Here is a 576716-nt window from a genome sequence, read left to right as displayed (position 1 = left end):
TGTGCAGACTGGAGGACCCTCCTGAGCAGGATGGCAGTGGTTTGGCAGTGTCCCACAATGGGGCCGCCATCATTCGTCTTCCAAACTGTTTCCCAGTCTGAATGGCTTCTGGACACTTCAGCTTCTAAGCATGTATGCATCAAGAGGATCCACTTAAAACCAGGCAGGGTATTTTTGTTTGTTTGTTTTAATTGAGCATGTTCAGGGCTGCAAAAGCAGAAGAGAAATAGGCAGTCTAGTAGACTGCTGGTGGGAATGACAAGTGGCTGACATTCTGGAGGCCAGTTCGGGCTCCAAGACTGTTTGTATGTGTCCCTGAGAGAGACTCAGGGACCATGGTGCTGGCAATTCTGGATTTTGCAGCCTCGGGATTTTGTCCCCTTTGCAGTGAAACTGGGTTTCTCACTGCTGGTGCTGGTGAGGCTGAAAATCCACCGTCCTCACAGCCCCAAATCTCTACTGACACCAGCTGCTGGTGGCCAGCAATTCCCACCACCATATGAGCAAGATGAATGGAATGCCTTTGGTGCTAGTCACTTGGAAGGGTCTCACAGCAAGGTGGTTTATGTCTCCAAATCCTTAGAGTTTGGCAATAGCTCCTCTTTGGGTGACAGCTAAGGTTCCCTTATTCCAGAAAAACACATGCCACCACAAGCTAGGATAGGTGCTGGTATTCATTATAAAGGAACCGTATCGCCTCCTCCCTTTGATGCTACGCTCTGTGAGACATTTGGGGTCCCATACTAGACTCCATTCCCTATGATAAAGGTCCTTGAAACTGTACCACCATCCGAGCTGTCTAAATCTTCCAGTCCCATCTGTACCGGACATTCAAACTCAAAGATGGATGAGACAGGAGGCCTATATCTCTCAGAGATTGTGAGCAGACACCCAGGAAAAGAGTTCTCATCTAAGTCTGTTCGCCTGGTCATTCAAATTCTGGTTCCTGCTCAGCCAGAACACCATCATGAAAGTGAAAATTACTCAGTTGTGTCCGACTCTTTGTGACCCCATGGACTATAGTTCAAGGAATTCTCCAGGCCAGAATACTGGAGTGGGTAGCCCTTCCTTTCTCCAGGGGATCTTTCTAACCCAGAGATCGAACCCAGGTCTCCCGCATTGCAGGTGGATTCTTTACCAGCTGAGCCACCAGGAAAACCCAAGAACACTGGAGTGGGTGGCCTATCCCTTCTCCAGTGGATCTTCCCAACCCAGGAATCGAACCAGGGTCTCCTGCATTGCATGCAGATTCTTTACCAACTGAGCTATGAGGAAAGCCGAACATCATCACGTGAGCCTAGAAAATGACTAGATGGTGTAGACAAATATCAATAACACATCCCGCTGCAGGGCAGGATTAAACTGAGTTTCATCCCTTTGCCTCTTTCTTTGCATTATGACAGACTTCCTGGTCTCCAAAGCAACTGTGAATTTATTATTTCATGGGTCCTGCAGATTGTTGGCAAAAATGATGCAGATGATTTCCCTCCCTGTAGTCACACCTCTTTACAACATGACTCTACAGGCTCACCCACGGAGAGGTGGAGTTTGTTTCTCCACCCCTTGAATCTGGGTAGCCTGTGACAGGCTCTGACCAAATGAATAGAGCTAGAGCGACAATGTCACTGGAGTGGGTCACAGCATCAGGAGGCCATGTGCACTTTGCCTTTCTCTCTTCGACTCCAGGCATCACCAGAGCCAGCCAGCAGAGGATGGCAAACCAGTGGAGAGAAAACCAACTGTCTCAGCTGGGCCAGCCTAGAACAGACAGCCCCCAGACGGCCCAGCAGCTAATAAAAGGTACATGAGTGTGTCCAGGCAAAACTGAAAAATTGCCTAGCTGAACCAAACCACTGAGTGTTATGAGCCACTGTGTCTGGGGGGTTCTTTTCAGGCAGTAAGGGCTGATCCCATGGGCTCCCAAACAAAGAAGGGTATCAATTTTGTCAGAAAATGCTGGCACGGGACTGGGTGTTTCATCCCAGACCCCACTGCCAGGTAGCAACGTGTTTAAAAGTCGACCCCAAGTGTTCTGCCGGTCTGTTTCTCATTTGTGTTTCCTCCAGAGTAGCAGGTACTTTGCTTCTCGACAGTGGCCCTTAGAGATCCCTCGTGAGAGAGACTGCTGCATTTTCTTGAGGACCTGTCCTACGTCACCTGCGGCTGCCCCATCCGACACCCTGCCCTGCCTCCAACCCTCAGTAAGCAGCAAAGCCACACATCAACCGTCAGCTCCCTAATAGCAAGTCAGCCGGCACTGCCAGCTCATTCAATTTGCAGGACTCAGGAGGCTCCCATGCCAGCCAGCATCCCTTCCTGCTGCGGGCAGCAAGGACAGCAGTCCAGCCGCAAGAACACGAAAACACTGCTTTTCAACCAGACTGAATGGGATCAGTGGGTGGGCCGGTCCACTTGTCGGCATCAGTGGGAGATCAAAGCAACACAGGAGGGAACAGACCCAGAAGGGAGAAGGAGCGAAAAGCCTCCCTCAACACACTCCACATCCAGCCAGGGCTTCTAAGGGGAATATGTGGGATAATCCTGACCAAAACACCACCCCTCCCCTAGGAGCCCAGGAGAGAAAGGGTGACAAGGATATAGAATGGGGGCTGGGGACAGGGTGGTGGGAGGGGGGTGGAGGCGGAAGAGGAAGCAACAGAAAATACAAAGGAAGGAAGGAGGGCAATTGGAGGAAGCAACTCCACCCTCTTACAGCTTCAAAGAGGGCCCTTCTCTGTCCCTGAGCCCTCAGGGAACCAAGAGGGCAGGGGGCCCATGGAGGAGACAGCTGCACGCAGTCCTGGCTGCACGCATGGCACCGGCTGCCAGCTGGAGGGGAAGCAGGCTCTCCTGGCTCCAGAAGGCAGAGGGCTGGTACTTTTTGCTTTTCTCTGAAGAGTTGGAGAAAACAGAGCCCAGCCCTGTGAACCTAGCCAGGTCCAATTTCCTCCCACAAGGCAAATTCTTTCCTGTGCTTGGGAAACACACCTGGCTCGAATTCTCAAGCCCGGGCCAGGAGCTCAGAGCTTTCTCCCAGTGGATGGTCCCTGGGGGAAATAAAATGCTTGGCTGAAGCAGAACATTTTGATGGCAAAAATCCTCAGAGGGAGACAAATAAGCTCTCCAGGGCTGCCCCATCTGCTCTCGGTAGGTAGCAGTCACAGTAATGGTCATGGCAATAAAGATGATAGGAATAATGATGGGCACCATTAAATGAGCACTTACTAAGTGACAGGCTTTTTTTTTTTTTAATGGCCTCCTCATGATTCAAGGCCATCAGCATCAGAGACCAGAGCCCCCATCTCCACCCTTAGGTACAGGATGCTCTGGTTGGTATCATCTGCAACCCCTGCGTCACTTTGCTGAAGGCTTCCTCCTACTCCAGCTGCCTCTGCCCACTCATCAGCAGGCTGGGAGTGCCAGAGAATAAATAATCCCACCCCCCAGAGCAACCTTGGCCAATAAGGAATGAGTTGGCGGATCAATACCCCAGCTCCTCTGCTCTTTGAATGAGAGAAGTCTGTGTGGTCTTCACTGGCTCCCAGTTGGGCTTAATCCTAATAGGATGAAACTCTGGTCACCCAGGATGGTCATTTGCTTGATATCATACCTGGTGTGGGCTGCCTTCCTTTCCTGTCTCACCCACTCCCCAGATCCTTCCTAGTGTTTCCTTGGATCACCTTCCCAAGAAACAGCTTGTGCTAGAATCCTTGTCCCAAGGTTAGCTTCTGGGGGGAATCCAACCTATGAAAGTTATAGGACCATTTTACAGGTGAGAAAACTGAGGTCCACAGGGTTTAAGAATTCACCTTCTTCTGCCTGACTCAGAGTACTCATGACTATTCTCTACTGTGATTTCTATGACTTTGCTGAATTCTCTGGGTGCCAAGTAAACTGTAGTTCAAGCCAGAGAAAGCCCAGAGGAGGCACCCGCATTGAGAGGCTGTGGATCTGCAGTGCCCTGAAGCAGCTGGATCTAGGCCTAACTGGTGAAGAAGAAAGGCTTTGCATCAGGAGACCTGGGTCTCCCTTCTGGAGATGCCACTTAGTTCCATGGCCTTGAGCAAGTCTTTCAACATCCCTGTGCCTCCTCGGGAAAGGGAGGCTACAACAAATACCTGGTGAGGTGAAAATTCAGAGCAGTGGCTGCCCAGTAGGTAGCTGCCCCAGACCCTGTATCCCTGTGAGAAAGAGAAGAGCAGTGTGGGAGGGGCAGGGCCAGCCAGGGGAGCCCCAGTCACTCTGCCGCTCACCAGCCCTGCACCTTGGGACAAGTCTCTTGCCCTCTTGTGCCTCCATTCCCACCTGGGTCAGGTCTGGGTATATTGTGTCGTGTGGATGAAATCAGATCCTGAAGGGGGGTGGGACACTTGATGGCAGCCCAGATGCCTTCCTTTCTGGTTGTCTAAGGGTTTGCTTTTAACTAGGTTGCTCTGAGCCCGGGGACTCAGAGTTTAAATAGAGTTTAAATTTTAAAAACCAGTCTGATTCCAGAGCACCTCGTGCAACTCCCAATGCCCTGAGCCAGCCCAGGGGTCTCCAGAGATGAGCAGCTTCTACAAAGGGCCTCCCAAGCCCGGGAGGGCCAGTCACAGCTGGAAGAACAGTTGTGGGCCACTGGCTAGAAACCCAGAGACCATTTCTTAGAGAAAAGACACTGATAAAAGAGCCCTCAAACTTTAATGGAGCTTTTGGATCCCTGAGCTGTAGCTCTCCACTGGGGGAACACAGTTCTCTGGAATGCCTAGGACCTTTAATTGGTGGATCAGTGGGCTGGAGACCTCTAGATCTACCAGCCATGTTAGTCCACCTGGCTCCATGCCCTGAGAGGCGGCTCCATACAGAATGTATCCACAGTCTCCTTTGCCCTCTAGCCTCCTTTTAACACTGGTAGGACTCTGAAGGATGGAAGGAGAGACAGACCCATTCTGGGTCTCCCCAAGTTAGCAGCATCCTCTGCCCCAGGTCACACCCCTGTCAGAAGGTTCTTTCATCTGGCCCCTCTCTCCCAGCTTCAGGTCATCACTTATTCCCTTCCCCTTTTAGCCTAAGGGTGTAAGAACTCCAGGCTAGTAGTCCTGAGGCATGACCAATCTCTTATGGTTTCTCTAAGTCCTCTGGCACGCTCAGTCACTTCAGTCATGTCCAACTCTTGGCAACCATATGGACTGTAGCCTGCCAGGCTCCTCTGTCTATAGGATTCTCCAGGAAAGAATATTGGAGTGGGTTGCCATTTCCTCTTCCAGGGGATCTTCTGACCCAGGGATCAAACCTGCATCTCCTACAGCTACTGCCCTACAGGTGGATTCTTTACTGCTGAGCCACCGGGGAAGCCCCAAACCTTCTGGACACCTTTGTGAATCATCCTTTTAATAAACTCTTCTTAATTACCCTGCTTGAGTATATCATCAATTTCCTGCTGAGATTCAGACACAGCCAACAAATTCAAAGCATCCTGTAAAGTTGGCATTTGCCAGAACTATGCTTATGGATCATAACAAACTGTGGAAAGCTCTTAAAGAGATGAGAATACTAAACCATCCTACCTGCCTCCTGAGAAATCTGTATGCGGGTCAAGAAACAACAGTTAGAACCCTGTATGAAGCAATTGATTGGTTCAGGATTGAGAAAGGAGTATGACAGGGCTGTCTGCTGTCACCCTGTTTATTTAACCTATGCACTGAGCACATCTTGAGAAATGCTGGGCTGGATGAGTTACAAGCTGGAATTAAGATAGGCTGGAGAAACATCAACAGCCTCAGATATGCAGATGATACCACTCTAATGGCAGAAAGTGGAGAGGAACAAAAGAGACTCTTGATGGGGGTAAAAGAAGAATGTGAAAGAACCAGGCTTAAAACTAAAAAGCAAAAGAATTAAGATCATGGCATCTGGCCCCATTACTGCATGGCAGATAGAAGAGGAAAAGGTGGAAGTAGTGATGGATTTTCTCTTCTTGGGCTCTAAAATCACTGTGGATGGTGACTATAGCCATGAAATCAGAAGATGATTGCTTCTTGGCAGGAAAGCTATGACAAACCTAGACAGTGTGCTGAAAAGCAGAGACGTTACTTCTGCCGACAAAGGTCCATATAGTCAAGGCTGTGGTCTTCCCACTGGTCACGTACGGTTGTGAGAGCTGAACCGTAAAGAAGGCAGAACACCAAAGCATTAATACCTTTGAGATGTGGTACAGGAGAAGACTCCTGAGAATCCCTTGAACAGCAAGGAGATCAAATCAGTCAATCTTAAGAGAAATCAACCATGAATACTCATTGGAAGGACTGATGTTGAAGCTGAAGCTCCAGTGTTTTGGTCACCTGATGTGAATAGCCGACTCTTTGGAAAAGTCCCTGATGCTGGGAAAGACCAAGGGCAGAAGAGAGCATCAAAGGATGAGATGGCTGGATGGCATTACCAATGCAACGGACATGAACTTGGGCAAACTTTGGGAGATGGTGAGGGACAGGGAGGCCTGGCATACTGCAGTCCATGGGGTTACAAAGAGTCAGACATGACTGGGTGACTGAGCAACAACAATGCTTATATATTGTCACTATGATGTGAATAGGTCTCAATGCCAAACTGAGCAGGTTATATGGTGCATCTGCTAAAATGCCATTGGCTACAAATAACAGAAAACCAGATCCACACTGACTTAAACAGAGGAGGATAATTTTCTCACATACCAGAAGGCCTAGAGGTTGGTAGTTGCTGATCCAGGTTTTAATGAGCTCAGGACCAACTACAGCTATTCTCTTGGCGTTTCTCTCATGGACAAACAATGGCTGCTTCAGCTCCAGACATCTCATCCATGCTCAAGTCAAAAGTAAACTGGCCACAGGAAAAATGGATAGCAGTACTCATTTCTGTACAAGAAAGAGAAGGATTTCCCAGCCCGTCCTGCCCAGCATTTTCTCACAGGCTAGAACTGTAGTGGACTTCCCTAGCTGCAAGGGAAGCAGGGAAAAGAATTATCCAGGTTGCTTCCCTCCACACAGGAAAGCAGCAAAGGAAAGGAAGCTGCAAACCAAGTGGGGGTAACTATTCAGCAGGGCCTACCAGGTGCACTAAAGAATAACACAGACACAGCGAGGAATGAACAACACAACTCAGGGTCGAGTCAGCCTTTGCCACCTCCCACGTCCTGTGTTTACTGGAACAAGTGAGACTTCTGCAGGTCAGGACAACAAATGATCCTATTCAGGAACCAACCCTGTTCCTTCATTTATGCTGCCAAAAACCTAGTATTTTGAAAGTCTAATAGGTCTACAAGAAAGTTAAAGCTATTCATGATTTCCTGGTGCTCAGAGTCAAATTCCAGGATCACCCATAGTCGCACAGCACAGAAGTTTGGGACGAAGGGCCAGAGCCCTTAAAGGGCAGAAGCCGATTTGAAAGACTGAAAACAGGATCCATATATGGATCCCACCCTCCTAGTTCTCCACTCCCTCCCCCAGAACGCTCCTGTCTTTTAAACCTCCAAATATATCTTGCATTGTTAAGAAACATCATTCTTCTTCCAAAATATCCCTTCCAACTTTGACTTCTGCTCAAATATCTGAGCATAGGACCATGTGGCCATCTCTTGACAGTAAAATGACACCATACCAGTTCTTACTTTCTTCTTTGTGTCCATCTGTCCCTTCTCATTTTCTTGACAATGAACGTGGTTGGTGTGTAATCATTTTTTTCAGTTAGGTTGTTTTCCCCCCCGCCACCACCACACCAGGCATACATTAAACGGGAAATGAAAATACCACCCTAGCAAATTAAACTTTTGCCTCCATTCTCCCCCTCCAAGGGGGACTGAAAAAAATACCCCAAACGGGCATATGCAGCTGCCAATCATTTGCAGTGTTGGACTCAAGCAGCCTTTCAAATGAGTAGTTCGATTCAGTGGACCTCAACAAGCCCCCTCTACACAGTCTGGGGAGAGAAAGGTTAATTCCACGCTGCGTTCGAGGTTTATCAAACATATCAAACTTTCCTTAAACAGTTTCAGAGACGGCCAAGCAATGGAATAACCCCGCAAAACCCTTTCCCACTTAATTTCAGAGCCTATGTGTATTTTGATGGAAATATAATCCATATGTTTGCTTCATTTGTATATCCTCGTCCACCCGACTCTCAGAGCTAGTTGATTGATGTCCAAAAGCCCTCAGAGGCTTTTGGAAGAATTTTTTTTTTTTCCCTCAAAAAGAGGAAGCTTCCTTTGCTGGCGGCAGCAAGAGCTTGCTTGCCAAAGTTCTGAGAGTGACTCACAGCACGGAAGCCAAAGGTCTGGAAAAGCAGATTAAAGACCAGGTGTAGTCCTTCTCCAGGAAGAAGGCTCATGGCGATTTTCCATATCCAATATTTATTAATCACCCACTATTTACAGGTTGTGGTGCTGGGGGTGGGGAGCTGAGAGACTACAAAAATGAGTCAAGAGTTCTCTTCTATAGGAGTTACCACTGATATACTGAGGGCTTCCCAGGTTGGTGCTAGTAGTAAAGAACCTGCCTGCCAATGCAGGAGACATAAGAGACATGGGTTTGATCCCTGGATTGGGAAGATCCCCTGGAGGAGGGCGTGGCAACTCACTCCAGTATGCTTGCCTGGAGAATCCTATGGACAGAGGAGACTGGCGGGCTACAGTCCCAGAGTCACAAAGAGTCAGACACGACTGAAGTGACTGAGCACACACTCACTGAGGTCAGCAATTTTTCTGCAAAAGGCTAGATAGTAAAAAGTTTGCCTTTACAGACCAGAAGCCCTGTGTGACAATTCCACAACTCTGCCACTGCAACCTGAGAACCATCAGAGACAGCACGTGAATGAATGCAGAGCGTGGGGCTGTATCCCAATAAAATATTTCACAAAGGCCAGGATGGGACCAGTTTGGCCCCTAGTCCAGGTGAAACCACGTGAAACTTGATATTTGACATCCTGACCTCCAGAAACAGCAGTTCATGTGGTTCCACCTAATGGCTGGGGAGATGAAATAAACACAGATGACTCTATTGTGAAGAAGAAAGTGTAAAAGGCCATCACCACAGTAGAGCTGATTTAATTTGATGGTTTTTCTGAAACTATCTCTGAGGGAGTAGACAATTCCAGCTGCTGCTGCTGCTGCTGCTAAGTTGCTTCAGTCGTGTCTGACTCTGTGCAACCCCATAGACGGCAGCCCACCAGGCTGCCGAGTCCCTGGGATTCTCCAGGCAAGAACAATGGCGTGGGTTGCCATTTCCTTCTCCAATGCATGAAAGTGAAAAGTGAAAGTGAAGTCGCTCAATCGTGTCCGACTCCTAGCGACCCCATAGACTGCAGCCCACCAGGCTCCTCCGTCCATAGGATTTTCCAGGCAAGAGTACTGGAGTTGGGTGCCATTGCCTTCTCCGGACAATTCCAGCTAGGTGACCCCAAATGCATCTCTCTTCACCCTGCCTGGCGACCAAAATGCACTATGGCATTCTCCATTTCCGACAGGAAATGTGCAACCCCGGTTTTCAAGCAGCATTCCCTCGGGGCTTTCTAGGTTTGACTAGCATTCATGGAAGGGGGAAGATGGGCCTGTCTGATGAGGTTTGAGAAGCAGAGGAGAAACAGTTGTTATCAAGCTGGTTCCCTGCAAGTCTGATCAAAGCGTTTGACTTGCCTCTCGAAGACTCTGATGGAGATAGAGCAGGAAGCATCTCTCTAACTGATTTGTGCAGGACAATTTTTGCTTTTGCAAAGCCGTCCTCCAAACTGTGTTCTGGGAACCACCCTGTGGAGATGCTGCATTCTGTTTCAAAGAAGGCCAGTTTCCCCTCACGATAGATTCCATCGCTAGGGTCCAAGAGACTAAGAACAAGGTGAGTGGAATAAGGTGCGTAAGAAGAAGATTCTGTCAGTTTGACATCTATCCTAGACCCCAGGGGACAGTTTTAACTGGGATGGGTCCCTGAAGCCGCCCTGATGAGATAACTGCCACTTTGCTGCTTTAAAGTATGTAATTTGACACCTAGACTTGAACCTTTCCAGGAGAATTCCTGTAATGACATTATGACATCTTGTGGCCACTTAGAGGAACCCACACTATTCCCTCTGGGTTTTGATCCTGAAGAAGAGTTCCATTGAAAGGCCACCACCCAAAGATGCCTCGGGGGGACATCTTCCCTTTCCCTGCACCTCACTGACTGACTGGGTACATCGCTACCATTTATTGTCTTGCTACTCAAAGTGTGGTCCTCGGACCAGCAGCAATGACAGCAGTGCATAGTCTCTGGCCACCCCAGAGCAAGAGTCAGAACTGGCGTTCTAATAAGAGCCCAGGGAATTGGTATACCTGGTCAAGTTTGAGGAGCATCACTTTAGTCTATGTGTCCTTGTGGGTACATGCCAAGTGTTGCTTCTTTTTCCAATAATGGGAGGAGAAAGGCAAGCACCAGAGGCCAGAGAACAGAATATTAAGTCAGACGGGTCACTGGGTAGCTCTAACTACCTCATTGTTTCTGAGGATTTCCAAGGGCCCTTGGATAAGATCAATAAGTTTACTTATCTGTTTTGCTAGTACTTATTGGATTTTTTTTTTTTTTTTGCTGGACCCAATACTAAACATTCCACAAGCACTATCTGCCTTAATTGCCTCCAACTTTGAGGCACAAGCTATTATTAGCCCATTTTCGAGATGAGGAGATGAAGGCTTAGCAGAGAGGTCTACTTCCAGCTAATCAAGCAGATGATCTCTGCCCAAAACTCACCAGAGTTAGTTAGGACAGAGTAATAGCTTACGGTGAATTATGTCAGATTTGTGATCTCTGAAGAAGATTTAGCTTCGGGACCAGGGACCAGGGACCAGGGGCCAGGGATCAGGCTTGATCACTTAAGAGCTTTTGTGTAGCACAGTTTTATTAAAGTGAAAAAGGAACAGAGAAAGCTGACATAGACATCAGAAGGGGGACAGAGGGCGCCGCCTTGCTAGTAGCCCCACTCCCACAAGATACATCTTAAAGTAACAAGATTAGAATTAACAATGGAAAGGTCTTACCGGACCCACTCCCACAGTATACAAGTTTTAAGATAGCAAGGTTAGTCAGAAGGTTCTTGTTAAGAAGAAACATATCTTCGAGCAAGATACATTGTTATTATTGATTCAGTTAGGTTGCTCAGTTGTGTCCAACTCTTCCCAATGGACTGCAGCATGCCAGGCCTCCCTGTCCATTACCAACTCCCAGAGCTTACTCAAACTCATGTCCATTGAGTTGGTGATCCCATTCAACAACCTCATCCTCTGTCGTCCCCTTCTCCTCCTGCCTTCAGTCCTTCTCACCATCAGGGTCTTTTCAAATGAGTCAGCTCTTTACATCAGGTGGCCAAAGTACTAGAGTTTCAGCTTCAACATCAGTCCTTCCAATGAATATTCAGGACTGATTTCCTTGAGGATGGACTGGTTGGATCTCCTTGCAGTCCAAGGGACTCTCAAGAGTCTTCTCCAACACCACAGTTCAAAAGCATCAATTCTTCAGCACTCAGCTTTCTTTATAGTCCAACTCTCACATACGTACATGACTACTGGAAAAACCATAGCTTTGACTAGATGGACCTTTGTTGGCAAAGTAATGTTTCTGCTTTTTAATATGCTGTCTAGGTTGGTCATAACTTTTCTTCCAAGGAGCAGGCGCCTTTTAATTTCATGGCTGTAGTCACCATCTGACTTTGGTGATTTTGGAGCCCCCCAAAATAAAGTCTCTCACTGTTTCCACTGTTTCCCCATCTATTTCCCATGAAGTGATGGGTCCAGATGCCATGATCTTCGTTTTCTGAATGTTGAGCTTTAAGCCAACTTTTTCACCCTCCTCTTTCATTTTCATCAAGAGGCTCTTTAGTTCCTCTTCACTTTCTGCCATAAGGGTGGTGTCATCTGCATATCTGAGGTTATTGAGATTTCTCCTGGCAATCTTGATTCCAGCTTGTGCTTCATCCAGCCTGGCATTTCACATGATGTACTCTGCATATAAGTTAAATAAGCAGGGTGACAATATACAGACTTGATGTACTCCTTTTCCTATTTGGAACCAGTCTGTTGTTCCATGTCCAGTTCTAACTGTTGCTTCCTGACCTGCATACAGATTTCTCAGGAGGCAGGTAAGGTGGTCTGGTATTCCCATCTCTTGAAGAATTTTCCACAGTTTGTTGTGATCCACAAAGTCAAAGGCTTTGGCATAGTCAATAAAACAGAAGTAGATGTTTTTCTGCAACTCTATTGCTTTTTCCATGATCCAGTGGATGTTCGCAATTTGATCTCTGGTTCCTCTGCCTTTTCTAAAAATCCACCTTGAACATCTGGAGGTTCACAGTTCACATACTATTGAAGCCTGGCTTGGAGGATTTTGAGCATTTTTGCTAGCATATGAGATAAGTGCAATTGTGCAGTAGTTTGAGCATTCTTTGGCATTGCCTTTCTTTGGGATTGGAATGAAAACTGACCTTTTCCAGTCCTGTGGCCACTGCTGAATCTTCCAAATTTGCTGGCATACTGAGTACAGAACTTTCACAGCATCATCCTTTAGGATTTGAAATAGCTCAACTGGAATTCCATCACCTCCACTAGCTTTGTTTGTAGAGATGCTTCCTAAGGCCCACTTGACTTTGCACAGACAGAAAGTGACAAGAGATCTCAGCTTCCTCCTCTTTGCTAAGTGCCTGTGATAAGAAGCAAGGTTCAAGAGGCACCTGGAGATAGACACAGGGGAGACTCTGAAACAGGAGGGTGGGTTGAAAGTGGATTCAAGCTTAGAGTTCCCCTCCCCAGGCCCCAGTGCCAGGCAGATGCCAGCTCTGCAGTGAAGGTAGAGAAGTTGACTCTCAGGATGGGCTACACCAGAAAGTCTAGCTTAAGGCCACTGGACCCCACCAGTGGTAGGAATGAGGAGTTGTGTTGAAAACAGGGAGTAAATGAATGTCCATCCACTGAAGAGTGAGGCTCACAACCTTTCCTCCTACTCAGTCCCTATCTCACCATCATCCCACCACCATCTCCAAGACACCCATGCATATACACACCCGTCATCAGAGGGTTCTTATCCAGGGATCCAGACTGAGCCAAAAACCAACACCAAAAGATTTTGGTATTTGGGTCCTTAGAAAAAAATGCCCATCGACAGGTTTTCCAATCAGACAACTATACACCCTAGACATTTCAAGAGTACTTCTACCTTGACAGAGAGAAACTGAAACAGACACCAAGGGAAAAATACAGACTCAGAAGATGCAAGGAACAGAAGAAGATTCTTTAAAACACCCTAAGAAAGAAAAAATAATATATCCTTCAAACAAGAATAGGATGCACTCAGAAATAAACAGAAAATGAGAAAGAGTATCTGGAAATGGAAAACAGGATAACAGAAGGGTTAAGTAACCAAAATGACATAGCCAGTGAGGTCAGGATTTCTAGCCCTTGTTTCTTTGCACATTTCCTCTTCCTGTTTAAAAAATGCTCCACCCAGGCCTCCCTTTAATACTATCAGCAGTCACCCACTTACACAGACCTAGGAGAATGTTATGGGCTGAATTCTGACCCCTCAAATTCAAATGCTGAAGCCCTAATCACAGAATATGACTGTATTTGGAGTTAGGGCCTTTAAATCAGTAATTAACTTAAAATAAGACCCTTAGGATGAGCCTTAGTCTAATGTGACTGGCGTCCTTATAAGAAGAGGAAATTGGAACACACAGAGACACACCAGGGATGCGCATGCCCAGAGGAAAGGCCGCGTGAGGACTCCACAAGAAGGCGGCTGTGCGCAAGGCAGAGAGAGAGGCCTCAGGAGAAACCCCACTGCCAATACCTTGACCTTGGACTTCCAGCCTCCAGCCAAAGTTTAAGTCACCCAGTCTGTGGCATTTTGTTATGGCAGCTCTCGCAAAATAATATAGAGGACTGCATTATTTAAATAAGGATTGATTCTCTTGTTCCAGGAGGGGAAAAAAACCAACAACACAGAACTGAATCCTGAGACTGTGAATCTTTTCCCAGAGAACAGAACTCTGTAGGCATGACTGAAACATAAATGGTCTCGACTATCTCCTCCACCTTCCCCAGAACTGAGGATGAAAGGAAAGAACCCTTTTGGGCCAAGAAGAAGCAAGCATTCCTAATTCAACAGCCACAGACCCACACGGTCCCAGAGCGACCAACTGGCAAGGCCCAAGCCCAGGGAGGGGCCCACCTGGGCCTAGATTCCCTCTACCCTCACTTGCTCGGCGTCTCCAGCCCACCCCATCTTCACCCCAGTCCCACCTTTCACCACCCTTGCTAAGCCCCAGGCTCTTTCCTACTTTGGAGTCTTCTCCCTGGCACCATCTGTAGCCAGAAGTAGCTAATCTAATCAACCTACTACGTGTTTTCCGTACTACTGGATCATGACCCTCATCTGGGACAAGTATTAAACAGATAGCATTCTGAGCCTCTCCCTTGGAGACTCTGACTCAGCGGGTTATATTTGGGACGTGTTGCCAAGAAAATTCTGGCAAAGGTACATTTGGAAACCATTAGACTAGAGCCGAGTTAGGAGGACGGTCCCTCTTCTGGATCCAAGGCCCTTCGAAATCCATGTGGCAGCCCCCAGCCAGATCCACTCAGATGAGGGGCAGCTCGGATGCAAGGTGTCTTCCCTGGGTCGGGCTGAGCCACCTTCAACGGGGATGGAGAGATGGCTTTGCAGAGATGCTGTCTTCAGCTCGATGAAAATAACTTGCTGATCATCAGAGCTGCTGTCCAACAAATGAATGGGGCTCAGAAAAGAGGGGTTCTGTGGTATTAGAGATGAAGGTCAATGGAGCTTTGTAAATAGAGATTGTTCCTTCTGCCTGGCACAGAGGGGCCTGAGCTGTGCTTCCCAGAAGAACAAGAGGATTGTGTAGACTCACCACTCAGATGTGGCCCTGCTCCAAAAGCATCCACATCATCTAGGAGCTTTTAAAATCCTTTCTAATCAGACCCTATCCTCTGAAATTCCAGTTTCCCACATCCAAAGTCAAGTCCTTGGCATTCAAACTTTTGGAATCTCCTCAGTTTATTCTCATGTGAAGTGGAGACTGAGAGCCACAGAGTCAGGGGCACAGAGGGTTCCATCCAGCTCTGTGTTAACAAGAATCTGGCTGAGCCAATGGGGGATGAACTTGCCGGAAGAGGGAAGAAACATATGTCACCAGCTCCAGTCTCTTTTTCACTTTCTTTTCTGCATGCCTTGGCAGGACTTGGTCTCCCAGCTGCCTACAAAAGTAATGACTCAGAGAAATGATGTGATCTGCCCAAGGTTACCCCTCCAATGATGCTGGGCGAACTGGACTTGGGATTCCTGCTCCAGTGCTCTTATAACCTCCTGGGCCACTGAGGCCAGGTTGCAAAGTAGAGAAAGAGGAAGAAGACAAGTCCCTACCCCTAGAGACAGCCTGGCAGCTAAATCAAACCAAACATCAAAATAGGACAGAAGCAAAAACAACAGTAAACTTTTACACACATACACTGGCCACTGTGTTTTCTTTATTTCCATCATATCCTTTCATCTCTGGAATGATGGGTCTCATTTGTGACTGCTAGGTGCTATTATTCAGCCCCATTTTACTCGTGAGGAAACTGAACCTCAGAACAGGCTCAGAACTGGGCAAGTGAGGTCACTTGCCCAAGACAGCACAGCAGCTAGTGGTGGAGCTGAGACTCGAACCCAGGTGGGCAACTCCTTGAGAACCTGCACACTTAGCCTCTGTGCTCCACTGCCTGCCCCAAAATGTAAGTGTCAGGGAGGGGTTTCTGTGGAGGCCATCAAGTTTAGGAAAGGTTTCTTGGGAGAAGATGACTTTGAGCTTGACCTTAGAGGTCAAAGATATAACACTGAAAGATGAACTCCCCAGGTCTGTAGATGTCCAATACACTACTGGAGAAGAGCCAAGAAATAGCTCCAGAAGGAATGAAGATGCTGAGCCAAAGTAAGCAAACTCTGGAAGACACTGAAGGACAGGGAAGCCTGGCAAGCTGCAGTCCACGGGGCTGCAAAGAGACAGACATAACTAAGCAACTGAACAACAAGAATGGAGGTCCAACATGCGTGTGTACACAGAACAGAGGCGTGGCTGGAAAACTAAGGACAGGTGTCCAAGCTGAGCCCAAACTAGGAGTGAGAAGGGAAAGATGGGCTAGTGACCCTCTTGGTAGATGGGGGAGGAAGGTTTTACTCTGAATCCTAGAGAAAATGTATATGAAGGGTGGAGGGTTGGAGGGGTGTGTCCCCTTTAGACAAGAAAAGTCTCTGAGCTCCTATTAATACAAGAGGGTAGGGAGGACACAGGGGTTAAGGAGACATGAAGCACCCATGCCTGGCTCACACTTGGGGCTTCCCACGTGTTCTTTGGTTTGTTATCACCCCAGTCCACTCTTCCTACTTTAAAGGGGACCCAGGCATTGAAGGAAACAGGGCTCAGAGAGATCAATGTATTAGCGCTTGTCCAAGACCACTTAGCTAAGAAGCTGAGCCACGATGGAGACGCAACCTGGTCTCACACATGGAGGAAATGAGACTTCTTGCTAAAAATGTCCAACAAAACATATGTTTTTCTCTGCTCTTCCCTGAGACTCACTAACATGAGAGTAAAGGAATTGTTTAAGTCATAAAGAAATGTGAGAAGAACAGGCAAAAGATGTTTTAAAATACAATAATACATTGGAAGGGGAGGGATGTAGGGAGGCTGAAAAGCAATTAGATGAGAGCTGAGTGATATATCAGAGCTGAAAAAGCTCCACCCAAGCCCAAGGGTAAATGGTAAAAGGAAGCCAGGTGATCTGTGTCCACAGCACCCCAGAAAACATCAAGAACCAGAGGCACCAGCTAGCCCTGAAAGCAGGAGGCCAGTAAGGCTGAAAGCAAGAGGATTGGTTTAAAAAAAAAAAAAAAATCATTAAAAAGAGAGTTTAAATCTCCAGGTTTTTTCCTAGCCTCAGACAGCAAGATAACTAACCAATCCAGTGGAAGAAAACAAGCTTACTCTCTAGCCAACTGTGGACAAATAGGCTCTGGACAGGGACTTCGGGGTACTATGGAAGGTCAGATTCAAAACAGGAAGATACGCTGAAAGGCAGTACATTGAACGATGAGAAGCTCCCCAGTCAGGCTGAAACCTACAGGACCCGTGGTCCCGGTCTGCCTGGGACTGAGCGGGCTTCCCAGGATGATGGACCAGCAGTCCCAGATCACCCAGGGTGAGGTGGCACCCTTCTTAGATCCCTCTGAGACCAGATGATTCCTTTTAGGGAAAAGTGACCAGGCCAAAAATAAACATCCGCAGGCTGAGAGGGAGTAACAGAATGCTCTCAGAAGATGGCAAGGTCCCCATTCCATCATGAAACCAGGGGTCCCCAGGTCCTGCCCTGACACAGATCATGCGACCAGCACATCACAGGACAAGCTCAGGGGACAGGGGCTACAGGGGTGCCATCTGGGTGTGGCTGAGCTGTCCACCCACAGGAGGTCTTGGTGCAGAGGCTGCAACCAGGCACCTGGAACAGAACTTCAGTCATGTGAAACTCCCCAGGGACACCCAGAAATACCTGGGGGAGACTTTGTGGTGGGGGTTGTCACTGTGAGCACTGAGGCTGCTGAGGGACTGAGAAGGTTATATGGCAGCATAGTGGGCCAGTGGGTAGTCAGTGGGTCATAGAAGCCAGTGGGTTGAAACCAGTGGATAGAAGCCAGTCGGTAGAAAAGGGTAGAATCAACCAAAATGCCCATCCCTGGATGAACTGATACACTGAGGTCTAGTCATAAGATACAACATCATTCAGACACAAAAAGGAATGAAGCATTGACACATGAAGTTACGACATAGAAGAGCCTCCAAAACATTGTGCTGAGTGAAAGAAGCCAGAAGCAAAAGGTCTTATATGGTATGATTCCACTTGTATGAAATATCCAGGTAAAACCATAGGGTTAGGAAGCAGATTAGTGGTTACCAGGGGTTGTGGTCAGGTTGGAGAGGTAGGGGAATAGAACATGATTACTTAATGGATATTTACTTTTAGAGTGATGAGAATGTTCTGGAACTAGATAAAGGTGGTTTTACAATATTATAAATGCACTCAATGCCAATGAATTGTATAACTTAAAACAGTTAATTTTCTATTATATGAAAGTGTTAGTTGCTCAGTCGTGTCCAATTCTTTGCAACTGTATAGCCTGCCAGGCTCCTCTGTCCATGGAATTTGCCAGGCAAGAATACTGGAGTGGGTTGCCATTCCTTTCTCCAAGGGATCTTCTTGACACAGGGATCAAATCCACATCTCCTGCATTGCAGGCAGATTCTGTACGGTCTGAGCCACCATGTCATCCCAATTTCTATTATGTGCATTTCACCTCGATTACATAAGAGAAAAAAGATCAACCTGGCAAAAACAGAAAGGCTCTTACAACAGGCTCATCTAACCCAAGTTAAGCCCAATATGCAGCATAGCTCAGACTCCGACAGCTGTTCAAAGCTTTCCCACCAGGCCCCACTCCCAGGAAGCCCCAGCCAGGGAGAAGGTGGAATTGCTTCCAGAAAGGCAGTGGCTGAGCCCTGAGGGGCTTCCCTCCCATCAGGATGCAATGAACAACTAAGCTCCAAAATAAAAGAGGAAACTCACAGAACACAACTCTGATCAGTTTCCTCTCCTCCCATCCCCACTGCACTCCCAGCAGACCCACAGGATCCCAGACACCTGCCTGCACCAACCTGTACAGCACTTGGTGAACCCTGCAGGTCTCTGGCCAGCACAAATGCCTCCTGTTCTCATGAGAAACTGTCGATAATCAGGCACCACAGAGCACTCCTTGTGCAACTCTGCTAAAGTTTAAGAAACACAATTAGGAAGAAAAGGCACACTTTCCACCCCCCCACCCCACCCCACCCCATTAAGACCTGGGGAAATTGTTGGTATTCACGTCAGGTCTCTGGAGGCCTCTCTCTGAAGGAGCATAAATACCCCACATTCCAGCCGCAGGCCACAGATGGACCAGGAGCCGGTTACAGACCGGGAGGAATGTGCAGCCCCCAGCAGTTACCCAGGCCTGGCACAGCTGAGTTTGCTCCACACACAATCCTCAGGAACTTGAAAACTTCCCATCACTTCGTCCAGTGCTGCAACACTTTTTATTTACTTACTCATTTTTTTGTGTGGCAACATGCTTTTTCCTTTTCCTCCAGGAATTTTATGCTGGAAGCCTCAAAATACAAGGCAGGCTGACAAGAGGAGCTTCTTTGCTTGGGGAAGAAGCAGGGGATGCTGGTGCCTGACCTTTACTTATCTCGTTAGCATCTACCCTCAGGGACTTCTGAAGACACTTGGTGGTCCCCCAGAGCACAGTTTGGCAACCACTGATCTGGTCCAATGCCTTCATCACACATGTCAGAAAATAATTTCCAAAAGTTAAGGTCCTGACTCTCACACAAACAGAAAATGGGCATGGGACAAGGATTTCTCTAACCTATTACCAGAGGAACCAGCCGGATAGGAAAGTCGGTTCAAAAGCTTATGGGAGGGACCAAAGTTTAGGGAAGAACAGAAAGTATGCTGGAAAGAGAATGCCAAGCTAGACACGGAGATGATGGATGTCCTGCAGGTCAATAAAATCGTTTTCTGTGGGGGTATCTTTTATACTGGACAGAAATCATTTTCATGACCCCTGGATCAAAATCATTTACAAGTTATCAATCTTCCACAAATTAGCATCACACTTTCCAGAGCCTGGACCTGAATCAGTAGTAAACAGTAAATCAAACAACACCACATCCCCCTAGAGCAGGGGTCAGCAAACCTTCTCTATAAAGGGGCAGACAGTAAATAATTTTCAGCTTTGTGGGCCATCTGGTCTCTGTTGCAACTACTGGACGCTGCCTTGCTGTCAAGTGAAAGCAGGAGCCATGATCCATAAATGGATGGGTGTGGCTGTGTTCCAGTGGAACTTTATTTACAAAAACAGGCGGCAGTCAGATTTGGCGGGAGCCCTAGAGAGTTAGATAATCTTTGGATGGGGCTGTCAGCTGGTGGTCTGGTGTGGCATGCACAGGACACATCGTCCTTCTATGGCCTCATTGCCACGTTTGGGAAGCTTTTTCTGAACTTTTTCTTATGGGATATAGAAATCAGAGAGGGAAAGCAACTTGGCCAAGGCGACACAGCCCAGCTCAAGCTGGCTTCAAGTCACAAGTCTCCCTTCTCCTGGTTGTTTGGAAGCAGAAACACAGACTGTCTTGCCCACCTGGAGGGCAGGCTGGGTCAGGACGCAACGGCCAAGTCTCCAGGAAACAGACCCTCTCACTTACCCCCAGGGACAGGCCCAGAGGGAATTTCCTTCCCTGCCTCTGTGTTTCCAAGAGTGATGACCCTTGACTGAACGAAGACCCTCTTCACCCAAAGCAGACGCTCTAAGACAGAAAAGCACAGACCCTCTGCAGATCTCTGGGCTTCCTCTGGACTCATCCACCTTTTAAACCCAAGTCAAATAGGAAACGTCTCTGCCTCCATAGTGACCCCGAGAGAGAGCGGGAAAGAGAGAGCGGTTCATTGCCAGGGTCTCTGGCAAAACACTGAGGGAGAAAGTGAGGAAACCATTTGACACTGAGTCTTGAAAGTATTTTCTCATTCAGCGGGGAAGAAAAGGACTTTGTTTCTTTTTCTTTTCACAATCGGTGCTCCCCCCAGCACCAGCGCCTCAAATCTACCACAGACGTCTCTCACTGCACTCCAGCGAGGCAAAGAGATTTTTAATGGAATGCTGTTGTCACGTGAGCCCTCGGCCAAGGCCATTTAAGCAAATAACTCATTGTCTGAGGGGAAAGAGGAGAGAGTGGGGAAAAGAACGGAAGGGGCTGCTTTGAAATGGTGCATAAATACGAATGTGAGGAGGTGAATCTGTGGCTTCAGGACCCTGCCATGCCTAATGGCTGATCCCCAAGCTCTAGCTCTGTCCATCTCACCCCAGACCTACTGTGCGCCTTCCACCCATCTCACCCCTGCCACCGCCCCTGACTCCAGAAACCTGGCACATGACAAAGATTACCTAGTGCATCTGAGGTCACAGGCCCGAAGAAGAGAATGGGAGTGGGAGCAGAAGTGAGAGAAAGGAAAGAAAGAAGAAATGAAGGAGGGAGGGAGGGAGGCAGGGTGGGGAGAAGGGAGGAAGCCATGAGGATGGAGGGCTAACATCTCGGAAAGGGATGGTGGCTCTGCTCTGTGATGAACCGTCTCCAGGTGCTGCGTGCAAAGCAAAAGCCAAGGAGAATCTGCAGTATTTATTCACTCAGTGAACATAAAAGAGATCCAGGACAGAGCCTGGATGAACCTCCCCACCTTGCCAACACCCTGAGTTGCCCTGCATGGAATTCCCAGCAGAGAGGTGCTGGGAGTGAGATGCAGGATGAAGAGATGAGAGGGAAGGGGAGGAAATGGAAAGGAGGAAAAAGAGGGGAGTGTTGCCCAGAGAAGGGGCCCATCAGCCTGAGCCTGAGCTGTGACAGGCGGGACCTGTCCTCCAGGCTGCGGGGCCAGGGAGGCAGCGAGCCTCACCTACCAGCCGAGCCTCCAACAACACACAGCAGGGAGGAAGCCACAGGCAGGCGAGTCAGGGCACCCTTTGTGCCCAAAGCACCACATCGGGAACTTTCCATCATAAGCCCTTCCTTAGATGTCACCTGTGCCAGGGAGGGACAAGGGGCACTTGGGGTGGGGGGAATGCAGCAGGAAGGAGAGAATGAAGTCAGGAGAGAAGGGTGCTCTGGAGGGAGAGACGGAAGGGGAGATGGAGCCAGGGAAGGAAAAGAGAGAAGGACACACGAGGGAGGGAGGATGGGAAGAAAGGGGAGAGGAGATGGGGGAGGGCCGGAGGAGGCAGAGCTCCTTCTGAGACTCCTCCCCAGCCTGTCCCCTCCTAGCTCTAAAGAGGATGGAAGCCCACTCACGTTCCCCAGGAATGCGGTGCACTAGAGCACCCCTGTCCCTCATTATGGGTCTGTCGGAGCCACTCCACAAAGGAGTGGCTAAGATACTAGGAGGTCAGGAGAGTGGGGCTACCCTGGATCTGGGGTCCCAGCCCTCAGCTTCCGCTCAGTAGGTTACTTTGGCCAGCCTGCCGCCCCCCACAACCCAGGGTCCTCATCTGTAAAATCAGGGAGCTGATATGCAATGATCTGCCGGCTCTCTCTCACTCTCTCTCTCAGCCTGTGCTTCTGGAATCAGAATCCACGTTCTCTAGCACTCTGTGCAATAAATTCGACCCCAATCCTCATCTCACACATGAAGAGAAGAGGCTTAGAACTTAAATAACTTGCCCAAGGCCACTCAGCCAGGAGCCGGCAGAACTGGCCAGCAAATCCAGCCTGGACAACCTGGAAGCTCACCTCCCTTCCTAAACTGCCACACCATAAAGCCTCTCTAATCTGACCATGCTGCAGGGCTATCTGATTCCTCTGCTATGGTCACAGAACTCGGGAACATCATCCGGGCACCAGGCTGCCCAGGATCAAGGGGACATGCATAGCTTCTTGGGCAGCAGCGGTGGCAGTGACTCCATCCTGGCCTGCAGGATGTGTGGGGAGCGACAGGTCCGGTCATGGGTCACGCTCTTTCAAGGAAGGGGCATGCTGCCCCCTCCTTCTCCTTCCCAGCTTCCTGCCATACAATGTGAGGCTGGAGATAAACCCTCCTGGCAGGGCCGGGAGGAGAGGGAGCAAGGGAGGCATTCACTCTGAGGGGTGCGCAGAACAGACAGGGAATGAATGGCTCCCTCAGTTCTGCACCCCAGGCATCTGGCCCTTGATCTAGGATCCTGTGGATGAGGAGCCCTTACTATGAGCAGCACCACCATCTTTATCAACACACCCCTAACCATGTGGCAGAAGTGGAGATGGGAGTGGTCCTCATGGAGAGGAGTGGGAAGGGCTAGCTCCTTCGGCATGTCTGACATGCTCTCCAGCCACCTTCTCAGAGGGGCTGAGGCCCTGCTCTCTCCACACACACTTGCATCCCCCAATTCCTTCTCCGAATCACAGTTGGAACAATCTCTCCAAACAAGATGTGGTCCCATTGTTCTCAGAATAACACACAAGAATAACAAGCAGAAGAGCATCTTTCATTGGCCCCCTTCGTTCACTTCCTTCCTCCACGGCCTTCTCTCACTCCACGTGCTGTGGTTTCGCCTCCAGGCTTCCTTGACTGTTTTTGCAGAGCCCGAACTATGGCACAGGGAGTAGTGCTGTCTTGAACATTCTTCCCCAGCCCCCTCTCTCTTTTTGTTTCCCATCCTTTAGATCTTAGCTGAAGTGCCACTTCCTCAGGGACAATTCTCTGATGTCCTGACGTGTCAGCATCCTTCCTGTGTATGCCCATGGCGCCTGCACCTTCCCCTCAGCATTCCTCACTGCTGTAACTGTCCCTCAGAGTGTGCAATTAAATCTCGTTGCCTCCCCTGCAGACTATGGACACACCTCACCATTCCCCAGGTCTAGCACAGCATCTGGCCCCTGGTGATGCTCAATAAGCATGTCACACGTGAGTGGGTGACAGAGGCTCTGAGGCTGTGCAGAAACCCAGGCACCAGTGACGTGTCTAACACAGCAAAAGCCCTGTCAGGGAAGAGCTTCCAAGAAATGGTCCTCACCCAAGTGACACCCTCTGACTCCATCTGGTTTGCCTTTCACAATACTGGTTCCAGGGAAATCACAGGAATGCTTCAGAACTTGCCATGACCTTCCCTTTGTTCCACAGCTTGTGAACTCCCTACCTGCCACAGCCAAGCCACACCAAGCTTCTGGATCTTAGTTTCAGCATAAGCAAAGTGAAGAAATTCATGGGATCTGCCCAACCTAATTTTTAAGACTATCATGATAATGTGATCAAGATAATGTGAAGGAATGTGGGATGAATTAACATCCTTTGTTACTGCCCCCTCAAGAAGTAGGGTCAGTTTCTTCATCCCCTGAGTCTGGGCTGGGCTGGTACCTGCTTTAACCAATATAATATGGAATAAATGACCATAGGTCAGTTCCAGGTCTAACCTTTAAGGGAACCAGCAGCTTCTATTTCCTCCCCTTTGAAGCTCAGGCTCCATGCTCTGAGGAAGCCCAAGCAGCCTCATGGAGAGGCCCACAGGAAGGAGAACTAAAATTAGCTGGAGCTCCAGTTGGGCTTGCAGCTGACAGCCAAAATCAGTCTGTCCGCTCTGTGAGGGAACTTTCTTGGAAGAGCCTGTTGCTCAGTCAAGCCACCCCATCAAGCCTTACCAAAATCACAAAACTATGACCAAATTAAAAAAAAAAAAAACTACTGTTACTAAGCTACAGCAATTAAAATAGCACAATTTTGGCACAAAAAAACAGACACAAAGATCAATGAAACAGGATAGAAAGTTCAGAAATAAACCCATGGACTTACAGTCCACAGACTTAAAATCAATCTATGACAAAGGAGGCAAGAAAATGCAATGGAGAAAAGATAGTCTGCATTAAGCAGTGCTGGGAAACCAGGACAGCCACATGTAAAAGAAGGCAATTAGAAAATTCTCTAACACGGTATACAAAAATAAACTCACAATGGAATAACGATCTAAATGTAAGACTGGATGCTATAAAACGCCTAGAGGAAAACATAGGCATAATTTGACATAAATTGAAGCAATACTTTTTTGAATCCACTTCAAAAAGTAAAGGAAACAAAAGTTTTTTTTAAAAAATTAACCTAATTAAACTTAAAAGCTTTTTTGCACAGCAAAGGAAACCATGGACAAAATAAAAAGTCACTTAGTGAATGGGAGAAAATATTTGCAGATGATATGACCAGTAAGGGGTTAATATCCAACATATACTGGAGAAGGAAATGGCAACCCACTCCAGAGTTCTTGCCTGGAGAATCCCAGGGATGGGGGAGCCTGGTGGGCTGCTGTCTATGGGGTCACACAGAGTCAGACACGACTAGAGCGACTTAGCAGCAGCAGCAGCAGCATCCAACATATATAAACAGCTCACACAACTCAACATCAAAAAACAACAACAACAGCTACCTGATTAAAAAATGGGCAGAAGAACTAAATAGATATTTTTCAAAGAAGAAATGCCAATGGCCAACAGACATGTGATAAGATCCTCAGCGTCACTAATCATTAGGAAAATACAGATCAAAACCTCAATGAGATATCACCTTATAACACTCAGAATGGCCATCCTGAAAAAGAACACAATAATAAACATTGGTGAGGATGTGGAAAGAAGGGAACTTTCCCACACTGTTGGTGGGAATATAAGTTGGTGCAGTCACGGTAGAAAACATTATGGAGGTTTCTCAAAAAGCTAAAAGTAGAACTACCACACAACTCTTGGGTATATATATGAAAAAAACAAAAACACAAATTTGAAAAGGTGTATGCACCGAACGCTCATAGCAACATTATTTACAACAGACACGATACGGAAACAACCAAAGTGTTCATCAACAGATAGATGGATAAAGAACGGAACGGATGAAGAAGCTGTGCTACACAAGTATACAATGAAATCCTACTCAGCCACCCAAAAAACCCCATGTTTTGCCACCTGCAGCAACCTGATGGACTAAGAGAGCATTGTGCCAAGTGAAATAAGTCAGACAGAGAAAGATAAATACTATAAGATATCACCTATATGTGGAATCTAAAAAATATTGCAAACTGGTGAATATAACAAAAAGAAGCAAACTCACAGACCTAGAGAACAACTTAGTGGTTATTAGTTGGGGGAGGACAATATAGGGATGGGAGAGTGGGAGGTCCAAATGATCGGGTATAAGATAGGCTCAAGGATCTACTGTACAGCATGAGGAATATAGCCAATATTTTGTAATAACTGTAAGTGGAAAGTAACCTTTAAAATTGTTGTTTTTAAATCACTTAATCCTTGGAATTAAGGCTGTATTAATTAATAAGTCAAGGCTGTATATTGTCACCTTGCTTATTTAACTTATATGCAGAGTACATCATGTGAAATGCTGGGCTGGATGAATCACAAGCTGGAATCAAGATTCTTGGGGGAAGCATCAACAACCTCAGATATGCAGATGATACCACTCTAATGGCAGAAAGGAAAAGGAACTAAAGAGCCTCTTGATGAAAGTGGAAGAGGACAGTGAAAAAGTAGGCTTAAAACTCAACATTAAAAAAACAAAGATCGTGTCTCATCACTTCATGGCAAATAGATGGGGGAAAGAGTGGCATATTTTACTTTCTTGGGCTCAAAAATCACTGCAGATAGTGACTGCAGCCATGAAATTAAAAGACGCTTGCTCCTTGGAAGAAAAGCTATGACAAACCTAGACAGCATATTAAAAATCAGAGCCAACAAAGGTCCATCTAGTCAAAGCTATGGTTTTCCAGTAGTTGTGTACAGATGTGAGAGTTGGACTATAAAGAAGGCTGTGTGCCAAAGAATTGATGCTTCTGAATTGTGATGCTGGAGAAGACTCTTGAGAGTCCCTTGGACGGCAAGGAGATCAAACAAGTCAATCCTAAAGGAAATCAACCCTGAATACTCAGTTGAAGGGACTGATGCTGAAGCTGAAGCTCCAATATTTTGGCCACCTGATGCAAAAAGCTGACTCACTGAAAAGACCCTGATGTTGGGAAAGATTGAGGGCAGGAGGAGATGGAGGCAACAGAGGATGAGATGGCTGAATGGCATCACTGACTCAGTGGACATGAATTTGAGCAGACTCCAAGAGAGAGTGAAGGACAGGGAAGCCTAGCATGCTGCAGGCCATGGGGTCACAAAGAGTCAGACACGACTTAGCGACTGAACAGCAACAATCCTTGGAAGGGAGTGAGGAAAGGGTGTTATTACACAGCAACAGGCAGCCAAAGCAACGTGTTTGGACTAGCACAGTTCTCAATACTTATATTTATTTCCAGTTCAGGACAGTAGTGTGTCCATGGGGGTGTTCTGGAAATTGGCAGGGGGCATATTTTTATTGCCACAATGACCAGGTTTGTGGGGTGGAAGAGAGTGTGCTATTGGCATTTAATGCCCATGAGCCCAAGAATATTAAATATATTAAATATCCAAAAATGTCTGAGATAGTTACCTACAGCTAACTGCCCCACATGAAATAATAATAGTGCTTTGACTGAAAAACAGTAAGTCACAACATTAAAGACCTGTATAGAGAATTTAAAGATGAAATAAAAATATAAGCACTTAATGTAAACTGCTTTCTCAGCAAGGAAAAATAAGATCCATCTTGATGTCAACTTTAATCACTAGAGAGGCTGCCTGGAAGATTGTATTGAGAATGCCTTGGAGGATCATCAAGGACTGGATGCCGTGATCAACTAGTGATGCCTGTCATTGGCAGGGGAAGGGAGAGTAGTGGCCTTGAAGTACGGTGATCATATAATTTAACATCCAAACTGGAACACTTTGGGGAGTAAAAGGGGGCAGTGTTAGTACACTGGGACGACAGGCATAACCTGGGACTGTCCCAATAAAACCAGGACATACTGTCACTCTACTTCCGCGCCGTGGATGTCGTCTCTGACACATCCCAATATGTAGCTCAGAGGTAAGCAAAATAGGGGCTTGTCTGGACCTACAAGCCCTTGAGATCTTGAACGTTAATTTCCCTTTTAAGTACTCAGTTTCAGTGTGTGGTTAGGTATGAAGAATTGTTCTAAAGAACGCATTAAAAATTAATTAAGAGTTTCCTCTAATATTTAACCTTACCAGCCATGTACTCTGAGTGATGTATTCCCAGTCAGCATGTCAGGCCATGAATAATTAAAAGAGGAGGGGAGTGTGATTCAGCCCCTCGATGAGCCTTTCTGGGGTTTTAGATGCAGCACAGAGCCTGGGACTGTATCTCCCAAGGAAAAGTTCTGCATTGAACAGCAGGGTCCAGTGCCATCCAAACCCCTAATACTGGCATTCATCATGAGTCAGCCTCACAGGGAGATGGAGATGGATTTGCCTCTGTGGAGCCATCAGCCCCTGAGACGTGTCAGCCCTGCCTTCTTCCCAGGAGGGAGGAGGGGGAGTTGGTGGTGAGTTATAGAAACCTTCCCAGGGCTCCTCCACGTGCTGAGAGCTTCCATATTTCCTCACCTCTAAGACACATGCTTCTTCATTCTGTAACATTTTGGAAATCAAGAGGTGACCTAAAATCAATGGGAGGATTTAAGGTGGTATTTCTTGGGAGGTGTTCCAACGTGACAGTTCAGAGCCAGGCTCTGAAGTTGCACTCAGGGCTCTGCCATTTCCCAACCGTGTGGCCCCGAGCAAATTGCACCCACTCTATTGCCTCATCTGAAAACTTAATCTATTCCTAACAGTCCCAACTTGATAATAAATGAAAAAGGGCTTGAGTATAGTGCCTGGCAGATAGTAAGCTCTCAACATGTCAGCTATTCTTTCTTTTGGTTTTCCTTCTGCGTGTTGTTATTAAATTGCCAGTCTATCTAGAAACTGAAAGCATTTTCAGTGTTTCTGCAGTACTGTCAGCTTCAGAAAGAGTTCAAAAACAATGACTTCTGAACCCACTCTATTGTGACACCCAGCACACCGATGGTGGCTTATCTTTGCTGCATCAAGTAAGGGAAATACATATTTGACAGCAGGTGAAAGCTTATTTGATATCATTTCTATTTAGTCAAATGTAGGAAACATGAAGATTCTCTAAGAATGACTCCCTCCCAACTTCCAACCCTCCTCTTTTCTGAATTGGATGCACTAAGCCCAGGACCAAGGCTTCCTTTTCTTTTGGCAGTGGCACAGTGCAAAGTGGGGTAGAAAGAGGAAGTGTAATCCCCATCTGGGCTTTTGTATCAAAATAACATAAGCAATCAGCACCCATCATGGCCCAAGAGGGATGTCATAGGTCTGACGGTTCCAAGAGAAGGTGAAAACCACAAGTGTTGCTGTTGATGGGAATGCAAACTGGTGCAGCCATGATGAAAAACAGTATGGAGGTTCCTCAAAACATTAAAATGGAGTTGCCATATGATCAGCAGTTCTACTCCTGGGTATATATCCAGATAAAACTATAATTCAAAGACACTTGCACCTCTATGTTTGTAGCAGCGCTAGTCACAACAGCCAAGACATGGAAGCGCCCTAAATGTCCACTGACAGATGAATGGATAACGAAGACGTGGTGTGTGTGTGTGTATTCTTCCTGAGATGCTGGACCTGTATTTGAGGGCTATCTAGGTCTTCAAAGTTTCCCAAAGTAGTTGAAGACCAGCTACTGGTCCATTTAGCTCAAAGGTGCCAACATCTGACCTTCCATCCATGATCAGGAGGAGAAAGCAGCTGCCACTCCATACCTATCTTTAGCATCTCCCCAAAGCAGACCTGAGATGAGGCATTGGACACAAGGAGCCAGTTTAGGGGCTGATCCCAGGAACCACCTGTAGGAAAGGAAGGAAGGGAGCAAAGATGGGAGGTTAAGTAAAGGGTGCATTGACAGGTCACCATGGTGGGCAGAGGGGCCACCACCCCACTGGTCGCCTCCATGAGACTGTGGAGCACAGGCCTCAGAATTGTCTCCCCCAGGGCCGAGACATCAGAGCGTCTATCCACTGACTCCCTGCTAATTGCAGGCTGCTCACAGCAGCATTAATTCCTGGGCACTTGCAGACCTGGCTTGGCCGGCTTCTGCATTCAGGGAAAGCCTGCAGGCAGAGAACCATTGGTGCTAGAGGTGAAAGCCTTGCTGTGTGACCAAGCTGTGGGTGACCACCGAGGTAGCCTGGGGAAGATAGACGGGCACTGCTGGTATCTGCTATGCAGAGCCGCTGTATTAACTACTGTCAGCACCACCAAAACCAGGTGGCTTCAAATAATGGCAATTTATTGTGTCCCAGTTCTGGAAACTAGAAGTCCAAAATCAAGGTGTCAGCTGAGCCAGGCTCCCTCAGAAGTCCCTCAGTTCAGTTCAGTCACTCAGTCGTTTCTGACGCTTTGCAACCCCACAGACTGCAGCAGGCCAGGCTTCCCTGTCCATTACCAACTAGAGGAGAACGTTTTCCTGGTTCTTGCAGCTTCATGTTTCTCTGCAGTTCTTGGCATTCCTTGGCTTGTGGCAGCTAACTCTGCCTCTGTCTCCACATGGTCATCTTTTCTGTGTCTTCAAACTGTGTGTGTCTGTCTCTGAGACCCAGTCCTCCCCCAGGATAAGGGCATGAGTTACATTGCATTATGCATCCACCTACTCCATAAGAGTTCAACCAGTTACATCTGCAATGACCGTGTGTCCAAATACAGTTACATCCTGGGGCACTGGATAAGCACTTCAACACATCTTTTGGGCGGAGGTGGGGATCCAGTTCAGCCCAGGGCAGACACCTTCTGCATGTAATATCCTCTAATCCCAACAGTAGCCTGCAAGGTAAGTGTTACTACCACAGTGTCACACATGAGCACAGTGAGGCTCTAAAGGGTGTCAGGAGCCACCCAAGGACACCCAGCCAGGAAGCCACTGAGCTGGGAGCTGTACTTGGTTCTACATCAGGCAGGTTGTCTCTCAACAGTGGTGTCCCCGTCACTGACACTAGTTGGAAGGAACAGCGGGTAAAAGTGTAGGCACTCAAATCAGACTACACAAGTTCAAAGGCCGCCTCCACTGCTTACTATTGTGAGAACCTGGCACACTCCTGGCCCCCTGTGAGGCTTGCCCCCTTATTTTGAAACCTGGGAATCAGAAAAGCACCCGAAGCACATTCTACAGGGAGGAGTAATTAGGACAGCAGGTGAAAAGTCATAAGCGGAGGGCCAGGAACGCAGCAAGTGCAGTGACTTCTGGCCACTGTGATGTCATCACGAAAGCATTTAATTCTCCTGAATGTTAAAATATCAATGCCTAAGCCTCTGTAAAAAGCTCCATTTCCAGGCCACAATCCAGGATCCCTTTTGTCTTTTGCTTCTTGTCACGGCTGCCCCCAGGGCTCCCAAGCAGGGACCTGATGGGCTGGAGGGCCGGGTGGCCCCTGCACACGCTCCCCCAGCACCCAGCTTGCTAATTAACGCCCCTGCAACAGGAGACTGTGAGACCAGGATAAACACAGCAGCCCTTAATCTCCTGCCCGTGCTGGTGGCTTTATCTCAGCCCCTCCTCCACGGCCACTGGGGGCTGGAGGGGCAATGGGCAGATGTCCTCCCACCCCCTGCAAGGTGGGGCTGCAGCCGGAGGATTTCCTCCAAGCTTGGCGAGGCCCCGAGGAACGTGCAGCCACTCCAGGCAGACGCGCTGTGATGAACACCCTCAGAGCACAGAGCTAGGGGCACGCACGACTGAGAGTTTCATTTACACTCGGAATTGCACATTTCAAGGGCAGGACCTGGTGACCCAATCCGTGCATGTGAGCACACACTGGGCTCGTAATTCATGCACTTCCCTTCCTATTGAAAAAAATGTGGCAGGGATGGGGGAGGGGGAGAATGAGGGTGAAGCACCAGTCTGAACAGGTAGTTATTTTTCTGCCTGGGGCTCAGCCTGGCTGAGAACCAACTTGTCAAAAGTGGAAGCTGAAGGCCAGGTAACTTGTTGTGCAGGCAGCAGCCAGCTTGGCGCTCCTGGGAGTGACTTTCCAGAGTGGCCTGTGTTCACTGCCTGTGCTCTGAGTGGTCTTTTTTATCCTGGACAGGACAGACTTGTGACAGCTAAAATCCAGAGAGAGGGCGCAGGGCCACAGCTACACGGGCAGGCACTCAGGATGCATGTGGTAGCCGCCCCTCCCAGGGCGAAGCGGGGGCTGGATGAGGAAAGCCTGTTCCCTTCCTTCAGGCAGCTGCCAGTCCCACGGGAAGAGGGGAACCTCGAGGGAAGAGGATCAAGAGGCTCTGCACACAGATTACCGTAGGAAAACACAAGCAGCAGCTCTAACCCAGCTGGGCAGTCGGGGAAACTTCCTGAAGAGTGGGACATCCAAGAGGAAATGTGAAGAATAAATAGGAGTCAGCAAGGAGAACCGACAATATAAAAACAGCTTGGCACATTCTGGGATATTCTGGAACATGACGTTTCAGGAGAGTGGGGGGAAGGATGGGAATTAAAGAAGCAAATGAGGTTTAAAGAATTAACTACAGATTTCAGCATCTAAATCTATAAAGAGGTACCAGCAGGCACAAAGAGCCATGAGTATATTTTACCTGATAGAAAGTACTTGTGTTTTCTTTCATGCTCTCTCTATTCGTGCAAATAAGTATTTCCTAAACATCAACTGTGGAGAAGACTCTGGGCTAATGCTCGTGATTTGAAGGTAGTCCAGACACAGTCTTGTACTCAAGGAGCTCTAAGAGCTAAGGTTTATCGCACACTCATGAGCCCCAGGCACTCCATGGGTTCTACCTCATTCACACCTCTCAAAACTCTGCCTCCAGAGGGTGGGGTGGAGTGCGGGGTGGTGTGGATGGAAACTTTTGCCTTCCATAGTCACCCAGGTCTTGAATCAAAAGGGGGTGGGGGGCTCAGCCTTAATGCACCAGAGGGCTTCGGGGTTTGTGAGGTGACAGAAATGCATGGGGTGGATGTGAGGCAAGATGGAAAGAGAAATGGACAGAGAGAGACAGACAGATCTGAGACAGAGGGCTAGACAGAGAGAAACAAAGATAAGAATGGAAAGAGACGGAAAGGCAGAGTCAGACATAAGAAGAAAGACAGCAGAGAAAGAGAGACAGGGACAGTAAAGACCAAGCGAGGGGAACTCAGAGCAGGGCCCACGATCATCAAAGAACAGTGAGAATGAGAGACTCCAGACTGCGAGAGACAGAAGCAGGGAGGGCAACGCCCCAGCTGAGGTCTTTCCTAAGAAACCCAGGTCCCGCGGCAGAGGTCTGGCCTGGCCAGTGCTCTAGGTGTCCCTAAAGCTCACTGAGTCCAGGGCCATGCCAAAGGGAGAGGCCAGGGCCCGAGGGAATAGGGCCTTGAGCTGCCCAGTCCAGCAGGGTGCAAGAAGTAGAAGAGTGTGCCCGCAGTAGCTCCCCATCCCTCTCCCAAGGTTCCCACCAAATTCTTCCCCGTCCAGCCCCACAGGCTGGTGTGCCTTGGGAGTAAAGGTCACCGAGTATCCTCCAGGGCTGCACCCTGCAATTGGCAGCCTGCACGAGCCAGCCAAGGAAGCAGGCCAAGAAGTCTGGCCAAAGAAGTAGGCTCTGAAGCCACTCCATTTGGATCCCACAGGACATCTGGGCCCTCGGCTCAACAGCCACTATGTACGGCGGGCTGTGTGTGCACTGCCCTGGTCGAACAGCCCTAAAGGTCAAGGTGAAAACATACTCCCGTGGTGCCAGGTACTGAATCCCCATAATAAGGCAGGCACTAGTAGCAATCTCTTTTACAGATGTGGAGACCGAGGCCCAGAGAGGTTAGGGACCTGTCCAAGGTCACAGAGCCAGCACACTCTTAACTATTAGGTTCACTGTTACAATGCTTGTCATTTTTCATTCATGGAGTCAAGGCCAAGGGTCTGAACCCGCTGGCTCCCTGACTTAAAAGCTGAACCTTTGCTGAATGTCGGGCATGTGAGCTGGAACCAGGAGCACAAATCCTCCCGCATGCCCTCCTAGAGCTCAGTGCTGTGTTTGACGGGAGGACCTTCACCAGCAGAGGGTTTGCAGCCAGCCACTCAGAAGCTTTCAAAGCAGAGCCTTCTGACAGCAGAATTCATTTACGAGTCAAGAAAGTGAGAAGCACTGGTTCTCCACCTTGGCTGCCCATAGGAACCGCCCAGGAAATTTAAAAGTACTGATGCCTGGGTCTCCCCCAAAGAGATTCTGACTGAGTTGCTTTGAGGTGATGCCTGGGCACTGAGATGTTTTAAACACCCCGGGTGATTCCAATGGGCAGCCAGGGCTTAGAATTTCTGGTGTATTGAGGATGGTTTCAAAGCCCCATTCTAGTGCTCAGGGCACCAGAGGTCCAGTTCTGTGTCTTGGGCAAATGGGTACCTGAGTCAGTTTTCTTATTTAAAAACATTATGGGTGGGGAAAGGGGAGAAATGCTTATTTAGCACCTACTTCATGACAGGCACGGAGAAGGCGATGGCACCCCACTCAAGTACTCTTGCCTGGAAAATCCCATGGACAGAGAAGCCTGGTAGGCTGCAGTCCATGGGGTCGAGAAGAGTCGGACACGACTGAGCGACTTCACTTTCACTTTTCACTTTCATGCATTGGAGAAGGAAATGGCAACCCACTCCAGTGTTCTTGCCTGGAGAATCCCAGGGACGGGGGAGCCTGGTGGGCTGCCGTCTATGGGGTCACACAGAATCGGATACGACTGAAGTGACTTAGCAGCAGCAGCAGCAGCATGACAGGCAAGTTACAAAAGGTATTCTTTTTATTCCCCTCAACAATTTTATGAGGCTGATAGCATTACCCCATGCCTGAATTCACCCAGCTAAGTGACAGCTAAGTGATGGAGCATGGATTGAGACTCCACATGTTTGATTCAGAAACTCTAGCCCATCTGTTATACCACTCTGCTAAATCAGAGCTCCCAACTTGCCAAATCTTGTTAAAGGTTTAAAGATGTTGTTAAAATGCAAAAATGTTGTTAAAATGATGTACTGATTCAGTACATCAGAGAAAGGTCCCAAGATTCTGCATTTCCAGCAGGTCCCCAAATTATGCCAGTGCTGGTGGTACACACTAGCTTGCTTTTAGTAGCAAATGGTTTACAGGTCTTTGTGGTCACTCTGGTTCCGACTGGTCAGTGCCTGTGCCAAGTGGGTTGCTTAACTTACTTAGACCATTCCCCCTGTTCTGATGACAGCAAGCAAGAGGCTGCCCCTTGCCCTGCTCAGTCACATGGCCTTCGTGAGATTGACACCACACCCCCTCCAGCCTGCAGCAATTGGCCAGTCTCATCCCTCAGCCAGGCACGATGGTTCAAGGATGGGCACCTAGCTCAAGCCAAGCAGAATTTCCATTCTCTTCCATGGGAGCTCCCTGAGGGGAAGTTCTTTCTTTCCCTGGCTGAGGATTGAAAGGATGCAGCTGCTGCAGCTACTTCCTACCATGAGGGAAGAGTTCAGAGCGGCAAACTGTAAACCCAGTAGCACTGAGGGTAAGAATGAAGGCAGGCAGAGAAAACCCAGGTCCTTGGGCAAAATGGCTGGTTTAAGCCTTGCCTGAAACCCACATCCGGGCTATCGATCCACAAAGGCCATTCAATCCCCTTTCAGTTTGAAGCCAAGTTGAGTTGGGCTGTATGTCTCTTAACATCAAAACTCCTAATACAAGCCCTAGTATCAACAAGACTAGAGTCTGAATTTCTCAGCTTAGCTACTCACTAGCTGTGTGGTCTCGGGCAAGCTATTTGGCCTCCCTGAGCTTCGGTTTCCTCATCTATAAAATGGAGCTAGTAATACCTATCCCAGGATTGTTGTGGGGATCAGGAGAAACCATGAATGCCAAGAGCTTGGCATCTATGCCACGAATGTTAGCTATTATTATAAAAACTCGTTATTAGTCCCATTTTGGCAGGCCCTTCTAAAAATGGTGTATGTCAGCAGTTGTTTCTAGCTGTTGGTGGAAAAAAAAAAAAAAGGAAGCAAATTAACCTAAAAGATTGGTGCAGGCAGGGGAAATGGGGGAGGGTGTCTTCAGGGGTATGAGTAACATTGAGAAGGAAGAGAAAAGAGGTTAAATTCTTTCAATAACCAGGAAAGATGAGAAAGCTTGTCCTGGCAAAGAATGCAAGGCTTGCCCGGGCCGTAATTGATTTGGTCATGATACCTTCAGACCTTGGCTCCATCCAGCAGAGTGTATGGAAGCCACGATCTGCTTCTCTGGATATTTGATGGTCTGATTGGCTCAGCCTTCCTAATTGTGTTGTATTGACAAATATATTTGTTTGGAACAAGCAAATGTATTGCAGGCAGGAAACAGACCAACTCCAAGAATTTATTTTGCTTTTTGGCACGGCTGCACTAAGCTTAGCATTCATTATGTACCCATGTAAAACAGTCTCCGGGAATGCTGGCCTGACTTATCTTTTTAATTATATTTATTTTTTCAGCTGCACCTCAGATCATGAATAGACTTGCTGGTGCTAAACAGGCTTCATTGGATGAAACCTCCTGCCTCCCCCCAAATCACACTGCACGGATTAAATGTTCAAAGACGCCAGACAAACCTAGGATATTGCCATGGGTCATTATCACTAATGGATCGGAGATGGGGTTAAGTCAGTCAAATCCCTGCTCTGAGCCCAGAAAAGTCCACAGAAACCAAATCCTGGTCACAGATTGAAACTGAAATCAGGTTTAAGCAGAGAGATGAAGAGATGAATGAAAGGCAACTGGAATGGACCATTTGGGGATGACCATGACCCATTTCACTGTACCCGCTCACCGCAGGGGCACCTGGCCGCCATACTGGAGCCATGTGGCCCTTCTCCCTGGTTGGATGAGGGATAAGCACCCAGCCTCAGAAGGGCCAATCAGAGTCCCAGCTGGGGTTACTAGGAGAGAGAGTAATGACAGACAGACAGACAGACAGACTGACTCCCTCCATGGCAGGAGCTGTAACAAAACTGGGAGATGAAGGCAGCCATTTTGGATGCCATGTGGACAAAGCTGCAGCAAAGTTAAAGGAAAGGAACCAAACCATCACACAGAGGTGCAGAGGAGAGAAAACAGGGCAGGATCATTACGTAGGTCTCAGCTTCGTGGCCCTGGTTCCAGGCACTGAGGCACTCTGCCTCTTAGAACGCATCACCCCTTTTTGTTCCAGCAAGCTCAGGCTGTTCTCCCACTTACATCCATACAAGGGCAAACTATGCAACCAACCAAACAATGCTGGGGAAGAATATTTATTAACAGGAAAAATGTACACAAGAATGATGTTGAGTGCAGAGAGCATGTTTCTTTCCTCCCTTCAACAGATATTTACTGGGCACTTCCTACATGTCAGATGTATATACACTGAGGAGAAAAGTCACGGCCTCTGCCCCCATCAAGTTTACAGTGAAGTTACCAAATGTCAGGTAAGATCCCACTTTAGTCAAAAGAGAGGAATAACTGGCGTGTGATGGGTTTCACACCAGGGAAAACAAATGAAGGGCACTTGTAACATCTTCAAAACCGGTGCTGCTCCAAGCGTTGCCTGTGGACCTCCAGCCTGGGCGTCACCTGGGAGCTTGTGACAAACGCAGATTCTCAACCCCTGCCTAGACCTACTGGCAGGAGGGCCCAGAAATCTGTTCTAACAAGACCTCTGGATGATCCTGATACATTTTAAATGTCACAATCACCTGCCTACAACACAATAGCACAAAGACCCCCTTTCCAAACTAATAAGAATTTCTAGGGACTTCCCTGCTGGTCCAGTGGCTAATACTCCATGCTCCCAATCCAAGGGGCCTGGAATCGACCCTTGATGGGGGACAGTAGACTCCATGTGCCACAACTTAGAGTCTGCACGCTGCCGCTAGAAGGTCCTGCACGCCACAACTAAAATAAATAAAGAAATAAATCCTGCGTGCTGCCTCAAAGATTGAAAATCTAACAGGCTGCAGCTAAGACCCAGCGTAGCCAAATCAATAAAAATAAATAAGGTGGTTTTTTTTTTTTCATCAATGTATCAACCTCACTTTATTTATTTATCTATTTTCTAATTTTATTTTATTTTTAAACTTTACAAATTGTATTAGTTTGCCAAATATCAAAATGAATCTGCCACAGGTATAGATGTGTCCCCCATCCTGAACCCTCCTCCCTCCTCCCTCCCCATACCATCCCTCTGGGTCGTCCCAGTGCACTAGCCCCAAGCATCCAGTATCGTGCATCGAACCTGGACTGGCATCTCGTTTCATACATGATATTATACATGTTTCAATGCCATTCTCCCAAATCTTCCCACCCTCTCCCTCTGCAACAGAGTCCATAAGACTGTTCTATACATCAGTGTCTCTTTTGCTGTCTCATACACAGGGTTATTGTTAGCATCTTTCTAAATTCCATATATATGCGTTAGTATACTGTATTGGTGTTTTTCTTTCTGGCTTACTTCACTCTGTATAATAGGCTCCAGTTTCATCCACCTCATTAGAACTGATTCAAATGTATTCTTTTTAATGGCTGAGTAATACTCCATTGTGTATATGTACCAAAGCTTTCTTATCCATTCATCTGCTGATGGACATCTAGGTTGCTTCCATGTCCTGGCTATTATAAACAGTGCTGCGATGAACATTGGGGTACACGTGTCTCTTTCCCTTCTGGTTTCCTCAGTGTGTATGCCCGGCAGTGGGATTGCTGGATCATAAGGCAGTTCTATTTCCAGTTTTTTAAGGAATCTCCACACTGTTCTCCATAGTGGCTGTACTAGTTTGCATTCCCACCAACAGTGTAAGAGGGTTCCCTTTTCTCCACACCCTCTCCAGCATTTATTGCTTGTAGACTTTTGGATCGCAGCCATTCTGACTGGTGTGAAATGGTACCTCATAGTGGTTTTGATTTGCATTTCTCTGATAATGAGTGATGTTGAGCATTTTTTCATGTGTTTGTTAGCCATCTGTATGTCTTCTTTGGAGAAATGTCTATTTAGTTCTTTGGCCCATTTTTTGATTGGGTCATTTATTTTTCTGGAGTTGAGCTGTAGGAGTTGCTTGTATATTTTTGAGATTAGTTGTTTGTCAGTTGCTTCATTTGCTGTTATTTTCTCCCATTCTGAAGGCTGCCTTTTCACCTTGCTAATAGTTTCCTTTGATTTGCAGAAGCTTTTAAGTTTAATTAGGTCCCATTTGTTTATTTTTGCTTTTATTTCCAATATTCTGGGAGGTGGGTCATAGAGGATCCTGCTGTGATGTATGTCAGAGAGTGTTTTGCCTATGTTCTCCTCTAGGAGTTTTATAGTAAAAGAATGAAACTAGAACACTTTCTAACACCATACACAAAAATAAACTCAAAATGGATTAAAGATCTAAACGTAAGACCAGAAACTATTGTTGTTTTTTTTTTTTTTTAAGAGTTTCCACCTTTTCCCAGGGTTTCCTTTCTCAAATGCTGCATTTTCAAAACAACCTAGGGATGCATGAGCCAACAATTAATTTTAACAACCAGTTATGTATGAAATCACATATGTTAGTTCATCACCACAACTCCTTAAAATAGGTACTATGCATTTCCCACTTTACAGGTGAAAAGACTGAGGAACAGAGAGGTTAAGCCACTTGCCCAAAGTCACACAACTAATAAGCATTAGGTATTGGATTTAAGCCCAAGCAGTCTCACTCCAGAATCAAACCTGAGTCTCCTGCATTGCAGGCAGATTCTTTACCACCTGAACCACCAGGGAAGCCCAACTTTCACAAACCACTAAGTTAAACTACTTGTCAAATGAGTCCTGAGCATCTTTGCCACCCATAGAGGTGGAGAGTCCAGTCCCTGGACTGCACTCTGCAGCTCGTCCCTGAGCGGATTTTGCTGGGACCTCACACCTAGGGAGACCTGCCCTTTCAGATCAGGGTGTGAAGGCTCCTAAAGTCGAGAAGGGCCCACAGCCATGCTGCCTGAGCTTCAGAGTGTAGGAGTCTCTGCATTCACGCAGCCCCTGTCCTGTGGGGTCCCCACTCAGTGAGGATGGGTTCTGGTATCCACCTAAAACCACACTTGCAAGAATCCTCACCTCCAGCTCCGGGCGCCTGGGGGCCAACCTCTGGTCTGTCCAGACTCTCTTCCCTTATAGGAATCTAGAATTCTGTGGTCCTTTCTGACTAGCTACCCTTGATAGAAGCTGGTTTTTACCCTTGAGTCCCAAGGTGAAGACTAGAATCTTTGATTTCTTTTCTTCTCTTCTAGGGAAGTCCTTGGTCCCTGTTGGGGGAAATATTACTAATTTTAAAAGATAAGGGAGTGTGTGTGGCCCAGCTCACACTCCGGGAGCAATAACAGCTGGAAGAAACATTAGGCTGGAAGTGGACTCCCAACTCTGCTCGCCAATCACCCCCCAGAGCCCAGGTCCACCCCTAGCTGACAGGTCCAATCACACTTCTGGAGGAGTGGGGATGGGCACCACTGATGGTCATCTGGAAAGGACCAGCTCAAGTTGTTAAAATTAAACTATTCTGAGTCTGGTTGATCGAGGTTGTTGCCTGAGCCTCAAAGATCACTTACCACCCCACTGGCCCTGGCCCCAACCAGCTGGACCTTAGGCCTTCCCGTGACCGGCAGCTAGAGGATTAATGCCTGGTCCAGCAGGGGTCCCAACCCAGCCACCCAGACTCTGATGGACCAGTGCTCAGCACACCAACTTGCTGAAACAGTACTTTTCTCTCGGCATTAGGATGATAGGTAGTTTTATTTCCTTCCTTTTGCTTATTCATGTTTTTCAGCCTTTCTACAATAAGTACAGTTTACCTTTGTAATCAAGATTAGGTGGTGCTAGTGGTACAGAATTCGGCTGACAATGCAGATAGATATAAGAGACAAGGGTTCGACCCCTGGGCCAGGAAGATCCCCTGGAAGAGGGCATGGCAACCCACTCCAGTATTCTTGCCTGAGAAATCCCATGGACAGAGGAGCCTGGTGGGCTATAGTCCATAGGGTCACACAGAGTGGACATGACTGAAGTGACTCAGCATGCACAGCACACAGAGTGAGTATGGTTTACTTATGTAATCAAGATCCAGTTCAGTTCAGTTCAGCCGCTCAGTTGTGTCTAACTCTTTGTGATCCCATGCACTGCAGCACACCAGGCTTCCCTGTCCATCACCAACTCCCGGAGCTTGCTCAAACTCATGTCCATCGAATCGGTGATGCCATCCAACCATCTCATCCTCTGTCATCCCCTCCTCCTCCTGCCTTCAATCTTTCCCAGCATCAGGGTCTTTTCCAATGAGTCAGTTCTTCACATCAGGTGGCCAAAGTATTGAAGTTTTAGCTTTAGCATCAGTCCTTTCAATAAATATTTAGGACTGATTTCCTTGAAGATTGACTGGTTTGAACTCCTAGCAGTCCAAGGGATTCTCAAGAGTCTTCTCCAACACCACAAGTCAAAGCATCAATTCTTCAGCACTCAGCTTTCTTTATAGTCCAACTCTCACATCCATACACGACTACTGGCAAAACCATAGCCTTGACTAAACGGACCTATGTTGACAAAGTAATGTCTCTGCTTTTTATTATGTTGTCTAGGTTGGTCACAGCTTTTCTTCCAAAGAGCAAGCATCTTTTAATTTCATGGCTGCGGTCACCATCTGCAGTGATTCTGGAGCCCAGGAAAATAAAGTCTTTCACTGTTTCCATTGTTTCCCCATCTATTTGCTATGAAGTGATGGGACTGGATGCCATGATCTTAGTTTCCTGAATGTTGAGTTTTAAGCCAACTTTTTCACTCTCCTCTTCACTTTAATCAAGAGGCTCTTTAGTTCTTTGCTTTCTGCCATAAGGGTGGTGTCATCTGCATATCTGAGGTTATTGATATTTCTTCCGGCAATCTTGATTCCAGCTTCTGCTTCATCCAGTCCAGCATTTCTCATGATGTATTCTGCATATAAGTTAAATAAGCAGGGTGACAATATACAACCTTGATGTACTCCTTTCCCAATTTGGAACCAGTCTGTTGTTCCATGTCCAGTTCTAACTGTTGCTTCCTGACCTGCATACAGATTTCTCAAGAGGCAGGTCAGGTAGTCTGGTATTCCCATCTCTTTCAGAATTTTCTGCAGTTTGTGGTGACCCACACAGTCAAAGGCTTTGGCATAGTCACTAAAGCAGAAGTAGATGTTTTTCTGAAACTCTTTTGCTTTTTTGATGATCCAACGGATGTTGGCAATTTGATCTCTGGTTCCTCTGCCTTTTCTAAACTCAGCTTGAACATCTGGAAGTTCATGGCTCACATACTGTTGAAGCCTGGCTTGGAGAATTTTGAGAATTACTTTGCTAGCATGTGAGATGAGTGCAACTGTGTGGTAGTTTGAGCATTCTTTAGCATTGCCTTTCTTTGGGATTGGAATGAAAACTGACCTTTTCCAGTCCTGTGGCCACTGCTGAGTTTTCCAAATTTGCTGGCATATTGAGTGCAGCACTTTCACAGCATCATCTTTCAGCATCATCTTCAAGATTACTTTTTAAAAATGTTAAAGATAATGGTGTGTTTTGAATTTCCTGAGATGAAATGGAGTGCCCAATTTTTACTCCTGCCTTCATTCTCACCAGGAGTGCTGGCAGGCCCCCATTACAACACAGCAAGCAGGATCAAGGTTGGGGTTAAGAGACTCCTGAACACAGCCTTGAATCTCTTCAGAAGAAAGGCCCATGCCCTGGGTCTCAGGAAAGAAGTCTTGCACCTCCCTGGCCATGAGCCCACCTACTGCCTCTGGTCAGCATGACTAACCATCTAATTCTGGAGAAATGGGAACTCATTGAGTGATCTGGCTTCCTCCAGAGAGCAGCCCATTTGTTTCCTGAAGTGACTGGTCCACTGGGAAGCGGGCCAGGATGACTTTGAAGTACTCAACAGCAAGAGGAGTAGAAGGAAGAGAAAGCTCAATAGAGCAGCCAGGGACTAGGAAAGGGATGAAAGGCTTCATGTCCTGGTTAAGAGCAAAGATAGATCAAAGCTAGAGATATATGGCACACATACCACTACCACTCATTTTCCACTCAGGGCAGACACTGCCAATCAATCAGCACTTTATCCTCATTGAGACAGCTGCAGCTGCACTGAGAAGGATTCCTCAGAATCCTTCTCAGAGCAGCTCCTGGCAACCTCCAGGCAAGTGTCTCTAGAGCTGAATCTCATTTGTGATCCCTGGAGTGCTGGGGCTGGCGATGCTAATCCTCCAGATGAGTCCACAGGGACATCTTGGGTGCAGGGATCATGAGTTTCTCCTGGATCTGGAGTCTGCACTGATTATTGCTGGAAGGTCTGTTGTTGTCAATTCCCTCTAACTCATGGAGACATCATTTTTCTAGCATCAGGGAAACACCCATCTGGGTGTGACTCTACCTTCTGCCAGATGGGACATGAGAGGTCATCTCCCCATCAGCCCCTCTTGAGTCATGGAGCCCTTTCTTTAAATCACAACTTAGAAGGCCAAAGTTCAAAACAAATCGAGGTGGAACTCCTGTGGTTGATGTGGTGGTAACAGTCTCAAGCCAGAGTCAATCAACACCTCCTCAGCTGCTGCATGGCCACAGAAGGACTTCCTGGAATCTTGGGCTTGGAGGGGCAGTGGAATATAACTGATCTTATGAAAGTCCAGTGTTATATAGATGGCGAGTCTGATGCCCAGAGAAGAGAAGTAAACTCACAGGCCAGTAAGCACCAGACAAGAACCCAGGAATCTCCTTGCTCTTAATCCAAACACCCAACCCAGTGTCAAATGTTCAGTCCCTTCTTTTCTCAAACGATACTGTCTCCCTGAGCTACTGCAGCCACTCCCTGGCTTCCAGTCTTGTTTGTCTGCCTGCACCTCCCATGTCTTGCTGTTGTTCAGTTGCTAACTCATGTCCAACTCTTTGCGACCCCATGGACTATACAGCCTGCCAGGCTCCTCTGTCCACGGGATTTCCCAGGCAAGAATACTGGAGTAGGCTGCCATTTTCTTCTCCAGGGGATCTTCTCAACCCAGGGATCGAACTAATGTCTCTTGCATTGGCAGGCAGCTTCTTTACCATCTGAGCAAGTCTTCAGTGGGTAGATGGATGGATGAATGGATGAGAAGCAAGGAGTAAGGGCAAGGGAGAGAAGTAGGGGAGGGGAGGGAACTAGGAAAGACAAGGCTGAATCAGGGAAAGAAGGCCACATCAGTAAAGAAAATGTGCTCAGTACAAGCTGGGCCACTCTCTGGACTGCAGTCCCTGGCACAAGCCTGGCTCAGCCCAGCAGCTGCTGGCCACTGGCTCCCAGCCCGAGTGACACCCCTGCCTGGCAGGGCCCCGTTGTGCTTGGCAGCCCAGCAGCCCAACCCCTCAGCGCTGCGGGGCATATGTGAGCCAGGAACCACCTCAAAGACTTGACTCTCTGCCTTGGGGCCTCCTTTTACCCTGCAAAGCCAGGGGTGGGATCAGCCCTTGACAAGCTGCCAGGTTAGGGGTGTTAGGGAGCGTCTGGTCACCCTGGAGAAGGGCAGCTTCTATCCTCTTGATCTAAAATAACAACTCTTCCCGTTTTTTTGCCTTGTTTTCCTTCCCAGCACTCACCATTGCCGCTCTATTGATTAGAGGCAAAACAGCCTGGGTTCAAACCCTAGCGATGCCCCTTCCTGGGCTTCCCTGATAGCTCAGATGGTAAAGAATCCACCTGCCATGCAGGAGACCCGGGTTTAATTTCTGGGTTGAGAAGATTCACTGGAGAAGGGATAGGCTACCCTCTCCAGTATTCTTGGGCTTCCCTCGTGGCTCAGTTGGTAAAGAATCTGCCTGCAATGCAGCAGACCTGGGTTCGATCCCTGGGTTGGAAAGATCCCTTGAGAAGGGAACAGCTACCCACTGCAGTAGTCTGGCCTGGAGAACTCCATGGACTGTATAGTCCCTGGGGTCGCAAAGAGTCAGACACGGCTGAGTGACCCTGGCTGACCCACCTTGGGCAAGTTTCGTAACTGCTGTGTGCAGCTCAGTTTTCCCACTTGTGCTGACAGAGCAGCTGCCCCACAAAATGACCATGAGGCTCCGAGGAGACGGTGAATGTTGAGAGTGTCCAGCAGCACCTGGCACATAGTAAGTCGACTAACTGGTATTAACTGTCATCATTATTAACACCATTTCCCAGCCCAGAAACGTGCTGGGAGAACTGTGTGTTCTTTCCCGGCCACTCCCAGAGCCAAAAACAGAGCATGGTGAGTTGCAGGCACTCGGTTTCCTTGAAAAAAGAGTTTGATGGTTGGAAAAAGCCTTAGAGAGGTCTAGCCACTCACACAATGTCACACAGCAAATGGAGGCAGGGTTCCCATCTCCTCTAGTTCTATTGCTTCACACGCCTTTCGGGGAGGTCCACCGAGGAGCAGTTTTAAGTTTTGGAGGCAAAGGCCAGAGCTGCAGGATCCAATTTGGTGACCACAGGCCACTCGTGAACCTTGGCAATATGATACTAGTGTACTGAACTGAATTGTTCCTGTTGTTTAATTTTAATTAACTTAAATTTAAACTGAAAAATAGATACGAGGCAGGAAGTAGATGGGCACCACTGCCCTCCAAACCCACCAAGGTAAAGCAATTGGAGATTCATTGCCTATGGACCAAAACTCCAAGACAGAACAGCAAGACAATTAAGGGAAGACCACATATTTCTTGTTCCCAAAGTCAGGAGACCTCCCTATCCACGCATAGGCAGAAAGGCTCCTTGGAGGTCATACGGGAGTGATGTTAACTAATGCCAGGCTACCCTTATGCCTTTCCAGTAAAATCCATCTTGGCTAAGAGATGCATGCACACTCATGGGAGGATCCTGAGATATACCGAATAGAAACTCTGAACCAGGCAAATCAAAATGATTGGCCAAAGGAAATCAGGAAGAAATACTCCATATACGTAATTCAAACTGCCATGAGGGTGCAACTCAAGGACTCTCCCTCTGAGTGTGCCTCTATGTCTAGTCACACATACTGTACTCTTCTCCTCTTAATAATAGTTCACTTGCTTCACTACTTTCTGTCTTTGTGGAAATTCTTTTCTGCATAGTTGAAGGGCCAGGGCCCTTGTCACTGACCTCTGGTCTAGCGGTTAGGATCTAGTACTCTCACGACCAAGGCCCAGCCCAATCTCTGGCTGGGACCCAAGCCTCGCTCCAAGCCATTGCAGGCCGAGGCCGCCCAGTTACTGGAAACCTTTTCTCTGGGTCTGAAACAACTTAGGGAGGTGAACTTCCCTTTTCAACTACACATTTTGTGAAGTCAAAAATACAGATCGAGTATTCTCAGAAAAACTTAGTGTCTGAATTGAGATATAATGTAAAACATACAATGGACTCTACGTTTGCAAGGCTTACTAGGTGTCAAAGAACACAAAATATCTTGCTAATGATTGTGCATATTGATTCTATGTTGAAAAGATCACATTTGGAATACTCTAGGTTAAAGAGAGTGAGTTATTAAAATTTCATCTGTTTCTACCAGAAAATTGAAAATTATTTTTTTAAGGTTTTTTTTTTTTTGATGTGGGCCATTTTTTAAGGCTTTACTTAATTTGTTACCATATTGCTTCTGTTTTATATTTTGGTTGTTTGGCCATGAGGCATGTGGGATCTTAGCTCTTTAGCCAAGGATCAAACCCGCACCCCCCCTCACCCCAACTCCCAGCACTGGAAGGTGAAGTCTTAAACACTGGACCACCAGGCAAATCCCGGAAAATTATTTAGGTGACTCACATTATATTTCCATCGAAAAGTGCCAGGCTAGAGGGACAATGATGGGGTAAAGAGGAAGGTGGCTTACTGGCCGCAGGGCCGGCCCCAGGACTCCAGGACAAAGATACGTGAGGAGGGAGTTGGGCTGGGCTACTTGGGAGGCCTCAGGCTGGCTGGCTCCCTGCTCCTCACACACTTTCCTGACATGGCCCGGGAAGCAGTGCTCAGGGATTAACATTAATTCTTTCCCTGGAGGGCAGATGGGGAGAAGGTTAAGTGCCGAGTGACTACAGCTGCCCAATTAAGCCCTGGGAGAGAGATGAGGGCGGAGGAGGAGGCTGGGGAATGTTTTTAGGGATTCCCAGGGAGACAGGAAGCAGTGAGGGCTTGACCTCCTTTATCTCATTTCCCCTTCTGCAGTCAGCCGGCTTCCCCTCCAGGCTCAGCAGGGATGGTTCACTTTCCCAAGACCACACAGCAGGCTCAGGCCCTGACCCAGACTCCCTTGTCCCAGTCACTGAGCTAGCTCTTCAAAGAGCAGCCCCAGGTTCAAAAGCAGTTGCCTCTTTTCTGTTGCTCTGGGAAGGCGCTAGATGCGATGGGACCGGAAAGATGGGAGAGGGATTTGGCAAAGATTGACCGCTGACCCTGACCCACCAGTCATCCTGGGCCACATCGCCTGCAATACCCCACCGAATTCTCATGACTCTCATGTGCTCTCAGTACTGGCACTGTCCCTGTTTACAGATGAGGCTGTGGAGGCTTGGAGAGGTTCAGCAGGTTGCGTAGGGGTGTCCAGGCGGATGGTCAGGAAGCAGGGGATCTCTACACCAGGTGGCCTTGTATGACCTGAGCTTGAGTTCAACCACTGTGTCATGTTACCTCTTCTTCCAGAGGTCTTGCCCCCAAATGTCAGACTTGTCAGCAGGGAGGTCAAAGTGGTGGGACAGGTGCCTGCCTGGAGTCTTCCGCTGGCTATTAGATCCCTGACCTGGAGATGAGGCAGGAAGGAACTCATGATACCCTAGCTACCTCTTACTATCCCAGCTTAGATGCCACCTCCTCCAGGAAGCCCTCACTGACTCCCCACCACTTCCCTTTCAGCCTAGTTACCTGTCCACCCTCCCCACTCCCTCTGCTCTCCGGAGCTCTACATTCATCCACAGAAAAAAAAACAACCAACACGAAGTATTTCAATTTACCCTTGTGACAGTTTTCTATGTCAACTTGATGGGAACTAGGGGTGCCCAGGTTAAATATTATTCCTTAGTGTCCCTTTGAGGGTGTTTCCAGAAGAGATTAGCATTTAAATCAGTGGACTGTGAAGCAGTCCAATCCCCTGAAGGCTTGAAAAGGACTGCAAGGCAGAAGAAGGGGGAGTTTGCTCTCTGGGCCTAACTGCGGGAACTGAGACCTTGGTCTTCCCTGTCTTAGGCTGAGGCTTACACCAGCAGGCCCCCCAGTTCTTAGAACCACTGGCTTTCCTGGGTCTCCAGAATGCAGCTGGCAAATTGTAGGAGTTCTAAGCCTCCATAATCACAGGAGCCAATTCCTTATAATAAATCATGTATATGTCTATATTCTATTAGCTCTGTCTCTCCAAAGAACCCTGGCTAATCCAACCCTCACAACTATCCAACTAAGAAGGTACTCTTATTACTTTCATTTGACAGTAAAAAAAAAAAAAAAAAAGAGGCCCAGAAAATAGAAAATTAATTGTTCATGGTCACAGAGCTCATAAGTAGTCACAACCCAGATGTTTTCAGCCAAAGTGCCCACTCCGAAAGCCACACCGTGCTTGCTTCCTACACAACATCCTATCAAATTATCGGTTTTCTTCTCGGTTTCAAAAACTACACTGATGTTCACAGGGGCGTTATTCGTAAGCCAAAATGACACAGTACCTACCAACTGATGAATGGATACATGAAATGGGGTATATCCATACAACAGAACGCTATTTGGCCACCAAAAGGAATAAAGTCCTGGTTCAGATATGTAGCTGAATCTTGAAACAGGATGCTAAGTGAGAGAAGCCAATCACAAAAGCCCACTGTTGTAGGATTCCACTTACAAGAAATACCCAGAGTATGAAAATCTATAGGGACAGAAAGATCAGTGGTTACTGAGGGGCCGGGGAGGAGGCAGGATGGGAATGAGTGGTCGATGGTATGCAGGTATGGTATGATGGTATTTCATCATCTTTTGGGGATGATGAAAATGTTCTAAAATTAGATTGTGGTGATAGTTACACCACTCTGTGAAGAAAAGGAAAACCCACTGAACTGTACACTTTCTATGGATAAGTTTTATATGTTCATTATATGTCAGTTAAGCTATTGGTTTAAAAAAAAAAAAAGCAGCAGCAAACAAAAAGAATCCAGAAGGAGTGGAAGATCTGGAGCAGAGTAAGCAAGGAAAGAGAGAACAAGAAGCCGGTCCCTGAGGTCCTTATGGCTTAAAAATGTTGAGTTTTATTTTAACTGTGAATAGAAGCCACTGGGGGTTCTGAGGGAGAATCTGGTCCTATTTACATGTTTTAAAGCTCGTTCCTTTGCAGGCAGCATCAGGGTGAACAGCATGGATCCTGGGGCCTGGATTCAAAAACCAGCTGAGCCCATGTTCCCAGCTAGGTGACTGCAGCAAGCTATGTAATCTTTGGGGACCTCTGTTTCTCAACCGTAAAATGGGATGATAATAGCATCTCCCCCACAGGAGACTTAACTGCTTGAATATTCATGAGGTGCTCAAAATAGTGCCTGGCAGGTGGGCCGGTCCCTGTAAGAATTTGGTGATTTACGAAAATAAGAAGGTCCTCACCAGGTGATTCTCACCCGCCTTGGGAGGGAGCACGGTCAGTTGAGATACGCTCTCAGCTCTGCAAAGCTCTTACCCCTCACCAGGCTCCATCCAAGTAATTGCTCCTGAGGCTTCATTCCAAATGGGCCATAAATCAGAGGCCAGGGGCTCCTGTTACCCGCGGCTGGTGGTGCAGTCCCTCCCCGGGGGTAATGGGAAGCAGATGCGCCAAATCAGTCTGGCCTCCAGAGGCCTGTGTACCTGAGCTGCTCACAGCACACCAATACAGGCAAGAATTTCCACCAGCCCTTAAGGTGAGGGTTGTCAGAGAAACAGCCTCCTAGGGCTTCCAGATGTTCAGCGGCTTGTTTCAGGCAGGAGGTGGGCAGCTCATGGGGGTCCCTAAGGGCTCAGGGAGGAAGGTAGGGTCGTGGCTAACACTGGGTTCCTTCCAAAGGGCTGACCAGGAGGCAAGGTGTGGGGCCAGGAGGTGGCAAGCTGTGAAGGGACCAGCGCGAGCTTTGCAGGTGTGAGGACCTGTTGAAAATTCTCCACTTCTCACTGTTTCAGCCTGAGCTCTACAACCACGGGTTGTACCTTTCCAGACCTCTGTTTCCTCACCTGTGAAATGGCTGTGATGTTACCTAACTCCAAGACATCTGAAGGGTGGGAAGTCATTTAAGTGAAATCCCCAGTAGAGTGTCAGACACACAGTGAGACAGGCTGGGGCCTGGGACCCTCTGCTGCTATGCTTGCACCTGGACTCGTCTCTCCTCCAGCAACAAAATACAAAGAAACAGTATGGGACTAAAAATAGCTGCGTGCATGCACCCCTGGGGGCAAATTCTGAACCCTAAAGATACAAAGAGACCAAAAATTCAACTGCCATTTCTGAAGAGCCTGGAGCAAAAGCAGAGTACTGCCGCTGCCCTCTGCACACAACACCACTGGAGGGGTGGGCTCAACCCCTAAGCCAGCCCTCCAGCCCCACCCCTGGATACACTCTAACCCTCATACCTCATGAGGAACAATCTTGATTTCCCCATCTCACCCCCCCACCCCTCACCCCGCCTCACCCCGCTGCACGAGGAGCCAGTCAGCAGGGAGCCTGTTGTTTGTCCTCACTCTACCCCGCTGCAGCAAGGGCCCCAATAAAGCCTTGCCTGAATTTCTGGTGTGGCCTCTGATCAACTTCTATCAAGAACCCTGACCTGTAACAACAGTAGATGCTCAAAAGAATAAAAACAATTTATTATAAGGGAGCTAAGCCCAGAAGCTTGCTCTCCAATAAACCTTTACTGTCTCAGACACTGAGCACAGTGTCAGGGCCAGAGGAAGCACAGGACACCCTCAGGAGGCTTTCTTTCCGAGCTTCCTAAGGCCAAGACTTTGAGAAGATTCAGAAAATTTCCTGAATGCATAACACATTCCTTAGGAGTTATGCAGCTGTAGGTCCAAAGATAATTTGGCTTTAGGTAGGGTTGAATCACAGAGAAGGCAATGGCACCCCACTCCAGTACTCTTGCCTGGAAAATCCCATGGATGGAGGAGCCTGGTAGGCTGCAGTCCACGGGGTCGCTAAGAGTGGGACACGACTGAGCGACTTCACTTTCACTTTTCACTTTCATGCATTGGAGAAGGAAATGGCAACCCACTCCAGTGTTCTTGCCTGGAGAATCCCAGGGATGGGGGAGCCTGGTGGGCTGCTGTTTATGGGGTCGAACAGAGTCGGACACGATTGAAGCAACTTAGCAGCAGCAGGGTTGAATCAGGGCTCACGTGGTGTCACCAGGAGCCAGTTCCTCTTTAGTTTCCTCTGATAAATGGCCAGATTTTTTAAAATACAGAATGTCAAGAAGCCCTGGGAAACTTTCAGTGGGAATGTAAATTGGTGCAGCTGCTGTGGAAAACAGTATGGAGGTTCCTCAAAAAAAAAAAAAAAAAAGAAAGCAGGGGACTACTCTTGTGGTTCAGTGATAAAGATTCTACTTCCAATGCAGAGACTGAGGGTTTGATCCCCAGTCAGGGAACTAAGATCTCACATGCCACATGCAGCCAAAAAAGCAAAAAATAAAAAGCAGAACTACCACAAGATCCAGCAATCCAGCAATCCCTCTCCTGGATGTGTAGCTGAAAAAAAAATGAATATATTAATCTGAAAAGACACATGCACCCTAATATTCACAGCAGTACTATTTAAAACAACCAAGATGTAGAAACAACCCAAACGCCCATCAACAGACAAAGGGATAAAGAAGATGAGGGGTGTGCGTGTACACACACATACAATATATATGTTTCAAAAATGGATTCTGTCATTTGTAGCACACACATGTACCTAGAGAACAGTATGCTTAATGAAACGTCAGATGGAAAAAGACAAATACTATATGATATCACTTGGGTTTCCTAGGTGACTTAGTGGTAAAGAACCCACTTACTTGCCAATGCAGGAGACTCAGGAGACACAGGTTCAATCCCTAGGTTGGGAGGATCCCCTGGAGAAGGGCATGGCAACCCACTCCAGTATTCTTGCCTAGGAAATCCCATGGACAGAGGAGCCTGGCGAGCTACAGTCCATGGGGTTGCAAACAGTCAGACACAATTTAGCAACTGAGCATACGCGCACATACGGTATCAGTTATATGTGGAATATAAAAAATAATACGAGGAAACATATACACAAAATTGACTCACACATATACACCTAAGAAAGCAAATTATGGTTAGTAAAGAGGTATGGGAAGGAGAGAGGAACAAATTAGGGGTATGAGATTAACAGGTACCAACTACTACATATAGAATAGATAAGCAACAAAGATATTTTGTATAGTGCAGGGAATTATAGCCATTATCTTATAATAACTTTAATGTTGTACAATCTGTAAAAATACTGAATCATCATCTATATACCTGAAACTACTATAATATTTATTGTAAATCAACTGTATTTCAATTTTAAAAAATACAGACTGCCAGGTTAATTGGGGTTTAAGATAAACAAGAATTATTTTTTTAGTGTAAGTGTGTACTGGTCAGCAGTGGCCTGCCACAGGGGCAGGGGCTCTGGGTGCAGCAGACGAGGGTATAGCATAGGCCCTCTTGGAGGGGGTCGCCAGTAACCCCACCACAGAGCCCCCAGAACTTACATAGGACTGGGGAAACAGATTCTTGGAGGGCACAAACAAAACTTCGCACACACCAGGACCCAGGAGACAGGAGCAGCGACCCCACAAGAGACTGACCCAGACTTGCTCATGAGTGTCCAGGAGTCTCCAGCTGAGGTGTGGGTTGGCCGTGGCTTAGCGCAGGGTCCGGGGCAGTGAGTGCAGCAAGTGCATGCCTTTCCAAGGAGGTCGCCACTATCTTCATTACTCCACCTTAGTTTGGCCTCAGGTCAAACAACAGGGAGGGAACACAGCCCCACCCATCAACAGAAAATTGGATTAAAGATTTACTGAGCACGGCACCACCCATCAGAACAAGACCCAGTTTCCCCCTCAGTCAGTCTGTCCTGTCAGGAAGCTTCCATAAGCCTCTTATCCTTCTCCATCAGAAGGCTGACAGAATGAAAACCACAATCACAGTAAACTAATCAAACTGATCACATGGACCACAGTTCAGTTCAGTTGCTCAGTCGTGTCAGACTCTTTGTGACCCCATGAATCGCAGCACGCCAGACCTCCCGGAGTTCACTGAGACTCACGTCCATTGAGTCAGTGATGCCATCCAGCCATCTCATCCTCCGTCGTCCCCTTCTCCTCCTGTCTTCAATATTTCCCAGCATCAGGGTCTTTTCCAATGAGTCAACTCTTCACATGAGGTGGCCAAAGTACTGGACTTTCAGCTTCAGCATCATTCCCTCCAAAGAAATCCCAGGGCTGATCTCCTTCAGAATGGACTGGTTGGATCTCCTTGCAGTCCAGGGGACTCTCAAGAGTCTTCTCCAACACCACAGTTCAAAAGCATCAATTCTTCGGCGCTCAGCCTTCTTCACAGTCCAACTCTCACATCCATACATGACCACAGGAAAAACCATAGCCTTGACTAGACGGACCTTTGTTGGCAAAGTAATGTCTCTGCTTTTCAATATGCTATCTAGGTTGGTCATAACTTTCCTTCCAAGGAGTAAGCATCTTTTAATTTCATGGCTGCAGTCACTATCCACAGTGATTTAGGAGCCCCCAAAAATACACTCTAACACTGTTACCCCATCTATTTCCCATGAAGTGATGGGACCAGATGCCATGATCTTCGTTTTCTTAATGTTGAACTTTAAGCCAACTTTTTCACTCTCCACTTTCACTTTCATCAAGAGGCTTTTGAGTTCTTCACTTTCTGCCATAAGGGTGGTGTCATCTGCATATCTGAGGTTATTGATATTTCTCCCAGCAATCTTGATTCCAGCTTGTGCTTCTTCCAGCCCAGCGTTTCTCATGATGTACGCTGCATAGAAGTTAAATAAGCAGGGTGATAATATACAGCCTTGATGTACTCCTTTTCCTATTTGGAACCAGTCTGTTGTTCCATGTCCAGTTCTAACTGTTGCTTCCTGACCTGCATACAGATTTCTGAAGAGGCAGGTCAGGTGGTCTGGTATTCCCATCTCTTTCAGAATTTTTCACAGTTTATTGTGATCCACACAGTCAAAGGCTTTGGCATAGTCAATAAAGCAGAAATAGATGTTTTCTGGAACTCTCTTGCTTTTTCGATGATCCAGCGGATGTTGGCAATTTGATCTCTGGTTCCTCTACCTTTTCTAAAACCAGCTTGAACATTAGGAAGTTCACAGTTCACGTATTGCTGAAGCCTGGCTTGGAGAATTTTGAGCATTACTTTACTAGCATGTGAGATGAGTGCAATTGTGCAGTAGTTTGAGCATTCTTTGGCATTGCCTTTCTTTGGGATTGAAATGAAAACTGACCTTTTCCAGTCCTGTGGCCATTGCTGAGTTTTCCAAATTTGCTGGCATAATGAGTGTAGCACTTTCACAGCATCATCTTCCAGGATTTGAAACAGCTCAACTGGAATTCCATCACCTCCACTAGCTTTGTTCGTAGTGATGCTTTCTAAGGCCCACTTGACTTCGCATTCCAGGGTGTCTGGCTCTAGGTCAGTGATTACACCATCGTGATTATCTGGGTCGTGAAGATCTTTTTTCTACAGTTCTTCTGTGTATTCTTGCCACCTCTTCTTAATATCTTCTGCTTCTGTTAGGTCCATACCATTTCTGTCCTTTATCGAGCCCATCTTTGCATGAAATGTTCCCTTGGTATCTCTAATTTTCTTGAAGAGATCTCTAGTCTTCCCCATTCTGTTGTTTTCCTCTATTTCTTTGCATTGATCGCTGAGGAAGGCTTTCTTATCTCTTCTTGCTATTCTTTGGAACTCTGCATTCAGATGCTTATAACTTTCCTTTTCTCCCTTGCTTTTCACTTCTCTTCTTTTCACAGCTATTTGTAAGGCCTCCTCAGACAGCCATTTTGCTTTTTTGCATTTCTTTTCCATGGGGATGGTCTTGATCCCTGTCTCCTGTACAATGTCACAAACCTCATTCCATAGTTCATCAGGCACTCTATCTATCAGATCTAGGCCCTTAAATCTATTTCTCACTTCTACTGTATAATCATAAGGGATTTGATTTAGGTCATATCTGAATGGTCTAGTGGTTTTCCCTACTTTCTTCAATTTAAGTCTAAATTTGGTAATAAGGAGTTCATAATATGAGCCACAGTCAGCTCCTGGTCTTGTTTTTGCTGACTGTATAGAGCTTCTCCATCTTTGGCTGCAAAGAATATAATCAATCTGATTTTGGTGTTGACCATCTGGTGATGTCCATGTGTAGAGTCTTCTCTTGTGTTGTTGGAATAGGGTGTTTGCTATGACCAGTGCATTTTCTTGGCAAAACTCTATTAGTTTTTGCCCTGCTTCATTCCGTATTCCAAGGCCAAATTTGCCTGTTACTCCAGGTGTTTCTTGATTTCCTCCTTTTGCATTCCAGTCCCCTATAATGAAAAGGACATCTTTTTTGGGTGTTAGTTTAAAAGATCTTGTAGGTCTTCATAGAACCATTCAACTTCAGCTTCTTCAGCGTTAGTGGTTGGGGCACAGGCTTGGATTACTGTGATACTGAACGGTTTGCCTTGGAAACGAACAGAGATCATTCTGTTGTTTTTGAGATTGCATCCAAGTACTGCATTTCGGACTCTTTTGTTGACGATGATGGCTACTCCATTTCACAGCCTTGTCTAAATCAATGAAACTATGATCCAAGCCTGTAGGGCCGCCCAAGACAGACAGGTCATGGTGGAGGGTTCTGAAAAACTGTGGCCCACTGGAGAAGGATGGCACACCACTTCAGCATTCTTGCCTTGAGAACCCCATGAACAGTATGAAAAGGCAAAAAGGACACTGAAAGATGCACTCCCCAGGTCGGTAGGCGCCCAATATGCTACTGGAGATCAGTGGAGAAATAACTCCAGAAAGAATGAAGGGATGGAGCCAAAGCAAAAACAATACCCAGCTATGGATGTGACTGATGATGGAAGAAAAGTCCAATGCTGTAAACAACAATATTGCATAGGAACCTGGAATGTTAGGTTCATGAATCAAGGTAAATTGCAAGTGGTCAAACAGGAGATGGCAAGAGTGAACATTGACATTTTAGGAATCAGTGAACTAAAATGGACTGGAATGGGTGAATTTTACTCAGATGACCATTATATCTTCTACTGTGAGCAAGAATCTCTTAGAAGAAATGTAGTAGCCCTCATAGTTAACAAAAGAGTCCAAAATGCTGTACTTGAGTGCAATCTCAAAAACGACAGAATGATCTCTGTTCGTTTTCAAGGCAAATAATTCAATATCACAATAATCCAAGTCTATGCCCCACCAGTAATGCTTAAGAAGCTGAAGTTGAACTATTCTATGAAGACCTACAAGATCTTCCATGACTAACACTCAAAACGATGTCCTTTCCATTATAAGGGACTGGAATGCCAAAGTAGGAAGTCAAGAGATACCTGGAGTAACAGGCAAATTTGGCCTTGGAGTACAGAATGAAGCAGGGAAAGGCTAAAAGAGTTTTGCCAAGAGAATTCACTGGTCATAGCAAACATCCTCTTCCAACAACACAAGAGAGGGCTCTACACATGGACATCACCAGATGGTCAAAGCAAAATCAGATTGATTATATTCTTTGCAGCTGAAGATGGAGAAGCTCTATACGGTCAGCAAAAACAAGATTGAGAGCTGACTGTGGCTCAGGTCATGAACTCCTTATGGCCAAATTCAGACTTAAATTGAAGAAAATAGGGAAAACCACTAGACCATTCAGATATGACCTAAATCAAATCCCTTACAATTATACATTGGAAGTGACAAATAGATTCAAGGGAGTAGATCTGATAGAGAGCCTGAAGAACTAAGGACCTAGGTTCATGACATTGTACAGGAGGCAGGGATAAAGACCATCCCCAAGAAAAAGAAATGCAAAAGGGCAAAATGGTTGTCTGAGGAGACCTTACAAATAGCTGAGAAAAGAAGAGAAGCTAAAGGCAAAGGAGAAAAGAAAAGATATAGCCATGTGAATTCAGAGTTCCAAAGAATAGCAAAGAGAGATAAGAAAGCCTTCCTCAGTGATCAATGCAGAGAAATAGAGGAAAACAAAAGAGTGGGAAAGACTAGAGATATCTTCAAGAAAATTAGAGATACAAAGGGAACATTTCATGCAAAGATGGGCTTGATTAAGGACAGAAATGGTATGGACCTAACAGAAGCAGAAGATATTAAGAAGAGGTGGCAGGAATACACAGAAGAACTGTACAAAAAATATCTTCGTGACCCACATAACCATGAAGGTGTGATCACTCACCTAGAGTCAGACATCCTGGAATGCGAAGTCAAGTGGGCCTTAGAAAGCATCACTACAAACAAAGCTAGTGGAGGTGATGGAATTCCAGTTGAGCTCTTTCAAATCCTGGAAGATGATGCTGTGAAAGTGCTACACTCATTATGCCAGCAAATTTGGAAAACTCAGCAGTGGCCACAGGACTGGAAAAGGTCAGTTTTCATTCCAATTCCAAAGAAAGGCAATGCCAAAGAATGCTCAAAGTACTGCACAATTGCACTCATCTCACACGCTAGCAAAGTAATGCTCAAAATCCTCCAAGCCAGGCTTCAACAGTACGTGAACCGTGAACTTCTAGATGTTTAAGCTGGATTTAGAAAAGGCAGAGGAACCAGAGATCAAATTGCCAACATCCACTGGATCATCAAAAAAGCAAGAGAGTTCCAGAAAAACATCTATTTCTGCTTTATTGACTATGCCAAAGTCTTTGAGTATGTGGATCACAACAAACTGGAAAATTCTGAAACAGATGGGAATACCAGACCACCTGACCTGCCTCCTGAGAAATCTGTACACAGGTCAAGAAGCAACAGTTAGAACCAGGCATGGAACAACAGACTGGTTCTAAATTGGGAAAGGAGTACATCAAGGCTGTATATTGTCACCCTGCTTATTTAATTTATATGTTGAGTACATAATGTGAAATGCCAGGCTGGATGAAGCACAAGCCGGAATCAAGATTACTGGGAGAAATATAAATAACCTCAGATATGCAGATGACACTACCCTTATGGGAGAAAGTGAAGAAGAACTAAAAAGCCTCTTGATGAAAGTAAAAGAGGAGAGTGAAAAAGTTGGCTTAAAACTCAACATTCAGAAAACTAAGATCCTGGCGTCTGGTCCCAACTTCATGGCAAATAGATGGGGAAACAATGGAAATGGTGAGAGACTTAATTTGGGGGGCTCCAAAATTATGGCAGATGGTGACTGCAGCCATGAAATTAAAAGATGCCTGCTCCTTGGAAGCAAAGTTATGAGCAACCTAGATAGCATATTAAAAAGCAGAAACATTACTTTGCCAACAAAGGTTCATCTAGTCAAGGCTATGGTTTTTCTAGTAGTCATGTATGGATGTGAGAGTTGAACTATAAACAAAGCTGAGTGCTGAAGAATTGACGCTTTTGAACTATGGTGTTGGAGACTTTTGAGAGTCCCTTGGACTGCAAGGAGATCCAACCAGTTGATCCTAAAGGAAATAAGTCCTGAATATTCATTGGAAGGACTGATGCTAAAGCTGAAACTCCAGTTCTTTGGCCACCTGATGCAAAGAACTGACTCATTGGAAAAGACCCTGATGCTGGGAAAGACTGAAAGCGGGAGGAGAAGGGGACAACAGAGGATGAAATGGTTGGATGGCATCACCGACTCAATGGACATGAGTTTGAGTAACCTCCAGGAATTGGTGATGGACAGGGAAGCCTGGTGTGCTGCAGTCCATGGAGTCACAAAGCTTCAGACACGACTGAGTGACTGAACTGATCTGAACTGAAACATGTAGCGGGATATACTTATAAAAAAAATTTTTTTAATCACTATTTATCTGAAAATCTAATTTAACTGGACTCCTGTATTTTCTCTGGCAGTCCCTTAGGCTGAGTCCACTGGGATAGCAATTGAGCGGCAAACCTCTCAGAGCTTCTCACTGGCTCAGACTGGCTCAACCCGAAGCAATCAGTGTGGCCCAATGAAATTTTTTCACTGGGTGCTATCACTTAGTTGACCTGCCCCATCCTCAGACTCTGTAGTGCATCTCAAGCTTCTACGAGGGTGGTTCCCTGAAAGCAAAGTCCAGGCGTTACAAACACACTGCATTTAGAAGTAGAGATGGGGTGAATGAGAGGCAAGAAAGATATAAGCTGCTGTGAGCAAGTGCAGAGAGAGGAATTCCTGGGCTGGAGGTGAAGAAGTAGGATCTCCCAAGTGGTGGGGTCACCAAAGCAGGTGGGGTCAGGTCAGTTCAGCTGCTCAGTCGTGTCCGACTCTTTGCCAACCCATGGACTTCAGCATGCCAGGCTTCCTTGTCCATCACCAACTCCTGAGGCTTGCTGAAACTCACGTCCATCAAGTTGGTGATGCCATCCAACCATCTCATCCTCTGTCATCCCCTCCCCCTCCTGCCTTCAATCTTTCCCAGCATCATTTCCAGCAGTTGGGGGTGCCGGGAGACAAAAGTAGGTCCCTTAGGGTCAAAAAACCCCATGTTGTGCCTGACTCGGCTGTGGCATCTTCGGGTGAACCTCACCTCTCAGAAGGTTCACCTCACCTTCCCTAATTACTTATCTTCTTCGAGCCTCAGTTTGCTCATCAGCAAAAGGGGGTACCAATTCAGACTCTTTGGGGTTGTTGTGAGGATTACCCGAGGTTCAATCAACCCCTGAATTGGGGCCCAGTTTTTTCTTACATCATGGTCACAAATTCAGTGGGCCACTCTCGAAACTTCATTCCCTAAGGATAGATTTTCACAAAGTAGGCTTCCTGTCTTAGAGATCTGTATCATTCCTATGCTAAGTCACTTCAGTCGTGTCCGACTCTGTGTGACCCCATAGACGGCAGCCCACCAGGCTCCCCCATCCCTGGGATTCTCCAGGCAAGAACACTGGAGTGGGTTGCCATTTCCTTCTCCAATGCATGAAAGTGAAAAGTGAAAGTGAAGTCGCCCAGTCGTGTCCAACTCTTAGCGACCCCATGGACTGCAGCCTACCAGGCTCCTCCGTCCATGGGATTTTCCAGGCAAGAGTACTGGAATGGGGTGCCATTGCCTTCTCCGGTATCATTCCTAGAAAACAGCAGAATGAACTGTTGGATAATTCTTGGCCGTGGGGGCCATTCTGTGCATTGTGTGATGCTTAGCAGCATCCCTGGTTTCTCTACCTACTAGGAGCCAGTAGCAGCTCTTCCACCCAGCTGTGACAACAAAAATATCCCCAGACAAATGTCCCCAGAGGAAAGGGAAGGGTAAAGTCCCTCCCTCCACTGAGAATCACTGTGATAATGGAATAAAATACAAATGTATGCTCATATAAACAACTTTCAAGCTGTTGCATCAAACGTATATTGTAAACCCTATATTATACATGTCCCATCAGGGAGACTTATCTACATGGATTGAGCTCGCTGTAGTCCCTGCAAATCAAGTCCCCATAAATTGAAGTGAAGACACCACTTCCTGAAGTAAGCAAGCCTGAATATTCTTCCTGCCCCCAGGGACTTTCAAACTGCATTGGAAATGAGAATCATCTGTCTAAAAAACGTTGACTTGTCAAGTTAATTGAATGGGGAAGGCCAGGCACGGGGCATGCCCAAGCCTCTCTTTAGCTTCCATTTCAGCACAAGCCAAAGGGCTGCTTGGAACAACATCCGATTTATCTTGCGTCCCTGTCTTACAGTCAGGCTCTGCTTTTCACTGTTCTTTTTAAGTCATGGAAATCAGGGTCACAGCCCAGCTTTCATCAGCCAGGGTGGATGGGCGGGAGAGAATGCAGGGTGCCTGCAGGTGAAGGACAGGAGACAGCAAAATTCAGCTGAAGGTTATCTGAGGCCTTGCATTGAAACCTGGGCTTCCTTGCACAAGCTGAATGAGTGCTCCTAAGCTTTGGCCTCATCTCTCCCATAGGTCCGGCTTCGTGGGCCTGGGTCCTACCCAGTCCATCCTCAGAAGGGCCCCATGCTTGGTTCAATGCTCTGAGATGCAGGAGACATGGGTTTGATCTGAAATGGCAACCCACTCCAGTATTCTTCCTGGCAAATCCCATGGACAGAGGACCCTGGCCAGCTACTGTCCATGGGGTCACAAAGAGTTGGACATGACTAAGCTACTGAGCACACATCACTGTCTTGAATTCCTAGTCATTTTTGAACAAGGGCACTGCATTTTCACGGTGCACTGAGCCCCGTAAATCACATGGCCCCAGCCTGCTCTCTGAACTCAATGTTTGCATCTGTAAAAGGCAGTAACAATGCCCTCCCAGGTTTACACACCAGTCCAGTTGCTGACAACCCAGGACGCCGCCAGCACCTGCCTGGCCATCCCAGGTGCCCAAGGAACAGGGGGTGCAGTCAGTTTCAGGACCTATCTCAGAAGGAAGTCTTTAACTACAGGCCTGAGACCATGACTTGTAGCTTCCGGAATCTCTGAAATTCTCACTGTTTATTATTTTTGAGATCCCATCTGTTTCCTGCAGCAATGAGCTCTTCAAATGAAAAGGCCTGTGGACTAGGGTTTGGGTGGGGAGCAGGACCAGCCAGGGCCGTTGGGGGACTCCACCCCTTGGGCAGCCTGGCTGGGGAGGAGAGGTCCCAGGGGAGAACTGCAGAGGCAGTCTGTGAGAAACACAGACTGCATCCCCTGAGCTTCTGCAAAGGAGGAAGGCAGAGGGACTCCTCTCTTACATTTCACCCCATTAAGGCTTCCCTCATGGCTCAGACATGGAGAAGGGCACGGCAACCCACTCCAGTATTCTTGCCTGGAGAATCCCTTGGACAGAGGAGCCTGGTGGGCAACAGTCCATAGGATTGCAAAGAGTCGGATACGACTGAAGCAACTTAGCAGGCAGGCAGGCATGGCTCAGACAGTAAAGAATACCATTCAGGGAGCGCTGCATTTGTTCCCCGGGTTGGGAAGGTCCCCTGGAGAAGAAAATGACAATCCACTCCAATATTCTTGCCTGGAGAATCCCACAGACTGAGGAGTTAGGCAGGCTACAATCAGACACAACTGAGCAACTAACACTTTCACTTTTTTCAAGCTTCCCAGAGAGGAGCAGAAAAGACGGAGTGACAGTTGGTCCTCAGGGATGTATATGAACCCACAGCCCATCTTATCCCTCCTCCCCATACTGTGATCGAACAAGCTTCCAAGAGCCCCTGGCTGTGCCCTGCCCCACTCAGCAGGAACATCTTGGCAAGTCCAGTTAGGGTGGGGGGCTGGGAGTGATGAGTTCTGTCTGTTCCATCACTCTCACTCCTGCAGGTGCCCAGGGCCTCCCTACCTGTATAGTTTATGCTTCTGCGTGTTGACAGAGCACAGCGACCACAGGAAGAGACTGCGGAGCTCAGAGGTCCTGACTGGGCTCCCTTGGGCATCCCTGGCTAAAGACCTACATGTTCCCTCCCTGGGGTGGGGCGGGGCGGGCAGCATTTGGAAACCGCAGCCCCTCTTGCCCATGAGGTGCCCTGTCGGCTGTCCTCTATCATCACATCCCCTCCTTCTCTCTCCCATCCCCCAGCCGGAGGGATCCTTTCCTTCAGCCAGGTTCAGAACTCTTCCCCAGCCCTTCCCTCACATCTATTATTTATGCCTGCCAGTCCCTCCCATCCCCCTGAGGCCCCTTTTGAAACTCCAAAGCCAGGAGCTGACACTCTTTGCTCTCAGTTTCTGCTGAGTCATCCCCTCCCCAAGGCAATAAGTACAGAGTGCACCATGGGTGGAATGGAAGAGGAGGTGAGGTGGAAACACCGGGAGCAAAGAACACGTCGCTTCCCACCCCACACTCTGCAACAGTTCTGTCGAGAAGTAGAAAGACCGTGTTTGCTTACTTGTTTCACACCAAGTACAGCTATGCCTTGCTTACTTGTTTCACACCAAGTACAGCTATGCCTGTGGGTAAGTGTCACCTTAGGAAAACCATCTCCCAGGTGACAAGATGCTGGAGGAGGGAGTGGCAGCCCCCGCAGAGAGAAACCCAAAGCCCAGCACTGCCTGCATTGGTTCCAGTGTCTCTCAGGTTAAGACTAAGTGGGGCTTCTCGGCCCCCTGCCCCTTCCCTTCTCTCCTCTGAGGCCTTCATCCTTAGGAAGGTCACTTGATCTGAGACTGTGGTGGTCACAGAGTTTGTGATGGGGGCCATGGGAACAGGTAGGGCTCCAACGCTCAATCAACAAGGAAGCCCACTTACAGGGAAGTCAGAGGGGCTTCTACCTGAGCTTCTGAACAGGAGCATCGTTTCCTCAATGAATCTTAATAACGCCATCAATTACCATACAGACATTTTGGAAAAATCGTCACCCCCTTGGGGAAGACCACCAGCCAGGTGATGAGGGGAACTCTTCTCTTTTCTCCTGGGTAAGTGGGACCAGCCACCGATAGTTCACTGGGGTCTACAATCTTGGTGACGGCAACTCTGCCATCGGCAGCACCAGGACGGTCCCGAGGAGGAAGAAGCCTGTTCAGGGAATAAGCTCGAGAATTAAGCACCTCATCCTAATTTGGAAGACATTTCCATCCATAACTTCACTAAAAGTTACTTCCTTTAGACGTTCCATGCCAAGTCAACTCCTTTTGAGACAGGCTGGGACCTGGGACGCTCTGCTGCAGTGCTTGCATCTGGACACACCTCTCCTTAAGCAAAGAAATACAAAGAAACTACATGGAACTAAAAATAACTGCATGCACCTGCAGCTGGGGCAAATTCTGGACCCAAAAGATACAAAGAGACCAAAAAAGCCAACTGCCACTTTTGAAGAGCTTGGAGCAAAAACAGAGCTTGGAGAGCAAATGCAGCGTTCTGAGCATGTCCGCTGCACACAACGCCATGAAAGGGGTGGGCAAATACCTAAGCTACCTCTCCAGCCTGACCCCTGGACACACCCCAGCCCTCACCCCCTGTAAGGAACAAGCTCCATTCCCCTCTCCCCGCAACTCCCCGCTGCCCTGCACGGGAGCCAGTAAGGGAACCTGTCGTTTGCTCTTACTCCCCGCTTGCTGCAGCAGGGGCCCCAGTAAAGCCTTGCCTGAATTTCTTGTCTGGCCTCTAGTCAATTTCTATTGCCTGGGGAAGCCCAAGAACCCTGGTCATGTGTAACACCTTCAGCACATGCACATTCAAGTTCAGGGCAGGAACGGCTCTCTTGAGGTCTCTGAGGCCTGAGGATAGGAGGGAACCAGGTGTGGTGAGATGAGCTGCCACCACAGAGCCCACTGGGACCCTTGTGTGATGTTGATCCTCAGTACAAGACCAAGTCACGGAGTTCCTCTGCTGAATTTGTCCCAAAGTTAGTAGCACTTGTTCCTTCTGAGTTCCCACACGGTGCTGGTGGAGAGGCCCACCGCAAACCAGTCAGCTGATCTCGGGTACATTTTAATAACCCTTCAGAGTCCAGGAAGAAAATCTGCCCATGGAATTCTCCAGGCAAGAATACTGGACTGGGTTGCCATCCCCTTCTCTTGGGGATCTTCTGGACCCAGGGGTTAAACCTGGGTCTCCTGCATTGCAGGTGGATTCTTAACCATCTGAGCCCCCAGGGAAGCCCTATTACACACTTAACAGATTACAATATAGTGTAAACATCACTTTTTTTTTTGGCCACACTGTGAGGCTTGCAGGACATTAGTTCCCCAACCAGATAGAACCCGTGCCCACTACAGTAGAAGTACAGAGTCCTAACCACTGGACCATCAGGAAATTCCCAAACATCACTTTGACATGCACTGGGAAAGAGAAAACTGTGTGTGACTCACTTTCTTGTGATATTCACTGTATTGCAGTGGTTTAGAACTGAACCCACACATCTCCAAGGTCCACTTGGACATAATCCTAGCTCATTTGCTTTCCTTTCTTTCTCCTTCCCAGTCCTTCCCTGTTAGCTAAAAAAAAAAGTACAGCCTGATACATGGGAGAATGTTCCATAAATGTAAATGTAAATCAATTTTGTCCAGAGCACCTGCAGATCCCTCTCCTCCCCGAGAATCATTGGCCATTAACCTATTCAGGACACAGTTATTACAAGACTTCTCTGTACAGGCTGAGGATAAAGTAATGAGCAAAAATAATTATTATCCAGCCCTTATAGTCTAGGAATAGTCAAACCTGCTTGGTATCTCCGTAAGCAAAAGGTATTCTTTACCTTATCCCAAACCCTGCCCGGAGTTTATTCATTCATTCTTCAATATTTACAACTTTTGAACTAAAACTGGATTAGGCTGAAAGCAACATGAAATCCAAATTTCATTGGCTTCTTGAAACTATAAAGTGTTGCTTTTTTTCCCTCTTATATGACATCATGTCTAGTGGCAAATTGTTTTCTAGGTAAATGCTGTCAGACCAGCAAGAAATCTTAATGTTTCTGTTGGTCTTTTCCTCATGGACATAACATGACTGTCACAGCTCCAGCCATTAAAACTATATTCTAAGCAAGAGAACGGAGAAGGCAATGGCACCCCACTCCAGTACTCTTGGCTGGAAAATCCCATGGACGGAGGAGCCTGGTGGCCTGCAGTCCATGGGGTCGCTAAGAGTCAGACATGACTGAGCGACTTCACTTTCACTTTTCACTTTCATGCATTGGAGAAGGAAATGGCAACCCACTCCAGTGTTCTTGCCTGGAGAATCCCAGGGACAGGGGAGCCTGGTGCGCTGCCGTTTATGGGGTCGCACAGAGTCGGACATGACTGAAGCGATTTAGCAGCAGTAGCAAGCAAGAGAAGAGTGGGAAGGTCATAAGCAAAAGAGCCCTTATCAGGTGAGTCTGGCTACCTTTTGTGGGGCTTTTCAGGAAGTTCTCTTTAACCACTTACACTTCTGTAAGTGGCACTGTTCGTGCCTGCCCCTCTCATGTCCCCTGGACACTCGTTAGTTGGGTGCCACAGAAACTACTTCTACAAACATTTTCCTTCGGCCCCAGTAGCTTGTTCAGGTCACCACATAGAGCAAACCTGAAGTCAGAGTTAATGGGACCCAGGAGCAGCCTCAACCAATGACAGGCAGAAGATGGTGGACAAATACTCCAGCTTTCTCACCCTCAGAGGCCCCCAGGATAACAGAGCCCCAGCTGCCCCCTTGCTTACTCACAGGGTCTGCATTTGCCTTCTTCTCCCTGTCTCATTTCTCCACTGCCATACAAATCCTTCCTGGAATCATCTTCCAAATAAATTACTGGCTCTTGAATCTTTGCCTTAAAGAGTCTGCTTCTGAGAATGCAAACTGAGACAGCCTGGCTGGTTCATAGCCACAGCATCACGTGACCACTCTGGCTGCCAGAGTCTGGAAGGTGTGACCAGTTAGATGGATACAAGAGGCAACATCTTGGGTGAGATTCTCTCTAGCAGTCCTTACCACACCTACATCAGGTGACCTCTAGATCAGGTCCAGAATTTTCCAGTTTTCACCAAGAACCCTCCCAGAACCATACCGTGCCAAGCATCCTGCTGTGCACAGCACAGGGTTCTAGTGGAGGCCAAGACAGCCTCATTCCTAAGGGGCTTAGAGTCTCAAGGGGGAAGCAGACAGACAAATAGCAACTATAATGCATCCTAAGAGCTTTATATGCTTGATAATCCTCCAGGACTATTTTCACTCTTCATTCTACAGATGAAGAAACTGAGAATCAGGGAGGCCGAATAACTTGCCCAAGAACATGGACTAGAGGGTGTCAGATTTCAAACTCAAAACTCAGCTTGTCTGACTCCTGGAGGAGGTGACAGATCAGCTATGCATGGACAATGTGCAGGGAGACAGGTGGATAAGAGGGTGAGACAGTTCCAGGCAAGAAGAAGAGCACGTGCCAAACCCAGCAGGCTTGAGATGCTCAGGAAGGTTGCCAGGCCTCAACTGACACACCCTCTCTTATACACACACAAACCCTCTATCTTTTGCCCTCCACACACACACACACACACACACACACACACACCCTCCTACCTTTTCCCTCCACACACACACACTCCTACCTTTTCCCTCCATACAGCCCTACCATGCTCAGCACCTCATGGGGACCTTCTCCAACATGCCAGCCAGTTGCTTGAAGCCCACTTTACACTGGCTCCCTGTCACCTCTGGCTCAGGTCTACACATGTGTATATAAGCTGCCGAAGCAAGCATGAGAATTCACCCACATGTGAATCAAAGTCTCCAAGTATCATTTTCAAAATTAGAGTCAAGTGTTCAAATCCCAGCTCTGGGTTGGCAATGGGAAAATCACAGAATCTCTGTGAGTCTCAGTTTTCTCCTCTGTAAAACGTGAATTAAAATACCTAACCCCCAGAGCAGTAGTAGTGAAGACCATATGAGATTATATCTGTAAGTTTATAAACAGTGTCTTTACATGTCAGTATTTTTTTGTTATTATCATCATCACCTAGGCTAGTACATTAATGTCCAATCCTGTGTTGGCTATTTCCTAATGCTGCAAAGCACATTCCCACCTGGGTCTCCTTTGCTCCTGCTGTTCCACCCACCTGGAATGCCTTCTTTTGCCCTCTGTCTATTCAGCCATTCCCTCATTAAGGCAGGGGAGTCTTTGCCCTCCAGCTATTTCTGCTCTGGCTCAGTGGGTTTCAACCTTGGCTGCAGATGGGAATCACTGGGGAGCTTTTAAAAATCCCCCTGCGAGACCTGGAAGGCATTATGCTAAGTGAAATAAGTCAGATGGAGACAGACAAATACTGCATGATATCACTCATACATGGAATATAAAAACAGAACAAAATAAACAAACCAAACTCAGCAGGCAGATACAGGGAACACAGTGGTTCCCAGGGGGAAGGGGCAGGGAGGAGGGTGAGATGGGTAAGGGGACCCAACAGTGTGGTGAGACATTGAAACTAAACGTTTGATGGTGGGCATGCTATAGTGCAGACAGAAGTAGAAACAGAAGGTTGTACACATGACACTTTTATAATGTTATAAACAAGTGTTACCTTTATAAAAAATAAGTTCAGAAAAATCCCCAAGTCTAGGCCTCCAAGGGACAGATTGCTTCAGAACTGAGCTGACAGGACCTGGGCATCACTAGGTCACCAAGCTCCCCCAGGTGATTTTGATTTGCAGTGGGTATAAGAGAACCAGGACTCTGATCTCTTCCTTCTAGAAAGGTCTGGGACTTCCATTGGCCATCCAGTTGTTAAGACTCCAGGGGGCCGGGGTTTTATCCCGGGTCTGGAACTAAGATCCTGCACGCCATGCCAAGAAGTATGACCATAAATAAATCATTTTTGTTTTAAAGAAAACAACATCTTTAGAAAGGCCTATGCTTTGACCCAAACTTACCCAGTAACTTGCATTATGTGATATCTGACTTGTGTGTCTTTTTGTCCCATCTGAGCAAAACCAAGTTCTGGCCAGGAAGTACCATGTAGAATCCCTCACGGCTCCCTGCAAGCCAAGTGCTGATTCTCCTCTACACACTCGGTCAAGATGCTCGGCCAGGAGGTCAGTGGACACACAGGGGCTCATTTATCTCCGTCTCTCTCCTCCCCTTGGGCCCTTCCTGCTCAACGGCGGTGTCACTCTGATTCCTCAGGAGCTGGCCTCTGCCTTGTCCACACGTGGCTCTCAGTGGGGGCTCCTCAAAGTGCATCCAGAGGGCCTGCCCTGCCCTCCAGGCAACCTGCCCCTGACACAGGCGGGTCAGGGGGCCTGGGCGCTGGCCTGAGCACAGCCGGCCTACGCCCCACCAGACTGCTCCCAGCCCCTGCGACCGCCCCAGGGACTCTCCCACTGCTAGCCAGTCCTCAGAGGAGGCCTGCAGAGAAGAGAAACAAGCAGACTGCTGCAGAAAAGACTTTCCCAAACGGCCCCGGAAGGAAGCATCTCCCACTATCCAGGTTCTTCTCCCCATGACATCTTGCCCCTCCACCATCCAGGGGGAGTTCACATCCCTCCCCTTGAACCTGGGCAGACTTTCGTTTCTGCCTCCACCAGTAAGAACGGCAGAAGTGACCCCACAGGCTAGATGGTAAAAGTGATCCAGCTTCCTCCTGGTTCCCCATCTTGGGACCCTTGCTCTGAGCATAATTCGCCCCGTGATGAGGAAACAGGGGCCCTGGAGAGGCCACGTGCAGGTGTTCTGGCTGACAGCCCCGGCCGAGACCTCAGCTGACAGCCAGAGACCGCAGACGTGTGGGTAAAAGAACCTCAGGATGACTTCAGCCCTGGCCGCCACCAACTGGACGGCAGGAGAGACCCGAGGGGTGACCGCTGCACTGACCCTGCCAGCCCCAGCGCCGGGAGAGGTAATAACAATGGGATGACTGTTATTTAACGCCATGCGGCTTCTTCTACAGCAATGGAAAACTGATACACTGGTCTGGCAAACGGGCTCTGGGCCTCTGATGTAGGGACTTCTGGGGTTGCCAGGAGTCAGAGGTTGGTCTAGAAGAAGGGGTGTGAGCTCTGGGTGGGCAGACACCTTGGCCCAGCAGACCCTCCTCTTCTTCATGGGCAGGGGGGACAGCGGGAGGTGACCCTCTGAAGTGTGGGACCAGTGGGGCCCTGATCATCTGGATCAAAGGGTACCCCTATTCCCAGGTTCCAAGCCCAAAAGTGGACCAGAGGTGACTGTCTGGACTGTGGGCCTTGAGCTGAATTCTCAGTGATGCCCTTCTGCATGGAGGAAGCAGAGGGCCAGGCAAACAAGCTGGGCTCTGCGGAGGGAGCAGAGTGATCGCCTAAAGCCATGTTTGACTTGGCTCCCACCATGTTTTTTTAAGAAAAGGAATGTGTTGCCAACATTTAAAAATTGGAATACTTCAAATAAAAACCTGTAGATGCATAAATATGTATATTCCTCCTTATTTGAGAAATAAGCATGCCAACATTTTCTCTTGAAAATCAGACAAGCTGGCCCCACTGGGTCCACATTTCCTTGTGGCAACAACTATCTCGAGCTGAGAATTAGACAGGGGTTTCCTCTCCAGTGTGCCCCAGTCCCCGCCACTCCCTACTGCTTCACACTTACCAGGCTTCACTCATTACATTAAACTGCCTATTCCTTGTAGAAACTGGGCTTGAGAATCGCCAAGGTTCATACGCTCCAGCTGGACACCCAGGTTCATCACTTACTAGTTGCGTGACCTTGGGCAAGCTTCTTATTTCCCTCTCTTCTAGCTTGTAAAACTGCCTTGATACACCTGCCTTGAAGAACCAGGGTGAGAACTAAAATTGAAATGCATGAGAAAGACTTATCCCAGCATCAGACACAAAGTAAGAACTTTATAAATAATTGCTGGTCTGATCACTATAGTTATTTTTGTTATTTGAGGCTTGGACCTGATTCCCTGTCTGCCATCTCCCTTGGCTCCTGTTCAGCCCACACAGGCAGTCACCCAGCACCCCATTCTGTAACTCCATCCCCTGGGCCCAGGAGAGCCAAGGGGATGGGAAGCAGCCCTTAGCTGCAGCCTTGCCTTTGAATGTAAATATTAGTGTTGGCCCAGCCTGGAGGTGCTGTATGCAGAAGAGTCCCAGGCAGCACGTCTGCCAGGAGTTGCCAGGCAGAAGGACCCCGGCCATCCAGCCTGGCCCTTCAGCACTCCAGGTTGCTGACAGGAGGTTGGGGCTGGGCAGAACTCCACTGGCAACATCTGCACCCCCACTCAACATCAATCCCCACCAGACCTGGGTTCTCTGACTGCAGGGTGACAAGAGCTGATGCTGGGGTCCAGGACTCTGGCTTTGACATTGATCACCCCAAAGCAGGCAAAGCAAGGGTAAAGGCTTCCCTGGGGAGGGGCAAGACCAAGAAGGAGGCGATTGACTTTCACAACTCAACCTGAGTGATTTGCTTCTGCAGCAGTGATCTGGCTATTTTAGGCAAAAGCTAGCAAACCAAAAGCCATGGACTTTGATCAGACTGCTGACCGAAACCAGAGCTCCACCCTGGCTATATAAAGCTACTGAGTGTGGGTAGGGAGGCTTATTGTCATATGTGGAACTCTATGAGGCTAGGGGATGAAGCCTGTCGTCCCCGATTCTCCTGTCTTCCTGATCTTCTCCTGCAGAGCAGACCATCTAGGGAGGTAGTAGTTATGAGGGTGGGTGGCCTTTGGGGTCAGTCAGGCCTGGCTTTGATCCCAGCTCTGCTATATGCTAGCTGTGTGATCTTGGGCACAATTCTTAACTTCTCTGAACCTCAGTTTATGCATCTGTAAAATGGTGATGATGGTACCTACCTCATAGGGTTGTTTTGAGGATGAATGAGACCATGGAAAAAGCAAGAGAGTTCCAGAAAAACATCTATTTCTGCTTTATTGACTATACCAAAGCCTTTGACTGTGTGGATCACAATAAACTGTGGAAAATTCTGAAAGAGATGGGAATACCAGACCACCTGACCTGCCTCTTCAGAAATCTGTATGCAGGTCAGGAAGCAACAGTTAGAACTGGACATGGAACAACAGATTGGTTCCAAATAGGAAAAGGAGTACGTCAAGTCTGTATATTGTCACCCTGCTTATTTAGCTTCTATGCAGAGTACATCATGAGAAACGCTGGACTGGAAGAAACACAAGCTGGAATCAAGATTGCCGGGAGAAATATCAATAACCTCAGATATGCAGATGACACCACCCTTATGGCAGAAAGTGAAGAGGAACTCAAAAGCCTCTTGATGAAAGTGAAAGTGGAGAGTGAAAAAGTTGGCTTAAAGCTCAACATTCAGAAAACGAAGATCATAGCATCTGGTCCCATCACTTCATGGGAAATGGATGGGGAAACAGTGGAAACAGTGTCAGACTTTATTTTGAGGGGCTCCAAAATCACTGTGGATGGTGACTGCAGCCATGAAATTAAAAGACGCTTACTCCTTGGAAGGAAAGTTTTGACCAACCTAGATAGCATATTGATAAGCAGAGACATTACTTTGCCAACAAAGGTCCAGCTAGTCAAGGCTATGGTTTTTCCTGTGGTCATGTATGGATGTGAGAGTTGGACTGAGAAGAAAGCTGAGCGTCGAAGAATTGATGCTTTTGAACTGTGGTGTTGGAGAAGACTCTTGAGACTCCCTTGGGCTGCAAGGAGATCCAACCAGTCCATTCTGAAGGAGATCAGCCCTGGGATTTCTTTGGAGGGAATGATGCTGAAGCTGAAACTCCAATACTTTGGCCACCTCATGCAAAGAGTAGACTCATTGGAAAAGACTCTGATGCTGGGAGGGATTGGGGGCAGGAGGAGAAGGGGACGACAGAGGATGAGATGGCTGGATGGCATCACTGACTTGATGGACGTGAGTCTGGGTGAACTCCGGGAGTTGGTGATGGACAGGGAGGCCTGGCATGCTGCAATTCATGGGGTCGCAAAGAGTTGGACACGACTGAGCGACTGAACTGAACTGAGACTCCCCACTTCCTCACAGCAAAGGGAAGAGTATATCTGGTCCTGAGGTGAGCCTATGATGCCAGCTGGGCAAGGCTTCGTGCCTGACACCTCCTAAGTTGTTGACCAGCCCATGGACAATCTGTCTTGGGTCCACACTGCTTTAATCAGGGGCCACCTCCTCACCATCACAGAGACAGCATCACAGACCTACAAGGAAATAAGAGGCAGCAGCTGGAAATAAGAACAAGGAACAAGACCTTCCTCCACGGCCTGATGAAAGATGAAGCAGCCCCTCTGGACGGGCTAGTGGACAGCCAGGATGGTTGAGGAGTACAGTTTTCTCTGCTCATCTATTCCTTGCCTATTGTGGCAGGCTATGCCAGTGGATGCCCAGATGCCCATAACCTCAGCTGGGGACAGAGACCCTAATGACTCCAACGCCCTACATGAAGCCACTCCCTCCTCCCAGCCTTCAACCTTCCATCCCCAAATCTAACAACAGCATCCATCATAAATAACCATGGACAGGCTAAGTCTCTGCTGGGGAAAAACTCCTCCTTTCCATTCGCTGCCAAGCCAGGCGAGCGCTCCAAGTCAACAAAATTATCAGCACTGAGCTAACAGTGAGAGAGGGACTGAGAAGTGAGTGGGACAGCCCGCAAACAGGTCTATCTCCCAGCTCCAAGATTCTATCTGGGCTTCCCCCCAGCAAAAGACAACTTCTCTGCATAAGTGTCCATGAGACTTTGTGGTCGAGTCCATCTCCTCCCTCTGGGCCTTTGCTGAGCGGCTGAGGGAGGGAGCAGGAGGAGCCCCAGCAACAGACACATGGCTGCAGCACTGAGCATCTTCCTCCGCAAGGAAGCTCTCCTGCAATCCTGTCCAAGAGGCCACTGGAGGACCAGGGGGATACAAAGAGTCTGGAAAATGCAGTTCTTTGGTGAAAAGATTGGCTGTTTGGGGAATGAACGGAAAATAGTCAACTTCAATCCAATGGGAAATTCTTCTTTCCCCAGGCATTCTGTCTGATGAGTTTTCTCAGCCAATCTTGAGCCCCTGGCAGCCCTCTAGGGATCTGAACTGCTTGTGCAGGAGCTTTGGCTCCTGCAGGGAAAAGTCTCCCAGGGCGATACAACCTCAAGGCTCTCAGTTCATGATCTGACCTCAGATAGGCCAGGGGGTGCCCAAACATGCAAAGCCATGAGGGTTATTGACCCCTGAGGCTGTCACTCTGAGTAGAGGGGAGCCAGCCCCAGGACCTCCCCAGCCCCCCACGGGCTCCCAGGATGAGTTGCTAAGTGACTTCACAGCTCGATGCCTAGACAGTCCCACCCATCAAATGGGAAAGAGGACACCCACTCCTACCAAGTAGGTGTTGGGCTAAGGATCATGCTTCATATGTTTGGTGTGCAGTGTTTCGGGAAGCTGGATACCTGGAAATGGAAGGCCGGGTCCAAGGGCCTGTCAAGAAACATGTTGATAGATGTTCAAAGCTCTTCCAGTTTTCATTCCTGGGTCAGGCATCCTCTCCTGGGTCACGACCTTGGAATTTCAGCTGCACAAAACAACAAGCATTTATTTTCCAGCTCATTTACCTGCAGCTCAGCAGGGGTTGGGCTGATCTGAACCATGTCTCCTATCTCTTTGGATCAGTAGCTTCCTGGGGAATGTCCCTCATCTGGTGATGGTAGAAGGACAAGAGGGACAGGCAGAAACATTCAAGGCCTTTGAAGGCTTCGGGAAGCCCCGTAGCCAAGCCTGGCATCAATGGAACAGGAAGGCATCTGCGTGTCACAGAGTTTGGAATACGGGAGGAGCAAATACATGCTGAGCGGTGATCTGGACTGCACAACTCTGTTACACATGTGTGTTGGCTTATGCTCACACTCTTGCACAAACAGGCATGGACAAGAATGTCTGCTACAATACGGGTTGTGCTATTAACAGCTAGAGACACAAAAGTGTCCATCAACAGGAGTGATTAAATAAACTGTACCTCATGGATATGGTGGAATACCATACAGCAGTTCAAAAGAAACAGGACCTAACTCCACGAACAGAAAGGGCAAGATGCCCTAAGATGTGATAAGTGAGAAAAGAAAGTCACAGAAAAACAAATTTAGCATGACGCCTTTGGGGGGAAAAACACCCACCTGTGTGTCTGTGTGTGTGTCTGCATGTCTATTTGTGTGTGTGTCTGTGTGTGTGCATGTTTTTGTGTATCAGTGTCTGTGTCTGTGTGTGTCTGTATGTCTTTGTGTGTCAATGTCTGTGTATGTCTATCTGTCTTTGAGGTTCAATGTCTGTGTGTGTCTCTGCGTGTGCACATGTGCACGTGTGTCTGTGTATGTCTGTATGTCTTTATATATCAGTTTCTGTCTATGTGTGTGTCTGTGTGTGTGTGTGCTCACAGAGAGGGTGCTGAGGCTAAGGCCACGGGCCATTTTACCTGTAGAGAAAGCCTTCTGAATTATTTTAATCTTTTACACAGGAACTGTGTTCATACGTTATATATGAAGTTCTTTTGTTTTAATTAGAATACCAGAAGAAAAAAATAAGAAAATACCATTGTTAGGGGCTTACAGTTAATTCGATGCAAATGTCTCAGGAACTCGGGAATGCAGCAATCTTGCCAAACCAGAGCCACTGGCTCTCCCCCGCCACACACACTTCAGTCCCACAAAGTTCCTTTGGAAGACAAACTCACATGAGAGATCAGGAAAGAAAGCTAAAAGTGGCTTTTTTTATTATGAGTTGGGCTGGTGCCCGGGTAGGCAGGGAACTGAGCTGCAGCATAAGGCCTGGGCCCGTAACCTACACGGGAGCCTCCGCTGAGCCCGGCTTCTCGTCCAGCTGTCTGCTAGGCCAGAGAAGACCCGGACGTCAGAGATGCTCCCGGGAAATGGCAAAGAGGGGACCAGGGTGTGCACATGGGCCCCAAGAAGGAAGTCCAGCCTCTTCTTGGCCATCCAGCCCCAAGAGGAGGGAGCCATGGCAGAGAAGAGCAGACTCCTGTCTTTATACTCATGACAGTTTCTTCCAGATCTCTAGACCTACCCTGGCCACTCAGGCAGCTGCTAACCCCAGGAGGCCACTCACATTTCAATTCAATTAAATGAAGCATCCTGCTGCCCGGCCACACTCAACACACCTCACGTGCTTGGTAGCCACGTGTGGCCTGTGGGTGCTGTGTTGGTGCTGCCATCGACATGGAAAGTCCTAGCAGGCAGTGCTGCTTCCGGCTTTCACAGTAACTCGGTGGGGAGATCGCAGTGTCCACCCCAGGCTGTGTTTGGTATGGGAGTTGGACAGGGGAGCCACAAAACTCACTCTTCTGTTGTGAACGTCATTAGCATTTAATTTCCAAATGTCTGAGAATCGCAGTATTCCAGGAGGACTCTGAAGGTGCCCTTCAAGCGGGTGTTGGGGGCACTGGCCTCACACTGGCTTGTTTGTCCTGGCCCTATCCTCTTCTAGGGGCAGTCCCTGTCTGAAGCAAAGAAACCCCCATCTGTGTCTCCCCATGGCTGACCCTTGTATGGAAGGTGGAAACCTTTTAAACAGAAAAGTAAAGTCTGACTTCTGCCCCTACCAATCCACAGACCTGCTCTGTGAGGCTCTGCTGTGATGCCCTGAGGGCCAGGTTTCTAAGATCCTTGGCCCTTACCTGACGGTCAGCACTTCAACCCACTGCCTAGAGCACCCCAGCCTCCTGTGCCTTCAGCCAGACAACACCACCTGAGATTGCATGCCGCAGGGGCTGCCCCTAGCCCTTTCCCTCATTATCTTACTCCAGAGGTTCAGTTGAGTGCCCATGTGCTGAATCCAGCTCACAGCTGTGCTATTAGATCCATATAGCACTTGTGCAAGGCTTGCATAAACTCTCTCAAAACAAGAGGAAATTTCCCATGAAAATCCAGATTTCTGGCCTCCTTCAACAAACCGGAAGCTCTTACAATCCCAGGCCTGTCTTCACACCTAAAAACAAGCCAGTGAAAACCCAGCGGCTCCCTCTTCTTCCAGCAGGGATACAGGCGCTTCTGTTCGCCACAGGCCCCTCTCCTCCATAACGTGACCCCCTGGCTCCCATGGGCTTCACAGTGGGGGGGGGCGGCTTCTGTCCTCGCTGTTCTTTGTTCTCACTGTCCCACCCTCCTGGGGTTCCCAGGATTCTTCCATGCTGGGCTTTCCACCACATCCCCAGTCTTCATTTCTGTCACCAACCTAGACCTCACCTGGACATCCCAGCAGCATTTCCACCTTGTCTCATACCAATATGGCATCATTCCCTCTGTCCACAGCTGCTCCTGCCACCACGTCTCCTGGTGGGGAGCTCCTCGCATGGGCCAGAACACCAGGCCTCCTGATGCCTTCCTTCCTCCACCAGATTCCACAGATTCCTCATCTCTGTCCTCACTTGGAGTAGCTCAACAGCTTCCTACCTGGTCCCCTTAATAATAACAGTCAACAACCATTTATTTATCACCTACCAAGCATTTATTGATAACACACACACTTCTTGTGTGCCCCACACTCTCCCAGGGGCAGTGATCGAAACAAAGATCTGTGTTTTCGTGTGCCCACCTTCTAGTGGAGTTAGATAAAAGAAACAAGTGAATGAGAAAAAATACACATCAGCATGTTAGGTGGCGACAGGCGCTATGGAGAAGAATGAAAAGGGAGAGGAGGGGAGAGAGTGGGGCTGCCATTTTAAATGGGAGGTGAGGAGTGGTCCCCAAAAGAAGGTGACATTCAAGCCACAGTCTGAAAGAGGCAAGGAAGTGAGCCATGTCAACATCAGCAGGCAAAGCAGTTCAGGCAGAAGGAACAGCAGAAGCCAAGCCCCGAGGTAGGGTGTGCTGGCTTGTTCTAGCAAGGAGCTTGTGTCATTGGAGTGAGCACTTGGGGGCCAGCGGGTGTCTCAGGAGATGAATCAGGGAGGAATGTGATGAAAAGGGAGACTGTGCAGCACACTGCAGGCCACTGAAAGGACCTTGTTTAGGTAGGCATGGACTGAGAGGTATGGGCTGTTCCCTGAAGGCCTGGGGCAGAGGTGAACGATTTGACTTGGATTTTATCAGGATTTCTCTGGCCGTTTTGTTGAGAAGAGACTGAAGAGACCAGGATGGGAGGAAGGATGAAGGAGCGACTTTCTGGATCCAAAGACGGTGGTACTAAATGGGTCTGTAGACATGTTAGATGTGTGATGTGGGAGGAAGAAAGCAATGTGAGGATAAAGACAAAGTTTATGTCTGAGGATCTACAAGGAAGAAGTTGATGAATTTAACTAAGACGGTGCATTTACTATGTTCCAAGCACTGAACACAATGCTTTACTCAAATTATTTAACTGACTCCTCTTCCAAGCCTCCAAGGTTGAGACTAGTCCATGCAATGGGTAGAGTAAAGAGGCAAGACCGTGAAGGCAAGTCTGGACTACTTTACAGGGTAAGTTTGTGGTTCCTGAGCCAACTTGCCCAGTTCACATAGTGGCTGGGCCATTCTCTGGCTGTATCATCTAGGACATTTCACCATTGTTCCTGTTACTGCTACATAAAAACCTCTCCAAACTTCACAACAGTCATTTTACTGTTACGAATTGTGATAATGGGGTTGGACTGGGCTCAGCTGGGAGGTTCTCCCTCACAGTCAATTTTGCAGCTACGATCAGGCATGGCCTGGGTATAGTCACCTCCAAGTCTTCCTCACTCATGTGTCTGGTACCAGGGCAAGAAAGATGCAAAACCGCTGAGACTAGAATGACTAGAGCACTTCAGAGCTCTCTCCATATGGATGTGGTCTCCCCACAGGGCTCTCCCCACAGCATGGTGGTTTCAAGGCAGCCTGAGTTCTTTAATGGAGGTTTGAGTCTCCAGAGGTATGTGTCTCAAGAAAGAGCCAGGAGCAAGCTGTACCACCATCCTGATCTAGTTTCAGAAGTCACATAGACCATCTCTACCTCATTCTGCTCTGCATAATCAAGTTACTAATCCCAGTTCAAATTTAAGGGGAAGAGAATTAGACTTCACTTCTTAAAGGGAACATCAGAGAATTTTCAAGACATGTTTTAAAACCTCTATAACAATTTCTGTCCCTCAGTTTCCCCAACTATAAAATGGAGAAGATAATGATAAAAGGGCTATGGCAAGGATGAAATGAGATATTTCAGGTGAAGTATTTATACAATGGCCCATACGTAGCAAGTACTTTTTTATAAAAACCACAAGGCTAATCATTTCATTTAGATCAAAATCAAGTAGCTCTTAAGCCAATAACCTGCATTTTCATAGATTTTCAGACAGCCATCTGGGTTTGGGCTTAGACAGTCTGAATTCTTTTCGGGTGCCTGCCAGCCCTGGAAGGACCTCCCAGCCGAGCAGCACCTGCCTGGGCCTGGGAGCTGGGCCTGCCAGGTTCTGCTGCACACCTGGCAGGTCGGGGTTAATTCACGCCTGGCTTGTTAGTGAATTCAATTGCCAAGCACAGATTCCCGGCTTCCAGCCAAGCTCCCCCACTCTCCCCCAAGGAGCCATGTCAGAAGAGGGAAAATAATTAGTCATTAAAACAAGTGATTCGGGAACACGACAAACGTCAAGACCCAGTCTCACAGCTGGGTGACATCCTGACATTTAAAACAGTTTCACAGCCCCCTTGTGACACTCATGATGCATCATCCACCTGGCTTCCCAAGTCATAGCTGGTGGCCCAGAGAACCCTCCGGCTGCCCCGCTGACTGCAGACTCCACGTGCCCAGGGGTTCCATGCATAACTCACTCTTCGTCATCTATCTGGTGGAAGTGGCATCACACAGAGAGTACCTATGCTAACAAGGCCAGAGTCATGGCCCTGTCTCCCACTCCCCTCCTTTTCTAACCATGCACCCACCAACTCACCCACCTACTTCTCCAACTATTTACCCATCGATCCAACTATACACTAACCCACCCATCCATACGTCCCCTCATCCACCCACACATCCATCCAGGTACTCACCCACCCACCCATTCCATCTATTTATCCATCTACCAACCTACCTGGGCTTCCCTTGTGGTTCAGCTGGTAAAGAATCACCTGCAATGTGGGAGACCTGGGTTGGGAAGACCCCTGGAGAAGGGAAAGGCTTCAGTATACTACAGTATACTGGCCTGGAAAATTCTATGGACTGTATAGTCCATGAGAGCGCAGAGTCGGGCACAACTGAGCAACTTGCACTTTCACCTTTACTTTCACTTTAACCAACCTACCTAACCGGTTATCCATTCTACCATTCAACCACCCATCCATCCTACGAGTCCAACCCATCCCTGCACCCAGCCAGGCCATAGACACTTAATGAATACCTACTAGTCATTCATGTATTCATTAATACATCCAGCAAGCATTTTCAGTAGCTACCATCAGTTCATTCATTCAACCAACCAACATGTCTAGAGAACTGAATGAATGAATAAGTTCATTCATTTACTCCAGCAATGAGCACCTATTGTTTATGCATTACCTGATGAGTAATCAGGCAGCAATGATTTATGCATTCACTCAACAAACATCTAACCAACCATTATTCAGTCAGTCAGCCAGCAAATTAGCATTTATTGAGCACTTATTAATGCCAGACCCTGTTCTAGGCACTTGTGATGTTATGAGTTAGGACAAAGTCCACACCTTTAAGCAACAAACAATCTAAATCAGGAGATGGACCCATCAAAGGGTAACTGTTGTACAAGGCTGCTGGTGCATTAATAAAGACACACATGGAGTATAGGGGCACTCCAAGAAGGTATATGAAATCTAGTCCAGAAGATTTAGGGAAGGCTCCCAAGGGACGCAGATGAGCTGTGACTTACCTATGGGCTTAAAATTCAGACCACCTTAAACCCCAGCTGTTTTCTAGCTCTGTGACTTGGGGTTATGACTTGCCATCTGAGTCTTGGTTTTCTTATCACAGGATGGAGATAATGACAGTGGATAGAATGGAAATAAAAGCAATGTTTACCACACAGCATTGTGAAGAGGGAGGACTCTATGGTTCCTGATCAATAAGCAATCATTTTTACTGTAATTCTTACACTTAAAGTGTGAGGTAGCCAGTGAGAAGTGGGAGAGAGGGCAGCCCAGGCAGCAAGATGCAGATTCAGGCCAGAGAGTCTTACTGAGGGTAGGGCCAGGGCACAGAAGTGACATGGGGTTGCTCTAAAATGAGAACAGAGAGGGAAGGGAAGGAGGGATGGGGGGGAGGTGGAGGGGATGGGAAATATGGGCCACAGCATCTAGGGCTGTGGTTCTCAAAGTTTGTTCCTTGGAGTACAGCACCAGCGTCTTGTGGGAACTACGTGGAAATGCAAAGTCTTGGTCCCAACCCCACTCCTACAGGATGAGAAACTCTCAGGGCTGTGACCAGCATCAAGGGATTCATGAACCCTCCAGGTGACTGTGAGGCACTCAAGTTTGGGAGTTTCACGACCGGTCTAGGGAACTGGGAGTTATACTGGGGGTAGGTGGGGGAGGGGGGCAGGGAGAGGAGGAGCCTGGCAAGGTTTCCACGAGGGAATGTTTGTCCACAGATTCACTTCAATGCCAAACAGTAGAAAACCTTTAGTTGCAAGTCACTGACAGGAGAACAAGAGGTAGAAAGTGTAAGGACCAGGAAAAAAAAAAAAAAACAAAACCACATCGTTCCTGCTGGCAAAGCAGTTCCCTGACTGCTCCTGGGTAGAAAGATGGGGTCAGAGAATCCAGGCGTGGGGAAGCTCTTGCCTTGGGGTCCCCTTACTCCTGAAGGCAAGGGGCAGCTTCTGGCTCAGACCCCCGGGCGCCAGGCCATGGATCTGCCAGCTGTGGGAGCTCTGCCTCCCCCGCGCCCTCCGCCTGTCACACGCGGGGATGTCACAGGAGACAATGTGCTTTTGCTAGCGCCCTGGCTGCATTGGCAGAGGCCTGGCGTCAGGCATCACAATGACTCTCATTTCCTAGGAAACAGGGAGTCGCACTTGTACCTTTGCTGAGAGCCTCCGCATTTGGAGCTGTCATGTGACTCAGGGAGCTATTTTTAGCCTCCCCCAGTCCTGTGTTGTAGGAAGAATGATTTGATGAAAATACTAAACTCATTAAAAGCCTGGGGGATGGGGAGTGGAGGAGGGGTTGCTAGAGCAGAAGCTGCAATCTCTAAGATTCTGGCCCGGGGTTGAGCAGCATGAGGGAATGACAGCTGGGACCTGGCATTTCCTTGGCGTCTGTGCCCTGGGGGAGGTGGTGGGGGGAGGGACTATTGACTCCAGTACCTGGTACTGCTGGTATGTACTGTGGGCCAGGCGCTGGGCTCAACAATTTACCTGCATCATATTATTTCCACCTCACACTACTCCTAGAAAAGAAGAACTAACAACATCCCATTTTGCAGATGAGGAAACTGAGGTTCAGAGAGGTTAAAGAAGTCACTCAGGGTCATTACTAGAAAGCTGGGAGCCCTGGGTTCGAACCCAGGCTATTTGGCCCTGGAGCTTTTCCTGTACTCATCCTGCCGCAGAGAACCCCATCTGTACCCACTAGCTGTTGGCAACAGGAGTACAAGGCCAGGAACTTTGTGGGTGTGTGGTCCCTGTGGTCACCCAGGCCCTGCACTTAGAAGGGCCGCACATTCAGTTTCATACCGAACTGTCACCACCTTGAAATTCTCAAATCATTTTGGAACCAGGGGCTCCATATCCGCAGTTGGAAAGTTCTGGGGTTCAACAAATTACTATAGCTGGTCCCACTGAAGAACTCCGGCCCTCTTGGCAAATTCCTCTGATCTGCATGCTAAACTAGTTCATCACTTTGTTTTCCTCCTGTTCAGAATAAAGCGAGACTCTTTTAGTTGTGTTTGTGGAAAACACCCAGATTCTACAGTCAACCCCCAGACATGAGTTCGAGCCCAAACTCTGCCAGTGATTAGCTGTGTGTCCCCCACCGCACCCCAACCCGGGAAATCTGCTTCTCTTTTCTGAGCCTCCATTTGCTCATCTATAAAATGAAGACAAAAGATAGTTTCAACCTCATTCCATTGCTGCTTGGATAAAATAGGATTTTTTTTGAAGAAAGCACTCTGCATGGGGCCGCATATGTAGTAGAGGCTCAGCCAAGACTAGTTTCTGTGAGTAAAGTCAGCAAGCATCGTGTAGCCCTGCCTCCCCTGCACGCACCACAGTCCTTTCTTCCTGGCCCCATTTTCCCTGGGTGTGGTGAGTTTTCCAAGGTGTGTCTCACTCAGTCTTATGAACTCACTGCCTCCAGAGTTTGCCGCAGACACCATCTCCTCTGCAGGCCCTGCTCCATCAATCTTCACTGCCTGGAGTCTTGGGAGGGGGGGTCTTCATTCATGTCCCCAATGCCAAGGCCCATAGCATATATGCCACTCTGGATCCTCAAAGGCTCAAATTCTCCAAGAACACACCCCTAGAGCTCCGGTTTCAGGCTGCAGTGGGGGCCGCTCTTCATCCCACTTTATCGTTTACCAAGTACCAGGCTCACATTGGCCCTGTGAGGCAGAGGTGAAGAACTGACCCCATTTTACAGATGCAGAAGAATAAGCTTGGAGAACAAAGTGACATGTCCAAGGTCACCACGAGACAGTGGCTTAGCCAGGAACAGAACCCAAGCCCAACATAGAGTGCAGTGTCAATGCCAGGCCCAGCTTGTCCCCTCATCCCACAGAGAAGGGGACCTCAGTTTCTGCTGCAGCTCCTTCCTGCAGGGGACTCGGAGCCAGATGTGGAGCTGCAGGGAGGGGGCGGGGAACACCAACAAGCCAGAGGTTCACGCCCAACCTCCAGACACCCATGCAGGAAAGTTGCCTGCTTCTTCAGCCAAACATGTTTTAAATGTTCTCATGCAGACCAGCTCCTCCCAGACCTATCCACCAATTTCCCAGCCAGCCCCAACCCTTCAGAGTCTCAGGTCAGATGACCTGCTTCAGAGGCAATGGGGAGAAAAAGCCCGAGAAGATGCCAGCAGGAGGAAGGTCAGAGTGTAGGGGAGGGCAGAGGGGAGACCACGTACAGAATCATGTGTTGCCTTTGAAGGACATCCAGAAGCAGGGAGCCCTGAGACCCCAAACTGAGTTTCTAGGTGCTTCACCTACATCTTTGTTCTCTGACACCCAAAGGTTTCTCAGGCAAACAGCCTGAGACAGCCTTCATCTTTGGGAGCCCCTGGCCTCAGGGCTGAGCCTGACTGTGCAGAGTTTGTGCAGTAAACACCCCCAGGAGCAACCTCAAGCAAAACAGTCAGGAGGCAGGGATCAAACACCCAGCTTTCTCGGATCTCAAGCAGGACAATTCTCCCAGGGGACCCAATGGCACCAAGTCCCAGGTGCCGAAAGCAGTGACCTGTTCATTAATACACACCATCTTGGCTGCTTCCCTGCCCTGTCTCATTTCTCTACACACTTGCCTGTGTTTCCTGGAGTCCTCTCCACTCTTTGCCTCAGAGTCTGCTTCTGAAGGGATGCAGCCTAAGACAGAAAACATTCATTCATTTGGTCGTGTAGGTTACAGGTTCTTTACATTTCTGCCATCGTATGGCCACAGACAGTGACTTCATGGAATACCTCTGTGGGTCCCACCTCTGATACTAGCTCCATTTTAGGAACACGAGAAGCAATGCTTATGGGAAAAAAAGACGTTTACGGAGAATGTCATCTGCGCTTTGTTCTATGCAAAGATCTGCACGTGCATCCTCACCCACAATGAGGCATCCATTCTCAGCCTCCTTTTTCAGACAGGGAATTGAATCCCTGGGGAGGTGAAGTGCTCTCCCAAGGGAACACAAGTAAATGGCACCTTCAAGGTGTGGGGGAATATTGAGTCTCTGGAAGCTTGACCTGACCACCACACTACACCCTTGGAAGCCAGTCACCATGCTGTGAAGAAGACCAAGCAGCTCCAGTGAGAGACTCACAAGAAAAACCAAGGTCCCTGGCTCACAGCCCTGGCTGAGTGCCCAGCCCACAGCCAGCATCTACTTGCTGGGCACATGAATGAGTCACCTTAACTCATCCTCCAGCCACAGTCTGAGCTGCTTCAGCTTTTGTCACATAGAACTCAAAAAGAGCTCTCTCCACGGAGCCCTGCCCAAATTGCAGATTTATGAGCAAAATATATGGCAGTTGTTTTAAGCCCCCAAGCTTGGGAGTGCTTTGTCTGCTGCAGTAGATAACTGATTCAGAGAGGTAAAGGGACTTCCCTAAGGTCACACAGCTGGTCAGTGGAACTAAGCCTTGAGCCAAAGTCCCCAGCATCCTGGAACAATGCTTTTCCCTTTTACAAACCTCATATAACAGATGAGAAAAACAGGGCTCAGAGACAGTAAGTGACACATACAAGGTCACACAGTAGGGTTATGGGTTGAACTGTATCTCTCCGCCAAAAGATACCTTGAAATCCTAAACCCTAGTACTTCAAAATACAACCTGAATTGGAGAAATGCTTTTTACAAAGGTAAAGCTAAGATGAGGTCATTAGGGCGAGCTCTCACTCAACATGACTGACTGTTGTCCTTATAGAGACAGGACATTTGGACACAGAGACATCACACAGAGGGAAGACAATGAAGAGGAGCGGGGAGAAGGGCATCTACAAGGAAAGAAACGCCTGAGGCTCCCACGAGCTAGGGGAGAGGCAGGCAACAGATTCACTCTGCGGATGGCCTGATTTTGGACTTCAAGCAGAATTCTGTGACAATAAATTTCAGTTGTTTGAATCACCCAGCTTAGGATGCTTTGTTACAGCAGCCCTGGGCAATGAAGACAGCTCAGGAAGTGAGAGTCTAACCCAACTGTGCCTGAACTCCTAACAGTTACGCTCTACTGACTCTCCTCTGAGCATTACGGAAAGGCTTCCTGGAGGAAGTGATGTCTAAGTCCTGAAGGATGTATAGGAGTTGGCCAAGAGGTAATGGGAGGGAAGAGTGTTCTCTATAGAAGGGGTGGTTTGGGGTGCCAGGAGACTTGTTCCAAAGACATTCTAGTGGCTGAAATAGGCTACAAGTAACAAGGGCACTGTTACTTGAACGTGGTCCACTGGAGAAGGGAATGGCAAACCACTTCAGTATCCTTGCCTTGAGAACCCCATGAACAGTATGAAAAGGCAAAATGATAGGATACTGAAAGAGGAACTCCCCAGGTCAGTAGGTGCCCAATACGCTACTGGAGATCAGTGGAGAAATAACTCCAGAAAGAATGAAGGAATGGAGCCAAAGCAAAAACAATACCCAGCTGTGGATGTGACTGGTGATAGAAGCAAGGTCCAATGCTATAAAGAGCAATACTGCATAGGAACCTGGAATGTCAGGTCCATGAATCAAGGCCAATTGGAAGTGGTCAAACAGGAGATGGCAAGAGTGCATGTCGACATTCTAGGAATCAGTGAACTCAAATAGACTGGAATGGGTGAATTTAACTCAGATGACCATTATATCTACTACTGCAGACAGGAATCCCTCAGAAGAAATGGAGTAGCCATCATGGTCAACAAAAGAGTCCGAAATGCAGTACTTGGATGCAATCTCAAAAACGACAGAATGATCTCTGTTCATCTCCAAGGCAAACCATTCAATATCACAGTAATCCAAGTCTGTGCCCCAACCAGTAATGCTGAAGAAGCTGAAGTTGAACGGTTCTATGAAGACCTACAAGACCTTTTAGAACTAACACCCAAAAAAGATGTCCTTTTCATTATAGGGGACTGGAATGCAAAAGTAGGAAGTCAAGAAACACCTGGAGTAACAGGCAAATTTGGCCTTGGAATACGGAATGAAGCAGGGCAAAGACTAATAGACTTTCGCCAAGAAAATGCACTGGTCATAACAAACACCCTCTTCCAACAACACAAGAGAAGACTCTACACATGGACATCACCAGATGGTCAACACCGAAATCAGATTGATTATATTCTTTGCAGCCAAAGATGGAGAAATTCTATACAGTCAGCAAAAACAAGACCAGGAGCTGACTGTGACTCAGATCATGAACTCCTTATTACCAAATTCAGACTTAAATTGAAGAAAGTAGGGAAAACCACTAGACCATTCAGGTATGACCTAAGTCTAATCCCTTATGATTATACAGTAGAAGTGAGAAATAGATTTAAGGGCCTAGATCTGATAGATAGAGTGCCTGATGAACTATGGATTGAGGTTCGTGACATTGTACAAGAGACAGGGATCAAGACCTTCCCCATGGAAAAGAAATGTAAAAAAGCAAAATGGCTGTCTGGGGAGGCCTTACAAATAGCTGTGAAAAGAAGAGAAGCAAAAAGCAAAGGAGAAAAGGAAAGATATAAGCATCTGAATGAAGAGTTCCAAAGAATAGCAAGAAGAGATAAGAAAGCCTTCCTCAGCGATCAGTGCAAAGAAATAGAGGAAAACAACAGAATGGGAAAGACTAGAGATCTCTTCAAGAAAATTAGAGATACCAAGGGAACATTTCATGCAAAGATGGGCTCGATAAAGGACAGAAATGGTATGGACCTAACAGAAGCAGAAGATATTAAGAAGAGGTGGCAAGAATACACAGAAGAACTGTACAAAAAAGATCTTCACAACCCAGATAATCACGATGGTGTGATCACTGACCTAGAGCCAGACATCCTGGAATGTGAAGTCAAGTGGGCCTTAGAAAGCATCACTACGAACAAAGCTAGTGGAGGTGATGAGATTCCAGTTGAGCTATTTCAAATCCTAAAGGATGATGCTGTGAAAGTGCTGCACTCAATATGCCAGCAAATTTGGAAAACTCAGCAATGGCCACAGGACTGGAAAAGGTCAGTTTTCATTCCTATCCCAAAGAAAGGCAATGCCAAAGAATGCTCAAACTACCGCACAATTGCACTCATCTCACATGCTAGTAAAGTAATGCTCAAAATTCTCCAAGCCAGGCTTCAGCAATACGTGAACTTCCAGATGTTCAAGCTGGTTTTAGAAAAGGCAGAGGAACCAGAGATCAAATTGCCAACATCCGCTGGATCATCGAAAAAGCAAGAGAGTTCCAGAAAAACATCTATTTCTGCTTTATTGACTATGCCAAAGCCTTTGACTGTGTGGATCACAATAAACTGTGAAAAATTCTGAAAGAGATGGGAATACCAGACCACCTGACCTGCCTCTTCAGAAATCTGTATGCAGGTCAGGAAGCAACAGTTAGAACTGGACATGGAACAACAGACAGGTTCCAAATAGTAAAAGGAGTACGTCAAGTCTGTATATTGTCACCCTGCTTATTTAACTTCTATGCAGAGTACATCATGAGAAACGCTGGGCTGGAAGAAGCACAAGCTGGAATCAAGATTGCTGGGAGAAATATCAATAACCTCAGATATGCAGATGACACCACCTTTATGGCAGAAAGTGAAGAGGAACTCAAAAGCCTCTTGATGAAAGTGAAAGAAGAGAGTGAGAAAGTTGGCTTAAAGCTCAACATTCAGAAAATGAAGATCATGACATCTGGTCCCATCACTTCATGGGAAATAGATGGGGAAACAGAGTGTATTTTTTGGGGCTCCAAAATCACTGCAGATGGTGACTGCAGCCATGAAATTAAAAGACACTTACTCCTTGGAAGGAAAGTTATGACCAACCTAGATAGCATATTGATAAGCAGAGACATTACTTTGCCAAAAAGGTCCATCTAATCAAGGTTATGGTTTTTCCTGTGGTCATGTATGGATGTGAGAGTTGGACTGTGAAGAAGGCTGAGCGTCGAAGAATTGATGCTTTTGAACTGTGGTGTTGGAGAAGACTCTTGAGAGTCCCTTGGACTGCAAGGAGATCCACCCAGTCCATTCTGAAGGAGATCAGCCCTGGGATTTCTTGGGAAGGAATGATGCTAAAGCTGAAAGTCCAGTACTTTGGCCACCTCATGTGAAGAGTAGACTCATTGGAAAAGACTCTGATGCTGGGAGGGATTGGGGGCAGGATGAGAAGTGGACGAGAGAAAGATGGCTGGATGGCATCACTGACTCGATGGACGTGAGTCTGAGTGAACTCCGGGAGTTGGTGATGGACAGGGAGGCCTGGCGCACTGTGATTCATGGGTCGCAAAGAGTCAGACATAACTGAGCCACTGAACTGAACTGAACTGAACAAGGGCACGGGCTGGAGCAGTGCCCAGGGGTAGGGTGAGGATGGCCTTTGTGAATCCAGCAGGCAGGCCATTTGGATGTCATCCCAAGGGCAGTGGGGAGCCATCTGCCTTTTTCTTCCGCCTTGTCACCCCAGCAGGACTCCTCTAAGAGCATTTCACACTGTGGCCTGGCCCTCCTACTTGGAACCCGAAAGTGAGGAAAATGCTAGGTTTGTGCTCAGCAGGGGAGGAACTGTCATTGTGGGGAGGGACTGTCTTTGCAAAGCCCCCTCAAGTCTCAGAATTAAGGGCTTCTGACACTGCCTTTCACCCTGCAGGCCCCTCAAAAAATATCATCACCACCAAGCATGAATCCAAATAAAGTCCTCCACAAAGCCGCTGGGGATGCAGAAGGGGAGCAGTGTCGCTGGGTGGCGACCAGAAGGTCCCTTAGAGAAATCTCTCCTGCAAGGCAGCCGCATCTCAGGAGGCGCTGGGTGGGGTCCTGGGGTTCTTACTGCTAATGGGAAAGTTTAGTTTAAGAGACAACCCTCAATTCCTGCAAAGCGGGGCCAGTAAAGAGTTGCTTTTAAGATTCCTGTTATCTAGACCAAGACTCAAAAGATGTGGAGATACATACACCAGAGGCCTTTCTCCTACCACCTCCCCCATCCCCAAAAGATAGTGTCTAAGTGCCTCCTAGTCTTTGCCTACATTCCTTTCATAGCCCAATTCCTCAGCCAGAGTTTCTGAAGTGTCCCTGGGGCTGCCATGCCCTGCTCCCCAGGCTGCTGAGGGCCTCTGCCTCCACTGATATCCACCCAACTGATCACCAACCTCGGGTCAGCACATGTTAGCAGCAAACAGCCTATCAGGTAATTATGAGATGGAGCAAAAGTTGGAATGGGTGGTGGGGGCGGGGGCGGGGCGGCGATTGTACCTGGGATAAGGAAAACAGGGCACCAACCCCTCTTCAAAGGCCTCAGCACCCTTTCCCAAGATGCTTGAGTTGTCTTTAAACCAAAAGACTGTCCAAGTAGAGGCTGTCAGGAAAGCCTAGAGCAGTGATCCTGCTGGGAACGTGGTTGGACAGGCACTCCCACATGGGCCTGCTGCACATCCACCCCCAGGACACAGGTGTGCAGCCCCCCAGCTGGATACGGCGCAAGGCTTAACAGAGATCAAGGGTGTCCAAAGCAGTGACTTGAGAATACAGAGAATTGGGGGGGGCGGGGGCAGGTGGTGGTGATGGGGCGATGTTTAACTGAGCCTTTTGTTGATGTGTGTTTGCTTTGCCTTTGCTGCTGGGGAAGAAGCAGAAAGAAGGAGAGCTGTTTGTGCTGGCTCACAGTGGCTCCAGCAGGGAGCCAGGCCCTTCGGGGTTACTGCAGGGTTTGGAGATAGCCTCTGGCTATTGTGAAATATAGAAGATTAGTCTAGGCTCCCAGAGGGAAGAGAGGGGAACATTGCCTAGGAAAGGGATAGAACTTTAAAGTGCTCAGGGCACCCTCAGGGCGGTGGGTGGGACTGGGGAGAGTAGCTGATGGCTCCCCTGTGGGATCCCAAGGAGGCGGATCCCCCATATCTGATCCCAAAGAATGCCAGACCCGAGCGTGGCTTAGAAGGAGCAGCCCTGGGAGACTTCAAAGGATGCGCTGGACTTGGCAATGAGGCAGCAACGAGGGTGGGGAAAGGCTGAAGAGGCCCTAACGTGCAGGCAAACCCTGCAGGAAAGACGCTGGGCAGGCTCCACAGGGACTGAGCCGGATAAGCAGGAACCTGGCCCACCAGCACGCGGGCTGGGCTTGGAGTCCGGGTCGGTTGGCTTACAAAACACTGCAGACACGGGGGCGGCTCCTGCAAACCTGAGTTCAGGAAAGGAGACTTACTAAAGGATGAAGGAAGGAAATAAGGGAAGGTGGGGGCAGGGAGGAAGGCGGGGAGGAGAAGCCGACAGACAGACAGACAGACAAAAAGAGACCTACAGATTGAGGGAGGGGGCGAGAGGGATCTTTAAACTGACAGACCCCTGGGAATGAGATGGAGGGTCTACCAAGAGAGAGAGACCCAAAAGGAGAGGAAGAGATGGAGTGGGAGAAAGGAGGAGGGCTGAGTGTGGAGGAGGGACAGGGGAAGGGGGAGAGGAGGAAGGAGCTGGGAGAGAGGGGAGCAGGCAGTGGAGGAGGAAGGAAAGTGGGGACAGCTGAGAGGTGGGGAGCTGGGAGAGAGGCTGATGGGGGAGGCGGGTGGGGGAAGCTGAGTAAGGATGGTCACAGGCCCCAAGACAGCCAGTCCTGGGCTCCCAGGCCCAGAGCTCCTGCCAAACCCTCCACAGACCACTCATCGCTGACTCTTCCCCTCCCCTCTATGCCTGGGGCAGAGCCCAGGGCTGGGCCTGAGGGCTGAGTCCCCTCATACCCCCACCATGCCAGGACTGGTTTACAGAGTGACTGAAACCCCAGTCCGCACTCTGTCCCTGGCAGCGCGCCCCAACACTGGTTTGCATCCTCCTCGACACACAGCCAGCCACCCTCCCAGCCCTAGGCCACGGGGCCTCATCTACCAGGAGACCACCAGCAGCTTTCTTCAATTCATAGAAAAGCCATCCCGAAGGCAAAGAGTAGCCTGATTTTGCATCCTGTCAGCCCTAACACAGGCATAAACACAGAACAGCAAGGTCAGCTGCAGGAATGTCCTCTTTATCCCAGGGGATCATGCATCCACCTAACATCCACCTAACCTAATTGGAGGTTCAGTTTCTGAAGAAGGAAGAACAAATATTGAAGGACATCAAGCAGAGAGTGGAGTCCCAAACAGTGGGAGCCAGAAGGGGAGGCAGGAAGAAAGGGAAGTGTAAGACCAGGGAGGAAAGACTGAAATGTTGCACATGTGGCTCTCAGACAAGGGCCTTAGCAGTCAGACAGTTCTGGCTCTGCCGCTTAGCACCATGACTGTGGGCAAATTACTCCAACTTTTGGAACCTCAATTTCTTCCTCTGTAAAATGGGCACAGCCAAAGCACAGACTTCACGTGATTTCTGTGGGAGTAAAATGTTGACATCCCATCCAGCATCGCTGGTGCACAGAAGCCCTTAGTGACTGGAGTTGCTGGCAGGGCTGGGTGTGTGTGGAATCAGGATGAGAAGAGTCATGGGAAGAAGCTTCCATGAGCCCCTTTAGCCTGGACCATCAGTTTGCCTGCTTAGAAAAAATTAGCCCCAAGTCAACAGGGACCTAATCCCTTTCAATGCTTTCTTAACTTCTTCCACACCTTGACCCTAGAAGGTAGGATCTGAGGCTCTGAAAACCAACCACTGTGTCCATCGTTGTCACAAGTGGGCGAGTCCCAGTGCCAGAAGGGCCCATAGCCCCTCTGCCAGGAGCAGGTCCATTCCAGCCGGAGGCACCCTCAGTGCCTCTGAACAGTCCTCCCCTCAGGCTAAGAAATCCCCGCTGACTCCCCTGCTGGACTGGAGCCTGTTTGCCCCATGATGAGAACTCCTGTGTGGCTCCAGGGAAATCCTGGGGCCACCACAGGAAATCAGGGAGGTGGACACCACCCTCCCAGGCTTTTCCTTGTCATCTGTCTCCTCCAGAGAGCTGGGAGGACAGGGTGTTGTAGCAGGAAGAGCTGCATCTCCTTCTCACGCCCCTTCTCAAGCCAGGAGTGGGTCCCCTAAGGGCATCGCTGGGCAGCGGAATTCATGAGAGCAGAAAGGGGAGACAGGGCACACAGCGGGCCTGAGTGTCACCCTCCCCAGGCTGCTTGGATCAGGATGCTCTGAAATGAGGAGGTAAGTGAAGGAGAGAGGTGTACATGCATATGTGTTGAGGAGATAAACAGCACTATGGGATGCCAAGGACAGGATCTGAATAGACGGGGGAGGTCTGGGTGCGGATCTGGGCAGAGCGGGTGGGAGGTGAGGATGGAAAAGGGAGTGGAGAACAAGAGGTGAGAGGGGGCACGAGGCAAAGGAGGATGCCAGGGGTTTCTGGGGCATCCGGTGCGCTCATTGTCCCCCACATCCTTCCTCTGCCAAGAGACTTGGGTGGTCCCTGCTCTGAGAACACCCCCAAGAGCATATAGGTGGTGTGGGTAGGAAGCTGTCCTGGGGTCTCCCGCCCTGTTCTGGTGGTCTTCAGCCTCGCTGGCTGACAAGTGAATTCTGCTGGAGTTGTAAATCAGCTTACCCCTCACCCCCCTCTTCCTAACAAATCAGGAGCAAAGCCTGATTTGATGTTTCTGGACACTGCTGAAGGGGGTTGAGGCATGTTTGGGGTTTGATTTAGGATTTCTGTCAGGGATTTGCTAACGATTCATCTGGTTCTGTAAGAAGCCAGCCTGAACCTTGGTGCGCATGAGGTTAGATGAGTGACTGAACAATGGTGGCTGGTTGGCTGTGACTGGGTTGGACCTGGCCTCAGACTGTGGAAGCCTGCAGCTGACCACAGCTGACTGGACTGCCTGAAACTAGGCTGATGGATGGAGCCTGACTGGCCAAGGGACTGGTTGATCAGCACACTAGCTCACGGATTGGGATTGCATGACCAACTGGCTGACTGGTTCATGACAATGGGCTTGTTGGTAGGTAGTTGACTGGCTGTTTGCCTAATTAAAACTGAATGGATACCTAGGAACTTGCCGTGGCTTACTTTTTTGACTGCCTGACTCCTGTGACTAATTCAGTGGGGCCGGTGGCCAATTCAGACTAGCTAGGTAACTGGGTAACTACGACTCCCGGTCCAACAGCCTCGAGTGGTGATATTGCCTGAAGGACTAAAGCTGGGGGAGGGGTTGCCTCTTTCAGATTGACTGGATGACCAGATGTCTGACTGCAACCCCAGGGCCTCAGCTGCCCTTGGTGCCTGCACCTGTGACTCTCTGAGAATGACCGACTGGCTGGCTGGTGTTACCTTGTGGCTGGGACTGACCTGGACACAGGCAGTGGCTGCCTGTGTCTCACTCTGACCAACAGCTCAGTAGAAAGACTGGTCTGACTGAGTGGACTGCCTATCTGCCTCAATCACTGAAAACTGACTGTCCGGTGGCCTTGACTACCACGGGCTGCCTGAGACAGACAGGACTGATGGATGATCACCTGCCTGACTGGCTGACTGGGCCTGTGTACCTGAGTCTGACTGTGAGACAACATTCTGTCAGCTGACTATCTGCAACATGTTGACCGGCTGACTGACTGTGATGGGCTGTTAGATGACAGGACAAGGTGGTTTAGATGACTGGGCGGCTGCTGGAGGTGGGCTGACTGACCCGGCCTTGACGGGCTGACTGACAGATTGTGACTCACCAGTTGGCAGGAGGCATGTTGACCGTGGCTGTGACCCCCACAGTGAGTGGCCGGGGCTGGCAGTGTAGCCCTGAATGTACCGCTGGGTCTGACTGTGAGACGGTGACTGAGATTGGCTGGATGACCCGGTGACTGTGAGCCCTGGTGTGAACAGCTGTGACTAGGTGTAACCAAGTCCATCTGTGAGTCAGTGGCTAACTGCCCAGCTGCCTGACCCGTTGAGGCTGGCCAAGCGACCGGCTGACCACAGCTGTGACTGGACTTGTGAGGGGCCCTGCCTCACTGTGTGGCCCAGGTTGTCTGTTGGAGCCTGACTGTGAGACAATGACAGACTGACTGACTTTTCCTGGCTGACTGCCTCCTGGGCAGCCTGCAAACAGAGTGGCTACTTGTCCCAGAAGAACCATTAGAGGCCCTGCAGGGAGCCGGCCCAGCCTGAGGGGACAGAGCAGCTTCTGTGGAGCAGCAGGAGGAGGCAAGCAGGAGCTGCCAGAGGGAGAACGGGAACAGGCCCTGCCCAGGGCTGGGCCCACATGGAAAGTTCTCCACCTCACCCTCACAGGGGCTGGGTCACTGGCACACATGCTCTGAGCTGTGTTTTTGGCTTGAGTCGTGCGGCTCCTTTATTTGGGGGCAGTGAGGAGAAAGGGGGCTGGGGGGAAACCTATAAAAATATTGAGCCAATAACTCACAGACAGGACTCCAATTATAGGAGCCCGGTGTGGGGGAGGGGAAGGAGGCAAGCCCGGCGGGTGAGGGGCAGGGCCCGTGACTGCCAGTTACGGGGCTTGGCTGCGGGCCAGACGCAGCTCTAGAAAATTCAGGCCTTGTAACTCAGGGCTGAGGAAGCCTTAAGGAAGGAGCCTGTGTCTGTCAGGCACACTTCTGTTACCACTGCCATTTTATAGCTGAGGAAACAGAGGCCCACCACTCTCAGGGCCCCGGGGCATTTCCCAAAACACAGCCCTCCTGGGGCCGCCCCACTGGAGTTCAGGAAAGCCGTGAACTCCAAGCTGCTCCCCACTCTCCCAGGGGTCACTGAGCAGCAGGTTGTCAGGAGCGAAGTTAATGACCTTGGGCAAGGCCCTCCACCTCTCTGAGCCTCAGTTTCCTCAATCTGTTCAACTGGTATTTCTAACCAGAGGCCGTTTAGCAGAACTCCAGTTGGGTTCACAGATATGTGTGCCACTTACCCACCCACCAAGGGAACGGTGTCAGTAATGGCTCTTCCTCTATAAGCTTGTGAGAAAAATATATAATCCAGATAAAGACTGCAGCTCAGTACCTGGCACCTGGTAAAGGAGCAAGTAGTGTGAGCACTCGTGATATTCATATTCGTATCAAAGGAGATGTTGAGATTAATGAAAATCTTTGAAAGGAAGCCAGAAGTTCACTCAGCCTCAGAGTGCTGGGAGCAGCCTCTCAGCCAGGAAGCTGAGCCCCGCCAGGCCCTCCCAGCCACCCTGAGGTGCCCCCGGGCCCCCAAAGGATTCAACAGACTCTCTGCAGACACCGCAGCCACTGGCCTGGCCCCCAGGGGACAGGGAAGCAAAAATCAGAAGGAAAGTCTCAGGGGTTCCCCTGGGAAGAGCCAAGGACCCAGGGTTCTTGAGTAGCCATGGTGGGGCAGGGGCCTCTTCCAGGAACACCCAGTGTTCTCAAGTCTCTCCGGGGCCAGGAGAAAAGGCCAGGCTCCCAGCTGCGCCAGGGCAGGCCAAGGGGTGGAATTTCCCCAGAGGGCTGAGAACCTGGGTGTGGAACCCAGAAAAATCCCTCCCTCCCCACCCCCACCCCCCACCCCCACAGCAACACTGCTGCCCTATTCTCAAAGGGCTGCTGAGGACAGGATCTCATTAGACTCTCAGAGCCACCTGTAGCAGCAAATTATCGCAAACCAGGTAATGAAGCATCCCCAAGGTCACAGCCAAGAACTGAAGGCCATCTCCTGATTCGTTCCTTCCTCATTCCTGAGGCTTAAGACCTCAGGCTGACCAGCATTGGAATCCCAGCTCAGTTGGCTTCTAGACCTGTGACCCTGGGCCTGTGACTCCTCCCCTGAGTCTTAATTGTCCCATCTACACAATGGTGCTGACTACAGCATCAGTCTCAGAGTCATGGAGAGGGCTGGACAAATGCTCAATCCATGCTTAAAAAATAAAAGGCGCAGGGAGCTGAGAGTCTGTCCCTTCTGTCCCAAACCTGCTTCCTCATTTGCAAAATGGTCTTAACCTTACCCTGGGGCTCATTGCAAGGAGGAAACAAGCACTCAGCCGAGTGGCTGCCACCTTACACAATTCTACAAGGTGCTCTTCACATTCTACGTGATCAGCCACAGCCTCGGCAGCTCTTCACAGCGACCCTGACTGCACGCAATGAGGACTCATAAATAGGAGCCATTTGTCTTTCCCTGAGAGAGAAAAACAAAGAAGAAAATAAGCCTTTAAATACCAAGGGCGTGCTAAGGGCTAAGGACAGAGGAGGGGATGAGAAAGGACTAGAGGAGTCACAGACATCGAGGGCTAGCCCAAGGCACAGACGGCACGGGCTAGAGCACTCCAGGCAGAAGGGAAGGTCTGTGAGAGACCTGGAGGCGGGAGAGAGGGGAGCGCCCCGGGGCACCCGGACCGGCTAGTGGAGCCAGAGCTGTAGTACCAGGGTGATGGGGCAGGGGAAGCAGCCCTAGGTCTGGGGCTGGGGATGGTCGAGGCAAACTGAAGACCTCCCACTCTGGGCTCCCAGGAACATTTAGGGGAGGGAGGGAGCCCTTCTCCGTGGCTAGGGCAGCAGGCAGTCTCTGAGCAGCTCTCCCAATTCTACATCCCCTCAGGCAGGAGCTATCCCTGTTCCTTTTACAAAAGAAGAAACGAGCTACTTCCTGGATTTGTTTCCTTTGGCTGTTGTTAGAAATGGCCACAAACATATTCCCTTAACATTTCTGGAGAGCTGAGCTTAAAAGGAAATTGAGGTATCAGGAGAACTGGGCTCCTTCCGACGTCTTCAGCCTAGAAACTTGTTTTTCCTAATTTCTAGAGGCCACTACCTCCCCTGGTTTGCGGCCCTACCTTTGATCACGGGACCTCTTGCTTCCCTTTTCACGTGGTCTTCTAGCCCTCCAATCCCCTGCCTCCCTCTTAATAAAGGCCTTTGTGATTACACTGGATTCACCTGGGTCATCTCCCATCTCAAATTCCTTATGTTAATCACATCTGAAAGTCCCTCTAGCCTCAGGGCCTTTGCACTTGCTTTTTTCATTGCTTGGAATGCCTTTCCCCCAGAAATCCATATGGCTTCTTCCTTCACCCCCTTCAAGTGCTCAAACCCACATCCTGGCACTCCTTATTCTTGTACCCTGCCTCATCTTCTCTCCATTCCACTCATCACCAACTGGTGTATTGGAAATTTATGTATTTGTTTCTTGTCTCCTCCAACTAAGATGTAAACTGCACAGAGCCTGGGTATTTTGTCTACCTTGCTCACTGTCATGTCCCCAGCACCAACAATAACGAACAAACGGGGCACCTGAAGTGCAGAGCGGTAAAGTCACTTGCCCAAGAGCACCCAGCCACTGAATGGCAAAGCTAGCCATCTGAACGTAGGCGGGTCTGACTCTCATATGTTCACAGTTTCGCTCAAGGATGCCGGTCAGCCTCTCAAAATGTACTTATGTGGACACCAGGCCATCAGGTCCTGGCCTCTGCGTGCTCCTGGCTGATGATGGGGTAACGGCGGTGCTGCCGGGTGACTCACCCTAGGAAATAACGAGAGGAATAAAAATAGTTTCTGTTGGCCCAGGGCATTAGATTTCACAACAGACTGAGTGTGCCGTGAGAGCAGGGAGCATGCCTGTTTCACTTGGCATTGTGTAATCTGGGCCAGCCAATGCCCAGCACATTGTTGATGCTCAAGAAATCTTCGTTGATGAAGGAATGGCTCTCACTTAACTGCGTAGAGAAGACATGCTCTGTATCTTAAGTATGTATGTGCCAGTGTGTGTGTGTGGGTGTCTGTATGTATGTATCTATCTCTGTATCAATTTATCCATCCATCTATCTTCTCTTTCTCTCTCTGGGTTTGGGGATCATCCATTTCTCTGCCCTGAGGTCCTGGCCACATTCTCTGCCTCTCTGTGCATCCCTCTTGCCTCTGCCTCCTTGAGTTTCACGACAGGGTCCCCCCAACGCAGTACCTCAAGAGGAGCTCCGCCCTCCCCTGAAGTACCTGCTCTTCGAGCTCAGTGCCCGTGGTAATGACCCCAACAACAGGGGGAAGCATGGCAGGAAAGGTCCCACATGAGCCTCCTTACCTCTCCTCCCAAGCTGTTCCCCCAGGATCAGCCGGAAGGTGAATGAGCTCAGACTCTCCCCAAAGCTCTTCTGTCTCACATCCCTCTTCTCCAGCCAGAATACTCAAGAAAAACAGAAAACTTACCTTTCTGCATAGTTTCCTTCCTACCAAGCCAGAAAAAGGAGTCTCCAAATCACCCATGGTGGGAGAGGGAAGAAAAGCCACAGGAAGGTATAAACAAGGATTATGTCATTAAATCCCATCTGCAGCCCAGAGGGGCAGCACAGTGGCAGCTGTGGCTGCAAAGATATCTCCCCAAAGGGGAAAGAGAGTGACAGGAGGAGCAGCTGGGCTGGCCAAGGCAGGAGGTGAGGAGGTGGGGAGGTGAGGCCATAGTGACGAACAGGGAGGAAAATTTGCAGAGTGTCAGCCTGACTGAAGAGGAGGCTCTAATGCATGGCACTGCTGGATTCATGCAATTCCACATGCAAGCATTTCAATCAGCCGCCAAAGCACCGTGAGGACCAGCATGTGTATAAGGCTACTGACCCCACGCTTTCAAGTCTTTACACGTCCAACCACCCTGGTTCAATGAGATAAGAGAGTGGCCACTGGTGTGTGGTCACCACGTGTCCAGCTCCGACCACAAGCCTGGCTTCTATGCTCAGCACTTTCTCTCCATTAATACTCAGAAATATCACAAACGTCTCTTTGAGGTAAGGTGTGCCTACTCTACAGATGAGAACACTGAGAACTCCAAAGGCTAAGTCACTCACTCAGGGCCACGGTGCTCTTCTCATTTCCAGCTTGGTCCCCCAACAACATAAGTCCGCAAACCACTGACTGCAGTCCAGTCCAAGGGCTGCCCAATTTTATAAAGTAACACAGCCACACCAGGTTGCTTACGAATTACTTCTGGGTGCTTTTGTGCTACACAATAGCAGAGCTGATTAGTCAAGACAGAGATTTGATGGCCCCCAAAGCCCAAAATATTTACTATCTGAACATTTACAAGGAAAGGTTGCCAACCTCTGCCCTGTCTTGTTTTCTGCTCATTCTCCAAAGGGAACCTTCAAAAAGCTAATTCAAGGCATGACACAACCTACTTGAAATCTTTGGAATAAAATCCAAATTTCCTCCTACAGCTGACAGGGCCAGCAGGACTTGGCACCTGCTGACCTCCTTCCCTTTCGCCCCCACAGATTACATTCCAGCCCACTGGACATTTTTCCATTTATCTGATGGCTGGGCTCTTTCCAACCTCAGGACCTTTGCACATGCTACCCCTTTGTCTGGAATGGTTTTCCCCAGTTTTAAGTCTCAGCTCAAATTCCATTTCCTCTGCAAGGCCTCCCCTGTGGTTAAGCTCCATCTCCACACAGTCTGTTTCCTTTCTCGCAGCGATAATAGCTTGTCATCATTTTATCTACAGCTTCACTTTTACCCTCTCTTTTGCCCTAGGCTGCCAGCCCTATGAGGGCTGGACTATCTCTGTGTGGTTCACTGTTCTCTCCACTGCCAACAGGTGACGTATGAATGTTTGAGACAGCAGCACAGACACGCGGGCGCCCAGGCCCGCGGGACCCCTGAGCCACATTCCTCAGGCAGGTGCTCCTTTCTTCCCTCCCATAGACATTCAGAAAGTGATGTTTGGGACTTCCCTGGTGGTCCAGTGGCTAAGGCCCCACACTCCCAATGCAAGGGGCCCGAGTTTGATCCCTGATTGGGGAACTAGATCCCGCATGCCACAAATAAAGATCCCACATGCTGCAACGAAGACCTAAGCCAAAGAGATAACTATTTTTTTTTTTAAAGAAAAGAAAGTGATACTCGTAGAAGTTTGCAGAGGGACACTCCACAGAAGTGGACAAACAGATCCCTTCCCTCAGTGAAGTCCCCAGGGGCCAAATCCTCCCAGTTGAACACCCTTCTCCTTGTTCGGAACTGCTGGCCAGGGAAGGGGGTCCCACGGTGGCTGCCTGCAATTAGTCCTCCCCAGGAGTCTGCCACTCCTCTCTCAGACTCCATCAAATATCCCCAAGGATGTCAACCCTGAGAGGCACTGGGACACAGCTGGACTTCCCTGGAGAAGGTGACACTCAGGACTAGGGTTGGTACTGCACGGGTTCCAGATGCCCAGGTATCATAGGTTGATCTGGGACCACCAAAGAGAGTCCTAACCCCCGGAACCTTGGGGGAGAGGGTCTTTGCAGATATAACCAAGGCACTCAAGATGCTGCTAAGTCGCTTCAGTCATGTCCGACTCTGTGCAACCCCAGAGATGACAGCCCACCAGGCTCCCCCGTCCCTGGGATTCTCCAGGCAAGAACACTGGAGTGGGTTGCCATTTCCTTCTCCAATGCATGAAAGTGAAAAGCGAAAGTGAAGTCGCTCAGTCGTGTCCGACTCTTAGCAATCCCCTGGACTGCAGCCTACCGGGCTCCTCCGTCCATGGGATTTTCCAGGCAAGAGTACTGGAGTGGGGTGCCATTGCCTTCTCCACACTCAAGATGGGCCCACCCTAGATTTCCAGGCTAGGTCCTCAATCCCGTGACCAATATCCCTTCTAAGAGACAGCAGAGAAGACACAGACACAGAGAAGGCTACGTGAAGACAGAGGCAGAGACTGGAATGATGTGGCCACACGGCCCTGCACGCCTGGAGCCCCCAGGAGCTGAGAGAGGTGAGAAAGGACCCTCCCGTGGAGCCTTTCAAGGGAGTGTGCCCCTGCCCACACCTTGATGGCAGGTATCAGCCCCCAGAACTGTGAGAGAAGACAGTTCGGTCCCTGTAAGTCAGCCAAGCTGTGGTTAATCTGTTATGACACCCACGGAAACTAATATACCTGGGAAGGGCGTGCTCATTTCTTGCTTCAGCCCACAAAGAATCACAGGCGATTTTGCTGGCAGGGATGCAGGGTCTGAGTCACCTGGCACTGTTTGAATCCAGGCACCCAGGCTCCACGTGACTGCTGCTTCCACCTCCACACACGCCGCCCCTCATCCCTTAGTATTTATCTTCAAACCGACCTAATGTTGTCCTACTCCAATGGATTTCCAAAGAGAACTTGATCTCTGAGTGGGGAGAAACTGCACCGCTGGCCATACATTTGCTCCAAAATTTTATTTCCTGGTTCAGTGAACCAGACATTGATGAAGCGCTGACTATGTGCCAGGCAGTATTCAAGGCTCTGGAAATGGCAGTAGGGACAAAGCAGACAGGGATTCCTCTCCTGTGGACCCGGCTTTGTCCTGTGGAAGGGACAGGGGGATCACTGTCCAAATGAATACAAAGCTGCTAAAATTAAAAACACTCCCTGGCATGTGCCCTAAAATCAAGTGACCGCCCGCCACGTGGGCATGTGCTGAGAAAGTCCCACACCTCCCCTCCCAGGGAAGGAGCTGAGGGTGGGGATCAGGGCGAGGCGGAGAGCAGGGTTTGGATTCTGGGTGTGCCACCTCCTGGCTCTAGCAGAGCCCCGCCGAGAGCCTCTGTCTTCCTTCCACCAAAGCAGGAGGAGCTCCCAGGGTCCCTGGTTCCTGTCTCCAAGAGCCTGTGATCTGGAAAGGGAGGAGGCTCCCCCCAGGCACAGAGCCAGGCTGGTCTGTGGGACTGGGACAGCACTGTTTCCAGGGTGCTGAGCCCTCTGGGCTGGGAGGACGGGCAGGAGGGAGGTTCTGGAAGAGACGGTGCAGGCCTGCCAGAGCTCAGAGCCGGTGCCAACCCCATACTCCTGCGGGCGACAGGAAGGGCTGTCGTGTGACTTGTGGGATCTGCGGACAAACAAACTGTGAGGCTGGATCCTGGCCCAGGGAGGACAGGAAGCCCGCTTCTGAATCCTCTGGTTATAGTAAACATCGACCATGCTCTGAGTACCTACAACTTGCCACATCCCAGAAAACCTGTTTTATATAGTTTAGCAGCACAACAGCCATCGGAGAGAGTACTACTGTTCCCATTTTACAGATGAGGAGGCTGAGGCTCAACCAGGGCATACAGCTCTCGGGAGCCGGGCTAGGATCTGGGCCCAAGGCTGGTCTTAGCTATCTCTTTCTACTACCTTCAGCTCTGGTTCTGAACTAGTTAAGGAGTTTTCAGTGGCAAGATCCAATTCAAACTGGCTTAAGCCCATTTCCATTCCTCCAAAGACTTTGCTGTAGAGTTTCAGGGCCTTCAGCTACAGCTGGATCCAGATGCTCAAACAATGTTCTCACAATTCTTTCTCATCCTTTGGCCTTGTTTTCCTCAGTATTAGCTTCACCTTATGGTCCCAGAGGTACAAAGATGGACGACTACCCAAGCCTTCAGGCTTCTACTCTGGACGACTACCCAAGCCTTCAGGCTTCTACTCTGCTTCACAAAATTTCTAGATATGTGACACTCTACTCGTAGTTTTAGCACAAGAAAGAGAAACCCATTTCTGGCCTATGGGAATACTGTATCCCCTTAACCAGACAACTGGTTCTGGTCTGGTGATGTGATCCAAGCTGGGCCTACTCAGGCCTTGTACAGGTTTTCTCTTTTTGTTTTGTTTTTTCCTTTAGCTCCTTGAAATCACAAGTCAACTTACTTATTTTAATCATTCATCAGATAAAAATAAAACAAAAATGTGAGAACAGCAGTTGCAGCATTTCCTGCAACTTTGGTCCATGAGAAAGAGCCACGGCAGGAAGAAAATTCACAATTACATTAAGTGCACACACACTGAACTCTCAGGCTTCCTTTCCATTAGAAATTTACTGTGAGGTGGGATTTTCATGCCAATGGACAAACCGGGCTTGATCGGGTCTTCTTTAGGCTCTGCCTTTGGGGGCCTCCTGTACCCAGCCCTGCAGTGTGAGCCTTAGAATGAAATAACGTTTCTTGTGAAGTGATGGCATTAATAGCTGCTGCTGCTGCTAAGTTGCTTCAGTCGTGTCTGACTCTGTGCGACCCCATAGACAGCAGCCCGCCAGGCTCCCCCGTCCCTGGGATTCTCCAGGCAAGAACACTGGAGTGGGTTACCATTTCCTTCTCCAATGCATGAAAGTGAAAAGTGAAAGTGAAGTCGCTCAGTCATGTCCGATTCTTAGTGACCCCATGGACTGTGGCCCACCAGGCTTCTCCATCCATGGGATTTTCCAGGCAAGAGTGCTGGAGTGGGGTGCCATTGCCTTCTCCTATTAATAGCTGAGCAGTAGCTAATTCAGGGCTTGCCAGGCAACAGGTGCAGAGTTGCAGACTCCGTGTGAGGTCTCACTCTGATCTCACTGCATCCTGCCGGGGCTGCTGCACATTTTATCCCAGGTAAGGAAACTGAGGCTTGGGACTTCAACTGACGTGCCTACATCCCACAGTCAGTTGGGCACAGCTCCAGTTTTAGAACTTAGCTCTGATTCCAAAGCTTGTGCCCCTGGTCTCTACTTAGGCTGCACTTCATGGTCCTGGGTACACGGCCCTGGTCCACTTCAGGGAGAGGTGGATCCAAGGCTGTAGCTCCTCCAAGCCCCTGCCTGGCCACATCCAGGAAGGACGTTCTCCGAGCCAGAGCAAAATTCCCATCCCAGGCCTCTGAGGCAGGCTGCCTTTTCCACCACAAAGGGCCCTGAAATAAGAGGCTGCAGGCCTGCCTCCCACTCGGGGTGACCTCTTCACAGCTGTGCTGCTCAGGCACTCACTAATCTTCCCAAGCCTCAGTTTCCCCATTTGTAAAAGTTTTCTCATCCCACACTTGGCTCAGTTGTTTCCAAACAGTTTCAGGCAAGGACAGTGTGAGTAAACAAGCATGCAAACCCCCTCATGAAAATCTGCTGAAAGAGCAGCTGTTCCAGAAAACTTGAGACCTGGGTCTTGGCTCTCATAAGTCTTGGGGGAGCTGTGTGCACTTAACTCTACCAGCTCAGCCCTACGGCCCCTCAGAGCTCTACTGGTCTGGGCATCTCAGATCCTGACACATGCCCCGCCCACTCCCATCCCCCTCTCCTTACAGATAAAGAGTTTTCTTCCCAGATGGGTTCAAGACCCTTGGGGTACAAGTGATGAAAAGTCAACTCAAACCAAGTTAGGCCAAAACAGAACCATAGGTACAGGGTCCCCAGAATTCTTCAGCTTTTCTCAAATTTGGCCCTCTCTGGCGTTAAAGGTTTCTTGACTTTGCACAGTCCTAGGGAAATTATGAACGCCTTCCTTTAGCCTGTCTTTCCCCAAAGGGCCTGGTCCCTGGTTCTCACTCCCATCTCATTTGGAGCCTTTTCCTCCCTCCTCTGGGCCTTTGCACATTCTGTATCCATCAAGAACTTCCCCACGTTCTTCCTTACATGACTTATTCTCACCATTCAGGCTTTAGCTCAAGTATCACCTCTTCAGAGAGGCCTTTCTTGTCCACTCCAACTTACGTAGCCCCTAACCTCTCCCCATCACCTGGCCTGGTCTCATCTCCCTATCATAGTTCGGAACGGCCTTACCATCTACGTGCTCCCATGCTTGCTGTCTGTCTCATTAGAATGTCCATTGCATAAGGCTCTGCGTCGCTTACTGCGGTGGCCTGGCCTCCAGGCCTGTGCATGCTGTGGGCAAGCACTCCATAAGTAGCGGTGGAATGAACAAGCACACGAGGGACAGCAACTCTTCATACTTTATCAAGTCCAGACTCCTCTGCCTCCAATTCAACATCTCACCACCAGCCAGGCCCTCCTGCTCCTCTGAGGGAAGCCGCACCCCCCAGCAAGCTCCACAAGCGTCCATCCTTGCCCCCAGCCACATACCCACTCGCCCATCGCCACTAACCCTCATCTCTCAAAGTCAACCGCCTCTCCCTGTCTCTACCACCGTCCTCCTGGCCCAGGTCCCATCTCTCTCCTCGGGACACCAGCGGCAGCTTTGCCATGGTCTCTGTCATAATCCCTCTTGCCCAGTCCAACCCGATGCCCTCAGCACAACTTTCATTCTGTCACCCTCTGCTGAAAAACTACCAATGGCATCATCCAGGACACTAAAAGGAAGCTCAGCTGCCTTTCTGTGGACCCTGGGCTCTGCAGAACTGCCTCTAGGAGCTCATCCTTGCCCTCTTGTCCCTATCTTTCTGCTCCAGCCCCAGGTTCCTGGGACCCCTATCTTCACAGAGCACTCAGCAGTGTTGTTCACACACCTCTGCCTCCTGTGTGTTGATCAGGGCAGATATCTCACCCGGCTCTGCAGGCTCAGCCCAACCTTGGGCTGCTTTAGTGTTGCTTAATAAACGTCAGTAAATGCACGGATGAATCAATGCAGTTGAGTACCTAGTATCTGTCAGATGTGAAGCTAAAACTGTAAATATTTTATTTTCTAACAATCTTTCAAAGCAAGCACTACCATGTTTGATTGACACATGAATGAATGAACAAACAAATGAATGAATGAAAAAACTTCTAAACGAGGGCAGGACCACAATCCAAAAGTGTACAGAAGCCAGGAGGGACTGTGCTTAATGATGTGTGCTAAGTCGCTTCAGTTGTGTCTGACTGCAACACTACAGACTGTAGCCTGCCAGGCTCCTCCGTCCGTGAGATTCTCCAGGCAAGAACAGTGAAGTGGGTTGCCGTGCCCTCTTCCCAACCCAGAGATCCAACCCAAGTCGCTTGCTTGTGTTCCTGCATTGGTAGGCAGCATCCTTATCACTATAACTACCTGAGAAGCCCATACTTAATGATAGGCACCCAGTAAAAGGGACCAGTGGGTGGACAGCACTATGGCAAGTGAAGTGCCATGGCCTCTGTTAGGGGTTGAACTTGTCCCCTCAAAATTCACAAGTTGAAGCCCTAACCCCCAGGAACTCAGAATGCGACCTTATTAGGAAACAGAGTCTTTGCAGATGTAGTTAAAGTGAAGTTGTTAGGGTGGGCCCTAACCCACTATGACTGGTTTCATCATAAAAAGGGGACATTGGGACAGAGACTGACACATATTGAGGGAAGACGATATAGACAGACACAGCAAGACAGCCACCGACAAAGCAAGGAGACGGGCCTGGAACACATCCTTCCCTCACAGCTCTAGAAGAAACCCTGTCCACATCTTGACCTTGGACTTCCAGCCCCAGGAACTGCGAGGTATCTGTTGTTAAGCCACCCAGGCTGGGGCACTTCATCATGGCCAGCTCTAGCAAACTAGTACACCACAGTGCTTTTCAGTTCATCTGGGTCACACAAGACTTGTCCAGGGGCTGCATTCTGCCCAGGAGGGCACAGGTGGCAACCCCTGCAGCCTCACAGGTCCCCGGAGCACACCGTCCACAGGGCAGTTGGCTCCAGGGGGAAGCTGGGGTCAAACGGATCTAGTGGGAATTCAATTATGGTTTGGAGACGAGTCTGCGAGGTCGCTAATTAAACAAGGGCAGAGTCTGTAACTGAGGCCCCAGGCTCCAGGAGCTGTGTGGCAGCCCCCACACAGAGCCAGGCCAGGCCCAGGAGAAAACGCAAATTCAAGGCAAGAGGTAGATTGGATCAGTTGAGACATGCCTCTCGACTAACACCCCAGCCTACGGTTATCAATACTCTATAAAGCATGTTGGAACTGCTGTTTACAAGTATCTGTTAATTATTAAAATGGAATCTATTTTCCCCCCTCCATCTAGTTGAGAAATCTCATGTTACACAGAAAGGTTAATTACAAACCGACTTCCAAGAACCCTTTGTTGGAAGCTTCTGTTTCATTTTCTCCAAGATGAATCCTTGAACTCCATATTTGGGAATGCAGACACAGGCTGGCTTAGCAAAATCGTTTCCTCATTCTAGCAGCCCCCAGCTCTAGCCAACCTCTCAGATGGCCTGATGCAGCTAGGATTAACCAGAAACCACTTCAAACCCCTCCCCTCCACACACCATCTAAAATGTGGTTTTGTTGCTTTTTCCGTTGAGACCGAAGACCACCATGTTTGCCACATGTTTTCCTGGTTGCAAAAGTAAGAGGGTCTCAAGTTCTGGGACCACAATGAGAGACATACAATATTCCAGGGGCTGCACCAATTAGGTCCGTTTGCCCCCAGCCTTGGGGAAGGTAAATGGCCTATTACTTGGTGGGTAATGCATACCACATGGCATTCCTCAGCCTCGAGGAAGCCGGAGAGGACTCATTTTCCTAGCAAGCACTGGAGGTGTGCAGTACAGAGCAGGCCCCCAGCACTAAGGCTTGGCCCCTTCCCCACCATCACCTGTGCCAGTGAGCTTCCCTGCTCGCCAAAACTCCACTGTGGGCTTCCCAGAATTCAGTTCTTTATAGCCATGCTTGGAAACCTTGTATATCTCTATCTGTAGCTGACTCTTGAACAACACAGCTTGAACTACTCAGATACACTTGAACTACTCAGGTAGTTCACTTACACTCAGATTTTTTTCAATAAATACTATCAATATAACACTACACGATTTGTAGTTAGTTGAATCTCCGATTGGTTGAATCTGCAGATGCAGAACCACAGATATTAATACACAGGGCTGACTGTGAGTTACACTTGGATTTTTGGAGAAGGGGGCAGCAGAGGATGAGATGATTAGATAGTGTCACCGACTGAATGGACATAAATTTGAGCAAACTCTGGAAGATAGTAGAGGACAGAGGAGCCTGGCATGCTACAGTCCATGGGGTTGCAGAGTCGGACACAACTGAGTGACTGAACAACTAACCCTCCCATGTTGTTTAAGGGTCCCCTGTTAATCTCCTACTGGTTCTTTCCCTCTGGAGAATCCTAATACACAATGGCTTAAATAAAAGAGAAGTTTCTGTCTCACCTGTGATGGCAGGAGCTGCACAGGGCATCCAGACTGCTATCTTTCAACTCTTATTATCCTTACTGTGTAGCTTCCATCCTTAGGGTGATCTGATAGGCAGAGATGACTGAGTTGCAGCCATCACATTCAAGTCCCAAGCTGGAAGCTTGAGGAATCAGGCAGAGCTAAAGGATGTTTGCCTCCCTTCCATCACTCAAGGATGTTAAAGAGTCTCTACTGGGTGACCGGGCGATGTCACTGTTCTTAAATTCACATATGGCCCTTCTGACCAGACAGACCTGGGCTGAGGCTGGCTGTGCCCTTTGTGACACTGGGCGAAGGCTGTCAAGATGTAAGGACAGTTCTGCTTGTGTGCGGTCCACAGCAATGGTTTAGTGGATACCAGATCAGACTGTCATTTCCTGGGTAGACTCCTTTTGGGCAAAGAGTTAAGAGTGGCCAGAAGTGAAGGTACACATGCTGCAGTCAGCCATCCAAACAGAGTCAGGAAATAAAATGTTAAGTCTTTCAACAGGGGCAGAGGCTGGCCACCATCTCGGCTCATCCCACAGGGCCTGATGCTTCTTGGGACGCAAGAAGCAGATCTAGTGGCCCTGGACTGGGAGAGCCTATTCTCCAAGGGAATTGTAAGTTGAAGCCAGAACCCTCCGCGTGGGGAGGAGTGGGTTAAGAGGGGTGAGGATATAGCTAGTCTCTGTCCTGGAACTATGGCCTTTACTATCAAACAGCAGCAGAGTCAGTGCTGGGCTTTGTGAGGGGCATGGCTTCATGGCGGGAGACATGGGCTAAGAACAGAAGCGGGTTATGGGCAGGCTATCACGTGGTTGAGTGGCAGGCTTTCTAGAGGTGCCCAGGGGCATCTGTGAGAGAAGGCCCCTGGCTCTATCTGCCCACCGCCAGAGACGAGCAAACGCCTGCAGTAGGGCCTTGGAGCCCACACCTTGTCAGATACCTGTTTACCATCTCCTCCGTCCTCTCTTCAAACTAGGCTTCGTGCGGTTGAAGGGGAGGAAAATAGCAGGCTTCCTGGAACTTTTCAACAGAAGCACTCATCAAGGCAGCAGAGCACACTGAGAACTGAAATTTCTTTGAGATCCTGTGTTCTATTGTTGAAATTCACGTTGAAGTAGCATTTCATGCCCCCTCTCCATGTTTCCACAATTTTGTCTTGTGTATTTCGCTCCTCAGGCATGCCGAGTGGCCTGCCTCCTCCCCTCGTGCCCTCCAGCCACACCAGCCTTTCCCAGGCAGCAGCCATGGAGGGTCCCCGGCGCAGGCAGAGCGGTTCTCATGCTGGGTTCCCCAGCCAGCCGGGCACACCTCCCTCAAGCGGCAGCCGACTCTATTAAGCAAAATCTTCAGATGTCCGGGTCGCAGGGCGGTGGGGATTTTCACAGGCACTGAAGTGGATGGTCACGTTGAGAGGCTGCCAGCATCTCACCTGCTGTCAGGAAGAAAGGCTTCTGGTGTCCAGGGAGTCAAGAATGACTCACTTAAGCAGGAGTGTCACTAAGATGACAGAGGATTCAAGAGCGCAGCTGACAGCGGAGCACGCTGTTAAATCCTCCCGGAAAGTGACAGAGGACAAACCCACAGGGTGGGGAGCCGGCCCCCTGCCATGACCACGATGCTGGCACGCAGACACTCCGGGAAGATTTTCCAGTTACAGTTACGAGCGCCAGGACTTTCCCTCTTCTGCGGTGGGCCTGCTTTACAGCTCTGGATGGCCCTATCTCTGTGACTAATTGGAACCTGAAAGTGAAAGCAGCAATGCCCTTGCAAAGCTGCTGTGGTTTCAAGTGTGGCCTCCACGGTGGGAAGTGGCAGACAGATTAGATAGATAAGGGAATATTTAAAAACAAGATAAGACAATCACAAAACAAAACAAAATGCTTCTCATTCATTCCCAGTATTAACATCAGCGAAGCAGCAGAATGAACACGCAGGAAATTTTTTGCTCTCCCTTACTAGAAACATATTAGAATATTAGCAACAAATGGGCCACTTGGGAGCAGGGAACGTGGCAGGAGCAGTTTGCTTCAGAGGTGAGGACAATGAGCCCAGGGAGGCTGACTTGCCCAAGGTCACCCAGTCAGGTGGAGGTGGGAGTCTCACCCAGTTCTGACTCCCAAAGTTTGTCCTGTTCTTTCCAAGCATCACATCCGCTTGGTGTTCTGCCCTGTCATCTGAGTCTCGGAGGTCAGCAGAACCGGTGCAGCAGCCTGGGCAAGTTCTGGTCCGGCCTACATGGCAGCACTGTGGCGTCGGGCATTTAAAGTGACAGTGTCCACCATGGGCCTCCTCCTCTTGTCCCGTGCTGAGCTATTGAGAACTGGTGTGTTGGATATTTCATTCTCTTCTTCCCTGACTCCTTCAAGCCTCTCAGCTGCCTTCTACTTGGAATTCCTACGGCTCCAGGAAGTGTTCCACAGCGGAAAAGCTGATTAAAAATGGCCTCGTATGGTTCCCCGATTGCCTCAGGTAGGTCTGATCCAGGGCAGGAAGGGCAAAGGCATTTACCTCCCACGGACGTGGGATGCCTGGAGAGCCGTGTTGAGATTTCTGAGTCTGAATTCAGCCGAAGAATACTGTGATCGATTTGTGATGCCTGGCACGAGCGAGGCAGGGAGACCAGGTGCGTGTGCTGCTGCTGCTGCTAAGTCACTTCAGTCGTGTCCGACTCTGTGTGACCCCATAGACGGCAGCCCACCAGGCTCCCCCGTCCCTGGGATTCTCCAGGCAAGAACGCTGGAGTGGGTTGCCATTTCCTTCTCCATAGTCTAGATTAAAAACACCTGCAGGAATGGCCACTCAGTCTGTGCCCTTTCTCCACATACCAGCCAGTCCTACTTGGAATTTTTCAGAACCACACCAGGTGCAGAACTAGGCACTGGATGCCCCACAGCAGGCTTCCACCCTAGCCTTGCAGGTAACGCCCGGAGAGAAGGCAGGGTGACCAGGCAGAACACAACAGCTTTCACTCCAGACTTCAGTCCCTTTCTCTCTCCAGACAAGGCCAATGATCTTTCCTAGAAAAATCAGAGCCTTTCCTCACAGTATTCAGTGGTTCGTATCTACTCTGTGTAAACAGAGCTCAGGCTGCCAGATGAAGACTGACGTTTCCTGACAAGCACCAATAAGGGTGGCCAGATTAGAACCTGGCTTCTCTTGATGATTAGCAAGCAAGACTTTGATCAAGAATTTTTACACCTAACACACCAGTGGCTCCGAAGCTTTCCTTGCTATGATGTTAAAGTTTCAGAGGAGCTCTACAGAACTGCTGGGAGGTCACGGATGAAAGAGATGCAGGGCCTCACTGACAGCTCTTTCCTTCTCCTCACTGCTCTGGGGAAGGGGCTGGCCAGTTTCCATGTTACCGGACAATGAATGCTGAACTTTTCAGCTGAAGACATCATCCTACCCTCAACCAAGATTAACTCAGCAAGAGCTTCCTATCATGGTGATGTTAATACATCGGCCATGGTATTCCTCAGTAGGGGTGTCTAGACATGCGTTATCAAGACTGGCGTTTAACTAAAGACACGGGAAAGAAGACTTCACCTTCCTTCTCATCTTCACAACTTGAAGGAATTCACTAAAAGACATCCCTGCACTTCCATGGTAGGGACCAGCCTTCAGCTGTATGCCTTCATCTATTATGGGAGGCAGCCTCTAGCTTCCCCAAAGGGTAGTGCCAGTGTGGGGACCCTCAAAAAGATTCCTCAGGTACCAAGGAAAGCTGAGAGTCAGGGTACAGCCAGCCCATTGCCTGAGGACGCTGGGAAACATGAGAGTCACTAACCCTATTCTTCAATCCGTCCAGATTCTTTCCAAGACTCTTGAAGAGCCAGACTCGGGTTATGTATGACTCAGTACTGGAAGACAAAAAAGGATGAAGTTTGCTTTCTTTTACCAGGACAAATCAATTTTCATATTACGATCCTGCACCATTTACACTCTTCCCATTTGCTAGTTCAAGTGCAGACTAAGAGTAATTGGGTGAATCTTAGAAGTGTCCTAAGTGGTTTCCACATTCTTTGGAAGTGACTACCTCCCTAGCACTGGGCAAGATGCCGGCTTTGTGCAACTTTTAGGTATGACACGATTTCCTTTACCATGAGAGTCACAGTTAACCTACCTGCAGTTGGCCAGAAATGGGTTCTTTCCAGGGTTCTTCAGTCAGGCACTGAATAAACCAGTTACGCATCATCTTCACTTCCTTCATTAAATCACCACTGCCTACCTCAAAGGACTCCTTTAGAGACACTCGTTTGCTTTCTTCCAAAATTCGGGTGTCCTTGTGTCCCATTATATTTTCTGCTGCAGCTCTGAGCCATGTCCTGAAATGCCCAAATCAACTTCAGCATCTGATAAACTCAAGCTCTCCTGAAATACTACCTAAGTGAAAAATCTGAGTACAAAAAGTAACCTACTTGCTAATGTCTACACAGACAAAAATAAAGATTTCAATGTAAATTTTACTATTTTATTTGTGAAAAAACTACAAGCAGAATTCATAAATAGACATTTCTATTTAAAGCAGGAAAACGATAAAGTGGCTTCTAATAACATAGTCGTGCACATGCCAGTAACAGGAATATATTAACATCTTTTATTTGCTAGACAAAGAGCAGTGTCCAATATAAATTTCCCCCAAACATTTAAGACCTGTGAATTTCTGACCAGTTCACAAAACCACTGACACTTTAGCATGAAGAAAAAAACAAACCTAACAGACTGTCAGCTCTAAAGACATTACAGAGCAGAAACTTCCAAAAGCGTTATACAAGCTGTCTTTCTGGGCAAATGAAAAATATAGCTCGTATAATACATTAACAAAAATTCACAAGATAAGATTATGTTTTGACATACTTAACAAGCATTCTCTATTTGTCTCCAACAAACAAAGCTAAGGAAATAATGTAACCATCTTTACACAGTAAATTAAGGTTACAAGTCATACACAAGAACAGAACTGCTTGCGCATTAAAAACTGTTCAGCTCCATTGTCATACTCTAAATGTTGGCTCTTAAACCATTTTCGGTTACATACAAGCAAAGGTTATTATATATCAGCAATTAATAAATTTTCAATAATTTAAGATACGGTAGCTTAAAAAAGTAGACTGAGAATGATCTTGATAAGGCAGGTGAAACATCTTAGTGGAACTAAACTCACAGAAGCTTCTGCCAATGTTTTCAATGTCCAGATTAAAATTGAAGGATTTTGATTGAAAATATTTTGAGGGTATCAGGATGTCTTTACCTTTTTTTGCCTTTTTTTGAACTGCATGACTCAAGCAGAGCAGGTTGGGTAAGCCCTGTGTGCACGTGCACACGCTCGAGTGTGAAAGATTGTGTGGTATTAAAACAAATGGAAACTTGCAAGCATTAACACTGTGCTTTTGTTTTGCTTTTATAACCTGCTTACTGTGCCGCCGAATACCAAGTATTTCTGGTCCTCTTTCAATATATATCTTTTATCATCTACACTAGTGTTTTTACACGCTGCCTACTAATTGTAGGGTAAACTGCAAAAGCGGGAAGTTACAGGAATTCCATTTCCAGAATACATGCCTGAGGGATGTCATCCATTTCGGAAATTAAAAGTCTAAAGTACCTATCATCTCACTATCGTAACACAACACCCAAGAGCAGCTAAAGGACGGGCCCAAAAACACCTGATTGCTGAGAGTGCTCCCACCGCGAGCTGCTGCAGTTTCTACCAAACTGGCAGTATCATCTCACCTGTTCTAAAACAGCCCTCCCTTCCTTCACCCCTCCCTATTCTTTATCCTTAAATTTATCACGGAGGCAGAACTGAAAAACCGAGACATTGGCAATGAATTAGCAGCCTCTGAGTAGCTGGTGAATCAGCTTTTTCCACTAGTCTAGGGGTCCAATCACTTTACATGAAACTAATTTTGCAAAAGTACAGTGTTTCTGAACAAAGTGCATACCAACATTACTGGTTCCAAAAGCAGTGCAACCCACATGAGTTTGGTGGCATTTAAATTTTTTTAAAAAGTTAATTAAAAAACTTAGCAATTCCTTACATCTCTGGAAAATAAATATGGCTGACTAATTTACCCTCCCTGAGACCCTTAATAAAAGGAATATTAAAACTTTAGAAGGAATGTCTTTGCAATACCCCACTAATATTAAAATGTGGATTTAAAATTCATAGTCAAATCACTATGTATTATATATTCTGATGCTTACAGAAAGCATCTGATTTCCTTTGGTTCATTAATAAATACTTTAAAAATGTATTTAAAAAGGTTAAGTATAGCTTGCATCCCAGATACAAGCAGTATTTTTTAAAAAGAGGGGAAACATTGTCCGTGCATTTGCGAATAGGACCACAGCAACAAATGGCACTGCTTTATCGTCTATACCTTTGAGAACAGAATTTAAATGATGGTACATCAGTGACTACAGAATAGTTTTAATGTAAACGTGAAAGGAGCCTTTCCTGTTGGCTACTCAAATCAAGCTGTTAATTTTTCTTTTAACTCGTTGCCTCCATACACAGAAGTTACTTCTATTCTTAAGCAAACCAGGTTTTTCACACCAAAATGCGGCGTTTCATCACTACTCTGCTGCCCTCCCAGGTCGAATAAAGGAAGGTGACATCAAGTTCCCATGCTTGAAATGACTCTCAAGTCTACCAACTCTGCGAATATGAATGTAAGAGTCAGACAGAAGAGAGATCCTAAATCCAAACAAAGCGAAACAGAACATTTTTTTTTTTAAATGAGGAGGGGTGGGTTCATATTAGTGGTCTTTTACACGTTTTTTATTTATGCAAGGCATCTAAAAAAAAAAAAAAGAGTGAAAAGAATCTTTTTAAAAAAGAGTTTACTCAAGCTGTCTTTGTGTTGAGGAAGTAAAAGCTCACAGGCTCACAGGAAGAAGGAGCTTTCCCTGCAACTCTAGCTGCCAGCCCTCCAACCATTTCTTCAGCACTTGCATTCCTTCCCACAGCAGGGAACTGAGACACATCATGGGACTGAAAGCTTCATGTCGGGACTGGATGTGTTGGTTGATAACCTCTGTTCAGTCAAACAACAACACTAGACTTTAAGAAAGGAAAAGAATTCTCACTGAATGGTAAGGGAAACAAGGGGCTGTGAGGCAAATAAAGTTCGATTAAACGAAACACCGTGTGCAAAGTGGAAACAGGGATTTGCTTCTTGTATGGACCAAAAGTACAAGTGAGACAGTTTGAATCCTAAAACTAAGAGACAATTTATCGATTCACCTCAGACATGAGTAGAGGCCTGGAATATGGATGGAATTCGAGTGACAGAATACCGTATTTTCATGAGTGCTTATGCAAGAAGAGCAAAGTGAACATGTAACCGTAATTTACACGAATACTTGGCATTCTGGAGCTAGTTTAGTTACTTTCGAATGATCAAAGCCCTCCCAACTAAACCACTTGTGATTTGTCAGTCATTCCACCACAAATGCAGGCTATCTGGAGCAGTCTTTAAATTTGAGATCACATTGTTTAAAAAATATATATTTTCGTATCATCCAGTACTCTTTAGACAGATGAGAGAGTCAAGTTCCCACGTGGGTTGGAACATACTTCATGTGAGACTGATTTTAATTTACTTTCAGCACTTTCATAGAAGGGACTGTCCCAGATCTGTAACTGTTCAATGTTGTATTCACTTCACAGTGTATCAAGCACCAGCGTTGCCATGGATTGGTTTCAAATAACCTTTTATATATAATTTTATATTTATATATATATAGTTATATCAAAACTGATAGTACATAGTATAACTGGAAGAAAGAACTAAACGTAAAAGGATATGCTGAAAGGATGGAGTCTGTGAACACAATAAATAAAAGCGCCCTCCCCCTCCCGCCCTGCCCTCCCCCAACAAAACAAAAACAAAAAACCAGTTGTAATGTACGTGGAAAATTGTGCACAGCAGATTTTTTTTTTTTTTTTATAAAAAGTAGATTCAGGAGCACATCCAATTATAAATGATTGTTAGGAAAATCATATAAAACAATGGAATACATAAAAGTGTCAAGAGTAATCGTCAGGGTGCGAAATTCCTTGGTGGCCAGATGCCCATGGCAAGCAGAAATTATCCTGGCAGCATCACTAAGAGGTCGATGTCCACAGAAGATTTCCCAGGGGGTGCAAGCAGCATGGGCAGGTGGAGGACGTGAATTTCATACCCTGATTCATAGTTTTCACAATTCCATGTGCAACTTCAGAAAGACTCATCATTTACTGCTGACATGTCGCCCTTTGGCGTGGAGGAGCGGGAGGAACCCTTGTCTGTGCTCTCCGACCCCGAGCTGCTCTGGTTCTGCTGTTCTGACCCTGCACTGGAGGTCACTGTGGATGAGGATGTCGAGGAGGAGCGAGTCTTTTCCTTAAAGTCTGTGATAATGACGGTGACGTTGCCCACAGTCACTGCCAACTGCTGTGCGGTGCTCCTGTCCACGTTTTTCAGCCGGGGCCTGAAAGCAACACGCACAGGAAGAGCCTGTTAAATCAGGTATGGGTGCAAAGGACCTCGGTTCCAATGTAACACACTCACACTTCATGGCACTGTGGCAATGAATCTCTCTCTGACACACACACACTTCATGACACTGTGGCAATGAATCTCTCTCTCACGCACACACACTTCATGACACCGTGGCAACGAAACACACACACACACTTCATGGCACTGTGGCAATGAATCTAAACCGCCAGCACACACCAATGCTTACTACCAGATCTGCTGAAAAGCTTAGCAAGAATGGAAACCATGATCAGTGAGCAAAGCTTTGGACCACTGTGAAATTAAAATCAATTTATCTTTCTCCTGTTTTGGTCTCAGTGATTAAAAAAATAGCTCATATATATGTGCATATATTTTGAAAGTTAACAGTCCCACCCTAACTCTTCATCCCACCCTTAGCCTACAAACCCACAGACACAAAACCACCCCCGACTCGAGTATGAGCAGCTGAATCTGGGCAGTGATGTATTTCAGTCTAGTTTCAAATACCTTGAGGTGTGATTCGTTTCACTGGTCTTTGTTGTAGCATTTGCAGACTGTATACTGTTCACTTCGCTAGGAGGATCTTTCAGAATATCAGACTTTGGTCTAAATGGGGAGATAGAAAAAGAGGCATTTAAAAGATATCTTTGATTTGCCTGCAAAATAACACAGTACTGTACTGAGTTACTCAAGAACTTACTTTGTTTTCTTGTTGGTATTTTTCTTGGTGACACTAGGACTAATTTCTTTATCTTTCTCAGGTTTCTCTTTGTCTTGTTTTTCAACTTTCTCCTTCTTCTCCTTTTTAGGGGGTGGTGGAGTGGCATACTGCTGGGCCACTTGCTGTGCCACCAGCTGGGAATTGATCCGAGGTTTTCTACAACATTCAAGAAAAGATGCCTCATTATTTGCTTTATAAATATTTCTCTGATTTTAAAATTTTGGTCTCATAATGTTTAGGCATTTTATTACTGGCATCTGGCAACTCAAAACTAAATTATATGGTGTTATTTCTACATTATCATTTCTAGGTAGCATGGTTAAGTCCATAGACCTTTTCTTCTTTCAAATCCACTCTCTGTATACCTTTAACAACATAGACACATGTGCTCAAATACACACATCCCTGTGCAGTCAAGACTTTCAGCCAATAAAACACGACTGCTTCTAAGAGTGCTGAGAACACTACTTCTTTTGAGTTGTCAAGATTATACTGACTGACAGCTTTCAAATACTGCTGCTGCAGAGGGTTAATCTCATTTTATTAAATGGACACTGGTAATCCCTCGAAAAGAGAATGAAATTAGAAGTGTGACATTCACTCCTCAATCTAATTATTCCGACTTGGTCTGGTCCCCTGCAGTTCTGTGATTGGCACCACCAACAACACAGAGCAATAGAAGGTAACTGTGGTTCATGCGAGCTCCCAAGGGGGTGAACACTGAAAATCACTATAAAAAAAAATCTTAGAAAAGTGATACATTCATTGTGCCATCAACCATTATGTGTGCGCCAGTCTCCAACTGACACTGGTTTTTAGCACTATTGTTTACAAAGTCTAAATGGTGCCAAATGTTTCTCACAATGCATGACCATTCAGACCCAAACAGCAAAGGGAGAAAGGAAAGCTTAGCACACAATATTAATTTTCAAAGACATTAGCATCTAGATTGACATTTACAATATAATAAACTCTCCCAAGTATAAGGTGTGAAGGTGAAAGTCAGTCAGTCATGTCCGACTCTTTGTGACCCCATGGACTACACAGTCCATGGAATTCTCCAGGCCAGAATACCGGAGTGGGTAGCCTTTCCCTTCTCCAGGGGATCCTCCCAACCCAGGATAGAACCAGGTCTCCCACTTTGCAGGCGGATTCTTTATACCAGCTGAGCCACAACGGAAGCCTGGGGAAGGATGCGTGTACCTACATTAGGGTCACTAATGAGGTGAAGCCACTGCCGGCCACCATGTAACAACCCCCCTCAGACCCTACATCCTGCTCTGCTCCCCGCCATGGAGGCACTGGCCAAAGGAAAGCAACTGGACAGATGAGCCCTGGCTCATCCATGAAAGAGCCAGTGGTAGAGGAACGGAAATGGAAGGAAAAAATCAAAAACAAACCTAGGAAAAACAAGTTTCTTTTAAAAATAATCATGCCATTTTATTAAAAAAAAAAAAAAAAAGCTGCTAGGAACAGGACACACTGTCTGAAATATCCCTTGGGAGAGGGTGTGATGTGGCTGAGAAGAAATAGAGGATGGAGAGGGGACTGCTGCCTACCCCACAACTTCATCAAGGCCACCTGCTCGGGGGAGTCCCTGGCTTTTGTCTGAGTGTCTCGGAGCTGGTTCCACAGTCGCGGCTTTGCAGGAACTGATGAACAAAGGATCAACCCCAGGGCAAGTCTCCTATGGTCTCCAGCAAACACAGGCCTTGGCGATGGACGGCACACAATGAAACCCAGTCACAGGCACAGTCACCTCAGGCTGGCTCACAACCAGCAACAGCCTCACCTGCCACTGAGCAGGGGCTCAAACACAGATGTGCAGTGCGGGGGGCAAAGGGAGGCGGCGCTTCAGTTAAGGCCCTGCCCTTTCCTGCGAAAGGGAACTTTCTTTTTCATAGGTTTGCTTCCTTGGTGTCTCAGACAGTAAAGAATCTGTCTGCAATGCAGGAGACCCGGGTTCGAGCCCTGGTTAGGAAGATCCTCTGGAGAAGGGGATGGCAATCCACTACACTATTCTTGCCTGGGAAATCCCATGGACAGAGGAGCCTGGCGGGCTACTACAATCCACAGGGTCGCAAAAAGTCAGACACTTAACAAAGGCAGCAGCAGCCTATCCTACTCTTTCAAAGAGGAAGTGTATCTGTTAATACGTAAGAGAGAAGATAATCACCACTACAAGTCATTTCACAAGTACTCACCAGGGACACAAACAGATCAGATCAGCTGTCTACAGGGATTACCAGGCAGCTTAAATCAGAGTAAAAAAACAAAACACAACTGTCTTACACTAACCAATACTCAAGATGAAATAACTTAATCAGAGTTTAACTAAGTATATAACAAAAAGCTACCTTGATGGAGAATTTCAATTAAGCTCGTATGTATACTTCACGATACAGAATGACGAGAGAGGACAGCGGGACAGCAGTCCAAGACCACCTTCAACAGACACTCAATGGCACCCCAAACCCTTGCCCCAAAGAACCCCTAGGCTCGCCCAGCAGGCCTGCCCAATCTGAGTTACGGGGGCCCTGTCTCACTCCAGGCACATCCTATAAAGTTCTACAAGGCTACTTACCACACCATTATGTAACTATCAATCAAATGTACACTCCTGAATGGCACGACTGCATCTTAATCATCTTTGTCACTATGGCATTCAGCACAGTACCAGGTACCCAGTAAAATTACCTCCTGGTTGAATGAAGAATAAACAAACACTGCAGAGAAAGACACAGTAAGATAAGGACTGAGAAAAAAGCCCAAGCTCTGGTGATCAGGAGGTCACTGCTGACTTTTAGGAGAGCAAGCCGCATGAGACTGGGGTTGCAAAAATGAAGGGGTGACAGGATGTCAGAGGAATAACCTAGAGGTGGCCAGTAAGAGTTTTTTTGGAGAAATGTCGTGGTGAGGTAAAGATGGTCCTGCCACTACAGAGAGGGGTCAGCATGGTCGGAGCAGATTTCCATAGGAAAGGGAGGCTGAAGTCATGTATACTGTAGAGGGAGAAAGGCGGAAGGCAGGCAAGACAGCAATGTCAGCCATGGGCCAAAGGAGAGAAAGCACATAAGCAAGCAAAGCACTGGCAGAGGCACAGTCTTCTGAGACAGGGGAGGGATGCTAGGTACTGGGGAGTTATGGACAGAATATGGAAATGAGAAATCAGAGGAGAGATCCTGAAACCATAGACATCAGAAGTGGTGCCTAGGTTGGTAAGCAGCTGGAACTGCCAGAGCAGAGAGCTAGGAATAGGCAGAGATGAAAGGAAGTCACCCTTGTTTCACAAACAGCCCTTTACACAAGTGCCTGGTGCGACTGAGAGCAGCTCGCCAGCATCGGGACGTGCTGCTCCATGATGGAGCCCTGGGGGCCGCTCAGGCGGCCCACCCGGCCAAAGGCACAGTGTGCACAGGCAGCAGGTCCGGGCCGCCTCGCGCTCCTCCCACGGACGACCACGCTCTAACACCGCGGCAAGCAACCCCTCAGAGTGCTTCAGTGCAGCTGCCACAAGCCGGTACCTAAAGGGCACAACCTACACGCACGCGCACACAAAACCATAGGATGTCCTCACGTGCTCCTAAGGAAATGAACGTCTGACCAGAATGGTGAAATAAATGTTCCTCCCCTCTAATGTGTAACCAAACCGAAACTTCACAAATGAAAAGGACCCAAGGCTAACTCGGAGAAGGCGATGGCACCCTACTCTAGTACTCTTGCCTGGAAAATCCCATGGATGGAGGAGCCTGGTAGGCTGCAGTCCATGGGGTCGCACAGAGTCGGACATGACTGAAGCGACTTAGCAGCAGCAGCAAGGCTAACTGAGATCAGATTACCAAGAAATATAGCGTGTCTGCTAAAGGCGCCTGTGTTGTTTCAGAAGTACATTCTCAATGTCCTCAAGCAACAACCCAGTAACTCTTCCATCACCACTTGCCCCTTGCCCACAAAAAACCCTCACCAACAAGTTGACAATCATTTTAATTATTAGAGCAGTTTTTTCAAACTAGTTCCCCCAACAAATTCCACAGTCTTTCTCGGATCAGGGAACATGGTGAGGTAGGAAAATGCATCTAATTCATTTTGAAATGGTGCAGTGTCACTGAACAAAATGCGTAACTTTTGGAGAAGATGAAGAAACAAGAAAGGGTCATCAGTGGGAGGCCCTCCAAAGGTGCCACCCTGCCAGATCTGCCTTGGCAGTTCCTGCCATCCGTCCCCGCATTTCTAGGCCAGCACGCTCCAATGGAATGAGGGTTGGGAATGTGCCAGCTCCACTAAGAGCCACATGCACCCCATTCCCACCCTGCCGGGCTCTCCCAGTTCAATGCTATAAACTGCCTGTGAAGCGGCAGGAGCAGAGCCACCTCCCAGCCATCCCAGGACAGGCACACTGTGAGACCAGAGTCAGCACAGTGTCCTCTAGATTAGGAAGATCAAGACCCCTGTCTAAGGCTTATAGTAAATGGCTGACCTGGGGGTTTCAACACAGACCCAAATGAACCATCATTCAAAAACTCCTCTTACGAAAGTAACTTCACAATGTCCCTCCCTCCACCACCCATGTGTTGTGTGTGCACATGCGCGTGTGTGGGGTGGGGAGGGGGCACAGGGTGCTAGGAATGAAAGACCCAGGTCAATCCAGGCTACGATTTCGACAGACACCCGCACAAGAATTCCAGCACACTTGCTAACCCCACTGTCCTCACTGGAGCAAGCGGAGACTACTTGGTTATCCTTAAGGGAAAAGGGCAGGGGGAGAGAAGCTGGTGAGAATGTTTTCCGATGTCTACGGAACATTTCCCATAAAGAATGAACCCTTATCACAGTATTTAATACTGTTCATCAGTGAGAAATAGTTACTTCTCACAGATTTACACTGCCCAATGCGGTCTTTTAAATGTTACACAACACACCATAAATAGCTTGTTTAATACGCATGTTGTAGGGAAGTCAGTTCTTCAATATGGAGCTGAGAGTCTGGATTCTCCAAAATTACCTAAGTTTCCCAAGAAACAAATCTTAAACAAGCAATCAACAGCCTTCACAATATAGGGGAAACCTCAGGTCAATGAACGTGGTTTATTGCTTTTAGTGTCTAAGCCTCAAAGCCCATCAACTAAAAATAATAAAACAAACAATAAAAATGCTACACAGCCCGACCAGAAATGCTAAAATATAACAGGGGGCCTGGTTTTCCTTTGTAAAAGTACATTTAGCAACGAAAGCTTTTTCCTATCTTAGTCTTCAACACTATATTCTGTCAATAACAAAATTTTTAGTTTTCTCAAAAATTTTGTTTATTGTTGTTTTTACAATAGTTTACAAAAGAAAATCTGCTGTGAAATTTCAAATAGACATCATCAAGAAATCTTGTCTATTTGAGCCCACACGAACACAAATGAGAGCAAAAACCAAAAAAACCAAGCCATCTTCCTGGACTGCTTAAATGGGTGCACTCATGGCACTTTGGGGAACATGGGCAAACCTTACATTCCCCCACACAGCCCTTTCCCTTTCCACTGTGTGCTCGGGGATCTGAGGTCACTTCTGTGGTTTTCTGTATCTCAGCTCCCACAACCAGAGAAAAGAGACAACTACTTCTTTAGCTCAGGCAACAAAGAACAGTAACACATGGTTTCTTTTGTTTCATGATGGCCAGCTCTTCCTAAACCATCACTTGTGTTCTGGCTCACCTAAGGGACTCACCTATGGGATTTTCAACTAAAATACCTCAGAAGCTCTGGAATCAGACAATCAACTTATTCACTAAAAAAAACAAAACAAAACAAAACTACTCTGCAACTTACAAAATGTCTTCTCCAAGTTAACTTACATTGCTCTTAAGTTTTCTGAACATCGCCTTTACGCCCCCAGCCAACCCTTCCTTGCCTTGGCAATCTGTTCGTTGAAGAATTAGCAATTTTAAGATCTAACTACTCTGAAAATGCCTGTCCATTTAGCTAACACTATCAGGAGAGCCGACAATTCTTTATGACAAATCACATCATGACTGTAATTAAAAGGAGACTTCTCCACATGACCCATTTTCCTGTCCCTACACTCAAAAGAGTCTACATGTGTGCACTGGGCTAACTAGGGTGCATTCCTCCCGCTCAACAATGACTGAATTTTTCTATTACTGATGCCCACAATACATACATGAGCGCGCGTGCACACACACACAACACACCAGCTGGGAACAAAGCAAAGTACTCTGCATATCTATTTCCGACTACAACATTTTGAAAATGAAATGGGAACAGTAAATGTAACCTCAAGGAACTGGGTGGGCCAAATGCGTAAAAATGCTTTATAAACTTTTTTCCTTTGCGGAGTACCTTGATAAAGCCATAATGAGGTTCAATAAGTCTGGACTTGTGTGCATACAATATGTATTCCAAATTAAAGCAACCAAACAGCAAATGTATTTGTGGGATACAATCCATTTTCACATGGGCTAATGCCTGTATTTACCTTTTAAGGCGATTTAAGATTCATAGTTTGTCTGTCCCAACACTGTCAACCACACACTACACGGCTCCTGGCTTTCACAGCAAAACAGAAAAGAGGTCCTACAAGAACAACTTGTTTTCTGTCCATTTTACCCACCCACTCCTGACCCATTGTATTTTAAAGACCAAAGATAAAGCAGAGGAGAAATGCTGTGAGCAGAACACAGAAGTCAGGATTCTGGCTCCAACATCAATGACCACAAAATCTTAAAAGGGGATACAAGACTCCTTTTAAAATCTAACATGCACAGATAAAACAGATTTGAAGTAATCAGACTACTTTAGGCCTCCTTCCCCTTTACCTATCCTTCTTTTAAAAAAAAAAAAAACAAACCATCAAAATCCAACAACTAACTACTGCTTATCTGCGACAACACTAACAGGTATGTTACACAATCACTAGTATCCAGAGTTAAAAAAAAGAGAAAGAGGACTTACAACCAGATCAAGGACCATTAGTCTGGTAGTCTTTCAGGTATACCAAACTAGGCTGAGAGTTTTTAAATAAAGGGTTTTAATCCCATAAAAATTTCTGTACATTTTTGTATTTGAGGCACTGCTACAGTACAGTTATTACTAAGAATCACCCATGTGAGCCAATCTAGCCCAATGAAGACAGACAGATGAGAAAATATGGCAGATGATCTAGTTTAGTAAATTTCAAAGGAGTTTCTATGTAAGCACGTTCTTTGCCACTATTTTAAAGGATTGATTATCTTGACAGACCAACAGACAAATGAAAACACATCTGTTCAGTTATAGAAAGATGAAACCACACAGTACTCCAACCAAACTCTCCCCTGATGGAAGAAACATCAGACGTTGTTATGCAGTTGTTAGTCCCAGTGACTAGGGTGCCAGTTCAGCTTGCTGGTTTAGGCCCAGGCCATTATGGAGAAGGGAATGGCAATCCACTCCAGCACTCTTGCCTGGAAAATCCCATGGACGGAGGAGCCTGATAGGCTACAGTCCATGGGGCTACAGTCCATGGGGTCGCAAGAGTTGGACACGACTGAGCGACTTCACTTCACTTCACCACTACTCAGACCTAGCTGGCTTTGTTTTGGAAAGAGGAATACTCTTGGCCTTCCCTAGAGTTGCTCTCGGCACAGAGGCAGGCTACTCCACAAAGTAGTGCGGAATGTTTGTGACCTTGGGACCTTCACTGCTAGGAGCATACACTGCATGGTGTTATTAAATTCTCTCTGCTCCCCAAATAGTATCTCTTCTTGCTGTTCTTTTCACTCCTGAAGAGTCCCCCCCGCCTCAAGTAAATACTCATCTTCATGAAGTTTCTCAAATCCTCTGGCTTATCTTCTAGAATGAGCCATTGGAGGTTTGAGTTCTTAGGGGTTTGAGTTCTTCTCCTTGACTCAGGAGAACCACTCTGCTCTGCATAAGGAAACAAAAATTTCCCCTTCAAACTGGACTCCAACTATCAGGTTAAAAAACAAACAAACAAAAAAAAACAAGCCATTCCCTTTATCTCAGCAACTTCTCCATCCTCGCTTTAACAGATGATAGGCAGAGTGCAGACTTTGAGTTAGGACAGGCTCTGGACTTTATCCAGACTCTGCTATTGAGCCTGGGTAAATTCTCTAAGTGGGAATGGGGCCATACCTAACTTAACAGGGCTTAAGATTAAAGGAGGTCAAGTTCACTTAGCTCTTGTCTTAGTTCATGTACACAGAACATGTACACATTCTACAAAATACTGATTGTTGTTCAGTTGCTGGGTTGTGTCCGACTCTTTGTGACCCCATGGACTGAAGCATGCCAGGCTTCCCTGTCCTTCATCATCTCCTCACTTCCCGGAGTTTGCTCAAACTCATGTCCATTTGGTGATGCCATCCAACCATTTCATTCTCTGTTGTTGCCTTCTCTTCCTGCCTTCAATCTTTCCCATCATCTGGGTATTTCCCAATGAGCCGGCTCTTTGCATCAAGTGGCCAAAGTATTGGAGTTTCAGCTTTAGCATCTGTCCTCCCAATGAATATTCAGGGTTGATTTTCTTCAGGATTGACTGGCTTGATCTCCTTGCTGTCCAAGGAACTCTCAAGAGTCTTCTCCAGCACCACGGTTCAAAGGCATCAATTCTTTGGCGTTCAGCCTTCTTTACTGTCCAGCTCTCACATCTGTGCATGACTACTGGAGAAAAACCATAGCTTTGACTATACCAACCTTTGTCGGCAAAGTGATATCTCTGCTTTTTAATATGCTGTCTAGGTTGGTCACAGCTTTTCTTCCAAAGAGCAAGAGACTTTTAATTTCATGGCTGCAGTCACCATCTGCAGTGATTTTGGAGCCCAGTCTGTCACTGTTTTCACTTTTCCCCCATCTATTTGCCATGAGGTGATGCGACTGGGTACCATGATCTTCATTTTTTGAATGCTGGGATTTAAGCTAGCTTTTTCACTCTCCTCTTTCACCTTCATCAAAAGGCTCCTTAATTCCTCTTTGCTTTCTGCCATAAGGGTGGTGTCATCTGCATATCTAAAGTTATTGATATTTCTCCTGGCAATCTTGATTCCAGCTTGTGCTTCATCCAGCCTGGCATTTTGCATGATGTTCTCTGCATGTAAGTTAAATAATACACAGCCTTGCTGTGCTCCTTTCCGGATTTGGAACCAGTCCATTGCTCTATGTCTGGTTCTCACTGTCGCTTCTTCACTTGCATACAGGTTTCACAGGAGGCAAATAAGGTGATCTGGTATTCCCATCTCTTTAAGAATTTCCCCCAGTTCGTTGTGATCTACACAGTCAAAGGCTTTAGCGTAGTCAGTGAAGCAGATGTTTTTCTGAAATTCTCTAGTATCCAAAATACTGATAAACCACCTTAAAGTAACAGATACATTTCAAAGCACTATCTCCCCAGCTGGAGTTGCATCTACCAAAGTTGCTCAGCTTTGAGGCCAAGGGAAAGATATACAAGTGAAAGAAGCTGGTAAGCCTTGTTCCAAGGAAATGGTTCTAGCAACAGATATCCTTCATGTAGCTGACCCTAAGTTAATCACACTGTCTGGCAGCAACAGCAGAACTGAGGATCCTCATTGAGTTAGCTGTCAGTTTTTCTGCATTATTTCAGACAGAATTTGGGTTTTGCAGATGTGTGTGCATGTGCTTAATCTCTCAGTCGTGTCAGACTCTTGCAACCCCATAGATATAGCCTGCCAGGCTCCTCTGTCCATGGGATTCTCCAGGCAAGAATACTGGAGTGGGTTGCCATTTCCTTCTCCAGGGGATTTCCCCCACCCAGGAATCAAATCCAGGTCTCATGTATTGCAGGCAGACTCTTTACTGACTACAAGGGAAGCCCCCCAATATACATGGTACTGCACAAATTCACCAGATACGACTTGGCTGGAAACTGGCTCCAAAAGAACTAACGTAAGCATCCTTTATAGCAGAATCTTAAATGTTCTACTACAGATTCAAAATTGTCATTGTGAATATTCAAATGTCTCTTACGCTCTGAAAACACACTTGCGGAACAAAAACTGTTCGCATTACTAACTTTTCTGTAACTCAGGAACATATATTCAGAAAGTAGGAGGAGCTACAAGTGGTTACAATTCTTGAGAACAAAATCCCTATTTTATAAACCAAGCTGGCAGCAATGGAGAGAGATTCTGGTCCAACTGTTCTTAAGCTGTGGTCCAGAGACTCCTGGGGTATTCAAGACCCCTTGCGGAGGGTCTACAACACCCAAACTATTTTCCATAATCATCATCTCCATTTCGTTTTTCAGCTTAAATGGCAAGTGACATCACCACTTTGAGAGCGAATGTGGCAAATTCTTGTGTTCTAAACATTGCTCAGTTTTATCTGATACAGAAAGTAGCTACAGGTATTACCAACAGAACAAAAGGTACTTGGGTCCATAATAATTTTAAACAGTGCAAGAGATCCTCTGATCAAAAAACCCTAAGATCTGCAAATTTTAAACTTATCAAGCACAAGAAAAACTTCCAAGAAGGAGGCTTAAAAGTATTTTAACCACAGACTACAAATCTGGCTTACTTCCATTTCCTCACCCAGGTGGTGCCTGAAACAACTGAATTTCATCATGGTCCTTCAAATACCTAAAGTAAATGTCCCATAAATACGTCCTTTAGATCTCTCACAAAAAGTAAGTCCACTGACAAAGAATGGAATAGTTGAAACGTATGGAGAAATGTTTCCTCAACTGTTTTCAAAATGGACCTTTTCTGAAGATGGCTAACTGCATTTCTTTTTGACACCTGCCATTCCTTATTTCAACACAAATTTTATTCTACCATAAAAGACTTCAGTGTTAAGACTGAAAAGGCTCTTTTGCTGGCTGAGCATTTGGCCTGAGCAGTGTTTCAAGGTGGCTACAACACCTGAGGCAGTGTAGGAATCACAGGAGTTGCTGGTACTGTGATTACAAGAGTGGTGGACACACACCTCCCCTTGCCTGCCTCACTAAGGAAGGAAGTCCATGTAGGTACCAAAGCCTGACTCTCTGGGCAAGCATCTCCGCTTCCTAAAGCCCAACTGGGTAAAGGAGCAGAGAGAAATTTTAACAGTCCCTGTGTTGTCTCTTATCCTGGTTTCATCTTTGGCATTCTGGCTTATGTTTCCAAATTCATTAAACTGATGTCAACTATATGCAGAGGCAGGGCACTATGCATTCCAGGCACAGAAATGTTTATTTTCCAAAGAGTTGGTAAAATATAATGCATTAGATTTCACTGGCCCAGATGTCTGTTGAGGGTCCAGTGTGTTTTCTGGACTGGTCCCTGTCACACAAGTTGCATCCTAGGACTTAGCAGGTGAGATGCCTTGGTTCTCTCCTCTGCTTTCTGCATTTATTTTGGAATCTAACTCCATGACTTTGGATGAATTACACACTCTCTCCAAACTTCAGTTTCCTCACTGATAAGAGAGATTAGAACAGAGTAAGTAAGCAATCTCTATGGCTCAGATACTTGTATTCAGTAGTTAATAAAAACAACTGTTCTTAAGGTACAGGCAAGTCTGTGTGAAGTACACTGTACAAACTATACTGCTGGTTTAGTGACTCTGATAATGACCTCTCCCCACCACCCCCCAAAGATACCCGAAATTACTTTGTAAATCATGTCAATGATTTTCAGAGGGATCACAGACACTACAAATCTCTTAGCAAACTGTATCTTCAGATGCAAGTAAACTTGATGACGAATCAAGTCTTTCTCCAAGAAACTCTATACTAAAGCAATCAATCTGCTCTGCAATTACCTTACAGCTGTCAGAGATCCCATTTAAAACGCGTTTAACCATTTTGAAATTACAGTTCACGCCACAAAACTGGGCACTTATAAAGCACACAGAAAAATTAGTAATTCTTCAGAGAGGGGAGAAAAGGCTACTTAGATAATTTAAATAAATCAAGGTCTAACAAACTTGCCCTCTTCGGGTCTTGGTTTCCTCACCTGTGAAATTAGAGGCTTGGACTAAATTAACGTAATCTTAAGAACTTCTTCAAATCTAATCTTAAAACAAAAACATACATACTAGAAAATAACAGTTCTAACAAACAGGCTAGTTCATGGTCAAATTATAATGGGCTTCCTAAATCATTGGTAGTCAAAACTTTCTTAAAGCCTATCATCACTTTGTAAGGGTGTTGGCTGCAGGGTTTCCCAGCCACAGCATTGGTGATATGCTAGAGAGCTCCTAACTCTTTGCTGTGGGAGCTGTCCTGATGCATTGTAGATGTTTAGCAGCATCCCTGGCCACTACCCACCACACACCAGTAGCACTTCCACCCTCAAGTTTTGACAGACACTGCCAAATATTTCCTGAGTGGCAAAATCAGTCCCAGGTCAGAGTCACTGGTTTATACAAGAATATAATATAAAGGAATAGAAATATTTACAAACAAAGGGAGGCAGCCCAGCAGAAAAACAGCCCTTGGCCCACCAAAATTTTATCAAAAGATATAATTTTTTGATATTAAATCTGTCAAAAACATAAATATAATTCATCATTCTAATTGCTTGGGATTATACGAGGGTAGGATTCAGAAAGAAGAATCCTAAGAGCTTTTCATATATCGATACTGTGGGGCTTTTTAAAAATTAAGTTGTAACTATCACTCTTCTCAAATAATTTACAAAAGTTTTATTAGATAAAGTTCTATACTGCATAGCAGCAGCGAAATACACATACCCATTTTAAGATAGATCAGTTACAATGATTAAACATGATGTCTTTGGTAATTCTAAACAGCTATCACACGTTTGTTTAGGAACATATCAGTTGCTCAAGATTTTAAGTAACATTATTTTAATATGCAGAGGCTTTTCTAGGGGAAAGACACGAAGTAAAATGTAAAGCAACTTCTGAGTATAATACACCACAAGACCAGTCTGTTTAATCACCAAACAGATGCTTGAGGGAAGACCATCTGATGGTTTCTACACAATTCCAACTCTGACAACTAACAACATCTTATACTCTATACTCTGGGCACTTGAGGTTAATCATGGTCTTTATTTCAGGGAGAGAAGGAAAAAATTTTAGGTTTCAACCATTTCAAATGGCTAAAAAATTAGATGTGAATGAAGGTGAAGATTCTGAAACTACCTGCAGTTATTGGTTAGAGACACAAGCACTGGGTTGGAGAAGTCCTTCAACTCAATATACGTGATTTTGTTGTGCTAGGACAGTGAACAGGTTAACGATGGGATTTCACATATAATCTTTGAATTAAATGGGGTCATATTTGCTACTCATGGATGAAACATTTCTCAGAATTCTAGGAAATAATTTGGAGGATAAAAACAGAAACTTAAATGTCAATACAGTCATCCCTCAGTATCTGAGGGGGACTGGTTCCAGGAACTCCAGGGACACCAAAACCAATGGCTGGATTTGTTTATCTGCTGAACGAACCTCACACTTCATCTGCAAACGTCATACCTATTTTAAGACCCAACTCATATGCCACTGCTTTCCCAATTTCTCCTGGCAACAACAGTTTGTGGTCACATTTTCAGGGTTCCCAAAACACAATATACCTCTACCACTTAATGTTCTCCTTTATAGTATCTGTATATCTGTACAATATTATCTGTTGCTTTGTACATGTCTGCAGCGGGTTTACATTTTATGCTCTAATTTCCAAACTTGCTTCAAAGTAATCATTTGTTCCCAACAGCATTCTCTGTACAATGTGGTGTAGGGAGCAGATGCTGCATCAGCATGTAACATAACATTGTATTCTAATGGTGAACTGTCTCTCTGGGCTTCTGAACTGAGAACTTCGTATAACTCATCTTTCATACTGCCAAGACTAAGCAAAAAGCCTAGGACATGACACATTCTCAATGAATAGAACTATCTATCCCAGAGAGAACAGCTCCCAGTTTGTCAGAGGTGAAGAAGAAAACACATGATGAAATGCTTCCTATGACAAGGCACTGTGTTGAGTTTTTACATATCTAACTCATAACTCTCACAACTTTTTGATGTTTTTGGTGGAACCAAAGCCCAAAGGTCCAACAGCCAATAGGCTGGAGCAGTTTACTCCAAGTTTATTTCTGTTCTTTCCACTAACCTACACGGCCCACCCAAAGAACCTTAAGAAAGGGAACTCAACTGGAGCCAGTAAAACTGAGGAAAACAAAGGAGAATGGCATAACCACTAAAAAGAGCAGGAGAAAGATTTCATGAAGTAGTCAGAAGTACCGAAAACTGCTACAAAAGACTGAAAACAGGTCTCTGATTCGGCCTGAAGGGCACTTCAGGGATGCCCCCTTCCATACGAAGTGATTTGATTCTCTTCTAATTCTTCACTAGATCACATGTGCCCCCTAACCCTTCACCTTTCCTCTTAACCTCAAATATCCCAACTACTTCAACATATCCCACCCTAGAGTCACAACCATACTACAGATATGAAAAAAGCACACTCTGACATTCTGTATTACATTGCCTGTATTTTTAAATATCGAGGGCTAGGGAATTAGGACAAAATTCTTAGGAAGTCAAGTCTAAGTCCTTCAGGAATGCCCTTGGTTTCCTGTTTCCCTATCAAAGTAAAAAAGACGTGTAAATAGTAACAACTGACTTCTCAAAGCATGGCACATTTAGTAAGTTTGCTTACTTAACCTTAAGAGAAACTACATTATCACCAGAGTGAGTAATGCAGACCCAAGTGGGATTCTCACAGTACCAGAAAGCTCTTCAATTACACAGATTTATCTAAATCCTCAGCTTATAAAAAGGGATACTTAAACTGGGATGATGATATACTGCATACACGCATGTATCTGCATCATTCTGGTACAGGCACTTTTCAAGTTGATATTCCACTCCAAAGCATCTGCCTTTGGCATCAAAGTAAGCCAATTTGCATGCCGGTAATAAGTTTCCAACAAGGTAAGGATTCTGTGTGTGCCAAAAATAACTTTGAAATGCCTTCATTTGAAAGGGACTTTTTTCTTCTTCAACTAAATTGCTGCAAGTGCACTTTCATCAAACAAAGATTTGCTGAAAATTTGAGTAACTCATTTGCAGAGGTACAATGGAGATTTGCAAGGTCTTTTTTGAAGTCTGAAACGAAATTTCAATGTTTCATTTTAATTTTCAGAGTTTCAAAAATGGTACAGAGTTCCCAAATACCCCTCACTCAGCTTCGCCTAACGTTAACATCTTATATAAACACAGTATAATTATTAAAACAAGAAAACTAGTCACTGGTACAATTCTGTTAACTGAACAGGACACTTTTTTTTGAAAAGGTCCACCAGTTTCCCCACAAATATTCTTATCACCAACAAATTCCCATCCAGGCATCCACAGCAGAGTTTGTTTTTCCTCTTGTTTAGCCTCCTCCTATCTCTGATAGTTCCTCGGTGTCTTTGATGGCCTGGACACTTCTGTGAGTATTAGTCACTTATTGTGGAGAAATCGCCCTCAATCTGGGTTTATCTCATGATCACGATGACATTATACACTCTGATATAATATCAGAGCAAAGATGTGCATTCTGTTGACTGCATCACAGCAAGGAGTTCCTGAGTTTCCATGTCTTATCCCCACTGATGTTAACCATGATGAAGTGCATAAGGTGATGTCTGTCAGGTTTCTTCACTTTAAAGTCATTACTGATTAAATAAAAGACTTTAAGAGTTATCTTGAAACTATATATGTAACAATATGCCATTTCTCCACAAACTTTCACCCATTAACTTTAGCATTCCAACATGGATTCTGCAAATATTGCTATTGTTTTGTTTTGGCCCCACGGTGATTTGGTCTTCTACATTTATTAACTGGAATTTTTCTGTAGTGAGAGCTGTCTCTTTGAATTCATTTATTTAATTTTTTTATCAGTATGAATTTATGGCTATTTCTCATCTCCTATAGGTTAAAACCCAATTCTATCGTTATTTATTTTGTTGTGCAAATTGTCCCAGCTTTGGTCATCAGGAGCTCTTTCTTCAGGCTGAGTTCTTTTGATAGGTTCCCACCCTTTTTTCAAGCCCAAAAGTATAGAAGTTTTTAGAATCAAATGTTCCTTGGACTATATTTCTAAGTGCTATACTCAAAGAAAATCCTTATAGTCCAGTTAGAGAAGGAATAAAACACGTGTCCGACATTCAAAGTGATATATCATTACATCTTATCCCAATCAGGGATATATTCCACACAGCATAACCACTAACAGAAGTTGGGTGATATCTAAGCAAATCAGAGCTCTGGATATCATAAGGAGTACATTTTCTCAGAATGTAATCGTTAATCTAATGCTTCTATTAACAGAAAACTTTTGTGTTCTAAAGACATACTTAATCATCAAACATTTTGTAGCCAGTGGTAAAAATTCCAGGTGGAATGATGATACAATTCCAGTTAGTCAGACAAAAGTTTAGTTGCTCAGTCATGTCCGACTCTTTGCAACCCCATGGACTGTAGCCTACCAGGGTCCTCCGTCCATGGGATTTTCCAGGCAAGAGTACTGGAGTGGGTTACCATTGCCTTCTCCAGAGGACCTTCCCGACCACGGGATTGAACCCGGGTCTCCCACATTGTAGTCAGACAGAAGTGTCCTCTAAAAACACACAATATGTTTTTCTGGCATTCTGCAAAGGGAAAGGGAAAAGATTTCAGACTCTGGAAGAAACTGGAGGTCTTCTGCACAGGAATAAAGGTACAAGACCCAAGGCTGAGTGCATGTTCCAAAGAATAAACAGCCTGTGGTGGAAGAAAGCAACCAAGACACTGTTCCTTCAGACATTACCCTGCCGTCTCCACGGCTCAAAAAGCACTAAAGAAAGTGGGGCTTCCCAAATGCCTTTCTGTTTACTTACAGGTGCCTATTCACCTGCCATCCAAACATTCAAAAAAGGGGAGGGTTGGGGGAGCTAGAAAGAGGAATCAGTGCTGAGGTCTGCTGACTTGGACAATCTCTGCCTAGAACAAATCTGAAGAAGGAGGTGTAATTTACATACAACAAAACACACGTTGTTTTAAGAGTATAGTTTGTTTCGACAAATGCATACAGCGGTGAAATCACCACTCCTGATCAAGGTTCTTCAGTGTCCTTTTGCAGACAATCTCCACTCCCAGCTCCAGGAGACCACCAAGCTGTTTCCTGACCCAGGATCACACGGGGCTCTCTTGCATTACAGGTGCCTTCTTTACCAGCGGAGCTGCGAGGGAGGCCCTCTGTTCCCCTGCACCGTGGATTCAATGAGTCTTTTCTGGAGTTTCACATAAAATGGAACTACAGGGCATACAGCTGCTGTTTTATATGGCTACTTTCAGTGAGGACAGCATTTTCTGAGAGTCATCCCTGTTGCTGTGTGTTTTGTTTACCGTGGCTCCTACTGATGGACAGCTGGGCTATCTGCAGCTTTCAGCTCTCATGAATCAAGCTGCTATGAACATTCATCTACAAGTCTTTGTGTGGACATGTTTTCATTTCTCTTGGCTAAAAAAAAAAATCCATGGCAAGTACAATATATATTTAACTTTGTAAGAAACTGCCAAACTCTTCTCAAAAGTGACTGCAGGATTTTCCAACTGCTCCCCATCCTCAAGAGTGCTTGCTACCGTCAGTCTCTTTGAGTCATTCTAGTGCACGTATATTAGCTTCGCAATGTGGCTTTAACTTGCAATTCCCCATGACTAATGACGCTGAGCCAACTTTTTGTCCAGGATGCACATCTACACAAATGCAGGTGATGGCTTACCAGAAACAATAACTTTTGCAGTGTTTGTGAAGATCAAGAAGCTTGTCATATGGTAACTGCAGAAACTGAGTGATGGGCAGGGAGGCTGATGTCATTACAGAATTCTGTGTTTAAGCTGTGTCCACTGAAAAAAGTTATAAATAAACCAGAAGGCTGGTGGGCTGCCTACCTTAATTGAGGTATTGGACTCCGAAAGAAGAAAATAAAAGACAATGACTTGTCTAATTTAGGTGTAGAGTAATTGAATAAAAAGCATTTCGACTCTGAGCCACGCAGCTTTTCAAGAAACTACTATCAACTAATTCTTAAAAGTTACCCAGTTGACCCAGACGAGTAAAGAGTGTATGTACTATATAAAGGTCTGTAAAATTCAACTGATTAGATGTGGACACAGCAGACAGGTGGCCAGCCTAGAAAGGATAGCTGGAGGGAGATCTACCATTCTGGGTGACAGAATGGAAATCTAAGGGTTTCAGTGAACTGGAATAATGGATGTGGGATCAGACAGTAAGATTTCACAGGATAATAATATTTATACAGGTAATCTGCTTGCTATATTTCTTAATCTGAATGTAACTGGTCTAGTGAAGAGTCACAGATGATAAGAAAATGGCATTTTATCCCCAGTTCTCTTACCAATTCGCAGAACGATCTTTAAGAACCACAGCCTTCAGCCTCAGTTTTCCCAACCACTTAACAGAGAGAAAAATACATTCCTACATCCGTCTCAATACAGATGAGATAAAATGTTAGAACCAGCAAAACCTACATTTGGGTGTAGAAGAGCAGAACTATTTTGGTTTTCACTTTCACACACACACTTTTATATGCACAGTCTTAAGCAAATCCAAGTTTAGTAAAAACAGAAAATGCTTTCCTAAGTTTCATACCAATATATGCCTCAGAGGGTTGATACTACATAAATAATCATTCAGTAAGGAAAAAAAGACAAGTCTTAACTGCCACACTACATTTATTGAGCACCACTGGTGAGTTGAGTGAATTAGCCAAATAATTTTCTCTTTTTTAAGGTTTTTAAAAATTGTATTTTGAATTACTAGTATTATTAACATTACATGGAAAACAATTTATCTTCTGGTTACCTTAGGTTGCTATTACACTGAAATTCCTTGGAGAAGTGCACAGAGCTGCTCTGGTCCTATACAGTCCCCATACAGCGTTTACACAGTATATAAATCGATGACCATATCCTGTACTTCTGCCATCTCTGTTGCCCTAACAGCTGTCCACTCTTCCCGTTAAAATAAGAGCACCCACGCCCACGACCAGGCCTCATTCTGAGAAACTGGAATGCTCTTGAAATAACATGCCCAGACTTGAGAACACAATTCTTTTAGAAGCAGATTACAATGCATTCAATTTTTAACCACTAATTCAGGGTCTTGTCCAAATGTCTTTAAAAGGAATTTGTTTTTTTACATGAGTTATTACTGCATCAAATTCATCAATCACAAAAAATTCATTTAAAACTTCCTCCCATACCTAACTGTTCTTAACAAGTAAGCCACAGCCACACAATCTCGCCAAACTCAAAATCTAGTAAGGAAAACTTCAGCAATTTTCAAGTGGCTCAGTCAGTAAAGAATCTGCCTGCAATTCAGGAGACCCGGAAAGGAAAACTTCAGGAAGATACAAACTCATCAATAGTCATATTCACTCTATAAGTAGGAAACATCTCCTGAGAACAACAAACACAATAAATCAAGACCAAACCCTTTCCCTTCGAACAGAAGCTAGGAAATCTATTTTGACTGGCAGGGCTACCTGTAAGGACATCAGGACTAACCATTAATGTCTTCAACAGAGAAGAGGTATTTCCTACCCAACAAATGACTCCTGAAGAATGAGCAAAAATTCAATTCAGAAGTTTTAGAACTGCATGACTCTTAGATAATATTCATTAACTCCCAATTTATCTTGCTTGGTGTACTTTTAACAGAATCAGCTTCATTTAACCTTTTCCACTACTGAAAAATATGATTAACAATTTGTTGACTATGTTTTGGCAAAACTGAAACTCTCCCATAGAGTTAAGAAAAATATGAACTTGCCTAAAATAGAAGAAACAGTAAGGAGAGCAAGAGGTTCAATCGTGGTGGGGAGGCACAGCACCCAGCAGTGCCTTCCGCTCAGTTTTTCAGCTGTGAGAAGTCAAGCTGTCCACAGAGAAATATGTCATAATACCCCCTTTTAAGGTTCGCAACAGAGGTTAACCTTAAAGAAAACGTCTACACTGGATCTGCATAGCACTGTTTTTGTCCAATGATCCCACGTTTACTTGACCATAGAAGCTTCTCTGGTTCTCCTACCAAGTACTCCTACCAAATATTCATTGAGTCTGTAACTTTCATACGGTGTGTTCTCCTTGTGTTCCATCCGTCTCCACTCAAGTCAATTAAAGTATGAGGACGGGTGCTTTTTGCTTCTTTAGGAGAACGGAGTAGGGGTGGTACTGTTATTCTGAAACAAGTTGTGTTGCACTGTTGTCCTTTTTCTCTAGTGATAGAAATTAACTCTTCAAAGTGCTGTGTCTGTGATAAAAGTCCGAGTTAGTAACCAATATGGTAATGAGCTTATACACTTTACATATTACAATTTGCAGGGTAATCTTACTGTGGGTGCGTGATTATCCAGGAATGCAGACAGAGACAGGGGAACACCTGCAAAGGCGGCTGGTGTACACTGGCTGCTACTCTGCTTAGTTTCAAAGTAATTGCTTTTTAATAATAATGAAAAATTTTCTTTATTTTACAGAGGAGCAGTATGCTTAGAGAAAACTAGTCATTGTCACAAGAATCTGGCTTTCATTTGCCTCTCCACATAGTAAACTACCAGGTAAGTGCCTAACCAAGACTCTTAAAAAATTTTTCAGAGTTTTTAAGAGAAGGGTCAGTGCATAACTAAAACTCTTATTCATCTACTCCAAGCCCCAACTGATGTCATGTTTTCTTACCAGATGTCAAAGGGAAATTTTCACACCTCTACTTGCTAACACCAAGTAAAATGTCAACAATTTTAGTATATGTCACCATGTCAGGAAGTTTAAAATACGGGAATGTGGCATATCAGAACAGGCAAAACAGTCTATGATTTGATTTACTCCTTTGGATCACTCAGCACTTGAGTTGCTACCACTGCAATAAAAACACACAGTGCTTAAAAACAAAACTGGATTTTAAAAACGGAATTAATTTTTAAATACCGTTTTAAAAAACGTTTATTTATTTTTGGCTGTGCCGGATCTTTGCTGTCGCGCACACTTTTCTCTAGCTGTGGTGTGCAGGCTTATTGTGGTGGCTTCTCTTGCGTGCGGAGCATGGCTTCTAGAGCACAGGCTCAGCAGTTGTGGCGCACAGGCTTAGTCGCCCTGAGGCACGCGGGACCTTTCCAGATCAGGGATCGAAGCGATGCCCTGCATTGGCAAGCGGATTCTTTACCACTGAGCCACCATGGAAGCCCTATATACACTTACTATGCTCATTTCGAGGTCTGCTTGGATTTCCTCCTCTCTATACCCACTTGACCTGAAACAGTTAACTTTGGTTAATACCTACCCCCTAAAGCTCTAGGGAGTGGTGCCATTTATCTACCTAGGGACTTTAAAAAAATAAAAATTCTCAAAATGATCCAAGAGAACTGCTCTCCTTAAGATGCTCTGCATTTTATTCTGAAGTTCTGGGGCCCAAGAAGAAAAAGGAAGCAAAACATGTGTTAGCAGAGGGAATTACAGGACATCTACAGCAATAAATTTTCACAGAAAAATACCAGACTCATATCCCTAGGACATACTTAGTCACTGTGCTAAGTGCTGAGGAAACAGAGATAAAGAACACTATGCATGTTGCAAGTAAATTCTTCAGCAGTTCTTAACCTGGGTGGGTGTGGGTCCTTCTTGCAAACTTTTGCAAATATGGTAAATATTAATCTACTCAGAAAAAAGTGCCCACAAGTAAATGTCAGGGTTTAACTTCAAAAGATTTGTAGATCCCATAGTTAAGACAGGTACAACAAACACTAGTTTATATAAAGACAAACAAGAACTACAGGGATGAGATTCCATCTGGGACTTATAAAATCTCAGGATGGTATCATTGAAGCTGTCCCATTTTTCTCTTTATCAATTGTGAAAACCGCAAATACTGAATTTAAGACAGTCCTTGAACAGTATCCAAACACTTAGCTAAAGGAAAATGACTGAACACAATGCCATCCTACCTTTTTTCTATATAGTCACCAACATTATTCCCATTAGGGTGTGAGAGAACACCCACATCCCAGAACCTTTCCATCTTTCCCTTTCCACTTTGGTCCCTCCATTACCTTTTATTAGAGAAGAATTAACACAGAGTTTAAGTTCAAACTTGCTTGTCTATTCTTGAGTTTCTGCTTGCGTATTAATTTCCCTAACTAATAAACTGCAAGTATTTTGTGATGTAAGAATAGTTTTTACTTATTCTCTTTTGAAATCTAAGCCTCTATAAACCGTTAGCTTGAAGACTAACAAAAATCACCAATCGTCTAGTATTACAGGATGTTCTGTTTCTTTTCTCCTGTGACACCATGGGCAAATAGCCCTGAATTCAAAATCTGCATTTTAAAGTTCTCTCAAAATAGAAATGCTTTGGAATATGTTTCGACTTATTTAATCTCTTTCATAACCGAATCCACTAGGCCCAATCTGAAAATGTTAATATAAGAGTTTGGTGATACTTCAAACAGATCCTTGACTAAGGTGATGGAAATAGGTGAAAATGGGTAGCTTGGGTGAGACAAATTCAACAGGCTTGTACAAAGGACATCCATATTAAATACATGTTTTTGCTGTTGTTCAGTTGCTAAGTTGTGTCTGACTCTGTGACCCCAAGGTCTGCAGCACGCCAGGCTTCCCTGTCCTTCACCATCTCCCAGAGTTTGCTCAAACCTATGACTACTGAGTCGGTGAGGACATCCAAGCATCTCATCCTGTCGCCCCCTTCTCCTCTTGCCCTCAATCTTTCTTTCCCAGCATCAGGGTCTTTTCCAATGAGTTGGCTCTTCACATCAGGTGGCTGAAGTATTAGAGCTTCAGCGACATTATCAGTTCTTTCAATCAATGTTCAGGGTTGATTTCCTTAAGGATTCACTGCTTTGATCTCCCTGCTGTCCAAGGGCCTATCAACGTGTGTGTGTGTGTGTGTGTGTGTGTGCGCGCGCGCGTTTGTGTGACAAAATATTTCCAGTTCACGGCAAAGGCACCGTCCAAAAGGAGAAATGCCTCTTGGAGGCCTCCAAATGAAATCTCAACCCACCTGAGACAGTGAAGAGTCTACCTTATCCCACCAATCAATCAGTCTTCCTTCCTGATAAAGACAGCATCCCACTGTTACCTTACCTCAATCTCACTTCACATATACCAGCACATACCCCTTCAGACAGACACATTCACGTCCACTCACACCCCTTGAACAATCTCCCAAATCCACTTCATAGAAAACCACACACTCCTCAAAAGCACAGGCTCTTCAAACACATACCATGTCACCAACAAAATCCAGACACAAATATACCAGCCAAACAAACTAGTGCTCCTAATTCCGCCAAAAGATACCTACTGCCATACCTTCCTTCTGTCCCTTCACGTCCTAACAGGCATCTAACGGACAGAATGGGACTCAGGTGCTCTGAGCCGAGAATAGGAGGGGCCTGCAGCATCCTCCCTGCTCTCTTGGGCCACTCGCTGAAAGAAGCCAGCAGTCATGTACTGAGGATGCTTACAAGGCCTTAAGAAGAGGTTCATGTGATGAGCAGCTAAGACCTCCTGCCTTGCCAACCGACAGGTGTTCAGCAAAGCCACACAAGAAGTCATCCAGAAAAGCAGATCCTCTGGCCCCAGTCAAGCGTTCAGATGACTGCAGCCCCATCCAACATCTTGATACAATCTCATTAGGGACCCTGAGCCAGAATCACCCAGCTAAACCACTCTCAGATTCCTAAGCCTTTTTAAAGGTGTGAGAATTGGATAAAGGCAGTAAAAAGGCACAAACTTCCAGTAATAAAGTAAAGTAAGCACTGAGGATGCAGCACACACCACGATGACTGTAGTTAACACTCCTGTGTGGTAATCTGAAAAGCTGAGAGGGAGCCTTCTTAAATTCTCATAAGGAAAAAATATTTTTTTCCCTTTTTTTGGTATCTGAGATGACGGATGCTAACAAAAATTACTGTAATTATCATTTCACAATATATTTAAGTCAAGTCATGCTATACACCTTAAACTTATATACAGTGCTATTTGTGTGTGTTTATACGTAAGTCAATTGTACCTCAATAAAACTGAAAAAGCTGTGAGATAACATTTAAGTTGCTATTTGGAGGATAACTTGTTACACAGCAATAGATATCAACAGTTCACACATGGACACATACCTCCTACATTTCCCAAATAGACAACAGTTTAAAAGAAAAATGTCTAGGAAAGAGAATGCATGTTCCATGTTAAAATACATCTATTTTCTACAAAACCTTTAAGATTATACAGTCTCATCAGATCTACTCTAGAGGGAATAATGGTTAATTCAAGGAAGCCAGGAGTGAATCTTATTCAATAATTAATGTAAGTAACTCAGCTCTGACCTCGTGTCAACTCTTCAGATCCTCATGACTCATATTTAAAACATATATGAAGAAGCCTAAAATAATCTCATTGTGTCTACATAACTGTTATTAGGTGGTAAGCAGGTGTTCTTATAGTTAAAAGGGGAGTGTTGCAGGACAATGGAAAGAAATTAAGGTTTGAAAAACACAATTTGCTTATGCTCTTTTATTAGGAAAAGTCTCTAAAAAGTCAGTGAAATGTTATCTAAAGGGAATGCCACTCTCATTGCTTAATTTGCCTTAAAAGACAATGTTTTGTCTCTGTCTCTAAAATTAGAGAGCCATTAATTTTCTCATTAGAAATCTTTTCCCCCCAATAAAGGTTTCTTGGTAAATGTCCTCCCTTAAGTGGAAATATCACTGACAGCACTTGAAATCAGTCTGGTGCGCCAATGACCCTGAAAACCCCCACAGGAAAAACAACAGGATCAAGCTACATCTGCCACAAACAGATAGCTGGCTACTCACTGTGAAATTATACATAGTCTTGCATTCCCTTGGTTAACAGTTTTCCTGTTTAGTGGTTGAAAGCTTTTAGGAAAGACTCCATTGTCTATCTCTCATCTGGTGACAGGTAAGGATTCAGTTTCAATCCAAGAATGATATTAATACTGTTTAAAGTCTTTTAATACTTTAGATATACTTAACATAAAGCTGTGTATATATCTGGAGTCCATACTGAAGTAAAATTCTTAAAAAACTAAAAAATACTAAGTACCTTAGAGAAATTCAATGTTTTAAGAAAACTTAAAAATTTCTTTAAAAGTTGAACCTTTATTCTACTTCCATTGTATACCACAAAGAAGGAAGTGGATGATAAATTTTCTTAATCAGAGATTTTATATACACACACACACACACACACATAAAATATATAATGAAAGGCCAAAGCGGAAAGTTAGGACTAGGAAAAAGAATATATGGCACTGACATTGTCACTCTAATCACCTGAAATTCAAATTTTGGCTGAGTTTCCCATGGTTTCCTCATACTTTTAAAAACCAAAGGCAACAGTCTTCACTTAGGGCCACTGGACCCTTAAGAAGAGAATTTAGGGACAAACAGACTGTTTACATTATTATCAGTAATTTGGGGGAGGGGAGATTTGGGGGGGAAGCTGAACAAAATAAGCTGGAGGAGGAATTTTGTGATGAGGGCCCAGATACGAGTGGCCATATACAGAGGTTAAGTCCTGAAACGTGAAAACAACGTAGGCGCTTAGACCAGGTCAACCATTCCCTTGTAGGGTGGGCAAGCAGAGGCATCTATGGGTAAAGTCTCATGTTCTGTTACTTGAAAAGCCCACCTCAGTATGCGTACAAGTTCTAAAGTGACCCCCTAAAGCTCTACCTAAGCCATGGAGGGTGATTTTTGCCTGGAAACTTTTCAGAACAGCTGGCTACCAAGATCCCAGAAAGGTCTTCATTCTACTGTCCTGAATACTGTGGCTTTGCTAATACTTTCCAGTGAGCTTAAGCCTCAGGCTTCCTGCAAGGTTGGTCATTAGCAAATAACACTGATGAATCACTATGCATTTTATTCCCTGGACAATTAAAAGCAGGAATTAAGGGACGTGCATCTATGATTATCTTTCATTTTGTTTTCATTTAAGCTGTAAGGTAGGGTAAATTCAGACCAAAAAAAAAAAAGAGCTGTAGGTAACAATGTTCTCTCAGTTCTTCCCAGTTAGAAAATATTTAGTTCAATTTCTTCTATTTTACAGATGACAAAAATGAAATGTAGATACTCAGTAATCTACCAAAGGTTTAACTGTTATTTACTGTCTAACTCCTGGGTATAGTGGTCTTGCTCTTTTTATTCCATAACAGTGCCTTCCTTATAAAACTCATGTAAATATTCTGAAATTAACATTCACAGATATGTGAAAATAGATTCCTAAATATTAGACATGTACCCTCAGACTTCTCTGCTATTAATAAACAGGTGGCTTAATAAACAATTGGTTTGCCTGCCAATTCTAAACCCAAGGTGTGAATTATCCCCATTTCCTTAAAAGAAAACAAAAGCACCCAAAAAAGCTTAATCTGTATCCATAAGATTTGCTACCACTGAATAACAATTCCTCTAGAAATAATCACTGTTTATAAACCACTATTTTTCCATATTGACTCTTGATCATCCATCCTGCAAAGCCCATGGAAGACAAATACCTAGCACAATTTCTCTCCCTTCCAAACCAGAGCAAATGTGCAGAGCTCAAATGGGGATCCAAAATCCTCAAAACAGCACTCCTGAAAGCTTTAAGATAAAACCTATATGCTCCTCAGTATCTCCAGCCTCAGAAGTCTCTGAGTTCCTGTCAGCTGTCCTATTTACTTGGTTCTATAGACACATACAAGACTACGGAATTTGTGTCCAGTTACACCGCCACTTTAATTCACTCATTCAACGCACGCAGTGTTTCAAGCCGTGTGCTAGATGCTAGACACAACCAATAGTGGGTAAAAACAGGTTGATCCCTGCTCTTAAACAGCTAGGTCTAAACAGGGAATCAAAGTAGCAAATAACCACACACATACATAGAAAATTACAACTGAGAAAGCACAGGAACATGGAGAGCATATTCAAAAAAGTGGCTTTGGGGTAGACTGATGGAGTTAACCAGAGATGGGTGGTGGTGGAGGAGTCAAACAGAGGCAGTCTCAGGTAGGGAAAACAGGAGAAACGGCCCTATAGTCAGAAGGCTAATAGTACGTTGTTAGGACATACTAAAGGAAGACCAAGGTGGCAGATTTGCAGACTGGGCATCAGAAGATGAGACCAGAAGGCCAGGCAGAGAGCCAGATCCCCACTATTATTCAGGGAGCAGGTACTCAACTACTCTAAGTCCTCTGTACTGTCTACTACATACTATTTTATAGAAAAGTAAAATTCACTAGTTTAATGAAAAGTTGAGTTCAACAACAGGAATATGCTGAAATATTAAAAGACACAAACTGCTAAAGGAGGAATAGCTTTGGTAGACAATCCTACCAGATTCATATCACTGATTGCCAACTACTACGTTTACCCTTTAGATCAGAAACTGTCAATACCAACTGCACATTAAAATCAACAAGGCAGCCTAGAAAGCATAATGAGGCTCCAATCCCACCAACAGAGACACCGACTCAATGGGTCTGAGATGGAGCCCATCTAGGCAAAGGAACCATGCTCCCCAGGAGACTCTAATGTGAAGTCTACATGGACAGCCATTTTAGGAATAAACTCTCCTAACAAGCTTCTCAGAAATAGCCCCATGTTTCTCATAGCCCTTCCTTAACTGCTAGACATTGCCCCCTAATTCCTCCTAGACTTAACCCAATTGCTGGGGTCCCAAAACATAGATCTGAGTACCTGAGACCCAGGAACCACACTCATTCCTTTCAGATCCTTTTCAAACAAGCAACCTGGTATAAAAAATGAGGTGGAGATGGAGTGAGGTGCTGAACTAGAGTAATAAGAACCACCCTGAAAGTAAGTTCAGTCTTGAATACGAGTCAAAACTCTTGATTGTGGGAAAGGAGTAAAATCTATAAATGTCAGACAAAACAAGAAGGGTGACTTCTGTTCAAGAGAAAAGCTTCCCCCCAACCTTCATTATCAGCCAAAAAGGAAAAGGAAAAAAAAAAAAAAAAAACCAGGGGAAAGGAAAGCACTGGATTTGTGTCTACTTGCCATCTACAGCAAAAAGCTCTGAGAAATCAACAGAGAATATTAGACAGCAGGACACCAAGAATGGGAGGAAAGAAGGGCACTCAAAACTGCTCCTGAAGCTGCAAACATGGAACAGTCTTAGGAACTCAAATACAAAGTAATGTAGGTCAACTCTTAAGCTATTAAAATTGCCTGAGTTTAAGCAGAGAGACTTTAACTATAGCTTATGCTTGTTATATAAGAAAACTGCTAGTCGATATCTGTAATAATAGGATTCTATCCCTCAATCCTGGTTATATACAATGGTAATGTTTTTAATAATTCAAAATCAAATGCAACTTCAGAGTAATTTTAGATTTCTCTGGCAACTGTGGATTCTCTGTGCATCTCTCCAGAGGTGTGAGGTTGACGCACTAAAGCATAAAGATTTCAAGCAGGCAGTTTTACATATGAAAAAAATCAGAATTTGGTGACAATTATCTCAAAAAATGCAATGCAATTTTCACTTTCTCTGTTTTAAAAGTGAAGCCATTCTAAGAACAATTACAGGTGACACAATGAGAAAAATTAGCTCTCTCCAAGAACTTTCCATTCTAAGATGAACCCGGGCCAACTGTAAATGACACCATCTTGGCACCATTATTTGAAGTCATTTTCCATTTAAAGAGTCTCACCTCAATGGCAGAAGTGCCTTTCACTGTCTGTAGCCCTTAATGCCCACAATTTCTCCCAGTTCCACTGATCAGAATACACAGATCGATGGGACAGTGGATTACTGGGATCCTTAATGTCTTTACTTCTCTTAGCGACAGGCTGGACCCTGGGCAGAGTGCCTGAAAGATGGAGCACATGAACTTTCAGCCTAACATCACATGTCTTGAGGAGTCTTGAAGGAATTAATGAAATAAAAAACAATGTCTGCTCACCAAATGCCTCTCACCTCTAAACTTCTAAGCTGCAAACATACATAAAATGTTTTTTTTTTCTTTAAATTTATTAACAAGAATATCCCATTCCACATTTTGATGACATAATAAACAACAATTTTCATGCATACTCTTATTTTCTTCCCGAAAATTACACTTTGAAAAAATGAAATGACTTGAAAATGCCATCCAGTAGAAGTCCTTCTTTTAACAACAGCTGCATTCTTGGAAATGTGTTCTATTCCATCATCACCACCATTAAGGCAATAGTATGTCTTTGTGTTTAAAATTTTAACTTAATATAAATCTTAGAACTGGCAGAAAAAAGTCAAAATTATTTTATAACACATCAGGCATCTTTTACAAATACAGTGCTTTTCATGTGGTACTTAAAAGTTGTTTCTATAAACTCAGCAATAGGCAAATTTCCTTTGCCTTTATTATTTCATCCAATTGGTGTAGCTTAAAACACACACAAAACCAGAATGACTAAGTTTGTTCCTTATTACAACTTTTTTTTTTTTTAATGAGCCTGCTCACATTGGATTCAATGCCAAACAAGTGGAAGATATTACAGTTCCCTTTTGGAGATTATGGTCTAGATATATAAATAAAAATATTCAGAACATATAAAGTAAAAAAACAAGATAAAATATCTTAAGCAAGCTAAACACTGCATTTTGCTGTTTAGTCGCTAAGTCATATCTGACTCTTAACCCACAAGCCCACCACATCTCCTGCAAGCAGGCAGATCTCATTCAGTAAACTGGTGAATAAACAGGCAAAAGAGTACTAGCAGTATGCTGCAATAAATCATATGACTCCCTATAGAACAGCTGCACCTCAATACAACAGGAATCTACCTGATTCAAATCTCTGGGGTGACTGAGGGAAGGAAGGTGACCAGCTGACAGAAGCATTTCAGAAAGAAATGCAATTAAAAAGGTGATTTGCATGAAGAAATAGAAAGCTTAAATGAAGTGGATTGCTGCGTATAAACCTCTAAGATCTATGTAAAGTAAAGAAGTGTGAAGACATCAGAGAGGAAAACATCATCTGTTCTAGGTAGGGGCTCTGCAGAATAAAACACACAGTGGACACCATCAAATACTTCAAGGACTAAAATTTTACTTTCATTTCTTCTTTGGGTGGTTAATATATACTTAGGTTACTCAAGTGGCAAGTTAGTTACTGGACAGAGCTCTTAGTTTTACTTTCCAATGTATGTATTTGTTGTTTTTCCTACCCCAATTCAGGATCTTTACATTACCCCACCATTCATTATCAAATGAACTGGTAGTATGAATTTCCAAAGTGGTTAAAGATCCTTCTTCACAGTAAGACAATGTTGAGTAATAACAACAAACAGGAATTTTCACCCATTCCCACTTTTCCCTGTCATGTAACACCTTCCTCTGCAACTGGAGTTAATACATCATACTGACTCCGTATGTTCCGGATGGGTTATGTCTATCTTCATCTTTAAAATGGCAGTAATACTAGGTATCCCCATGGCTTCTGTGAAGATAAAAAAGTATACGCCTGGGTAGCATATAATGGTCCCTCAATAAACGGTTATTATTCCACCTCCCACTGTGGATCAAAGTACAGCTCACCTAAGCTATTTTTTCTACAAACTTCAGGCCTCTAGTATTGTCCTGTCTTCAGTTTATCACAAGGAGTGTCAAAGTTCATTCGCTGTCACTGATTACACCACTCCCTCCTGCAAAGTAGGAGAGGGCAATGGCACCCCACTTCAGTACTCTTGCCTGGAAAATCCCATGGATGGAGGAGTCTGGTAGGCTGCAGGGCATGGGGTCACGCAGAGATGGATACAACTGAGCGACTTCACTTTCACTTTTCACTTTCATGCATTGGAGAAGGCAATGGCAACCCACTCCAGTGTTCTTGCCTGGAGAATCCCAGGGACGGGGGAGCCTGGTGGGCTGCCATCCACGGGTCGCAGAGAGTCGGACACGACTAAAGCAACTTAGCAGCAGCAGCAGCAGGTCCCTCAAAGTGTCAGCATGAGTTCCCTCATGCCCTAGAAGCCAGATCTAAGTTCTTACCATCACAATTCATTGCCAGATAGCACTGGCACTTCTAGACATTCTCTGGAAGATTCTTTGGCCTGGACCACTCTTTTTGCACTCCAATCCAAGCCACGGTGTCATTTTTGTTCATTATATCCCCAAGCCTCACTTGTTTGCTTGACTCAAGAAATATTTATTGAACATTCACTATATGCAAGGCCTTATGTATTAACCTCTTTGAGAAAAGAGGTGACAATTCTAGAAACTTCTCAACAATTCAAACTCCAGAATCTGTTCCGGTTTCACTAATACTTCACACTTCTATTTTGTTGCTTTCTCACTTTCAACACACTTGCTCATACAGCATCAAACAATTCTCTCAAAACAACAGTTTCACAAATGAGAAAACTATGAGAGGCCCAAGAATGGTACTGACTTTTTAAAGCTGTTCTATATATCTATGTAATATACATAGATATACATAATATCTATATAATATATAATCACTAAGTAAGGTCCTACTCTTTGCGACCCTGTGGACTGTAGCCCACCAGGCTCCTCTGTCCATGGGATTCTCAAGGCAAGAATACTGGAGTGGGTTGCCATATTCTCCTTCAGGGATCCTCCTAACCCAGGGATTGAACTTGCATCTCCTGCATTGGCAGGCAGATTCTTTACCACTCAGCCACCTGGGAAGGCCTCAAAGTGACAGTATAAGCCATTTCATTTTAGGTTTTCTGGGTATGTACCTCCTTTGAAGCTCTATTTTATTTTTTTAAAGTTCTTTCTGCCTTGTTCTATGCCACTAATAACATACCTGTATTTGACGTATGCAGCCTTTGCATCACTTAAGCTGTTTTCCAATGTCTTTATGCTTTTGTCAGCTGGTAATAGCAGTTATGGGGCTCAGGTGATTTGAGTGTGGTATTAACAAAGCCAAGACTGCGTTTCTATATGCACATGGACCAAAACACTCCGCTGTTTGCTACTCAGATACACTGCTGCAAAACCGTACTATAAATGCCTATCATATCTACACTGAGCAAGAGAGTGTAAATGGATTATTCCATATTCAACCAACACACATCAGGTGTTGACAAGTCTAACAGTCCCTCTGGGGATGGATAAGGATGGGGTTGTGAGATGCTGCTGTAAAATACTATTTTTCAAATGTGAAAGATGGTTACAAGGCCAGGTATTGGGGCACAAAAGAGGGAAAACTAACTCTGTACCGGGAGATGAGTAACAGAAGCTGACTAGGGAGTTTTCAGTCAATGAACCAGTGAACAAAGGGAACATTCCGAGGAGGGGAAACATGCAAGGGGAGAGACAAACAAGTTTTTAAGTGTGGGGAACTCCAAAAAATCTGGGCAGCCAAAGCACATGATCACCAGTGATAGAAAGGACTGTAGGTGTTCACTGAGTGTTTGGGTTCCTGGAAAACTAAAAGCATATGCCAGGTGCTGATTTCTTAAGTACACAGAACATCTCTGCTGCAGGCTTTTGTCAAGCATTTGTAAATTCACATGAGAATCGATTACACCACATCAGTGTCCACAGCTTTTCTCAACTTGAACCACAGAGCACACAAAAAATGATTGTATCATCTTCTCAAGTCTCCCAAAGATGCAGATAGGAATACGTGTGCGTGTGTATACATACATAAACTAATATCACTGTGAGTGCATGAAGGAAGGAGAAGGTAATTCACTACCTCCAATGCAAGCCTTAGAGCAGTAGAGTTCAATTCTCTTCAGAACCATTAAGAAAGTCAGTTGGGTTTAAGAATTTTGTGCATTTAGTTATCCTAGGACTGTACACAGAATGTGTATCTGTTCAGAACACATACAGAATGTGTATGTATTCTATACAGAGTATATGTATAGAAACTCAACCTGAGGCTTCTGCTCTTATTTAAAAGCTAATAGATGGCAAGAAATTTCCAATGGTGTTATAGTTTTTTCTTAGGGTGGCAGGGGAAGCAGTAAGATATGCTAAATCCACAACTGTACAATATTTGCAAATAATTTAATTGCTGAGCATCTCAGATGATGTTATTTATTTAGAATAAAACTAGGTAAAAAACATTCAGAACCCATGAATTTAAGGATTTGGAACCGCAAAGCACTACTGAGATCAAGTGAGGGTAAGCCTCTTATTTTATAGCTCAGAAACAAAAGCCAGGGCAAGTTGAGAGTCACATCCCATATTTAGGCCTTTGCAGGCACTCTCCATTTCCCTTCACGATTAGTCCTCTTTATAGGTGATACACACCACTTCAAAGGAAAAAAAAGGACTTTATAATGGAGTGATAATTAGCAATAGGAGCAATAGGGAAGAAGAAGCATTACTTCATAACGCTTCCCAAATTCAATGTTTATATCCACTTGAACACACATTGTAAGAACTAAGCTTATCTGTTTACATTTCAATGTCAACTTTTTTAAAGTCTGAAAATACTTTTAGATTTGTTTACTTTTTAGTGACACTGTTGCTCAAGTCAGCGAGAAACTGACTACTATCAGGAGAAATATGCTAAGACCATCGAACCTATAGGTATCTCATTTGTAGTAACTTTTCAAAAAGGTAGAAATAAAATGTGAATTTCATCTTTAATGCTTCTATAAGAAAACACTTTATAAATTCAACTTATTAACATCTCATGTCTCATTTATACTTTTAGAACGAGCTAAGTTTGAACTTACTTGGCTCAAGCCAAAGCCATTTATTTTTGGTGTCACAGGTTTTAATAGTGATTATTACTCAAACTTTTGCCGTGATTTAGAGACTTTAAAGTATATATTTTAAGCTACTAATACACACACACTTCAGAACACAAACTTAAATACAACTTATATATGATAAATGAGGAACCAATCAACTTTAGCCCAAGAGACAAACTTAAGACCAACAAATAGCAAAAATTAAGGATGATTCAGCCAATTTGTGAATCCATGATGAGAAGTCACCTCAACATTTATCTCCAGAACCAAATGTAAACAGAGGATGCCCCATGGCCCATAAAACCAGGATGACACACGCACCTTGGCAACTTTAAAGGACAAGATCTCCAGGGAGGCAAAGGGAAGATGGGTCACTTTTATCACTCAAGAGACTCAGAAAGGTCCCAACTGACCCTTATGCAGCTACACGAACGGTACAAATAAAGGACAATAGATCATCTAACACTTTTTCTATATTGTAGCAAATGGGGTTCCATTATTTATTAGCAGATTCACCTTTTAAATGCATGTCCATGCTTAAGTGGAGTAGAGCAGCCTAAAGATACAGCAGTTCAAGTTGCCTGATCAAATCAGAATTCCTTCCCCAAACACTCTTCCTGCATACTCTGGCACTGACACTGACAAACAAGGGTATCAAAAACAGAAAGATAAAAATCACCAGCTGTAAACGCTGTGAAGAAAACCTCATTAAATCATATAGTTAAAACATGGTCAGTGAGAGCAACACCATTACTTTGAGGAAGAAAATTAAAGACAGGAAGTCCACTCACCTGCTTGTTAACTCTCCACATTTTCTCAACAGTCCGCAAAACACGCACCCTGGTTCGTAATTGAGAGAAGGCATCCAAACTAGGTTGGAGGGTCCTCAGTTTACCAGATGTGGTTGGTAATAGGACAGGATGAGACTGCCTATACAACTAAGTGCTGCTTGGCTAACTGCAGCCTAACCCAAAAAGTTTGTGGTTAACTCAGCAGGATCTATCACATTAGAAGGCTTGAAGATGATTACTTACTTGAAATACATTTCTGGCAAAACCTCTAGAGAGTAGATGTTTGAAAGATTATAGCATGCTTATTAAAATACTTTCCCATATTTTTACTTCTGTGCAATCAACCATGCTGGGGAAGACTGCAACAAGTAAATATCTGCACAAACAGGTGTTCCACGTCTGAAAGATCAACCTCCATGGCATGGTGTATAATGCAAAACAAAGACATCTTCCCAAAAGACTCCTGAGAGTCCCTTAGACAGCATGAGATCAAACCAGAGAAACAAACAAAATCAACTCTGAATATTCACTGTAAGGACTGATGCTGATGCTCATACTCTGGCCACCTGATGCAAAGAACTGACTATCTGGAAAAGACCGACGCCGGGAAAGATTAAGGGCAGGAGGAGAATGGGGCAACAGAGGATAAGATGGTTGGATGGCAAGATCAACTCAATGGATACGAGTTTAAGAAAACTCAGGGATAGTAAGGGACAGGGAAACCTGGCATGCTGCAGTCCATGGGGTTGCAAAGAGTCAGACACAACTGAACAATAATTTTCTCTTGGGATTGATCCTGCACGAGACCTTCACATGTTACTCCACCAACACCCTGGATGCTTACACACATTCTCCCGCATACAATTCTTTCAGGTAAGACGCCTTCACTGAAGCCACAACTAAATCCCTGTTAACTTTTCCATATTATCAACTTTAGATACGACATTTTACTCCTTGGCAAGAAAAATTTTACCTATTAGAGGCAAAAATATGCGTAGGAAGTTTACACACAGTTCATACTAAAAAGTGTCCTAGCTGAGAGGTGATCACAGGTGAAGTTTCTGATCTTCATTATCAGAGTCTCTTATATGGTCTGCTATCTATTTACGAATACATACTGACCCAAAGCCAGGACTGTTCTGGAATAGGGAGATTCATAAAAGATGGTTGATGCAAAGCAGTGAAAAAGTACCCAATAATCTTTAACCTGAACCCATCTTGAAATCCACCCAAGAAGTTCACTTTCAATTAAACAGAATCATTCTGCTGCCTTCTGCTTATGAAAATGAGTGGGTAAAAAATTCAACTCCAATGCCATAATAGGTGTAGTTTGCATTCCTTTCCTGATCAAATTAAAAAAAAAAAAAAAAACAATTTACTCAAGATCTACCTTGCACTTAATAATTTACTACTAGTAAGCCAATGTCAAACTAAGACAGAAGTGAGATATGAAGAGGAAAAATGATGATAAAAAACTTGATACCTTTCAAGCGAGAATTACATAGTTGTGACTGAGCTCCAGAGTTCAGAGACACTGGTTCCCCACTACCCTGAATTTTGGGGGAGAATTATTTATTACTTTTTCACCATAAAGTAAAACGATGAAAACCTGATTTTTCACACAAGATTCATAATACCTTCAGAAGGCTCTGAGTATGATAAGCTGTTGTTTCACTGTTGGGTAAAAGAAGCTAAAACTAAGAAAACAATCAAGGCTGGAACTCAGTATATTTTAGAAACAGACGAATAAAGGTCACAACCTAAGTATATTTTTTTCACTGGTAAGACTGCCTTCTTAAAAAATGTTTTTCTATTAAGAGGATGAAAATGATAAATTTAAAACTTGTGCCCTTCAAAACATATCAATAAGAAAAAGAAAAGGCACATATATTTGATAAACAACATGTATTCAGAACACAGAACTCTTACAACTCTAAAAACACAGACAACTCAATTTCTTAAACGGGAAAAACATGTAGACAGACACTGGACTGGAGAAGACACGCAGACGGCTGCAAGCACAAGAGAAGACGCTCTTCCTCGTCACCTCAGGGCTGCGAGCTAAAACCACAGCGACGCCTCAACACAGCCACTAAGAAGACTACAATAACAATACAGTGCAACCAAGTGCTGGTGAGGCTGTAGAGAAAATGTGACCCTCATACGTTGTTGGTGGGAATATAAAAGAAGTACAACCCCTTTGGAAAGCTCTTTGACAGTCTTGTAGAAGTTAAATATACAAGTCAGCAATCCACTCCGAAGTTATCTACTCAAGAGAAACAACACACAAATAATAATAATAACCACACAAATGTTTATAGCTGCATCATTCCTAACAGTCGTACTGGAAACAATCCTAACTCATTAACTGGTGAAAATACAGAAAACTTGGGTTTAACCATGCAACCAAATACTACTACAATAATGAAACAAGGTGGACAAACCTCCAAAACACTGTACTAAGTGAAAGAAGCCAGATACAAAAGGCTATATAGTGAATTATTCCACTGCCATGAAATTTATAGAGAGACTAAAAACTTATCAATGGTTGCCTGGACAGTGAGGACTCACTGCAAACAGGTCCGACGGACCTTTCTAAGCTGCTGTGTTCTAAAACTGGACTTTAGTGGTGGCTGTACAACTGCATCAGTTCACTAAAACTCACTGAATCGTTTCATGGGTGAACTGTATAGTAAATAATGCAATATGCTATTAACTTAAACCCAATCCTCTAAATTATAAAATAAATTCTCAAAAATTTCTCACTTCTTATTCTTTATTTACCAATTAAACAATAGGCTATTTTCAAATATAAATTTTATTAGAATTAAAGGAAATTCAAGATAGTAGCAATTTATCATTTAAGACATGTTGTATAGAAAATTCTACACAGCATACATATTCCAGTCTTAACTGCAGTGTTTAAAAAAAAAAAAATGCATTGCCACTAATTGTACTCTTGGGCATTTATCCTAGAGAAACAAACTTAGGTTCACATAAAAACCTGGACACAAACATTTGTGTTAGTCACTCAGTCACTTTTGACTCTTTGTGACCCCATGGACTGTGGCCTGCCAGTCTCCTCTCTGTCCATGGAATTCTCCAGCCAAGGATACTGGAGTGGAAAGCCATTCCCTTCTCCCAGGGAAACGAGGGATTGAACCCAGGTCTCTTGCATTGCAGGCAGATTCTTTACCATCTGAGCCACCAGGGAAGCCACACAAAAATTTTATACCAGTTTTATTTTTTCATACTGTTCATGGGATTCTTAAAGCAGGAATACGGAAGTGGTTTGCCACTCCCTTCTCCAGTGGACCACATTTTGTCAGAACTCTCCACCATGACCCGTCCAGCTTGGACGGTCCCACAGCATGGCTCATAGTTTCACTGAGTTAGACAAGGCGGTGGTCCATGTGATTGATTGGTTAGTTTTCTGTGAGTATGGTTTTCAGTCTGTCAGCCCTCTGATGGAGAAGGATAAGAGGCTTATGAAAGCTTCCTGACAGGATAGACTGAGGGGGGACACTGGGTCTTCTTCTGATGGGCGGGGCCATGTTCCCTCCCTGCTGTTTACCTGGGGCCAAACTATGGTGGAGGTAATGAAGATAATGGTGACCTCCCTCAAAAGATCCCAGGCATGTACTGTTACAGTCTGTGCCCCCAACCCTGCAGCAGGCCACCACTAACCCATGCCTTCACCAGAGACTTCCAGACACCCACAGGCAAATCTCCTAACAGACCACCTGACCTGCCTCTTGAGAAACCTGTATGCAGGTCAGGAAGCAAAAGTTAGAACTGGACATGGAACAACAGACTGGTTCCAAATAGGGAAAGGAGTGTCAAGGCTGTATATTGTCACCCTGCTTATTTAACTTCTATGCAGAGTACATCATGAGAAACGCTGGGCTGGATGAAGCACAAGCTGGAAGTAAGATTGCCAGGAGAAATATCAATAACCTCAGATATGCAGATGACACCACCCTTATGGCAGAAAGTGAAGAGGAACTAAAGAGCCTCTTGATGAAAGTGAAAATTCAGTTCAGTCGCCCAGCTGTGTCCGACTCTTCGCGACCCCATGAATTGCAGCACGCCAGGCCTCCCTGTCCATCACCAACTCCCGGAGTTCACCCAGACTCACGTCCATCGAGTCGGTGATGCCATCCAGCCATCTCATCCTCTCTCGTCCCCTTTTCCTACTGCCCTCAATCCCTCCCAGCATCAGTCTTTTCCAATGAGTCAACTCTTTGCATGAGGTGGCCAAAGTACTGGCGTTTCAGCTTTAGCATCATTCTTTCCCTGGTGGCTCAGAGGTTAAAGCATCTGCCTGCAATGCAGGACACCCAGGTTCGATCCCTGGGTTGGGAAGATCCCCTTGGAGAAGGGAATGGCAACCCACTTCAGTATTCTTGCCTGGAGAATCCCATGGAGGGAGGAGCCTGGTAGGCTACAATCCATGGGGTCGCAAAGAGTTGGACACGACTAAGCTACCTCACTTTCACTTTTCCAAAGAACACCCAAAAGCTCAACATTCAGAAAACTAATATCATGGCATCCGGTCCCATCACTTCATGGCAAATAGAGGGGGAAACAGTGGAAACAGTGGCTGACTTTATTTTTTGGGGCTCCCAAATCACTGCAGATGGTGACTGCAGCCATGAAATAAAAAGACACTCCTTGGAAGGAAAGTTATGACCAATCTAGACAGCATGTTAAAAAGCAGAGACATTACTTTGCCAACAAAGGTCCATCTAGTCAAGGCTATGGTTTTTCCAGTAGTCGTGAATGGATGTGAGAGTTGGACTATAAAGAAAGATGAGCACCGAAGAATTAATGCTTTTGAATTGTGGTGTTGGAGAAGACTCTTGAGAGTCCCTTGGACTGCAAGGAGAGCCAACCAGTCCATCCTAAAAGAAATCAGTCCTGAATATTCATTGGAAGGACTGATGTTGAAGTTGAAACCCCAATACTTTGGCCACCTGCTGCGAAGAGCTGACTCATCTGAAAAGACCCTGATGCTGGGAAAGATTGAAGGCGGGAGGCAAAGGGGACGACAGAGGATGAGATGGTTGGATGGCATCACCAACTCAACGGACATGAGTTTACTTGAGTACACTCCATGAGTTGGTGATGGACAGAGAGACCTGCCGTGCTGCAGCCCATGGGTTCGCAAAGAGTCGGACCCGACTGAATGACCGAACTAAACTATTTGTTCATAGCCCCACAGTGTAAATAACCCAAATGTCCTTCGATGGGTCTATGTCACAATTATGGTACATTCATATCATGGAATACGACTTAGCAATAAAAAGGAATGAACTATTGATACACACAACCTGAATGGATCTCAAAGGAATTACGATCAGTAAAAAAAATCCAATTTCAAAAAATTACGTATGTATGACTCCGTTTATATAACATTCTATAGAGATGGAGAACAGCTGAGTAGTTGTGAGAGAGGCTGGGGGTGCGGGTGGTTAATTATGGCTAGTAAAGAGTAGCATGAAGGATTCTTGTAATGGGGCTATTCTGTGCCTTGACTGTGATAGTGGTCACACAAACTACATATGTGGTAATATTATAAAAAAGCAAATACACAAAATTCTTTCACACCCACCACCAACAAAGGGGTCTGAGTATAAATATAGGAACCTGAAAAAAGTCTATGGATTGTATCAATGTCAATTTTCTAAAAGTGGTATTAGTCATGCAAAATATTACCACTGGGAAAAACAGGGTAAAGGATATATGAAATTTCTCTGTAGTATTTCTTAAAACTGCAATGAATCTATATGTATTTCTGGATAAAGGTTTTTCAAGTTTAAAAAAAAAAGTCAAGACACTATATATTACTACTGTGCAATACCAATGTATCACATATTCTGAGGAGGCATTATGTTTAAGTCTTGCTATACATTATTCTTTTTTATGGGGCATAAGCCTCCTCACCAGAAGAAAAGTTTTCACCAAAAATCAATCATTAACTTTCAGCAGAAAGAAATTCAGCACTTAAAACTTTTATACCAAGTCACATCAAACAATTTCTGGAGGTAGACTTAAAATTTTCACCAAAAACAAGAACAATCTTATTATCAATCAGAAAGGTATATAAGCCATGCCTTTAAAAAACTGTAAGGCACACAAACAGATCTGTTACAAATTCCAGGTATACCAAATAAGTTCAAATCACTAACCTGGGTTCTTAGTACCCTGGCATGTGACAAAGTGCATCTGATAAGGATATCTGGGCATTCTGGTTAGTGGAAAGAAGTATCACCATAAACTGCCATTCTGCTTCCAACCTGTCTTTTGCAAATCTGATTTCATCTTCTTTCACCGTTTATTCCCACTACAAGCCTGTGACAAAAGTCAGTATAGTCAAAGCTATGGTTTTTTTGAGTAGTCAGGTACAGATGTGAGAGTTGGACCATAAAGAAGGCTGAGCGCCAAAGAATTGATGCTTTCAAATTGTGGTGCTGGAGAAGACTCTTGAGAGTTCCCTGGACAGCAAGCAGAGCAAACCAGTCAATCCTAAAGGAAATCAACCCTGAATATTCATTGGAAGGACTGACGCTGAAGCTCCAATACTTTGGCCAGCTGGTACCAAGAGCCAACTCACTGGAAAAGACCCTGATGCTGGGAAAGATTGAGAGAAGGGGGCGACAGAGGATGAGACAGTTGGATGGCATCACCAACTCAATGGACAACTCCACCGGCTCAATTCAATGGAGTTGAGCCAATTCTGGGAGATGATGAAAGACAGGGAAGCCGGGCTTGCTACAGTCCAAGGGGTTGCAAAGAGTTGGAGATGACTTAGCAACTGAAGAACAACAACAACAACAAAAGCCTGTGAGACTCAGTCCCTGGAACCTGGTGACCTACTGATGGCACTATGTAGTCTTCAAATGGAATGGACAACTGCCAGGAAAAGGAGGATTGGGTAGAAGTGGGTAAGATTTCCTGTCCATTTCAAAGAAAGGAGCAGCTGTAAAGTAGTCATTTAAAACTATAAACATTACCTGGTAGTTATAATAGAAAGATAACCAAAATGGGCACACACCGTCGTCCTTTGCACCCTGAACTAAACAGATAACTAAAGACAAAAGGATAGAAAATATGAGAAGAGATTCAACAAAAAAAGGAATGCCAAAGTTCAAAATTATAACTCAGGGAAGTATGTTCAGAAGATTAAGCCCTCTCAACGTTTCAATAGTTAACAAATATAGATGGATTTCAAATAGCCAACAAATGTTTGAAAAGATGTTTAACCTTCTTGACAAAGGAAATGTAAATCAAAACCATGAAAAATCCTTCCCCATCCTATAGATTCCACTCTCCCCTCTCAAATTTAAATCTGATAATCCCACTGCTGGCATTATAGACATACCCTGGAGATATCCTGGGTTTTGTTCCTGAACTTTCTGATTTTCCAGTGCATATAAAAGGTATGTTTATACTATACTGTAGTTTATTAAATGTTATGGGCTTTAAGAAAAAATACACACCTTAATTAGAAAATATTGCTTAAAAATGCTATCATCTAAGTCTTCAGCACATCATAAAATTTTGCAATAGTAAAATCTTTGATTTGTAACATCAAAGATCACAATCATCATTTAACAATGAAAAAGTTTGAAATGCTGCAATAATTACTGACATGTGACAGAGACACAAACTGAGCAAATGCTTTTAGAAAAATGTCAACTGACTTGTTTGACACAGGATTGTCACAACATTCCATTCGTCAAAAAAGAAAAAAAAAATGCATTACCTGTGAAGCACAATAAAACAAGGTATGCCTTATATATGAAAACTGGAAATCTGTTGCTCGCAAAGAGTCTGGAGGACAATTTAACACACAGTCAGCCCTCTATCTGCAGGCTCCACATTCACGGATTCAACCAACTGCTAACTGAAACTACTTGCAAAAAAGGAAAATATTTCCAAAAAGTTCCAAGACCCAAAACTTCAATTTGCAGTGTGACAGCAACAATTTACATAACATTTACTTTGTATAAGGTATTAAAATTAATCTAGAGATTATTTAAAGTACACAGGAGGATGTATGTAGGGTATATGCAAATACCATGCCAGTTTATTTAAGACACTTGAGTATTCTCAGAGTTTAGTATCATCACAGGTTCCTGGAAACAATCCCCTGGTAATTCCCAGGGATGACTATGATTCTTAATACTGAAGAAACTCGTATCTTACAATCCATCAATTCCACTTAAGATCTCTAAAGAAACTCACATACTATCACAAGAAAAAATTTCAAAGCTGCTTCCAACAGTGCTATCTGTAATAAAGAAAAAGGAGAAGCAACTTATCTAAGAATAGACAAGCTATATTTTACCCAATAAAATACTACACAGCAATTAAAATTTGCAAGTCAGATCTAGTATCAACATGGATATATCTCAAACAAAACTTGAGTGAAAAAAAAGATGCAAAAGGAGAGGTACTGTACACCATTTAGGCAGATTTTTCAAAGAAAAAAGGATTACACTGATAATGAATTCTTACAAACAAGTACTAGAAATAGGAAAGTATGCACGTGAATGATGTACACCAGCTTGAGGAACAGTGGCCTGTGTACTCACCATTTCAACTCCAACTAAATGTTCTCTATTTAAACATTTGGGGCTTCCCTGGTGGCTCAGACAGTAAAGAACCTGCCTGCAATGCAGGAGACCCAGGTTCGATTCCTGGGTCAGGAAGATCCTCTGGAGAAGGGAATGGCTACCCACTCCAGTATTCTTGCCTGGACAATTCCCCTGCCAGAGGAGACTGGCAGGCTACAGTCCACGGGGGTCACAAAGAGTCAGACACAACTTGAGTGATTAACACACACAAAGCAAATGTAGAAAAAAAAAATATTAACATTTATTGACACCGAGTGGTGAGAGTACATGGGTACTTATTACTACTCTTCTGTACTTTTCTATTAACTTACAGGATTATGCTGTTTGTTACGTTTTTGAAAGGGGTTAACATATTTAAGTCAAGGAAAAAAGAATATAAAAAAACTCTATCAGGAATGAAAGAAGAGACATCACTACAACTCTTACAAACTCTTAAAAATTAGAAGTTTATGGGAAAATTGCAAACAATTTTATGCTTACAACTGCTTAGATGAACTATGTGTCAAGGAACTTTTCCAGTCAAAGCTCACTTAAGAAGAGAGAATATAAATAGACCTGTATCTACTAAATTAACTGATTTGTACTTAAACAACCTACAGCAATTAACAAATCCAGAAGAAACCCTCCAGGTCAAGATATTTCATTAGTGTCTCTCCTGGAAAAGAATTCTACAGATCTCCTCCAGAAAAAAACAAAGGCCTGCATTATTTGAATACTAAAACTAGACAAAGGTCTAACACAAGAACACTACAGACCAATCTTTCTCACAAATACGGACCCAAAACTTGTTAACAAATTTCTAGTAAACTGAATCCAGAAATGCATAAAAATAATAAACATGATGACTAAGTGGATCCTATACTGTGAATGCAAAGTTGTTTCACTATTTGAAAAATTAAAATAATTCACCATGTTCACAGATTAAACAAACTGTATGTTGGGACTTCCCAGGCAGTCTAGTGGTTAGGACTCTGCTTTCACTACAGAAGTCACATTCCATCCCTGGTCCAGAAAACTAAGATCCCACAAGCTGTGCAGCAACCCAACCCCCCACCACAAAGAAAACCCGGTATCTCAATAAATGCAGTAAGAAAGCAACATTCATTCACTGTAGTAATTTTCAAAAAACCAGCAAACTAAGGCTTTTATTCAACACTGTACTGGAGGTACTTACCCATGGAGTAAGCAGACATTCTAAAAAGATCAAAATAAAACTGTCTTTATTCAGAGTTTGCATGACTGTATATGCAGAAAATCCCAAAGAACATACCAAAAAAATTACTAAAATAAGTGAATACAATCATCAATTTTCTCTCTCTACATACGAGCAATTACTCATTAGGAAAGATCCTGATGCTGGGAAACATTGAGGGCAGGAGGAGAAGGGAACGACAGAGAATGAGATGGTTGGATGGCATCACAGACTCAACGGACATGAGTTTGGGCAAGCTCTGAGAGATGTTGAAGGACAGGGAAGCCTGGCGTGCTGCAGTCCATAGGGTCACAAAGAGTCGGACACAACTCAGCGACTGAACAACAATAAGGGTTCAGTACTATCTACCCACAGTTGCAGGAATCCTTTAGGGGTCTTGGAAAGTATCACCCATGGATAAGGGGGGAACTAGCGTGTATCATGAAGCAGTGGAAACTATAGTCATCATGCTGTGCATTACATCCCTACTGCTTTTTTATAACTGAAGTTTGTACCTTCTGACCAACTCTTTCAAATTCTCCCTCCTCGATGAAGGATACTATAGGAAAATATAAAGCTACAGACCAGCAAAATTTTTTTTTTTACAAAATCTACATCTATGTAATATAGATGTATAATAATATTTTGTGTATTATCAAAATAGCTATCTGATAAAGAACTGTTATCCAGGATATATGAAAAAATTTAGAAACCCGGTAACAAAGAAACAAAACATTTTAAAATGGGCAAAAAACTGAGTTCATTTTATCAAAGACACATGGGTGAGTTACATAAGCAAATGAAAACAGGTTTATCCTTATTCATTAGTGAAATGAAAATAAACATTACGATGCAGTACCACTACAAGCTACTACTCCAAACAGCAACTGGCAATACCAACTACTGAGAAGGACACACCGAAATGGAATTCCTCTACTGCTGATGTGAGTACTAAATGGTACTTTTTTGGGATGATGGAAATAATCTTTCTCTTGATTGTAATTACAAAACCAAGTTCAGACATATACATGAAAAGTTCTGATACTACTATACAAAAATACCACAACAAACCTAACTTTTTAAAAATTCTTATATATTTTCTTAAGTATTTTCTCTAAAACATTTAAATCATTTCAGTTCTCCATTCAGAAACTCCTTTCATTGTGTCCTTGTAGATGGCTTTCTGATGAGGAGTTTCATATAAGCAGCTTCATCAAACATCAACTCTACAAGACAAGGTGAGCTGTCCATATTTCTAGACAGTATGTTTCTAATGCAAAGAAATGTACAATCTGATGACCTCCAAAAAGAGAAGGAAAGCATTCTAGATCTGTAAAAGTATTCCAGCTGTTGCACAACTGCTTATAAATAAAGTCATCAAGGGGACTTCCCCGGTGGTCCAATGGTTAAGACGGTGCTTCCAATGCAGGGGGCCTGGGTTCAATCCCTGGTCAGGGAACTAAACCCCACATGCTACAACTAAAGATCCCACTGCTGCAATAAAGATCAAAGATCCCCTGCGCTACAACTAAGATCCAGAGCAGCCAAATACATAATAAATATTTTTTAAAAGTCATCAAGAAGAATCATCAATATGAAATGATTCAAAAACAAAGGACATCTTACAAAGGGAAAGACACGGAAATCATATAGATGGTGGCTTTAAGAAAAAAAAAAAAAAAAAAAAGCACACCAATCTCTTCTACATGCTTCCCACTGAGGGAAATCAGATGGGTTCAAGAACAGAAACATGTCGAGAAAGCAGGTTACACCCTGAAACCCTCATCTCAAATAAGAAGCAACCGTCAAGCAACCAAACCATAGACTTCCAAAGATAACATCAATAGTGGAAGAGGTGAAGAGAATAACAACACTTAAGTGTAGACACTATAACTATAAAGCTTCTAGAATATGATCTGAGAAAACTATAGTGATAATGTTTGGCAAAGATTTCTTAAATCACACAAAGATTATAAAAGAAAAAAGAAATGAAAACTTCATCAAAATTAGTAAATCTTCTCGTCAACACACTTTCAAAAGATACATCCACATCAAGAATAAAGAACTCCTCACAATTCAGTAAGTCAAGCAACCAAATTTTAAAACAAAGATACAAAAAATAAATTAAGAACTTAAAAGAAATACACAGATGACAACTAAACACATGAGAACATGCTCAACATCTCAACATCATTCGTTATTAGGGAAACAAATTAAAACCACAATGAGATACCATCAGAAGTCCTCTATCAGCCTAAGATTAAAAAGACTGACCACATCAAGGTCGGAAGGATGTAGAGCAACTGAAACTCTCAAACATTGTTTTGGAAATTTAAAATAATATAATTACTTTGAAAAAGATAGTTTGGAAGCTTATTAAAAAGTTAACCATACTCACTGATTTTACCCCTAGATATGTACTCAAGAGAAGTGAAAGCATACGTCTACACTAAGACTTGGTCAGAAAATGTAAACTCAAATATCCATCAACAGGTGAAGGAATAACAAACAGCAGAATATGCACGCAATGGAATATTACTCAGCAGTCAAAAGTAATAAACACAGCTAACTCTCAAAATAAGCAAGCTAATTCAAAGAAATCAGACCCAAAGAAGTACATGGTGTATGATAACATTTAGATAAAGTTCAAGAAAATGCAAGCTAATCTACAGTGACACAAAGCAGATTAGCGGTTGCCTGGAGACAGAAAGGAGCAAAGGCAATTATGAAGGGGCAAGAGGGAATTTTTAGGAGTAACAGATGATCATTATCTTCTTTATGGTGGTTTCCCAGTTTATATTCTTAAATGTGGAGTTTTTTATATGCCAAATACACCTTAACAAAACTGAGAAAAAATGAACACAAATGACAAGATGCTGTGCTTTATTTCCTGACTGCAGTATACTTCTTGGTTTCTCTTAAATAATACAAAGGATTACGTATAGCACAGTTTACACAGAAATTATACATTAGTGTACAAAATTTACACAACTTTTACTGTTCATCATCTTTTAAATCAGGAGATAAAAATCTAACTGTTCAGTACTATTTGATGATACATTCTAGAAATGCTACAAATAGATCATCTTCTTGTAGAGCCGAGTTATTTTCTCACTAACTTCTCAAGTATTTTCAAAATACTCTATATTCATTCCTAGTAATTTTAACTGGCAATAGAGCCTGACATTTTAGCTGTAAATTTAGTATCAATATGATCATTACCATTTCATACACACACACAACACACCCTATAAATTGTAACATGCGTCTCTTCAGAAACAATCTGCACTGCCAGAGTTTCACCAAGGCATAGAGTGGTTTTCCTGACGACTGGAAGAGACCATAAATCAAGCTTGTTTACAACTTCATGTGATTTGGGGGTCACTATGCTATTTCTCATATTCTCTACATACAGAAATCCTACTCTTTTTCTATGTCCACACCAGTATCTGGTCCAAACCATTTTATGTCCAGCACAAGAAAAGATATGAAAGGAACAATACACAGCCAGGCTGAATTTACCTAAAGGTCAGTTATCTGGTCAGCTATGAGTCTGGAAAACTCAGAGGTAAGCAAGGAAAAGTACTAATTTATCAATTTCTATTTGCCATAAGCCTTTTTGGTCTAATTCCAGGGCTTGGGTTTGTCTGGTGTTTTATTTGCGGGGGTTTTCCGGGCGGGCAGGGGTGTGTGTGACAGCAGTGATAAAAAGGTTGAAACTAAAATGATTAAAATGAACTTGGGAGTTAGATGAGGAAATTCTAAATTATGTAAGACAACTGGAAACTGATGCATTCATCACTCCACATTCACCACTCTTATTTTGCTTCATCTCACAGGGCAGAGGAGGCCAACAATACTGGTTTCTTTGATTTTAAATACAGCCAATGGAATGAGTTACAAATGTCTTCATTCACAGGCCATCAAATGCATTCCACAAATATTTGCTAAACTGAAGGTCAAATTATATACCCAAGAACAGGACTACAGGAGAAGTCTGATTTATCTGCACACTACAAATATTCTATAAAGAACAATTCATTAAGTTCAAAAACCTATTCTTTAAAGGAAAGAAAAAAATAGAAAGGACACCAAAAAACCTATATAGTGTATCCTACATTCTACAATCCAGGTAGGTTTACTCAATTACATAAAAGACTTTTAAAATGAAATTCATAGCAGCCACCACCATAAGCCAAGTTAGAAGTTAGCTCTGACCTATATTGAAAATCTCATCCATTAGCACCAGGGTTTGAAAAGTTTAAATGACACAAAAGTATTCAAGATATACTTGTCATTATGTAAGAGTCTGAAAGGTTTTCCACTTCACCATACTGCCTATAACTAAGAAGCTGCTGCTGCTGCTAAGTCGCTTCAGTCGTGTCCAACTCTGTGCGACCCCACAGAGGGCAGCCCACCAGGCTCCCCCATCCCTGGGATTCTCCATGCAAGAACACTGGAGTGGGTTGCCATTTCCTTCTCCAATGCATGAAAGTGAAAAGTGAAAGTGAAGTCGCTCAGTCGTGTCTGACTCTTCTCGACCCCATTGACTGCAGCCTACCAGGCTCCTCTGTCCATGGGATTTTCCAGGCAAGAGTGCTGGAGTGTGGTGCCATCGCCTTCTCCAACTAAGAAGCTAAACTAATGTAAATTTGAATTCTACTTTATAGACATTTGAACAAGAGTTACCAACAAAAATTTCTGAAGTATTATTTCATATAAAACTATATAGACGCTAGACAAAGTAAAGGGAAAAGGGAAAAGATAATCAAGACCTGTTTACTCATAAAATCACTGAACTGGAAACAAACTTTGGTGACAGCAAAACAAAACTAAAAAGGACATTTTAGCATTCTATTAGTCACTGAGAAAAACAAAGCAATATCCTTATGCCAATTTTCTGTGAGCAGGTTACGAACAAAATTAATTCTCAAAAAACACCTTCAAAACCATGGAGGATCACAATGACTTGTTGATTAAGTACTAGGATTAACTCTAATACTAAATTTAGCAAAAGTTTCTACTGATCAGCCCAGTTGCTGTATACTAAAATTATTCAATTTTTATAGGACATTTCCTGCTTGTAAATATCCTCTAAAACTAGGTATTAAGTTCCCATGTTAGTATCTGTTTAGAAACTTGAAGTCTCTATTTTCATTGAAAATTTAGTCTCAAAATTCATGCTCCAGTTTTTAACTGTTCATTACTAGCTAAGAGGTTAATTTAAGATGTAACAAATTAATTTTTATGGAAACGTAATTATGCATCAGGAAAAATATCTTCTCACATGAAATTCATTATTAAATCAAAGAGTTCTGAAAATACTAATTTAGAGGCTTACCAGCTGAAAAGGGAAAGATCTGGGACATCACTCCTGAAAAACTAACAGGTAGAATTCAAACATGTCTAAATTATTAAGCAATTCAAAAAATTCTCTAGTCCACCTCTTGAAGATCCTTTTGCTAAGAGAAATACAATCATTCTGAGTCCCATACAGCTGCAAAATTTCTAGGAAAAATAAGACTTTGTGATCTTGTCAATTTTAATCCACCTTTTCCTCCTTCAGCCATACTTTTGAGTCTAGACCCTCTAGTCACTGTTTTACAAAACTTTCAAGAGAACTCTGTTTCTAAAACCTTAAGCCAGCAAGCACAGAACAGAATGGAATTTAAGAGGGAGGCATTCTTTAGTTCTCCTGAGAAGGATCATCTTTTTAAAACAGACACCACTACAGAAGAATTCTATCTTGCAATCATTTGTTGTCTTACTGTGAGCAGAAAAGCACGTATCAACTTGAAAGGGAGAAAATCAAGAGACCTAACTTAACAGTTAACAACAGACTATGCAAAGAATAAATGTAAAGTTAGAAACTATAGAGGGGGAAGTAAACTAGAGTTGGCAGTATTTCCTAGTCACTTACCATGGTTGTTTTTTTTTTTTTAATGGACATGTGCAGAGAGGGTAAACCAATACTCTACAATTATTTTAAAAAGGAAACAGGATTTTTTAAAAGGAGATTAGGAGAATGGATTACACCCTAGAGGGTTCAATGAAGAATACAACAGCAACAGCATAGAAGAACCTGCCTCTGAAAATGTAACCATATGCACCCTGTGCGTGCTCATGAAAGCTTCAAAAGAAAAACTGAGTAACAAACACAAACAAGAGGTTCTGGTAGAAAATGATGCTATGCTAGAGATGCATACAAAGTGCTTCAGTGATCACAAAAGAAAAGAATCAAGGAAGGTTTCCCAAAAGAATTTCCAGGAGCTGCATTTAGGCAGCTGTTAAGAGTCATTATACAGCACAATAGCACGAAAGAACACGAAGTTTGACTGGAAGGTGCAGGATAAGATGTGGCATGGATGAGCAGGACAGAGCCAAGCCAAGGTGGGCTTCTGTGTCATGTTTAAGGAAACAAGTCAATACCTCCTTGGGCAACAAGGCAACAACCAAGAATTCTAAGCGGATAAGCTACATCAGCTACATATTTTCTGGACATGTGACATAATTGGCAGACAAGTCTCAAGGCTAATGCAATGGTCCAGGTGCAGGTCTCAACCACAGGCTTGTGATTAATTAAGTTTATAATTAAATAAAACATGAAATAATCTACACCCACCTACAGGTGGGTGTCTAAATTCATATATTTGGATTGCATGGCAAAATAGATAGCAATGCCATTTTCAGACAAGACTAAATAGAAAACAAAAGGAAATCCTGTGAAGCTGAAGATCCAAGTCAAGTGTAACTGCTATTTGAACTTCCATTAGGAATGTGAACTCTAAGATCCATTATCTGTAAAATGGAAATATAACTATATACATACCATAGCCACGTAAAGATTAACTGAGACAATGAGTGAAATGAACACTGTGCCTGCTGTATGTTAAATGCGCATTAAATGGTGCCCTTACCAGCATTACTGGGTTGAGCGCAGAACTGATCAAGTCTTTGAGGAGCTATATCCCACTGTCCTTCCTGTTACCCCTGATGAAGCTCCTTCTGGATCTGTGTTACATTTACAGTTCCTAGCTCACTCGATAAAGTTGTCCAATAAACGCTAAGCATGAGAAAGTCCAAAAGTACACCTGTTCTATTAGAACCCAGCTTTGCCTTGGGGTATGATGCAAGCATTAACTATTTTATTAATAATACAAACTTAAAAAAAAAAAAAAGCATCAGCAACATCTTATTCAGGTATAGCTGATTTACAATGTTGTGTTAATTTTTGTTGTACAGCAAAGTGATTCAATTATATGTGTGTGTATACACATTCTTTTTCATTAGTTTATCACAGGGTATTAAATATAATTCCCTGAGCTATACAATAGGACTTTGTTGTTTATCCATTCTATAAACTTGTCCTTTTAATTAAATGCTGTAACAAAAAGAAAGAATACCCCTAGGGCTGCAGTACCCCTGTCTTTAGTTACCAAAAAAAAAAATCATCTTCCACACTACGTGTTCTGTCAGGAAGCCCGTATCATCTTAAAGATCCTTAACAGGAGATTAACTGATTCTAGTGTTTTGGTCAGTCTGCAATGAGCTTAATCTATTTGGCAAAATCAGGGACAAGGATTTGTTAACTCATAAATGAAGAATTTCAAAATAAAAAGATTAACTATAACTTAAATAGGAAACTACATAGCCACATATAAACTCGACAATGCCAGAAAGTTTTCACAAATAAAGAACTCCTATTGAAAGACTGTGAAATGTGCATCCAGTGTTATAGCTTGTGAGTGGAGGGTTAAGACATTACAAACACATTATTTTCCATATATTTTAAGACAAGTATTTGGCATCCATAATATTTAACAGTCATTATTAGCTACCAAAACTGACATACATCACAGTATTTCAAAACTGGAGCAAACACAGACATCATTCAGTTCTGTGAATTTCAGGGTATTTCAAGTGTTAACTGCAATCCATAGTTTTACATTCCAACCTTGTACACAAATCTGTACATATATGTTTTATTACAATATATTATTTTTTATTATATAACTGTAATAGCAGACACTGTGTACAGTGAAACTTGTAAGACATTCTAGACTGCCGCTGACAAAATAGACATGTTTGAAACATGACTATATCAAATTTCATCCCCAAAGTCAATCAGAATGGCTACATCCCACAATTCTCACACCCCTCCAATAAAGGAAAACAAACACTAAGTATTACCAAGATCAGAAATGATGACTCTTTTGTAGGAGTTCTGATGGGTTCTTTGTGAAAGATTTATAGCCCTCAACCTACAGTAAAGATAATATAGACAGGAAGAGAGATATTGTCAGGTAAATCATGCTAAGCCAAAGGAAAACTATCTGAGAAGGCAAAGAGAAAACTAAGGGGCAAAGAACATTTCACCTACCTCCCCCAGTCATCACTCGTGTCCTGGAGCACCAAAACATAATTCCCCTTCTTATAAATATGCTTCAATGATGTACACCAAAGTAGAAGATGACTTGACAGCAACAAATTAGAGGTCCTGTGACTTCAATTTAATTGAAGAAGAAACCAGAAGTTCCACAAGGCACCAAGTGAAAAGAGAATCTACATATTATAACACAGCAACTGAACACCTGATGATACATGTTCCACCTGACTCCACCCAGGAGACGACTGCCTTCTACTGCACCACTGCCTCGAGAGAGTCAATCATTCACAAACTCATTGCCTCTCACCACTGACTTTTAATGGTGGCATGCAATGTTCTTTCAAAGAATTGTGTAATTTTCTGAGTAAGTCAAGCAATGAACAGCACTTCAGACAAACAGCACTTCAAAGAATATGATTTTAAGGCAGTCAGCATATATAGCATACTCTTAGACCATTTTTTATGGGTATATTTAGCCAAGAGATAGAATGATAAACCCTCAACTTTATGAGAAACATCACAAAGAGCAAAATATATCACCTTGTCTATACAAGCTTATATTAACATTTTTACAACATAGGTGATCTGATTCAGCTAATAATAATGACTGGGTAATTCTGAGAGAGGTAGCTATTCAACTCACATTCCATCACCACCCTCTCCTAACTTAAATGGCCCTAGACGAGGATGATGTGTTTCTCCCCTGAGGTGGAAAATGTGGAAGGGAAAGAATCAAAAGAATATAGTTAGAACACTTTGGTATCATATTTGCCTGTTTAATTACACCCATTTTTCTATTTCTTCTATTCTACTAACTTGGGTATGAAATCAAGTAAGTTATTTCACTTTTCTGAGTCTCAGCTTCTTCAACTGAAAGCTGGAATAACAACTACCTCTCAGGACTGCTCTGAGCACTGCACTGGGAAAACAGACATAAAAGTGGTATGCAAAATGTAAAGTGCTATGCAAATACACTGTATTTGAGGATAGCATCTTAGAACTTACAGTCCAAATGTTTGAGTGCCTCATGCAGTATTCTGCACATAAATGCTCAAATATTTGTCCATTCATTCAGCCGTAATTTAAAAGTTAGTGCCCAAAACTTTAATTCTGGAACCAAAGATTATCTCATATACTTCTTACATATTTATTCACTAGTAATAATACTAAGAAATCAGCTGTGCCTTTAGAATGGTTAGTCGTTTAATTCAATACACAATCTATTAACACACCCAAGGTCTCAATATTGCATATGACAGACCTGATGTTACTCAAACTTAGGTCTGACGCCAAAGCCCTGACTTTCAACTCCTACTGTTACTACTCTCCAATATGAGAGCCACAAGGGACTTGTGGCTATTGAGCACTTGCAACGCGGCTAGTCTAAATTGACTTGTGCTGTAAAACACACAACAGATTTTGAACACCTAGTATGAAAAAAGAATGTAAAGTATCTCACTGCAATTTTATATTGATTACAAGCTGAAATCATGATTTCGACATAATGGATTAAATAAAATATATTCTAAAACTAATTTCACCTAGTTTTATTTATTGTTGCTACTAGAAAGTTTAAAATTACTTGTGGCTTATAATGCATATACTGGAATACACTGATTTAGAATATCATACAGGATTTTGTGAATCAAAAGAGCACAGTTTTTTTAAATGTTTTAATTTTTAAATTAGTTTTATTGGAATATAGTTGCTTTACAATATTGTGTTAGTTACTACTGTACAGCAAAGAAAATCAGCTAACATATACAAACTGGGTTGGCAGAAAAGGTCATTGAAGTTTTTCTGTACCATGCTATGGAAAAATCTAAACAACCTTTTTGGCCAATCCAATGTATTCCCCCATGTATTCTCCCCACCCCCTTTTTGGATTTCCTTCCCAATTAGGCCAACACAGAGCACTGAGTGGAGTTCCCTGTGCTATTCAGTAGGTTCTCATTAGCTATCTATTTTATACACAGCAGTGTGTAGGCATCAGTCCCAATCTCCCAGTTCATCGCGCATCTCCTGCCCACCTTGGTATCCCATCTGTTCTACCTGTGTCTCTATTTCTCCTTTGCAAGTAAGTTCATCTGTACTATTTTTCTAGATTCCACATATAAGCAATGTTATACGACAAGAGCACAAGACAACTTTAAATTTATAAACACAGTATGTTTTAGAGTATACAAGTATTTTCCCATCCTAACAGCTGTTTTAATACTAAGTTAGTTTAACCAGGGCTTCCCTGAAAGCTCAGTAGTAAAGAATCCACCTGTCAATGCAGGACGCGCTGGTTTGATCTCTGATCCAAGAAGCTCCCACATGCGGCGGGGCAGTTAAGCCCATGTGCCAGAACTACTGACCCTGTACTCTATAGAGTCCTGCGACTGCAACTCCTGAGTCCATGTGCTGCAAATACTAAAGCCTGCATGCCCGAGAGCCTGTGCTCCACAATGGGAGAAGCACCTGCAGTGAGAAGCTTGTGGATCGCAACTAGAGAGTAACCCATGCTTCCATAGCTACAGAAAGCCTGCGCAGCAACAAAGACCCAGCACAGACAAAAATCAGTAAACAAAAATAAACATTAAATAAAAACTAAGTGTAATCAATATAAACAGAACTTTAAATTTCCTTAACCTAAAACGTGATTTTGTGTATTTAAATTTCAATTTCTAGATAATTATTTTTTAAATTTTCTATCATGAACATTGGTTTTTCCAACTACAAAACTGATACTGGCTCATTAATACTACAGAAACTACAGAAAAGCACACATAGAAAAAAATCCTATCATGCCACCAAACGGAATTAGTATTTGATCAGTCATTACTTCTAGCAGATGAAATCACATGAAATAATATTTAACATGGGATTACACTGTGTATCTTTTATACCTTGCTTTCTCTAATAAATTAAGAGCATTTTCTTTTACTACATATTATTTCTAATTTTTTTTCCTTAAATTTTTGTGGTTGTTCAGTCACTAAGTCATGTACAACTCTTTATGATCCCATGGACTGCAGCATGCTAGGCTCCTCTGTCCTTCACTATCTCCTGGAGTTTGCTCAAATTCATGTCCATTGAGTTGATTTTGGAGCCCAAGAAAATAAAATCTGTCACTGCTGCCACTTTTCCCCTTCTATTTGGCATAAAGTGATGGGACTGGATGCCATGATCTTAGTTTTTTTAATGCTGAATTAAATTTTTATTTAGAAATAATTATATATTCATAGGAAGTGGGAAAAATAGTACAAGGTCCTATATAAACCTTAATTTCCTCAAAACTGCATCTTCTTGATTATAGTACAGTATCAAAACCAGGAAATTTACATTGGTATAATACATGTAAACAGTTCTATGTCATCTCATCACACATTTGGATTCATGAAGCCATCACTACCATCAAGATTCAGATCTATTTCATCACAAATATCTCCCTCTTGCTATCCCCTTTACAGTCACATCAATCTCCCTCCTTTCTCCATCATCCCTAATGCCTGACAACCATTAATTCTGTATTTCAAGAATGTTACTAGCATCCTACAATAGGTGACCTCTGGAGACTGGCTTTTTTCTCTCAGCACAAGAGCCCTTTGATATCCATGCCAGTTGTATGCATCAAGAGTTTGCTCCTTTTTAAGAACTGAGTAATAGTCCATGGTACGGATGCACCATTCTGAAAGACACTTTTCTTTCCAGTTTCAGCCTATTACAAGTAAAGCTGCCATGGACACTTGTGAACAGATTTTGTGTGAATACAAGTTTTAATTTCCCTGGGATAAATGTCCAGAAGTCAAATTCCTAGTTTTGTAAAAAAAACTGCCCAAACTTTTTTCAGAGTAGTTGTACCATTCTACATTCCCACCACCAGTGTATGAGAGATCTCAAAACATTTTTAAGAGATGCAAAATATTTATAGCTATTTGACAGCTTCTAACAACTCCATGGCGATTCCTACGTAGGTAATTTCATTTTTGTTAAAATGCTGCCGTTAGTGTACATACACAAAAATTTTTGCATACAGGTCACATAAATTCCTATATGATAAATTATTGGGTAACGAGATACAAATGCCATAATGACCTTCAAAAAACTTAAATCAACATACACACCACCCACCAATGGTCTGTGAGAATGTTCACTTCCTAATCTCACTAAAATATCTTTTTCCATCTTTAATTTTTTACTTGCAAAAAACATTATCTTGTTTGGTATATATTTGAATAATGGGAAGGTTGTATACATTTCCCACATTTCCTGACTTAATTTGTAGTAATTTCATAAATTATCTGTTCATATTCTTTGCCAACATTTTACTGGAATGTTGGTGTATCAATTTTAAGACCTGGTTCTGTCTCTCTGACTTATGGTGCAAAGAAAGAGGTGTTTAAATAAATATATGTGAAATTCAACCCAAGTGTTAGTAATGCAAGATAATCACTGATTTTAGGATGCAAAAAATAAACGTTTACTTGATATGGTCCCCCAACTTATCAGTAATCCTATACTCCACACAATGTGGAGGAATCGACACTAATGCCAGCTCTGGATTAAAAATATGCTTCTTAGAATGTTATCACTTATTTAAGTTCACTTTAAATGCCAAGACATAATTTTTCCATAACAAACATCAAAAACAATCTTCATCTTCATGAGGACTGGCTGGTTTCTCTTTAAAGGAGAATGATTGCAGCCATGAAATTAAAAGACACTTACTCCTTGGAAGGAAAGTTATGACCAATCTAGACAGCATATTGAAAAGCAGAGACATTACTTTGCCAACAAAGGTCCGTCTAGTCAAGGCTATGGTTTTTCCAGTAGACATGTATGGATGTGAGAGTTGGACTGTGAAGAAGGCTGAGCGCCGAAGAATTGATGCTTTTGAACTGTGGTGTTGGAGAAGACTCTTGAGAGTGCCTTGGACAGCAAGGAGAACCAACCAGTCCATTCTAAAGGAGATCAGTCCTGGGTGTCCTTTGCAAGGACTGATGCTAAAGCTGAAACTCCAGGACTTTGGCCACCTCATGCGAAGAGTTGACTCACTGGAAAAGACTCTGATGCTGGGAGGGATTGGGGACAGGAGGAGAAGGGGACGACAGAGGATGAGATGGCTGGATGGCATCACCGACTCGATGGACATGAGTTTGAGTGAACTCCGGGAGTTGGTGATGGACAGGGAGGCCTGGCGTGCTGCAATTCATGGGGTCGCAAAGAGTCGGACACAACTGAGCGACTGAACTGAACTGAAACCAGTTTTCAAGGTATGCTCCCTAGACCAGCACCATCAACATCACCTTGGAACTTGTAAGAAACGCAATGCTATCCCAGACCTACTTAATCAAAAACTGAGAGCCTACAATATGAAATCATATCTGTTCTTAGAAAGCAGTCACCAGGTTTGTTTTCTCCAACTAACCACCACACATTTGATATTTTAAGACCCAATAAGTTGACGAAACTTGCATCCTACATCACCCTTAATTTCTTGTCCCTTCCGAAGGCTTTTGAAGTTTTCTCTTCAATTGTATTGTTAATGATCTCAAATTATAGAGAAAATGGTATGAATAAGTTTTAAGATGCTTCTTTTCCATCCCTGCTTCCTAGCTTCTTTTCCCAACCAAAGGATAACCTACACAGATTTTCTAAACTGACTGAGGGAAGAAAGGAGAGGAGCGATAAGGATATAATTATATTTAAAAATAAAAATTTCAGCTGTTTACCCTGTGGTTTCAACTACAGACAGTCAACTTAAGGATGGCTCACAACTTAGGATTTTTCGACTTTACGGCGGGCCCAAGTGGTACACGATCAGTAGAAACCGCACTTGAGATTCTGATCTTTCCTTGGGCCAGAGGCGTGGGGTTCAGTACTCTCTGGTGATGCTGGGCAGAGGGCAGGCCCCGCAGCTCCCTGACAGCCACACAATCGGCAAGACAAACAACTGATGCACTTACAACCATTCTGTGCCCAGACAACCATTCTGTTGTTCACTTTCAGTACAGTATTCAAACATTACATGAGACATTCAACAGTTCACTGAAGAACTGGCTTTGTGTTAGGTGATTTTGCACAACTGTAGGCCATCATAAGCGTTTTGAGGTGTTTAAGGTAGTCTAAGCCAAGCTGTGATATTCGACAAGTTAGGCGTTTTAAAAGCATTTTCACCTTTCAGTATTTTCAACTTATGATGGTTCTGGACATAATCCCATTTTTAAGTCGAAAAAGGTCTGTACTTCTGATTTCTGAGTTACACAGGGGTTTATTTGCAATGCCTTTACTGAGAATTCATCTTTGGCATCCATCTGTGTCAATCACTGCACAGAAGTGAAACTATAGCTAAATAAATGAAGGAGTCAAGACTTCAACTTAACAGCAGTAATTAATTCAAATAACAGTCATGTATACCATGTGCAAGGTGCAACTATCAAGTTATGGGTATGTTAACACAGTGGACAGCATAGTGTAACATTTTCAACAACACTTAAGATGCTCCGTAGCAATTTTTAAACTGCCTTTAGGACCAAGCTCACAAGCACACTCGCCCAGCTCCTCGTTCAGTCGCTAAGTGGCGTCTGTCCCCTGCGATCCCACGGGCTGCTACCTAGTTCCTTAACACACTTCAAAATTGGTTTTACACAACATGATTGATCCTCTGCTTTATTTGCAGACTTTTCCATATGACTTTTGGCAGCTTAAATCACCAAATGCGCAACAAAAAGAGAAGGAGAATGGTCACAGTTATTGTTTAGGTAAGTGTGCTAAAACTCTGAAGCCCAAAACCACTCCAGGAAGTACTTTAAATGCATAGGCCAGGGTCTCCAAGGTTATAATCTGTGTGTAATTTCTAGAACATGTTTAGGAAACAAAACCAGAAAATGAGAATACTACTTAAGGACATACTTTATAAAGACAAATTTCCACTAACTCAATAACTTTACAGACAAAACGCAAGCCCTAATGTGCAAGAGTATGTATCAGAACTCTTTAACTGGAACAGTTTTAAAGGCAACTCTGATTCAAACTTCCAGTCTTCATCTATTCTACATACATTTACTGAACCCCTACTGAGCGCCTGACTCTGTAACACAAAGAAAGATCATGCCCTCAAAAAGGTGAAAACGTAACAGAGGCAATCAAACAAAACTACAGTTCAAATGTAATGAAGAGGCATACATGACTGTAGGGCACTGGAAAAAGACTTCCCAAGACGCCTAGAAGGACAAACAGGAGCCAGCCAGGCTAAGGAAGGAGGCACACCTGAGAAGAAATCCAGAGGAAAAGAATGTGTGGAGGTATGGAAATGAGACAGTATGGTCCATACAAGGAAATACCAGGCAGTTTGGTATGAAACACACAAGTGCTGTGTGTACGGGGCAGATGGTGTGGGGGCAGGCTGCATCCAGCAATTCTACAGAAACAGCAAAGGATCAAATCAGAAACCCTTTGTGATGGTTAAGGATTTGGACTTTACCCTAAGAACAATGAGAACCAGGAGATAATCTAAGCTGTCCAAGTGGCAAGGCCCAAGAACCAGTTGGATCTGTTTGTCACGTGTATTCATGCATGGGGGTGGTGACAGGTGGTTAATCAATAGTATCTGGGAATTATCAAGCTGTAAAGACAAGTGGGAAGGTATGGGTGACATCTGAGTGTGAACAGTTAAAAAGGAGAAGGCACAGAACTAACTAACTTGCATCACATTGTATAACAAACCCCATATCAAGAACCAAAAAACTATGGCATAGTTTAAATCTCAGGTTCAGTGAGGAGGTCTTCCCCCAATACCCCTCTAAACAGGGTCTCCACCTCCTGTGAAAAATAACTTGCATTCACAACCACTGGTCATCTTTTTATAGTCTTATCTTTTCAACAAGTTTGTTAGGTTCCTTCAGAGCAGGAATTTTGTGTTTATTTAACCAAAGCCTTGAAATATAAATGATTCATGAATAATATTACTCATGACAGGCAAAAGTTTACTCTATTTATACACTCTAGAAAGTTCCACATACCAGGTTTTCCTCCTTTTACCTAATGATATGTGGATTTATGCTGCTGCTGGAAGGAGATGGCCGAGTTCAAGTATGTAGGTAACGAACAGAAGTCGCAGAGAGATTCTATCTCTAGAACGTGTTAGAGGTCTGCATGCAGAGCTAAACACTTAAGATATTCTTATGATAAAACAGCACTGGTAAAATAAGCAAGAACCACACACAACACGAATATTCACAAATATAAGAATGAGTGTAAGAAGACAGACCCAGAAGTGTACATACTGTAAGTTAAAAGCAAGCAAAGCTCATCTCCAGTGTCAGAAGTAAGGACAGGGCTGGGACGGGGGAAGTGACTGCAAAGGGGCCCAAAGGGCTTTGGGGGTCCTGTTAATATTCTGTTTCCTAATCTGGCTGCTAGTTACACAGGTGTGCTCACTTTGTGAAAGTTATCAGGTCTTACAATTATGGTTTGTGCCCATCTCTGTACGTATGCTACCGTTCACAAAGTTCACTTAAAAATAAACAAGCCAACAAGCCAAAAAAAAAAAAACAACCAGGAGAGCAAATGATAGTAAGTATAGAAGATGTCACAAAGAGAAAAGGCCCTGGCGATGGGGTAAGAGGGCAATTGAGAACCGCAGTGACTGCAAAATATTTTTGTTCAAGTTGTAAAGAGGACATCTGGAGAGCCACTATTTCCTCAAGTACTAAGGAACTGTGTTAGGAGAAGGCAATGGCACCCCGCTCCAGTACTCTTGCCTGGAAAATCCCATGGATGGAGGAGCCTGGTAGGCTGCAGTCCATGGGGTCGCTAGGAGTCGGACACGACTGAGCGACTTCACTTTCACGGAACTGTGTTAGTGCTGATAACTATTTTGCTAAACTACATACAATTAGTTGGAATTTGTTCAGCATCTATGAAAGTACACAATAAATATATGATGCATTAAAAAAAACACATAACTGAATCCATTTAACATCTCCTATTGGAGGAACAGTTGACCCTTAAACAACATGGGTTTGAACTACACAAGTCCACTTATACACAGATTTTTTCAATAAACACGTACTACAGTACTGCACATTCCATGGTTGGTTGAATTCACAGCTGCAAAACTAAAGACAGCCTGCAATCCACGAGACCTGGGTTCGATTCCTGGGTCAGGATGATCCCCTGGAGAAGGAAATGGCAACCCACTCCAGTACTCTTGCCTGGGAAATCCCATGGGCAGAGGAGCCTGGCAGGATACAGTCCATGGGGTCACAAGAGTCGGACACGACTTTGCAACTAAACCATCACCACCAAGGCAGGTCCTAGAACTAATGCCCTTTGGATACCAAGGGACAACTGTTACGTTAATGTCCAGCTACACACAGAGGCGTGGGAATCAGCACCCTTCATCTCCCAGTTGTTCAAGGGTCAACTGCAACAGTATATACTGCATGGCAGCTGGCCAGACTTTCATCTACAAATTTAACTCAAAGTTTAGCCTGGGCATAAAGGCTCAAACTCTATAAACTGTCCCCAACCAAATGAGCAAACTGGTGCAGGTAAACCTCCAAAAAAAAAAGTTATCCCCTAGTTCCAGAAGAAAGCAGCATGTGTTTCCTAAAAAGGCCAGTGTGCATCTCAATACTGTCTGTAAAGCTGTTGCTCCGCCCAGTTCTCACCACTCTAGTTCCCTATCCTGCTCCAATTTCCTTGGAGCACTGATCTCCAGCTGAAACGCTTTTTCTTCTGTTCACTTGTTTATTTTCTTTCCCTCTCCATAGTACTTTAAGCTTCATGAAAACAAAGATCTCATCTGTCTGTACACCATGTACACAGAGCACAGATGACTGTGTATTCAATAAAAGCTTGTCAATCACAACTACCCAGGTAATTTATTGATACTTTAAGTCTCCAAGTATACATAAGATCAAGTCAGTAACAATAAATCAGTTAAGTCCAGTGTAACAGCAAACACAAAATAAATTATCACTTCGTTTCTGGGTTAAGAATAATCTCTAACCTGTACCCGCTTTTGCACCAACTATGAGGCTGAAATGTTTAACAAGGTTTGATGATTTGGAAGATGGATAATTTTCTATGTACTTTATGGAGAAATTTTATGAAAAGGCAAACACTAAAATAAAACCAGTGCAGGGAGTTCCTGGTGGTTCAGTGGTTGAGGATCCATCCACCTGCAGGGGACATGGGTCCAATCCCTGGTCTGGGAAGATGCCACATGCCGCAGAGCAACTAAACCCAATCCTGCAACTTCCGAAGCCAACGCACCCTAGAGCCTGTGCTCTACAACAAGACAATCTACCGCAATGAAGAGTCGTCCCCCACTCCCCGCAACTAGAGAAAGTTCAAGCATAGCAACAAAGGACCCAGGGCGGCCAAACATTAATAAAAATTGTAAAACTAAAAACAAAACAAAACAAAACAAAACCCAATGTGGCCTAAGAAGCAGAACCGCGGTGGCAGATGACCCAGAAGTCCCGCTCCACTCTAGGTGAGGGCAGAGTGGAGACTCTCCAGCTTTCTGGGAGTCTATCTGAAAATGTATCACAGGATGATGCACTTCTGAAGCTTTCAGCAAAGACGAAAACTTTTCATGTTTCACTAAATATGTGCATTTTCCCCCTAAAACTTCTAAAGAACTTCATGACAAGTCAAGAGACTCTGAGTTGTCAGGGTATCTCAATTTACGGGGAGAAAACGTCCAAAGTTACAACTGCAAAGAATCAGGGAGCTCCTGGACAAGGGAATTATTTTACACACAGACAACTGAGTACTACCAATTCCCATTCAATAGCCTGAGTACCAGGCTTTTTTTTCTTTTCTTTAAGGCCACACCATTTTATTACACACCTAACCTCACTTTTACTTGTCTGTAAAAGCTCTAAATAGAGTACATTTTTCAGGGGGATAGTATTCAGTGCAGCACTATTATCAAAGCACCACTAATCAAGAAAAGCTGCAGCAGTATCTTAGTAATTTTTATTTTACAATATTTATTTATAGATAATTACATTCAGAGAATTAACAAGACCAAAAGTAAAATACATTTATCAAGATGTCCAGGAAGTTATTACTCTGTCCAATACTCAAGAACTTCAACTTAGAAGAACAACAGTTAGGTAAATTTGTGAGTTTGTGGTTTTGTTGGGCTTTTTTTCCCTTTTAAAAGCTGATATCCTCTTTCATGAGATTTGCAAAGTGGGCTGGGAAATACTACTTAGGCTATCACCTACGGAAGGGATAGTGTTTCTTCCCACTCACCACCACCTTTCACATACTTGAAAAGTTCTATCTTGAAAAGCTCAGGGTACATCAGCATGGTGGGAAAACGAACATTTCAGCTGCAGGTGCCTCAACCACTGAAGCCCACAAGCCCTAGAGACCGTGCTCCACAAAAGAAGCCAGCACAATGAGAAGCCCAAGCCCCCCCAACTAAAGAGTACCCCCACTTGCTACAACTAGAAGACCAGCACAGCCAAAAATAAATCACTCACTAAATAAGTAATTTTTTAAAAGTATATCACAGAACAGGCATAAGGAAGCCATTCACAGCGACAGAAATGTTCTAAAACTGGTTTGTGGTGATGGCTGTATAGTCAATTTTTAAAATTAGCAAAAATCACTGAATTAAAAACTTATACAACTGGTGAATCTTATAGTATGTCTTAATAAAGCTGTTTAAAAAAAATAAAGAGTGGAATGCAATAGTTGGGAAAGGGAGTGTATTTAAGAACTAAAGAGATGTAAAACAAATCCAAAATAAAGATTTCCACTGCCCTCTGAACCTCCAAGTAGCCAACAAAGTATTTCTTCTCTCTTCCCTTAACAGATTCCTTTGGAGCTTCTGACCTTTCATTCTGCTCTATGCTACTACAAAAAGAAAAGACCTTCTGAATCACTTTCATGACTCTACTGTAGAATTAAATTTATCTGGTACACATGGCAATAATAGTGAAAGATGGCAGGCAATTCTGTAGAAATCAATTCTTCTCCAGAAGAACTGAAGGGAGAGGAATTCTTCTAATTGATGCCCAAGCCAGACTGCTCAGACCTCCTGTAGCATTTTATGCATACCTCTCTTAGAGCCTTTGTAACTTAGATTATGATCATTCCTATACATGTCTTACCAACATTCTAAAAAACCCCCTTCCTGTCTTCAATGTCTTGAGCAGGAGTCTTTCACATCCTAGTAATTTAATAAATGTTCTTTGGATGAGTGACAGTATTTTCCAAATCAAACTGAAGAATATCAATTCTATTCCCAAAGAATACAGTCTGGATCCTACTGGACTACCATTAATTCAAAGTTGACTTCCTTACTTGACTGTCAGACAGATGATGGCAGCAACAATGACATGAATGATGAACAGACTCCAGAATTACCACTAGCTACCCAACTGTCAAGGCTGTTCTAAAACATCAGCTCAGAGCAATAAAACCAAATTACTATACCAGTCAGCACATTAGAAGTCCTTTCATTACTTAAAAATTATACTAAATATCAGAAAAATTTAGCTTATTACCCAGTATCTAAAACCCAACACGTTTTCTACTGCCGTTAACACCACGTCTGATTAAAACTATACAAGGCATGGGACTTCGTGAGTGATCCAGTGGCTAAGACTTAACATTTCCACTCTAGGGAGTGCAGGTTCGACTCCTGGTCAGGAACTAAGATCCCACATGCTGTCTGGCAAATTTTTTTTTTTTTTAATAAATAAAACTATAAAAGGCAGCAAATGTCAAATCTTTGCTGAATCAATTAAATTACAAATAAAAAAGGCCCTGGGAAAAGACAAAGCAGTAGTAACTAGTATCACAGAGAAATTAGCCAACAGTTAATACACTGGATAGCACAGATGAAAACCTGTGGAATTCACCCTTCTACATGAAACCCATTCACAGCATAGGAAGGCCAAAATGTTATTTGCCTTCTTATTAATGACTTTTAGAACAGTCTTTTATAAAGACTTTTAGTTCTAACACACCAAAATACTGACAACAACCAATATGAAATTAAGTTATGTAAAAGTATCATGAGTTGGATAAGAATCTAAATCCTCAGATCTCTTAAATCTGTGTTCAAATCCTACACAACCAGAGACCTCAAAAAATCATAGACTCTTAAAGACAATACATGAGTATCATGTTCCTGTATTTTCATTATTAAGAATTTAATATATTTGTTTAAAAAATTTAATTCTAATGTTGTCATCTATGGGTCTGAAGAAATTTTAAACATCTACATTGTTTTTAAAATCAACACCTTCCACGTGCTTGCAAAAGTTGATGAGTCAGTTTTTTTTTTAATACATGTAGAAACTGAAATGCACTTTGTTATGAGATAATTATTCCCAGCAATACACTGGATGTAAACTTCTGAATTTGTTTCTCTTCACCAGTAAAGTTCTCAAGTTCTTAGGAGTTTCCTAGTCATTACTTTAACATCATCTACGGTAACACTCAAAGCAAAACCACAATAAAGAGGTTTGGCCTCTGAGGGATTCTACACGTAAAAAAACATTACTCAAATAAAATACAATCACTATTGCTTTAAATAACAAATACATTTCTAAACTTTCATGTCATTTGATGGAATTCCCTGTTTTAAGTAGCAAAACAAGATCTACTGAGCTCCCAATGGGTGTTTTTAACTAAATCTGCTCTATAATAATACCAAATATTGATATGAATTTACTTTAAAAAGTACCTATGGGGAGATACTTTTAGCCCTGGAGTACTTTTACTTAAAGGTCTCATTACTTACAGTCAGTGAAATTCACAGAAGTGTTCCACCAGTAATTGGACCAATTCATCCCAGTTACATTCTTTAGGTTGCTCAATATGCTATTTAGTCCCAGGTATAAACAAAGCAACCAAACCCTAACAGGACACATTCACTTAGTCAAAGAACAACATCCAGTTAGAACCGTGCAGTACTACTACACGGTCATGTTGGAAGATTACCAATTCAAAAACAAGTACCTGATGAAATGAGACTTTGGGCAATCAACTTTAAAGATGCACAGGAAAATCACTCGTTCCATCTTACTTTCACACACACACTCCCCCAATGTCTGCCCATTAAATGACATAAAGAATAGTTTAACTTCAAACTAAAATCACCGAAACAAATACAAGATAAAAGTTAAAAGATGACCGAAAGACTTAAAAAATCAGCTTTGAGATTTCACTCAAGTATATCTAAATATTAAATCTGAAGTAGTTCAACTCGTTTTGATACCATACACTTTAGTACCTTCACTAGAATGAAAAGGAATTCCTTCAACATTCTTTTCATTATAATAAAGCTCTAAACACAAACTTCAGTATAATCACACTATTCATTACACATTTTCCAAAAATCCGTCCTCCATCACCATCCCTCATAAGCTAATCAGAGAAAAACACAGACACAAACTGGCAGTTCGGTCTTTCAAAAAATGCACTTTATCAAACCCCACCATTTATTGTCAAGTGCAAGGGGGGGTGGGGGTGGGGGCGGGAGACAGCTGCAGTTCAAGACAGGAAAAGCACAACCCCGTTACTGTACAACCAACACCAAATTTCTCAGGAAAGAGAAAAATAAATCAGGATAGGCAAATTAAAAACATTCTGCACATGGCAAAAATAAAAGGTCCAATGTCCTACAATCCATAGCAAAAGTACTGCTTCCTGTCTTTTGGAGCCAATACCAATAAGCCAATGGATACAAGTGTCAAATAAATCCAGCGTCTGTTTGAAATAAGACGAAACTTGGAAAAATTCTCTCCCATAAATCATTCAGTGAACACGAGGCTTTGCACCCAACATGAAATTACACACAATCAAAACCACACATCAATGCCCCCCCCAACCCGCAAATGCAGAAAAAAGCCGTAATCAACAAGTTGGAAAGAGGGCAGAAAGTAGACCTCACAACCCGCTCCCCAACCTTGATTTAAAAAAAAAAAAAAAGTCCTTTAACAAAAGATAACAGAAATCTTCAAGTACCTGGTGGAGGTGCCTTTTCTCACATCGCAGATACTGCATTTAAAGGCTTCGGCGCTGTTTCTGAAGGTGCAGACGCTACAATCCCAAAAGCCTTCGTCTGCGGCAGGTTTTGCTTGTCTTTTTGGCCTTCAGAGGAGTGAGGAGTGGGGGAAAGGGGAGGGAAGAGTCAGGGAGCAGGAAAAAGGGGGAGCGAGAGCAAAAACACAGGCGCTGGTGAGCCGTCGTAATTTCCCAGGAATCCGGCGCTGGAAACTTCGCTAAGACGACCACCCACCCACCCTTTTCAGGGCCGAGAGGAGGGACCGGGGGAGGGGACCGGGCGCCCCCACCGGCACCCTGCAACCTCCGGGCCCGGGCTGTGCTGCCTCGCACAGTAGGCGGCGGCGGCGCCCCGGGAAGGGCCGCGGCGGGCGCAGGAAGCGGGCGGACTTGTGGACTTGAGCGTGGGGCTGGGGGGGGGGCCGGGAGGGGAGCCGAGGGCCGGATCTGGAGGGGGCGCGCAGGGGCAGCCCGAGGCCGGCGGCGGGGAGTGGGCTGGCTCCTTCCCTCTCCCCTCCCATGCTCGCGCCCTCCCTCCCTCCCCACCTGGTTAAATCTCCCTTTGTCTGGGAGGAGTGGCGGCGGCGGCGGCGGCGGCGGCGGAGGGCGGCTGAGAAGGAGCCGCCATGGCTGCGGCGCGCACGGCCGCCGGCCCCGAGCGGGAGCGACACCGCCTCCCGCCGCCGCCGCCACCGCCCGCCGCCGCCGCCTCCCCCCGCCCCCGGATCTCCATCTTAGCAGCGCCTCCCCCCGCCCCGGGTGGCTCCGGGGCCTAGTCGTCGCCGGCCCCCGCCCGCCCCCAGCCCTCCCTCCCCTTCCGCCCCCTCGGCTCGGAGCAGGTACCTGGTCGGGCTCTTCTTGTCGCCCATGGTCATGGATGGGCTGTACCCCCGCCCCCCCCAAATCCGACACCCGCGCTGCTCGGAGGAGAAACGCCGTCCGGGGAGTCGTCGCGGACCGGCCCCCCTCCCTCCCCCGCGCCCGCCCGCCCGCCCTCAGCCGCTGGGGCTCGAGCTCCGGCCGCCGCCGACGCCGCCGCTGCCAGTCTCCGGACGAGACTAGTCCCCGCCAGCGCCGCCTCCGCCGAGTGACTGACGAGGGGCGGGGCCGGGCGCCGCGCGTCACTCGCCGGGCGGCCAATGGGAAGGCGGCGGCCGGCGCCGCGAGGGCGGGGGCGGGGCGCGGGGGAGGGCGGGGCGTGGTGGACGTGGGCCGGGCCGTCGGTGTGCGTGCCCCGGAGTGTGTGCGCGCTGGGGGCGCGCGTGCCTGCTGGTGGCCCCGCGGCCCGGCGTGGCGGAGCGTGCGAGCCCGGCAGGGCGCACGTGGCCGCGCCCGGGTACCCACTCTGGGCTTTGGCCCCCGCGCGGCCGCCCCGTAGGGCTGTCGCAGGGCCCCGGGCCCCGAAGCCGCCCCGGGGAAGTAGTTGGGCGCAGTTTGCGCGAGCCGGTGGGGCTTTCAACCGCCGCGACGCTCGCAACGCCTCGAGGCTTGCAGTGCCCCCGGAGCTGGCAGGGCCTCTTTTGGCCCGGGTTCCCCCGCTCCCTTCTGCTCCTCTGCCACGCAGAGCTTTGTACCTGCCTCTCGTAAATTTCCTGCCTCGAGTAGATAGACCGCCCCGAAGCCCCTTTCCAAGCCCTTGACGCAGGAGGGAACTGTGCAGAAGAGGTGTGGCACAACTACATGTCCCCCAAGGCCCGACAACTCTGCTTCTGCTTGAACCCCCCCCCCCCAGAGCCTAAATGGGGCGTTTCCCTAGGGAAGTTACTGTTCAAATGCCAGCAGCCACATGCCAGCAGTTTAAACCTTGTGCCTCAGTGCCATTCTCCTCCTTAGGTTGTTTGGCAAATTCAGGGACTTAATGTACGAAAAGCAAGCAGGTCAGTACCTGGCACTTAGAAAGGACCAATAGAAAGCAGTGGTTGAGAACTATTATAACTGGGCCTGGGTTGTGCACCATTTCCCCTGCTTTAGAAGCTTCTTGGAGGCCAGGAACAAGTAGTACCCTTTACTTTTTAGCCTGTTCCAAGAACGCTTGCCAAATTGACTTGAACGTGACTCAGGCCCCTCTGCCCTCAGGCAATGGGGAATCATGGTTGAGGTAGGACCCAGATGATAAGATAAAAGGCTTGGCTGGGTGGAAGCTCTGGGTGGGGGTAGGGACAGGGTCAGAGGATGATGCTAGAAATTGAGGGGTGGGGATAGGGGTGTGGAGGGAAAATAAGAGGGGCTCTCAGCTTCCACTGAGATAGCTCCCCTCCCCCCAGTTTATATGCAAACGCAGAATGGGCTACTATCAAGGCTGCCCTATAAAACGGAAGCGGTCCAGGACAGGACACCAGGGAAGCTCACTTCCCTGAGACAGAGTACCCACGGAGCAAGAAGTCCTAGGATCAGTCCAGGGATCAGAAGAGAGAATAAAAGAGGGAGGGAATGTGTCAATGATAACCTTGATCAGCCCACGGTGTCCTTTCTAGGGAGGCACACCCTGGAGAGCCAGGAGGGACAACAGTGTTCAGCCAGGGTCAGCAACCTCCCAGGCCAACCTTCAGGGAGAAAAGGAGGAAGAGGAGGAGGGAGGCATGGGGCTGAGGGTCAAAGAGGCCAGAGAAAGACAAGGGGCATGTACACAAGCCATGGCCGGGTGCCCACAGCCTTGGCCTCTGGTGTCTGCCTGGCATGCTCCCAGGACTCTGCCCCTAGTGTGAAGGTACAGCGAGAAAAAGGGAATTAAGAAATCCCAGCTGGAGGAGTAGCCTCTGGGGAGGGTAGCTGGGAGCCACAGGTAGTGGGAAGGACACTGACTTCATTATTGTTTACCTAGAGTAAAACGCACGGATTGTTTTTGATAGCTCCATGAATTTTTACATGTATCCACTACACCTTTGCATGCAACATCCAGATCAAGATATAGAATCTTTCCATCTTTCCTCCCTGCAGACTAGCTTTGCCTGAAGATCATATGGTATGTACTGAAGTGTCTGGCTGGCAGCTTTTGCTCAACCAAATATGTGTGGTATTAATCCATGCTGTTGCCTGTCCTAGTAGTTCATTTTCATTTGCTTAAGTGTGTAGAGTTCCACTGCAAATACACGGTCATTTAGCTATCCGCAGGAGACCAACCTTTTAGTGTGTTTGTGTGTATGTGTATTTGACCTGTTTTATCTCTTTTAAAAAAAAGAAAAAGTTTAAAACCTGATTTGAAGAAAAAAGAAGTTCCAGAATAGAGAACTAGTTTCTGGGAACATATCAGATGCACACATCACACCATGTGGTTGTAACTATAGAAGCTCTAAGTTCATTCACATGTTGGAGGTAAATATCTACTGTGAGTCTCCTTGTGGTTACAGGAGCCAGACAACTCTACTTCATGCTGGAGAACAGCAGGGTTCTAGACAGAGCATCAGACTATGATTCTAGAGCAGTGCACTCAACCTGAGCTGGGTGGGGAGCAAATCTTCTTCCACCGTGTTGCTTTGAACTAGTGTGAGGTGAAGGGATGGGTGGCAGTTGACAGAGAGCCACCCTCTTGTTTCCTATCTTGAACTTCCATTTCATATTTCACTGGAAGGAGAGGTTCTACTTAGTGCTTTAAAACTATTAGAAACCCATGATTTTAGAGTAGACACGGTCAGAGGCACTCTCCAAGAAATGTCTGGTGTAAATGATTCCATGGATACACAGGGCAGATTAAAAGACTACATTTGGACACTTTGCTTCCTTCCTCCTTATTCACCACTTCCGTTACACTGACTGTTCCAGGATGTCATGTTGCCACCGCAGGGCCTTTGCACTTGCTATTCCCTATGCTTGGAATGCTCTTCCTCCACATCCCACCCTGATAACCACATTTACAGATGCCTTACCTCCTTCATGTCTTTGCTCAAAAGCCACGTTCTCAGTAAGGTTTCCTCAAGTCATCTAATCTAAAAATATCGTCCACCAGCCCTCTACGTGTTCTTTAACTGCCTTACTTTTTTTTCTCCTTTGCACTTATCACCGCTTAACATACCATGCCGTTTACTAATCTTGTTTAGCAGATCTTTGCCCAGTAGGATAGAAGCTCTATAGCAGCAAGGATTTTTTTTTCTCTTTTTCTCCCCCACACCACCATCCCCACTCCAGCACACACACACTGTTATATATAAACACCTAGAACAGTGCCTGGTAAACATGCATTGAAGAGGATTTCTTTCATTTAACAGTAATTTATTGCACAGCAACTTGGTGGCTTGCCCCATGCCAGGGACAAGAAGATCAGATAAACAAAATAGACTTGACTTCTGTTCTTTTGGAGTTTGCATTCTCCTTGAGAAGGCCAACTTTATCTGAGTAATTCATTACGATTGTGACAACTACTGCCAAGTACAGGATGCAAGGCGAGATTGCCTAGAAGAAGAGAAAGGAAGAACATTCAGGGATGTGGAGCTTTGAAGAAGTCTGAGGCAAGCAGCTGTACCAGGAGCCCTACAACAGAGGAGACCTGAGATGGAAGATGTAGCCTTTGGCTATGTCCTGTTTGGTGGGGTGGGCTAAGGTGAAAGTACAGTCTTTATCCTAAGTGCTGTTGAAGCCACGGATGAGTTTAACAAGACTCTCTGCTGGGGACTGTCTGTGGTCTGCTTTCATGAATAAGGGCCTGGGAGAGGCTGATCCCCTTGGAGCGGGGACACAGTGGGAGAATTAAATCTCCTTGGGAGTTGAACAGGAAGGCAGTTCATAAAGAACTCCCCTCCTTTTCTTATGCCCAAGAAAGATGCGAAACTACTGGTGGCTGTCAAAGGAAAGGTCTGAAATGTCATCAGCTCAGCTTTCTCCTGTATTTACTCCCAGACAGAAAATCTAAATACTAAGACTGGAACTTTAAGTGAGAGAAAAAAGCCTTTCTCCAATACCTTAGGGCTTGCTGTCTCCATGATACACCTTCCTTTAGTCTGAGTGCAAACTATAGTTTGGGGTGAGATTGTCCCCAATCTGCAGTGAAATGAGAAAGCTAAAGGGGTAAATGGAAAAGGCAATGGCACCCCACTCCAGTCCTCTTGCCTGGAAAATCCCATGGACGGAGGAGCCTGGTAGGCTGCAGCCCATGGGGTCGCTAAGAGTCAGACACGACTGAGCGACTTCATTTTCACTTTCCACTTTCATGCATTGGAGAAGGAAATGGCAACCCACTCCAGTGTTCTTGCCTGGAGAATCCCATGGACGGAGAAGCCTGGTAGGCTGCAGTCCATGGGGTCGCACAGAGTCGGACACGACTGAAGCGACTTAGCAGGAAAGGGGTAAATGTATGAATACTATACTAGGTCCAAATAAATTACCAATTAGTTGGTTCTCAGCAAACACTATTTTTTATTCTGATATTATGTCCTTCCAATTTTTTTCATTTCTTGGAGGTTTGGGTAATTTAAACGCTCCTTTTTTTAATGAGTGTTGGCAATAGTAGACGGTATTTGCCTGCTTAAAATGTCCTCGGTTGACCAAATCACAAGGGCAATTCTCTGTTGGCTTCCTAACGCTCTCTCCTCATTAATTTTATCTTTGATATTTTAAGTGTACCAAGATCTGAATAACTTTAATGAAACATTCCAAGACAGTGTTATTGAGTGAAACAGAAAAAAAAAAAAAAAACACAGTATCACTTAGTGAATGAAAAAGTCACCCAAGAAGGACAGAAGCTAGGAAGATTAAGATTTTTCGATCATAATTGCTAAGATTTAATGCCCTACTTTGCACTGAATATTCCTTCAGTGGTTTAAGAGAAAACATTGTTTCTTGAAGCATCTAACTACCTACAGTATCTTAGAAACTGGAGAAAACCCAGCTCATTTCACTGAAAAGCTCAGGCCTGTGCTGGTACCACTGTAGACATCTGTAGAGAGTTACTGAAGATAGGATTAACTTCTAAAGACTCAACCTTGGAGTCAGAAAGAGGTGGAGCTTCCCAGAACATCTGTGTTTGAAACTTAACCAGATTTTTCCACGAGCTACACTGTCACCTGTGCACACGCTCATCAGAGACAGCAAGTTTTATTGGTCTGCTTATTGCACAGTAGGAAATATCATGTCACATTTACAAAAATTAATTCCAAATAGGTGAGACCTAAGTGCAAAACCTAAAACTATAAAACTTCCAAAAGAAAAGAAAGAAGAAAACCTTTGTGGCCTTGGATAGACCTAGATTTCTTAGATACAAAAAACAAACAAACAAAACCACATGATCTATAAAAGAAAAAGCTGGTAGCTTGAACTTCATCAAAATTAAAAACTTCTGCTCTTTGAGAGACACTATTTAGAAAATGAAAAGTCAAAGACTGGGAGAAAATATCTGCAAAACACATAGTTGATAAAGGAATTACATCCAAGATATATGAAGAATTTTTACAATACAATTGAAAAACAAGTAATCTGATGAAACATGAGGAAAAGATTTGAATGGACATTTTGTCAAAAAAAAGTATGAATGGTTAATAAGCATGTGAAGAGACACTCTACACCATTATTCATTAAAGAAATGCAAATTAAGCCACAGTGAGATACCACTGTACCTAAGAAAGGCTTAAATAAAAAATCCTGACATTCCCAAGGGCCGGGGAAGACATGGAGCCACCCTCAAACAACACCAGTGGGAGTGCAATATGGTATGATTCCTCTGAAACAACAGTTTGACAGTTTCTTACAAAGTTAAACATACACTTACTATGTGAGCCAGCAATCCCACTTCTAGAAATTTACAAAGAGAAGTAAAGACATATGTTCACATAAAAACCTGTACTCAGATATTGATGCCTCATCACCAAAATTTGGAAACAACCCAAATGCCCTTCAGCTGGTGAATGAGAAACAATGAGCAGTAGGTACCTCCACACCATGGAATACTACACAGCAAGGCAAAGGAATAAACTCTGGACATATCTGTGCAGCACAGGTGAATCTCAAATGCATTATCCTAAGTGAAAGAAGCCAGTCTCCAAAGGTCACATAGGGTGTGATTCTATTCAGGTGACATGGTAGAAAAACCAAAACTACAGGGATGGAGAACAGATCAATGGTTGCCAGGGGTGGAGGGAGGATTTGACTACACGAGGAGGAACAGCAGAAGGGAATTGGGGAAGCAATGGAAGTAACTTACATCTTGATTGTGGAGGTGGTTAAGACGAAATACATGTCTATAAAACTCAGATCTAGTCACCCAAAATAGTAGTTATCACTGTATATAGATTGTACTAAGTCACTTCAGTCATGTCCGACTCTTTGTGACCTTATGGATGGTAGCCCACCAGGCTCCTCTGTCCATGAAATTGCCTAGGCAAGAATACTGGAGTGGGTTTCCATGCCCTCCTCCAGGGGATCTTCCCGACCCAGGGATCAAACCCATGTCTCTTACATCTCCTGCATTGGCAGGAGGGTTCTTTGCCACTAGCACCACCTGGGAAGCCCATATAAATTATGCCTCAATAAATCTGACTTTTGATCATTTGGAATTGAAAAGGCCCCCAAGCCTCCACATTCCACATTGTCTGCCCTCTTTATAGTAATAACCGCAAAGCTACAATTTTGTAGTTCTGCTGTGTGCCTAGCACTGTGGGTAAGCCCTGTGCTTTCCTAGGTGTTCTTTCCAGTAATTCACCCAGTTACTCGGGCCATAATCCTTGGTGGCATCCATGACTCATGTCTTTGCCTTATACCCTATCTCCCGTCCTTCAGCAAATCCGCATCCTGAATCTTACCACTCCTCTTCATCCCCATTGCTATCACTCCAGGTTACGCTGGGATCACTTTCCAGCCTTCTAAATGGCTCCCTACTTCCCCTCTTGCTCCTGGAATCTGTTAGGATAGATTCAGTTAGGTTATGGTTACAGTTCCCAAAGCTTCATGATTTATCCTGATGAAGGTTGATTTCTCACTTAAGCGATGTACCCACTGCAGGCCAGCTGCAGCTCTGTCCACCTACAAACCCAGGCTTCACCTCCAATGTTGTTCACTGCTCACACAGAAGGAAAACGAGCCCTGGAGGGTCTCGTACTGGCTGCTGCTGCTGCTAAGTCGCTTCAGTCGTGTCCGACTCTGTGCGACCCCATAGACGGCAGCCCACCAGGCTCCCCTGTCCCTGGGATTCTCCAGACAAGAACACTGGAGTGGGTTGCCATTTCCTTCTCCAATGCATGAAAGTGGAAAGTGAAAGTGAAGTCGCTTAGTCGTGTCCGACTCTTCGTGACGCCATGGACTGCAGCCTACCAGGCTCCTCCGTCCATGGGATTTTCCAGACAGGAGTACTGGAGTGGGGTGCCATTGCCTTCTCCCACTGGCAATTGACTGCTTTCCCTGGAAGTGACACTTTTGACTTCTGCCCCCCCAACTCATTGGTCAGAGTATTATAGCCCCACTTGGCAATAGGAAATGCAACCCACCGTGTACCTGGGAGGTGCAAGAAATACTTGGCAGTCAGCTTAGTGATTACCGTGATTCTCTAAAGCCTCTTCTCCAAACAGTAGGCAGAGGATCCTTCTAAGATGTAGATGACAGAGTCACTCTCCTTGCTCAGAATCCTCTAATGACTTCTCATGACACTTTGGTTAAAATTCAGAACCTTTTTTTTCCCCCTAACATTTTCTTTCTGTCTTTACATTTAATAGTCTTCATTTTATCAGTATAAAATATATCAAGGATGTTGATCTTTTCTTCTTAATCAACTTTGAGATGACAAAGTAAACATTCTGTTTTTATTCCAACCTCATAGTATATAAAAAATTAATAAATCATACATTTTCTTGAGTGATTCATGAGCTAAATGGAATTAATAACTAAAAATTACATGTAGTGCTTTAAAACGGTATGAAACCCAGAATTTTGACCCTGGTCTTCGAGGCCTGCTGACTTCATCCACTCCCAACTCAGCGCCTCTTGCAGTTTCCTGCCAAGTGCAGCCATCCCTCAGGGTGTTTCTGCCTGTTCTTTCTCCAGATATTCCAATGGCTCCGTCTCTCTCATGGTCCAGGTATCTGCTAAACACCCCCTCTTCAAAAAGAACCTCTCTGACTAAGCCATCTTACCTGGTATCACCCCCCTACCACCACCACCCCCGTCTCCTCATTATGCTTTACACATCCTGGCGTAGCATGATGTATTATTTGTTTTTGCCTGACGCATCCACTAGAATTTAATTTCTCTCAGGATGATGGCTTTGCTTTCATTCTGTATCCCTAGTGCCTAAAAGAGGGTATGAAATGTTCCTACACACAGTTGTTGCTGTTTAGTTGCTAAGTCGTGCGTGACTACTCAAAAATTACTGGTGGAACGAATGAAGCACTTTTACATCTGTTACCCCATGGAAACCCCAAACACCCCAGTGAGCCAAGAACTGTTATGACTGTTTGACGGATGAAGAAACTGAGTCAGTGAAGTGCCCAGAGTCAGGGACAGGGTTTGAATTCAAACTAAACATTGATTCCCCAGCTCCACCCCTTCATCTCTGCTTCTAGAGCACAACTTTCATTGAAAAATAACCTGTCGGTTTTGGAGGGAGCCTGAGGAAGGTGGCAGAGATGGAACTTCAGGTGGTCTTTTTTGACAGCATCGTGGGGTCCTCTTAAAGACAAGGAGGTTCTCTGCCCCAGCACATCTAGTTTATGGTCCCACGTTACTGTGAGTTCTTGCCAAAGCAGACAAGCCACATGTGCCAGGACCATGGGACTGAATGATACACGTCGGCATTGCTGCAGTTGGAGCTTCGAAATATGCAAAGCAAGGGGTCCCGTGACGGGTGTGATTTCCTGCATTGATTCAAGGAAATCTGATGCCTTGGGCCCAGAAACTGATTCCCCAGTAGCTTGCTCCTGATGCTTGCATTTCCGCCCTTAGAATCACAGTCATAGAATTTTGAGGATGGAAAGGAGAGTCAAGACAAACCATCTAGTTTTGCTTTTTAGGGCAGAGGCAGAAACCTGTGGCTGCAGAGGTTATGGAGGGTTTCAGCCCTGTGGCGCCCTTGGTCCTCACAGCTATCCCCATGTGAGTCACCATCCTCTTCCTCAGAACAAGGATGCTCCATGAAGATCAGGCAAGTCAAGGACCCCTGACCAGGTTTTAAACAGGGGCTTCAAAACCTGCTTCTCTGAGAGCAGGTTCTCAGTACTAAACCACAGAAGAAATCCCCTAAAGCCAAACACCCTGGACTTCATTATCAAGAATTAGATTAAGAGGTTCCCCTGCAGAACATGTAATGGTGGGATTTATTTACATGTTGTCATGGACTGAATTGTGTCCCCCACATAAATTCATGTGTTAAACCCTAACCCCAGTCACCCCAAAATGTGACTGTATTTGGAGAGGCCTTTAAAGCAGCATTAAAGCTAAAATGAGCCCATTAGTGTGGGCCCTAATCCAATCTGACCAATGTCCTTGTAAGAAGAGGAAGAGACCCTAGAGATGTGTATGCACAGGGGAAAGGTCAGGTGAGAACCCAGCCAGGAGGTAGCCATCTGCACGCCAAGGAAAGAGGCCTCAGGAGAAACCAAACCTGCCAACATCTTGATCTTGGACTTCTAGCCTCCAGCACTGTGAGACAATACATTTCTGTTGTCTAAGCCATGCCCTGATCCATATCTGTGGTATTTTCGTTATAGAAGCCCAAGCAGACTAATATAGTGTCATGAGTTTGTGGGCAGTAAAGAGAGGCCACGGCAGGATCATAATAACCAACATACACAGAGTACTTACAGTTGAGATGGTAAACAATTTAAGATTTTTTGTTTTGCTTTCATTTTCTGGGTTTTTCTTTTTGGGGTGGGGGGTGGTGGAGTCTGAACCACTAGACCACCAGGGAATTCCCAACAATTTAGGTTTTTTAACTCAGTGAATGCTAACAAAAACCCTGTGAAGGGTCTGTGATGGAGCCTCTTTTATACACAAGGAAACTAAGACAAAAGTCAGTTGTCCTGAGCTGCGCATTTGGAAAGTGGCAGGGGCTTCCCACTTGGTGCTAGTGGTAAAGAATCCACCTGCCAATGCAGGAGACTCGGGTTCAATCCTTACTGGGGAAGATTCCCTGGAGTAGGAAATGGGAACCTGCTCTAGTCTTCTTGCCTGAAAAATTCCACGGACAGCAGAGCCTAGCGGGCTACAGTCCATGGGGCCACAAAGAGTCGGACACAACTGAGTGACTGAACATGCACACACACAGAGGGATGTGAACCCAGGAGGCCTGGGTTAAGTTAGTTATTATCATTCCCATCTTCCAGATGAGAAAACTGAGACTCAGAAACTTGTCCAATTTCCCACAGCCAGGGCGTGGCAGAACCAGAATTCCAAGTTCTTTATCCTTCATCACAAACTAAATGCCTGAAACTCAAGAATCCTGAAAGTCACTCATTGGAAGGAGTGGAAGGACCCACCTGGAGGGGTCAGGACAAAAAGCTATGGTCTCACTAAATGCATCTGCAGAAGAGAAGCATCTGATATGGAAGTGTGGGCCACATGAAGGTTGAGGGGAGATGATAATGTCCAGCCAGAATCTGGGCAGGCTAGGAGGAGGGGCACTGTCTTTGAGGAGCACTGTTTCTCATCTCCTCTTCACACCCTTGCCTCCCCGTGGCTACTGCTCATGGACAGAGATGCAGTAACTGGCTCCAGGTCACACAAAAAGGAAGGCAGCTGGCAGGACTCATTCGGCTCTCCCTGACTCCAAAGATCACTCTTACTTTTAGCTTTAGATTTTAGCCTATTTACAAGGCACCCACCGTGCGCCAGCTTTCAGGTGCTGACAACCCTGGGAGAGAGGCCATGGCAGGCCTCAGCTGCTGGAATGCATGGGCTGAGAGAAATAGGCCTTGAGCAGAAAATGACAGGGGTGGGGGAAGGCGGCGGTGGCCAGGTGATTGTAATTGTCCTTGTGTTCTTTTGTCTCCTGGCATTTCCCCCTTTCCCAAGCAGTTAATTCCCTATCTGAAAGGAAGCAATGTGACACAGTAGAAGCAAAAAAGGCCTGTCAGTCTCTGTCTCTTGTGTTCCCTAATTATAAACTCTCCATGTTCCCAGGGAAGCTTAGGGGAAGTATGGAATAAGCAAATCTTCAGAAGAAGAAAGCAGACAGAAGTGTTATTTTATTTTTGGGGGCCACACCACGCAGCACACAGAATTTTAGTGCCATGACCTGTGTCCTCTGCATTCAAAGCATAGAGTCTCAACCACTGGGCTGCCAGGGAAGTCTTTAGAAGTGTTTTTATGAGACAAGAAAACTTCCCAGGTGCCGCAGGAGAGACAGAAGGCAAAGAGGTAACGAGATGGAGAGGGCAAGGGCCGAACAGCAGGGGTGTCTGTCTGCAGACCTCCAGGAAGGTGGCAAGATCTCAGAGCAGGCATGGGGCTATCTATGCAGATACAGCAAAAGCCACCTTGTAGAGATTCCAGGGACCCAGCATGGAGCGGGCATTGCCAAGATAACACCTAGACTGGAAGCGGCCATGAAGAGAAAACCAGGGATGTCTCTATGGCAACCTGTGATGAACAGATGCCCTGAGACCAGGGAGTCACGTTCCTCAGCACCCTCACACCAGGCAGTCTAGAACTTGGATAAAATACTGGAGAAAGGGGAAGCACCAAATGGACCGAGATTGAGTTGGGATGGGGGCTCAGGTTAAAATCAAGGAGAGAGAGATAAAAATAAGGAAAGATATTGTTCTCACACGACTGAAATGCACACCTGCTATGTTCTATTAGTGACAAAGTAAGGTGCATGAGAACATCCAGCCAGCCAGGATTGTCTAGGGAAACAAGTCAGGGAGGACATCTGAGGCCGAGGGAACCAAATATGCAGTGATACTTGGCTAGTGGACCACAGATATGAGTGAGCTAGAACTCAGAGCATGTGTGGAGCGGTTGAAGTGAGAGTCCAGAGAAGTAAGCCCCATCTTGAAGCATCTAAGAAACCATGTGGACTGGAAGGGTTTCATCTTGAAGACAAGGGTAGGCTATTGACACATTTTAATCGAGGAAGTTGCAGAATCAGTACGGAGTTTTTAAATTCTCTTTGAGAGTAGGATAGATGGTGGTGACTTGAGTCAGACTGAGAAAGGGGGCAATTAACCAGTAAAATGACAAAGAAAAGAACAGGAGAGGGTTAATGGGAAGGAAAAAATGAGAGATTTTCAACAGTAGAATCTCTTGGACTTAATTGATGATCGCACTTTGTGAGTGGAGCAGAGGGAGGAATTAAGGATGACGTCCAGTTTTCTGACTTGGGTGAATGCGTCAACGATAGTGATGCTAGCAGTGATAGAGTGTTATGAGAGGAGGCTGCTTGCAGGAAGAGATAATGAGTTGAATTGTGGATATGATGGATTTGACGTTTTACTTAGGATGCTTTTGGCTGCAAGTAGCAACAACAAAAACAACAAAAGAAAAGCCCATACAAACAATGAGAAAATGTATTATTTAAGATAGTTGGAAGCCCCTGTCCAATTAAGATGCCATCAACTGGTTATTAAGAACCCAGGTTCCATCTTTCCCTTATGGTTGCTGATGGTTGTCACTACTCCAGTATTACGAGGGAATACAACATCTAGAAGAAAAGGAACCATTTTTAATGTATCTCTTTAAGAGGGAAAAAAAATTTTCCTAGACATTCCCAGAACTCTCTCCTGGCAGAATCAGGTCATGCACCCACTCCTTAAAGAACCCATAGGCTTTGACTAAACATCTGGAATGGAGTGGCCTTTAGTGAGTTCACCATCACCACCTCTACAAGGTGACTGTGGCACATGCAAACAGAGAAATCTTGGAAAGGTGGATCAGAGGACAGATTTTGGCTGCAGATACCACAGAGGGGCTGTGAGAGGAAGGCTGCAGGGATGGGGCAGAGAGAAGAAACAGGGGCCAAACAGAAGTCTGGGAACAGCAGTATTTAGGGGGCTGCCTGGGGAAGAGAAATGACTGTGTGGTAGTTTAGAATTTGAGTCTGGATTCAAAGAACCCTAGATGGGAATTCCAGTCCTGCTACTTATCAGCTACGTGATCTGGGGTGAAGATTACTTCATTGCTCAGAGCCTTACTTTCCTTGTCTGTAAAGTGGAACCTTAAGTCCTAGCTCCCAGACTGAAACATTGATAAGAAAAGACTCAAGAGAGCTCTGTGTGATGTGAGCACACAGCAGCTGCTGGTAGCCACTGGTGGAAAAGAGAAGGGCCTAGAGAGGGTCTGAGAGGGAGCTGACGGGCAAAGCTGAAGTATAACCAGGATGGGGTGGTGCTGTTGAAGGCACAGGGTGAGAGGATTTCAAGGAGGAAAGAGTGGGCAATTATGTCATCTGCTGAAGAGAGGTCGGGTCAGAAGTGGACTGAAAAATGCCCTTTGGATTTAGCAATTAGAAGGTCACTGGTACCCTTGACAAGAGCACTTTGAATGGAGTGCTGGGGTTGGAAGCCAGGAAATACGGGGTCAGCAGTCAAGACCGGAATTCAAGTTGCTTGGCTGCCAACATCAGCATCCTTTCTGCTATGCCAGGAGCTCCTTCATTCTGAAAATTCCTGTTTTTTAAAGTCTTGCCTCAAAAATACTCATTCAGAGAGCAGTAAAGAGTAGGACTCCACAATCTGTGAATGAAACAGTCCCTCTTCATCATTTTTTTATTTTTGTGTGAATCAAGCGAAGGTGGTTGTTTCCTTTCATTAGAAATATGTTGCATCCTTTTGGAGGGTTTGTGTTTACATTACCATTTTATTGCTATACGGTTCTTTTTTATAAAACATATTTTGCAACTGCAAAAACAAACAAACAAACAAAACCCAAACAACATATGTGCTTTGCATTAAATTCAAAAAGTTCAAACCCCTCTCACTCTGCGCACATTTTTGAGGCAAAGTGTGGGATTTGGAAAACCCTAGAAGAACCATGCAATTTGGCAAATCCTCCTTTAATAAATGATATCAGTTGCTTTTGAGACTGATTTGGTCATAAGGATCATGTTTGTCAGGGCTGTCATTAAAAGCCTAACATTTTTCCTGTTGCAGAATGTCTCCAAGTAATCCAAACGTGGGCAGTGGTTAAGCACGGTCAATTTCATGACCTCCTTCCTGCTACCCACCTCCCCCTCCTGGCTATCTCAACTCCCCAGTGGATGATCCCTCATCCCTAGCAACAACTGCAGCTGCTACTGTTTCTTGACTCTGGCGAGGAAAGTGGGCTCAGGGCCAAGTCTACTGTCCAGGGCTCCCTGTGGAAGATACTAGAAGAACACTGCACACCCTCTCACTGTCCGTGACCCAAGTCCATCACCTCTGCTGAACATCTGGATTGCAACACACTGAGTTCAAAGGTCCAGCATGTGGGTCTGCACCTGGCCTGACTGTTTAAACGGAGCTGACCTCAAACCAAACACCGGGCCCCGTGCCCCGTATTTATGTGGAGGGTTGGATGCCAAATATAAATATTAACTTCAGCATCTTCTCCCTATAGGCCTTTGTGAATTTTTAAAAATGCATATTAACCATCTACTGTGCAGGAAAAACCACCCAGCTCTTCTCTGAGTCCTACTGTCTTTGCCCAAGCAGGCTGCTCTCCCTTTTGATCCCTGTTTTGAATGTTTGTTTTTTTTTGTTTGTTTGTTTTGTTTTTAGTTTTTAAAAAATTTTGAAGTAGGATGACACATTTTCAGGAGATTTGTAAAATATAGAACAAGGTTACATGTATTCCAGTATATATTACAATTACTTTTTTAAGATGATAAATTAAGATTTTTAGTTGGAGTTCCAATATCAAGCTCTCAAAAATTAATACAATAGAGAGAAGTAGAAGGATATAATAGACCTGAAAAGCACTGTGAACCAGTCTGAATGTCGGTTTACTTGAATAATATCACAGCTCCTTTCCAGAGGCGCCCACTGTAGCCTCTTGTATTTCAAGTCATCAGGTGGTGGGCCTGCTGCAGGGGTGGTGTTTCCCATCCCCAGGAGAGGCTATGAGCGAGCACCGTATGTTATTAAGACCTCTCAGAATTCACTGCCAGAGCTGGGAGCACAATCAGAGAAGAGCAGGGTAAGATGGGGCCTTGAAGTAGAAGTCGGTTCTTAATTCTCAGCAACTCTGAGACTGTCCTTCTCTTTGAAGTCAGCTAAGGAAGATGGATGAGCATGTGTGGAGGGTGTGGCTGAGAGCTGCCAGGAGCAGAACAGGGGTAGCCTGTTTAAGGAAAAGGGAGATCATGCATTTCTTGGGCATAGGAATGGACCTAGTTTTTCTGTTTCTGGAAAGAGGCCTGAAGAGAGAGGGCATGGTTTAATTTCTACTCACATTTATTAACAAGTTGGCTGTAATTATTATCCAATGGAATAAGTGCTGGGGCACATATACAATATTATAGAGTAAAGAGAAAAAAAAAATTCTAACATTCACTCAAATATTTGACAAAAGTTTCACCAAGGAAAGAGTGTTTGAATGGGATTGTTCAGTCATTCCTTCACTCAACGGGTATCTGTGAGCCTTACCGTGTGCTAGCAGCACGCGGCACTAGGGTGAGGACAGGCAAGGTGGCTCCCGTCATGAAGCCGCCTCCTTCATGAAGCTGCACGGCATGCCTCTTTGGGGACAGGCCCTGTGAGATGCCCTCTTGGAGATAAAAGTCTGTTGAAACAAATGAGACAGTCAGAGAGGTCATTCTAAAAATGTGCCATAGGTGTTACAATGGGGAAAGAAGAGGGAGCTATGGGGTGATAAGAAGGAACCCGATCTAGTTCAATGGCTCTCAGTGGTACAGAGGGCTGAGTTTTCTCCTCCAAAGAATATTTTACAGTCTCTAGACACGTTTTTCTTGTCTCAACTGTGGGGAGAAGGGAGCTGCAGGCATCTAGTGGGTAGAGGCCAGGGAAGCTACTAAACATCCTATAATGCCCAGGGCAGCCCCTACAACAAGAGCTATCCAACCCTCAATGTTAACAGTGCTGAAGATGAGAAACTCTGGTTTAGTCCCAGGCTCAGGGAATGTTTTGGGGAAGAAATGCAGTTGGATTTAAGAACCGGAGGATGGTTCAGAACACTGGGAAATGGGGGTCTGGCATGAAATCAGAGGACACAGTAAAAGCAAAGAGAAGTCAAGCTGAGGATTCAGGGAAGGTAGAAGGGAGATGGTAGGAGATGAAACACAAATCCCAGACTGTTCCCAGAGAGACTAAAGGGTCGTCTATGCTACATAATGTACAGTGTGGACTTTATTTGGAGGGCATGATGGACTGATACAATCTCCCACCCATGCCCCCTTACACACACATCTATCCACTTGGAATATTTCAAATCCAGCGGTATGATTCCATTTGCTTTGAGAAAATCTACTCTAACAATGATGCAGATGATTGGAGAGGGGAGAGCTTGGAGGCGCATGAGCGGCTTTCGTGATATAGAGATGACAAATGGAGACGGAGGCCATGAACATAAAGAGGCTGCCACAGACTCCTAAGAGTAGAGACATTCTTATACTCTGTGATTAACTGGATGTTGAGAGGGAAGGAGTGCTGAGGATGACTTTGAGATTTCCCGCTGAGGGCTGGTGTGAGTAGTGAGGTGTGTCATGGAGGAGAAGTAATTTGTAGGGGACGTAGTTCACTTTAGCAATATGGTGTTTATAGTCCTGGGAGACATCTAAGTGAGCACATTTTTTGCACAGAGAGAAAGGTGGATTAGATGCTGAGGAAAGACCTGCACCTGGAGACTATGGTGGTGGCTTGGGTCTGTGGAGGCTTAGAACTGGAGAAAGCATTCAGGGAAAATGCCTAGAGAAAGATGAGAAGGAAAAGGCAAAGCGCAGGATGTCAGGGTTCATCCACAGTTTAAGGGCAGGAAGAGAAGGGAAAACAGAGAAAGGACCAGAGAAGTAGAGCAGTGACATCTGCCAAGGAAGAGACTCACTTTAAGAATAAGAAAGTGGTCAGGCTGTCCAGTGGATCAGGGGTTCAGCAGGATGTAAAATCAGATGAAGCTGTTGGACATGTCAATCAAGAGGTCATTGGTGACCTTTTCAAGAACAGTTTCACTATAATGGTGAGTGTGGAATTTATTTAAAGACACTTGATTATCCAAATGTAGAAAAGAAAATGGAAACTGAATGTCTTTATATGTAGGCAAAATTTGTATAGCAGTCATTTTCCAGACTTGGCAAACAGAAAAGGAGGGTATCAATTAAGTAGCAGAAAATCAGATTCACAATAGGCCAAATCACAAGAACAGTTATTGTGTACGAAAATAGAAATTTGAAAGCAAGCATCCCCAGAGTCAGTCTAGCAGTTTAGCAATGTCATTAGGAAGCTGGCCTCTTTTTTTTTTTTTTTCCTGCTCTGTCACCCTCATGCTTATAACCACATGGTCACAAAATGGCAACTGCAGCTCCAAGCATCACATCCTCAGCTGACAGTACCTAAAGCAGAAAGGAAGACAGCAGGGGCCAAAATGAGGCTCACCCCACAGTACTCTCTCCTTTTCTTGGGAGATTTTCCCTTATATTTCATTGGAAACTCAATCACATGCCTTCTTCTAGACCAGTTAAGAAAAAGGTAAATGGGACAGCCATAAATGGCTTACCCAAATCATGATTCCTCCCTCAGGGTTAGGCACATGAAACATGGCTGCCTGAGTAGAACTGGTGTTCTGTTTACAAGAATAAAGGGCAATTGACAGTTGGGTTGGCAACCAGCAGTGTTTGCTGTGGGAAAGCATCCTTTCACAGGGTGAGGATGGATCATGGGGGAGCAAACCAGAGACTTTACAGAATGGGACAAGCCCTCAGTTTAAAAAGAACAATTACGTTTTACAGTTGATATTCACAACAGAGATATGACATCCACCATTTACTTACCAACTTTTGACAGAAGGCTGATTGCCTTGCAGATCATACACTGGGCATCACCAAGATGTAGGCAATAATTATAATGATGCTGGCCAAAAAGTACTCTTACTGAGTGCTTACTATATGCCACACACTTTACATTGATTATCTCAATTCATCCTCAAAACATAAGTGAGATAGATGTTATTAATATTCCTATGTTATCAAAGAGAAAATTGGGGTGTATAGCAGTTCAGTAACTTGCCTGAGGTCCCTAGTAACAGCCAACTCAGGGCTGCCTCTTCCCAAAGTCAGTGCATTCACTGACTGCCTCCTTAGATTAAAAAGAAGCCACTGGGAAGTTTTACTATATCCAAGAGGTAAAAGCGATGATATCTAAGAATGGAAAATTTGCTGTCATGAGCTTTCTTTTTCCACCAGTGCTTTGAGTTTTCAGTATTTCATTTTTCCACACAACTTTGCATCCTAAGTACATCCAATGGACAGCCCATTCTTTCCAGCTTTGCACTCTTGTTTATAAGCTCACTGGCCTAACACTGCACTTCTGGGGCCTGGAGACCAAGAGGGAGAGGCATGCTCACGGCTAAGTGCACATCACGGTAGCCAGAACTTCTTCCTGGTAGGAGAAGCAATGTAGACAAGGTTTGAAGGACTAGGATTGAATTCTGAAAGCATTCACGTGGAGTACAGGGGACCTCCAAAAAATGGTGACAAAAACTGTCTCAGGTGTTCAACAAGTTCTCAACCAGAATTTAGTTTCCCATCTTGAGATGTGAGAGGAACTGTCATTTATGGATGCAAATGTTCTTGGCTCTGTCCTCACTGTTTTACATGTGTTATCTCACTGAACCTCCCAATGAGGTTATGGAGAAGAAACTTATTATCTCTGTTTTTCAGATGAGGAAAATGAGTCTTGGAGTATTTAAGCATGTTGCTTCAGGTTATAGAGCTGATGAGAGACAGGGATGAGATTTGAACCAACCCAGCTCTGTCCCTGCAGACTGATTGTTTTATTAACCACTATACTACCAAGGTAATGCCGTGTTATAAATATCTCCAGGTATTGAATGAGACTGGGGTGAGGGGGCAGGTGGGAGGGGATCTTGAAACTCAAAATTCTCTTTCTTTAAAATCTTATCTCTGTTCCAAATATACTCCAGTGTGTGTATTTCAGGATGAGCACACATGCCTAATTTAAATCATGGCCTCCTGTTGGAAAGGCATCTTAACATTATCTAGAAACGAAAGAAAAGAGGCCATAAATACTATGTAATCCTTTAGTTGTGCCCATAGCATCCTGGGGGTTGGGCAGAAGTACTTTCAGTGTCCTCAGAAAGAAAGAGCTCTAAGGCAAGCCAGCCTTTCACTAGGTTAACACTGGCCTGCTCTAAGGCCAGGGCGAGTCGTTTTGCTAACCGAGTTTTCAATTTCTTTCCCCACTATTGCCAAGACTGCTAAGATTGCCCTGTGGCTTGGATTAGAGCTGTGGGTGGAGAGACCAGCTGGGAAGTGGCAAGGAGATAACCCTGCCTTCTCACCAACATGTGGAAACTCAGTTCTAGGCACCAATGTCAACACCTCTTTCGCTTGAGAACTTAACAGAATTTGAATTCCTCTTACCAATACAGAGATTAGAGGTATTATCCAGAAATGGCATCATCACAGAACATAATCCAAACCTAAAGCAGGAGGATCTGAAACAATGTTAAATCTATCCAAGGCTGCTTCTGGACCACAGTGCACCCACATGGTGCCCTGGCTTGGAATTAGAACAGGGCACCTCTCCCTCTAAGCAATACAGCCAGCCTAGTATCAGAATTCATGACTCGATGAGTGGAGGGCAGCCTGGATTTCAGCTCTCACTGTGCAAAGTACAATAAAAAAATGACAGCCCTGACCCAGGTCTTGTCTTGGATTCCTTGGAACATTTTCCAGCGGTTAAAAGCACAAAGATGAGGGACACCTTCTCACCCAGCATAAAAGGGAAGGAAGGGAATTCTGAGGACTCATTTCTTGTTGTTGAATTACTTAAGTCCTGCAGCTCAACCTAGAAAGACTCAATCAAGAGGAGCTGTAGGAAAACCTCAGAACCATGAAAGGCCCAAGGCCATGTTCAAAACGCTTTCAAAACCTGTTAGCATGGAACAACTTTGTTTGGTTCACAAAATTGGCATTGACTCAGCCAATATCTTTCCTCTTAGCTTCATCTCTCAGCCTCATTCTTAACTCCTCCTGGCCCAGGAGGAAGGCATAGACAGTGCTTAAGAGAACAGGGCTATACATTTAGGTTTAGAATTGGCCATAGTTCTTTGGAGTTGTGTGAACTTGGGCAAGTTATTTAACTTTTCTGAATTCCAGTTTCTTCATGGTATTATCACAGCAAATAAATGGGATAATGATGTATAAAGCACTTCACATTATGTTAGCTCTTTGGAAAATGGACAGTACATAATAGTCATTATTAACCGAAGCAGTGCTAGAAAAAAGAATGCAAGAGTGATCCTATTTGATCATTACTAAGCCTATCTGATCCTACTTTTTTTGCCTAAACACTCAGATAGGTTATGACCAGTATGGTAAGAACTTTGAGAAGTACATATGACTAGAAGTTGGCATGAGCAACTTTGTCTTTCTTTACTTATAGAACATCTATATATAAGGCACTGAGTTAAGTAGTGCTGAAGTGGTGGTGAAGACATAAGATGAAAAAAGCTCCTCTACCCTTGAAGAGTCTGCAGGCTGGTAAGGAAAGAAGTTGGCTTCTCAGATGGCGCAGTAGTAAAGAATCTGCCTGCCAATGCAGGAGACACAAGAGACACAGGTTTGATCCCTGGGTCGCGAAGATCCTCTGGAGCAGGAAATGGCAACATGCTCCAGTATTCTTGCCTAGAAAATTCCATGGACAGAGGAGCCTGTCAGGCTACAGTCCACAGGGTCGCAAAGAGTCAGACATGACTGAGCACACACACCCAAGAAGAGAAGTAGAAAACAGGCATCTGTTATTACCAGTTTAGAAAAAATTCTGGAAGCATCTATCATTTTCTCCTTGCCCCATCCACCACCTGGTGGAACAAGCCTTTCATGTCTCATGACCTGACTCATCCTGGGTACAGTTGATTAGACCAGAACTAAACACTTGACCACATCAAGCCAATAAGTTTCTTCCCTGGGAATTTAAAATTGAGCACATCTGAATTCAGACTTGGGATGAAGTCTGTCATGATGGTGATGGGTACAGAACTCGCAGTGATGTAAACTCAAGGCTGACAGAATTTTTAGCCTTGGGCACATCAACCATTAAGCAGAGAATTTCAGAGTAAATCAATGATGGGAGGCCAGGCAGCTCCAAAAAGAGATGGAGGCAGTAGCCCTTTTGGATTCTTTATTTTCTTTGCATTTAAAAAAATTATTTATTTTTTATTGAAGTATAATTGCTTTACAGAATTGCCCTTTTGGATTCTTAATGCTTTTCAGTTCCTGTGAGGCTCAGCTATCCTTCCTTCAGTGGGGTTTCATGAGTCTTCTCTTCTGATAACCCACTTTTCACCTGAGCAATCAACACCCCCTTGTTCTACAGAAGGGCTAAATGTGTGGGACCCACTGATTAGATATAAAAAGCTGCCAAAGGCCATTCAGATATGATTCCTTTAATCAAAATAACTGCGCTTTAAAAGCCTGATTAGATTAACCATTTGGTTTTAATCCAAACAACTGTTTGGCAATTGATCCCATTTGACCAGATCCAGGAACACTAGAGTATCCTCCCCTCTTACTCAGAGGACCTCAATGTTATATGATAGTAGACCATTAGGAAGAGTTCCCTGAAAAACGCATACTTCTGGGGAAATAAAGTGCCAAAAGTTATAGACAAAAGGAAAGTGCAGTTAAAGCTCTTTTAGGCTTTTTTAGGTCTGCCTTGTGATTTCTAGAGGGAGCCAATTGTTTGCTTTCAGGTTTTGGGCTTGTAGGTATGTATTTATTTTCATGGCTGACTTAAGAGACAGTCTATGCCAGCACCACCCAGCTGTGTAGAAGACAAGAACAGCTGGCCATCAATCCAAATGCAGCATCCATCCAAAACATCTTTTTAAAAGGCACAAACATAATTACTTTCATCCTATCACCCTTTCTAAATATTCTGGGCGTGCTGGTACATTAGCAACATTATTTTGCCATCACTAAAGCCTCTAAAATTTAATTCAGGGAAGTCTATGAAACGGGTATGGCATTTGAGGAATATGTATATTGCCTGTGCATCAATTGGCATCTTGGGACTGCTCTGGGGCACAGAGGTCAAAGCTTAGTGATGCATGGAGTTGTCGTCCTAATGGTAAGTATTGATTAGTAGCCTTAGAAACAACCAGTAGGCACTCAGTCTTTCTCCAGCCAGACGCCAGCCTCCCAAAGAAGGAGTGTCTTTCCCAGAGAGCCTTGAAAAACAATGCATGGAACACTCAAGCCTGCCGTACAGAGAGGCACTGAGATAGTGAATGAGTGCTTCAGTGGCTTAAGTGGAAAATGATAAATTATATTGTGAAACATCTGCATAGCTATGATACCTGATAGGAAAGTACTCAAAGCCAATAAATATCATTTTCATAGTGTAATATCAGAATGTAAATACACTAACTTTCCACTGCTACCCAAATTACCCCAAACTTAGTAACTGAAAATAACACAAATGTATTTTTTCATACCTTTTAGATCCACGGTCCCAGTTGGCTGGACTGATTCCTCTGCTCTGGGTTTCACAAGGCCAAAACGAAGGTGTCAGCAGGACTTCATTCCCCCTGGAGACATTCTGGATGCATTGCTTCCAAGCTCATTCAGGTTTTTGGCTGAATTCAGTCCCTGACAGATGCAGGGCCAATGTCCCAGTCCTTGCTGGGAGCTGGTGTTTGCCCCTAGAGGCTGCCCACATTCAATCTCATTCTGGACACATTCTCCCCAGCACAGCAATGGCAGGGTTCCTCTCACACTTCAAATCTCTCCAACTTTGACTTCAGCCAAATCTCTCTTACCTCCAGCCAGAGAAAGTTCTCTGATTTTAAGGCTGCATGTGATTTGACTGGGCCCGCTGGATCATCCAGAACAATCTATTTTAAAGTTTGTAACCTTAATTACATCTGCAATTTCCCTTTTACCATGTGATCTAACATATTCATAGGTTCCATGGATTAGGATGTGGATCATTTTGGGGTTTCTACTATTTGACCTACCATGATATACATACACTTTTCTATCCTGAAAAGCAGACTTACAGGTGGACCAACATGGTGGGGTCTGCACTGCAATCTAACTGAGCAAAATGCATTGGATGGTGTGTTAGTCACCTACTGCTGCATAACAAATTGCCCCAAATTTACCAGCTTAAAACACGTCTTCATTAACCCATGGCTTTCATGTGTCAGAAAACACATGCAGCTTACCTGAGTGCCCTTTGATCTCTAAGGAGGTTGCAGTCAAGCTGTTTTCCAGGGCTGAAGTTTAATAGGAAGACCCCACTTGGGTGTCAAAGATCCACCTTCAAATTTATTCACATGTTGGCAGTTCTCAGAAGATTCACCTCCAAGTTCAATCAGATAGTTGTTGGCAGGCCTCTACTCCCCACCATGTGGATCTCTCCATAGGATGTCTGAGGGTCTTCCCAACATGGCAGCTGATGACCTGAATGAGAACCAGGGCCAGAGAGTAAGCATACCAAGAGGGAGTGAGAAAGGCTGAGATGGAAGCCACAATCTTTTTTTTAAGCCATCTTAACCATTTTGAAGGGTGTAATTCAGTACTATCAAGTATACTCACGTTGTTGTATATTATATCTCCAAAACGTTTTCTTCTTGCAAAACCAACATTCTGTATTCGTTGAACTACTCCTCATTTCCCACTACTCTCAGCTCCTGGCAACCACCATTCTACTTTCAGTCTCTTTGAATTTGACTACTCTAGGTACCTCATATAAGTGGAACCACACAGTATTGGGGTTTTGTAGTTCGATTATTTCACTTAGGACAAGGTCTTCAAGTTCATCCATGTTGTAGTATGTGGTAGGATTTCCTTCCTAAGGCTGAATAATATTCCATTTTATGTGTATATCACATTTTCTTTATCCATTCATCCATCAGTAGGCATTTGGGTTCCTCCTACCCCTTGGCTATTCTGAATAACCTAGCTGTGAACATGAGTGTGCAAATATCTCTTTAAGATCCTGCTTCCAATTCTTTTGCCGATATACCCCAATGTGGGATTGCTGGATCAGATAGTATTTCTATTTGTCATTTTTGAGGACCCTCCATCCGGTTTTTCACAGCAGCTACATCATTGAATATTCCCACCAAATGTGCATATAAGTCCCAATTTCTCCACATCCTCACCATCACGTTTTCCCTGTGTGTGTGTGTGTGTGTTTACAGTGACCCATCTTCTTTGGATGGAAGATACATTTTTGGTAGAAATCTAAAATCATAAATAATGTCTTATCAATTCTGCTGTATTCTGTTTATTAGAAAGGAGTCAATAAACCCAGTCCACACTCAAGGGGAGCAGAACGCCAGAGGCAGGGACCACAGGGGTCATGTTAGAGGCTGCTTGCCACAGATGGAGTATCCAAGTCCATGAAGAAGGGCAGTTCAGGCCTGCTGGGCACCAAGGATCTCTTCCTAAACGTTGGCTTTGATAAGAATCATTTGAGAAGCTTATTTAAAAAGCAGATTCCTAGGTTCCTGCCCTGGAGGTGCTAAATCAGTGGATCTTGGGTAGGACTCAGGAATCTGCTTTTTAAAAAAATCTCCTAGGGAGTTTTTTTTTAAGATAGAATTTTCATGCCATAAAATTCACCCTTTAAAAGTATACAATTAGCAGTTTTTTAATACGTTCACAAATGTGTGCAGCCATCGCTAAGAACAGTTCCATTACCCCATAAAGAACCCCTATTCATTGGCATTGCCTCTGCATTCCTCTCTCCAAACCCCTGTCTCTATGCGTTTGCCTATTCAGGATATTTCACATAAATGAATTACACAGTATGTTGCCTTTTATGTCTGACTTTTCATTTATATAATGTTTTTAATATTTATCCATGTTGCAGCAGGTAGCCAGCCATATGTCATTCCTTTTTAAGAGTGAATAATATTCTATTATTCACTTCGGCTGCGACGGCGCACAAGCGCGGGCGGCTGCGACGGCGCAAAAGCGCGGGCGAGAGGAGCTACCCCACGTCCGAGGTCAGGGGCAGAAGCCAGGAGGACCCCGTGCCCGAGGGGCAGCGGCCAAGAGGAGCTACCCCGCGTCCGAGGTCAGGGGCTGCGGCCAAAAGTGCCAGGCTGCAACGGCGCATGAGCGGCCGGGAGGAGCTACTCCCCGCCCGAGGCCAAGGGCGGCAGCCCGGAGGAGTTACCCCACACCCGAGGCCAGGGATGGTGGCTGGGAGGAGCTACCCCAGGGCCAAGGAGCCCTGGCTGCCCGGGCGCAGGAGGGCCAAGAGGAGCTACTCCACGTTCAAGGTCAGGAGGGGCGGTGGTGAGGAGATACCCCACGACCAAGGTAAGAGAAACCCAAGTAAGACAGTAGGTGTTGCAGGAGGGCATCAGAGGGCAGATACACTGAAACCATAATCACAGAAAACCAGTCATTCTAATTACACTAGGACCACGGGCTTGTCTAACTCAATGAAACTAAGCCATGCCCTGTGGGGCCACCAAAGATGGGCGGGTCATCGTGGAGAGGTCTGACAGAATGTGGTCCACTGGAGAAGGGAATGGCAAACCACTTCAGTATTCTTGCCTTGAGAATCCCATGAACAGTATGAAAATGCAAAATGATAGGATACTCAAAGAGGAACTCCCCAGGTCAGTAGGTGCCCAATATGCTACTGGAGAACAGCGGAGAAATAACTCCAGAAAGAGTGAAGGGATGGAGCCAAAGCAAAAACAATACCCAGCTGTGGATGTGACTGGTGATAGAAGCAAGGTCCTATGCTGTAAAGAGCAATATTGTGTAGGAACCTGGAATGTTAGGTCCATGAATCAAGGCAAATTGGAAGGGCTCAAACAGGAGATGGCAAGAGTGAACGTCGACATTCTAGGAATCAGCAAACTAAAATGGACTGGAATGGGTGAATTTAAATCAGATGACCATTATATCTACTACTTCGGGTAGGAATCCCTTAGAAGAAATGGAGTAGCCATCATGGTCAACAAGAGAGTCCAAAATGCAGTACTTGGATGCAGTCTCAAAAAGGACGGAATGATCTCTGTTCATTTCCAAGGCAAACCATTCAATATCACAGTAATCCAAGTCTATGCCCAAACCAGTAACACTGAAGAAGCTGAAGTTGAACGATTCTATGAAGACCTACAAGACCTTTTAGAACTAACACCCAAAAAAGATTTCCTTTTCATTATAGGGGACTGGAATGCAAAAGTAGGAAGTCAAGAAACACCTGGAGTAATAGGCAAATTTGGCCTTGGAATACGGAATGAAGCGGGGCAAAGGCTAATCGAGTTTTGCCAAGAGAATGCGCTGGTCATAGCAAACACCCTCTTCCAACAACACAAGAGAAGACTCTACACATGGACATCACCAGATGGTCAACACCAAAATCAGATTGATTATATTCTTTGCAGCCAAAGATGGAGAAGCTCTATACAGTCAGCAAAAACAAGACCAGGAGCTGACTGTGGCTCAGATCATGAGCTCCTTATTGCCAAATTCAGACTGAAATTGAAGTAGGGAAAACCACTAGATCATTCAGGTATGACCTAAATCAAATCCCTTATGATTATACAGTGGAAGTGAGAAATAGATTTAAGGGACTAGATCTGATAGAGTGCCTGATGAACTATGGACTGAAGTTTGTGACATTGTACAGGAGAGGGATCAAGACCATCCCCCTGGAAAAGAAAAGGAAAAAAGCAAAATGGCTGTCTGGTGAGGCCTTAAAAATAGCTGAGAAAAGAAGAGAAGCAAAAAGCAAAGGAGAAAAGGAAAGATATAAGCATCTGAATGCAGTTCCAAAGAATAGCAAGAAGAGATAAGAAAGCCTTCCTCAGCAATCAATGCAAAGAAATAGAGAAAAACAACAGAATGAGAAAGACTAGACATCTCTTCAAGAATATTAGAGATACCAAGGGAACATTTCATGCAAAGATGGGCTCAATAAACGACAGAAATGGTATGGACCTAACAGAAGCAGAAGATATTAAGAAGAGGTGGCAAGAATACACAGAAGAACTGTACAAAAAAGATCTTCACGACCCAGATAATCACGATGGTGTGATCACTCACCTAGAGCCAAACATCCTGGAATGTGAAGTCAAGTGGGCCTTAGAAGCATCACTACTAACAAAGCTAGTGGAGGTGATGGAATTCCAGTTGAGCTGTTTCAAATCCTGAAAGATGATGCTGTGAAAGTGCTGCACTCAATATGCCAGCAAATTTGGAAAACTCAGCAGTGGCCACAGGACTCGAAAAGGTCCATTTTCATTCCAATCCCAAAGAAAGGCAATGCCAAAGAATGCTCAAACTACCGCACAATTGTACTCATCTCACTTCAGTTCAGTTCAGTCGCTCAGTCGTGTCCAACTCTTCGAGACCCCATGAATCGTAGCACGCCAGGCCTCCCTGTCCATCACCATCTCCCAGAGTTCACCCAGACTCATGTCCATCGAGTCAGTGATGCCATCCAGCCATCTCATCCTCTGTCATCCCCTTCTCCTCCTGCCCCCAATCCCTCCCAGCATCAGAGTCTTTTCCAGTGAGTCACCTCTTCGCATGAGGTGGCCAAAGTACTGGAGTTTCAGCTTCAGCATCATTCTCTCCAAAGAAATCCCATGGCTGATCTCCTTCAGAATGGACTGGTTGGATCTCCTTGCAGTCCAAGGGACTCTCAAGAGTCTTCTCCAACACCACAGTTCAAAAGCATCAATTCTTCAGCGCTTAGCCTTCTTCACAGTCCAACTCTCACATCCATATATGACCACAGGAAAAACCATAGCCTTGACTAGACGGATCTTTGTTGGCAAAGTAATGTCTCTGCTTTTGAATATGCTATCTAGGTTGGTCATAAGTTTCCTTCCAAGGAGTAAGCATCTTTTAATTTCATGGCTGTAGTCACCATCTGCAGTGATTTTGGAGCCCCCAAAAATAAAGTTTGACACTGTTTCCACTGTTTCCCCATCTATTTGCCATGAAGTGATGTGACCAGATGCCATGATCTTCGTTTTCTGAATGTTGAGTTTTAAGCCAACTTTTTCACTCTCCATTTTCACTTTCAGCAAGAGGCTTTTGAGTTCCTCTTCACTTTCTGCCGTAAGGGTGGTGTCATTTGCATATCTGAGGTTATTGATATTTCTCCCGGCAATCTTGATTCCCGCTTGTGCTTCTTCCAGTCCAGCATTTCTCATGATGTACTCTGCATAGAAGTTAAATAAGCAGGGTGACAATATACAGCCTTGACGTACTCCTTTTCCTATTTGGAACCAGTCTGTTGTTCCATGTGCAGTTCTAACTGTTGCTTCCTGACCTGCATATAGGTTTCTCAAGAGGCAGGTCTTGTGGTCTGGTATTCCCATCTCTTTCAGAATTTTCCACAGTTTATTGTGATCCACACATCAAAGGCTTTGGTATAGTCAATAAAGCAGAAATAGATGTTTTTCTGGAACTCTCTTGCTTTTTCAATGATCCTGCAGATGTTGGCAATTTGATCTCTGGTTCCTCTGCCTTTTCTAAAACCAGCTTGAACATCAGGAAGTTCACAGTTCACGTATTGCTGAAGCCTGGCTTGGAGAATTTTGAGCATTACTTTACTAGCGTGTGAGATGAGTGCAATTGTGCAGTAGTTTAAGCATTCTTTGGCATTGCCTTTCTTTGGGATTGGAATGAAAACGGACCTTTTCCAGTCCTGTGGCCACTGCTGAGTTTTCCAAATTTGCTGGCATATTGAGTGTAGCACTTTCACAGCATCATCTTTCAGGATTTGAAACAGCTCAACTGGAATTCCATCACCTCCACTAGCTTTGTTAGTAGTGATGCTTTCTAAGGCCCACTTGACTTCACATTCCAGGATGTCTGGCTCTAGGTCAGTGATCACACCATCATGTACTCATCTCACACGCTAGTAAAATAATGCTCAAAATTCTCTAAGCCAGGCTTCAGCAATACGTGAACCGTGAACTTCCAGATGTTCAAGCTGGTTTTAGAAAAGGCAGAGGAACCAGAGATCAAATTGCCAACATCCGCTGGATCATGGAAAGAGCAAGAGAGTTCCAGAAAAACATCTATTTTTGCTTTATTGACTATACCAAAGCCTTTGACTGTGTGGATCACAATAAACTGTGGAAAATTCTGAAAGAGATGGGAATACCAGACCACCTGACCTGCCTCTTGAGAAACCTATATGCAGGTCAGGAAGCAACAGTTAGAACTGGACATGGAACAGCAGACTGGTTCCAAATAGGAAAAGGAGTACGTCAAGGCTGTATATTGTCACCTTGTTTATTTAACTTCTATGCAGAGTACATCATGAGAGATCCTGGGCTGAAAGAAGCACAAGCGGGAATCAAGATTGCCAGGATAAATATCAATAACCTCAGATATGCAGATGACACCACCCTTATGGCAGAAAGTGAAGAGGAACTAAAAAGCCTCTTGCTGAAAGTGAAAGTGGAGAGGGAAAAAGTTGGCTTAAAACTCAACATTCAGAAAACAAAGATCATGGCATCTGGTCCCATCACTTCATGGGAAATAGATGGGGAAACAGTGGAAACAGTGTCAGACTTTATCTTTTTGGACTCCAAAATCACTGCAGATGGCAACTGCAGCCATGAAATTAAAAGATGCTTACTCCTTGGAAGAAAAGTTATGACCAACCTAGATAGCATATTCAAAAGCAGAGACATTACTTTGCCAACAAAGGTCCATTTATTCAAGGCTATGGTTTTTCCACAGGTCATGTATGGATGTGAGAGTTGAACCGTGAAGAAAGCTGAGCGCTGAAGAATTGATGCTTTTGAACTGTGGTGTTGGAGAAGACTCTTGAGAGTCCCTTGGACTGCAAGGAGATCCAACCAGTCCCTTCTGAAGGAGATCAGCCCTGGGATTTCTTTGGAGGGAATGATGCTGAAGCTGAAACTCCAGTACTTTGGCCACCTCATGCGAAGAGGTGACTCATTGGAAAAGACTCTGATGCTGGGAGGGATTGGGGGCAGGAGGAGAAGGGGATGACAGAGGATGAGATGGCTGGATGGCATCACCAACTCAATGGACGTGAGTTTGAGTGAACTCTGGGAGATGGTGATGGACAGGGAGGCCTGGCATGCTGTGATTCATGGGGTCACAAAGAGTCAGACAGGACTGAGCGACTGAACTGAACTGAACTGAATATTCTATTGTATGTATTTACTACGTTTTATTTATCCGTTCATTGGCTGAAGGACCTAAGAGATGCTTACCTGAAGGGTAGTTTGAGAAAGGCTGCAAACTACGTTTTATAGGGAGATCAAAAGCAGTTTGGATGTCTCAGGTGCTCATAAAAATGTAGATTTCGAGACCCAACCCAAATCTCCTGAGTTAGAATTAGAGGAGGGCCCAGAGATCTGTATTTTAAACAAACTTTTCAAGGAGATTCTTTTGCACAATGAAACTCAGACTTAGAGTGCAAGTGAGATGAAGTGGATAGCAGGGAAAGCGACTATTCCCTATAAAATCATTGTTCCCAAGTGGCACCTTTTTCAAAAGTTTTTAAAGACAACGTGAAGAGATGAAACCTCATCATTGAGCAATATGACTATGATGAGAAGACTTGAACAGAAGCTCCACAAACACAAATCTTGAGACACAGAGGAGGCAGTCAAAGATGATGCCTCTTACTATTTTTCCTACTTTGTGTTTTATTTCTCTGTAGACCCTACCCTCTGGTCAGGCCTCAACCCCAGATCAGTTTCTTCTGACATAAGAATTTAACTAAATAGGTGTAATGTCGTAGATTCTGAGAGCTGAGAACTTAGGAGCTTATCTTGTTCAGATGCTCCAAACGTGTGATCGTCCAGTGAGTTTTCAGGGTTCTTTGAAAAACCCTTCTTTACAACAGTCCTCTCCCCAGCTCCAGCTGTCTAGATTTGATAGCTCTGGGATCTTGACATCTATGGCTTTATGAAGCTATTCAGGTGAATCTGAGTGTCAGCCAGATATCTATAACAACTGGTCCAACACCCTCATTTTTCAGAGCAGGAAATGGACTCAACAGAAAACTGTAGGAAAGAACATTCCCTAGAATTTAGGTCCCTAAATTCTCATTGATATTCTTGCAAACCTGTGTTGTCAAAATGTCTAATCATTAGAGTAAAAACTACATGGAATTTGAGAATTTGGTTGCTGACACTGGAGTACATGTCTATACACAAACAATCAGGATTTAACTCAGTCCTCAATGTTGTTATGTTAACTGGCCGATGACATGAAATTGTGAAAGAATGAACAATGAATGAAATGGTCATTATCAAGTTAATGCCCTTAGGAATCAGTAGCCATTAGTATTTCAATTCTAGCGATATCTCCTGGTGGTTTGATTATCATTAAGATGTAGAAATTAGAAAACTTGGACATCAGTCATATCATAAATATGGATAAAATGTTCACTTGCACTTTTTTACCGTAAACCTGGAAATAACAACTTTCCAGCTCAACAGTTCTCCAATTTCACTGTGTATTAGAATCACCTGGGAGAGTTTAAAAATAGACCCTTGCCCAGTCCCATCCTCAAGACAAGAGAATCTAGGTCCAGAGCCCAGGCTCATGTGTTTTTAAATGAAAACTCCCCAAAATATTCCAATGCATGGCCAGGGTTGATAATCACTAGTGTAGCTCTTTGGATGCCTAATAAAATAAAAAACAATTAGAAAAGTTTAAAATTTCTCATCATATTCCTGAAAAATATTTTCACCCTGAATGGGCTCACGAAGGATCTCATTCTGTGCTTCTACAGCCTAGGAATTATAATCAGTAACATTTGTGCCCTGCTTTGTAATTTACTAAGTGCTTTCACATACATGTCGCCACCCAGTTATGATTATTTATCTAGTGTCTATCATACCTTTTCTGCTAGAAGTTTAAGGTGGTAGAATCTCCTGTCCATTCTAAAAAGGACTCCATTAGTGAGGCTTTTCTTTTTAGAATTTTAAATAAGTCAAAGGAAAAAAATGTCAGAAAACAGGACAGAACTCTTTTCACTGGAAAACTGTGCTGTAAGTAATGACCCTGGGATACCTTGCATATTGTGTGTTGAGACTGAGCTAAATTCAGCCTCGGAGGTTCACAGACTGTTGGAGTTGAAGTAATGATGAGAAAGGAATCAGGGGGAAAAAGTGAGTTCTGGACCAGGGCTTTTCAAAGTCTGAATGCATATGAATCAACTGGGGATCTTGTTAAAATGCAGATTCTGTTTTGGTAGGGCTCAGGTTGGATTTGAGATTCTGAATTTTTAAAAGGCTCCCAGGTGACACCAGTGCGGCTGGTCTGCAGATCAGTGTGAGTGGGATGATTTTAGAATTAGGGACAGGCAGCTGGAAAAGAATCAGGAGATCTGTGCCCCAATCTCTACCCCCAGGTTCTGGTACCAAGAGGCTTTGGAGAAAGAAGTCACTTCATCCCTCCAATTCTTAGATTTCTCACCCACAAATTGGGGTTGGGATACTGGTCTTGATCAAAGATGACAAATACTTAACCCTTGTGACTGCTCTGTCAGATGCTATGGAAAGATGCTGGATCAGTCAGATGCTGGAGACAGGATGGACATGATTTCCAGTCCTTGCATCCAAAGAATGTAGGTGGGATCTTCAGGAAGACCTTAGTTAAGTTGTCACATGTATAAACTGTGACCCATTAACTCTTTAACATGGATCTGATTATCAAAACAATTAGGTGTAGTGAGTCAGACTTGGTATGGATAAGTTGTAATGGGAAGAGAAGCCACAGTGAGGAGCATGAAGCTCCCAGAGGCCCTTCAACAGGAAAGATGCTCAAAGAGAGGGAAGGAGTCCAGAGGCAGGGGAGCCACAGGGCATAGACTTAACTCACTTGCTAATATCCTGGTCCTGGGGATTACCATCTCAAACCTTGGTCTTCAGCTTCAGCCCTCAAACCTGGACTTCTTCTACAGAAGGGACTTCTCCAACCCAACCAAAGCAGAAGATAAGAGATCCCTAGAGGCAGAGCCTGCTCACTTTCTCCTTCAGGACCCAGGTATCCTTTCCAGCTCTGGCTGGTCCTGACTGGTGCTGAGAGTGGGCTTCCAGGACTTCCGAGGGTGGGGTAGAGATGGCACTCAACCTCATTTTCTGGAGTTGTGCTCCAGCATCTCTTAATTTCACAAGGAGATGGTTCTATGTCCATGAATAGAAATGCAGTTCAGTGGGAGCTGTCCAGGGATAAAACTGATCAATGCAGTCCTCAGGCAAAATCTTCAGGGGTCATGTGACTGGCACTGTTCTCAGATTTTCAAGGTTAAAAGAGATACTCCCAGAGGGAAAAGTACATATACTCAGATATAGACAGTGTGCCAAGGCACTGTGCTAGCAACTCTCACTTTTACCTCATTGAAGCAGCACAACACTACAAATTTTGTGTTATTGTTCCCATTTCACAGGTGAAGAAACCGAGGCTCAGAGAGGTCACCAAACTCGTGCAACTTGCACAGCTGATATGTAGATGACATGGCATTTGATTACCAAGTCATCTGACTCCAAGTCTGCTGCTCATGATGCTGCATCTCATTGCCTCCAAGGTGCTGTATTCGGAGGGAGGAGTCTCCATAAGCTAAAACTAAGCAAGACTGATGAAATGGAGTCAATTTTATTCCACCTCTCTAGCTGAGGACAGAACAGGTACTTAATTCGATAGAATACTTCTTACAGTTCTTCAAAAAAAAAAAAAAAAATGTAGGCCTGGCTTTTCTGTCTCCAGGTGGTAACTGCAGGATTTTGGGGGTTGATGACATCAAGAAGGTGCTAGGATGCTGACTGCCTGCTTGAGTGGGGTCCAGCTCCTTCTAGATACAAACTGTGGATGCTCTTAGCAACTCTCATATGTATACCCCCAAACCCTGCAGTCAAGTCAGACATGTTTTGAAATGTGACAACCTGCCAAACAGAGTGGCAGGTGCTGCAAGGTAGATGCAGGTGAACTATGCAGATGAAGCCCCCTCCTCAGGGCTGACCTTCTGGTTGGGAGACAGGCAAGGGAGCTGGTCACAAGTAAGACATTTTATGTGTAAGGAAGATGATGAAAGGGGGCCCTGCAGTGCTCTAGGAGCACACAGGGCCCCAACCTCTCAGTGGGCAGCGTAAAAAGCCAAATGGATGAAATTAAACTAAAACAACCTTCCCCTGCCTGGAGGAACTTGAGCCAAACCAGAGGGTGAGCCACTTGGCCGCCTGGAACCGTGGCTGCCCTGCCTCTCACTTGCAGAAACACTCTTTGCTAAGGTTGTAATAAATCCTCCACCAACTTGGCTAAGTGCTGATGTTAAAGTACTAGGCGTGTACACACATGTGCACACACACCGCATAAACACACACGCACAGCCCACCGCACTCACAAGGTCATATTTCACATCCTTTCTCCCCTCAGGTGAAGCCAAGTGGATGGGGTTTCCTTCACAGTCTGCCCTGGAGATGCTGTTAATGTACTTCAAAATCATTTCCTTTGTTCTTTGGGGAATACACTAAGACATTAACAGTGCTAGACCTGGGTGGTATAATTACGGGAGAATCTTTTCTTCCATTTTTTAAAAAATCGTTTTTATTCTGTAGCTTTTCCAAATGAGCATGGATCACTTGTGTTATAAAAAAATTAAAAATAAAAATGAGATTTCCTTTGCTCCACTACAGCTGCTCTCCAGTTCACATTTGCCCTGGAAGACAAGGACACAGGTGGTGTCCTGGAGGCCTGTGGCAGCCATGGTATGATGACAAGATCATTGGATTAGGAACTACAACACACAAGTTCAGTTCCCAGGCTTCCAGAACTTTCTAACTTTGGTATACTGTGTTAGTATAGTGAGCCTTCATTTTCTCATCTGTAGCATGGAGCAGTAATAGCTCTCAAAAGATGAAATTTTTGCATAAAGGTCAAGTGGGATTATCATTATAACTATTTACATAACTGAAAATTGCCTATTTCATGTTTGTGTTGAAAGAAGAAACAAACAGTGGTTCTGTGAATAGTGGCTTAGTCAGTTTCAGCTGGTATCTGAAAGTGGTAGATGGCCTCTAGTGATTCTCACTTCCTGGCATTTATGCCCTTGGATATTCCTCCACTGAGCTGTGCTGACCTGTGTACCCAATAGGATATTGCAGAAATGACAGAGTGTGACTTCTGAAGCTAGGTCATAAAAGAAGACATTGTTACTCTGCCTTCCTCTTTTGCATCACTCATTCTGGGGGAAGCCAGCTGCTATGTCATGAGGACACTCAAGTGTCCTTATGCAGAGGTCCTCGGAGTGAGGAACTGAGGTCAACTGGCAGCACCAACTAGCCACCCATGTAAGAGAGCCACCTTGGAAGCAGGACCATCTGTCTCAAACCTTCAGATGACTCCAGCTCAGGGTAACATCTCGACTGCAAACTCTTGAGCAACCCCAAGCCACAATCACCCAGCTAAGCCACTCCCTATTTCCTGACCCACAGAAACTGTGAGAGAAGAAGGGTGTATCATTACTCTAAGCTACTCAGTTGTGCGGTGATCATTTATGCAGCAAGAGATGACCCTTCAGCTGGCAGCAATCTAGGAAGGTTAGGGACCCACATGGCTTTGGGAAGGGAAATTCACTCCAAGCCGATTTCTTTTCCTTTTGTGATAAGGTCACCTGGTATATGAACAGGGAAGGGATGGGGGAGAGCAGTAAGCATATCTTTCGGACCTCAGGAGGGATTTTAATTTGATACCACATGCCATGCTTATCAACATGCCTGGAGGCAGGATCTTAGCATGGTTCATTGATTTGGCCCCAAGAGAATGGATGCAGGAGCTAATTGAGGATTTGAGGGAACCAAAGGAATAATGATACTGATGCCAGTACCAATACTAAGAGTAATACTCTTCACTTCTACTCATGTTAGCTCTGCTAACACTCATCACATGGACACCTCCCCTTTGGAGAGCCCCAAGTTCTCTGGAATTCAGTAATCACCCTTTCCTTTAATAAACTAGGGAAATGGTTTCAACCTCCATGGTAGTGCTTTGACAAGTCTCCTTCAAAACCTCCACAGACTTCCAGAAAGATCTACCTTCTCTGGTCATGAGGGCTGTAGCCTTGGTCACTACTGTTTCCTAGTCCTTAACCATCATTCATTGCTCTTGAGGCTGCCATCCTGTGTCCCCCTCTCTCTTACTCCCAGACCACCTCACTTTCTCCACGTCCCAAAGCACCATGAACACATGGCTAGTTCCCAAAAGCTCGTGGGTAATGGGAGGGGAGTAACAGTCCTGCACAGCTGATGGGTTAAAGGGAATCTCCACCAGCCTGGTCCTCGAGTTCTTCAGCTGTCAGGGTTTCTCTTGCTCTGTAGATGCCCTTGCTGATCACTACTCCCCTGAGCTGCTTTATTTTTCCCTGAACCCTCTCCTCTCAGTCTCTTCCTTCTTTCCATCTCTAGTACTCGCCCCCAACTGCCTTTTCATTGGCTCGCAGTCCCCAACTCCAAATTTCCGTCACCTTTTTTTGCAGACAGGCTACCTTTACTGTGAGTCACTTTCCCCACCAGGGTAACATAGACATAATAAAACATGGGCTCTGAGGCCAGAAGAGAACTGCCCACCCTCCCCTCCCCCACCCCCACCCCTTGAACTCCCAGCTCTGCCTTACCTCCTTGAGTCCTTCCTATCCCTATCATACAGCTGACATCACTGACGTCTAGGGGGACAAGGTTTTGTGCAAGGAAGGACCCAGGGTGAGCAGGAAGGCTCTGGGCCAACTCCCAGGCTCTCCCAGGCAGGAGGAGAACTGGGTTGGAGATCGCTGGTTGGGGGCACCTGCAAGGGCTAAATTGAGCCTGCCTGAAGCTTAGGAGGAAGGGAATATACATATAGTTCCTAGAGGACCACTGCTCATCTGTCCTGAAAAGTTACAGGGCCAGCTTTCCTGAGGTGAGGGGAGGGGGCGGGGTCATATGTCCTGAGGTCATTTCTAGCTTGATGATTCACACGACAAAATCCCAGCGTGGGTTCAGCCCCTCTGTATGTACTTTCATTTTGCATTATGATTTGCCACTTGAGCTGATGTGAACCCAAATTGATGTCACTTCCCTCCTAATAAGCTCTTGACCAGAAAACATCTGTTTCTCCATCTAACTTGGGATTTTTTTTTTCATCCAGTTCCTACAAAATCATCTTGCACTTTGCCTCAATATTTTTTCTTCTCTTTTAAAGATAGCATTTGTCAGGGCTTCTCCTCTGGTCATAAAAGTAATGTACATGCACATTTCCAAAGAATCTGGAAAGCATAGAAAGCTGAAGGAAGAAAAGAAAAATTATATATAACGTCACACCCATGGACAAACATTAAAGTGGTAGTATGCTTGCTGTCTTTTCCCCATGTATATGATACTTTTTTTTTTTACCATAATTGGATCAAAAGCTTTTTTTTAAGACTTCTATTTAAGAGTGGGAGAGAAGGATTATACATTCTGGCTTTGATGAAAAATAAATTTTAATAATAGCTACACTTACTGAGTACTGACACTGTTCCAAGTGTTTTATTTGCATTGCCTTAATGAAGATAAATCCTTTAGATGCATTGCCCTGTTCAGTGCTTATAACAACCCATTGAAGATGCTAATATCCCCTGTGCCCATTTTACAGAGGAGGAAACTGAGGCTCTGAGACCATAACTTGCCCAGGACAACTAGTTCATAGCACAGTTGGGATGGACTTGAGGGAAGATCTTTACGCTTCCACAGGCTAGAATGGTCTTTATAGTACATATACAGTTCACTTCTTTTTAGCAATAATTGCCACAACTGGAAACACCACAGTGGAAATACAGGCATGATTCTCATTTAAGTGGGAATATCTTAATTGAACCATAATACATTCATGGAACAAAGACCTCACTCCATTTTGACCTCCTATAGCTCTTTGCTTGTAAAAAATACAGGCAGAAAGAAAATCCAAGTGAAAGGTCAGAAGTTTAATAGCTGTTGCTGGTGCAAGCTTAAACACACTTTCCTATAAGCTGTTGCTATTTTAGTGCCTGATGGCCATCTAACATGTCCCCAGGCAGAGGAGCAGCTGACGGATGCCAGGGTTCAATGCAGATGTTGTAAAGTGACTGCTCATTCTTTCCACGGGCATTCATTGAGCATCTACTGCATTTCTCTCAGGCACAGTGCTAAGCATGGTCTCCAAATGTAAGCAGTGTAAAGGCAGCACCCATGGGTTCAGCCTAAGTGGTGAAGTGGTCTTCTAATTAAAACACACAGAATTAGGAAATGAAATCTAATTTTAAAACAATAGCACAAAACGATCTACTGATTAAATAGCATATCTCTTAGGGTGCTTTGATTGCAGGCAACAGAAATGGACTCTGGCAGATCTAGACGAAAAAAGAATTTCTTGGACGGATACTAGAGAGTATGCTAGAACAAGGGAGGGCTAAAGACTCAGGCTTGCAGCTATCAGGCACCCGGTATCTCCAGAAGGTTCTTGGCAGCAGAAAATGTTCAAAAATCTCACTCAGCTGCCTCGGCTGGAATGAGAACACTCCAACTGTGCATGTTTTGGGCCTGAATCCGTGATTCAGATTTCAGAGCGGGAGCTCCCATTGGCCTCTCTGGCAGTCATGTGCTGGGGATGGGCAGTACCTGGCTCATCATTCCGTCAGAGGACATGGGAGAGCTACTAGCTGAGGAGTATGGGCAGTTGACAAACAATGAATGGACTTGCATTTCTTGAGAATGATGAGAGCCCAGTACAGAGGCTGTGACAATGTTTAAAAAAAAAAAAAAAAAACCCTTCCTCTTCTATCCATTTCTCTCACATGCTGATGCTGCTCCACAGAATTTCTGTCTCCAGTTCTGTGCAAATCTCCCTGCTATCCAGTCCTTTACACCCTTAGTGTGAATGAATCTGCATCACCTGGGAGCTCTTCAGAAATGCAGAGTCTCAGGTTCTGGCCCAGACCCACTGAATCATGATCTGCAGTTTCACAAGATCCCCAGGTGGTTCCAATGCAGATGGTTGGAGAATCACTCACTTATAGACTTTCCTTTCCACTCCTTTCTCAGTTTCTTTATTATACAGATAACCTAGTCTCTCACCAACCTGAAAGAATCCCTCCTCTTCAGCAAGAGGGAGATGTGTTGTCAACTACAAGATTGTTCCGGTGGGCTGAGGGAGAAGACATAAGAACATTCGCATGCTAACAATTTCTGTCTTGTAAACAAGGACTTAAGCGGACACAGTCTGTGACCTTGAAGAGCGCATGTTCTAGAGGGAGGAGCTGGCCAGCCAGTCCAGATCCTATTGAGGGCTTCCAAGGGGCATGGCACGGTTCTCAAGGCTGAGCTGGCTCTGGTATGCTAGGTCTGGTGAGGATCCAAGGTACAAAGGGACAGAATGGGCAATTAAGTTTTATTGGGCTGCTCAGACGCATCTGGAAGGCCAGAGGTCCTTTAGGTGCCTTACCAAATGCCACACTGAGATATAAAACAGTGCCAGGTACTCAAGGCTGATCTGTCTTCCACTCAAAGAGAACAAACGGAGCTGGTCCCAGAGGAGGGCGCAGAGGGTAGCGCAGCGCCTAGAAAGTGGAAAGTTGTGAATGCAATTTTGAAAGCTTTTGTGTTCAGGTACACTGCTGCTGGCCTCTCATCATACTGGCCTTTGCAACATCCAAATAAAGCTGGCACAAGATTTCCCCCAGAGTTAGAGTCTCCTGTGACTCATTTCTCAGAAACTTGGTGGCAGCCACTCAGCTGAAAGCAGCAGTGAGGAGGAATGTCCAGGCATGTGGTTTCAGCCATGGGCGCGGTGGTGGGCGTGGCTGGAGCAGGACAGAGACTGGGTGTGGTCACAGTCGGGGGCGTGGCTGTAACAGAGGAGGAGGGTCTGTGGGCGTGGCTGTCAGCCTCAGCAGCCCCCAATTACTGTCAGACTGACTGGCCTTAGCTTAGTAACGCCATGGCAGGACTCCAGATGGTGCCCTTGGGCCCCAAACAGGTAGAACTAGAGCCAAAGGTGTGGAGAAGGCGATGGCAACCCACTCCAGTACTCTTGCCTGGAAAATCCCATGGACGGAGGAGCCTGGTGGGCTGCAGTCCATGGGATCACGAAGAGTTGGACACGATTGAGCGGTTTCACGTTCACTTTTCATTTTCATGCATTGGAGAAGGAAATGGCAACCCACTCCAGTGTTCTTGCCTGAAGAATCCCAGGGACGGGCGAGCCTGGTGGGCTGCCGTCTATGGGGTCGCACAGAGTCGGACAGGACTCAAGCGACTTAGCAGCAGCAGCAGACCCAAAGGTGAGCACAGACCCTAGGAGGGTCTGAAAGATCAGAGAAGAGGTCCCAGTCACACACCTTGGTTTTTTCTGTCGCTGCTGTGGCAGTGAAGTCCAGCATGAGGGTGACCTGAAATGCCTTGACCCCACCCCGCCTTCAGGGTGTCTGGACTGCACCCGGGTTCAGGGAGCCCCAGGAGCCCCAGCTGGCAGTGTCTGAGGCAGAGGGGTGCACAGTGAGGACACCCCTCCCCAGCTTCCCTGGGGATGCAGCAGGATTCTCCTGCAGGATTCAACTCGCCCTCACCCTGCTCTCATCATTCAGATCCCTCAAGGCCACATGAAAGTATTAATGGCATCCCACCTCTTCCTCATCTCCTGTTCCGAGGCCTCACAGTCTACCAAATAATATCTCTTCCATCAGCAGAAATAAGTAAAGACACACCCCCACACCAACCCCAATCCCTCATATCAAGCTATGGCTTCCCACCAGCTTAGTCTTTCCGCAAACAGAAACGATCGAATTTGTTAAAACTCAGCTAGAACACTCTGTGGTGGGGTCCAACGAGTTAATGGTTGTGAAAGCTCTTAGAAAAAGACAGACACTCCTGGAAGAGTGTGATTTACATTTCTTTGACATTCTCCAGTTTCAAAAGCCACTTACCAATGCCAGTACTTCTGAGTTTTACTTCTGATACTTGTACCCACAAAGTAAGGCACCTTTCATAAAAAATTTAAAAACCCTTTAAACCATACTCTTCAAGACAGGAGAATGGAAGATGCAAAAAGAAATAATGATGAAATAAATAAACAAGCAGATCAGTTTGCGAAGTAGCCCCAGCTACGAGTCCACCCCTTGCCAGGATCTTATCAACACTGATGGCAAAGGTTCACCCAGCACTCACCTGGCAGCACTACTTCCAAGTGCTTTACAGCAGCTCTAAACAAGTGCTTTTCAAACAGGGATTATTTTTCCCTCCCCTCCCCAGGGGATATTTGGCACTATCTGGGGACATTTTTGCTTGTCACAACTGTGGGGAAGGGAGGATGGCAATTGTTACCTGGTACGTAGAGGCCAGGGATGCAGCTTAAACATCCTATGATGCTCAAGACAGCCCCTACAGCAAAGACTTTCTGGCCCAAAATGTCAATCAATAGTGCTGATCTGGGACTTCCTGGTGGTTCAGTGGCTAAGACTCCATGCTCCCAATGCAGGGGTCCGGGTTTGATCCCTGGTCAGGGAACTATTGTAGATTCCACATGGCTCAATTAAAGAGTTTGCATGCTGCAACTAAAGATCGCATGTACTGCGACTAGGACCCAGGGCAACCAAATAAATGTTTAAAAGAAAGAAAAACCCTGATCTAAGAGATAAAAATGAGCTTAACTGTTTTACAGATGAGGAAACAGAAGTTCAGAAACGTGCTTCAAGAATCTTAGGTTTATAATCGAACATAATTAGCAAAAATGAGCGAAACAAGAGATGGAGAAAAGTTTGCCAATATTTTGAAATGAGCTAAGAGAAACAGGAACTTGGAAACTGTTAGCTTTGTGTCTGCCCTGTAATTTTCTAAGTTAGGATAACGTGAATCCTTGGCTCCTATTGAACTGAATGGTTCAGGCACCGGATTGAAGGCAGTGACACTGCTTTCCAAACTCATCACTCGCTATCCCTATTTGTGAACACTCTGTTTTCCAATCTCACAGCCACACTTTTCATTCTCTTCTCAATTTGTAGCCGGTGCTTCTACCTTATTAGGTCCATTTGTGAAAGCTCAGAGCAGTGGTGATGAAGGGAGGCACCTGCCCTGCAAACACAGCACTATCTCACTTTAGACTGAGAGCCCGCCTCTACCTGGGGGTGGACAGGGTAGGTGGCTAGCTGTCTGTAGTCTCGCCTTTCTCTCCTGGGCAAAACCGCCTCAGAATCATTGGGAATGTCAGCTGATGGCTATACAAGGAATGAGGGCAGAAGGAATAAAAAAGAGGCTAAGACTTACACGGACTGTCACTTTTAAAAAATGCTCAGGGTATTTGGAATGAAACAGCCAAGTACAAAATTGAATGTACATCAATGATGACTTTTTAAAAACTTTGCACTTTTGCATATTCCATTTTCTAAATGAATATGTATGACTTTTATCAGAAACAAGTTAATTATTTTAATAAGAATGTTTTTTTTTAAAAAATCCCACATAAGGAGTGAAATGAGTGAGGTCCACAAAGGGGAACTAAAAAAATGCTCAGAGCAGCCTTTTTGTGTGTGAGAACTAAAGCCATCCAAATGAAGTGGAGAAAGGCTAAATAAACTGAGGGTGTTTTGCTACAACAGAATACATAGCAAGGGTAAAAGAGCAGATTACTACCTCCCATGGCCACACAGATGAGTGTTAGAGACATAATGTTAAGGAAGCTGGACAGAACACAAAAACGTACACCTATTTTATTTAGGTATTGTATTCAGGTGAAGCTCAAGCCTGAGTATTGACTGCAAAAGGGGCAGAGAGCCTGGGACGGGTGCGGGGTGGGGCGGCTCCCTCTCCTGCCTCACCCAGAGCCACTGTCTAGCCCTTCATTTGCATAAACCAGTCAGCAAAACAAAAGCCCTGGAGGCAACAGAAATCTGCTCCTTTCAAAGACAGGAGGTCTTTTCCAGGTCTCATTGGAAAAGACCTTGATGCTGGGAAAGATTGAAAGCAGAGGAGAAGGGGATGACAGAGGCTGAGATGGTTGGATGGCATCGCCGACTCGATGGACATGGGTTTGAGCAAGCTCCAGGAGTTGGTGATGGACAGGGAAGCCTGGCATGCGGCAGTCCATGGGGTCGCAAAGAGTCGGACATGACTGAGCAACTGAATTGAACTAGCCACAAGGTAATGGGACTCTTAGGGTGCTGCTACCCGCCAACCCCAAACCCTTGCTTCCCTTGCTCCCCTACCACCACTAAAGGAGGTCCCATCATTACTGTTATATCAGGGATCCTATTTCACCAACATTATGCCTGTGTATTTTAGTTTCCCACTGGAAACTATTTTTTCTTTAAAAAAAATAAAAATTTTAATTGAAATCTTATTAACAATGTGTCAATTTCTGCTGTACAGCAAAGTGATTCAGTTATAAGCATATATACACATTCTTTTTTTCATATTCTTTTCTATTATGGTCTATCATAGGATATTGAATTGTTTCCCTTGTAGCTCAGTCGGTAAAGAACCTGCCTGTAGTTCAGGAGACCCCAGTTTGATCCTTGGGTCGGGAAGATCCCTTGGAGAAGGAAACGGCAATCCACTCCAGTATCCTTGCCTGGAAAATCTCATGGACAGAGGAGCCTGGTGGGCTGCAGTCCATGGAGTCGCAAAGAATAGGGCATGACTGAGTGACTAACACTTATAGGATATTGAATATAGTTCTCTGTGCTATACCGTAGGACTTTGCCATTTATCCTGGTAACTGTTTTCTTGGTGCTGCTCTGCTCTGGGGCTGAGCCAGAACCCTTACTGCCTCAGGGGAGGAGAAAGATCTTTCTGAATAAAGAGGCCATTGATCATCATTAGCATCTAAGCTGAGGTTCTTGACCCCTGCAGGGGGACAATGGCCTTGAAAGGCAGGCTCTGAGAAGGGGGGCAGGTATTTCCCAATAACTCAGTTCATTTCTCACCAAGTCAGGTAGAGGGCTCTAAGAAGGGCTTTTCAACCAGAGTGCCTCTGTACTGTCCAGGAGACTTGGTCCCCTCTGCTCTCAGAAGAGTCTGGCAGGATCTGCATGGCTGGGGACCCTATTAGTCCTCCAGAGCAGCCCTCTGGGGTTCAGATCCTCTCCAGGACCCAGTGGGTCCACCCATTATTTCCTAGGTGGTGTTTGCTACCACATGAAAAAACTGGAGAGGTATGGCTCTTAATCAGGGCACTTTATCATTCCCAGTAACCTGTTCATGCTACCCTGGTGGTAAGGAGGAAGAACGTGCAGACCATTGATACAATTGGATGACTCCAGGGAGATAAGATTCAGAAACATTAAGAAAATGATGGGAAAAGTATGAGAACATCGGGGTAAATGGATCACATATCCAGGGCACAGTGCAAGGAACTCTGCCAGGCCCTGGAGGTGGGGCCCTGCCTCTGGCTGAAAGCCCTGTGTCCCTCAGGCCAGCAGCAACGGTGTGCAGGTGGTATGTGAAGGAGTGTGTAGAGCAGTCTAAAGAAGATGCCCTGACCCTCTGTGGCCTGTACGGGGCATGGAGGGAGACTCAGCATCTCCCATGGGCCTGATGAGGTGCCAGGGAGGCGCCAAAAGTGCTGGGAAGCAGCTCTAACCTGTGATCAGGAGCAACAAGCTGCCACAAGCAAAGAGTGTAAAGCCAACGGCAAATAACCTGGACTCGGTGCTGCCAGGGTCTGTCCTGGCCTATGGAATGCCTTTGTGCAAACTAGAAAAATCCTCCTTCTGACATACTCAGCCGCCGGGCTCACAGCTCACCTAGTAAAGCTCTGGCTAGATTTCAGCCCCTCTGCGGGTTCCCTTGTACAAGGCATAGCCCCCACTCCTGTGAGAGATGGCTCCAGTTCCACATTGCTCCACCAAAGAAAGTTAGGTGGACAAATTACTCCTCTGTGGTCCCTGGTGTAGGTAGCAGCTAAGACCAAGCCTTAAAGGAGACCCCGATCCTCTTTCACTTTCTACTTGTCCCCCATGTGGTGAGGGAGTTGAGGTGTTTGCAGTGAGGGGGGCGGGGGGAAGGGGGATGGGGCTGGGAATTCTGGCTGTATTTCTCTCTCTGCTCAGCCATGTCAAGACTGAAGGTCCCAGAGATTATTTAAATCACTAGGCTAGCATAAAATCATATATCCCCCCTTCACTACCTGCAGGGAAGAAGATGTATTGTGGAAAAATAAAGAAGCTACTTTTTTTTTTTTTTGGTACATTCAAGTGTTGAGCAAGTAAAACCACAACTCTACTGAACAATTTTTTCTCTCTTGCTATATTTCTGGGGAGGTGCTGGCACCTCTTATGAATGAGGTAACCAAACGTTGCTGTTTGCCCTAGAACTGTCCTAGATTTTCCTGACCCCCAAGATCATTATTATTGGCTACCCCTTTCACTCGGAATAGATGATAAATTATGTGGTCATCTACTAACAAAGCCACAACAGATGTCAAGCTTGGCTTTTGCTGTCTTTCCTTCTAGCTTTGGTTAGTGCCAAATAAGAATGACAGGCATGGTGATCAGAGGAGGAAGGAAGGAGAGAGGAAGGAGAGATCCTTCTGGGCTGGAGAATACAGGCAGGAAGAGGAATTTGATGTGAGCCTTGAGGGAGAGAGCATTAGGAAAGGAAAGGAGTAAGCCTTCTAGGCAGGAGAGTGAATGTATTAATTACTTTCATAGCAGAACACATTACTAGCAGCTTAAAACAGAAATAAATATTATCTCACACAGTTTCTGTGGGTTAGGGATTTGAGAGTGGCTTAGCTGGTGGCCCTGGCTCAGGGTGGGTGTAATCAAGATATCTGCTGGGGATGTTGTCACCTGAAGACTTGACTGGGGCTAGAAGATGTTTCCACAATGGCTCCCTCACATGCCCATTAACAGGAGTTCCTCACCATGTGGACCTCTTCACAAGGCTGCTGGAGTATCCTCCCAGTAAGGCAGCTGTTCTTCCTCAGAGCAAGTGATCCAAGAGAGAAAAATGTGAAGGTCACTCAGTCGTGTCTGACTCTTTGTGACCTTATGGACTATACAGTCTATGGAATTCTCCAGGCCAGAATACTGGAGTGGGTAGTCGTTCCCTTCTCCAGGGGACCGTCCCAACCCAGGAATCAAATCCATGTCTCCTGCACTGCAAGCAGATTCTTTACCAGCTGAGCCACGAGGGAAGCCCAAGAGGGAGCAGAGGAGAAACTGCCAGGGCTTTCATGACTTAGCTTTGGAAGCCAGGCTCCATCGTTTCTACAATATCCTAATGACTACATCAACCAGCTCTATACATATATGTGAATACAAAGTGGTGGGGTTTAGTGGGGATCATCTTGGAGGCTGGCTGACACCCTGAGTGGGCACTGAGGCACAGAGGCAGAAATAAGAAGTGCGTGCTTGGAAAACTAGTGACTAGGCAGTTGTCTGGAACATTTACTGACTTCCCACTATGTTCAGCACCGAACAGTCCTCTCTAGCCAAAGTCCAGCCATCCGATATTGGAGAATATTGATTGCCTGAGCATGTTTGAAGACACGGAACTGCAAGCCCTTAAGCATTGCTGAGCTCTAAAGCAAAGTGCTAAGAAACATTTTACTTTTGCTAGCCTGAGAAATGCACTATATAGAAAGCACACTGCTGCCTTATATAGGTGTTGAAGATTACTCCTTTTTAAAAGTACACGCTAGGAAAAAATATATATATCATTAAAAAACAATCTTTGAAAATTCCTTCTTCTTTTTCTTTAAGAGCATTTTTCTCATTTACAAAATGATATACTGCTTGTGTAATTTTTAAAAAATTAAAAAGCATTACAAAACATACCCTGCACAGACCTATCATGCTTTTCCAATACCAGACTCCTGTGAGGCAAAAGAGAATGAGTTTCAGGAGTCTGTGCTGAAGAATGAAACAGCTAAGGTCGGGCCAAGGAGGGGATCACTGTGGTTACCAGATGCCTGGCTTCTAGCTAGGTCAGCATTTTAAGAAGGTTAGAGTAAAGTTTGAGCATTTGACTTGTGGAGTCAACTGATCTTTATTTTACTCTGTGATCCTATAATACTGGCCTATCCTTAGCTAATATGTTATGCGTTTTATACTATTGTTTTAAAGTGTTACTGCTTGAAACTGATCTGCTTGTCCTTTAGAGAACAGTGCTCCCTCACTCCACATCCATTTATTTAACAATTATTTTTTGGTCCCTAGGGCCATCATGATGCACACACAGACACAGTCTTGCCCACATGGACCTTCCATTCTGATGGGAAACGGAAGGGAATACTGCTTTACATTTCATTTACAGAGGATCCACCTCAAGGGAAAACCTATTATTATCTTTGTCTCTTAGATGACTTTAGAGTTAACTTGAAAGAAGACTGGATGGAGATATTAGATCAGCATATAAATACCATGTAAATGTACCAAGTAGCCAAAGAATCCTCAGAATCATTTATGTCTTATATCTCTCTGTGATTGCTCTATCTTTTCCTCTTCTCCATTTCTATTACAAATAAATGATGCCAACGATTTCAGCTATTAGGAACACATAATTTTCTGTGACATATCATATATCAATGGGATATAACTTGGTCATAAAAAGGAATGAAATAACATCATTGCACCAACACAGATGGACCTAGAGATGATCATATAAGTGAATGAAGTAAGTCAGACCAAGACAAATACCATATGATATCACTTATATGTGATATCTAAAAAATGATACAAATGAACTTATTTATAAAACAGAAACAGACTCACAGACACAGAAAACAAGCTGATGGTTACCAAAGGGGAAAGGAGCCAGGAAAGACAAATTAGGAGTTTCAGATTAGCAGATACAAACTGCAACATATAAAATAGATAATCAACAAGAGTTTACTGTATAGATAGTTCAGACAGTAAAGAATCTGCCTGCGATGCCGGAGACCTGGGTTTGATCCCTGCGTCAGGAAGATCCCCTGGGGAAGGGAATGGCAACCCACTCAAGTATTCTTGCCTGGAGAATCCCATGGACAGAGGAACCTGGCAGTCTATAGTCCACAGGGTCTCAAAGAGTCAGACACAACTGAGTGACTAACACAGACACAGAGGGTACTCTACAATAGCTGGTAATGACCTGTCATGGAAAAGAATCTAAAAAAGAATATATATACACTTTGCTGTGCACCAGAAACTAACACAAGATTGTAAACCAACTACAGTTCAATTTACAAAAAATAATAATAATAATAATATATAACTTTCCATGTTAAAAAAAAAGCCCATGTAGGTAGTAAGCACTATGTGTCAGGCACAAGGCTTATGGTCTCACTTGTATTAATCTCAACTAAATCACACAACAGCCCTACCTGTGAGATATGTCCTCTTTTTATCCTTATTTCACTGGTGAGAAAACTGTAGCTCTGAGAGGCAAGGACACATGTTCAGGGTCACCCAACTGGCAGAACAGGGACTCAAATCCTTGTGAATCTGGCCCTCTCAGCCACCACTGTGCCAGTTCCAGTCCTAACTTTTGGCTTTTAGTTCCTATGGAGTCTATTTTGACATTAGCAAGAATTTACTGGTAGCTCCTCTGAACTTAAAACGGCAAACTAAAAAAGAGAGAAGAAAACAGCTTGAAACCTGTTTCAGACCCTGCATGAGGCAAGGAACAGAGTCAGCGGAAATAAGAAGCCAGCTGGATTCAGCAAGTCTTCAAGTAAGGGGGGCCGTGTGAACCAACTTAATTGGATGATTATTTCAATTATCTAATTAAGAAAGATTACAGCTGAACAAAGCCGGAGCAGGCCTCCAAGGTGATAGGAAAAAAGAAGTTGATTAGCTGGGATGGCCCTTGGCAGCACTGGGAGGTGAAAGGGACTTCCCATTGGAGGCCCCTGCCCTTGGGACAATCAGCCACCGATAGGGCCTCCTCTCCCACCCCTCCCAGCCCTCCCCTGTTGAAAGCGGTCTTCCACCTTACTTACTATTTGAGACTCAAGTTGTCGAGGAACCCATTTTCTCCTCCCTCCCTTCCTTCCTCCCTTTCCTTCTTCCCACCATTTTTCTTACTTACCTTCCTCCTTCCCTTTTCTCTTATTTATTGTTGTACCAGTTAAAGCAAACAAAAGCCAAGAAACAGTGCAGGTTTCCCCCTTCAGTTTAGGACAGGGTTTATAGTCTGGCGACCACCACCTTCTGTCTCCCCTACCCTATGTCTAGCCCACATACCTAACAAAAAGTTATTCTCCAATATTTCTAAGTCAAAGATTTCACATAAAAGTTCATATCTCTGGCTTTGTCTAAAAAATCAGATCTGACAACACTGATATGAGAGAAGGTCTTCATATCAAAGACCTTCTTGTAGGCCTGGTTCAAAATGTTTAATACTGCATATGGCTCTGTACAGTCCTGCAAGGTGCCACATCCACACACACTGGAAGGAGAGGGGGCCTCTGTCCCTCCAATGAGCTGTGAGCTCCCAGCTCCCAGGGCCTCTGTCTGTCCTTTCGTCTCCTTGACACGAGGTGAAAGTCACCTGCCTGACCCACTCACAGTAAAGAAGGAAGAATGTCCTCAGGCTGGGCTTTGCTCTGTTCTGTTATCTGCTTGGCCTGAGCTAGCTTTGATCTTATGATCCTTGTTTTACTCAGCCCAGGGCTTTTACTCTTTGACAAATATTGGTGGAGGAATTTCATCATGTGACATGGTGTAGCAGAGCTCTTGAAAGGAGCTATGGCGTCAACAGTTCTGGATTCAAATTCTGTCTCACTCACCCACTAGTTGTGTGACCTTGTTCCATTGCCTGACTTTTAAATGAGGAAATTTACAAATTTGTCTAAATACTTAAATTGCCATAATACTTGTTTCTCTTACAATGTAGTTGTGAGTTTTATGGTAACATTCAATGAGAAAACATAATAAGAGACCTGGCTCAGGGAGACCTGTTTGATCCCGGGGTCGGGAAGATCCCCTGGAGAAGGAAATGGCAACCCACTCCAGTACTCTTGCCTGAAAAATCCCATAGATGGAGGAGCCTGGTAGGCTGTTACAGTCCATGGGGTGGCAAAGAGTCAGACATGACTGAGCGACTTCTCTCTCTAAATGACCGTTTGGGGGGAAAGTACCAGCTCTCATTTTTGTTTGGCTACACTCTCATAATAATATTTACAGTATAACTATGCTGTACACCCATGTGTTTTATTCCTTCCACTCAGTCCTCATGAGATCCCTAGGCAGTGGATAGCATTGCCCCCTTTTTTCAGAAGAGGACACTGTCCATCAGACATTGGAGTCTGTCTTTAAGGATCCAAGTGTGACAAGAGGATGTGCATATGGAAATATATAAGAGGGTTAAAAGGCAAAAGTACACCACTAAATGGGGGGAAGGGAGCAGTAAATTGACCTAGGGGATGAGAAGGAGAGATTAAGTTTTTTGCTGGGAAATAAATGACAGTAAAACAGTGCTTCTCAAATTTTCACGTACATAAAAATCACCTGGAGATTTTCAGAAAATGCGGATTCGGATTCAGAGAATCTAAAGTGGGGGGGAAGGTTTGGTATTTCCAACAGGGCCAGAAGTTTTCCTACTGGTCCATGGACCACACTTTGAAAAGCAAGTTAGTCCTAAGTTAGCCAAGGTACTGGTAGCCAGTCACATTACCCTATTTCCATCTCCACAGTGATTGGTTCAGGCATAACCAAGGGAACCAAACTTGGTCAATGAGAGTCTTCCCTCGTATTATACATGCATGTTGGGAGAGAGAAGCTCTCTGTTTCTTTTAGGGCCATTAAGTGGAGATGAATAAAGCCTGGGTTGCTTTGAACCAGGTCAATCTGTTGTATATCCAGAAAGAGTCTCTGGTATGAGAGAATGAAGCTTCTCGAGAGAAGCCAACAGTGAGAAAAATATCTGATGACATTATTTGAATATGTTGAATCTGCTCTAGCTCTAGTCTTCCTGAAGACAAGAGCAATAATAATTATTTTTTTCTTCCCCTCACTAGTTGAATTGGATTTTTATTACCTCCAACTCAAAAACTCCTGAGTCAAATATTAGTATTAGTTAGCTTGGTGTATTCATTATTTATTACTACCTAACAATTACTCCAAACTTAGTAGTTTATGACAATAAACATATATTCTCTCACACAGTCTCTGTGAGTCAGGAATCAGAGGGGAGTTTAGCTCCCTGGTTCTGGCCAAAGTTCTTTTTTTTTTTATAATCCTTTGTATTTCTGCATTTGTATTTCTGTCTGTTGTAACCTCTCCTTTTTCATTTCTAATTTTGTTGATTTGATTCTTCTCCCTTTTTTTCTTTATGATTCTGGCTAAAGGTTTGTCAATTTTGTTTATCTTCTCAAAGAACCACCTTTTAGTTTTATTAATCTTTACAATTGTTTCTTTCATTTCTTTTTCACTTATTTCTGCTCTGATATTTATGATTTCTTTCCTTCTACTAATTTTGGGATTTTTTGTTCTTCTTTTTCCAGTTGTTTTAGGTGTAAGTTAGGTTGTCTATTCGATGTTTTTTTTTGTTTCTTAAGGTAGGATTGTATTGCTATAAACTTCCCTCTTAGAACTGCTTTTGCTGTATCCCATAGGTTTTGAGTTGTTAAGTTTTCATTGTCATTTTTTCCTAGAAATTTTTGATTTCCCTTTTGTTTTTTTATAAATTTTATTTTATTTTTAAACTTTATATAATTGTATTAGTTTTGCCAAATATCAAAATGAATCCGCCACAGGTATACATGTGTTCCCCATCCTAGACCCTCCTCCCTCCTTCCTCCCCATACCATCCCTCTGGGTCGTCCCAGTGCACTAGCCCCAAGCATCCAGTATCGTGCATGGAACCTGGACTGGCATCTCGTTTCATACATGATATTTTACATGTTTCAATGTCATTCTCCCAAATCTTCCCACCCTCTCCCTCTCCCACAGAGTCCATAAGACTGTTCTATACATCAGTGTCTCTTTTGCTGTCTCGTACACCGGGTTATTGTTACCATCTTTCTAAATTCCATATATATGCGTTAGTATACTGTATTGATGTTTTTCCTTCTGGCTTACTTCACTCTGTATAATAGGCTCCAGTTTCATCCACCTCATTAGAACTGATTCAAATGTATTCTTTTTAATGGCTGAGTAATACTCCATTGTGTATATGTACCACAGCTTTCTTACCCATTCATCTGCTGATGGACATCTAGGTTGCTTCCATGTCCTGGCTATTATAAACAGTGCTGCGATGAACATTGGGGTACACGTGTCTCTTTCTCTTCTGGTTTCCTCAGTGTGTATGCCCAGCAGTGGGATTGCTGGATCATAAGGCAGTTCTATTTCCAGTTTTTTAAGGAATCTCCACACTGTTCTCCATAGTGGCTGTGCTAGTTTGCATTCCCACCAACAGTGTAAGAGAGTTCCCTTTTCTCCACACCCTCTCCAGCATTTATTATTTGTAGACTTTTGGATCGCAGCCATTCTGACTGGCGTGAAATGGTACCTCATAGTGGTTTTGATTTGCATTTCTCTGATAATGAGTGATGTTGAGCATCTTTTCATGTGTTTGTTAGCCATCTGTATGTCTTCTTTGGAGAAATGTCTATTTAGATCTTTGGCCCATTTTTTAATTGGGTCATTTATTTTTCTGGAGTTGAGCTGTAGGAGTTGCTTGTATATTTTTGAGATTAGTTGTTTGTCAGTTGCTTCATTTGCTATTATTTTCTCCCATTCTGAAGGCTGCCTTTTCACCTTGCTAATAGTTTCCTTTGATGTGCAGAAGCTTTTAAGGTTAATTAGGTCCCATTTGTTTATTTTTGCTTTTATTTCCAATATTCTGGGAGGTGGGTCATAGAGGATCCTGCTGTGATGTATGTCAGAGAGTGTTTTGCCTATGTTCTCCTCTAGGAGTTTTATAGTTTCTGGTCTTACATTTAGACCTTTAATCCATTTTGAGTTTATTTTTGTGTATGGTGTTAGAAAGTGTTCTAGTTTCATTCTTTTACAAGTGGTTGACCAGATTTCCCAGCACCACTTGTTAAAGAGATTGTCTTTAATCCATTGTATATTCTTGCCTCCTTTGTCAAAGATAAGGTGTCCATACGTGCGTGGATTTATCTCTGGGCTTTCTATTTTGTTCCATTGATCTGTATTTCTGTCTTTGTGCCAGTACCATACTGTCTTGATAACTGTGGCTTTGTAGTAGAGCCTGAAGTCAGGTAGGTTGATTCCTCCAGTTCCATTTTTCTTTCTCAAGATCGCTTTGGCTATTCGAGGGTTTTTGTATTTCCATACAAATTGTGAAATTATTTGTTCTAGCTCTGTGAAGAATACTGTTGGTAGCTTGATAGGGATTGCATTGAATCTATATTAGTTAGCTTGGTGTATTCATTATTTATCACTACTTAACAATTACTCCAAACTTAGTAGTTTATGACAATAAACATATATTCTCTCACACAGTCTCTGTGAGTCAGGAATCAGAGGGGAGTTTAGCTCCCTGGTTCTGGCCAAAGTTCTTACATGAGGTTGCAGTCAAGATGCCAGCCAGGGCTGACACCTGGAGCTTGACTGGAACTAGACAGAGCTCCCACAGTGGCTCCCTCATACAGCTGGAAAGTTGGTACCAGTTGTTGTTGGGAGTTCTCTGTTCCCCCCTAAGTGGACCTACCCTAGAGGCCTATTGAGGGTCCTCAAAACATGGTGGCTGGATTAAGAGAGGGAGGGAGGACCAGGAAAAACTGTCTTCTTTTTATGACCTGAGAAATCACATGGTACCACCTCTTCACATTCTATTCATTAGAAGTGAGTCACTACATTTAGAAGGGGAAGGGAATTACACTCTGATCTTTGAAAGGAGGAATGTCAAAATTTTGTGGACATAGTTTTAAATTGCTATACCTAGCATGTAACATGGCTGATTAATTATAGAACCAAGATCTGGATTTCTGTCCTGGATTTACTACCAATGGACCATGTGGCCCTGGGCAGGTCATTTCATATCTCTGAATCGTGGTTTCCTCATTTGACAAATGAGGATGTTGGATTTGACCTAGTTAGCCTTAAAACCCTACAAATGTTTATAACCAAAAACGCTTAAGGCCACACACATTAGTGCTTGTGTAGGAGCCTAATTGTCTTTGCCTTCCTTAAGCCTCTAATCTGCAAAATGACTCGGACATGAGGAACCAAGATGTTTTTCAATAGTGAACATAATTTGTCTCATATTGCAACCCCAAACTCATCAAGCAGGACTTAATTTAACTAGTCACCTCATTAAACAAATCTGATCACATATGAATCCAGGGGAACACATGTGTTTTAACCAGGGTCATTTGGGAACAATTGCCCCCACACTGTTCCTCAGTCAAGCTTCACATGGGGGAGATTTCAGGATGGGATGGAAGTTGAGAAGACACATGACAACTCAGTTGGTGAAATATTTGGAGGGAAGACTTAATATTATTAATCATGATAAAGGTAATGCCCTGAAATTGAGTACCTACTGTTTGCGGTAACTGTACCAAGTGTGTCTTTTATCTATTTCTCACCATAACAATCTCATGAAGAAGATAATATTAGCACCAGTTTATGGATGAGGAAATAGAGATTAAGAAGAATAGGATGAATTGTGCAAATTCAAATAGCTAAAATGGGGTGAAAATGGATTAAACATGGGTCCACTGGATTTATATGCCTGCTTTTCATCACTATACTAAAATGCCTATTTCTTTTAAGTGGCCATATAGCCTCTCAAAATTCAAATTGAAGATTTGGTCTGACTTTATTGTCATTGTCAGTTTTCTTTTTATCATAAACTTTGGTCTTCTACCTTTTTTTTTTTTTTTTTTACTGTGCTTCACAGCTTGTAGGATCTTAGTTCCCCAAACAGGGATTGAACCCAGGCCCCCATCAGGGAAAGCACTGATTCTCTCCACTGGACCACCAGGGAATTTTCATGGTCTTCTACATTTTAAAGAATGATTAAAATTTAAGATAATTTTAAATTTTATTAATTATAAACGTAATGATTTTAATTAAAATAAATTTATAATTTTAATTATAAATTTTAAAATAATTATCATTATAAAACACTCATGAGGTTCCCATAGTGTGATCCTTTATTCAAAAAAGATAAACAGACTCAGCCTCAAATGCAACTACATAAAACAAAAAGAGAAGTCCAAGATGGTGCCATGAATTGGGTAGGTGATGCCAAGGTAGTAAATGGCTCTGGAAGAGGAAGGGGAATTAATCAGAAAAGTCAAAGCCAGATGAGTAGCCAAGAGGCACATAGGGAAAGGATGATGTTGGCAAATATCTGTGAAGTCCTGGATCAAAGCTGAGCTGGAGACTCAAGAGCTGGGTGAGTAGCTGGAACTGTTGTGGTATGCAAGTCAGTTGCCACAGGCAACCCAGGAATAGTCAGAGGATGAACAAATGCCTGGGGTTAGGGCACACAGAAATCAGGCAGATGATGGCTAGAGATCAGGAGGGCAACAAAATCAAGAACAGGACAATGCAGCCAGCCAGCACAGGCAAGTAGACTTCAGACCCATGGACAGGAAAAAGTAAGTGGTAAGGATTATGAAGACACAGTTTAGACAGGAGCGGAGAACTTGGTGAATGGACGAAGATACACTTCCATTTCCACTAACGGCAGGACCAACCTTTCTCAGGAAACAACTAAACTTGCTGGATAAACTGAGTATCTTACAGGCACTTACTAGTTAATTATATAATAAGACATTATTGAAGGAAAAACAGGAATCCAAACAGATAAGCAGAGCATGGAAATCACTTTTGAAGAAAGGGCATTAGTTGATTCTAGCCATCTGAACTTTTGTTTTGATGGTCTTTGTTGGTGGAGTAAGGGAGGGAGAAATCAAAATGGCAGTCTAATTGGAGATCCTCTCAATAACAGGGACCCTCAAATCCCTGTACCCTCAGGGAAGAGGTGAACCAGAAGTAATCTAGGCCTTGTGTACTGAATTTGTAGCCATGATTCAGTGCTTGGTGGTACAGGCACCTCAAACCTGAATCTGGTTTAAAGGTCCCCAGGTTCCTGGCAAATGTACATAGATGATATCCTCTCTGGAGGAAGTTACAGTTATCCTAGACCTCAAGTTATTCCTATGGATTATTTTTCAGGTACAATGAGTGGCATATAATAAAAAATAACCATGAATAAAAAGAAATAAGGCATCATGAATAAGAACAAGCAGAAACAACGCCAGCAGAAATAGTCCTGCTAAGACTTTAGATAATACAGATAATAAACTATGCTTAATATGTTTATGAAAAGAGAAGACAAGGTGGAGGATATCTACATGGATCAGGAAATTCTCAATTCACCCAGTAGATTTGAAAAAAGAATCAAATAGAAATTCTAATAATAAAAAATACAGAACATCATCAAAGAAAAAAACTATTTTAGACACAAGAGTATATTCCATCAAGGAAACTCCTTGGAAACAAGTCTAAGACACAATAATGGGATGATTTTTGGCTAGAGGAAAGAAAGTACCAAATTAAATGTGTTTTAAATGATAGACTATTTACTATCTTACATATCAAGAAATCCAACGAGTGGGCTGTCCCAGGGTTATTTCTGTAGTGAAGTATTGTCATCTAGGACTCTGCCTCTTGGCTTCTTTTGAGCCACAATCCTCAGTATGTTGGCTTTTGTTTTAGACTTGTCCTCTTGATTGTTAAGACGGCTGGAGCAGCTCCAGCCATCATATCTTTATATTATCACATTCAAAGGCAGAAATAAAGGGGACCTTCTCTTGTGCATCTCTCTTTCATTAAAGAGAAAAATCTTTTCCAGAAACAACTTCACCACACTTCTCTTCACATCTACCTAGCCGTGCTTTAGCTTCAAAGCAAGCTGGGAGAGTGAGTTGCGTTGTCAGTCTCTAAAGTAGAAGGTGGAATCTACAGCCAGAAGAAGAGTAAGAGAATGACCACAAAGTCAGCAGCCCTGACTCCATGTAGGTAGAAGGGGACAATGGTGATAGAGGAAGAGGAGAAAGATTAAAAAATTGAAGCAGTCTGCCTTCAGGAGCAATGAACTTCCTTTTCTATACTATTTTTTTTTTCTTTTGGAACCATTGTCACATGTCATCTCCCTTTTTAACCCATTCTCCTAAGATCCTGAAGCCCTTTGTCTGTACTTAAAGAGGGTCTTAAAAGCAATTCATCAAATAGTTTACATTAGCTGTCTGTGTTACCATTCCCAGAAGAAGCACAAAGAAACCTGAAAGGAATGGACACAACGGTGATATTTCAGACACTGTTGACTTGTTGAGGGGTAGGGGGCAAAATAAGTAGAATGTGGGGACTTCCCTGGTGGTTGTGGTAAAGAATCTGGCTGCCAACGCAGGGGACATGGGTTTGATTCCTGGTTGGGGAAGATTCTACATGCTGCAAGAGCAACTGAGCCCATGTGTCACAAGTACTGAAGCCCGCATGCCCTAGAGCCTGTGCTCTGCAACAACAGAAGTCACTGCAATGAGAAGCCCATGACTGCGACAAAGAGTAGGCACCATCCACTGCAAATCAAGAAAGCCCACACACAGCAACAAAGACTGAGCGGAGCCAAAAATATATTAACTAAAAAAAGAAAAATGTGGCGGGCAGTGAAGTTGGGGACACACTATCCAGTGACCTGGGAATTATACATTCAATGAACCCACGAGTCACTTGACTAGCCTGATAGAATGAATGTACGTGCGCTTGGACTCTGAGAACTGGGTGCCAGTCCTGACTTAGAAGCTGGGGCTGGCTGGAGAAAGGGCACTGCCTCTCTTGACTCCATTTCATTCATCTAGAAAACAATAAAGGTTGGCTCCTGACTTTAAAGCCCCTCTTTTTCTCAAACAATAATAAAACCCAAATCAAAATAAAAAAGCAGTAATAGTTAAAAAGGCGAATTCAAAAGAAACTGAAACAATGTTGTTGGGACTTCTTCCCTCTCTGCTTTTCAGGTCTGCCTTTGTGTGTGTTTTGGCTTGATTTTCTTCCCATAGCAGGAAAAAGGAGGGAAGGCGAAGGGAATGGAGGGTGGACAGAAGGATTTGGAGGCATTGCTACTCAGACCTCCAGACTTTCATCATTTTAGTTCAGAAAAGGAAACAGAGAGGGTCTCTATTCTAGCATTTATGTAAAAATCCTAAGAAAGGATCTTGTCTATTTCATATGTCCATGCTTTATGCCTAAGCCTGGGCCTTGTTGAGGGCATGAGGGGTGGTGGTAATGACTAGTACTATGATTAGCATCTCCACTAGAACCACAAACAATAGGAGATGCTATTACCAGAAAATGGGATTTTTCTGGGCAGGCAAAAAGAAAAAGAAAAAAGGAAAATGTCTGCCTAGTATACTTTAAAATTAAAAGATGCTTGCTCCTTGGAAGAAAAGCTATGACCAACCTAGACAGCTTATTAAAAGGCAGAGACATTACTTTGCCAACAAAGGTCCATCTAGTCAAGGCTATGGTTTTTCCTGTGGTCATATATAGATGTGAGAGTTAGACTATAAAGAAAGCTGAGCACTGAAGAATTGATGCTTTTGAACTGTGGTGTTGGAGAAGACTTGAGAGTTTCCCCTGGACTGCAAGGAGATCCAACCAGTCCATCCTAAAGGAAATCAGTTCTGAATATTCATTGGAAGGACTGATGCTGATGCTGAAACTTCAATACTTAGGCCACCTGATGTGAAGAACTGACTCAATGGAAAAGATCCTAATGCTGGGCAAGATTGAAAGCAGGAGGAGAAGGGGATGACAGAGGATGAGATGGTTGGATGGCATCACCAACTTCATGGACATGAGTTTGAGCAAGCACCAGGAGTTGGTGTTGGACAGGGAAGCCTGCCATGCTGCAGTCCATAGGGTCTCAAAGAGTCAGACACGACTGAGCAAATGAAATGAACTGAACTGAACTGATAATGATAAAGAAATTGAAATCCAGAGAAGTTAAGCAAATTATCCAAGATACAGACAGCAGGTAACTATCACAGCCAGATTCAATACTAGGTACACCTACCTCTGAGGCCCAGGCTCCTTCCATTGTGTTTCAGTGCATCCTTGTAATCACAAAACTATTTGCTTTACTCTACGTGGCAATTCTTTGTCATCATTATCTTCTGAACTAGATCAAAGGATAAGTTTTATTCATTTGTAGGTCACCTTCTATTACTGGACAACTCTCTTCATTAACTATAACTGTTCCACAAGTCATGGGAGAGGATGTGCAGATAAGGGGCAGGATAGTCACTAAGCAGCTATGGCCAACAGCATCACTTCATAACAGGATTTTGAGGGGAGATAGAACAGAGAGGAAAATGGTGGGGGGTTGTCTCCAACAGAGTCATAATGTTCTTAGCTTCCCAGAAAGTGCCCCAGTAGTCCAGGAAATGGAGAAGTGTGATAATGAATGGTGGGTTTTTAACAAAGACTCCCCAGACCTGATAGATGATTAAAAGGGTTGGGAACACTTAAGTGTCATGAGTAGAAAATGTCTACTAATTGTGCTGAAGATACAGAACTTATTACCATCACAGGAGATGTAAGGAGCAGAGGGGGCATCTTGTCTGCTGCTGCTAACAGCAGCTCACTAAACAAGCATCCAAGTTCGCCTCATTATTTCTCAGTATCTATTCAACCCACAACATCTCCAGTCTTGAATACTGCTCCTTGCTTATGTTCAGTGTTCCTGGCTCCTCTGTCAACAAAATTAGTCTCAGAATTGGTCCTTTCTGCTAACAAGTGGCAAAAACCAAGCAGGGAGGAAAGAGTGGTATCAGAAAAGGACAGGTTCCTGTTTGGAAAGGAGAAAGAGAATCAGTTCAGTTCAGTCACTCTGTCATGTCCAACTCTTTGCAACACCATGGACTGCCCCATGCCAGGCCTCCCTGGCCATCACCAACTCCCAGAGTTTACTCAAACTCATGTCCATTGAGTCAGTGATGCCATCCAACGATCTCATCCTCTGTCATCCCCTCCTCCTCCTGCCCTCAATCTTTCCCAGCATCAGGGTCTTTTCAAATGAATCAGTTTTTCGCATCAGGTGGCCAAAGTATTGGAGTTCCAGCTTCAGCATCAGTCCTTTCAATGAATATTCAGGACTGATTTCCTTTAGGATGGATTGGTTGGATCTCCTTGCAGTCCAAGGGACTCTCAAGAGTCTTCCCCAACACCACAGTTCAAACACATCAATTCTTTGGCACTCAGCTTTCTTTATAGTCCTACTCTCACATCTATATATGACTACTGGAAAAACCATAGCTTTGACTAGACCTTTGTTGGTAAAGTAATGTCTCTGCCTTTTAATAAGCTGTCTAGGTTGGTCATAGCTTTTCTCCCAAGGAGCAAGCGTCTTTTAATTTCATGGCTGCAGTCATTATCTGCAGTGATTCTGGAGCCCCCCAAAATAAAGTCTGTCACTGTTTTTACTGTTTCCACATCTATTTGCCATGAAGTGATGGGACCAGACGCCATGATGTTAGTTTTCTGAATGCTGAGTTTCAAGCCAACTTTTTCACTCTCCTCTTCCACTTTCATCAAGAGGCTCTTTAGTTCTTTGCTTTCTTCCATAAAGGTGGTGTCATCTGCATATCTGAGGTTACTGATATTTCTTTTGGCAATCTTGATTCCAGCTTGTGCTTCATCCAGTCTGGCATTTCTCATGATGTATTCTGCATATAAGTTAAACAAGCAGAGAGACAATATACAGCCTTGACATACTCCTTTCCTGATTTGGAACCAGTCTGTTGTTTCATGTCCAGTTTTAACTGTTGCTTCTTGACCTGCATACAGATTTCTAAGAAGGCAGGTCAGGTTGTCTGGTATTCCCATCTCATTAAGAATTTTCCATAGTTTGTTGTGATCCACACAGTCAAAGGCTTTGGCATAGTCAATAAAGCAGAAGTAGATGTTTTTCTGGAACTCTCTTGCTTTTTTAATGATCCAACGGATGTTGGCAATTTGATCTCTGGTTCCTCTGCCTTTTCTAAATTCAGCTTGAACATCTGGAAGTTAACGGTTCACATATTGTTGAAGCCTGGCTTGGAGAATTTTGAGCATTACTTTGCTGGCCTGTGAGATGAGTGCAATTGTGTGGTAGTTTGAGCATTCTTTGGCATTGCCTTTCTTTGGGATTGGAATGAAAATTGACCTTTTCCAGTCCTGTGGCCACTGCTGAGTTTTCCAAGTTTGCTGGCATATTGAGTGTCGCACTTTCAAAGCATCATCTTTTAGGATTTGAAATAGCTCAACTGGAATTCCATCACCTCCACTAGCTTTGTTCATAGCCATGCTTCCTAAGGCCCACTTGACTTCACACTCCAGGAAGTCTGGCTCTAGGTGAAAGATCACACCATCATGATTATCTGGGCCGTGAAGATCTTTTTTGTATAGTTCTTCTGTGTATTCTTGCCACCTCTTCTTAATATCTTCTGCTTCTGTTAGGTTCATACCGTTTCTGTTATTGTAAGTTTATGTAACGCAAACTCTTTGCATGAGAAGTTTTAGCCCATAATATCCTTTAGTGTGTCCATAATTAGTTGGGAAAAAAGGGGGATTAACCAGGTTGCTTCTGCAGCTCTGAATGGACATGGGAAATCTTACCATATGTGAAGCGGGAATGAGAAGATAAGGTTTCAAGTAGCCTCAGAATTGTTGGTGTAAGCATGTGGATGTGCATGCATTGGTGAGTGCTCAGGTATTCCAAATTGTAGGTATGTGTATGCATGGATGTACACACAGGGACATGCGTGCATGGGTGTGAGAACAGGTGTGTGCATGTGTGGGAGTGTACATACACACTATGGTAATGTAATAGACTGGAGGGTGGACCACACTTGATTTTTTCAGTAGTAATCAGAGCTACTAATTATTTAGTGCTGATCTAGGCCAGATATTCTGCAGGCAGTGTTTTATTACCTTACTGAATCTTATCTTAGTTTGGGTTCCCCCAAAGTAGAGACCCAGAAAAGTATGTGGATGCCAGAAGTATTTTTGGGAGGTGATCTCAGGAAACAACAAGTAGGGAGTGGGAAGGATGAGACAGGTGAAGTAAGACACGTCAGTGTAAGGTGAGTCGTTGAAGTCACTCCACCTTGTGGGCAGTGGAGCCCTACTGGGAGGATGTGGGTGTCTCCCAGTAACTGTCCACCCCAAGACTAAGGCTTCTGGGGTATGTATCACCCTGTTCCTGCTGCCGTTGGTTTGAGGTTCCTCCCCAGGACAGATGCTCAAAGCATCACAGAAGGCCCTGTGTGTTGTGCCCCAAGGAGTACCTGTACCTGCCCACATGGTGTCCCACCTGAGACAGGCTGGGGCGCCAGGATTATCTGGTGAAGGTCCTCATCAAAGGATGAGGAGGAATCAACTGTTAGTCTCATTTTATACATAGGGACTGGATTGGCCCAGAACCTCCCAGTTGGAAAGCAGCAAAGCCAGAGTAGGAAGGCAGGTCAGGGCTGTGAGCCCTGGACCATTGATATTTCAGAACACCCAGGACAGATCTCAAAGAGGACCATTTCCTGAGGGTCAATGACATGTCAGACAATGTGACTTCATTGCCCTTGATGACTCCTACACACCTTGACCAGATCTGAGGGGACCCCAGTGCAGGACTGTTGACTTGGCTCCTCAAGACCTCTTAACGTGGGGCTTCCAGAGCCATCCAGCGGCATCCTTCTTTCTTGGTGTCATCAAAGTCAAGTTCAAAATTCCAGAGCTCGCAGAGCCACTCAGGACAAGCCCAGATGCCAGGACTGCCAGGAGCTTTTCATTTCATTTAGTCCCTTTGGGATCCTGTCCACATCCCAGCCCTGTGGGCATCCGGCCTCTGCTCACACACTTCCCTCAATGAGGAGCTCACTACCTCTTAATCTATTTCTGACAACTCCCAGTGTATTTCCTATAGGATTTTCTGTGACAAACTAATCCCCAAAGCTAGCCTGGGGGCCAGAAATTGTTGGTGGATAAATAAGTTGGAAAAAACTGCTTGTGATAATATTTGCTTAGAGATTTAAACCACAATAGTATATTCTGGGCTCTAAGAAATATGGCCACTGAGAAACTTCTTTAACTTTGCTTAACTGAGATTCATTTGACTACAGAACTAGAATCTCCTACCAACATCCCCAGAACCTTGTGTATCTAGGAAGTGCTGAGTCACCAAGTTTTTTTCCTGAGGTTGGACTCTCTCTTCCTGTAGGTTCTATTGGCTTCATTGGAAAAATCTGAGCTACAAAGGCCAAGATTGGCCCCTCCACAAATTGGAATAATCAGATCTAACCGTTACTGAGCATGTAGGTGGAGCCAGGTACTGTGCTGAGTACATTTCCCAGGTTACCCCACACCCCTGGTTTAACAGATGAAGAAGCAGAGAATCAAAAAGGTTGATGTCACACAGCACAAGCTGGAAAGCAAACCCAGCATTAACGATATTTAAAAAAATACTTCAAAGGGTATTTGGCATGTGGCAAATGCAAGTGTCATGTGATAAGTGTTATCTGTGTTGTGTTGTGTTGTGTTGTTATCGTCATCATTATTTGACTGAAGTAAGTAAGTGCTCATAACCACTCTGTGTCCTTTGCTGGCATCTTCAATCTTCTGGATTAAACAGTATTAATATTTTTCCATGTTACATGACGTCTCTTTCCTGTCCACTTCTCTACACTGTACAAACCAGGAAGAAAGACTGAGTGCTGAAGACATCTTTTCTTGTTGAAAGCTTTCTTCCGTTTGCTGTTTCCACAGATTTTCATCCTCTAAATCCTCAGAAATGCAACAGTAATGAATCCTTCAAAAAGGTCACTGAAGGACAGAGAGCAAGAGGCGGCTGGGGAGAAGATGTGGGGAGGATGAGCCTAACCAAGACCAGAGAGCAGCTTGCTACAGCCCACAGGCCAAATCTGGCCAGTCCTTGTTTTTCGTAAACAAGGAGCACAGCTATGCTCATTCATATATGTATTACCTGCAGCTACTTTTTTGATTGTAACGGCAGAGTTGAGCAGTTGCAAGAGACCTAAAGTATTTACTGCGTGGACCATTAGAGAAAAAGTTTGCCAACTGCTGCTTTAGATTGTGGAAAGGAGAAAGGTAGGCTGAAAAAGTTTTTGATGAGTGAATTTTGAAAAATTCACTGTTTTCTGGATACTCTTGGAAAAGCCAGCTGACAGCTGCTGGGGCCCAGACCAGGATGCCGTCTAAGAACTTGCAAAGAATATGCTGCTCTCTGCTGAAGTTAAGCTTTTAATCTATTCATGGTGGTTCAGAGCTAGGATATGCAAAGTCAACTGTATCACCTATCTCAAGACCAGATCAATGTGGCTCTCACTAAATCAAGGTAATGGCCTATCTAAAGAGAGACAAGGGCTTCCTTGGTGGTCCAGGGGTTAAGACTGCAAGCTTCCACTGCAGGCAGCATGGGTTCAATCCCTGGTCAGGGAACTAAGATTCCACATGCCACATGGTATGGCCACAAAAAGCCTTGCTGCAACTCCATGATCTCAAAGCAGCCTTCTGGGTATGACTTGGCTGATTCTCATGTAGTTCTGTCTACAGAGAGGGAGATTCTGCACCCCAGGTCACTGGTTGGGTTTCAAGGTGACTGAGATTCCCCGAAACTGTGTGCAAGATGCTGTGGGTGTGTGAGAATGCACATTGCACCGAGGACAGGGATCTTTGTGGTCATCAGAGCCTCAGAGGGCTCCATGAAACAAAAAGGGGCTGTTTATCTCTGCAAATATTGAAGTTAAGGTTTCCGCCCACCCCCTAGACTTGAGGACAGGAACTCTGCAGGTTTCATACCATTGTTTCTCTGGCTCTTACCCTCATTCCTGGCTCCTAGAACATGCTCATGAGGTATTTGTCAGAGCAGAAATAGAAGGAAGGGAAGAGGAGAGGCTAGGAAAATGGAGAAGAGGAGGTAGGAGGGAGGTTGGGTGGGACAAGCAAATATGAGTGTTCTGGTCCCTGTGATATTCAGAATTTCCTTGAAAACTCATAAACTGACCTTCTGGTTTTATACAAGAGTCATGAGGGTGGTTAGCAGGTTTTCCCTGGGGCATAGAACTGCTCCTGGTGTGCTGCCTGCAAAGCTCATGGCCAGAGCCTGGGTGAATTCCCAAGTCACCCATGGGACTCCTTGGAGACAGACTCCTGGCTTTTTTCCCAAGTAGAAGAGGGTTTAAGTTTTGCTGTAACTGTGTTTCTACTGCAACAACGGCACTTGATCTCTTTCCACAGTGCTGAGGACATTCAAATCCAATGTTTCAGCGTCTAGGCCAGTGTTGGCACCCAGTAGGAGTTCAGCAAGTACTTATGGAATAAATGGATGTTGTGCTATCTTGAGGAACCAATAAAATATAGATTGTACAATTATTTGTGCTACTAAATCTATGAACATGATTGAATAACTCACAAAGTAGTTGCTATAGGCTGCAGCTAGAGACTTTCTAAAGTATAAAGGCTAACAAGAATTGAAAAGAACCATCATAGCTAGTTTTGAAGCATAGGATCCATTGACACACACAAGAGCCCAGTCTGACCCCAATCTGCCATCTTGAGAGAAAAGTGACCCAGTCTTACTTAGGATAAGTGGCAGAAGTTTACAGCTTGGTAGGCAGCAACCATGTGAATAAGTGATCGTCAAAGTGGGTTCTTCAGCCCCAGCCCCTTGGTTAAGAATGCGACTTCAATCTCGTGAGAGACTTTGGACCAGAACGGCAAACTAAGCTACCTACAGAAAATGTGAGAAATAATAAGATGTTTAATTCTTGCTTAAGCTACTAAATTGTGGGTAGTTTTTTATGCAGTGATAAATAATATAAAACAGTTATTGAATTTCAAGTTTCTCAGGTGTCAACAAGAGACTCTACCCTAGTTAGTTTAAACAGAGGATGAAGTATTAAAGGAACTGGGTCGTTCACTGAATTACCGAGCTAAAGTGGTCTTGACAAAAACAAGACCCCTCTAGTAGGGATCCCTCTGCTGCTCGCTATTGCTGCTGCTTTGCCTCTGTAGCTAGATGCCTCCACCACCACCCCTCTTGAAGAATGGATTCCACATGGTACTTACTTCCAAACCAAAGCCTTGAGTAAGGATTAGGTCATATGCCCACGCCCTGTTTTGATGGTTAATTTTACATGTCAACTTGACTGGGCCACAGTGCCCAGATATTCGGTCAACCATTATTTGGGGTGTTTCTGTGACTATGTTTTTGGATAAGAATAAATTCAACTAAGTGAAGTTTGATTAAAGCCCAACTGTCTTCCAAAGCATGGGTAGGCCTCATCCAATCAGCTGAAGACCTCAACAGAACAAACACTGACACCCCCCCAAGCATGAAGGATTTCTGCCGGCAGGTTGTCTTCAGATTTGAACCACAGATTACCTCCTCCCTGGGGCTTCATAAGTACAGGAATCAATTCCTAAAGATAAATCTCTCCTCTTCTCTCTCCCTCTCATTTTCTCTCTCTTCTCACCCCATCCTATTAATCCTGTTTCTCCAGAGAGCTCTAACACACCTACAAGGTACATCAGCCTTCTAAGTTACAAGCCTAAGGGAGGCTTGTAAAATGAGTTTCTAGTTTAGACATATTCAGACTCGGGAAATTTCATAGGCATTCTAGTTGCTGGGTGGCCAAGAAGCCTAACCAATATCCATCACACTTATAATTTAAAGAACCAAACATCACAGCAATCTTTTATATCAAGTTAAACTTATCCCTCAATAACCATGTCTCTTACCAATCCACAGAGAAAATCCTAGATGACAGTTTGGTGGATATCCCTCAAGCTATTTTTTCCAAGTTGTAGACTTTAAATATGTGTTTGGGGCATGCACCTGGTGAGATCCCAGGGAGTTCTACTTATGTTTAAGCCTTTGGTCTACAGACAGTAATGTCTTTCTTCTGTATATACCCGCTTTCTTTAATTATGTACATTTGTAAATAATGACATTTCCCACGAGAGATTTTCTAATTTTATCTCTTGATCCAAATTAAAGTCTGACCATAATTCCTTCTCTAGGGAATGATATTGTATGTCTGTAAGTAAAGTTATAAGCACCACAGTCTCTTGGGAGGAAGGTGGTAGTTCTCTTTTAGCTGGAAAAATCCCAGGAAATCTCATTAATTCAGATTCCTTAAAGTTGGAGTTTGTGATTATTCAACCTTCCCTAGGTTGGAGTTTGTCTTTTCATTTTCTCTGGTCACAGGGATGAAATAAAAAAATTGCAAGAGAAATATTTTGGTAGCTATAGTTTTGGAAGGCTTTAGCACATAATTTCTTTGGGTCCAAATGTAATCTGCTACCTAGAAGTAATTTTGCTCCCCTAAGTCAGAAGAAGTGATGGAGACTGATTCTAGTATAGAATCTTTGTTTTCTGACAAGACTGCCATAAAATTTTGTTACGTACTTTAAACAACAGCAAAGCTGGAATCTGCATGGGACCTTGAATTGTAAGAAACAGCATTAACCTAGGAATATGATATTAAAAACCAGAGACATCACTTTGCTGACAAAGGTCTGTATAGTCAAAGCTATGGTTTTTCCAGTAGTCATGTATGGATGGATGTGAGAGTTGGACCATAAAGAAGGCTGAGTGCCGAAGAATTGCTGCTTTTCAACTGTGGTGCTGGAGAAGACTCTTGAGAGTGTCTCGGATCACAAGGAGATCAAACCAACCAATTCTAAGGAAATCAATCCTGAATATTCATTGGAAGGACTGTTGCTGAAGCTCCAATACTTTGGTCATCTGATGCAAAGAGCTGACTCGTTGGAAAAGACCCTGACACTGGGCAAGATTTAGGGCAGGAAGAGATGGGGGCGACAGAAGATGAGATTCTTGGATGGCATCATCGACTCAATGGTTATGTCTTTGAGCAAACTCTCGAAGTTAGTGAAGGACAGGGAAGCCTGGCATGATGCAGTCCATGGCATCACAAAGAGTTGGACAGGGCTGAGTGACTGAACAACAACGATTCAGGAATGATTCATGATCTAACAGAACTATCCAAGAGAAAGGCAATCCCAAAATGATTGCCACAGTTGTCTTCTAAAAAGGCATCTACTAGACTGCAAGCAAATTCCAGGCGTGATAACAGTATTATTGAGTGCTTAGAATATTTTAAAATAAAAATAAATACCTGTAATAATACTAGCCAAGTTTCAGAACTTCAAGAGAAATATACTTCCATTAGCATGAAGGAGAAGCACTTAGGAATTATGAGTTTTCAATGAAAAGGGCTTCTGTCTTATAACCAACTGAGCTCTTGCTCAGTGTATAGTTTCCAGGTAAAGAAACTGGTCTCACCAGTTCTTGGGACAACTGGGCAGGTTCTGGGACAACAGAGTGCCCAGGAAACACATTCTGGCTTCATGTGGCCTTGATTTTTCAGTGACCGTAGAGGTATTATATCTACTACTTCCATAGGGTGCTTCCACAAGACTCTTATCCTTATGATCAGAGGGCAGACAGAAAGAAAACCACAATCACAGAAAACTAACCAGACTGATCACATTGATCACAACCTTGTCTAACTCAATGAAACTATGAGCCATTATATCTACTACTGTGGGCAAGAATGCCTTAGAAGAAAGGGAGTAGCCCTCATAGTCAACAAAAGAGTCCAAAATGCAGTGAAGTGAAGTGAAGTGACTCAGTCATGTTCGACTCTTGGCGACCCCATGGACTGTAGCCTATCAGGCTCCTCCGTCCACGGGATTTTCCAGGCAAGAGTGCTAGAGTGGATTGCCATTTCCTTCTCCAGGGGATCTTCCCGACCCAGGAATCAAACCCGGGTCTCCCGCATTGCAGGCAGACGCTTTATCATCTGAGCCACCAGGGAAGCCAAAATGCAGTACTTGGGTGCAATCTCAAAAATGACAGAATAATCTCTGTTCGTTTCCAAGACAAACCATTCAATATCACAGTAATCCAAGACTATGCCTCAACCACTAATGCTGAAGAATCTGAAGTTGAATGGTTCTATGATGACCTACAAGACCGTCTAGAACTAACACCAAAAAGAGAGATGTCCTTTTCATCATAGGGGACTGGAATGCAAAAGTAGGAAGTCAAGAGATACCTGGAGTAACAGGCAAGTTTGGCCTTGGAGTACAAATGAAGTAGGGCAAAGGCTAACAGAGTTTTGCTAAAAGAGTGCACTGGTCATAACAAACACCCTCTTCCAACAACACAAGAAACAACTCTACACATGGGCATCACCAGGTGGTCAATACTGAAATCAGATTGAATTATATTCATTGCAGCTGAAGATGGAGAAGCTCTAAACAGTCAGCAAAAAACAAGACTATGAGCTGACTGTGGCTCAGATCGTGAACTCCTTATTGCCAAATTAAGACTTAAATTGAAGAAAGTAGAGAAAACCACTAGACCATTCAGATATGACCTAAATAAAATCCCTTATGATTATAAATGGAACTGACAAATAGATTCAAGGGAGTAGATCTGATAGAGTGCCTGAAGAACTATGGACAGAGGTATATAACATGGTACAGGAGGCGGTGATCAAAACCATCCCCAAGAAAAAGAAATGCAAAAAGCAAAATGGTTGTCTGAGGAGGCCTTACAAATAGCTGAGAAAAGAAGAGAAGTGAAAGGCAAAGGAGAAAAGGAAAGATAAATCCATCTGAATGCAGAGTTCCAAAGAATAGCAAGGAGAGATAAGATAGCCTTCCTAAGTGATCAACGCAAAGAAATAGAAGAAAACAATAGAATGGGAAAGACTAGAGATCTCTTCAAGAAAATTAGAGATACCAAGGAAACATTTCATACAAAGATGGGCTCGGTAAAGGACAGAAATAGTATGGCGCTAACAGAAGCAGAAGATATTAAGAAGAGGTGGCAAGAATACACAGAAGAACTGTACAAAAAAGATCTTCATGGCCCAGATAACCATAATGGTGTGATCACTCACCTAGAGCCAGACATCCTGGAATGTGAAGTCAAGTGGGCCTTAGGAAGCATCACTATGAACAAAGCTAGTGGAGGTGATGGAATTCCAGTTGAGCTATTTCAAATCCTAAAAGATGCTGCTGTGAAAGTGCTGCACTCAATATGCCAGCAAACTTGGAAAACTCAGCAGTGGCCACGGGACTGGAAACTGTCAGTTTTCATTCCAATCCCAAAGAAAGACAATGCCAAAGAATGTTCAAACTCCCGCACAATTGCACTCATCTCACATGCTAGCAAAGTAATGCTGAAAATTCTCCAAGCTAGGCTTCAACAGTACGTGAACTGAGAACTTCCAGATGTTCAAGCTGGATTTAGAAAAGGTAGAGGAACCAGAGATCAAATTGCCAATATCCACTGGATCATAGAAAAAGCAAGAGAATTCCAGAAAAACATCTACTTCTGCCTTATTGACTATGCCAAAGCCTTTGATTGTGTGGACCACAACCAACTGTGGAAATCTTAAAGAGATGGGAACACCAGACCACCTTACCTTCCTGCTGAGAAATCTGTATGCAGGTCAAGAAGGAACAGTTAGAACCGGACATGGAACAATGGACTGGTTCCAAATTGGGAAAGGAGTACAACAAAGCTGCATATTGTCACACTGCTTATTTAACTTTTATGCAGAGTACATATGTGAAACGCCAGGCTGGATGAAGCCCAAGTTGGAATCAAGACTGCTGGCAGAAATATCAATAACCTCAGATATGCAGATGACACCACCCTTATGGCAGAAATCAAAGAGGAACTAAAGAGCCTCTTGATGAAAGTGAAAGAGGAGAGTGAAAAAGCTGGCTTAAAATCCAGCATTCAAATACTAAGATCATGGCATCTGGTCCCATCACTTCATGGCAAATAGATGGGGAAACAATGGAAACAGTGACAGACTTCATTTTCTTGGGCTCCAAAATCACTGCAGATGGTGACAGCAGCCATGAAATTAAAAGATACTTGCTCCTTGGAAGAAAAGCTATGACCAACCTAGACAGCGTATTAAAAAGCAGAGACATTACTTGCCAACAAAGGTCTGTCTAGTCAAGGCTATGGTTTTTCCAGTAGTCAAGTACGGGTGTGAGAGTTGGAACATAAAGAAAGCTGAGTGCCAAAGAATTGACGCTTTTGAACTGTGGTGTTGGAGAAGACTCTTGAGAAGACTCCTTGGACTGCAAGGAGATCAAACCAGTCAATCATAAAGGAAATCAGCCCGAATATTCATTGGAAGGACTGATACTGAAGCTGAAGCTCCAATACTTTGGCCACCTGATGTGAAGAAGTGACTCACTGGAAAAGACTCTGACGCTGGGGAGGAGCAGGGGACAAGAGAGGATGAGATGCTTGGATGGCATCACCGACTTGATGGACATGAGTTTGAGCAAGCTCCAGGAGTTGGTGATGGACAGGGAAGCCTGGCGTGCTGCAGTCCCCTGGCGTGCATGGGGTCACAAAGAGTCAAACAGGACCGAGTGACTGAACTGAACTGAACTGAATACAGGTGTTACCATCTTCCAGCTGCCCTCACATGAGACAGATTGGGAAGCTCTGCAGGAAAAGGAAGTAGGGGTGGGGATGAGACTGGAGATTCTTCTTTGTACCATTTTCTTGGCAGCTGCTTAAGTAAAGGCCCTTGATGCCTTAGTATGTGTGCTCTGGACATGTGGATGAGGACTCAGCCCATGACTATTCCACAGACCTCTGTGTCCACACCTTTCCAGATGTATAGTTTTTTCAAACTTAAAAGGTCACATATGCTTATCTTTAAATGCAAACATTCCAGGAAAAGCTGATCATAATAAAGTGAAACACCTTCTCATCCCAGAGTATTAATTGTGAAGAGTTGGGTATGTATCTTTCTGATCCTATTCTCCATGCATGGACAAACACTAAATTTTATCTGTTCTATATCCATCAGTGTATCCAGCTACCTAGCTATCATCTATCTATTTGGTCATTCTGCTTATATATCTAAATTTACTTACATTTTCCCATAGTGAAGGAGGCTCGTATGCCAGGCAATAATGGGACTAAACTCAGCTGTATGAGATAGGATTCTTTCTGGTGTCAGTTATATAGAATATGATGAAACCATCCTAAGAAGCAAAAAAAAAAAAAAAAAAGAAGAGAAAGAAATTTGTAGGTTTGCTTTGTGCAGAAATTTGGGGGCAGGTTTAATTTCCATTCCATTTGATTCAGGAACCCAAATACATCACCAGGACCCTATTTCTCTCTCCCTCCTCCTTTCGTCTCCTACATTGACTTCAGACTCCAGGGATGGGCAAGAAAGTACCAGCAGTGTGGGATCCCCTGCTTTTCCAAGTTCAAACCAGGGGGAAGAGTAAAGAGACCTAAAAGAAGTCCTGCTGCCTCTCTTTGGCTCTCACCACCCTTGCCCCTTGTGTTACTCTTACATCTCATTACCTTGTTTTATTTTCTTCTTAAGCACTTATTATCAACTGAAATTATTTTCAGTATTTGTAACTTGTTTTCTACCTGTCTGCCTACACTGGAAAATAAGCACCACCAGAGCAGCATCACTGCAGTGAGTCACTGCAGCCAGGGAAATACCATGCACTGACAGGCCAGGCTCAAGGCGCATGGCCCCTCCCCAACACCTGGAATGAGAATTGGGGAAAAGAGGGTACCCCAGAGGAAAATCAGAGTATCATTTGCAAAAGGAAGCTGACTGGAATGATCTGTTGAGCCGCAAAACCCACTGAGGTCCATTCCATCAGCTAAGCTTAGATGTGATTTCCCCAATGTAAAGACCAAATACTGTGGTGCTATATTTAAATATGGGGTTTGCCACTTGTTAGCTGAATGACTTTTTACAAGTTACTTTGCTTCTCTCAGCCTTGGCTTCCCTCATGAGTAAAATAAGAAATAGACCTAACACTTCATACAACGATTAGAAGTAATATAACTAAAGTTGTCAACAGACAGTGTGCTTGTGTGCTCAGTCACTTCAGTTGTATCCAACTCTTAGCCCTGTCTGACTCTTTGTGACCCGATGGGCTGTGTAGCCCACCAGGTTCCTCTGTTCATGGGATTCTCTAGGCAAGAATACTGGAATGGGTTGCCATGCCCTCCTCCAGGAGATCTTTCTGACCTAGGGATTGAACCGAGTCTCTTGCATCTCCTGCATTGGGAGGCAGGTTTTTACCACTAGCACCATCTGGGAAGCCCCAATAGACAGAAGATTCCATTAATAGTAGCTTTTACTATTTTTGTAGCCCTGATTACTCATTCCTAGTGATCTTCTCCTTTTGATATTTTAAACAAACTCCAGTGCAAACACATTTCAAAAACCCTGAATGTGAGGGCATTAAGAGTTAGTTAAACTGTGCCTCCACTTGTCTTTTTTTTTTTTTTAAAGCAAAGTTATCAAGAAATTTAACCCTAGCATAGTGTCACCCTGACACAGGAGGCTGCTGGCAAACAATGATTTGAAGAAGATCGGTGGCCTGGGTGATTTCTATAAATATTTAACAACTGGTCCAGCTGGATATTACCCAATCAGAATAATCAACTACATCAGTTAAAAAGGATGCTGGCCTTAAATAACATGTCCAGCTATCTTAGGATGCTTTAGTGGGAGGCAGGTCCAACTAGAAGTCACCTTTCTGCGAATCCCTCATCAGTGTCCATCACACAGCTTCACATCAGGAGTGGTCATGGCTGTGCTTCATCCCCATGTGGGAAGATCTTATCCACTCCAATTTGCAACTGGCAAACAACTTGGCATTTGTGATGCCATGGATGATAGCTGTCCAGCCCATCCCCCAGATTTTCCCACAGTAAACCAGACACTTGGGCTTTCCAAGTGCCTGTCCAGCTAAACTGACCGGCCAGGCGTTCACAGAGAAGGGTGCACAGTCTTAGTGGCATGGAGGAGCTAAGGGCTGCCCACTAGCTGGGGCCAAGACTCAGTCCTTAAATGGTATGTGCAGTAGCCACAATCCTGGCAGGTTATTGGAAACCGAGTAATTTTTACGGAAATCAGCATTGTAAAGGCAGCATGCAGACTGAAAAGTCAGATCACTGGCAACACTACTAATGACAGCTCCAACTTTTCCTTTAGACTCTTTTCTTGGCATTCTTATAAAAATCACTGAACTGGAAGTATCAAGTTTCTCATCTCCCAAGTGGATCTATTCCTGAACCTTCAAACACAGAAAGCAAACTCTCAGTGGCAGTCCATCACCCCTTCATCAGTAACCATCTTTAAATATTATGAGTCACGCAGCCAAAAGACTTTTCAGTTTCTTGAGCTTTTTCCTGCTTTCTTGAAATACATTTTAACTTCTTTGCTTAAGATATACCCTTCAGTTCAGTTCAGTCACTCAGTCGTGTCCGACTCTTTGTGACCCCATGAATTGCAGCACACCAGGCCTCCCTGTCCATCACCAACTCCCGGAGCTCACCCAAACCCATGTCCATCGAGTCGGTGATGCCATCCAGCCATCTCATCCTCTGTCATCCCCTTCTCCTCCTGCCCCCAATCCCTCCCAACATCAGAGTCTTTTCCAATGAATCAACTCTTCACATGAGGTGACCAAAGTATTGGAGTTTCAGCTTTAGCATCAGTCCTTCCAAAGAACACCCAGGACTGATCTCCTTTAGAATGGATTGGTTGGATCTCCTTGCAGTCCAAGGGACTCTCAAGAGTCTTCTCCAACACCACAGTTCAAAAGCATCAATTCTTCAGCGCTCAGCTTTCTTCACAGTCCAAATCTCACATCCATACATGACCACAGGAAAAACCATAGCCTTGACTAGACGGACCTTTGTTGGCAAAGTAACGTCTCTGCTTTTGAATATGCTATCTAGGTTGGTCATAACTTTCCTTCCAAGGAGTAAGCGTCTTTTAATTTCATGGCTGCAGTCACCATCTGCAGTGATTTTGGAGCCCCCCAAAATAAAGTCTGACACTGTTTCCACTGTTTCCCCATCTATTTCCCATGAAGTGATGGGACCGGATGCCGTGATCTTTGTTTTCTGAATGTTGAGCTTTAAGCCAACTTTTTCACTCTCCTCTTTCACTTTCATCAAGAGGCTTGTGAGTTCCTCTTCACTTTCTGCCATAAGGGTGGTGTCATCTGCATATCTGAGGTTATTGATATTTCTCCCGGCAATCCTGATTCCAGCTTGTGCTTCTTCCAGCCCAGCATTTCTCATGATGTACTCTTATTATGATCAAATTATTATGAACAAATTTCATCCACTTGAAATTTGTCAGTGTTTAAAAATTATGGTCACATACCTAGCACAAAATTTTGCCCTTTAAAGGCTATTGAAGTGTACAGTTTGGTGGCACTAAGCACATTCACATTGTTGTGCATCCCTCATCATCCATATCTAGAACATTTTTCATGTTCTCAAACTGAAACTTTATACCCATTAAACAATAACTCCTCATCGTTCATTCTCCTCCATCCCCTGGCAACGACCATTCTACTTTCTATCTCTATAAATTGGACTATTCTAGGTACTTCTTCTTGCCTGGAGAATCCCAGGGATGGGGGAGCCTGGTGGGCTGCTGTCTATGGGGTTGAAAGAGTCGGACACGAATGAAGCGACTTAGCAGTAGTAGCAGTAGCAGGTACTTCATATATATAGAATCATACACTTTTTGCCTTTTGTGACTGACTGATTTCACTTAATGCAATGTCCTCAATGCTCACCCATGGTGCAGCACGTGTCAGAACTTCCTTTCTTTTTAAAGCTAAATAATACCACATTGTATGTATTGATATATGCCACATTTTGCTTATCCATCCTTCTGCTGATGAACATTAGTGCTGCTTCTACCTTTCAATTATTGTAAATAATGCTGGTATAATCATGGGTTAACTCAGTGTTCATGGTTGTTATTTTTTCCCCCAGAAACTTGTTAACTAGATTCCCACCTTGAATATCAGTTCTTGTATCTATATTAAATGGTTATTACAATACCCGCCTACTAGGATTTATTATACCTGAGTTTAGACATGCTGTGTCAGATTTATTGTACAATTTAAACCCAATAAGATCCCAGGTGGCCTCTTTCAAATCCTTTCACACTCTTCTGTTACAGCCACTGTCTGCTTGCAGTTCTTGTCTAATCATCCCAGAAAGACAATCCTCACTTTTACCTGAAATTAGAGCAGGTTTCATTTTGTCAACAGTTGGTTGGTAAGAGATAAGAAAGAAGATTTCAGAAATGGCTACCTAGTGGACAATATTCATTTTCTTTTTTATACTCTTTGGTATAGCCTACGTCATCTAAAACGGTCTTGTATTACTTTGCCAATTAAAAAAGAAAATAATATTGTTTTTCTTTTCACTTGTGTTAAAAACAAAATTGTGCATGAGGAAATCTGTTTTTAAAATAGAGGTCAGCAAATTTTTCTGGCATGCTGTAGTCCATGGGGTTGCAAAGAGTCAGACATAACTGAGTGACTGAACAATGACAGAACTTTTCTGTAAAGGGCCACATAGTAAATATATTAGGTTTTGTGGTGCACAGGCTCTGCTACCACTACTCAACTCTCTCTGTCTTTAGAGTGTGAAAGCTGCCATGAGCCAGGTAGAAACACATGCGTGTGACTCTGTTTCAGTAAAACTTTATTGACACTAAAATTTGAATTTCTCCAACTTGAACATCCAACCAGTCCATTCTGAAGGAGATCAGCCCTGGGATTTCTTTGGAAAGAATGATGCTAAAACTGAAGCTCCAGTACTTTGGCCACCTCATGTGAAGAGTTGACTCATTGGAAAAGACTCTGATGCTGGGAGGGATTGGGGGCAAGAGGAGAAGGGGACGACAGGGGATGAGATGGGTGGATGGCATCACTGACTTGATGGACGTGAGTCTCAGTGAACTCCGGGAGTTGGTGATGGACAGGGAGGCCTGGCGTGCTTCGATTCATGGGGTCGAAAAGAGTTGGACACGACTGAGCGACTGATCTGAACTGAACTGAACCTGAACATTTTAAGTCATCAATAAAGATCATTCATAGTTTGAGAGCTGTACAAAAACATTTGTACCACTGATCATAGTTTGTCAGATCAGATCAGATCAGATCAGTCACTCAGTCATGTCCAACTCTTTGTGACCCCATGAATTGAAGCACGCCAGGCCTCCCTGTCCATCACCAACTCCCTGAGTTCACTGAGACTCACGTCCATCAAGTCAGTGATGCCATCCAGCCATCTCATCCTCTGTTGTCCCCTTCTCCGCCTACCCCCAATCCCTCCCAGCATCAGAGTCTTTTCCAATGAGTCAACTCTTCGAATGAGGTGGCCAAAGTACTGGAGTTTCAGCTTCAGCATCATTCCTTCCAAAGAAATCCCAAGGCTGATCTCCTTCAGAATGGACTGGTTGGATCTACTTGCAGTCCAAGGGACTCTCAAGAGTCTTCTCCAACACCACAGTTCAAAAGCATCAATTCTTTGGCGCTCAGCCTTCTTCACAGTCCAACTCTCACATCCATACATGACCACTGGAAAAACCATAGCCTTGACTAGACGGACCTTTCTTGGCAAAGTAATGTCTCTGCTTTTGAATATGCTATCTAGGTTGGTCATAACTTTCCTTCCAAGGAGTAAGCGTCTTTTAATTTCATGGCTGCAGTCACCATCTGTAGTGATTTTGGAGCCCAGAAAAATAAAGTCTGATACTGTTTCCACTGTTTCCCCATCTATTTCCCATGAAGTGGTGGGACCGGATGCCATGATCTTCGTTTTCTGAATGTTGAGCTTTAAGCCAACTTTTTCACTCTCCATTTTCACTTTCATCAAGAGGCTTTTGAGTTCCTCTTCACTTTCTGCCATAAGGGTGGTGTCATCTGCATATCTGAGGTTATTGATATTTCTCCCGGCAATCTTCATTCCAACTTGTGTTTCTTCCCATCCAGTGTTTCTTATGATGTACTCTGCATATCAAGCTCTCTCTAAAAATAGCATAGATGAGATTAAAAAGTCCTGTTTAAATTTTATACCAATTCCAGTCTTTTCCATGCCTTCTCTTATTGCTTATTTACTTATTATACCTTATTATGGAAAGCTGCAGATATACATAAAAGCAGAGAGAAAAGCCTAATAATCCCCACATATCCATCACCCAGTTCTCAACAGTGATCAGCTGGTGTCTAATCATGTGTTATCTATGGTGCCACTCACCCACTCTCTGTGTTCCCCTGCATTATCTGAAGCAAATTTTAGATATCATACCTTAGCCACAAATATTTTAGGATGCATTTTCTAAAAGATAATACTTCATTTAAAAATACCATTACCAAGAATTTCCTGTCAGTCCAGTGAATAGGACTCTGCACTTTCACTGTCTGGGCCCAGGTTTAAACCCTAGTTGGGAAAGCTCTGCCAAAAGAAAAATAAAGCCACAGTATCACATCTAAAATAAGTGACAATAATTTTAGCTTTCAATATGCTAAAGCAGAATTTTAAAAATTCCTTTAAGTGACAAGACATCATCAATGACATTCAGAAGTTCATGATAGTGTACTGGTTGAAAGACTGGATTCTAAAATCAAGCTACTTTGCAGTGACGTGGTTATGAGGAAAGACACTCGCCCTCCAAAATAAATCTTTGGAGAGAAATCATACTCATTCTTAAAGCTTCTGCTATTAAGTGTTATTTCTTCTTTTCTTTTAGTTACATTCCTCTTTAAAAAAATTTTTTTATTAGAGTATAGTTGACTTACTGACGTGTCATTTCTGCTCACATGCCGTTGGCCAATGCAAGTCACATGGCTGTGTGTCTCTTCAAGTGGGCAGGGAAGTGCAGCCCTACTGTGTGCCCAGAGGAAAGAGAGCTAAAATGTTTGTGCACACCCTCATGAGTGCCACAGAGTTGACCATACACAGTTTCTATCTGTGTCCTCTTCTTACCATTCCAGTCATGTATATAAAGGCATTCAGAGAGAGTTACACCTGCCATCACCTCGAAAGTATACCATCACTTTCTTCCTGGACCAAAATACCCATTCTAAGGGTAATTGTGTTTTCTGGTAAGCAAAAGCAGTCTTAATTCTACTAACTTGTTCACCCTGGACTCATTTTTCATCTCTTAAGTCACTGAGTTTATTTGAGAACTTCTCAAGCTGCCTCCCATTTCTGTAAAGATAAACAAGCTGAAATTAGTCAGAATAATTAGAATAGCCTTTGACCACTGCAAGGTGACTTATTCTGCACCTTTCTGAATTAGGCTGCTGTTTTTTTGACAACTGTTGTGCTGCCAACTCAAATTCTGTCTGAGGCCCCAGTGAGCCCAGCACTGCTCCCCCATCACTCAGATTTTCCACATCTTCAGAATATTTTTCCCCTACAACTCATCCTGTTTTTGATGTACCACCTCTTGACTATAAGTCTTTCAAGTTATTAGTATTTTAATAGTAAGACAACTGGTCTATCTCCTGATACCACTCTAATGGCAGAAAGTGAAGAGGAACTAAAGAGCCTCTTGATGAGGGTGCCAGAGGAGTGAAAAGCTGGCTTAAAACTCAACATCCAAAAAAATTAAGATCACGGATCAAGTCCCATCACTTCATGGCAAATAGAAGGGGAAAAAGTGAAAGCAGTGACAGATTTTATTTTCTTGGGCTCCAAAATCACTGTGGATGGAGACTGTAGCCATGAAATTAAAAGATGCTTGCTCCTTCGAAGGAAAGCTATAACCAACCTAGACAGCATACTAAAAAGCAGAGACGTCACTTTGCTGACAAAGGTCCGTCTAGTCAAAGCTATGGTTTTCCAGTAGTCAGGATCATCTGTGAGAGCTGGACCATAAAGAATGCTGAGCACCGAAGAACTGATGCTTTCAAACTGTGGTGTTGGAGAAGACACTTGAGAGTCCCTTGGACTGCAAGGCGATCAAACCAGTCAATCCTAAAGGACATTGGAAGGACTGATGCTGAAGTTGAAGCTCCAATACTTTGGCCACCTAATGCAAAGGGCCGACTCATTGGAAAATACCCTGATACTGGGAAAGAGTGAAGGCAAAAAAGAAGGAAGCAACAGAAGCTGAGATGGTTAGATAGCATCACCGACTCAATGCACATTGCATGCCCAGGCACTTCAGTCATGTCCAACTCTTATGGGCTATAGTCCACCATGCTCCTCTGTCCATGGGATCCTCCAGGTAAGAATACTGGAGTGGGTTGCCATTTCCTCCCCCAGGGAATCTTCCCGACCCAGTGATCGAACTCACGTCTCCTGCAGCTCCTGCATTGCAGGCAGATTGTTTACCACTGAGCCACAGGGGAACAGGAGTTTGAGCAAACTTGGGAGATAGTGAAGGACAGAGGAGCCTGGTGTGCTGCAGTTCACGGGGTTACAAAGAGTCAGACACAATTTAGTGACTGAACAACAACAACTACCCCCTGAATAACTAAAGCCAGCCCTTGACAGTTATTCTTACTAGAAAGTCACAGTTAAAGGGCCAAAATTTACACTGTTTAACTCAGATGTGCAAAAAAGATTTTTAAAAAAAATCTTCCTTTAACTGACCTCATTTAGCTCTAGAGTCCCCATTTCTGCAGATGGAGAAAATGTAAACTTGACAACTGGAGGTCATTCTACTTCTCTAGTTTAAAATGGTCTCTTTCAGGTTCAAATTCCCTAAGGGAACCATTTCTTTCATCTTAAGAGGTTTCCATCTTTTGTATTCTTTTTCCAGATGGCATCTATGAACCACCCAAATGTCCTTCAACAGTAGAATGGATAAACTGTGATGTAATCCCACCACAGAATTCTACCCAACAGTGGGGAAAAGGTGAACTATTACTTGCAACAGCATGTAACTTTGCTCAAATTCATGTTCCCTGGTGGCTCAGCAGTAAATTTCAGAGGCATAATATTGAATGAAGAAAGCCAGACAACAAAACTATATGCTGTATGATTCTGCTGCTGCTGCTGCTGCTAAGTCGCTTCAGTCGTGTCCAACTCTGTGTGATCCCATAGATGGCAGCCCACCAGGCTCCGCCGTCCCTGGGATTCTCCAGGCAAGAACACTGGAGTGGGTTGCCATTTCCTTCTCCAATGCATGAAAGTGAAAAGTGAAAGTGAAGTTGCTCAGTCATGTCTGACTCTTAGCGACCCCAAGGACTGCAGCCCACCAGGCTCCTTCATCCATGGGATTTTCGAGGCAAGAGTACTTGAGTGGGGTGCCATTGCCTTCTCCGCTGTATGATTCTACATATGTGATATTCCAGAACTAACTAATGGTTAAGTTAAAAATTGGTTATCTTTGGTGGAGAGTATATACTGGGAGAATGCACAGGAGTACCTCCAAGGGTATAAACATGGCTGTATCCCACTGTGGGCCGTGAATACACAGGTGTGTATATCCATCAGATCAGATCAGATCAGTCGCTCAGTCGTGTCCAACTCTTTTCGACCCCATGAATCGAAGCACGCCAGGTCTCCCTGTCCATCACCAACTCCCGGAGTTCACTCAGACGCATGTCCATCGAGTCAGTGATGCCATCCAGCCATCTCATCCCCTGTCGTCCCCTTCTCCTCTTGCCCCCAATCCCTCCCAGCATCAGAGTCTTTTCCAATGAGTCACCTCTTCGCATGAGGTGGCCAAAGTACTGGAGTTTCAGCTTCAGCATCATTCCTTCCAAAGAAATCCCAGGGCTGATCTCCTTCAGAATGGACTGGTTGGATCTCCTTGCAGTCCAAGGGACTCTCAAGAGTCTTCTCCAACACCACAGTTCAAAAGCATCAATTCTTTGGCGCTCAGCTTTCTTCACAGTCCAAATCTCACATCCATACATGACCACAGGAAAAACCATAGCCTTGACTAGACGGACCTTTCTTGGCAAAGTAATGTCTCTGCTTTTGAATATGCTATCTAGGTTGGTCATAACTTTCTTTCCAAGGAGTAAGCGTCTTTTAATTTCATGGCTGCAGTCACCATCTGCAGTGATTTTGGAGCCCAGAAAAATAAAGTCTGATACTGTTTCCACTGTTTCCCCATCTATTTCCCATGAAGTGATGGGACCAGATGCCATGATCTTCGTTTTCTGAATGTTGAGCTTTAAGCCAACTTTTTCACTCTCCTCTTTCACTTTCATCAAGAGGCTTTTGAGTTCCTCTTCACTTTCTGCCATAAGGGTGGTGTCATCTGCATATCTGAGCTTATTGATATTTCTCCTGGCAATCTTGATTCCAGCTTGTGTTTCTTCCAGTCCAGCGTTTCTCATGATGTACTCTGCATAGAAGTTAAATAAGCAGGGTGACAATATACAGCCTTGACGTACTCCTTTTCCTATTTGGAACCAGTCTGTTGTTCCATGTCCAGTTCTAACTGTTGCTTCCTGACCTGATTACAAATTTCTCAAGAGGCAGGTCAGGTGGTCTGGTATTCCCATCTCTTTCAGAATTTTCCACAGTTTATTGTGATCCACACAGTCAAAGGCTTTGGCATAGTCAATAAAGCAGAAATAGATGTTTTTCCGGAACTCTCTTGCTTTTTCCATGATCCAGCGGATGTTGGTAATTTGATCTCTGGTTCCTCTGCCTTTTCTAAAACGAGCTTGAACATCAGGAAGTTCACGGTTCACATATTGCTGAAGCCTGGCTTGGAGAATTTTGAGCATTTCAAGCAATATATTATGAAGCAGTATCCTTTTCTTTGTGTATTTTATATCTCAATAAAATAACAGCACAGATGATAGCTGCATATAGAGGAAAGTTTAACTAGCTTTGGGTGGTGGGAGAAGACCGGCTCATTCGTGGAAACTTCTGAAGGGGGTCTTTCCTCTCTGCTCAGGGAATGTCCCTCATAGGTATCTGTGGAGGGGTGTTTGGTTCCACATCTTTTAGGAGACACACGGCTCAAGCCTCCTCTTCCTTAGCCTCCTGTCCGGAGCTCCCCATTTTAACCCCAGACCTCTCTCTGGCTCACTGTTCTCTGTGTATTTTAGTCCCTCCTTCCCTCCAGGTAGGAAATCCCTAGGCCCTAAGGAAAGAGGCCCGATTGAAGGCCTACAGTTCTGGATGCCTCTTTTAGTCTTTCTATTCCACTGACTTGGCACCCACCCCAGTCAGAGACTTTTAGGGGAGGGGCTGTGTCTCCCTGATGCCAAAAAGGGCTTCTAACCTTCCTGTCTGTTAGCAACTGCCTGTGACATTTCCTCTTTGGGGCCAGCTCCCTTCTGTTTCCTGGGAGATGGGTTACAGGTTAAGAAACTCCCCTGCCATTCAGAAAAGTCAGGCACATTGGGTGGCATTAAAAAGGTATTATACATACTACTCGATTTCTTTCATGCAAAGTTTGATTTCTTTTCATCGTGTGACTTGGATGATTCAAATGAGTGTGGCTAGAATAGAATCACAGTATTTTAGCAATGAAGCGGTTCTTAATTATCATTCCAGATTCTAAGTGGGACAGTTTCTCTTTGTGTGGTCCTAAGCATTGAATACATCGAACACCCCCTTCTGATCCCCACATCACATACATAAATGCCACTCATTAATCAGTAAGATCATCAAAAATACCCCCTGCCCTGCCCCCACTTCAACACAACTGTAGTTCTAAATGCAAGAAGGCAGGGTTTTAGCCTAAACTGTTTATTTTAGAGATTCTCTTAGAAGTAAAACCTAAAGCAGAAAAATGACTTATCCAAGCCAGTGGTCAAGCAGGGATTAGACCCTGATCTCCTGATGACCTGTATGAGACTTTTATCACACCCCACTGAATTTCAGTTTAGGTTTAAGCAACTGCCAGGGAACTTCTGTTTCTTACTGAATTTCTGCTTTCCTTTCTTGCAGTGGAAGCTGCCCCATCATTTCCTCTTTTCCTCCCTTGAGAGCTAGCAGATGCTGTGGTTCCAGAGCGTGGTTCCCTCAACCAGAGTAGCAATGGGGACAAGCCTGAGAACTCACCAACAGACACACCCAGAGCGAACTGGCACTGTTTGTCCACACTCTCCACCCTGACCTGTTTATACAGATATGCAAACACACAGCCATTCCTTCATAACCTCTGCTTTCCACCAAAAACTGATAAAGGACAGATAGAGAACACTCAGTTCTAATTGAGCTACAACGAGATGAGGCTGACAGCCTGCTGAGCGAAGTAAGAAGGACATTCAGCAGGGTTGCTGAGATTAGAACAGTTGGACCCTTTCATTAACTCATTCATTCATTCTTCATTCCAGTATTTATTGAACATTTACAATGACTGGGTCCATTCTGCACACCAGGTAACATACTGGCAAGCACAACTTTCCCTACTTTTGTGAATCTTGGCATCTGTGTAATTCCAAAAGCTGGCTCTGCTGCTTACTAGCTGTGTGAGTTTGAGTGAGTTGCTTAATCTCTCTGAATTTCTAACTCTTCATTTATAAGATGAAAAAATGGAAATAGAGTGGTGATGATTAGGTGTCAAAAAGTATGGAAAGGGACTAGCCTAGCTCCTGGCACATCATAAGTGCTTTGGAAGTGGAAGCTATTTTATTACTAAAAATTTAACATTCTGAAGGAGAAATCCTTAAATCTCCATACATATGCAATCTGGACATCAAGTTTTGGCTGAGAATTCTCCATTTTTCCCAAAAATCATGTATAATAAACTTACTTTTTCCAAAGTTGTGTAGTTACATATTGTCAACCAAAATTGTGTATACACTATATACATATTTATAATTCTGTATCCTAAGATGAGGAGAGCAATAGTTTTTATTTGTAGCACACTTTTAAAAGAGTCTTGCATAAGAAATACATGATAATGATAATGACATCATGAGTTTTTTAATATTCTATTCTCTTCCCTGGGCCTCCACTCTTGACAGACACGTTACCTTATTTAGCCTCTGCTGCCTGGTCTTGAAACCTCTAAATAGATTGGTTATTTCAGGCTGGCCAAACCCTTGAAATTATTTGCCAGCAGTCTTTTGGAAACATATCCCCTTACTGTGTGTAAGAGAGGCCAAAGGGAAGGACTGTGTGTTTGTTCCCAGTCCTCTTCCTTCTAAGCCTCTGCTTCAACTGTGCAACTCACAGGAGGAATTACAAGCCAAGGAAGGAGCCTGGCTCTGAGGTCATTGCCAAGTATGTGACCCTTGGCAAGTGACAAAGCTTTAAGAGCCTCTGTTTCTCCATTGGTAAAGTAGGCGGCATATATTTAACTGTATCACTATTAGGATAACCGGTTAAGGTAATGATTAAAAGAGTTACTCATAACCGAAAGGTAACAAGAGGCAGACTTCTTATCACAATCAGGGATTCCCCTAAAAAGCAAACTTCCTGGTCTTCACAGTCATATCCAGGGATGTCCCGATGTGAGGATATGACATCTCTGGAGATTTCTATGTGCCCTTTATATGAGGGGAAGGAGTAGAGAGAAGGCTTCTGCTCACGTGTGGGAGGAGCCCAGGACAGAGGGAACATGTGACCAGAACTGGCTACAGCACATCCTCTACAGCTGGCTTGTCTCCATCCGGGGCTGGCAGGGTTCCTTAGAGATCACCACAAACTGACAGGGTTAGGTACGGGTCTAAACAGCTGCTTCTCTCAGAAACGCGATACACTTTAGGTGCATCAGCTGGATGAATTCAACCTGCAGGCCTTCCATGTTGCTTTCTAAGGCCCCAAGACTGCCTGCACACACTTCTGGCCCTAGAGCTCTCTATACTTGGAAAAGACTTTCTTAGCATTTTCCTTTCGAGAGTTTCCTTCTGTGACAGTTTACTCTGTCCCAGGTGTCATCTTAGGAGCTGGGATCCTAGCAATGAACAGACTAGATTGATCCCTGCCTTCTTGAACTTGAACTTTTGGGAGGGGACGAGGGAAACAGCCCATGGTCCATGTGTGATAAATATGAGGTTGTAATAAATTCTGTAAAAGACTTAGAGCAGGAGTCAGAGAGAGTATCAGAGAGGCTGTCTGAGGAGGTGGCAATTGAGCAGGGATGTGCATGATGTGACCCCTGTAGCTCTGTGGCAGGAGTATCCAGACACAAGGAATGGCAGTGCAAAGGCCCGGAGACACCAGCCAGTCATGACTATCATTCTACACATTATGACATTGAGGTTCCAGAAAATGAAGTTACTTGTCCATGACACAGAGAAACCTTAAATGCATATTACTTAGTGAAAGCTGGGGAAGGCAATGGCACCCCACTCCAGTACTCTTGCCAGGAAAACCCCATGGACGGAAGAGCCTGGTAGGCTACAGTCCATGGGGTTGCGAAGAGTCGGACACAACTGAAGTGACTTAGCAGCAGCAGTGAAAGCAGCTGATCTAAAAAGGCTACATACCATAAGATTCCAACTATCTGACATTCTGGAAAAAGCAAACCTATAGAGATAGTAAAAAGATCAGAGGGTGGGGGTAGGGAAATCATAGGTGGAACACAGATTTTTAGGACAGTAAAAATATTCTATATGCTACTATAGTGATGGATGCATGTCCTTATTCTTTTCTCCGAAGACTGAACCCTAATGTAAACTATGGATTTTGGGTGATGATGATGTTTGTCACGGTCTGTTATCAACTGTAACAATTATACCACTAGTGGGGTAGGGGGAATGTTAATAGTGGGGTAGACAGTACATGTGTGGGGACAGTGGTTATGTGAGAACTCTGTAAGTTTCTACCCAATTTTGGTGTGAACTTAAAATTGCTCAAAAAAGTCTATTTTGATAAAACTCCAAAATAAAAGTAAAATAAGATAAAATAACCAAGGCTACATTTCCTAATAATTTTTAAAATGTATCTTTTTTCTGTCATTTTCTCCATGAATCCACTTCTAACCACCCTAACCAGATTATCAAAATATATTTCCTGTTTGTCTAGCAGTTACCATTTTGGTTACATTAAAATTATTGGGGGATTCATCTTATTTCCTTTACTATAATATTTTGGAAGGTTATGGCAGGAATGACAGTGTACTTCAGTTCTCTTACAGTGCCTTCCCATGCCTTGCCTATTTTGTTGCTGTTTAGTCCCTAAGTCATGTCCAACTCTTTTGCAACCCCATGGACTGTAGCCCACCAGGTTCCTCTGTCCATGAGACTTCCCAGGCAAGAATACTGGAACAGATTGCCATTTCCTTCTCCAGGGGATCTTCCTGATGTAGAGAGTGAACCCGCGTCTCCTGTATTGGCAGGGAGATTCTTCGCCACTGAGCCTCCAGGGAAGCTCCTTCAGATGGTGCTTTAAAAAAAAAAAAGTTGTGAAATTTAATCATTAAATTCTAAATTTCCTGCGCTGTTCAATAAGGTATTCACTAGCCACATGTGAATTAATTTAAAAATAAATTAAAAAATCAGTTCTTCCATTGCACAGGCCACATCCCAAACTCTCGTGTAGTTAGTGGCCAGTACATTGGAGAGATCAGATATAAGTTATCGTCGAAGAAAGTTCCGTTGGAAAGTGATATTTGGGAACATTCTTGTTGACCTTTTTCATTTAGTCCATGAATTAAAACTGTGTTTGCAATGCTTATATCTTATTTCTACATTTAAAAAAAAAAAACAAAAAACAAACGTTTACTTAAAAATTGTTCAAATTACCAGATGGTGCATTCTACATACCATTTACCACTAGAGAAACCAGACTCTTTAAAGAAATGACTGATTCCAGGTCTAGGGCAAAAGTCATATAAGCCTGGCCATCTAGTCTAGGAGTCAACTTACAGAAGCTTCCACTGGCCAGCAGTGGGATGGTCTGAGCATTTGTAAGAAGAACCACAAAGGACTGCATCACATTGCATCTGTAAAACTTCCTGAGTTCATAACAAAATAAAAACAAACAAAACCCTCAGCCCTTTTGAAAGGTGGTAAGGAAACAATTCATTATTCCGAAAACTGGTAAGTAAAAGGGGAAAAAATCATTTATCCTGTTCTTCCTGTAGGAATTGTTCCTCATGGTAACCATAAACAGCTGAGGATAGAACACTGCCTTCTATAAAAGTATTTCAGCTAATAAACACAGAAGGAATAAAATAATCTGAATATCACATTTTGCAAACACCTACTGAAATAATGGATTGAGCAAATGACTGTCAATGACTGGCGTTGTTACAGAGAGACAGGCATGATGGGCCTCCAACTGCAGGAACATACACTGGTGAAGACAGATCTGACCTGTGTGAGACCAAGCCTTGAGGTCATCAGGAAACCAATGACCTAGCAATCAATTATCAGGAAACATAGGGGAGGAGGAACATGTTAAATGGCACCAGTGAGTTAAAATCAGTAAATCCAGACCTTGTGAAACGTTACTGTGTACATGAGGAAAAAACAGATCAAGTAGATAAAAACTTAGAGACATCTCACACAACAACCAAATGCAGCAAGCAATCTTGTTTGGATCCTGATGTAAAGAAATCAATTTTAAAGGGGCAGGAGATGGAGAAGGAAATGGCAACCCACTCCAGTATTCTTGCCTGGAAAATCCTATGGACAGGGGAGCCTGGTGGGCTACAGTCCATGGGAAAAAGATAAAAAAATAAAATAAAATAAATAAAGGGGCAGGAGGAGAGGAAGTAGAGGAAAACACTGATGATATACTTGGTTAAATTAAGGAATTATTATTGATTTTTAAAGATGAAATGATACAGTGCTGAGATTTACTCAAAATAATCCAGGGGTAAATCAGGAAGTAGGTGAAGGGTACAGGTAAGCCTGGCCAGGAGTTGGTGATTCCTGTAGTTGGGTAAAAAAGTTGATCTCTCTGATTCAGTCTCTGCCTTTCCCAGCTCCATCCTATGATCTTTTAAAATAAATTCTCCATGTCAGCAGTTTTCTGGTCTAATTTTGACAAGCAGAGGGGCTTAGGCAGGAATGTTCTGAGGGGAAAACCAGTCTTTGAAAATATCCCAGGGCTGTTTCATTAGAAATCTTAGCAGCAAAATTTCCCCAAATGGCAATGGGTCTTACAATGCTTTACTATCTGCTGAGGTTTTCTTTTTTTAAGGGCATTCTAATCCACTAACCAGACTATCATTCAAGTAATATGCAAATTGCATTATTCTAAAAATTTGCAGGTCAGCCTAGAGAGGTTTTGAATGGCAGTGGGGAAAAAGCTCCCTCCCTCCCTTTTCTCTCCCTCCCCACTTTTCTCTCCCTCTCTGACTTCCTCCTTTTGCAAAAGGTAGAGAAACTCCTCTTTCAATGAATGAGTAACTGAAGCTACTCTCTGAGAGAGCTTCTTTTGTTCTACTCCCTCTTGGCCTCCCATGATGAGTCATAACAAGAACTAGAATCTCAAACCTCCAGCTGGAAGGAGGCTTTTCACATTGGTCAAACTCCCGGGGATAGGCGAATACTGTTTTCTGCTGCTGCTGCTAAGTCACTTCAGTCGTGTCCAACTCTGTGCGACCCCATAGGCGGCAGCGCACCAGGCTCCCCCATCCCTGGGATTCTCCAGGCAAGAACACTGGAGTGGGTTGCCATTTCCTTCTGCAATGCATGAAAGTGAAAAGTGAAAGTGAAGTCGCTCAGTCGTGTCCGACTCTTAGCAACCCCATGGACTGCAGCCTACCAGGCTCCATCCATGGGATTTTCCAGGCAAGAGTACTGGAGCGGGGTGCCATTGCCTTCTCCGAACACTGTTTTCTAAGGGGTTAAAATTTCTCCATGGCCTGGGACTGGTTTCTATCTTCACATTTCCTTCTAGGAAGCCTGACTACCTCTTCTGATTCCTACTCAGTAAATTATAATCACATTCCAGACCTACTCCTGATTCCCAATGAATCAGCTGCAGTTTTGGACATTCTGGCCCTCCTTAATTTCAGAGTTGCCGATAGTTTCGTGGTCTTTCTTAAAGATAGGGCGGCAGACTGTATGTTGTTCCCCTCAATCTAAGCAGTGCTCCTTTCAGTATAAAGACTTCCCAGGGGAAGACTATACTTCCCAACTTCCTGTGTAGCTCTGTATGGCTATTAGACTAAGTTCCAGCTGGAAAGGGTAATGTTGATACCCATTCTGGATCTTGTCTTTAGAAGAAAACAGAGGTGTCTTCCTGGTTCCTTTCCCCCTTCTTGCTGGTTGAGGTCAGAAACAGACTCACACATGGAAGGCATGTGGTGAGACTGGAGTCATCCAACCAATCCTGAATTGCCACCTCTGGACTATGACAGGAGAGAGACATAATTGTACCTTGTGTAAGCCACTGAAGCTTGGAATCTCTCTGTTCAGCTGCTTACCCTGTTTCTTAACTAATACAGATGGCTACCCTGTAACCAGAGGGTATAAATTTTACTTTAGGCAACTCTTGTCACAACTTTATTTCCAAAAACCTGGGGTAGCCCCCCCTCGTCACCTTCTTGTCCCAAATGACACCTGTGAATCCACGCAATGTGGTCACTTTGATGATGTGCCTATTCATGGCTATAAACTCAAGAATCATTTTGTCAGGCAGAATGTCAGGTGCTCAGTTGAGCACCCTATGCCAATATTTTCCCTTAAAAGTCAAATGACAAGGAGGATCTGGAAACACCTGAGAGCACTGGGATGTATTCCTATTTTTCCAAATCCTTAGCGTTTGCATCTTGATTCTTGCTTGGAAAGAGCATTTTCCACCAAGAGCCAATAGCTTTGCCAACACCAGCAGACGTACTCCATTACAACTAATAATGGGACTCAAGCACTTCAGAAGCTTTTACTAATTGAGCCGCTAAATATCTCTATGAAGTAGGTAACCATTATCGTCCCCAATTACTGTCAAGAAGCTGAGTTGCAGAGACATTAAGTGGCTTGCCTGGATCATGCAGTGGCATCGCAAGCAGATTAAGTTTCCGGCTGGAGCCTGAATTTCAACCCCAATCAAGGGAACTAGAATTGGCCTGGAAGTTGGGAGACCTGTATTCTACCATTAACCACTGAATAGAAGTCATTTCCTGTTTCTGTGCGTGCATGTGTGTGAGTGTTGGGGGTGGGGTCTGAATAATCTATCCACCCTCTGTGGTTTTTCCCACTGAAGGCTGAAGAGGAGTTTCCCTGGAAACAACAGACATCCCACTGCTGATTCTCCCAGAAAGTCGTTAATCCTAAGACCCAGAAATAAAGACTTAAGAGAAAATAACCTCTTTATAGGACCAAGACTCAGAGGTGAAGATAGGATAAAGTATGGTCTCCAGGGTGTTCACTGGCGCTGGGAGATGGGCCTAGGACACAGCAGGAGGGAGGGGTGGGAATTCAGGGCTCCTTTCCAGGCCAAACTGCAGACATGGAAGAAGGTGACAACTGGAAGACAGCCCAGTCTGACGGTGACTGCCTCATGTCAAGTTTATGGAGTGACAGGGCGAGGCCAGCAGTCCTGAGAGGAAAAACATGGGGGACTTGTGCCCAAGGAGGAGCAAAGCAGCACCCTGGGAAGTATTCTCAATCAACAGGGAAACCGAGGAGAACAGATGCCCTGCCAAGAGTCCATTGTGAGCTAAGCCATCATAATTTGGGAACAAACTGAAGCCACAGGCTGTGTGACCTAGGACAAACAGGTATCTGGGAAAGGAGCCTGTCCATGTGGCTTCCCTCTCGAACTCCACTTTTTTCTTTTCCTTTTTGTCTGTACCATGTGGCATGCAAGATCTTATTTCCCAGACCAGGTATCAAACCTGGGACCCTGTAGTAGAAACTCAAGTCCTAACCACTGGATGGCCAAGGAAGTCCCCTCAGATTCTTTCTCATTGAGATGCAAGAGCCACAGTCCAGGGCTGCTGGGAATCCAGCCCTAAGGTCCCTGGGCAAGAGTGAGTTAAGTTTCACTCCCCTACAATCCATCCACACTGGCCCTGGCATTTTCGCCACTGGCCCCAGGTTGTAGGTGACTGGCTAAGGTTGAGTTTAGGGCAGACGGCCTTTAGTGATAAGAGTTTGGTTAATTATCACACAGAGAAAATGGAGGGTCCTGTGGTCTGTCTGTTTCCCATACCTGTTTCAAATGAATTAAATTTTGGCTAACTCATTGCAAGGTACACTTCACTGCATTTTGACAAATATCACCACCATGCCAATCAAGATCTAAGACATTCCCAATTGCATGGAAAGTTCCCTCAAGCCCTTTCCAGTCAATCCTCCCACCTTCCAACAAGCAAGCAATATTCTGATTTTTTATCATCTTTGTTTAGACTTGTCTGTTGTAAAACTTGTTATAAATAGAACCATACTGTATGTACTCTCTCTAGATCTGTTTTTAATATGCAAATGATGTTTTCAATTACTTGCCATGAGTAAACATGTCACACCGAGAAGATCCAGTGCATTGATCCTGTGGCTGTGCATCACCCTCAGCACACCTGAATGCCCTGATATGAGTTTACATAGCAGAAATATGTGAACCTCAGTTGTTTGCTTAGCAGCGGCCAGGTGAATCTCTCCTTCCCCCACTCTGAAGTCCTGAAACCTCAGGCCTTACCGCCCTCCAACTCTTCTCCACCAGCCCCAGCACTGAGTAATGACTGTACCCTGAGGGTCCTGGCATCCTGAGAGGTTCTATTTTTGGCTAGAATAACAATTCCCAATGCAGAAATAGAGCTGTTACAGCTTAATAGCTAATAATAATATTAGCTACCATTTACTGAAGGCTCTCCAAGACCCGCTTATGTTTGCATACAATATCTCATGTAATTTTCACAGCTCTCACCCTACTTCCACCCCAGGTATTATCTCTGTTTTACAAATGAGGAAGCTAAGGCTCAGAGAGGTTAGAATGGCACTTCCAATATGTTAATGGGCAAATGATTCATCTGGAGTTCTTATTAAAATGCAGATCCTTATTCAGTACGTCCAGGGCTGGCCTGAGCATCTGTACCTTGTAAAAATTCCCAATTGATGGTAATGGTGCTGGTTCATGGATTACATCTGAAGTAGCGAGATGTACTGGCTAAAGTCAACTACCAGCAAAGGGAAAACCTAAGAAATTAACTCTGAACATCTGCCTCCAAAGCTGGTGCTTTTAACAGTTTTGTTTATGTAGCGGGGAAAAGAAGAGAAAAACAGGCTGAATTCCTGTTTTAGGAGGCGAGTGTTTTTGTTTAGCAAAACACCTTGATGACTATATATAAAATAGATAACTCATAAGGACTTATTGTATAACACAGAGAATTCTATTCAATACTCTGTAATGACCTATATGCAAAAAGAATCCAAAAAAGAATAGATTTATGTATATGTACAACTGATTCACAAACTACAATGTATTCCTTAGTTTCATCTTTTCCACCTTTATCTTTCCCAAGGAAGAGTTCAGTTCAGTTCAGTCGCTCAGTCATGTCCGACTCTTTGCGACCCCATGAATCGAAGCACGCCAGGCCTCCCTGTCCATCACCAACTCCCGGAGTTCACCCAGACTCACGTCCATCGAGTCAGTGATGCCATCCAGCCATCTCATCCTCTGTCATCCCCTTCTCCTCCTGCCCCCAATCCCTCCCAGCATCAGAGTCTTTTCCAATGAGTCAACTCTTCGCATGAGGTGGCCAAAGTACTGGAGTTTCAGCTTTAGCATCATTCCTTCCAAAGAAATCCCAGGGCTGATCTCCTTCAGAATGGACTGGTTGGATCTCCTTGCAGTCCAAGGGACTCTCAAGAGTCTTCTCCAACACCACAGTTCAAAAGCATCAATTCCTCAGCGCTCAGTGTTCTTCACAATCCAACTCTCACATCCATACATGACAGGGTAGTCTTGGCCTAAAACCATCTCCTCAACACCATCCAACACTATAGGTTACCTGTGCCTGGCACGTGCTTGCTGGCATAGTTTCCCTTCTACCTTTACTTCTTCCCATATTTAGAACACAGCTCAAGGCCCTACCATATCTTTGACAGTTCCTTCTCTAATTTGTAAGATGAGGCTCAAACTCAATGGCATTGCTCTATGACATACTCCACACATACGGCCTCAGGGCACAAAGCAGCTACCTGTCAAGAATTTTATGGAAGCTAGAGGGTTGGGGGTGCTTCCCAGGTGGCATTAGTGGTAAAGAACCCACTCCTGCCAATGCAGGAGACTCAGATGCAGTTTCAATTCCAGGGTTGGGAAGGTCCCCTGGAGGAGGAGATGTTAACCTGCTTCAGTATACTTGCCTGAAAAGTTGCATGTACAAGACGAGCCTGGTGGTCTATAGTCCATGGGGTCACAAAGAGTCGGACACAACTAAGCAGACATACACACATGTAGAGCCTCCTGGATAATTCCTTGGCTCCTTGATAGCACTGCTTCCTTGAGCCTCAGGGCTTCTGAAGCTATAGGAAAAAACCAAGATCCAAATTCCAAATAATACCTGCCTTTCTGTTATCACTTAGCTTAGAACAAAGACTCAATGGATATGAGTTTGAGCAAACTCTGAGAGATAGTGAAGGACAGGGAAGCCTGGTGTGTTGCAGTCCATGAGGTTACAAAGAGTCGGACACGACTTAGTGACTGAACAACAAGAACAAAGACAAAGGCATGGTGGTTCCTTTTTGATAAATGCCTCAAGGGGATGTCTTCTGTCTACCCTGAATGAATTAATCATGTATAGCCACATGAAGCATATTAAGGTACAAGCATATTAACTCCTAAGTCATTTATGATGGAAAAGAGTTAGACCATCTAAATATCAATATGACATTGGTTAAACAATTAATGGTATATACATATAGCCATTATGCAGCTCTTATGCAGGAATTACTATGCAAGCAAGAAAAATGGTAGAGAAAAATATTGAATGATGGGAGAAAATAAGATATATTGCTAAGGGGTAACATCAAGCTGGTTTTAGAAAAGGCAGAGGAACAAGGGATCAAATTGCCAACATCCACTAGATCATCGAAAAAGCAAGAGAGTTCCAGAAAAACATCTATTTCTGCTTTATTGACTATGCCAAAGTCTTTGACTGTGTGGATCACAATAAACTGTGGAAAATTCTGAAAGAGATGGGAATACCAGACCACCTGATCTGCCTCTTGAGAAACCTATATGCAGGTCAGGAAGCAACAGTTAGAACTGGACACGGAACAACAGACTGGTTCCAAATAGGAAAAGGAGTACGTCAAAGCTGTATATTGTCACCCTGCTTATTCAACTTCTATGCAGAGTACATCATGAGAAACACTGGGCTGGAAGAAGCACAAGCTGGAATCAAGATTGCCAGGAGAAATATTAATAACCTCAGACATGCAGATGACACCACCCTAATGGCAGAAAGTGAAGAGGAACTAAAGAGCCTCTTGATGAAAGTGAAAGAGGAGAGTGAAAAAGTTGGCTTAAAGCTCAACATTCAGAAAACGAAGATCATGGCATCTGGTCCCATCACTTCATGGCAATTAGATGGGGAAACAGTGGAAATAGTGTCAGACTTTATTTTGGGGGTCTCCAAAATCACTGCAAATGGTGACTGCAGCCATGAAATTAAAAGACGCTTATTCCTTGGAAGGAAAGTTATGACCAACCTAGATAGCATATTCAAAAGCAGAAATATTACTTTGCCAACAAAGGTCCGCTTAGTCAAGGCTACAGTTTTTCCAGTGGTCATGATTAGATGCGAGAGTTGGACTGTGAAGAAAGCTGAGCGCCAAAGAACTGATGCTTTTGAACTGTGGTGTTGGAGAAGACTCTTGAGAGTCCCTTGGACTGCAAGGAGATCCAACCAGTCCATCCTAAAGGAGACCAGTCCTAGGTGTTCATTGGAAGGACTGGTGCTGAGGCTGAAACTCCAATACTTTGGCCACCTCATGCCAAGAGTTGACTCATTGGAAAAGACCCTGATACTAGGAGGGATTGGGGGCAGGAGGAAAGGGGGACAACAGAGCATGAGATGGCTGGATGGCATCATCAACTCAATGCACATGAGTTTGGGTGAACTCTGGGAGTTGATGATGGACAGGGAGGCCTGGCATGCTGCGATTCATAGGGTCACAGAGTCGGACACAACTGAGCGACTGAACTGAACTGAACTGAACATAGTAAAATCCTATTTTTAATTAAAAAAAATTTGTACACACACTGCTATAGTCTGAACTGTCTCTCCAAAATGTATGTTGAAGGCCTAACCCCTAATATTTACTAAATTGGACGACAGGGCCTGCAAGGAGGTAATTAAGGTTAACTGAGGTCATAGGACTGGGACTCTGACACAACAGGATTAATTCCTCCTGAAAAGAGCAACCAGAGAATTCATTTTCTCTCCACCAGGCGACCACACAGTGAGATGGTAGCTGTCTGTCTACAAGCCCAGTACAGGGCTCTTATTAGAACCCAACTATCCTGATCTCAGAATCCTAGCCTCCAAAACTATGAGAAAATACACTTCTGTTCTTAAAGCCACTGAGTATATGGCATTTTGTTTCAACAGCCTGAGAAGACTAATATACACATATACATAGATGACATAAGACAATGTTAACAGAGATTATCTCTGTGAAGAGGATTACTGATGACTTTAGTTTTTTCTTTAAATGTTTTCTAGACTTTGTTACAATGAACCAGATCTATTTTTATTAATGCATAAAACCAATGTTATCTTTATATGAAAAGACCCTGATGCTGGGAAATACTGAAGGCAGGAGAAGGGGACGAAAGAGGATGAGATGGTTGGATGGCATCACTGACTCAATGGACATGAGTTTGAGTAAACTCTGGGAGTTGGTGATGGACAGGGAGGCCTGGCATGCTGCAGTCCATGGGGTCTCAAAGAGTCGGACATGACTAAGTGACTGAATTGAACAGAAGTGAAGGAATGGACTTCCCTGGTGGCTCAGATGGTAAAGAATCCGCCTGCAATGCAGGAGACCTACCTGGGTTCAATCCTTGGATTGGGAAGATCCCCTGAAGAAGGAAATGGCTACCCACTCCAGTATTCTGGCCTGGAGAATTCCATAAACAGAGGAGCCTGGCACCAGCACCAGACATGCAGTGGTTTCTAAGTTACAGTTTGTTGAGAGAATTCTAAAATATGAGGTCTCTCTCCAGACAGTCCATGGAGTCGCAAAGAGTCGGACACGACTGAGCGACTTTCACTTTCACCGAAGAAATTAATGGTTTTATATTCCTTTTGCTAACCTGTACTTCCTAAAATTCTACAAGTATATATTAATTTCATTTTTATAGTTTTATAGTTTCATTTTATATTTTGACAATTTCAAAGAGATTGTCCCCCTCCATGTGAAATCAACCATATGAATGCATGAAGTTTTGTGTGTGTGTGTGTGTGGGTGCACATATGTGTGAGTGTGTGAGAGAGAGAAGGAGAGAGACCTCATATTTTAGAATTCTCTCAACAAACTGTAACTGAGAAACCACTGAGGTCTGGTGCTGGGCTAAATTTTTTTCTTTAGTGCAGTAATAGTTTTCTATTTGTATAACAATCTTGTGACAAATTTTTCAGCTTAAAACAACGTACACTTGGCTCCCAGTTTCCATGTGTCGGGAGTCCTGACCTGACTTAGCTGGGTCCTATGTCTGGGTCTTGCCAGGGTGCAAACAATATGTTAGCCAGGGCTGAGGTTTCATTAGAGGTTTGACTGGGGAAGGATCTGCTTTCGTGCTTCTTCAGGTTGTTGGCAGAAATCAGTCTCTTGTCATTTATCAATAGAAGTAAAGGTTTCAGTTTCTTGCTAACTGTTGGCCAGAGGCCACCCTCAGCTCCTAAAGGACTACATGAGGTATCATGGGGTGTCATTCCCACACAGGGTTCCCCAACCTGGATTCTTGTTTCCTCCAAGCAAGTAAGGGATGCAGAGATTGTAGCAACATCTATGTACTGTAATCATGTACATTCTGTCACCGGGCTGTGTTCTATTGGTTAGAAGCAAGTCACAAGTTCTGCCCACATTCAAGGGAGAGCATCACACAGGACACAACCAGAGGTGAATTGCAGGGCCACCTTAAGCATTGGTCACAAACACTGTATTTAATTTTATTTATCATATGTGACACATTTTAAAAAATGAAATAATGGAAGATTTTTTTTCCTATTCTCTCCTAGAGACTTATTTTCACAGGGCTTTAATTCTTTTTTTTTTTTTTTTTAATGTTTTGAGACTTTTACTCATATTATATTTATTTTACAATATAAAATTTTTAATGATGTATAAATACACCTACAGAGAAGAAAACAAATCATAAATGCATATACTGTTAGATGACTTTTCATATCCACCTTACCAGGACTCAGATCAGCACATTCCCAGGAAGCCCCCTCCTGCTTCCTGGCAGTCACTGTGCACCCCACCCACTAAAGGTGCCCACTCTACTGGCAGAGCTGCACTTGTCTTCTCCTCTAACTTTTTCATGCCTGCCGGCCTCACTTATGAAATCATCCCCCAACAGGGATTTTCAGGCTTAGGAACAAGACCTGCTCAGCCAACCAGGACTGACAAGAACCTCTGCTGCTGCGGCTGCAGCTGCTGCTGCAAAGTCGCTTCAGTCGTGTCTGCTACAGACCTGGTACTGATAGAAATGATGCTCTGGCTCAAACAGGATTGAGCTGCTGGAATTTGCAGCTTGATGGCATCCTCTCCACGAGATAATTGGAAGAAAAAACCCGTGTTCAAGGGACTCAAAGGCTAAGAAAGGAAAAGCTGCTGCCTGGTGCTCCTTTGCTCCCTGAAATAAGTCTCTGCTTCTGGACTCAAGTGAATCACTCCCCAGGGATGTAAAGAAAACCTGCAGATGCGATTGGGAAACTCAGAATTCTCTAAAGCAGCACTCTCCAATAGAAATATAATGCAAGCACATTATGCAATTTAAATTTTTCTGGGACTTCCCTGGTGGTACAGTGGGTAAGAATCCTCCTGCCAACGCAGGGGACGTCGGTTCGATCCCTGATCTGGGAAGATTTCACATGCCTCGGAGTAACTAAGCCCATAAGCCACAACAATTGAGCCCACATGCTGCAGCTACTGAAGTCTGTGTGCCCAGAGTCCATGCTCGGTAACAAAGAGAAGCCACTGCAACGAGAAGCCTGTGCACCACAATGAAGAGCAGTCCGTGCTTGTGCAGCTAGGGAAGGCCCATGAGCAGCAGTGAAGACCCAGTGTAACCAAAAATACAGAAATATTAAAAATTTCTGGTAGCTGCATGAAACAAAGAGTAAATAAGATTTAACCATTTTAATAATTAAATATTAATTAATTATTTAATTTCAATATTTTAATTAAACACAACATGAATGATATCATTATAACCTATAATCAGTATGAAATTATGAATGGGATGTTGATATTGAAAAGCAATGAAATATTTTACCTTTTTTTTTGCACTAAATCTCTAAAATCCAGTGCTTTAAGTCTAGTATTTTACACGTCAGTTCAGAGTAGTCACATTTCAACATCTCAGAAGCATATGTGGTTAATGGCTACCATGTAGGAAAATGAAGTTTTAAAGAATCAAGAAGAGATGCCAGGACATAAGCAAAAAAAAAAAAAAAATCCAATTTAAAAAATTCTCCAAGAGTGGGTTGTAATGATATGCAAGAAGCAAACATGCATTCATTTATTAAATAATTTTTGCATGCAGAGGACAGAAAGAAGAACTCTGCCCTCAAGGACCTCATCATCTAGCAAGAGAGCAAGACCTGAATGAATTATTATAACATCAGGTGGCAGATGTAGTGCCAGAGACAATCACAAGGGAACAGAGAGATGCACCATCCTCTGGAGAAGAAGGCTGGAGAACAGGGCCCTAATATCACCATCCATTACAACTGGTTAAGGTCTCTGATGTTCTCATCATTCATGAAATTCTCATCATCTCAGGAGTTCTGCATCATGAAAATAACCTGGTTAAAATGCAAATTCCTACTCAGGCAGGGAGAACACATAAATGCATGCATGCCCATTTACATGCATTACTTTTTGAAACCAGATTTATTTGTGTTATTTGGCAGAAAACAAAGCTGGGGGTATGAGACAAAAGACGAAAGACTTAAATATGGAGCTTCTAGACGGCTTCTAAGATAAAATAGGCAAAGGAGAAAGGGAGCAGTGAGAGATTAAGGTGTCAGGAAGAAAGGCAGGAAACTGCCCAACTCTGAGCTTTGGGAAACTATTCCAGACTAATGTCTTTTGTTATCCTAATGTGTGATCACCCAGAGGTCCTCAAAATGTGACCCTCAGACCTCCTGCAACAGATTCACCGGCATATACTACTAAAAATGCACAGTCCTGGCCCCATCCTAGACCACCTCTGGCAGAAAGTATTACTGTTCCTTCTCTCCTCTAAGATGATTATTTGCTCCTTCTTTCCTCTAAGATAATTATTCACCTTTGATATGAGTGGTGTGTCCCCTAATGGGGCTATTTCTTCTGTGTCCTTAAGTGAAGAAAGTATGGCAGACTGACTGATACAATAAAAAATATTACTGTTTCACATTATAGTCAACATGTAATGTGAGTGAGAAATAACTTTTTCTTGTTATAAGCCATTGAGATATGGGGAGTTATTTGTTACTGCACCATAACCAAGCCAAAGCTGCCTAATACACCTACCAAATAAAAATTTCCAGAGGAGACAGTGGATCCTAGCAATCTGCATTTTAACATGCTCCCTGTGAGACCCTCATTCTCATGAATAACATCTGAGCAAAGAATCCTCTTTGGGAAGTGAGGCTTTTATCAGCTTGAGAGATGAATGCTGCCCACAAAATAGACATTTAGAGTTTTAGGTTTCAGTAGTACTCTTGCCTGGAAAACCCCATGGACGGAGGAGCCTGGTGGGCTGCAGTCCATGGGGTCGTGAAGAGTTGGACACGACTGAGCGACTTCACTTTCACTTTTCACATTCATGCATTGGAGAAGGAAACGGCAACCCACTCCAGTGCTCTTGCCTGGAGAATCCCAGGGATGGGGAAGCCTGGTGGGCTGCCGTCAATGGGGTCGCACAGAGTCAGATACGACTGAAGTGACTTAGCAGAGAGCAGAGAGAGTACAGCATACATATAAATCTTAATTCCTCAGTCTGTCACAGTCCTAGAAATTAAGGAAAACTAAAGCAAGTTAGCTCAGGTAGATGGGCTTCCCTGATAGCTCAGTTGGTAAAGAATCCACCTGCAATGCAGGAAACCCTAGTTTAATTCCTGGGGCAGGAAAATCTGCTGGAGAAGGAATAAGCTACTCACTCCAGTTTTCTTGGGCTTCCCTTGTGGCTCAGCTGGTAAAGAATCCACCTGCAATGTGGGAGACCTGGGTTTGATCCCTGAGTTGGGAAGATCCCCTGGAGAAGGAAAAGGCTGCCCACTCCAGTATTGTGGCCTTGAGAATTCCATGGACTGTATAGTCCATTGGGTCACAAAGAGTCAGACACAACTGAGCGACTTTCACTTTCAAAGCAAGGTAGAGGCAGTCTCAGCAGCTCATCGGCAAGCATTTATTTGAGTTCCTGCTTTATAAAAGGCACTGGGCCAGATGCTGTAGGTGAATTCCTTGCACCAACACTGAAAGTCCCCAATCCTCCAAGACTTTTCATCCATGAGGCCCTGACAGTGCCAGTTTTGTCTCTCAGAATTGGGCAGAAATGGGCTTCCTGGTCCTGTGATGAACAGGAGCTTTGGTAGGAGGGTGAGGAAAATTCTACTGAGAAGTTCAGAGTGGGAGGCTGGCTTTGCTCGAACAGAGCAAATGCCCACGTCTAATAGACATGGCAGTGCCATGCTTCTTCTGAAGTGCAAACCAATGAAACATCCTGGCTTTACACCCTCCAGACTCCTTACCAGGGCAGAGATGGCCCTTTGTGAACTAACCCAGGCTTTCCTTTCTGGTCTCCTACCTGCTACAACATCCCCAGCTGCCCTCCTGCAAGTACCTCCAGCCACTCAAAAGTATTTTTTACAGTCAAATCACTACCTTCTCCTTTTCATCTCTGGGCTTTTGCACGTTCTGTTTCCTGGCCTGGAATGTGCTAGACCAGGTAACCTGAGGGCTCAGTTAATGTGCTGCCTCCTTCAGGAAGACTTCTCTGACACCCCTTGCCTGCAAAGGAAAACAAAATTTGAAAAACTGGGTGAGGTGGCCCTCTTACAGGCTCAGCCAGTGCTTCTGAACTTCCTCTCTCCATCATGATCACCATGTGTGGAATCTTTCCATTTAAATGTCCATTGCTCTACTAGCCTGGAAGCATCCAGGGGAAGGGATTTCTCTGGCCTATAGTATCCTCTTCAGCTGTCACCTTGCCTGACACATGGCGGATGCTCAGTATATATTTGTGGAAGGAATGAACAAACAAGGAACATAAAAACTATCAGAACAGCTCCTTTCTGAAACTACTGTGGGCTGGGATGCAGGTAATTTTTATTAAATTTCTCACTATCCCATGAATCTGTCAATAACTTATCTACTCCTCATACCACATCCATCCACTCTTCTGTTTGGTGGGTTCTTCAGGGTTCTGGGCCTGATCACCTGCTGAGCTGTCCCTGGGCTGAATGAGGACCTGGGGAAGGCATGTCATGGGCTCATGCCTTGCTCACTGAGCACCTATTATGTGCCAGGGCACAAAATGTGCATCTCAAAAAATGCTCCCACCATCCTGGGAGGCCAAGTTCATTGTTTTTTAACCCTTATAAAGTTGTGAAATACAGTATTTGAATAGGCAAACACCAAAAGCATAAATATAGAGCTTAACACAGTACAGTCCACAAACAACTGTTGAACCCACAGTCAGCTGGATAAGGTGAGTTTCCACTCCAGAGCCTCAAGGACCAATCAGGCCACAAGCTTCTCCCTGCTCCTCAGGTAAGTGCTTTCTTGTTTCATTGAAGACACCTAAATGTGCTTCCCCAAACAACAGAGTATTGTGCTTTTGAAAATATCTTTAGTAAACTATAGTTGTCATACAAGAAACAGCATTATTGAAAATGCAGATTTGGGGATGAATATCCTTATTATCAGGCTTCCCAGGTGGTGTTAGTGGTAAAGAACCTGTCAACCAATGCAGGAGACAGAAGAGATGATGGTTCCATCCCCGGGTCAGAAAGATCCCCTGGAGGAGGGCATGGCAACCCACTCCAGTATTCTTTCCTGGAAAATCTCATGGACAGAGGAGCCTGGAGGGCTACAATCTGTAGTGTCACAGTCAAACACAACTTCAGCAACTTAGCGCACACACACACACATCCTTATTATCTCAATTTCTCAGATGAGAACAGGGAGACACAAAGAGGTGAGGTGGGCTCTTCAGGGGTCCCACTCTCCCTCTCCCACAAACACACACTGGAAGGAGGTTCAGCCTCCAGGGCTCCAGCCTGGTCCCCCCACTCCACTATTTCCGACCTGCATGTGGGAAACCCTAGGCGACACCACTGTAGCCCCAGCAAGGCTGGGATGGGGGAGGTACAGTCTGTCAGGAGGGCTTGGGGTGACAGCGGTGGGCTCCAACCTGGATCCCAGGAAGTCTGTGGGGACAGAGGGAAGGGAAGAAATCAGCTTACATTTGGGTTTGTTTCCCAGGCTTTCAAGTCAGAGTGAAGCAAAACTCTAGCCTCCTCTTTCTATTCTCGCAGCTCTTTTGATCTGTCCAGCCCTCCACACGCAGGTGCAGAGTGGATGGAAGCACCTGGGGCTTAGGACCCCAGGTCAGAACCATTCAGCTCCTCATTCTTCCTAACGAAAACCCTGAGAAAAATCTAAAGTTTTACTAACCAAAAAGAAGCATGTGAAAACACCTTGGGAGTTAAAGATTCTCCTCAGTCAGGGGTACACGCATGGAGCTTAGCAGGAAAACGGCAGACAGTGGTTCAAATTCCGAATGTGTCCCTCTCCTTTCAAGGACCTTGGGCAGGGTCTCTACTGCCCTGATCTGCCTCAGTTTCTCCCTTTAATGGTGGGGAGAAGGGTGGTGGTGACAGCACCCACTGCTCCTGGAGCTGTTGGGAGAATCCATTGAGATGATGCATGTAAAGCATTCAGCACAGTGCCTGGCGCTCAGGAGGGGTTTCATTAATTTTTTTTTTACTAATTTATTTTTTTTTAATCATCAGTAAAAAAAAAACACTGCATGAGAGAATGAGAGTGGACCTTCAGCTCTGAAAACCCCTCGAGTGTGTGCCCTGTGGCCTTTGTTGGAGACCGTTCCAGCAGGTGTGGAAGAAATTCCCACTGACTGCGCTACCGAGGACGCTAACCCGGACAGCACGAGCTGCAGAGGCAACCACTGAGCCCTCGGTGGGGCTGAGTAGCAGGAGGAGGGGACTCATCATCATCTGAAACTGTCCCAGGGAAGCCACCTTGCCAAGAGGCCACTGGAGTGTTGGGGAGAGATGTGGGCCTTTCTGGGGCTGCGTCATCTGGCAAAGAGCAGCTGGTCCCCACCCTCACCTCTTCCCACCCATCCCACATGTACAGACCCTGATCCTGGGCACCTGGCCACTGTGGGCCTCCCTGTTCCTGCTCCCAGGGTCAGCCTAGGGTGCCTGGGTGATGGCTCAGTTGCAGCTGTGCACCCATCGTGGAATCAGGCTGTGGGGACCAGACACCCTCTCGAAGACACTTGGGGTGAGGTGTGTTATGTCAGGATGCAGGGGACACCTCGGGACTCTGAGGCTGGATCCTCAGGTGAACCAGGACATCCAAAGGCATGGACACTGGGGATGGGCTAAGGGTTGGGGGGTACAATCTCTTTCCCTCTGCTCCCCGCATCCCTGCTTGGTTCTCCCTCCTCTTCCCTCCCCTCCCAGACCCCTACCTTCCTCCCTTACCCTCCCAGGGTGATTAGTAGTCTGAATCTCCAAAGATGAGTTGGTTTCCTTGGACAGCTATAACAAGTCACTACAAACTTGATGGTTAAAATAAATAGCAATTGATGCCCTCACAGTTATGGAGTCTGGAAGTCTGAAATCAAGGTGTCTACAGGGGTGGTTCCTCCTGGAAGGTCTGAAGGATAATTCACTCCTCCCTTTCCTGCCAGTTTCTGGTGGCCAATCCTGGGCATTCCTTGGCTTCAGAGCACATCACCTCAATCTGCTGCTCTGCCTTCACATAGCCTTCCCCTCTGTGTGTCAAATCTCCCTCCACCAGTCATCAGATTTAGTGCCCTGCCTAATCTCAGGATTATCTCATCTTTAGATCTTTAACATCATTACATTGACAAAAACTCCTTTTCCAAATAAGGTTGTTTTGAGGTTCTGGGTGAGTATATATCTTTTTGGGGGGTGTGCTACTTAACCCACTAAACTCTCCCTTTTCTCTCCACTGGCCCAGTTTTTATTTCCATGCCCTTTCCCCACCTTTTCCTTCCTTTGCCTCTCCCTTCCCCTTCTCTCCCTCCTTCCTTCCCTCCACCACTCTCTCCCCTCATCTCTCTACTGACCACAACGTCATGTAACTTTATAGAGCTGATATCCAGCAACAGCTAGTCTAGAATTTTTAATTAAAAATTCTTGGGAAAAAGGATTTGCCTGGGACAGCCTAGTCAGGTGGCCAATCAGATGTGGGCTGAGAGGCAAAGTTCATCACCAGATGGTTAGTTAGCAGGTAGAGGCAGAATGACCTGGCCCCCATGGAAGGCTGTGGTGCCCTGATGGACCTGCCTCTAAATGGATCCAGTGTATGTGTCATCAGAACTGTCTGTCCAGTGCCTGTGGCTAACGGGGCATCAACAGAATTTCAAGATCCCTCTCTCTTGCTTGGATTTAATAAATCCACTCTGTCTGGAAACCCACTCTTTCTGGGGCTATATTTTAGTGCCAGGATGTGTAGCTTTTCTAACTTGCTTGACTTTAAGACTCACGTAGGGAAGGAAGATGTTTTGCTAAAAATGTAGATGATCGGGTGCCTTCTCTAGAATCTGCATTTTGACACTCTAGAAGATTCTTACAGTCAGTAAATTGTGGAAAATATCACCATAGGGTACAGTGTCTTTCCAATGTCAAAAATTCTCTTATTCCCCCAAAGTCTGTCCCCTAAGCACAAATTCCCTTGACCAACCTAAAGAGAAAATTTAGTGAAATTGTGCAATGCCAGACTGGGAGTGTGGCATCTGTGTAGTTAAGAATGTGGGCTTTAGTGCTACTGCACAGACCTGAGCCTTCTGGCTGGTGACCCGGGGGCTCTGTGACTTATCTAAGCCTCACAATCATCTGTAAAGTGGGGATAGTAATAGTCTCATTGGTTTGTTGTGAAGATTAAAGACACGTGTAAACATTAGAGATTTTTTTGAGCACTCCCTCTGTTGAATGCTCAAGCTGGACCTCTCCCAAAGCAGCCAGCACTGCAGGTGGAGGCTGTGGCAGAGAATGAAGGGCCTCATCCCTGGGGTTGGAACAGTGACTACAGCTGGCCAGGTAGCCAAATGAGACTTACCTGCACAGAATTGAGATTCTCTGAGGGAAGAGAAAGAGTGGGTGGCAAGGGATGAATACTGGGTTAGAAGAAACCATGCCTGCCACATCTTCAGGCATCTCAGAGTGCTTTGTTAATTTCTCCGGGCAAGAATACTGGAGTGGGTAGCCATTCTCTTCTCCAGGGGATCTTCCTGACCCAGGGATCGAACCCAGGTCTCCTGCATTACCAGCAGACTCTTTACCATCTGAGCCATCAGGGACGTCCTTAATTTTTGTTTAAGATTTGCAAGTTGAGAGTAGCACAGTGAGCCCCACGGACCATGGCCCAGCTGCAACAACCATCTTTCGCCATTCATATTTTGTTTCTTTCCCCTCCTCACCACCTTTGGCACCCACAACCTGGGAGTAGTATAAATCAATTGTTCCACTTTTGTTTTTTATTTCTTAAGTATCCTTTGTTTCTTAGAGCACTTATAGGTTCATGCTAAAATTAAAGGGAAAATGCAGAGATTTCCCTATAACCCCTGTCTCCTGTATACATAACCTCCCCCACTACCAACAACCCCCACCTGAGGGGTTCATTTGTACAATCAATGAAACTACATCCACATATCTTTATCGCCCAGAGTCCATAGTTCACTAGGGTTCATTCTTAGTGTTGTGCACTCTGTGGGTTTGGACAACTGTATAGTGACATGTAACTGTTCTCCTTTTAAATGCCACAGTGTGTATTTCTGACAGATGCCACCTGCCATGACATGAGCCTTCTGATGGGATGTTGTGGAAAGCACTGGGCACCACCTACAAAGGAGCATTGCCACAAATGCTGAGCCTGAACTGAAGTAAGCTCTAGAGTTTACAGCAACTACAGGGAATGGTGGGGGCAGGGTATGTTCAAAATCACCACCGAGAAATAGTTAAATCTATAAGGGAGGACATTCTACAGGCCAGATAACCCAGTTTTCTCTTTTAACTAATGAATACCATAAAAAAGAAAGGAAAACTGCTATAGATTAAAACAGACTAATGAGACCTATCAACCAAATGTAATGTGGGGGTCAGGAGAAAAGTTAAGTTTTTATTGGGAATAACCCAATCATAAAGACAGAGATATTGGGCATTAAATGATAATAGAGGATTATTGTTAGTCTAGGGGGGTAGTTTATAATGGCATGGTGGTCATTATTATCATTTAGGGCCTCACCAGCGTTTCTGTTTCCACTCCAGCATTCCTGCCTGGGAAATCCCATGGACAGAGGAGCCTGGCGGGCTGTAGTCCACGGCGTTGAAAAAGTTGGACATGATTGAGCAACTAAACAACAATGATAAAAACAACCAAAAAAGCATTTCTTTTGACCTCAACACACAGGACAGACTCAGAAGCAACCCGAGATCTTGGTCCCAGTGCGGGCTCCACCAGTACATCACTGGTTGTCAGGTATTGCACTCGGCATGGCTCAGCCTCAGCATCTTCGTTTGAAAAATGTGCAGGATGGAAGAGGTTTCATCTGCAGCCTCCCACCTCCTACCCCCAGCACCCTGACAATGTCAGTTCCAAGCTGACACCCTCCTGAAATCCAAGAGGTGTAGAACGGGGACCTGATGGTTTAGACAAACCATGCTTCTGTGTATGTATCACACTAACTTCACTGTTTCCAGAGACAATATTATTGATTACCATTTAGCTTGTGGGCCACTCTGAGATTCTTATCTCCACTCACCCTAAGAGCCTGCCTTGGCTCAGCCTCCATCCAGGGAATGACACTATTAAATGCCTTTCTGATTCCTGTCTCCTTATTTTTCTACTTTGTCAAGATTATTTTAGCTAATAAGGCCCATGTATCATTTATTATTCAAATAGCTCTGATCACTCTAACTCAAGATGGGTAGATCCCAGACTGGCTCTGGTAACCACAGACTCACAATAATAAAAATGCCTTCCAATTCCACACAGTAGCTCAAACTTTTAAAGTGCATATGTGTGGATTGTGGCCTCCTTTTAACTTCATAGTCACCCTAGATTAGGGCTGACAGGCATTCTTATCCCCATTTCACAGACTGAGTAGTTTAGGTTATAAGGAAGTGAAATGAGAGTTCAAGACTTAGGAGCCTGACTTCCAAGCCCAGTTTCTACTACATCTTTATGACCTTGGGCAGTGCTGGGGCCCCACCAGGCTACAGTTAAGTTGACTGCACATCAGAATTATCCAGGACAATCCCAGTTTGCACCTGTTAACCTGTGTAATTATCATTTCACTCTAAAAATGTGTTCCAGCTTGAATGATAAATTATACAGTTCAAAAGCCCTAGAACGTGAGGAGCATGGACCAAACCACCAGGTTGCAATCGTGGTTGCACAACAGAATCACTGAGGGAGAATATTTAAGCTTCCAAAGCTCAGGCACTGCCCAAACCAAATAGATCAGAATATTTGCAGGGGTGGGACCAGGCATTGTATTTGGTTGGAGCTTCTTAGGTGATTTTAAGTGCAGTCAGGGCTGCGACCAGTGACAGATGCTCTCATTCTGCATCAGCATCACCTGGGAGCTTGTTCCACTGAGGATGCACTCCTTCCATCTGAGCCCTACTGACTGAATCAGAACTGCACTTGCTCAATATCCCCCAGGGATCCACCTGCAAGTCAAGTTTGTGAAGTTGACTGCTTCTAAATCACTTGGCCAATATAACTTGGCTGATGAGAGCCCCAGCAGGGCCTCCCGGTCTTGTGTCGCCTCAGTAGCTCCCCATGGTGGATGTCCTAGCTAACCATGCAGGCTAACACTTGGAGATACCATAAAATGCAGGGTGAAATAGGGGGCTAGGTGTGATAAAGGGATTAAAAAGGCTGCCTCATATATGCAGAGTACATCATGAGAAATGCTGGGCTGGAAGAAGCACAAGCTGGAATCAAGATTGCCAGGAGAAATATCAATAACCTCAGATATGCAGATGACACCACCCTTATGGCAGAAAGTGAAGAAGAACTAAAGAGCCTCTTGATGAAAGTGAAAGAGGAGAGTAAAAAAGTTGGCTTAAAGCTCAACATTCAGAAAAGTAAGATCATGGCATCTGGCCCCATCATTTCATGGAAAATAGATGGGGAAACAGTAAAAACAGTGACTGACTTTATTTTTCTGGGCTCCAAAATCACTGCAGATGGTGACTGCAGCCATGAAATTAAGAGACGCTTACTCCTTGGAAGGAAAGTTATGACCAACCTAGACAGCATATTAAAAAGCAGAGACATTACTTTGCCACAAAGGTCCATCTAGTCAAGACTATGTTTTTGCCAGTAGTTATGCATAGATGTGAGAGTTGGACTCTAAAGAAAGCTGAGCACCGAAGAATTGATGCTTTTGAACTGTGGTGTTGGAGAAGACTCTTGAGTCCCTCGGACTGCAAGGAGATCCAGCCAGTCCATCCTAAAGGAGATTAGTCCTGAATATTCATTGGAAGGACTGATGCTCAAGCTGAAACTCCAATACTTTGGCCACCTCATGTGAAGAGCTGACTCATTTGAAAAGACCCTGCTGGGAAAGATTGAGGGCAGGAGGAAAAGGGAACGACAGAGGATGAGATGGTTGGATGGCATCTCTGACTTGATGGACATGAGTTTGGGTAAACCCCGGGAGTTGGTGATGGACAGGGAGGCCTGGCGTGCTGCGGTTCATGGGGTCCCAAAGAGTAGGACACGAATGAGTGACTGAACTGAACTGAACATATACTCTTCACAAGGTACATGAGAATAAAAACAACATTGATCAATTTAATGGGTTTGACCATATTTGGCAGTTTGTGAGTGTGTGTTCTCAGTTGCTTAGTAATGTCTGACTTTTTGCGATTCCATGGACTATAGCCCACCAGGCTCCTCTGTGCATGGGATTTCCCAGGCAAGAATACTGGAGTCGGTTGCCATTTCCTACTCAAGGGGATCTTCCTGACTTCGGGCACAAACAAGGTCATATCCATTCTTATTATACACATCGTTGGTCCTAAGCTCCCACCTGTCTAACTAGCAGCATACTCACTGCCTCTCTCTCTCCTTTTCCCTCCCTGCACCCCTGTTTTACAAAAACTGCAGGTCCTTACCTCTCCAGAGGGATCAAACCTGTTCCCAAGAATGGAGAAACTGATGGGTTGACTCAGAGCCCAGTTTAGGGTTGCTTTCCCTCTCAAAGTTGATGGAGGAAGTCCATCCTGCCCAAAGTGTTACATCTGACTGCTGCCCAGATAGAGCCCCTGATGATCCAGGTGCCTGCTCCAGCCTCCCAGGGTCTTAAGAGGGAATCTCACAGTCTCTGTGCAGCCACCCTTGACCACAGCACCCCAAGCTGGGTTCTGTATTCATGGAGCTGAACCTTAAACTTAGAGTAGCTGACAAGAAGAAGCTCTTATCCCAAGGTGAGCTCCCCTAGCCGGGGTCTGGGGGGCGGGTAGTCATTGGTATCTATCCTGGTAGCTGACCTGAGATGACACCAATGCCATCAATACAAGAGTTTAGCATTGCTCAACCTCATGAAGGTTCCCTGGTTCTCCCAAGAGGTTTCATGGCCTTCATGCAAATTTGCCTACCCTGTCCCAGAGTTTGTATACCGGGAGGCACAGAAGGGGACAGATGGGGATTATCAGCCATACAAAGGCCTGGTGTGCCTCTGGCAGGGCCAAGGGGCCCCCATCTTCTGTTTCTCAGAGAGTCCTTGTAGCTTTCTTCTAGACCCATGCATTGTTGGCAACTTGAAAAGTCACCCCCTGTTCCAAAACTAACTACAGAGTTTTGAGGTAGCCGTACTCCATGCCAGCATCATGTTGGTCAAACTGCAGGCTTTATCTCTCTGCCCACAGCCTTCCCAACTGCCCATTTCACTCAGAGTAAAACCCAAGGCCTACAGGCTCCCAAGCAATCTGCCGTGTGGCCACTTTCTCTCTGCCCACCTCTCTCGGGGCTCTTCCCTCTCCCTGCCCTACCTCTGTCCCCTCCACACCAGGTATGCCAGCTCCTCTGACACACAAGTCACTCTTATCCCAGAGTCTTTGCCCTGCCTGTTCCCTGTCCTGGTGCTTTACCCCCAGACACCGGCAAGACTAACTCCCACCTCCGTCAATTCTTGCCTCAAATATTGTCTTCGCTTTGAGACCTATGGTAGCAATTTTGTTTAAAATTAGAACCAGGACCCATGCTGCCAGCTCCCTCTCCACCCACCTTATCTTGTTCTGTTTTTTTGCAACTGAATTTGCCTTCTACCACACCACATACTTTTCCTCTTTATTCTCGTTATTCCTTATTGTCTGTCTCCCTCTGGTAGAATATAAACTTTGGAGCAAAATAGACAACTTTCCTCTTCCATTTGCTCATGGGTATGTCCCTAGTGCCTAGAACAGTGCCTGCAGCACGGAGGTGCTCAGTAAATATTCACAGAATGAATGAATTTTTAAGACGTCTGGAGGTTGGTAGAATTACAGTGCCCATTTTACAGACAAAGAACTCCAACTCAGGGGCAGGAGGTCATGCAAGAGTCAGTTATTAGCACCAGGGCACACAGGCTTTAGAGTTAGTCACTGGGCTTGTTCAAAGGATCCCACAATGCCACTCCAGGGCATATTAGAAAACTCTAATTCAGAAAAGATACACACACCCCAATGTTCACAGCAGCACTATTTACAATAGCCAAGACATGGAAGCAACCTAAATGTCCATTGACAGATGAATAGATAAAGAAGATGTGGTACATTATACAATGGAGTACTATTCAGCCGTTTAACAGAATGAAATAATGCCATTTGCAGTAACATGTATGAACCTAGAGATTATCATATTAAGTGAGGTAAGTCAGAGAAAAACAAATATCATATGACATCAGTTACATGTGGAATCTAAAATACGACACAAATGAACTTATCTCCCGAACAGAAACACTCACAGACATCAAAAACAGACTTGCGGTTATCAAAGGGGAAAGATGGCAGAGACAGACTAGGAGGATGAGACTGACAGATGCATACTACTAAATATAAAACAGGTCAACAACAAGGGCCTACTGTATAGCACAGGGAACTATACTCAAAGACCTTGTAATAACATATAAGGGAAAATAATCTGAAAAGGAATATGTATATTTAACTGGATCACTTTTCTGTACGCTCGAAACTAACACAACATTTTAAATTAACTATATTTCAATTTTTTAAAAAAAAAGGCTCTCAGTGCACACAAAAATATGGATACTTTAGGTACAGTTGAGGAATAAGAATTTAATTTTGTTTCATTTTTAGGATAAAAATTCTGGAAGTAGTAGAGTGGAAATGAGAAGGATATAAGACAAATTTGGTCACCTAAGAATGTGGGTACATGTTATAATTCTGTCCTTAAAAACAGATTTAGAATCTGTACCCCAAGCTGCTAGAGAAAAAGAAGACCAGACTGATTCTTCCTTTCCAGAGACTTCAAAGTATTAACCTGTCTATTGGATGGAGATAGTGTCACTTGAGGTCAGCTACTAGGAAAAATTCCAAGATGTACTGTAAGAAACTACCTTAACACACAGGGGTTGAAACAATAAGCCTTTCTTACTGCTCTCTGGGCTGTTTGTCAAACTAGGTGTGTCCACTGGTCTGGGCCTGGCTCAGCTGATCTCCTCTGGGCTCACCAAGGCAGCCAGAGTCCCAGGTGGGGTGCTGGGGCTGGCTAGCCTACCATGGTCTCAGTCACATGTCTGGAAGGCTGTTGGATGGGGCGATGGAGAGGCTGGGGTATTGTGTCCCTCATCATCCAGCAGGCTAGCTCTGGCTTGTCCAGGCAGCAGCTGCAGCACAGTTCCAAGAGAGCAGTGGAAGCATGCCAGGCTACCTGAGTTGATGCACAGTCAGCCACAGTCAGTCGGCTGCATGTTATTAGTTGGGAGGCCAGCAGAGATTCAAGGGGGTGGGGAAATAGATCCTACACCTTGATAGGATTCACTGCAAGGATTTGGTGCAAGGAAAGAGGCATTGTGGTCATTTCTGAGACACAAACAAACAAAAAAAACAGGTTGACTTAGGGTAATAGATACGTACAATATAAAGCTATAGGCCAAGCGATAGATAATGAGGATTAGAAAGATGAAGTGGGCAGAGGAGAGAGTCCTATGCCAGAAAACTAGTTTATCTTTTGAACACATATTCAGTGAGCATCTCCTATAGGCCAGGCACTGTGCTGGTCCTGGGGATGACAGTGGAGATGGATCTGGAACCACTCCTCCGGGGAACATTTTAGACCAGGAGACAGATCAGGGAGGCCACCTTTTAATTCACCATGATCAGTGCAAGGGATCTGTGGACATCTGTGGGAACTCACAGGAGGGGAGCCTAACCTGTCTGGGTCAGGGAATGAAACACAGACGCCTTCAGGAAATAAACTCTGAAAAAAAAAGAAAAAAAAAAAAAAGGAAATAAACTCTGAAACCCAAAACAAGGTTCTTGGCACTAATGATGCCACAGAGGGGTGCAGAAGAGAGAAGAACACTAGAGGCAGGGGAATGGCATGTGCAGAACCCCAGACACAGAGGTATGTGCAGAACTCCAGATACAAGAAAGGGTGAGACTATGAGACTTCCCTGGCAGTCCAGTGGTTAAGATTTTGCCTTCCAATGCAGGGGGTGCAGGTTCAACCCTTAGTCAAGGAGCTAAGATTCCACATGCCTCATGGCCAAAGAAACAAAACATAAAACAGAAGCAATATTGTAACAAATTCAAAAAGACTTTAAAAATGGTCCATGTCAAAAAAGTCTTGAAAAAAAAAAAAGAGGGTGAGACTTGTGGATTCAATATAGCTGGAAGGAAGGAAGATGGGAGTTGAGGGCATGAATGGAGATGCAAGAGAAACTGGGGAACTGAGCCTTTATATGGAAAGATCCGATCAGTATTTAGAAAGACCACTTGCCCTATGAGCATGAAAGATGAACTTTTTTTTTTTTTTGGTTGGGAGTGCAGTGGAGGAGGAAAACAAGATGAGAAGTCCAGTTAGGCTGCTCCAGCAATCCAAGGATGAAAAAGAGACATAGTAGAGAAAGATTTCAAAACAAAAACCTTCAGGATGGGTCCTTGCCACAAGGAGACAGAAAAATTTAGAACGTTGTCTGGGATTTCTGGCTTCAGCCAGTTAAATAGATGGAGGCACTATTCAACAAGATAGAAAATCTTGGCTAAAGGAAGTCCTCTTAATTGAGCACAAAATTTGATTCTAAGCTTCCCAGCAGCAAAGGCAAAGAAAAACCAAAATAAATGACCTCATCTCACTGCTCCTCACAGGATGCAGAGCTGTGCAGCATGGAAACCAAATTTTCTCATCAGGTATATGAGGGGATTCCAATGAAGGAATCTTCATGGAAAGAACCACAAACCAAAGACAGACAATAGTTTTATAAAAGAAGCAGAAATGTTCTTGCAGGACTGTTCTGTGTATTGACCTCTGGTAAGAGCTGAGAATAAGATATTAAATCACAGCTGTGTAGTCATTTGTGCAAGGAAGTCTGTATAATGGCCTTGGGGTCTCTCATTTGCTGAAGAGCTTTGAGTTCTTGGCATCTAGAGAAGTGAGGGGTTGGATACAAATGGAAGGAACTTGCACTGATAAAAACATTTTATAAACTTGAAACTAAGAGTTCATGACCTTAGTGTATAAGTTAGTGCTAGGATAATTTTAAAGGAGAAAAATACAAAAGCTCCAATTCTAGCAAACACCATTAACAACATAATCAAGTAACTTAGAGTTTCATTTTTAAATGTTGAAACAGAATCCATTGTGGGGTTTCTTTTAATTACATTTCTTCCTGATTAACCTGGGTTTATTATAGAAATTTGGAAAATTCAGAGAAGCAGAAACGGAAAAACCTCAAATCACCTCTAATCTGAGCACAGATGACCGACTACTGTTAATATTGCAGTGTATTTATCTTTTCGGTTGTTTTTCTAGGCCTACAAATAAGTAAACGTTTTTCTTTTAAAAAAGTTGGGATAAGGCTGGATCAATTGTTTCATATCCTGCTTTTTCTCAGTCACATTTGCCAATGACAAATAGAAAAGGAATTTACTTTCTCATGACCTCTTTTAATTTCTCAAAATGTATGTCTTTTGTTACTTGTGCAGACTTTCTGTAGTCTCTCTGCTTCTCACTAGCTTCCTAAAAAAAGAGAACTTGATTTTTTCTTGCCAAGGACTTAATTGTGTCATTTATAATAGAAATCTCGGGGCTTGGCATTTTAGCACAGGGAGAAAGAAATATGCTTAACGCCGTGTGCTTCACAGAAAGCGCTAGAGTAATTAGCCACCCAAGGCCACTTCTGAACAGGTTGTGGCCTTGCGGCCTCCTCTGCTGGGTAACTTCCCTGGGGAAAATTCTCCTCTGGTAACTACTCCACAGGGATATAACCTCCATTCTTTCTCTTTCCTGCAATGTCACTACGGTAGATGGTAAAGATGGCCACAGTACTTTATTATTTCTCCTATCAAGAGAGAAAGTCTATCTCCTTATCCTAGGAATCAGAGTTTGTGATTTGCTTTGGCCAGTGGAAGTGGCACGTATGACAGTGGGTCAGTTCTGAGCCACAGACTTAAGACACCTTGCAACTTCTCCTGTTGTTCCCTGCCATCAACATGCAAACAGGCCTGGGCTAGCCTGTCGGGCGATGAAAAACCACATGGAGAAAGGCTCCAGGTATTCCAGCCATTACAAACCAGCAAGCCCAGAAGATCATGGTGAGCCTGGCTGAAATCAGCTGAGTCCAGTCCAGTTCAGAAGAACTGAAATTAATGAGATAAAGTTGAGAACTAGGGGACTTCCTTGGTCATCCAGTGGTTAGGACTCGGTGCTTCCACTGTAGGGGGCGTGGGTTTGATCCCTGGTTGGGGAACTAAGATCCCTGAAAACTAAATAGCTGTTTTGACTTGGAAAGCTTTGGGGTTGTTTGTTATATAGAAAAAGGCAACTGATATAGTCACTGAGCATATGTGAAGTAGATTTAAGCACATTATTGAGTATAAGGATTCGAGAGTTCAAATGTTACACTGATGAGACTAGATAAGTCTCAGAAAGGCAGCTTCCACATGTGTTTTGATCCCTGTGGCAGATCCATGTCTAACATGCTGGGCACACAGTTGGTGGTGCCTAAATGATAATAATGGCATTTATTGAATGCTTCCTATGTACCCAGCTCTATGAGACATGCTTTTATGTTGATTATATTATTTTGTGCTAAAAATAACACCTTCCCACTCCCCCCCAAAAATGTCTGCATCCTCATCCTCAGAACCTATGGCTTTGTTACCTTAAACGGCATAAGCGACTTTGAAGATACGGTTAAGGATCTAGAGATGGAGAGCTTATCCCAGATTATCTAGGTGGGTCCTATATGATCACAAGGGCCTTAAAATAAGGAAGCAAATCAGAGGAAGAAGTGACCATGGAACTAGAGGTTGGAGTGAAGCCCTTTGAAGATGAAGGAAGCAGAGAAAGGTTCTAAAGCAGGTGATATAAGGCAGAGGGGTTGGAGAGAGGTGAAATGCTGGGAGAAGAGAGCGGGGAGAAGGGTGGGGCTGAATGTTTAAGGCTCTGTGAGCTTTGTTAAGAGCCCTCACACTGGGAGGCAGGGCAAAGACTACATATATTCAGGTGGGATGTCAAACAGACTCCATTGAGCATAAACAGCTCTGGGCCCTCTGGAAGGACCACAGCTTGGCTTGGTCTCAGATGGCCTGGGGACTGTGGAATCCTTCTGACTCGGCCCAGAGGATTGGCTGGAGGGACATAAAAGGCTTTTTCTTGGAGAATTTTGTTGTCGTGTCTGACTCCCGTAACTTTAACCGTCATGCTCCTCTATCCATGAGATTTTCCAGGCAAGAGTACTGGAGTGGGTTCCATTTCCTCCTCCAGGGGATCTTCCCAATCCAGGGATTGAACCCTCAGCTCCTGCCGAGTCTCCTGCGTTGCAGGCAGATTCTTTTACCACTGAGCCACCAGAGAAAACCATATTGGAGAACTTAAGTTCACTCATCCAGGAGTGGCTTACTGGATTAATGGTATATAGCCCAGTGAGAAATCAAGGGAAACAGTTTTTAAACTCAGCTATCTATTGCTGCATAACAGTTAATCCTCAAATTTAGAAACTTCCAACAACAAACACTTACTATCTCACAGTTTCAGTAGGTCAGGATCTTAGGAGCTGCTTAGCTGATAGCTTCTAGCTTGGGTCTCATTTAAGGTTGCAAACAAGATGTTAGACGGGGGCTTTCCTGGTGGTCCAATGGTTAAGAATCTGCCTTGCAATGCAAAGGACACCAGTTCCATCCCTGATCCGGGAAGATCCCACATGCCTTGGGGCAGCTGAGCTGATGGGCCACAACTAATGAGCCCACACTCTGGACCCTGTGAGCCACAACTACTGAAGCCCGTGTAACCTAGAGCTTGTGCTCCACAACAAGAAAGTCACTGCAATGAGACGTCTGTGTGCTGCAACTAGAGAACAGTCCCCGCTCACTGAAACTAGAGAAAGTCTGCTTGCAGCAGTGAAGATCCAGTACAGTCAAAAAGAAAATAAAAATTAAAAAAAAATGTTAGCTGGGCTTTACTATGTGAAGAATGGCCAGGACCTTCTGATGACTCACTCATGTGTGGCTCTTGGCTCACTGCCTCAGTTTCTCACCCCGTTGGCCTCTCCACGTAGGGCTGCTTGAGTGAACTCACAACATGGCAGCTAGCTTCTCTCAGTGCAGGTGATTGGGAAACAAGGAAGAGGTCATGGTGCCTCCTATGCCCTAATACTGTATGTCATCCAGTATCACACCTGCCACATTCTATATGAACAGAATGAGTCTCTAAAGTCCAGCTTACACATAAGGGAGAAGAATTAGACTCCATCTATTTTTAAGACTTTCTCTTATTTATTTATTTAGGTTGCACCTCGTGGCATGTGGGATCCTAATTTCCCCACCAGCAATAAAACCTTCGCCCCCTGCACTGGAAGGCAAAGTGTCAACCACTGGATCACCAAGGAAGTCCCCTAGGCTCCCTCTATTGAGGGGAGAAATATTAAAAAATATTAGACATATTTTAAAACCACTATAAGCAAATCTAGAGTAGTGGTTTTAGGAATGTTCTTTGATAGGACAGTCTAGGCAGGAACAATATGTCCAGGTTAATGGTTCTCAGATTTGGGTGTGAATACGAACCACATAGGGATGCTTTTTAAGAGTTAAGATTCCTTCCCATACCCACCTCCAAGATAGTATACACTGGGAGCTGGGACCCAGAAACTGGCATTTTTGGATAAGTTCCTCAGAGTATTTTAATGCAGGTTATTGGGGTCCAGGAATCTCTATTTGATAAGTCTCCCAGAATCATTCTGACACTGGTAGTCTGTGAAAACAATGCCATTGGAATTGGTGATAATTGCCCAGTAGGGTCAGAAATTTCAGTACAATTGGGAGTAGCCACGTGGATAGACGGGTCAAAGGCTAAAGAGGAATGGAGGAGCCCTCGGAGCACTGTGCACTCTCTGTGCACATGCCCCTGATAGAGCAATCACAACCTGCTGCCCACTCTCCTGGACAGAGTCCTGGAAGCTTCCTGGTCCAGCACTCCAGCCAGCCACCTTCCATCACTCAGAGTTGCCACAAGACTTGAAGCTTCTTTGCCATCCTTGTCCAGGAGTCTGTCTGGTTCAGAAACTCCTGGCGAGAAAGCTATTTCCTCAGTGTGCTCGGGGAAAGAGCCGAGTTATGATGTATTATACAGTTGAATGGGGATAATGGTTGGGAGGGTCTGGGACCTCAGTGGGCAGGAGTGGCACTTGACCAGCACTTAGCCCTGGGACTCTGTAGTCTGAGTCAAATGCTGGAACACTGAGCACAGAAGCGACGCTCCCCTCGATGAGGAGCAGGGTTTATGAGGTGGCCCCCGAGGTGGCTCTTTGTCTAGTGCCGTCTGGTTCTTCACCCATGTTGTCAGGAAACTTGCCAGGAGCCCCTGTGAGTTTCTAGCCATTGTCTGGGCCCCTCTTGCCCTCTTTTTATGGGATGGTTTATGTCTGCTTCTTGGCCCCAGGAGTTGCTAAGCAGCTGCTGGAGCCTTTCTGTTTTAAGCTGGGCCACTATTGTCTCTCTCTTTATCCTCATAAGGAGCCGTGACCCAGGTGGCTACAAAACTGCCACGAGAGTCTGCCGTGTTATTGGCTCATAAAAGGGCAAGGAGCACACAGAGCCACACAGAGTGTGAGGAGCAGGTGATGGTGTTAGACCCTGTCATCAACGCTGTGGCAAAGCCTCCTGCAAGTTCACCTCCAGCCCTCAGGGATCCGACCTCTCACAAACTCTGGCCTTGGGCGCTTTCGACCACAGGTCTTTGTGGTTGTTGTGTGCTGGGGGGTTTTTTAACCCAATTTTCAGAATCTGAGAAACCATTCCCCAAGAGAATGACTTGACATGGCAATAGTTTGAACCCCCGAAAGACCTACCCTCCCCAGTTCTTCTTCCCCTCTGCTGCTTATAATCCACTGATCCATCCTAAGGCAAATGTAACTATATAGTTTTCTCCACCCCTCCTCCCACATTCAATCATGCTCTGTTTAAAAAAAAAAGAAAGGTTAGAAAATAGGGATATGGAAAAAATTCACCCTGCACCTAAAGATAATGACTATTAACATCCTGAAATATTTCTTCTAGATGCTCTTTCTCCACAAGTATATATTTGTAAGTGTGTGTGTGTGTATATAGTTGATCCTTGAATAACACAGAGTTAAGGACACTGACCTCCTGTGCCGTTGAAAATCTTTGTCCTGCTGTCTCTGCCTCAAAAACAAAGGAATTTATAAATGACTCACCCAAGGGCAGGAAGCTGAAACAGTTTGAATGGGATCAGGACTCCAACTCTAGTTCTTCTGACTCCACATATTGTGATCTCTAACTGAATACAAACTTTTCCCCACATTTAACTTAAGGATCTCTAAGATGAAAATATAGATACTATATTTATTGAAAAAAAATTCATGTATGGATGAACTCCTGTGTACGTGGAATTTCAAAGTTCAAACCTGTGTTGTTCAAGGGTCAACTCCATCTATTAAACTACCAACAATTTGAGTAGGATAATTCTTTGTTGTGATGTTCAGCAGAATCCCTGGCCTCTACATTTGTGATAACCAAATATATTTGTTGGCATTGCCAAATGTACCCTGAGGGGCAAAATCACCTTCAGTTTAAAATCACTGATCACACATACGTATATTTACAAAATGGAATCATATTGCAAATACAGCCTTGTCTGTATTTTTTTTTACAAGTTATTATGCCATGAACTTGTTTCATGTCAACTATTAAAAACCTACTGTATTATTTGCAATGTCTGCAGAATTGTCCATCAGTTGGACTCATGAGAAGTAATTTATGTCATCAGTCCCCCATTATTGGATCTTCTGTGTAAAACTGAAATTATATGGCACACCCTGCATGATAAACTGCTTTTTAAATTTAAGATGTCATGAACATCTATCCACATCATAGCTGTGGGGTGTTGACCAAATTACCCCACCTCTCTAAACTCTACTTGCTCATCTGTAGAATGAGGATGTCCTGGGAGAATGACATACCAGAATGGGTGCCTGTGCCCAGCACAGAGAGTGCTCTCAAGAGAGGACCAGAGCTTTCATTCAAGTCCTTGCTATGATTACCATGTCCTAGGTTTTTAATGGCTTTTAGTGGCCATCCTCCATAGGAAGATACCATACATTAGTAAATTGCCTCTGAGGATGGACTTTGGGGGGGTTCTGAATTTCCATACTTATCAATGACCCTGTTGTTAATACAATCATAGATAGCTTCTCCTGGTGCTTTGAGAAATCCATGAAAAAGAAGCTGATCCACCTGTGCTAACCTGGGATGAGTGAAGCAGAAGACTCATCATATTCCTCATGGCTCCGTTCTAGAAACATTAGTAAGTGCTATGTCCTACACACCCTGTACCCTCAGGCCCTGCCAAGCACTAATTACCTGGTCCTGAGTCAAGATGCTAACCACAGGGCATGGCTCCCAAACTAAACCCTGGATGGTTTTATTCTGCTTTTATGTTGAGCCCAAGTCCCCTTCATCTTGCCTAAAGACCACCCCAGGATGGTCTTCAAACACCATGAGATTCCCCTTCTATTCTTTTCTATTTAAGTTATGAGTGTGCAGTGTATGATATATACAACACATGTATGCGTATGTATGTGTGTGTGAAAATGTATTTGTACCATTTAAAGAGCAATAACAAAATAAATCCCCCTGTATCTACCATCCAGATCAAGAAACAGAACAGTTAATACCAATAAACACCCACTTGCATACTTGCCTCTCCTTTAGGAAGCTTTCCTCGCAGCTGTGGAGTAGAAGGAGGAGGGCCCTTGGAAATAGCGATCAGCAAAACAGATACCACCAGGGTTCTGCTTGCTTGGCCCTGAGCTCTGTGGCCCTGGTAGCTGGTTACCTCTGAGAGCTTCAATTTCTCATCTTTGAATGGAACATTGTTTTGCAGAATAAATGAGATGCTCCTTTGGATAAACACCAAGTCTGATGTCTGCATCCGAGGAGGTGCCAAAGCACAGAAGCTGTTGTTTTTATCATGGCGGAGCATTTCTAGACAAGGAAATCAGAGATGCAGTGCCCACCTGGCTCTGCCAGCTCTGAGCTGTGTGATTCCAGGCAGGGCGAGTCCTGGGTCTCAGTTTCCTCGGGTGGGAGGTAAAGAGAGCAGCCTCACTAAAAAATTTCAAACCTCCTTTTTTTCCCAGCCCTGGCCTTTTGGAATTCTACTAATTCGTAAGCTATGGAGAATGGGGGTAGGGTGAAGCACAAACTTAATAATACAAAGCCTCAGTAGATCCACAGCTAGATCTTAGAAAATGATAGTGTGGCTGGCTCAAGATCACATGACCAGGAGGTCATACTCTGTTTAGCAATGATGATATTTTAAGCACTTGTGGGAGATTTGTGCTTGAGAAACACGTTGACTCTGTTTAATGTGGTGATGACACATGTGGGCATCCTCCAGTTAATGCCCGGGCACGTGTTCCTTTAGTAACAGCCCTGCCTCCTACTCTTCCACTCGCTTCCTTTCTGCTCACATCCTGGTCCTTTTGTACTTTCTAGGTCTTCTGAGGGCTGTTTGGTTTCTCAGTGTCAGACTTCAGGTAGTGAATGTGCCTCTCCCTCTGTTGGAGGGAATTCTCTTTCATCTGTGACTCTCTGAGCTCATCCAGCCTCTTCTACAATAACCTTGGCTCTCATTCACCCATGAACTGAGAACGTATCTGCTCTCTCACTCCTCTAGACTTAATTACCTGCCATCCTAAGGCGAAGTGGCCTTCAGAGTTACTTACAGAGGCAAGTAACTCCCAGGTATAGTAGCCATCCGCCAAGGGCCAGAAAACAACACTGCTAAGACCAAGGCTCCAAAGGAAGAGTCTACAGGCCCGATAAGGTCTTCCTGAGGCCCCAGTGATTACATCTACTTGTCCCCAGGCCTCTTTCTTCTGCAAATCCCAGGAGCTCTTCTCCTGTCTGTCCCAGACGTGAATCCCTCCTGTCAGGGAGAAAGACAACACATTGAAAATCTCCCTGTAAGAGGCAACAACCACAACACATCCTGCAAAATCCTCACTCAGTCCTGACTGCTGCTCTAAATAGTGGTGCTAAGGCAGAGAGAAGGAGTAATTTCTTTACTCCCAAAGAAGGGCTATTTTTATTACATCCCAGGAAAAGAAAAATTAGGGCTCCACTCACTGCTTCTGACTGCTTCTGGGTCTGACAGACCAAAAAGGAAACATTTCCTGTTGACAAGAATTTTCAAGTTTCTCCTACTGGCCATGTTTACTTTTTCCTGACTTTTGTTGAAATCTCTGCTCTGGATCTCTCCCTGTGGAGGACAGAGACTTGCAATGCGAACTCACAGTTATTTTTTAACCACACACTTCTGTGAGGGTGCTTGACCTCCAGCCCTTCACAAGTGTGCTGTCAGTTTCCGGTCATGGCATCACATTGATTTTGGCTACCACCAAGGGTCTCTGCTTTATCCTCCCAGTTATACCCGTTAAGTCTGGGAGGGGTTTTACATAAAGGCTATAACAATACAAGAAGTCTTAGATGTGTACATATAAAGTCAGAGAAACAGTAAAACATTTACTTTCCCCAGCAAGTCATTCTTTGGCAGGAAACTGGGCTCTGGGAACCTCTTAGCACTCTGGTCTCCCTGGATTCGCCACCTCCCACTGCCCTCTGCTTTCAGTCCTGCCAAGGTCTCTACACCCTTCTGCTCCTTCTGCTCTTCTTCCTCTCTGGGTCCTGGTTCCATAAAAAAGTAGTGGCAGCAGTTCCGTCCTTTAGAGTCCTCTGGGGAAAACAGCTAGATGACAGAAACGCTCCTTTCTTTGACAAGATTGTGGTGCGTTACTGTGCGAACAGACTCTGTAGTCTCCTTTCCTGGGTAGTGTATCGGGAGAAAAGAAACTGGGGGAACAGAGAATCTCATCTTCCCCTGATGCTGCTGACGCTGCTTCTGCAGTGTTCCATGCAACCTGGAGCTGAAGAGTGGGACTTCGTGGCATGGAGCAGATGCAGTTTGCCCCACGATCACAGAAGAGTAACGGCCTTATGTTAAACCAGCGGTAATGGAAGACAGGGTTTATGGTATCTAGGAAAGCAGTTGTCTGATGAGCACAAAGATGAGCGAGCTTACAGTGGGAAACACCTCTCAGACTTGACGTGTGCTACAAGGTAACAGAGTGAGTGTGTAACTGCAGATGTATTTATAAGAACTGTGGGTGCTGTAGGGTATAATCAAGGTTCGCCAGTTGGGCCACAGCTTTATAAAGGAGGTGATTTGGGAAAACTGGGGAAATTTGAATACAGTCACTGCATGTTACATAGTATTGTATCAGAGTTAAGTTCCTTGGGTGAGATCATGGAATATCTGGCTATGCAGGAGAATATCCCTTGTTCTTGTTGGCATGCGCTAAAGGATTTACAGGTGAAATTACATCAAGTTCTTCAACTTACTTTCAGATGGTTCAGACAATAAATAAATAAATATGAACAAACATACATACATATTTACATAAAATGTATCAGAAATTTTACAAGAGAAAGTCATGTTTGTCTTATGTTTCCCACTGAAGAGTCTAAATATATACATATTTTGTCCTAAGTATATTATAAAATATAATAAAAGTATAATCATATAATATATAGCAGATGTATATAAAAATATATGTACTGAGGAAGAGGGAAAAGAAGAGAGAAAGCAACTGTGGGAAGTCATTATCAATTGGTGAAACTGGCTGAAAGGGTATATACATTGTTTCAATTTTCCATTGGTCGGAAATTTTTCTAAATAAAACGTTGGTAGAGGAAGTACACTATCTTAACCAGTGAAGTAATCATCACTGGGAGGCAAGACGCTGTCCATCTGTCTTAATTTGGGTTTCCCCAGAAGCAGATCCTGAGATAAAGGTTTAAGTGCAAGTCATTTATTTGTGGAAGTGATCCTGGGAAACACCAGTGGGGAAGTGAGAGGAGGGGAGGATGTCAATAGAGAGGACATTTCCTAACCAGCTGCCTCCCACAGTAAAGGGAGTTTCAGGCCACTGGGGAATTCTAGAGTCCTGTAGAACATCCCAGAAGAGAGGCAGGGAATTTCTGCACCAGTGCAGCACTGGTAACTCCCACAGGTGTGGGCTGGGAAGATTGTAGCAGCCAGAGAAAGGCTCCCCAGTGCTTAGCGATTAGCTGGGCCCAGCTATGGTGGGCCTGGCTTTCCAAACTCCTTCATCATCCATCCATTCAGTCATCCAACCCAATTTCTACCTAGTGTCCACTGGAGCCAGGGCCTGTGCTAGGTGCTGGGGTTTTATTCATATTCATTAAGACAGATACAATCCTTGCTTCTACAGGGGGATGAAAACAAGTAGGGGAGAGAAACAAAAGTCAGGACACAGAAAATAACAAGTGCTGGCGGAATTACAGTCATTCATTCAGCTAATCCTCAAACTTTTCCTAGGCTTATACCTCGTGCTAATCATAATTCTTGACATGGGGACACACAGATGAAAGAAGAATTGTAGGTCCTCTGACAAATCATGGATTTTTTTTTTTTTTAAGAAAAAGTCTAATTAAAGGCCTATTGCTGCAGATGGGTGATGAGGCATTGAAATCCAGCTGCAGAGACACTGAATGGCTCCATCATTTGCATGTACTTAGAGAAGCCTCCCTCCTCCCCCTCCACAACCTCACTGTGCCCAGAGCGCTAACCCTGCCTGTGAACCAACCCAGAGGAATATCCTTCTATGAACTTAATTTGCTCCTAAAAACAGTAGAAGGGTGTGTTCTGCCTCCGTTCTTGGGACACAGGTCTTCTGGGTGGTGAGGCACCTATAAGAGCAACCAATGACCCCCCAGGGGGAGGAGGGAGACCCAGGGTCCACTGAGAGACACCACATGGCTTTCACTTCTGCCCAGCAACCAAACGTTGCCCCTGATCACGGGAAAGTGGAGACATCAACCAAACCTGGTTCCTTTCCCTTCTAAACACCAAATGACTTACTCGTACAAGATACATCGTTTAACTGATGCTGGCAGGACACTGTGTGACTTCAGCATCAAACACATCCGTCTTCTGCAACAGTGTCCATCCCTCAGGAGACAAAGGCGAAGACGAGACAAGCGTGTGGCGTGAGGTACAGACATCAAACCCTGGGATTTGGGAGGTGGCAGCTGTTTTAGGGAAGAGAAAAAAAGGCAGGAGGTATAGCCTTGAGAATTGCAACCCTATTGTTCTGAGTTGTTTTTTTCCCAGAGTGGTGTGGAATGGATCCTTTTCTTTCAGTCAAGCTTTTATTGCTTTCCTGTAATTTGGATGAGGAGGGAAACCAACACTTTGTAACAAGAAGCCTGAGGAAAGCCATGGTGTGCTGGTTTCTGAATGGTGCTGGCTGCTGGTGGTGGGAAAGGCTCAGCCCCACCCTTCCCTGGGCCAGCTCTGGGTAGCCCGTTCAACTTTGTTCTGGGTTCAAAGGCCTCCTCAAAGCTTCTCCTTTCTCTCTTTTGCATACAGTCTGTCTGAGTCCTGTGGGCCCTGCATCTGTCTGTCCAGGCCACGCATCTCCTCTTCCAACCACCCCCGATGAAGCTGGCCCAGGACCCATCGCCTCCAGCCGGATGTCAGCAAAGCCCCTAGCTGGCCTTTGAGCTCAGCCTTGCCGTCCTTCAACCCCTCTCCACAGCAGTCTTGAAGAGCCTCCTACAATGTACATCTGCTTCTGGGGACCTCCAGAGTGCCGTGTGCTTCTCAGGATGAAGCCCTCACTCCCTGGCACAGCCTCAAAGCCCCCATGGCACTCCACCTTCCAGCTTCATCTCCCCTTTGCTCCACCCTGGCACCCAAGCAAACCTCTGCCCGCCCTGTCGAGAGCACATGGAGACATCCACAAATGCTGCTGTCTCTGCCTGGAAAGGACTTCTTCCTTCCAGGCCCTTTCACTGTCCCAGATCATCGTCATTTTTAAATAACTTTTTACTTTGTATTGAGGTATAGCTAGTAAGTTAATGTGATAGTTTCAGGTGAACAGCAAAGGGACTCAACCATACATATACAAGTATTCATTCCCCCCTAAACTCCCCTCCCATTCAGGCTGCCGCATAACATCAAGCAGAGTTCCATGTACTATACAGTAGGATCCCAAACCTTCTTTTCACTGAATCAGTTTTTCCTCCTCTTTCTAGACCTGCCTGGGTGTCACCTCCTCCAGTGGGGCAGCCCTGAGCCTTGACACTGGGGTGAGCTTCTCCTCCCATCCACCTCTTCTCTTCCCATCACAGCCCTGCCTCACCAGCAGGGTACACTTGCATCTATGCCCACCTGAGGCCTGGCACCATGTCTTAACTTTCCTGGCATGTCTCACAGAGTTCTTGGGGTGGAATGCAGGCTCGATTAATGCATACAGGATATACCGGTAAGTAAATGAATAGATCTTTGTTAAGACATTCAGACCACTGCTGAAATGGGGTTCTTCATTAGCGCCAGGAAGAGTGTGGACCATCCACTGGTGACCAATTGGTTACAAATTAAGTATAGAAATTGAGGGTGTTTAGAAATCTTTATAACAATTTGCCTGAGAACTTTCATGTCTGCTCGACCTGTTACTAAAAATGTTGGCCTTGTATTTTGTTTGTTTGATCTATTTATGTATTTTTTATATTTTTCTATTGTATTTTTTTTGTTAATTTATTTTCATGGTGTTTTATGCAAGTATTGGGCTTCCCTTGTGGCTCAGCTGGTAAAGAATCCGCCTGCAATGGGGGAGACCTGGGTTCTATCCCTGGGTTGGGAAGAACCTCTGGAGGAAGGAAAAGCTACCACTCCAGTATTCTGGCCTGGAGAATTCCATGGACTGTATAGTCCATGGGGTCGTAAAGAGTCGGACACAACTGAGCGACTTTCACTTTCATGCAAATATTGGTTTGCAGGGGGTTAAAAATCTAAAACACTGGTCCTTGTATATGTATAATTGAATCATTTTGCTATACATACTAACACAACAATGTAAATCAACTCCAATGAAATGAAAATTAGAAAAAAAAATGAAATCAATGAAAGTCTTAAAGGTCTTAAAATCTCTAAGTTCTTTATAATCCACTAAAATAAGGAATCACAAAATAAAGAAATCTTCAGAATACAACATAAAAAAAGGAAAGGAAAGGAAGAATTAGAAGATAAACCTGGTTGAATCGGCATTTACAGGGACTGTTTTTGCATAGGATGTCATCGAAAAACTTTCTCAGAATCACACAACCCAGACAATAAACAGCTCATCGAACAGTCTCCTGAGCCCTGAGCCCCAAAAGGAAGAATAAATTGCAGCTATTAAGATCATCCTGTTCGCCTAACTGACCCAGACAGCCCTGTGTCACTGGGCCCCCCACCATCAAGACATGTCTCTCTCACCCACACTGGAGACACGACTTTTAAATTTGTTTCCTCACTTTCCCGCAATCTGGCTTCCATTAGAGAACTATTTCCCAAATTAACCTCTGTGCCCTCTCCAGTAAAGAATGCAAGAGATTTCCACCAACTCTTTTCTCCTGTTTCCAACATGCCACATGTGTTTAAGAGGAGGCAGCGATTTCCAGGCGAGAAGTGGTTGGGAAGGGATCATTTCGGCAACTGTTCTTTGAAAATCTACACAAAGTTGTTTTTTTTTTTTTTTTTTTTTAATGAGAGGCATCCCTTTGGTCCCTGAATGATCTCTCACATTGCCATCCTGAGGCCAGTGTTTAACTGATGTTAAAGAATTTCACATGAAATCACCTTCCAAGTGCTGAGCAAGTGGAAAAATGATGTCTGTGGAGCCAAGAGGCTGCGTGGTGGGAGACCAAGGTAACGGTTGAACTTTATCTGTGTTCGTGAGGGGAGATCAAATAAGTTACCGGTGGCCCCAGCAACAGTGTTATCATTCTCCACACTTGTTCAGAAAAAGGTCAGAACACAGGGTGCTGATCATGCATTCAAAGCCCACATCCAGTCTCCCCCAGGAACGGTTTTCTTAGCCGTGTCCTCCAGAATCAGACACATTGGGTTATTTCCTTGCAGGCAGTGCTAACCACATGTTAGTGAAAAAGTTCAAGGTCCAAAGTATAATTTCAGAAACTATGAACCAAGTTTCCAACTCACACATTTAGGTAAATGGACACAGACTGTGAGTTTGGAATCAGAAGCAATGCTTTTCCTTAAAGCTGTCATAGTCCCATCCCTTCATCCACACCCTGTATTCACACCCTTCTATGCTAACTCTGGGCTTGGCTATGAGATTTGATTTGAAAAATGCTTGTGCCCTGGTGCTTGCCTTCTCCTGCTGCTCTTTGGAACCCTGAGTCTTTCATGGGAACAAGCCTGGGCTTACCCACTGGAGGAAGAGAGGGCACATGAAATGGAGATGAACCATCCCAGGTAAGTTCCTTCAGGACCAACTAGCCTGCCTACAGTCAGGTATGTGAGAGAGGCCAGCATGCTCAGCCCCAGCTGAGCCTCCCACTGATCACAGAGACCAGCTGAGCCAGTCCAGAGAAGAACCACCCAACTGATTCACAGAATTATGAAAAATAAGTTTGTCATTTTACAACAGTAGGGTGGTTTGCTACATAGCAAAACTAACTGATATACACATCCATCCATTTGTCCATCTGTTCATTTGACAAATACTTGTTTACTCCTTCCTGTAGGGTCACTGTGATAAGAACAAAGGCAAGAGAGCCTCACCTAGGGGCCTCCTGAAGCCAAGAATGCAGCTATGTGTCTCTGTATCCCAGGCCTAATAAAGTCTGGCATACAGGAAGTACTCAAAAACTTTGTCTTATAAACACATAATTTGGAATAAATCCCAAGGGGAGAATTATAGATCTCAAGCTTTGGAAGTGCATACTGCTTGACTCAGCAATTCCACTTGTGAGCATTCAGCTGAAGAAAATATTTTCAGGATGTGTGCAAAAATTTAATTACAAGAATGTCCTATCACAGCCTTGTTTACAGTGGCTTCATTTGATTTGGCTGAAAATCCATTGGTTGCAATAATGATTTGGTCTCTATGAGAATGCAGTTTTGAAAAAAACATAATCAGTCATGGGCATGGGTAATTGTGATCCATGGTGGGGTAACTGTATGACCTTTTCGTATCTTTATTAGACACAAAATATTGAAATTTTTCAGAAATTTGGAGGTTTTTTTCCTGGTTTTAAATTTCAAATTCCTTTGGGGTTGCTAAATAATAATAAGCAGCAGCAGCAACTAAGTTTTATGTTGATCAATAGACAGTTGGTTGGGTGGCAGCAGCAGCATAAAATGGATACTTCTTGGGAATTCCCTGGTGGTTCAGTGGGTAGGACTCCACGCTGTCACTGCCAAGAGAGATATGTCTCTGCTTACATCGAAAGATAGACAAGATTGTCCAGAGAGCCAGAAGACACAGGGAGAGAGAGAGATTTTTAAGAGACTGGTTTACATTACTTGTGGGGACAGCTAAGTTTTAATTTGTAGGAGGAGCTGACAGCCAGAAACTTAGCTGGGAGTTGATATTATTGTCTTGAATCTGAAATCTTTAGGGTAGGCTGCCAGGCTGCAACTGAGGCAAGATTTCTGTTACAGTCTCAAGGTACAATTCTTCTTCTCCTAGAAATCTTCGTTTTTGATCTTAAGGCCTTCAACTGATGTAGGCTCACCCAAATTATTAAGGGAAGCTTCCTTTAAAGTCAACTCTTAGAAGATGTGAACCATAGCCACACAGTATCTTTATAGCAAACTTCTAGACTAGAGTTTGACCAAACGCCTGGGCACCACAGCCTAGCCAAGTCAATGCAAAAATGTAATCTGCATTGTTGTGATACAAGTTTTTGAAAAATCCAGTTACAAGATAGACTTATTTAGTCCTACGTTCAAAGATAAAAATAATAAGATGTATGTACAGAAATTAGAAAAGGTCATCTAATACACTAACAAAATTTTCTTTTGTGTGTGTGTGGGGGGGCAGATAACTGTGGGTCTCTCTCCTGTTTGTCTGGCTTTTCTGTTTTGCCTGGAAAGAGATGGCTTTGCTATTGAAGGAAAACAAATAAAATGGAACACTGAATTAAAGAAAAGAATCTTGCCAATGCTTTCAGCCAAAGACCACCAGGAACATGCTTGCCATTAAACAAGCTGGGTTTATGACTTGTAATGACAGGGAATGCACACCATAGAAATTAGACAGAACCTAGTATAGAGTTGGGCTCCGGCTGGGGAATGTGGAGGAAGCTCTCATGAAGTAAGCTCACTCTAGGCTGGGTGCTGTCAGAAAGTAGTAGTTCTGTGATAGGGGATCACAGCATCTTAACTCTATAGAAAGTAGACTAAAGCTATAAAGCAGCATCATTCACTCCTGTTAGCCGAGAGAGGGAGATGTTTGGTGTTTTGTGGGATGCAAGGTGACTCTGACTGCAGAATGACCTTGTGTGATATGGATATTCTGTGAGATTGTGTCTGATCAGCAGGACTGTCAGACCATTTCCTGGATGTCAGAGGTGACTTTTTTCCCTTTTCACTCTAGATCAGGATAAGAGTAGGAACTTTATTTGTACTTAAAAATAAAAAATCAGATTTATTTTTCTTTTTATTTATGATTTACTTAAAAATAAAAAATCAGATTTATTTTCCTTTTATTTATGATTCTTTTTCTGTTTAACTACATATTCCTGAAAGTTTTTATTTAGCAAATTGAACTAAGATTAATTTTTCAATCACTGGCACATACGTCATAAATTTTGAGTGTTCTGTTCTGGGAAGGAAATGAATAACACTTAGGCCATTTCCATCTTTTTAGGTGATGGCTGCATAGGTTGTTTCCTTCTTAATCCCATCCCAAACAGAATATTATTGATGGAAATTATGAAGATATTTAAAAGTATAAAAGTAAAAAACAAAAATCTTTCATTAAAAAAATTGACATTATTGCTGAAAGACGCATAACGAATTGCAAAACCATTCCAAGCAAAATTTTCCCTTTGCACACAAAAATTTCCTTTTTGTATAAACCTAAGAACAAAACATTTTCATTATCATTGGATTCAACATCCTAATCACACTGACAGCTTAATCAATTTGCTTTAGGCCAAACGGCTCTTGACCAAATTGTTTGCTCTGATGTGTAACAGTAAAACACTGGAAATAACCTAAACATCTAACAAGAAGGTTAATAAACCATGCTAAATAAATCATGGTTTGTCAATACAGTGAAAGCCATGCATTTATTTAGAGCAATGTAAATATGGATTTATTGCAAAGGCAGTAAATAAATTCTTTAAAATGCTAAAGAAAAAGAGTTACAGGCACAAATAAGCCCAGTTTAGTTTATATAGCAAACTCTAGGAATTTAACCAATAGAGATAGACATTCTTTTCTCTTAAAATCACCCACATTTCCACTGTTTATTCAGTTCCTCAAACCTAGTGTGTCCTAAATATTCTTTCCTGGCTATTTCATAACATAGTATCAGGCAGAAACAAAATCCACTTGGTTCCAAAATGGTAGGGGTGATTCCACTGCTAAACCTGCCCATCAAATCCTAGGAAGAAGAGACTGACACACAAGCTTGCATCAACCCAGGAATAAAGTGCTTTTTTCCTGAGAGAGATTTTGCTCTCTAATAACCCATAAAAGAGTGAACGTTGACATTATAGGAATCAGCGAACTAAAATGGACTGGAATGGGTGAATTTAACTCAGATGACCATTATATCTACGGACAGGAATCCCTCAGAAGAAATGGAGTAGCCATCATGGTCAACAAAAGAGTCTGAAATGCAGTACTTGGGTGCAATCTCAAAAACGACAGAATGATTTCTGTTTGTTTCCAAGGCAAACCATTCAATATCACTGTAATCCAAGTCTATGCCCCAACCAGTAACGCTGAAGAAGCTGAAGTTGAACGGTTCTATGAAGACCTACAAGACCTTTTAGAACTAACACCCAAAAAAGATGTCCTTTTCATTATAGGGGACTGGAATGCAAAAGGAGGAAGTCAAGAAACACCTGGAGTAACAGGCAAATTTGGCCTTGGAATACAGAATGAAGCAGGGCAAAGACTAATAGAGTTTTGCCAAGAAAATGCACTGGTCATAGCAAACACCCTCTTTGAACAACACAAAAGACTCTACACATGGACATCACCAGATGGTCAACACCGAAATCAGATTGATTATATTCTTCGTAGCCAAAGATGGAGAAGCTCTATACAGTCACCAAAAACAAGACCAGGAGCTGACTGTGGCTCAGATCATGAACTCCTTGTTGCCAAATTCAGACTTAAATTGAAGAAAGTAGGGAAAACCACTAGACCATTCAGGTTTGACCTAAATCAAATCCCTTATGATTATACAGTGGAAGTGAGAAATAGATTTAAGGGACTAGATCTGATAGATAGAGTACCTGATGAACTATGGGCGGAGGTTCGTGACATTGTACAGGAGAGGGATCAAGACCATCCCAGTGGAAAAGAAATGCAAAAAAGCAAAATGGCTGTCTGGGGAGGCCTTACAAATAGCTGTGAAAAGAAGAGAAACAAAAAGCAAAGGAGAAAAGGAAAGACATAAGCATCTGAATGCAGAGTTCCAAAGAATAGCAAGGAGAGATAAGAAAGCCTTCCTCAGTGATCAATGCAAAGAAATAGAGGAAAACAACAGAATGGGAAAGACTAGAGATCTCTTCAAGAAAATCAGACATACCAAGGGAACATTTCATGCAAAGATGGGCTTGATAAAGGACGGAAATGGTATGGACCTAACAGAAACAGAAGATATTAAGAAGAGGTGGCAAGAATACAGAGAAGAACTGTACAAAAAAGATCTTCACGACCCAGATAATCACGATGCTGTGATCACTCACCTAGAGCCAGACATGCTGGAATGTGAAGTCAAGTGGGCCTTAGGAAGCATCACTATGAACAAAGCTAGTGGAGGTGATGGAATTCCAGTTGAGCTGTTTCAAATCCTGAAAGATGATGCTGCGAAAGTGCTACATTCAATATGCCAGCAAATTTGGAAAACTCAGCAGTGGCCACAGGACTGGAAAAGGTCAGTTTTCATTCCAATCCCAAAGAAAGGCAATGCCAAAGAATGCTCAAACTATCGCACAATTGCACTCATCTCACACGCTAGTAAAGTAATGCTCAAAATTCTCCAAGCCAGGCTTCGGCAATATGAGAATCATGAACTTCCAGATGTTCAAGCTGGTTTTAGAAAAGGCAGAGGAACCAGAGATTAAATTGCCAACATCTGCTGGATCATGGAAAAAGCAAGAGAGTTCCAGAAAAAACATCTATTTCTGCTTTATTGACTATGCCAAAGCCTTTGACTGTGTGGATCACAATAAACTGTGGAAAATTCTGAAAGAGATGGGAATACCAGACCACCTGACCTGCCTCTTGAGAAATTTGTAATCAGGTCAGGAAGCAACAGTTAGAACTGGACATGGAACAACAGACTGGTTCCAAATAGGAAAAGGAGTACGTCAAGGCTGTATATTGTCACCCTGCTTATTTAACTTATATGCAGAGTACATCATGAGAAATGCTGGGCTGGAAGAAGCACAAGCTGGAATCAAGATTGCCGGGAGAAATATCAATAACCTCAGATATGCAGATGACACCACCCTTATGGCAGAAAGTGAGGAGGAAATAAAAAGCCTCTTGATGAAAGTGAAGGTGGAGAATGAAAAAGTTGGCTTAAAGCTCAACATTCAGAAAACGAAGATCATGGCATCTGGTCCCATCACTTCATGGGAAATAGATGGGGAAACAGTGTCAAACTTTATTTTTTGGGGGGCTCCAAAATCACTGCAGATGGTGACTGCAGCCATGAAATTAAAAGACACTCCTTGGAAGGAAAGTTATGACCAACCTAGATAGCATATTGAAAAGCAGAGACATTACTTTGCCAACTAAGGTCCGTCTAGTCAAGGCTATGGTTTTTCCAGTAGACATGTATGGATGTGAGAGTTGGACTGTAAAGAAGGCTGAGAGCTGAAGAATTGATGCTTTTGAACTGTGGTGTTGGAGAAGACTCTTGAGAGTCCCTTGGACTGCAAGGAGATCCAACCAGTCCATTCTGAAGGAGATCAGCCCTGGGATTTCTTTGGAAGGAATGATGCTAAAGCTGAAACTCCAGTACTTTGGCCACCTCATGTGAAGAGTTGACTCATTGGAAAAGACTCTGATGCTGGGAGGCATTGGGAGGAGGAGAAGGGGACGACAGAGGATGAGATGGCTGGATGGCATCGCTGACTCGATGGACATGAGTCTGAGTGAACTCCGGGAGTTGGTGATGGACAGGGAGGCCTGGCGTGCTGCAATTCATGGGGTCGCAAAGAGTTGGACACGACTGAGCGACTGAACTGAACTGAACTGAATAACCCATGATACCCTCCTTCTCCTGGAATTTGGCTTTTTAAAAATCTTTTTGAACAGCTTTATTGAGGTATAACTGTCAGACAATATGCTGTATATTGAGGAGTTCTGATATATTCATCCACCCATGGAACTATTAATAAAATCATAATCAGGATAACAAATCTATCCATTCCCTCCAAAAGCTTCCCTGTGCCCTTTTATTTTCTTTCTATCTTGTCCCAGTGTCCCCTTCAGGCAATCACTGATCTGCTTTCTGTTACTGTAGATTAGATTAGTTGGCATATGGTGGAATTTTATATTGTTGCCAGTAATTCATTCCTTTTAATTGTTGAGTAGTATTCCATTTTATGTATGTAGCATATTTGGTTTATGGATTCAATGGTGGATGGAGTTTTGGATTGCTTCCAGTTTGGTGAAGTTAGAAATAAAGCTGCTGTGAACATCTGTGTGATGGTCTTTGTATGGACACACAGCATGGAGAGAAATAAAACTGCAGGAGCCAAAGAATCCAGAAGGTAGGCAAGGAAAGAAGGTGGGTCACATTTGTTTCTCGTAGGTAAAGACAGTTGACCTTCCATATCCATGGGTTTTACACCCCAGATTCAACCAACTGCAGGTTGAAAATATTTGGAAAAAAATTCCATTAAGTTCTAAAAAGCAAACCTTAAATTTGCTATAAGGCAGCAACTATTTCAGGCTTCCCCAATGGCTCAGTGGTAAAGAATCTACTTGTAATGCAGGAGACGTGGGTTCTACCCCTGGATCTGGAAGATCCCCTGGAGGAAGGCATGGCAACCAACTCTAGTATTCTTGCCTAGAGAATCCCATGGAGAGAGGAGCCTGGCAGGTTACAGTCCATAGGGTCACAAAGAGTTGGACATGACTGAGCATGCTGGAAAAGATAGGAGGCAGGAGGAGAAGGGGATGACAAAGGATGAGATGGTTGGATGGCATTACCAACTCAACAGACATGAGTTTGAGCAAACTCTGGGAGTTGGTGATGCACAGGAAAGCCTGGTGTGCTGCAGTTCATGGGGTCGCAAAGAGTCAGACATGACTGAGAAATTGAACTGAGAAACTATTTCTATATCATTTACATTGTATTAGGTATTATAAGTAATCTAGAGATGATTTAATGTATACAGGAGGATATGCGTAGATTATATGCAAATACTATGTCATTTTATATAAAAGACTTGAGCATCCATGGATTTTAATATCCACGGCCACTGGAACCAGTCTCCTGTGGACTCAGAGGTACATTTGTACCTGGGAGTGGGATGGCTGGGTCATATGGTGTGTTAATCTTTTAAAGAAGCTGCCAAACTGCTTTTTAAAGTGGTTGTACCATTTTACATGCCCCTCTGTAGAGTGTGTGAGGGTCTGGACTTTTTTTAAACCCACACAGAAGTCTGTAGAAGAGCTATCCTTTACATAAGCATCTTTAAGAGACGTGGGTGGAAGTTGGGGACAGAACAGTTACGCAAGAACCAGCAATGGTCCACAATGAAGTGGGGAGGGCCTGTCTGATGGGTGGGCTGGCTGGCTCTGCATCTACTCCCTGCAGTTCATCCCCGCCTGGGAGTGGGTGTGGGAGAGGAGGGGGAAAGAATTCCAATAAGCTGCTCTGACTTGATGCAGTTTTGCTGGTGTCAATAAATATTTGTTGAATTAATAAATGAATGTCAAGGGAGGCCAAAAGGGAAGAGGCACAGGGCTCGTGTTCCAAAGAGGGAGCTGAAAGCGCTTGTGGAGGAGGAGCAGAGTGGAGAGCCATGGCTGGGCTGACACAAGACTCTCATTTTACAAAATGCCCAGAATCGGGATTACAGAGCCTTTTCATTACTGGGGAAATGAGGTCCCCAAGGCTTGCATTCTCAATGCCGCAAAAACAAATCGCTGTTTTTAAATTTCACAGTTAAAAAAATATTTGATGTCTCTTGAGCCTGTGGGCAGAAGGAGATTCTGATGGGACTCCTTGATTGGATGTAACACAAAAATGAGGCAATAGAAAGAGGCTAGTTTCTCATGGCCCACCTTCTTTCCTGGCCTACCTTCTAGATTCTTCTGTGCTCACAGTTTTATTCCACTCCATCCTCAATTTTTCAGCCTCTCTCATTCATTGGAATAATGGCTCTGGGATCCTTGCTGGCTTCCTAGTTGCTACACCCAATAGCCTTTCTCAGATTCTCACTCCTGCTCTCATGGCAGCATTGGGTCCTGCTGCCATCTTCTCCTTCTGGATCTTTCTCTTTCCAGGGCCTGCAGGACACTATTCTCCTGCCTATTTCTCCCATAGCTGCAAGCTGACTTCCCTGCGAAGCTGACTCTGAGATGCAGATGATTAGGGGTGCTCTCCATATTAATACCCATGGAAGTGGGGAGCAGGAGCTGAATGAGGGGGAAGCTGAGCTCTGATTCAGTCTCAGCAAAATCCTCAGCCAGCCCCTTGGGAGCTGGGGAGCTGGTATGGCATTCTGAAGCCTGAGCTAGAGCAGAAGGGCCAGCTCTTTAGGGTCCCTGCAGAGCAGCCACGGGATGAGGGATGCCCTTGGAAGGAGGGGAGGCTTGGATGCAGCAGTGTTCTTCAGCCAGAAGCCACTTGACAGCACCCCCAGCAGTTGGGGGAATCAATCCTTTCCTAATGGGGATCTGGGCAGCTCCTGACAGCATGCACTATATCTACCTTCCCTCCAACTGCTCCTTCCCGGGCATTCCTGACCCCTTAACCATGGCCTCAGGCTATGGCCTTCTGCTCTTCTCTATTTACCATCTCCCTTTTGTAAAACACTAGCAAGAAGAACTAAAAAGAGGAGCTAACATTCAGGGGCTGCTGTCCCAGGTACTGTCCTAAGCATCGCCAATGTATTATCTCACTTAAGTTCACAGAAACCAAATAATGTAAGCAGACTGAAACTCCATTTTACAGCCAAGGAAAGTGCCAGGAAAAGTTCCTTAAAAAACTGTTTCTGCCATGTCAGCCCCAAGCTCAAAGACCTTCAATGAGTCCCAGCTAGGATAAAAGTCTAATCTCCTAAATCAGCACTCAAGGCCCTCCACCATTTGTTTTGAGCATATCTTTTTTTAAATTTTTTTGGCAATATTTCCTTTTCTACTTGTACCAGATTGATCCCTTTGCCAAAACCTTAAACTGTTCTACTCCAACCTCTTCCACGCTAACTAGGGTTAGCAGACTACGTTTATCCCTTCATTTGTCATTCATTCACGTCTTCGCTGGTTCATTTATTAGAGACCTAAGATGTGAGGCTGTGTGCCAGGTGTTGGGGACACAGTGCTGACTGGACATGACCCATCTGCTCCTTTGGAGCCTTACGCTAAGACAAGAAACAGGAACATTATTCAAATAATTGCCAAAACTTTGTCAAGTGCTAAGACAGAGCTTCACAGTGTATTGAGAGCTTGAGAAACAGTGACAAAGAAATGCCACGGACCCTCCAGAAGGCAGGCACTCTTTGAAGGCCATGGATATAGCCTCTTATACCAATCACCTCCCTCCCCCAACTTCATATCTCACTCTCTTTCTGGGGCCCTATCTAAGCATCCCCACTTTGGGATCCTCCACTTCCTCCTCTGAGCATCTAAACCACTTGGCCAATAAGAACCTTGCTGTTACTTAAAAGTGCCTCTCTCTCAGATAAATTTTCAGAATCTTGTTGATATTATTTATCACTTATTCAAGTGCTCATTCTGGGCCAGGTTCTCCATATGCTTAGCATTGCTCAATCATGCAATAGCTCCATGAAAACCCTGCTTCTTCTCGTCCCCCCATTGTCTTAGTTCTCCCAGAAGTCAACCTTGAGCAGGACTCCAGTACAAGTAGTTTATCCAGGAATTGAATGAAGTAGGGGAAGGGTGGTGAGGAAGGTAGTCAATAAAAGGCAGGCCTAGTACCAAGTGCAAAGAAGGCAGTGGCACCCCACTCCACTGCTCTTGCCTGGAAAATCCCATGGACGGAGGAGCCTGGTGGGCTGTAGTCCATGGGGTCACCAAGAGTCGGATGCGACTGAACGCCTTCACTTTCAATTTTCACTTTTATGCGTTGGAGAAGGAAATGGCAACCCACTCCAGTGTTTTTGCCCAGAGAATCCCATGGACGGAGGAGCCTGATGGGCTGCCCTCTATGGGGTCGCACAGAGTCGGACATGACTGAAGCGATTTAGCAGCAGCAGCAGCAGTACCAAGTGAGTTAGACCCATAGGAAACTTGAGCTGGATCCCCTGGGGAAATTCTGGGAAATGATGTAGAACATTCACACCTCAGAGTCACTGTACCCGGTGGGGAGGAAGTTGGGGGTATTTATTCACCAATTCCATCAGACATGGGTTGAGAGCTATGTTTGCATCTTTATTGGGGGAGGGGAGGGGAGGGCAGCATTAACTTCTGGGCACTTCTGGCCACTTCAAGGGCAGATAAAATGATGGTCATGAGAAGCCAAAGTCCCCTGGGAAAGAAACACAGGTATTAGGGTGCCCTGAAGAGGTAAAGGCAAGAGGCCCATTACTCCCATACTACAGACAGGTAAATTAAGGCCTGGAGAATCTGGCCTGAGGTTTCAGGGCCAGAAATGATCAGTGCTAAGAGTTTTTTTTTCTCTGAAACAATCTAAAATGTCCCTGGAGAGGCATTATCTTGTGTTATCCTTCAGTAACCCTTCCTGCTCTTCATACAGGCTAAGAACCCAGAGGAGACTCCACAATGGGTTCCTGATTGATGAGCCTTAAAGACTTGTTAAAACCACAGAGTAACATGCTCTTAAATACGCCTCCTTCCTTCATAAGAGCAGGTTCCATGTCCCAGTTTCCTTATAAGATCCTGTGCTTCTCAGATCCCTTGTCATGACATCCTCTCTGGGACTTTGTCATGTGAAGACAGGGAAACTGAGGCCAGCGGTCCTTGCCAGCTTCCTTGTGTGAAGTGGAAGCCAGAGCTGGAGTTGCTACTCCCTGGCCTCCAACAAAATCCAAATGCCCATCCAATCCTTTTTCCCCTCCATGAAATCCCCCTAACTCGATTAAAGAAAAAAAATCAATCAATTTACATGGTAACAGAAAAGGACAGGGTCATGTATAAAATATTCCCCCATCTGTACCAGAGGGCACGGCCTACACGCTTCAAGAGCACAGCCAAAGGCCCTGGGGATTTGTTTTTCTTTCCCTGACCCAAGGACTCTGATCTCTCACTTAACCTCTGACCTCTTCAATTCAGATAACCAGGGAACTGGCAGCTGGGGCTGGGGGAGCCCAGAATGCCACCCTGCTCTGCCTCAGGCTCCTTCTGGCCATGGAGACAGAACAAAGGGAGGCGGGGAGCCCCAACAAAGCACTCCAGAGCCCCAGAGGGCTCCCAGGACGGCAGCCAGTCCTGCAGGGACTCCTGCTCTGTAATCACTTCCCCACCTCACACCCCTCCCATCCGGCAGCGCAGGGGGCCACCTCATTATAGCTAATGCCATTTAGAGCCAGCTCTGCGCAGAGAAAAAAATCATCAAGCAACACGAAGTCCTTGCTTTGACTTCATTTTCCAAACTCACACTGAAACAGGCTTCACCCAAGCTCCATGACCTCCCCACAATCCAAATAGGCCCCCCCCTTTTTTTTTTTTCCACCTCAGGCTTCATTTAAAACAGGGCCAGAGCCTGGATTTTTAACAGCAGCTACTCAGAGGTGGGTATGAGCCACTTGTTTGAAATTGAATCAGCCGTTTTTATTAAACCATATATTTTCATTCTTGCCAGTGAAGCTGGGAGAGGATTTTCGTCCTCTCTGGTATACTCCCCAGCGCAGTTTCATGGCAAAGAAAGCTGCACAGCCAGCCCTGCAACCCCAAATTACCCCACTTCCAGCACACAGCTCTGGGGCCACGTCCAACTCTCTGCTGCTACTCCAGAAACAATGCATTTTAAAGATCCCCACCCCGCAAAACTCATTCTGACTTAGTGGTTCCTTCCCCTGCCCCACTCCCCAGCCCCAGCTCTTGCAACTGCTCCAGGTTCCCAGCTCTGTGGCTGCTCCCTGAGGCGACTTACTGGTGACTTGGCAGCTCAGCAGTGACCACCGTGGTCGGTCGTGCCCCAGGGCTAGATGACTACTTAATCTCTGCTCTGGCAACAGGCTGTTTGCTGCCCGCTAGACAATTAGACGTCTTAGTGACAGACATTTCTTTGGAATCTCCAGTTCCCAGATGCACGTGGGTGGGCCTTTTACTCATTCATTCACTCACTCACTCATTCATTCATTCGCTCACACATTCATTCACTCATTTGTTCATTCAGTCTCTTAGAACAGTGGCTGGGAACCCAAAGCTGATGCTCTGTGACAACCTAGAGAGGTGGGATAGGGAAGGAGGTGGAAGGGAGGTTCAAGAGGGAGGGGACATATGTATACCTATGACTGATTCATGTTGATGTATGGCAGAAACTATCACAATATAGTAAAGTGCTGTGCTGTGCTTAGTCGCTCAGTCGTGTCCAACTCTTTGCAACCCCATGGACAGTAGTAATTAACCTCCAATTAAAAATACAATAAAATAAAAACCAGTGCCTGGCACTTAAGGACAGCCTGTCTGCAGCTGTCATTTGTATTCACAGCCAGCATTTACCAGGGACCTCCTAGTGTGTGCCAGGGACTGGAGATGAAATAAGTAAGACTTAGGCCCTACCTTCATGGACATCATGCTATTGAATGTGGTTCTCCACCCCAACCCCAGAGATTCTGCTTTAATTTGATGTGGGGTAGGGGGCAGGTCTGCATGGTAAAGGCCCCCGGTCATTTCTAATACACAATCATAGCTGCAAACATGGCTCTCTGGAGAGAAGGGCAGGCAGCACAGCTAAAGCCCAGGGTGAGGAGACTGAAAGGCAGAGTGCTGTGCCTACAATGCTGACTGGGGGCTGGAGGCCTTTCTGGGGGGGCTGAGACCTAGAACCATGAGTCACCAAGGGCTGGGCCAAGGTATTGGGAAAGGAAAAGGGGTTGAAGATTCTAGGAGATGGGAATAGCACAGGTCAAGGTCCAGACTGAAGACAGGGATAGGCAGGGGCTGTCATCTACGTAAGGGGTTTGGACTTTGCTCAAGAGCACTGGGGAGCAGAGGAGGGAAATGATTAGGTTTGCATTTTAGGAAGCTCCTTCTGATACAGAGTGGATAGAAGGCAAGATAGAATCCAAGCGAGACATGACAGAGGCCTAAATTAGGGATGTGACAGTCTGACTAAGTTTACCACCCCCAGGAGCAGGAAGCTGGGGTAACTGCCTACCAACTCCTGTCTGGCTTTGGTCCTGCTTCTGGGAGGGGTTGATCTCCCAGCATTCTAGCCTGCCTGCCCTCTGCCCTCAAGAATGCTCCTGGCCAAAGATAGCTCCCTGGCAGTCTCAGATGCTGGAGTAAGGCAGCCATGTACATGGGTATGGTGAGAGCCAAGAGGATACATGCAGAGCTTTACCTGACTAGTGCTTTATCCAGTGACTGAGGGGATCAAAGACTGGCCAATAACTCCTAGGAGAGGCTGGTGAGTGTGGTGTGATGGATGGGAGACGGGAGTGAAGAGGCAAGGAGCGATGCCAAAGAGGGGAGTGCAACCTCGCAGATGCCAACCAACCAAGGGCAGGCCAGTTAGAAGCTGGGACCCCAGGGGAGATCAGCACAAACGAAGGCAGATACCAAACAATAACCCTGAGTGTACACTCAGGGCAGAGCTGTGGGATCTGGCTGTTTGAATTTCTTGGACTTTGATTTTCAGGAGGGAGCAATCTGCATTATCTGTAACAGGTCAGAGTTCAGGCTCAAGAAAACACCCTGCTGGCTAGTCAAAACCTAGTTTTAATTCTGGTTCATCCCCCAGCCCCAACCTGTGCCTCCTGCCTTCTCTCCCTGTAATACCATCTCTAACTTCATCCTCCATTTCTTTTCCTTGTCTCCTCTGTCCCATGCTATGCTATGGTATGTCGGTTGTAACTATCTGGTGGTCAGCAAAAGAAATCCACTTAGACCAATGCGAGTCCCAGAGGCTATTTTACTGGGAGGATACAAGGAGAAGAAACTGAGAGCAGGATATGTGACCAGGCTTCCTGTGGGTACAGAGGCAGGGACCATGAGGACCTCAGGAATAGAGACCTTTCTCATTTTTTTCCTGAGGTCATATTGACTCTTATCTTTGTCTCTTTCTCTCTGTTCATCTATTCCATCTCTCACTCTTGTTCCTTTCTGTTACCTCTCCTCCAATATTTCTGCCTAGGTGAGCACGTGGCCACTCCAACCTGTGCACATTAGGTGACTCTTAGTTTAAACTGACATACGTGAACTTCAGTCTTCGTGTCTCAGTTCCTACATCTCAGAGGAGAATAACCTGATTTGTAAGTAATAGAAGACCCAACTCAAACTGGCTTCAGGAAAAAAAAAGCAAATTTATAGGCTCAAGTAACTTAAAGTGTAGGCTGCAGGGGGCTTTCTCAGTGGCTCAGCAGTAAAGAATCCACCTACAAGGCATGAGACGAAGGAGACACGGGTTCAACCCCTGGTTTGGGAAGATCACTTGGAGGACGGTATGGCACTCCACTCCAGTATTCATGTCGAGAAAATCTCATGGACAGAGGAGCCTACAGGGCTATGGTTCATGGGGTTGCAAAGAGTCACACATGTCTGAAGTGACTGAGCACATATGCACATAGGCTGCAGGCATAGCTCATGCTCTTTCTTTGGGAATTCTAGCTGCTGCTGCTGCTGCTGCTGCTGCTAAGTCGCTTCAGTCATGTCCGACTCTGTGTGACCCCATAGACGGCAGCCCACGAGACTCCTGTCCCTGGGATTCTCCAGGCAAGAACACTGGAGTGGGTTGCCATTTCCTCCTCCAATGCATGAAAGTGAAAAGGGAAAGGGAAGTCTTTCAGTCGTGTCCGACTCTCAGCGACCCCACTCAGCACTATTTTGCTCTGTGTCAGTTTCATTCTCAGACAAGTTACCTCTAGGTTTAGATGCTCCACTTTAGCTATCTAAATAGAAGTTCAGTTCAGTTCAGTCGTTCAGTCGTGTCCAACTCTTTGTGACCCCGTGGACTGCAGCATGCCAGGCCTCCTGTCCATCACCAACTCCCAGAGTTTACTCAAACTCATGTCCATTGAGTTGGTGATACCATCCAACCATCTCATCTTCAGTCATCCCCTTCTCCTCCCACCTTCAATCTTTCCCAGCATCAGGGTCTTTTCTAGTGAGTCAACTCTTCATATCAGGTGGCCAAAGTATTAGAGTTTCAGCTTCAGCATCAGTCCTGCCAATGAATATTCAGGACTGATTTCCTTTAGGAAATCTTTCTATCTCAGTAGAAAGAAGGCTTGTTTCTACCAGAAGTTCCAGTCACATTGCTAACGTTGACTCTCATTGAGACAACCAGGATCACAACCTTACTGCTGAACTACTGGCTCTGTCCAGTGGATGCAAATGCTGATGGGCCAGACCTGAGAAACATAAGCACCCTCGTACCAAATGGACTAAGAATGGGAGGAATATGTTTCCCCAGAGGGAAAGGAGGGACGGGTAATCAGAATGCGGTGGCATGGATAATCAGAAATAATAACCAGCATGGCCAAGGGATGACACCACCCCCGCTACCTTCCCCGGAGGGCTCAGAACAAGGCAGTTTCCTTATGATAGTGTGAGAACTAAGGCCATTACCAAACTCTACTGTCATTTCACCTCAGCAATCTTTCTGAAATCTGCCTCAGTCTCTCCAAGACCCAGGAAAAAGCCAGGATTGACTAGGCTGCTTGTGCTCTTACAACCATTAGCATTCGGAAAATATCATACCACTGCCATGAAAGTGAAAGTGAAGTCGCTCAGTCGTGTCCGACTCTGTGACCCTGTGGACTGTAGCCCGCCAGGCTCCTCCGTCCATGGGATTCTCCAGGCAAGAATACTGAAGTGGGTTGCCATTTCCTTCTCCAACACTGCCATATCTACTGGTAAATATCACTAGCCTGAATCCTCAGCTCCCTCTACCCCACCCCACTGAGGCCCGCCAGGCCCCTCCCCTGGAACCCCCAGATTGCCAGGGTCTGGCAACTAAAGGGTTAACATCGAGTACAGCAGGGGCACCAAGAGCTTTCCCCAGCCCCTTCTGGCTGTTTGATCTCAGAACCTACCACGTGTTCCATTGCTCTGGGGCCAGTAGTTAAATATTTCAAATATCACTTTGATTCTAGCAACAGCTTTCTGTCTGTTCTCCTTCAGGCCACTCTGTCCCTCAACCCACAGTCCACCCTTCACACAGCTGCCAAGGAGCTTCCTAAACTCCAGTGGCCTCTTAATTATTCCCTGATGTGTCAAGTCCTAATTCTTTTGCAGGTCTCAGCTTGCTCCTGAGGATCTTGTCCCAAAGCCTTTTTCAGCCTTATCTTCCCAGCCACTCCCACTCAAACTGCCTGCCTTTCCAGAGGGGCATGCCTTTTCATGCCTCACTCCCCATACCCGGGTGGTTTTCTCCATCTGATACCCTTGGTAAATTTCCCCATTACCCAGAAATTTACAGAAGGCCCAGGACATGTCAGGCACCAGCTTGGAGTAGAAGAAAGAAAAACAGGAAAAACAGGACAGAGAGATGCTGTGAACTATAGACAGAACAGCTCAGCCCTGGGGAGCACTTCACCTCAGCTGGAGGAGCTCCCTGGAGGAAGATTTCTGGATGGTGGGTAGGAAGCTTTGAAGTCTGGGGCATGGAGATGAACTCCAAGGAAGCACACCTCACATTTATCGAGCGCTTTCCCCTGCGCATGCATGGCCTGCACTCACCCCATTCCGAGAGTGATCTCACTCAGCCACAGGGCGGCTGCAGGTTATACACAGATAAGTACGGTAATTTTTTTCCAGCTTATACACAGATAAGTAAGGTAATTCTTTTCCTCCACCTCCCAGCAGCAGGGATATGAATTGATTGTCAGAAGCTGTTTAAGGGCCTGTGATTGAAGAGATGATCTGAGATAAGCTGCTCCAGTGAAATAAAGGCCAACAGCTGCCTGCTTCCGTCAGCCAGCCGCTGTGCTTTTCTAAACAGCAGCACCTGCCCCCGCCCTAAACGACCCCACCCTTGAGGAGGCGGGGAGCTCTCTCCCCACGCCTTAGGGGAAAGAGATACTATTTTGTGAGAGATGAGATGTTAAGTTGAGGACTAAACTCAAGTGTGTCAAAAAGTGCAAGAGCTGGGGCTAAAAATGTCAGCTTCCTGTTCTTCATGGACAGGGTCTCAATTATGAATAAGAATTTCACAGAAATCTCAGGATGGAGGGGAAGGAGAGGTTGGGGGAGACTCAACCTCACCTCAAGTCAAAGCATGTGAATTTCCTAGCTTTCTCTGAAGCATTTTGCACAGAATCAGTTCTTTCATCATAAATCTTATCCATTCATACACTTATTCATTCATTCAACACACACAAAATGCAGAAGAGCCTGGGCTTTAGCAGTTGACAGATGGATTCACTGGGTTTGACCACTTAGTAGCCATGACCTCAAGCAACTGATCTCACCTTTCTGAGCCTCTGGATGCTAATACCTACCTCATAAGACTATCTGAGGATTATTGAGATAGTGCCCAGTGGGGCCTGAGCCCAGTGCCTGGCATGTACAAGTGAGCAATTGCTGCAGAGTGCCAGGGAGTCAAAGAGGTGCTTCAGAGATTTCAAGATGGAATCACAGAGCTCCTTAAGGAGCCCACAGGCCAGGACATAAAATAACCATGCCGTCAAGGTGTTAATGTTATAAGAGGCACAGAAAAGCTGGCACGGCAAAAGCTTTCTTCCAACTGAGAGGACAAGGAAGACTCAAGGGGATCAGGACCCACATATGAGCTGAATCCTAAAGGCTGCGTTGAGGGAAAGAGTCTTCCCGGGAGGAGGCGACCGTGCAAACAAGTATATGCCTATATTCTTAGGACCTTGCTAGGCCAAGTACAGCTCGTAGGCGAGCAGGGGAAGCTTGTTCAAAATAGCAGACTCTTAGGTCCACCCTGTCTCACCAGATCAGAATCTACTATTTGAACAACCAGGAGGCTTAAGTGCAGATCAAAGTTTGAGGAAGTCTGGGCAGATATCTCTGACCTCTGTTAAATGCCCTTGTGGCAAATACAAAGGAAGACAGATGACCTCTCAACATATTTGGGCTGATGACAAGGGTGTACAGATGTGCCCATGCTGGGCCCTTGGCTGGGACGTGCTTCCCAGAACCAGAGGCCCCCAGGAGCACAGCCCCAGAGGCACCTGCCAGGTAAGTGCTTCAGCCCAGAATGTTCTCTGGAGCTGCATTTGAACCTGTTGCCTCAGGGGCAGGGGTGCAGTCCTGGCCACTGACTCTTTCATTCATTTATCCCACAAGCATTTGGGGGCACTTTTATGAGCCAGGTGCCCTACCAAGCTCTGCCCTAAAGAGAGTCCTCAGGCAGGTTCCTTGCCCTCAGACAGGTCCTCTTGGCTCCCAGTTTCTCTACTTGTCAAGTCCAGCCTGTGTGCATTGATAGCCTGAAAACATAGCAAAAGTGACTTAGGAAGTGGGGGAGTGGGACAAAGGGGCTCCATCCTGCAGGAGAGTATGGAGACAGTGTGGGTGAGACCTCAGGGCTGTCCCCAAAACCAAGACTGCCAGGCCAGTCATAAATTCCCAGGGACTTCCAGCACTACATTGGCACAGACTAAAAGAGGTTCTGGCAGCCTGAGGACAGCTCATGAGTGAGTCAGTGACAGCTCAGGTGCAGGCTGGGGAGAAGAGCAAAAAGACCCAGGGAGTAAGGGAGGAGTGCTGACAGCATCCGCCACACTCTCTAATTACCATGCTCAGCTGAGGTTCTTAAGACGGTACTGTCATCATCACCATCATCATCATCACCATCATACCACCATCACATCACATCAGTCTAAATCTCTCCTTTTTGGAGCGCTTCTTCTGTGCCAAGCACTGCCCTACACGTTGACTGCATGGTCTATCATTTCACAGACAGGACTCTCTGAGGTCTTTTCAACTTTCCTAATGTCCACTCCACCCCTAGACCACACACCACCATTATTGCTTTGATCTTTCCTATTATAAACAAAACAATTAACATGTATGAAGGCTGCAGACATGAACTATGAAACTAGAATGGAGAAAAATCTCAGGCAAGCCAGAGTGTTTGAGGAATCTTCACCCCACCCCACCCTCGAGACTTTCCTTCCCTGCCAGGCTTTTGATAATTATCTGGAAGACAGAATGATTTCACTTCCCAAGCACTTGCACTCGGACTTCCCATTGGTCCTTTCGTGCGCCTGGAAAATTCTGTGCAGCACTGGAGACACACAAAATCGCACAGACTGAATTTTATGGTGATTTAAGGCATTTTTCAAGGGTATTTTGGACTATACATGATATCCAGCTGACTTTAAAGCCTAACCCTGTGTTAGGTTCTATAGCACAGGGTTAAGTCCTGTAGGCTCCAATAAGTCTGTAGCACAGTCAGTATTTTGAGACTGTGACACAGAGAGGGCATATAATCTGCTCGGGGCCACACAGCTAACTGGGGAGATGGTAAAATTGTAAAGTGAAGCCACAGAAGTACCAAGTCTCTGTTCTTGATTGCAGGGCTATGCTCTGCCTGATGCAGAAGGAAAGGGAGCACATGAGGGGCCTGGTCACTGTGGATAGCGCTCTGTGCAGCCCTTGGCCCTGCCCCTCCTTGGCTCCACGGAGAGGAGATAATCCTTCATCCATCTTTTTACCCAGCCTCCTGTGGTCCCTATTGGCAGCAGCTGCCTGACACCACCTCTGAAAGATGCTTAAGACTCTGCCAACCCAGTGTTTAATGCATGCAAAGCCCTTTCCAAAGAAGTCACTTAAAAAGATTACAGAGGACAGGATCACCCCTCCCGCCTCCAGCTTAGGGAGTCTTTGCAGCTGGCCTGGAGCTAAGCTAAGGAAGCAGAGTCTTTAGCAGCCTGAAAATAAAGTGAGCCTTCATTTGAGAAATCACTCAGAATACCAGCTGCAAGGGCTCCATTCATTGATTTGTTCAGTAACTATTTGCTGCACACAAAACAAGTGCAGGCACTGCTCTGGGCACTGGGACAGCCTGGGGACACAGGCCCTGCCCTGCTGCGGCTGACATTCCAGGAGAAAGTCCCCACTGTTAGGAGCCCTACCTTCCCATGTGCTTCGCTCGTGGTGGGGGTTCTTTCTCCTGCTCTCCTCTGAGAAAAGCTCAGATGCTGAGAAGAAAAGCGCTTCTCACCTGTAGCACTTTGGGGAAGCAGTAAGATTCATGCGTGCCCTGGGGAAGGAGCCAGTGTGATTTCATTTCTTTTTCTCTTCAATGTCTGGTCTCTCTTTGGGGCTTCCCAGGTGGTACTAGTGGTAAAGAACCCACCTGCCAATGCAGGAGAGTAAGAGATGTGGGTTTGATTCCCTGGGTCCGGAAGATTCCCTGGAGGAGGGCACAATAACCCACTCCAGTATTCTTGCCTGGAGAATCTCATGGACAGAGGACCCTTGTGGGCTATGGTCCATAGAGTTGCAAAGAGTCAGACACGACTGAAGCGACTTAGCATGCATCTCTCCTCTTTCCTACGTGTATGGACCAAGCAGGGAGAAGAGGAGAAGGAATAGCATGTTGGTGAGTGGACAGAAGAAGGAAAGAAGGAAAAGAGTTGATGGTGAGAGGAGGAGAAGGGAACAGAGAAAGGTCCAGGCTGATGGTACTCTGGCCAGCTGAGAGATGGAGGGTAGGCTGACCATGCAGCTGCAAAGAGCCTGGCCACCCCCTCCCTCATGCCAAAGCACTTCAGGCTCTGGAAGGACCAGGAAAGGAGGAGAGGATTGATGGACAGGAAGATGTTGAAGCTCTAACTTTGCAGCTGCATCCCCCAAGGTCACCAATCTGCTCAGGTATTTTAAAAAATATTAATTAACCATCTTTCCACATGTATCAGTGCCCTAAGGCAAGACTCAGCAAACTGCAGCCCATGTGACATATCTCATCTGCTGCCTGATTTTGTAAATAAAGTTTTATTGGAACCCAGCTGCACTCATCTGTGATCATCTATGGCAGCTCTCCCACTGCAGGGTTGAGTGATCATACCACAGACTGGATGGTCCACAAAGTCTAAAATATTTACTAGGCAGTTTTTTTGTAGGAAAAGCTTGCCAACCCCTGGATGTTATTCCTAGGATCTTCAGCCTTCAGAGTTCTACAATTTCTTGTCAATTCTCAGCACATCCTTTAAATTCATTCATCAAATATTTATTAACGCCTTCTATATTAGAATATTCTCTTTTGGTGCAAGTGATGGAAAACTCAGCACAGGTGGGCTTTAGATAGAAAAGAGGGAGAGGATTATTGTCTTTTGTACCTGAAAAGCCCAGGGATGGGGCATGTTACATGCAGCTGAGCCCAGAAACTCAAACTCTGACATTAAGCTAGTGACCAGAGCAACTGGCTTCCAATGGATGGAACACAGCAAAGGTGACAGGATGTCACTTCCATGATTATGTTACAAAAGTCTGTCCCCTCTGTCTTGCTACCAGACTCTATTGCCCTCTCTGCTTGCATATTTTGATGATGCCAAGTGCTATACTGGAGAGGGCATTTTTTCACATGGCAAGAAAGGGAGGGAGGTCTCTGTCCAGGAGTCAGCAAGCAGCTGAGACCCTGAACTAAACAGGAACTGAATTCTCCAACAAAATCGTGAGCTTGGAAGCAAATCCTTCCCCAGTCAAACCTTCAGTTGAGACCCCAGCCTTGCCTGACTTTATCATGGCAATTTGGTTTCCCAGGCTGACTGCACAGCAAAGGACCCAGCCAGCCTTTCTCCTCACAGAACTTTCCCTCTCTGGTTTTCTGTATGTAGAAAGTCTATGAGAAGGAAGTCATCAAGTTTATGATACTTAGTTACACAGCAGTAGATAACAAGTATATTTCCTAGTCCCTACGGAATGCTGGGAAGATAGTTTTTAGCTTGGCATGTGGTCATCACCAACTAGACTGGGGTTCTCTATTTAAAAAAAAAGAGAGAGAGAGAGAGAGAAGAATGTGTATTGTTGGAAAAGTAGAAGTTATCCATAGAAGCTATGGAGGTATTCCTGGGAGGAGAGGCTGGGTCCTGGATTAGGGCCACGGCAGCAGGAAAGAAGGGTAATGTTTGGATTCCTGATTCCTTATTTCTATTAAAAGTACATCCTTTCATGTAGCAACAATCAACTATTGCCAATTTGCAAGGTCTCCTCTGCCCCCTTATCTCATGACCTCATACAAAGTTCCAAAGAGCAGCTCAAATCAGAAACACAGGTATAGCAGGAAAACAGACTGGACACAAAAGCCATTGGCTAGTTCACAATCACACATTTCCTCTCCTTCCATCCTACTGATCTCGTTACTTGTGGGATCTGGTGGCAAACTAAAATCTATTTCATGGGGAGTGGATAATGTCTGTAACTCCAGATGCAGAAACAAAACTTACCCTTTAAAGTGTCTGCAGAAATGAAAAGAAACCCCAGTCCCTGTATAAACATTTTAAATGTAAACAGGACAGATTTGGGGGGTCTAGACATGAACTTTATGGTTAAAAATCCAGCTAGCCCAACCCTTCTAAGTCTTCACTTGGGGAGTTTGGAAAATGCATAATTTTAAGTGAGGTTGAATTTATGAGCATTGTAGTTATAGCAACAGACACTTCAGCTTCTGGGAGGCAGGTCTATGAGACTCTTACATAACAGTCAACTCTGTGGAGAAAAAATGCGAGAACACCAAGGCTGCTAATATATATAAATAATAGGACCCAGAGAAAAGGAGATGGTGGGCAAAGGAGAGCAGTGAAGGCTGGGAAGGCTTTTTCAAAGAACATGAGCAATCTTTGTGTGAAGGGGTAGAAGCTCCGTTTTGCAGGCTCACTGCTGCCAGCTCAGGCATGTAGAAAGAAACTCATCAGACAAAAGAGCAGACAAAAATATGGATGCAGCACTCAGGGGCCTGCCAAGCAGAGGATTAGGAAACACCAGAAAACATATGGATTGTGGAGGGAAGATTGTTAGATTCAGAGAAGGTTGAAAGGAAGGCACAGGCCATTGTCAGTGTGCTTCCAATTCTGTTTCTCCTCTGATCTCCCTGATTCCAAGACATTCCTTCCTATCCTGGTTAACCTTTTCCTTGGGAGGCAAGAATCACAAAGATTCATCTCCCCCAACTTCAGAAATGCCATATGAGCCTGGTCTCCAAATTGGAGATCAGAATTTCAGGGTTTTAGCATGAACAGAAGAGCCTTTAGAATCAGGCAACATGGTCTTGCCCCTGTCCCCGTTTTAAAGGGTCCCTCTGGTTCTCCTATGTCCTCGTGTTTCCCCACAGAGTCTATGAGACCAAGGAGATGTGTCCATGTGGCCCCCAGGGCCTGGTCCTTCTAGACTCCACACTGGGCACCTGGGACTCCATAATTTCCTTCCCAAGTGGCCCTGATCCTGTCTCCAGGGCATGAGGACACCCTCCTTTTCTTTCTTCCTTGAAAGACCAAACCTCCCCAACCAGCATGCACACCCTAAGCTTGAGAAGTGGGACAGAGCATGGATACAAAGGCTGGAGTGTCCATAAGTAAGAGAGCCTGCTCTTCATGATGCAGGATGGGACTGAGGTTGCAATAGGAGACTAGTGGATGGGAACTAATGGCAAGGAACACTGAGGATCCTGAGAAGTCTAAATTCATTCCTGGCCTTGCAGAGCATTAGGAAGGTGTATTTGTCAAGGATAGAGGGAAGAATGTATTTTACATACTCCACTGGTGAAAAATATCATTCTGAAAGACTTAGCGTATGTGGACTCCCATCTGTCCTCTTGCTCCAGCTTCTATAGGATTAGGGGCTCTGCCTGAACACAGACTGGGGGTTCTGCTCTGCTTGGATCCCTTCATCCTGGCAGGAGAAGGAAGGGAAGTTAGAAGTGTCAAACCCTGTCCCACCATAGGGCTGGACACTGGAGACTTTTGAAAGCTATAAAAAACAAAAGAAAATACATGGGACTCTTTGCTGGAGCAACAGAGCAGCTCTTCACAGGCATCCTTCATCCCACGAGACACACAATGGCTGCGAAGGCTCTTACCCTGCTTCTGACATATGCCCTCTCTTCCATCACCTTCAGCCAGCCTCTCCCCCCACACCCCCACACCCCTCACACCCTCCACACCCCCAGCCATCCTCTCTGAGCTGGCTCACACAGCTGACACAGAAAGCAGTCTCTTGTCTCAGCCTCAGACCCTAGCAAGAAAAATCAATAGCAATTTGGCCTCCAGCCAACCTCATGTCACTCTGGATAAGCTAGTCTTATATGCCATCCACCAGATAAAGCCAGGGCGCCAGAGCCTTTGGACAGAAAGAAGCTCAAATCCTCTTCCTGGGCAATCCTGGCACAGCCTGATTTATTTACTGCCTCATGGACCTGCTCTGGCCAGAGGTGCCCCAGCCTGGCCACATCTCTAGACTGAAGGACAACCCAGCCCTGCATTTAGCTGACAGTGGGCACAGCTGTGATCCCAGCATGAGTGTGGTAAATGAATGAGCTGGGCCTCTGGAAGTTGATCTGTTCATGGATGGTTCGGAGAGTTTCCGGGGGAGGACCCACCCTAAGGGACAACAGAGCTGGACCCTTAAGTTCAGCTCTGTAACAAAGCTTCCATTGTTAAGCAAAGCACATGGACTGTGGGGTCTGTTCCTATGTTTTATACTCCAGTCTGGCGTCCCAGGGACTTGGGTCAGTACTAGGTTAGGAGTGAGGACCTGGTACAGACTGCAGGCAGAGAAAAAGATTTTATGAAAACTCCGTAAAGTGTTTCTTTTTTTAAAAATTAATTTTATTTTTTTTTTAAACTTTACAATATTGTATTGGTTCTGCCATATATCGAAATGAATCTGCCACAGGCATATACGTGTTCCCCATCCTGAACCCTCCTCCCTCCTCCCTCCCCCGTAAGGTCTTTCTGATGGGGAATTGCTTTTAAACCTCCTTTCTCATTTCTACAAATGAATAACAATTTGTAGGAATTTATTAAACACAAGTTAATAACAATAACTTTTAGTCAGGGCTTACATTGTGCTAGGCTGAACTAAGAATTTAGTTCCATTTTTGCATCTACCTTTTACCACTACAACCTTATGAAACAGTACCCTTTTCATCAATTACGTTTTGTGAAGAAGAAAACCAAGGCCCAGAGTGTCACCCAGACAGTAGGTAACCAGGCCAACCAGGGTTGAACCTGGGCAGCCTGATTACAGCCTCTGACTTTTAACCATTGAGCCACACTGCTCTGATTGGTCTGTTTCAGAATCTTCTTGGATCAGGTTTGCAGTAGAATGGGGTTATAATGCATTAAAAGATCAGGACATGATAGTAACTTCTATCTTTTCCTTCCATGCAGCCAGGATGCCAAAAATATCAGACTTGGGTATCTGCAAGTTGTGGGGGGAATTCTAGGGGTCAGAGATCACCAGGTGCTCTGGTTTAAGATCTAACCATTTGAAACCTAGTGTCCTCCCCCAAATTTGTGTCCACCTGGAACCTAAGAAAGGGAACTTATTTGGAAGTAGATGCAATTAGTTAACAAGGGAGCATAGTGGATTAGGATGAGTCCCAAACACAATAACCGGTGTCCTTATATGAGGAGAGGACACTCAGAGGTCTACACAGGGAGACACTCTTGTGAGGACAGAGGCAGAGACTGAAGTGACACAGCCTCAAGCCAAGGAATGCTAAGGGTTGCTGGCAACATCAGAAGGTGGGAGGAAGTGAGGAGGTGAGGAAGGATCCTCCTCTCAAGCCTTCTGAGGGAGTGTGGCCCTGCCGATGCCCTGACTTCAGACTTTTGCCTTTAGACCTATGAGAGAGCAAATCCTGTTGTTTTAAGCCACCCACTTTGTCGTCAACTTTGTATCGCAGCCCGAGGAAACAAATTCACCAGTTTAGGAAAAAAGAAGGTGCTCCATGTGGTCCAGTTAAGCTACCAAAGTTGTTTGTGTTGCAGTTTGGAGCCCAACTATCAAAAAGTGACTCTGCTTCCTATTGGCCATTATTCTATGCATACATATCTCTCTTAGATTGGTGGACAGGCATCATTTTTTTGGCTGCTTTCAGAATTCATTCTCCATCCTTGCCACACCCAGATTTCTTTTGGGAGAATTATACTTTCCTTGATGCATCGTCCTTACCCATTCAGGGATGCATTAGAACTCTTGTGAGCCATTCCTCCATTTAAAACAAATATTAAAAATTATACTTTATGACTGCATTGGAATCAAGATGAATATAATTTAGGCTAGATTTATTATTATATATTTACTATTATTTATTTTTCTATTATGTTCTAAAAAGACATTAAAGTCACAACATTATCTTGAGCCCTAAACAGTATCTGGGCCCTAGGCACTGCATCTGTTGGACCTAATGGAGAAGTCAGTCCTGCCCCCATTCAATAAATATTTATTGAACATTTATTATGGGCCAGGAGCTGCCCTAATCTCAGGTAAGAAAAAAGAGTCTCTGTTCTATGGGACTTATTTATTTTCTAGCATAAGCTCCATATCATTCCTCAAAACTTCTGAATGAGGAATGGAGTTTTCTGAGGATTTTTGCCACCAGTAATTATGGGGTATCAGAATTAAAAGGATCCTTCCTTCGTTTCTTTTACATTTGGATTTAGGAAGAAAAGCGTCACTAGTCATGCTAGTTGATGGATCTACAGTTCATTTTGGTCTCAGAGCAGTGAGAGGCGGTGTGCATTTCTGTCCTGCAAGGCCTTCCCTTCTAGAACGGAGTCCTTGAGGAGGCAGTGCAGGGCAGTGCCAGGCAGCAGGTACTAGACTGTTCAGTTTCCAGCCGAGGCCCTTCCTGGATGCATAGCTTTGGGCAAGATACCCTCACAGCAAATGTAAAATGTTCCCAGTGTGCAGGATTTTTATGAGGATTAAAGGGGAAACTCACTTGTAACACAGTGAGAGCTCAAGAAATGTTCACTATTAATTAATGTTTGAGCCTGCCAGAGATTGCGAGTCCATGTGTATGAGGGGATCAGTCCATTAGCTATGTTGGCCATGGAAAACTCATTACTTCTGTATCTGTTACCCCAAGAGCAAGCCTGGGGTGGGGTGGGGTGGGGGTAAGACCAGGGCACCAAGACAAGGATGACAGTAAGAGAGCCTGCACTGGCTGGGTGTGCCCTGTGGGTGGATTCCAGGCTGCTTACTTGACTCACCGTATGTCATTTCATTCTCTCAAGTCAGTGGTGAGGTAGGCATTATTGTTCCCATTTTACAGTAGAGCAAGTAGGGGCTTGAGAAAGTAAGTAGGTACTACGGTAAAGGGGAAGCCACAACCATGTGGGGATCATCCTCCTTTGGCTCTTCCCCTTTTAGTAGAGTTGGACGTAGAAGTGATAGATAACGCAGACATCAGGGAAAACCTGGTGTGGTGTCAGTATAAATCAAATCACACATTGCCTAACTCCAGCAGACAGGTACTTTGTGGATATGTCACCAATTCAAGAGAAAGTGTCTTCTGGCTGCTGCTGAAGTGGAATTTAAGACTTCTATGGCATGTAACACTTGCCAGACTTGGGAAGAGCAGCTGAAGAGCTGTGAACAGTGCTTAATCCTTTCCCCTCTTTCTTTGAACCAATGAGGCCATTGAGCACTTGGTTTCACCAAGCCTTTGAATGGTTCTCATCACAGCTGCCAAGGACAATAACAGCAGCAGCCATTGAGAGATTTCTAGAGGATGTTCACATCTTCACCTCTCAAAACTGTAAATAATACAAAGCTCCCGCAAGCCACGTGGTGCGTCCTTTAGAACCCCTTGCACTGAATCTCTAATTCCAGCCCCTGTCCACCTCTCCCGGCTAGGCTCCTCCCCAACATCTCTCCCCCTGGCCTTTTGCTCTCTTAATATTTAACCGCCTCTAACTCCTTCAATAGCCTATTCTTTTTCCTTCTATGTGGATTTTCAAGATGCACTTCTCCATGTATTCCCTCCCCATCTGACTATCTGCTCTTCAACTCCCAGCTCAGGAGTGCTCTCTACCAGATATTTTTCTCTTCCAGAATGGTGGCTCAGTGGAAAAGAATCTGCCTGCAACACAGGAGACCCAGGTTCAATCCCTGGGTTGGAAAGATCCCTTGGAAAAGGGAATGGCAAGCTACTGCAGTATCTTGCCTGGGAAATCCCATGGACAGAGAGGAGCTTGGTGGGCTACAGTCTGTGGGGTCACAGAGAGTCGGACATGACTGAGTGACTAATACATAACACAACCTATTGCTCTGTAATAAACCACCCCAAACTTAGCAGCTCAAAGCAACAGTTATTATAATTGTTCATGGTTACTCAAGGGGCTCTGGGTTGCTGGAGCTTAGCTGAGTGGTTTTCACTTAAGGCCTCGTATGCAGTTGCAGTCAGATGACAGGGGTCGTGGTTGTCTGAAGGTTCATCTGGTTGTCTGAAGTTTCACCCAAGACAGCTCCTTCACACATCTTTCCAGGACTCGACTGAGACAGATGAAACCACTGGCTTTTGGGTGGGTAAATTGCCATCTCCTTGTGTTGCCTTCACAGGGCTACAGTGGGTTTCCTCACAGCCTGGTGGCTCAGCATGGTCAGACTTTTTACATGATAGCTGGTTTCTCCCAGAGCATGTGTTCCAAGAGACCAAGGCAGAGTTGCAAGTTTTTTTATGACCCAGCCTCAGAAGTCACACAGGGCCACTTCCACTGACTTCTGTTGGTTACACAGGCCAGCCCAGATTCAGCACGGAGGGGGTGTACCCAACAGCATGAATGCCAAGAGGTGCAGTCCATTTGGAAACTGTCTTTGAATATTGGTTAACATACTCTCCCGTCTTTTCCCCTCTCTGCTCCCACAGGAAACACGTACATTCCCACCTCTGCACTCCTCTCAGGGCACTGCCCTTGTTTCTTTTTCTGTCTCCCTGGTCCACTATGAGTGACTTTGGTTGGTTGGTTTGGTTGGTTATTTTTGAGCCTTCTGTGCCTGGTCTAGTGCCTGACCCTCACCCAACACAAATCTTCTCAGTGTGACTGAACTAAGCTGCAATTTAGAGCTCCCCTTACCTGTCACCCACCTCAGATGTACTCAAGGCTCCAACCAAATCAAATGGTACCCTCACCTCCAAACTAAAGACAGTCACCCTGAAGCCCAGATCCACTCCAGGCTAGTAACCTGCCAGACAATACGGAATCAAGCACTTCTCTTTTTTTCCTTTCCACGGTAAGTTAATTCAGTTCTTCAAAAAGACACCAACTGACAGCCCCACAGATTGAGGACATATGTCTTTCTCCAGAAGGGCCCTTGTGCACCGAGAAGCAGGAGAGAATTCTGAGGAGGGCAGCTAAGCGTGAGCACACGCCAAGACCCAGCCTCACACCTTGACTCCCAGGGGCCAGTCCTGCCTCTTGAGCAAGAGCCAAGAAGGAAGGATGCTTCTTTAACAAAGATATCACCTCCAGGCACAATCTGACAATCTGACAACCTGCCTGGATTCAAGCTTTAGTTCTGCCTGAGTTCTTCTGTCTTTACTAGATTAAGGGTGGATTGGAGTGAGAAGAACAGTGAAGAGAAAATCTATCTTGATAGTGGAGACCAAGGGGAGGATTATAGGATGAAGTAGGAGAGAAGAAAAATGAAAAAAAAAAAAAAAAAAACTTCCTTCAACAGGCTACGAGCAAAATAAATGTTCGATAGTTCCTGTCTACAAATCACATTCACTTACCTTTCTCCAAATCATGACCCAAACCTTCTTCATTCAAAATAACAAATATAACAAAAGCTACCAGTTAACGAGCCCCTGGGCTTCCCAGGTGGCTCAGTGGTAAAGAATCTGCCTGCCAATGCAGGGGATGCAGGTTGGATCCCTAGGTTGAGAAGATCCCCTGGAGAAGGAAACGGCAACCCACTCCAGTATTCTTGCCTGAGAAATCCCATGGACAGAGGAGCCTGGTGGACTACAGCCCAAGGAGTCGCAAAAGAGTCAGACACAACCTGGGGACAAAGCAACAACAACATGCACTCACTCTAGACCAGGCACCGTGCTGAGCATTTTATGTGTACTACCCCCCTGAATCCACAGCATTCTGGGAGACGGTTATCTAGCCCTCCCTTCCCTCCTGCTCCCAGTTTCCAGAAGACATTGAGAGCTCTTCAGAGAGACAGAGGAATTCGGCAAAGATCACAGATTTCAAAATAGCACAAGATTGTCACGCTGGCCTGTCTGCCTCTAGAGTTTTGATGCTCAAAACTGGCCTGAGCATCAGCATCACCTGGGAATTTATTGGAAATGCAGACTCTCAGGCCTTACACAGGACCTACTGGATCAGAACCTGCATTTGAACATGGTCAGTTTGGTGATTCTTTCACACAGTGCAGTGCAAACCATCTCAGCCTGTGTCCTCCAGGCAGAGGCAGTCCTAGGTCCATTGGCCTGATACAGTGGCATTGACTCAGGGTTGGGGGACTGGTGATTGTTACCCAGCATTGTGTCAGCAAGAGCACCTGTGATTGGCTATCTCAAAATGAGGCTAAGAACACAAAGCTACTACTGTCAAGCTGCTCATCCCAGGCATGGTCTTTGGGAGGGTTCATTCTGCATTCCCTTCAGACAGCCCTACCAGTGGAAAGGAATTCCCTTTTTTCTTTTATATTCCTTTTCTATTAATGTTTAATTTACATGCAGCTCAGTGCCCAAATCTTACTTGTGTAACCATCACCTGGATAAAGATATCAAACATTTCCAGAACCCTAGATGGCTTCTTTATATGCCTTCTCCCAATCAACACTTGCTTAACATTCGCTATTCTACTCTTTACCATCACAGGTTCACTCTACCTGTCTTAAGCTTCAAATGAATAGAATGACATAGAATGTTTTATCTTGCATCCATGTGGCCATGAAATTCAGCCATTTTGTTGTGTATTTCAGCATTTCATTCTTTTATTTTGACCAGTAGAATTCCACAATCTAGAATACTAGAATTAGTTCTAGTATTGATGAACATTTGGGCTGTTTCTGTTTTTTGGCTTTTATTATTTAAGCTGTGGTGAATACTACTGTACATGTGTTTAGCTGGACATATACTCATTTCTCTTAGATGAGTGTATAAGCATTAAAATTGCTTTTATTCAGCACATAGGAGGCTTTGTTAGCCACTGTCAGTTTCCCTAAGCAGATGTACCAATTTATACTTCCACCAAAAGCATGTGAAAGTGAGGTTTCCTTTTTAATTCTGGTCCTACAGTTAGCAGATTCTAGTACCCTGCACTGAGTCATCCTCCTTTGCAAAGGAGAAAGAAAAATTTGCTCCTAATTTCCTATCTAAGACATGACAGCATTACACGTCATCTGAAACTAACAGATTTCTTCGTGCACATTTGTCTGACATCAACTATCTGATGTAGAATCTTTTTATGGCCCTCGTGAACAGACACTTGATCCCAGTGAGCTGAGACAATTGAAACTTTACAGCTTCTGCTCACATTAGGAAAAAGTCCCAAAGATGTAATCAACCTTTAAAAAACATATGGGGCAAATTTCAGGGCAGTGTATGGGGAATTCAGGGCACAGCTCACAGTAATGATAACCTGAAATAACAGGAGCTCCATGGAGAACTCTGGGCGGCCAGGAGAAATTACACCCCTGAGGTCTCCTTCACATTAGAGGCCATATATTAACACATACTTCCCTCCTGGGACCCTGCAGTTTACTAGAAAGAACCATGACCTGGGTCTCAGAAGTAAGGGTTAGGGGCTCAAAGTCCATGCTCATTGTTCACTGACCCTTGACCGGCCATTTAGCCTTTCCATGCCTCAATGCCCTTTCCAATAAACCAGCAGCTGAAACTTCCACCTTCTTTCTTTCCCTTCCCTGACTCTTAGCCTATACGTTCTTCTTCACTCATTTTTAAAAAAATCTTTTCATTTAAAAATCATTAGAATCATATAGGAGAATGGTAAGAAGAGAAGGAGGAACTCCCTTAAACATCTTTGCCCAGTGTTTTCAGTGCTAACATTTCACTGTATCTGTTTTAATCACTTTCTCAGTCTAAATAAACAGAAACACTTGACAGTCCACTGTAGACACCTTACTCTTTTATTCCTAGCATATGTGTGTGTTTTAGTTGCTCAGTCCTGTCTGATTCTGCAATTCCATGGACTGTAGCCCTCCAGTCTTCTCTGTCCATGGGATTCTCCAGGCAAGAATACTGGAATGGGTAGCCATTCCCTTCTCCAGGGGATGTTCCTGACCCAGTGATTGAACATAGGCCACCTACATCGCCCTAATATTTCAGTCTAAATTTCCTAAAAACGAGGACATCCTCTTATAGAAGAGAAAATAGGATTTTTAAAATATCAGTACAAAACTATGACTTAATCTACAGCCCCTATTCAAATTGTGTGACTTGAATGAATAATACTTTTGTAGACCTCCTGCTTCTCCCCAGTCTGGACCAGTTTAGGAGTGTGCCTTGCATTTAGCTATCATGTTTGTATAGTCTCTCTTAATCTGAGACAGTATTTAAGCCTTTCTTTCTCTTCCATAAAGTTGACATTTTGAAGGTGCTGACCCCTAACATTCTATAGAACACCCTTGAACGTGTCACTCTACACTCCTACCACACACATATCTGCAAGTCCACAGAAATGTTTTCTTTCCACCAGGCTTTATTGCAGCCAACCCCACAACCCCAACTCCCTTCTTCTTTCCCCTGGGAAATTCCCATTCTCTGAAAGATCCCCTAAGCTTGGAACCCTTCCACAGGTTCCTACTGCACCCCAAGCTTAGCCCCTCTGAGCATCTCCCAAACTGCACTTTGTCATCTGTGTGGTGAGGAATCACGGACAACTGCCCTACTGGGGGCTTTCATATCTGCCCTGTTCAGGATCCCCCTAACACATACAGGCAGGAAGCCCCCTTGCTCCACACCACCCACTGTGTGCTCAGCGCCCCTCCCTGGTTCACAACTGAGCACTACCGGGTAGAGCTCTCCTAGTTCTGGCAGAGATGGCATGGCCAGCATGACCAGCTAATCCTGGGGAAGCCCTCTGTGGACAAAGCAGCACTGCAGACATCTGAAGATCATCTGGGCCATGTGACAACAATAACTACAACAACAGGAATTACAATAGCAAACACACAGCACTTACTCTGTGCTATGTCTAAATTATTTATGGAACGCAAAGCATTTACTTCTATGAGTTAGGTATTTTGATAGTGTGTTGGTGGTGGCTTGTACTAGTTCAGGAGGTATGTGTGTGTGTGTGTATGCTCAGTCATGTCTAACTCTTTCAACCCCATGGACTGTAGCCTGACAGGTTCCTCTGTCCATGGGATTCCCCAGGCAAGAATAATGGAGTGGGTTGCCATGTCCTTCTCCAGAGGATCTTCCAGACCCAAGAATTGAACCCGCATCTCCTGCATCTCCTGCATTGCAGGCAGATTCTTTTTTTTTTTTTTTTAAAACTGAAATAAAACTTTATTTATTTTTTTTTTTTTAAATTCATGTTTCAATGACATTCTCCCAAATCTTCCCACCCTCTCCCACAGAGTCCATAAGACTGTTCTATACATCAGTGTCTCTTTTGCTGTCTCGTACACAGGGTTATCGTTACCATCTTTCTAAATTCCATATACATGCGTTAGTATACTGTATTTATGTTTTTCCTTCTGGCTTACTTCACTCTGTATAATAGTCTCCAGTTTCATCCACCTCATTAGAACTGATTCAAATGTATTCTTTTTAATGGCTGAGTAATACTCCATTGTGTATATGTACCAAAGCTTTCTTATCCATTCATCTGCTGATGGACATCTAGGTTGCTTCCATGTCCTGGCTATTATAAACAGTGCTGCGATGAACATTGGGGTACACGTGTCTCTTTCCCTTCTGGTTTCCTCAGTGTGTATGCCCAGCAGTGGGATTGCTGGATCATAAGGCAGTTCTATTTCCAGTTTTTTAAGGAATCTCCACACTGTTCTCCATAGTGGCTGTACTAATTTGCATTCCCACCAACAGTGTAAGAGGGTTCCCTTTTCTCCACACCCTCTCCAGCATTTATTATTTGTAGACTTTTGGATCGCAGCCATTCTGACTGGTGTGAAATGGTACCTCATAGTGGTTTTGATTTGCATTTCTCTGATAAAGAGTGATGTTGAACATCTTTTCAAGTGTTTGTTAGCCATCTGTATGTCTTCTTTGGAGAAATGTCTATTTAGATCTTTGGCCCATTTTTTGATTGGGTCATTTATTTTTCTGGAGTTGAGCTGTAGGAGTTGCTTGTATATTTTTGAGATTAGTTGTTTGTCGGTTGCTTCATTTGCTATTATTTTCTCCCATTCTGAAGGCTGTCTTTTCACCTTGCTAATAGTTTCCTTTGATGTGCAGAAGCTTTTAAGTTTAATTAGGTCCCATTTGTTTATTTTTGCTTTTATTTCCAATATTCTGGGAGGTGGGTCATAGAGGATCCTGCTGTGATGTATGTCAGAGAGTGTTTTGCCTATGTTCTCCTCTAGGAGTTTTATAGTTTCTGGTCTTATGTTGAGATCTTTAATCCATTTTGAGTTTATTTTTGTATATGGTGTTAGAAAGTGTTCTAGTTTCATTCTTTTACAAGTGGTTGACCAGATTTCCCAGCACCACTTGTTAAAGAGATTGTCTTTAATCCACTGTATATTCTTGCCTCCTTTGTCAAAGATAAGGTGTCCATATGTGCGTGGATTTATCTCTGGGCTTTCTATTTTGTTCCATTGATCTATATTTCTGTCTTTGTGCCAGTACCATACTGTCTTGATAACTGTGGCTTTGTAGTAGAGCCTGAAGTCAGGTAGGTTGATTCCTCCAGTTCCATTTTTCTTTCTCAAGATCGCTTTGGCTATTCGAGGTTTTTTGTATTTCCATACAAATTGTGAAATTATTTGTTCTAGCTCTGTGAAGAATACTGTTGGTAGCTTGATAGGGATTGCATTGAATCTATAAATTGCTTTGGGTAGTATACTCATTTTCACTATATTGATTCTTCCAATCCATGAACATGGTATATTTCTCCATCTATTAGTGTCCTCTTTGATTTCTTTCACCAGTGTTTTATAGTTTTCTATATATAGGTCTTTAGTTTCTTTAGGTAGATATATTCCTAAGTATTTTATTCTCTTCGTTGCAATGGTGAATGGAATTGTTTCCTTGATTTCTCTTTCTGTTTTCTCATTATTAGTGTATAGGAATGCAAGGGATTTCTGTGTGTTGATTTTATATCCTGCAACTTTACTATAATCATTGATTAGTTCTAGTAATTTTCTGGTGGAGTCTTTAGGGTTTTCTATGTAGAGGATCATGTCATCTGCAAATAGTGAGAGTTTTACTTCTTCTTTTCCAATTTGGATTCCTTTTATTTCTTTTTCTGCTCTGATTGCTGTAGCCAAAACTTCCAAAACTATGTTGAATAGTAATGGTGAAAGTGGGCACCCTTGTTTTGTTCCTGACTTTAGAGGAAATGCTTTCAATTTTTCACCATTGAGGATAATGTTTGCTGTGGGTTTGTCATATATAGCTTTTATTATGTTGAGGTATGTTCCTTCTATTCCTGCTTTCTGGAGAGTTTTTATCATAAATGGGTGTTGAATTTTGTCAAAGGCTTTCTCTGCATCTATTGAGATAATCATATGGTTTTTGTTTTTCAATTTGTTAATGTGGTGTATTACATTGATTGATTTGCGGATATTGAAGAATCCTTGCATCCCTGGGATAAAGCCCACTTGGTCATGGTGTATGATCTTTTTAATGTGTTGTTGGATTCTGATTGCTAGAATTTTGTTTAGGATTTTTGCATCTATGTTCATCAGTGATATTGGCCTATAGTTTTCTTTTTTTGTGGCATCTTTGTCAGGTTTTGGTATTAGGGTGATGGTGGCCTCATAGAATGAGTTTGGAAGTTTACCTTCCTCTGCAATTTTCTGGAAGAGTTTGAGCAGGATAGGTGTTAGCTCTTCTCTAAATTTTTGGTAGAATTCAGCTGTGAAGCCGTCTGGACCTGGGCTTTTGTTTGCTGGAAGATTTTTGATTACAGTTTCAATTTCCATGCTTGTGATGGGTCTGTTAAGGTTTTCTATTTCTTCCTGGTCGAGTTTTGGAAAGTTGTACTTTTCTAAGAATTTGTCCATTTCTTCCTCGTTGTCCATTTTATTGGCATATAATTGTTGATAATAGTCTCTTATGATCCTTTGTATTTCTATGTTGTCTGTTGTGATCTCTCCACTGTCATTTCTAATTTTATTGATTTGATTTTTCTCCCTTTGTTTCTTGATGAGTCTGGCTAATGGTTTGTCAATTTTATTTATCCTTTCAAAGAACCAGCTTTTGGCTTTGTTGATTTTTGCTATGGTCTCTTTTGTTTCTTTTGCATTTATTTCTGCTCTAATTTTTAAGATTTCTTTCCTTCTACTAACCCTGGGGTTCTTCATTTCTTCCTTTTCTAGTTGTTTGAGGTGTAGAGTTAGGTTATTTATTTGACTTTTTTCTTGTTTCTTGAGGTGTGCCTGTATTGCTATGAACTTTCCCCTTAGGACTGCTTTTACTGTGTCCCACAGGTTTTGGGTTGTTGTGTTTTCATTTTCATTCGTTTCTATGCAAATTTTGATTTCTTTTTTGATTTCTTCTGTGATTTGTTTGTTATTCAGCAGCGTGTTGCTCAGCCTCCATATGTTGGAATTTTTAATAGTTTTTCTCCTGTAATTGAGATCTAATCTTACTGCATTGTGGTCAGAAAAGATGCTTGGAATGATTTCTATTTTTTTGAATTTACCAAGGCTAGCTTTATGACCCAGGATGTGATCTATCCTGGAGAAGGTTCCATGTGCGCTTGAGAAAAAGGTGAAATTCATTGTTTTGGGATGAAATGTCCTATAGATATCAATTAGGTCTAACTGGTCTATTGTATCGTTTAAAGTTTGTGTTTCCTTATTAATTTTCTGTTTAGTTGATCTATCCATAGGTGTGAGTGGGGTATTAAAGTCTCCCACTATTATTGTGTTATTGTTAATTTCTCCTTTCATACTTGTTAGCATTTGTCTTACATACTGCGGTGCTCCCGTGTTGGGTGCATATATATTTATAATTGTTATATCTTCTTCTTGGATTGATCCTTTGATCATTATGTAGTGACCTTCTTTGTCTCTTTTCACAGCCTTTGTTTTAAAGTCTATTTTATCTGATATGAGTATTGCTACTCCTGCTTTCTTTTGGTCCCTATTTGCATGGAAAATCTTTTTCCAGCCCTTCACTTTCAGTCTGTATGTGTCCCCTGTTTTGAGGTGGGTCTCCTGTAGACAACATATGTAGGGGTCTTGTTTTTGTATCCATTCAGCCAGTCTTTGTCTTTTGGTTGGGGCATTCAACCCATTTACGTTTAAGGTAATTACTGATAAGTATGATCCCGTTGCCATTTACTTTATTGTTTGGGGTTCGAATTTATACACCATTTTTGTGTTTCCTGTCTAGAGAATATCCTTTAGTATTTGTTGTAGAGCTGGTTTGGTGGTGCAGAATTCTCTCAGCTTTTGCTTATCTGAGAAGCTTTTGATTTCTCCTTCATACTTGAATGAAATCCTTGCTGGGTACAATAATCTGGGCTGTAGGTTATTTTCTTTCATCATTTTAAGTATGTCTTGCCATTCCCTCCTGGCTTGAAGAGTTTCTATTGAAAGATCAGCTGTTATCCTTATGGGAATTCCCTTGTGTGTTATTTGTTGTTTTTCCCTTGCTGCTTTTAATATTTGTTCTTTGTGTTTGATCTTTGTTAATTTGAGTAATATGTGTCTTGGGGTGTTTCGCCTTGGGTTTATCCTGTTTGGGATTCTCTGGGTTTCTTGGACTTGGGTGATTATTTCCTTCCCCAGTTTAGGGAAGTTTTCCACTATTATCTCCTCAAGTATTTTCTCATGGTCTTTCTTTTTGTCTTCTTCTTCTGGAACCCCTATGATTCGAATGTTGTAGCGTTTAATATTGTCCTGGAGGTCTCTGAGATTGTCCTCATTTCTTTTAATTCGTTTTTCTTTTATTCTCTCTGATTCATTTATTTCTACCATTCTATCTTCTAATTCACTAATCCTATCTTCTGCCTCTGTTATTCTACTATTTGTTGCCTCCAGAGTGTTTTTAATTTCATTTATTGCATTATTCATTGTATATTGACTCTTTTTTATTTCTTCTAGGTCCTTGTTAAACCTTTCTTGCATCTTCTCAATCCTTGTCTCCAAGCTATTTATCTGTGATTCCATTTTAATTTCTAGATTTTGGATCAATTTCACTATCATTATTCGGAATTCTTTATCAGGTAGATTCCCTATCTCTTCCTCTTTTGTTTGGTTTGGTGGGCATTTATCCTGTTCCTTTATCTGCTGGCTATTCCTCTGTCTCTTCATCTTGTTTAAATTGCTGAGTATGGGGTGTCCTTTCTGTATTCTGGCAGTTTGTGGAGTTCTCTTTATTGTGGCTATTCCTCACTGTGTGTGGGTTTGTACAGGTGGCTTGTCAAGGTTTCCTGGTTAGGGAAGCTTGTGTCAGTGTTCTGATGGGTGGAACTGTATTTCTTCTCTTTGTTCAGTCGCGCTGTGGGGAGGGAGGGAGGGATGCTGCAAGCAAATAACACTGGCGTGCGCTCGCAGTGCCTCAGCCACACTGGGTCTGCCCCCGCTCACTGCGCGTGTAGCCTCCCTGCCCACACTGCTCGGGCTCTAGGTTGTTCCGCCGGGAACAATCCAAGGCTGGCCCTGGGTTGCATGTACCTCCCAGGTCCAAGCCGCTCAGGTTCAGGCACTCGGATAGTCCTCAGAGGCGCAGACTCAGTTGGGCCTGAGTATTGTGCTCTTCCCAGGTCCGAGCAGCTCAAGTGATGAGGTGTTTGGCGAGCGCCAATGCTGCGACTTATCGCCTCCCCGCCACTCGGTTATCTGGGCGCAAAACCGGCGCACCTTCTTAGGCAGATGTTAACCGTCCAGACCCCCAAGAAGTTTTAGTTAGCAAAGAAGCCTGCTTACAGTTTTATAGATAATGTCTCTCTGGGGCTGCGATTGCCCCCTTCCGGCTCTGGCTGCCTATCACCGGAGGGGGAAGGTCTGCAGCCGGCTATCTCTGTTCAATTCTTTGTTCCGTGCACGGGCCTGGCGGTCTTAGGTTGGGGCTGGCTTTTCGCGTAGTAGATATCCCACAGTCTGGTTTGTTAGCCCAAATTATTTCGCTCAGATAGTGCTCAGGGTATTCAGGCCAGATTCTTACTCTAAGCGATGCAGCCCGCGCTGCGCCTCCCTGCCCAGCCCCCGCTTGTTAATGGCGCCTGCAGGCGTCTGCGCTGCTTCTCCACTGGGGGAGTTACCGTAGGACTCGCAATCTTCGAGTTTTAATTGTTTATTTATTTTTTCTTCCTGTTACGTTGCCCTCTGTGCTTCCAAAGCTCGGCACAGATTCGGCAGTGAGAAGGTTTCCTGGTGTTTGGAAACTTCTCTCTTTTTAAGACTCCCTTCCCGGGACGGAGCTCCGTCCCTCCCTCTTTTGTCTCTTTTTTTGTCTTTTATATTTTTTCCTACCTCCTTTCGAAGAGTTGGATTGCTTTTCTGGGTGCCTGATGTCCTCTGCCGGCATTCAGAAGTTGTTTTGTGGAATTTACTCGACGTTTAAATGCTCTTTTGATGAATTTGTGGGGGAGAAAGTGTTCTCCCTGTCCTACTCCTCCGCCATCTTGGCTCCTCCTCCGCAGGCAGATTCTTTACTACTATGTCACCTGGTTCAGGAGGGCCAATTGTTAAATATTTGGGAGTTTCATCATCTGGTTTTTAAACCATTGATTGCTTAAAACTGACCTCTGTGGGAGTATTTATACCACAGAAATCAGCAAATGCTAAAAATCATGGCTTTTTTTTTCTTTTTTGGAAAGCTGATTAATTAGCACACTGGATATAATCAAGCTCATTTCATAAATGAAGAAATTAATATATATGTATATATAAAATTTCTCTGCTTGGATGAGATGTCACCTCAGGTAACAAAAATGTCTAATAACAAAAAATTCCTTGAAAGGAGGATTACAATAAAAAGCTGGGCTTTCAAAGCAGGGTCAAGGGAACTGTCACAGTGTGGCCTGGGGCTCCTGCTTCCAGCCTGAGACTGAGTAAAGATTTATTGATAAGGAAAGCCCAGAGAGGAGCCAGCAGAGTTATGAGAGAGGATTAACTCAGGGACAGAGTGACAAGAGGAAAAACAGGCGTAGCCATCGGTGACAAGCTGGCCTTGGCAAAAGGCTGGCATAAATCTGAGGGCAAGAAGATGGGAAACTTGGAGGTCAAAGGTTGAGGTGTCAAACCCAGGAGGCACAACCAAAGTAGCCTAAGTGAGTCAGTAGGGCCCTGGCCTCTGTGTACCCAGTGTCAGGCAAGAAACTCGGTTCCCAAAATGTGGTTCAAGTCAATTACTGGGAAAGGGAGGCCTTTCTAACTCAAAGCTGATGATCACTGTATTGGTGTAGGCCCCTGAGAAGCAGCCTCAGGATGAGGATTCAAGTGCAGATGGTTTATTTAGGAGGTGAAAGAGAAATGGCTAGGGCAGTGGAGAAATGAGACAGGTGAGGGCACACAGTTATTAAAGGGCGACCACTGTAGGCAACCGAAGCTTCATTCCATAGGGATTTCTGCAGGTGTTGGAAGTCTGGAAAAACACTCATGAATGCCCAACAATAGGGGATTATGTCAATAAATCATGGGCTATGCTCTCAACAGAAAGCTATGGAGAGAGAGGGAGGGAGAGACTTTGATAGTAATTACAAGTAATTTTCATTGCAACCAAAACTTTTGCTTATCTGTTCTCAGATTTTTCCATAATCAGTGCAGATAACTTGTTTAATAAAAATGACAGACATTCCAAAAAAAAAAAAAAAAAAGAAAGGAAGTGCAACTCTTAAATATAATAGGAAATTTGGCAGGTAAAAAAATTCTAAGGCACATCCTTCTGAAAAACAAAGCTCCCCCTGTCTCCATCCCATAAAGTCAGCATGGCTCTCTAGTTTATCTTTGGTACAAAAATACAGTTTTAAAAGGAAGAGGGGGTACTTCCATACAGAGAGTGTGCTCAGAGCCAGGGTCACCTCCATCTATTCCCTGAGCCAGCCAGAGACTTGCTGGGTTCTATGGAACAACACCTCTGGCTCAAGTGGCTCTCCTGGCCACCTCTTGTCATCCCATGATAAGGAACCACCAGTGTACCCCATCTCTGCATAGTATCTGAAGAGTCAGTCTGGGGCCATATTGCCCTAACTTCCACCAGGTCCTAAGTCCAGGACCCAGCCTGGCAAGCCAGAGCCTGTTTGCCCAGGCTTAGCCAAGTGGAAGCCTAGAGGCCGAGTGATGGTGGCAAAGCCTGTCAGGCAGGACCAACTTGCAGGTCAGCCTGCTCACTGCCATTGTGAGGGCAGAATCTCCTCCCTGAGAAACTAAAGTTGCATGCCCCAGGGGAGTTGAGGAAAAATCCTAGTTCCTCCACCATACAGGGGCATACAGTTTCTTCCTGTCGGATGGCAGCCATAGGGACTTTGAATATTCTTGCAGACCCTGGTGGGTGGTGGGAGGGAGCTCATATCATTTGAGGATCATGATGGCTGAAGTAAGAAGATGAAGATATGAAGATATGCCCCAGGGACAAAGACCCTCAGCTCCACACATGATAGGAAAGCAGATTCAGTGCTTCTTGGCTCTTCTCTCACCAGGGTAAGGGTCTTCTGCTTCAATCAGACACTAAACTCCTTCCTCCCTGCTTCCTTTCCCCTTCCCCTCCCCCAGTGGGCATCCCAAGCCTATTTCCCCTCTCCTCTGTACATAATATGCACCATTACTCCCCACTCCTCATAACTTTCCAACTTCACATTTTCTCAGTGCTTAAGGTTCAGTCTGATACTCATGGAAGAAAAGGATCTACTCATCCAACTCTTACAAAGTATGAATGAAGAACAACACTTTAATGTATTCAGACAAAGGAATGAATCTCTAACAGCTGAATTCTACCATTTGGCAGGCCAGTAGGCAGAGGTTTTGTTCTGTTAAATACCTTCCTAGAAAAAAAGTTCCAGACCAGATCATTTTGCAATTGGGAACTAGATTCTCAATAGAATATAAAAACAGCACTGCCAACCTGAGATGCATAATTTATTCAAACTTTAAGGGAAACTAGAAACTATATAATAATAACAGGAAACATATGTTGAGTAATTATGCTACAAAAATTATCTTTTTCAACCCAGGCAACAACTTCATGAAGTAGGCAGTGTTATTCTCATTCCTATTTGATAGACAAAGAGCTTGTGCTTGGGGAGGATAGTAGTTCTCCTGAGGCTACACGGCAACAAAGGAAGCTGGGGTTGGAGCCCTAAAAGTCTAGCTTTAGGGTCAGGGCTCTTCTACTGCATGACTGTCTTCCACCTATTTTTTATAGACTAGGAAAACAAGATTGCATGAGTTACTAGGCTTGGCCAAGAATGATGAGTGAGTGGCCAAGATCAGCATCTTCCTCCTTCTTGGCACTAGTTCTCTTTTACCAGTAAGCAGGAAGTGCAGTTCTATGAGTCACAGAGAGCAGAAGGAGGCAGCAGAGATCCTGACAATTACTTCCAACAAATTGGTATTCAAATATCTTTTAACCATGACAGCTTTTGTTCTAACGAGATGTTGCTTAAAAGTCCAATATATCTTGCAGATAAAAGTGAGTTACTCTGGTTGAGGGTGGGAGGAGGCAGTCCAAATTTGAACTTTGACCCAATGGTGGCCTCCTGAGGCTGTCCCATGAAAGCACTAGGCTTGAAAAGCACATGTGGAAAATCACTCCCTGTTATAGGTTACAAAAATGGCCAAAATTCTTTGTAGCCCTTCTCATCAAGAGATGGGATTCAGTCTAGCATTGGTGCTAGACTGCTGACTTGCTTTGATCAACAGAGTGAAATGGAAGTGTCATCATGCCAATTCTGAGTCTGGGCCTCAAAAGGCTTCTATGCTTGCTCTTGGAATCCTTCTGCCACCAGGTGAGAAAGTTCAGGCTAGCCTGTTGGATGATGGGAGCCACTTGGCCCCAGCCATCCCAGCCGAGACACCATAAACCAAGTCACTAGCTTATGATGCCCATCTGAGATCAGTCAGTTTCAGCCCTGACCATAAGGACTGCCCAGTTGAGATCAGCCCAAATGGCTGATTTGATCCAACCAGTCCATCCTAAAGGAGACCAGTCCTGGGTGTTCATTGGAAGGACTGATGCTGAGGCTGAAACTCCAATACTTTGGCCACCTCATGCGAAGAGCTGACTCATTGGAAATGACCCTGATGCTGGGAGGGATTGGGGACAGGAGGAGAAGGGGACGACAGAGGATGAGATGGCTGGATGGCATCACTGACTCGATGCACATGAGTTTGGGTGAACTCCGGGAATTGGTGATGGACAGGGAAGCCTGGCGTGCTGCAATTCATGGGGTCGCAAAGAGTCGGACAGGACTGAGCAACTGAACTGAACTGAACTGAGCTAAGTAAACAATGCTGCTTTAAGCTATTAAGTATCAGAGTGGCTAGTTATGCAGCAACAACTAAATGATACAATTCTCTGGTAGAAGAATCTTAAAATGATGTAATGATCTTCCCTTCAGATCTCGAAATGCCAGGAAATACACAGTAAGGAGTTCATCCCCAGAGCAGACCCTCTCCCCGTCCTAACCAAAGCTCTCCCCAGTCCACCTGTGCCTTGGGGTGTGGTGGATAGACGCCAGGCATGTCCCCCTAACTTCAAACAGAATTATAATCACAGAGGGGGACAAAGACTCTATTATTTGACCCCAAGAGGGCCAAATGTCCATCTACAGGATTCCATTCAGAATCACATGTGCAGCGAAAGGGTACCTCCTGGGTTCCCCACAGATGCCTCCAGGCTCAGGGAATTCTTGAAGTTTGAGGTGTGGGAAGAGGTGGTAGAGTGAAGGAAAGAAGGTCTTCAAATTTAAACCTAGCATGTTATAGCTGCTCAGAAAAATGCCAAAAAATGTAAATGAAAATTTTCAGCCGTAGTGGGAGAAATCAAGGCCCAAGGCCCCAGGTTAATCTTTCAGACTGTCGGGCATACTGCAAAGCTGTCTCCATTTATTTATGTCTAATTGAAAGCTGGCGTGCTGAGGGTTACTCCACCCAGGCATGAACTGCAGCCATCCATGAAAGATTTCCCAAGACCTCTCCCTTTGCAAAAGCATCCTTCATGTGCTTGAAAGGGAAAATGTCATGGGGACACTAAATTAAAACTCAGTTTTGTCTTTGAAAAATAGATCCAGTCCTCAATAGGATGCGGTTGGAGAGATATCAGTATTAGCATAATTCCTTAGTACACTTTATAGGCCAATCAGGGGAAAAAAAAAAAAAAGGACATCTAGAAATCTACCAGAAAAAAAATCTCATGGGGGCCACACATGATCATTTTCACAGATAGAGACTTCTGAGACTCACAGTTAACAATGGGTGCTTTTCTTTGGGAGATTGTTACCTCTTACAGAGTGGTTTCAAAACAGTTGGTCAGCTGGTGGGAAATACCATCCAGGAAAAAGAAGCTGACTTGCTTTTAAGATTGTTAGCTATGAAAAATTCATTACTTCACTCCTTCACTGATCCAACAAATCCTTATTGAATCCCTACAGCGGGCAAGACAGTGTCTTGGCTACTGGGCATACAACTGCAAACCAGCTTCCTAAAATACTAGTTTACCAAAAAGAGATATGGACAAAAAATTAAGACAGTCCTCTATTTACATAAGGACTCCCTTTGGAAAACCTTCTGTGAGTCACTTTTGGACATAAAACAGAATTGCTAAAAACTCTGGACCCATTCAGCAAGTGACCATACAACAGCACTGGAGACATCTGAGCACACAGCAGGCAGCCGGAGAAGGCTCCTGTCTTGCTTCTTAGACAAACTCTATCATTAGCATTAAAAGGCAAAGAACATGGGCATTGGAGCTGGGCAGACCTCCATCCAAGTGCTGGCTCTGTCCTACCATTAGTGAAGTTTTAGGCAAGATTCCTGACTCTTAGAGCCTCAGTTTCCTTTTTGGTAAAATGAGATAGCATTATTAAAGGTTGCAGTGAGCCCAGCTGAAAGACTATCTTGGCCAGCCTCTCTTGCAGCTAGGTGTGGCCATGGGAGAAATCTCTGGCTGATGAAATTTAAGTGGTAGTTGTTGGGTGGGATTTCTGGGAAAGTCAGCTCATAAAAGAACCTGGCACATTAAAAATATATATATATTTTGGTTTCCCTCTTTGTCCCCATTGTCAGAGATGTAAACAAAGGAAGGAGTTACTGCAGCCATGCTGAACTCTGAGGTAACCTGGAAGATGAAACTTTGAACTAAGAAAGACAGAAGGAGCCTGAGATTCTGATGATCATGGATCTACTCTTAAGACCATGGCCAACAAGTTTCAGGCTTCTTTTTTTGTGTGAGAAAAAATAAATATTTCTTAAAATCACATTATTTCTGTTCTCTTGAGGCATTGAAGGGAACTTCTAATATAAGGAGCCATAGTTTTATTGTGAAAATTGAATGAGTTCATTCACACTGAAAATTTAGCCTAGTACCTGGCCCATAGTGAGTTCTCAGGGCAGAAGAATTCATATTGTGATTACTCCTATGAAATAGTTACATTGTCTTAGCTCAGGCTGCTAGAGCAAAACACCATAGACTGGGAAGCTTACCTAAATGAAATTTATTTCTCACAGTTTGGGAGGCTGGGAGTCTAAGATCAAGGTGCTGGCCAATCTGATTCCTGGTGAGAATCCTCTTCCTGGCCTATAGATGGCCACCTTCTCACTGTATTTCCACATGGCAGAAAGAGAGGGAAATCTCTGATCTGTTTTCTTCTTGTTGGGAGGGCACTAATCTCATCATGGGGCTCCACCCTGATGATCTCATATCTGAAACTACTGTGTTAGTCACTCAGTTGTGTCCAACTCTTTACGACCCCACAGACTGTAGCCCACCAGGCTTCTCTGTCCACAGAATTCTCCAGGCAAGAATACTGGAGTGGATTGCCATAACTACCTCCCAAAGGCCTTTCCTTCAAATACCATCACACTAGGGGTTAGAGTTTCAGTATATGAATTTGTTGGACCTCAGTCCATAACATACACAGACCCTAACAGAAGTTTTAAATATAGTTGGTTTGCTGAAGCTAGATTAGCAGACTCTCCTGGATTATACTTTGAGAGTCCTCAGGAGTATGATAAAGGAATACCGAAGGACTAAAAGTCCAGCATGGGGACTTCCCTGGTGGTCCAGGGGCTAAGACTCCATGCTTCCAATGCAGTGGGCCTGGGTTCAATCCCTGGTCAGGGTACTAGATCCCACATGCCACAGCTAAGACCTGGTAGAGCCAAATAAATTAAATACATAAAAAGAATTTTAAAAATAAATAAATAAAAGTCCAGCATGATGGTAGGACTGCAGATTGCATCCATATGCCATGCTTCCTGGCAGCACTTAGATAAGAGGGCCACTCATTTGTCAAGGCCACTCCTAACTCATGAGAGTAAAACCACATCATCTGATTAAGAATACCTCAAACAATGAAATCTATGTTCAGACCACATATCCATCTTATGTTTCATTTTTTGCTTCGTGGATGGCAAAACAACTTCAGCAGCAGACTATAAAGAGAATGTGCTATGTTCCAGGCTCTGTCCTAGCTCTTGCCTCAGCATGAATCAGCAGAAGGGCCAGAAGAAACAGAGGGCATGCTCAAATTAGGAACTTTGAGAAGAGTTTAATACAAAGAATTAAACTCTATTAAATAAATAGAATTGATGCTTTTAAACTGTGGTGTTGGAAAAGACTCTTGAGAGTCCCTTGGAATGCAAGGAGATCCAACCAGTCCATCCTAAGGGAGATCAGTCCTGGGTGTTCATTGGAAGGACTGATGCTCAAGCTGAAACTCCAATACTTTGGCCACCTGATATGAACAGCTGACTCATTTGAAAAGACCCTGATGCTGGGAAAGATTGAGGGCAGGAGGAGAATGGGACAAGAGGATGAGATGGCTGGATGGCATCACCGACTCGATGCACATGAGTTTGGGTGAACTCTGGGAGTTGGTGATGGACAGGGAGGTCTGGTGTGCTGCTATTCATGGGGTCGCAAAGAATCAGACACAACTGAGCGACTGAACTGAACTGAACTGAATAGAAAGACCATTTGCAAAGACGTGAGCAAGATACAGAGAAACCACAGGGAGAGTGCAGCACCAGGGGATTATGAGTGGGCGGTTACTCTCCCCTGTCCCCCTGGGCCTGCAGCCCTGAGGAGACAGAGCAGCCACCACATTTATATGCTGCCTGACAGCAGTCACAGCCTTGGATCACAGGACCCAGGCAGCTCACCAGACCCCACAGGAATGAGCCTGACTTCACTCCCTTCCCACTTCAACCTCATGTTCCCACGAGCTAAACTTTCCAGAAACCAGACAGCAGTAAAGCCTGTGACCATAGCCCATTGGGGTCAGTGTTTTAGACACAGAGCAGGGTGGAGAGTGAATTTGGAGGGGCCTTGTACCTTATTCTTTTTATCTTCAACAACTATCCTATGAGGTAAATACTATTATTACCCTCATTACACAGCTGAGAAAACTGAGGCCCAAAGAGAAACCATTTACACATTTGAAACATCTAATTTTGTAAAGATGTACAACTTGGATTCTCTAGAATGAGATGTCGAACTCCTGTTACTTAATCTATTTAAAATAAGGTAGTATCCCTATTAAAATATTTGCAAGTCTAAGTCAGAAATTAACAGACATGACAACTCATGCCCCTATGAGATGCACACTCTCTGGTTATCTCTATTTTACTGTTGAATAAACAGAGACTTAATGAGGTTGAGCCAGGTGACCTCTACAATCCTTTAAAATCAAAATAGTCTCTAGTTTGGTGACTGCTTAAACCATTACTCGTGATTTGTAAAAACAAAAGCACAAAAAGTCCCCCACCACCAACAACAAAAGTTTGTACTGAAATTATAAAACTCTTTCCATCAAAATAGACCACTGCAGTAAATCCTTCTATTTAGGGACACAAAAGTGATTAACATCAGTTAAAACAGCCCAGATAACCTAAAATCAGGGGCAAACATGTTCTATCCCTCCCAATTGCATTCCTGGTCATCATGCCCCACATTCTTTCCTTTATCCCTCCTTTGTATCCCAAGACCAGTTTCTTGGGGAGAAAGAAAAGGGTTTTCTGGAGACATGACATATCATAGTGTTCTTGGCCATAGTATTAGTTGGGATTCTGAGGATACCAGCTACAGGAAATCCAGCTCAAGCTGGCTAAAACTAATAACAGAAAGCTATTGGCTCATGCCCTGGAATAATGCAGGCTTCAGGTATTGATTGATACAGGGCTCAAAGGATGTCACCAAGTACTAGCTCCCTTTTCTGTGTCCTTAACTCTGCTCCTTGGTATTGACTCCATGCAGCTGCAAAGTGGCTATGAACAGTTCCACAGACAACCCTCTTGCAGCATCAAATCCAGCAGAAAAGCAGAATTCCACTTCTTCCATAATCCAAATGAAAACAGCAGGATTGTGCCTCTGACCCAGCAACCATGGCATGGATGCTGTGGTGTCTATGGCCAAGGAAATGTTTCCCAATCGGCCAGAGTGGGGTCCACTAGTCCTTGGTGTCTATGGCCAAGGAAACATATCCCGATTGGCCAGAGTGGAGTCACCAGTCCTGCTACATGCAGACAGAGGCCGGGCAGAGGATAATTCCACAGAAGCAGCAGGGCTGCTGATCAAAGAAAAAGGAAAGGACGTGATGTGGGGAAGGCAGCCCCTCTCCACCACAGTCAGAAAAACCATCAGCAGAAAGATGGACCAGGGAACTTTGGCAGCCACAGTGGGACTCAGGGACATGACTGTAACCTCCTCTTTGCACCCACCCCTAGCGGATCCCCACCCAATCTTCTTCCCAACTTGGGGAAGCAGTCACAGGGTGGAAGACGTGCCTCCCAAGACAAACCACCTTCAGTTTGCCCCTCAGTCCTTGAAGAATTCCTCCCCTTGCCCCTCAAATCTGAGCTGAAACCTTGCCTTTTCCCTGAAGACATTGCTAACAACTCTCCCCAACTTCCCCAAGAGCTACTATTTCCCTCTTCCAGGTACTTACAATACTTTGTACGTACATTATCTTCATTCAAGTGTTTTTTTAATGTATCAAAATTATTTGGTTACACACAAGTCCCTCCTATTCTACACTCACTCACACACACACTTACACCTAACCAGATTAGAAACTGTTTGAAATCAGAGATCAGCTTTTCTTCACTCTGAATCCCTAATATGCAGCCTGACATATGGTGTTCAGAAATGTTGGGTGAATGAACGAATGTATGAAAGTCTTCTATAGCTCTTGACCAGCAGATAAAATGTGCAGCACTCCTCTGGGCATTTAGTCAGTCAACAGTTTTTTGGAAAAGAATGAAATAATGCCATTTGCAGCAACATGGATGAACCTAAAGATTACCATATTAAGTGAAGTAAGCCAGACAGAGAAAGACATATATATGATATTGCACATATGTGGAATCTTAAAAAAAAAAGGAACTGATACAAATAAGCTTATACACAACACAGAAACAGACTCATAGACAAAGAAAACAAATGTACGGTTACCAAAGGGGAAAGTGGGTAGGGAGAATTTACGAGTCTGAAATTAACATGAACCAAAAAAAAATCCAGAAGCAGTGTTTAATAAAGGCTTACCACTCCAGTATTCTTGCCTGGAGAATCCCAGGGATGGAGGAGCCTGGTGGGCTGCCATCTATGGGGTCGCACAGAGTTGGGCATGACTGAAGCGACTTGGCAGCAGCAACTGGGTATATATTTGGCATGAGGAAATTGTCAAAACTAAAATCAAATTGGTGAAGTGAAAAGCAACAATATGCTTATTCTGCTTGTTTTAAAACAGGAACAAAAAAAAAAAACCACGAAATAAAGAGAACATTCCTGGTCTAAGCATTCTCATGTGGGAGCTACACTGTCAGGTGGGGAAAGGAGACCCAGAAAGGGTGAAGAAAACACCATGAAATCCAAGAAGTATATCCAGTTTGTCCCCACAAGTGCAAATGCATGGGATGTGCTGAAATCCAACTGCCTCCTTCCCGCTTGCCTGCTGTGGGTCTGAGCCTCTGCTGATTGGGACAAACATCCTCGGCGTCCAGAGTTCAGTCCTGGAGGCGTCCAGAGTTCAGTCATGGAGGTGCCCTGAGTGAGCGGTGACGCCAGCACAGCCCCATCGCAAACACCTATCTGGTCCACTAGAATCCTGAGTCTGGAAGGGGAGGGGGACCATACCCTCTAGTCAGTGTAGCTTCCTCATTTACTTTCCCCCATCTTGACTTCTCCTAACTTTTCTCCACCCAGCAGACAGAAGGATTGTGCAGACTCGGATTGTCCCCAGCCTGTCCTGCCTGAAGTCTAGAAGTTTCCACCATAGCCCGTGAATCCATCCGTGCCTGACCAAGCTTCCTCCCTGGCCACACACCATGTACCGCCTTGTCCGCCTGTGGCTCCAGCGTGCTGACCTTCTATCTGCTCCTGGATGTGCAACCATGTCCCACTTTGGGATTTTGCCCTTACCCTTCCTCCTTCAGGGCAGCCTGAGTTCCTAGATTTTAGCAGCTTCATCCTTGCTGTCATCCTTGCTGTCCTTCACATCTCCCCTCAGCCCTCTTGACATCACATGCAAGTCCAACAGGAATAGTCTTTCTGCTACCTGAATTTTATTTTCTTCATCACATGGATTACTGCTTGAAACCATCTTATTCATTTGCTTAATTGCACCCAAACTGGACTATCTGCTCCACCAATGCAGGGATGTAATTTGGGGTCTCCAGACTCAAGGATGGTTCCTGACGCATAATACACGCTCAAAAACTATTTTGTGGTTACATCACTTTGCTGATAAAGATTCATATAGTCAAAGCTATGCTTTTTCCAGTACTCATGTATGGATGTGAGAGTTGGATCATAGAGAAGGTTGAGCACTGAAGAACTGAGGCTTTCGAAATGTGGTGCTGGAGAAGACTCTTGAGAGTCCCTTAGACTGCAAGGAGATGAAACCAGGCAATCCTAAAGGAAACCAATATTCATTGGAAGGACTGATGCTGAAGTTGAAGCTCCAATACTTTGGCTGCCTGATGCAAAGAGGTGACTCATTTTAAAAGACCCTGATGCTGGGAAAGGTTGAAGGCAGGAGGAGGAGATGACAAGATGAGATGGTTGGATGGCGTCATCAACTCAATGGACATGAGTTTGAGTAAGCTCTAGGAGACAGTGAAGGATAGGGAAGCCTGGTATGCTGCAGTTCATGGAGTCACAAAGAGTTGGACGCAACTGAACAAAGAATGAATGAGAGGAGGAAGAAAAGAAGGGAAACAGTGGGGGAAGCACATCCCTCAAAGGATGATTATAGAGACTCCATTGGACAACTCTCCTAAACGTCTCATATAGTGCCTGGTACTCAGGGATGACTTAATACACCAATTATTATTCAGTTATTAGCATAGAATAGTGGGCAGCGCACATACGGAAGAAAGAAAAGCAAAAACAGTCGCGGCACTTTGCTTGAATTCACCTGGCCTCTGAAGAGAACATTGGAGGCCTCTAACAAGTAACATCCCCCTTGGCTCCCCTGAAACTCTTGCTTGAAGCCAGTTCAGACCCCAAGGGTTTGGAGTTCATTTTTTTTTTTTTTTTTTTTTGGCAAACCATCAGCTTTTCTTTTCTAAGGGAAAAAATAAAATACAAAAAGACACTCACATAGCATCTTGGAGATCAAATGACTCTTGGAAAACTGCATTTTGATGAGTGAGGGAATCAAAACCATATGGATTAAATTCTCCTTAGGTCTCCTAGTGGGAAATGGGAGTAGGAGCAGGGGAAGGGCACGGATGGTGGTGCAAGTCTGCATTGACTTTTCCGAACACAAAGCTAGCCGTGAAGGATGGCCCGGGATGTCTCAGGTCCTTCAAAACAGTTTGTTGACCACAAGCCAGCTGACTCAACAGGAAAGGAAATGTGAAGGTTTTTTTTTTTATTATTATTATTATTCACTCCTGTTTTTTCCCTTCTATTTCCCCCTCTATGGGACTGACTTTGGGGTCTTGTTAGTGACCCAGAAAAGGTACTGGGTGGACATTAAGTGTGTATAATTTCTCCCAGAAAGCAACCTTCAAGTCGCTCTCTGAAGCAAGGGCCTGAAATATCAATATATGCTGAAGCTAACTATTTGTAATCAGGTCCTTAGATGAGCGTCATTCTTGCTTTTTTTTTTTAATGCTTGTGTTTCTGTCTGCATTTTGCTGATGCAGGCAAGTCGCAGAAAGAGACTCCACATAAAGCATGATCCACACTGTCACTTGCTGTGAGAGGAAAACAAGGGGAACAAGTGCTTCCAACTTTTTTACCTCAAACACACAGAAACCTCAAAAGCCATTCCCTCTGTTCTGCTAATCCTAATTTCCTGAGAGCAAGGGACACTGCTGACCACCAGCCTGGATGGGACACTGAACTCAGCTAACACTGCCAGTTTACACTGCTTCAGACCCCTGCTGCTGCTGCTAAGTCACTTCAGTCGTGTCCGACTCTGTGCGACCCCACAGACAGCAGCCCACCAGGCTCCGCTGTCCCTGGGATTCTCCAGGCAAGAACACTGGAGTGGCTTGCCATTTCCTTCTGCAATGCATGAAAGTGAAAAGTGAAAGTGAAGTCGCTCAGTCGTGTCCGACCCTCAGCGACCCCATGGACTGCAGCCTACCAGGCTCTTCCATCCATGGGATTTTCCAGGCAGGAGTACTGGAGTGGAATGCCATTGCCTTCTCTGCTTCAGACCCCTACTGTCCTCTTATTTCATCCTCCCAACTACTTCAAGGCAGGTGTTCTTAATGCTCTCATTTTACAAATACAACTGAGGCACAGAAAGGATAAGCAACTTGACCAGGGTAACACAGTGAAGAAATTGTAAATAAAATTGAGTAAATAGTAAATAGAATTGAAGTAAATAGTGAATACAGTTGAATAGCAAATATACTTGAACCAAAGTTTTGCCAGTTCCAGAACCTGTACTCCCAACTGTTATTTCCCTCAAAATATCCTCTGTTTTTGGAATTTGTGTCTTTGCTTTTGCTGTTTAATTCATCTAAAAACCTTTCTCACTACTACTTACCTTTTCTCCCAGCTGCTTAACAAGAATCGTCCTTACCCTCCAATGTGTGTCTCATATGCCCAGGAAAGCTTTTTGCATACAAGCATGCTTAGTTGCTCAGTCATGGCTGACCTCTTTGCGACCCCCTGAACTGTAGCCTGCCAGGCTCCGCTGTCCATGGGGTTTCCCAGGGCAAGAGTACTAGAGTGGGTTGACATTTCCTCCTCCATAGAATCTTCCCAACCCAGGGACTGAACCTGCATCTCCATCTCCTGCATTGCAGACGGATTCTTTACCACTGAACCACCGGGGCTTCCTAGGAAAGCTTTTCGGAAACCTCCAAATCGGTTTGGGACTCACACCTCTGAACTCAGGACACCTGGTGCCTCTCTGTGGCTGTCCAGCCCATTCTGTGTCATAAAGCCAGCCTAACGCCACCTCGGCTTTAAATGAGACACACTAGTTCCCTGCTGGAACACTATACATTTACAAACCACTCTGAGATTCAGATTTCTTATCTACAAAAGGGGGAAATTGAGACAACCCATGTGAGCAAGTGGCCAGCTAATACATGCAAGGCATGCCCTCCACCTCAGCTACTGTTTTCTAGTTACTTGGCTGCTTGAGCTCCCCCACCTGACTGTAAATTCTCTGAGGAAATGTAATAGTCACTGATTGAGGCAGTGATTGGATTAGGCATTTGGCTAACTGAGTTTAAAGAAGGAGAAAGGAGAGGGGGTTAGTGGGAACAGCAGATGGAAACACATCTCAGAGGGAATAAGGTCAGCCACTGTGGCCTCAGGGCCTGTTGTGTGCAGGGTTTTCAGGATTAGTTCATTTAATCTTCACAGCCATCCTGGCAGCTAGGTCTACTATTATTCCCATTTTACAGATGAAGAAACTGAGGCCCAGGGATGTTGAGTGACTTGCCCCATGCCAGATACGTAGTTGGCAAATTTAGTCAGGATTTGAACCCTGACATTCTGGGTCCAGACTCCAAGGTCTTACCTGCTAAACTAGATTACCACTAAAAGGCGGGGGTGGGGGTGGGTGTGGTGCAGCTTTAAAGCTTTCAAATAACAATAAATCAAAAGACTGGGCATACCCAACTTGGATTGGCAGGTATTTAATGGGAACAAATCTGTGATAACTTTACCAACACATTCCTGGAAGTTCATTCAAAGGGAAGAAATACTTTGGGCTCCCCCGCAGGAAGCTGTGTTGGCCTTGTGGTGGCACATGGACTTGATTATAAAATGGGTAAAATACTGACTGAAGTGAGGAGGCTTTGGGTGGGATTGTATACATACATATTTTATCATGTTTGTATAAAGTTTCATGTTTTTTTCTTGAAGGACTTGACTTCACATATACCTCAAAGTAAGGTTCAGCAAACAAGTTCAAGACTGGGGAAAAGATGAGAGATCAATATGATGATTAAACATTTAATTAGTCCTAAAAAGGTGAGTGATCAAGGGAGTCTTCCAAGAATAAGGGACAGCTGGACTGAGACCAGAAGAGCAAGTCTGAATTGGCTTAATGAAAAGGACACTGAGAGTTGGATCAGTCTCTGGCCATTTCCAAACACTTTCCCTCCACTATAGATACTTGAAGAATGAGAAGCTTCCAGCCTCCCTTGAAGCTGGAGGGGTCTATGAGTCCAAGTTTGGCCAATGAGACACCAACACAAGTCTGTTAGAGGTTTTTCTGGGAAAAAGTTTTACTTTCCTCATAAAAGAGACAGAAATGGCTGGTTTAGTCCTTTCCCATTATTTCTATGGGAAAGGAAGGATGTAATGCCTGGAGCCATGGTAGCCATGACCATGAGGCAACACAGAAGCAACCCTGTTGTCATCATGCTGCTGAAGCAGAGCCAGGTGCTACCTACCTCTGTATTTCTTACATGAAGAAAAAGAGCCACTACTTGAGCTCATCTACACCCATTGTTTCATTCAGTTCAGTTCAGTTCAGTCACTCAGTCATGTTCGACTCTTTCCGACCCCATGGACTGCAACACGCCAGGCCTCCCTGTTCATCACCAACTCCTGGAGTTTACTCAAACTCATGTCCATTGAGTCGGTGATGCCATCCAACTATCTCATCCTCTGTTGTCCCCTTCTCCTCCCGCCACTGATCTTTCCCAGAATCAGGGTCTTTTCAAATGAGTCAGTTCTTTGCATCAGGTAGCCAAAGTATTGGAGTTTCAGCTTCAACATTAGTCCTTCCAATGAATATTCACAACTGATTTCCTTTAGGATGGACTGGATGGATCTCCTTGCAGTCCAAAGAACTCTCAAGAGTCTTCTCCAACACCACAGTTCAAAAGCATCAATTCTTCGGTGCTCAGCTTTCTTCATAGTCCAACTCTCACATCCATACATGACTACTGGAAAAACCATAGCCTTGACTAGACAGACCTTTGTTGGTAAAGTAACGTCTCTGCTTTTTAATATACTGTCTAGGTTGGTCATAACTTTTCTTCCAAGGAGTAAATGTCTTTTAACTTCATGGCTGCAGTCACCATCTGCAGTGATTCTGGAGCCCCCAAAAATAAAGTCTGACACTGTTTCCACTTTTTCCACATCTATCTGGCATGAAGTGATGGGACCAGATGCCATAATCTTCATTTTCTGAATGTTGAGCTTTAAGCCAACTTTTTCACTCTCCTCTTTCACTTTCATCAAGAGGCTCTTTAGTTCTTCTTTGCTTTCTGCCATAAGGGCGGTATCATCGGCATATCTGAGGTTACAGATATTTCTCCCAGCAATCTTGATTCTAGCTTGTGCTTCATCTAACCCAGCATTTCTCATGATGTACTCTGCAAATAAGTTAAATAAGCAGGGTGACAATATACAGCCTTGACATACTCGTTTTCCTATTTGGAACCAGTCTGTTGTTCCATGTCCAGTTCTCACTGTTGCTTCTTGACCTGCATACAGATTTCTCAAGAGGCAGGAGAGGTGGTCTGGTATTCCCATCTTTCAGAATTTTCCACAGTTTGTTGTGATCCACACAAAGGCTTTGGCATAGTCAATAAAGCAAAACTCTCCACCATGACCTGTCTGTCTTGGGTGGCTGTACATGGCATGGCTCATAGTTTCATTGAGTTAGACAAGGCTGTGATCCATGTGATTAGATTGGTTAGTTTTCTGTGATTGTGGTTTTCAGTCTGTCTGCCCTCTGATGGAGTTGTTTCATTGGCTAAGTGGCTAAGTCACTTCAGTTGTGTCCGACTCTGTGCGACCCCATAGACAGCCCACCAGGCTTCCCCGTCCCTGGGATTCTCCAGGCAAGAACACTGGAGTGGGTTGCCATTTCCTCCAATGCATGAAAGTGAAAATTGAAAGTGAAGTCGCTCAGTCGTGTCCGACTCTTAGCGACCCCATGGACTGCAGCCTACCAGGCTCCTCCGTCCATGGGATTTTCCAGGCAAGAGTACTGGAGTGGGGTGCCATTGCCTTCTCCAAGTTGTTTCATTACTTGCAATCAAAAGCGTTTATAACTCATACACCAGGTGAAGAAGGAAATAATTAGGACAAAAACGTGCTGGTCAAGACAGAGGGTCCAATATGTGCATAAACCTGGAGGAGAGAAAGACTGCTGTGTAATCCGAAGATGAGAGATTCAATATATATGAAGTACATGCTGGTGATGAGTGGTGGCAGCTGGCTGGGATGAGCAATGAGATTGGAGAATCACACAAGAGCTATAACATGCATGGCCTTGCACAACTTTAATCTTAGCTTTGGATATTATCTGTAACAGTGGTACAGCATGGAAAGCCAAGTGTGTGTGTTTAATCAGGGGAATAGCTGGGACAGAGTTCTAGAAAGACCATTCTGGCCTGAATTCATTCATTCAGTAAATACTTAATAAACATGGGAAAGCAAACCAGTAGAATCGCTTTGGAAAACTGTTCTGAAGTATCTATAAGACTAAACATCCACTACCCTACAAACCCAGAAATTCACAACATAGGACACACACCAGAGAAATAATTGCATGTGTCCTCCAAAAGACAAGCCTGCTGCTGCTGCTGCTGCTAAGTCACTTCAGTCGTGTCGGACTCTGTGTGACCCCATAGGTGGCAGCCCACCAGGCTCCACCGTCCCAGGGATTCTCCAGTCAAGAACACTGGAGTGGGTTGCCATTTCCTTCTCCAATACATGAAAGTGAAAAGTGAAGTCGCTCAGTCGTGTTCGACTCTTTGAGACCCCATGGACTGCAGCCTACCAGGCTCCTCTGTCCATGGGATTTTCCAGGCAAAGACAAGCCTAGGCATGCTCATAGCAGTTTTACTCATAATAGCCCCCAAGAGGTAGTAACCCAAATGCCTGTCAAGTCTAGAAAAGCAAAATAATTAACAGGTATCCTCATACAATGAATCAGTACAAAGAATCAGCAACAAAGAACAGGGACACCTTACTGCTGCATGCAACAACATGGATGGAAATCCAGACTTAATGATGAGGAAAAGACGCCTACAAAGAAAAGTGGACATTTGTCTGGGTCATCCAAAAGGGAGTCATGCCAAGACTAACTGTCCAAGAGATGACTAAGGGAAATACCTCCAGGGAAATGGGAAGGGAGCCTAAAGAGGCTGGGAACAATCAGACTGTGACTCAGGTCTGCCCCTGAGAGGGAAGGAAGGGATGGAGGGAGGGATATTGGTTAGATGGAATTATCTTAGACCACCATGCAGTTCTAACAAAGCTCAGCAAAACTGATGGGGAATCCTTGAGGCAAAACTGCTGGTCAGTGGAGCTGCCCATCTCTCAGGAATGGTCTGCACTAACCTTCCTGCTGCACCTGGTCAAAGAGAGGAGCAGCCTATGGGAAGTGTGTCCTCTCTTAGATGTAGTGATGGATTTCAGAGCCCAGGAGAATCAGCTGTAGGTCAAGCCCTACAGTCAGAAATCAGAAAGATACATTTTCAAGACCACAACACTGAACAATTCCATAGACGAAAGTCAAGAGCAGGTGAAAAATCAATGTTCGGTGATAAAAGTCACAATGGTGGTTTATTTCCAGAATGGGTTGAGCTAGGGTATGTGACAGAGGGCATGAGGGAGCCTGCTGGAGTGACTGGAAATGTTCAGTATCTTTATTAGGGGGTGGGGATTGTGTGGGTAAAAATCTCTTGAAATATCACTGTAGGGTTTGTGCATTTTGTAGAAAAATTGAAGAAGTTCTCATTGAGCAAATGCTTTCTATTAAATCCTCAACCCTGGGCACTGAGGGATGACTAAAGCAGACAGGGGTGCTGACCCCAAGGGACATGGTCTAAAACACAAGACGGGGCAGGGGGGCCCATTTGGAAGCCATTTGGTGCCCCCATTGAGGACAATTGTGGCAGGGTGCCCAGGGCATAAGAGACTGTCTGCAGACAGCCCAGCCCAAGAAGCATTTTTGTCAAAGACTCTTGAAAACAGAGAGTAAAGCAAAATGACTGACTTGCAAGAAATGAGAACTAGAGATATGAAAGCAAGTCAGGAACCATTGGAACTGCTTACAGAGGAAAATGCTTTCAGAGAGATCAGTGACAGGAAAATTCGGTGTAACTGTTTACTGTCGGGACCGCAGGGAGCAGAGCCCTGGGAATTGCATCTTTCCTGGAGCCAGGCTCATCTCCCTGTGCCCAGCCATCAGGTTCATTTGGTTTACAAGGACCCACTGGGAAATTATGTCTGATATATTTCAAAGTCAGCAAAGGATTTCACACCTTTATGAGGACTGCAGGGAGGCAGGTAAAAGAATGTAGCCTCTTGGGGTAAGGGGTGCCAATTAGAGCTAATTAGAACTAAATTGACCAGGGTCATTTGGTAGAAATGCCTCATGGAACTCACCCTGTTCTAGAAAACTGAAGATTTCTCCTGTGAGTTCATTTGCTCAGAGAAAGTTCTCTATGGAGAAATGCCTATAGGGATCATTCCTTAAGGAAAAAAAATTTTCTTTTAAGTAAACTCATCCAAGTGACTATGTTTTTCCATTGCTTCCATTATCAGTCCTGAATTTCCAACCATTTTCAATTTTAAAGGGTGATGTTGACTGTCATGCTGTGAAACAAAAAATGTTAATATCTGTGTATTTTAAACCAACATGCCCTCAAAATGTGAACTTGCCACAGCTTTCCAGAAGGAAGATCTATAAATAGAACATTTTATACTTGTCTAACTTTTCCTAGGCTTTTAAAAAACTGTCCTATCTTTTCAGTCTGTGATAAAAGAAAAAAATATCCAATAATTTATTGTGCAAAGATGGCAGCATAATTGAGTCACCCAAGTCAAGTGCTTTAGGAAAATTTCCATCAGGTGCCATCATGTTCTCGGTCTAAGCTTTATTTAAACTCACTGGATCAATTTGACCTGTACACACTTCAGGGTATGGTTAGTTTCAAATCAGGTAAGCTCCTTATGACTTTATGATTAAGAACCCAAGGTTATAAAACATTAATATAAAAAATCACAAATTATAAAGTGAAAAGTAAAATCTCCACCCAAGGTTTCATAAAAATCACCAGAATCATTATGTAAGCTTCATTAAACAAACAAGGTGAGAGTAATTAGGTGGTAAATGAGCACAGTGGTTTCAAAAGGCTCTAACTGGGACAGACCAAACAGTTTAATGAAAATTAGGAAGCCAGGGTCCAGGGCAGTTTCTTTCCCTAGGTTCAGATCTGAAAAGAGTTCTTCAGATGTCTGGTGGCCCTTGCAGCAGGAGCTCATGGCTCCTGTAAAAACAGAGAGTGGACCTTCAGGCCCTTCTCTGACCTTGGCTGGCCTGCCCTTCACCACCAGACACAAGATGACAACCTCCTTTTGCCTGGAGCCAGCAAGCAGCCACGTGAAAGCATTTTAAGGATCACAATGAAATGTGATTCCCACCTTCTTGAGTTACATGGAATTTTTCTCTCCTGGTTTTGGACCTCAGGAAAAGGAAGTAAGGAGGAGGGAGTGGATTAGCTTTTAGCTTAAAATAATAATGAGGGCTTTCCAAGTGCCAGGTCCCTTGGTAAGTCTGATCATTGTCATTTGTCTTTATAACTCCCCATAAGGCTGAGCTGGGTTCTCTTAATTCTCATCCTATTTTAGAGACTGAAGTACAGACAAGTTAGGAAACTTCCCCACTGATCACGTGGTGAGCAAGGGGCAAAATCCAGGCCCACATGAATCCAAAGGATGGATTCTTCACCTCCAAGGGTGGAGAGGTCACTTAAATTCATTCATTCAACATGTATCTCAGTTTAGTTCAGTTGCTCAGTCATCTCCAACTCTTTGTGACCCCATGGATTATAGCACGCCAGGCTTCCCTGTCCATCACCAACTCCTGGAGCTTACTCAAACTCATGTCCATTAAGTCAATGATGCCATCCAACCAACTCATCCTCTGTCATCATCCCCTTCTCCTCCTGCCTTCAATCTTTCCCAGCATTAGGGTCTTTTCCAATGAGTCAGTTCTTTGCATCAGGTGGCCGAAGTATTGGAGCTTCAGCTTCAGCATCAGTCCTTCCAATGAATATTCACAACTGATCTCCTTTAGGGTGGACTGGTTGGATCTCCTTGCAGTCCAAGGAACTCTCAAGAGTCTTCTCCAACACCACAATTCAAAAGCATCAATTTTTCAGTGCTCAGTTTTCTTTATAGTCCAACTCTCACATCCATACTTGACTACTGGAAAAACCATAGCTTTGACTAGATGGACCTTTTTCGGCAAAGTAATGTCTCTGCTTTTTAATATGCTGTCTAGATTGGTCATAACTTTTCTTCCAAGGAGCAAGCGTCTTTTAATATCATGGCTGCAGTCACCATCTGCAGTGATTTTAGAGCTCAAGAAAATAGTCTCTCACTGTTTCCATTGTATTCCCATCTGTTTCCCACGGTGATGGGACCAGATGCCATGATCTTAGCTTTTTGAATGTTGAGTTAAAAAGTTAAGCGAACTTTTTCACTCTCTTCTTTCACTTTCATCAAGAGACTCTAGTTCTTCTTCACTTTCTGCCATAAGGATGGTATCATCTGTATATCTGAGGTTATTGATATTTCTTCTGGCAATCTTGAGTCTAGCTTGTGCTTCATCCAACCTGGCATTTTGGATGACTTATTTGCATAAGTCAAATAAGCAGGGTGACAATATACAGCCTTTCCCAATTTGGAACCAGTCCATTGTTCCATGTCTGGTTCTCACTGTTCCTTCTTGACTTGCATACAGATTTCTCAGGAGGCAGGTCAGGTGGTCTGGTATTTCCATCTCCTTAAGAAGCTTCCATAGTTTGTTGTGATCCACACAGTCAAAGGCTTCGGCATAGTCAATAAAGCAAAAGTAGATGTTTTTCTGGAACTCTGCTTTTTCGATGATCCAACGGATGTTGGCAATTTGATCTCTCATTCCTCTGGCTTTTCTAAATCCAGCTTGAACATCTGGAAGTTCACGGTTCACGTATTGTTGAAGCCTGGCTTGGAGAATTTTGAGCATTATTTTGCTAGCGTGTGAGATGAGTGCAATTGTGTGGTAGTTTCAGCATTCTTTGGCATTGCCTTTCTTTGGGATTGGAATGAAAACTGACCTTTTCCAGTCCTGTGGCCACTGTTGAGATTTCCTAATTTGCTGGCATATTGAGTGTAGCACTTTCAAAGCATCATCTTTTAGGATTTGAAATAGCTCAACTGGAATTCCATCAGCTCCACTAGCTTTGTTCATAGTGATGCTTCCTAAGGCCCACTTGACTTCACATTCCAGGATGTCTGGCTCTAGTGAGTGATCACACCATCATGATTATCTGGGTCATGATCTTTTTTGTACAGTTCTTCTGTGTATTCTTTGGAGAAGGCAATGGCACCCCACTCCAGTACTCTTACCTGGAAAATCCCATGGACGGAGGAGCCTGGTAGGCCGCAGGTCGCTAAGAGTCGGACACGACTGAGCGACTTCACTTTCACTTTTCACTTTCATGCATTGGAGAAGGAAATGGCAACCCACTCCAGTGTTCTTGCCTGGAGAATCCCCGGGACAGCAGAGCCTGGTGGGCTGCCGTCTACGGGGTCGCACAGAGTCAGACACGACTGACGCTGCTTCTGTGTATTCTTGCCACCTCTTCTTAATATCTTCTGCTTCTGTTAGGGCTACACTATTTCTGTCCCTTATTGTGCACATCTTTGCATGAAATGTTCCCTTGGTATCTCTAATTTTCTTGAAGAGATCTGTAGTCTTTCCCATCCTATGTTTTCCTGTATTTCTTTGCACTGATCACTGAGGAAGGCTTTCTTATCTCTCCTTGTTATTCTTTGGAACTCTGCATTCAAATAGGTATATCTTTCCTTTTCTCCTTTGCCTTTTGTGGTTTTTCTTTTCTCAGCTCTTTGTAAGGTCTCCTCAGACAACCATTTTGCCTTTTTGCATTTCTTTTTCTTGGAGATGGCCTTGATCCCTGCCTCCTGTACAATGTCATGAACCTCAGTCCATAGTTCTTCAGGCACCCTGTCTATCAGATCTAATCCCTTGAATCTGTTTGTCACTTCTACTGTATAATCATAAGGGATTTGATTCAGGCCATACCTGAATGGTCTAGTGGTTTTCCCTACTTTCTTCAATTTAAGTCTGAATTTGGCAATAAGGAGTACATGACCTGAGCCACAGTCAGCTCCCAGTCTTGTTTTTGCTGACTGTATAGAGCTTCTCCATCTTTGGCTGCAAAGAATATAATCAATCTGATTTTGGTATCGAGCATTTGGTGATGTCCATGTGTAGAGTCTTCTCTTGTGTTGTTGGAAGAGGGTGTTTGCTATGACCAGCACGTTCTCTTGGCAAAACTGTTAGCCTTTGACCTGCTTCGTTTTGTACTCTAAAGCCAAATTTGCCTATTATTCCAGTTATCTCTTGACTTCCTACTTTTGCATTCCAGTCTCCTATAATGAAAAGGACATCTTTTTGGGGTGTTATTTCTAGAAGGTCTTGTAGGTCTTCATCAGTTCAGTTCAGTCGCTCAGTCATGTCCGACTCTTTGCGACCCCATGAATTGCAGCACGCCAGGCCTCCCTGTCCATCACCAAATCCCGGAGTTTACTCAGACTCACGCCCATCAAGTCAGTGATGCCATCCAGCCATCTCATCCTCTGTCGTCCCCTTCTCCTCTTGCCCCCAATCCCTCACAGCATCAGAGTCTTTTCTTCGCATGAGGTGGCCAAAGTACCAGAGTTTCAGCTTTAGCATCACTCCTTCCAAAGAAATCCTAGGGCTGATCTCCTTCAGAATGGACTGGTTGGATCTCCTTGCAGTCCAAGGGACTCTCAAGAGTCTTCTCCAACACCACAGTTCAAAAGCATCAATTCTTTGGTGCTCTGCTTTCTTCACAGTCCAACTCTCACATCCATACATGACTACTGGAAAAACGATAGCTTTAACTAGGCGGATCTTTGTTGGCAAAGTAATGTCTCTGTTTTTGAATATGCTATCTAGGTTGGTCACAACTTTTCTTCCAAGGAGTAAGCGTCTTTTAATTTCATGGCTGCAGTCACCATCTGCAGTGATTTTGGAGCCCCCAAAAATAAAGTCTGCCACTGTTTCCACTGCTCCTCATCTATTTCCAATGAAGTGATGGGACAAGATGCCATGATCTTCGTTTTCTGAATGTTGAGCTCTAAGCCAACTTTTTCATTCTCCTCTTTCACTTTTATCAAGAGGCTTTTTAGTTCCTCTTCACTTTCTGCCATAAGGATGGTATCATCTGCATATCTGAGGTTATTGATACTTCTCCTGGCAATCATTCAATTTCAGCTTCTTCAGCATTACTGAATTACAGGATTTTGCCTCCTCTATGTTCTAAGAGCTAAAGATACAGTGTGAACCAACCAGCTAGGTTTCTGCCCTCACAGGGCTTTCACTGATGTGCAATGAGACAAGTGAAAGTAAGTTATTAAACAAACTGACAAACTCAAAGAGTGATAATTCTCTGCAGAGAATGTTCAAAGGGTAATGTGATAGTGACTGGAGGCCTCTTTCACTGAATTGTCACATTTTAAGAGATGGCACATGATTTGAGATTTTAATGACTAGAATGTGTCAGCTTTCCCAAGATTGGGGAGAAGGACACTTCACCTGGAGGGAAGGGTAGGCACAGAGATCCCCCAGGGATGAATGAACTGGTCATGTACAAGTAACAGAAACAGGGTCAGGGCTGTGAATTTAAAATGACCACAAATTCTTTGTCTATATTTGTTCGTTTGAATCTGGGTGCATCTTGTGATTTGCTTTGACCAGCAGAACACAAACGAAGCGTCTGTGTTTTGGTTCTTGGCCCAAGATTCTGGCAATTTCCTATTTCACTCTCCTGAAGCCTTGAGCCAACATGTATATGGATCTAGCTACACTGTTGGAGAAACCACATGGAGAAAAATAGATTCTTGGATGGCTCCCAACTGAGGAGCCAGTCATGTGAGAGAGGAGTTCCAGCCCCAGTAGAAGTCCCAGCCAAAATGCAGCCACATGAGTAAGCCTAACTTTACCACAGAGGAACAGAGATGAGCCTCCCAGCAGAGCCCAGCTAACCCACAGAATTGTGAAAATAACTTCTGGTTGCTGTTTCAAGCCACTAAGTTTCAGGATGGTTGGATTTGCAGCAATAAAAGATTAAAGCAGTCAAAGTGACTGCAGTTTAGAGCAGCAAAGGGGATGGCAGAGAATAAAGCTAGAGCTCATTCTTCCAGCAAGGGCTGGATCGGGTAGGGTTGGAAAGCTAGGGTGAGTAGTTGGTATTTCATTCAAAGTGTGATCAGAACCATAAAAAGAGGTATGACATGATCTGATGATTTATTTATATTTTAAAGCTTACTCTGTTGTGTGATGAATGAATAGTAGGGTGTGGGGAATAACAGAAGAAGCAAGGAACTGTCAGTTACGTGGCTACCATGGGAAGGCCAGCAGGGGAGGATAGCAAACTGGGCCAAGGTAGGAGCAGTGGAAATTCAGTGAACTGATCGACCCTGTGTTTTGGAGAGGTAGACAAAAGATGTTGCTAGATGGAGTGCATTCAGGCTGTGGAGGATAACTGCTCAATCTTTGGCTTAGGGAACTCAGTTGATTGTACGCCATCCTCTGAGATGAAGAAGACTAGGGTATAGGAGCAAGTTTGGAGAAAACAGAATAAGAGTTCTCATAATCATGCCATGTTTGATGCATTGATAAGATATCCAAGTGGAAAGGCCACATGGATAGTTAACTACAAGAGTGTAGCATTCTAAGGCGAGGTCACTCCAGGAGGCTTTTGAAGTCCTGGGGAAAGAATGGTATCTGAAGCCTTGAATCTAAAGAGAATGCTTATATAGGTAAGAAAAGGGGGCTCTGGATTGAGCCTCGGGGCATTCAACATTTGAAGATGAGAGGAAGGTGGAATTTAGCCACAGAGGCACAGAAGGAACAGCTAGTGAGATAGGAGGAAAACCCAGAGTCTTTGGGATCACAGAAGCCAGAAGAACAAAGTTGTTAAAGGAAAGAGGAGTCAAATGAAGTCAAATAAGACAGACATGACCATTGGTTCATGGAACCAATAGAAATCACTGGTGATCCATGTGATTCATAAGGAAACATCCAGAAGAATTATACACTTCAGGGGATGATGGCACAGAAGAAAAATTGACTCCTATTTGTGCCTAATCAATACCATGATAGTATTCAAACCCTTCAGTCTTTGGTCAATACAGGGGAGGATAGAGAATAAAAGAATCCAGAATTGAGTGAGCTTAAACTTTAAAAGAAAGGGTTTTCCCACAGATGTTATTAGGAAGAATGAAGGCTCAAAACAGAATACACAGAAATGAGTTCTAGAAGTGGGGAAAAGAAGTAAAAAGTGAGTTAAATTTGGACACCATGCTCAAAACCATTGTGTCTGTTCCATGACTTTACCACCATCACCACTGTGAAGAGAGGAAGTCATCTTTGGGGGCTCTACAGCATTTTTGAAAAGAGGCCCTTTCCTTTTCTTTTGTCCTCTTGGTGAGGACATGTATTCTACCTCCAAAGCCAGGAAAGGGAGGTCCAGAGAGATAACCCCCTTGTGACTGGGGGAACCTGCAGGCAGAAGACACTGGAATTCTATTTGCTAATTGGAAGCCCTGCTGACATATCTTTGTGTGACCAGAAGAAATCAGATGGTAGAATTGGGGTACGATGGCCTGGGGGGTCCCACGAGGAAGACAGGGGACAGAGTATCCCACTCTAAGTCCCTAGTTCTTGAGTGGTACAGGAGTTGAATCTCATATATGCCCAGGAACCCTAAAGTTGGCCATAGAGGGCAGATAGAGCATGGACACTACACTGTGGGGACCAAGAGGTCTCCACGCAAAGGATGATGGCAGGATAACCTGGAAGGTGTGGCCAGATCCAGGAATGGAGCCACAGCACCCAAGGAGGTACTAGGAGACAAACCCATTGCAAGACCAAGGGCAAGCAGCCTACAGAACCCTAGGGTAATAACTGCACTGGCCAATGGCAGAAAAGTCTGTTGGCTTATCAGTAAAGGGCATGGGATGCTTCCTTTCCTTCTTGCCGCCTTTATTAGAGCCAGTACAAGGAGGGGTGGGGAGAGCAAAGGGTGTGAGGGAACATCCTCCTTTCCTCTCCCTCCAGACCCTTAGAATCAGAGTTCAGGCCTGGAAATGGGCTTTCAATCCAAAATGGGGTTGAGGTTTTAAAATGAACAGGATAGGGAGTAAACAAGCAAAAGTGATGGTTTTAGTAAAAGAACTGGTACATTCTAGAATCCAGCTGAACCTCTAAGGATGTGTTTCCTGATGGAAAATGTAATATGGCTCAACTGGGGACAATGATTAGAAACAATAGTCATTTCTTATTTATCCTGCCAATGAATGGAGACACTTGAAAAAATAGGTTACAATGGACTGAGGAGTGACCCTGTGCCAGGCACTACCTGGGGCACTTTGTATGTTTCATTCGTCTCATCGTTACACATCCCACACGGTGGGTGTGGTTAGTACAAGTGGTATAGTTAGTATTCTTTTGCCTGTTTTGCTAATAAGAAATTAAGGCTGACACTGAGGCCATATAACAACTAAATGACAAGGTTAGGGCTCAAACCCAAGGTACAGTGACTTAAAAATCTAATATTTCAACTGAGACCCTGATTCATTCAAAATGTCTTATTTAATCACAACAGCAAAAACCAGGTCACATTGTAATACACGTGGAATTATAGGCTGCAAGCGCAACCATGGAGGAATATTTCTCCTTTTTTTTGACAACCAAAGTTAATTTCTTTGTCAGGTCTCTGATCCTGGAAGTGGCAGAAACAACATCACTCTCATTTAGAAAATTCTCTGACTCTCCCAGGCTGAGTCCAAGCTCTGGGGCCCTTAGGAGAATCAGGTGCAGGAGGCAGGGGTGAGTCTAGCCTCCTTGAGGCTTCCATATCAGTTCTCGCATGTCACCCTGAGACTTTCTCAGACCTTTCTACCTAAACTCAATTGACCATCATCAGTCAACTGATCCCATGCTAAGCCAGGCATGGGAACCCTACCCTACCTCTCCCCTCACTATCTAGGGAATGGCTAGGTATCCAGGCTCTGGAGTCAGATTAGCTTGGTGACCTTGGGCAAGTTACTTAACTGCCTTGTGTCTCAGTTTCCCTTTCTGTAAAATCAATGGTCTCATAGGGTTGATACAGGATTTTAAAAAATAAAGTATCTGTAGAATACTTAGGAACAGTGCCTGGCACATCATAAATGCTTAACTGAAGTTTACTTCCTTATTTGGGGTTGGGTGGGAGGAAAACAATGACTGTCACTAATCAAGTCTTTTTTTCAATGCTTGGACAGTAGCTTTGGAAATTACAGTCATATCCCTTCTTTTCCTAGGCAATATAGGCAAATTATCTGGCTTCCCCCAAACTGGAGAGGTTGGGGTTTGGGTGTGGTCAATATCTCAAAATTCCACCATGCTCAGTCATAAGTGGACAGGTCTATTTGAAACCCTATGAGCCATCCCCCAACAATCTTGCAGTTCCCACCCACTCTCTCCACACACTCCGCCCTACCTCCAGCATCAGTCTCTACAGGTTAGAATTTGCTGGCATCTAACTCTCCTACAATTCAGTTTATCTTGCAGCCACATCCATTCTTTGGAGCCTTATCATGACCTTTGAAAATAAAGAAAAGTAGATTCAGTTCTCAGCTGCTATCCCCCCCTTTTTTTTTTAATAAAAATTTTTTTTCATTGTGGACAATTTCAAACATACAAAAGTGGAAGGAATAGGACTTCAAACACCCATACATACACCATCCTCAACTCATGGCCAATCTGGTTTCATCCATCACTACCCATGTACTTTGAAGCAAATCTCAGAGATCATATAATTTCATTTATAAATATCACTGTGTGCTTCCAAAGATTTGAAACACTCTCTTAAAACACATTACCATTATCACAACTTAAAAAAACAAAAAAACCAGTGATGATTCTTTATCATCAAAAAGCCAACCAATGTTCAAAATTTTAACAGTGCCCCATATGATACATCAGGGCACAAGGGTGGGGTTGCACCTCGAGAATTGTTTTAGGAAACAGCGTGAGGCCCACTGGAAGAATAATTCCACCCGTTTCCTCCACAGACAGAAATGTCATAGCCAAACCCACCACTGGTGGTGCCAGGAACTCCAAAAGACAACCACGTGTCAAATAATCATGGAGACACAGTGACAGAAGGAATTTATTCCTTGCTCCCTTGTTTAGAAAGAGCAGTCAAGAAGCCGCTGAGTGCGGAGGCAGAAGGCAGATGCTGTCCACACCTCCTGATGCACACCCTGGCATTCCTGATGCATCAGGGCATCAGGAGGGCCCACAAGAGCTCGTTCAGCAGCTGTCAGTACCGGGAATTAGCACGTGCGCTTGCTGGAGCTGGCCTGACCTCGGTGCCGGAAGAATTGAAATTGCCTTGTTACTTCCTTCTAATGGTTCAGTGCAGTTTTGAGCTGAATCTAGCAAAGAACTCAACTGAGGTATTTTGACTGACTGATTGATTGATTATATTTTATCTGGTTCTAATGCTGGTCATTAACATGACAAGCCTTGTGATATCTTTAATTGAAGGGCAGTGCCAACCCTGATTCCTTGAAGTGACTGCAGTATTAGATGTGTAGCCTTTTAAATGGTTTTCCTTTAGACAAGTTACATAAATGGTGCCAGTAAAGCAAGAATGGAGTGGTCCTATTTTCACTTTTAGAACATGTATGTATAGGATTTCCACAGCTGATGCGCTGGTGCTCTGCCCCTGCTCCTAGGCCTTCCTGCTCCTGTGTCACTCTGCCCCAGGCTTTTCCTGAACTCCTGGAGGTAGTCAGGCCTGGAGTCAGAGAGGTGATGCCCTCGGTATTCCTCAATGAGAGACCTGGGTTGGTGGATAAACACTCTTCAAGTGGGGTCAGTCGGAGGGGCTTTCTAAAGCACTGTACAGAGCTCCCAAACTGGCCACAGCCCCAGACGTCCCAGGGCTGACCTGCTCATTGTCAGTTACCCTCCCTTCCTAAGTCATGTTCCCATCCCTCTATCAGTGCTTCTTGTCATCCCTCCCATTACATGGTGACATCACTCTTTGCGACCCTATGGACTATAGCCTGCCATGCTCCTCTATCCATGGGATTTCCCAGTAAAGAATAGTGGAGTGGGTTGCCATTTCCTTCTCCAGGTGATCTTCCTGACCCAGGGATTGAACCCGAGTCTTCTGTATTGCAGGTGGATTCTTTATCATCTGAGCCACCAGGGAAACCCAGTTATACCTTATCTCCCAAATAAATCACTTGTACTCAAATCCTGGACTATAAAGAAGGCAGAACACCAAAGAATTCATGCCTTCAAACTGTGGTGCTGGAGAAGAATTCTGAAAGTCCCTTGGAAGCAAGGAGATCAAACCAGTCAATCTTAAGGGAGATCAACCCTGAATATTCACTGAAAGGACTGATGCTTAAGCTCCAGTATTTTGGTCATCTGATGCAAACAGATGACTCATTGGAAAAGTCCTTCATGCTGGGAAAGATTGAGGGCAGAAGGAGAAGAGGGTGTCAGAGGATGAGATGGCTGGATGGCATCACTGATGCAATGAACACGAACTTGGGCAAACTCCGGGAGATGGTGAGGGACAGGGAGGTCTGGCATGCTGCAGTCCATGGGCTTGCAAAGAGTCGGACATGACTGGGCAACTGAAAAATAGCAAGAACACTCAAATGCTAGTCTAAGGCTTGGTCCTGAGACCCAAGCATATGATGCTCCTTAACCCAAGGCACATATTCACAGAAGAGTCTGGAATAAGATGTGCCTCTTAACTAGGTATCCTTTGTGAACAGAGCCCTCTTGAATTGGGCAATGGGGCAGTGCCAGACTCTTTGGGTGGCTGGGGGTGGCAGTGAATGAGGATTTTTTTTTTTTTTTGGCCAAATCTGTATTTAATTTTTTACAAAGAATATATAGCATTTGTCTATTTTTTTAATACATAATAAAAACTTGGGTTTTTAAAAACCCAAATATTTGTTTTATAATTTTTAAAAGGTCATTTCCATTTAAATTTTTTTAAAAAGAATGAAAGAAACTAGGGTTTAAAAAATTTTATAATGACTTAAAGCAATAGTTTTTTGGTTTTGCTTTTTTTTCTTTTTGCTTCCAAATCTTTTTGTGATGGAATCCCTACATGGCTCCTCCAGTTACCAAGTGGCACTTCTGTGACTAAAACAAGGTGTTGGGGCCTCCCCCACCAGCCCCCCATCCTCCACCTCAGGTAATCATTAGGTACTTTGTAAGACCCTTGGGGGTTTTGTTGGGACCAGCATGAAAGGTAGAACCAGTGTGAAACCACTGTTGTAGATTATTTCATGGTATAAAAAAAACCATTAATGTTTTACCTTAAAACATGTTCTGAAATGAAAAGAGCCAGTCAAAAGCAGCACACACAGTATTTTGATTTTTGTGGCAAGGAAAAAAACAAAAACCTGTATTCATGTACACCGAAAAAAAGCGAGACGGAAACATACCAAAGATATTCATGGTGGGTTATCTGGGGAGGGGACAACCTGGATCCCCAGTATCTTTTTACTCTGGTTTCTGTGTCAATGCTATATTTCCTCCATTTTCTATGGTGGATATATGAATTATTCTTTAGGCAAATAAAAGCATAGCACATGATTTTAAGGAGGTGAGAGAGTAGGAAAAATGATCCCAAAGTCACATGCAGACAGTAGCAACATCTGACTAGATTTTCGCTATTTTTAGATACTGATCTGAAAAGCAGGGCCTTCTCCAGGTTGACAGAGTTTAGACACTGAAGCCTGCATAACTCAAGTTATAACGTGTCAATTCCATGCTCAGCCAAGTCTTTGAAGTTTCTGATGATGATATATGAGCACTGCCCACAAAACAAGCAAAACAAGGAGTAACTCTCTTGCCTCTATTACCATGGAGTGGTTCAGACTGTGAAGTGGGTGATGCCTCCCACAAATGTGGGCACAGTCGGGTCAGACTCACGGCCAGGGAGCCTTTGAAGGGAGGTGGAAGCTTTGCTAAACCTGAAGTTAATGTAGGAATTAGAGTGTGTAAGTCAGTGGTTCATTAGAATTACCTGGGGGACTTCTCAAAAATGGGTTCCCAGCCTACCCACTGATCATCTGATTCAGGAGGCCTGGATGGAACTCATCATCACCTGAATTTTTTTTTATATTTTGGTAGTATTTATTTACTTTTTGGCCTTGTAGCATGTGGTATCTTAATTCCCCAACCAGGGATCAAACCCTTGCCCCCTTCAGTGGAAGCGTGGAGTCTTCACTGGACAGCCAGGGAAGTCCTATCACCTGCATTTTTAACAGTCATACTGGGGAGTTCTCCTGAAACAACTTGGTAAAGTTCATTATCATTGTTAGTTTGTAAACTCTGGGAAACCTGTTTGTGGTTGTAACCTGGATACTGTTGGCACAGCCCCTGATGCCATTCAATAAAGAGTCACCTCTGTACCCGATATTTTGCAAAGTGGTTTCAGGTCCTTTTGCTTTAATTACAACTCAGAGGAAAGCATTCCTATATCCATTTTGTAGGTGATGAAGCAGATTCAGAGAGGTTAAGAAACTTGCCTAAAATCACTTACAGAGGCCATATTCAAATCCTGACCTGAGGGCCAAACTCTAGCTCATCCCATTTGGCCATATCACTTGTTTCCTGGGAGAAAAATGGTAGCAGAATTCTCCATTCACCTTACTCATCTCCTATCTTCTACCTGTTCCTCTCTTCATCCATGCACACGTGCACACACACACACACACTCCTTCTAATTTTGCCCTGCCCTGGTGGCTCATTGGTTAAGGATCTGCCTGCCAGTGAAGGAGATGTGGGTTAGAAACCCTGGGTCAGGAAGATCCCCTGGAGAAGGAAATGGCAACCCACTCCAGTATCCTTGCCTGGGAAATCCTATAGACAGAGGAGCCTGGTGGGCTACAATCCATGGGGTTGCAAAGAGTCAGATACAACTTAGCAGCTAAAACAAACAAACAAAAATAGCATTAGAACTCTATTCCAGGACATGCTATATAGAGCTTTATTTTCACAATTTTCTGACTTGTCATGACACGTCTTTCCTAAGTTAGAGGAAACCCGTTATTCCTTGATTCCACTGTAATTCTGTTACTTATTTGAAAGCAATTGTTGCAAACTATTCTAAGCTATTTGATTATTAAAATTACGAGGTGTTTGATGATAGCTTTCCCATCCCCCCCAAAATAAGAAATCCATGAAAGCTTCCTTCCCAATTTCCTAACCAGATAGTATGATACAGAGCGAACCTATCTTAGTCTGAATTCCACCACCAATGAACAGTTAGTAGCAAGCAGGCACGTCCACAACCACACAACCCATCCTATGAGCCAAGGGACCCCTCTGTGAGCTGTGTTTTAGACACTTGGATAGCCTCTTTCATAAAAAGTTCATTTGAAATGTATGTGACAATCCTGTCAGTGCAATACTTAGCTAACCCAGTCAGACAGGTGAACAAATCAACAGTATAATATTCAAACTCAGGACTGCTTGAACTTCAGAGCTCAGGGCCTTTCCAAGAGACTGAGCAACTAGCCTTGCTCAATTCATTTGCAAAGCTCATACAAGACAGGCTCACCATGAAATGTTTCTAACTATCTACCTTTTTTGAACACTATCATTTTCATCAATGAAAAACCATTTTAGAAATCCATTATGCTAATTAACACACCCGTAGGTGCTGAGCTAAGCCAGATAATTGAAGCACTTAGGGAAACTTCCTCTGGAATGTGGGGCTGTGATCCTTCCAATGTTAGATAACTGCCCCTACAGTGCAGCTGAAAGCGTGCATGTGCATGCACACACAAACACATGCACGTGGTCACATGCAGCATATTACCTATGCTTTAGCTTTAGAAGTAAATCACAGGCAACACAGAATAATAGCCACCTTGTAATAAGAACTTACTAGATGCCAGGTACTGTGCTAAATGACCAGAAAGAAAACTGATCACATTTAATCCTCACTGAGGAAACTGTGGCCCCAGGAAACCCAGTTAGGAAGGATGAGCTGGACTCACACTCTGGCTTACTTTAAAGCTGTAAATCTCAATCAGGAGACTGGTTGCCAGTGAGTTCTTCTGGGCCTCCCAGGAATCCCCTAGCCATCATCAACAGTAATTTTTCACTGTTGGCTCAAAACTTTGACCGATAAATAAAATCTCCGTCCCCAGAAAGTATTCCACAACATGACTTCTGAGCATATTCTGTCCTGTAGCAGGCTTGGGAACTCTTCTCTGAAAATACTGTGTTCCACCTGGAAACATGCAGGGCAGCCTGCTCTAAGAGATCCTAAGGGCAAGGGTGGCTGGAGTTTGAATGCCCTCCATTTCCTGTTAGGTTCCCGCGTGGATGCCCCTCTTCTGCATTCCTCTGCTTTGTCGTGTGTCTGAATTTATCAGTCAACCAGACAGGTCCATACAGAAGCCAAAGAAAAGAACAGCCAATCAGAGCCCAGGAACACCCTCCCTCTCTTCCCTGGGAGGTACAAGGACCCCCAGGTCCTCTATGATAAACTATACTGCTGTCAAGGAGTTTATGAAGGGATAGAGCAATGTGGGTAGTGAAACGTAGTCAAAATCTGGATACACTGAGAAAGGAGAGTGAAAGAATTTACTGATGTATCCATGTAAGGACTACAAGAAAAACAGGAGTCAAGGCTGACTTTAAGATTTTGGGACTGAGATGAGAAGAAGTGAGTAGTCATGAATCAGATGAGGCAGACTATGGAGAATAGCTGAACACTTTAGGGCTGAGGTGCTTATTAGGTATGCAAGGTGTACTTGGTTTTCTATTGCCACATAACAACTTTCCACAAACTGAGCAACCTGAAGCAAACCCATGAGCCAAGTTCTGTAGGTCACAGGCCAGGCAGATTCGGAGGTTTGTCTGTTCAGGGTACCAGGAAGCTGAGGTCCAGGTGTTAACTGAGCTGGATTCTTATCTGAGACTCTAAGGAAGAATTGAATTCCAAGGTCATTTTCCTTGCTGGGAGGTTTCAACTCCATGTCCTTATAAGCCAGAGGCCCCTGTTTCCTTGTGGCTGCCAGCTGAGAGCCACTCTTAGCTTCTAAAAGCTGCTCACTTTCCTTGCCATGCACCTTCCTTCATCTTCAAGTCACAAAGGCTGAGTCAAATCCACCTGCTTTGCACCTCTCATTTGCCTGCCACCAGCCAGAGAAAGGAATGGCAAACAGCTTCAGTACTCTTGCCTTGAGAACCCCATGAACAGTATGAAAAGGCAAAATGAGAGGATACTGAAAGAGGAACTCCCCAGGTTGGTAGGTGCCCAATATGGTACTGGAGATCAGTGGAGAAATAACTCCAGAAAGAATGAAAGGATGGAGCTAAAGCAAAAACAATACCCAGTTGTGGATGTGACTGGTGATAGAAGCAAGGTCCGATGCTATAAAGAGCAATATTGCATAGGAACCTGGAATATTAGGTCCATGAATCAAGGCAAATTGGAAGTGGTCAAACAGGAGATGGCAAGAGTGAATGTTGACATTCTAGGAATCAGCGAACTAAAATGGACTGGAATGGGTGAATTTAACTCAGATGACCATTATATCTACTACTGTGGGCAGGAATCCCTTAGAAGAAATGGAGTAGTCATCATGGTCAACGAAAGAGTCTGAAATGCAGTACTTGGATGCAATCTCAAAAACGACAGAATGATCTCTGTTCGTTTCCAAGGCAGACTATTCAATATCACAGTAATCCAAGTCTATGCCCCAACCAGCAACGCTGAAGAAGCTAAAGTTGAATAGTTCTATGAAGACTTACAAGACCTTTTAGAACTAACACCCAAAAAAGATGTCCTTTTCATTATAGGAGACTGGAATGCAAAAGTAGGAAGTCAAGAAACACCTGGAGTAACAGGTAAATTTGGCCTTGGAATACGGAATGAAGCAGGGCAAAGACTAATAGAGTTTCGCCAAGAGAACGCACTGGTCATAGCAAACACCCTCTTTCAACAACACAAGAGAAGACTATACACATGGACATCACCAGATGGTCAACACCGAAATCAGATGGATTATATTCTTTGCAGCCAAAGATGGAGAAGCTCTATACAGTCAGCAAAAACAAGACTGGGAGCTGACTGTGGCTCAGATCATGAACTCCTTATTGCCAAATTCAGACTTAAATTGAAGAAAATAGGGAAAACCATTAGACCATTCAGGTATGGCCTAAATCAAATCCCTTATGATTATACAGTGGAAGTGAGAAATAGATTTAAGGGCCTAGATCTGATAGAGTGCCTGATGAACTATGGAATGAGGTTCGTGACATTGTACAGGAGACAGGGATCAAGACCATCCCTATGGAAAAGAAATGCAAAAAGGAAAAATGGCTGTCTGGGGAGGCCTTGCAGATAGCTGTGAAAAGAAGAGAAGCAAGAAGCAAAGGAGCAAAAGAAAGATATAAGCATCTGAATGCAGAGTTCCAAAGAATAGCAAGGAGAGATAAGAAAGCCTTCCTCAGCGATCAATGCAAAGAAATAGAAGAAAACAACAGCATGGGAAAAACTAGAGATCTCTTGAAGAAAATTAGAGATACCACGGGAACATTTCATGCAAAAATGGGCTCGATAAAGGACAGAAATGGTATGGACCTAACAGAAGCAGAAGATATTAAGAAGAGGTGGCAAGAATACACAGAAGCACTTTACAAAAAAGATCTTCACGACCCAGATAATCACGATGGTGTGATTCCTCATCTAGAGCCAGACATACTGGAATGTGAAGTCAAGAGGGTCTTAGAAAGCATCACTACGAACAAAGCTAGTGGAGGTGATGAGATTCCAGTTGAGCTATTTCAAATCCTGGAAGATGATGTTGTGAAAGTGCTACACTCATTATACCAGCAAATTTGGAAAACTCAGCAGTGGCCACAGGACTGGAAAAGGTCAGTTTTCATTTCAATCCCAAAGAAAGGCAATGCCAAAGAATGCTCAAACTACCGCGCAATTGCACTCATCTCACATGCTAGTAAAGTAATGCTCAAAATTCTCTAAGCCAGGCTTCAGTAATACGTGAACCGTGAACTTCCAGATGTTCAAGCTGGTTTTAGAAAAGGCAGAGGAACCAGAGATCAAATTGCCAACATCTGCTGGATCATCGAAAAAGCAAGAGAGTTCTAGAAAAACATCTATTTCTGCTTTATTGACTACGCCAAAGCCTTTGACTGTGTGGATCACAATAAACTGGAAAATTTTGAAAGAGATGGGAATACCAGACCACCTGACCTTCCTCTTGAGAAACCTATATGCAGGTCAGGAAGCAACAGTTAGAACTGGACATGGAACAACAGACTGGTTCCAAATAGGAAAAGGAGTACGTCAAGGCTGTATATTGTCACCCTGTTTATTTAACTTGTATGCAGAGTACATCATGAGAAATGCTGGGCTGGAAGAAGCACAAGCTGGAAGCAAGATTGCCGGGAGAAAAATCAGTAACCTCAGCTATGTAGAAGACACCACCCTTATGGCAGAAAGTGAAGAACTAAAAAGCCTCTTGATGAAAGTGAAAAAGGAGAGTAAAAAAGCTGATTTAAAGCTCAACATTCAGAAAACTAAGATCATGGCATCTGGTCCCATCACTTCATGGGAAATAGATGGGGAAACAGTGTAAGACTTTATTTTGGGCTCCAAAATAACTGCAGATGGTGATTGCAGCCATGAAATTAAGACTCTTACTCCTTGGAAGGAAAGTTATGACCAACTTAGATAGTATATTCAAAAGCAGAGATATTACTTTGTCAACAAAGGTCCGTCTAGTCAAGGCTATGGTTTTTCCAGTAGTCATGTATGGATGTGAGAGTTGGACTGTGAAGAACGCTGAGCACTGAAGAATTGATGCTTTTGAACTGTGGTGGAGAAGACTCTTGACAGTCCCTTGGACTGCAAGAAGATCCAACCAGTCCATTCTAAAGGAGATCAGTCCTGGGTGTTCATTGGAAGGACTGATGCTAAAGCTGAAACTCCAATACTTTGGCCAGCTCATGCTAAGAGTTGACTCATTGGAAAAGACCCTGATGCTGGGAGGGATTGGGGACAGGAGGAGAAGGGGATGACAGAGGATGAGATGCCTGGATGGCATCACCAAGATGATGGATGTGAGTTTGGGTGAACTCCGGGAGTTGGTGATAGACAGGGAGGCCTGGCGTGCTGCAATTCATGGGGTCGCAAAGAGTCTGACATGACTGAGCGATTGAACTGAACTGAACTGAGCCAGAGAAAACTGCCTTTAAAGTGCTCTTGTGATGAGATCAGGTCCAGGTGGATAATCTCCCTTTCTTAAGGTCAAAGGTATCTTGTAAACTAATCTAATCACGAGAGTAAAATCCCTTGTATTCTCAGTCTAGGAGAATCTTCAGATGAGTGCACACTGGGATGGGGGCAGGGGCAGAAAATCTTGGAGGCTTCCTTAGAATCCTGCCTGCCACCCAAGTGGAAACATGGTAGAGACGGTCTCCTTCAGACAGTCTCCTTCCAGGGCTGAAGGATGGAATGGGAGGGGCAGAAGACAAGCCCATCTGGAGCTCTTTAGCCTCTGGAACCTAGAGCACTCGGGGAAGAAAGCCTGGCCCTTTGAAGCCGCCCTACAGAGCCATGTCTCTGAGCCTCACAACAGGCCTGCCTGCCAGTCCTCCTGCACGGGCCCTGAGGCATCTTGGCTGCAGCATCCCCATGTCTGGCAGGTGAGTCAACATTTGGCTTCTCTCCTGGGCTTTCTTGGAAAGGGCTATGTTCCAGGTTGGCAGCTGTGCTGGCGGGGAAAAAGAAAAGAGAAAAGCCAAGTTCCGGGGGCCTTGCTGCCAGGCAGGACACCTGGGCCTTCTCCCCTGCAGCCACTGAAAATGATGGGAGGAAATTTTACTATCATTCCAGGGAAGCTGGAGCAATAGGAAAGCAGAACGCAAGTGGAGTCAGATGGGTAACTTAGCCTCTCAATGTCCCTATCCATAAAATGGGGACAATCATTAGTAGCTACCCTACTGGGGTTGTGACAATTAAACAGCATGTATCTGTAAATCACTTAGCACAGTGACTGGCATATAGAGAGTACCAATAAAGCTTGCACAATGGATACTATTAACTGAAGAAGAAAGAACTGGCACAGTTCAACCAGATGAGGTTAAAAAGGAGGAAGGGATGGAAGGGATTAGGTAAAGAGGTCAAGGGGATAGCCAACTCCCTTTACAAGAAACTCTCAAAATATTGGAATCCAAGTTAGTTGTTTCCATAAAGACCTTTGAATTTCCAAGGGACAATTACTAAACTTCAAAGCATGATGAATTTTGATTGGGCAATGTGGTAAATCTGGATAATGATGTTACTCCTGGGTAGCCAGATAGGTTTTCTCCTTCCTGTAGAAATTTAGGAGGGAAAAGAGGGACAAGCAAGGGGCAGATTACTGTGTGGGTATGTCGCATGCTGCATTTGGTTGCAAGGAATAGAAATCCACCCAAGTTAGCCGTGGAGGGTAACATGTGAGCATTAACAGTGGGTTCGCCCAATCCTTCCATACTTATCAGATTTCTCTGCTGCATTCTGAGGACTTCATTCTTCATCTCTACCTGCAATCTCATTCAGCAAGTAGTGAGTCTTTGTGGAGAAACAAAGCAAAGACAGCTTACACTTAGGACAGCATAGTGGCGGGGAGAATAAAGATCATAGCCTCTCCTCCAGCATTGCACCAAGGAGTTCAGAGTTCCCTGAGTTTACATAAGGCTCTTATCTGACATGGCCTACCAAACCCCATCAGCTGTCCAGTTTGCAGTGATGTGTCTCATGGATAACACCCTTCCCTCCTCTAATGACCAGGACAATGCCTCCCAGGACAGAGGGGCCCATGGAGACTGCTGGACCCACTGAGTGGTATAAGATCTCACTCCTTATCACATTGGATAAGCTGGGACCAGTTTTGAATCCCCACTGAGTGGAAACTTTAACGATGCTTATTCTAAAGATGCAACAGGCAATCCCACGGACACCCAACAGTAGGAAACTGAGGTAGCCAGGCCCTGCCACTGCGTGAAGGTCAGCTCGTTTCCCCATTTCCCTTTACAGATTGGCATGCTCTCTGTCTGCCTTTTTAAGAGAGTGCAGGTGATGTTAGAGTCCTTTCACCATTTCTCAGTTCAAGTGGAGAGTGCTCCCTGGCTGGAGTTGGTCATTTAGTTCACATGTCTGAAAGGCAGAGGCTGATTGGCTCATGGACACCTGGGTCAGGAGTTTACCTTTGATCCATTTAGTGGCAAGGGGTGGGGTGAGGTGTGGGGGTCCCCTGGCATAGATATGGCTGCCTCAACCCACCTCTTTCTCCCAGTGGGACTGTGTGTGCCTAGATTCTCATAAGAGAGACGGGGCTTGGCCGGCCCCCCTGGGGCCCAAATATATCCACCACAAACCATCCCCAACCCAATTCAGATTTCACATGTTCTCTCTGACCCATCATGACAGACATTAATATCTAATCTATTCCAGAACATTCCCAAATGGACCAGGAGGGAACCAATATCTATGTATCTATCCCCTCTTTCTGCCAGAATCAAATTTCCAGGGTTATTTTGAAATGAGCTATACAGAAATGCCATTCTGCAAAACAAAGTCTGTTGTGGTTAAATAATTGTCTACCATTTATCTTTTCAACAAGTCTCAGTTTTCACAGAGTGGGCTTAAATATGGGGTACACCCATACGAGTATTTCTAGGGCAACAGTGTATTACAGAACAAGCCAATTAATGACAGGAGAGTTCATGGCCTTGACCAGGTTAATAGTAAGGCCAAGGACCATTTGCTGTGTCTTCAGCTCTTCATTTGACTCAAATCCCAGCTGTAACTTTCCGCTAGGTCTGAGAGTTCTGACTTTCCTTAATCCACGAGATAGAAGCAGAGTGACAGCAGAGGCTGTAAATACTCTGTCAGGGCATGAAGAATAACAACAATAAGGCATTCATATTAGGAGAGGAGATTCATTCATCACGGTTTGTTTACCCTCTCAACAACCCAGTAGATTCGGTGTCGCTGTCTCTGGGGAAGCAGCTGGTGTAAGGAAATCAGATTGCAGTGAAAAGAATGTGAGCTTTGCAGTCACATGGACTTGATTTCAAATCCTGGCCTAGGCCCTTCACTTCTCTGATGAGACAAGCCTGTATGGAAACTCTGATTGGTTAGTGCCCATGCCCTGACCTTACATGGCTTGAATGTCAACCTGTTTTTCTGGTCCTCAGTTTTTCTTCTGAAAAATGGGGGAAGGATAATACCTACTTCATAGGATGATTGTGAAGATTATATGAGACCATATATATGAAAATAACTTGTGTTTAGTGGGTGCTTATTGTGTTTACTTCTTTCCCATTATAACTGACTTTTTCTAGGTTTGGGTTTGGGCTAATCTTCTGTTAAGGTTTTTGAAAACTTTCTCTTATCAAGGTTTCATAACAGAACACTGCAAGACAAAGAGAAGAAAGCCAGACTTTCTTCATTCTCATGAGAAAAAAATCTTTCTAAATCAGTCCTGCCTCAGGTTTAAATCCCATCCTTTTTTTCCAGACCCTTGCTTCACTGTGGCAAAGCCTTCTCACTGTCCCCTAATATCAAGCCTTCCCTAATTCTATAATAACATAATTCGCATGCACACACACCCAAGTTTAAGCTGAACATATAGTCAACAACAGAGAAGGCAATGGTAACCCACTACAGTACTCTTGCCTGGAAAATCTCATGGACGGAGGAGCCTGGTAGGCTGCAGTCCATGGGGTCGCTAAGAGTTGGACACGACTGAGTGACTTCTTTCACTTTTCATTTTCATGCATTGGAGAAGGAAATGGCAACCCACTCCAGTGTTCTTACCTGGAGAATCCCTGGGATGGCCGAGCCTGGTGAGCTGCCGTCTATGGGGTAGCACAGAGCCAGACATGACTGAAGCAACTTAGCAGCAGCAGCAGCACAGTCAACAAGAGAATACATTCCCCAGCATCACTTGCAGCTAAACACAGACCATGTGACTGACTACATGACTATGCTTTCACCAATGGGATATCCTAGGAACTGAACTGAGTAATTACCAGTTACTGGAACTGATTGAGCTTCTCTTTCCCCTTTCCTACTAACTGGAAGGTAGACAAGGAACTAGTGAGAGAGCTTTGACCACATGTATGAGACAATACTCTGAGCAACAAAATAGAAGGAACCTGGGTCCGTGGACAACCTCAGGCAGCAAAGCTGTCCCAGACCATCCACGTACCTCCAGACTTTACATAAAGTAGAAACACACTTCTGTAAAATAGAAACACACTTCTATCTGTTTACCAATACTGTATTGGGAGGTCTCTTTATTATACCAATTCAATCTACTCCCTAATACCTTCCCTTGTCAGAACTCATCTTTGGAACTTGCCTTGAGCAAAAATGGTCTGGAGCCAAGATCAGCCATTAGGATGGGTCACATTTCATAATTTGGCTGCTTATAAACCAGATCCAGCCCACAAGCATGCTTTGGTTAGCTTCTACAGTATATTTTTAAAATTTTAGGTTTGTTGTCAATATTTACAAATTGAGAGACTTCACATAAAAATCTAAATGCCCAGTTTTTCTTGAGAAATCAGAAGGTTTGGCAACCTGAGGCCCATATTCTTGCTTGGCAGAATTCAGCTTCAGTTCACCACAGTCAGTGTTGTTGCATCCTCGGATCTTGCCAGTTTGGAGTCCAATGGCCTGACTTCCAATCCCCAGAACCCATGTTCCTTTGCCTGAGGACTTTCTCTGCCCTACTGGAGCCTGCTCAGCCAGAAGGGTGAGAGAATTAAAACTCTACTACCCTCAACAGCTCCTAACCAACCAATGATAAAAGCTGAGGTAGAAAGACCCCAGGTCCCTAGTCCTCAGATGGGATAGCTGAAAGGCACCTTTTACACTTGCTCCCAGAGTGTGAATCCCAGCTACCCACAGTGGTAATTCACTCCATAATGTACCTTTATTGAGAGGCTGCGTTCCGTTCCCTGTCCTGGTTTCCAATTCTCTCCCAATGTTTCCCAAGGATCACCTTCCAAATAAATTAACTGCATCAGATCTTACTCTCAGAGCTTGTTTCTGAGACTGCCTAAATCATCAGTCCCCTTAGTTTTCCACGTGACTGTTAGCATTTATCACCATGTTGCACTGTCATTTTTCTCCTGGTAGAGAAATATTTATCTGTATTTGATCTTTATTAAAAATGAAAAGGGAAAGGCAGCTCAAGAAAACAATGTGGTTTAGAAAAAAAAAAAAAAGGTGAGAGTATCTCTTTGTGGGAATAAAGAATATTCCTGCATATTTAACATGCAAATACAGGCCTGCTTAGTATACTGACATTATCTGCCTGACCCTCTGCTGTTCATGCTTGTGATCCCTGATTTACAGCACTGAAAACTCTTGTTAAAATCCAGGAGTCATTAACCCTTGACTTTGAATGAGGCTCTGAGATTAGCTAGGCAGCCATCTGGGAGCATACACTGGGATGAGGAAGGAAGACACAGACATTTCAATGGAAGGAAGGACCAAAGGAAATCTTGGCACTTAGGCCAGGCAAGGGAGCTCAAGATGCCATCAGGGTAGGGGGCCCTGAAGGGAGGTGAGGTAAGTTGTTTCCTGATCTTGTGAAAATATCTTGCCCCACAGCGTCCACTGGTCTCCATGTCCACACCCTCCATCAGAGCTTGGTTCTCTTTAAACCAACACAGCTTCTGGGTGTGTCTCACTTGACTTGATAGGAATCCCTGGAGGGTGCAAGCTATACTTGGTCCCCTTGTATCCCCAGGGCCTGAAACAGGGCTTGCCATGCAGTTGATGCCTAATAAAGGTTTGTCTTAAATGTCTGTGGGCCAACTTGACCCTAGGGTGAGGGATCAGAATTTCTATGTAAGCCAGGGGGCGCTGTGGTTCAATGTTCATTTCTCAGTTGGGAAACTGAAAAGGATATTATTTTGAGCTGTACACTGCAGTGATTAAGAGTATACTAGCTGGCCCCATGCCACTAAAAGCCAGGAGCATGGACTTTTGGAAAACTAGCCATCTCTTATCTAGTTTGCAAACAGTAAGTTTAAGACTGTGTGCTTTGGAGTCAGACTCAGTTCAGTCGCTCAGTCGTGTCTGACTCTTTGCGACCCCATGAATCATAGCACGCCAGGCCTCCCTGTCCATCACCAACACCTGGAGTTCACTCAGACTCACGTCCATCGAGTCAGTGATACCATCCAGCCATCTCATCCTCTGTCATCCCCTTCTCCTCCTGCCCCCAATCCCTCCCAGCATCAGAGTCTTTTCCAATGAGTCAACTCTTCGCATGAGGTGGCCAAAGTACTGGAGTTTCAGCTTTAGCATCATTCCTTCCAAAGAAATCCCAGGGCTGATCTCCTTCAGAATGGACTGGTTGGATCTCCTTGCAGTCCAAGGGACTCTCAAGAGTCTTCTCCAACACCACAGTTCAAAAGCATCAATTCTTTGGCGCTCAGCCTTCTTCACAGTCCAACTCTCACATCCATACATGACTACTGGAAAAACCATAGCCTTGACTAGACAGACCTTTGTTGGCAAAGTAACGTCTCTGCTTTTTAATATGCTATCTAGGTTGGTCATAACTTTCTTTCCAAGGAGTAAGCGTCTTTTAATTTCATGGCTGCAGTCACCATCTGCAGTGATTTTGGAGCCCCCCAAAATAAAGTCTGACACTGTTTCCACTGTTTCCCCATCTATTTCCCATGAAGTGATGGGACCAGATGCCGTGATCTTCGTTTTCTGAATGTTGAGCTTTAAGCCAACTTTTTCACTCTCCTCTTTCACTTTCATCAAGAGGCTTTTTAGTTCTTCTTCACTTTCTGCCATAAGGGTGGTGTCATCTGCATATCTGAGGTTATTGATATTTCTCCTGGCAATCTTGACTCCAGCTTGTGTTTCTTCCAGCCCAGCATTTCTCATGATGTACTCTGCATACAAGTTAAATAAACAGGGTGACAGTATACAGCCTTGACATACTCCTTTTCCTATTTGGAACCAGTCTGTTGTTCCATGTCCAGTTCTAACTGTTGCTTCCTGACCTGCATATAGGTTTCTCAAGAGGAAGGTCAAGTGGTCTGGTATTCCCATCTCTTTCAGAATTTTCCACAGTTTATTGTGATCCACACAGTCAAAGGCTTTGGCATAGTCAATAAAGCAGAAATAGATGTTTTTCTAGAACTCTCTTGCTTTTTCAATGATCCAGCGGATGTTGGCAATTTGATCTCTGGTTCCTCTGCTTTTCTAAAACCAGCTTGAACATCTGGAAGTTCACGGTTCACGTATTACTGAAGCCTGGCTTAGAGAATTTTGAGCATTACTTTACTAGCATGTGAGATGAGTGCAATTGCGCGGTAGTTTGAGCATTCTTTGGCATTGCCTTTCTTTGGGATTGGAATGAAAACTGACCCTTTCCAGTCCTGTGGCCACTGCTGAGTTTTCCAAATTTGCTGGTATATTTCATAGCATCATCTTTCAGGATTTGAAATAGCTCAACTGGAATTCCATCACCTCCACTAGCTTTGTTTGTAGTGATGCTTTCTAAGACCCTCTTGACTTCACATTCCAGGATGTCTGACTCTAGATGAGTGATCACACCATCGTGATTATCTTGGTCATGATGATCTTTTTTGTACAGTTCTTCTGTGTATTCTTGCCACCTCTTCTTAATATCTTCTGCTTCTGTTAGGTCCATACCATTTCTGTCCTTTATTGAGCCCATTTTTGCATGAAATGTTCCCTTGGTATCTCTAATTTTCTTCAAGAGATCTCTAGTTTTTCCCATGCTGTTGTTTTCTTCTATTTCTTTGCATTGATCGCTGAGGAAGGCTTTCTTATCTCTCCTTGCTATTCTTTGGAACTCTGCATTCAGATGCTTATGTCTTTCCTTTTCTCCTTTGCTTCTCGCTTCTCTTCTTTTCACAGCTATCTGCAAGGCCTCCCCAGACAGCCATTTTGCTTTGTTGCATTTCTTTTCCACTGGGATGGTCTTGATCCCTGTCTCCTGTACAATGTCACGAACCTCATTCCATAGTTCATCAGGCACTCTATCTATCAGATCTAGGCCCTTAAATCTATTTCTCACTTCCACTGTATAATCATAAGGGATTTGATTTAGGTCATACCTGAATGGTCTAATGGTTTTCCCTATTTTCTTCAATTTAAGTCTGAATTTGGCAATAAGGAGTTCATGATCTGAGCCACAGTCAGCTCCTGGTCTTGTTTTTGTTGACTGTATAGAGCTTCTCCATCTTTGGCTGCAAAGAATATAATCCATCTGATTTCGGTGTTGACCATCTGGTGATGTCCATGTGTAGAGTCTTCTCTTGTGTTGTTGGAAGAGCGTGTTTGTTATGACCAGTGCGTTCTCTTGGCAAAACTCTATTAGCCTTTGCCCTGCTTCATTCCGTATTCCAAGGCCAAATTTGCCTGTTACTCCAGGTGTTTCTTGACTTCCTATTTTTGCATTCCAGTCTCCTATAATGAAAAGGACATCTTTTTTGGGTGTTAGTTCTAAAAGGTCTTGTAGGTCTTCATAGAACTATTCAACTTTAGCTTCTTCAGCGTTGCTGGTTGGGGCATAGACTTGGATTACTGTGATATTGAATAGTCTGCCTTGGAAACAAACAGAGATCATTCTGTCGTTTTTGAGATTGCATCCAAGTACTGCATTTCAGACTCTTTCGTTGACCATGATGACTACTCCATTTCTTCTAAGGGATTCCTGCCCACAGTAGTAGATATAATGGTCATCTGAGTTAAATTCACCCATTCCAGTCCATTTTAGTTCGCTGATTCCTAGCATGTCGACATTCACTCTTGCCATCTCTTGTTTGACCACTTCCAATTTGCCTTGATTCATGGACCTGACATTCCAGGTTCCTATGCAATATTGCTCTTTATAGCATCGGACCTTGCTTCTATCACCAGTCACATCCACAGCTGGGTATTGTTTTTGCTTTAGCTCCATCCTTTCATTCTTTCTGGAGTTATTTCTCCACTGATCTCCAGTAGCATATTGGGCCCCTACTGACCTGGGGAGTTCCTCTTTCAGTATCCTCTCATTTTGCCTTTTCATACTGTTCATGGGGTTCTCAAGGCAAGAATACTGAAGTGGTTTGCCATTCCCTTTTCCAATGGACCACATTCTGTCAGATCTCTCCACCATGACCCGCCCATCTTGGGTTGCCCCACAGGCATGGCTTAGTTTCTTTGAGTTAGACAAGGCTGTGGTCCTAGTGTGATTAGATTGACTAGTTTTCTTTGAGTATGGTTTCAGTGTGTCTGCCCTCTGATGCCCTCTTGCAACACCTACCATCTTACTTGGGTTTCTCTTACCTTGGGCGTGGGGTATCTCTTCATGGCTGCTCCAGCAAAGCACAGCCACTGCTCCTTACCTTGGATGAGGGGTATCTCCTCACCACCACCCTTCCTGACCTTCAACATGGGATAGCTCCTCTAGGCCCTCCTGCCTAGGAGTCAGACTACCTAGGTTCAAATCCTGGCTCCTCCAATTACTAGCTGTTGGACCATGACATGTGACTTAACCTCTCTGTGCCTCCATAAAAAATTAAATGAGCAAATGCATGTAGAGTGCTTTGCACTGTGTTTATACAGAGGAAATGTTTAAAACGTGTCAGCTATTATTGGCCTGAATGAGGACAAGAGGATCCTAATTCAAAAGAAAGACAGTGTAGAAAGTGCTCTGGAGAGAGATGCCAGTCCAAGCCCCAAAATGAGACCTAAGACAAACAGAAACCACGTATTTCAGAACAAGGTTCTGACCTTTCTTGTGTTGGCATCCAGTAAAGTGATGAACTTCAGTGATCGATGCAAAGTAAACAATAGAATGGGAAAGACTAGAGATCTCTTCAAGAAAATCAGAGATACCAAGGGAAAACTTCATGCAAAGATGGGCTCAATAAAGGACAGAAATGGTATTGACCTATCAGAAGCAGATGATATTAAGAAGAGGTGGCAAGAATACACAGAAGAACTATACAAAAAAGATCTTCATGACCCAGATAACCACGATGGTGTGATCACTCACCTAGAGCCAGACATCCTGGAATGTGAAGTCAAGTGGGCCTTAGGAAGCATAACTATGAACAAAGCTAATAGAGGTGATGGAATCTCAGTTGAGCTATTTCAATATGCCAGCAAATCTGGAAAACTCAGCAGTGGCCACAGGACTGGAAAAGGTCAGTTTTCATTCCAGTCCCAAAGAAAGGCAATGTCAAAGAATGTTCAAACTACTGCACAATTGTACTCATCTCACACACTAGCAAAGTAATTCTCAAAATTCTCCAAGCCAGGCTTCAGCAGTACCTGAATCATGAACTTCCAGATGTTCAAGCTGGGTTTAGAAAAGCCAGAGGAACCAAAGATCAAATTTCCAACATCCCCTGGATCATCAAAAAAGCAAGAGAGTTCCAGAAAAACATCTATTTCTGCTTTATTGACTACACCAAAGCCTTTAACTGTGTGGATCACAACAAACTGTGGAAAATTTTTAAAGAGATGGTAATACCAGACCACCTGACCTGCCTCCTGAGAAATCTGTATGCAGGTCAAGAAGCAACAATTAGAACCAGACATGGAACAACAGACTGTTTCCAAATCGGGAAAGGAGTACGTCAAGGCTGTATATTGTCACCCTGCTTATTTGACTTATATGCAGAGTACATCATGTGAAATGCCAAGTTGGAGTCAAGATTGCTAGGAGAAATATAAAAAACCTCAGATATGCAGATGACACCACCCTTATGGCAGAAAGCGAAGTAGAACTAAAGAGTCTCTTGATGAAAGTGAAAGAGGAGAGTGAAAAAGTTGGCTTAAAACTCAACATTCAGAAAACTGATGGGATCCAGTCCCATTACTTCATGGCAAATAGATGGGGAAACAATGGAAACAGTGAGAAACTTTATTTTCTTGGGCTCCAAAATCACTGCATGAAATTAAAAGACACTTGCTCCTTGGAAGAAAAGTTATGACCAACCTAGACAGCATATTAAAAAGCAGAGACATTACTTTTCCAACAAAGGTCTGTCTAGTCAAAGCTATGGTTTTTCCAGTAGTCATGTATGGATGTGAGAGTTGGACCATAAAGAAGGCTGAGCGCTGAAGAATTGATGCTTTTGAACTGTGGTGTTGGAGAAGACTCTTGAGAGTCTCTTGGACTGCAAGGAGATCCAACCAGTCCATGCTAAAGAAAATCAGCCCTGAAAATTCATTGGAAGGACTGATGTTGAAGCTGAAGCTCCAATACTTTAGCCACCTGATGTGAAGAACTGACTCATTGGGAAAGACCCTGATGCTGGGAAAGATTGAGAGCAGGAGGAGAAGGGGACAGCGGAGGATGAGATGCTTGGATGGTATCACTGACTCAATACACATGAGTTTGTGCAAGCTCCAGGAGCTGGTGATCGACAGGGAAACCTGGGATGCTGCAGTCCATGGGGTCACAAAGAGTTGGACACAACTGAGTGACTAAACTGAACTGAACTGAAAGTGATGAATCTGTTTTCAGATAATGGCTTCAAAGGCACAAAATAAAATACACAGAATTACAGAGAAAACCAGTTATGTGGTTCTCAAAATATTAAACAAATTTATGATGTAGTAATACTGGCACGACTTTATCAACACATCAAAAAGCAATATCTAGCAGTGGGTCTAGTTACAGCTAATTTTTAAATGGAGATGAGCATAAAATGTCATTTTCAGATATCTGTGACAACTGTAGATATGAAAATATCTCTGACTTTTATGGATGACAAAGTCACAGGCACAACTAATGTTATTATGGGGTTGGATGTCTACATTTTGAATAGAAAGAAATGCCAATTTTCACTTAGAGATTGGGAAATACAAATAGTACTTTTCCCACCCAAGATAAGAACCTTTTGCCTAAGGGAAAGAGGCCCTGAGTGCCTTCAGGCAAATGAAGAGACATCCAAACTGGCCTTATCACCACTCCTTCCTTCCTTCCCTCCACCTATAAAAGTACAGACATTGGGGATCTGAGCAGGAGTGTGAATACTTGGGGAGACGGATGAGTCTCCTTTGAGTCAAGGAAAGAACACTCTGGGAGAGTGACTTAGAGACTGCAAACTCCAGGGAATGCTCTTCATGTTGTCTTCTGTGCCCCAAAGGAGAGAGTAGGGGGAAGAGGGGCAGGGGAAGGGGAAGGGTCCTTAGAGCCGACCCAGCTCCCTCCTCACTGCAGCCCCTCAGGGTGAGTCAAATCTGACCAGAACAGAGGGAGGGCACGAGGCTAGGATTTTAAACTGGACCTTTCTACATCATAGAAGGGTGGGTAAGCTTGTTTTCCCAGGGACATCCCTCCAACAATGGGGGTGGCAGCCAGTGGCTAAATGCCCAGCCTCCCCACCCTCCAACAACACAAAGGGACATCACAAAAGTCCATTCCATTCCTGCAGTTCCCTGCAGGTCACCCAGTTTGTACCCTGAAGGTAAGGTGCCGTTTTGGGCCCTTCTTCCTTCCTTCTCTGACCGCCCCTCCCCAACTCCTGCTTCCTGGATCAATTCCCAGAGATCAGCTACTGCCCTGGTGCCATTCTCTCAGGACCAATTTTAGGAGGAGCCAAAAATAGGAGAGTGATGGTCCCCTCATCTGACTAAATCAGGCTTCCTTAGAGGGTCACCTGTAAGGATTCAGCACTCTGGGAAGGAAACTGGGGAGTGGGGATGGAGAGGAATCATGGCAGGCAAGGAAAATCATTGGGAAATTATAAAACTAAGTAGCTTTTTAAAACCTGAAACCTGGCTGGGAATCTGCTGGAAGAGCACAAATTGAAAAATGTGCTCGTGACAGATGAGAATCCGTCAACTGACAAGAGAGGGCTTTGCGAGAAAACGAAGCAGAGCACGGTGTCAGGGGGACAGATTGGCCCAATTAAGGACGTGGGAGGCCCTGGGGAGGGGTTTGGCAAGAGTGAGTTATGGGGCAGTGGGGAGAGATGGGTCCAGAGAGGAGGTGGGCAAGTCACTGGGGTGTCCATGTGCTCCATCCCCAGGATCAGGCAACCCTAAGGATAGGGATGAGATGCTGAGTCTCAAAAGGAGGGGAACAGACCCTGCAGAGGGCTGTGTGCTGCCTCCTTGCTTAGGTGCATCGCTTTACAGAGGTAAGCTTGGAGATTCCTAAATGTGTGCTCTGTGGAATGCTGGTTGTGTACTAGTCTCTAGGAAAAAGAAGATAGGGTAGCAGTTCCGTGGAGAACCCTGCTTGGAGATTCCTTCCTCCAACAAGTGTCCATCCATTGAGTCTGTTCCGTGCATGGTGCTGGGTACAGGACTGCAGGAGTGGATGGTACAGATGACATCCCTGCACCAAGAGTCCAGCAGTCCTTTAGGGGAGACAAGTATTAAATTACATTGCCTAACGCAATGCACAGGGAGTGCTAGTCTAGCTGCTCCACATGTACTACCTCATTGAATCCGCACGACAACCTGTGAGGTGAAAACTAAATGTTTGTTATTTTAGGGGTGAATAAACAGGGGCACAGAAAGGTCAGGTAAAGGGCTAAGGTGACAACACAGGTGAGGTGTGAACCAAACCTAGACAAAGAGGCTCCCAAGTGTGCACTTTGACCTACTACAGCTTAGTGTCTTTTATGTTAAGGGATCTGACAAGTTTTGTAGATTAGACCAAAGCAAATGGAGAATGAGCAGCCCTGGTGATATTGGCAGCATGGGGGAGCTTACCTCCTCTTGCCATGGGTGCCCCAACTCACAGTAGATAAATGATCCTCAAGGGATTATAACCCCCTTGGTACCTGGGTCAGAGATAGCTGAGAGGCTCCCACCAAACTGTCTGGCAGTATGCCATGGCACTGCCAGCCCAGCATCGAGATAGCTGCCACTTTGCCCTGAGATACCACCTTGCTCTAGACTAGCACTTCCCATGCACTGGGTATTAGACCCTGTGGACACTGGACCCCAGCTTCGCCCCTCACAAGTACCTAGGTTCATGTAGTTGGCAAAGGGTGAAAGTAGACCACTCCACCCCCAGGAGTAAACCAGTCTCCGTCTTGAACTCCATGATCTGAGTGCCTTGGTGACATGTTTCTGGGCAGGGCAGGGGGAGCCAGCAGACACCAGGAAAGAGAAGTAGGCAGTCAAGAGCCCACCTTAAGGAGACAGTGAGAAGCGGTCTCCTGGGAGTTGAGACACACAGTGTCTAGCACAAACTCTATTGTCCTATCAATCGTCACTTATAAAGCACGACTTCAAAGATAAAATTATTGAGAACTTCAAGACAGCAACAACAGGGCACAAAACCCAAGTGCAGGGCCCTGTGGCTGCCCCTGCACACAGCCACAAAGCTGGTCCTGCCTGCACTCAAGGGAAGTGGGAAATGGCTGGAATGTGGTAACCAAGGTTGCCCATGTTCATTCCAGCACAGGACTCCTTTGGGGGTTAACAGTCCCATGGACTCCCCTCTTGGAAACACTATATCAACTTATCCAAAACCTAGTAATAGTCCTGAGTCAGGCAGGGCCAGGGTTATCACCACTTTCCCAAGAGGGAGAAACTGAGGCAAAGAGAGGCAAGTGTTTCACTCAGAATATGATAGGAGGTAAGAGGCAGGGCTGGCTCTCAAAACCAAATATCCAGGCTCTGGATCCAGTGCTTCCCCCTGTGATGTAACAAACTTCCCAACCCTCTCAGATGCTTTACACATCCCTTGTTTGTCACGCAGGAGAGGGCTGAAATGATGGCAGGTTGCCAGCCTGAAGCTACTGTTTATTAGGAAATCTCCAGACATGCCAGGAAATTACAGACCAGCAAATTAGTTTAGTCATTTCACTAGTTTATTTAAGGAACTCTTCGTGAGCTCTGGGGAAAAAAAAAGCTCTTTCAAGCACAAGTTGTTGGAAGGGGTGTTTTTTGGTGCCTCTAAGATGCCATGTTATCCTGGGCATCTGAAGGCCACCTTAGTGAAGAGAATTCCCTTCAGACTAAGAAGAAGCTTGAATAAAAGTCGAGAATACCACTGCTCCCTTCACAAGTGCGGCAGTCAACCTCTAAGGGGCTCCCCGATGACCGCTGATTCCTGTTATTCACACCCTGGTGTAGCCCACTACCACGTGAATATGGCTGAACTGCACAGTCTGTAGAATATTGCAGAAATGATTCCTGTGACTTCCAAGACTAGGTCATAATAGATACTGCTGTTTACACCTGCCTCTGTCTTGGATCTCTCATTCTGGGGGAAGCCAGAGGACGTAGCCTGAGAACACTCAAGCAGCTCTGTGGAGAGGTTTATCTGACCAGGACTAAAATCTTCTAACAGCTATATGAGTGGACATCTTGGGTGTGGATCCTTTAGCCCCAGTTAAGCCTTCACACAAAACTAGCCCTGTCCGATGTCTTATCTTCAGCCTCTTGAGAGACCTTGAGCTAGCTGAATCCCTGACCCACAGAAGCCATATGGTAAAATCTCTGATTGTTTTTTAAGATACTAAGTTTGGGGCTCATTTGTTATACATCAATAGATAACTAATACACTCTGTAAAAAAGGTAGCAACCAGCTGCTATGGAGTGGGAGGGAGCTAATCTTCTTAAATAAGATCCAAACGTAGTTACATCCTTCAGGCCATTGTGCTCTGTTTCTGCCACTGTTACTTCAAGAGAACCCCAGGGACAGGAGAGTCACAAATTTTGGAGGGAGATGGGGAGAGTGGGGAAGGGAGCTTACACCGGATCACAAAGGTGGTGTGGGGTAATAGAGACTACACACCAGAGATGAGAAGCAGCATACACTCTAGTTATGTATTCTATGGCTGTGAATTGTGACCTAAACAATATGCCTCACTGGTGATCTGCATGCTGATAACTTCACATTTGCTTTTGGTCCTTTACCTAAATAATCCCACACAATAACCCAATGACATAGTTCACTGGTCAGAACACATCCAATGTGAGGGACAAACCCAGCTCAAATTGGTTTAAACCTAAATGGTGGTACTGATAGGCTCATTAACTGAGAAGTGCAAGGGGTCTGTGGGCTTCAGGAACTGTTGCATCCAGGATCTCAAAGTTGTTTTTTTCTTCTCTCTCTCATTCTTTCTTCCTTCTCTCACCTCTCCCACTCATCTCCCTGATTTCTTTTTCCAAGAAAATTGGACACCAGTAGGCCAAGTTCCTAGTCTTAAAGCTCACAATCTAAAACCAAGAAAGATCCTTTTCTCCAACAGCCCTGTATCAGATCCCATAGAGGTACTCTTGCTTGTGTCCCTTAGACCGGGTCTGGAGATGGAGCACAATAATTGGCTGGGCCTGGATTATGCACCTGGCAGGTAGGTGGGGCCGAGTGAGTCAGTCCCACCAGAACCACATGCAGTGGTAATTTCCAAATCGGAAAGGGGATGATAGGCAGACAAAAATAAGACATTTATTACTATTATTGTCCTCATATTGCAAATAAGGAACCAATTTGGAGAAGCTACAAACCTGCCTGGGATCTCATAGGTGATAAACAGCAAAGCCAGATCTATATGGGTCCAGCTCTGAAGGTTTTTTTATCCATAGTCAGTAATGACCCTTCCACCTTTCTTACTCGTAGGATCCTCTGACACACACAGGAGGTCCGCAGGGAGGATTATATCCCTTTCAGAAGCCAGAATAATTACCTGACCCCTATCCAGCCTCTATGACCAATGCTGTATCCAACCCAATCTGGATAGTTAACCCAGTTAACCCAAGGCTAGAAAGCATTTCCCAAAGGACCTCCCATCCCGCCTTTGATGGCATCAAGAGTCAAACTGATCACACACATACACACACACATACACAGACACACACACACACCTGCCTTTCCCCACCCAGTGAAACTCCTCAGTGGTGCCTTGTTGTTGTGGAGTAAAGACTCAAAATCTTACCTCAGGTATGAGCCCGAACATCTGACCCCTGCCGACCCCTGCCAACCCCTACCTTGTTTTTTCTGCTCTCTGTGTCAGCCACAGTGGTTTGTGAAAGTGCCTTGCTTCCTCTCACCCCAGGACCTTTGCCTGTTGTGTTCCCTCTGCTTAGAGTGCTCATTTCTCTTCCCTTTGATTTAGAAAACCCAACCTTCAAGTCAGTTCCTCAAGGAAGCCTCCACACCCACATAGTTGGGGTCAGTTCCTCTGTTTAGATCCTCATGGAAATTCAGAGCTTGCACTGACGTTATGAGAATAAATTTTTGAATAAATGTGTGAATTATGGTGAAAATCTGTCTCTCCCACAGACTACAAGCTCATCAGAGCAGAGCCCATGTCCATGTCTATACTCACTATGTCTAGCACTTAGCCTAGGGCCTGGGCCAGAGTAGACCCTCAAAGAACATTTATTGAATAAATAGAAGGAAGGAAGTGGGGAAAGAAGAAAGGAAGGGGTGGGGAGAGAGGGAGGGAGGGACTTTCTGTGCCTCTTATTAAGGCTCCGTGGAGTAAATCACAAGCATTTCAAAGATGTTGATTAAACTCTTAAACTAGGATGAACATAAAGAAAATGAAACTATTACAAGCATTAGAGGATTTATTGGCTGAGCCTGGCTGCTTTTCAGTATTATTCCCTTCATTCTCATTTCTTGAGAACCATGGGCTGAAAGTCCTGCAGTTGGGGCGGGGCTGGGAGGGGGGTAGGCAGTGGGGGGGTGGGGTGGGAGAGGAGGATCCAAGAAAAGGGAAGCAGAAACAAGAAAGAATAGAGAAACAAGGGAAAGATGATAGGTGGAAAGGGTAAATAAAGGAAGGGAGGGAGGGAATTTGAGAGGGGAAAGAGAAGTAGAGATGAGGACAGAAGAGAAGAGGAGGGAGGGAAGTGGAGGGAGGGGGAGGAGGGAGAGTGAGGTGTGGGGAGGAACGAAATAGAGAGAGAGAGAGAGAGAGGGAGGGAGGGAGGGAGGGGAGAAAAGGAGGCAGGAGGAGGAGGCCTAAATGAAGAGGGACAGGAGACGATGCAGGACAATTCTGGCAAGCCCAGCACGGAAACCCGTGAGCCCCATCATACCCAGGAGAAATCCTGCTCTGGGTCCCTGCCAGTGACAGGCCATCATATTGCAGTGGGGAGGGAGGTGGAGAGAATGTGTCCCTCCTTTCCTTGGCCGTGGGTGACCCACGGATCCCCTCATCACCTTGTCGGCTTTTGGACCTCTGTTTTCTCCTCTGATTGTGTCAACAGGATGAAGGGATGTTTATTGCTAACACAGCAAAATGTAGTCCAGTGTCTGGGAGTCTCCCTGGCATGATTAATTCATGTTCTGAACAAATGAACAAGACTTTGCACTGTTGAAAGGGGTGCTGTATACATGGGGATGTGGGGCCAGAGGCTGGGGATCTGGAATCTGGCACTGGCTGTTGGCAAGTCACAGGAGGCACAGACACTGCACACTGAAGGAGACCCTGCAATGTGCCAACTCCCAGCTTGGGTTCTGGGAGGGTTTCCTCTTAAAAGTCATAAGCATGTCCATTGCCTTTAGGGGTGAGAAGTGGTCTCCAGCACAGAATCATGCATCTCAGGTATTTTAAGCAAGGACAGGTTTACAAAAAGGTAATACAACTGGAAACAATGAATGGGATGACTGCAAAAAGGAGGGGGAAATCTCTAAGGAAGAAGCAGCTTGGTGAGTGAAGTTTCTCCACCAACCCCACCCCTAGGCCCCCATGTCTTGGCAGTTTACTCCTGTTGGGACCACTCATTCATCACTGGAACTCACACAGCTCTTTCTGACAGGCAAAAAATAGGGAATTTATCGGCTTATGTAACTGAAAAATCTAGGGATTAAGTGGCTTCAGGCATGGCTGGATCCAGGAGTTCAAGAATTATCATCAAGGCTGGTTTCTCTGTCTCTGGATCTATTTTTCCTCTGTGCTGGCAGGCTGCCTCCATGTGGAGCTATCCCTGCTTAAAGAATGTTTCTCTTTCCCAATAGTTTCCCCAAAATCTCAGGCCTGAGTCTTACTGGCCAGGCTTGGAACATGTGCCACTCCTGGAACCAGGAATTAGGGATCAGTCCCACCCAAATCAAGATGCTATTAACTAAATGATAATGAATGGCTGTTGTGCAGACAAAAACAACAGATGTGACCACAGAGCTGTGTTGATAGCTACAAGATGACAGCATCTTTTCCCAAGAATTTAAATACAAATGCTGGTTGCTAGGGAGGAATGCTGAGGACTGACCACACATTGGTACTTTCTGGGAGAGAGCTAGGCAGAAAAGATTCTTCCTAATAGGTCTCTGGAGAGTTTACTTGGCAAGTAAACTCATCTTGGAGACACATCCTGGTTTCTCCAGAATTACCAGACCTGCAAGGAGGCATGTAAAAACCTCCCTAGGATGCTATTCAATCATTCATTCATTCACCCATCCATCCATTCATTCATTCACCTATTCATCACTCTCTCACCTCCTCTTTACCCTTCAACTCTCTGCCATCTGGCTTCTTTCTATATCTCCCAGGGGAGCTTGTCCTTGTGAAAGTTGTCAATGACTTCTTTTGTTCAATCCTGTGGACAATGTCCCTTCTTTCATTCCTTGCTGTCCCAGATGATTGGGTACTGTTGCCTGCCTCCCTCTTGAAACCTGCCTGCCTTCTCCATGGCTCTGGCTCCATGGTGCTCATCCTCCCTCAATGAGGATGTGGCCTCAGTTTCCATCTCTCTTCTTGTCTCTTGTCCAGGTGCACAGACCAGACCACTCTGTTGAGTTTCGGTTTTGTAAATATAAGTACCTTCTAGAACCTCCACTTGGACATCCCCATGGCATCTCAGACTCAACATGACCAAAAATAAACTTTTCACAGCTCTATCCCAAGACTTCTTCCCTAGGGTTACCTAAGAGCCTGGTTCCACCATCCACCCACTTGCTTAAACTAGAGACCAAGTCTTGACTCAGCGTCTCTGTCTCTCACCCCTACGTCTTTTCAGTTCTTGGAAATATCCAGATACTTCTCGTCATCCCCACCACATCCTTCTGTGGCTCTGACTCCCATCATTTCACATCAACATTCTGCCAACAATGTCCCAACTGGCCTCCTACCTTGTACCACTCCAATCTATCATCTACTCTGCAGTCAGAGACTTCTAAACACATATCAGATTATGTTGCTTAATTATTGGCTTCTTACTGCTCTTAGGAATAGGTCAAATTCCTTGAGGTGGCCATTACAACCCAGGCTCTGTTTACTCCTCCAGCTTCCCTTACTTTTTACCACTCTTTTCTCAAAATCTATGTGCCTGTCACACTGACTTGCTTGCCTCCAACTTTGTATAGGCTGGTTACTCTGCTTGGATCACCCTTCCTTCTGCCTCTTCATTTAACCTTCTTCTTGGTCATCCTCCAAGTCTCCTCTTATATCTATTAATCCCTCCAGGACAACTTCTATGACCATTTAAGACTAAGCTGACTATCTTTTCCATGTGCCTCCAAATGAGAATGAATCAATCAATCAATCAACTAACTCTCCAGGGAAGATGATGGTGTGTTTAAGTTCTTGATGAAAAGGAAAGGTCACAAGAAAAGAAGGGAAATCTATAAGTATATTTTTAGCCAATAAAGACTTTCTTTTTGACACTTATTTTCCAAACAGCTGCAACTGTGCTTGGCATGGATATACCACTGAACAAGACAGATAACTACCTTATCCTTTGATGTGACGTGAAAGTCATTGAGTCATGTCCGACTCTTTGGGACCCCATGGACTATACAGTCTGGGGAATTCTCCAGTCCAGAGTACTGGAGTGGGTAGCCTATCCCTTCTCCAGCGGATCTTCCCAACCCAGGAATCAAACTGAGGTCTCCTGCATTGCAGGCATATTCTTTACCAACTGAGCTATCAGGGAAGCCCACCTTATCCTTTAGGAAATGATAATTGAGCAGACAAGATAGATACAAAAATAAATAATTCGGCATAATTTACTGTGTACTAGACCCAACCCAAGGGAGAGTCCCACCCTTGGACTGCAAGGAGATCAAACTAGTCCATCCTAAAGGAAATCAGTCCTGAATATTCATTGGAAGGACTGAGACTGAAACTCCAATACTTTGGCCACCTGATGCGAAGAACTGACTTATTGGAAAAGACCCTGATGCTGGGAAAGATTGAAGGTGGGAGGAGAAGGGGATGACAGAGGATAAGATGGTGGGATGGCAACACTGACTTGATGGACATGAGTTTGAGCACACTCTGGGAGTGAAGCCTGGAATGCTGCAGTGCATGGGGTCTCAAAGAGTCAGACACGACTGAGCAACTGAACTGAACTGAGGCCCAACCCTCTTGCATAGAGTGTATTGTCCCCAGATGGCTCTACCAATATACATCCCATTTGATATGCCCTCTCACAATGTGACACTCCACCACTGAGTTGTGGAGTCTGTGTTCCTGCCTCCCAAAACCAAGTGGACTTTGTAACTGCTTTGACCAATAGACTGTTGTAGAAGTGACACTATATGACTTTCAGGTCCATAAAGGTCACGTGGTTTCCACCAATTTCTCTCCCACCCGTCTCTCCCTTTCTCTTTCTCTCCATCTCCCTCTCTCAACTCTCCCCTCTGGAACCCAGTTCACCATGTTTGTAAGCAAACCCAGACCACACGAGAGGCCACATGTAGATGTTGCAGTCAACGACTAGCTAGTGTCTCTGACGACAGGCAGCATCAACCTGTACTTGTGCAAATGAACAAGATTTCAAATGAACCCAGCCTTTGGCCCTTCCAGCAGAGTCCCTAGACACCCAGAAACAAAAAGAAGCCATCCTCATTGTTCTCCATCATATTCTCAATACACAGACTCTGTGAGCATAATAAGTGGTTGCTTTACGCCACTAGATTTTGGAGCAATTTTTTCTGCAGCCATGGCAACCATATTACCTCTCCAGGCTTACTCTCAGAAAAGAACACTGGACTTGAAAGAAAGAGGGTGAAATATACTGCCATCTCTATCTTTTAACAACTGTGGATAGTCATGGGCTCTGTGAACTTGGGCATGTCATTTTCCATCTCTGGGTTCTTAGTCTTCCTGTGTATAAAATAAGGGGATGGGGCTGGATGATTTTAAGACCCCAGGACGTCTGAAAATTCTTCCAAGGGAGACTCATTCAAGGTATAACCCAATCTAAATCACGTCAATTGATGTGGCAAGAGGTGAACTTTTTATTTGAAATTCCTGATTATTTTTTAAAATCTCTCTAGGAGATGAACTCAACTAAAGCCTTTAGAAAAACAAAGGGATTCCTCTAATGCATAATTCATGAAAGGAAAGTGGGCTTAACCCAGCAGGTCATTTGAAGTAAAAGTGCCATAAAAATAAAATACGTTTCCCTCCCCTTCTGCCTCCCCATCTCTTACACTAGCTAATGGAGGGAGAAGAGTGAATTAAACTGGAGTTCAGGTCAAAGGTTTAGTTGATTCATTCCAGAATGGTCATCCCCTTCAGCCGCTGCTCCAGTAACAACAGACACTGCAGATGTTCAGGCTGGTTTTGTCCTCACCCCAGGGCCCCCCTGCTACTGAGTGCTAAGGCCCCGCCTCCTTCTCTGGGGAGATGACCTCACCTTCTAATGGCTTGCCCAATTAGGAAGCACAGGAGACTGGTGAGAAGACACCCTGTCTACTTCAAAAGCTTTGGGGAAATTCCCCAAGGGGCCAACCTGTTTGACAGAGGTGGAGGGGAAAAAAGTAGACAGCCCATAATTAGTATAATAACCTGTTCGGATTCCACCTGCCTGTGATTTCCTCAGCTTGTTCATCCATTCATGTATTCATTCACTCAGGCAACAAATATTTACAGAGCAGCTGTGATGTTCGAGCCCTGGTGATACGACAGGTCCCCCAGAAGGAGCTAACGATTTGTGTGCAAGCAATTGATTAAAGAAGTGCTCCCAGGGGCATCGGTGGGGAGTAGGGGGAGGTGGAGCAGAACAGAGAAGAAGACTCGAGCAAGCCCAAGCCTCAGCTGGATCCTGAAGGGAGCTCTGGAGTAGAAAGTACACCTTGGCATTTGTCCCAATTCAAAGCAAAGGAGTTGGGCTTTCACACTTCTGTACCAGTCATTGGTAAGGGCTGCTCAGTAGGGGTGTAAATCCCAGGTACCCTTGTGCTCTGGACTTGCAAAGTGGCTCCAACAGTCACTTTGTAGAAGTGAAACCAGGGGCCAGGGGCAGACATTTTTCCATTCTGCCATCCCCATTATATCAGTACTATCTCACCTCATGGTTGCAAAATGGCTGCAGCAGCTCCAAACATCCCATCCTCTCAAACAATATCCAAACGCAAGAAGGGAGCCAGTCCTCCCTACAGATCTGACTTATCAGGGAGAAAAATTACTCCCAGAAGCCTCCAGCACATTTTGCCTCATGTCCTATTTGCCAAAAATGGGCCAGCGCATACTTTTAAACCAATCATCACCAAAAGGTAACAGGATTACCATGAATGTTTTCCTGGATTGAGGAGGGGTCATTTCCTGAGCACCTTCCCAACTACTTGATACCCAATGATGGGTTCTTTTTAACCAGGAAGAAGAAGAAATGGCTTTTGGATGGACACTGGTCTGTGTATGCTACAATGACCAATCACAGAGTACCATGCTCTCTGCGGTACAGTGACTGGTTAAGGTATGGGCACATCTTAAACCAATCAGAGATAATTCTGAACATTTTGCTGTAGTAATCAGGAAGAGACACTTACTTGTTCCTGAAAGCATCTTAGGCAAGAGTTGTGGCAGCCACTTGGTATCATGAGGAGCCTGAAAACAAAGCCAACATAAGAAAGAAAATGAAGTGGAACCAAGAGTGGTAGACAGATCAAATCTCTTTGATGACTTATTCGAAATCCCTGAATCCAGGATTCAGGGTCAATTCAGGGTCAAAGTCAATTCCAAACTTGAGTGGAAAGAAAGTCCCTTTTTGGCTAATCCAGCTTGGGTTGGGATTTCTGTTCCTGGCAACCAAAAGGTTCCCAAGTGATACAAATGGTGAACAAGGCAGACCCAGTCTCTGTGCTTATGAAATTCACAGTTAAATGGGAGCTGCTGCTGCTGCTGCTAAGTCGCTTCAGTCGTGTCCGACTCTGTGTGACCCCATAGACAGCAGCCCACCAGGCTCTGCTGTCCCTGGGATTCTCCAGGCAAGAACACTGGAGTGGGTTGCCATTTCCTTCTCCAATGCGTGAAAGTGAAAAGTGAAAGTGAAGTCACTCAGTCAGGTCCGACTCTTAGCGACCCCATGGATTGCAGCCCACCAGGCTCCTCTGTCCATTGGATTTTCCAGGCAAGAGTACTGGAGTGGGGTGCCATTGCTTTCTCCGAGAGGCAGGTGCTAAACAAAGAATTACAAGTGTAATCTGGATTACAAAGGTCAAGTGCAGAAGACTGGCAGACCACATAAGACAGACAAGTCACACTGGTCTGTGGTCTGAGAAGTCTCTTTCTCAGAGGAGGTGTGGTGCAAGCTGAGACAGGTGGGAAGATGGCTGTGTTTTCCAACGTTTGACTCCCGTGTGACATCTGTACTTCACAGACACTGCAGGCTGTCACCTGGGGAAGCCCACTGATTCCATCCTTCTCGGACACACCTCTCACTCCTTCATCCATTCTCCCAACACTCCAATTTGTTCAAAACCAGCCAAGAATGACCAGTTTCTGTTATTCCTGCATTCCTTTAAAAGCTTTGCTCTCTGGAGAAAGACTGTGATGTCTTTCACAGTCAAGTGTGTTTTCTTTTGCATTCCTTCATTCCCTGTATAAATCAGAACCATTAAGTCAGGTCTCAAGATAACAGAGGGATATAAAGAACTCCCAGCCAAGTGCAGGTCATCGTTGTAGCTGAGAGTTGCTGAAAGTGGGGAAGTGCTCCAGGAAATGTGGAACTTACACCTTCCCAGAGAGAAAAAACACTCGTTGCTCTCCACTAGTCTGGCCCAAGGATGTGTGTTCTCTGCATCATTCACTGACTCAGAGAGAGAAGAACTCTAGGTTCAAACAGCCTGGTGTCACTGCCTTTCCCTAGCTACGTGGTCTCACACTGCTAGCTATGAGCCCTCACTTGGAGGGTTCAACAGGCACCAAAACTGATACGCGGGGTGACAATGCTGCTTCCCCAGCCCCCAGGCAAAGGAAACAAGCCTCCTAGTTCTTCTGCTCTGCTGACCACATCACTGGTGGCCCAGTCTTGTGGCCAGTACTGTAGCTTCCATAGCAGGCACTGGACCAAAGTGGCCAATTGGAAGGGTCATTTTATGATTCGCCACTGCAAGATGGGAAGACTTGTATTCACGGGCCATTGTGTCCACTGCTTGAGGCTGTCTAATCTGCTCCTCTAGGATCTAACTTCACCACTAGGCCCTTCATCCTGGCTCCCAAATGGAAGAGCTGGGGCAGGTCCTTGGTGCTTCACCATTTACCTTGTACATAAGTCACCCTGGAAGCCCAACTCCTTTCATGTAATATGCTCCACTCAGTTTGGAGTTGACACTTGGACACAGCAACTCTTCTTAGCTTTGTAATCATCACTTGAGCCTGTGAGCATCTTAACTCACCAGGACTACCTCGGAAAGAGGTAGTCACCTTCCTTTGAAGTCATCAGGTTAGTCTTTAAAAGTAAAACTCAGGAAACAGTCTGAGAGCAATCTTGGCCTCTGCTCCTCAACCATCCCTGACTTTCTAAATGGTGTCCAAGGTTGTTTCAGGGTCCTCAGAGGAAGGGGTCCTTGTGGGGTCTCTGAACCCCACATAGACAGCGCCCCCTTATTCCAACTTGAGAGAAAGCAGCTAAGATCCTGAAAGTTTCAGAAGAGGGCTCTGAATAAGAATGTGTTTGAAAAAAGGAAAGCAGGAAGGAAGCAGGACTGACAATTAGGCTAGTAGGTTGTCAAGACTTGTCAGCTTTTCCCATTTGATGACTTGCCTACAGCCAAGAAATCTCTGATAGACATTTTTGTTCTAATGACTTCAAGGAGACAAAGTCCTTTCACGACTGATGTGGAGTCAATGGATCAGTTGTTTCTTAATCCAAAACAATGCAAGTGGCTCTAAGATAAAAGATTCCTTAGATATGCTCAGGGATCCCCTGGGAGCTTGTTAAAAATCCAGACTCCTGAGCCCCACACCCCAGGGGAGTGACTGCGAGTTTGGGCTCAGAGCCAAGACCAGAGGGCCTGGAGGCCCCTCCACCACCCAGCAGCTCTCTCACTCAGAGCACACCAGTCAGCCTCTCTGTGCCTCGGCCTTCTCACCAGGGAAGTGGGTGTGGTCATGTACGTACCCTAGAGTTTATGAGGCTAAAATGAGTTAGGAAGTGAAAAAAGCACTTAGAATAGTGGCCAGCACAAAATACATGTTCAATAAATGTTGCTATTATCAGGGTACAGCCTAGGAAGCTGTCATTTAACAAGCAGCCCTGGGCGATTCAGCTGCAGAAGATCCCTGGGCCCCCCTTTGAGGACTTCAGATGAGTCTCCACCACCTGCAGGCAACTCCTTTCCTTTTGTTAAAAAGCAAGGAGTAAGCTTCTTTGGGTCTACCAGGCCATCTTTTTGTCTGAATAAGCAGCAGCTATTTTGCTCTCAAATGGAAACTGCTTGTTATTCCAATTAGACATGTAAGATATGCTAATTATCCTTCAAAATCAGAAAGATGGAAAGAAAAAAAAAACTAAAGAATCCCAGAACTCAGAGAAAAGTGAAAGTGAGAGTCACTCAGTCATGTTCAACTTTTTAAGACCCCATGGACTATACAGTCTATGGAATTCTCCAGGCCAGAATACTGAGTGGGTAGCCATTCCTTTCTCCAGGGGATCTTCCCAACCCAGGGATCGAACCCAGGTCTCCTGCATTGCAGGCAGATTCTTTACCAGTCTAGCCACCAGGGAAGCCCAAGAATACTGAAGTGGGTAGCCTATCCCTTTTCCAGTGGATTTTCCTGACCCAGGAATCAAACTGGGGTCTCCTGCATTACAGGCGGATTCTTCACCAGCTGAGCTACCAGGGAATCCCAGAGCCCAGAGAAACCAACTAGTAATGTGTTGTTTCTATGTCCCCCCACATACAAGCACAGAAAAATTTTTTTTCTTTAACCATGACCATTCTTTTGCCTTTAATAATGTGATGGGAACATCTTGCTATGTAAGCATGGTCACGTAACATTCATTTCAATGCTGCTCAGTATTCCTAAGTATGGACATAATACAAACTTAGCTAAATCCTAACTGTCAGACATTTAGGTTATTTCCTTTCTGGCTGGACAGATGATCAACCACACAGGGATATTTGAGTTGCAGGTAGCCAAGCACTTTTCCTTCAGTAACAGTGAACATGTCTAGGTTTTGATCAATGTCGGCCTTACCTGGGATGCTGAAACTCTCAAGTCAGACCTGGCTCCACTGCCAAAATCAGCTCTGTGACTTTGGGCAGCCAATGAACCTCGATAGGTCTTGGTGTCCTGGCTATCAAGTGGGAACAGTGATGGTGGCATCTCAGGGGCTCACCCTGAGCAGTCTCTGAGGTCACACATATGAGGTCTTAGCAGGGCACCAGGCACCGGTTAAGTCTTCGTCACTTATCAGGCACTTACCAAATACTTAATGGACTGAAATATCACTAAATAGCTTTTACACTTTAGTCAAAACTCCTGAGGGTTAGTTTCTAAGAACAGAAGGGCTACACTTTTTAAAGACTTAATTGATATTATCAAATTGCCTCCAGAAACAACACATCACCCACAAAACATAAGAATCCTGGTTTCCTGCCAACCCTCCAAACACAGCTGGGTATGTGCTGGGTTAATGTGTCTTCCTTCTGTGCTGGGAGGGAGAGCCTAGAGCCGGCATAGCAGATTCTCAAGGCTGTAGAGGTGAGGCCTCCAGAGTCGCATATCTCTAAGGAAGAGTAAGACAGTTGGTGTCCCTGAGGGCAAAGAGGCATTTCTCACTGTGACTAAATCACATTAGACTTGCCTGGACCTTGGAGTCATGACTGCCAAAGTGTATCACTGAAACATTTAGGCATCTCTATCCTAGAACCTGGCCCTCAACCTGGCATGTCTCTAGTGGGCAAGGGAAAGGTCTGGAACCAGCACCACCCCTTCACAGTAAGGACTGGAGACCAGCACAGATACTTCTCTGGGTATCACAGCTACCCAGAACCCAGGCCTCCCTCCAAGGCCCTTCTCCTCTCCCAGCTGTGACCAGCTGGGGCTGTTTCCAGCCGCCAATAGCTAATTCCAGGATTACACTTTGTAAGTTGATGAAATGTAATATCCAGAATGTAAAAGTTGTAGACTTGCTCCCAGCAGCCAAGCCTGGTGTGTTTCTCCAGGGGCTGAAGATCGCATTTAGACCGCAGTAGAGCATGGCCTGCACCATAAACCCTTTCATGACCCATGGTCCCGTGACACCGAGGGAAAATGCAGGCCCAGAAGTATCAACTTTATCACAACATTTTTTTGGCTCCTGAGGAATTGAAAAATCTGCTCTAAGTCACGTTCTCAAAATTGTGTGGAAAAAGGACAGGGCAGGGTAGGAGGCAGGGGGTTAGGGGGTGGAGTTTCTTCGAGGTGCTTTGACATTCTCTCTCCAAAGTTTCACACTCAGAGTGCATTTAGGAAAGGGGTTTTGAGGATCATAGAAAGAAAAGAAGCATGTTTAAAACAGGGAGCTATTTCTCATCTTCTGTGGTGAATTGACACCTATCACAAAATAACATCTATCCATGGAAAGGCCTTTGTTAGGGCTGTTTTTTTTAGTTTCCTTCTCACCTGAAGAATGATGACATTTTCCCCAGATTTTTTAAAAATTAGACATTCAAAGAAATCTAAGCCTAAGAAAAATTATTAGTAACAAAAATAACAAGAAGAATCATAGCCATCATTCATGAAGCACCTAATGTGTTTTAAGGTTTTCACTATAATGCTTACATCCACTAAATCTCAGTATAACAATAGCTCTGAAGATGAAGGCTGTATTATCCATTGTTTTATAGATAAGGAAACCAAGCTGAAAGAGGCAAAACAATTTTATCAATGTTGGCTAATGAGTTTCCAATATTTTATTAAATCATCATCAGAAAAATATACACATTATAAGTAATCAGGGGGATGGATTTCATGAAGTGAACACTTTCATGTAACCAGGATGTGGATCAGAAAGCAGAACATCATACTAGCCCCCGCAGGAGCCCCGTCTTGGTCCTCCCACCTACTAATCCCCAAGGGCAACCTCTACTCTGATTTATACCATAAACTAATTGTGCTCATTCTAAAATGCACAGAAATGTAATTGTGCAGTCAATAGTCATTCTTGTCCAAAATTTCCCACAATGTCCCGGTAGTGAGGTTCACCCGTGTTGCTCTGTGTGGTACTACTAGTCTGTTCATCCTCATTCCAGGGTAATAATCCACGGTGTGGATTTCCAAACTGACAAGCTTTTGGGTTATTGCCTGCTGGTGGCTCCTACAAATGGTGACGTCATGGCCATTCTTGAAGGTGTCTTCTGGTGCACAGAGGTTTACTTCTGTCAGCATGTACCTCAGAGTGAAAGGGTTAACTCTGGTAGAGTATGCTTTCCTAAGTGTTTGCACTCATCCACATACCCACCAATGGCATAGAAAGGTTCCAGTTGCTTTATTGCCTCATTAAGACTTGGGATTGCAGGACTTCCTTGGTGGTCCAGTGGTTAGGACTCCATGCTTCCAATACAGGGGTATGGGTTCTGCCCCTGGTTGGGGAACATACTGGGTGGTGTAGCCAAAAATATAAATAAATAAATACACATTAAAGATTTGGGATTGCCTCTCACTTTTGTCCTAGCCATTGTGCTGGGGTCAGATAAACTTTGGTTGGAGGAGCTGAGCGTCAGACCCACAAATTTCTAGAACAGTGTCTAGCCTGGTGCCTGGCAGCACTTGTCATGCTCACAGGATATTGATTAAATGAATGGCCCCAACGCTCACAGTGTTTTTCCTACAGTATTTTGCTTGTTGCCACCACCTCACTCCCAGACTCCCGCATACCAAGCTCCCAACTTCTCTGAAACCACATGGTTTCATATATCAGGCAAAATAACCTGATGTTACACCTTTGGTCTCTCAGATTTAGAGTCAGCAGTAAAAGGAAGCCAAGGCAAGCTGTGAGTTGATCCAGGAGCCTCGGCTATGGGAAGTAGGCACAGCCATGGGGTGGTGAGGTCCCGGGCTTCAGACCAAGGCAAATGTCCCAGGTGGCCACCTGGAACCAGATGGTGACTAGAGGCTGTTCCCCTCAAAGGAAAGTTGATGGAGCAAAGGGCGGAAGGAAAACAAGAAGATGGCTGTGCCAACAACCCCATGTATGTATGCTAACACATCATACAGCAGAGAAGAGTGACCTCAGGATGATGAAGAGTCTCTTAATTCCCTTGCAAACTACATGGCTTCATTAGGGCAACTCTTTCAGAGGAAGTCAAATAAATGACTGTTCCAATTTTAAATGCCCTCCTGAGAACAGGATTAAGTATGATTAAGACAATTCTATTCATTGGGAAAAGCAGGCAGCTGCTCAGGACCTGTTTTCCTCAAAAACACAGGGTCTGAGAGAGATTTCTTCCTTTTGCACCTTCTTTATTATCTTGCCAGCAAAGTCTGGGAAAGGAATCATACTAGTAATAGCATTTTGGAGTGCTTACTATGTTCTAGGCACTGCCCTGACCACTTTGCCAGAGTCACTTCGTTTAATCTTCACTAAGATTCTGCCAGATAGGGACAACCATCCCCATTTAAAGTAAGGGATAGAAGGTTGCAGAGGTAATAAAGATCAAACAGCTCGTTAGCAAGTGGTCAAGGAGGGCCTCGAACCCTGGTGCTCCAGTGATAAAGTGCATGTAGTAAATCACCCCAACATGTGACAGCTTAAAAAGACAACCAACCATTCCTTGTGATGTTGACTGGGGTCACCTGGTGGTATTCAGCTTGGAAGGGGCTCATCAGGAGGGCCCTTGTGTGACTGGTGCCTTGGCCAGGAGGCTGGGCTGCTCAGCTGGGACTGTCACCTGGAGGGAATAGGCATGATCTCGCCACAGCTATTTTGTGGTAACTACCACACAGCTGGCTTGTGGTAACTGCACTTTAACAAGGCAGCTCAGGGCTCACAGAGTTCTGAGGGAGTCAATGGGGGTTGCCTGAGACTTGGGAGAGAATGACTCCAGGGCAATCAGAGAGCCCAGCCAGACCTAGCAGAGGGGACACAGACTTGACTTCTAGAGGAGCGCCAAAGAATCTGCAGCCATCTGGAGTCACCACATTTTGTCTTTGTTGGATTCCAGAGCCCTCAGCCATAACCATGAACTTACACTGCCTTACTGGTTATTGTTGACTTTCTCCTCTGTGCCAGGTATTTGACACATTTACATATTCTGGTTTACTTAGTTTTAAAAGATTGGCAAAGTTGGGGGTTAAGAAGGAGAAGGAGGAGGAGGAGGGGGAGAAGGGGAAGGAGAAGAAGTGGAAGGGGAGGAGGAGGAAGGGGAAAGGAAGAAGAAGGGGGAGAGGTCGGGGAGGAAGAGGGGGAGGGGGGAAGGGAGAAAGGAAGATGGGGGACGGGAGGGGAAAGAGGAGGGGAAGAGAGGAAACCTAGTTCAGTTCAGTTCAGTCGCTCAGTCGTGTCTGACTCTTTGCGATCCCATGGACTAAAGCACGCCAGGCCTCCCTGTCCATCACCAACTCCTGGAGTTTACCCAAACTCATGTCCATTGAGTCAGTGATACCATCTAACCACCTCATCCTCTGTCGTCCCCTTCTCCTCCTGCCCTCAATCTTTCCCAGCATCAGGGTCTTTTCAAATGAGTTAGCTCTTCACATCAGGTGCCCAAAGTATTAGAGTTTCAGCTTCAACATCAGTCCTTCCAATGAACACCCAGGACTGATCTCCTTTAGGATGGACTGGTTGGATCTCCTTGCAGTCCAAGGGAGTCTCAAGAGTCTTCTCCAACACCACAGTTCAAAAGCATCAGTTTTTCGGTGCTCAGCTTTCTTTATAGTCCAACTTTCACATCCATACATGACTACTGGAAAAACCATTGCCTTGACTAGACGGACCTTTGTTGTCAACGTAATGTCTCTGCTTTCTAATACGCTGTCTAGGTTGGTCAGGGTTTCCCTCCTAGCTCAGTCAGTAAAGAATCTGCCTGCAATGCAGGACACATGGGTTCGATTCCTGGGTTGGGAAGATCCCCTGGAGAAGGAAATGGCAACCCACACCAGTATTCTTGCCTGGAGAATCCCATGAACAGAGGAACCTGGCGGGCTACAGTCCATGGGGTTGCAAGAGTCAGACAAGACTGAGTGATTTTCATAACTACTACTACTCACTACTAGGTTGGTCATAACTTTTCTTCCAAGGAGCAGGCACCTTTTAATTTCATGGCTGTAGTCACCATCTGACTTTGGTGATTTTGGAGCCCCCCAAAATAAAGTCTCTCACTGTTTCCACTGTTTCCCCATCTATTTCCCATGAAGTGATGGGACCAGATGCCATGATCTTCATTTTCTGAATGTTGAGCTTTAAGCCAACTTTTTCACTCTCCTCTTTCACTTTCATCAAGAGGCTCTTTAGTTCCTCTTCACTTTCTGCCATAAGGGTGGTGTCATCTGCATATCTGAGGTTATTGATATTTCTCCTGGCAATCTTGATTCCAGCTTGTGCTTCTTCCAGCCCAGCATTTCTCATGATGTACTCTGCATAGACGTTAAATAAACAGGGTGACAATATACAGCCTTGACATACTCCTTTTCCTATTTGGAACCAGTCTGTTGTTCCATGTCCAGTTCTAACTGTTGCTTCCTGACCTGAATATAGATTTCTCAAGAAGCAGGTCAGGTGGTCTGGTATTCCCATCTCTTTCAGAATTTTTCACAGTTTATTGTGATCCACACAGTCAAAGGCTTTGGCATAGTCAATAAAGCAGAAATAGATGTTTTTCTAGAACTCTCTTGCTTTTTTGATGATCCAGTGGATGTTGACAATTTGATCTCTGGTTCCTCTGCCTTTTCTAAAACCAGCTTGAACATCTGGAAGTTCATGGTTCACATATTGCTGAAGCCTGGCTTGGAGAATTTTGAGCATTACTTTACTAGCGTGTGAGATGAGTGCAATTGTGCTGTAGTTTGAGCATTCTTTGGCATTGCCTTTCTTTGGGATTGGAATGAAAACTGACCTTTTCCAGTCCTGTGGCCACTGCTGGGTTTTCCAAATCTGCTGGCATATTGAGTGCAGCACTTTCACAGCATCACCTTTTAGGATTTGAAATAGCTCAACCGGAATTCCATCAGCTCCACTTGCTTTGTTCATAGTGATGCTTCCTAAGGCCCAATTGACTTCGCATTCCAGGATGTCTGGCTCTAGGTGAGTGACCACACCATCGTGATTACCTTGGTCGTGAAGATCTTTTTTGTACAGTTCTTCTGTGTATTCTTGCCACCTCTTCTTAATATCATCTGCTTCTGTTAGGTCTCTACCATTTCTGTCCTTTTTTGAGCCCATCTTTGCATGAAATGTTCCCTTGGTATCTCTAATTTAGGAACCCAACATTTCTCTCATTTTACAGATGAAACTGTCATTCATAGAAGTATAGTGTCTTGTCAAATGTCACATGGCTAGTGAGTCAGAGTTCCTTCCATCCTTCACACTTCCTTCCATGTCCATGAGCCCTTTGCCCTGGCCAGTCTACAGCCATACTTCTGCCAGGTCCCAAATATCACCCTACATGTAAGAGTTAAAGGTATCCTTTGATCCTTCAGATCAGATCAGTCACTCAGTCATGTTTAAAGAAGCCCCAGTTTCCAGAACAGGCTCTCTCAAGAGTTTCCTTCCCTGAGCAGCAGCTCTGGTTTGTTCAAAGGGAGAAGAGTGATTACAGGGATTAGCTCTGATGGCAGAGAAGATTTTCCTCCATCTCTCCCCCTTCCAGACTCAATTTCCTCAAAAATGCTCTGTGGAGATAGATATTGAAATGACACATGCCATTCAGGGACCAAAAAATAAATAGTTATCCCAGAGGATTGACAATGTAGGAGCAGTTTTGAGGATGTACATGGAGCACCCAGAAAACCACCAATGAAACCAAAGAACTTTCTGCACAAGATTTCTCATCCTTCATGCCCTGACATAACACAGGAGCTGCTGCCTTTCCCACACTGTTTATTGCTATAATGTGTCAGTGTGGCTAACAGAAAGCAGGCAGGGAAGGCTTAATTATAAAAAGGAATCTTTTCAAGACACTTTAATTCCCTCATTTTTTTTTTTTCCTGACAAGAACTCACACACAAACACAAAAATGTGAACCTACTTTAATCTGGGGCTCTCGAAATTACTGCCAATGTGATATCTTAATACCTGTTAGTCCAATCTCAGAATTTCAAAAATTTCTGGCTAAGATTTTCTGCTGTTGGAGGCAATGGAGCAAAGAGGTTTAAGGTGTGGATTCTGGAGACAGCCTTCCTGCCTCTGAGTTCCACCCTACCCCTCAGCAAACAGGGAGCCTTGGGTAACTCATGCCCAAGCCCCAGTTGCCTCATATCTGAAATGAAGAGACCAACAGAGCCTGCCTCCCAGCCTTGCTGTGAGGTTAAAGGAAGAAAATATGAAAAGAGTCTAACAGTCCCTGGCACTTAAATATGAAGTGTTCATGTGTTTTAAATGTCAACTATTTTAATATCATTATATTTAAGTAGCCCAAAGAGTTCATATATCTAAAGTATCACATATAACATGTGGATATATGTGTGAGTTGATATAAAATGACCAAGTATACATGTCTCTGTCAGTCACTCAAAAACATGTAAATTACTATAAAAGTAATTTGCTTATTGTGGGAAATGTTTGGGCTATATAGAAGTAGAAAGAAAAAATAGGAGAAGGCTCTGGCACCCCACTCCAGTACTCTTGCCTGGAAACTCCCATGGACCGGTGAACCTGGTGGGCTGCAGTCCATGGGGTCGCTAAGAGTCTGATACGACTGATCGACTTCACTTTAAAAAAAAAGAAAAAAAAGAAAGAAAAAATAATCACCACCTATTATCTAAATTTGTTGTTAATTTGCTAAATCGTGTCCAACTCTTTACAACCTCATGAACTGTAACACTGTTTAATGACATGTGACTATATTTATGATATATAAATCTGTATACTAGTCATATATCAGAGGTATAGTCATGTCATTAAACATTCCTAGATCTCATCATATTAAATAGCTATATAGTCTTCCATCTGAATACATCACAATTCATTTAACTGATCCCTAACTATTGGACATTTAGGTTGCTTCCAACATTTTTACAATATTAAAAACAACATTGAAATGAACAGTCTTGAAAATAAACTACTGTGCACTTCCAAGTTCTATTCCTAAAAACAGAATTTCCAGGTCAAAATTTCTGTGCATTTTTAAGATTATATATAGGACCATAGCACCCTCCAGGAAGGGTGTATCACTCCCTCAAGGGATGTATGAATATTTCTTTTTCCTGTATTTACCACCCCGAGCGTTCCTTGTTCAATTCTTTCAACTTTTTTTTTTTTTTTTAATTGTGGTCCCGCTATTTTCCGGCATTGTTGGGAATGTCTAGAACACAGACTCATTTCAGTCTGGTAGCTTTCTCTCTCAACTTTACTGTCAGAGAAATAGGACTGTCTGATATGTACAACAGGGCAAGGCAGGGCTTCTGTCTCTGAAACTATGAAGGGTCTCTAAAACAGGAATGTGCCAGTCCTAGTATCCCCTTCTTACTGCTCTTGGGTCCTCTTGTTCCTGTCCACTCTTCTGATCTAAGCCTTCTGCGTAATGTGTGGCAAGAGCTTATAACTCCAGGAAGAGGGTTTCAATGCAAACACCAACTCTAGTGGATTATACCTGGATCTCCGATTGAGAAGGATTCTGAGGCTATATTTGAGTTCATTTGAAAGAGGACTATGATTGATTAGAGATGTCTGCCGCCGAGACAGGAATGGGAAATAGTGGTCTGTATACTTATAGATGGTTACTTACTCAATTCCAGGTTTTGGCTGTCCTTAGGATGGAACCTTATGGATTCATGTGCCATTTTCCTATATTTCTGACTTCTTTTGCTCCTTTCTTCTTCCTTATACTCTCCCCTAATTTGCTTTGCTTTCTCCTTTTGTTTTGGTATTTCACACACATTTCTCATCTCTGTAAATTTTGTTTCCTATAGACCACACCCGCATTGTGTTAAGCTTGCAGAGAGAGCTCACTGTTGCACTTTCTTGCATGCCCTTGATCTTTCTCAGCTTCTCTACTCCTACAGATCATCCACTCAGCTTCTCCTGTGTTACCAGAAGCTGTCAATAGCAAACAGTATTTCAGCAATTTATTCTTACTAGACTGACCACAGGAGGGCTGTTTCCCTTAGGAAGCCCCATTGTTCAGTCAGAAGATGCCTGATGCTCTGATACAGTCACCAAGAATCCACCCCCACAGGAAACAAAGCACATCATTTATGATGCCTTGTTCACGTTATAGCATCCGCTGACTGCTTCACGAGCTCCTGGAGACTGGTAAAATGTCACTTGGAGAATAACTCATTGCTGGCCCCGGCCTATGGACAGGCCTCATGGGTCAACTGTCTTTGGGTATAGTATTACATTTCCCATAAACAGCCTCCCTTTACTGAGCTCTGACTATGGACCAGACATCGTGTAAAGGGTTTGCATGTAGTATCTCAAGGAATCTTCCTGTTCATCTGGAAGCTCGTATCATCATTGCCCCATTCTATAGATAAGAAAACTGAGGCTTGGTGAGTCTTAAGTAACTTGCCCCAAATCACTCTGCTAAGGAGCTGAGGAGCCTCCAACTGGTCTGTGCCACTCCACATAATACATGAGTCAATATGATACACTGCTCTTTGTGAGGGAGCCAAGGTGTCCCACTTACCCATCCTGCCCCACTGAAGAACTCAGAAATAAGGAAGACAGAATTGTCATCTTGGAGTTAAACCATACAATCAAGCACACAATGGATCAGATCAGCAAACTGCAAGGTGGTTTTAAAGAGATAGTCTCTCTTCCATGTTTGTAAGAATAAAGATATTAGTAAATTTAAAGAAAATAATTGTGTCCCTTTGAAGGAAGCTTGACTACTATCAGTAGACACTTTTAAAAAGGGGACTGAGGACTTGCCTGGTGGTACAGCAGAAAAGAATCTGCCTGCCAATGCTGGGGACACAGGTTCAATCTCTGGCCGAGGAAGAGTCCACATGCCACAGAGCAACTAAAGGCCCATGCACCCTAACTACTGAAGCCTGTGTGCTCAGAGCCTGTGCTCCACAACAAGGGAAGCCACCGTGATGAGAAGTCTGCAATGAAGAGCAGCCCCCACTCACCGCAACCAGAGAAAGTCTATGCAAAAACAAAGATCCAGTGTAGCCAAAAAGTAAATAATTTTTAAGAAATTCAAAAAGGGGTGGACTGAAAGGATGGTCACCAAGCACCACCCAGGAGAGAGGTGAGTACACCAAGTCTGCTCTGTAAGGCTATGCATTCATTAAACTATCATGTACAGAGTACCTGCCCCATGCCAGCCATGGTCCCAGCACTCATGGAGCCTACACTCTACTCAGGAGTTCACTTATCAAGAACAAATGAAGTCTGAGCATCAGGGCCCTCACCTGCCTTGGGCCCCTTTCAAGAGCCCTAACTGTGTTCATGGGGTCATGTGGTTTTATAAAATTTGCCAGAATAATATCCTTCAGTGGCCATCAGTTAAGGCCATTGCCTCCACTTTTATTTTCTCACTGTATTTAAAATAAATATTCACTTCTGTGCTGACTTAATTTGGTTCCCCTGGAAGCAGCCCTTGGGACAAGAATGGGAATACGGTTGGTTTATCTGGGAGGCGTATTGGCAGGCATGTAGGGAAATGAGACCAGGAAAGGCAGTCAGCCAACAAAGGCTGCATTATCAAGCCAGCTCCCACTGTGGGTGTCTGGAACGTAATCCCATTGGGGCCTTTGGGGAACAGAATGTTTTAAAATACGGGTTTTATTATTATTTAGCTAAGACAAGGCCAACAGATCAGAAGGCGACTGCCACTGAAGAGATAGCTTCTTACTCACAGTTCCCAAGAGGAGGGGACACAGTACATTGGGAGCCACATGGAGAAGCACCAGGAGGCAGAGGGGTTGCCATGAAGAGACTTGATTGAGGTTTCTTACAAAGGAATGGTTGAGGCAGCTTAAGTACATTTGTGATTGGCTAACTTCACTAATTTCCATGAGTTCTGGGTACAGGGCTATTCTTAGTTGGCTGGTACCTGGGCCTGGGGTAGTTAGGGAAAGGGGATGATGACTTGAAGTGTGAGAGCCTGCTACACAAAGAAGGTGCTTGGATAGGTTGGTTTGAATGTGAAGGATACATGGACTGTGCACATTTGCTATCTCTAAGACTTGGCTAACCCTAGGATGTGGGTATTCCCCCACAGTGGGTCAGCAAGGCCTCAGAGGTCAAAACAATAGCAATACAGGAAATAAAGACATGGTTGATGCCCAGGATAGAACATACACCTCACTGACGTCCCACCAAAGGGGTGAGGCAGTCACTGGCTGAGGGCTTCTGAGTGTTGTGGTAGGAGTTATTTCCCCAGCACTGTTGGTGGGCAAAGGCCCTTGGAGACATCTGGGGGTTCTCACACTGAGTGCCAGAGCCTGTGGGACATGAGTGGGGCAGCAACAGCTCGGCTCCCTGCACTGAATTCTACATTCATAGTTGTATATTCCTTTTTTTTCTATTGGTATTTTTATTAAGAGTGTGTAGAAATCATTTATGGGAAGTTGACACCTTCAAGGTAGCAATGTCCATTTGTAAGTAAAATAAATCATGCCATTGCTACTTAATATTCTTATTTTTCTGCCTACAATAGTAATAGTAATTTTATCTCATAATTTCTGTGGGAGAAAGGATAGTCAGGGAGTTTGGGATTGATATGTACACACTGCTATATTTAAAATGGATAACCAGCAAGGACCTACTGTATAGCACAGGGAACTGTACTCAATGTTATGGGGCAGCCTGGATGAGAGGGGAGTTTGGGGGAGAATGGATACATGTATGTAATATGTATGTATATATATATATTCTTTTTTTTACCAAGAAGCCTTCCAACATTGTATAAGCTTCAGACTATAAAACTGGGTCTGTCCCTATGGGGAGATAATCAATATCTGATCATTATGAACTGAATTGTGCCCCCTCCCAAAATCATATATTGAAGTCCTAACCCCAAGTACCTCAGTATATGACTATATTTGGAGAGAGTCTTTAAAGAGGTCATCAAGTTCAAATGAGGTTATTAGGGTGGGTCCTGACCCAATATGGCTGGTCTAGTTGTAAGAAGGGGAGATTAGAACAGAGATGCACTGAACAGTGAAAACACGGGGAGAGGAACAGCCGTCTGCAAGCCACGCAGAGGCCTCAGAAGACACCAGCTCTACTGACACCTTGACCTTGGTCTTCTAGCCTCCAAAACTGAGGAAATAAATATCTGTTGTTTAAGCTACCCAGGGTGTGATACTTGGTTACAGCAGCCCTAGCAAACTAGTACACTGAGGAAGTTCTGACAGGTTGGTACCCTTCCACACTGGGGTCCAAGAACCTCCCGGGTTGGGTCCAGCCTCCCTCTGCAGCTGTGGCATCATCTAATTCTTCAAAGAGCAGGCCTCCAGCTGGATGGGTCTGTGGCCCTCCAGAGGGTTCTTGTTCCTTTTAGAAAGGGCAGTCATCCTTCGCTCCAACTGACCGTTCCCAGATCCAGATCTTCTGGTTTCCCAGGAGAAGCCAGAAATCTGCATTCTATATGGAAACTCCCTATTTTTAAGAGTTGGTAATAAATTCAAACATTGTAAAAGAAATACTCTTCAGGCCAAACAAAACAACACTACAAGGCAGATTAGACTAGTGTACACGGTTTGCAACCTCCAGCTGTATTTCTTCCTCGCAGGGAGCTACGAGGTGCTCATCTGCTGGACATTTCCCTTTCTTGTTGTCAGTGAATCACTTGGCATTGACTTGGGAGCCAGATCAACCTGAGTTAAAAATCCCAGCTCCACCACTTACTCCTGCTGGAGCTCACGCAGCTCACTTCACCTCTCATGCCTCAGTTTCCTCATTTGGAAAGTGAATGTCATGAGGACAGATGTGGTGTGAAGGTCAGAAGCAAGGTTTCAAAGGGCTGAGGGTACAGCAGGCATCCAGAAAATAACAGCGCTTTACATCCCACCTCATCCATTTGCTTTACTGGCTGATGTCAGCCTCCCAGCACCGCTGCAACAGGCAGTGTCTGAGCCCATGTGGGGCCTGTGATAACTGAATCACAAGGTAAATATCTCCTGGTCATGACCTTGTCAGGCTGCTGTCCTCTCCAGGGGATGATCTGACCTTGAGACACTCTCCAATGTCTGCACAATGGAATGAATCACTGTTAGTTTGGCCTTAGAGGGTCCCCAGCACTGAGTTCAAAAGTTGGAGCTTCTTCCCTGATCAAAATCGGTCTCTAAACACGTACTTGGACACGTGCTTCCTGGGCCCCTGATCATGATGTCAACTGATTCCAGAAGGAGGTCAGCTCCAAAGGCATGCCAGGTACTTCTGTTGGATTCACTATATCACACACGTTCGTTTTAAATTCCCAACCAGCCACATAAAGACAGGAAGAGACTGCCAAATATCGATCCTGGGAAATGAGACATAAATCAAGCTAATTCTGTCCACCCGGGCCCCGTTCCCACAAGCAGGCTAGAAAAGCAGGCAGAGCCAGCATCTTCCTTTTTTTTTTTTGGTATTTTTCATAAATTAAACCTGACGCTTGGTCCATGGATCAATCTGTGAACACAGGCAATAGTGCAGTTACAATGGGCCAAGTTTTCTATGGATCTAGGGGATGTTCTTGTGAGCGTTTGTTTGCTAGAAAGGAGACAGCATAGCCAGGTTGTGGAAACAAGTGCCTCTATTGTAGCTTGATTATTTCCTTGCTGTATGAGGACTTTGAGCAAATCTTACTGAGTCTCAATTTTCTTATCTGTGAAATGGGTAAACAGTAAGACCTACCTCATTGAGAAGGTAAGAGGAATACACAAGGTAATGTTAAATACTTAGTCTAGGGTTGCCCTTAGTTGCTAAAACAATAGTGTGCAGCTCTTTATATGAACATGTATTTTCTAGACTATATGATTTTCATGGCAGGTTCTCTGTCTGGTTTATCTCATAGAACTCAGCAGATGTAGAAAAAGTTTTTAATTCTTTGTACCAACACATACTTTGACATGGATGGGCCTTGAAAACATTAGGCTAAGTGAAAGAAACCAATCACAAGAAAACACATATGATGTGATACTACATAAATGAAATGCCCAGAATAGGCAAATCTTTGGAGACAGAAAGTAGACCAGTGATTCCTAGGGCTGGGAGGTTTAGGGGGAAATGGAGAATGACTGGTAATGGTATGATGTGTCTTTTCACAGCAAAATTGATTATGGTGATGGTCTCACAACTACGAATACACTAAAAACCACTGAATTATACACATTAAATGGGTGAATTGTATACAATGTGAGTTATTTTTCAATCACACTGCTAAAAGTTATTTGTTAAATGAACAAATGATTTAATAATTGAATGATTCCATGTATGAATGAGTTCCTTGTTTCCTTGGCTATTTCTTGTTTCCTTGGCTGTTACAATACACTTTGATATTTATCTGTAATTCAACTCACTTACTGGACATCTGCTGCTGCTAAGTCGCTTCAGTCGTGTCCTACTCTGTGCAACCCCATAGACGGCAGCCCACCAGGCTCTGCCGTCCCTGGGATTCTCCAGGCAAGAACACTGGAGTGGGTTGCCATTTCCTTCTCCAATGCATGAAAGTGAAAAGTGACAGTGAAGTCGCTCAGTCGTGTCCGACTCTTAGCAACCCCATGGACTGCAGCCCACCAGGCTCCTCCATCCATGGGATTTTCCAGGCAAGAGTACTGGAGTGGGGTGCCATTGTCTTCTCCACTGGACGTCTAGTAAGTGCCAAATATGGTATTATGGGCTGAGGGTTCAAAGACAGAGGAGACACAGGATCCATCTTCTCAAAGACACACACTTGAGAAAGGGAAACAGATTGTAAATGCAGCTGCGATAGATAACACTGACATATCACTTACTATGAGCCAGGCACTAAATATAAGTACAAATATATGTTCTTTCATTGAATCTTCATAGCAACAATTGAGGAAGGTACTAAAATTATTTGTAGTCTTTAGATTGGAAGACAGATGCACAGAGGGTCAGTAACTTGCCTAAGGTCACCCAGCCAGTAAGTGGTCAGGTGGGACTTGCAGCCCAGATAGCTTGATTCTATGCCCATGGCCTTGTCTCCTGTGCTCCAATGCCCATTCAGGGTTACGCTGCTCTAATGGCAAGGGTCCTAATCATGGCAGTGATATGAGAGCCAAGGGCACAGTCTCATCCCCACCTTGGGCTTGGTCTCTCAACCCTTCAAAATCTGTCTTTATAATCTTTCCCTGTCCCCTCTCCTCTTACCACCTGGCCAGCCGCTGGCCCTGATCACACTCTTGAGATCACAGGAAAGGACCCCTAGTCCTATCTCTGGCATCAGGTATTGCCTCGACAACTGTCTGCTTCTCTTCCTTTCCTGCAGCAGAGCAGAAACACCACATCATTTGTTATGGACTGAACAGTGGCCCTCCCAAACCCATCTGTTGATTTCCTACCCCCAGTGTGACTGCATTTGGAGACAGGCCTTTATGGAGGTGATTCCAGTTCAATGAGGTTCATAATGATGGAGCACTCATCTAATTAATAGGACTGGTGCCCTTACAAGAGGGAGAAGGCAATGGCACCCCACTCAAGTACTCTTGCCTGGAAAATCCCATGGATGGAGGAGCCTGGTAGGCTGCAGTCCATGGGATCGCTAGGAGTCAGACATGACTGAGCGACTTTTTCACTTTTCACTTTCATGCATCTGAGAGGGAAATGGCAACCCACTCCAGTGTTCTTGCCTGGAGAATCCCAGAGATGGCGGAGCCTGGTGGGCTGCTGTCTATGGGGTCGTACAGAGTCGGACACAACTGAAGCGACCTAGCAGCAGTAGCAACAGCCCTTACAAGAGGAGGAAAAGATACCACAAGTATGGTGCACATAAAAAAAGGCCATGTGAGGACACAGCGAGAAGGTGGCCATCTACAAGCCGGGAGGAGAGGCCTCACCAGAACAATACTGATGGCGCCTTGATCTTGAACTGCTGGCATCCAGAACTGTGAGAAATAAATGTCTGTTGTTTAAGCCACTCTATCTGTGGTATTTGTTACAACAGCCCAAGTAAACTAATATACTGCTCTGCACCTGCTCCTCTCAGAGAGGAAGCAGGCCTGACTGGGAAGGACAGTAACAAAGGATGGAAGGTCTGAAGTGCTGTGGCCCTTCTTGGACATCTCATCTGGCTGTGGATACTGAGTTGGATCTCATCAAACCACTGTTGTGCTGCAACCTGCTCATACCCTCCCAAGAGCTGACATTAAAATTTTTAGGAATTTTCCAAGCTGGTTATTAAACAGTCATAATAAAAAATTAATATATAAACTTCTAGCAAATAACTTATATTAAAAATAAAGGTCATAAGTACTCAAGCCACCTCTTCCTAAGCATTTTACTACATTTTACTATTATGTGTGTTTCTGAGGTTATTTATATCTCCTGTATCTGTAGAGTGGGTACACCATATAAGGGTGTACAACCACACAACTCTTCCTAAATACAGTTTCACTGACATCACCTGGGTAGCTTAAAATAGGAAGGTAGGAGTCTTTACACCACAGATGTTGGCCAACTGCACATCAGACCATCATCTATTGTTTTGTTGATTATCTAGATTTAAGAGGTTACTAGAAAAATGTCAGTAATTAGATGCATCATATATACAGTTGTTACACTGTGAGTAGCACAAAAATCAAGGAACTATTCTTCAAGTATTCAAACATTGTTATCCATTTCAACAAAGAAGTCACGCATGCCACTGATGAATGCATACTATCCCAACATATGTCTTTGTTGTTTCACTGTCATCTTCCTCTTTAACATAAACAAAAATATCAACGAATATTCATGTCAGAACTACAACCATTTGTCAGTTGCAACTGTTGGTTGGATACTGATAGGAGAGTTGGGCAAAAATCAACAAAAACATTTTGTGAAAATCAGTTGACTTTGTGGGATGTATAATAGGGTACTCTATGTTTTATTATTTTCAATTAAATACTACACATCAGTAATATTAATAAACTGTATAATAAGCACATGGTACATATGCAAATACATATATACATATTTATATATATATAGTGTATATATATACACACACACACACACACACATATATACACACATATGTAATTTTTTTTGGAGAAATATTTAGTAAGTATTAAACATTCACCAGTGTACTACTGCATCTAATCTTCCCCATGTGAGAAGGTTGGGGTCATGGAGCAGAGTACCTGTTCCAGAAAACACACCGAGGTCTCCTGACCACCCACCCCCACCCTGGTTTGCTGTCTCCACCTAACCACAGCCCCCTCACCCCATGGGGTTAAAGAATGATAACCCAGTAAGACAGGAAAAGACTCTGAGATTCCATCATTTATATTTGTTTCTGAAATTCTTTCCATGCCATACAAATAGTAAGCCACAAATCCTAAGAAGTGCATAATTTCATTATTCTTATGATACTTAATTAAAATAACACCGAGTCTAGGTTAGTGATTAACTCTCTCTCCACTTTCCTCAGCCTCCCATTGGGGTAATTTGTTTCTGAACTCACCAAACAGGCACAGGCAGGGATTGTGTTTTTCCTCTGGGTATTTTGGTTATTTTTCATGATTATTTTCATACTCCTTGAGGGTCGTATTCCTCAATATGGACCTTACTTGGGAAAGTGTGAAGGAATGAAGGGCAGACAAACCTTGGATCAAAAATGGTTTCAAAATGGGACTGAAACACCATTAAGGAGATGAAAAGACAGGACACAGACTAGGGAGTGGAGGCAGATCATATTATATTCTGTAAATGTGTGTACAATGTATAAATGAACAAATGCATAAAGTATCACTCAATCTCAGTAACAATAAGATAAACAATCCAATTAAAAGTGAGCAAAATATATGAATAAATACTTCACCAAAGAGGATATATTACTGGCCATAAGCACATGAAAAATGATCAGTATCACTAGTTGTTTGGGAAATGAAAAGTTAAGCCTCGAGGAAGTAGGGCTGGCATCCAGTTCAAAGCTGAAAGTTAAAAAGACTGACCACACTAAAGGTTAGAGAGCATGTGAGACAGTTGGAACTCTCATATGCTGCTGGTGGGAATGCAAAATGGTACAAATGCTCTGAAAAAGGGTTTGAACATTTCTTCTAAAGTTAAACACAGAATGGTTATACAATGCAGCAAGTCCACCCCTAAGCATCTACCCAGGAGAAATAACAACAGATATACATACAAAACTTGTACATGAATGTTCACAGTGTCTTTATCTCTAACAGACACAACCCAGAAACAATGCAAATGTCCACCAACAGGCAAATGGTACTGAAAAAGGAATGAACTGTTGATACACAGAGCAACATGGAAGAACCTCCAATTATTATGCTGAGCCAAAGAGTTGGGCATAAATGAGTACTTGCTATATGTTGCCATTATGTAAGATGTTCTAGAAAAGGCAAAAGTATAAGGACAGAAAACAAATTAGGGATTACCAGAGGCTGAAGGATATTGTCTGCAAAGTAGCACAAGGGAATTGTTGGGGGTGACAGAGAGGTTCCATGTCTCACTTGGGTGATAGTTATATGTATCCACTTGTCAATAATACATTGGATGTGGATACATTATAGGAAATTCATACCTCACCAAAATTCATTTTCAAAGTAGTTTTAAAAAGTATAACCTTTGGCAATCGATTCTACTTTTCTGGGGCTTAGTTTCCTCATCTGTAAAATGGTGATAATAGCAGTTGCAATATTATGAGAATTAAAGGAGAGAATACTGCAAACACTGAGAATATGCGTGTGCACAATAGGCTTGGGGTGCTTTCCTTGTTGGTTTTCATTAAACTACAAAAGGCCACATAACGGGTATTCACTCAGTCATCCATTCATGAAACAAGTATTACTTAAGCATCTACTATATTCCAGGCATTGTTCATAGCACATGAAGCACCAGCAAACAACAAAGATTCTTCTCTTCTCAAGATTTTAAATTCTGTTTGGGGAAGACATAATCAATAACAAAGACAATACAAATAAATTATATATGCTATATATACTATTATATAGATACGTGAGAAGATGACAAGCACTATGGGAAAAAAAAAGAAAAAGAAAACAGAATAAGGTGACAGATAAGAGCATTCAGGGCTCACAGTTTGCAATTCAAAGTAAAATAGCCACAAGGGGTTTTAGTGAATAGATGATGTTTGAGCAAAAACTTGAAGAATGCATACTGATGAGAAAAAGGAAAGAACTCAGGCAGGAAGTGTGTGAGGGAGGAATTATAGTTTCCCAATTTGATAATCTATCAGTTGCCTAAAGCTGAGTATTAATTCTACCAAGTGGGGTTGGGGATGGTCATGTTCTTTCTACCATATCAGGTGGAATGAATTTGCTGGAGTATAAGCACTGAGAGAATGACAATCAAAGTGAAGAATGTTTGAGATTCACAGGAAAGCACCTTGGCATGCCAAAATTGAAACACCTATGCTGAAAAGTCACCTCAGCCACCTATTAGCCATGTGACCTCTGGGAGGTCATTCAACCTCTCAGCGACTTGGTTTCCTACCTGAGGAAAGGTGACAAGGGTCCCCAAGAGTGCTTTGAGGGTTAAAGGAGCTAACAGAGTAACATTCTAGCATAATTCCAGGTGCCCTTCTTGGCTGAGATCCATTTGGATCAGCGTGGCTGCCCCTACCTGCAGGGCCCCTCACTTTGCCCACCATGGGCTCCAGAACAACAACTGTTCTGCTCTCTGCAGTCCCACCACTGCTTCTGTGTCTCACCAATTAGCACGTGCAATTTCAGCACTTCTCCAATGAGATGATGTTAAATTCATATTCAATAATTTATGGAAATGGATGCTGGTATTTTCCCCTCTCCCTCTTTTTTTTTTTTTTTTTAAAAAGCAGTTTAAAAAGATGGCCCAATCTTCTGACACTTGACATAGTCGATGAGCAATCTGCCTGGTGGCTGCATGGTGCCACTTCTGCCAGAGCTGGGCCTCCTGGGGAGACTCAGGAGAAAATAGAGCTTTCTCAAACATTTTCATTGTAAGTGGAGCTCATTAGTTTAGATCCCATTACAATAAATTATTAGCCACTGCTTTCAATCTTAACAAAACGGACACTACCATGATTAGAGTCTATGTTTATACAAAGACCCTATAATAAACCACACTTGATGATAACAACAGCAGATTGGTTCTCAACCAAACTGGCTGTTTGTCCCAAGATGGAAGGCCCCATATTTGATGAGCAAAGTAGAAACCTGGTTTTCTTATGCTCAGAACATTAACAATGGTCCGCTGGCAAATTTGATCATGGCAGTTGTCAGCTTAAAACCTTCCACAGTTTCTCATCATGCTTAGGAGAAAGTTCTGTCAAAAAATCATATTAAGAAGATAAAACCCATCTCTTTTTTCCCCCAGTTACATTGAGACATAATTGGCATATAACATTACATGACTTTAAGGTGTATAACATAATAATTTGATATGTGTATATATTATGAAATGATCACCACAGTAAGTCTAGTTAACATGTCACTTCACATAGCTACAATTTTTTTTTTCTTGTGATGAGATGTTTAAGATCTACTATCAGTGACTTTCAAATATACAACAGTATTGTCAACTATAGTCACCATGCTGTATGTTACCTCTCTAAAACTTATTTATTTTATAACTGGAAGTTTATACCTTTTGATCCCTACACTCATTTTGCCCACTCCCCACACACCATCTCTAGCAACCACCAATCTCTTTCCTGTATCTTTTCTACTTTGGTTTTTTTTGGTTCCACAAACAAATGAGATCATATGGTGTTTGTCTTTTCTCTATCTGACTTATTTTACTTAGTGTAACACCCTCAAGGTTCATCCATGCTCTCACAAAAGGCAGTATTTCCTCCTCCTTTATGATTAAATTATTGTTTAATCACTAAGTCATATTTGACTCATTGTGACCCCATGGACTATAGTCCACCAGGCTCCTCTGTCCATGGGATTTCCCAGGCAAGAATAACTGGAGTGGGTTGCCATTTCCTTCTCCAGGGGATCTTCCCAACCCAGGGATCGAACTTGCGTCTCCTGCATTGGCAGGTGGATTTTTTACCACTGAGCCACCAGGAAAGCCCCTTATGATTGAATACTATTCTATTTATGTAGTCTATATATACACAATGTTTTCTTTAACCTTTCATTTGTCATTAGATATTGGGTTGTTTCCATGTCTTGGCTGCTGTGAATAATGCTTCAGTGACCATGGGGATGCAGACATGTCTTTGAGATAGTGATTTCTGAAAACCCAACTCTTATTGATATAGAATAAAAACATGTTGGATGTTTATTTAACTCAATAATGAGAGAACCAGTGGTATGATAAGAGCTAAAAGCATTTGATAACAAGGGTTTAAACTGCCCCTCAGAAAAGATGTAAGGAAGTTAACTGTTATTTACTGTCTTCCTTTTTTTTTTTTCCACACTGTATGACTTGTGGGATCTTAGTTCCCCAAGCAGGGATCAAACCTAGGCTCACAACAGTGAAAGCACGGAGTTCTAACCACTGAACTGCCAGGGAATTCCCTATTTGTTCATTTTTTTAAGTTAGAAACAAAACTGACTAAAGTCCTTCAGGACTATAAAGCAATAACCTTAGGGGCCATCTTCTCTACCAGACAGAAAGCACTTGCTACTCTGCAGAAGGACAGCTCTACAAAAGTACATATAACTTCATAAAGATCAGGCCCAAACAGTAAAGAGCAAACTCAAACAAAGGTACAATCTCAGAGAATTAAGTCATTGTTTGGGTGGGTTTGGTAATGATGCTATAGTCTGACATCAAAAGAATCTATGGTCTTCCTTTTAGCTCTCTAAGGTTTGGATCGTTCTTTGTAAGAGTTCTAAGTTTTCAACATGGCCGACAACATCAGCTACTTCCCCAGCTCCAGCCCCATCCAATACTGCTGCCCTCCTAAGATCGGCTTCTCCTTCCCCTCTCTGGGCCCTGTGGCAGCTTCCTTTGTCTGGAAGACAACCCTCTCACTTCCCTTCTCCTATGCTCATATTCCCAGCTGAAGTCATGGCCTCAAGGGAACTTTCCTAACCCCCTGGACTAGGTCACACCCACTATGAATACCTAAGGCAGCCTTCTGTTGGCCTCCATCTGGCACCTCTACAACTCTGGTTAGCTACTTTGTTGTACGGTTTGTTGTTGAAAGTCTAGCTCCTTGACTGGAATACAACCCCCTTGAAAGCAATAGTGGGTCTGTTTCACTCATCAGCGGATAACCTGGGGCCTAGCACAGAGCTGGGGCTTCCCTGGTGGCTCAGAGGGTAAAAGCATCCGTCTACAATGCAGGAGACCCGGGTTCGATCCCTGGGTTGGGAAGATCCCCTGGAGAAGGAAATGACAACCCACTCCAGTACTCTTGCCTGGAAAATCCCATGGACTGAGAAGCCTGGTAGGCTACAGTCCATGGGGTCGCAAAGAGTCGGACACGACTGAGCAACTTTATTCACTTCACTTCATTCATAGCTCAGAGCCTGGAACAAGGCAAGTGCAGGAGGATGGTCTCTCTCCAAAGGATCATGAGTCTCCATACCCAGGGGTCTTGTGCCCAGTTCTGTCCAAAAGCCAGGCTAATCCTTCCATATTTCAGGAAGCTCACGTGAGGAAGACACACACAGAGCCTGCAGCTCCCCCCGACCCTCCCTGGCTGTAAATGCCTTCACCCCTCATCCCCATTTTGCTTGGCTCATGGAAAGTTTTCAAACAGATTTCAATTAGTTGTCAACATTCAAGGTTTAGGATCCAGAATGTCCGGTTCCTCTTGGAAAATCATTAGGCCCAAGAGGCCACACTTGGCAGGAGCTGAGGAGCAGCAATTTCCTGCAGTCTCTTTGCTGACTGAGCTGAATCACCAACTGCCGCCAACCTTGGTGTGGGCACCCAGCCCATGTCACACGTGTCTCCCTGGTATGAGAGCATTTGAGTTTTCAAGCCTTGTGCAGAAGTCTCCAAGAACCAATGAGGTCATCAGAAAGAAACACATCACGCTGGCTTCCCATCAATATATCCTGCCCACCTCACTCTGGGACTCTGTGATGTCCCCTCTACTGTCAGAAATCACCCGGAGGGAACCTCCACACATTCAGAAAAACTAAATCATCTGAGAAATTTAAATAGTTGCCGATGAATCCTCCACTGTATCTCTCAGTTCCCCCTTTCTCTTGGGAGGAAAACCTCCCAAGAATGTCTGCTTAACTTTAGTAGAGGAAAGCTTTTCTTTCCTAATAATCTGCTTTGCCTTGTTTTATTAGCAGATGAGAAACTCTGAAACCCACTCACGTTTCTTTTTGAGCTTTGATTACCAGGAAACTCAGTGTTAAATTCTGAGCTTGCTTCCTGCTACATTCTTTGGTTTCTTTTTTCTGGCAACTTGGACACTTTGCTCACTCTGCCCTACATCCTCACTTTCCTTCTGGAGAATTATTCCTCCCGCCCAGACCTCCCCTACCCTTACTCAGAAGCAACCAGGATGTCAAATGTGTTCCTGACCCACTCTAGCCAAAGATGATGGATCCAGGAATGAACTCCTGGCTCAAGTCATCTGAGAGATACATTACCCTTGAGATGCTGGATTGTGGAAGTCAAGTTTATATAATAGAGGAGCTGTTGGCTCCATGTGGATTGGGGTAGAAAGAGTACGGAGAAGACCCAACATGGGGGTGAAGAACCCCCAGCTCTACTCAAACCCAGCTTTATTTTTGCCTGTAGTTTCTCTGACACACTCCCACAGTCTTTTAAGAAATCCCTCCTTTTGTTAAAGCTTCCTTGAGTTGGGTTTCTAAATGTTTTAAAACAGTAAAGGAGACTATGCCATTTCTCTGCTTCAAGGGCCCAAAATTCTTAAAATAGTTGAATACTTTATTATACCAGATAAGACCTCGTAGGATCTAGCTTCATCCAACCAATAGAAACTGCTCTCCTTCCCTCATTTTGTTCCAGCCACAATCGTCTTCTTTTTACTATTCTTCAAACTCTTCAAGCTCCCACACACCTCAGGGCCTTTGTACATGCTGCTCCCTCTGTATGGAGAGTTTTTGTCTCAGAGTGTCATGTGGCTGGTTCTTTCTTGTCCTGTCACCTTCTCAGAGAAGCCTTTCCTGATCACCCAACATATATTTGCCCTCCACCCCACCTGGCCCTTTCTCTCTATCCTGTTTATTTACTTCACATCTTTGTCACTCTGAAATAATCTTATTTGTTTGCTTGTTTTCTTGGACTTCATACAAGTAATACGCAAATGTGAGCTCCATGAGGTCACTGCTGTAAACCCAGTGATGAGCGCACTGCCTGGTACCTGGTAAGAGCTCAGCAGACAGTCATTGGATACATAAATGTTCCTTGCAGCCCAAAGAGCCTTCCTTAATACAAGATACGACAATCCTCTCTTCTTACCCCTTTCCTTAGGTGGTTCTTGAATTCCTCAGTCTTCAGTTTACTTGTCTTTGTGTATCTTCATTTTACTGGTCTTTGTGTATCTTCATTGGAGGACTTCTCAGAGCCCTTTTGGAATGGACAGAAAAATATAAGAGAATTTACTTACTTGTGCCAGGTATGTTTCCAAGCAAATATTAATTCATTTAATCCTTCCAACAATGATATGAGGACTGTAGCATTATTATCACCCCATCTTATAGATGAATGACTGAGACACCAGAGATGGAGTCACTTGTCTAAGGAAACCAGCCTATCAGGGGCAGTGCCAGGACTCACAACCAAGGAGTTTGGGTTTGAGCTCACATTTGTGAGCTCTTGGCCAGTGCCCTCCTGGGTGAAGGGGAGGAAGCATCCTCATTCCTGGGAGGTGATCATGGGTCACATTCTACCTCCTCGAGTTCCTTTCTCTAATATTTGGGCTCTTGAGCAGGGCCCAGGAAAGCATATATTCAACCCAGCACAAAGCCAGGGTGAAGTGCGTCTGATTAGGACTTTGACAGATTGCAATGAGACACCGCGGGATGATTGAGGGCTTCCTCTAATCACACCAATTGATATAAATTACTATGCCGGCCGCCCCGAGCGGCATCTGTGGGATTTACACCTCATTAGATCGGCGGTGCCAAATGAAGCAACAGGGTTGGGTCGTCCCCTCCTTAGGAGCTGTGTCTGTGCTGGGCAAAAAAAATTGTCAAGGGGAATCAGAAAGTAGGATCCAAACCCTCCAGGGGATGACAGCAACCGTGCTGGAGAAAACAGAAACTAAAATGGGCACAATTTTGCATTTGGGAGCTTCTGATTTGAAAACTATTTACACTTCTGCCAGACTCCTGCTTTAGCTCTTCTGCAGTTGGAGATTTAGCCTGAAAACAAGCAAAATCACAGCCTCAGGTGGTTCAGGGAGAGTGTTGAGAGGCTCAGCATGTTCTGAGGTTTGGGGACTCAGCAGACGCAAGGATTCAGCTTTGTTGGGGGTGATGCCAAGGGTTAGTTGAACCTCCTCCAAGTTTCCACTGGCCACCACCCCCATTAAATAAACAATGTCAGGAAAAACAACACACACAACTTCAAGATGACCGCCCCCCTTGCCCCGCAAGCCCCACTCCTGAGCTTCGTGCAGTCACTCCTGATCCTGCCAACTCCTCCGGAGGTCTGCGGGATAAAAACAGGAAGGCAGGAAGCCAGGAAACCTGGATTTCCTTATTGGCTTCCGAGTGTGGAGGGGAGGAAGGGAAAGAGGCAGAAAATGAAGAAAGGGCACATCAGAGCCAGGAACAGAGCCCAGACTTGATTATAAATTTGGGAGCCTTTATGTCATGATGATGTTTTAGCAGTCATGGGCCTCTTTTCCAAAAACAATTCTTATTTAGACTGTGTGAGGACAACATCACAGGTTAGTGCCTATATTTACACTGCAGTTGATGAATGAAGTTAGGGGGGCAATAGTTTGGATTGCTTGGATCTGGCAGAAGAGAAGTTCTGGACACAGTGAGAGGCTCACGTAGAGGGTGCCTAGGTGGACGCTGACCACACCCTGCCCAGGGCAGCTCAGCAGGAACAACTGTGACCTCTCAGGAGGACTGTCTGCCTTCCTGAGAGCATAGCCTGTGGGCAGGGCAAGTGGAACAGCCCTTGAAAGCAGCCCTTAATGATGGCCAGCGAGGCACTGGAATGACTTTAGGGCAATGTTCTCTGCTGTTTCCCAAAGCTCCCCAGCAAGCCTGGGCTCTGGTTGTCCACAACAATACCCACCTTGATACATACCTGGACAATTCTGGTCCCCCCCTTCCCTGTCTTACGCCCCTACTTCCTACTAGTGCTTCTTGGGATCATCTTCAAGACCAAAGACCTTTCCTGCAATATTGGTCTCTGGGTCTGCTTCCTGGAAAACCCAAACTAAGGCAGTGTCTTTGTTTAATTTATTAAGAAGCACCTGTCTGAGAGGATGTGGTCTCAGGGGCACAGGACTTACAAACAGCACTCTCCAGTATGATGAAGCCCAACACCACGGTATGACTGGCAGGTGACATGGAGGTTGCATTTCAGCCCCCACCTATTCCTCTGCTGGGTATCTTTGCCCAACACAGAGGCACTGCAGCAGGTACTTCTTCTCTCTTCTTGGCTTCAGGGAAGGAACAATTTACTGGAAGGGACAACTCTTCTATTTTTGAGGCATATCAAAAATTCCACCAACATACTCTTGAGAGCCTGAACATCCCTTTGAATTTAGGGCATGAGCAGAGTATGAAAGAAACAGTGTAGGGTTTGAGTGTAACTTCTTTGAATTCAAATCCCACCACCATCAAGTCCTAACTGTGTCACTTTGGGTTCATCATTTTTGCACTCTATAGCTTCCACTGCCTCAGCTGAGAAAGGACACACAATTGCTTGAGGCATAAAGTTAGGAAGCAAATCGTGGGTGCACCACCTGGCGGCCAGAGTTGCCCTTTCAGTGCTGGTCCCTCCTCACTCCTCCTGCACCCCTCTCTCCAAATAGCCAGCGGGGCTCACCAAGTGGCTGGGATTGGACTGGGACCCATGTGCATATGTCTCCAAGATCCGCTGATACTCAGAACTGGGTCAACCTCGTGTTAGTTTTGAATGTTCGCCACTGTTAGTGCCAGGCTACAAAATGTTAATGAAAGCAGGCCACCAATCAGGTGATGGTGACAAAGCTCCCGTCCCAATCTGTTCCCTCTGCTTCAGGCTAGCATGAAAACAACTTTTCCACTACTCCTCTGCTGGGTGAAGTGATACATGAACACATGCCCACCAAAAGACCCAGTGCCAGGGGAGAGCATCGGCCTTCCCACTTATTTCTTGACTTTTATGTGTCACTGGATTTCTTAGAAAGTCCCCTAGGTTTGGCACCATCTGAGGTTTTCCTCACCTGGAGGTGCTGAGTGACCATGAGTCCTGGGCCTCCTTACCTAAGCACAAACCCTGCCAAGCTTATTGTTTCAATCAAGGGAAAGAGCCAGTAAGAGCTGCAGAAATAAGACTCTGGAAGCCTGGACATCCTGGCAGCACCTCTTCTAGGTTCCCCATAGACCAACCCCTGGCCAGGCAATCTTGTTTTATCCCTTAGGAACATACATACACATATGCACACACAACACACATGCATACACACACACGCACCTTCGAGGTCTCAAAAACACGTCAGGGATCACGAAAAAATAAAAGGCATTGGCTTAAAATATTTAAAGAAAGACATGCAAAATCAGAATGAATAAATGTTTAATTCAACATTTACATTCAGTTCAGTTCAGTTCAGTCTTTCAGACATGTCTGACTCTTTGTGACCCCATGGACTGCAGCACGCCAGGCTTTCCTATCCTTTACTATCTCCCAGAATTTGCTTAAATTCATGTCCGCTGAATCGGAGATGCCATCCAACCATCTCATCCTCTGTCACCCCCTTCTCTTCCTGCCCTCAATCTTTCCCAGCATCAGGGTCTTTTCCAGTGAGTCAGCTCTTCGCATCAGGTGATGAAAGTATTGGAGCTTCAGCATCAGTCCTTCCAGTGAACATTCAGGGTTGATTTCCTTTAGGATTGACTGGGTTGATCTCCTTGCTGTACAAGGGACTCTCAAGAGTCTTCTCCAGCACCGCAGTTTGAAAGCATCAACTCTTCAGCACTCAACCTTGTTTATGGTACAATTCTCACATTCATTCATGACTATGGAAATACCATAGCTTTGCCTATATGGACCTTGCAAACACTGTATCTATTTTGTTCATTTTCAAGTTTAGTTTTCATAAAGATTTTATTACATACGAAGACATTTTGTGTGGTACCTTGCTTTGCAAGAAGTCTTGAGTATGCGTGATGATTGCTTAGAAAGTAGAGCCAATAGCAAATTAAATAAGTTACTATTCATAGCCTATAAGTTCAAAAGCAAACCTCTAAAATTTCTTTAAAATATAGATAATACATAAAAATAAATATATATATATACATATGATATGGGTACATTATATGTGTGGTATATATATGTATTATATAATGTGTATTATAGGTAATATATAAACACATATGATATGGTTTTAGTATAAATACTTGATGTAACATATAATATAGGGTGAGGTTCTAAAAGTAAGAGTAAGTATAAGAAAAGAAACATCTTTAAATGCTCTGCTATGAGGCAAAAGTCACAACTGCTATTTGTTCTTGGGGAACGCTTTACTAGAGTATACCCTCTGAGGAAGCCTGTATTTTTTCCCCCTGGAGACCTTCAGTCACTGGTCACAAAAGATGCAAATAAATCCTGCCTTATTATTTCAACATAGGAAAAGGGCCATTTTGCCCTTTAGAATTAAGAAAATTCATGACTGGCAACCCATATGTGTACATATATATACGCCTTCCTTGGCCTCTTATCCTACAGATTTGCTGCCACATCTCTTACCTTTTGAGGTTTCTGGAAGTTGGTTGGGTTCACAGACAACCGAACCTCTATCTCAAATCTCTGAAATCTTACTGCCTTTTCCCCAGGAGCCTGTGGGGTTCACCGGCCCTCCCAGGAGAGCCGCCACAAATGTGCAAGTGATCAGGGCCCCCATCTTCTATCCCTGGTTCTTGGAGACTGCGCCTTGTGAAACTGCTGAGACTAGAAAGCCACGTCCTCCCCATCCTACCACATACACCGTTCTGCCAACCTCTTCAGAGCAAATGTGTGAAGAGGCAGTTAGCCACAGGTCATTAGCAGAGCCGGAGTTGAGGTGGTGCCAGGGCAATCCCCTCACAGCGGGCATCCCTCACCCTTTTGTTTTCATGCCGCTTCAAGGAGAAAATTGATTTCAAATACACACTTTAGAGCCTCTTGTTCACCCCATCGTCTCTCCAATTAAGACAAAAGGCTCAGGGAGGCTCATCTTCACTCTGAGGAAACCAGAGGCAGGCCAGGGCTGGGGGTGCCCTGGGCAGCGTTGGGCACAGAAAGGTGTGAGCAGTGCTGACTGGAGACAGATGGGTGCTGGGTTTTGTCGATGAATAATTCACACCCTCAGAGAGCCGGGTTGATACTTGGCATCAAAGAAGGATTCTTTCTGAGCCTGGCTGCTGTGCAGATGGGTGGGGGCTCCCAGGCAAAGGCCAGGACAAGCCTGGGAGAAGGAAGGGGGGGGGGAGGGATGGAGCTGCATCCACTGACTGCTTTAGGACACGCATCCAGCATCTCCAGCACCTCCCAAGCTGCTTTCCCACGCTGGGCAGCCAGGGCTGAGTTCAACGTTTCAGTCCACTAGGCCTGGCTCTTAGAGGGCTGTTGAGTGAAATGAAAGTGGATCTTTCTCCTCCTCTTTGCAAAGCTTTGCTCCTGACTTTCCTCTGTCTCCTGGTCCCAACCAGCCCTTGGGAAGCCACTGCTAGTCACATGTGACAGAATCCCAGACTCACAGAAAGACAACTCAATTTAAAAAACATGCATTCAAGTTCTGGTGCAGGAGATATAGCATCAACCAAATGACTAAAAAACAACTTCTTAGGGAGCTGTGGACTCTCTGGAAACCAGTATGATCTAGTCTCCTCTGTGAAAGAAAAAGTAAAAGGGATTGAGCTTCAACTGTTGCCCTAATGATGTGCCAGGAGCTTTATATCTCATTTGAAATTATCAGCACTACTCTAGAAATGATCAAATCAAGGCCCAAGGAAGTTTGGTAAGATGCTCCAGGTCACAGAGCTAATGGGCAGTAAATATTGATCGTCTTCAAAACAGGTAATGTGTGTCTTTCATGAAGCCTCTCCATTTCTCTAACCCATGTGATTAGTCTTCCTTTAAAATAAAACCAAGTTTAGTTGCTAGTACCAATATTTAATAACTTTGTATGCTTGTGTAAGGGACTCATTTTTCTCATCTGTAAAATGGGATTGATGGCACCCATCTCCCTGGACTGTAGTGATGATTATAGGAGATCAGACCTGTAAAGCCCTTAGGAGATCAGATCTGTAAAGCCCTCTGTTCAGAGCTTGGTGCTGGGTAAGTGTTCAATAAATGTGAATTATTATTATTAATAGTATTTTCATATTTGATATGAACAATCTCACATGGGGAGAAAATTATAACACACCTAGTAAATCACTCCTAATAAATGAATAAAAACTAAGTCACAGAAACTTTAATACTAAAAATGAAAGTGTACTAAGTCAGGCCTATAGAAGAACATATGGCAGTAATCATTATAAATTAATTAGGTGCTCAAACACTGCAACCTTTTGACTCTGATTGTCACAGCTTTAGGAAAGCCTAAGAGAAATTATAAACTGTCACATGTGTATCTGACCACTCCATCCTAAAGACAAATCTGTGCTGGATGCAATGATTCCAGTGAACCCTGGCCAGAATGGCTGTCATGGGGCAATGCCACGAGTGGTGCCTATCTAGGTGACTCCACTCAGAATTCAGCATCATGGGCCCCATGCTTATTACAGCCATACCTCATTTTATTGTGACTTGATTTACTGCCATGGGTTTCCACCCCTGTGGAAACCAGAGTGTAGCGTCAGCCCTTCAGACAGACAGGAACAGAACACTATTATCAGAGAGGGGAAGAGGAATGGTTCCCCCGGGAAGATGCCAGACAGACCAAAAGGCATGCCCGCTATTGCCCAGGAGTTCAGTTGGTTATGGAAAGATGCTTTGTATGATAAGCTTTAAAAAATGCTCAAAAAAGATGGGATGGGCCCTCCAAAAAGGATCACAAAAGGGCCATAGCTTTTGGAAAGAGAACCTTGAAGCAGAATGCCACCATTCGTAACCCCAGGAATGATCAAATAGTTCTAAGTCACTCCCCATCCTAGAAAAACAAGTATGACCATGGCAGACCCATGTGACAACCACCAATGGTTTGTCTTTGAAAGCAGCCTCCATCCCTCTCCCCTTGATTGCCCTCCTAGACTGGCACACAACAGCCTCCTCCCCCCCGCCTCCCTCCAGTTTTCCTCAGAGTCTACCCCAGGTGGGCCTGGAAAACCCCAAAAGCCCCAGGCCAGGCACCTAAATTGCTACAAGATACATATCCATATCCCACTTCTCCGAAACCAGGGGTCAGCAAACTTTTCCTGAAAAGGGCCAAATGGTAAAATAGTCTAGGCTTTGCAAGCCAAGAGGCAAATTCAAGGCTATGACATGTAGAAAAACATATAATAAGATGTAACATACGACAAGAGAAAAGAATTTTTTACAAGTTCTTTTCAATCATTTAAAAGCATACTTAAAAAAAAAAAATCTCAGTTTATGGGCCACACAGAAATAAGTGATGGGATGGATTTGGCTTCTGCAATGTCTAGTTTGTGGAGTCTTGTTATAAACCATTCAAGAGGGAAGGAGCCACAAGTAAGCAGAATTTATATTGAAGGGAAGAGGATGCTGTAGGATCAAAATCACAGCCATAGAGGGAGAAGAAGGGAGAAAGGAAAGAAACTGTGGGGGCAGAGATTGAGAGTCAGGGAAATTTGGAAAGGAAAGGTGACTCTTCATTTGGTGGTGTGCAGAGTTGATCAAACAGTGAGAAAAAGACGAAGGGAGATGATTTACAGTATTTGCTGAGCTCTTACAATGAAATGCACCAGGGACTACAATATTCAATTGATTTTCAGTTATTGTGTATAATAGGTTTTCTACCTCCCCCCGGTCCCCGCCCCTGCCACCCCCGCCCTATCTTTCTGTGCCACAAAGCTGAGTCTGGGCCCACAAGTAGATGTGACTTTTATGGGTTGCTTCCCAATCCAATGGGGTGGCTAACCTGCCCCCTTCTCTGTCCCCACCATCAAAGCACTCTGGTTCCTTCAGCCATCACATCCATCCACCTGGGACATGCTTTTTCATTCCAACCTCCGTCTCCTTAATCAACTCCTGTTCATCCTTTCTTCCCCAATCTTCTGTGATCCCCACTGCCTACTTCCTCGGTTCTTGCTGCTAAGTGCCTCCCCAGAAAGCCTGAGCCCCAGCTTTGAAATGGGCCCACTCCTGCCTGCCCCTGTTGAAAACCAGGCAATGGACAAGAAAGCGCTTTGCCAACTGTAAAGCTCATAGTAGTCTTTGGTTCCAAAAACAGACTACTTCTGATCCTCTTGTCTGTGCCTTCTGCTCCAGGCAATACTTCCATGGGCCCCTTGAGTCAGCACTCCACACACACAGAAAAAATGTTATTGGGAGGAGAATGAAATATGCTTGTGATTTAAGGATCAGCTTCGTGCCAAACAGTTTAGTCAGAATGGGGGTGAGAGTAGGCGCTCTGAGTTCTCTATTAAAGCCTCCTGGGGTTCCAGGTGATTATTTTACATATCAGGAAATTCTGGGCGCGCCACCCCTAATTAAAGAAGCAGATGTCTCCTCTCCGCGGCAGCTTCCAGTCTGCTACCTTCTCGAGCTCGGCTCAGAGCTCCATCTGAACCTGTCTCCTATAATTCTTAACTAAAACAGCCCCCTCCGTCGACTGTAATTAAACATACACTCAGCCATCGCTAGTTTGGCATCTGCACCTGCCGCTGGGATCCCCTTTCTCCAGGCACCTGCGCTCGGCCGCGCCCTGCCTCCTGGCCCTCGCCCGTGCGCACGCGTAGTCGCACAACCCCAGCCCGCGCCCCCTCGCCCGCCTCCCGTTGGCGCCGGAGGAACAGATGGAGCGATCATCCTCTTCATTCCGCCAGAAGGGCCCCGCTGCTCTGGGGGGAGTTCTGCGGTTGTAAGACACATAATTAGACACGTCAATGGACAATGCGGCGGATTAGAGGGGGTGGGCTCGCGTCAAGGAGGACAGGCGTCCTCATTGATGTGCCGCACGCCGATCCCCGATCCTCCGCGCTCACACCCGCGCCGAACCCGGAGGGAGCAAGGGCCACGCGAGCGCCTCCAGGGTAGCGGGCTGCCCGCCTGCTGCATCGCTTTGAATTCCGGCCCTCCTCAGCGACATCTGAATTTGCTTTATCTTTTAAAACACCGTGCCAGGATGAGTTATGCGCAAAAGATGACCGGCGCCTTGATGGCTCACCTGTCAAGTTCCCAAGCTCCGCGGGGCAGTGGATCCCGCAGCTCACGAGGTAGACAGACAGTGACGATCTCCACCGACAGCAGCGCGAGTCCCCCCAGGAGGGTGAAAGAGTCAAGAAAATCCCTCTGGAGTGGACACACGCTGAGTCTCACTCTCTCCTCCCACAAGGAGCCGGGTGACCTTCAGTGACTCAGGCCACCTCACCAGGCTCCATGGGGACAGCATCTAAGGTTGTAAAGAGCCCGGGATGCAGAGAGGGAAAGATACAATTTGGAATCCAAGGCTGTCCCTTGCTGCCCAGGGGACATTAGGCAATTCACTCAGTCTGGAGCCCTGGTCTCCTCTTCTGTATAGTAAGGGAGGTAGTCTCTACCCTACAGGCACTGTAGGGTACAGTATATTTGAGCTGAGCTCTTTTGTGAAATCAGAGGCTCATTCAGAAAACCAGTGTGTCATTTGGGTCCTGTGGGGAAGCAGGAGCCAAGACATAATTACAAGCGCATCCTCCATGAAGGATAAAGAGGAGAGGAAACAGGAGTAGGAGCAGAGGGCCTCAAGCAGAAAGGGGACTGACACATGTGAAAGAAAGGAGAGGAAGATTTGGCGGAGTGTCCCAGAGCCTGAGAAGGTCTCAGAGCTATGAAGGCGAGTCCAGAGCAAAAACTGCCTATGCCCACACTGGGCAGCAGTGGCCCAGTGCTAGCATCTGGGAACAACCTGGGACAACTGAGGCACGTTTGTGAACAGTGCTTGATCGGGAAGTGAAAGTGGCAGCCTGAAGCTGTCAGTTCACCATACTCCCCCAAAGGGTCTCCTTGGAGGGAGAGAACTGGTGTCAGCTGAGCTGACACCACCCCCCACCCCCATCCCCCCTCAGCTATCCTGCTCCAGGGCTGGCCACTTGGCTGAGACAAAGTCAGCTAGCACACTTCATTGGGCAACCATGAATGATTCAGTTTCCCTAAACTGATCCCATCAGAGTAATCCGATGTCATCCGCTGAGGATTCAGTTCAGTTCAGTCACTCAGTCGTGTCCAGCTCTTTTCGACCTCATGAACCACAGCACGCCAGGCCTCCCTGTCCATCACCAACTCCCGGAGTTCACCCAAACTCATTGAGTCAGTGATGCCATCCAGCCATCTCACCCTCCGTCGTCCCGTTCTCCTTCTGCCCTCACTCAATCTTTCCCATCATCAGGGTCTTTTCAAATGAGTCAACTCTTCACATGAGGTGGCCAAAGTATTGTAGTTTCAGCTTAAGCATCAGTCCTTCCAATGAACACCCAGGACTGATCTCCTTTAGGATGGACTGACTGGATCTCCTTGCAGTCCAAGGGACTCTCAAGAGTCTTCTCCAACACCACAGTTCAAAAGCATCAATTCTTCGGTGCTCAGCTTTCTTTATAGTCCAACTCTCACATCCATACATGACTACTGGGAAAACCATAGCCTTGACTAGACGGACCTTTGTTGACAAAGTAATATCTCTGCTTTTCAATATGCTGTCTAGGTTGGTCATAACAGCATCTTTTAATTTTTGGGCTGCAATCACCATCTGCAGTGATTTTTGAGCCCCCCAAAACAACAGCCACTGTTCCCACTGTTTCCCCATCTATTTGCCATGAAGTGACAGGACCGGATGACATGATCTTTATTTTCTGAATGTTGAGCTTTAAGCTAACTTTTTCACTCTCCTCTTTCACTTTCATCAAGAGGCTCTTTAGTTCCTCTTTACTTTCTGCCATAAGGGTGATGTTATCTGCATATCTGAGATTATTGATATTTCTCCTGGCAATCTTGATTCCAGCTGGTGCTTCATCCATCCCAGCATTTCATGATGTACTCTGCATATAAGTTAAATAAGCAGGGTGACAATATACAGCCTTGATGTACTCCTTTTCCTATTTGGAACCAGTCTGTTGTTCCTTGTCCAGTTCCTCCCTACACCACCACAGTTTTCTTGTTTCTTTCTCATCTTAATTTTACACAAGTCTGAATACAGAGCTCTAGAACCCACTGTTTCTGAGTACAGCCTGGTAGAAACCCCTCTTCCCTGCTCCCATTTCTTTGGCTTTACTTGGGTTCCAGGCTCTTCCAGCAGGGTTGGCCCTGATTCAGTGGGAGTTCAGAGGAGTGAAATTATTTCCAGCCAGGAAGAATGAAGGGTGACCTCCTGAAAGAGGTGGCATTTGCATGGGGCCTTGAAGGATGGGTGAAACGCAAATCTGGGCAAAGTCACAGGGAAAAGAGAAAGCAGTATGCAAGCAAACAGGGGGAAGTGGGAAAACACAGAATGTACAGAAACATAAAGATAGTAAACTGTACAGTGGGTAAGGCTCCATGGGAGCCTCTGGGTTGCAACACGGCTCTTCTTTTCCAGCATCTCTAGGCTGGTGGTCAAACTGTTGGAGCTCCAGGCCAGATGGACTACAGGCAGGGCTCTCAAGTTGCTCGGCTGTTCCTGCTGCTGCTGCTTCTAAATGCTCACTCTAGCAAGAGCAGTTCGGTAAGGTCGTCCTGGAAGAACTTAAGAGGTAACATCCTATCACTTTGAATACATAAAATACCAGGGGCAGAGCCTTCAGCATGTGATCCTAGCTAGGACTGAGGCTCGCATGGCCAAACTGCTGCTTCCAGTATGTTTAAGGGGAAAGGAAAGCAGATACACAGCCAGATTCTTCCAGGAGGTACATCCTTTCTGTTTGTTTTTTTTCCAAGTGCTCAGGCATCTGCTTTCACATTCATCCTTTTCCTCCAGCTTATCTTTTCACAACTTTGGAGAGAAGTCTTCCTTATCTAGGAAACAAATGGCCTTCACAGAGAGCTCAAAACAGCCAAGTCATTTATCTGTTTGACATGTGTTTCCCTGTTTGTTTTCTCCAGCCTTGAGACAAGAGTTGTGTCAACTGTGGATGTCTGTGCCCCAGTCACTGGAGAGGCATGAATCAATTTCCAGCAGCATTTATCACTTGCTGCCTTAAATCAAGTCTAATCAATGCTTCCTTCATTTGGTATGGATTGAAACTATATATAACACACTCAGAAAATGGGCGGGAAAGGCAGCAGCTGATCACTAACAAAAACTGTCAGGGATTTAGATGGAATGATGTTACAGAAACATTTGCAATCTTTGATTTGCTTTCATGGAGACGCCTGACCAGTCACAGAGATTTGTGTTTATGAAGCTTTAACTTCAATCTACCTGACAGGCAATGACATTACATGACAGATCATTTTATACAAGAGGATGTCTGCATCTTCAAAGATTTTATAATTAATACATTCTGAAGAGTTGGAATATTTCTGATAGTGCAACAACTATAAAGCTGCCAAGAGTTTCCTTTCTATTATTGTCTTTCATTCATTTCCATTTCTTTTAGAGGTATCTCTTTTGTCACCATTGACTATATGGGTCAATTTCTAGTCACAAGATAGAAAATAAAAATCCCCTTATAACAAAAGAGTTATCTAGAAGCCCTCTCTAATTAAGAATTTTATAAAGTCTTAACGGCTAAGAAAACTTGACCCTTTCTCTCCTATGCCCAAGTCTTGGTAATATAATTTGATCCATGCATCCAAAATGGATTTTTCACTAGCAGGTGTGAAAACCACCCCCCAGCTGTTCAACCAATTTAGAATGTGGTAGGGAGCAGCCCTGTCTCATTTGTAAATTAATCCCATGCCAGTGAAAGATGATATCAGCATAGTCCCTGGCACCTAAAACCGATCATGCCCACAGCAAGGCCCCACATTGTTCTTCAAGGATAATGGGAGAGGAGACAGAACATAGAAAAATAGGTCAATGATTCCAACCGGATGAGGCAGTGCTGTGATTCACTGATACAATTAATATTTCTATCTAATCTGCTGAACTGTGCAGACTTTTACCACGAGCACACCTCAGAAGTGATTAAGAGGGCTCTCATTTTCCAAGTGCTGGCTCCCCCAGTGGCTTGTTGTCAGGTAGCTGAAAAGAGCCCTGTGCAGCTCTGGGAAGTGTGACAATAATAATAAACCCTTGTGCTGGTTTAATACTTTCTAGTTTATAAAGTGTTTTGAATATACAGTCTCCTTATCCTATAAGGTGAGCAAGAAAAGTAGTTGTATTCCCATTTCCAAGAGGCTTCCCCAGTGGCTCAGAGGGTAAAGTGTCTCTGCCTGCAATGCGGGAGTCCTGGGTTCTATTCCCTGGGTTGGGAAGATCCCCTGGTGGAGGAAATGGCAACCCACTCCAATACTCTTGCCTGGAAAATCCCACTGATGGGGAAGCCTGATGCAGGCTACAATCCATGGGTCGCAAAGAGTCGGACACAACTGAGTGACTTCACTTTCACTTTCCAAGAGGAAGAGTGAGGTTTCGAGGTTGGCGTACCCCCGGCAGGCTGCTCACTCCCAAACTGTGTCTCTGGGACTCAATGCCTCATCTCCTCAGCCCTGTCACCGTGGTTCTTGCCACTAAGCTGGAGCTAGTCAGCTGCTAAATCCCCCTCTTTGTGCTTTCCCTAACTTTTTTTTCACCATCACCCAGGGTTCTTGGAAATGCATATGGTTATAAGAGATCCCTCGAGTTGCCTGCCAATTATCTAGTTAAAAAAATATATATTAAAAGCAGCATCTTTGGCTGTGTTTTGTGTTATAGACATGGTATAGTGCTCTTAACTCATCTTAAAGACAGGGTAATATAATAAAGTTTTAACCCTCAGCAAACAAAGACAGGGTAAGAGAAACGCTGCAGACATGGAATCTAAAATTAAAGTGCCCATTCTCTTTGTCTTTCCAACGCATGAGACTTGTATGGTGATAAGAATGCTTTGAGGATGTCCAGGAAGGATCACATTTGCCCATCCTCTGAGTAAGGGAGTCACAGATTTTTCCACCCAAGGTGAGTCTCACCAAAGTAGATCCTCTTTAGATTCCTAAGTAAGGACAGAAGTTGATGGAAAGAGAAATTTCCACAGCTTTAAATTTTTAGACAAGAGTAGATTTGTTCAACTTGACATTAGTAGTAGTAAATGAGAGGAATAACAGATAATGCATTTTCAAACTGGCCTCAGGTCATGTGCTACTGAGGAGAAATGCATTTTCAATGGTCATAGGGATTTTGAAGCTCTCCGGGAGCCTGAGAAAAGTCTTGAACACATTCTAACAAAGCTGTTACAGTGTTCAGGAGTTAACGTGCGTGTCAAATGGTACAGTCACCCCAACTATCCTGTTAATACAAGCTGGAATTTACAGTGGAAATACAAATACTCGCAACCCACAGAGAAGTAGAATAAAAGGGATCATACACTTTCCTGAAATAAAAATACTACTGAGATTAATACATATCAGATTTCATTTCATTTCCTCCCCAAAGTAAATTGGTTTATTTCATTTGTTCATTCACTCAACAAATATTTATGGTGCACTGAGAATATGGGCTGATGATTCAGTGGTAACAAGACACGACACAGACATCATTCCCAAGGAGCTTACACTCAAGTGAGAAAATTCACATATAAAATATTAATGGAAGTTTATGTTTCTAATCAAGATGGAGTAACAGGGACTAGGTTTAACCTCCCCCCTTCTGATATAACCAAAAAAGAAAACCAGAACTAGTACATGAAGCAATGGGTTTTTAAGGTACTGGACATGAGGCAATGAAGGACAGTGATCCTGAGGAATGGAAACCAAACCCTAGGAGGGTAAGAGGGCCTCACCTACTGTCCCAGATGATTGTCCAGGCTGCACAGCGAGGGGCAACCCAGAGAGAACTCAGTGGACTCTGCAGTTCAGGAGACAGAGCTGGGGACTTGGCCAGAGTCTACAAGACAGAGTATGGGAAAGGTGAGAGCTGTGGAGAACACCAGATACCAGGAGAGGGTCAACTACTCACTGAGGAGAGCCTGTCAATGAGGCTGGGAAAGAGCCATGTGAAAGGATTAGAGGGACCAGTATTCACACAGGTGTCTATTTTCATCAGCCGGACTGCAAAACACATAATCCCTGGGGCATGGGAAAAATCTTTCCTTAGGGCTGGGATATTGTCCTAGATGGAGCACTGTTTCAGACCTATATAACAAATTAAAAAAGCAAGATCCAAAGGATCAAAACTATTTCCAAACAACTGCATCCCAAAACAAAGCTAAAGAATACTTAGGAGAATACATATATCCAGCACCCAATGAGGTAAAACTCACAATGTTTATCCAATCAAAGATTATCAGGCAGGCAAGGATGACTCATTTAAGGATTTGTATTTAGAATTTATAAAGAATTCTGCAAACTCAGAAATAAGAAAAGCAACCCAGGTCAAAAATAACCGGCAAGAGATTTAAACAGACACTTCACCAAAGATATGTGAATGACAAACACACATGTGAAAAGATGCTTAACACAAGTAGTCTTAAAATGCAAAATAAAATCACAATGAGATACTACTTCACACTTATTAAAATGTTAAAAATTGACCACACCAAGTGATGATACCAAGTGATGACAAGAATGAGAAAGAAGCAGGGCTCTCACAGGCTGCTGGTGGGCGTGTAAAATGGTACAGTCACTTTGGAAAACAGTTTGGCAGTTTCTTACACTGTTAAACATACACCTACCATACGGCTCCATCATTCCACTCCCAGATATTTACCTAAGAGAAATAAAAGCATATGTCCACACAAAGACTTGCACACAAATGTTCGTAACAGCTTTATCTGGAACAGCCAAAAGCTGGAAACAACCCAAATGTCCATTCAATGAAATACTACTCAGATACGGAAAAAAAAACAACAAACCCTCAATACATGCTACATTGATGAATCTCAAAATAACAACACTGCATGAAATAAGCCTGATAATATTAATTACAGTTTGCTTTAGAACTTTGTTCTTAAAGGTATAAGAAAACCAACTGGTGTCAATGTTAGCTCACAAACAATGTTGTATATACCAAGGAAAAGTACAAAGTGAAAATGAAGAATTTTAATTCAGTCAATAAAACCAAATCTGACATAATTCTCAATAACAAATGAGACCACTCAGGAGTCAATCCTCAGGTGTCTGCCGGCTTTCTCTCTCCAGCACACTGTCCTGCTGTCCAGCAGCAGAGTCTTTGGGCTCGGAAATCTGAACCAAAGTCTCCAGTTGTTCTCCAAGCTCCTGGATCAGAGGCCCAGATGCTCTGGGAGCCCCAGGGGAGGCCAGCGGCTGTCCTCGACCACCATCAGACCCCAGGAAAGTGGTGCTTCTACACATACCACCATCGTTAAGAAGCAGGGCCATGCTGCTTTCTTCAACAAAGGGACCGAGCAAGGAATGCCCTGTCTCAGATTCACCGCCTCCAGGCTCCTCCTGTTCCGAGTCTGACTCCTCAGTCTCAAGTGATGCACTGCCCTCTGATTCTTCTGAACCACTCGTCTCAGAGCTGGAGGAAGGTGTCTGCTGCCTGGAAGTGGAATGGACTCCTGCTTTTGATGTGGTTTCTTCCTCCTGGACCAGAAATGCTGCTGCCTCCAGCTCCTCCAGTTCTAACCCCAGCTGGGCCTTGGTTAGGGATGCTTTCTTTAAGGCTTCTGCAAGAGCTGCCAACTTTTTGGACCTTGAAAACCATTTTAAGAACAATTATTAGGACTATTCATTAACTAGTCTGGGGATAACAGGGTCCACAGCTTAAAGAGATGACAAAATAAAGCTGGATCTATACTTCACATGGCACAGAGGATGAACCCCCCAAACAGATCAAAGATACAAACAGAAAAAAGGAAATAAGTATTACAAGGAAATGAAGGAGATTTCCTTTATGACACCAGAATGAGGAAGGCCTTCCTATGATCAAAATCTAGAAGCCACAAAAGAAAGGCTAAGACTGATAAATTCAACTAATAAAAATAAGACAATTTCTGAAGGGTAAAAAAGTAGTAATAATAATAAGAAAAGTCAAAAGGCTAATGCAAAATTGAGAAAAGTATTTGTGATTTATATCATAAAACAAGGCCTAATTCCCCTAATAGAGTTCTTAAAAGCAGAGATAACAATCCATGAGGAAAATGGGCAAAAGATACAAGCAGACAATTCTCACAAAAAGAAATAGAAATGACTCTGAAAATATATGAAAAGATGTTCAACAACTTCAGTCAAATAAAAGAAATACAAATTAAAATCATGCTGAGATATATTTTCATTTATCAGATTGGCAAAAATCCAAACATTTGGTAACACTGCCAGCAAGGCTGTGGACGAAAGGCGCTTTCATTCACTGCTGGTGATAGAGTAAACAGTTATAATCCCGGTGCAGGAGAACCTGGCAATAACTTTCAAAATTGAAAATGTACATACCCTTGACCCAGCAAAACCACATCTGGAAATTAAACACATATGCTACAAGACGCAGGTCCAAGGTAATATTTAGTGCGGCATTGTTTCTAATACTCCAAAATAAGAAATACCCAAATGTCCACCAACATGGCCACAGGAAGGAATAGTCAATGGTGACGTAATGTAGGAGGCTCTTCAGGGACTAAGCCAGATATATTGTTTAACAATGACAAAAGGCTTTCTATATGTATATGCTGCTTTCTATGTTAAACACACAAAAAGAGTAAAGAAGCAAAAACATTTGAAGTTGCTTGTACACTTAACCATGAACTCTGGAAAGCTACAGAAAACACTAATATTTATGTAGAGGGGGCACTGTAGGAGTTGGAAAGATGAAGGATGATAGTGAAAGGGAGACTTTTCATGCATATGGTTTATTTTTAAACTTATGGGAATGGAATATCTATTCAAAATTCCTAACTAAAAAAGAAAAGAAAAGCAGTATAAAAGAGCAACAGAGTGCTTTTTAACTGAAAACCATCTCATGCTATTTCAGAAGATATTTTTGCTAAACTTATAACATTACATGATAAACACTATACTGAACAGATAAACTTTTTCATTAACTCAGATGCATTTTAGTTGTTTTGTTTTTGAAACAGTGTAAAGCATACTGCAGTTTTCCAAAAAAGATGTCTTTGCTGTTCCGTACAGGGAAATCTGGTGTGACAAGTGAAAAAAAGTAGCAGTGAGTGAAAACGGTAAGCGTGCTGACATGGCTTCTGTGTTTCTCTGGCTCCAAAGATTAAATGAGTCGCTTGAAACAAACTGAATGAGTTGAGTTCACAGGATAAATTCATTTGTCAAAGTGCAGTCCACCCCATAACACTGGGGACTACAGGCTTCATTTCAATAGAGTGATGGATGGGGATTTTCATCTAAGTGCCTGGATATACCTGAGACCCCTTTGTCTCAAAATATTTAGCATAACAAAAGATTCCACAGGGATGCTTCCCCAACCCCCAGCCCAGGTCTGGAGAGTGTAATCAGGACCCAAAGCTCCACTGCAGTGTCCAAGGTTGGGTGGGACGAGGACAATGGCTGTCATGGATGTGCAACTTTCTCTTAAACGAGCAAAACCCTGTGTTTTGGTGCTGGAATTGCAGGAGTTTAGAAAAGGAAAGATGGCCTGCGGTTGAAAGGAAAGCTTGGGTGAGATTCACTGGAGTTAGTAGATGATCTACCAAAGGGCTGTAACTCTGGGTAAGTTCTGGTGGGTTTGAGACATCTTTAAAAAGCACAGTGATAAAATAAGATGTTTGCAATACAATCTACATCCATGTCCAAGACAATTTGGATGATATACATAATATATTTTGAAGGCTTGGGTACCGGTTGCCAAGGATCCGGTCAGAGCTAGTGTTCCAGTTTAAAACCTCCCTGCCGCAAGGCTCTGCCAGCCTAAGGACTAGTTCACTGTCATCTTTCTCACTAAAAAAAAGATCCTCTCTGGGTAATGACACACAGCCTTAAGAGATAAAGAGCCATGAACTTGGAAAAGAAGAGAATGCTTCTTATTAAATTATAATATCCGAAATAAAATTTTTTAATAAAAGCCTTTACACTTCAGTGACCACACATCTCACATTTTTAACAGACATAACAAACACTATTGACAATATATGAAGGATGACGTTCCACAAACATTGTTGTAATTGCTCCTATGACAATCCTGTGAATCAGCTTCATTTTCATCCCTACATGACAGATGGCAAAATAGAAGTTTGGAGGAATTGAGAGACCAGCTAAAGTTTGCCCTGCTGAGCAGGAGGGCAGTCAGGAGCGGAAGCCCACACCTCTGAGCTCTAGCACGCTCTCCCCTCCACCACAGGGCCTCTCAGGAATACTTCTGAGGGCTCTGAAAAGGTTCCCATGATTTCTTCCCAATTTGATGCCACTCAACACCTTCCCAAGGAGCAAGTTCTCACTTGCATAAGGCCCAGAATTCTCCATAGAAACTGTGACGGGTCTCTTTTTAGCTCAGCAGTCTTAAAGTATACATCTAAGCTTTACCTACAACGACTGCAGGATCTGAGGAAAAAATGTGAGTATTAGTGAATACCACAGATATATGTACTCAAGCTAAAACTGTTTGGATCTTTATTATTGTCTACTATAAAAATATTAATCTGTCACTTATAACTATATAAATTTGGAATTCTAAAGTTCTTCACCTGTAATTTTGGCTCTTTACAGAAAGCATCCCTCGCGATGCTGGGACTAAGAAGTGTTAACTCTAACAGGCAGGGAAGTGGCAAAGACAAGCCAAGTGATCTTTGCCTGTTACCAGCTGAGGTAAATTCCTATCCAACAGAGAAAAGTTCGTTTCTCACTTTTAGCACAATATTATGTTTAAAATGATCCATTATATAATGTGTATTAAAAAATTGATCATATGTGGATTTTTTTTTTGTTCCTTACCACCCTGATTCATCTTTATTTCTTATTACCCACTTTTACTACCTCAAGCTATCTAGTTTCTCAAATTTATATTAAACTTCTGATAGAAACTTAACAGAATAAGCACTTTGAACTCTCAAAGAATGCTAGGAAGAAAAAAAAAACTAATTAAAATTTCAAAATATCATTGGTATAGAATATGACCCAACTAATCTCAGGAATGAAAGTTGGGTTTGTTTCTGTTCAATTATTTGACACAGATAATTTAGCAGTCACTGTTCACAGAAAAGGAAATTATTCCTTTGGAGAAAAAACTGAGCCATGAAAGAGTAGCCTTTTTGTTCTTTTCAAACATTGGCACAATTGGAGGTGGTTCTGTCTGCCACTCCTTGTAAATTCTAGAATCTAACTGTAATGGCCTTTCCATTTCAGAAAGCACCTCATTTAACGCAGTTAGTGGCTTTTCACTGTCACACTCAAAACAGACCAGGCTAGGTCATGTCAAAAAGCCTTGTCAAATGACATTATTAGTTAGCCAGAGTGCTTGCAAAAACCAGGTACATGTGGATATACTCAACCGACACATATGTTGAGTCACTAGTTGTACTTATAGAGTATATTTTACATCTAAGTGAAGAATACCTATCTGTTAAGATGTATTAATTATGGAGTGAAGAGATTCAGCATTTAAAAGACACATGATAGATCATACTAATGTCATATTTTAATTATACTCAATGCAGGTTTTTCTCAGAAAATTTTTGGAAATGTAATCCTGCCATATTAACTTTAAAAAGAAGAAAAAAAAATCTTCCATTCTGTTTATATATGTGAAATAATTTCCTATTTGGAGAAATTTTTTTTTAATTAAAGACTGACAAGCTACAGTAAATCCAACTACCAATGAAGAGTAATAGTAACAGCTAAGGGTGCATGCCTTTACTGTGGCTGAGCTGATATAAAATTTCCTCAATTATTTTATATTTGGTGACTGATTTTAGGAGGGCAAAAAGGGAACTGTAACCTTATGAAACCGCCAAAACAAAGTGCAAAAGGAGCCCTGAAATGTAGGCAAAAGAAAACTGGGTATAAATAGAAAGCATACATCCTGTTTCTTGCTGTAGAATTTTGTCTCAAACTATCAATCAACTTTTCACCACTTCCTGCAATAGCAGGTCTACTATAAATCTCATAGTAACTGACTAGGTTTCATTTCCTCTGCCAAAACCTGCTAGCCTGCCAGCCATGACATACTGACACTAGAGCCAGCAACCGATAATGTAGGACAGGACTCCAGTGAGGCCACTCCAGACACATTTCATACTAAATGATGAATACAGTGACTGGCTTTTAATTTCAAAGGACACATACACACACACACACACAAACACGCACACACCGTCAGACTCTTTCTGGGAACAAACCGTATATCAACATTCGTTTTAAAAGACAATGATGACAATGACATATAATCATAATTCCTTTCTACTAAAAACAACCAGTTCCAAATTTCAAACTCCCCTGCCTAATATACATTTATGCAACCTGATCTAAATAAAAGGTAACGCATTAGCTTTAGGTAGAAGTTGCTGGTGAAACTCATCTCTGAACAGGCATGAAAGACAAATACCAGTTCATGCACAGATGAACATAGAACTAACTGCCTGCCCTGACTCTGTAAGAATGAAAAGCATTTCCAGCTCAGTCATTAGCGGAAACAACTGATCTTTTTGAACAAGAAAATACCAATTTAATGCAGAAAACACTGCAAGATAAGAGTTATTTAGGCCTCACTGAGTATGGGCCAATAAAATATTTTTTCATCCTATTTTCAACTTGACTTAATGCCCTTCTCTGGGTCTGCATTATGAAAAACAATACCTAGTCCATGGGTCATTGGATCAATTTTCCCCAAAACTCCCTCTATTAGTTACTAGTAACCATCATAACAAACTACTACTGGCTGGCTTAAAACAACAGAAATTTATCCTCTCATAGTTCTAGAGGCCAGAAGTCCAAAATCAAGGTATCAGCAGGGTTGCTTCCTTCTGAGGGCTCTGAGGGGAGAATCTGTTCCATGCCTTTCTCATAGCTTCTGGTGTTGCCAGGAATCCTTGGCTTGTAGATACATCAACCTAAGCTCTGCTTCTGTCACCACCTGGCGTTCTCTCTGTGTGTTTCTTCACAAGGCTGTCTTCCGTCTAGATGTGTCTCTTCTCCTAAGAATACCAGTCATACTGGATCAAGGGCTCACCCTACACCAATATGACCTTATCTTAACAATTAATTACATCTACAAGAACCCTATTTCCAAAGTCATGTTCTAGGGTTCTGTGAGAAGATATGAATTAAGGGGAGGCACTATCCAACGACGCACTCTGTCTTCTATCTAGCCTTTGCCTCACCCCCTATTCATGTCTGTCCCACATGCAATATATATTCACTCATCTCAATATTCCCAAAGTCTCAATCCATTCCAACATCAACTCTAGGTCCAAACTTTCATCTAACTCTCATCTCAAACAGGTTTAGGTGGAACTCTGGGTATACTCTATCCTGGGGTAACATTTCTCTCTGTCCACAGATCTGTGACTAAAGAACAAGTTATCTGTTTCCAAAACACAACAGTTGTACAAGTGTAAAAAACAAATATTTCCATTTCAGAAGGGAAAAAATGAAATGGATAAAAAAAAGTTAACCAATCTAAAGCAAGTTCACAATGCAGTAGGTCAAATTCCATTAGTTTTGAAGCCTGAGAATAATCCTCTGTGGCTTGATGCTCTGTCTGGGCCCACCCACGAGGGTGGAAGCTCCACCTACTCTGGCCTCTGAATTCCTGGTTCTGCCCTCAGACCCATTCTCCCTTCATTTCCTCCCTTCTCTGCCCTTCTCAGTCCAGGCTGGTTGTTTCTCTGCTGCTATAACATTCTCAAAAACCTTGTCAGTCTTCTGTGAAAGTCAAGGGGATGCACACCATTAGACAAGAGAATTCTCCATATGTCCTTCCTGGATGAGCCCACCTCCATTCCTGACTTGTGCCAGATGGCTGAACGGATCCAAAATTCACATGCTTAATCTCTTTAGCCAAAGGCTGTCCACACATACCTGTGGCCCCAATTCCAGAGCACAGTTATGTGAACAGGCTCATGATGATGATGAGTGCATGCTCAGTCCTTTCCGACTCTTTGCAACCCTGTGGACTGTAGCCTGCCAGTCTCCTCTGTTCATGGCATCTTCTAGGCAAGAATACTGGAATGGGTTGCCATTTCCTCCTCCAGGGTATCTGACCCAGGGATCGAATCTGCATCGCCCGTGTCTCCTGTATTGCAGGCAGATTCTTTACCCACTGAGCACTGGGGAAGTATGGACAGGCTGGAAAGTTTCCAAATCATCAAGTACTGACCCCTTTATACTCAACAATTTCTTCCTCAATTTCTCTTTGCCTTCTCTCATTCTACTCTAGTTAACAAGGAGAAACCAGGCTGCATCTTTAACACTGTGGAAATCTCTTCAGCTAAATACCCGAGTTCTACTCTCCACACTGAATGGCTGGCCGACACAACACAACCAAGTTCCCCACCTTTGTAACAAGGGTCACTGTTCCTCCAGTTTGCAGTAACAAGTTCTTTTCCATCTGAGATCTCACTAGAAGTACCTTTCACATTTCTGTTTCTAGCACCATTCTACAGGTGATGATATGTAAATTTTTTTCTAAGACTACAGAAGCTTACTCTGTAGCTCTCCTCACTTCTTTCTAAACCTTGGCAAGATTCACCTTTAATGTCCGTATTTCTACTATGTTATCTCTTTAAGTAATCTAAGATTCTTCCATTATGCACACATTCCCAAACTCTTCCAGCCTCTACTGATGACCGGACTCTAAAGCCACTCCCACAATTTCAGGTATCAGTTACAGTAATACCCCATTCACGGTATGAAAATCTGTATTAATTTCCTAGGGCTGCCATAACAAACCATCACAATGTGGTGGCTTAAGACAACAGAAATTTATCCTTTCACAGTTCTAGAGGCTAGAAATCCAAAATCAAGGTGCTGACAGGGTTGATTCCTTCTGGGAGCTCCAGTGGAACAATCTGTTCCATGCCTTTCTCTTAGCCTCTGGTGTTGCCAGGAATCCTTGGCTTCCTTGGCTTGTAGACACATCATTCTATGCTCTGTCACCACATGGCATTCTGTGTGTCTGTTTCCTCACAAGGCTGTCTTCCTTCTGGGTGCATCTCTGTGACTCTTTTTCTCCTTATAAGGGTACAAGTCATATTGGATCAAAGGGCCATCCTACTCCAGTATGACCTCCTCTTAACACCTAACTACATCTGCAACAACCCTATTCCCAAATAAGGTCACCTTCTTAGGTTTGGGGAGGACATGAATTTTGAAAGAGAGTGGAGATGCTCATTAATGGAAGATAATTAAGATGAAGAAAAAAGAACACTTAAAGTCGATCAACATAAAATAGAAGTCAAATTTAACAGTAAAAAGTGATTTTTAAAAAGTGAAGATTTCACCTTGAGACAAAATGACAAACTACAAAAATAAGTTTAGAAAATATTTAACAATATTCATACATAGGTTATAATTACAACTAGGTACTAACTCTCAAAATAAACAAAGAATGAACCAAATATTAATTGTATTTGTAACTATTCCAAGAAAATTCTATTATAGTACTGTATGACACTTCAGGTTGTCTTTTAGAGCAGAATTGTAAGATAGTTTTTAGAAATAATCACGATGGCACCATGCGTTCAAGGGCCTCTCAATCATGTGATACTCAAATCAATGCTTTAACAGTCAAAATAAAGACTTTCAACTTGTCACTAGTATTGTAGAATTTTCTGCTTCAGTTGTTAATAATCCCACACATCCAAGCCTCACTGTCAGCAGTTCTATGTGTGGTTCAAATCCAGCTTCTATATTACTTCCTCTGCCTTTGTGAAATCCTTGCCCTTTTCCTCAATCTGCAGTTCATTTGTACTACATAATATCAACCATCATCAAGAGGTTAAAGAAAAAAAATACTGGCAGGATGAGTAGGGGAGATGCTAGGAAGGAGAGTGATATACTAGAATTGGGACTAAATTTATTAAATGATTTGATCAATAGTGTGTTATTTTTGTGTGCTATCACCAGTTCTGTTTGTAATTTTCTAGGTGTAGAAACTCTAAATTACAACTATTCAGAAAGAATGACCCCCTCACGATATATATGTGCTGTACTAGATATACAAACACCCTCCACACACACACACATTTTTAGAGCAAAGTAAAAGAGTTTATATTAAAAAAAATTGATATGGCAATTATACATACTTAAGTACAGTTAACAGTTAAATGAAGTAGGTGAATGAAGGTTTATCCAAATCCAGAGAAGCTATCGTTCGCTTCACCACTGGCATCCACCTAAGAAGTGGACAGTGAGGATGACAAATAGATTAAGAAGGACGCAATGTCCATAGTTTGAGAGAAATGCACTGCATCCTGTCCTTGAAACCATTCTGCATTTATGCCAGACTGAATCAAACAGTAGACAGAAATGTTAAGTGTCATAAATTTGCCACATTTCCCTCTATGCCCCCCGCACCCCAGCAGAACTGTGTTAGGGAAATGTGCTTCATTGTAATCCCCAAAGCTAGAATTCAGAATCAATTTCAAAACTGGCCCCATGAAACTCTTGGAACTATGCCAAGTCAAAAGGTCTCCCTTTCTACACCAGCAGTTGTGAAGTTCCAATCCGTGATCCACCTGCATCATGGGACAATCCAGTGGCTCCTTCTCGCCTCTCCACTTCCATTTAGGTCTTTACCTTCTCCCCGCTTCTTTTACCCCAACCCTAATCAGCTCATCTTGTTTATGCACATAAGAAAGATGCTTTAAATAATTTATGGTACAAGGCAGGAAATAAATACATAATCTATCAGTGAACCCAAACAACTGGTTGAGTAAAACAAAGAACAACAACAACAAAAGACTTTTGTAGGGTAGAAAAGGATATGGGAAAATGGGGACTATAGGTCCAAGGTGGAAACACATCTCTATCTTCCATTTTTTTTCTCTAAAATTATTCCATGAAGCAAGACATTTGCGGGTTTGTCAGACTTGTACAATTCTGACAATATTTCTACCTTTCATCTATGTGAAAAGGGCAGACCGTACTGTTCAACCACAGAGATGTAGTATTTTGACCTACTAACTGTTCAGATGACATGGCTATTTGGATTCCATTAAACTAAGTAGATGGAGAAGGCAATAACACCCCACTCCAGTACTCTTGCCTGGAAAATCCCATGGGTGGAGGAGCCTGGTAGGCTGCAGTCCATGGTGTCGTGAAGAGTCGGACTCGACTGAGGGACTTCCCTTTCACTTTTCACTTTCATGCATTGGAGAAGGAAATGGCAACCCACTCCAGTGTTCTTGCCTGGAGAATCCCAGGGATGACGGAGCCTGGTGGGCTGCCATCTACGAGGTCACACAGAGTCAGACACAACTGAAGCAACTTAGCAGCAGCAGCAGCAGCAAACTAAGTAGAGGTCAATAAACTAAAGGGAAGAAGGCACTAAGAAGGTGGTAGCATAAGGAAGGTGTTCTGGTTGAAATGTACCCCCCACAAAGATATGTTCAAGTCCTCATCCCCAGAACCTATCAGTATGACCTCGGTTGGGGAAATAGGGTATTTACAAATGTCATAAAGTCAAGATGAGGTCATACTGTGTTAGGGTGAGCCCTAAATCCAATCACTTAATAGGGACTGGTGTCCTTACAAGAAGATCATATAAGACACAAGGACACACTAATGGTGTATGATGTCTATCTTCTTTGTGAATTATACTTTTTATTATTAAAAAAATTCATCTTTGTTTCATTTATAATAAATAAATTAAAAAAAAAAGACACAAGGATACAGAGAAGACCATTTGATAATGGTGGCAGAGACTGAAGTGCTGTGTCTACAAGCCAAGCAAGGAATGTCAAGCATGGCTGGTAGTTAGAAGCTACAGAGAGGCATGGGACAACTCTCTCTCAAGCCTGTAGAAAGAACCAACCCTGCTGAACCATTGACTTTAGACTTCTGGCCTCCAAAACTGTGAGGGAATAAATTTCTGCTATTTTAAGCTATCTAGTTTGCAGTCATTTGTTATCATAGCCCAAGGGAACTAATACAGAGGTGTATACAGGGATCAAGATCTTTAGAGCCAAAAAGAAATTAGAAGGCACCTCATACAAATTCCTGATTTTACAAATGAAATAAATGATACCACGAAGACTATCAACAGCAGCAAGACACAGAAAAGTTTTCTTCACATAGTAAAATGCAGTGAATGATCAGTCTGTTTCTAGTTTCTGAGTCTAAAATGCTATGCTTTTACACTTCTACATTATGCTCATGATGTTCCCCTGTTTAACACCTGCAATGGGTTCCCAGAACACTCAGGATAAAATCTAAACTTCCCCAGTGAAGACAAGGCCCCAGAAGCAGCCCTCTGGGCCTGTCTCCTCTCAGCGGGGCTGCCTGGCATTTGTTTCCGCGTCACTGTGCTCTGGAGCTCCACTCACCACCCTCTCTCTGTCCCAAGGACACAATGATACGTTCTTTCTTCAAGGCCTTTGCAAATGCTCCCTCATTCTGGAACATTCTTCCCCCAAGTCTTCCTAGGCTGGCTCCTACTCATCCAGTTCTAAGCTGAACTCAGAAAGTCTTGCAGAGTCTATTTAAAGCAACGCTTGCCAGGCTGTTTCAGGCCCTGGGACACAGAAAACAGTCTCCGTCTGGCATGGCACAAAATAACTGTCCAGGCTGGCTCCCATCCCACCTGCCATCCTGAAGGCTGAGGGGCCATCATTTCCATTTCTCCTGAAAGCCACCAGTGGGGCCGCAGACCACCAGCTGGGATGCTCTGCCCCTTGTCCTCCAATTTCTTGCACACACAGTGAACTTGGCATTCTAAGACAGTCTTGAGGTCTACAGAAGCACAAGTTCTGGCTGCGTTTTCAAACATGTCCTTTTTGTCTCCACTTCCCCATCTTGAAAGCAGAAGGAAAATGACTGCTCCCAAACTTCCTGGCATGCTCTGAGGAAGAAAGACTGGGACAAGTGATTTAATGTGTTTATTTCTTTGTAAGTTTGTTCTCAATGCTAAGATTTTCCCTGGTTACAAAACACAAAGTTTGTGCACTGTGTTGTTTTCACAGTACTGAAACAGGAAAATACTCGAGTGCCGGAATGTTCACCACACACACGATGCAGCATACAGCTTTCCAAATTATGAAGGAAGTCAAGAAACTTTGAAAATTCAGAATATTTATCTGCTCGCAAGTATGATGGTCAATGAAATGTTTTCTCCAATGCATACTGCAATGAATCAGTTAAAAAAGAACTATTCTGCCTTTTCTTAATGACAATCTCGTCCTACCAAATGAATGACAACTATGCACTGCCTGCTCCCTGGTGTGGGTTTTCTGGAATAACTAAATGTCTGACATATCACATAAGCTCTCTGGCTCTTCCCACACACTTTGAACCACAGTTAACATGTTCTCTAGAGAAAGTTGGGAACCTCTGCTTTCCAACATGATCAGACACAGTTACAGAAAAGACCTCCTCATGAGGGCCAGTCACTATGCTAAGTGGCCACCTCCAAGGGCAGACCTGCAGCACCTTCCTGCACTCATTCTTACACAGAATGATTCCACAGAATGCCAACTGGTACAGCCTGCTGACACGATAAAGACAGCTCTATAACTTGTCTCCCTCTGTGGGGAAGCCAGACCCGGAGCTGCAGCATTTGTACTCAGCTTCTTCTTAGATATGATGCACTGGGTTTTCCTCAGTTGAGGAAACAGTTCAGTTCAGTCGCTCAGTCGTGTCCGACTCTTTGCAACCCCATGAACCGCAGCACGCCAGGCCTCCCTGTCCATCACCAGTTCCCAAAGCTTACACAGACTCATGTCCATTGAGTCGGTGATGCCATCCAACCATCTCATCCTCTGTCGTCCCCTTCTCCTCCTGCCTTCAATCTTTCCCAGCATCAGGGTCAGGGTCTTTACAAATGCCATGAAGTCAAGATGAGCTCATAACGGGTAAGGTCAAGAGATTTTGCTACAAGTGCCCCCAGAGAGACCTTTAAAAACTGATACTGAGTTAGCTGCTGCTGCTGCTGCTGCTGCTGCTAAGTCGCTTCAGTCGTGTCGAACTCTGTGCGACCCCATAGACGGCAGCCCACCAGGCTCCCCTGTCCCTGGGATTCTCCAGGCAAGAATACTGGAGTGGGTTGCCATTTCCTTCTCCAGACTTCTCACCAAAATAACTCTGAATAGATGAAGCCACATGCAAAAGAGTACACACTGTATTATTTCAGTTATACTAAGTTCCAAAGCAGGCAAAGACCAATGGATGGTAACACAATGTGAGAAGGTACAAGGGACTTCTGAGAGGTTCTTGACTTGGGTGATACTTACACAGGTGTTTTAAAATTCATTATTTGTATATTTATCATCTGTACTTACTTAACAAACACAAGTTCTGGAAAAGAAGCCTGAGGCTTCTGAACATTTGTTCAGGTAAAGGGGGCAGAGCCAGAGAGAGAAGGGTGCAGAGGGTCACAGGGATAGCTCTGGTTTCCTTGGGGCAAACAACAAGATTTCTAATACAACGCTACTCATCTCAAACTACTTTTTAAAAGGCCTGGCACGTTTTACCAAAGACAAAGAGAATCTCAAAATATGCCTAGAGAAAGATCCATTAGTCATTTCTTTCAACAAGCATACTCTCCAAAGAAAGCTGTTCTTTGCAGAAGTACACAGTTCACTGCAATGGAGGTGATTCCTATGATATTGGTTAAAGCACTGTCTGTGGGTTATTTCAAATACCATTTTTAAAGGCATCCACTCAGAGCCCCAATAGAACATTTGATCTACAGACCAACCTTAGTACTCTCTCAAGTAAGAATAAAATAAGAATGTGTATTATTTTTCTTTTTAATACTGTTTTCAAGCCTTCAGCCTTGATGGAAGGGAATTTGGGGAAGAATGGATACATGTATATATATGGCTGAGTCCCTCTGCTGTCCACCTGAAACAATCACAACACTGTAAATCAACTATACTCCAATACAAAAGAAAACGTTTAATTAGAAAAATATTTCATTTTTCCCATTAAAACCCTAAAAACTAGCCACCAGGAATCTTTCTATCACTTGTATGAATATTTTCCAGAAAGTGAGCAATTTTATCAAATTTGTGTAGTACAGACTGAAGCTTGCTTTCTAAAACATTTATTTATTCATTTATTTGTTTGGCTGCACTGGGTCTTAGTTGTAGACATGGGATCTTTAGTTGCAGCATGCAAACTCTCAGTTGTGGCATGTGGGATCTTGCTCCCTGACTAGGGATCTAACCCAGGCCTCCTGCACTGGGAGTGAGAAGTCTTAGCCACTGAACCACCAGGGAAGTCCCCAGATAGTTTTGTTTTGTTTTTAAATGAGTAAAAAGCTTTTAAATGAGTAAAAAGCTTTATAAGTGTTAGCTGCTCAGTCATGTTTAACTCTTTGTGACTCCATGGACTATAGCCCGCCAGGCTCCTCTGTCCATGGAATTCTCTAGGCAAGAATACTGGAGTGGGTAGCCATTCTCTTCTTCAAGGGTTCTTTCTGACCCAGGGATTGAACCTGGGTCTCTCACCCTGTAGGTAGATTCTTTACTGTCTGAGCCATAAGGGAAGCTCAAGGTTTGTAAGACTCCAGGCTATATTTTCAATTCCAATTAAAATTTATACAGGGATTAAAAAAAAAAACAAAAACTCTTCCCCTGGAGAAGGAGAAAAGACAACCAAATTCCGTTTCCAGGTGCTTCATTATAATAATCTTCTTTATTATTCCTAGTAGAAGAGAAGCAGATGGGAAAAACTTTTTTGGTAGACCTCTGATACTGGGGTTCTTTTGCTATGAATTTTTTTTTTAACAGAATAGTATGTTTTACAACAACATCCGCTGTATCATCGAAAAAGCAAAAGAGTTCCAGAAAAACATCTATTTCTGTTTTACTGACTATGCCAAAGCCTTTGACTGTGTGGATCACAATCAACCGTGGAAAATTCTGAAAGAGATGGGAATACCAGACCACCTGACCTGCCTCTTGAGAAACCTGTATGCAGGTCAGGAAGCAACAGTTAGAACTGGACATGGAACAACAGACTGGTTCCAAATAGGAAAAGGAGTACGTCAAGGCTGTATATTGTCACCCTGCTTATTTAACTTACATGCAGAGTACATCATGAGAAACACTGGGCTGGTGGAAGCACAAGCTGGGATAAAGATTGCCGGGAGAAATATCAATAACCTCAGATACGCAGATGACACCACCCTGATGGCAGAAAGTGAAGAGGAACTAAAAAAGCCTCTTGATGAAAGTGAAAGAGGAGAGTGAGAAAGTTGGCTTAAAGCTCAACATTCAGAAAACGAAGATCATGGCATCTGGTCCCATCACTTCATGGAAAATAGATGGGGAAACAGTGTCAGACTTTATTTTGGGGGGCTCCAAAATCACTGCAGATGGTGACTGTAGCCATGAAATTAAAAGACTCTTACTCCTTGGAAGGAAAGTTATGACCAACCTAGATAGCATATTGAAAAGCAGAGACATTACTTTGCCAACAAAGGTCCGTCTAGTCAAGGCTGTTTTTCCAGTGGTCATGTATGGATGTGAGAGTTGGACTGTGAAGAAAGCTGAGCACAGAAGAATTGATGCTGAATTGATGCTTTTGAACTGTGGTGTTGGAGAAGACTCGAGAGTCCCTTGGACTGCAAGGAGATCCAACCAGTCCATTCTAAAGGAGATCAGCCCTGGGTATTCTTTGGAAGGACTAATGTTGAAGCTGAAACTCCAATACTTTGGCCACCTGATGTGAAGAGCTGACTCATCGGAAAAGACCCTGATGCTGGGAAAGATTAAGGGCAGGAGGAGAAGGGGACGACAGAGGATGAGATGGTTGGATAGCATCACCGACTCAATGGACATGAGATTGGGTAAACTCCAGGAGTTGGTGATGGATAGGGAGGCCTGGCATGCTGCAGTTCATGGGGTTGCAGAGTTGGACATGACTGAGCAACTGAACTGAACTGAATGTTTTACAAATACATTTTTCTGTGAAATGATAGTTGATTTGGACATTACGGTCAGTCTTTCAAATATGTCCTGAAATTCAAGGAATCTCTTTTTCTATAAAAGACTCACATTTTTAATATTTATTATAAAGTCTTAAGATTAATCAACTTCTTCACTTTTTATGATTTAAGCTTCCAATTCACATAAAGAACTATTCTCACAAATCTTCAAACTTACCCTGGGACTTTACTCTATACATTGTTCCTGCAGGAGGTAAGCTATCAGATTATATCACTTAACTGTCTCATCTTCCAGAGGCCATAATCATTTACGTCTCTAATTTGTTTCTAAATAAATTTGCTTCTTAAATAAAATTTCTACAGAAAACCCCTAAATCATACTAAAAGTGAATAAGACATCATCTGAAACTCTTGGACCTAGATGAGTTCCAAAATTACAGTTTGTTTTACATATCAGAAAGGTGATTCTGGATCTGTAATATTATATATGCATTACTTAACACCACCAGCAGCAATCTGTAATCAAATAGACTAATATTTCTATGCAAGATGTATGGTTAGTCACTCCAAGTTGAATAAATATTATAAATAGCCTCAGGTCACCAGATGAATTTAGGTCAGTCAGGTTTTGCTGTCCATTGCCCTGAAAATACTTCTGATTTCAGAACTTTGTAGGTTTCAGAACTGAGGAACTGAGGTCAAGGGGTGGTGGACAAGGACCAGAAGCAAGCAGACTGAGCTGCAGCTTTTCAGTTCAAGTGCCCAGGTCCAAAGTCAGTCTTCTGACAAATATTTATTGACCATTTGCTATGTTTGGTGACCACCCAGGTTTGATGGATGTAATGGTGAATATAAAACACAGTCTTTGCTCTGAGGATCATATCATCTTAGTCTGGACTTGGCAAGGAAGAAGACATCCCACTAGAGTGAAGGACATCTATGGGAAGGATCAGCCTGGGGTGCCTCAGGCATTGAAGAGACAGTCTGTTCCCACATATAATTCCACAGGAAAACCATTTTATGCCTTAAATTGAGGGTACGACAACAGTTGACTTACCATTGACTACTTCAATGCTTATCTTAAATTTTTAAATATCAGATTCTTGGAGAGAAGCAATAGTTATTTCTTGTCTTCTGCCCCTTCTGTGTGAGTCTGTATATCAATGTTTACAGGCTTTATTATTCACAAATTCCATATTGGTAAATCTGACTACTTGTCACAGTTTTCTGTAGCCTCAAAATCAATACTCCTCAGCCTTACGTAGTCATTCATGGCTGCACAGAGAGCAGTGGGCATCCTCAATACCCAACACACATATTCTGAGGGATGACTGGATGCAGCTCTGCCTTCTTGTTTCAGTTTTCATACTGTAAATACGGTCCTTCTTCACGGTCAATTTAGTGCCATGGTTTTTGTATCTGGGGGCTTTTGTTGACAATTTTCCTGTATATCATGGCCTCCAAGTCCAGTGTTGAACTCTTGTCTACTGCCCAAAGTCTAGAATGTGTCTTATGAAGAAAACACATGTTCTTAGATAAGCTTTGTTCAGACATGAGTTATGGTGCTGTTGGCCAAGAGTTCACTGTGAATGAATCAATAATATTGGTATATATGAAATAAAGTGTCTTTAAGCAGAAACACTAATAAGACAAGGATATGCACTGATTGGTTGATGAAAATGTTGTGGCTAGAGGCTCACAAGAAACTAAGCCTGTATTTCAATGGTTTCAAGTTTGCTAATTGAGTGTCTGCAACAACTTCATATAACATGCCTGCTGTAAATGATGAAAGGTGACTGTAACTAGGTACTGGCCATGAGACCAGAAGAAGGGGGCAACCATTTCAGGTTTGGAATGGTGGTGACAAAGCAAAGACAGCAGACAAGGTTTGCTAAGAGGGTCTATTTATAAGTCACCTTGACTCTCAGAACACAAATTCCAAAATGCCCATGGTTTCAAGTCATCTTTCCTACTTCTCTCTCTTAAGTCTTCCAGACAGCAATATTGATAAAAGCATGGAGAGCCTTCAGTGTGAGTCAGGTGCCACCAACTCCTCTGCACCACAAGAACAGAGTTCTCCTAATCCCGATCCAGGCCCATGTCTAGACCAGCTTGGTCAGTGGCTCAGCATACCACACTACATCCTGCTGGGCACAACCACCTCTTGCACGAAGGGAACAGACATAAAAGTCCACTCAACTCAGGCTTGGAGTACTCAGTGACTGATTTGGGAAGTCTTGGATTTCTCTACAGACTGGACAGCAGTGCCGACAAGCACTCATCTACAGAAAATCAAAATTGGGGAGGCTGATTTTCTGAATGCTCAATTATATTCTCTCAAAAATTACTTCAACTAAAGTGAAAAGCATTTGCCTATCAGAACATTCTCAAGTGGCAGCTCCCAGCCCATCTAAGGGGAATTTTAAAATAGTTTTAATAAGAGCAATTGATATCAATGACATATTTAGCTTCTCTCTTTAATAAAGCCTTGCTACTTTAAGTATAGTCCCTTGCTACTTAAAGTATGGACCAGTAGCAGCAGTATTACCCCAGAACTTGTTTGAATTACAAAATCCCAGGGCCTGCCCCAGACCCTTGAATCAGAATCTGCATTTTAACAAGCTCCCAGGGGACCTGCTTGCTCAATAAAGTCTCAGAAGCACTGAGTCAGATAGCTGTGACCATCATCTTCATCAGAATGAAGATTATGACCACCTTATACTTTATGGCTTCAACATCGCTGACTCAATCTTATCAAACACCTGGGAGGGTGGGGCAGCATGAGGCTCTCCCTGACTCCTGGGTCAGCTCTTGAGGGTGAAGCATTTGCTTTCCCTTCACAGGTTCTGGAAAGGGTGGCCTGACTTTGTCCTAGCCCTCTCTTACCTGGAGCATAAACCTGACTCTTCAGCCTGCAGCCACTCAGCAACCATGGCTCCAGGTCAAAGTTGCAAGGAGCCCTTCTCTAATGGCCCTTTGGCTTAAGGTTCTCCCTACGGCCTTTCTTCTAGGCCAGCTTAATCCTGAGGCTCAATCTCAGAAACACTTTATCTCTCAGCCCTGATTCTACAAAGCTAAGGTCAGCTGCTATCTTGTACAGAATCTTCAACCTCCACAGGGACCTCTACCAAGGTCAGGCTCCCAAAGTCTGCCCTGACCCCTCTGCTGTCCAAACAGCCCCAATCCCTTGCCTGCCTCCCCCAACCTCCACCCATTACTTCACCTGGACCCTCCTACAAGTAACTTCTACCTACAGGTCTCAATGAAACAATGTAGCAGGTGATTTTTTTCATTCATTCATTCAATAAACATTTACTGAAAGTACTATGTGCCCAAGGACTGAGCAAAACACATAAGGATCCTCATGTTCATGGAGCTTATACTCTGCAGGAAAAGATAGACAATAAATGTGCCACATGCTGTATGTGCTACGGGGAAAACAGAGCTAAAAAGTGGCTTACAAGTGCTAAGGACAGAGGACATTCAATTTTTATAAGTGTTTAGAAAAGACCTCACTGAAAGGTGACAAAAAGACCAAATACGCTGAACAGCCTGAAGTGTGGGACCTGGCATTACTCTTTCTTTATACTAATCCATTTCTTCCTGGCTTGACCCTCCAGCCCACAGAGTATAGCACTCAAACTGACTCCCTGTTTGCAGTCCTAAGAGCCATATGGATATCAATTGCCATGTGGTTGTCTAATCTCCAGATATACAGATCATGTATCCATGCTTAGACAACTGCTTCTCCTACCTGGCTTCACTCCTGAGCCTGACAGACTACCTGTGCAGTCCCATGTTCATGGGACGTGACAACATGTTACTTTGTTTCTAAAAAGGAAGACCCTAAGGTTTGGGAAAAGAGGAGAAAAATTCTGCCAGAATTTTACAGTATTTCATGTGATAAATATAAGCTATATAAAACCACTTGAGGGCTCAAGAATGTATCCTTCTATAGCTAAATTCTCTCTGCTAAGAAACTATGAAAGATGACAAAGGAAGACCTCATGCTCAGCCACCAGGGAAACGAGGGCAAAGATTACAGCAGATCCGTGAAGCTGGTATGAGTGGAGGATGGGGCATTAGTTCAGTTCAGTTCAGTTCAGTCGCTCAGTCATGGCATTAGAGGCACAATTAATTCTTTAAAAAAAAAATTCTCCTAAGGACTGAGCAAGCTACTCTGTTGAGGTCTACACAATAGGTTGGAAGGAACCTATTGAGCCCAGGGTCATCCAGCAGAGCTTTATGTAATGATGTAAACATTCTAGATCTGTACTGTCCAACATGCTACCCACAAGACACATGTGTCAACTGGGCACTTGAAGTGTCCAGTGTGGCTGAGGAGTTGAATCTTAAATTGTAATTTAATTAATTTACACTAAAATAGCCTTGGAAGGCCATTACTATAAAATTGGACCACATAATTAAAATCTAAAACCCTAATTTTCTGTGACAAAGATGAGGCCTAGACAAAGCTAAGACCACTGGGCTACCTCAACTTGAAGCATGAATACTCCACACGAGCACCAGACTGGAGGCTTTTCAAGCTGCATTCACATGCATGAGCCCATGTGATTCTTTCTTCAGCCATGCAGGCTAAGCTGGGACTCTTCACACTTAAGACTCTCCACACTTTACCATGGCTCACAGGCCAACGTGTGCCTGATACTAGAGGGAAAATCCGGGGGTAGCCTGGGCTTCTAACACACACACCTGCTGTGTGCTGCTCCCAGGAAGCAGTGACATCAGCTGGGTACTCAGAGGGCTTATTACCCATGTGAAACAAGATGCTGGAAGACTGCACTGGCCAGGAGAACTACTGAAGAATCTTTCCTATGGGGGATGCAATCCTTGACCAAACATTTATGCAAATCAAGTCTTCCAGGATACAATTACACTTGGTTCTCTATTTGAGGTTAGTAACCATGACTTTTAAAAACTAGGACTCAACTAGTTTGTTGGACATCTCTTTAAAACCCTATGTTCACTTTAGCATCAAGACATACAGGCAAAAACTCTGCTATAATTAGAACTGAAGAGTTGCCAAGATGTCCAATCAGACCCAAATTACTATCTACAAAAATTACTGATTACTAAAAATAAGAATGAAAAAGTGGATCCAAGATATCATTTGACTAAATACAGGCATACACAGCACAAGTGAAACCCCCAGTTAGACGGCTGTGAGAAACAAACCTGCTGGCTGAACAGCATTTCATGTTCCTACAAGACCTAGATGCAAAAGCCTAATTATGGTTTGATTCAATGATGTTATCAAAACATTTCCCGCGTGGCATGAGAGATGTAAGTGCTTTTCTCCTTTCATTCTTTGTCAGGGCATCTGGGTGGGTTTTTTCTTGGAGCCACCTCACTCCAACGAGATGAATCCAGCCCCACCAGGAGCACTTGACAAAAAAGCAGGGTTGGCTGTCAGCAGGGAGTGCGAGGCTGGGCTTTGATCGCAGCTGAGCTCCCACCTGCTTAAAAAGGCAGCCGTGGAGCTTCCTCCTCTTGCTCAAAAACACAAGAAATCGGCAGAGATAAGCTGACAGGGAAAACATTACACAAATCGCTGACCCTGCTGCAGGCAGAGAAGAGCTGCCTCTGCTTGGCTTTGATTTTCTGGAGCCACGCCTGGGGGTAGAGGCGGCTGGACTTTCTTCTTTCCCAGGGCTTCCCATGGCAAGGTGCGTGCAGACAGAACCCTGAGGAATACCAAGTGTGGAAGAAAGGTAAAGAAAAAAAGAAACAAAACAAGAAGCCAGACTACACTAAACCGTGGTGGAGAGCTGCCATCAGCAGCCAGGAGGAAAGATCACATCCCTAGTGAAAAGCAACAAGGGTTTTACAGGTTTTGGGGAAACCATGCCAAGCCAGAAGCTCTGGCTGTGATCTCTGTTGTGCTGCTGTCCTGCTGAGTGAAGCAAATAAGTACGTGCCCAAAGTCCTCCTGATGCATTTTCTACTTCTATTGTTTAGTTTGTGTCCAAAGAAGAAAATAAGAGCGTGCCTACCTGTGTCCAGGAGTAGTGTTGGAAACAGAGCAACGAACAACCAGCAGCTCTTTCCTTGACACACACCATGACCATTCTCAACTTCATAAGCGACCTATTTGCTGCTTAAGGGTCATCTACAGTTTGCCTTTTTAAGTGGATTTAAAATGAGCCACTAGGTTTACTGGTGTGTGCCTCATCTGTATTTAGCTTCCAAAACTGAGCCCACTATAACGTGGTCACTGGTGTCATGAGATGTGTGGGGCAGATTTCCAACCTGAGCAGCACAGTAGTGCATAGGCAAGGCCTGGCTCCTGCTCACATGGAGCTTGCAGTTTGGCAGGAAGAAAGGACAAGGTCCTCTGAGCCATTCTCAGAGCCTGTATCCATGAGGCCAAGGTCACAAACTCTGCTGCCCTCACCAGTAGGCAGATGGAGTCACAAGAAGTGGAGGGGGTCTGCGGCAGAATGAAGACACTTGTCCCGCATGATGGAGACAGCTGGCCTCAGTTTCAGCCAATTGTCACCATGTGGGAATGTGGGCTCAGCAACTGCCAGAACTTCCATTAGTTTAGGGGCAGCTGTAAACAGACTTTGACATAAAATCTACCAATTTTTAAGTGCTGACAACCAATTAGAAGTTTTACAAAACTGAGTACCAACAGTGACCCAATGGCCGCCTGCTTGCAACCCTTACATTCTGCAAACTTAGTTGCATCTTCCCACTGCTCCAACCTACTCTCAATACCCCAACACATTCCCGTAACACTGGTGTGACCAGTTTGCTACTTGTCTCATTCCCAGCACAATTGTTTTAACTGTGGGGATTTGCCTTGCACACCTCCCTCCTTTCTCTCTGTGCCTGGTTAGATCCCACCCATCTTTACTTCCCAGGTCAAGACCCTCCTACTCCACTCAGCCCCACTTCAAGTTCCCTCTTCTCTGAGTCAATATCTTTCTTATGACTGTGTCACTGGCAACGAGGCAGGGATTCACTCTACCATCCTCTAATTCTTCTATTTGCATATCTTATCTCCCCAAGAAGACTAAATGCTCAATAATAGAAACCACTCTGGAAATCCATCAATGGAGATGGAGTATGCAGTGTTAATGGAGAGGGAGGGTTAACAATCTGGAAGACAACAGGGATTGACTGACCACAGCAAGGTGGTTAAGAGCTTAGATTCTGAAGACAAGCAGGCTTGGGTTTCTTCATCTCTTTGAGCTTCGGTTCCCATACCTGTAACCTGGGGCCACAGTAAAATGGGGACATAACCCAAATCATATAAAACCTGTGAGATTAAGAGCAAAAATAAACAAATGGGACCTAATTAAAATTAAAAGCTTCTGCACAACAAAGGAAACTATAAGCAAGGTGAAAAGACAGCCTTCAGAATGGGAGAAAATAATAGTAAATGGAGCAACTGACAAACAACTAATCTCAAAAATATACAAGCAACTCCTACAGCTCAACTCCAGAAAAATAAATGACCCAATCAAAAAATGGGCCAAAGAACTAAATAGACATTTCTCCAAAGAAGACATACAGATGGCTAACAAACACATGAAAAGATGCTCAACATCACTCATTATCAGAGAAATGCTAATCAAAACCACTATGAGGTACCATTTCATGCCAGTCAGAATGGCTGCGATCCCAAAGTCTACAAGCAATAAATGCTGGAGAGGGTGTGGAGAAAAGGGAACCCTCTTACACTGTTGGTGGGAATGCAAACTAGTACAGCCACTATGGAGAACAGTGTGGAGATTCCTTAAAAAACTGGAAATAGAACTGCCTTCTGACCCAGCAATCCCACTGCTGGGCATACACACCAAGGAAATCAGAATTGAAAGAGACATGTATACCCCAATGTTCATCGCAGCACTGTTTATAATAGCCAGGACATGGAAGCCACCTAGATGTCCATTAGCAGATGAATGGGTAAGAAAGCTGTGGTATATATACACAATGGAGTATTACTCAGCCATTAAAAAGAATACATTTGAATCAGTTCTAATGAGGTGGATGAAACTGGAGCCAATTATACAGAGTGAAGTAAGCCAGAAAGAAAAACACCAATACAGTATACTAATGCATATATATGGAATTTAGAAAGATGGTAATGATAACCCTGTATGCGAGACAGCAAAAGAGACACATATGTATAGAACAGTCTTTTGGACTCTGGGAGAGGGAGAGGGTGGGATGATTTGGGAGAATGGCACTGAAACATGTATAATATCATATAAGAAATGAATCGCCAGTCCAGGTTTGATGCAGGATACAGGATGCTTGGGGCTGGTGCACTGGGATGACCCAGAGGGATGGTATGGGGAGGGAGGTGGGAGGGGGGTTCAGGATGGGGAACATATGTACACCCATGGCGGATTCATGTTGATGTATGGCAAAACCAATACAATATTGTAAAGTAATTAGCCTCCATAAAAAAAAAAAAAAAAGACAGTCACATTAAAAAAAAAAAGTGACATGATGAAAACTCCTAAAAAAAAAGAGAGATGATAAAAAAAATACATAAATAGATATAAAGCACTTAGCACAATGCCTGGCATGCAGTAGTGAAAGTCACTCAGTCTTGTCCAACTCTTTGCAACCACATGGACTATACAGGCCATGGAATTCTCCAGGCCAGAATACTGGAGTGGGTAGTCTTTCCCTTCTCCAGGGGATCTTGCTAACCCAGGGATTGAACCCAGGTCTCCTGCATTGCAGGAAGGTTCTTTACCAGCTGAGCCACAGTAAGCCCTTATTATCTTGGACTAATAGCCTGATTCAGCCAATATCATTGTTAAGCAAGCATTGCATCAATGGAGGAACTTTCTTATGTGCAAACTATTGACTACTTATTTTTTGCTAACATTCTCTAAACATACTGAATGTGTCAGCTCATCCACTTTCTTAATTTTACCTATTTTATGGATAGCTGAGGCACAGAAAGGTTAAATGACTTGTCTAGGCTACCCAGATCTGAACCCAGCCAACTGGCTCCCATACTCTTAATGACGATACTCAATGGCGTCTTTATATATCTAATGGGAAGGGACATCTTTCTGACCACAACCTTTTCAAATCAAAAGCAGGATTTCACTTTGCAGACAATGGTTTAAGAGGACAGAGTGATCAGGGCTTGGTTTGAGCCAAACTATATTTCAGAAGTTCCAAGAAGAAGCAATTTGCTTTTCTGTCAGTTTAACCAAGGGCTATATGTCCTATAAAATGAAAATAATGAGGAAAAAAGAAAAATGCTTAGGAAATACTATAAAATTATAAATATCATTATGGAAGGCAAAAACTCACATAGATTAATACTAACAGAAAAGGCATTTTGCTGATCATAGAAAAAACCTGAAAAGGAATCAACAATATTTTTAGCTCTCAATAACCCCAGAAAAGACAGGAAAGACGGAAATGCATCTCCAATAACTTTCAGAATGTGAAGAAGAAAAGTGGTGAAATCACAGACAGTGAACTCAAAATCCATAAACTGTGGGGCATTAGGAGATAAACTGGTATCCTCAGGAGTTGGTGTCAATTCACGAAAACAGATGCCATCCCTTGGAGTGGCCTGAGCCTAGGAGCCCTGGGCAAAGACTGTGCCTGGGTTTTAAGAAGGCATATGACAGTACACAGAAGAACTGTACAAAAAAGAGCTTCACGACCCAGATAATCATGATGGTGTGATCACTCACCTAGAGCCAGACATCCTGAAATGTGAAGTCAAGTGGGCCTTAGGAAGCATCACTACGAACAAAGCTAGTGGAGGTGATGGAATTCCAGTTGAGCTATTTCAAATGCTAAAAGATGATGCTGTGAAAGTGCTGCACTCAATATGCCAGCCAATTTGGAAAACTCAGCAGTGGCCACAGGACTGGAAAAGGTCAGTTTTCATTTCAATCCCAAAGAAAGGCAATGACAAAGAATGCTCAAACTACTGCACAATTACATTCATCTCACACTCTAGTAAAGTAATGCTCAAAATTCTCCAAGCCAGACTTCAGCAATACATGAACAGTGAACTTCCAGATGTTCAAGCTGGATTTAGAAAAGGCAGAGGAACCAGAGATCAAACTCCCAACATCTGCTGGATCATGGAAAAAGCAAGAGAGTTCCAGAAAAACATCTATTTCTGCTTTATTGACTATGCCAAAGCCTTTGACTGTGTGGATCACAATCAACTGTGGAAAATTCTTCAAGAGATGGGAATACCGGACCACCTGACCTGCCTCTTGAGAAACCTGTATGCAGGTCAGGAAGCAACAGTTAGAACTGGACATGGAACAACAGACTGGTTCCAAATAGTAAAAGGAGTACGTCAAGGCTGTATATTGTCACCCTGTTTATTTAACTTATATGCAGAGTACATCATGAGAAACGCTGGGCTGGTGGAAGCCAAGCTGGGATCAAGATTGCCAGGAGAAATATCAACAACCTCAGATATGCAGACGACACCACCCTTATGGCAGAAAGTGAAGAGGAACTAAAAAAGCCTCTTGATGAAAGTGAAAGAGGAGAGTGAGAAAGTTGGCTTAAAGCTCAACATTCAGAAAACGAAGATCATGGCATTCGGTCCCACCACTTCATGGGAAATAGATGGGGAAACAGTGGAAACAGTGTCAGACTTTATTTTGGGGGGCTCCAAAATCACTGCAGATGGTGACTGCAGACATGAAATTAAAAGATGCTTACTCCTTGGAAGAAAAATTATGACCAACCTAGATAGCATATTGAAAAGCAGAGACATTACTTTGCCAACAAAGGTCTGTCTAGTCAAGGCTATGGTTTTTCCAGTGGTCATGTATGGATGTGAGAGTTGGACTATGAAGAAAGACGAGCGCCGAAGAATTGATGCTTTTGAACTGTGGTGTTGGAGAAGACTCTTGAGAGTCTCTTGGACTGCAAGGAGATCCAACCAGTCCATTCTGAAGGAGATCAGCCCTGGGATTTCTTTGGAAGGAATGATGCTAAAGCTGAAACTCCAGTACTTTGGCCACCTCATGCGAAGAGTTGACTCATTGGAAAAGACTCTGATGCTGGGAGAGATTGGGGGCAGGAGGAGAAGGGGATGACAGAGGATGAGATTGCTGGATGGCATCACCGACTCGATGGATGCAAGTTTGAGTGAACTCTGGCAGATGGTGATGGACAGGGAGGCCTGGCATGCTGCACTTCATGGGGTCACAAAGAGTCAGACATGACTGAGTGACTGAACTGAACTGAACTGATGACAGTCTCCTATGGCTTCTTTATGGATGAAAATACAGAACATGGGATGTATGGTTAGTTATAAAGCTGACTGGACTCACATTTGACATCACAGATTAACTTCCATCTGAAGGAAGTAACCTAGTGGGAGAATAAAAAGTTTTCATGTCAGACTTGTTCATTCAACATGTATTCACTGTCTTAGATGAAAACACAGAATGTTCATTCTAATTCATTAAGGTTAGAAGCCTTACTAATTCCTATTCAGTTCCCCAGTGCCACATTTTATGCTTCACACACTAACAGAGCTCCAAAAATGGTTACTTATTGGATTTCAGGAGTCAAGTTTACAAAGAGTGTTACATAAGTAAAAATATCCAGAAAAGATCAGGAAATAGCTGGGATGACATCTTATAGCTCCTGAAAGATTTAAAGCAGGTATATAGGACAAAACCAAATCCAGTAAGGTAAAAATCAAGGAAACAAAGTTCTTCATAGCTGATACAAGAGAAGTTAAACAACAATGTCTGAGAAAAAAATCCTAAGGGTTAGAGTTAACGGTAAACTAAGAGTAAGTAGTGTGTTGAGGTTTCCAACTGTAAGTAGATGAGCTCCTAGATCATATGAACACAAGAATGGTAATAAAAAACGAGAGCAACAGCTCTTTTCTACTTTCTGGCCACACCTAGAGGATTATATTTATCTTGGAGGATGCTTTGAAAAGGTATTAACCAAAAAAGGAAGGGAAGAGGTAGTGACAAAGTACAGTTTGCTTTTTAAAAAGAGACCAAGAAGGGCAAAGTAGTAGAAATTTGGGACCTGTAAGAATCATTTAAAGGCAGAATAGCCTACTCTAGAAGATTTGGAAGGGATCCAATAGCAATCCTCTAGATAAATAAAAACAGATACTTGAATAGAAAATGAATTATTCTGTATGGGTGCAGAATTAAAACTAATATGAAAAGAGTAGATTTCATCCAATTCAAAGGAGAACCTTCAAACAATCTAAGGTGCTTCCAAGTGGAATCAGTCTACTTTTCCATCAGTCCGTCCCTAGACATTCCAAGTGGTCCATGTGGGGGACTAGAAATCACACGCAACACATACACATACACACACACACACACACACACATATACACACACACACAGAGTTAGAAAACCAAATTCAGCATACTATTTAAATAATGCATCTTAATAAAATACACTTATCCCAGGAATGCAAGGCCCAATTTAAGTTAGAAATTTAAAAAATGTCATTCATTCAGTTGAGTTCACTCAGTCGTGTCCGACTCTTTGTGACCCCATGAACCGTAGCATGCCAGGCCTTCCTGTCCATCATCAATTCCCGGAGTTCACCCAAACCCATGTCCATTGACTCGGTGATACCATCCAACCATCTCATCCTCTGTTGTCCCCTTCTCCTCCTACCCTCAATCTTTCCCAGCATCAGGGTCATTTCAAATGAATCAGCTCTTCGCATCAGGTGGCCAAAGTATTAGAGTTTCAGCTTCAACGTCAGTCCTTCCAATGAACACCCAGGACTGACCTCCTTTAGGATGGACTGGTTGGATCTCCTTGCAGACCAAGGGACTCTCAAGAGTCTTCTCCAACACCACAGTTCAAAAGCATCAATTCTTCGGTGCTCAGTTTTCTTTATAGTCCAACCCTCATATCCATACATGACTACTGGAAAAACCATAGCCTTGACTAGATGGACCTTTGTTGGCAAAGTAATGTGTCTATTTTTCAATATGCTGTCTAGGTTGGTCATAACTTTCCTTCCAAGGAGTAAGCGTCTTTTAATTTCATGGCTGCAGTCACCATCTGCAGTGATTTTGGAGCCCAAAAAAAAAAAAGAGTCTGACACTGTTTCCACTGTTTCCCATGAAGTGATGGGACCAGATGCCATGATCTTTGTTTTCTGAATATTGAGCTTTAAGCCAACTTTTTCACTCTCCTCTTTCACTTTCATCAAGAGGCTCTTTAGTTCTTCACTTTCTTCCATAAGGGTGGTGTCATCTGCATATCTGAGGTTATTGATACTTCTCCTGGCAATCTTGATTCCAGCTTGTGCTTCTACCAGCCCAGCGTTTCTCATGATGTACTCTGCATATAAGTTAAATGAGCAGGGTGACAATACACAGCCTTGACGTACTCCTTTTCCTATTTGGAACCAGTCTGTTGTTCCATGTCTAGTTTTAACTGTTGCTTCCTGACCTGCATACAGGTTTCTCAAGAGGCAGGTTAGGTGGTCCGGTATTCCCATCTCTTGAAGAATTTTCCACAGTTGATTGTGATCCACACAGTCAAAGGCTTTGGCATAGTCAATAAAGCAGAAATAGATGTTTTTTCTGGAACTCTCTTGCTTTTTCCATGATCCAGCAGATGTTGGGAATTTGATCTCTGGTTCCTCTGCCTTTTCTAAATCCAGCTTGAACATCTGGAAGTTCACTGTTCATGTATTGCTGAAGCCTGGCTTGGGGAATTTTGAGCATTACTTTACTAGCGTGTGAGATGAGTAATTGTGCAGTAGTTTGAGCATTCTTTGTCATTGCCTTTCTTTGGGATTGAAATGAAAACTGACCTTTTCCAGTCCTGTGGCCACTGCTGAGTTTTCCAAATTGGCTGGCATATTGAGTGCAGCACTTTCACAGCATCATCTTTTAGCATTTGAAATAGCTCAACTGGAATTCCATCACCTCCACTAGCTTTGTTCGTAGTGATGCTTCCTAAGGCCCACTTGACTTCACATTTCAGGATGTCTGGCTCTAGGTGAGTGATCACACCATCGTGATTATCTGGGTCGTGAAGCTCTTTTTTGTACAGTTCTTCTGTGTATTCTTGCCACCTCTTCTTAATATCTTCTGCTTCTGTTAGGTCCATACCAGTTCTGTCCTTTATTGAGCCCATCTTTGCATGAAATGTTCCCTTGGTAACTCTAATTTTCTTGAAGAGATCTCTAGTCTTTCCCATTCTATTGTTTCCCTCTATTTCTTTGCATTGATCGCTGAGGAAGGCTTTCTTATCTCTCCTTGCTATTCTTTGGAACTCTGCATTCACATGGGTATATCGTTCCTTTTCTCCTTTGCTTTTCGCTTCTCTTCTTTTCACAGCTATTTGTAAGGCCTCCTCAGACAGCCATTTTGCTTTTTTGTGTTTGTTTTTCTTGGCGATGGTCTTGATCCCTGTCTCCTGTACAATGTCACGAACCTCCATCCATAGTTCATCAGACACTCACTCTGTCTATCGGATCTAGTCCCTTAAATCTATTTCCCACTTGCAGTATATAATCATAAGGGATTTGATTTAGGTCATACCTGAATGGTCTAGTAGCAGATTAAAGAAGAAAATCCTTAAGATCATCCCAACAGATGAGGAAAATATGTGATAAAATTTGATGACCATTTGGGATTGTAATTCTTAGCAAAAACTATGAATAGCAGGAACCTTTCTTAACATGATACAGGCTATCTACAGAAGCCTGCAGCAAACACCAATTTAATGGTGAATTGCTGAAAGTTTTTTCTAAAAGATAAAGAGCAAGATAAGAAGTATTTTACCACTACATCTATTCAGTATTTTACTGGAGGGTCTAGTCAGTCTAATATGATGAAGAAAAAGACAAAAAAATTAAAAGATATAAAGATTGGAAAAGAAGAAATCTAACTGCTATTATTTGCATTGCTATCATTGCCTATATCAAAACTGAGGAGAAACTGTATGTAAGTTGATAATAGACTTTAACAAGGTAGCTAGATACAAAAATCAGTATTAAAAAATGAATTATATTTCTGCATATTTTAAACAAGAAGTTTGAAAATTAAATTTTTTAAAAATACCATTTATAATAGCAAAGCAAAAAATAAAGCAGTAAATCTAGCAAAACATGTCTAAAGTCTTTATGGAGTATTATTATACAATTTTATTAAAAGACATCTAAGAAAACTTAAGAGAGTCACACCATGTTATTGCAAAGAGATGAAATGTTTTAGTCTCCCCAAACTGATAAACAGATTCATAGCAATTCCAGTCAAAGTGTTATTCATGGAATTTGACAAGCTGATTCTAAGATACAAAGCTGCAGTAATTAAGAAAGTATGGTATTGGCACATGATAGACAAGTAAATCAGTGAAACTGAAGCGACAACCCCGAGGCAGACCCGTGTATATATGTAAACTTGATGTATGACAGAGTGAGCACTGCTGGATGCATGGGAAAAGGATGGACTATTTAATAAATGAAGCCGGAATAAGGTTATCCATATGGGGAAAAAATGAAACCGGATCCTCTACCTCATAAAACATACAAAAATCAGTTCCAGGTGGACTAAAGACTTAGATGCTAAACCCAAGGGAATAAAAATTTTAGAAGATACTATATGAGAATATCTTTATGACAAGCAAATCAAAAAACTTTCTTAAACAAGAAACAAAAAGCATACCCCAAAAGGAATATATTGATAAATCCTACAACGTTAAAATTAAAAACTTCTGTTTATATAGACACTACAAGGAGACTGGAAGATAAACTACAAAATGGGGGGAAATGTTTGCAACATATTTAATCAATAAAGGACTAGTATCTAGACTATCAGAGAAATCTAAAAATCAAAAAAGAAAAAGATAGGCCTAATGAAAATTAGGCCAATACAACAGACAGATATTTCACAAAAGAAGGGACATGAATGGCTAATAAACACATGAAAGGATTCTTAGATAACACTTGTTACCAAGAAAATGAAAATTACAAAAGAAACTCTTTCACAGCCTTATAGAATGTCAAATTTAAAATCAACAATACAAGTGTTGGTATGAAGGATGAGCTAGGGAATAAGTTGAAATAAACTGGTACAGCCACTTTGGAAAATAGCTTGGCATTACCCAGTGAAGTCTAACTGGCCTATAGCCATCCCCTAAATCCCAGCAATTCCACTCCAGAGTAAAAGGGCTTACTCAAAAAGTTGCACAAGTGTACCATGAAGCATGAACAAATATGTTCAGAGCAGGATTTTTCTCATAACCCAAAATGGGAACCATTCATCAACAATACAACACACATTACAATAGATAAACAAACTGCAGTCAAGTCACACAGCAGGAAAATAAACTATACCTATGTGCACCATCTTCCCTGGTGGCTTCCCTGGTGGATCAGACAGTAAAGAATCTGCCTGCAATGTAGGAGGACCCAGGTTCGATTCCTGGGTCAGGAAGATCCCCTGGAAAAGGGAACAGCAACCCAGTATTCTTGCCTGGAGAATTCCATGGACAGAGGAGCCTGGGGAGCTAAAGTCCATAGGGTTGTAAAAAGTCAGACATGACTGAGTGACTAACACTTTCATTTTCTATATGCATCATCATGGATAAATAAAAAGAAAAGAAAAAACATTATGTGAGAATTGCAAGTAACAGAAGAACACATACAGTATGATTCCATTTACATACAGTTCAGAAGCAAGTGAAACTAAAACTAAACTTGGGATAAATACGATGGCAAAACCATAAGGGAAAGCAAGGTAATGATTAACACAATATTCAGAATTGTGGTTAGCAAAGGGAGGAGAGAAATATGACTGGAACTGCTCCTATAGGGTGCCTCTAGGAAACTGGTAATGCTCTACTTCTTAGGATTGGTGGTAAGTATATGCATGTTCACTTTTTTTATTATTCTTAAAGTATACACATATATCTTATATTATTGTAATATTTCATAAGAAAATATTTTTTAAAAATAAACTTTATAAACATACAAAAAAGGCAAATAAGCTGGATAACTGAATCCAATATTTCCATTAAAGAATTAAAAAATAAAAAATCCACAGAGGCAAAGAAAGAAAACTAACCATTAGTTTTAGCAGACCACCCCAAAAGAAGCCAAGTTCTGTAAATAGAGGAATTTTTCTAACAAAAGTCAACAGGCTGAGAATTATTTTTCCCAAATGTGTTCTCATCACTTCTTCAGCTGTGCAAGCCACAAACTCAGGCATAATCTTCCAAGATGTCTTTTCCCTCTCTCCTCAAATTCATTTTAGTTTCTAAATCCTAATTTCCTCGTCAGGTTACATTCATCCTTTACAAGAACCTTTCTAGCTGGTACAATATGCAATTCAGACTATTACCCTAGTGATCTCCCATCATGTACCTACGATCTTTTTCCAGCTTCCCACTGCACTTAAGATAAAGATTCTTAACATTACACAGAAGATACTCTACAGTCTGGGCCCTGCCTGAAGCACCAGCCACATCCTGATCCATCCACACATACATACACCTTTTAGGTTTCAGACATTCTGGTTCCTTCAGTTTCTTGAACACATATAAAATTCCCTCCTGCCACAAGGCCTCTGCAAGTAGTGGACCTATTACATTCTAGGTGAAATCCTAAAATGTTAAAATTCACCACTTCTCTTAACTCCTGGTTGAGCAGATGCTCAATAATTATTTTTTCAAATCAGTAATTAACAATGAAATAACAAAATGATTCTTCACAGAATCATACATCTTGAGAAAGAACCTCTATCTCATCCCACTCCCAGATCTATATAATCATCCATTTCAAATTTCAATCATTTTGCCTCATAATGATAGTCATCTTTTTGTTCTTTCATACTATAGGTTAACAATAAGAAGCTCAAAAGCAAAAGACAAAGCCTCTGTAGTCCAAAGTGTCCAAGAAATATGTGCTACCATTGACAAAGGCCCCGCCTTCCAAGTCAGGCTTCTCTCTCCCCACTAAGCAAACAGAACATACAACTAAAGCAGGAAGGGACCATTTCATAGCTAGCATAAATCTCAAGCTCCAAAAGTTGAGTTTCTATGTCTTCAACTAAGTTCAAGCAATTGACAGAGCCTGACTGGAGTCCCTGAACCTCAACTCCAGTTTCTTACGTGAAACAACCCCTTCCCAGCCATAATTCAGGCTGAGAATAAATATATTGCTTCCCTTTGGAAACAAGGATGGTTGTTCCTCTAAACTTCAGACCATTATTTTACAAGTTTGGTACCCACAAAACATGATTTTTGCTACTGCTCCATATATTAAATATTAGTGAAGCTTAATATTTTTCTTAATAAACACAGATCTATACAGTTTTCCTGCACTCTAAAGACTGTTTTATGCTCTCCATGGCCTAAGATCACTTCACTTTGAAGGTGACTAGAATAGATTTAGAAAATAAACATCTAAATTGTAACCACAATTTTACAGTATTAGAAAACTATACACGAAAAAGAGATAAGATAAACATAAAATAAAAATAGAAAACAGTACTCTTCATGAAAATACTACATCATTTTAACAAAAGAAGAAGCTTCTATGAGGAAATGACAACACAAGCATGGAAAAGCTGACACTTTCCTTAGTGTAAACCTTCTAAAAGGCCACACTGAGTGAAAACATCTAGAAATGGATCAGGAATTTGCTGAAACCCATCCATTTAAAAAAGAATCTGTCAAATTCTTTCAATGCTCTATTAATATTTATAATTTACAAGATAAACACTATTTCCTGGACTGTTTAAACTGAGAACAGCAAATAATCAATGATAAAATTATCTACAATAAATGTTATACATCACTTACAATTGAGAAATAAACTTCAGAGGCCCTTTTCCAACATCATTTCCCATCCCAGGCACAATACTCTCTAAAGCTCTATTTATAATTTTCCCAGCTTCTATTTATTCAGGAAAGTAGTCAGAGCAGGAAATGGGACCAGTCAAATGATCACAATCAATCTCATCACCTTCACAACATGCTGTGAATGTAATTAATCCTCTATTTATTTAGGGGACTTCACACCCCTTACATTAAGACAGCAACTCCCTGTTGGCTTAGGTTGAGATAATTATGTTATAACAAGGATTGGGTTTCAATCATATTTGGCAGAAGAAAAAGGAAACTGTACTTGAAGTTGTCAGTTTTTTTAAAAAAGCTTTCTTGTGACTCCATTCAAAGGACGCTCTTGACAAAGCTCTTCTTAAACAGAGCACTTTCTAAGTATGATAACCACACATACACCACATTAATCAATGTAAGCCTCTTCTCTGAATGAGATGTGAAGACCATCCGAGCACAGGGAAAATTCTATCTGAAGCAGAAAATACTGGTTTACAAAAGCTGACTACATCAATCCCCACCTAAACTCACTTGATCCTGCAGATCTTCTCCACTGAGAATCCTTCCAAGACCTTTGACATGCAAAAAGTACATTAGAGCAAGGGAGGTGAAGGAAAATACCAATTTGCTCACACAGTAGCTAATTATACTCCCTGTAAAGCCAGGGCTCCAGCAAGCCAAAATTAAGGATTTGAGAAGTCTGAAGCCAAGTATGCAGAAATGAAACGAGTAAGGACAGAGACAAAAACCAAACACAGCCACCCAGCTGTAGCTCTTGAATGGGTGTGACACACACAAACCTCCATGTAGCAATAAATGCAGGCACTTTCCGGTCTGGGAGCTGCCAAGTCACCCCTGCAAGTTTCTTTTTTACAAGAAATTGTATTCACACTTTCTCCACTAAATCCTCCACCTTTAGAAAATCAGTAAGAAAATATAAAGTCTTACTTTATTTTTACAAATCTGTTCTATTTTTATTAATCTAGCAAAATCACAATACCCACAGTACAGGTAGAAGTAAAAATGATAAATGAATTATGTCTTCAAATTTCTAAAAATTCTCCCACCTTCCAAACATATTTTTTTCCCAAGGTCTGGATTATAATGTTTGTATGTATTAAGCCCCTCAGGTAAATCTTAACATATCTCAATAATATTTTATTGCCTTTTGATAACATTTAAGCTCTTGAAAAAACAAAACAGGCAAGAAACAGAGCTTAACTGATCTGAGTTCCCATTCTTAGTAAAAAACAAAACAAAATGTGATATCCTGAAATAGGAAAAGGATGTTAGTTAAGAAGTAGGAAAATCTAAATAAATCAATGGGCTTTAGCTAACAATAATGTATCAATAATGGTTCTTTGTGACAAATGACCATACGGATATAAAAAGTTAATTATAGGGGAAACTGAGTCTGGGACATCTGGGAACTCTCTAAACCATATTCATAATTTTTCTGTAAATCTAAAACTATTCCAAAATAAAAAGGCTACTTAAAAAAAAAAAAGGATATTACAAATTTTAAAAAACAAACAAAAACAACAACAACAAAAAGCTCCACAAACCTTGGAATGGTCAGATACAGGATTCTTTGACAAGTTTTCTCAATGTATATAGTTACAGGGAGCATTCGTATCTTTACAAAGGGTTATTTTGACCTGAAATCTTTAGGAACATTCATAATCCCATGATTCACTGGCACATTTCTTGTTAGAGAAGTCTAATGAAGAGCAGCAGTCCCCAGTGGGCATTGCTGAACTACTGGTGATAAGGTGAAGAACCATTAAGTAAATCCTTTCTATATGAAACCTCACTGAAGGGCTACAAGTGAATGGAGATTGGCATGTACTAATCTTTTCTTACGGAGATAAAACCCACTCCCATCTAGGATGAATTTGTGGATTTAATTAAAAATAAACAGTAAAACTGAAGAGCAACTTGACAGGCCAGAATAAGCACCTTACCAAGAATGATTTCAATTCAAGGGAGGTTTAACTTGCTTGAAATTCTGCACAATTGTTTCTTGAAATTTCTACACGCTAATCATTAGCAGCTAATGTAACACTTAACATTGTACCATTTGTCAGAGAAGTAACTTCCCCTGAAGAAATGAAACCACCTAGAGTGCCTGATTATCATTTGGTTATGCCTGAATTAAACAGACCTCTGAAATCAGCCGCAGCACTGTATTTTTATTATGATCATCAATGACATGGGCAGCAGGGCTCTCCCTCAGCTATGGCTCAGATAGGTGCCATGAAATTACAGCAGTCCTCTTTGGTGCCACACATGCACCACACCCTGCTCTGAGAAAGGCCACCCACTAGTGACAAAGTGGGCCCTGGGACTATGTGTATACCACTTTAGGGGGCACATGCCCACTGTCATCAAGGCAACTAGACCAGAACACTGACCCACACTGGATCAACCACATGCTCCTCCCTTGGAATCATAAGCAAGTGACTCTAGTCCATCTCTACTGAAACTAGGCACATGGAAACTCAGAGCAGTGGAAAAGCCACTCTCCTTCTCGTGCGTCAAGGAAGAAGAGCGGCAAGGACTTACAGAAAGAAGCAACATGAGGGACACAGGTCACCAGAAAGTCAGCCAACTGTTGTACTTTGTGCCTTGAGCTCAGGGGTCCAACTGCACTCCCAGCACCTGGGTCCCAGAAGATAACCGAAAGCCTTCTGATAACGTCCCCATTTTTACTATAAAAGTCTGAGTGGGTTTCTTGTTTGTAACCAAGCGATTTCTAAGTAAAAATACTGTTGTAGTCTCCAGATGCTGAAGAGAGAAATAAAGGTTTCATATCTGGCCCTGTTACTAAAACGCCGGAACCCCAGGCTAACTGCAGACTCTCTTATTCAATAATAAGGGACACTAAAGGACAGATAAAACTTGTGATCCAAAAGCAAAAACGCCTCACATCCATTCTTGCCCTTCAATGCACCAGAGCTACAACCAGGAAATCTATTCTCCATGTTGCTTACATGTTTAACTTGTCTACTCCTCTGCATGATGCTGTTTGCCCAGCCTGGAATGCATCCACTCCTGATTATTATTATACTCATATGTGAAACAGTGCTGTGCAACCAGATACCATTTTTTATGTTTTGCTATTAATACACATCCTTTCTTTGTCCAACTCTTCTCCATACATCTTTTCCAGCTGTGATCCAAATGTTCCTGACTCTTTTTTTCACGGATACTCCTTAGAGATCTCAAATCAACATTTTAAAAACTGAACTCATCTCACCTCCCTTCTCCTCCATCCTATACCCTTCTCCAATATGATTTAATTTCAGCAAATGCACCTCCAACCACCTGGTTTACTGGCCAAGTCAAAATTCAGATCTCATCTTTGATTCTCCCACTTCTCACCGTTGCCTGAGATCCAATTCTTACTTGGTCCTCTCTCATCTACCCCTGACCACTCGTCTCCTGCCCCACTCTCACTGCCCTCACTCAGGCTACAACTGCCTTTTGCTTCCATCACCTTTTCTTCTGAAATCAGCCTTTCCAGCTTGAATCTGAGCTCTGTTCCCATGCCAGTTCATTCCCCACAATGTGACCTGATGGACTCTCCCAGAATCTAAATCTCACCATGTCACTCACATACATACCCAGCACTTAAACTCTTTAGATTCTCCATGCTCTTCCAGGATAAATTTCAAACATCTTCATGTGGCTAAGGCTCTATAAGAATCAGCCTTATTTCTTTCCTCTCATTCTTGTACCAACAGTCAACTAATCTGAGCTTTCAAGCTCTTTAAAAGGTCCATATTCTTTTGTCCCTATTGTCTGAAATACTCTCCATACCTGCTTCCCCATCTGCATCCGACCATCCCTTACTGACCTTTCAGCTCTCAGCTTCAACTCTTCCTTCTGGAAGCGGTTTCTGAGACCCTAAGACTAGGCATGTGGCCTTCTAGGTGGTTCCACAGCACCATACTTTCCCACTGCAGCCGCTATTTGGCTACAGAATAATATTTCCCCTTATATCTGTGTTTCCTGCTAGAAGGTCAGCTGCAACGTGGCGTGTCTCATGTTCACCAGAGTGGCTTTATCACCTCAGTTCCTGGCACATGGTAGGGCTCGATAATTAGTGATTAAAAAAATAATTCTACTTTTACATCCAATGCTGATGGTTTACCTCTGCATCAGTTACCACCATTCCCATGGCTTTTGGCAGATAAACCAGGAACAAGAGAAAGCCAGAAGAGATCTATACTCTTCTCAGGAACATAATTCTTTTCCCTACCAAAACACACACACAGAGGAAGCAACCAAAGCAGTATGAAGCAATATAAGGTTTTAAGTTTTCTAAAATTTTAAGATTTTAGTGCAGAAATAGCTTAAGTTTATTCACAATTGAGGAAATATTACTGAAACGCCAGTCTGTGTGTCTGATACACAGTGAGGCCAAACAATGCCAAAACATCAGAGTTTGGAACAGGAAAAAGTTTACTGAGAGCCTTGCAAGGAGATGGGTGGCTCCTGCCTTAAAAACCCCAAACTCTCTGAAAGTTTTCCTCACAGAAAAGGTGAGGGAAGGGAGTGATTAGCTGCTGCAAATTTTTTGGTACCAGATTCTTTGTTCTTGAGGTCATGTCAATGATGTTCCTATAAATCTACACTAAACAAATGTTATTCTCCGTTCTGACAAGAAAGAGCAAGGTCCCAGGGCATAGCTTTCACCCTCTGAGGTCCAGATCCTGGCTTGAGAGGAGAGGTTCCCGCAGGGCCAGGTACTCTGCCCCAAAACCTTCACATACCACTCGGCCGGGGTCCTCCCGCCAGTGCCCAGGTCCTGGCTGAGGAAGCAGGGCTCAGCTGGCAGCTCCCTCAGGGTCCGGTCCCCAGACCCTGCCCTGCTGTCATCATGGAGGGAGCCAGGCACCTAAGACCCAACTGACCCTCAAGTTCCTCAGGAAGTTGGAATGGCGGGGGCAGGGCGAGCAGAGCGCATGCCAGGCAGACGGCTGCGGCCTTCAGGTCACAGAGGCACGATACAGAAGAGATTCACCCCACCTCAAAGCGGGCCCAGCCAGTGGGGTGCCTTGGCGAGGGCTCTGGAGCCCTACAGGACACAGCCCCCAGCCTGTTTCCTGGACCACCCAGCTCACGCGCTGGCCCAAGGCCAGGTGAGCTAGAGGGCACCGGGAGAAAGCCGGGATCCACCTCTTACCTCACTCTCCACCTCAGGACCACAGCTCCACTGACGGCTGGCTGAATGGCTCACTAACGGTTGCTCTTTGACAATTATTCGTTGTGGGAGGGGCCCAATGCAAAACTGACCAATGGCTGAGCAGGACCACTAACGGTCACTGTTGGACAGTCATTCGCTTGGGGGAGGGGCCCACTGTGGAAGCTGACCAATGAAAGGTGCGCAGCAACCGCCAGGTGTGCTAAGAGCTGCCGTAGAGCAGAACATGCTCTATTACAGAATCTGAGGTCCAGGATTTATCAAATAAAATTCTCTAGCAATGGAGCTGTTTACCTCTACAAACTTTGCACATTAGTGTCCAAAGGGCTGCAAAATAAGATTGCATTTCATGGTGGGTGGGAACAATGCAAAAAAGCAGTGAAAAAAACAAACGCACAAAGAATATTAATGAGAGTAAACCATTTATCTGGAGAAGGCAATGGCACCCCACTCCAGTACTTTCGCCTGGAAAATCCCATGGATGGAGGAGCCTGGTAGGCTGCAGTCCATGGGGTCTCTAGAGTCGGACACGACTGAGCGACTTCACTTTCACTTTTCACTTTAATGCATTGGAGAAGGAAATGGCAACCCACTCCAGTGTTCTTGCCTGGAGAATCCCAGAGACGGGGGAGCCTGGTGGGCTGCTGTCTATGGGGTCGCACAGAGTCGGACACGACTGAAGCAACTTAGCAGCAGCAGCAGCAAACCCTTTATCAGTTCAATGTAAAAAGGTTCAGTGTTTCAAAGACATATATTTTCTTTTCTCCCCTATAACTACCTACCTTAAAAAACTATACCAGAGAAAACGAAGATATAGAATCTTCACGGACAAGCTCTGACTTACAGTGAAGTTAGCTGGGACTTTAGATTTTAATTACTTTAAAAAAAAAATCCAAAATCTTTGACATAGAAAACATCATATTTTATCCTGTGTCATTTTAAAATACACCATGCATTAAAATACTAACACTGAATGCATTAGATGAAATAATGGAGTGACTTGCTAAAGTCTTATTGTCAATGAGAGGCAGGGCTGGAACATATTTTACTGTGTAAGCTTTTCCACTCCAGCTTATACTAAAGAGTGTAAAATGCTAAACTTTCAGTAGGTCAGAACTACCAGTGCTACTGGTGAGCACAGCCCACCAGAAGGAAATCAGGGGAAAGGCAAAATCTTATATAGCTAAAATGTAGCTAAAAATTTCAATAAAAATAGGTTAGAGCTGATTTATAGTTCAGTTGAGGGGGAAAAAAAAAGATGTGTTCCTTCAACTGGCTCTATGAGGTACCATTCAATTCAACTGAAATTTACTGTGCTCACAAGGGACTGTAATGGGCACAGATAGGTGCTTATTCACATGGATTTTAAATTTTTAGAGGAAGAAAGAGATATGCACCTGAATTACTACAATGAGAGGCAGACACAGTGTGTGCCCAAGTGATCTCTAAACCAAGTGCTATGGGAACATCCCTGAGGAAGACAGATAAATCCTTAATCCCTCTTCCTAAAGGAAAAGCTCTCTACAGGAAAGGTTCCCCTCTTCACTCTCTACCCCACCCCATATCATGGACAGAGACAACTGCTTGTCTAGGTGGCATATCTGGGAAAACATGCAACCTGGAGCCAGAAGACCTGAGATTATCACAGACATATCTCTTATAAGATATATGACCTCAAGCAAACCACCCCTGCATGCTGCTACCCAGGGTGTGTTTGCTGTAGGAGCCACCACACTTGAAACTTACAATGCAGCTTACGATGAAGGATAGCATGAAGCATTTCTTTTTAGAAAAGTAATGTGCAGAGTCTATAACTTGAAATAAAAATACACGAGCTTCAGTTTTTAAGACCTGCAAGTGTGCTCTACAGGACACAATGTTACAAGGAAAACTATGAAGCACTAAAGCAAAACCTCATGGTAACTGTTGTCCTAACTTCATTAATTCACCATAAGAATGACTTTGCAGCCCATATTCCAGTAAGTTTTTGCCAAAGTAAATGTCTGACTGTAAAAACGGAATGCTAGTCAGAATGTAGCACCTGTCTGGTATTTCAAATAAAATTTTATACAGTCATTATTAAAAATAAAAAGCATCAACTAGAGACTAAGGAAAATGCAGAACTATTTTAATACATAAAAATAAGGCACTAGATTTCACTAATAAATTGTTTGGAAAAGAAATGAGATAGAAAGTGAAAGAAAGGAAGAAATTAGTTATGAAAATTATGGACATTCACCATAGTATTATTAATTCAAAGTTCACAATTAAGATGATACTAGAAAGCTCAATTATTCTGTGTTTGAAAAATCAATAATGATATTAGAAAATTTAAAATTCAGTTCTCTTACTTCAAGGGGGAGGGGAAAATAGGTAAAACATAACACACAAAGTGAAAACAACACAACCTACTTAGAGAAAGGGACATTACAGTCAAATGATAAAGTTGAAAATTTCTTTTCCAAAGCAACTTGAAGCATTCCTGTTGTTTCTCTCTTCTATTTTGCTCCCTATACATTAACATCTTTTTAAAAATTACTGTCACCACAACAATGACAAGTAGCCTAAGAATGTTATTTGATTTCCGGCAACTTAAAACAAAGGGAAAACTTTTAAAGCGAAAGAAAGTCCTATTAATCCCCACATCAACTTGAGGGTATTACACTCTTCTACTTCAATGAAATAAGATCTCTCTAGTCAATAAAGAATGCCACAAACAGAGCAAGGAGGCACTCTCAGAAATGGGATCCTAGCATAAACTTCAATGCTCATTACATGCTTATAAAATCCTCACCCTGAAAGAAAAAAGAAAAACCTAAACCCTCACAAATAGACTTTTCAATTTAATTTTATTATGAAAACAACGGGAAATGGCAGCAGGGTATTTGATAAGCTCAATTAGCAGAAGGATCAAATGAAGTGATGACATACCATTATGACCTCAGGGGTTAAAGATGCAATTTTCCATCTGGTGAAATCTAGATTTCTACTTCGAATGCTGACACCACCTGCTGTATGCTATTAGGCATTATCTTGAGCAGTCCCTAAGCATTTTGCTTACAACAGGTATAGCCTCAAGTTTTTTTCTTACTTCACTCTGCAATATAATTGCTTCCCCGTGAACAGAAATCAAAAATAAATTCTGTATAATGGCTTGTTCAAAACAGGCATTAAAAGCCATCCTAACGCATTCATTTACCATTCACAGTAATAGTAAAAATATTATCATTTATCTTCTAAGTCACAAATGATATTATGCCATCATTTTCTATAGCACCTAAGAATTATTCCAATCAAAGGCTCTTTTTGTATGTTCTCAATTAACAGTCTCCTGCTACTAAGATGGATATTTTAGGCATGTCTGATAAGAATCAGGTCTATAGAACATTCTTAACAAAATGAAAATTCATTGTATTTTTAAACTTGATAAGCCTCCTTGAATGAGACAATGGTAAACAATTAAAAAATTTTTTTTACATACCAAGTTCAAGGAGCTCATTTCTTAGTGTTCAGACCCTTGCTGCTGCTGCTGCTGCTAAGTCGCTTCAGTCGTGTCCGACTCTTTGCGACCCCATAGACGGCAGCCCACCAGGCTCCTCTGTCCATGGGATTCTCCAGGCAAGAACACTGGAGTGGGTTGCCATTTCCTCCTCCAATGCACGAAAGTGAAAAGTGAAAGTGAAGTCGCTCAGTCGTGTCCGACTCTTAGTGACCCCATGGACTGCAGCCTACCAGGCTCCGCTGTCCATGGGATTTTCCAGGCAAGAGTATTGGAGTGCGGTGCCATTGCCTTCTCCGTTCAGACCCTTAGATACATTTAATTAGGCTCTGAAAGTTGTTCTTATACTCTGATAAAGGATTCCATTTGCCAGTGATTAACCAAAGAGGGCACAGTTATTTTGATTAGGTCTCTATCCTGTCATGTTAAACATTTGCTAGCACACACACTCACATTCACACTCCCCTATAAATAAACTCCAGATACAGGTTCAGATAGAACAGTCTTGTGATTTCATTGGGAACAGTCAATAGCGTAACAATGAATAGTCACAACTGTTTAACATTTATTTTCCAAGCTATTGCTAATTTTTTCTAGAAAACTTCACCTTTCTGTCATCTGCACCTCCTCCCTAAGCAACTTCACCAAGTACCCCATGTTGATCCATTACTTCTCAAGTATTTGGTAGGTGTAGAGGTTTCTCTCTCATTAAAACTAACCTCCAGGTTATTTCACTTTCTTCAGTGTTTCAGAAATGGGAGCATGTAGCATACATAACTCAAAACTTACTTGGCTTTCTGGATCCACACACAGTAGTCTGAGATGTAGAGATCATTTAGAATATAAGCTGGGTCATTTTCCTGAAAAATTTTGTGAATGTCCAGTAGACACTTTAAAACTGCACTTTTCCCTAAAGGAAATTGAAAAAAAGAAAATTATCCTCAAGAAAAAAAAATCTGATTTTTTTAACTGAGAAATTCACATATGGAGGAGTAACATATGTATAGCAGCTCAGAGTTTTAATCATTTTAAAATATTTTTCATATTATTTTATTGCAAGATATCGTATCAGTATCATTAAGTCCAAACCTTTTTATTTCTTTCCTGAAGAATTATAGAAAAATCTTTATACTCTATTGTTACAGTTGATTAACTATGGTTACCATAAAAACACCATAAGATATGACAAGGTACATTAAAATAACAAGGAGAGAAGTTATAAGTAAATGAATATTTAAATGTATCATAGCTTTAATTAGATAATGTTTCCCTAATTCAAGCTTTCAAAATATCATGGAAAATTATATTTTCAAATGTCTCTATTTCTTAAATCAATATTTTTTGTCAAGGAATTACCTAGAACAAACATAAATTTTTCCACCTTAAAGAACTGAAGAAAACTCAGACTGAAAAATATAAAATATCATAACTCTGCTTCAAAAACAAACTGACAAAATCACTTGGAAAAAAGGTATCAAGTATCGAAGTCTTGTCCAACTTAATTACTTCCTGTTTGTTCAGTCCTGTTCAGTTCAGTTGCTCAGTCATGTCCAACTCTTTGTGACCCCATGGACTGCAGCACGCCAGGCCTCCCTGGCCATCATCAGCTCCAGGAGTTTACTCAAACTCATGTCCATTGAGTCGGTGATGCCATCCAACCATCTCATCCTCTGTCATCCCCTTCTCCTCCCGTCTTCAATCTTTCCCAGCATCAGGGTCTTTTCCAATGAGTCAGTTCTTCGAAACAGGTGGCCAAAGTATTAGAGTTTCAGCTTCAACATTCGTCCTTCCAATGAATATTCAGGACTGATCTCCTTTATGGAGAAGGCGATGGCACCCCACTCCAGTACTCTTGCCTGGAAAATCCCATGGACAGAAGAGCCTGGTAGGCTGCAGTCCACGGGGTAGCGAAGAGTCGGACACGACTGAGTGACTTCACTTTGACTTTTCATTTTCATGCATTGGAGAAGAAAATGGCAACCCACTCCAGTGTTCTTGCCTGGAGAATCCCAGGGACGGGGGAGTCTGTTGGGCTGCCGTCTATGGGGTCGCACAGAGTCGGACACAACTGAAGCGACTTAGCAGCAGCAGATCTCCTTTAGGATGGACTGGTTGGATCTCCTTGATGTCCATGGGACTCTCAACAGTCTTCTCCAACACCACAGTTCAAAAGTATCAATTTTTCAGTGCTCAGCTTTCTTTATAGTCCAACTCTCACATCCATATATGACTAATGGAAAAACCACAGCTTTGACTAGACGGACCTTTGTGGACAAAGTAATGTCTCTGCTTTTTATATGCTGTCTAGGTTGGTCATAACTTTTCTTCCAAGGAGCAAGCGTCTTTTAATTTCATGGCTGCAGCGACCATCTGCAGTGATTTTGGAACCCCAAAAATAAAAGTCTGTCACTGTTTCCACTGTTTCCCCATCTATTTGCCATGAAGTGATGGGACCCAATGCCATGATCATAGCTTTCTGAATGTTGAGTTTTAAGCCAACTTTTTTACTCTCCTCTTTCACTTTCATCAGAGGCTCTTTAGTTCTTCTTTGCTTTCTGCCATCAGGGTGATGTCATCTGCATAGCTGAGGTTATTGATATTTCTCTCAGAAATCTTGATTCCAGCTTGTGCTTCATCCAGTCCAGCATTTCTCATGATGTACTCTGCATATAAGTTAAATAAGCAGGGTGACAATATACAGCCTTGACGTACTCCTTTTCTTATTTGGAACCAGTCTGTTGGTCCACGTCTGGTTCTCACTGTCGCTTCTTGACCTGCATAAAGATTTCTCAGGAGGTAGGTCAGGTGGCCTGGTATTCTCATCTCTTTAAGAATTTTCCACAGTTTGTTGTGATCCACACAGTCGAAGGCTTTGGCATAGTCAATAAAGCAGAAGTAGATGTTTTTCTGGAACTCCCTTGCTTTTTCGATGATCCAACGGATGTTGGCAATTTGATCTCTAGTTCCTCTGCCTTTTCTAAATCCTGTTTGTTAAATGAACCTAATTTTAACCCAAACCCAAACCTACAAAAGGAACCTTTCACAACTCAACAACAACTCTCTAGGTGTTCCAAACTTCAAGATAGTCCCTGAAATTTATCAACTATAAGGCAAATTACTAAATCTACAGTAGTAGCACTTACTTTGATCTGTGAAATACAGCATTTTCAGTTTAATTGCTTTATTCTTATCTTTATAGTCCTAAAACATGAAAATACTGTCTATTCATTTCGTGAAGACACTGGATGTGCTTTCACTGACATTTCCCAACTGACTTTTAGACATAATAAAAGCATCATGAGCTGCCTAATAACACCTCAAGATGCCAAAATTGCAGCCACTAAATTTTTAACACAATTAACCCTAGAAACTAAGCTTCGAAAGAGCAGGGACTTCTATTTTTTTCAGTGGTTAATCCTCAGTATCTAGAACAGAACCCCATAGCAGCAGATTTTTGATTTAAGTATTTTAATGATGAATGAATGACATAGTAATCACCTGCTTTGTGGTTGTTTAGTTGCTAAGTCATATCCAACTCTTTTGTGACCCTGGGTTGCCATTTCCTTCTCCAATGCATGAAAGTGAAAAGTGAAAGTGAAGTCGCTCAGTTGTGTCTGACTCTTCACCTGCTTAAACCCTTGCAATTTCGCCAATCACCTAGCCTCACACACCAAGCTCTGATGATTTTTCCCTGGAAATGCCTCTCAGAGCTACCCTTTCTCCACCACTTCCCAATAACCCATCCTCACTCATCCTAGATTATAAATTCTTCTGCATTCGTCAGATTGCAGACTTTCTCCTGTCAAGCCTTCTCATACATTTTGATGCACTGTTTTCATCAAGTGGTTCCCTGCACTTGCTTGCAAGGCTCTATGGACCAGTCTGTGGCTTGATCGGTTCCTCACATCTGGAAGGCCTTAACTTTTTCATTTCACCTAGTAGAATTCTAGCCTGCCTTCACAGCTCAGCTCCCTTCAGGAGGCCTGGACTGACTTCCCCAGGCATCACAATTATTGACCCAACCCTGAAAAGGAGAGAAGTGGAAAGAAAACACGGTTGATTCTCCCTATAACCTCCCTTGCTCATTTCAAAGAAAGAGAAACTTTCTTTGAGACTCAAGGACCATAAGATACTCACAGTGCCCTTGAGTGGAGGATCTAAATTCTGATCTTATTGACTCTGGAAGCTACCCACTGTGCTCTGCTACCCATGTGTTCTTGGCCCATTTGGTTATATCACATTTTTATTATTCAGTAGTTAAGGGGGTACTAAATTCAAAACAGAGACCATGTCTTTTTCAAAAATGTTCACAATTTATGTGGCTTCCTTATATGCAGAGGGAAAGAATGTCAATAAACACTTCACCGCTCAATGGGTTAAGAGAAATAAATACTTAGAAGGCCTAAAACTACATTTGGCTAAGTCAAGGTGTTTGTGTCTTATCAAAGTGGCCCAGGGTAACTGTACCTAATGAGTGTGGATCTCCATCTCCCCACCACCACAGACCTACTTTAATTACAAAGTAGGTAACCTTGAAGGCTAAGTTTGAAGACAGGAGGAAGGAACCCAATCATAACTCACAGAACTGATGAAACCAAGTTAGCCATGTTATTCAAACAGGAAAAAATCAAGGGAGAACTAAGGAAACTATGAGAATTTGGGGAAACAGTTTAAATTGCAACAGAGAAAAAAATTGTCAGGGCACGCATATGCCAAGTTCTTACTTTCCCTCTCTCTCTTGTTCAGGGGGTCGGGAGGGGGGACACGGAGTTTTATGACAACTACTAACTTAAAGGTTTCAAAGTCAACCAAAAAGACATTCACTTGAAGCTTACATAAGCTCCTCTATGGCATGATGCCCCAGAATACTGCCTCTCAATATGACATGCCCTACTATGACATGAGAGTTAATAGAAAATGCAAGATTTGGAGCTAGGTCACCTCAGATGGTAAAGAATCTGCCTGCAGTGCAGGAGACCCAGGTTTAATCCCTGGGATGGGACGATCCCCTGGAGAAGGGAATGGTAACCCACTCCAGTATTCTTGTCTGAGAATGCCATGGACAGAGGAGCCTGATGGGCTACAGTCCATGGGATCGCAGAGTCAGACACGACTGAGCAACTAACACTTTCTTCTTTCTCATAGCAAATAATTCAGTGAGTGAAGAAAAGGGGTAGGTATGCCAGCTTGGAGGGTGGCATGTAAAGGAGCAGAGACTTAAAATGGGGTAGGTTAGGGGAACAACAGAAAGAGACCATTTAGATGGAGCGATAGTTCTCGTAGGGAAACGGGGAGTAAACAGATGAGTTTGGCAGAAGTGAGACTGTGACAAGGAAGGGAATTTGAAGGTGATCAGGCAGGACTGTGGGGACAAGACCTAAAGGCAGCTGTGGGCAGTAGTGAAAAATGACCCTACACACCAGAGATTTTCTGAAAAAAGAGTGTGGAATTAAGGTTACATGTTTAATGAGAATTCATTGCAACCATTACCTAATGAAATTATAGGAGCTCTTTTCTACTTGCTAGATGGGATGCTGATTCATGAATCACTGAATAAAGCAAATTAAATATTCTTTTTTTAAGAAATTTCCAAGTTTCATTTAACAGACATGCCTAAAGTGAGGTTGCCCCTTGCTAGGGGCCACAGGCAAGTTCAAATCTTCCAGTTGTCACAAAATAATAACAATAATAACAGCAATGACCAAAGAAATCAACTTTTAAAATTTAAAGTGAAGTTACACTGTACTTATGTTCTGATCTCTATTTTCTTTCTTTTTTTAAAAAAAGACAAATACACATGGAAAAAAATCTTAAGCCTAAACACACTCATATTTCTATAGTCACTGAACAAACATGTGGGAGTCTGATGTGTGTCGGGCATCGTTTCACACATGGGATTACAGTTGTTTATTTTTCTTTAAACTTTCCCTTATTTTCTTTTTTTTTAAAATATAGTTCATACTTACTTTAATTTTATAGTTCATAACTATGTATAATCTTACTGCAGTAAGGGCAAATTCTACAGAGATTCACAGGCCAATCACATTAGGCATTACTAGGACATTCAAAAACTACCTCCTGTATTGATGTACCTCATATATGGATGCAACTTCACTTATCTTATAAGTTTGAGTTTTTTTTACAGCTTAAGATCATTTGCTATTTTAGATGCAGCAGTGTTCTTAAAGGCAACAGATGCCCTGGATATTCTCTAGAAGCAGAACCCACTGAGGGACAGCCCTGACAACCTGAACTTCTCCCACTGCTCAAGGCTATCATGGCATCTCCATGGACACAGAAATAACTTTCCCCTATTTTCAAAATTCTCCACAATAAACATTTAGTAATTTACCAAACAGATATTCCTGACTACAGAGCTAACCCTTGAAATACTGACAAAGAATGTGAAAAATTTTTAATTCTTATTTCAATCTTCTTTACCTTGTATTTTTGAACAATAGACAAGCAACATTTGGATCAGGTGATTCTAGAAAATCACATGTGAGGCAGTTTTAGGCATTCTTTCAAAGTTTATGTTTTCATTGTAAGTCTTATTCAAACTATTTTTGCAGTGTGCTATGTGACAAATAAGCTAACAGATAACTAGGCTACTGGCAGCTGACACTCTAGAACCAAAAGTATATTAAAACCATCCTGCCCCCAACAATGTATACTATTACTCCAAGGACATATTTGATCCCGTGTATTCCTACTAAATCACCATAGGTGACTGCAGCATCATAGCTAAGAAGCTTGGGAAGCATGCACTTTTTTTTCTTCTCTGTTTTACATCTCTTACACTGACTGCTCTTTCTCTCAAGTTGCCAAGCACTTATCCAAGAGCTATGAGCAAAGGAAAGAGCTGGTCCATCTTCAGACAGTCACACGACCACTGGCTAGAAGGGGACTCAATGTACCTGCCTCCCTGTGGGGTTGTAGCTAGCTGTGGGCTAGTTACACAACACATGGGCCTAAAAAATTGTTCAGACCTAAATCCAAAAGAATCATTTCTGCTCCAAGGCACTGCAGATGAGTGACCATTTTCCGCCAGTTCACTGCCTGGCCCGGAGAACAAAAAAGCAGGTACCTTGCATAATAACCACAGTAACTAATTTCACTGCAGTGATACACTAACAGACCTCTCTGATGAGTTAAGGATTCTCTATGCTCACCTGGTCCTCAGTGAAGCCAACTCTGTCCATGGAGGAAAGACTTTTGACACCAAGATTTCTCTAAGAGTTTTAAACCAGTGAAGGGACTTCAAAACTAGAAATACAGCACATAAATGGACAAGTTCCATGCACGTTTCACTTCTGGGAAAATGACTATCTAATGACAACAGAGAAACACAACACCACCACCAACAAACACATGATAGTAACAATCAGGTGGGCAGTAAACAGTGTTTAACACAGTCTCTGGCTATGCATTCTCCAGCATTCCTTTAATGGGAATGTAAACTAAGAACAATATGCTTTCCTGTTCTGGGCAGATGTGGCATCTCAGGTTAATACATCTTAAACCAGAGACAAGATTGAACTGTTCTAAGTTAGAATCCATTGGCTATCTGAGATCCTCCTATTAGCTGACCAGGTTTGACCATAATCATTCAGTGACAGGCCAGCTCATGGTTGAAGGCTCTTAAGAAATGGCTCCCATCTCTAGGAGATTAGAAGAATAGTGGATATGTTTACTGGCTAAAAGCCAGCATAGAAAAAATAACATAAATTGCTAACTCTATACAGTAAGAGCAGAATTTCTTTTCAACTCTTGGTACATTATAGCTATGATATGACTGTGTTTTCTGGGTATAGTTCTGTCCTTTAAAGTTTTGAACCATACATAACAAGAAGTCAAAAAGAGTAAAGGAGAAAGAAATGGTGATTCAAAACATCTGAAAGAAAGCACTGGTTGGCCTTCATTTGTAAGAGCATCTCAAAATAAAACCCAACATGGCTATCATCTTAAAATGGGTAACTTAGTAGATGCCTGGCTAGAATTCTGGGATTTTGATGAGACCATATTATGAGGAGGGATAATTTATGAGTTATCTTTAACATTAATTTTCAGAGATCACTGGACCATAAAAAGGGATGACAGAAGAACTATATCAAAGTGATCAAAATGAAGAGAATCAAAGTGTGGGAATTTGCTTCAATGTCAGGCTCTGTTAGAAAGTAGCATAAAGTCCTTAACAACACAAACATGAGTTAGTTTAACTTTATGAAAGCTTCTCAGTTATTAAATTACATATGTGTTATTAAAATTCTACATGTTATCTGTATAGCCACAAATGAAATCAGCAAAAGCAAACACATACTTTATAAATGTTCCCTTTGCCTAGAAAGCACAAACCTCAACCCAAACCTAATTTTCCATCAAGTCTCAACATGGGCCATGCTTCCTTAGGAACTGGCTGCCAACTAACTGCCCAACCCCACCCTCCTCCACCCAAGCTAGTTTGGGTTCTTTCAAAATGCCCGTCACACTGTCTGTTAATTAATAGCTACCCACCAAGTACTCTCTATATACTGCATCATTTAACCCTACTAGTTTGGTGCTTTCTTGCTCATTTCATAAAAGAGGAAACTGAGGCTCAACCGAAGGTGTTAGCCAAGCTCACAGCTAGGAAACAACAGCCATGATGAACATAGGTATGTCTGCGTCCCAGCCACTACATAATACATAGTGTCACTATTTATCACCTTCTGTGGCAAACCTCTTGATGGGAAAGAACACAGCTTTTCATTTGTCTTCCAGAGTCTAAAACAATGTCTGGCAAACGGTAGGATCCTGTTCAGTAAAGGCAGCTTGCTAATGTAACCCAGAGTACACAAAACTTAAGTTTAAAACCACTTGGTCAGATTGCTCAGTTAACTTGTACTAGTTATAACACCTTTGTGATCTGTACCCAAAAGTCAAGGTGTCCTGACAGATGTGTGGTACACAACATGTTTGCCTTCCCTTTTTATTTCTATTCCCAACAAGAAAAGGATGTAGCTGTGCCAACTTTCTCGTACCACCACACCATCTGAAGTTCAAATAATGAATTTAACCCAAGGCTGCTTTTTGCCTTTTCTGCTCTAACAGTCTCTGCTAGATTCGCTGGTTTGAAAGGACAGCCTTGACATTCACTCTATGCTCCTCTTTAAGTCACCTGTCAAAGCCAGCAGTTGTGTCAGTGTAGAAATACATGGCCTGATGTCATCAAAATTACATAATGGCAGCATGACTAATTTCCATTTCTTTAGACAGTTAAGAGTGAGGCATCCAAGTTCAAGGTAAAACATTAAAAAAAAAAACCCATCCACACAGTAAGTATAAAAGTAGACAGGTCAAGAAGCTGAACATGCATGGAGAAAAAGCTCTTAGAACAGCTGCGATCTAGATCTCAATTTTTTTAAAAATCCATAAGCATCTAAAACTTAATTATGCAGATAAAATTGCATTTCAACTATTCTGCCATGAATATGGCATGGATCTCAATGCCTGGTACCTCAATTTAAAATAAACTCTTTGTATTGCTGCTTTAATTAATATTATACTTCATTTTTCCCAGTAGATATTAGTATGAAAAGTTCTGACTTTTTTTTTTTTTTTTTTTGCAATTAGCTTAGTTTCAAATTGGGAAAACTGAGACTGGACATGCAGTCAGAGAGAAGAAACATACAGGAAGAAAGACCGGATTAAACATGCAGTCAGAGAGAAGAAACATACAGGAAGAAAGACCGGATTTCTCAAATGGCGTGTAAATGGGAAGAACAAACCTGGTCTGACCAGATTTACAAGTCCCTTTTGGTGACATCAGAAAATTAAGTAGAAAGAGAGGTAAGGGATCTGGGCTTTGTTGTGTTTGGATTTTCTAAGTTTCTGGTCATAGTCATTTAGAGAATACAGGACCTCTACCTCCTCCCCAGACCTCATCTTGGAAGCTACACTGGATGAGACTGAACCTAAACCGTGATGGAAGGAACGGACACCTGGTACAAGGCCTCACTGCAGCTGAACACGGGCTTGCTAAGTCGCTTCAGTCATGTCTGACTTTTTGAGACCCCATGGACATAGCCCGCCAGGCTTCTCTGTCCATGAGATTTCCAGGCAAGAATACTGGAGTGGGTTGCCATGTCGTCCTCCAGGGGATCTTCCCAACCCAGGGATGGAACCCGTGTCTCCTGCTGTTCCTGCACTGCAGGAACAATGGGTCCATCTCATCCTATAGGGGGAGAGAAACGTAACAGGATGCCCATCAATGCTGGCCACTCTTTAGGATGGAAGGCAGCCAAAGACCTTGGCTCACTTGGAAAGGGCTCTCCTCCAACCCCAAATACAGCTGATCTTTGAACAATGACAGGGTTAATCTGGCCTTTGTATCTACAGTTCTACCCCATCCACAGATTCAACCAACCATGGACAGTGGGGCGCTACAGTATTTTCCACTGAAGAAAAAAATTCACCTGTAAGAGGACCTGAAAGCATCAGTCGCTCAGTCGCATCCAACTGTTTGCAACCCCAAGGACAGTAGCCCACCAGGCTCCTCTGTCCATGGACTTCTCCAGGAAAGAAAACTGGAGTGGGTAGCCATTCCCTTCTTCAGGGCATCTTCCTGATCCAGGGATCAAACCTGGGTCTTCCACACTGCAGACAGATTCTTTACTATCTCAGCCACCAAGGAAGCCCATAAAAGGACCTGCCCAAGTTCAAAGTCAAGCTTGTTCAAGGGTCAACTTCATATGTACTTATAGCAAGGGGAGGCAAATTTTTTCTCTAAAGAGCCAGAGAGTAAATATTTTGCTTTGCAGGCCACATGATCTGTTGCAACTACTCAACTCTGCCATTATATCACAAAAGCAGCCATAAACAACACCCCAGTGAATGAGGATGACTATGTTCCAATAAAGCTTCATTTACGGGCACTAAAATTTGAAGTTCATATAATTTACGTGTGTCATGAAATGCTATTTTTGTTTTGATTTTTTTCCAACATTTGAAGATGTTAAGATATTATCTTAAGGGACTATTTCTCCTTTGTATATTATAAATACTTATATTTTGTACTTTTGTCTTATCGTTCCTGTTACACAATAAACTCAAGAGTCAAAGCCAAGTCATATATATCCTCATAATTCTTTCCTGATTCTCTTTTAATGTCTTGTACCGAGAAGGGATTTGATTTGTGTCTGTTGAATAAACATATGCTTGGTCATTATTTTTCAGTATTAATTTCTATTTAAAGGAACCCTAAATTGCAAAAATATAATTCTTCCATGATTTCCAGATAACATATAAGTATTTATTATTCAATATACATCATCTGGGCTTCCCTGGTGGCTCAGACAGTAAAGAATTCACCTGCAACGCAGGAGACCTGGGTTTGATCCCTGGGTTGGGAAGATACCCTGGAGGAGGACATGGCAACCCACTCCAGTATTTTTTCTTGGAGAATCCCATGGACAGAGGAGCCTGGGGGCTACAGTCCATGAGGTCACAAAGTGTCAGACAAAACTGAATGACTAAGCACAGCACATACTTCATCTAGGTCTCAATATTACCATGCCACAGGACTTTCACTCTTTAGGGTAAATAAAATATTTTCTCTTTGTTCTCCCAAATTTGTCTTAAATATATACATTTTTATACCTTTATCTTCTTAAAGAAAGTTTATAGTTACTTCCTTAAAAATTCAGATTAAGAAAAATCTCAAAATTGACTTTAGATTTATTAAAAGAGTCACTAAACATAGAATTTTTTTAAGCCATAATATCAAACCACGTAACTAACCTCCTGGGGTTCTTTTCCATTGCTCAGATCAGAAACTGTAGAAATTAACAAAAAATCTTTTATAAATGGTATAGGAAATACCATGTAGACTTAAATGTAAATAACATGTAGATTTAAATTTAAATACTTAAAAGATAAGCAGTGTATCTTCAGCTATTACCCACCCATAAGATACTTTAAGTGATTTTTTGGGGGGGAGCAGAATAACCACAAGATCTTAATCAGTTATGGCAATTAAAAGCAATTTATTATTTGTAAACCATACAGGAAATGCTGCCCCCTAGAGAATATTTTTGGATTAGGAAATGGCAACCCACTCCAGTATTCTTGCCTGGAGAATCCCAGGGACAGAGGAGCCTGGTGGGCTGCCACCTATGCGGTCACACAGAGTCGGACACAACTGAAGCGACTTAGCAGAGAATATTTTAAGAGAACAAAGAACGCTTTATACAAATGTAAACCAGTAATTTCCAGGCAAGCAATCTAAAAAAATTTCAGTGATTAACAATATTTAATGATGAATAAGATACTTAGAGGAAATATGTGTCTATGGAGTTGATCAGAATTTTATTTTCTTCCCTTTAATGTTCATGCTCATATACAATACCCTTCCTTCCATACAAAAGTATATGTATAAACCCAAAAATGCTGTGAGGATAAATAATATAGATAGGCAGTAAGAATGTGCCAATTTAAGATTGGGAACACGGATTTAGGCTCTGAGGAAGTGATGGAAGTAAAAGAAGTTTGCTCTGCCTTGTCGAAGAATCCCAGAAGAGCAAGGCAGAAGACTGGCACATGGGGACTTCCCAGGGGAATCCTCTCCTTCACAGGTTCCAGCTGCAGTTCACACTCGCCAGGGCTCCAAAGTCCCTCCTTTCTTAGGCTGGTTGGCATGTAAGGAAGCAGTCAGCAAAAGCAGATACCAACACAACTTCAAATATCCAATCTGAATTCCATGCTATTGAAATTAACTGAAAGCACTACAGTTGTTCCATTCTTCAAAATGTTTTAACTGTGACAGGGAATTGACCAAGAAAGGAAAAGTTCAAGAACAATTTAGAATGAAGAGGGAAACAGCAAGAAATATCGTCTCCTGACTGGAGAGCAGGAGATTAAGTGATCATATTAGGGAAGCAGAGAAATCAATTCTGGAGACCAGTTGACTCAAGTAAAACTGTCAACTAATTTTAGAGGCTGTAGGGTAATAGTGAAGAACAGAGAAACCTGGTGTGCTAAAGTCCATGGGGTCGCAAACAGTCAGACACGACTTAGCAACTGAACAACAAGGGCAAATCTCAGGGTCAGAGAGCCTATCAATTCCCAAGTTTCACTGATGAAACAGATGCTCATCTATAAAATGTCTCATGCCCCTCACTCACAATATTTAGAATACTTCCCTCCACCCTGCTATGCAATACTACCAGTCCTTGAAGTCCCAATTCAAATCTCCAGTCCCGAATGAAGCTTTCTCTGATCCCTAACGAAATATCACCTCTCCCTGTTTTGAAACCGCTCACTCAGCATTTCCTGTAAGGTGCTTACCACTGTCTGCTCTGTCTTTAATGTTTGTGATGGACATCTTAGCTCCCTTATTCATGAAGATGTTCCCCAAATACAGTCCGTGAACCTAATTCAGCTTTCTGCTGCTCTTCATATGGGCACTTTGTACATAATAAATAGCTTTATAGTAGGTGCTGACAAATACCTACTGAATGAATAAGTTAACAGATGAACACACTAACCAATGAACAAGTACTTTAGAGCGACGCGAAACTGAGGAGGAGCCTAGAATCAGAAGTCAAACAAGGCAGAAGCTCCCCTCTGCAGGAAATGACGTGTCATACGTGACTTAAAGCTCAGCCAGTTTTCCTGGCTTTATATTATCATCCACTGTATTTCTCCTTTGAACTACTTATTACAAGATGTAATTTTTTAAAAACCTGATAGCTGTGCTATCCCAGGACCCCAATAGAATTTTAAGTTCTCCCAGTGCAAGTCATGTCCCACCTGCTTACTCCAAGATCTCCAGACCCAGCTCAGCATCTTCGCATAGCAAGTGCTCAACAAATGCTTGTTGAATAACCCTCAAAATCATTTCATATAAGGCCCATAAGAAAGAACAATTAAAAGGTCTAATAGTTCTTTAAAATGTCCATAATTGAGAACCCACAAAAATTAAGTACAGATAAATGTAAACATCAAAAACTAGTGATTTTTCTTCTAGTTTTCAAGTTAGGATAATTTTTAAAATTCAATAAAAAGAAGCTGGGATGTCTCTGGTAGCCCAGTGGCTAAGACCTCGAGCTCCCAATGCAGGGGACCTGGGTTCGAGTCCTGCTTGGGGAACTGGATCCCACATGCTACAATGCTGCACAGTCATATTAATTAATTAATTATTTTTAAAAAGAAGCGTTTGGATACTGGACTAAAGAGAAATGAAATGCTAAAAATAAACTCATCTTCCAGGTTGCATGAGGTCTCAGAGCTCACACAATACACTTGCCATAGTTCTGTTTCTTAAACAACCATTCGCCTTAAAGGAAAAGATCAGCCCTAAGCCACTTACTATGGCTCTTTTCTTTCACATGGATTGTGCTATTATATCTATTCACAGAAGAGGTTAGTAAAGCTGTCATTTCAGTCATTTCTGAAAAAGTGATTAGCCCAGTAAGACTAATATGTAAGGGCTATTAATTACATGAAATAATGCCAGCTTTTACTTGGTAACAATAACTAATCGCCAGAAGGCTATTTCTTAGGTTATAGTCTGCCCACAGAACTACCAGACATCAGATCTCAAATGTTCACAGAAGGGTAGGTTTCTTGTTAGACCTAAAAACAAAACAGAACCTGAAATAATAACTTCAAACATGCATTTTTACTAGCCAAAAATTTTATATAATGGTCTGAACAAAGAGTACTATGTTTTCTAAAAGATGGTGAATAAATTTAAATTGAAAACACAGATATATAGGGGTTAAGACCCCAGATTCTTTTTAAAAAATAACTTTTTATAAAGGAAGATCACAACATGTACAAAGAGAAAAAATAGGGTGGTGAACTCCCAAGTACTCATTACCCAGCTTCAGCAAGGACCAACTCATGGCCAGCCTTGTCTCCACACCCTCCCACTTTCCGCCAACTTACTGTGGATTATTGTAAAGTCAATCCCAGTTTCATAAAATTTCCTTTAGTATAACTATTTCAATACTTCAAAGGGCACAGACCTAAGAGTCAGGCAGACCCAGCATCCAATCCAGGCTCCACCAACTCCTAGCTGAGTGAGCCTGGGCAACTGGACTGAACTTCCTTGAGACTGTCTTCTTCTATCCATGAGATGGAGACTGACATCCCGACTTCTCAGGAAGACAGTGTGGATATAATGAGGAACTGAGCCTCGTGCTGGCACACAGAAAGGAGTCACCAAGGTGCTGTGGCTAGAACGATCACTGTGCTAGCACATTAAGACAGGACTCTGTGGCTCATTTCCAGTGCGGCTCACAAAGGACAAAATAGATATCAAGTATTTCCATATTTTAAGAAGGGATGCTTAACCCTCTGTTGCTAAACTCGTAAGACACTAGCCAAAAACCTGGTATGTCACCTCTGGACCAATATTCACCTCCTGGAATTTAAGGGTATCATGGTCCAGAAAATCTCTTCGGATAAGACTGTTGGGGTACTATGGGATTTCTACCATCATTCATGAGGAAGGGAAAAAGGTGCTCTCCTGTCTCTTGGTTTTTCTTAAACCAAGAGAAAGGAGATTTCAAAGGGGGGACCTTGGAGAGCATAAGATACCTGTCCTGGAAACTGTGGGGCACAAAGACTGTTGTCTGACCCCAAACTGATAAAAGGCCCCCATAGAGAAGCAGGCAGGAGCAGCCTGTGGCTGAGTAGAGAGTAGCTCTGGAAGAAAGCAAGGTTCCCGCAGCAGGGTAAGGGCCCCCTCCGCACTGCCGGCTTCCCAACCTGAGGCAAGCCCAAGCTGGGGAAGGGAAGATTTATATTTTTAATCAAGTTCAAAGGGAACATTTTAAGTACTGAAATGAGACTTCTCTTATAATCTAAAGCAATATAAAAAGTTATAGAATATTTATCATATAGGATATATGTGTGTGATGTGATATTTATAGGATATATATTCCATCCATAAGCAATAAAAGAAACACTTCACAGAAAGAGCTTGAAGTGGGAACAGGGAGAAAAAATTAAGTTTTTTCCCTTTTACCCCTTGATGTTTAGCCCTTTCAATCTAACAGTTACATGATATGCTCAATAACCATACAAGAATGTGGAAGAAGAATAAAGAATGCCTTTAGAAAGATGAATGAAACACAGATAGTAGAATAAACAGTAAGTTGTATAAACAATGTATAATCAAGTACTCAGGTCATTTATAAAAGCAATAAAATTTCTTAAGACATACTAGAACACTGCTCTCTTTTAATTCCTTTTTATCATTGATTTTCAGTGAATAATGGCAGCTAAGTGATACTTCCATGAAGGATTCTTCTTAATCTTCTCAAAAGAATGAAGGAAGAAGTAAAAATTGCTAAAGATACAGGAACAGAGGGGGAAAACATGGAATGATCATGTGCCCCAAGATTATAGATTCAGACAGAGGAATTCCACATGCAAGACCCGACATTAAGCACTAAAATGACACTTGAAAGCACAAAGTAGGTTTTCTTCTCTTACAAGAATTTGAGCTATCCGTACAGCAACAGTGAGAGATGAATGTACAGTCTTCCAGGGGTGGGGAAGGTATAGCAGAGAGAATGTAAAGTTGAAAACAGCCAAAGGCCCAGAGAAGAATTTTGTAAGGCCTCTGTGAAGTCAGGTAAAGCAAATTCATGGCTCTTTAAAAACTTAGCTCTCAGTCAATCTGTAGATTCTGATACCAGCCTTCCTTCCTTGGTTTCGGAAACGTGTTTCACGTAAGATTTGCATTTCTTCTGGGGAGAGAGTTATTTATTACTTTCAACTATGAAAGCATGACACTGACCTTCAGAATAAAAGTGTGATGGCTTTTTTGATTATAAGTAGGCACGAATTCACTCTTGGAAAACGTTAAATGCCAAACCAGCGCTACCTGCACTTAAACTATAAGGTGTCTGAACAACTGAGACTCTTCAATGGTATTAATGGCATCCCGGTGGCACCCACCTGTATGAACAAAGGCGTCAACCCTCATCCAGAGCTTGCCATCCCCATAGTTTAGGGCATGAACTCTAGACAACCTAGCTCTCTGTTTCAGCACTAACTAGCCACAACCCAAACAAGCCACAGAACATACTGTGCATGGTTTATACAGGGTTGGGATTCATTTTCAGCATGCTACCTCGGGTTTTCTGTTGCTATCACAACACAGCTGATAAGCCTTTTTTTGTAGATAGATAATAATGGAAACTTAAGTCGAAATTTTCAATTCCGACCTACTAAAACTGAGGAATTGACTACAGTGTAAGTCAAGGCAATCAAATTTATTTTTGATTATGAATCACACAACTGCTTACTTTTCAAATAAAAACCCAGAGAACTAGATTATTTCGCAGAATAAAATAACAAGAGGGTGTGTGTGTGTGTGTGTGTGTGTGTGTGCGCATGCATGCACATGCATGCTCATCCGTGCATGTGCACACGCACATGGGGGTTTTGCAAGTTTTCCATCTCAAAGCCATGATATAACAAGAAAATCACAGCTGCATTCTCACTGTTTAAATCTATGAATAATGTGCAGATAATCTAGCATGACTTCAACAAGAAATTAACTGTGACATGTACTCAAATTCAACAATCAGTCATTTATAGTAGATTGACTTTTCAAGATAATTTTTGCAGTTCAAAAAAAATATCTTGGGGACTTGCCTGGAGGTCCAGTGGTTAACACTCGCCTTCCAATGAAGGGAGTATGGATTTGATCCCTGGTCAGGGAGCTAGGATCCCACATGCTTCAGGGCCAAAACACCAAAACATAAAACAAAAGCAATATAGTAACAATTTCAACAAAGACTTTAAAAATGGTCCACACCAAAAATATCTTAAAAAAAATATCTTAGAAGCTAAAAAGAAAGAATATCCAAAAAAAAACACAAACAAACAAAACAGTGTGTTTCCCCAGAAGACAGATTCCTCAAAGGCAGTAGCTCTTCTGTTCTATAATCAACAATCCTTTAAAATAAAATACTGCTAGTCTAAACCAGTAGGATGAATTTAAAAAGATCTTTCACTTAACTATGATTCATTTTTACGATTATTATCTATTTTAAAAGAATCTACTTCAAAGATGACTTTTCCCCCCAGGGCAGGAAAACTATGGGTCACACAGAAGTCAAAGAAAAACCTAGATAAATCCTAGGAGGGAGAAAACAGTACAGATGTGATTATTCCCATTAAGCCTAATGATATAAAGGAACGAACTTCTTCCTTTCTCCTTCTTAACCTCAAGTCTGAAAACTAAACCTCCAGAAGCACTGTTATCTAAAGACAAAGAAATAATGAGACTCCCTAAAAAAAAATATAAGAAATGACCATAAAGTATACCAAGTGAGTTTTAATAAAAATGTGCCAGAACTAATACATACAAATGGATGTTGTCCCATTAAAAAAGTCATTACCTTGGAAAATATATACTTAATCCAGTGATGCTGTTATAGGAACTTTGGAATTTGTTTCAGAGCTTAGAATTTTCCACATCCTTAAAAATAGCAAACATTTGTCTTTTGGGGTTTGATTTAGCAGTAATCAAGTAACCAGAGTAGCTGAACTTTCTCTGGAGAACCTTTCCTGATCTGCCAAATCCAGGTTCTGTGCCCCTCCTAGGATGACTGTCCTTTCTCCAACAGAGAACTTTTCACTCACCGCTGGAATTGTTTACTTACTTACCATCAGTCACCTTGGCAAAACTGTAAACTTCACAGGAGCAGGGAACTTACTTATTAACTTACTCACAACCCTAAAATAAAGCCTAGACAATTACAGGCATCTGTATGACACAGAAATACTGAATGATACAATCTACTAAATACAAGATATTTTGGAACACCGTCTGTATTTACCCTCCCCACTCTCAAACTCTAAAAAAAGTACCACACCTGTCTGTATGATTATATACCTATAGAGAGAGACAATTACTTTATATAATACCTGAGAGGAAGAGTGTTTGGATTGAATGATTTTCATTACTTATTTTTGTAAAGGAAGAAAAGTAAAAATCAATGACTACATCCTCACAGACTAAAAACATTTAACTTTTCACTCTCAAATTTGCAAGCATAACATCTTACCTAGCTGCAATATCTTTATAGTGTCTCTGTAGGCTTTCATCACCAGCTTAAAATGGCGGTACAGTGGATAACACAAAACTCTTCTTCCAAAAGACACCAGGATTTCATGAACATTAGTCCAAGTCTGTGAAGTATCATTTACATGAATAATCATTTCCATATTACACAAAACAAAAGCACCACAACAAAATGTAAAACTATTCTCAATTAAAAACCAAGTCTGAGTCAACATGAAGCCAAGTGGAAGATAAATACAGTGCCATACAGTGAGACTCTTTCTGTAAACGTATAATAAAATTTTTATCTCGGCCTTTGTAATTCCTCATACTTTATCAACATATCACAAGTGCTCCTTAAAAATCACATTCATAGCAGGAAAGTTTTTAAAGTCTTTTAAGAATTACCACTATGAATGTGAAACACATGGTACTAACAAAATACAGATGCGCATAAAATGCATCTCTAAATGATACATGTTTCATGTTTTTGTCCTTTAGGACCATTCGAGATAATACAGATGAAAAATGCAGAACTCTTTATTGCAATGTGTTCAGAGTTCCCTTCTTTCCTCTCTCTCTTTGTTTTTCTGCTTTGGGCATGAGTAATACATGGCATTTACTTCAGTAATTTACTTTCACTTATCAAAGCGAAAACTACCCATTTCTGTGAAAAGGCTTTATCTTGAATGGTATCAAACTGATGCCATCAGCAATGTAAAACTTAATGAAAACACATTTTCTACAAAATTGTTTTTTAATTGGGTTTTGATTTAAAATGTATAAAAATGTTAACCTGCAAATAAAACTTAACATATAACATTAAAGGAGTACAACATTTCCATGTATATTCACCTTTAATAAATGAGTGATCTGATTAAGAATACTGAGTACTCAACAAAGAATAGTTGATATAATATAAAAAACAATGGTGAACTTCTAAAAAATTCTGGCAAAAACTAAATACTTATAAAAGTTTGACAGAGCTGGTTATATGTATGACAATAGCAAGTTATCTAAAAAACAATAAAAAATATCAAAATAAAATCATAAATCGATGAACTTTTTCATGCAGATTTTAATAACTAAACTATGAAATGATCTAGTCACCAACTACTTTATTTTCAATATTGGAATAATTACTGTGAGTATCACAAAAGTGGATTTATCCACTATATGCTGATTGTGGAAATACACAGAACCCAAGAGGAGTCCAGAGAAAAGCACTTTTCCATCTTAAATATGCATATGAATTCCTGGAGATCTTGCTATAGAGTCTAGCTCAGAGGGTCTGCTCTGTGATTCTGTCTTTTCAACAAGCTCCCAGCAGAGGATACTGGTCAGGCAGTTGGTTCATGGACATTCTTGGAGTAGCAAGATTCTCTGCTAAAGTGAAGTGTTTCAGTTCCTGTTTTTATCTTACCTATTATTTGAACAGATGTAGGGTATTTTGGAAGTTTGGAGACAATGTCTGTTATGGGAAGATGTATGCCAATATATGCCAACTTACATATAGGCCTTATCTATTATTTGAATAAAGTGATGCCATGAAACAACTTTGATTTTCCAACTGAAAATGTACACTATTTAGGATTCAAACTGGGGTGGGGAGGAAACAGAAACAAAACTAGTTGCCTTAATAGACGAAGCAGTTATCAATTGTCTTAAATAAACACTTTTTTAAAGCTTCTGTTTTGATGGACAACAGCATGTTCAAAACTAGTAAATTTAAAGACACCATCCTTTGCCATTTGAAATATAAACAAGTGCTTTCTAGAAAACAGACACAAAAACAATTATGGCTATATTAGAAGAGTTATGAGATCTAAACATACCAATTGTAGAAACCTAGGATAAATTATTTAAGCTATATAACCTATGTTTCTTCATCTGTAAAACACCAGTAATACTTATCTCACAGACTTACTGCAAGGTTAGGTGAAGTAATATATATATGAAAGGCTTAGCACAGTCTCTGGTGGTAAGTGACAGTTAACAGTATTATCACCTAGGTTTGCTGCCTGTCTTTGAGCTCTGAGCCCCAATATATGCCAACTTACATACAGGCCTCAAATTTGACCCAGCATCTTCCCATAACAGACAATGTCCCCATCACTTCTTCAAACTTCGAAGATAACCCTACATTTGGCCTTCTTTATGTACTATGATTAGCGTAAGAGTAACAGATAAAAGCAAAATTTCATTTAAAAACATGGGGAAAAAAAAACTAGTACAATAAAGTTACCACTTTTCAGTCCAGGTTCGATGCATGAGACAGGGCGCTCAGGGCCGGTGCACTGGGATGGCCCTGAGGGATGGGATGGGGAGGGAGGTTCAGGATGGGAGACACATGTACACCCATGGCTGATTCATGTCAATGTATGGCAAAAACCACTACAATATTGTAAAGTAATAAGCCTCCAATTAAAATAAATTAGTTAATTTGCAAAAAAAAAAAAAAAAGTCAAAGAATTGCTTAAATTACCACAAATGAACTAATAACAACAAAATGTAACTCTGAAGAAACAAAATCTAAACAACTGCAACTGAAAACTGTACCTCAAACCAGCACAGCGTTGGGCTCAATTTTCTGATATTCCATGCAGATTCAACCTTTATTTGTTATGAAGAAAAGGATAGTGTCATATGAGAGGTAAAGTCATTTAGAAAGAAAACAACTATATCCACTTATTCAACTAGTATATGAATAGTATTGACATGTGTAAAACCTAAGAAGTGTCTATGGCTTTGCTGATGTCAAGGTGATCAAACGCCAAGTCTCTACTTTCTTCAGAATTTTATAAAGTGAAGCTTTTGCACTGGTAAGAGTACCAGAACACAAGAGCACATAAGCAATAGCTTTGAAACTAAAGAAAAGCAATGCATGCTCAATTTCTGTCCTTCTCAACTAGGTTACTTACCTCCCAAATATTTCACAAACAATCTACGAAAAGACTCAAAGATAATGTTAAAGTACCCTCTGTGGCATTTAAAAAGCTGCTGAAGAATCTGGCTTTTCAGAGAAGGTCTGCAAGAATAAGTACATTCTAGAGAAGACCTTGAAGTTTGCAAGACTTTGTGATTTCAAATATATGAATCTAAGAATGAAAAATGCAAAATTTTATTGGGCATAACTAAACACTCTCACTCATCTTCTCAAGCAATATGAAGCTATTTTTTCTGTCAAAGAAAACATTTTCTCTGACTATGGTGTTCTAAATAGATGAGTGGAACAAAATCCATTTTCAGTTATAGTATGCACTTAATACACTCATTAATATTCATTTTGGAGTCAAATACAAATCTCAAAAGTCACCTTTGAAATTTTCAGAATCCCAACAGCAAAAAAACTTGACACATATCAAATCCTTATCCCAATATTATGCTAATACTATGATGTTAAGTAGGCGAGAAAAGCAGGTTAAATAATAGTACATACATTACAACCCAATATAAATACATGTGTGTGATGAAAGAAGCCGAGAAGAGAAACATTTCCTTGTAACAATGGCTACCTTTGATAGCTGAGATGACAGGAAATTTTAATTATTTTCTTCCTGTATTTTCCTTTACAATGATATGAATTATTTGTGTAATCTAAAAAGAAGGAGGGGGGAGGGATACGATAGGGGTAGGAGATGAACTATTATGTACAAAATAAATAAGATACAAGAATACAGTGTACAGCACAAGGAAATATAAGTAAAATATATAAAAATACTGAATCACTACAATGTAAACGTGAAATACTGTAAATCAACTTTATGCCAATTTAAAGAATTTTTTAACTTAATAAATAAATAAAAAACAGGGAAGCATATGCACACCTCAAGTATAACCCCTTGAGCAAAAATTATTATCAATAGATACAGGGACACATTAACTGGAAAGATTTTTTTTCTGGCTTTCCAGCCTTTTGAAAAAAACATATATATACGATCAGAGATACAGGTGAGAAAGAAATTCAGCTCTTCATTTACAGAATCAAGTGTGGTATAAGAAGAGATACAATACAATTGTATATATTTCTTTAAAAGATCATTTAAAAAAGTAAGATCATCCTTTCTTTACAAAAAGATTTACTTTTGCAATAGGATTTCACTGAATAGCAAAAGGATACAATTCAGGTTTTTAAAATGTGATTTACATACAATTTTTCAGAAGTACAAATACTATTTAAATTGAGGGACACCTGCAGATAAAGGCTCACATTCCTTTTTGTACAAAATACTATACCTTACATCTGTTAATAGACAGCTCAGAGAAAGACTAGAAATGGTAAAGTTTACCCCTTTCCAATGTCAGGTGTCATGTGGCAACAGGTGTCTCATTTGGTCACTTCATCTCCTAAAAGAAATGAGAGCCCAGGATATCCTTCTTCCCTACCTTCAGCTTTACTTCCCCACTCTGCTATTGAGTGAGACTAATGCCAAGAGAGAAGAAAAAAAAGACCAAATAAAAGCATTATGCTGGGGCTTCCATGGTGGCTCAGTGCGTAAGAATCCGCCTGCCAATGCAGGGGACACAGGTTCAATGCCTAGTCCGGGAAGATCCCACATGCCTTGAGCAACTAAGTCCATGTGCCACAACTACTGAGCCTGTGCTCTAGAGCCCGCAAGCTGCAACTACTGAGCCCATGCACCCTGGAACCCGTGCTCCGAAACAAGAGGTCACTCCAGTGAAAAGGCTGCATACCTCAAGAGAGTAGCCCCTGCTTGCCACAACTAGAGAAAAGCTTGTGCAGCAATGAAGACCCAGCACAATCAAAAATGAATAAATGAACAAATCTTTAAAAAGCATTATGCTTTCATGCTGGCATCCATCACCAACAGACCTGTGCACCTCAGTTCGGACTGTCCCCAAATAAACACTCATGACCTTAATACAGTTTACTCTGTACAACAGTCTATGCCAACGTTCACAGACACACACGCACTTACATTCCTCTCTCCTTCGGTGACACGGGTCTCATAGCAATATGCCAGAAGGATATCAATCAAACTGTAGTACACCTGACGATGGGCTTTCTTGTCCAGCAGGTAAGATTTATTAACAAATTTTCGCAGCTGATATTTCTCTTCTTCAGAAAAAGATACTAGAAGAAAATGCATTTAAAACTTAGATGTTTCATTCTGTTTGGTAAAACCCCCACTGCAGACAGATTTGTCAAAATTAGAACTTTAATTATAGAAACTGAAATAAAAATTCTTAAACTCTGGACATGGAAACAACTTTTTAATTAGACTTCACAATTTTTTTAAGAGCTATGTATTTGTTCAAATTCTAGTAGGGCTAAAAAAAAAAAAGAAAAAAAATGTCTAAACAATATCTATTCCTTATATCCAGACCCCTCCCACATACTGGCTGTTTTTTTTTTTTTGCTACACAGTTCTGTACTCAAGACAGCTAAATGACAACTCTGTTGTCAACAACAACAACAACAACTCTGACAATTACTCAATTGACTTTAAAAATAAGATAATTATATTTTGATAACAGAAAACATGTGAAACACTCTGTAAATATTATTTCGAAGTATTCCCATGTATTAGTCAATTTTAAGGGCATATTATTTTTCAAAATATCATTTATACAAAGTTTTACATAAATATGCAAATTTGATTATACCACGCATACTAAACTGGTTGGAAGAGGATGTTTCCTTTTCTTCTTCTGCTTGGCACCCTTTATCCTCATCAATAACTTTTTCCGTGTTAAAAAAAATCTAGTATATGTCACTTCATATTTTTCTTTACAACCATAGGACACACAAACATGTATACAAGGGAGTTGATATCTTTTCCTCCCCAGAGAATCAGATTATTTTTGTCCATCTAGCCAGTCTAACTCAATGACACCTCCAGGAAATCTCCCCAAGTCACTTGGTACTTAGCTAATTTTGTGGAGTAGAATATTCCATGGTGTGGTATGCTCTATCCAACCACTCCCCCTACTGATGGGCATTCACTCTGCTTCCAACTTTATGCCACTGCTAATGATGCTGCAGTAAATGTCATATCATATGTCACTGGATAATGGAGGCCTTATTTCCATGAAACAGATCCCCAACAGTAGACTTACTGGGTCAAAAAATTTATCTGTTTTTAAGAGATACTTTATTTAAGGGCTACATCTCTCCTTTGTAATGGTCATGGACAGAAGTTCCCTTCCCTAAGCATATCTCTTGCTTGCTCCCAGCCATAAATGCTTTTTTAAAAACCATTTTCAGTTTAATGGATATGAAAGGACTGTGGTAAGAAAAATTCTAAAATAACCTCCAGTAAGACATCACTTGAGTGTGGGCAGGAACTGTGACTTGCTTCTATTCAAAAGAATACGGCAACAGTGATAGGACAGCTACTGTTACGATTATTATGACTATGTTCTGATATTGGCAGAGACTCTCCCGCCAATCGCCAATCGTGAAGAAATAAGACGTCATGTCATGAGGGGGCCACGTGGCAGGGAACTGTGGGATCCTCTAATATCTGAGAGTGACGCCCCGGCTGAAAGCCAACAAGAACATGGGGGTCTCAGTTCTATAGTTGCAGGAATCAAGTTCTGCCAACCATCATGTGAGCTTAGAAAAGAACTCTGAGCTTCAGAAAGGAATACAGCTGCAAACATCTATTTTTTGAAAATGAAAAGATGGCCATATTTGTCTCCAGCCTTCCAAGACCCCTAGCAGAGGACCACACCTCAGCTTCTAAGCATCTAGATAAACTATTAAGTATCTAGATATATTATTACCTCTATGTCAGTGTCATCAATCTCTTCCCTTACAAATTAATTCTTCATTCTCCTTCCATGCCCCATAAGAAGACCACTTTCAAATTCACTTTAAAAGTTGTTCAACTCAGTCATGAGGAACATTTAGCTTCCAGAACCAGTGAATATCAAAGTATTGCCAAAATAACTTTAAAGCCTTTTTTCCAGGTTTCAGAATTGTCCATTATATGCAGGTCAGGACAGGCTAAACTGCTGTAACAGACAGACCCAAAATACACTGAAGTTTCTCTCTCACACTACTACTCAGAGTGAACAGTCCAGGACAGGTGGGTATCAGGGTCTCCATACCTGTCTCCTGACCCATGAAAACAGCCAAATCAGAACTCTGTTTCTGATCTGTGGTAACTTGGAATGCAAAAAGAGGAAACTAATACAGTGACATATCACTGTTACGTCAGTTAGCATTTCTCTAACTGCTAAACTCCAAACATTATTTCATAGATTTGTTTGGCAACTTGGATCTGCGCTCCTATAAATTACCCATATGTTTTGCCCAGTTACTTTCTGGATGGCTTGTCAAATATTTAAGAACTTGTCTACTACGGATTCAAACCCGAGTCATCTCTCCAAATCTACTGCATCTCTACTGACTCTGTTCAGAGGATCTTAGGTCATTGAATTATTTATGTCTGTGTGTAGTCCAATATGTCTTTTTTTTTTTTTTTAAACCAGATTGTGAATTTATAGCCTTCAATAAGGTTTCTCCAACTCCTGAATTGTCCATGGAGTCTCTCAGCTTTTCTTTAAGAGTTACTGTTTCCTCTTTTAAATTTAAATCTATAATCTATCTGAAAATTACTTTTTTGTATTTTCAGATTTTGGTTAATTACAGATGAGGAGTTAATTGTGCCCGCACAGTCTGCTCAGTAAGCCATCTTTTCTACTGTATTGAACCACCAACTTTATCAAATAGATCTGCTGCTTTTCTTGCTAAATACTACTTCCAAGCACTTTAGGTTTTTGTCACCTGCAAATACAATATTTTTCCCATTCCCAATAAATTATCAACAGAAGAGAGAGACACTATCTCTTTTAAATATCAGTCACCTTACCAATGGAGAAGGCAATGGCACCCCACTCCAGTACTCTTGCCTGGAAAATCCATGGACAGAGGAGCCTGGTAGGCTGCAGTCCATGGGGTCGCTAAGAGTCGGACACAACTGAGCGACTTCACTTTCACTTTTCTCTTTCATGCATTGGAGAAGGAAATGGCAACCCACTCCAGTGTTCTTGCCTGGAGAATCCCACGGTCAGAGAAGCTTGGTGGGTTATAGTCCACAGGCTCACAAAGAGTTGGACAGGGTGGAAGCAACTTAGCACACACACACATATAGGCATATAAAATGTACATACAGACAGACCCAAAATACAGTGGCTTCAGTAAGACAGAAGTTTCTCACACTACTACTCGGAGTGAACAGTCCAGAACGGGTGAGTATCAGCATTTCCACTATATGACTTCCATCTATGGTATAAGATGCTGTTTCAGGTTAAAATTTTCCAACCAATGGCAAAGTGGAAGAAGAAGAGGATGACAAACACCTTTTTCTAAGGAATTGATCCAGAAAGTGCACACAGCACTTTCACTCACTTCCTATCATCGAGGACTTAAGTCTTACAAACACATCCAGGGGCAAAGAAAGGCAGGAAACTTGGCCACTAGCTGAGAGGGCATGAGCTCAGTTTTAACTCAGGAAGCCTCTTCTTAGTGGAGAAGAGTTAATAAAAGCCACGTGTTTTTGACACCTTCTCAGAAACCAAAAATTATTAAACCACCTTTTTAGTATTCCCAAGTCATTCTCTTAACAGCTAGTTAAGTCCCAGCCTTTCTGTCTCTGCTCAACAAAAGACTGCCCTTCTGTTCATCACAACTGGGCAAAAGCCCGAAGGAAAAGAATATGATTACTCCCGCATAATGGTCCCTTTTCACATATCGTTTTCATGTCTATACTCTCAGGAGCCTTAAGTTTAACATGGCTTCTTTTTGCTGTAAGGTTTCCTTCCAGCAGTTTTTTGCAGTCTGTTCTCTTGGGAAAAAAAATCTTAAATACCCTTACATGAAATTACTAGAAGCAATATTCCTTTACTTACTAAAATACTGTTAGTACTAAAAAAAAAAAAAAAAAAAAGACAGGATATGACATAAAATACACTATTTTTTTCAGCCATGTTAAAAAGTCTATGTTTAAAAAAAATTTTAGTGTATTTGTACAAGCATTGTTCACATAAACAAGTAACTATATGAACGTATTTAATTTGCTGGCCAGCAACAAAAAGAAATGTGTATATTTTAAAGTTTAATAATACAGGTGAGTATAACACAGTTAGGAGAAGCACTCTTTAAAGACTGACTTCTAAAAAAGATTGAATTCTAAAAAAGAAATTCATGTGACAGATCAAGTGGGTATTGACTGTCCCATTACAGGGCTCATATGAAGATTTTTCAATTAAAGAGAAGCTCTCCGTTCACTTAAAGTGGTCTGATGTGAGGAAACTATTAAAAGGAACATTTCTTCGATGCATGAAGAACACATATCTGACAAAATATTTGAAGACTCCTATTACTCAGCAAGAACACCTGAGAAGGTATTCCCTTAAGTACAGTTTTGGAGACGTTCATTAGTTTAGCTAATAGGAAAGTGCCAGGTGATCGTGACAATAGGATCTCACTAGAGAAAAGCCTTTAGACTCTAGCTGGCTAAGAAAGACTTCTGCTTCCATGGACTTCTGAATCACAAGGTAAGCGTGCCCAGAACCAGTGAACAACATACCAAATCATTCACACACACATTTATTCCTTACTCCTAAGTCATCACACCTGTATGTATTCAATGATTTGTAAAGGTTGACTTGGGTACTATGAGCTCTGATGTTATATGACCCACAGATAAGTCTTTCTATACATCACAAATAATTTTCTATGACTGTACACACAAGGCTGACTTGAATGCACTCTTCCAAATTCCTGAATGCTGGGTGCCCCTAACCTTCACTTACAACACACCCACCTTTTCCTGGGTGGTTTGAGTTCCAGTTTGGCCTAAGTAGTTCATTAAAAATACACAGAAATATTTAAATTCTGAACTTCAAACAAAGAAACCAGAGATAATAAATAACAATAACAGCAAACCGGGAAATCAGTAGAGAAACCAAAAGTCTGAGCTCCCTCAGGCCTTTCACATTAGAGCTATAAATCATATCACCCAAAGGGAAACTTGGGGAGATTTGCACACAGTCAGGTCCAACCAAGGAGAAGCACCACAAATAACTACAGATGCGGTACAAATAATACTTGGATGCTTGCCACCACAATTAACATTTATAATAAAGTCAAGCATTCATGTGACTTTAGCTACACAACATAGCAGCTTTGTTATCCAGTTCATAACATTTTGGTTAATTATACTTCTGTAAACAATCTACAGGGTTTCCCAGGTGACTCAGTGGTAAAGAATCTGCCTGCCAATGCAGGAGATTCAGGAGCGTCTCACAGGTTCAAACCCTGGATCAGGCAGAACCCCTGGAGGAGGAAATTGCAACCCGCTCAAGTATTCTTGCCTGGGAAATCCTGTGGACAGAGGAACCTGCTGGGCTACAGTTCAGGGGGTCGCAAAGAATCAGATAAGACTCAGCAACTGAACACATAACAACAAATAATCTACAGTCAAACAAAAGCCTATTTCGGGCTCTATTTGGGGAAGAAACTGGTGCCTTAACATGGAAGCAAATGGCCCAAGATCACCTCCCGAGATGAGAAACTCCACCAAAACATTTGAAGACCGCCAAGTGGCTCCCACCAAAGTGGAAAGTGACTTTGTTACTTCACTTCAAACATCATCTGTTTTTATTATTTTTAAATCTTTGCTGCCTAATTCCCTTCCCAAACATCCTTGTCCTCTGTGGGTCAACAAATCATACATGATCTGGCTCCTCTCAGAGAAATTGAAACCTATTCCATTGTACACTTTCTGGAAACAGATCAGGGGAATCAGAAGAAAAGGTACTGCACTCAAACCCTTGGCCCCAATGGCCAGCCCCACAGTGTTGCAGCTTTCAGGGCTGATGCTGACAGTTTAACTCCGCAAACACTGGTGCCAAACAGGATGTCCCTGCTAGGAAGTTCACCGACTACGAGTGTTACGTGGTGTCATAACAAGCCATCATGTGCCAAGATTCTTGGGCTGAGATTAACCGCTGAGACACAACATGGGAAATGTGGTAAGTTCATCCTCGTGAAACCAGAGCTCAGTGGGAGCACTGCATTTAACACTTCCATTTACAAGCCTTTGGGGAGGAAGATCCAGATCATTACAGAAATGAAGACGGCAAGGAAAGTCTCCGTGTTGAAACTGAGAGCGACGTGACGAATATGACAAAAGTCATAACCGAGGCAAAGACAGGGGACAAAGTTTATCACCTAAGGCTTATCTGGAAATCAAGACAATCCAGCTTAATGCTTTAGGAGGAGGAGGAATCCAAGACGCACCCCTCACCTGCACTGTTGTATCTGCTGGAAATGTCCCCCTGCGATGACAGAGAGGAAGAAGGCCTGGGAGCAAAGAGGGGATGAGAGGAAGAGGAGGAAGGGGGAAATTACAGCAGCAGCACGCTGCTTGAATGAGCTGAGAACTTCAAAGTTCATGTTTTGGTTTATTTCTTTTCTCCCCTATTTGAGCCCGGTTCGACGCATTTCAATGTGTGCCTCCAATTCTGGGTGTCTCAAAACATTGAACAAGAAAAAAAGAAACCTGAAAGAAGAATCATGTAAACAAAGAACTTGCCCTTAAAGCCATGTAAATGTACAAAAACTGTCATTTCAAACGGAAGCCAATTCCTGGCTCTCCTGCCATTGATTTACTCTGTACTGATATTTCTAACACATAATACGCTAAGATTTTAAGTAAATGATCTAGTTCAATCCTCATGACAATTCTGTGAGGCAGATACAGGATTTCCACAGCATCCCAGAGCAGTTGCAAAGTCACAAAGCAGCCTGTGGAGGAGGAGGGCATTAAACCCTGAACCCCCTATTATATCCCCCTTATATCCTATGCATAACCAAGCTTCCCTGATAGCTCAGTTGGTAAAGAATCCACCTGCAATGCAGGAGACCCCAGTTCAATTCCTGGGTCGGGAAGATCCCCTGGAGAAGGGAAAGGCTACCCACTCCAGTATTCTGGCCTGGAGAATTCCATGGACTGTATAGTCCAGGGGGTGGCAAAAAGTTGGACACGACTGAGCAACTTTCATAGGCATAACCATTACTTAACACATTTACAAGAGATACCATCTGTACAACAAAGAATTCAAGTTCCTCTACCTTTATCACATGCCCTTGTTGTTTTTAAAAGTGATTCTTAGAATAAAGCACTGTAACAGTTTAATGGGCTGGGAATGTGTCTGAAGCACCAGTCTGGGTTACACACCACAGAGACTCAGAAGGGACAGTGGTTAAAGGCACCAACTGGCTTAGCCTTCTGTTAAAAGTATACATAGAGAACGACTGAGACAGAAAATAGGACCTAGATACACTACAACTGATTAAAGCAGAGCAAGTTAAAATTTAAATTAAAGGTAAATACCATCTCGATTTTTAAGGCAACTAGCTCACCCTTGTGGACAGAAAACTACACAACCACCAATTCCTTCCCAGACTGCTTCAGTAAGATACCACACCAAAACTGGGGAACGGACTCAAACCAATAGAAAGCATTGACGATTTAAGTCTGAACAAACTTTCTAAGCAGGTCTATAAATCGTGTTAGCAATCCCATGCCTGAAAATTCCCCTACATGATACGGGAAGTCTCTGAAAGATTCTTGAACTCAAATCAAATATACAACCAAGGATTTGCTGAAAACAATGTAACAAGAATCATCATTTACAAATAAATTTCCATTGTGCCGGAGAGTCAACTCCAAAAAATACTGGCAATTTTTCAATCTGCTAGAGACCACCTAAATTCTAATGAAACCTAATTACAAAAATATTTACTGCAATATTTATTTTATTCTACAAATATTTGTTGAGTACCCATTACATGATAGGCTCTTTCAAGGCTCTAGAAATAGAACAAATAGCAAGCTGCTGCATTTCTATGCAGAGGATCAAAATACTGTGAAGCAACAGTTTCTTCAGAATCAGTGGTCAAAGAAGGTCACTGCAGAACCATGTAAACACCCCGAATGTCCACAAGTAGTCAACAACCCAAACAGTCACCAGTTATGACACAAAAACACAACAGGACACTAGGCAGGTATGAAAAGCTTCAGGTAGAACTGTAAGCATTGATGGAAGATGTACAACATACACTATAAAGGAAGCAAAGTGAGAAGAGAGTGTATATGAATCTATGTGTATAAACTTCTAAAAGCAAATGCTTAGATGTGGGTATATATGTTTAGAATACCCCAAATTGTTAACAGTGATTATTTTCAGGAAAAGGAATTTGGAGTGAGGAGATTCTATATTCCATTTCATGCACGTGTGTATGTGTGTGTGTGTTCCTTTCATTTAAACACTGAGTTTTTTTTTTTTTTGGAAGTAAGATTGTTTGCTCTCAAATAATGCATAGGATGGATTTTTTAATACATGTATTTTTATTATATAATTTTCAAGTATACAGCATTAAAATTCAACATCTGCATATACTACAAAATGATCATCACAACACAAGTCTAGGCATGGTATTTTTAATGTATAATTAAAAGCCAAATCAGTATAACAGAAAACATTAGCCCACTATTCTTGATCTATGTGAAATTGTTATAATTCTAATTCACAGACTTAACATACCAACCTCCCACTTAGAAAAGGTGTTAATAAAATGCGTGTGTGTGTGTGTGTGTGTGTGTGTGTGTGTGTGTGTGAGTGCTCAGTCATGTCGAACTGTTTTGTGACCCCATGGACCATAGCCCACCAGGCTCCTCTGTCCATGGCATTCTCCAGGCAAGACTACTGGAGTGGGTTGCCATTTTCTACTCCAGGGAATCTACCCAATCCAGGGATTGAACCCATATTTCTTATGTCTCCTGCACTGGCAGACATATTTTTTACCACTGCACCACTCGGGAAGCCCATTAATAAAATGCTTGTCTAAAACTACAACTCTGTGTATAATATTTGGCTTAATGTTAAGCATGGCACAATCGTCTCTTGTGGCTCATAAAACCCCCTAACTCAGCCTTATTTGGTAAAAATTGCTCTCTGTAAGGTACAGAAAGGAAGATAACTAGTCCTGCTTCCACATGAAACCACTTCTGAAATAACTGGGGAGAACTTATCAAATTCATCCAACAGACAAAGGGATGGAAAACTTGGTCTTTTCTCACCATTACTAATACTCAAACACCTTTACCACAGAGGAACATTCAGATCCCACAAGCAGATTATTCAACAACTACACATGTCCTGTATGTTAATGTCCCTAAATTTGATAAAAATATTTAAAAAATTAAGAAATTTTAAAGAACCCCAATGATTCAAAAGTAAAATATATTCCAAAAGAATTTTCTGAGACAAATAAGTATAAGTACTGTGTGACATTTCCAAGTCCCGGGTAAAGCTCCTATTTCCAAAATTAGCAAATCAAAATAATATCTTCACCCCATGTGACAATTACAATTGTGTGTTTAAGAAAGGCAGTGTGCAAATGAGTCTTATTTTGAGTTTCTTACCTAACGCAGCAAGATTTTCTTCCTCCTGACTCTTTCCCAAAGAGGTCATCATTTCTGAATATAAATCACTCCACCAAGGATTATATTCCAAAACCTGCTTAACTGCTTCATCTTCCATAAAGTCAGCTCTGGAAAAAAAAAAAAAATATGAAGGGGCTTGTTACATATAATCAGGCTGGTTTTCACTGTTTAAAATTTTACCTTAATTCATCATATTTGTACTAGAAATACAGACTGATTTAAAGCACATTTCAAGGCAAGACTGAGCGCTGCTATTACTTTCACTGTGGTTACTAATCATCATAAATGCAAAGTAAGCCTCAGACTAAAGGGGTATTTGACATTTGCGATCTTTTTAAACAGAAAGTACAGAGAAGACCAGTCCCCTCTAAAGTCCTATGTCCTATACCACAGTTATGCGGGATGAAGCAAATCTGAATACACAATGCTCATGAAGGCTAGGCCTTGTGCAATTTGCAAATATTACAAATTTTCATAAGCTTATAATAAATAGTATTTTAATTCCACCACCACCACCAAGAGGTCTCTCTCTCACATACACACACACATCATTTTTTAGTATGTGCATTCATGTTTCCTTCCAAGACGCAATCTATTTCATTTAGCTATGCTAATATTTATAGACCCTAAGTCAAAACTATTGCAAAAGATAAAAGGAACTTTCACAGAGAACAGAAAATTACTTTTCCTGTACTTTACTTTCTCAGTTTTAACTAGAAAAATAACTGCTACATTCAAAGTAAACTCTTTGAAGACACTTATTCAGAAACGATGCTGTCTTACAGCTTCCCAGGTGGCAGCAGTGGTAAAGAATCCACCTGCAAATGCAGGAAACAGAAGAAACGTTGGTTTGATCCCTGGGTCGGGAACATCCCCTGGAGGAGGGCATGGCAACCCACTCCAGTATTCTTGCCTGGAGAATCCCATGGACAGAGGAGCCTGGGGGGCTACAGTCCATGGGGTCACAAAGAATTGGACACAACGGAAGCAACTTAGCATAGCACACACAGCACAAATACTATCTTATATTCAAAGTTGGAAGTTGGAAAAGAATGACATAAACTATAACTTATGGTGGGAAATTCATTGATATTTCAGGTAATTAGAACCTCAAGACACTGGTCATTTTGATACACTGGATTTTCTAGCTCATGGTTTTAATACTTTAAAGACTTTAATAGACTTTAAAGACTTTCAACTGAGATACTGAAATCTTTTTAAAATTAGAAAGATCACAGATAACTTACTGAGTTCTTTGGATGTGGCAAGCCCTGCACTAAGTGCTTTTCATTCATTATTTCCTTGAATACCCACACCACTTCATTAGGCAATGGGTGCTATCAATACTCCCCTTTTACACGAGTGGAAACTGAGGGCTGGAAAAGTTGTGTACCAGGGTTAAGGTCAAAGAACCAGTGAGAAGTGGGGCCAGGATTTGGACCCCTTTAAGTCTCAGTCTGAAATCCAAGCTATTAACCAATATAAACTTTCCATTTTTATGAGTGAGGAAATAAAGCACATATTGGACAAAACTGAACAGCAATTATCTTGAAGGAGTAATTCTCAGTGCCAGCTCCTCTCGGGATCAGGCTGTTGCCCAGGACTCTGGCCTGAACAGTTAAGTGCCCCCGACAGAGACAGTGACACAGGATGCTAACAGACTCGACTGGAGAGGGAACGGCTTCTGCTTTGGGACGAGTTATTGGAGGCGTCCTTGTAGGAAAGACAGAAACTTGTCCCCCAGGCAGTCAGATATGCTAACCTGTGCTCAAGAGAGACACACAGAAGTCCTGAGCATTCACACAGTTACTGAGGCGAAAGAAGAGGACAGAACACCCAGGGTGAAGTGGCCACCTGAGAGGAAAGGGTGTTGAAAGCTGGAGCACCAAGGACGTTTTAATCAAGGGTAGAAGAAGGGCAACCCACTCCAGTGCTCTTGCCTGGAGAATCCCAGGGACGGGGGAGACTGGTGGGCTGCCGTCTCTGGGGTCACACAGAGTCGGACGCGACTGAAGTGACGCAGCAGTAGCAGCAACAGCAGCAGCAGAAGGGCCCATCTGAAAAGATGCTGTTTTTTTCCCCAGGAGGAAAAATAATAGGGGGAAAATCCTCTTGTAAAACAGTATCTCTGCCACCTTCACGCACACCCCTCAAAAAATTCAAAAATGTTTTGAGTAAAATCTCACTAGTACAGTCCCTCATCTAAACAGTGATGGTTCATTCCTTGTGATGCCCAGCATCTAAGGTCGACTGATGCTCTACGTTTCAGAATAAATTATTTTCAAGTTTTAAAATGCCATGAGTTCAATGGGCATTCACTGAGTGCCCTCTTTGTGGCGTAAGAGAGAAGACCAGTAAGACTCTTGCCCTGTCCTTCAGGGCACCACAATTCAATGGGAACAATAGAAAAAAAACCCACAGAATGTTACAAAATAATGCAGTAAAAACAAGATGAGCTATAACACATGAGCACTTCCTATGCCAAGCTGGAAGCAAGGGTGCCAGGGGGTGACAATTGAGCCCAGCCTTACAGGATAAGTCAAAGTTATTCAGGGAAAGCAGGAAAAGGGGAAAAATCAGCTGGCAAAGGGAAATCAGAAGTAAAAAAATGTGTGAGAAGCAGTGTGGTACAGGTGGGGAGATGCAAACATTCATTACTGTCATCATATGAAATGTGGGCAGGGGGTGGCAAAATAGACGCCACAGAGGCAGGTAGCATCCAGATAACAGAAAACTTTCTATACATGCTAAGGAGTTAGGAATTTATGCTTTAGGCAAAGGAGAGCCCAGATCAGATCAGATCAGATCAGTCGCTCAGTAGTGTCCTACTCTTTGCGACCCCATGAATCACAGCACGCCAGGCCTCCCTGTACATCACCAACTCCCAGAGTTCACTCAGACTCACATCCATCAAGTCAGTGATGCCATCCAGCCATCTCATCTTCTGTCGTCCCCTTCTCCTCTTGCCCCCAATCCCTCCCAGCATCAGTCTTTTCCAATGAGTCAACTCTTCGCATGAGGTGGCCAAAGTACTGGAGTTTCAGCTTTAGCATCATTCCTTCCAAAGAAATCCCAGGGCTGATCTCCTTTAGAATGGACTGGTTGGATCTCCCTGCAGTCCAAGGGACTCTCAAGAGTCTTCTCCGAGACCACAGTTCAAAAGCATCAATTCTTCGGCGCTCAGCCTTCTTCACAGTCCAACTCTCACATCCATAAGGAGAGCCCAGTAAGGCCTTAAGCAGATTTTCACTCTCAGTAGACACTGCACTGATGGTTTTATGGTTGATGGATCTGCAGAAGAGCAGGGCTGGAATGAGAAACGCCAGCTGGGCAGTTAGGGGACAGCTGCAACAAGCCAGACACAGATGAGGGCCAGGAAGAGATGGAGTGAAGCAAAGCAGAAAGAGATAAGTGGTACAATTTCAGGATTGACTGGAAATGTGGAATAAAGAACAAAGTCCAAGGTGACTCCCAGGTTTTCAACCTGGGTGACTGGGATGAAATAAAGGGCATCCTATCAAGCAGAAAATTCAGGAAGATTTTACAGGTAAAATGATGCATTCGATGTTAAACATGTGGAATTAGAGGAATCAGTGAGATGCCCAGTCGCTCTCTAAACCCTTCACCTGGCTTTTCTTCATAGCACTTATCACAATAGAAATACTTTTCATTTCCCCACTGGAGTGTAAGCCCCTTGAGGCCAGCTACCATGTATTCACCATTCTCTGCCTGCTGTCTGCAACACCGCCTGACATGGAAGTCATTCAAACAAATATTGGTAGAACAAGTAAGTATATACATGAAAGAATGAATAAGTGACATTTTATTCCAGTGTTTTTTCCGAAGGTTGCTATTTTGCATAAAGAACCACACTGGGAAGGAGGTAAACCTTTCTTTTCAAGCTTCTAATTACTACTTGTCATTTTGCTGCTACTGCTAAGTCGCTTCAGTCGTGTCCGACTCTGTGCGACCCCACACACGGCAGCCCACCAGGCTCCCCTGACCCTGGGATTCTCCAGGCAAGAACACTGGAGTGGGTTGCCATTTCCTTCTCCAAAGCATGAAAGTGAAAAGTGACAGTGAAGTCACTCAGTCGTGTCCAACTCTTCGCGACCCTATGGACTGCAGCCTACAAGGCTCCTCCGTCCATGGGATTTTCCAGGCAAGAGTACTGGAGTCGGGTGCCATTGCCTTCTCCGTGTCATTGTGAGATCTCCTCAATAAATCCAGGAGCTTGATCATTCTATCATCTTCTTTACCAAATGTATAATGCTGAACATTACAATTTTACAAGACTCCCCAGATTAAGAGGTATAAACTATCATATATAAAATAAATAAGCTATAAGGACATATTGTACAGTACAGGGGATAGAGTCAATATTTTATAATAACTTTCAGTTCAGTTCAGTCGCTCAGTCGTGTCCGACTCTTTTCAACCCCATGAATCGCAGCACACCAGGCCTCCCTGTCCATCACCCTCTCCTGGAGTTCACTCAGACTCACGTCCATCAAGTCAGTGATGCCATCCAGCCATCTCATCCTCTGTCGTCCCCTTCTCCTCCTGCCCCTAATCCCTCCCAGCATCAGAGTCTTTTCCAATGAGTCAACTCTTCGCATGAGGTGGCCAAGGTACTGGAGTTTCAGCTTTAGCATCATTCCTTCCAAAGAAATCCCAGGGCTGATCTCCTTCAGAATGGATTGGTTGGATCTCCTTGCAGTCCAAGGGACTCTCAAGAGTCTTCTCCAACACCACAGTTCAAAAGCATCAATTCTTCGGCTCTCAGCTTTCTTCACAGTCCAAATTTCACATCCATACATGACCACAGGAAAAACCATAGCCTTGACTAGACGGACCTTTGTTGGCAAAGTAATGTCTCTGCTTTTGAATATGCTATCTAGGTTATATAATAACTTTATATATACAGTGTATATATATACATATATATATAATAACTTTATATATATATAGGTTATATAATAACTTTAAACGAAGTATAATCTATAAAAGTTGTGAATCACTATGTTGTACACTTGAAACTAATATAATATTGTAAATCAACTACACCTCAATTTTTAAAAATAAATAAATAAACAAAAGGTCTTCTCTCAGTCCCAAAAAAGGCACTTCAAATGCTATATAATCATTGTTGTCCCTTTTCTTATCTCGTTATTTTGAATGTTAACTAAATTCTTTTATTTTCTTTAATAAAAGAATAAGTGAGACTTTATGAACTGGTTAAAGTAAAATATATGCCAACAATTTAAAAAAAAAACTTGCCTGGGAAGGAAAAAAAAACAAAAACCAGGCTCAGCTAGAGAAATATGGAAATTATAATAAGCAAAAAAGGAAGGACTATTAACGAATGTTTCAAAATTCCTTCAACATACTTTACTGTGAAAATAATACCAAAATAAATTTAAAATGGCAAGAAATGGATAATCAAAAAGTATAATGGATCAACTTTACATGCTCAGCATTCTGCTGGGATGCAAAACTTATGGGGGAAAATATCACACACTGGTACCCAGATTTTACAAGAAAGGATTTTTAAAACAATAATAACCTGAAGTCATTTACATGTGCCTTTGGAATGTATAAATTTTTGTATATAGTCAATTTACCTCACAGTGTTCTGCCTTAGGGTAAAATTTAAATTAGTTTTCCTTAAGCTACTGAAATGGAGAAGGCAATGGCACCCCACTCCAGTACTCTTGCCTGAAAAGTCCCATGGACAGAGGAGCCTGGTGGGCTGCAGTCCATGGGGTCACTAAGAGTCGGACACGACTGAACGGCTTCACTTTCACTTTTCACGTTCATGCATTGGAGAAGGAAATGGCAACCCACTCCAGTGTTCTTGCCTGGATAATTCCAGGTATGGGGGAGCCTGGTGGGCTGCCGTCTATGGGGTCGCACAGAGTCGGACATGACTGAAGCGACTTAGCAGCACCAATAGCAGCAGCAAGCTACTGAAAAACCTGACAACATGAAGAGACATCATGACTTGTGAGGGCAAGTCAAACAACTTGAAAACACCATGTATTATGCTAATGTAAAATCTACTATGTATTACACATGCATATCACATTATATACATATAAATTTTAATACAATACATGCAGTGTATTGTCTTCATAGTATGTGAGAATTTAAAATAAACCTTTTCTTCCACTGTATTAACCATTAAGAATGACAAAATAAGCAGTGATTTTTAACTGAAAATTTAAAAGAATTTTACTTGCACTTCATTTAATTCAACACATTTGGGCGAGTCAGTCAGCTAATATAAATAAAGAGTAAAACAAAAATGACAAATAACTGGTCTTATTCCTACCAGCTCCCGTTATAGCTCAGTCGAAGAGTCTGCCTGCAATGCAAGAGATGTTGGTTTGATTCCTGGGTCAGGAAGATCCTCTGGAGAAGGAAATGGCAACCCACTCCAGTATTCTTGCCTGGAGAATCTCATGGACAGAGGAGCCTGGCCAGCTATAGTCCAAGGAGTCACAAAGAGTCGGACACGACTTAGTGACTATACCACCACCACCATTCCTACCAGAAAAATCACAAAGAATCTTTACCTCCTGACTCTCAGCCTCCAACTTGCCTGAAGCTGAATTTAAACTGCTCATGTAAAAAGAACCCTTCCTGGAGTAATACAAAAAACATTTCATGCATACTATTAAAGAAAATGTGCTTCTGGATAAAGACACAGAAGATAGAGAAAAATAAGGGCTGCTTCTAATATCACACTGCTAACTATAAATTCCAATTTCCTAACTCTCTCAGGCCATATCACTATTCTTCAAGTTTTAGAAGAGAAGAGATAGGCAGTTCTGCTAATTAAGCTCCCTCCCACTCAAAATTTCTGTCTTGTAAAGCTCAATCTGTTTTCATGCTTGCCCAGGAAATTTGCTGACAATGAAATTTCCAATTTAAATATTCAGCATGATTTTAAATGGGTTTCTTCAAATTATTCTTCAGTGGACATTTAAAATCACAATTGGAGAGATAAAGGTAATTAGAAATGGCAATGTAAATGGAGTTGAATCTCTCAGATGTCCTCCAAAATATAACCCACCCTACTCTTACACAGCTTCCCTGAGGATGTTGAAGGGTTCCACCATTCATCGTCACATATCACTCAACCCATTTGCACATCACAAGATATATTTCTGCCATTCCAATTAGTCTCCCACTGAGTCACAGGAGATAGAATGTTAATCACAAGAGCAACAGCAGTTAAACTGAAATAGTGTACATGAAAAGGAAATACAAAATGATAAATGGAAAGACTCTTTTCAAGTCCCAGATGAGTCACTTAGCAGTGGTGTGACCTTGGGTGAGTCCCTTAACCCCCTCTTCCTCACTGCTGTGAAAACTGAAATAATCACACAAGAGAACTCGATAAGCTGAGAGCACTGTACAAGGGAATAGCTGCATACGTAACAGTTTAGAAACTGCCGGCCCAGAGTATGGGGAGAATATTACCTGAGGTCTATATCAAAACACTGCTGCTGCTAAGTCGATTCAGTCGTATCCAACTCTGTGCGACCCCATAGACGGCAGCCCACCAGGTTCCCCGTCCCAGGGATTCTCCAGGCAAGAACACTGGAGTGGGTTGCCATTTCCTTCTCCAATGCAGGTAAGTGAAAAGTGAAAGTGAAGTCACTCAGTCATGTCCAACTCTTCGCAACCCCATGGACTACAGCCTACCAGGCTCCTCCGTCCATGGGATTTTCCAGGCAAGAGTACTGGAGTGGGTTGCCATTGCCTTCTCCAAAACACTACTGACATCCTAAGAAAGCTATCAAATACTCACAGACGCCTGGGGACAATCACTTCCTTGCAAGAAGTGCTGCTATTCGTGATCAATGAGACACATCACAATCTTTCCAAGGCAAGGGATTATTTACCTACCCCTTAGTTTTGTTCCTTCAACAAATATAAGCCGGACAGAGACACATGATAGCTCAAGATACAACTGATGCAGATGGGAAATAAAGCAAAACTTAAAATTAGACTGTATTTATATCCTATCCCAATAAAGTTATTTATTAATTTGAAATGGATCCTTGATTACAGGTGCTAGTGGATAAAAGTGTTGGGAAAACCCACCCCTAGATCAGCCAAGAAATGCAGTACATGTAGATTCAAATTCTTAAAGAAACTGAAATGTGTTTTTATTCATATATACCATTAATCACAACAGAGTCTTCTCAAAAGAATGGTATGTATTCTCAGGAATGCAGTGTTCTATTTTAAAGCCTGGAGAACAAAAAACTCAAAGAAGTACCTTAAAAGATTTCTGTGGTGTGCTGAAGTGAGGTAATGAAAAGTAGCACCTTACAAAGATCACCGAGGTATAACAGCTGTAGGTTAATTTAAATGTCAATTAAGATTGTGAGCTATCACTCATTTCTGGAGTCCAAAAAGCACATGTCCAACATGGTCAAGAACGCACTCAAAATTTTTTTAAATACTCAATTTCAAGTAAATTATTTAAAACTTAAAAAATAAAACTCAATACTTACAGATAATGATCAGGATCAAACTTGGCCAGCTCAGCAGCCAGGCGTTTCTGCCTTCGTTCAGCAGCAGAGGTGAAATCTGGATCCTTAATATCGATAACATCACTCAATTCATCCTAAGAACACCCAGGAAAGAAAGAATAATTGCTGTCTCCTATTTGAGCCATGAGATATCTAATTTTGTACAAAATGCCCAAACACAAGAAGAATCTAATAGATCGATAAGTCATTATACCACCTGTGACATTTAAATTCAAATCCAGCAAATGTTAAACATCTACTATTTGCCAGGCCCTGTTAGAAGCTTTCACATCAATTATTTCATTTAATCCTTACAACAAACAAACTGATTAACATGGATTAAAGCTATAAAAGTTTAACATGAAAACCAGAACAGAATAAACCTCTCCAAGCAAACAGGAACATCTAATTCTCCATTTATTCCCCCATTTACTTCCAGAGATTTAAAAATTATAAAAGGGCAAGTTGAAATAAATTTCTAGACCCAAGATGGAGCTGCTGCTGCCAGGGGTGCCATGTCAGCAAACCAAAACTTAGATAATTTTCATGTCCCTGTAAATACTTCCCATGAAGAGAAATGCAGTCTTTTTAGTCAATCCCCCAAGACCAAGCCAACTTTGGGATCTGTCCTTATTTCCTTGCCCCTTTTCATCCCTAACAAGAATTTTTAAGGACAATTTTAATAGACATAATTTCCACTTGAAAATTTAAAAATCTAATCCAAAGTAATATTCAACATTACCACATTTCCTAAGTCCAACTCTACAAAAAACACCTGTATTAGTAAAACCACCTACAATCCATAGTCTTTTTTCTTTTGACTAGAATTATGAAGGGAAGAAAACTTGTACAATACAAAATATTTCTAAAGCTCTTTTTTCTTTCTTCAATCTCCCCATTCCCACCACCAACTGCAAGGGATAAGTAAGCAAACTGGAAGCAGCTTGAAGACTATTAGTTGAAAAGAAATCAAGGGAAATAACTTGGTAGAGGGTTGAAGGCAAACTGTTAAAACAGACTTGTAAACAGAATGACTGGTTGGTGACTGATGCCCAGGCTTAAAGTCAACAGCTGTGGCAGAGCAAAATCACTACAATGAAACCAGCTATATGGAATCTTCCAGGGAGAGACTAAGATATAGAACTCTCCACACCATCAGAATTCCTGCAATAAAAAAAAAAAACCCTCAAAAAAAGCCTCTCAGCCCTACCACAATCCATTGAGCTAAAGTAACATCAGCTATGGTTTTTCCAGTAGTCATGTACAGATGTGAGAGCTGGACCATAAAGAAGGCTGAGCGCCTGGCCACCTGATGTGAAGAGTCAACTCATTGGAAAAACCCCTGAAGCTGGGCAAGACTGAAGGCAAAAGAAGAAAAGGGTGGCAGAGGATGAGATGGTTAGGTAGTATCACTGACTCAACAGATGTGAAATCTGAGCACACTCCGGAAGACAGTAAAGGACGAGGAAGTCTGGCCTGCTGCAGTCCATGGCGTCACAGAGTTGTACACAACCCGGCGACTGAACAACGAAACATCACCAACACTTAACGTAAGCACATCCTAGTGAAATGAAGGGGCCCAGGGGCTCTTTCATGTTTGGAAGTCACATCCAGAATATCTGAATACTTCAGAGCACAAACATTCTGGGGAAAAAACAGATCCCAAACTTGGAAAAATCTACATTCCAAGAGTTCTTTTACAATTTACTTTTAGGAGGCTCAGAATGAATTTTCCTAAAGATACATGATTATAAATCATAGTTAGATTCTCTGGGCAGCCCACAAATTTACTCAATTCAAAATAAACTGGAAATAGAGCACTCGCAATACAGAGTTTACAAGCGTGCAGCAAGGCTTCCAGGGGAAAACATTTTTAGAGTTCTGGTTTAATTTCTCAGACATATCTCTTCCCTGAGCAGCACAACCTGGACTCTTTCTCTCTCCTCTGCTTCCTCACCTGCCTGACATCACCTCCTCAACCACAGAGACAGGAGGGGCAGCGAGGCAGGCCTTGGGCAGCATGGTGGGGGGCGGGGAGTGTGAAACGGAACAAACTAAAAAGTGAAGTGAGCTTGGAGCAGTGAAATCTAAGGCATCTGTCAAACAAGAGAAAGGAAGTGAAGAGGATGAGAAATGACACGCTACAACAGGGTGAAAATGATTCTTGTTTTTCTTTTGTTGTGAAAGTACTGCTAAGGTCAGCACTGGGAGAGCCATTTAAAGATGGGCAGTGCCAAGAAAAGGTCATGTGGGATCTAAACAAGGCTAATGTGAGTTTCAGCAGAGTGAAGGCAGAGACTCTCCAGAGAGAAAATGAAGAAATGTGTGCCCATGAGGCCAGTAGGTCTCTGGAAACAACAGCTTCAGGTCCCCAGTGTAGCTGAGAGAAGGAAAGGGCCGGCAGGCCAGCATCCTGCGGCTGCTGGCAGCAGTGGTCCCGGGAGCCTGCTGGGTGGGAGTCCAGAGACTCTAGGATTGTTGCTGCTGGCAGCCACTGACGCCAGAAGCCTGGTTAGAAGCCCTGACTTGGAACTGCCAGGGCAGTTTTCCAAAGGCACCCTGTGGCTGGCAGAAATTTCAGAAAGGAAAGAGTGTGGGTGAGCGTGCACACATGTGTATGGGGGCAGGGTGGTGACAGAGAATTTGTTTCAGCAAAAATAATTTTATTTCCTTCTCAGTATTAGCATAAAATACAGAAGTCATAAGCAAACCCTGTGTAAATGGCTGGTGGGAAATAAACATGAAAGACTATACACTGTCCCCCAATAAAGGGTTAAATAATTCAATTCAGAGAAGATAACTGGGTACTGGAATTATGGATGATGTTTTACTTTCTTTCTTATATTGTATCTTTATAATGAATATATATTGCTTTTATCATCAGAGAAAAATGAAGCTGTATTTCATTTAATGGAGGGTGGGTGGGAAGAGACTGTAAAAATGTTAATAAAATATGAGTCAACAAAACTTTATGGATATTGTCTCATCCAAAGGCAGAACCAGAGGAACTGTAAATGGTGGTTTCTTAAACACATCATTTAAAATAGAAAATATGTTCTCAAAGTTCTTATTTATGCAATAATGGTCTCAGTTTCCTCTAGCTCGTTTACTAGTAGAAAAAGGTCTTGTGGATGACGTGGGGTGGAGATAAACTAAGAGTTTGGTACTGACATATACACACTACCACATGTAAAATACAGATAATCAACAAGGACCTACTGTATAGCATAGGGAATTATAGTCAACATTTTCTAATAACCTATAAGGGGAAAGTATCTGAAATATACACATATATACACACATATATGTATGTATGCATGTATAATTGAATCACTTTGCTGTACACCTGAAACTAACACAATATCATAAATCAACTATACTGCAATTTAAAAAATTTAAAAATAATAAAATTTCTAAAAATAAAAAGAATTTTTTTTTACAATCCATAAAAAAAGGTCTTACACGCTAATCTTACATGATTGTTCAGTTTTTAATCGCATGACATGAATGTCACAAACAGAACAGTTATAAATGCAATTGAACTCTGCAAGTAATACCAGTTATGAAAGATTTCTGTGGCACGATCACATAAAACACATGTACCTTAATACCCCGAAGACAGCATCCTTTAATTACTGGCATCTTGATTCACACATGATTTTCAAAAGTTCTGACATTTCCAAACTGTCATGAAGGACACCACAAACCTCACATTTAATCCATATAAGAAAACACAATATTCTTTAAAGACTACATATTGGTTCATCCAGTGGTAGAATATGCATATACAATAGCGGTGAGGCCACAACAGAATGGTGACGTGGAGCCCAGCCCAGTGCCTCTCAGGGACACACATACCAGCTGCTAGCTGTCACTGGAGGTCCAGATACTGTCCACTAGCTGTCACTGAGGTCCACGGTCTACCCAAGTTCCCCAGGGAGGGCTGAGCTTCAGGATTCACTCTTAAAAGAGTGTAGAAAAGTAATGGTGCACATACAATCCATGTGTTACTTAATCCCCTCTAAGAAGTCTGGGGCAGCACACCCTATTTAAATTCATTGCTATTTCTACTGCAAAATCTTTGAATATGTACACTAAGTGGGAATTTTTTTTTTAATTATTGAAAAACTCACATATCAGCTCTGATCAGGTCATGTCATCAAACTCAATATAAAAAACTTCTAGTTTCAGAACTTTTTGTGATCCCTACATTGTACATGTGGGGTTATATACCTACACTGTTAACAGTATTGCTATTTACATTATCCTTTAGAATTTTCTCAAATGCATTTTGTTTTTCCATCTGTTGAAGACAACAGGCATTCAAATTGTTTATAATAACAAGGTTCAGAGGGATGCAGTCAGGAAGAGCTACAGGAGGGCTCCAAAAATGTGAGGATGATTCTCTTATGTTTTTTTAAGCTGGGAGACAGGAATCTAGAGATTCAGGGCATTAGACAAGACATTCAAAGATAAAAAGAATATTGATTAATAACTTTTCTCTTAACCTAAACTACTAACTTAGTGAACATTTTCAACACATACAAGAATTTCTGACCTCCCAAGGACTTGGCCTGGGCTCACATCATGGCAGTCCTGCATCTTCTCAGCAACGTGGCAGAAACCCCTTGAGAGGATCTTCCCTCCACAGCGGCAGTAATGAAGAAACCAAGTTCCTTGGCATCAACAAGCACTTTCAGACTGAACGTACAATCTGTCCTTAGCCTGCAGGAGTCTTCTCTCGTTCATTTATAGCTTTAGACAGGTAATCACCAAAAGATTAACCACAGACTACTCTCTGCCAAACAACTGAGGTCCATTTACTGTAGTTTCTGCTGTAGAAAAAAACTGATTCTATTCTTACTACCTGAGAGTTAACCAGGAAATTTGGTTAGGGAGACAGAATATGGAGAAACCATAACTCGGCAGAAAAACATACAAGGCATTTGAATGAAGTATCTCATCAGTATTATTTGCTCTTAAGTAAATCCCAATTTTGTTTCTTTTAAGAAGTTTTGAGAGCATTTTAAATTTCTTAAGGGCAGAAGTCTTTCTAGCATGCTAATCTTTTTTTTCTCAAGAGTTTTCAAATGTAGCATCTCTGTAAATTTTCTAAACAGCCTTATAAAGTAGGTGAGCAAATTTATCGCTGTTTTACAAAGAGGAGACAAAATTTACTTGTGGTCAAATAACTGGCCTGAATTCCAAATTTAAACAGAGGTACAAGTAGGACCAAAATACAGATCCTTTACCTTTCCTTAGCAGACTCAAATATGTCTTACTATAATAAACCACATACCAAGCAGGTTTAACATCCTCTACCCAGAAGGAATGAAGTTAAAAAACTGTTCATCACATGTTTCTTTCATTTGAAAAAAATTAAGGGGACTCCCTGGCAGTCCAGTGGTTAGGGCTCTGCAATTTTACTGCTAAGGGCTGGGGCTCTATTCCAGTCAGAGGAAACAGAAAAGAAAAAAAAAAGAAATGAGCTATCAAGTCATGAAAAGACGTGAAGGAAACTTAAACACATATTACTAAAAAAGAAGCCAATCTGAAAAGGCTACATGTTTACATGTTGCATGGTTCCAATTATGTGACATTCTATTTAAAAAAAAAGTAAAACTAGACCAAAAAGTTCAATAAGTAAATAAATTAAAAAATTTTAAAGTAAGACATCAACTATATTGCCTTCTATAATACAACTAAAGTAGAAAATAACCCAAAATCTCCATTTTATTCATGAAATAGAATTTCCCACATTGTCTGAGGAAGAGAGTGATGTCATTCCTTTTTTAGCCTAACTGACCAAAGAGCAGATTTTAACAAAAGATTCCATTCAAACCCCACAAAGAGTAAATACAGAAAAGTGCCTACAGTACACTAAACACTAAACAATTTGATCAAAAGACGGAAACCCCTTCTCATCAGGAATATTCTGCTTCATTTACATATAAAACAGAAGAGACATCATGCCACAAATAAAGAATTTTCATTTTTTAGAAGTAAAAAACATAAAGCTTTTCAGGAAGTATGAGGAGAGAGGGGTTCTGTTCTGTATTTTGGAAACTTCATGTCTAAAATAACAACTGAAGTGGAGAAAAAAGAAAGTACCAGGACATCTTTCACGTGTAAGCACAATGAGACCGGGCTACACAGACAGTGACACAGAAGGGAGTGACTGTGTAACGATCACGTGCGAGCAGTTGTGGTTTGCGCTCTAAATACAACATCTCCTACTATCTTCATAAGAAAACCTCCAGGTATGAGCAGAACTGAAATTAAACTATGCAAATGGTCAAACCCTTGGTATATACCAAGGTCTTTTAGAAAATCATACCTGCAACCGCTGAAACACTCCTGAGCGCAAGTTTCCAAACCCGTAGCGGCAGTTTGGGTTCAAGGCACTTTCTGGTACCTCTTCATAGGGGGACTGTTCAATTTCCCAATCAAACTCATCATCGTCATCTTCCACTCCTCCCTCAGAAACCTCAGAAGCACCTAAATATGTAAAGTACTAGTTCATTAAAGCACTAGATTTCCTTGGGGAAGAAAAAGTACAGGGAAAAAGCGTCTGCCCATGTACCCCAAAAGAATACTCCTGCTATTCTCTTTTTTTTTTTTGAAACATGTTAATGTATCATACTAGGTCCATTCTGGGTGTACTACATAATAATTTGATACTGGCAAACATTACAAAATGACCACCATCTGTCCCCATATAAAGTAATTACAATACTATTGACCTGATTCCCTATGCTGTATATTACATCCCCGTGGTTTCCTTATAAAACTGGAAGTTTGTATGTCTTAATCCCATTCACCTATTTTGCCCAGCCCTTACCTCACTATTCTTATTAGACAAAAAAAAAAAAAAAGGAACCAAGCCAAAGTTCCATCAATGGTAGGATATATAAACAATAACATGATAAAAACAAACAGACCTCAGCTATACATGGATAATTCTCACAAAAATGTTAAGTGAAAGAAGCTAGACAACAAAGATCATTTACTGTAATGGATTATATATGCTACTGCTGCTGCTGCTAAGTCACTTCAGTCATGTCCGACTCTGTGCGACCCCATAGACGGCAGCCCACCAGGCTCCCCCGTCCCTGGGATTCTCCAGGCAAGAACACGGGAGTGGGTTGCCATTTCCTTCTCCAACACAGGAAAGTGAAAGTGAAGTCGCTCAGTCGTGTCCGACTCCTAGCGACCCCATGGACTGCAGCCTACCAGGCTCCTCCGTCCATGGGATTTTCCAGGCAAGAGTACTGGAGTGGGGTGCCATTGCCTTCTCCGAATGGATTATATATATATTGATCCAATTCAAAAACAGGCAACACTGAAGGTGGTGGTTACCTTGGAGAGTCAGGAGTGAGAAATAACCAGGGTAAGATTCCAGGACATGGGAGATGTTCCACTTCTTTGACCTGGGTGGTGTTTGCTTTCTGCTTACACTGAATTGTAGGCTTCTGGTTTTAGCTCAAGAGGCCAATATTTTGCCAAACACATAGATGCTGCCTCAATTGGTCCCCAAAAATGACTGACCTACTGGTTTAACAGAGTTCTTTATGTCTTAAATTAAATGTCAACAAATGAACTATTTTCATATGGTGTGACATGATCTCCTCATCTTGTCATCTGAAGTATTTTCTCCTATTTCCTATGTGCTATATCCCTTTTCCCCGAGAAACACACAGCATTCCAAATATTCACTTACCTGCATTTCCTCCCAACTGCAATAAACATACCTATCTCTTCCACAAGTGGTTTTGCAGTCCTGGATTTTCTTGGTGCCAGCAGAGCAGTTAACATGTTCAGCCCTTCAAAATGTTGGCCAGGAGTTTCTTTGGGCAACCGAATGGTAAAAATTCCTTAAAGATAAATGGGTTCTATGTTTAGCTAAATTAAAATACTCAAACACTTCAGAAACATACCTAAGAAACAGACATCTCAGAATTATCATTTTATTTCACAGAGCTCCAAAATTATGCCCTTATTACATAGTTAGTAAATAAAAATCAAGATAGGAAAAGGTTCAAATGAGGTTTTTCAGAACCACTGATTCAGCTGTCCTCTCTATGAGAAATTAATCTGTTAAAGCTGCAAATGCTTAAATCTTACCCAATATCACATTCACCTACTGATAACATTAAAAGTTCAGGTCAAAAACACAATGGCCTGAGAAGGCAATAGCTTAGATTCAACTGTAGCTACTCATAAGATTTATTTCTAGCCTGGGGGAGTGGGGGAGGCAGTGAAATCAAGATATCTAGTCCAATGAAGAACAACAAACTGTGGAAAATTCTTAAAGAGATAGGAATATCAGACCACCTGACCTGCCTCTTGAGAAACCTATATGCAGGTCAGGAAGCAACAGTTAGAACTGGACATGGAACAACAGACTGGTTCCAAACAGGGAAAGAAGTATCTCAAGGCTGTATACTGTCACTCTGCTTATTTAACTTATATGTAGAGTACATCATCAGAAATGCTGGGCTGGAAGAAGCACAAGCTGGAATCAAGATTGCCAGGAGAAATATCAATAACCTCAGATATGTAGATGACACCACCCTTATGGCAGAAAGCGAAGAAGAACTAAAGAACCTCTTGATGAAAGTGAAAGAGGAGAGTGAAAAAGTTGGCTTAAAGCTCAACATTCAGAAAACAAAGATCATGGCATCTGGTCCCATCACTTCATGGGAAATAGATAGGGAAACAGTGAAAACAGTGACAGACTTTATTTTTTTGGGCTCCAAAATCACTGCAGATGGTGACTACAGCCATGAAATTAAAAGGCGCTTACTCCTTGGAAGAAAAGTTATGACCAACCTAGACAGCATATTAAAAAGCAGAGACATTACTTTGCTGACAAAGGTCCATCTAGTCAAAGCTATGGTTTTTCCAGTAGTCATGTATGGATGTGAGAGTCGGACTATAAAGAAAGCTGAGTACTGAAGTACTGATGCTTTTGAACTGTGGTGTTGGAGAAGACTCTTGAGAGTCCCTTGGACTGCAAGGAGATCCAACCAGTCCATCCTAAAGGAAATCGGTCCTGAATATTCATTGGAAGGACTGATGCTGAAGCTGAAACTCCAATACTTTGGCCACTTGATGCGAAGAAATGACTCATTTGAAAAGACCCTGATGCTGGGAAAGATTGAAGGTGGGAGGAGAAGGGGACAGAGGATGAGATGGTTGGATGGCATCACTGACTCAACGGACATGGGTTTGAGTAAACTCCGGGAGTTGGTGATGGACAGGGAGGCCTGGTGTGCTGCAGTCCATGGGGTCACAAAGAGTCGGACATGACAGAGCAACTGAACTGAACTGAATCCAGTGAAGAATAGCAGCCATTTCAAATATACACAAAATCTTAAATAAGGCAATGATGGCTTGATAAAGTTCTTTGATATCTCAAGAGATATATCCCTAAAGCCTGTCTAATACAAGCCCAAATTCCATCTATGTACTTCTTTTTTTCCCTTGACAGGGTTTATCACCTTCATCTAGGTTCCTCTATGAATAGATTACATTATTCACTACTCTTACATTTTAAAACGGACCTGAGTCTGAGTGAACTCCGGGAGTTGGTGATGGACAGGGAGGCCTGGCGTGCTGTGATTCATGGGGTCGCAAAGAGTCAGACACGACTGAGCGACTGAACTGAACTGAACTACCTCTTTCAGTGCACTTAGCCATATTCTAATATATCAAACACAACTAAATCCAAATATTTCCACATATTTAACCTTCGTAAACCCCCATTTACTTTCGAGATTTAATAACTGTGCTTCAGTATGCACCTTATCTGCAATTAAAAGTGGATTTACTACCTAGAAAGGCAGTTTCATTGTACTTCATCACATCAGTTATACTGTGTTATGGGTTAGAACTTTGTCATTTAACTCTTTCATTCCATCTTTCCTCCATTACCCTAGCTCATTGAGGTCAATATTCACTGAATAAATCACACAACAGTACACAAGGTATTCTTATTCCAGATTCACTGATAAAGGAAAATCCAGTGACTTCTACAGAAGGAAAATAAATGGTTTCAAGATAAGCTGAAATGAAGGGCTTATCAATGAAGAGAAGAAAATTCAATCAGTCTTTAAAAGTCCAATATGGACAGTTTCTCTCTCACCTACACATAATTATATTTTAAGATTGAAAATAGTAATGGAAAAAAAGAATATATATATATCTGAATCACTTTGCTGTATACCTGAAACTAACCACACTGTAAATCAATTATGCTTAAACAAAAAATAAATTTTTAAAATTCTAAAAAAAACTGTCTTAGAAACATTTGACTCACAGCTTACAAAAATCATCCACTTCTTTTCTAATCAGTCACTTCCCACAATCTAACTTTAATTTTTAAACACTTACTAAATGTAGGGAGAAGTAGGAAATAAAACTTTCAGAAAACAAGCCAGAGTATTTAACTAATTAAACTTTAAAGAACAATGTGAAGTATAATTTAAAGGACTGGGGAAACTGTAACTGTTAAGAAATCCATGAATAACAGGCACTGGACATTAAGAAACAATAAAGAGGGACAGGGACAGACTGCACTCGCCATTCACCTAAAGGTCACCATGAGATTATTACGGAGCTACACCAACATGAAGAAATCAAAGAAAAAAAGCTAACAGAAAATTCTAAGGGCAATACCTTTATCTGCATCATAGGATCCCTGCTCATTTCCATTTTCTACAATTCTTCCAGGAAGGGTTAACCTGCAGATGTAACAAAAGGTCTCATGAAGTCCTTAAATTACAAAGCATCATGAAGCATGATAGTAAGCATCAAGCACTGAAATCTAGCAACCATTTAAAAAGATATTCCTCAGCATTTAAATTTTATAAACTAAATAACTTATATTTCTTCCCTAGCTAAGAAAAGAGGAATCAGAGATGACTCATTTTTCTGTTTGAATAGGCACTAGTCACTGATAAAACACTTAAAAAAGAAAAGCCACAATAAATACTAGCTATCACTACTCTTATAGTACTTTCCCTTCCTAATATGAGTTATTTATATACCTGATGACTGACACAGGATGGGCTCAATAAAAGTATACTAATTGGCTTCCAAAAAGAAAAGAAACAAAAAAAAATGAGAAAGAATAAAGAACCAACAAAACCAATTGTTTATATTGGGTAAATCACTACTTTTTTAAAAAGAAGGCAGAAAGCAAAAGTGTTTTTTTTGTAAATCTCATTATTACTGTATAGGGATTTCCCCCTCTTTCCTGCTAAAGGACATGAACTGATTTCCCTGTTCCCAGTTTTACTCTGGGTCAATCAATGCTCTAACTGAGGCCCCAAAAGAATTTTTCTAAAACAGAAATCTGTCACTTCTCTACAATGAAAGCTTCCATGACTGCTTGATATTGGGTAGACAATTTAAATTCACCCATACTATATATGAGGCCAGATCCATTCCACTCCAAACTTAAAAATATGAACCTACTTTCCTCCCACACCCCCCTCCTTCTTATTCCCTGTTCTAACACCATCATCATGATCATCATCATCCATCTTAGCAGACCCCAAAAGGTACAGGGCTTTACCCCTACTTACCTTTGATCGTAATGTTTCCTGAAGCTATAACACATTTTTGAAACAAAAATCCCTTCTAAACCTAGCATAAAAATTCAGGTAGGAATAAATTTGTTATACAACGGAAACAAATAAGAACTTTACCTTCAGAGTCTAAATTAAGTCCATTTGTGGACTTAATTCCAAGTTGTGCCGTTTACTAGCTCTGTAACTTTCTTTGTACCACAAGTTAATTAACTTCAAAGTTCATATTCATCATTTACAAAATGTGAAAAATAATAGAATCTATCTGAGGGTTACTGTGAGAAAGAAAGGATAATACAAAAAGCTTAGTGGCTAGTACAATAGGCAAGCGTTCAGAAAATGTAAACTATTATTATCATCTCCCTTCTAAGCTCTTTGTAAGTACAGAGTTAAATTCTTAATGCATGATGGCGAAACAGTATTTGCTAACAAATCTGCCTTCCCTGCTATACACTCAGTTTCTCAAGGAGAGGGGTGAGGTTTTATTCATCTCTGGTATACTGTAGCAAACTGCATTTCCAAAGATGACCTATCTCACATCATTCCTCCCAATAATGCAATCTATGTCCCCTCCCCTTAAAACTGAGTGGGCTTCTAGAATTGTTTTACCTGAAACAAAGCATTATAGCAGAAGTGACACTGTGATTTCTGAGGTTAGGTTATAAAAGATGATATGGATTCTGCCTTGCTCCCGGAAATATTTACTCAAAAATTTCAGCTGTCATGGTAGGGATGCAACTCCCTGCAGGAATCACAAGTGAGACCACACAGGGAGGTCCTGAGACCACATGAAAAGAGATTCTCTCCTTCACCTACCCTATAAGTCCCCAGCTGCTTTAGCCCTTCCTGTCCCAGGTCCAGCCACGCATGACTAAAGACCTTAAGCCAGAACAGTTCAGCCAAGCTCTTACCAAACTCCTAAGGTATAAAAATCAACAGAGGGAGTTAAAGGATTGTTATTTTACACAGGTTTGATTAGTTATTGGCAGCAGATAATTGCAACAATATGCTCCCTTAATAAATAATAATACCTACCATTTATTGAATATGTAATTATCAGGCACAGTAATAAGGATTATACATGCATTATCTCAAACCTCACATCAGCTCTTTAAATCACTAATATTAGTCCCACTTAACAGACTAGAAAACTTACTGAGACTGAATAACTTGCCAAAAGTCACAGAACTATAAGTGTGCTGACACCCATATGTACCCAACACCCAAGCCTCTGCTACTCAAGGAATGGATAAATTTGTATAAAAAGTACTGTATAAACTCCTTCACATTACTTAATTTTATCATCCTATCTCATTTAAGATCTTTTCTCTGAGCCCTTATATGCAACATGAGTATATAACAAAACCTACTTTGTAAGACTGTCCTAAAATCAAGTGAGTCACATAAAGCACTAACTAGGAGTAAAATGTCAATAAATGTTTGCTAACATCATCATCTTCTTCCCATTCTTCATGTTTTGGCTTTAATATCACCTCTTCAAACAGGCTTTCCCTGGCCACTTTGTATAAATCCAGACACTCTTTTATACAACATATTCAAGTAGGTAGATTAAGTTAAGGCCAAAGGAATACCTGAGCAGAACAGGTTCAGGCCAAGTACTTAAAAGCTTAACTCAAGAAGAATGTCTGCACTGGAAATGTACTTGGGCAGGAAGGGTAGGCTGGAACTACACTTGAATGAGAAAGATGAGGGGATTGGAGTTTCACTCGGTAGAAAGGAGAAAAGAAAGTACTGACAATGTTGAGAAAGAATAATATGGCAGTGTCTTCTAAAATGTTTTCTAAATAATGATGCCCATCTCTGAGGATTCTTAACCACTGGACCACCAGGGAAGTCAAAAACTAAGATCATGGCATCTGGTCCCATCACTTCATGGGAAATAGATGGGGAAACAGCAGACTTTATTTTTGGGGTCTCCAAAATCACTGCAGATGGTGACTGCAGCCATGAAATTAAAAGACGCTTACTCCTTGGAAGGAAAGTTATGACCAACCTAGATAGCATATTCAAAAGCAGAGACATTACTTTGCCAACAAAGGTCCGTCTAGTCAAGGCTATGGTTTTTCCTGTGGTCATGTATGGATGTGAGAGTTGGACTGTGAAGAAAGCTGAGAGCCGAAGAATTGATGCTTTTGAACTGTGGTGTTGGAGAAGACTCTTGAGAGTCCCTTGAACTGCAAGATCCAACCAGTCCATTCTAAAGGAGATCAGTCCTGGGTGTTCATTGGAAGGACTGATGCTAAAGTTGAAACTCCAATACTTTGGCCACCTCATGCCAAGAGTTGACTCATTGGAAAAAACTCTGACGCTGGGAGGGATTGGGGGCAGGAGGAGAAGGGGACGACAGAGGATGAGATGGCTGGATGGCATCACCGACTCGATGGACGTAAGTTTGAGTGAATTCCGGGCGTTGGTGATGGACAGAGGCCTAGCGTGCTGCGATTCAATGGGATCGCAAAGAGTCGGACACGACTGAGCGACTGAACTGAACTGAACTGATCTCCAAGAATCGCTATCCAGGTCAAATGAGATAATGCACACAAGCACTTAATCCTTCACTTAAACGCACTGCTTGCCCCACCACACGAGGGGGAGAAGATGTCAGCTGTTACCACTGATGTTACGGTTCTGCAGGGAGAAAAATGCAAACAAACAAGAGCTGAAGGTCCCTCCCTGAGGCTTGCGGGATGACAACGACAATGAAGGGGTAAAATTAGAGAAGAACCAAACAACGAAGAGGTGAAGGAGACTATGGCATCAGCCGGACCAAGAAAGGCGAAAATTTCAGGGAAGAGAAAGCGTCAGCCAGGAGGTCGGCGAACAGGACGTGGACTGAAAAAGTCAAACCGACAGGTTAGTAGGGAAGGCAGCGTGAGCTGTCTCAGGACAAGGAGGACTAACGCAGAGCGAAAAGGAAACAGGAAAAGGGACAAGAACTAGGGCGACAGGACAAAAACAGGAAAGGCGATTATGGTCCCAAACTCTGCGTTCTAAAGTGGCTCCGGAATCTCTTCCAGGCGGGGATGTAAGAAGATATAAGAAACAATAAGCTTCTGCAGCATTCAGAGCGCAAACCCGAAAGAGTTCGCTTCCTCGGCACCTGCTGCTGGTACCTCGGAAAAAGGCAGTCGCGATGCCGAGAAGTCCTCCCTCGATAAGCAGTTATCTAATGAATGAATAAATGAATCCCCAAAACATGCTCTTCCCAGAGCCAAACACCCGGAACTCGCCTGAGAAAGTACGGCTTGGCGTAGAATTTGAAATCGACTCCCTCGAAATAGACATCGAACTCAGAGACTCGGGCGTAAGGCACGCGGATGGCAACAGTCAGGAAGTCGGGGTCCTGGCTAAGATCGAACGCCGGAGTCAGCATCACCACGCCGAACTCGGGCGCCCAAGTCGACCAGTCTCGCAGCCGCCGCGGGCCTGCCACTGAAACTCTCCAAGAAGTACCCACGCGCTGGTACCCGCTGTTAGACACGGTGCTTCCGGCTCTAGGCGGAAGTGCGCGTGCGTGCAAGAGGAAATCCCGCCTCGCGCCGGTTTCCATGGAGACGGGACGCTGTGCGCTAGGAGCTAGAGAAGGGACAGGAGGAGAGAGGCTTTGTGCGCAGAAATTGAACCCAGGGCATAACTTGCAAGAACCCGGGCAAGAATCCACCTCAGAGCCACTAAGCTTCTTTGAGGGTTATGAGTCGGACACGACTGAAGCGACTTAGCAGCAGCAGCAGCAGCAGAGATGATTTTAACAGCATTGGCTTTGCAGGCAGTGAAACCTGCGTTTAAATTCTTTCTTTCCAATACCCAGAATTACGACTTTGAGAAAGTTACAGAACCTCTCTATGCTTCAGATATCTCTTCTATAAAATAAGGTTAGAAACCTAGCCTCGTAGAAACGGTGTGAGGATAGCATGCATTTGTGCATGTTAAGCTCTAACAAGGTTCCCGGCAAGTTGTCGAGGCTCGGTGTGTTGGAGCAGTCACCGCAGAAACCACAGAAACACCGTTACTGTGGTTTTCCTTAGTTCTCATTTGCCTTGTCAATAACTCCCCTTTCTCCCTCTCCTTCATTCTCTACCGATTTCTATCTCCTCCTCTTTCCCTCCATGCCTCTCTCCCTCTGTCCGTTTCTGCCACTTTTCTCCTTTTCCTAACTCCTTAATTGAACAGAATTTGCTCGTTTAGTGAACGTCCATTCCACTCATCTCTTTTAATCTACACCACGAACGCCGAAGAACACGACTCACAAAGGTTAAGCAATATGTCTTACAATCATGCATTTTACAATTACCAAAATCCGTAACATCTGACTCTTAAACCGTATTAGTGTCTGCAATGACGAATAGCAAAGCCTCTGTACTTTCTCCTCTTTCCTTTTCTCACTTTTCTCCTTACACTTATTCGAGGTCCTCTTTTCTGTCTTTTTTATTTCTCTTCCTTGTATTTCTCCCTTTTATTCTGGCCATACTCTCTCAATGCCTCTCCCACTAGGCTCTCTCCTCCCCTGCATATTCCCTTGGCCTTCCTTCCCTCTCATTTTATTTCTGGTTATTCCGCCAGTTACTAGAATAGTCCAAGAAATGTTTTTATTTCCTGATTTTAAATATCAGTGAAAGGCAAGTGAAAGTCATCTCTGGAGACCGTGGATCAGATAACCTAAAAAACCTTTTCAACCTCCAACTTTTTATGAGTCTTGAAAATTAATTAGGACTCAGCATATCAATAGGAGTAAATAAAATTTAAAATTCAAAATAAAAATCAATCTGCTTAAATCTGGGAGTTTTTTGTTTGTTTGTTTATTTTAATTGGAGGCTAATTACTTTACAGTGTTGTGGTGGGTTTTGCCATACGCTGACGTGAATCAGCCCTGGGTGTACATGTGTCCCACCATCCTGAACCCCCCTCCCACTTCTCTCCCCACCCTATCCCTCTGGGTTGTCCCAGAGGACCAGCGTTGGGTGCCCTGCTTCATACATCCAATTTGCACTGGTCATCTATTTTACATATGGTAGTATACATGTTTCAATACTATTCAATGCCATCATCTCACCCTCACCTTCTCCCACATAGTCCAAAAGTCTGTTCTTTACGTCAGTGTCTCTTTTGCTGTCTTGCATATAGGGTCATTGTTACCATCTTTCTAAATTCCATATATATATGTGTTAATATACTGTATTGGTGTTTCTCTTTCTGGCTTACTTCACTCTGATAATAGGCTCCAGTTTCATCCACCTCATTAGAACTGACTCAATGCGTTCTTAAATCTGAGAGTTTTGATAAAGACAAGAGGTTTATGTTAAACAATTTAAAAAGTACTCTGCCCATTCATCCATTGCTTGGGGAGCAGAGGGATTAATTGAATTGACTGAATACTCACTATGTGCCAGCACTGCACCATATCCTTTATAATGATCTCATTTTTCCATTCTGACAGCTCTGTGAACTAGGGATTACATATCCCCATAGTGTGCACAAGATTACAGTTAGTGAGTGGTGCAATAAGAATTGAAACCCAAGTGAGTCTGATTCCTGAGCTCAAGCTCTAAAATACTATAGAGTTGGCTCCCAATATACTACCTCCTACCCAGCTTGTTTCCCATTGTGAGCACAAGTCTTCCTGCTTTAGACCATATTTAGCCCTACAAATAACACGTGCTCTATAATGAAAATGAAGTGATGCAAACATGGAATTAGTGTAGCCCTCAAAAAATCCCTTGAGATAGGCCTTTGGCTGGCTCATTCCAAATTAGCTTCTCTAAAAAGAATCTTTACATCTGCCATGGGACCTCATTCCTGGAGGTCACAAGGATTAATATTTTTAAATTATTAATGCCAAAGAATTAACTGATGCTGAAGCTACACCTGAGGAAAGTCTATTTGAAAGCACTTTACACAGTAGATCTACGTATTTCCTGGATGTTTTACTCTTTGTTTGGCAACACACACAGACAAATTGTTGCAATACAGATAAACAGACCATAAGGTACATTGCTGCTGTTATGTATTTATTCAAAATATATATTGCATTCGCTATATCACAAATACTGATATATATATATATATATATATATATATAAAACAGGGATTTATGACTTTATTTGCAAGTCATAGTTCACTCTATTGGGATTTCTAATTAATGGTTAATTACACAAGTGAAAAGTTCATTCTCTTTTTTAAAAAACAGAATATTACAGAAAAATTCCCTTGACTGCTGTCTGACTTTGGTTATTTCTCCTGCTTTATCAAGAATAACCCCTCTAGCCACTCTTGCAGAGATTTTTAGATTTCTATATACATTTCTAAGTACCCTGTTACTTGATGTCTCTAATGCTTGGGGAGCATTATCACACTATAAATGAATATCTGCAACACTAGTTTATTGTTTTTCTTGGGTTCTTTTTCAGGCACATCAATATTGGTTCAAAGATCCAGTTGAATTCTTATTTCTAGATATAGACAATGCTTGAAAATAAAGACATCATTTTAACATTTCATGTTAACTCTGCTTTGGAGGGAAGAAAACAAGAATGAAAATGTTCATCTTTTTTGAGCATTCAAAGTTGCCAGGGGTTTGTTTGTTTTTCCATTGTTTTAAGCCTTATTTTTGGATGGCCTTTCACTGTTTTAAAAATAGCTTTTTTCCTGTGATCAGTTTGGTGGTCTTCCCAGGTAGCTCAGCGGGTAAAGAATCTGCCTGCAAAAAAAAAAAAAAAAGAATCTGCCTGCAATGCAGGAGATGCTAGTTCGATTCCTGGGTTAGGAAGTTTCCCTGGAGAATGGATAGGCTACCCATTCCAGTATTCTTGGGCTTCCCTGATGGTTCAGATGGTAAAGAATCTGCCTGCAATGCAGGAGACTTGGGTTTGACCCCTGGGTCGGGAAGATCCCTTGGAGGAGGGCATGGCAACCCACTCTAGTATTCTTGCCTGGAGAATCCCTTGAACAGAGGAACCTTGCGGGCTACAATCCATAGGGTCACAAAGAGTTGGACAAGACCTAAGCAACTTAGCATGCACAAGCATGCATATAACCTGCCATCTCTGATTGAATTAAATTATCCCCTCCTTTACTCTAATAACTTGATTGTGATCCACATGATTCAAAATTAAATGTTAATTTAAAAATATTTTCTAAGAACAATCCCAGTTGCAGCCCTATTACAAAATTCTACTGTTAGAAATCTTTTAATGGTGAAGTCCCCCTTGCTTCCAGAAGGTGGCAGGCGCTTAGGCAAGTAAGACAATGTTAATGAAGAACAGAGTTTTAATCTATGTTGGAAATAGCTTCCTGTATAAGCTGTTTATAACTCTAGTTCATTCTCTGAGCCATTTTTGGGAGATGGTGGGATCTTATACAGAACTTGCAAACTACACTTTAACCACTGTTATTATTTTGGCACATATCTTTTATGACTGTCAGTGTATTCATAAAATTCATTAAAAGTATCTTCCTACTCATAAAAAGTACAGAGAGAATTTAAACAAAAATGGTATCATACCTTATTTTTTCATTATTTCCACCCAACATGGCATTATATCTAGTATTTCATTTGACTGTTTTTTGGCAAGAATATTTTACCATAACTGTACCTTCCTTATTTATCACTGTTATTGTTAATTCTTAAGAAGTGAACAGGGGTACTCTTTCTGCCCCCTTGGGGCACTCTTTCTGCCCCCTTCTGATGCCTATGTCAGAAGCTTTCTCTATCTCTTTTATACTTTAATAAAACTTTATTACACAAAAGCTCTGAGCAATCAAGCCTCGTCTCTGGCCCCAGATTGAATTCTTCTCCTCCGGGGGCCAAGAATCCCGGTGTATTCTCGTGATTCAACAACAACCTTTCATCTTGGGGGCTCTTCTGGAATCCTTCAGGACAAGATAGCAATTCTTTTGTTCGGGATGGAAAGCGTAAAGCACGTTATGCAGTGGTGACTGCTGAACAGGTTTTGGAAGCAAAATCTCTCCCCCAGGGAACCAGTGCTCAGTTAGCAGAGCTTGTGGCTCTGACCCGAGCTCTGGAGTTAAGCAAAGGGCAGCGGATAGGCCTGATAATCTATGTGAGTCTACTTCTGCTGACTCCAAATATCCTGAGTCTGCTGTTGGATCCTCAAGACAATGTCTTCCTGTCCTGGGCTCACTCCTATGTTACATTCCACAATCCGTCTAACTGCTGGGTCTGCGGAGCGCTCCCCTGTTCATCAGTGGAAGGCTTCCCGTGGTGGACATCCCCACTTCAAGGAAAAGACTTTCTCCAAGTCTGTGAATACCTTCGACAACAATCACATGCGATGCCTCTTCTTCATCTGATGACATCTACCAACCCTAAAATGGACTGGTGCAACTTTGTACTCTAACTATGGACATAATGTGACTTTTAACTTTGATTCCTCAATTGCCTCACTTTGGGAGACATTAACTAGTTCCCCATGGTGGACAACTATCTTAATTACAATAATTCTGGTTGTTTTGTTCTTGCTGTTTGCTCCCTGCATCTGTAATTGTATAACTGGATTTGTTTCTAGCCGCATGAAAGCTTTTAAGTTACAAATGGTTGCTCAAACTCCTGCTACTGCTGTAGCTTCCTCCAACTAATATTTGGGGCCCCTGGATCAGATATCCTCAATATGAGGATTAGGAGAATATGTTGCCTCACCAATTTAGGGACAACACCCCTTGTCAGCTCGGAAGCAGTTATGGAACGAGAACGATGCCCCTTTTCCCTAGGCAACATAATTCTCCTAAAAGAAAAGGGGGGAATAAGAGAGTCATTTCCTAGGCAGGTTGATAGGGAGTCTAGGGGTCCCCAAGGAGAGAGGGGTCTGGAATTCTCAAGGAGGAAGAAAGGACAAACTTTTTTTCTTTCTCCACATTCCTTAGGATTATATAACAATAATGTATCCTGCCTAAGGACAGTCTTTGGATTCAACCTTCTGTTATCTTAAAATGTTAATTATGGGAGTAGACCTGGTCTTTACAAGGATGTATCTTGCCTGAGGACCGTGTTATCTTAAAATGTAAATTATGGGAGTAGGTCTGATGAGGTCTTTACAACCTCCAGATATTCTTTGGATTATATAACTTCATTGTTAACACTAGCAAGCGGGTACTCTTTCTGCCCCCTTCTGATGCCTATGTCAGAAGCTTTCTCTATCTCTTTTATACTTTAATAAAACTTTATTACACACACACACACATAAAAAGAAGTGAACAAAGTGATGATTTGTTTCAAGAGGGGAAAAAAAGTGAGACCAATAGAATCATAAGCAAAGATCAGAAAACTAGAATAAAAATACAAAAGTTAGAATACAAACTAGATAACCCATTTTGAAATTTGAAAAACAACTATCCTTCTATATACAGTGGGACTAGATAATCTGAAGTTTTGCAATTTTGAGCTATAAACTATTTCTAAGAGGGCTTGGATGAATTCCTGGATAGCAAGCAAGCGTTAGCAGCTCAATCATGTCCAACTCTTTGCAAAGCTATGAACTGTAACCCACCAGGCTCCTCTTTCCACGGAATTCTTTAGGCAATAACACTGAAGTAGGTAGCCATTCCTTTCTCAAGGGGATCTTCCCAATCCAGGGATCGAACCTGTGTCTCCCTGCATTGCAGGTGGATTCTTCACAATCTGAGCCACCAGAGAAGCTCTGAAATTTGGATTGTAAAAGAGGATTAAGGGATGGGGACCTAACAGGGTACATGAGCATGAGTTGGACACTGGTGATGTGCCCAGTGTTTTTTAAACCCCTTTATTGTTAAGCACAACTATTTTTTATCTTTGCACCAGTCTTTCAGCCTATTCAAGTTACAGCTGTTAGAAGAGCACAGTGTTAGCAATAAAAGAGCACAGTCATGGGTATTTCAGTTAAGACTTAGTCCAATTCCAGTTGTATACAAGCTCAATAAAGTTCTGGAAAAAAACTAAAACAGTTACAGCTAATCCTAGGGTGTTTTTTGTTTTGTTTTGACATTTTTTGTGCAGGGTTTGGCTAAGGGCTTAGCAACATACATTCCAAGATGCTAGTCCCATTCCATTTGATGAAATACAGACCACGGGGAAAATGCTAACCAAATTACACCTTGAGCCTCCTTTATTGTTTTCTATCGTATATGTAAAAGACATCTACAGAAGGTACTGGTTTGATGCCCTGCCCAGGTGTTCTTTATGGACCCAGGAGGCCCATCTGTACCTGGCCACAAACATTTGGGATGACCTCTTCTCCAAAGACTTTCCTTAGTTCAGGGTTTCTCCACCTCAGGTATTTGGAGCCAACTAATTCTTTGTTGTGGGGAGCCCGCCTGCGTATTGTGAGATGTTTAGCAGCATCCCTGACCTCTTGTTTCTCAATTCCAATACCAACCCTGCTATTGTGACAACCACAATTATCTCCAGACTTTGCCAAATGTCTCTTAGGAGACCAAATAGGCCATAGTTGAGAATGACTGCCCTAGATTGATGGAAGACTCCCAGAAGTAACTATCGCCGCCGCCGCCACCTACCCCAGATCCACAACCATAAGGATTATTATGGGGTACAGAAGACTGCCTTAAAGGGCAGATGACTCCAGTGTGGCTTACACCCCAGAATTCTTAAGGGCAAATTTTCCCTGAGCCCACATCTTTGCTCAGCTTCTCCCCTTTCCCTTTCCTTCACTTCCTTCCTTACAGATTTCTCCTGAGTAATACCCCCACAGTAAATCACATGCATCGGAATCTCTGTCTCAGGCTCTACTTTTAGGGAATAAGTTGAGGGTACCTGACCTATGTATACAGCTTGAGGAACCTCTTACCATTCCTTACAGTCCTTCAAAACTGCTGGAGAAAAGTTATCTACAATATCTACAGAGAATACATGATACACGTTTTTATGTTACTCTTTTTAAAGTTCTTATAATCCGACTATCCTTAACAGAACTAATCTTTTCCTTAATTCACAGAGAACGTGTTTTTAGTCCTTCATGCAGAAATCATTTAAATGTACCTCTTTTGGCAGCAAAGACTGTGATGGGATTGTAAATTTGTACAACTACCTTGGACAAGAGTCCCTTGAACAGCAAGGAGATCCAACCAGTCCATTCTAAAGGAAATCAGTCCTGAATATGCATTGGAAGGACTGATGCTGAAGCTGAAACTCCAATACTTTGGCCACCTGATGCAAAGAGCTGACTCATTTGAAAAGACCCTGATGCTGGAAAAGATTGAAGGCGGGAGGAGAAGGGGACGACAGAGGATGAGGTGGTTGGATGGCATCACCAGCTCTATGGACATGAGTCTGAGTAAACTCCAGGAGTTGTTAATGGACAGGGAGACCTGGCGTGCTGCAGTCCATGGGGTTGCAAAGAGTCGGACACGCCTGAGCAACTGAACTGAACTGAAGTGAACCTGAAAAAATTGTTTGGCAGTATTACTAGAACTAAACATATGTATGCCCTAGCACCCTACAATTCCTCTCTTTGATACATAACAGAAATGAGTGGTAATTGTCCATTAAGAGACAGGCACAGGAAAGTTCAGAGATGTATTATCCATTACATGCTACACTAGATACAATTCAAGTGCCCATCAAGAGTAGACAAATTGTGGTATACTTACTCAGTATTGCTAAACAGAAATAAGAAAGAATGGACTATAGCTATACACAACATGTAGAATCACGTAGGCATGTTAAGTTAAAAAGACCAGATCCAAAAGAAGATGGAGTATTGTTATTTAGTCACAAAGTTGTATCTAACTCTTTTGAGATCCCATGGACTGTAACCTGCCAGGCTTCTCTGCCCATGGGATTTCCCAGGCAAGAATACCAGAGTGGGTTTCCATTTCCTTTTCCAAGGGATCACCTCCACCCAGGGATCAAACCTGCATCTCCTACATTGGCAGGCGGATTCTTTACCGCTGACCCACAGCAAAACCATAAAATAAAGCCATTTGCAACAACATGATTGGACCTAGGGATTTTCATACTAAGTAAGATAAAGACAAATATGTGGCATCACTTATATGTGGAAACTAAAAAATAATGACATGAATGAACTTATTCACAAAACAGAAGTAGACTCACAGACATAGAAAACAAACAGGGTTACTGAAAAGTAAAAGAAGGGAGATAAATTAGGAACCATTTGAAACCATTTGGAACTAATGGATACACACTTGTATGTATAAAATAGGTAAACAACAAGGATCTACTGTATAGCAACTATATTCAATATCTTGTAATAATCTAAAATGGAAACAAATCTGAAAAAAGAACAAATATATACGAACCACTTTGCTATACACCTGAAACTAACACAGTACTGTAAATCAATAAAATTTCAATTTTTTAAAAAGGTGAAAAGTTTAAAAAATCCAAAAAACAGATACCCTCTGCCTTTTTAAGTAATAAAATCAAGCAGATAAGAGAGTTATTAAAGAACATTTATATGTCAGGGGAAAAAAGACTAGAATCAAAAGAGTTCGTACTAGATATTTCCATTTATAGGAAGTTCAAAACAGGCAAAACTTAATCCATGATCATAGATGTGAGAACAGTTATTACTTTTGAGGGGACGGTTACTGACTAGGAGGAGGTGTGAGAAAGCCTGCTGGGTGCTGAATATTTAATCTATAGCTTGATTTGGCTGAGAATTATGTGGATATATATACAGATGGAAAATTCAGAGAGCCATACACATATATAAGATTAAGCAACTTACTGTATGAAATTTATCAATATATAATAAAATAAATCCTGTGCATGACTAGAAAACGATCAGAAGTGATGACTCATGCCTGGATGCTGGGAATATAGACTGCTGATGGCTCACAGTCATGTCCTTCAGAGGGCATTGTCCTTGATTGCAGAGTAGTGCCTCGTCCAAAATTACTCACTTCCATGAGGCTAATGCAGGATATAAAGGTCCTGGGTTCCCTACCTCAGATGGGAGAAGTAACTGAAAGCCATCCCGGCTCCAGAGCTCCCTGCAGAATTGGCAGAGGCCTTGGTTGCAGTGGCACTGTGGGCCTCTGTCCTGTGCCTCTTTCTCTTTGCAGGTGGGTCTCCAAAGAGCACCCCCTCCAAAACCATCTGCACTCAGTGGTCCTTCTTAGAGTCTGTTCCCAGGAGCCCTAGTATAAGATGCTGTTCGTGCCACAGGTCTACTCTTCCAAATAGACTGGAGTGCCCACTTTACTTTCAATATCAACATTCTTAAAATTAACTCAACAGCCTCCTTGATTTTTCTGCAGTGTCATTTCCTGGTGTTCCTTCACCAAGGGGTCTGGAAGCCATGAATTTGCCAATATTTTTTAAAAACTGTTGCCAAGACTCTCTTTCTTCCTGAATGCCTTTTGATTATTGCAGTCACTCAGAAGAAAACTAACCTTCTGAAGAAAACACTAAGCTAAACTATGAGCTCTAAGGAGGAGGAAAATAGGTCCCCTGCAATTTGAAACAATTTCTGTTGATTATGTCTATTGTAAATTCTTTATAAGTACTTCTCTATGAAGTTGATATAAGTATTTCTCTGTAAAGTTGAAGTAGCATAACTGGATAATTTTATGTTATTTTCCCAGGGGAGTTTATGTTAATTATCTTTTTCCTAAATAAAAGTACACCCTTTTCAACCAGAGGCCATGGCATTTGGAATGTAGGTAGTAATTATGTCATTGTCAATGGTGCATAATCAAGACATAGCCTTGAAACCTTCTCCCAATCTTCTCCCTTGGCTTTTCTCCATTCTGCACTCCGGTTTTTGCAACATTTCTAAGTGTTCATTCATCCCTCAATTTCTACTTACACTTATTTTTCCTACATTGACATTTTCTCTGCTTCAAATCAATATTTTTCCTTATGGGTTTTGTTTATTTACACTCATCTTGCTTTGTTACTTCAGTAGTTAACAACATTTTTATGGTGATTTTTGAAAATCATAATTTGTAGCCAGTTAAGTGCCTTCTCTCTTTATATAAAACATGAAGAAATAAGAAAATTTAAATTTCTGTCTTCATGGCATCAGAGGTCTCCAGCCAGTGAGAACAGAACCTGTTGCCTTCATTATCACAGCTTATGGAATTTTTTTTTCATCCTGGAAAATAATGCTTATGCTCTTTTCTTTGCCTCTAGGTAATACTGCCCCCAAGTTATCATAAACTTATGGTATAAATTTAATCAACAATAAAATTATTGGTTGCTTATATGAGCCATTTTTCTAAGTGTTTTGCAAACAATGTCATTATTTCAGCTCTGGGAGGAAACAGACTTTATATTACCAGTGCCTTCATTTTATTCATGAGAAAACTTGGACTTAAAGAGGTTGAGTGACTTTCTGGGTCTCATGGCTTATAAGTAACACAGTCAGGATTGGGACCTCTGAGTTTATCCCACCTTTAGTCCACCATCTATAAAACACATGTTTCTGTTCTTGGTGATCTAGGAGGAAGAGAGAGAAGAGATAATACAAGATGAAAGAAATGATCTCTAACTTCAAATAATTTAGACTCTAGTTGTGAAAATGAAACACAGAAGAATTAGCAATTGCAGTAGCCAGTTTCCAAAGCTGCATCTTCCCACCCCTGAGTGTGAAGCTGGGTTGGCCCTGTGGTACCAGTGGTGACACTGCCAGGTGTCACCTTGGAAAGCCAGGTCATAAAAAAACCTTGCCACTTCCAACCGGACTATTGAAACACATGCTCTAAAGGAAGCCAGCCACCGAGCAAGAAATCTAGCTACCCCTAAGATCACCATGCTGTGGGGAAGCCCAACCTGCCACTTGGAGAAGCTGTGTGGCCAGCAGTGACTGCCTCTGCCATCCCAGCCCAGGTACCATTTTCAAGAGTGAAGAAGCCATCTTGGACATCTAAGCCTCAGCAGATACCACATGAAGAAGAACAGAGAAATCTTGCTGTTAGCCAGAAACACAGCTCGAAGCTTACAGTCCCATCCCAGCCACCTCTAGGATTTGAGCCACCCTAGCTGAGGCCCCAGTTACATCAGAAGAGAGACAAGCCATCCCCACTTTGCCTGCCCTAATTCTGACTCACAAAATTGTCAGCCTAAGAAAATGATTGTTGTTTCAAATTGTTAGGTTTGAGGGAGGTTTTGCAATGCAGCAGGGCATAAACAGAATAGCAATGAAAGACAATCAAGTGTAGAAATCCAGTGAGAGAGATCCAGAGATAGAGAAATGTGTAGGGGGGTGAACAATTAGAAAAATCTCATTTCTGATAAACCTGGGGCCTGAGCAAAGGCTCCCAGGGGAAAAAATACAGATAAATGGGGTGGAACCAGGTCACTTTATCTGATGTGGAGGATACAGAAACTGAAGCAACAAGCATTAGGACTAGATAAGAGTCTAGGGCAATCCTTGGGAGGGGTGAATGTCCAGGAAAAGAATTCTGCAGCTGAACAGGGCTATAAGAACCATTTAGTACAACTCACACTTCTGTAAGATTAAGAAACTGAAATTCAGAAAAATGAAGTGATTGGGAGAAGGTCACATAGCAGATTGGTGGCAAAAGTTAATACTCAAGGCTAGGACTTAGTTTCTTTTCTCCAGGAACCCACAGTTGGTTAAGGAAATAGAATCATGATTCATTGTGTCTAAATCTAGATAAGCTTTCTTCCCTGGCATCAAAACAAAAAACCATATCCATCCCAAATATCTGGACAGATAACCACGGTGTATAAAGCCAGATTCTCTCTTTTGCAGTTGTGAAGTCTCTAATCATTCTTTCTTCATCCTCTTCTTTCATGTTAACACCAGAATACAACAAAACCTCTAAATCTTTTAGTTTCTGAACTTTCACCAAATTTTCCATTAAGTTTTTTTAAAAAACTTTTTTGAGGCATAAATTACATTTCATGAAATTCACTCTGTTTTCAGTGTACCAGTCAGCGTTTTTTATTACTGAGTTGAGCAATCATCACCTTAATCCACTTCCGGAATATTTCTGTTCCCTGCAACAAAATCTCTCTGTGCATTTACAGTTAACCCTTCTTCCTGCCTGGAGCTGCAGATCAGAAATAATTTACTTTTGTCTCTATAGATTTGCCTTTCTGGATATTTCAGGTAAATAAGACCATACATTAAGTGGCCCTTTGTGTCTGGCTTCCTTCACATAGCATATTTTTGAAGTTCATCCATCCCATAATGTGAATCAGTAGCTAATTCCTTTTTATTGCTGAATAGTATTCCATCGTATGGATATACCGTCTTAGTTTATCTATTAGAGTGGACATTTGGCTTGGTCCAACTTTTTGACTACTGTGAATAATTCTGCTCCCACTAATTTTAAATTTAAAAATAGTAAAGATTGGTTAGTAGAGAGAAGTCTCACAGAAGTTTTGGGAGTTTTGTGGAGATTGTTTATTTAAATAAGAAAATACAGAAAAACAGGAAAAATATAAATTAACCAGTGAGAGATAACCAGAGTATTAATGTTCTACACTTTTTAGCTAAGTATTATGTATAGTTTTTTCTTATAATAAAGTTAAACAGTACATACTTTTTTGATAGCTCATTTTAAAACTAATTATGTCATGAAAAACCTTTCTATGTGACTACATTATATTGAATCAATGTATCATTATTTGTTTATCTGATTTGATAAAAATTTTATTCCAGTGATTATATAATTCAGTTGCATCCAATTTCTTGGCCACTATAAACAAGAATGACTTTGGCTATGCTCACAAAAGCTGTCTTCAAACTAAATTCATGAAACTATTTACTTCTGTTTTCTTTCAGCTCTTTATGGTTGATTGTTTATATTCAACTTTGTAGTCCATTCTGAAAGTATTTTGGCACTTGTTTACACCGAAGCCATCCTTCCACACTGACTCAAAAAGCATTATTTAATTCACAGTACAGATGAACACTGTCCAGAATCATTTCTTAGGTTTCTACTCTATGTCATCACATGACTTCAAGTGCCAGTACCATCTTGCTGTAATCAGAACTGACTGGAGCATGATAACACAGAGCAGCATTCAGATCAGATCAGATCACATCATCGCTCAGTCGTGTCCGACTCTTTGCAACCCCATGAATCGCAGCACATCAGGCTTCCCTGTCCATCACCAACTCCCGGAGTTCACCCAGACTCATGTCCATCGAGTCAGTGATGCCATCCAGCCATCTCATCCTCTGTCATCCCCTTCTCCTCTTGCCCTCAATCCCTCCCAGCATCACAGTCTTTTCCAATGAGTCAACTCTTCACATGAGGTGGCCAAAGTACTGGAGTTTCAGCTTTAGCATCATTCCTTCCAAAGAAATCCCAGGGCTGATCTCCTTCAGAATGGACTGGTTGGATCTCCTTGCAGTCCAAGGGACTCTCAAGAATCTTCTCCAACACCACAGTTCAAAAGCATCAATTCTTTGGCGCTCAGCTTTAAGTCCAACTCTCACATCCATACATGACCACAGGAAAAACCATAGCCTTGACTAGACGAACCTTTGTTGGCAAAGTAATGTCTCTGCTTTTGAATATGCTATCTAGGTTGGTCATAACTTTCCTTCCAAGGAGTAAGCGTCTTTTAATTTCATGGCTGCAGTCACCATCTGTAGTGATTTTGGGGCCCAGAAAAATAAAGTCTGCCACTGTTTCCACTGTTTCCCCATCTATTTGCCATGAAGTGGTGGGACCAGATGCCATGATCTTCGTTTTCTGAATGTTGAGCTTTAAGCCAACTTTTTCACTCTCCTCTTTCACTTTCATCAAGAGGCTTTTGAGTTCCTCTTCACTTTCTGCCATGAGGGTGGTGTCATCTGCATATCTGAGGTTATTGATATTTCTCCTGGCAATCTTGATTCCAGCTTGTGTTTCTTCCAGTCCAGCGTTTCTCATGATGTACTCTGCATATAAGTTAAATAAACAGGGTGACAATATACAGCCTTGAAGAACTCCTTTTCCTATTTGGAACCAGTCTGTTGTTCCAAGTCCAGTTCTAACTGTTGCTTCCTGACCTATATACAAATTTCTCAAGAGGCAGATCGGGTGGTCTGGTATTCCCATCTCTTTCAGAATTTTCCACAGTTTATTGTGATCCACACAGTCAAAGGCTTTGGCATAGTCAATAAAGCAGAAATAGATGTTTTTCTGGGACTTTCTTGCTTTTTCGATGATCCAGTGGATGTTGGCAATTTGATCTCTGGTTCCTCTGCCTTTTCTAAATCCAGCTTGAACATCAGGAAGTTCACGGTTCACATATTGCTGAAGCCTGGCTTGGAGAATTTTAAGCATTACTTTACTAGCGTGTGAGATGAGTACAATTGTGTGGTAGTTTGAGCATTCTTTGGCATTGCCTTTCTTTGGGATTGGAATGAAAACTGACCCTTTCCAGTCCTGTGGCCACCGCTGAGTTTTCCAAATTTGCTGGCATATTGAGTACAGCACTTTCACAGCATCATCTTTCAGGATTTGGAATAGCTCAACTGGAATTCTATCACCTCCGCTAGCTTTGTTCGTAGTGATGCTTTCTAAGGCCCACTTGACTTCACATTCCAGCATGTCTGGCTCTAGGTGAGTGATCACACCATCGTGATTATCTTGGTCATGAAGATCTTTTTTGTACAGTTCTTCTGTGTATTCTTGCCATCTCTTCTTAATATCTTCTGCTTCTGTTAGGTCCATACCATTTCTGTCCTTTATCGAGCCCATCTTTGCATGAAATGTTCCTTTGGTCTCTCTGATTTTCTTGAAGATATCCCTAGTCTTTCCCATTCTGTTGTTTTCCTCTATTTCTTTGCATTGATCGCTGAGGAAGGCTTTCTTATCTCTTCTTGCTATTCTTTGGAACTCTGCATTCAGATGCTTATGTCTTTCCTTTGCTCCTTTGCTTTTCACTTCTCTTCTTTTCACAGCTATTTGTAAGGCCTCCCCAGACAGCCATTTTGCTTTGTTGCATTTCTTTTCCATGGGGATGGTCTTATCCCTGTCTCCTGTACAATGTCATGAACCTCATTCCATAGTTCATCAGGCACTCTATCTATCAGATCTAGGCCCTTAGATCTATTTCTCACTTCCACTGTATAATCATAAGGGATTTGATTTAGGTCATACCTGAATGGTCTAGTGGTTTTCCCTACTTTTTTCAATTTAAGTCTGAATTTGGCAATAAGGAGTTCATGGTCTGAGCCACAGTCAGCTCCTGGTCTTGTTTTTGCTGACTGTATAGAACTTCTCCATCTTTGGCTGCAAAGAATATAATCAATCTGATTTCAGTGTTGACCATCTGGTGATGTCCA

General features: G+C 43.5%; 2 protein-coding genes and 3 long non-coding RNA genes across 18 annotated transcripts in view; 2 read left to right on the top strand and 3 right to left on the bottom strand.

Moving 5' to 3' along the window:
• Positions 1-3202, top strand: part of LOC147348242 (uncharacterized) — a 6241-nt gene extending 3039 nt beyond the window's left edge. The window contains exons 2-3 of the long non-coding RNA XR_015151934.1: positions 1687-1800; positions 2067-3202. This is a non-coding gene — a long non-coding RNA (uncharacterized LOC147348242). The remainder of the gene's footprint in view (positions 1-1686; positions 1801-2066) is intronic.
• Positions 3203-49271: 46069 nt separating this feature from the next.
• LOC147348241 (uncharacterized) lies at positions 49272-51047 on the top strand. Its single transcript, XR_015151272.1, has 2 exons — positions 49272-49412; positions 49669-51047. It is a non-coding gene; the product is annotated as an uncharacterized LOC147348241 (long non-coding RNA).
• A 19895-nt stretch (positions 51048-70942) lies between these two features.
• On the bottom strand, positions 70943-80928 carry LOC147348240 (uncharacterized). Its single transcript, XR_015151271.1, has 3 exons — positions 74620-80928; positions 73470-73591; positions 70943-72243 (listed from the first exon to the last, which is right to left on the bottom strand). It is a non-coding gene; the product is annotated as an uncharacterized LOC147348240 (long non-coding RNA).
• A 31004-nt stretch (positions 80929-111932) lies between these two features.
• Positions 111933-185588, bottom strand: RYBP (RING1 and YY1 binding protein). 2 transcript variants are annotated; one of them, XM_086366729.1, is made up of 5 exons: positions 185312-185588; positions 184430-184555; positions 116686-116862; positions 116493-116591; positions 111933-115953 (listed from the first exon to the last, which is right to left on the bottom strand). In XM_086366729.1, exons 1-5 carry the CDS (start codon positions 185341-185343, stop codon positions 115701-115703), a joined length of 687 nt encoding a protein of 228 aa, XP_086222855.1. In that variant the 5' UTR covers positions 185344-185588; the 3' UTR covers positions 111933-115700. The 2 variants fall into 2 exon arrangements, with proteins under 2 accessions (XP_086222855.1, XP_086222856.1); XM_086366730.1 differs by lacking the exons at positions 184430-184555; positions 185312-185588 and adding an exon at positions 151219-151307.
• Positions 185589-272557: 86969 nt separating this feature from the next.
• Positions 272558-560983, bottom strand: SHQ1 (SHQ1, H/ACA ribonucleoprotein assembly factor). Of its 13 annotated transcripts, none has more exons than XR_015151269.1 (15): positions 560718-560983; positions 556553-556617; positions 553624-553746; positions 552210-552370; positions 545855-545967; positions 540229-540614; positions 537303-537430; positions 527778-527932; positions 525397-525450; positions 522842-522965; positions 504561-504681; positions 444307-444414; positions 416237-416294; positions 311245-311414; positions 307635-308229 (listed from the first exon to the last, which is right to left on the bottom strand). XR_015151269.1 is itself a non-coding variant. In XM_086366725.1 (11 exons), exons 1-11 carry the CDS (start codon positions 560858-560860, stop codon positions 444372-444374), a joined length of 1230 nt encoding a protein of 409 aa, XP_086222851.1. In that variant the 5' UTR covers positions 560861-560983; the 3' UTR covers positions 444213-444371. The 13 variants fall into 13 exon arrangements, 5 of the variants coding, with proteins under 5 accessions (XP_086222851.1, XP_086222849.1, XP_086222852.1 ...); XR_015151267.1 differs by lacking the exon at positions 540229-540614 and adding an exon at positions 525083-525145; XR_015151264.1 differs by lacking the exons at positions 307635-308229; positions 540229-540614 and adding an exon at positions 272558-272605.
• Between the last annotated feature and the right edge of the window lie 15733 nt (positions 560984-576716).

This window comes from Bos grunniens, chromosome 22, assembly GCF_055505025.1.
Source record: "Bos grunniens cultivar Pamir isolate PY7600 chromosome 22, Bosgru_T2T1.0, whole genome shotgun sequence".
In the NCBI taxonomy this organism is placed as follows: Eukaryota; Metazoa; Chordata; class Mammalia; order Artiodactyla; family Bovidae; genus Bos; species Bos grunniens.
This window is presented reverse-complemented; position numbering and strand designations above follow the sequence as displayed.

Excerpts from the sequence above, each read along its gene's own strand:
- RYBP (XM_086366729.1), bottom strand. The coding sequence starts at position 185,343 with ATGACCATGGGCGACAAGAAGAGCCCGACCAG. Across the intron at positions 184,556-185,311 it reads GACAAGAAGAGCCCGACCAG|GCCAAAAAGACAAGCAAAAC; the intron begins GTACCTGCTCCG and ends ACTCCTCTGAAG. Across the intron at positions 116,592-116,685 it reads AATACCAACAAGAAAACAAA|ACCAAAGTCTGATATTCTGA; the intron begins GTAAGTTCTTGA and ends CTCCCCATTTAG.
- SHQ1 (XM_086366723.1), bottom strand. The coding sequence starts at position 560,860 with ATGCTGACTCCGGCGTTCGATCTTAGCCAGGACCCCGACTTCCTGACT. Across the intron at positions 545,968-552,209 it reads GAGTGTTTCAGCGGTTGCAG|GATGAATTGAGTGATGTTAT; the intron begins GTATGATTTTCT and ends GGGTGTTCTTAG. Across the intron at positions 504,682-522,841 it reads TATAAAGATATTGCAGCTAG|GGAAAAGTGCAGTTTTAAAG; the intron begins GTAAGATGTTAT and ends AATTTCCTTTAG.